Source organism: Pseudophryne corroboree, chromosome 4 (genome assembly GCF_028390025.1).
Source record: "Pseudophryne corroboree isolate aPseCor3 chromosome 4, aPseCor3.hap2, whole genome shotgun sequence".
Taxonomy (NCBI): Eukaryota; Metazoa; Chordata; class Amphibia; order Anura; family Myobatrachidae; genus Pseudophryne; species Pseudophryne corroboree.
Window position 1 is genome coordinate 289,631,479 of NC_086447.1, and position 490,961 is coordinate 290,122,439.

At 45.3% G+C, this 490,961-nt stretch overlaps 1 protein-coding gene and 2 long non-coding RNA genes across 6 annotated transcripts; 1 reads left to right on the forward strand and 2 right to left on the reverse strand.

The window, feature by feature from the left end:
* Nucleotides 1–27,925: 27,925 nt before the first annotated feature.
* On the reverse strand, nucleotides 27,926–465,821 carry ZBBX (zinc finger B-box domain containing). Of its 4 annotated transcripts, XM_063916188.1 has the most exons (21): nucleotides 465,636–465,821; nucleotides 331,665–332,032; nucleotides 326,066–326,172; nucleotides 324,316–324,429; nucleotides 322,067–322,145; nucleotides 318,831–318,879; nucleotides 311,006–311,115; nucleotides 309,923–310,018; nucleotides 295,746–295,898; nucleotides 270,311–270,476; nucleotides 253,909–254,029; nucleotides 206,329–206,426; nucleotides 206,112–206,221; nucleotides 175,209–175,288; nucleotides 110,174–110,337; nucleotides 84,486–84,592; nucleotides 70,757–70,919; nucleotides 63,309–63,452; nucleotides 45,540–45,770; nucleotides 30,578–30,680; nucleotides 27,926–28,379 (listed from the first exon to the last, which is right to left on the reverse strand). In XM_063916188.1, exons 3-21 carry the CDS (start codon nucleotides 326,128–326,130, stop codon nucleotides 28,283–28,285), a joined length of 2,250 nt encoding a protein of 749 aa, XP_063772258.1. In that variant the 5' UTR covers nucleotides 326,131–326,172; nucleotides 331,665–332,032; nucleotides 465,636–465,821; the 3' UTR covers nucleotides 27,926–28,282. The 4 variants fall into 4 exon arrangements, with proteins under 4 accessions (XP_063772258.1, XP_063772256.1, XP_063772257.1 ...); XM_063916186.1 differs by lacking the exon at nucleotides 331,665–332,032; XM_063916187.1 differs by lacking the exons at nucleotides 331,665–332,032; nucleotides 465,636–465,821 and adding an exon at nucleotides 465,525–465,625.
* Nucleotides 216,706–217,371, reverse strand: LOC134909385 (uncharacterized). The gene is made up of 5 exons (XR_010175901.1): nucleotides 217,304–217,371; nucleotides 217,151–217,221; nucleotides 217,012–217,068; nucleotides 216,857–216,930; nucleotides 216,706–216,773 (listed from the first exon to the last, which is right to left on the reverse strand). It is a non-coding gene; the product is annotated as an uncharacterized LOC134909385 (long non-coding RNA).
* LOC134909386 (uncharacterized) lies at nucleotides 225,604–226,269 on the forward strand. The gene is made up of 5 exons (XR_010175902.1): nucleotides 225,604–225,671; nucleotides 225,754–225,824; nucleotides 225,907–225,963; nucleotides 226,045–226,118; nucleotides 226,202–226,269. It is a non-coding gene; the product is annotated as an uncharacterized LOC134909386 (long non-coding RNA).
* Nucleotides 465,822–490,961: the final 25,140 nt, after the last annotated feature.

The following is a 490,961-nucleotide window of genomic DNA, read 5'->3' on the forward strand; positions in this document are numbered from 1 at the left end:
ATGTTTCCCATGCAGGACATGACTGCTGTATAGGACTTCTTTACTAATATTGCACATATTGGGTCTGATACAGAGTCACCCACAATTTGTCAGCATCTGCGCCCACATTGCTTGGAGAATAGTGTGGATCTTCATCTGTATTTCCAGTTAGCTGTATCTATGAGGCTGCACAGTCCCTCTACAATCACTTGTGAAAGTACAGCAGGTATCATCACAATCTGCACCAGCCTTATCTTTGGTGCAATAGATCAGTCTAAAATCAGCTTGTGTTTATGCATACAGTCACCTTTCATTAGTCCAACAAATCAGACTACACGGCCAGGGCACACGTATTCCAGGTGCGACAGCTCAGTTGTTGCCAGTGATAGACTGGGGCTTTTAATCAGCCCAGGTATTAAACTGTGTATGTGCCGCAGATGCGCCCATGAAGAGGGGCAGAGTCATAGCTTAAGGGGGTGTGCCACAAGTCACGGGGGCCGGCACACCTGCAAGTCTCTCTGTATGTGCTTGGTCAAGCAGATCGCCGGGGGACTGTGCTGCTCGGCCAGCCAAGGTTTCTTTATGTGGCCGGATAGGCCCATTAAGCCCAATGGGGCAGATGATTAAGCCTGGAGAAGTGATAAAGCAGTGATAAGTGCAAGGTGATAATTTACATATTGGAGCTGATTGGCTAATGCATTATCACCTTGCACTTATCACTGCTTTATCACTTCTCCAGGCTTAATACATCTGCCCCATCATTCTTTATTTTAAATAAAAGAGACTAATTACTTGCACAGCTAATGTGCTGCTTAGGGCTCCATGTAGCAAAGGGGGTCATTCTGACCCCGTCGCACACAGCAGTTTATCGCTGCGGTGCGAACGGGTGCGGAATGTGCATGCGCGGTACCTGCTGTGTGCGACGTTGCCCGGCGACAGAGGTCGCCAGGTTACGTCGCGTCTAAAGAAGAAAGCGGTCGCAGGACGGACCGCAAAGAAGATTGACAGGACGGAGGGGTGGCTGGGTGGATCCGGACCGTTTGGAGCCGTTGTCGGGGAGTGGTGAGTATAACGCAGGCGTGTCCAGCAGAACGGAGGGCGGAGGAGTGACGTCAAAGCCGGGGCCATCATCGCTGGATCCATCGCACAGAGTAAGTAGGTATAGGGCTGGTCTTGTTTTGAGTGAATTTTTTTTTTCTTAGCAGGACTTCACAAGCGATCGCAGCCCTGCTAAGCTAAAATACACTCTCCCATAGGCGTGGACTATTGATCGCAGCAGCAGCAAAAAGTTGCTGGCTGCAATCAACTCGGAATGACCACCAAAGTTACTTACTGTAATGCAGGTGACATATTTCATTTAGTATCACAATGATAGAAATACATTTATGTATGCCACTGGTATTTAACATTACAGATCTGTCCGGAGAGATCCAGCAGCGCCCCCTACTCAAAGGTGTCCTCCTCTGAGTTGCCATCACCCTAATGCTGCCAGAAACGGGAGGATGATTAATGCGCATGCTCAACAAACGTCTGCACAAGTGATTTGCCCTTCAACCCAGTGGGGACACAGCAACACTTGGAAGGTTTTGAAGAAGCTGGAAAGAGTTTTGCTGGGATCTCACTGCCAGTAATGGGGACTCTACCACTAATGTCATCTATAGATGGTGCCTGCTAAATATTGAACGGAATCAGAATACATTTAGGGAGTGCTAAAGAGGTTATGGCTCGCTATTAAATAGAGCGCTCAGTGCATATCCCTAAAGTACCTTGATTTTGGCAAGGGAATCCCACTTTTTGGGCACGGTCCCTTTGTCCCACCTGCTGGCAACAGTATCCTGCAGGGGAGTTGCACTCTGTCACCTGCTTAATTGGTGCTGCACACTGCAGTGCTGAGAGAGCATGTGGATAGCACAGCAGCTCAGGGAATGCCGAGTATGTGCTTGGTGTGACAAGGACTTGGGGCATAATCACTAAACTGGAGCATAATGACAGCATAACCTTGAGTTCCAGGAGGCCATGCCCCTTTTCCACATGTGTACCTTCAGCGCTCGCATGCCATTTTAATCCCGTCCTCCTAAATGTTTGGAGGTAGGTCTTACTTTGTGGGGTATTGCAGGGCATTCCTAAACAATAAAAAAATACAAATATGCCTGAGCTTGGGACACAGATCTGCACTAATAAAAATATTAATACAAATGACATAAAATCTACACATACACAAAAATATTACTTGCTGTTTTTGTTGGAGCTCATCCAAGGGGCCAATTAAATTGTTTTACCCTGTGGCTACTAAAAGAGACAAAAAACAGAGCAATTCAACTGTTACTTTATGTAGATGCCAGGTAGCCACTGGAAGACATTTCTTCTCGCAGCTTCCTGAGAAGTCAGCACTTTGGGCATCTGAGCAGAAGTTTGGATGTCCTAAGCAGGACTTTAGACAGGTTTAGCTGTTTTATGCGGCTAAACCCTGACTTTTAGGGTACGACATGTGCGATATACGTGGGTGCCCAAACAACAACTGAATTGTGACAATTGTTTGGGCATCTAAACATTCCCGTTTAGACAGAAAAATTAGATGTCCAAGTGTCTTTTCCTATCATGTAGCAGTGCAGCTCTTAAACCTCATCTACAGTAGGGTGGTAGGGCTTCCCTGAGTCACTGGCTTGGAGTTGCTCAGTGATGTCCTATGTGCATATTGGTGGTCATTCCGAGTTGCCATTTTTCGCAACGCAGCGATTAGGTGGAAAATGCGCATGCGCTGAGTTATTTAACTAAAAACTTTGTAGATTTGGTGGTGTTCGTGCGAAGCTTTTCAGTCGCACTGCTGATCGGTGAGTGATTGACAGGAAAGGGGCGTTTCTGGGAGGTAACTGAGCGTTTTCCGGGAGTGTGCTTAAAAACGCAGGCGTGCCAGGGAAAAACACAGGAGTGGCTGGAGAAACGGGGGAGTGGCTGGCCGAACACAGGGCGTGTTTGTGACGTCAAACCAGGAACTAAATGGACTGAGCTGATCGCAGTGTAGGAGTAGGTCTGGAGCTACTCAGAAACGGCAAGAAAATATTTAGTAGGAATTCTGCTAATCTTTCGTTCGCTATTCTGCTAACGTAAGATACACTCCCAGAGGGCGGCGGCCTAGCGTTTGCAATGCTGCTAAAAGCAGCTAGCGAGCGAACAACTCGGAATGACCACCATTGTTGTTATTTATTTACAGTATATATTAGATTTTATAACAATAGACAACTATAATACAACTTGTTTGCAGCATTTAGGTTTGTAACGCATATATTGAGAAAGATTCTAATAGTACAAGCTCTCACTTAGCAAAGACTGCAGATCTCAGTCACAAGCTTAGATGTTTTCATTCAACCTTTAGGTTTTGTGAAATGCTGTCACGTTCCTTTTTTATATATCATTGTACAGGGATAAATGTCTGTCTGTGCTACATATAAATGAATGCTATAAAGCTACAGTATGGCTATAAACCACTCGTGTTCTTCAGTGTTTATTTGACAATTTTGAAAGTTGTTTATTTTGTAACAAGATGTAAGTGACGTTCAGTCCATTTCAAAAGACAGCAAAGTACAGATACAATTCTGACTGATTGTTCAAACTGGAGGCAGATTAACATATACTGTATTACAATGGGGAAATAAAATACCTACAAGTTTAAGCATTGTTATTCCACTGTATCTCCCCTACTCCTGCTAGCAACCACTGGTAAACTCTTTATAGGGATGCAGGACCTAGGGCCTAATTCAGTAAGGATTGCAAATTCTGCTAATTAGCAGAATGTGCAATCCTTTTCCTAGAATGCTGGTGGCCGCCTCCCCCCTTGATGAAGCAGACATTGCGATTACCTCGCAATTTCTGCTTCATCGTAGAAATTAGTGAAGCCTCCTGCCCGGCAGGAGGACCGCCGTCATCATGCCCCTGACACGCCCCTGTTTGTCCGCCTCTGTCCCCCATTCGCGCCGCCCCCGCAACGCTCTGTCTCCGCCTTGGAAATGGAGCGTTGCCTCCCTGCCGGCTTTTTGACGGTGGGATTCCGGGATCACTATTTTGACCGCCGGGATTCCGACCACTGGGGACAGAAGGCGCTGGCTCTCTGTAACAGAGCTGAGAGCTGGGATCTCGGGGTAGGAAGAGATGACTGGAAGAGAGGGAAGGGGTGGCCACCACACTGCCTGGATGTTCAGTGTCACTGATTGTAGTGCAGAGAGTTCACAGCAGTGTAGTGTGGTGTGTTGTAAGGGAAGAGGGGAGGTTTGGAGGCTTGTCAGAAGAACCTTCCTGGCTGTCAGGTATCTGCATTCAGTGATATGAAACATGCAGGCAGTGTGGTTGCCACTCCTTACCTTTCCCCAGTCCTTTCCTTCTACCCATGGAGGTCAGTCAAATAGAAGCTCAGCCCCTCCAGGCTAGAGACAGGAGCTGCTCTGCTGCTGCCCTCTTGGTGAGAATTAATGTGTGTATACTGTGTGTATATAGTAATAATAATTTTATTTATATAGTACTCTTTCTCCAACAGGACTCAAGGCACTTTACAGACATCAAAAACAATGCACTTAATACAGAAGATTAAGTAACACAGCAATAGATAAGCCACACAGACATAAAAGAAAACCTTGAGCCCACAGAAAGCATAATGCATGATTGGTGTAGGCATTTTGCGTGATAACTTCCAAGGGTTGTGTATTCCACCCTTACAAGGTACCAGGTGTGGCAGCCATCTTTGGCGCACTGTGTAGGATTACCCAGGGTATAATAGTCTACCACTAGAAGAGATAACACAAAATGGGGAGATTGCAGAATCCTAAAATTCAGAGTATGGTTCCAACAAAATCATCAGGTCCATGTATTTTTCATCCCATCCACAAGTGCACCAGATGAGGCAGCCATGTTGGGCGCACTACAAAAGTTACACTGTGGAAGATGAGCCATACAAGGGCCAAATGCATGTATGGAAAAACTGACACGTGTAGTAGTATGCTATGCCCTGCATGGAAAGATCCAAATGAAGCACACCCTGCCCATGGAGGAACCACCCGAGGCAGCCATCTGGGGCGCACTGCGTAGGTTGCTGCTGGCAGGGTGTGCAATCAGTGAAGGTAAACATTACAGGAATAGCACACAGTGGGGTGGATGTACGCTGTAAGAAGAAAAAGAAGAGAAGAAACACATTTGCAGGAACCAAAAGATGGAGGAAAACTGTAACAACATTATTTTGAGAAAATTATAAATGTCCTGGTCTCATGGGAGCAGTGCGGTTGGGTGTGAGAATGTGGGGAGCATACTAATGTTCAATGGAAATTACCCTGCTGGGCCTGGTCCTGATGCTCACCCCCCTCAGTTCCCTGCTCAGCTTGATGGGTAGGCCCATGGGCAGTCATGATGTTCTCGGACGGAGGAGTAGTAGGCATTGGTACTGGTGTTCTCATGGCAGAGGTGAGGAGAGGCCACATAATGATCCTGAGTTGCAGTGTTTGTGGAACTAGTTTAATTAGAGATTCTAGCGTAGTCCAAAGTCCAAATCCATTTCAATCTCTGGTTCTAACTTCATCCTTGAAATACATTCTTATCAAATGCATACTTCACAAATGCTTGCAGACCAAGTCTTGACTGCAGGCCTTGAGGATATTGCTCTTAAATGCTACAACTATGGGGGTCATTCCGAGTTGTTCGCTCGTTATTTTTTTCTCGCAACGGAGCGATTAGTCGCTAATGCGCATGCGCAATGTCCGCAGTGTGACTGCGCCAAGTAAATTTGCTATGCAGTTAGGTATTTTACTCACGGCATTACGAGGTTTTTTCTTCGTTCTGGTGATCGTAATGTGATTGACAGGAAGTGGGTGTTTCTGGGCGGAAACTGGCCGTTTTATGGGTGTGTGCGAAAAGACGCTACCGTTTCTGGGAAAAACGCGGGAGTGGCTGGAGAAACGGAGGAGTGTCTGGGCGAACGCTGGGTGTGTTTGTGACGTCAAACCAGGAACGAAACTGACTGAACTGATCGCAGATGCCGAGTAAGTCTGGAGCTACTCAGAAACTGCTAAGAAGTGTCTATTCGCAATTCTGCTAATCTTTCGTTCGCAATTTTGATAAGCTAAGATTCACTCCCAGTAGGCGGCGGCTTAGCGTGTGCAAAGCTGCTAAAAGCAGCTTGTGAGCGAACACCTCGGAATGACCCCCTATATCAGCTGGCAAAGAGGGAGGTGCAATCAGAAGTTCAGCTAATTAACAGAGGGGATTTTGCATTGAAGACAGATCACAGACAGTTGCAGACAAACTAGAGAGATGATAAACTCAGATACAAGCATGCGGGTGTTTTTTTTTTTTTTTTACCTGTGAAGAAAGGAGAGATGGGTTTAAGTTCTGGTTCTAACTTCATCCTTAATATACTTCCTTAACAAAAAAACAAAAAAAATGTGTGTGTATGTGTATATGTCTGTGTATACTGTGTGTTTATGTGTATATGTCTCTGTCTGTGTGTGTGTGTGTGTGTGTGTGTGTGTGTGTGTGTGTGTGTGTGTGTGTGTGTGTATGTGTGTGTAAATGTCTGTGTGCATATGTGTGTCTTTATGTATATACATGTATATGTCTGTGTATATGTGTGTGCTTATGTATGTCTGTGTGTATGTGTGTGAGTATATATCTTTGTATACAGTATGTGTGAGTATATGTGTGTGTTTATGTATGGCTGTGTGTATATGTCTGTGTATGTGTGTGTTTATGTATGTCTGTGTGTTTGTGTATATCTGTGTGTATATGTGTATGTCTGTGTGTATATTTGTGTGTATTTATATGTGCATATATCTGTTTATATGTGTGTGTTTATGTATATCTGTGTGTGTATCTGTGTTTATGTGTGTGTTTATGTATGTCTGTGTGTGTGTGTGTGTGTATGTATGTGTATATTTGTGTGTGTATATGTGTATATATCTGTGTATATGTGTGTGTTTATGTATGTATGTGCCTAAATGTGTGTGAATCTTTATATGTATATATGTATGCATGTATGTGTGGTGGTGGTGGTGGTGGTGGTGGGTGGGGGCGCCGCAACATGACCCTGCTCTGGGTATCATGTCTCTACGCTACGCCTCTGTTCACAACAGCAGATAATCACACAAAGTACATATTCCAAATGGCTCCTAACATAACTTCACACTCCCATCTATCACCTGGGCACTAACTGCCATCAGTAACAAAGTCTCTGTGCACTTAACACATGCAAAGAGGCAGATTACAGGAGCTGTTAGCCTAGCTTCTGGCTGAAAAATGATTGAGGCAAAATCCACAGACGCTGCTGATGTGTTAAATCTTAATGTTTTATTGTATGATTGTGGTTTTATTCAAATAAAGTGAGTGCGTGATTAGTAAAGACTGTAATTACTGTTTCAGTGAGAGATCAATATACATACAGTATACTGTATACCTAATAAGGTCCAAAGTGTTTATTGCTTCCAAATAGGGCAGTCACAGAACATTCTCAATGGGTAATACTGTGCATAGGCAATCAATACTTTCAGACATAAAACCATATACAATAGTTCCTAATGGGGATGTGATAATACTAAATAACTAAGCAGTGCTAATGTAATGTTACTGTATTCCTGTAGAATCTCTTGTAAGGGGTACTTTCTTTATTGCAAGTAGTCTTAGTGAAAAAATGCCACATACCCAGCAATCTACATTTGCAAATGGACGTACATTATGCTATGAGCACTTATACGTTCTGGGCTGATTTTAGGTATAAGTATATGTTATGCACCCTTAACTTTTGTACTTGTGCAGAGCAAAGGAGTTGAGCATATGCAGGTAAACACTGTATGCCAGTGGTTCCCAAACTTTTTGGAATCACAGCGTCCTAGAGAATCAGACTTTTTATCAAGGCACCCCTGGGCCAAAAGTTTAGAAAGAAATATTAAATTAAGTAAATTGTGTTTATATGTCATTCTTAGGTTCCATTGTGTGGTGAGGGACAGGATTTGCTTATGTTTGTCCACATACTTTTGTGATTGACAGCCACCAGCACTGGTTTTGCCTATTACATTGACCATAAATTATTAGAATTGCTCCTGGACCAATAATCCAAAGCACCCCTGCAAGTGTCCTGAGGCACCCTAGGGTGCCTAGGCGCACAGTTTGAAAACCACTGCTGTATGCTATATTTGCATGCATCTTTTTGGAGCATACGTTTTCATGCATGTGTCCAGAACAGCTTCAGCTCCCAAAGGTACCCAATGCAGAACTTATAGCTTTACACTCAGAAGCAGGGTCATCCAGATAGGGCACAGGCCTGGGTATTCCAAATCCATGGAGACATGGTCACACCCTCTCAAAGAGAAAAAAAGTAAATAGTTTTCCTAGTATCTCGAAGGCAGCTGACTGGGGCTGAGCTCGGGTCCATCCATAAGAGTGCACATGTGATCAGAGGTTTCCTCAATCTCATAATTGTTTTAGATGTAAATGAGACTAAACCAAGCAATATTTTAGTAACATTTTATATAATGTAAGAGGTGTATAGTTGCTGGAGGTTGGACTATTGAGGTCACTTTGGCACAGTGCGCCCTGCCAGATCTTTCTGCCACCCGGCAAACCTGGGCACGTCTCCTGGCAATGGAAAGTAGGTGTGCATCTTGATGTGTGCTACATTTAGAGGCAGTGATACAGAACCAAGGCATTTACACTGCATTTGCAGTACGTTTAGTAAATGAAGTTCACTGACTGCGGGAAAAGCCCTACAGGATGGTCTACGGCTAACCACAAGATTTACTCTGTAGTGACTCGTTATGGTGCTCAAAAATAAAGGCTTTACATCTTCAGTAATGTCAAGAAATGGCATTCTGTCTTATACAGGTTTGCTTATGTAAGTATCATAAGCTCTTAAGACTTTAATAATTATATTTATTCAACTAGAAAGTCATTAATTGAAGTCATTAAAATATACCTTTAATTTGTATATAATTTAGAAATGGAGATAAATTAGGCCGCCAGTGCTATAATTATAAGCGTTTAATGCATTTTGATGATAAAGTAATAGAATGATATTTAACTGCTGGGTATTTTCCAGTTTCGGGAGACAGCGTGGTGCAAATCTCATTATCTGATCTAATTCTACAACATTGCAGAAACAGTCATTTGGGTTCTGCTGAAGTGGGATCATCTTTGCTGCGCCAAGACACCTAGGACGGATATTCAAAGGAATTTAATCCAGTGCTCATTGCATCTGACAATGTATCAAATCCCTATTTCTTTTTCTCTCACTGCAAATACAAAAGTTTCTGGTTTACCAAACTTTGTGATTGCCATTGTAAATCTTTTGAAATAAAAATTACCATTAACTGACTGTTCGTGAAATGACAAAAAAAAAAAAGTTTGGAGTACTCAAGACAGTAATTTATCATTGCCCTGCAGCTGGCTATGAAGGTCAGACAGATGAACAGATTTATGGGTTACTAATATATAATTTGAAATTCAGTCAGGTTCCCGAATATATTTATATGCATACATCTTTTGAATCAAGAACACTGCCATTTCACTTTGCCGTAGGAAGCAAACACAAGTATTTTCAATTAGGGACATCAGGACTTTCAATTATAGGCTATATTAAGCATTTACATATAATTTTAGATTAATGCTTGATGTTGATTTTTTTTCTTGATCACTAAAATGACATCAGAATATATGATGCTTATTAGTAAGTAAACTGTATTTAAAAAAACAAGCAACCTAAATGAAAAATCAGGAAACCAGATTAATTTTGGCAACTTGGAGGATAGCAGAAAGAAGCCTCAGTGAATATCCCACTGAGTTTGATGCATTTAAAGCACTTATGAGATACATTTTTAATGACAGCGGCAAAGTACAACTCTACATAATAAGGAACATGTGCAAGATGCACCAGAGGATCTACAGAAATTATTTTGTATATTAATGATTTTTCTGGCAACTTTAAGGCTATTTTGGCTTCCAAGTTGCAGGATCTAATAGCAATTTGATGGCTGAGAAGCCAAGCTACTGGTTTTGTGTGTTCCAGTGAGTTTGCGGCAGGTTAAATAAATAACTCTTTCATATGAAGCACCGTGTTATGCTATGTGCTTTTTAATTAATATTTTAATTGTATCTGTGATAAGATACAATATGGTCAGTTACTAATTTGAAGACATACCTATTAAAAGTTATATTTTGTGGTAGTATTATGTACTACTATCAGTAACCACCCAAGTGTGCCCCCACCCACTGTGTAATGCTCCTATTATTCTGTTTGCTATTATACTGTGTCACCCATTTCCAGCTGCTGTCCCCCCAGTCTTCCTTCTCCGACACCCCAGGGGTTTACGTCTGCACCCTATTCTAATATTCTCCTACCATCCCATTCCCTCTTATCCCGTGTTCTGACTTTGAGGTCTGCTCACAAATTACCAACCTCTTAAACCTCTACTTCAATACCCTCCCCTTCTCTCTCAAACATTCATCCTAACTTTATCCAGACTGTCACTTTAACTACTGTCCTATATCTCTATTCCCCTTTGTCTACAAGAGCGTTGAATGGCTTGGCTATTTCAGCCACTACATTTTTCTCTTCTTCCACTTTCTTCTAGATCTACTTCAATCCGATTTTCACTCCATCTTCTTATTGTCAATTAATAGGGTCCTTTCTCACGAATCACCCTCAGTGATCTGTCTGCTATCTTTGATACTACTGTATTTACCACCAAGTCCTCCAAGAAATCCTCCACCCTTTTGAGCTCTATGACTTTGTACTCTCATGGTTGATCACTTACTCCTACCTAGCATTTCTTTCACAAGCCTCTCCCAACAAATTATAATAATTATTGAATTATAATTTAATTATACTTAGGTATGTTGCCGATATCATATACCTCTCCTGCTTCACAGTTACAGTCTACTCCCTCTGCCAACAGCTTCACTGGGTCCCCATCCACCACATAATAGGTTAACCTTCTCTTCCTAAAATCTTTTCAGTTGCTCCACCCCCTCTTACATCTCCAATCTTATTTCTGTCCATGCTACATCCCATCCTTTCTGCTTGTGCAGACTGTGACCTCACCTCCTCCAAAATTTCTACTGACACACAACTTCAAACAAGCCCTTCATAAAAGTTGATGCCCAACCCACAACTCAGTCCCTCTTATCTTCCACATGCTTTAATTACCAGCTCAACTTCTGGGTTACACCCCTACCTCAGATTGTAGGCACTCATGGACAAGACCAACTTCTCCTATTCTTTCATCCTACCACTATCCCTGCCATCAGCTCTGCTCCCATTCTCCCACCAGTGAATCCTATCTGTCAACACACTTGTTGGGTACAGGTTCATTGAGTGCTGATTGACTTGCTATTACTCTTAAGTCATTCTACACTAATCTTTACTTTCTCAATACTCCACTCTGCCTTTTGTTGTATTCTTGTGTTTAATTGGTATCCTATGTTATCCCATGTACTGATTAATAATTGTGTTTAATCTCTGTATGAAGCGTGGACACTTTGTGGCACCAAATAAATGACATTTATTATTATTATTATTATTAATAATAATAATAATAATAATAATAATACCAAAATGTACTCACACAATACACCTCTTAACTTACGAATTTTGCCCCCAAAAAATGCTCAGAAATTGTCTGGGTTTTTTATTACTTAAAAACATTTAAAAAGTATTTTTAATAGTATATTCAAATATTTTATTTCAAAAATATATATTTCTAGGCAGTGTTTTGCACCTCCCCCATCCCCCCATGTATATAGGGCCCCATTATAACATCAATTCCCACCCCCCCATTGGCAGTAGACCTCCGAATGGTCTTAAATCCTAATAATAGAACATCCCACCCCTTAGTAAAAAGCAGTAGTAGTTTGCAACTATGCCCTTATTTACATGATGATGCACTAAAGAATTGATTTTTCACTAAGTCCACCTGGTTTCTTCTACATCAGGAGGGAGGGGGGGAGGCACCAGTCCCACTCCAGGGAACCACTTCTGCATTCTATGTGTGTGTATATATATATATATATATATACATACACAGGGGCTAAAGTGGGGGACGGGGACGGGGTGGAACTGAGTTCCATCACCTGTAATGGTAGGAGGAACTAGTTCCACCACCTCCATGGCCTTGCACGGTAATCCCAACAGAAAAATCAACCACCTACCCCCTTCCTCAGATCCTGGTGGCTCCATGGTCCTCCTCCATTTACAGCCCACACCTCCTGGTACTCACACATGCTGTGTCTGTTGAATAGCATTCATCCACTCCTCAGATCCTAGTGGTTTCCTTTTCTGGCACGGTGTATGTGATGTCATGCTGTCACCGCTAATGAAGTGAAGAGGAGGCATGAAGAGGAGCTGGCTCTGTGCATCTTGAAAACAAGATGAGAAGGGGCTGGAGGAACGAGAGGTGGGGAAGCTGCTGGAGGTATACAGGGCATGAAGTTGCTGGAGGGACACAGGCGGTGAGCTGTTGGAGTGACAGAGGCAGAGATGTGTATAAGGGGCACTACTGTGGGCATTAGGTGTATAAGCGGCACTACTGTGGTCATTATGTGTAAGGGGCTCTACTATTGTGGGCATTCTGTGTAAGGGGCCCTACTACTGTGGGCATTTTGTGTATAAGTGGCACTTCTGTGGGCATTATGTGTATAAGTGGCACTACTGTGGTCATTATGTGTAAGCGGCACTACAACTGTGGTCATTATGTGTAAGGGACACTACTACTGTAGGAATTGTGTATAAGGGGCCCAACTGTGGGCACTGTATATAAGGGGCACTACTGTGTGGCATAACATGTACAGAGGGTACCACTGTGTAGTGCAATGTGAACAAAGGGCACTACTGAGTGACGTAACCTGAATAAGGGGCATTACTATGTGGTGTAATATGAATCAGGGGCACTACATGTGGTGATTAGAATTGGGGGTACTATTATGTGACCATGCTGCTTCTTTGTTTGATCAATGTCCCTCTAAAAAGTATGGGAAGTAGGGCGCTAATTTATAGTTTGCAGGGTGGTGCCGAAACACTAGCACTGGCCCTGGCTCCGCTCAATGTGTGTGTGTGTGTGTGTGGGGGGGGGGGGGGGGGTCTGGGGTTAATGAGTTCCATCTCCTCTCCAGGACCACTTTAAACCCTGTATATCTATCTATATAATTTTTTTTCATGTATTCTTGTTTTTTTTGTTATCACCGTCAGGTGAGGGGTAAAGGAGAGGTATTGCAGAGACACAGGCACCCTCCCTTCTCCCTCCTCTCCTGCACTGCCACTAAGAGGAGGCTGAAGCTGGCGGGAGTAGGACACGCTGAGCCACCGGAGCTGGGTGTGAGGGTCTGAGGATGTGCTGTGGGCTGCCTGATCACTGCTGACCACAGTGATCAGGACACAGCCAAACACAAACCACAGCCGCCGGGTGGACATGGGGAAGGCACTGCGGGCTTCCTGATCACTCTTTGAAGTGAGGGAGAGCCGCGGCTACGATTGAGCTGCACTGCAGAGTCGGGTGTGGGGGGTGCTACAAATGAGCCCAATCACTATAGCCAGCATTGATCGGGACACACATGGTGCGGGGCCGGGGTGCAGAGGGGCCTGGAGGTCCCTCCGTTATATGTGACTACTGGAAGATTAACTTTCAGCAGCCTCCTAGTGTGCGTTTCTGACTAGTCGCATAAGATGCGACCATGTTAGGGAAAGCCCAGCCTGATGTGGTCGCATCTGATGCGACCATGCCAGGCAAGTGGTTAAAGTACCTCTACAGAACAATATGCAATACTGGTCTAGCACGCTGTGCCACTGAAGCATTGCTTTCATACAGCCCTGGAAACTGTGAAGCTCTAACGAGATTTACGGATAATAGTTTTTAATTTATTATTACCATTTTAAGTATTGGTATGAAGTATATTTTGATTCAAGTTATATTTTACATACTACTTTATAGCTTTCACTTGTGCATCCTTTCAAGAGATCTTGAGATTAAATAACATGTAAGGAGCAGCAGCAATGATGTCTGAATCTGACCACTATAGATAAACATGAATTTAGTTTTTATACACTTGTGGGGAGATTTATCAAAGCTTGGAGAGAAAAAGCGGAGAGAGATAAACTACCAGCCAATCAGCTCCTGTCATTTTTCAAACACAGCCTGTTAAATGGCAGTTAGGAGCTAATTGGTTGCTACTTTATCTCGCTCCACTTTATCTCTGTCCAAGCTTTGCTAAATCTCACCCATAGCCAGAGAAAGGGGGAATGCAGGGGATACTGTACGGTCATGTTCGGTGGTATTTAGAAACAAATATACCCCACCCCCCTACCTTCACCTGACTTAAGTGCCCTGGGCACCCCCAAGGCTTAATCCAGCTTTGCCCTCATGTAGGTTAACTTTACAGCTGTCAGGAGTTCTCATATTTCTGCAAGTCCTACACTGACACTAGGCAGAAAATAACAATGAACTGCCTCCTGATCAGCATACTGTATCTGTGGCACCTGCCTCTAAGTAGGGCTCCATTACTTATCTTACCTTAAACCATGTGTTCCCATTTATTGTTTCACAAATACATAAGAGGTGCAGGTCTCAGATACACAAATACAGTAGTGTCATTTTGACAGATATATATATATATATATATATAGGAATAAAACATAATAGAAAAGGCGCTCATAGTGCAGACTATTTATTCAATTTAAAAACAGTAACAGGTCCACTGCAGCTGTTTCACGGGTGTATGTCAGTAAATAAGCCTCCTGACGAAGTGTGATACAAAATGCGTTGGGGCGTGGCCTGTGTGACGCACTGTGACCACCTGTGCAGCTGCTCCCACTGTCTGATCCACGAGTCACGGCTATACCATAGCCGGCGGCGCGGTGTGTGGTCCTGGGTGGCGGCCAGCGGGAATGCAGTTTGTGCCAGTGGCATTTCTTTGAACCGTGTGGTAACCAGTCCACAGCGTGTGCTATATGGTACGAGTCCTATACAATTTGTCCGTGGACCTGTTACTGTTTTTAAATTGAATAAACAGTCTGCACTATGAGCGCCTTTCCCATCATGTTTTAATCCTAGAAATCAATCCTGCTCCAGGAGTCCGGAGCCTTCATTGGGAAAGTGCTGCAGTATTTATCTTATACCTGTGCTACAACTCAGAGTTTTCTGGTGCTTGTAATTTTCTCTACAGTTGAGAGAAAAAGGACTGCCTTAACATACCTTATATACACACCACAATTCACCAATTTCCCGCGCTCCCCGGTCCTCCTCCACCGTGTGATGACATCATCAGGCTGCGCTGGTTTCCCTTGCAACCGGCGGTATCAAGCGGCACGCCTTCGCGTCTAGCATGATGATGTCATCGGCTCCGAACCCATCGTGCCCCGTCACTCACCTGGCTTAACAGACGGAAGTCTCAACACAGCGCGGGGGCAGATGTTGCTAAGCAACCATATAAACACAAAACCATAATAAAATAGAAAACCATATTGTATATCCAAAAAGAGATGTACCTGGAAAGAAAAACTTAAATAATGCACTTGTATCAATACTGCTGTGCAGAATAAATGGAATAGTCGATACTTTTAGGATACACAAAAAACTTCAATTTGGTTTTCTATTTCAGTGGTGCTCAAACTCGGTCCTCAGGACCCCACACAGTGCATGTATTGCAGGTAACCCAGCAAGTGCACAGGTATATTAATTACTCACTGACACATTTTAAAAGATCCACAGGTGGAGCTAATTATGTCACTTGTGATTCTGTGAGGAGACCTGCAAAACATGCACCGTGTGGGGTCCTGAGGACAGAGTTTGAGAACCTGTGTTTTATTTAATTATGGTTTTGTGTTTATATGATTGCTTAGTAACATCTGTCCCTGCGCTGTGTTGAGACTTCTGCCTGTTAAGCCAGGTGAGTGACGGGGCACGCTGGGTCCGGCGCCGATGACGTCATCATGCTAGACGCGAAGGCGCGACACTTGATGCAGCCGGTTGCCAGGGACACCAGCGCGGCCTGATGATGTCATCACAGGGTGGCGGGCGGAGGCGGACAGGGGAGCGCGGGAAATTGGTGAATTGTGGTGTGTATATAAGGTATATTTACACTTGTTTGTCATGGAGTTCTTGATAAAGGCGGTGAACACCGAAACGTTGAACCAAATTGATCAGACTCGGTTAGTCTTTTATTCTTCAGCATGAAGTCCTGTGAGTGCCGCCCTTCAAACATTGGCTATATTGGGGATCACCAGACCCGGGAGGTCACCAGGGCAAGTAAGACTTTTTAGCACTGGAGTGCCGGCACCTGTATCTAAATATAGTATATATATATATATATACACACACACACACATTCATACGTATATATATATACATATATACGTCACTGTGTGTGTGTGTGTGTGTATATACAGCTAAAAAGGGAATTTTAATAAAAAATAATGAGCCATGCATATGACACAAAATGAGATCTGTATTTGTCTAACTGCAACCTCAACATATTGGTAATGTACAGTATGAATGGAACCAGCAGCGCTGTTACACATTTTTGTCTTCTCAAGGGTATGTCAGCCAAGTGGGAGTTTTGTTCTATCTTGCGGCTGAAGAACTGACGAAAGGAAATATGTTCAGATAAAACGATGTGATATGGTAATGACTTTCAGCCAGTACCTACTCAAATCAGAAAGGATAAAACATTCAGATATAAAGGTTAAATATGGCAACAAAAATCCCTTCAGCAAGTCATTTCAGTAAATCCAACACATCAGATGTTAGTAGAACTTGTCAGATTTAGCTGCCAGTACTGGCAGCTAGAATATCCATGGGGTTTTGTTTTTACATACACATCGAGAGATTTTAAACATTTCAAATAACTAAAGTTATTTTAGGGAGACTCCAACAACTAATTATCGATAAAAGAAATAGTATCAAAATATAACACGCTTACTTCCACATGCGCCAGAATCCCTTTGCTCGTCAATATGCGTGTGGGAGAATTGCAATCAGAGAGATTACAGAGGTTCCTTATTACTCATTATGAAATTGCATGTTTCCAAATTTCAATTAAAGCCCAGAAATAGAGTGTATTTGTTTAAAGGGAAATGCATGCATTCATTATAGGATGATGTAAATGTGCTTGATTATCCTTTGAGACATGATACCCTGAAATGTTAGTTTACTGTATGCTTGTGCATAGATCTGTAGTCACTTGAATGTGTGACCTGAATCAAAACATGACCCACTTACACAAAACACTAACTCACCAGGGCACATTTGAGCTCCTTATGAGGTCAGGTTTCGCTTATCTATATTTCATACTTCCAAGATAATGATGCCACCAGTGACTGAGATCCAGAACTGGAAACTCGCTTGTAGGTACAACATAAAATATAACAAACTGGATAATAGTGATAATTTGTGCAGAAGGAAAACGGGAGATCAGATTCCGACATCTTTCTAATGCAGTTTGGACAGCTAAAGCTTGCATCTGTATGGAGCTATAGGTGGTATCAAGTGTATTCATAAGCACCAGTTTTCAATTTTCTTTTTATGTACACCAGCTTAGCAGAGCCCCATTATATCTATATTAATATAAGACACTAGAGATCTGGTGCCCCCCTTCGCCCCCAGCCTAAGTTACGGAAAAAGCAGACACAAGGATAATTTCTGAACCACAAAAATAAAGACGTGCTTCTTCTTAACTGAGTGTGCCTACTTTTCAAAGTGGTTCAAAACAGGGTTAGATTATCCTCTAGGTCAGGCATTCCCAACCACGGTCCTCAAGGCACACTAACCGTGCAGGTTTTAGTGATATCCAGGCTACAGCACAGATGGTTAAATCAAAATAACTGAGCTACTAATTAAGTCACCTGTGTTGAAGCCTGGATATCACTAAAACCTGCACTAATATAGGCCCTACACACTGGCCGATAATCCTCAAAGATATGAATGCTCCTCGTTCATTATTGAACAAGATAACGTTCATATCTTTGAGTGTGGAGTCACCAGCGATGAACGATGCGCTGCCCCGCGCTCGTTCATCGCTGGTGCCCTGTCGGCTGTGCATGCAGGCCAATATAGACGATCTCGTTCATATTTGCCTGCACTTCAATGGAGCCGGGAGCAGTGAAGAAACTTCACTCCCCCCGTCACTGCCCCCCCGCCGCCGGGTCGCCCGTATCCGCGTCGGGCAGCTTGGCGGCGGATCTTTAAATGTGTAGGGCCCTTTAGTGTGCCTTGAGGACTGTGGTTGGGAATGCCTGCTCTAGGTGATGTAAGCAGCTGCCTGGGTACTTGAGTTCCCTAGAGGGCCATCTGGCACTTACTACTGGCATGACTTCAACCCATGTTTTCCTATCAACTGTGAAATTTGGAATGTATACTAGGTGGGGGTTGCAGCTCTGATGGGTGGGCTTGCCCTTTCCATCCCTTCGTTCTACTCCCAAAGTCCTGGCCCTCTCCTTTTTATCTCACCTAAATATGTGATGTCACCAAACAGCATTTGTACTATGAAAAGTTAGCCTCAAAAACTATGAAAGACCAGTATGTTCAATTTAACGCTGATAGACTTTAAATGATTAAATGTAGCCTGGATGTCCAGTCTTGTGGATGCAACTGTATAAGTGGCTACTGACAATTATTTATACAGTACATGAACATTGAGGCTCTGATGCACAGTTTATTGCAAACACATATAGGGGAGATGTACTAAGCCTTGGAGAGAGATGAGGTAGAAAGATAAAGTACCAGCCATTTACTGTAGATACTGACATTTTTCAAACACAACTTGTAACATGTCAGTTAGGAGCTGACTCGCTGGTGCTTTATCTCTCTCCATTTTATCGCTCTCCAAGGCTCTCTCTCATTGTGCTTTTAAAATCTGCTTATAGATATATAAGGAACTTATGTCCACGTGCAAATGCCCCATGCATATGTTACATACACATATTCCCATGTCTTTCACCATTTAATTGTATTTTTATTTGCTTGCAAAATATGCATTCATTGTAAGACATTAATACAACTTTGAAAACCTGTCTAATACAAGAAAAACATGTAAAAAATCATTGGCTAAATTATTCCTACAACAGCATAATATATGTCTGAGCTATGAAGACAGCGCCTATCAGCATCAGTGGTGCATCTGCAAACATCCAATTACCAAGTCTGCTAGTGTGGGCAACTGTCATCATCAACATTCTCTTCCAGTAGTGAAGAAAAGTTTTTCAAACCAGCGCTCCAAAACAGCAGTGCTACACCGTCCGCTGAAGTGGTCACCCCCACTCCCAAAGAAACGTTAGACAATTCACAAAATGCAGATGTGCGCACCCCTGGGGCAGTAAGGGACAAGTGTTTGAATGGTAATTTTGTATAAACTTGTCAGACATTCAAATCCTTCCTTTTAGATCATAGCAGGGTTCCTCTTCGTTCCCTTTGCTGCGCCACCTACTGACTCCTCCCACCACTCGTCTCCAAGCTTCTCTTCCAGTAATTACAGCTGCCCCACATCTCCTGCAAATGACACGCAATCTTCAAGAGTTGACGCATCAGCCGGCATGTGTTCACAACTACCCAAACATTAACATATTATACTCGGCCTACACTAAAACGCCCTTTCCCTCGGGTGTGGTACACAAGATCTACAGTATTTAGGTTGACAATCAATCGGTCCACATCATATGGTCAACGTGCATTTGGTACAAAAGCTAGACAGGTACAAATGGTCGACGGAGTGAAAAGACAATGGTCGACACACAAATGGTCAACACACTTTCTTTAGTTTTTGAGGTCAAATTTTGTATGTTTAGTAATATGTAACCACCATCAGTACAAAGGTATTCCCTCGTAGGTTCGCTTGGCTTACCATGCTTTGGGCAAGGTGGCTCAGCTTGCTGCCGATGCGCTCGCCACAAGTTACTATTCCCAATCGTAGTCCATGTGGATAGTATACAGTATAAAAACAAAAAGTGAAGATTGACAGGAAGAGGCCGGCCTGGGAGTGTCGAGAAAAACGCAGGTGTGTCCGGACGTTTGCAGGGAGGGATCCTGACGTCAGCTCCAGGAAGGATCATCGCAGTGGGTAAGTCCTGAGCTGTGCAGAGTCTGTACAAACTTTTTGCTTGTGCAGCTCTCTGCACAGCCGATCGCAGCCCTGCACAGCTCAAACCTCCCTCCCCTGTAGGCGGCGATTACTTGGTCGCGACAGTGCTAAAAATAGCCTGCGTGCGACCAGGTCGGTATGACCCCTTTCGTTATGCCAAATATGTTCTATTTGGCCAAACAGAACTGTTATCTTGTCACTTTGCATATGCGTCATGCAGCAGCCTAGTGTGGTTGGCTTTAGAGCTAACACTCGGCTACATCTTACCCCCTCCAATGACTGTATGTCAGGATATAACATACAAATGTACTTGCTTCCTCATAGTTTGGGCTTTATATTGCCTTAGGACTCTTCTGCTAAGTGTGTTTGGCTACACTAGTAATTTAATTTTAAAGTTTTAATTGAATGCATGTTAATGTAAGTATATGTGTATGCATATCAAGCTCCACCGCACACCCTGCATCCATTTAATTTTACAGAACGCTCCATCGGCCCAGCGCTGGCTGCAGAGCTGCAAATATCACTCGGGCAATGGTTATTTTCGGGGGATTTGCGCTTGTACAACAGAGATGTCCCTGAAAACGTGGCACAGACGTTATGTTCCCAGAGACTTGTGCGTGCGCAGTAGACTCTGGAACAATGCCAGAGTCCACTGCACCGCTGGGAAGGAGGGGGCCCGATTTGAGCCTGCACACGGGCCCCCTCCTCTCTTAAAGCGTCTCTGAACACAAGGATTACATAAAAATCATATCAAAATTCAGATTGCTACACGTGTGTTTGTAATGTAAATATACAGTGGAAATAGTGCAGTTATATTTGTAAATAATCTTCAGCAGGAAAAATCTGAATAAAAACCACTTGCAGTATTAGTAGTAGCTGCAGCAGCAATAGTAGTAATATTTATATGGTGCCCCCAAGTGTAAGTATCACTGAAATAATAGGATTTTAATTACCTACCGGTAAATCCTTTTCTCGTAGTCCATAGAGGATGCTGGGGTCCACATTAGTACCATGCGGTATAGACGGGTCCACTAGGAGCCACTGGCACGTTAAGAGTTTGAGAGTGTGGGCTGGCTCCTCCCTCTATGCCCCTCCTACCAGACTCAGTATAGGAACTGTGCCCGAGGAGACGGACAACTTCGAGAGAAGGATTTTACACAGATAGTGGCGAGATTCACACCAGCTCAAACACAAGGCAAACCAAGCTAACTAGCTGAATCATCAGCAATGGCTAAACAATATTACTTAACCAAGTAACAAAACAGTACTCAACCAAGAACTAAGCAATACTGAACTAAGTAACCACTGCAGGATCACGAAGCGCTGGGCGGGCGCCCAGCATCCTCTACGGACTACGAGAAAAGGATTTACCGGTAGGTAATTAAAATCCTATTTTCTCTTACGTCCTAGAGGATGCTGGGGTCCACATTAGTACCATGGGGATGTACCAAAGCTCCCAGAACGGGAGGGAGAGCGCGGAGGCTCCTGCAGAACTGATTGACCAAACTTCAGGTCCTCAGAGGCCAAAGTATCGAACTTGTAGAGCTTTGCAAACGTGTTCGACCCAGACCAAGTAGCCGCTCAGCAAAGCTGTAAAGCCAAGACACCCCGGGCAGCCTCCCAGGAAGAACCCACCTTACGAGTAGAGTGGGCCTTAACAGACGTAGGACACGGCAATCCTGCCATAGAATACACATGCTGGATAGTGAACCTGATCCAGCGATAGATCTTCTGCTTAGAAGCAGGACACCCAAGTTTCTTGGGATCATACAGGACAAACAGAGAGTCTGATTTTCTGTGACGAGCAGTCCTCTTCACATAGATTTTCAGAGCCCTTACAACATCCAAGGACTTTGATGAAATTAAGGAGTCAGCAGCAACTGGCACCATAATAGGTTGGTTGATATGAAATGGCAACACAACCTTCGGAAGAAACTGCTGACGTGTCCGGAGATCAGCTCTACCTTCATGGAAGATCAAGTAGGGCCTCTTACAAGACAAAGCCCCCAACTCCGACACACGTCTAGCAGAAGCCAAGGCGAACAAAGTGACAGCCTTCCACGTGAGAAATTTGACCTCAACCTCCGGTAGAGGTTCGAACCAATCCGATTTGAGGAACTGTAACACCACGTTAAGATCCCAGGGCGCCGTAGGTGGCACAAAGGAAGGCTGGATGTGCAGAACCCCTTACAGAAAAGTCTGAACCTCAGGGAGGAAAGCCAACTGTTTCTGGAAGAAAATGGATAGGGCTGAAATCTGGACCTTTACGTATCCCAACCTCAGGCCCATATCCACACCTGCTTGCAGCAAGAGGAGAAACCGTCCCAGTTGAAACTCCACCATAGGAAACTTCTTGGACTCACACCAAGATACATATTTTTTCCAAATACGATGGTAATGTTTGGACGTTACTCCTTTCCTAGCCTGTATCAGGGTAGGAATAACCTTGTTCGGAATGCCCTTCCGAGCCAATATCTGGCGTTCAACCTCCATACCGTCAAACGTAGCCACGGTAAGTCTTGATAAGCGAACAGCCCCTGCTGCAGCAGGTCCTCCCGAAGAGGAAGAGGCCTCGGATCTTCTAGCAGTAGAACCAGAAGATCCGCGTACCAAGCCCTTCTTGGCCAGTCCGGACCAATGAGGATTGCCCGAACTCTTGTTCTCCTTATGAGTTTTAGAACTCTTGGAATTAGTGGAAGTGGAGGAAACACGTACACCAACTGGAACACCCACGGAGTCACTAGGGCGTCCACCGCCACGGCTTGCGGGTCCCTCAACCTGGAACAATACCGCCAAAGCTTCTTGTTGAGACGAGAGGCCATCATGTCTATTTGAGGTACACCCCAAAGGTCTGTTACCTCCGTGAACACCTCCGGATGGAGTCCCCACTCTCCTGGATGGAGATCGTGTCTGCTGAGGAAGTCCGCTTCCCAGTTGTCTACTCCCGGAATGAAGATTGCGGACAGCTCCAACGCGTGTTTTTCTGCCCAGAGGATGATTCTTGTTACCTCTGACATTGCAGCTCTGCTCTTCGTTCCGCCCTGTCGGTTTATGTAAGCCACCGTTGTTACATTGTCCGACTGCACTTGAATGTAGAAGATGGGCCGCTTGGAGAAGACAGTTGTAGACGGCTCTTAGTTTCAGAATGTTTATTGGAAGGCTGGATTCCAGGCTTGACCACCTTCCTTGGAAGGTTTTCCCCTGAGTAACTGCACCCCAGCCCCGGAGACTTGCATCTGTGGTTAGAAGGATCCAGTCCTGAATCCCGAACCTGCGACCCTCCAGAAGGTGAGGTAGTTGCAGCCGCCAGAGGAGTGAAATCCTGGCTTTCGGCGACAGACGTATTCTCTGGTGCATGTGTAGATGAGATCCCGACCACTTGTCCAGGAGATCTAGTTGGAAGGGACGAGCATGAAACCTTCCGTACTGTAGAGCCTCGTAAGAGGCCACCATCTTCCCCAGAAGGCGAATGCACTGATGAACCAAAACCCGGGCTGGCTTCAGGACATCCCGGACCATTGTTTGTATCACCAACGCTTTCTCCTCCGGGAGAAACACCCCCTGCACTTCCGTGTCGAGGATCATTCCCAGAAAAGACAACCTCCTGGTCGGCTCCAAATGTGATTTTGGAAGACAGAGGATCCAATTGTGTTCCCTGAGTAGATGAGTCGTGACAACAATGGACTGCAACAATTTCTCCCTGGACGATGCCTTTATCAGCAGATCGTACAGATATGGGATTATGTTCACCCCCTGTCTGCGGAGAACCATCATCTCTGCCATCACCTTGGTGAACACCCTCGGTGCTGTGGAGAGGCCGAATGGCAGTGCCTGGAATTGATAGTGACTGTCTAACAGTGCAAATCTGAGATAAGCCTGGTGAGGCGGCCAAATCGTAATGTGGAGGTACGCATCCTTGATATCCAGGGATACCAGAAACTCTCCCTCCACCAGACCTGAAATCACTGCTCTGAGAGACTCCATTTTGAATTTAAACACCCTCAGGTAAGGGTTCAACGATTTTAAGTTCAAAATTGGTCTGACCGAACCATTCGGTTTCGGTACCACGAAAAGGTTTGAATAATAACCCTTGTTTTGCATATGAGATGGAACTGGGACAATGACCTAGGACTTTTCCAATTTTAGGATGGCTTCCTGTAGGAAGCCTGATTTGAAGAATCGGTGAGGCTGGAGTTCTTGAAACTACATTCTGTACCCCTGGGACACAATATCCTGTACCCAGGGATCCAGGCCGGACGACACCCAGACGTGTCTGAAACGTCTGAGTCTCGCACCCACCTGCAGGCTTTGAGGTCCACCGTCATGCTGAGGATTTTGAGGAACCAGAAGCAGGTCTCTGGTCCTGGGAGCCTGCGGGTGCAGGCTTTCTGGATTTTGCCCAACCCCTTCTAAAGAAAATTTTTTGGACTTTTTTGCCTTAGCGGTCCGAAAGGACTGCGGCACAGCTGAAGAAAATGGTTTCTTCATAGAAGGTGTAGCAGAGGGAAGGAAAGGTGACTTACCCGCGGTTGCCGTGGAAATCCACACATCTAACGCTTCCCTAAACACAGCCTGACCTGTGTAGGGTAGGTTCTCCACACTTCTGGATTACGCGTCTGCAGACCATTGGCATAGCCAGAGTCCCTGCGGGCTGAGACCGACATGGAAGATATCCGTGCAGTCAGCGTACCCAGGTCCTTCATGGATTCCACCATGAACCCTGCAGAATCTCTAGTAATGTGCCTGACCACTTTACTATGGCTTTATAAATCCATGCACAGGCAATAGTGGGCCTTAACGCCACTCCTGAAGCGTACTGTCAATTTTACAATCAGCCGGTTCTTTTAACGCGGTAGATCAAAGGACAGGTAAAACCACCTTTTTAGAACCGTCTGGAGACAGATGCGTCAACAATGGGTGGGTTTTCCCATTATTTCCCATCTTCCTCAGGGAAGGGAAAAGCAACCAGAACCCTTTTTGGGATCTGAAATTTTTCTCCGGGTTTTCCCAGGATTTTTCAAATATAGCGTTTAATTCTTTAGACGCAGGGAAGGTTAGCGAGGCTTTCTTATTGTCAGTGAAGTAAGCCTCCTCAACCTGCTCAGGTGTGGTGTCATTAATGTTTAACACATCTCTAATGGCCTCAATCATGAGCTGCACCCCCCTTAGAAAGGGATGCCGCCTCCTTCAGCACATCCCCATCACCGTCTGCAGTATCAGAATCGGTATCCGTGTCATCTTTCATAATTTGGGCAAGTGCACGTTTCTGTGGGAACATGCTGGGGGATTTTACAGAAATAGGGACAGAGCCTGACCAAACTGCCATAGACTTCTTCAACACCTGAGTTCAGTCTCAGTATTAGCTACCCTAGAGAGATCATTCCTTTGATAGAAGTTAACCACTCAGGTTCAACAATAGGGATCTGAGACAAAGCATTACAATCCTGTGTACATGGAATGGATCCATCCTGTGAGGAAACATCTTCTGCAGCATATGACACAGAGTCCCTAGACATGGTTATGTGAGATATTAAACAACACACACACACGCACACACAGTTTCCCCCCTAGTATGACACAGAGAGACACAGAGATTGGAGTCAATCCACACACAGCTCTTTTTGAGGTAGAACTAATGAAACTACCAGCGCTGTCTGTGTACCTTAATAGACTACACAGACTTTACACAGCCTCCCCCCCCCCCCCCTTCTACAACCCCCTAGTACCGCAGAGGATAGCTGGAGTTGCTTGGAGGGACAGCTCTCCCTGTCAGTGTCTGTTGTACAGGAACTGCAGGCAGGAAAATGGTGCTGAACGCTGCTGGGTCCGCTCTGAGGAGATGCTCCGCCCCCTGAAAATGGTGCTGCTTCCCGCTCTTCATTATATTATACTGGCCTGAGGATTTCTGCTGGCAGAGATCCGGGGGCCCTGACAGGCTTGCTGACCAGTGTAGGGTATAGGCGCTGGCTCAGGGCGCCCCTCACAGCGCCGCACTATGTACCGCTGAGCCCCGGAGCGCAGTTAGTACTGTGCTCCCTACCCTGTTGCCGCCATCTTCACTCACTTGTCACCGAATTCTTCTGTCTCCGTAAGGAGCGGCTAACGATCAGCACCCTCAGGAGATAGTGGCTCAGACCCCGCAGGGCGGACACAACAACCCCCCCCCCCCCTTGCCAGCAGCCTCCCTGTAAAATAATAAACTCTAAAAAAAAACTTTTACTAGAGAAACTCTGGAGCGCTCCCCTAGCTGTGACCAGCTCCTCCGGGCACATTTTCTAAACTGAGTCTGGTAGGAGCGGCATAGGGGGAGTAGCCAGCCCCCACTCTCAAACTTTTAAAGTGCCAGTGGCTCCTAGTGGACTCGTCTATACCCCATGGTACTAATGTGGACACCAGCATCCTCTAGGACGTAAGAGAAAGTAGAATTACAAGACTAAATAAACAGTACAATATACAGAAAGGAGCCAACAGACATTACAGGGGAAAAGTATCAGTGAAATAATTATACCACAAAATGACATACAGTTATTACCAGGAGCAATCGATGACCCCCTGCCTAGGAAGGGCAGACAGAATGGATCAGAGTCACTGACTTTAAATGTGTGAACACACTGGGCACAAGGATAGTGCAAAGGCCCCAAAGGGAGAACCAAGAGTGGAGATCCTTGCTTGTAAGCGTTTACAGTCTAAAGGATTAAGGGGTTAATCTGGGAGGTGACCGGGGAAGAAATGAGGAGTGTGCAAAGCAGACGTGAGGGGGTCTGGTAAGCTTTTATTTATTTAGGAAGCGTATAACGGCGAGACATATAGCAATTTTATCTTTGGTGGCATTGTACAGTAAGACTGAGTTTGAGTAGGTGTGCTTAGATCTCACACCATGCATTATGCATATGGAGGAGGGGCAGCAGTTACCCTAGCTGATGATTGAAGCTGGGCAGAGCAGGGGCATTCCTCACTAGCCCCACAGCAGCTGCACCAGGTTTTGTACAATAGTGCAAACAAGAGATTTTTCGCTTTGCAGAGCAGGATTACTGAAATTACATGAAAGGGTTGAGATGTCCTCTGAGATGTTGAGATGACCTCTGCTTAGTGAATGGGCGCACACCAATTTTCTCTATGCCAAAATAAAACAGCTTTGAGCTAGCGGCAATCTGGTCTTCAGGAGACAATTGGCAAGACTTATACACTCTGCCATGGGTAGTGACTGTGTACCTTTACCTGTATTTTGCAACTTATCTGCTTTGTAGTCACACACAAAAGTTGCTCGCAAAGTATCAAGAAGCAGATGAAGCCTAGTGATACATGGTGTGAGGCATGGTGCGGGCCGATCGTATTGGAAATCTATAGTTTGTCTTCTTACTTAGAGTAAAGCTGCGTCGTACACAGAAGCACATGAATGCCAACATTCCATGTACCTGGGCACTGTACGTTTGTTTGCATTAGCGATGTAAATAAGAAGCATATTTCAAGACAAAGCAATAGACTTGGTGCAGCGTAGCTGCAAAGTCTATGGCTCGCCAAGTAGCCCCATTTGAGCAAAGGTGAATGTGGACACATCAGTAGCCCTATACATTTAATGAGTGGTATTTTACATCTTCCAGATTCAACTTGGCTGAAAATGCATTAGACATAGAGGTGTAAATGTAATAGGGTGCAAGTTGCCGGAGGTCCGGGATTTCATATGAGAATAGCCATATTTTAAAGCAGCAATCATTTACAAGGCAAAACCAAAATGGTTTTGTCTTATAAATGATTTCCGCTTTAAAAATACGGCCATTATTGGACGAAATCCCGGACCTCCGGCAACTCGGACCCCTATTACATTTACCCCAAAAACTGCAAACACATAAAAATGACACAAAATAAATAAAGGCAGTCCTGATGTTCCTTTACTTAAATCATCGAACAGTATTTTAGGAGAAAACCAGAAACGTTTATTTAATAAAAGGGACGGTTCTTCATAAATGAGGATCATTGTATCACATTTTACTTCTTGATGTCCTGGACCTTCAAAAATAATGTATGATTGTATTTTTCACTATGACACCACTTAAAATTTAATAAGTGAAATCCATTAATGATGTCTACGAAACAACACACATGAGAAAAGTGTATAAACGACTAAAGAAACATGTTCAGATGCCCAGTTATACCAATGATCTAGTATGTAAAATGGACAGCATGTGTCATTCTCCCTGCACTGTGGTGCCGAGCGCTATTGAAGTGACAATACATTAAGTTTGTCCTGTAGGGTGTCTTCTTCATCTGATTCACTTTCTTCAGCACGGCTTTGCAGAGTATACCCCAGTGATCTGACAAGAAACAATCAAAAAACATGATATAAAACTATATTACACATAATAAGAGCCATACTGTTCCCATGAAATCTGCTGCGGAAGCCAACTGTGTATAAACAGTGACTAACACGCTGCACTTCTTCATGTATATTGAATTGTTCTCTGACATTTGTGGACGTGTACACTAGAGAGCTGAACTAATCCTAGTGTTCACGGAATACATTGATCTGGTCATAATCCATAACACTAAAGCTGGCCAAAAATGTTACAATCTAGTTGCTAAATCTGAGTTTTCATTCAATTGTAAGAGAATCGATGCCTGTGAGTGACAATCTATTCAGAACTATTAAATGTAAATGGACAACTAGCTCCATAATTTGATCAGATTAGAATAACGTTTTGCTCTACAGCAATGCTTTGAATAGAGGGTGTAATTCAGACTTGATCGTAGATGCAAATCTACAATCACTTTCACAAACATGCGGGGAGACCCCCCCCCCCCCCCCCGCACAAGTGCTTTTGTACCTGAAGAGTAGCTCCCTACCCATCGCTCTCTGGGTCACAGCAGCTGCATGTGACGTCAGGCAGCCACGGCTGCCCACCCCCCGCAAAGTCCAGACATGCCTGCGTTGCCCGGACCGCGCCCCCAAAATGCAGTCCCGCCCCCTCCCACCCAGCGAACACCTCTTCATGTCAATCAGGCAGAGATGCCGATCGCATTTCTGGCATGCGCCGGTGCACTGTGGCGCCTGCGCAGTTCTGACCTGATCGCCCGCTGTGCGAAAACGTACAGCAGCAATCAGGTCTGAATTAGCCCCAGAGTGTACATTCTAATTGTTTGAATAAAGTTTTCTTGATCATACCACTTGCCTCATGCACTGATAGTGCCCTCCCGCCCTGTCACATCATATCTGTAATGTGTGATAAGCAATTATTCCATTCTGGTTTGTGATCTGATTAAAAAGGATTTAAATTAATTAGACTGTAACCTATATTGATGTGAATATATAGAAATGCAATTGTTCTTTCATAAATAAAGCAAAAGAAAATCAATGTGTATATGGCTTAAACCAGAGACATCGATAAGACTTCACAATAGCTGGATTACAGCTCCTGTGAAGGTCATCACATTCACAGCCTCCCCTAACATACATACAGATGGAAAAAAAATGTACCCTGTTCTACAATTCTAAAGTGAGGCCCTGATGCCAAATCCGGGACAGTGACACGGCATCACAACAAGGAGGTGAGCAGATGGCACCAGGATGAAGCTCCAGGCAGCACAGGCTGCAGACTGCAGTTCCAGACACCATGAAAGCAAAATGCAGGTGGCCTGGGGAAGCAGTGGTGCCGCCCCCAAGGCCCCGGAGCCATGCATAGGCATTTCTGACTGGTAAAATGACAAGCTACCATGTCAGAGAATAGCCTGCTTGGCATGGTTGCGACTGATGTGACATTACCAAGGTAGGGATGGGCTACTAGCTAGACAGTACTGGATTATTCAAATGTGTACATTCTTCTAAATGAGTCAGGCTAATGGCGGGCACCAGTTTTTTTTATCATCTATAGTTGTATTGGGACATTTTGCATGAAGGAAACCTAAATGAGGCAGAAGGCGTGTTTATGAAGGATTCATTTTTTAAGCAAGTGACTACAGAGCCCCTTTCTCCCTGTGCTCATGAGGCGTAATCATTAACTAAGCAATATATTGTGTGTGGTGGCTTTCTACCATCCAAAATATCGTGAAGTGCACAAATACACATATAATTAAAATGCTCAAACATACAAAAGTGACACACATGATAAAGTCATGAAGCCCATTCACAGTCATTATTTTTTTAATATTATTATTATTTGTAGTTGCTATGCGACATGGTGGGGAAACCAGAACATGCATAAAACAGGGACATACTTTATAAGGAATGCAGACATGACCACAAATGGTAGGGAGAGATCTGCAAATGAGAAAGCTTACCATGTAACTGGAAGAGGGAACAACGGAAACAAGAGGAGCCAATGTGGCTAAGAGTGGAGACTGGGACAGACGTGAGAGTGCATTAATGTGAGTAATATAGGTGGGTGCGGGTTACATACGATTTACCAGCATTCGGCAACCCGAAGGTGAGAATCCTGACAGGGGGTAGGTAAGTATACTTACCCTCCCCCAATATACCCCTAACCCTCCCTTCCCCCAGCTAAACTTGATTACTCACCTTTTTATAGATGCTTGTTCTTCAGATACTGTTACTCTTTTGGCATGCCTTGTCACCAGAAAAGACCCATCATTAGGAATTGGGATTTGCACTTTCTTATCACCTGTAATAGAACCCCATTTTATTTTAGAAAAGGAAATATATATCAGGAATAGCTAGTTAAAACTAAACTGTAAAAATAAGATTTTAAACCTACCGGTAAATCTTGTTCTCGTAGTCCGTAGAGGATGCTGGGGACTCCGTAAGGACCATGGGGAATAGACGGGCTCCGCAGGAGACATGGGCACTAAAAAGAACTTTAGGTATGGGTGTGCACTGGCTCCTCCCTCTATGCCCCTCCTCCAGACCTCAGTTAGAGAAACTGTGCCCAGAGGAGACGGACAGTACGAGGAAAGGATTTTGTAAATCCAAGGGCAAGATTCATACCAGCAACACCATTCACACCGTAAAACATGGGAGATACGAACCAGTCAACAGTATGAAACAAAACCAGTATCAATCCAAAACTGATCCAACTGAAAAACATAACCCTTATGTAAGCAACAATTATATACAAGTCTTGCAGGATGTTGTCCGCACTGGGACGGGCGCCCAGCATCCTCTACGGACTACGAGAAAAAGATTTACCGGTAGGTTTAAAATCTTATTTTCTCTTACGTCCTAGAGGATGCTGGGGACTCCGTAAGGACCATGGGGATTATACCAAAGCTCCCAAACGGGCGGGAGAGTGCGGATGACTCTGCAGCACCGAATGAGCAAACATTAGGTCCTCATCAGCTGGGGTATCAAACTTGTAGAATTTTGCAAAAGTGTTTGAACCCGACCAAGTTGCTGCTCGGCAAAGCTGTAATGCCAAGATGCCCCGGGCAGCCGCCCAAGAAGAGCCTACCTTCCTAGTGGAATGGGCCTTAATCTAATTCGGTAACGGCAATCCAGCCGTAGAATGAGCCTGCTGAATCGTGTTACAGATCCAGCGAGCAATAGTCTGCTTAGACGCAGGAGCGCCAACCTTGTTGGCTGCATACAGGATAAACAGAGCCTCTGTTTTCCTAACCCGAGCCGTTCTGGCCACATAAATTTTCAATGCCCTGACCACATCCAGGGACTCGGAATCCTCCACGTCCCTTGTAGCCACAGGCACCACAATAGGTTGGTTCATATGAAAAGAAGAAACCACCTTAGGCAAAAATTGAGGACGAGTCCGCAACTCAGCTCTATCCACATGGAAAATCAGATAAGGGCTTTTGTGAGACAAAGCCGCCAACTCCGACACTCGCCACGCCGAAGCCAAGGCCAATAACATGACCACTTTCCAAGTGAGATACTTCAACTCAACTGTTTGAAGCGGTTCAAACCAGTGAGACTTAAGAAACCGTAACACAACGTTAAGGTCCCATGGTGCCACCGGAGGCACAAAAGGAGGCTGGATATGCAGCACCCCCTTCACGAAAGTCTGGACTTCCGGAAGAGAAGCCAATTCCTTTTGAAAGAAAATGGATAGGGACGAAATCTGAACCTTAATGGAGCCTAACTTTAGGCCCAAATTCACTCCAGTTTGCAGGAAATGGATAAAACGGCCCAGATGGAATTCTTCCGGAGGAGCAGTCTTGGCTTCACACCAAGACACATACTTCCTCCAGATACGGTGATAATGTTTCGATGTCACCTCCTTCCTAGCCTTAATCAGAGTAGGAATAACCTCCTCCGGAATGCCCTTCTCCGCTAGGATCCTGCGTTCAACTGCCATGCCATCAAACGCAGTCGCGGTAAGTCCTGGAACAAACAGGGCCCTTGTTGTAACAGGTCTTCCCTGAGAGGAAGAGGCCACGGATCTTCTGTGAGCATTTCCTGCAGATCCGGATACCAGGCCCTTCGAGGCCAATGTGGAACAATGAGAATTGCCTGAACCCCTCTTCGTCTTATGATTCTCAGTATTTTTGAGATGAGATGAAGAGGAGGGAACACATAGACCGACTGAAACACCCACGGTGTCACCAGTGCGTCCACTGCAACCGCCTGAGGGTCCCTTGACCTGGCACAATATCTCAGAAGTTTCTTGTTGAGACGTGAAGCCATCATGTCTATTTGAGGCAGTCCTCACTGACTTGCAATCTCTGCGAAGACTTCCTGATGAAGTCCCCACTCTCCTGGATGCAGATCGTGTCTGCTGAGAAGTCTGCTTCCCAGTTGTCCACTCCCGGAATGAAGACTGCTGTCAGAGCGCTTACATGACTCTCCGCCCATCGAAGAATCTTTGAGGCTTCTGCCATTGCCACTCTGCTCCTTGTGCCGCCTTGGCGGTTTACATGAGCCACTGCTGTGATGTTGTCTGACTGAATCAGAACCGGTAGACCTTGAAGTAAGGTCTGCGCCTGACGAAGGCCATTGTATATTGCCCTTAATTCCAGAATGTATGTATAGACAAGCCTCCTGGCTTGACCACAGACCTTGGAAGTTTCTTCCCTGTGTGACTGCTCCCCATCCTCGGAGGCTCGCGTCCGTGGTCACCAGAACCCAGTTCTGGATGCCGAACCTGCGACCCTCTAGAAGGTGAGTACTCTGCAGCCACCACAGGAGAGACACCCTGGCCCTGGGGGACAGGCGGATCATCTGATGAATCTGTAGATGTGACCCGGACCACTTGTCCAGAAGGTCCCACTGAAAAGTCCTGGCATGGAACCTGCCGAATGGAATGGCCTCGTAAGACGCCACCATTTTTCCCAGCACTCGAGTGCAGTGATGTACCGACACCCTGTCTGGCCTCAACAGGTCCCTGACCAAGCTCTGAAGTTCCTGTGCCTTTTCCATCGGGAGAAAGACCCTCCTTTGTTCCGTGTCCAGAATCATGCCTAAGAAAGGCAATCGGGTCGTTGGAACTAACTGTGACTTTGGTAGATTTAGAATCCAACCGTGTTGTTGTAACACCCTCAGGGAGAGTGATACGCTGTCTAGCAATCCTTCTCTCGATCTCGCTTTTATCAGGAGATCGTCCAAGTACAGGATAATTGTGACCCCCTGCTTGCGCAGGAGCACCATCCTTTCTGCCATTAATTTGGGGCCGTGGAAAGCCCAAATGGCAACGTCTGAAATTGGTAATGACAATCCAGCACTACAAAAACCGGCGAGGAGGCACCTCTTCGAATTCCAGCTTGTACCCCTGGGAAACAATGTCTATTGCCCAGGGGTCCACCTGAGAATGAACCCAGACCTGGCTGAAAAGACGAAGACGTGCCCCCACAGGAGCGGACTCCACCCGTGGAGCCCCAGCGTCATGCGGTGGATTTAGTAGAAGCCGGGGAGGACTTTTGTTCCTGGGAACTGGCTGTAGCTGGAAGCTTTTTCCCCTTGCCCTTACCTCTGGCAAGAAAGGAAGATCCCCGAGCTCTCTTGGATTTATGTGGCCGAAAGGACTGCATCTGATAATGTGGCGCTTTCTTAGGCTGTGAGGAAACATAAGGTAAAAAAGTTGATTTACCAGCAGTAGCTGTGGAGACTAGGTCCGCGAGACCTTCCCCAAACAACTCCTCACCCTTGTAAGGTAAAACCTCCATATGCCGTTTCGAGTCGGCATCACCCGTCCACTGTCGGGTCCACAGTGCTCGCCTGGCAGAAATCGCCATATCGCTCGCTCTGGACCCCAGTATGCCAATATCCCTCTGAGCCTCTCTCATATAAAGGACTGCATCCTTAATATGGCCCAGAGTCAATGAAATAGTTTCCTTATACATCGTATCCATATCAGCAGATAAGGTATCGGTCCACGCTAGTACAGCGCTACAAACCCAAGCCGACGCTATTGCCGGTCTGAGTAATGTACCGGTATGTGTGTAAATTGACTTCAAGGTAGTTTCCTGCTTGCGGTCAGCAGGATCCCTGAGGGCAGCGGTATCCTGAGACGGCAGCGCCACCTTTTTGGAAAGGCGCGTCAACGCCTTGTCCACTCGTGGGGACGATTCCCACCGTATCCTGTCCTTGATCGGGAAAGGATACTCCATAAGAATCCTTTTGGGAATCTGCAGTTTCTTATCTGGAGTTTCCCAAGCACTTTCAAATAACTCATTTAATTCAAAGGAAGGTGGAAAAGTAACCTCAGGCTTCTTTTCTTTAAACATGTGGATCTTAGGATTAGGCACTGCGGGGTCATCTATAATATGCAGCACATTCTTTATAGCAATAATCATATAATGAATACTCTTTGCCAACTTTGGCTGCAACATCGCATCATCATAATCGACACTAGAGTCAGAATCTGTGTCGGTATCTGTTTCAACTATCTGAGAAAGTGGGCGCTTTTGAGACCCCAAAGGCCCCTGTGACATAGGGAAAGGCAGGGTCTGACCCACCGTACCGTCCCTGGACTCTGCTTTGTCCAAACGTTTGTGCAATAAATTCACATTTGCATTTAAAATATTCCACATATCCATCCAGTCATGTGTCGGCGTTGCCGACGGCGACACCACACTCATGCGCTCCACCTCATCCCTAGGAGAGCCTTTCGCTTCAGACATGCCGACACGCACATACTGACACACCACACACTCAGGGAAAGCTCTATCTGGCGACAGTTTCCCCACAAGGCCCTTTGGAGAGACAGAGCGAGAGTATGCCAGCACACACCCAGCGCCAATAACCCTGGAAAAACAAAAATTTACCCAGATATAGCGCTTTTATATATATATTCACTGCGCCAAATTATGTGCCCCCCCTTCTTTAAAACCCTCTGTCACCGGTGATCAGCAGGGGAGAGTACGGGGAGCCAGCTTCTCAGCGTGTGCTGTGGAGAAAATGGCGCTGGTGAGTGCTGAGGAAGAAGCCCCGCCCCCTCAGTGGCGGGCTTCGTTCCCGTTTTTTTTTTATAAACTGGCGGGGATACTCTGAAATACAACTAAATAGTGTAAATCAAATCATAGCCAGTCCTAGAGGTATAGATTGCTGCCCAGGGCCCCCCCCCCCCCCCCCCCCGCACCCCACAGTGTGCGCTGTGTGTGTGTTCTGTGTGGGAGCAATGGCTGCGCGTTATCTCATCGAAGATCTGAAGTCTTCTGCCGCCTCTGAAGTCTTCTATCTTCTTATACTCACCCGGCTTCTATCTTCTGGCTCTACGAGGAGGACGGCGGCGCGGCTCCGGGACGAACCGCTAGGGGAGACCTGTGTTCTGACTCCCTCTGGAGCTAATGGTGTCCAGTAGCCTAAGAAGCAGAGCCTAGCATTTAAGTAGGTCTGCTTCTCTCTCCTCAGTCCCACGATGCAGGGAGCCTGTTGCCAGCAGGTCTCCCTGAAAATAAAAAACCTAACAAAATACTTTCTTTCAGGAAGCTCAGGAGAGCTCCCTGTAGTGCACCCAGTCTCCTCTGGGCACAGTATTAAACTGACTGAGGTCTGGAGGAGGGGCATAGAGGGAGGAGCCAGTGCACACCCATACCTAAAGTTCTTTTTAGTGCCCATGTCTCCTGCGGAGCCCGTCTATTCCCCATGGTCCTTACGGAGTCCCCAGCATCCTCTAGGACGTAAGAGAAATTGTAGTATTTTTGTTCTAATATATTTTAATTACATGACCTACTCAGTTCAGTTAAAACCAATTATATTGTTTTTATTTTAGCCACCATTTAAGTATGTTTGGAGATATAAATAGGTACTAGTACAGGGGTGGCCAACCAGTCAGTGACAAAGAGCCAAAAAACCTTGTTACGTACGTCAAAGAGCCGACATTGAACCAAAGGTGCACATGCAAAAATGGAATGTGGCCTTGTGCCTGCTAGACCACGCCCCTGGTATAAAATACATTGAAAAAGCCAGAACGACATAAAATTGAATTTTTAATGCCAGATTCATTGAAAAAGCAACTTTCACACAAAATAACTGAAAAAGCCAGACTCACATAATAAACTTTAACTCTCCCATGTGTCACTCCAGCCAACACCTTCCTGTCACTCCAGCCAACTCCCCATGTGTCACTCCTGCTAGCACCCTCCTGTGTCACACCAGCCAGCTCCCCCATGTGTCACTCCTGCCAGGACCCTCCTGTGTCACACCAGCCAGCTCCACCGTGTGTCACTCTAGCCCACACTCATGTATCACTACAGCCCCCCCACCACTCGTGCCATTGCAGCAGCCCCTTATGTGTCCTCTGTTTTCCAGTGGGTGTCACACCGCTAGTATCTGGCTCCTTCAGTTTTCAGTCCCTGTAGTGCTGCTGCGTGTCTGGGTGGAGTGCAGCGGTTTCTGTATCTGTTGTGGTCACATGATTTAGAGTGTTGGGAGCCACATTAGAATAAAGAAAGAGCCACATGCGGCTCAAGAGCCACAGGTTGGCCACCGCTGTACTAGTATATTGGATCCATCAAAAGCCAGGTCACCTTGGTCTGCCTCCTGCTCCACCCACTCTGTCCCATCCCCCACTCCATCCAAATCCACTTTCACAGTCCCGGCTAGTCCTCTATCCTCTCCGGATAATCTAGGGTTTGTCATGTTGCTTGCTGCTTTGGGAGCTGTTGGAGGGGAGGCGCTTGCATTTACTACTACTTATGAGATTAATTATACTGACTAGTATTTTCGACAAGTCATTTGTATAAATAGAACAGGAACAGCCAGGAAAACAGGATGCAGGGTAACACATGGTTAATGCAGGTATGCAGTAGCTACAAAATGCAGGCATTCAACAGGTACAACAGATCCAGCCAGAAACATATGGGGTTAATGCAGGTGGTGTGCAGTGAACTGAAGCACACACCTGTATATACAGCAGTATATACTCTGCGGTGGTCACACAGTGGCAAAAGCAGGGTTTTTGGTGTGATATACAGTCTCCATACAGGTAACTCTCCTCAAACAATTATCTGGGTGGCTAGCTACCCCTTTGTTCTCTATCTCACACACCACAGTATCTTGCTCTCTCTTCCCCCATCCTCCCATTCTTGCTCTCTCTTTTCCTCCACCCATTAAACTGGACGGTTGTAGAGCTATTGTATGGAACCTCCCTGACTTGCAGAAGTGTTATGGGTGTGATAAATAGGGTAGGGAAGCCTGTTTCAGACAGATGCCTTGCACCTAGTATGGGCCTGGTGAAGTGCAGATGTTAATAGTGAAAGCTGTGTCAGCCAGTGTAAAATCACTTGTTTCCGCTTACACATGCATGAACCCCTGCATTAGTAGAACGGATACATCAGCACAAAGTAGTAAATCAGTCTTCCGTGGCTGGGAGCAAATAATAGGATTTTGGTACTTACCAGATAAATCCTTTCCTTTGAATCCACAGGGGGCACTGGAGTATTCTTGGGGATATGGACAGGGCGTTAGCCGGGATAGGCACATTTAAATATTTAAATTAGTAACTCTCCACCCCCTCCATACTCCCATAGAGACTTCAGTATTTTTACTGAGCCGAACAGGAGCGATAGAGGAGGATGAACATTAGAGAATTCCATATAACATTATAACATAACGGACAACAATAAAGTTGAAACATAACGTAACGGACAACTAAACAGTTGGCACAATAATAGATATTACCGTAAGATCTTAACAATCGTTGAGAATGTGTTACCATAAGATCCACTGAACTTACCACAAGACAGGTAAAAACTGCTCTGGGTGGGCGTCCAGTGCCCCCTGTGGATTCAAAGAAAAGGATAATCTGGTAAGTACCAAAATCCTATTTTCTTTTTCATCCACTATGGGTCACTAGAGTACTCTTGGGACGTACCAAAGTTTCCCCCTTGGGCGGGAGAGCTGTTTGGCACCTGTAACACTAGACGGCCAAAGCTAGATGCTGATGCCGCAAACGTATCAAACTTGTAAAAGCGCACAAACGTGTGCACTGATGACCATGTAGCCGCACGTCAAAGTTGCGTCATAGAAGCTCCACGACCTGCTGCCCATGAAGTTCCCACAGAACATGTGGAATGAGCTGAAACTGATGTAGGCGGTTGTAGCCTAGCATGAAGGTAAAACGTGGTCAGCTTAATCCATCTGGACAAAGTCTGCTTTGAAGCTGGCCAAGCCATCTTGGCTGCATCATAGAGAACAAACAATGTATCCGTTTTACATACTGTTGATGTTCGGGCTACATAAACGCGTAGTGCGCATACCACATTCAAAGTAGCTGGAGTTCCTGCACTTCCTGATAATTCCTGATAATAGGATTTGTGCAACTTCCCGCATGGCCATGCGATTTTACGTTCCTCCTTCTTTCTTGATGTATGCGACTGTCGTCGCATTGTCTGACTGAACCTGGACAGTCTGAGACCGGAGCATGTGCACTGCTTGTCGCAGCGCGCTGCAAATTGCCCTGAGTTCCAGGACATTTATTGACAGTAATCTTTCTTGGTCTGACCACAGACTCTGAAGCTGACAATTTTGTACCACTGCTCCCCACCTCTGAGACCCACGTCCGTCGTTAGAATTATCCAATTCCAGACGCCGAACCTTTTCCCTGTTGTGAGATTGTGTACTTGGAGCCACCATAGTAGTGATACTCTGGCCCTTGGAGACAACCGCACTACCTGATGAATTTGTAGATGCAAGCCTGACCTGTGCGAGAACATCCAGTTGAAAAGGACGTGAGTGAAATCTTCCGAACTGGAGTGCTTCAAAAGACGCCACCATCTTTCCTAACAGTCGAATGCACAAATGCACTGAGACTGTCCGTGGATTGCGCACTAACTGTACCCGATGACGAATACTTTGTGCGTTGTGTTCTGTCAGGTAAATCCGTTGATCCACCGTGTCGAGAATCATTCCTAGGACTTGAAGTCTTTGTGACGGAATCAGGCTTGATTTCTTGAGGTTGACAATCCAACCATGCTGAACTAGTACATTGTACGTTAGTAAGGCATCATGCAGGAGTATGTGTTGAGATGGAGCTTTGATGAGCAGATCGTCTAAGTACGGAACTATTATCACTCCCAGGGATCTGAGATGAGCTATCATGACAGACATCACTTTGTGAATACCCGATGCGCTGATGAGAAGCCAAACGGTAGCGCTTGAAATTGATAATGGTATTGTTGTACTGCAAATCTTAAGTAGGCCTGATGCATTTAAGAACGCATTCTTGAGAACCATCGAAATTCTGAATTCCTGTGGATCTAAACCTGCAGTCACTGACCGCAGGGATTCCATCTTGAATCTGTAGTAAGCGACGTACTGATTGAGCTCCTTTAGGTTCAATGGGGGTCATTCCGAATTGATCGCTAGCTGCATTTGTTTGCTGTGCAGCGATGAGGCAAAAAAATGGCACTTATGCGTATGCGGCGCAATGCGCACGCGCGTCGTACAATTGCAACAAACGATGTAGTTTCACATAAGGTCTAGCGAAGCTTTTCAGTCGCACTGCTGGCCGCAGAATGATTGACAGGAAGAGGGCATTTCTTGGTGTCAACTGACCGTTTTCAGGGAGTGTTCGGAAAAACGCAGGCGTGGCTGGGCGAACGCAGGGCGTGTTCGTGATGTCAAAACAAGAACTGAATAGTCTGAAATGACCGCAAACGCTGAGTAGGTATTGAGCTACTTTAAAACTGCACAAAAAAAGTTTGCCGCCGCTCTGCGATCCTTTCGTTCACACTTCTGCTAAGCTAAAATACACTCCCAGTGGGAGGCGGCATAGCGTTTGCACGGCTGCTAAAAACTGCTAGCGAGCGAACAACTCGAAATGACCACCAATATCAGACTGACAGAGTCATCAGGCTATGGAACTACAAAAAAACCTGGAATAATAACTGTGACCCTGTTGGTGACTGGAACCGGAATCAAACAGCTGAATCTACCAGAGACTGTATCGCGGTCTGTAGAACCGCCGTCTTGTCTTCTGACACAGGCAGACCTGTCTTGCAAAATTGCAATGGTGGAAGACAATCGAACTCTATTTGTAAGCTTTGAACACAAAATTGCGGATCCGCCCATCTGTGGATGCCCACAACTGATGATCCGAGATGGGCTGGAAGCCCATTATGCCACTGGCTTGTCGGTAGTCTTAGCGTCCTGACGACAGTTAGTGGTTTGTTGAAACCACGTCCTCTACCACGTCTACTGTGTGTGGTTGTTCCTGTAGCACGGCCTCGAAAGGACTGAGGTCTAAAGGATATGAACGCTGTCCTGAGTATTTCCATTTAGGAATTAGTGTTGGCAATGGTAGGAAACCAGATTCCCCGACGCCCCCCTCACCCACCCACCCCGTGGCCTGCAAAATGCATTTGTCCAATTGAGGATCAAACCTCTAGCCAGCGTAAGGTAACGCTCCTATTTCTGGTTTAGACTCTGACTCCGCCTGTTAAGAACGTAGCCAAAGTGCACGTCGTGCCACAACTAGTGAAGCTAAAAGGCGAGAACTAACCTGCCCGACGTCCACAGAAGCCGTACCTAGACATTGAGCAGATTCACAAATGTGATCAGCGAGACGTATAAGGTGGTCATCTTGTAGGCCAAACTTGAACTGTATTGCCCATGCAACTACAGCCTTGTTATCCCAAACCCCCACCAAAGCAGGTCTAAGCAACACCCCTACTGCTGTATACACTGACTTTAGCAGAGCTTCTAGGGTACGCTCCAACGGGTATTTAAACGTTGTAGCAGCTGGAGTCTTGACATGTATCAGCTGCTTATTAAGAGATGCTGATTAAGAAAAACACACCGGAGTTCCCTGTTTAGCAACTAAAAAGGTTCTTCAGTCTTCGTAAACTTTAGAACTCAACGTACTGCCCTGATGAGATTATCAATGGCCAGGCTATCAGTAACCTCACTATCTGACTCCTGGCCCAATGCCCTCTCCTCGTGTTCCTCTTGCGATATGAAGTCTGGCATTGAATCGTCAGAAAGCAACATAGCTGAAACTGTCAAGTTATAAGACAAATAATAACGATTTTTTGGAATTGAGCTAGACCTGGACCTTCCTTCTTCCTCTTTGGATGAATTCTAGCTTCAGATCTAGACGCATGACGCTCTACAGCGGCCAATTCCGATTGTAAACCAGTCATTACATGCGCTAGCATCCCCCAAGGAGGATCAGGGTAAGGGTCCGTATTTGTGGTCGTATTTGCAAGTCATACTGTGCATGTGGTAGTCTGACAGACATTGCAGTGAAGCTGCTTGTTTGATTTTGCATTAGCCTTACTCATTATGTACACAGACAGACAAGTAGAGAAGGACAGACAAATCCCTTGACTTATTACCACGTAAGTAAAATATGCAGTGCACGTGGGATAAACTACAATAGTGAAACCTGTGCTGTACAAAAATTCATTCTAACACCCCTGCTCCTCCAGTGGCCGAGTGTTGTAGGGCAGCAACTTCCTGGAAGAAGAACCAGGAAGTAAGGTTAAAATGGCGTCCATGTGCTTGCTATTGCAAGATAAGACTTTACAATGTTAGCTGATACATGAATATATATTATATACAGAAATACATACATTCATATATCTACAGTATATACATATATATATATATATATACACACACACACACACACACACACACACACACACACACATCACCTATGTGTAACAAAGGCTTAAGAGCCTGATAGTGCTCAGCAATTATTAAAATAACTTGGACCCCCTTCCACAGGCTTAAAATGCAGCTTAGTTATGGGGCCTCCCTGCGGCCTTTCCCCCCACCCCCTCCCCGCGATCTCCCTCCTCTCGTCGGACCGCGGCAGCCCTGCAAGACATACTGTGCATGTGAGAGCTGTCCGCGGTCAGCCTCCCACCTCTCCCACTTCTGCAGACAGAGCTGCCGTTCGTGGCTCCGGAGCTCTGGAGGGTAGCGGTTAGCAGAAGCTAATCGCGGGATGGAGGGGGAGAGCAGCGGCGGCAGGGAGCCGGAGAGCGGTGCAGAGTGCCCAGCAGCGGCTGCTAGGCAGCCCGTGGCTGGGCTGCAGGCTGGCAGGGGTTACCGGAGACTGGGGAGCGCGGCTAGGGAGCGGCGGCTGGGAAGCAGCGATGGCTTGGTGCCCAGCGGCGGCTGCTGTGCAGTCCGCGTCTGGAAAAGGCAGTGGGGAACACAAAGTATAGTCATCAAACATAAAGTCCCCACATAGCGGGCGGCAGTGTGAGCTGCCTCACCGCTCATTACCTGTTTCCAGTGGAGGCTATGACGGGGCTTCTCTTCTAAGTTCTGTCCAGCTCCTTTATGCAGCTTTAGGCTGCAATCAGCTCTGCTGATTGTGGTCTATGGCGGGGCCCCTCTTATGAGCACCGACAAGCCATCTGCTGCACTCTGCAGCACCAACAATCCCGGATCCAAGCTTCTTGATAAGCTGGGAAGGGATTGAGGAGAAAAAAAAATTAAAAATAAAATCTTGAAATTGAAGAAACTGTGGAACCTCGTTCACTTGTACCTTCCCGACTGAAGCAAAGAAAAATACTGAAGTCTCTATGGGAGTATGGAGAAGGTGGAGAGTTGCTAATTTAAATATTTAAATGTGCATATCCCGGCTAACACCCCGTCCATATCCCCAAGAGTACTCCAGTGACCCCTAGTGGATGAAAAAGAAACAGCCACCTAAGGGCGGCACACCAAGCGGATGAAGCCAAGTGATCCTTTTTCTGTCATTACAACTTATTTTTTTATATTTTATTTAGCAAATGACGGGAGTGGGACAACAGGCAGCAAATTGTGGTCCAGGAGGTTGTAGTAGTGTGAGGTTGGGGTTGCTTTGGCAGTCTCGAGGTATCCAGACTGGCCCCAAAATAAAGGGACAATAACGTGATTGGGGGGCAGCCCATAATGTGCCTATGCAGCCTGACCCCTAAATCCGCCCCTGACTGTAAGTGCGACTCAGAAACCGCCCCCCCCCCCCCCCCCCCCTTAGATTCTTATATAGATTCACTATAAAGTATAGAAAGACCTTAAACTAGGGATCATTTATTCCTATGGAAAGCAACTCAGAGATTGCAGGAGAAATGCTATAAGAATATAATGATGTATTAAGCCTGAATATTTACATTTATATGACCCATGTATACAGATCATACATCTGCAAGCAGTCAGTAAGAAAACCCTTAGCACTGTATATGTCAAGTCCAGTTAGTTGCACCACAGGGTTTGACAAACCTTTATCACTGTATTTCACCAGCATCAGTACTGAGCCTTGCAAAAGATACAATGGAAAAGTTCTAAACAATACACCAATGCAATAAATTCAGTAAACTAGGACACTTCTCAATATATGCTTCCAATATCACAGAAAGCCTGATTGTTATGAGGCTAGAGGTGCAGGAAAGGTGGCAGAAAGCAACATATAACTATATATATATATATATATATATATACACATACGCACACACACACACACACACACACACACACACACACACACACACACACACACACACACACAGCAGTTCTCAGAGTAGGAGGTTGCTAACGTGACAAGTATATGAACTGTAGTATTTGGATTGGAATCCTTGAAATTTTTTTTCACACATCTTTTTCAACAGTGGATAGAACAGCATTAATAACATACTAAAACTGAATCTAATTTTTATACTTTACACTTCCACCCACATTAAATTTGAGAAAACTACTAATTTGAATAAATTTGAAAAAACGTGCCATGGTTTAATTATAGTTGTGAAGTTTTATACATGACTAATAGCAGGAAATCACACTGCGCACAAGGAATCTGGTTGTACAGTAATAGTTCTGCTCATTCTTTCCATGAAATGTGTCTGTATATTAATAATGCCCATTTCAAGTACTCTCACTCTGGGGTTTATTAAAAATAATATTGTTCAATAAATTTGATGCAGCTTTCAGAAGAATGTGAAATCATGTAAAAGCTTTTTCGAGCAGTCTTCTGAAAGTCTCGCAAGATCTCTCATTAAAGTGTACCAATCTCCTTTACATCATGGAGTCGGGCAATTTATAGGCTGGACCAGTAGTGGTTCCTACCTTCCTCCTGTAGGGGGACAGCTGGGGTTGCAGAAGCCTCTCGCCTCAGCAGCTGTCCAGCCCCTATACATTGCACACTACGCAAAAAAAATAATATATGTACAGGGGAGGGGGGACCCACACAATCATGCCTCGTGCAGTCCCTAGAAGCTGAATAGGGCTGCTACAATGAAAGAAGAAGAAGAAGCACTCTCTCTGTTAATGGCAGTACAGTCCCAGGGGGAGAAAAGACCCCTCTCACTCCCTTGGGGCTGTCTGTCTGACATTTGAGTAGCAGAAAGCACTAACAATGAGAACCCACTGCTAATTCAGGTAGTGGGAGACTGAAATCACTCAGCAGATTGCGCCACCAGCAGATTAAACAGGGGAAAAAGCTGCAGACACAATGTGGGCTTTAGTCTGGGTGCAGGTTGTGTGGTTTGGGGACCCATTTGACTCAGGAACCAGTGTGCACTGAAAACCCTACACCCATTATAGGTATACTCCTTCCTATATCCCACATGCTGGCCCAAACACTCATGGGTAACACTTAGGAGCCCTCATCATACTGTAGTTACTATCTAATGATCACCAGGAAATGACTAAAATAGAACACAAAACAATAACATTTTCCACAGATTAAAGGGAATCTAATGCCCATTCTTGTGTCAAATACAAAAATGGCCACTACTGATGCTGGAATGAGATGCTTACAAAAGTGGGAAATGGGCTCAGCACCCAAGTGAGAAAATCCTCAAAGGGAATCCTCAAACAGATAATTTGATTTAAGATACTGTATAACAAATTCAGTTTAAACAGATTTCAAACGTTCTACTATTATATCACAAATTAATATTTAGCAATACAGTTTTAGAAATAACCATCTGATGCAGTGGCTTAATATAATATACCCTTCTGTACAGACAGGTTCATTATGACCAAATAGAATGTGGGTCACTGTGAACTGCTTCATCTGGAACAAAGTGATGATCCTTAGTGACAAAAGAAAAGATTCAGATGGACACAAAAACTTGCTTATTGTCTGTCACAAAAAACACCTTACAATGGGAAGACAGGTTGAGATGAGATCAAGTACCTGAGTGTAAATCAATGAATTCTTTTTCCAAGACAGCCAGCGCTTCTTTATCATTTTCATCCTCTAAGAGGAGGTCATCTTTGTCCTTTGAGTCGATTAGCTCTATTTCTGAGATCTCTGAGGCTGCTCTAGACAGTGGTCGTGCTGCTGCAGTGCTAGGTCTTGAGGTGCTGTGAGACCCAGATATTCGGTGCATGGATAATGCAGAATAAGCTCTCCCAGACCAACTACCTAAAAGAACAAAACCAAATTGAAATTAAAATAAATAATTTGACTAATAGTCTACTATTTTTGCCTATTTAATATAACATAGCTTTGAAAAAAGTCAGTGATTGTATGGTTGTTGCCTATATGGTTCTATGTCCCTTCCTGAGGATGATTCATAAACATTCAAGTTTCCAACAATATTTACCAAAAACAAAAACGGCTGTTCCCCACAAAAGCTAAATATTTCTTGAATGTAACAAGGATGGAACGCAGCAAAAATCTCCAATATATGTTGCAGACCCTTAATTTCATGGGATCTGCTACACTGGCAGATTTACCGAACTCCAGAATGCAGAGCATTATGGAGCGTAGCCCTGGCAACTTACACAATCTTCAGATGCATTAGCACATAAATTAGTAGCCTATGGAATACTGCAATACATATTTTACTGGAGGGGGAGCCTCCAGATCCCACCCCCTTTTGGCCAGCACTGACACATGCGCAGGCCAAAGGCCAATCATGCAGCGTACACTTGCTGGGTCTGAACCCAGATCCAAAGTAATAGGGGTTTCTTTTAACTATTCGCCATAAAAGGGCTTTTTGAAAGTTATTTTCCAGTACCACAATATTGTTAAATGTAGTTTGTAGTAAGTATGCAGAAAAGCATGTCAGGAAGGTCTAGAAGACACAAAAATTAATGGAGTGCCTTTATATAACTTTCTTTTTTAATTTTAATTTTATTGTAAACTTTGAAGCTTAAAACAAGTGTACAGGTACATGTAATATTCCAAGAATAACAATGGTAAGCAAATTAGTTCAGTGCCCTACTTACAGATCTAGCGATAAACCATGTGTATCATACACAACAAGATTCATGACAAAAATACAAAAGGACAATGAGTATGGGACATGCCGTGCAAGAACCAAAAAGAACAGACAGACTATATACTGTAGGTGGATTATTATCTATCAATATAGTTAAATACTATGTAGTTGTTGAAAAACATTAGTAAGTAACTGTTTAGTCTGGTAGGTAAGAATGGAAATATAACTTTCCCAAAGTTCAAAGAACTTAGCTACTCTGGATTCTTTGTTTTAAGATGCCTCAATCCAATCCATTTGGAATAAGTAAAATATTTTTTCTTTGAATAAAAAAAGTAGGGGGGTTACCAGTTGGTTCCAGACTTGTAGGAATGTTTTCTTAGCTGCCGAATTTAAGATTAATAATAACTTACAGCCATCCCGGAACACTCTTTGGCCCTGTGGCAAGATACTAAAAATAGCCCATTCGGGGGTAAAAGGAATGTAATTGACCAAACTGTCTAATGCGTACTTGTAAACTCTAAGCCAAAAGGGCCTAGCTCTTGGGCATGACCATAGGCAATGATAGATGTCAGCACTGTCTTCCTGATACCTAGGGCATTTATGCGAGGAATAAGAACCCATCAGGAATCCCCTGTGCGGACTGATATAAGTTCTATTGTGAATGTTTAAAAACAGCTCCCTATATGAACTGACAGGAATGATATAACATGAATTATATAAGCTTTTCAACAACGAATCTAACGTTATACAGAAAAATGTTGATGCCACTGTGGCAAACCAGACTGTAAAGTATCATAGTCAATCTCATCTCGTAATATATTACAATGTTTAGAAATTGCTTTATACTCCGGCGGAGGATAAGATAGAAATGTGTCAAAAGAATTATCCCAGTCTCAAAATTAGGAATAACTTGGCTTACAGTGTTGAGCAGGCATTCCCAACCACGATCCTCAAGGCACACCAACAGTGCAGGTTTTAGTGATATCCAGGCTGCAGCACAGATGGTTAAATCAAAATAACTGAGCTACTAATTAAGTCACCTGTGCTGAAGCCTGGATATCACTAAAACCTGCACTGTTAGTGTGCCTTGAGGACCGTGGTTGGGAATGCCTGGTGTTGAGTTTGATAAAAAGCAAAGGGAAAGGGAGATATAAAGCCATATTTCTCAACCCCCTATTGAAACGTAAGAAGCTTTTTAGATGATCTTTCTACAAAACAACCGATGGAACTCACACCCCTAGAGAACCACATCTAGAACGGGTTTGACGTTTGACCATTGGAATCTGGATTGTTTAAAAGTGTAAGGAACAGAGAATTATGAGCATTTAGTCCTCTTTTGTGTCTCAATATGTGCTACACCTTACGAGTATTCCAGAGTAAAGGATTTTCTTTCAATCCTCCCGGTATCTCTTGAGCATGAGCATGAAGGAAGGAGACTAAATTAAGGTTTTGTAGAAAACCTTGTTCTAAAGTGGGATCCATGTAAATGTTAGTATTATGCAACCAGTCTCGGAGGTGACGTAATAAAGCTGCATGGTTATAATGTGTTAAAATTGGAAAATTAAAACCTCCATTAAAAATAGGTTGTTGGAGTCTAAACAAATCTATTCTGGTACGCTTTTTGTTCCTAATAAATTTAATAAAATCGAGTTTTTATTTTGTTAGTAACAGCGGTAAAGATTAAATACATCAGTCTAGGAATTGAAAGAATTTTCAAAAGATTAGCTCTGCCCAAATAGGAGAGCCGGAGACGACGCCAATTCTCTAAGTCTCTAACCATAAGGATAATGGATTTAGTTATATTTATTTGGTATAGAGAGGAGGGATTTTTGGTGACTAACACTCCTAAGTATGAAAAAAAAATTTTGGCCCATGTAAAAGGAACAGTCGCATGCCAATATGGGCGAAAGAAACCCGGCTTTAAGTATAATGCAATTGACTTGTCATAGTTAACCTGAAGACCTAAGATAGCCCCAAAGTCTTGTAACAATGAAAGTACAGTAAATGTGGAACAGAAGTTTTAGATTCTGAGAGATAAATCAACATATCATCTGCGAAGGCTGTGGCTTTACTCTCCTGTGTTCCTATCTTTATCCCTTGAATATTAGACTCTTGTTGTATTATTCTAAGACGAGGGTCTAAAGAGAAAGCCTTTAGATAACTTTTAATATGAGTCACATCTTACTAGAAGTTACAGAAGTTTTGTTGACATAAATGACTTAGGCTGACATTTTGGGACCCTGATTTCTTTTATGTACAACTGCAGAAAACATTAGAGCTCTAAAAGTATTTTATATTGCATTTAGTAATTAGTTTGACAGCAGTATCTAGAAACAGGGCTTGTTGATGTAACTGATCTAAGAATATTGCATCATACAGTATGTCACTTTTCCTTACTGCAGGTGTACTCTACTGTTCACCTGGTACACTCATCTCCTGTTCATTCCTTGCTTTATCATCAGATAATTAATTAAGCCCAGGGAATAGTAGCTGGAAAACAAGTGAAAATGAAAGCAGACTATTGTGTACTGTGTTTTGGCAATTCTACTACAGAATGCTTCTAAATGATAATGCCTAATTGTTGCAATGTTTTGCTACAGAGCCTATCATATTGTATTTCAATCTACTGTAATATATTAACCTCAAATTAAACGCTTTGGTAGTTTTTCCAATATAACTTACAAGTTACCATAAATCAGGGGTTCTAATTGCATGATCTGTAACATAAATATGTGTGACCATTCCATATAGGCTTGGGGTATATTTCCAAAGCTACTAATTGTGTTTATGCCCAATGATTAAAGGTGCAATGCTTTTATTAGCCGTGTCTTGCAAGTCATAGCATAGCCCTTTTAAATATTGTGCATCAATAATAAAAATAATGCATACGACCGGACACTTCATAAATAAACCCCCCAGGTCCCCTATTTGCAAATCTGTTTTGTCAACCAAAGAATAGACTTATTACCACTTTTAGAAGCATATTTCCATTTTTTATCAAGGGCTGCAAGTTGTGTTGGTGGATACTAAAGTATCGGAGCATTTGATTATCACTCTGGCTGCGGTACAGCTGTTATGAAAAGCAGCAGCCCCACTAGTGCTATCACTTATACTTTCACCACTAATTGTTACTGGTGAAAGGATACTCTGCAAGGCAGTGTAAGTATGCAGGCGTGTAGTTCACACATGTACACAGAGAAGGATACAATCTGAATGGATCACTTTTTGTACTCCTTCCAATAGGTTGTAGCAGGCGTCCGTTTCTGCAAGCAAACACTGAACATTTTCAGTGTAATGTGCCCCTAAGAGATAATGATTATTTCATACAAGTCTCCAATTAACATACCATTAATGGAGTTGATGTAGAGATTTTGCATGCATCTAGCTCTGCATATTGCATGCATCTACAGTAGCTCTGTAAGGGTAGCATACAGTAAGCACCACTTTTACACCAGACTGAGAACAGTGCTATCTTTACAGTACATAATTCATACAATATATTAAGCTCCCCATACACTTCTGTGACATGTTCCTCTGACATATCGCAGGCGATCACCCCGGCAGGATCGCCTAAGATATATCATATGCCGTCCTTTTGCATACAATATATCTGGGGCGATCCCAGCCATGCCTAGAGGATCCGATCCGAAACTCATCCAAATCGGATGAAATCGGGCATTATCGTCCTAGTGTATGGGGCCCTTTACTTTAATAAAGTGGCATACATATATGTTTGTCCGTGTCTGGACATTGCTATTAATAATAGTTGCAAATACATACAAGCATCTGTTGTCTTGCCCTTTAAAAAAAGAATCAAATTGTGAATCCGTTTTAATGCCGTAGACTAAATGAATATATACTGTAAATACAGTAATGCAAATAGGCCACTGTAATAATTTATACAGTATCAGTGGGAAGGATCACAAAGCTATCAAAGGTGTCTGCCAATCGCCATCATAAAGTGGGCATGTTTTGGTCCGGGAGGCTGAGTGTCCACAAGATATACTGTACGCATCCGGATAGGTGCATATGCCTCTTTGTTGTGGTCCTTACTATAGTGATTATGAATGAGTGTGTCACATTTCTGGTGGGCATGCCAAGTACAAACATGGCCTATATACTGTATGTAACAATACGTATTTTGTAGATAATACCATGCTGTAGTCTACTGAGGACATGCGCCGATTAGGGGTGGGGCGCACAGAGGTTGCACATGGACACTCAGTTTCTTGTTCTGTACCCAGACAGTGCTTTATCTATCTAAAATATGCAAGTGAGCAAAATTCCTGTGTGACCCTCCTAATCTGCTACAGGTGCAGCCTGTATCCTTGTAAAAACATCATTACATGGTTACATTTGGTGTCCTGTGCTGTGAAATGTACAGCATTCAACATCTATGTATATTAAAGCTATTGATTCTGAAACAGAATAATTCCTGTCTCCCCAACATAATTAACATTTTGAAGATTGATACATAACCCACTGCTAGGTGTACAAAGCAAACACATCCACTGCCTGTGGGACAAGTACCAAGGGAACTGAGGATTGTATATTTTTCAGTATGTGGAAAGCATGATGCATTTTTACGAGAATAAAACATTATATTAGGGGAGAAAGATCATACAATTTGAAATGTCTAGCGCAGAAACAAAGTAGCCAATACTCAGAGGACAGGACATCTGTGACTGATACACGGAATAAAAAATACATCAGAATTATATTAACTTTATATTAACATGTGTAGAAAGTGATGGATGGTAAGTAAGATAGCAGTAATGGAGTACAGCAGTAAATTCAGACTACGGTAGTCAAAGTTGACATCTCTGGATAAAATGAAGGGAAGGATCTTGTAAAAGATTGTAAACCTTGTTTAAGACAATATGGAAATGCGGGATTGCTATAAATTAATAGTTATTACAGATTTGTATTTATACTTACATTAGAAAGATGGACCATGAAAAACTGTTTTTTTGTTGCAAAAGTCTCTAGTATTATAAGCAATGCATACTTTGAATATAAGTGTTTCCTCTTCCAGCTTTTCAAATGTTTTAAGCGTAGTAATAAATATATTGAAAACATTTTCGATCAATAAAAAAGCATGTGATCCTGTTGTAAGTATTGGTGAATGACGGGCCAACGGCTGCATTCATTTCATTCATTGGCCAAGAACAATACATAGACACTTACAAAACGCAAATAGATTGAGACAGTTTGCTTTTAGCCAATCAACAAATAAAAATAAACATACCCAGATGACTCTGTGACCAATTTAACCAAATCCCGATTAACCATAAGGTCATGTATGCTGTACACAGGCTTTGACTGGTCCACAGGGGTACAGGGGAAACCACCGGTGGGCCCCACTGCCTGGGGGCCCATCTCCTGCTCTAAGGATCAGGTTCTAGACTGTGCACTTGAATTATACTGGACTATGGTGTATTTTCTACAGTGCATTGCTGTTATTAATCTGGTATATTCTCTTGCATGCAGCAGCTGAATTTACTGTATATATTTATGATGGGGCCCAGACGTTGCGCTCTCTGATGGTTAGTCAAATCAATAAAGTGGCAGGCCACACCCCCTCTGCAGACTGACCACACCCCTTAACATGGCCCCCTACCACTGCATTACCCGGTGGGCCTTACATGCCCCAGTCCGACACTGGCTGTACACGTTTGCTGTTTCACAGTATTGTTTAAACTAGTTGGCTGGGGTAGCTATCAGAGACAAACCTTGACTGGGCAAGCTGCTTTGTCCTCAGATAACGGGTCATGAGGGACAAAGGTGTAAAACTTGAAGCGTTGGAAAAGGTAGAATAATGAGAGCTAACCTAAGTCGATAAACAATCAGAAAAACAGTAGAGTAACAAAATTACAACTCTACTCATGCAAATGATTGCAATTGCTGGTAATTGTATATCTGTACAGTTGGGCATCTGTTGCTTCTAAAATTACTGCATTTATTTCAAAGTGAACAATATTAGTGAGCGTATTACATCATAAAAGCAAAAATGTTTATTTTAATGTGTATTTGACTATACATCAATTGAACAAGCTTATTTGACTTCTACTCATTTTAAGACTTTTCAAAACCCATTCCCCTGATTTATTCCTAACATGTAATAGAAAGTTTTCTATTATCTAAGGCCATACTGACATTTTCACATTAGTAACAATAGATAGAAAGTCACCAGAAAACATTTGCGCACATACACTTGTAATGCAGCAAAGGTGACTCAAATAGCTCACCAAAAACCATACAGCTTATAGGATACGAAAAGAGAGAAACCCAGTGGCGCAAAAAGTGAATTACAAACAACGATAAAACAAACGTCTTTCCTGTATAAAATCCTCAATGAATTTCAGTCATCCAGCTTTTGTAGTTTTCTATTCTGGAGATCCACTCCGGTAGGGATTATACCTCGGACAGAAAAGTAATATCCTTAGTGCAACACTGTTTTTACATAAAAGGATGGCACTCCTTACAAACGTATACTGTTGCACTCACATTTAATCAATATTATAAATACTCATCATCCTCCACAATTGAATGGTACTCCTTTACACTTCCTTCATCCAGTATGTAACTCAATAAGCAAAGGGAGAAAGGGATATAGTGTAACACCGTTTTTTTAAAAACAATCTGATTTATTCAAGGTTACACTTACAAGATTAAGGGGTATATGCAATTAGCGGCGAATCGTGGCAAATTATCGTCCGTTTTTCAATTCGACACAATTCGACAGTCTAATTTCGGCAAGTGGGTGCCGAAATTGACCATATGCAATAAAAAACGGATTCGACAGTCCCGCTGCCGAAAAACGGCCGATTTGACGGATTTGTTCCGTTTTTTTAAAAACGGGTAAAAACGGGAAAAAACTCGGAAAAAAATGGCGTGGGGTCCCCCCTCCAAAGCATAACCAGCCTCTGGTTCTTCGAGCTGGTCCTGGTTCTAAAAATCCGGGGGAAAAATGGACAGGGGATCCCCCGTATTTTTAAAACCAGCATCGGGCTCTGCGCCTGGTGCAAAAAATTTGGGGGACAAAAAGAGTAGGGGTCCCCCGTATTTTTTACACCAGCATCGGGCTCCACTAGCTGGACAGATAATGCCACAGCCAAGGGTCACTTTTATACAGTGCCCTGCGGCCGTGGCATTAAATATCCAACTAGTCACCCCTGGCCGGGGTACCCTGGGGGAGTGGGGACGCCTTCAATCAAGGGGTCCCCCCCCCAGCCACCCAAGGGCCAGGGGTGAAGCCCGAGGCTGTCCCCCCCATCCAAGGGCTGCGGATGGGAGGCTGATAGCCTTGAGAAAATGTAAAGAATATTGTTTTTTCCTGTAGTACTACAAGTCCCAGCAAGCCCCTCCGCAAGCTGGGAGGTACCAGCATGCGGGAGAAAAACGGGCCTGCTGGTACCTGTAGTAGTACTACTGAAAAAAAAATACCCAAATAAAAACAGGAGACACACACCTTGAGAGTAAAACTTTATTACACACCTGCCGACACACACATACTTACCTATGTTGACCCGCCGACTGCCACGTCTCCTGATCCGACGATCCGGGGTACCTGTGAATCAAATTATACTCACCTCAATCCAGTGTCCAGATATAAATCCTCGTACTTGGCAAAAAAAGAAAACGAACAACCGATCCACACGGACTGAAAGGGGTCCCATGTTTACACATGAGACCCCTTTCCCCGAATGCCGGGACACCACGTGACTGCTGTCACCGAGATCCCTTCAGCCAATCAGGAAGCGCTACTTCGTTGCACTCACCTGATTGGCTGTATGCGCGTGTGACCTCAGACAGCGCATCGCAAAGCCTCTCCATTACTTTCAATGGTGGGAACTTTGCGGGTAGCGGTGGGGTTACCCGCGGTCAGCCGCTGACCGCGGGTGACCTCACCGCTGACGCAAAGTTCCCACCATTGAGTATAATGGAGAGGCTTTGCGAGGCGCTGTCTGACAGCTCAGACGTGCAGCCAATCAGCAGAGTGCAACGAAGTAGCGCTTCCTGATTGGCTGAAGGGACCTCGGTGACAGCAGTCACGTGGTGTCCCGGCATTCGGGGAAAGGGGTCTCACATGGGGCCCCTTTCAGTCCATGTGGATCGGTTGTTCGTTTTCTTGTTTTGCCAAGTACAAGGATTTATATCTGGACACTGGATTGAGGTGAGTATAATTTGATTCACAGGTACCCCGGATCGTCGGATCAGGAGACGTGGCAGTCGGCGGGTCAACATAGGTAAGTATGTGTGTGTCGGCAGGTGTGTAATAAAGTTTTACTCTCAAGGGGGTATAGTTACTAAGATTCGTATTTTCCCGTTTGAGGTCAAAGTTCAATCACGAATGACATCGAAAGTGTAAATATGCAACTTTTTGAATTGATTACGACTAATTTACTAAGCTGTCGTATTTGTATTTTTAGTGTTGTCCGATGTCGATGTCATTCGTGTTTTTTTTTGTTTATAACGCGGCCGATTTTGTGGTTTTACGGCCGTGTTAATATTTTTTTCTTACGACTGCGTCACATGTCTGTTACGGCAGTGTTTGTCCGTGCACGGCCGCGTTTTTTTCCTAAGTTTCGTTTTTGTCACTCGTCCGTGATTGGTTGTATTCGTGATGGAGGAGTGTCTGTGCACATTACTATAAAAACGCCCCAAACCGTCCGCACCTCGTGGGTTTAGCTAGTGGAGAGAGGAAGGTGTATTAGGAGTTGGTGAGTTTGGTGGAGTTTTTGGTGGTTTTGGAGCAGAGTTTTGCGATTGTTGAGTGCTGTACTGTGTGTGTAAGTAGTCTTGTCATACTTGTTGTGTAGTTTTTTCAAAGTTTGTCTACTTTTTTGTCCTTGTTTTTTTTTTCAAGTCTATTGTCATTGTTTGTGAGTGAGTGTGTCTGTGTTGGGTGTGTGGTGTGTAGTGGTAGTGGAGGAGTGTGTTATCTGTTTTTTTTTCTCTGTGTTTTTTGTAGTTATGTCTCAGTCAGAGGTCAGTGTGGTGGAGGAGGTTAGTGAGAGGGAGGAGGTGAGTGAGGTGGAGGAGGTGAGTGAGGTGGAGGAGGTGAGTGAGAGGGAGGAGGTGAGTAAGGTGGAGGAGGTTAGTGAGAGGGAGGAGGTGAGTGAGGTGGAGGAGGTTAGTGAGGAGGGGGTGCCTGTTCTTGCGTTTTCCAGTGATAGTGAAGGTGCTGTGGCTCCGCAGCCACGCACCACTACCAAGACTGGGCGCAATGTTAAGTTCAGCTATGCAGAAAACATGGCTTTGGTGCGGGAGCTGATGAGGCATCATCGCCAATTGTTTGGGCAGGATGCTGCCAAGGTGTCCTCACGTAGGAAGTCGGTCCTGTGGGCTAAAGTTATAGCGGCAGTTGATAGTGAGGGTGTGGTGAGGCGGACTGAGGACACGTGCCGTAAAAGATTTTATGACATAAAGCGCCGTGTCAAGGCCAAGATGGCCAAGGAGGCCAAATCAGTCCGCCAAACCGGGGGTGGACACCCCTTCAGGGCGACTTATCGTGATTGGGAGGAGCCTGTGCGGACCCTTATTCCTGCCGAAGTGGTGTCTGCGACTCATGTCCGGGATTCGGACCGCCCAAGGCTGGATGGTGAGTTTGTTTAAATTATGTGTTGTATATTGCATTTTTCAAAAAGTTAATGTTGCTAATTTTTACTGTGTTTTTAAATATTGAAACATTGTGTTGGTGATGTCGTGCAGGCCTGTGCAACCTGTAGCTGTAAATGTGTTTCAAAACTACAAGTCCCATAATGCATTGGCTGAGTTTTGTTATTAGTGAATGTTAAATCTGTTGCAGTGCATGCTGGTATGTGTAGTTCTAATACATAATCAGAGATCTTGCTTGTCCCTAACTGTTTTTGAGAATAGCATTTTTTAAATATTGTTTGTTTTTTGGTTAATGATGTTTGTGGTGTTTTTTTTTTCTCACAAAATTTGTTTGTGTCAATTATGGCTTTCAAATTCACTGCAATATCTTGTGCAGAATTAATCTATATTTATGGCTTAATTATTGCAACACCATCTTACTTTCCGAATACACACCCAATTAAGTAATCCAGAATTGCTTAAACATAAAATAGTTTACTTAACATTAGGTTCAAGATGTTTACATCACAATAAGGAGTTTCATATAACAATGAATATTCAATGTATGGTAATAATGTTGATTCAAATTTTTCAACAGTACGCCAGCGAAGCGCCACAGACAGGCCACAGCCAACTGATGGAGATGGTGGGAATGCAGGTAAGAATTCACTGTAGTCACATATTCTGCAAACACATAGAAGCACAAAATATTAATGTTTATATTTTTACATAGGCTCGTCTTCTGCAAGCCGCCCTCCTTTAAGGCGGCCATCACAGGGCTCTGTGAGTTTACCTAGGAGGCCCAGTAAGACGCGTCGTGTGGAGTCTTATTCTGCGGCTCCATCTTCACCACCCAGGCGGCGCATCTCCGCAGTGCTGGCCCAGCCACCACAGGCAATTTTGGCTAGTCCCCAAAGTGATGAGCCACGATCACCTCAGCTGTCTGGTGAGTAAAAACATTAAATTTTAAAAAACAAAAAGTAAGACACAGTACATTTACTAAGATGTGAGTTCTATTTGAGATGACATGTTTTCCCGTAGCAACCATTCTGATTCCAGGTATTCTCTTCTTGAAGGTGCAAAATAAGAGAAAAATAAAGTCTTATTGGTTGCTATGGCCAACATCCCATTTTAAATTCAACACCCATCTTAGGAAATTGATCCCACAGGCGTGCACAGAAAATGAATAGCGGCTTTCACACCGGACTTAACCCCCCACCCCCTCCACAGCATTATAGTGTTCTCACACCTCCCCTGTCCTGGATGTAGACTGCTTACCTGATCTGCTCCTCTGGGCCGTCCAGGTGAGCAGTCTATATCCAGGACAGGGGAGGTGAGAGAACACTATAATGCTGTGGAGGGGGGGGGAAGTTCGGTGCGGAACCCGCCAGTCAGTCTCTGCGCACGCCTGTGAAGGCACATATGTGTTTGTAAAGGAAAGATTCCTAGTTTTTTAAAACACACCTTTAAAAAAAAATTGGCATGAGTATTATTAAGTAGGGCATGTTTAGGACAAGCAAAGATATTTAATTATAACTAAACAGTGCCTGTTGGTCACCCCATACAGACCCACACATCATGGCCGAGGACGACCAGCAGGAACCTGACCAACAGCCAACCTTTACACTGCACCTTACGCCCGTTGATCCTACCCAGCCAACCCAACAGCAGGATATGCCCCAAGCCTCAGTAAGGCCACAATTGATCCCTACTCCACCCCAGCAACAAATGTCCGCAGACTTTTGGTCCAGTTGGGCAACACAACAGGCCCAAAACACTGCCTGCCTGAACACACACACACAACACCTTGCCAGTCTGCCCCATCATCTTCCGCGCATTAGTCGGAACTCGGGAAGACTGATTGTTCAGGTAGGCAGAATTGCGACATCAATGGAGCAAATCAGGGCGGACAACACGCAAATGCTTTCAAATTTGACGCGCATCATTGATGAGCAACAGCGGCAGCAACAAGCCTTCATTCAAGTTATTCAGCACAATCAGGTAGTGAATGAAACTTTGTCTCGGATTGTGGCCAGCAACACTGCCACAAATAATCAGCTGAATGCCAGTATTCATAATTTGAGCCAAAGCATAACTCTGATGGCAGCACAACAAGCCAGCTCCAGCTCAGGCACGACTACCCCTAGCCAGACCCCAGTTACCTCCCCTGTTCGACGATCAAGCAGAACACGGCCCAGCGACCCTGCTCAAACCTCTGCACCCAGCACACAAAAGAAAAAAAAATGAAGAATACATGAAATTTGTGATACACAATAAAATTGTTAATATTGTATTCTCAAAAATTCCTGTGTCCGCGTCAATCATTGTAAAACACGCTATGTGTGTTTGTTTTAATGGGGTAATGAGTGACAATGCTTTTTTTAATTTGTGTTTTAAAAATGTACAGACCAGTATAAAAAACAAACACTAACGAACAAAACACACATTCACACCTACAATACATTTAATCAAAGTGGTTAGTCAAGGTGATTTGTATTAAAAAAATACTTACGGGTAAAATACCGCAGAATCACTTCTTGCCTTACCTGCCTCCCTACATCTGTACTCACACTGTCACCAGATGTTTCTAACTCCTCTGCTTGCTGACTGTTTTCTCCATCATCATGTGGCAGATGTTGTTTCAAACACAGATTATGGAGAAAACAGCAGCAGAACACAATCCTAGTCACCTTGGAGGGACTATACAACAAAAGCCCAGCAGATTTATCCAGACACCGAAACTGAGATTTCAGCACACCAAAACATCTTTCTATCACGTTCCGCGTAGACTTATGTGCATGATTGTAACTGTGTTCAGCAGGAGAATCAGGATGGGACAATGGAGTAAGTAGCCAAGAGTAGCAGCCATAACCCCCATCACCTGAAAAACAGATATAGGCAACATTAGTACATGTGTATGATGAGTAATTACCCTAAAAAACAATGGAGTTTGAAGTTACCACACATAACACACAACACACTTGGAACATACCCAGCAGCCAGCCATCAGGCATTTGTCCGTCCTCAAATTTATCGAACAGAGATGACTGACTGAGGATGAAGGAGTCATGGCAGCCGCCAGGGTAACCTGCAACCACACTCATAATGTTGAGATTTGCATCACAAACCTCCTGGACATTAGTGGATTTGTCCATATGTCGATTAGTATATATATATTGTCGGCCCCTAGGTGGTCTCAGCTCAACGTGTGTGCAATCTATGGCCCCCAGCACATTGGGCATGCCAGCAAGCTCATAGAAAGCTACCCTGACAGCATGCCACTGCGACTCCTGGGTAGGGAAGCAGATAGAGGCATTTATATGTGGTTCCAAGACATCCAAAACCTGAGTGGACATTAATAAATATAAGGTGAGTGTCATGATCTGTATTCAATACAATACTGTGTTCTAAGACCTAACAGAAGCAACACTTAGATATAGACGTGTATATATATTTCAACTCACCTGGTTCAAATATTTGGAAAAGGTGGGCTGGGAGATACCGATGACGTCGCCTGTCACAGCCTGGAAGCTCCCAGTAGCCATAAAGTGTAACACAGCCAGGAGTTTGTGTAGGCCTGAGACAGAGCGAGAGCGTGCTGTCTCAGGGTCTAGTCCCAGTTTGACAAGGTCATACAGACGGAAAATGTTGTTTCTATTTAGGCGAAACATCTGTATGACCCTATCATCAGACAATGCGTTTAAGTTTAAACGACCCCTAAAAAATCGTGGCTGGCGCAGCCTCCGCGGCACCTGCTTAACCTGCTGACCATGTTCACTTACCTGGCCCTGAGTCATGGATCACTCTCAGGTATCCCCCAGCAAACAAAAAATCGGTAGCACACACCACAGCCGCCATTTCAGAGTGAGAGATATTCAAAATGTGCCTTGGACCCTTTTATAGGGCCAAACATTCAGGTGTGACTAATGGATAATTGAATACACATGTAAACACGCTTCTCAAAAGCAGGTCTACTTTTTTTTAGGACTTTTTTACGAATTGTATTTTTTCACGACCGCAAAAGCATTTTCACGGTAGACATTACAAATACGAATGGTTAGTAAATGACCGTGATTCATACCTAAACAGCCGCGTTTTGACCGATGGTGTATTCATTCGTATTTTTTTTACTACAACTTCCAAAAAAATACGAATGCCCTCATCACTGTCGTGATTTGAGTTTAGTAAATTACCGAGATGACACTTTGAAGAAAAAACGGCATCTCGGTCAAAATCGGGACCTTAGTAAGGTGTGTGTCTCCTGTTTTTATTTGGGTATTTTTTTTCCAGTAGTACTACAGGTACCAGCGGGCCCGTTTTTCTCCCGCATGCTGGTACTTGTGGTTCTCCAAGTATCAGCTTGCGGGGGAGGCTTGCTGGGACTTGTAGTACTACAGGAAAAAACAATATTCTTTACATTTTCTCAAGGCTATCAGCCTCCCATCCGCAGCCCTTGGATGGGGGGGACAGCCTCGGGCTTCACCCCTGGCCCTTGGGTGGCTGGGGGGGGGACCCCTTGATTGAAGGGGTCCCCACTCCCCCAGGGTACCCCGGCCAGGGGTGACTAGTTGGATATTTAATGCCGCGGCCGCAGGGCGCTGTATAAAAGTGACCCCCGGCTGTGGCATTATCTGTCCAGCTAGTGGAGCCCGATGCTGGTGTAAAAAATACGGGGGACCCCTACTCTTTTTGTCCCCCGTATTTTTTGCACCAGCACCAGGCGCAGAGCACGGTGCTGGTTTTAAAAATACGGGGGATCCCCTGTCCATTTTTCCCCCGGATTTTTACAACCAGGACCGGCTCGAAGAGCCCGAGGCTGTTTATGCTTTGGAGGGGGGACCCCACGCCATTTTTTTCCGGGATTTTACCATTCCATCTAAAAAAAAATATTTTGTACTATGCTTGTGCCTCCCAAAAAGACAAAACAAGTACCTAATCCCTTCTAATATAAATAGATATGCTATTACCAATAAAAAAAACACCCAAAAAAACATGTTTTAAATTTTTTTATTAGATTCACCCACCAAAGTGTGGCGGATTGAAAATGACGAATTTACTGTCTAAAAGTACTGTTGTCGAATTTCCAAACTTCAATTGAATATACTTTTGTCGAATTGCCGCATTTGTACCATTGCAGAAAAGTCGAATTTGACAAATGTCGAATTTCAAAAAGTCGAATTTTGAAAGTCCGTTTTTTGGACGGAAAGTACTGAATTGCATTGTCGATTTTTTTTTTTTGGCGAAAAAGTCCCGTTTTCAACAATTTCGGGAATTCGACCGCAATTGCATATACCCCTAAAAATCCACACAAGCATATAACAAACTCCCTAAGGAAAGATTGATTCTCATGGTAGATGAAATCCGAGCCAGCCGGTCCACATCGCTGAGGAGAAGCAGTTCTTTCACCGTTACAATTAATGAAAATGTCCAAAAAAATATATCCACCTGCTTAACGCGTATCGGACTATGTATCGGACTATGGGTTTCTCTCTTTTCGTATCCACATTAGTAACAATACCTACAGTCAATGTTGGTGAACACAGCTTTATATGTCAATGTCATTTTTGTTACTAATGACTGTTTCATCTAGGATTTTCCATCTGTGTTCTTTCTTTCTAAAAGGATTATTACTGTTTATTTATGGTTTTGTAAAGCCATGTACACTCCCCTGTAAAATGAGCATTATAATTAGTTTGAAAGATCAGTACGGAAAGGTCAAGTGCCTAGAAATCACTATGCTTATCGTTACAGACATATATAAGAACCAAGAATATGGAAACCTTGGAAGACTTTATTAACATACCAGAAAACAAATCTTATTAACTCCCAAGTATTACAAATTACTGTCACACATGGCACTTGACCAACGGTAGTTATAGCAAAGCTACTGTATGTAATATTCAGGTGAAACACTGACTCGTGTGGAAAGAAAACAATGAAAACACTAATTTTCCTGGCTTGATGTCACATTAAGTATACAGAGAACACAAAGCAACCAGAAGAGATATGAAGGTTCTAAATATAAGAAGGTTCTTGCTGAGCACAGGCTGTTGTACATAAAACACAGTGGCGCTGTTCTCCAGGAACAATTGATGAAGGGCTACAACCTTTGTGAATAAATTCTGCTTATTTTTTGGCTTATTTTAATTGTCATCCATGTTGGAAACAAGCCATTAGATTTCCTTAAATACAATAATGAACCTTCGAGACATGTTTCTATAGTAATGAAAGAAATTGGATATGTATGTTTTTTTTTTTTTTATCCCTCTAGCCTAAGGACTTTTCATTGCTCCACACAAAATGAATGCATAAAAATGATTAGCTTATGCTGCAGGTCTACATACATATGAACATGTTCTACTGCTATGCTTTTGTATACAGCCAGGAATGGTATAAAATGATTACACTTTCAGTATTTTCAAAGGTCAGCCTTCGAAATGGCACTTATAGAGTCTATAAACCATAGTGAGGACTCTCTAAAAACTCGTCACGGTGCTTATAAATATTCATGCTAAACTGGTAAGTTTTATAGTGATATGAAATGTAATTAGTTCTGCAATAACAGCCACAGGTATGTAACAAAACAACTATTCTACAAAGGAAAACAGTTTTATTTTATAAGGTTTGCATTTGGTAATAAAATGTCTGCAGTAAACCAAATAATTTGAATACACTGAAAGCAAAACTCATTTAACGTAGCAATCACATAAAAAAAAACAGGTGTGTTTTTTTAACATAAATCACTGTGGCATGCTGTTGAAAATGTTAATATTTATAACTGTGCCTTGGTTTGCTTCTTCAGGCTGCTATTAATGATGTATAATTCTGATTAAGATCACATGATGTGGTAACTAATAAAGAGGTTTTGTTAGAGGCAATGGTTTTTGTTTGTGATCTTGGAAAAGAATCTCGTCACTCTCACAGACATCAACAATTAGAATCACTATAGCCATACAGATAGTGGTTCTCCGCTTTTAGAATAATAATTGCAGAATTATATAACTGACTTCTCAATGCATTTAATTTGCTTTCCTATAATAGTATGTGACAATGATCTACACATAATACAAATATCCTAGTGTAGTGGGCAAAATGATCAGTTTTCAGTCTGTAAGATACTGGGTTCAAGTACTCACCAGTCTTTGTTTGTTTGAAATATCTGGGACTGAGGCTGTGTTCTATAAAATGATTGCTGCATTTAGCCTGTGCTACAATATCTTCAACAACAGCATCATCTGCATGATCAGTTAAACTGCTGTCTGGTTTCCAGTAGTTATGCCCTAAATTGGAAATGAAACAGTTATAAAATATAGCAGTTCTATGAAGCTGTATCAGAAAACAGGTCACCATATAAATCTTTAGTGAAATGTCATTTAGAGCAACAAAAGCTGCATGACCACAAGGAGGTCACCTTATGTCACCTTGGAGGTGTGGCTGTGCCTCCTTAACAGATGCAGACCCCCATCAGGCCCAGACACTTTGCACCTGTACTTTCTTTCTAGGCGTCCCTGACATGTCACATGGATGTTTTATAATAGATAAGAAATTGGGTTGGAACATGGGATGTTTGTAAGTAAGCTTTTAATGACACATCTTTTAAGAATTGGAATTCGGTGTAACAAAAACACATAAAACACATTCAAAGGTAACTTGCTTATAATGTAGCATAAACAGTTCATGTTCTTGGTATTTCTACATATTCTATCATTCAGCCAACCCTGCAGTCACAGAACCCCCCCTTCCCCCCCCCCAAAAAAAAAAAAAAAAAAAAAGATACTACTTCTATGGTTTGGATAAACTGAATTTTCTAAAATGAACAGTGGGATGTCTGTGAATTTGGGTAAGGAGGAAGAGAGGTATTGTAACAGTGGCAAAATTGCAAATATTTATAAAAGTCCCACAGGAGTATGATGAAGACTGTGTAAAAGTCAGGAGGAGACTGTCAAGGATCGCAGAGTGAAATTAAACTGTCAGACTGCTAGGTGGTTAGTTGTAAATTTGGGATCAACCTAGTAATGAAAGGAAGGGAGAGGTTTAGGAAAGGCAAACAAAATTCCTCTGAACTATGGACCAATTTATGTCAAGCGTTCCATGTGACCAAGATGGCTCTAGGGTTAAAGTAAGCAACTAAACAGGTGCAGGGAGAAACCACAGATCCGATAAGGAACATAACGAGAACATACTCATTTTGAAAAAGAAACATGGCTTGGTAAATTCTGATGTGACCAGTCTCTAGTTTGAAAGAAAAAATATCAACCCTTCCCCTTGTCAGGATCGTCCCATTGGGTGTGCATCAGAACAGGGTGAACCAGCAGGAGGGCACAATTGGGTGTACACACTAGATGATATGGACGATATATTTTCCCTATTTTTTACGGAACTCTTTTGCTATCTGTATTGTCTGGTCATTTGGGGACTTGGGCCCTGATTCAGGTTGGAACCGCAAAATCTGCTGAGAGGATGCGGTGCATGCGCAGGGCCAGAAAATACGATCACCTCTACCTGTCAATCAGGCAGAGGCATTTGTGGGGTGGGGGAGCGGCAACACTCCGTTTCCAAGATGGAGCATTGTGTGGGCACAGCATAAAAATGGGGGCGTGGTGGTGTGAACGGTGGGCCTGATGGTGGCGTGATCATAAAAATGGCCGCAATTTCAGCGTGGTCATGGGTGGGGGCTGTTAGCATGCTGGGTGGCCCCCAGCATGCGATCCAAAGGCTACTTTGCAGAACTTGCAATCCTTCATGAATCATGTCCTTTTTTCTGTCAGTTATCACATCTCAAATTGACTATACTATTAGGATTTTTTTGCATTATGTTTGGGAGAAACTACGAAGTAGGAACTTTGTCAGAAGTGGACAGAGCTGAAGCCACATTTTGAATACTGAAACTGCATATAAGTATTATATTCCTTCTATTATATATTCTACTATATTATTTCATACCCTATTGTATGGATATATCTTTCCCATCCGGCACAATATATCGAGGTCTATTTATGAAGAGTGGAGAAGTGAGCCAGTGGAGAAGTTGCCCAAGGCAACCAATCAGCTGCATTTGACAAATGTTGCCTAAAAGTTGATTGGTTGCCATGGACAACTTCTCCACTGTCTCACTTCCCCACTCTTTTCTGTTTCATGAATAGACCCTAGACGAGTCTAATGTGTACCCAGCCATACACTGTTTGCCGTATCTGTGATCTTAACCAAAACAAACCACAAACATATACCGAGTCAGGGGGTAATTACATCTTCTTTTACCGTGCCAGCAATATCAACATACTGTAAAAAAAAAAACATTAGTAACATGCAAATAATTTTGCAGCTAAAACACATATAAGTGTTTGATCATTTTTGTTAACACACATCTACAAATTTATCAGTGACTGTGATTGTGATTTTAGTTTTGCTAAACCTGTTCTTGAGCACCCTAAACATTTGTTTAGTTATATTAATGTTACATGTAATTTGATTGAGTATAAGAACAGGCATCTTGAAATGCAGTACTGCAGGACCAGTGAAACAGGACAGGGCTTATGCATAATATGTAACGGCTATACTCACATCTTTCATTCTATCTGATGTAAAAGCAACAGATATATAATTTAGAGACTTCTACACGTGCTTTCTGCTCATATCTAAAGTATACACAATGTTAACAGATGATTAAATAATGCATTTCACAAGTTGATTCCCTTCAGAATTATACTATTTGACCTTATCTTGTCATTCTACATGGCTGTTATGTAGAACCTTTCCTAGCAGGTTATTGATTCCACAGTGACTGCATGATTGTTATAGACATCCTTCACAACTGGCAAACACACAAAGATGGAAGTGAAGTGTGTTTCTAGGGAACCATCAAGCAAAAAAGATGTATGGTTGTATAGCTTAGCGGTAGCATGTTACTGGGACTCATGCAGTCACCAACATACATAATTACCAGTCTGTGCTATAGAGAGTAATAGTTCAAAGATAAAACTGCCTGCTCCCCTCCAATTCCCCAATGAATCCACCCCATTCACATCCACCCCTGAACCCATCCCGTAATTACCAGACGATCCTCCACTTCCATGCCATTTCATATAAAGTGTCAGTACCTGATGAATGCATTCATGCATATTAGATCATCATTCTGTCCCTAACAGTAACCGTAACCCTAGTGCTAACCTTCCTGAGAATGTCAACATTACGAAAATGTCAGCTTTTTATGTCGACATGCTATCATTGTTGACATTTTGCAGATGACTACATTAATGATGTTGACACTGTAACCATGTTGACATCATCAATGCTGATGTTCCACTGTTGACATCGTGAATGTCAATATACTGAACGCTAACACTGAGGTTGCCTACAACCCAGCTACCACTTACATGATGAGATGAGGTCGTTACAGATAACATGAAATTGTGCAATGATTTCTATTCTCCACATGACACTACTAATTTTAAACCCCTGTATATGCAGCCTGACTGCGTAGGCAGGCGCACCACCACTATTTTTCTGATCTCAGGAAACGCAGGTGACATCATCGGCCAGCCCCGAAAACAGCCATGACACATCTGTGTTTCCCCCCAAACGCCGCGTCGTTGCCACCGGACGCCCGCACTTGTCAATCATGATACAATTGCATCCTTTCCGGGATGCGATCGCATAATGATTGGTCACGCACTGCCGTTTACGATTTTCGGAACACTGAAGAACCCCCAAAGAACTAAAGGTGATTTGTTTTTTAAGCAGTAAGTTAAAAAAACATACAATTAAAATGAGAAAGTAAAAAGTGTAATGAAATGAAATCCTTTGTCCAACATGCAAATATTTGATTTAGAAACTAGAAGCTGGATCCACAGTAAGATTAATAAACTAAATTTTAAAGTTACATTACAATTAAAATTGTATGAGGCAGTACTTCCAGTTGTATGCTCAGATAATAAGTGAACTAAAAGTCTGGCATTCAAGGAACACAAGAACAAGCTGGGTAATTGGTACAGCAGTGCCCATAAAACACTCATTATAATATTTTTACTGTATCAGAAAGGAGACTTCCCGGGTTCTTTTATTTATTTTTCTTGCAGGAATGAAAGGTTTTCTGTTTGTTATTTTAAAGGAGTTATATCCCACGTTGCTTGTTTGAGACCTAATTACCACATATTTTAGCCAAAGAAAGAAACAAAAGAGAATCATTCGTTTTTACGATTATTGCCGTTTCCTTATCATTTATTTAGTTTGCATGTACTTTCATTTTTCTTTTTCGTTTTTGGGTTATTATCACATCCACAAAGAGGACTGATTGATTGATCATTTCTCATATCATCCTTGTAAAAAGGAAGGAATGACAAATGAATTATCCTGTAGAAGAGGTGAAGCATAAACAGCAGAAGACATCATAGTACTGTGTATTTTTTTCTTCTTCGTAAAATGAGGATAAAACATACCACAAAGCTATTTTGGTTACTAAACATTTCATGAAGCAGAAAGACGTACAAATAAAGTAAATAGTTTTAGAAATCCTGAGCTTGCCATCTACTTGATACATTTGGTCTAATATGCTGAGGTTTTGCTTTGTCTGTACTCAGCATGTCTTTTCAGTGTAGAACAGAATGGCATACAGTATAACTGTTCAATAAAATGCAGCCAGGTAATGACACAGCATTTGTGTTTCCCACTCTACTTATATGACTCATCCTATATAAAGGCTGTGTTATGCCACAACTGTGACTGTGCCTGCCAGGAGTCGTAGTATAACAGGATTTGAGGGCATGGGCTGCTTAAACTGTTAACATAGCTACTTAAATGTAACACTATGGGGGGTATTCAATTGTTTGAAACATCAGTTGGTAGTCTGTTTTTTCCTATCTAATTGACAGGAAAAAACAAACACCCAACCGACTTTTCAAGCAATTGAATTCCACCAAATAGGAGGTATTCAATTGTTTGAAACGTCATTTAGGAGTCTGGTTTTTCCTATCTAACTGACAGGGAAAAAACAGACACCCAGCCGACTTTTCAAACAATTGAATTCCACACAATGTGTCCATATTTATCTGATGTGCTCCAACACTTGTAATTTCCTCTGCCATCTTCCAAAATGTATTTTCCATTAGCTAAACATATTTATAAATAATAACTGTACATGTAGTTATATATTGATCGTTTACAGTATAAACATAGTACTCTTTTTCATGAGGTCTATGAATGCCCTGTGATTGTAATGAAATTATACAACTTGTACACAATAATATGGGAGAAAGTAGATCACTTTGACATAGGGGCCTATTGGGAGCAGGGTGGTCCCTGCTAAATCAGTATCCAAGTAGCTGCGAGTAGTAGCGATGGTACAAATAAACATTGCTCCGGTGCGGAGACAGCTGATTTCTAAGATCAGCTGTCCCCACAACCCTATGAAACTCAGCACTGCTGAGTCTGACTTGTGTTCATGCATGCCTGGCTTTAGGCGGAGGGAGCCGACAGAAGCGGAGGGATCCGAAAATTCTCTCTTCGTAAACTGGACTTATGGGAAGGAGCGGGTCAGTGACATCTGAAAATGATGAATGTTCAAAATCTGTCAGAATCTGAAAATGTTGTTTTTTCGGAATTTGATGGATTGAGGTATGGGGACAGCAGGCCTGACAAGACTGAAAGGTAAGTAGGCGATAGCCGTTATATTTCCTGTGTTACCTTAGTAATGTATGCCAATTCCTGCAAAAGTAGGTGAACATTTTAATGTTCCCCTACTTTTGTAGAAATTAAGGGATAATGGGCCTGATTCAGCATGAGTTGTAGTTTTGCTAAAAGTAGCAAAACTATAACTCTTTTCGCTAGCATGTGGGGGGCCGTCCAGCAGAGGGCAAGGCTGCCCCACATGCCGGATCCGCCCCCCCTCCCCCGGTAACATGCGAGCACTTCGCTATACAGTGATGAGCTCACATGTTTAGGGTAGCCCCCAGCCTATGCAGCTGTAGTCAGAGGGCCGACAATTTTTGGGTCGCAGCGGCTGCGTGTGACATCACGCAGCTGCCATGGCCCACCCCGCAAACAGTCTGGACACTCCTGCGTTGTCTGGACTGCGCCCCCCCAAATGGCCTGTCGAAGACCACAAAATGCGCTGCCGACGCACTGTCACCGCCACCGCCAGCTCTTAAACAATCGCAGTTTAAGACCTTGTGCATGCGTGCTCCACTATGCGCAGATGTGCGGAAATCAGCAAATAGCGATTTCCACACTTCTGCAGGGCTTACTGAATTAGCCCCACTGAGTAGATCCCATAGTGGTATACAGTATTTGAAGTCTTTGTTCTTGACAAATAACAAACATGAATTTATACTGTTGAGGGTTTTGATACTCTTCTGCCTTAAATAAATATTGTTGAACAGGTCTATATAAATTAGATTCAATACTTAAAAGTTGCCAGTCCAGAAGGAGATTTGGTTGTCTGGCCCCCTCTCAACTCGAACCACAGAAAACTAAAATATACTATTATATGATATTGTGATTATATGATTAGCGCCGTCCTCAATGTTTGTTTGTTTTTTGTTTTGTTTTTATAAACGTAGCAAATTACATTTAGACCTTTTATAAGTTGGTTTATGCTTCTGTGCTTAACGTATGGAACCTAATGGTAAATGCCAGTCCTCTTTAGATCTGACAAGCAAGTGTCTGAAAGCCAAAGGTATGAAAATGATGGATGGCTGCCCTAATATCTTAAATGTTCCATGCTTCAAAGTTATAACGTTAAAATAAAAGACAGATTTATCAATACACGTGAATTTGCTAAAGGTGTAATATATAATGTTGTCAGTTCTACATACTGTATATACTGGCATCAGTAGGCGGACGTGCCTTGATGATCTCTCTTAAAGTTATACCTTTTTTTTCCGAGTGCCAAGTAAATTTCATGATGACTGAAATCCTAAGGTTTTGTGTAAACACCAGAACAGGACAATGTATTTAGGCAATTTAAATTATTTATAAAAAGCTGGCAAGACAACAAAGAGGACGTTTAAGGGTGTGCAACTCACTATCAAAATATATTCTGAAACATAATTACATGCTGTTTCGCTTCAATTCATACTGTTTCTGATTTTAAAATATAAAAGACCATGCCAACTAAAATACATTTTTCCCATCTCTAGTACACAGTTCTGCAGGATTAATGAGCAACAGGTAACATTACAAGGACAAGGAGGCTTACTGATTGCATTATAAGACATATAAAATGAAATATCAAGTTTAATCAGTATCCCCTTTCCAGGGTTGTATCGGGGGCAGCACGACCAGGCTGAAGATGCGGCTCACTTAACACCCTACTGGCACCTTTCTCAAGCTCGTGTAGGTGCTTTAATAAAAGCTTTGTCCATCCATAGGACAATCCCCTCCATTTCTGTGAAGCCATGATCTCACATGCACTGGTGGTGAAGAAGTGCAGGCATTGCCCCTTTCATCCATAGTAGTAGAACAAGATGTGCCCTAGAGGCCTGGAAACCATGCAGTTCAAGAGTCACTCAGAACCACTGACACTTGTAAAGGTTCTACTAAAGTATGAGGTAAAATGATGCCAGTCATGCATACATGCTTGTGATCGTACCTGTATAGGTGATCTCCTCATCTAGGGCACTTGGATCAGGCCTACTTAGTGGGCATTGGTCACTTTCCACCTCAGTGTGGTCAGTTTCCAAAATAAAAAATCCTTTCAATCCATGGTATTCTGAAACTGTGTTTCTTTCTCTGAGGACAATGCTCTCAAATTGCTATGGTAAAAAGAAAGTGACACTTAATACTGTTCTGCTTTAATGAATATTTTAAGAAATATTTATCTCAGTCATGTTAAACTCAATGACACCAGAGCTTAAAATACATAAATTTTACTTCCTTTGCTGGATGGTTACTGTCACAGGCATTTATGCTTTAGAAATTATTTATCCAACCATCACATTCAGCTGCCAGCTTAATAGTGTTTTTTATAAGGCGACAAGATAAAGTGATATACGTTTTTGATAAAGTATTCAAGATAGCACATTCTCACAATCCCCTGCAGCATTTAACCAGCTGAGTATTTTAATGTTTCTCAGCTCTATCCAAACTTGTGGGTCTCCTGGTGCAGGAATAATATGTAATGGAGGTCATACGGAGCTCTGCTTACCACTCTTTGACAAAACACTTACATGATAATGGCACTCAATGTCTACATGCAATCTCCTGCAAGTGGGACATAATGAAAACTGGAGCACTCAGACTAAGAAATTAAGGTCACTATTTTATTCCCAGCACGTGCTGTGGCTTGTCATCCCTACACTTGTATAAGTATATAAGAGGATGTAAGATTCTAGCAATACTTGGCATGATATTGTATGAATATGAATGTATTTTTTGTCACACATGCTATCTATATTGCCACAGCTGATTTCCTTGTCACAGGCTGCCATATGTACTCAAGTCAATATTTAAAGAGATGATAAAGTCAGCTGTTAAACACACAAGCCATAGCAATATTAAACATAACATTTCAAACTGTAACTTATGTCATGTTATTGTAAAATATAACACTTGCAGAAGCTAAACAAAGATACTCCTAATAGGGCTATAGCCAAAGAAATGGAACAAGAAGATTTGTAATGTGCTGTTGATGTTCAGTGATGCACGTTTGCTACAGATCAGATACTGTAATTCTCCACTAATATAGATAGATAAATGTATAAGACAAATCTTTCTGCTGCTTACTGCAGTTACCTCATTACGTGAAACCAATGTGCTTTATGCTCAGCATCCCCTTCTCCTGAATGCCCTATTGTGCATGACTTTAGGATGCAGTGAACAGGACAGTTATTATCGCAGTGCTTGTTTTTCTACGGAAGCAGTTGCAAAAAGATTGGATATTATTTGGTATTTAGATTTTTTTAAATGTTTAACTGATTTAAAACAACCTGGTGCATTTGCCATTCAGATAAAGGGTCTCTTTTAGAACTGCATGTAAGTAACTTTTTTGTGGTTAAATTACATATATGCATTTGTGTACTGCACATTGATACCAAAAATGCATGTATTTTGTACAGTTGTGTCCCCATACCCCATAAAATGCTTACTTTCACCAGACAATATGTAAACAGGAAACTGTAAGAGGCAGGAAAAATAGACTAAGAAGATAGCTATATATATATATATATATATATACACATATTGCACCCCGCTTCTGGGGTGGCGAGTGCTGTGGTTTTCTAGATTTGTTTGTATATCACGGGGTTAATCTTTGTTTAACTCTTATTAACCGTGGTCACAGGCCTTTTCATGCACCCCTGTGTAATCTCACTTGTTCTAAACCTGTGTCAGCTGCTCCTTAGTAATTTATCAGCCAGTGTCAGGTGACTAGTGTACCTTTAAAAGCCATAAGATGCATGGCAGATACACATTAAACCTAGTGGGCATGTGTGCAGTATATTATGTGTGATACAGTTGCCAGGTTTTAATTTTTGAGACTCTGTGATAGTGTAGGACCTGCATGAAGGTGGGGTACCTTGGAGAGCGGTATGCAGGCTTCCGTGCATTGGCCAATTCACTAACTAAACCCCATCATTTATTTATTGATGTTGTGAGGATAAGTGAGCTTGCTATGGTGAGTGCTGAACTTTCTGTTTGTATATATATAGACATATATATATATATATATGTCTATATATATATAATATATATATGGGATGTAGTTGGCATCCCGACATACAGGATCCATGCGGTCAGAAGACCGCCGCAGGAATCCCGACAGCTGTCAGAATCCCGACGCCGGAATACTGACAGACGGAATCCTGAGGCAAAACCACCTTCAATAAATAATTTTCCATCTGACTGATAATACATAACCCCTCATGAACCCAAATGATTTCAAAACCACCAAAAACAGTATTACCAGAAGCATTTTAATGTAACTGTACCAAGCAGTACCTCCAGGTGTGTGCTCCACACTATAGTGGTGGTGCGGTGGTATTAATGTCTCAGTCATATATAATGAAAGTTATCTGTTCGTTAGCCACCTCATGCAGTTGCAATGTGATAAGGAACTCATGCAGTTGCAATGTGATAAGGAAAATCATTTTACATTACATTGTCAGCATTCATAATTACAGATCTGGACTTGCTGTCTTTGGTAAAGTCCTGTCCCAGTGACATATGTGTCAGTCAGAACCATTTTATCCGCTGATCACAGAGAGTCACAGATCTATGAGTAGGGGGCGGGGCCATCAGTGGTCAGCTGCAACTCTCCTGTGACATTATCTTGTAGGGGAGCAAACATCATGACCATGTATTCACATTATTTATTTCTCATTTTATATATGGACTGCTGTAAGAAATAGTAGGAGGTAGACAAAAAATGTGGAGGTGGTTGTTTAATCACATTTTATATGGAAAATTTTACTTTCACATTTATTAAATGTGGCGATAAGACATAAGTAATGTAACATTAGCATCAAGCTGCAGCTTTACTCTAATGTTACACTTAAGTGTATACGCTAGAATGCCTGGTGGAAACACTACTGTTTTAGCATTAGACATTTCTTGGGTCACGTGTGACTCAACATACTTATTTGTTATGCTTTTTGCAACAAACTTTTTACATCTACACCCCCCATTATATTTATTTGGTTTGCCTCCTGACCCTGGTGTGCTAGTAAGACAACTTCCTATATACCTTCCTATATGACTTCTCATTGTTTTAAAAATGGGGGCTCAAAAGTAAGTTGTTCACCAAGGTGATCCTAACATTTCCTGCTAAAAATAAAATAATTGTTAACATTTTCCTAATAGTTGTAATCCTTATCCCTACATGTTCCTAAAATTAGATCAAAAACTACATCTGAAACTACTCTCAGATTTCCGTCTAATATTTGCTCCTAGCCCTAACCATACCTAAATAAAATCCTAATTGTTCGAGCTTTAAAACTAGAGCAAAGATTTAGCAATTCTTAGTTCTTATGTGTTCTAGTTGGAGCAGAAAGTAACCATGGTTAAATCTCTTTCTGCGAGGTACACTGGAATCCCCAGGGAATACATCGGGGTGTAGAGTTGGATCTTGATCCGAGGCACCAACAGGCTAAAGGTTTGAATGTTCCCAGGATGCATTGCACCACCTCCTCTACAACCCCGCCTCCAGGCACTGGAGCTCAGTTTCGTTAACCAGTCCAATGCAGTAGCAGGTAAAAGAGACGGTAGATGTTAGTCACATAGAACCACATTCTCACGACAGGAGAAGGGACTAGCGGCTAATGCCATACAAACCCAAAGAAGCTAAGTGCGTCAGGGTGGGCGCCTTGTGGAATCCAGTGTACCTCGCAGAAAGAGATTTAATCATGGTAAGTTTACCATAAATCTACTTTTATGCAGCGGAGTACACTGGGATTCCACAGTGAATACATTGGGGATGTCCTAAAGCAGTTCCTCATGGTAGGGGATGCGCCATAGCGGGCACAAGAACACAGCGTCCAAAGAAAGCATCTTGGGAGGCGGAAGTATCAAAGACATAGAACCTGATGAACTTGTTCACTGAGGACTACGTAGCCGCCTTGCACAATTGTTCAGCGGACGCGCCACAACGGGCTGCCCAAGAAGGTCCAACAGACTGAGTAGACTGGGCTTTGATAACAGCAGGAGCTGGAAGACCAGCCTGTGCATAGGCTTGTGCAATCACCATTCTAATCCATCTGGCCAAGGTTTGCTTATTTGCAGGCCAGCCACGTTTGTGAAAACCAAAAAGTACAAAAAAGGTATCTGACCTCCTGAGGGAGGCAGTCCTTTCTACGTAAATACGGAGAGCCTGTACCACATCCAAAGACCGCTCTTTGGAGGACAAACCAGAAGAGATAAAGGCGGGAACCACAACCTTTTGGTTAAGATGAAAAGATGATACCACCTTAAAGTTCAGAAGAACTGCCCGGTCCCGGTGAAAAATCAGAAAGGGTGGACGACAGGACAAAGCGCCTAAGTCAGACACCCTCCTAGCAGAGGCAATAGCCAGTAAAAACACAACCTTAAGCGTAAGGCATTTAAGGTCCACAGACTCAAGAGGTTCAAATGTAGACTCTTGTAGGGCATTTAAGACAACAGACAGATCCCATGGAGCCACAGGAGGGACATAGGGAGGCTGAAACCACACCGACAAGGCAGATATATGAACCTTGAGGAAGGCCAGACAAAGGCCTAAATCTAGGCCTTGTTGCAGAAAAGCTAAAAGCCTAGAAGTTCTGAACGAATAGGCATCATAATTCTTAGCAGCCCACCATGTGAAGTAAGAGTTCCAGACCCTGTAATAAATCCGTGCAGAAGCCAGTTTGCGGGCCTACAACACAGTTTGAATAACCGCCTCAGAGGCCTCAGGAGTGAAGCTTCAAGAGCCATGCCGTCAGAGACAGTCTGGCCAGGTCCGGATAGACAAAAGGGCCTGGACGAGGAGGTCTGGGCGTTGAGGAAGTAGAAGAGGACGCTCTATCGATAGACCCTGCAGGTCTGAGAACCAATGCCGTCTGGGCCACGCTGGAGCGACTAGAAGTAGTATTGCTTGAACTTCCATAGTACCCTGGGCAGGAGTGACACTGGAGGGAACATGTATGGCAGCCGAAAGTTCCATGGAATTGCCAGTGCGTCCACGAACGCTGCTTGAGGATCACTTGTCCTTGATCCGAAGACCGGAACCTTGTGATTGTGTCGAGACGCCATCAGGTCTACATTTGGTAGGCCCCACTTGTCCACTAGGAGTTGAAAGACTTCCGGATAAAGACTCCACTCTCCGGCGTGAACATCCTGACGACTGAGGAAATCCGCTTCCCAGTTGAGAACTCTGGGGACGAACACCGCCGATATTGCTGGCAGATGGCGTTCCGCCCAACAGAGGATTTTTGATACTTCCAGCATTGCCATGCGGCTTTGAGTACCTTGATGATTTATGTACGCCACCGTGGTGGCGTTGTCTGATTGTACTTGAACAGGCCTGTTCTCTACTAGGGGCAGGGCCAGTGTCAACGCATTGAACACCGCCTGCAATTCCAGAATGTTTATCGGGAGGAGAGACTCCTCCCTGGTCCACCGACCCTGGGGAGAGTGTTACTCCAACACCGCGCTAAAACCCGCAGACTGGCATCCGTTGCCAGTAGGACCCAGTTGGAGATCCAGAAGGGATGGCCCCTGCTCAACTGTTGGTCCTGTAGCCACCAGCTCAGTGACAGACGAACCTCCGGAGTCAAGGAGATCATTTGAGACCTGATCCGATGAGGCAGGCCGTCCCACTTGGAAAAGATTAACCTCTGCAGTGGGCGGGAATAAAATTGAGCATACTCTACCATGTTGAAAGCCGATACCATGAGGCCTAGTACTTGCATCGCCGAGTGTATCGACACTCTTGGGCGAGAGAGGAAATATCTGATCCTGTCCTGAAGTTTCAGGACTTTCTCTGGAGAAAGAAACAATCGTTGGTTGTCTGTGTACAGTAGAGCCCCCAGGTGCACCATGGTCCGAGCAGGGACCAGCGAGGACTTTTTCCAGTTGATGAGCCACCCATGGGCTTGTGGGAATTGGACCGTCAGCTTCAGGTGACTGAGGAGAACCTCTTGGGAGTTCACCAGGATCAGCAAGTCGTCCATATACAGCAGGATCCTGATTCCCTGACGGCGGCGAAGAGCCGTCATCACGGCCATTACTTTTGTGAAGATCAGAGGGGCCGTGGCCAATCCAAAAGGCAGTGCCTGGAATTGATACTGTAGGTTGCCAATAACAAACCGCTGATATTGCTGATGCGACATGGCAATAGGTATTTGCAGGTAAGCATCCTGTATGTCCAGGGATACCATATAGCCTTCGGGTTCCCTGGCCAGCACTATAGAGCGCAAAGTTTCCATATGGAATTTGGATACTCTCAAAAACTTTTTCAATGACTTGAGGTTGAGTATAGGCCAGAAGGACCCATTTGGCTTCAGAACTAGAAACAGGGTCGAATAGTATCCCTGCCTCTCTGAGACAAAGGTACCAGCACTACCACTCCTGCATCCAGGAGGGATTGCACAACCAAGTGTAGAGCTTGCGCTTTTAACGGATCCAAAGGGATAACCGTTGTGCAAAACTGGCGAGGAGGATGTCTCTTGAAAGAGATTGCGTACCCGTGAGAAACAACTTCTTGCACCCAGATGTCCGAAGTGGTCTTTAACCAGGCCTGGGCGAACTGCAGAAGTCGGCCTCCCACCCAGGATTGTTTAGATTTAGGCTTAGTGGGTTTGGAAGCACGAGCCTGTTGCGGATACGCCTTACCCTTTGCTTTCCCTGGAGGTCGAAAGGAATGAAAGGTGGTACTCTTAGCCTTCAGAGCAGAAGGATTAGTATTTGGGAGACACGCAGTCTTGGCAGTAGCCAAGTCAGTTACAATCTTGTTCAGATCCTCCCCAAATAGGATATCTCCCTTAAAAGGGAGCACCTCCAAGGTCTTTTTGGAGTCCAGGTCCACCTTCCAGGACCACAACCACATTATTCGATGAGCCAGGATAGACGTAGTAGATGCCCTGGCGGCCATTACACCGGCATCAGAGGCCGCCTCCTGAATATAGTTGGAGGCTGTGGTAATATAAGACAGAAATTGTCTGGCAGTGTCAGAAAAATCCTGAGGCAGCTCATCCTCAATTGCCTAAACCCATGCTTCAATTTCTTTCACAGCAAAGGAGGCTGCCATAGTGGGTCTATGTACCGCACCAGTAAGAGAGTAAATAGACTTCAGGCATCCCTCCACATGCTTATCCGTAGGTTCCTTCAGTGAGGTGACAGTGGTGACAGGCAGAGTAGATGACACCACAAGACGGGTGACATGACAGTCCACCGGCGGTGGAGTTTCCCACTTGATACTCAACTCCGCAGGGATAGGATAACTTGCTAGCATCTTTTTAGACAGGGAAAATTTCTTTCCTAGCGACGACCAGGATTCCTGACGTATGTCAATTAAGTGGTCAGAATGTGGTAAGACTACTTTAGCAACCTTATGACGTTTGAACTTATCAGGTTTCTTAGACACAGTAGTAGGTTCAATGTCATCATCTATTTAAAGAATTAGCTTAATAGCCTCCACTAGGTCAGGAACATCAACCTGGGTTGTAGCTTCCTCATCAGAAGCAACTGTATCAGTGTCTGACGGATCAGTATATTCCCCATCCTCATCGGAAGAATTATCCGAAATATTAGTGGATTGTGAGGAAGAAATGGCCCGTTTAGATGAGCCCTTGGCCCCAGAAGGACGTGGGGTAGACTTTTGTCTAACCAAGGATTGATTTAATTGTTGTAATTGGGTAGACAGAGTATCCGCCAAGGGCGGATTAACTACAGGGACAATATGTGGCTACAATGACACTGGAGGTCCTACAGGGGGCACAAGACGTGTCACAAGTGTACTCAGCATACTTGAGAATGCTGCCCAAGGTGGGACCTGATTGGCCCAATATGGGGCTCAGTAAGAATTGTGGCATAATGGATAGCTTCATAATTCTAATACAGTTATTCCCCCATTCCAGGTCAATCGCTTTCCCGTTTAAGCAGTTTATATTACTGCTTACGTTGTTAAACAAACATAAATGATAATTTAATTTCATAAGATATTTTCTCTTATGTCCTAGGGCATACTGGTAATCCATTTAGTACCATGGGGTATAGGCGGGTCCACTTGGAGCCATGGGCACTATAGAAGTTTGATAACGTGTGCTGGCCTCTTCCTCTATTCCCCGCCTACCAGGCTCAGTTTAGAAAATGTGCACGAAGGAGCCGGTCACATCTCTGGAAGTTTCTGAAGAGTTTTCTGCATTTATTTTAAAAGTTTGTTATTTTCTGGTAGGACTGTATGGCACCAGCCTGCCTGCTTCGTGAGACTTAGGGGGGGGGGAACGGCTCAACCCCACTAAGGCATAATGGTCCCGTTCCCCGCTGACAGGACGCTAGCTCCTGAGGGAACTATTTGCAAGACCCACCACGGCGAGCGTACATTCCCGCAGCAAGTGGTGAGTACTAAGCCGGCGTCCTGGTTAGCGGGTCGCCGGCCATTATGGCGGCATTAGGGTACGGAGACGCACGGCTTCTACACGGGGTGGAATGAGTCTCTAGACTTAGTACACTGTAGTGTACACAGTACCTAGACTGGCAATACAGGCTTAAAAGGGGACTTACTCCATTTTATGCACTTAGACACTAAGCCAGTATAAAGAAGAGCGGGAAAACCGTGTGCCATTGCAGGGGCGGGGCTTCAATATAAGCGGATCCAGCAGCTCTCAGGCGCCATTTTCCCTCACTGCAGCAACACAGACGCTGAGTACAGGGACGTGCAACTCCTCCGGAGAGCCTCCAGATGACCTCAGCTTTACCAGGGGGTCTTAGCAGGGGGGAGCTATATACTAGTGTACTAAGGGGGTCATTCCGAGTTGATCGTTCGCAGTGCAGCAATCAGGTGAAAAAACAGCATTTCTGCGCATGCGTATGGGCCACAATGTGCACACGCGTCATACGGGTACAAAGCCCGTTGTGGTTGTGCACAGGTTGTAGCGAAGTTTTCCTTCGCACTGACGGCCGCAAGAAGATTGACAGGAAGGGGGCGTTTTCTGACCGTTTTCAGGGTGTGTTTGCAAAAACACAGGCGTGTCTGAAAAAACGCAGGCGTGGCTGGGCATTCGCTGGGCGGGTGTATGACGTCAAACCCGGATACGAATAGGCTGAAGTGATCGCTAGCGCTGAGTAGGTTCAGAGCTACTCTGAAACTGCACAAACTTTTTTTGCAGAGCTCGGCTGCACAAGCGTTCGCACTTCTGCTAAGCTAAAATACACCCCCCAGTGGGCGGCGGCATAGCGTTTGCACGACTTCTAAAACTAGCTAGCGAGCGATCAACTCGGAATGACCCCCTAAGTCCCTAATCTAGGTACTTAGTCTGTGTCCCGGCTAAGCTTGGCTTTAGCGATAAGAGCGCCGTGTGCTGGTTTATCCTCTCTCTGTGTCTCTCGGGAAGGGCTCTTTGTGGGTTACCTTTTTCCTGTGTGTGTGCTGTTAACGCTGCTGTATGTCAGGCAAAGAGTGTGTTTCACGTAAGGCACAGTGTTCCTCTTCTCCAGGGGGTTCACTAGTGTGTACTCAGTGTAGAATCCCTTCTCAGGCTAGTAGGGTGGAGCCAGCATGGCTGGACTCCATTACAGGGATGATTTCCACCATCTCTACTAAATTATCTCGTAATGAGAAAGAGATGCAATACTTAAGACAGTTTATGGTTGAGTTTATGCAAAATGACTCAGTACTCAGACCAGCGTCTCAGTCCTCTACCATTGGTCAGCAAAAATGTACTTTGGCCTATATCCTGCATTCTGACTCTGATAATGACGGGACAGAAATAGAGGAAGGGAAGGAGGACATAGAGGTAGGGGATGGTACTCTGTCGTAAGGTGTAGAGGCTCTCATAGCTTCTATCAGAGAAGTCCTAAATATCCCTGATAAGGTGACAGAGGAGTGTGAGGAATCATACTTTAATATAAAGAAAAAATCCTCAGCCACTTTTCCTGTGTCAAAGGAAATAAAAACCCTGTTTGAAGAACTGTGGGTTAATCCAGATAAGAAATTTTAAATTCCTAGGCGGTTATTTTCATCTTTTCCTTTTCCTCCTGAGAATAGGAAAAAATGGGAAAATCCACCGATAGTGGATACATCAGTCTCCAGGCTCTCAAGTAAAATAGTACTACCTGTGCCTGGTGCAGCCTACCTAAAGGATACAGCTGATCGTAAGATTGAGACTGCACTCAAATCTTTGTATACAGCTGCAGGGGTGGCCCAGAGACCCACTATAGCATGTGGGTGGATTACTCGAGCCATTGCTAAATGGTCTGGTAATTTAACTGAGGAAATTGTTTTACTCCTGAAACACATACAAGACTCTGCAAACTCTGTGGTGGAAGCCATTAAAGAGATAGGTTTGCTTAATGCACATACCACACCTATGGCAGTGTCGGCATGCAGGGGATTATGGCTGCATCATTGGACTGCTGACGCGGATTCCAAAAGGTGTGGAAGGCCTGCCGTTCACAGGTGAGGTCTGATTTGGCGACGAACTCGACAAGTGAATCTCACGAACTACTGCGGTTAAGTCCACTTATCTACCTTCTGCAGCTCCGCCAGCTAGGAAGGCCTACTCAGGACCCAATTTACAGTCCTTTCGGACTGCAAAGTTTGGGGGCAAGGCCAGAGGTTCTTCTACCGCCGCCAGAGGTGCTAGAGGTAAACCACGCAGACCAGCGACTGCTGGTCCACAGGAACAGAGCTCAGGCTCTGCTTCCTCAAAACCTTCTGCATGATGGTGGACCGCAATGCCTTGGAGACAGGCAGGTGGGAGCCCGGCTAAAATTCTTCAGTCACATCTGGACAGGACCTTGCCAGGATCCCTGGGTCATAGACCTTATATCCCAGGCTACAGGCTGGAATTCCAGGATCTCCCACCTCAGATTCTTCAAATCAGGCTTACCAGTTTCTCAAGAAGCAAGAATAACCTTACAAGAAGCCATTCAAAAACTGTTACAGACTCAGGTCATTGTTCCAGTTCCACCTCATCTACAAAACAAGGGATACAATTCCAGCTTGTTTGTAGTTAAGAAACCGGACGGTTCGGTAAACCGATTCTGAATCTCAAGTCATAGAACTCATACTTACGAGTGTTCAAGTTCAAGATGGAGTCTCTGAGAGCAGTGATCTCAGGTCTGGAAGAGGGGGAATTCCTAGTGTCTCTGGATATCAAGGATTTGTACCTTCACATACCGATCTGGCCGCCTCATCAGGCTTATGTACGATTTGCACTGCAGGACTGTCACTACCAGTTTCAGGCCCTGACATTTGGTCTCTCCACGGCACCGATGGTGTTCACCAAGGTGATGGCAGAGATGATGATGCTACTCCGCAAACAGGGAGTGAATGTCATTCCTTACCTGGACGATCTTCTGATAAAAGCTGCAACCAGGGAGCAAATGTTGGAGAACATTGGTCTCATAACCAGATTACTCCTGGATCATGGGTGGACTCTAAACCTGCCAAAATCTCACCTAGAACCAATGCAGAGGCTTCATTTCCTAAGAATGATACAGGACACAGATTCTCACTGAGTGTTCCTTTCCTTGGAAAAGGCAATGATAATCCAGTCGATGGTTCGGAGTATCTTGAAGCCGACCTGAATCTCAATACATCTATGCATCCGCCTTCTGGGGAAAACTGTGGCTTCTTACGAAGAAATTCAGTACGGAAGGTTTCATACGAGGCCCTTCCAGCTGGATCTGTTGGACAAATGGTCCGGATCGCATCTTCACATGCACCAGAGGATTCGTCTGTCGCCGAAAGCCAGGATCTCCTTCCTCTGGTGGCTACAAACTTCTCACCTAATGAAGGGTCGGAGGTTCGTGATTCAGAATTGGATTCTTTTAACCACAGACGCAAGCCTCAGAGGTTGGGGTGCAGTCACCCAGGGGGTACAGTGTCAGGGAAGATGGTCAAGTCAGGAAGTCCAATAAACATTCTGGAGCTCAGGGCTATCTACAGCGCCCTTCTGCAGGCCTCATCTCTTCTTCAGAATTAGGCCATTCAAGTCCAGTCGGACAACGTGATGGCGGTAACGTACATAACCCGACAGGGTGGAATGAAAAGCAGAGCCGCAATGTCAGAGGTGTCAAGAATTCTCCTCTGGGCAGAAAAACATGCTGCGGCATTGTCGGCGATCTTCATTTCGGAAGTAGACAACTGGGAAGCAGATTTTTTCAGCAGACACAACCTGCACCCAGAGGAACGGGGCCTCCACCCGGAGGTGTTCCAGTGGCTGACACGTCGGTCGGGTTATCCACAAATCGACATGATGGCTTCTCGACTCAACAAGAAGCTCAAGCGGCATTGTTCCAGGTCGAGGGAACCACAGTCAGTAGCGGTCGATGCCCTCACAACTCCGTGGGTCTACCAGCTGGTGTACTTGTTCCCTCCAATTCGTCTGAGCCCAAGAGTTCTCACAAGAATAAAAAGGGAAAAAGTGCAAGCAATCCTGATTGCTCCAGACTGGCCGCGAAGGGCCTGGTATGCAGATCTTTTCGAGATGCTAATCGAAGATCCATGGCCTCTGCCTCTTCGAGAAGATCTTCTGCAACAGGGCCTGTTCGTTTATCAGGACTTACATGGCTATGTTTGACGGCATGGAAGTTGAACGCTTGATTCTATCCAGGAGAGGGATTCTTGACAATTGAACGCTGGATCAGGCTCACTACCCAGCATGCTTATTTCACGGCAGGTTTGCAGATCCCAAAATCTGTACAGGCCCACTCTACTAGGTCGGTGGGTTCCTCTTGGTTGGATGCCCAGGGTGTCTCGGCATTACAGCACTGTCGAGCAGCTACTTGGTCGGGTTCTAGCATGTTTGCCAAGTTTTACAAGTTTGATACCTTGGTCTGTGAGCTCTGAGGACCTTCAGTTTGGTCAATCTGTTCTGCAGGAATTTCAGTACTCTCCCACCCGGTTTGGGAGCTTTGATACTTCCCCATGGTACTAAATGGATTCCCAGTATCCCCTAGGATGTAAGAAAAAAAGGGATTTGAATTACCTACCGGTAAATCCTTTTCTCGTAGTCCGTAGGGGATACTGGGCGCCCGCCCAGTGCTTCATTCTTCCTGCATGGTTGCTTGATTAAGTACTGTTGTTTGGTTCAGCTGTTGCTGTTCCTATTTTCAAGTTTGGTTAGCATGGCTTTTCTCTTGTTCTGGTTGTGCTGGTTCGAAATCTCACCACTTTCCTTCTCTATTTCCTTCTCTTAAAGTATGTCCGTCTCCTCGGGCACAGTTTCCTAGACTGAGTCCGGTAGGAGGGGCATAGAGGGAGGAGCCAGCACATGTTATCAAACTTCTATAGTGCACATGGCTCCAAGTGGACCCGTCTATACCTCATGGTACTAAATGGATTCCCAGTATCCCCTGCGGACTACGAGATAAGGATTTACCGGTAGGTAATTAAAATCCTATTATTTGTATAATACATAATGTCACACTTTGGACCACCTTGCCACTGCCAGTCAATACAAAGAATACAGTGTGAATGTGCAGTACATAAGTATGTATTACCCATTCATCATTTGCATAGACATGGCATACCAAGGTCTGCTACTGCTTATGTCCGCTGTAACTGTACTTTTAGGAAGCCGTGCCACAGAACTATAAACCAAGATGAACATAAAAACAAGAACATTCCTAAATGTTTTACTACAAACCAGTATGTATAACAAATATTAGATGAAACAGAATGAAAAGATGTTATGTAATTTTACCTGGGGCACGTTTACCATTAAAGCTGTATCCAAGCTCTGTCTGTCCTTAAAGCTTTTGTACTGTATTGATTTGCTGTCTTCCAAATGTGATGCTGTAAGAAGATGATCTGTATTGAATGTATTAAAAGAGTATACATAGCTGTCAACTGCTTAATTGTCCTGTCACACTCCTGTTGACTTCAGATAACAGCACAGTCTATCACAAGCTATGTGGAGGATGAACATCACTCTTATACATGTAGCATATTTTGCAGATTGGTAAAACAATTCATACATAAAAACTTTCACACCTTAAATAGAAATGTAACAACTTCCATTTTTTTAGTACAGGCCATTAGCAGTGCTTTGCAACACTTACTGTCAAATACAGTGAAGACAAAGGAGCAGTTTGCATCAATGCACAACTAATTGGCCTAATTAGAGAATTAAAAAAGAAAGTGTCTGTAAATGTTACAATGATTCACTCTCCCAAAGTTAATATTTATTTCCACAGTTTATTTCATGCAAAGCTATCACTGCCACAAAAAAACACTCAAAAGTATAAAAGTGGAATGGGTTTCCTGACATAAAAATTGTTGTGCTGTCTTGGGGAATGATTTTATTGAATAACATCCAATCTATATGAGCAGTGCTTAAAGTGGTCCTAGAGAGGGGGTGGAACTACTTAGATGCAGCCATTAAGCCTATAATAAACAATCATGTTTATTATAGGCTTAATGGCTGCATCTAAGTAAGAAAATAAGATCAATATAATAGAAAAAGGTTCTGGATGGATAAGATCAACCTCTCCTCGGTAGGAGACATCTGAGTGGCGATTATATAAATAAATAAATAAATAAATAAATTTGTATATCTATATATATTTATCTAAGTACACACATATATTATTTTTTTTATATATACCTAATTGTCTCTGTATGGTTAGTATTATTTACTATGAAAGAATTCCTATGTATGGAATATCGATTCTTAAGTCTATGCGATTATATTTATTTATGATTTTAAGAGTATAAGATGAACAGACTCTGACTACACTAAATCCTAATCCGGAAGTTGTGTGGAACGCATCTCTGAAGCTCAGTCTGTCAATGGCTAAGGAGCGTTACAATCTGAAACCGAGACGTGAGAGGCACACGTGATTTAGAGAGGTCAAGTGTATGTTGCAGTACATAGACGTATGCGCTCCACTCGGAAACGAGGTCTGGTAAGGAGACGCTATGTACATCTGCAGGCGGGAGAATAGCCGCTATTTAAACACGGCCACGGAGACATGGGGTTATACTTCTCTGAGGAAGCCGCTGAATGCATTAAAGGCGGAGAAACGCGTAAGAGGCCCCCAATACTTGCCCGGTACCGGTCCGATTTTTCAACTACCTGCAGGCACCTCCTCCATTGCTTGGATACTCCAGATATGGCACCTATAATGGGATGATTAAAGCACCAGGAGCCGGGAGATACCACTACATGGAACCAGAGGCTAAAACAGGTTTTTCACTTACCAACCAGTGTGTACCACTGCTATTGTTTCAAAGCTAAAGAAAACAGCATGCTGTACTAATTACTAACACTATTTCTGACGGTTGTTGCAACTAATCAGCTAATATCAGTGACACTAATTACTGCACCGCTAATTATCCCTAATCATATAGAGTCAAGAGACTAACTAATCAGCTGAGCTTGAAAAGCCTATATACTAACCATACCAATAAGGCTTGGAGTTAAATTGCATTTGTGTTTAATGCTCTGCAGGACTGACCGGCACGTAGGATGAGATTTGTTATTATTAACTATTGAAATTTTTAAACTGTATTAATAAAGGTACATATCTTTTTAACAAGCGCTGTTATCTGTGTGTTCAGTTTCTGTTTTTTAAGGGTAGAGTACTCTCCCTTTCAACAGCTGCTATTGATTAGTATGTTCCTTTATGTTGATTTTAATTTATGTGTACCTATTTCTACCCAGCAACTAGCGCTGAGACATTCTTTTGTGTAAGTTATGCCCCCAGTTGGTGTGCCCCCAGAAGTTATGCTCCCACTTGGTTATGCCCCCAGTTGGTTATGCCCACAGTTGGTGTGCCTCCAGTAGCTATGCCCCCCCTAGGTGTGCCCCCAGTAGTTATGCCCCCAGTTGGTTATGCCCGCAGTTGGTTATGCCCACAGTTGGTTATGACCCCAGTTGGTTATGCCCCCAGTAGTTAGGGCCCCAGTTTGTTTGCCCCCCAGTAGATATGCCCCTAGTTCCCCCCTCCAGTATCGCTGCTTACACACAAAAAACTTGCCAGCCTTGCTCCTGCATCCGGACCACAGCCTCCGTCTGGCGATCGCTCCTCTCAACTATGGGAGAGACGACATCTCTCCCATAGCGCCACCCAGCCGCACACTGCCTGAGCCGGAAGCCGGAGCTCAGGAGTGAGCTCCGGCTTCCGGTGTCCACTTAGGGGGAAAGAGCCGGCGCCCACTGGTAACACAGTCTCAGCAGGCACCCGGCATTTACCTGGGTTAGGTGAGCCGGAGGAGGCGGAACTGCGTTCCGTCTCCAAATGGAACTGGCGCAGTTCCGCTCCATTCCGGCTCACTTTAACCTTTGTATATGAGTACTAAACTAAATCAAGGGCACTGGAAACATGCATGAATCCTGTAATTGTCTGAGCGGAGTGTTTCTAAACATACTTATTTTAATTAAAATTAGCAATTGCATTTTGGGGCATGGCCACAGGGGGAAGGGAGTATGCGGCAGATTCATGGAGCTCCCCGGGCCATTAATCCTGCCAACAATCCTGAGCCCTTCCAGAGGCGCATCTGGACTGCACTTGTTCCCCTATCCCTCTGGGCAGCGGCAGGCGTCCATTCCAGCCATCCGTGCCGAATTCCAGACCGCGGCGGCCGGTGTCCGGTACTGAGGTCTAGGCCTTACATAGAAACATAGAATTTGACGGCAGATAAGAACCACTTGGCCCATCTAGTCTGCCCCTTTTTTATCCTTTAGGTAATCTCAACGCTTTTTGAACCTTAGTTCTTTGTTAATTCTTTGTAAGGATATTCATATGCCTATCCCAAGCATGTTTAAATTGCTCTACAGTCTTAGCCTCTACCACCTCTGATGGGAGGCTATTCCACTTATCCACTACCCTTTCTGTGAAGTAATTTTTCCTTAAATTTCCCCTGAACCTGCCTCCCTCCAGTTTCAGTGTATGTCCTCGAATTCTAATACTTCTCTTCCTTTGAAGAATGTTTCCCTCCTGAACTTTGTTAAAACCTTTGGTATATTTGAAAGTTTCTGTCATGTCCCCCCTTTCCCTTCTCTCCCCCAAACTATACATGTTAAGATATTTCAGCCTTTCCGGGTAAGTTTTAGGCCATGCACCATTTTAGTTGCCCTTCTTTGTACACTCTCTAATGTATTTATATCCTTCTGGAGATATGGTCTCCAGAACTGGACACAGTATTCCAGATGAGGCCGTACCAATGACCTATACAGTGGCATTATGTACTTCTTTTTTCCTGCTACTGATTCCTCTCCCTATGCAACCAAGCATCTGACTTGCCTTTCTCATTGCTTTGTTGCATTGCTTTCCTGCCCTTAAGTCACTTGAAATAGTGACTCCTAAATCCCTTTCCTCCTCAGTAGTTTCCATTATAGTACCCTTGATACTATATTTAGCCTTTGGGTTTTTGAGACCCAAAGGCATGATTTTGCATTTTTTAGCATTAAACTGTAGTTGCCATGTTCTTGACCATTTTTCAAGCCTAGCTAGGTCATCAATCCTTTGTTTTGCCCCTCCTGGTGTGTCTACCCTGTTGCATATCTTTGTATCATCTGCAAAAAGGCATACTTTCCCTTCAATACCATTTGCAATGTCACCAACAAAGATATTAAAGAGAACTGGTCCGAGTACAGATCCCTGGGGTACTCCACTGGTAACATTTCCCTCCATAGACTACACTCCATTAACTACAACTGTCTGTTTCCTATCCTGCAACCAGGTTCTTATCAATTTAACTGTTTTATAATCCACCCCCACACTTTCAAGTTTATTTAGCAGTCCGTGATGTGGGACAGTGTCAAATGCCTTACTAAAGTCTAGATATGCTACATCTACAGCTCCCCCCTGATCTATTATTTTCATCACAGAGTCAAAAAAAGTCAAAAAGATTTGTTTGGCATGATCTCCCACTGGTAAATCCATGATGTTTTGGATCCTGTAAGTTGTCTGATTTATGATATTCCACAACTCTTTCTTTTAACAGTTTTTCCATTACTTTCCCTACTACTGATGTAAGGCTTACTGGTCTGTAGTTACTTGCTTCTTCCTTGCTTCCGCTTTTATACAGTGGAACTACATTCGCTCTTTTCCAGTCCTCTGAAATGGCACCTGTATTTAGTGACTGGTTAAATAATTCTGTTAATGGTGCCACCAGCACATCTTTTAGCTCTTTTAGTATCCTTGGGTGTATCCCATCTGGCCACATTGATTTATCCACTTTTAGTTTTGAAAGTTCTGTTAGGACCTTCTCCTCTGTAAATGTAGTTTCATCTACCTTATTTTTATGAATGTCCTTGCAACTTTACTGTGGCCCCTTGCCTTCTCCTTCTGTAGTAAATACTGAGCAAAAATAATTATTTAGGTGATCAGCTATTGCCTTTTGTCTCCCTCCACCAAATTCTCACTCTCTGTCTTAAGTCTTATTATTCCTCCATTTGATTTTCTCCTTTCATTTATATACTTAAAAAAAAAGTGTTGCCCCCTTTATCTACTGACTGGGCCATTGTCTCCTCAGCTTCTGCCTTGGTACGTCTGATCACTTTCTTAGCATCCTTCCGTCTGTCAAGATACACCTATTTGTCATTATTATTTTGAGTCTGTTTGTATTTCCTAAAAGCCATTTTTTTGCTTTCACACTAGTTGATACTTCTTTTGTGAACCACACTGGCTTCCTTTTCCTGGTGCTTTTCCTAACCCTTTTAATACAAAGGTCTGATGCCCTTAGTATTGCACTTTTCAGTTTTTACCACCTCTCCTGCACCCCTTCCAAGTTCCTCCAGTCCGCCAATGAATCACTTAAACATCTCCCCATTTTTGCAAAGTCAGCATTTCTAAAATCCAACACCTTTGTTTTTGTGTGACAGGAGTTGGATCCTGTCTTTATACTAAACCATACTGCTTGATGATCATTGGATCCCAGGTGCTCACCCACATATATGTCGGATATCCTGTCACCATATGTAAGAATGAAATCTAATATTGAGTCTTTGCGAGTGGACTCCCTCACCTATTGCTTGAGAGATGCTCCCTCTAAGGAATTTAGAAATTTGACACTTGTAGCTAAACTTGCAAAGGACACCTCCCAATTTACATCAGGTAAATTAAAGTCTCCCATGATTATGACTTTTCCCTTTAAAGCCATTTTAGAGATGTCCAACAATAAGGTTCCTGTCCAAATCCTGCCCCTGGCCTGGTGGTCTATAGATCACCCCAATGTGAATAATGTCCTTCTCCCCGGTTTCTGTGGGGACCTTCCCTGGATCCCCAGGCTAAATTTTGAATCTCCGGCCACGTGGCCCCCGAGTGTCTACCTCCACGGACCGGAGACAGCGTCCGGCGCCACCGAGTGCCTGGGGTGTGAATAGACCCCCCTCAAGCCCCTGGGTGTCCCTACCTTGCTGCTCAGTGAGCCCAGCATTTGGGGACTGCATTCCTGCAAAGAGGGAGTGGGAGCTGTGGGTCCGGCGCCCATCTTGGAAGAAGCTCCCTCAGTCAGCATTACACTGTTATACAAGTCTGAGGAGACTGTTCAGCTGGGTGAGCTATTCCTGTAAATATTGTTCATATCTCCTGTTACTCTGACACAGACTGCCTTTATTGACACTGAATATTTGGGACTTTATTGCCACCTAAATCTGTCTGTACTTTTACTCTGCGACACTGCCTGAGCTCTCCTCCCTGTCTGACTGTCAGTTCATACTCGGTCACCATGGTGAAGGAGGGCCAGCGCATGGCTGCGGCTAAATTGGAGAAGTATGTTAGACAATCTACCAGCCAGCCATCACAGTCATTTCCTACATCTTCTCCTCTGGCTCAACCTGATCCCCATCCTTACCTCAGGTTCCTCTACATCACCTTCTACTCCCTCCATTCAACAGGTCTTGGAAGCTATAGCGGGCAGTGAACAATGGCCCTCATTCCGAGTTGTTCGCTCGGTAATTTTCTTCGCATCGCAGCGTTTTTCTGCTTAGTACGCATGCGCAATGTTCGCACTGCGACTGCGCCAAGTAATTTTGCTATGAAGATAGTTTTTTTACTCACGGCTTTTTCTTCGCTCCGGCGAACGTAATGTGATTGACAGGAAATGGGTGTTACTGGGCGGAAACACGGCGTTTTATGGGCGTGTGGATGAAAACGCTACCGTTTCCGGAAAAAACGCAGGAGTGGCTGGAGAAACGGGGGAGTGTCTGGCCGAACGCTGGGTGTGTTTGTGACGTCAAACCAGGAACGACAAGCACTGAACTGATCGCAGATGCCGAGTAAGTCTGAAGCTACTCTGAAACTGCTAAGTAGTTTGTAATCGCAATATTGCGAATACATCGTTCGCAATTTTAAGAGGCTAAGATTCACTCCCAGTAGGCGGCGGCTTAGCGTGTGTAACTCTGCTAAAATCGCCTTGCGAGCGAACAACTCGGAATGAGGGCCAATGTTTATCCAACAAAATGGAGAAAGTGCAATGCGCTCTTTCATTGTTGAGACAAGATGTTCAACGCATCCGCGAGAAAGTGGGTGAGGCCGAGACGCGGGTCTCCAATCTAGAGGATCTATGCGGCCCTTTAAAGCAAACCCTTTCAACAGTGTCCCAGCAGGTTTCATCATTGCAAAGCAAGCTCTTGGACATGGAAGGACGCCTACGCAGGAATAACGTACGGTTTGTAGGCTTGCCTGAGAAAAAAGAGGGGTCTCATCCTGCAGAATTTCTGGAGTCGTGGCTCAAGGAGCTATATGGTGCAGACGCCTTTACTTTACAGTTCGCGGTGGAATGTGCCCACAGAATACCCTCCAGGTCTCTACCTCCTGGTGCCCCTCCACAAACTTTTATTTCAAAATTCCTGCATTATAAAGATCATGACTCAGTTCTTTGCCTGGGTCATACATAGGGCCTACTCCTCAGGAATGGTGTCAGGGTGTCGGCGTTCCCGGACTTCACTGCAGATATCCAAAAAGACAGGGCCCAATTCATGCCTATAAAGCGCCATCCCTGGGACCTGAATCTCTCCTATTCTATGTTATTTCCATCCAGGCTTCGTGTGGTGGCGGAGGGGAAGACTAAATTCTTCAAGAGAGGCGGCTGTCTGGCTGGACAGATATGCGCCCATCAGCTGGCTCCAGATTGACCTCCTGCATTGATATTTCTGAACTTCTGTGCCTCGGTTATTCAAGTATAAGTCCGGGGAGCCTCCTTGCTTTGGTGGTTCTGGGCTTCATCGAATAGCATCTAGAGGTTTCTCTTAGGAATTTAGATCTTTAGAGTTTTGTTAGGGGTACGAGTATGCCAAAGTTTGGGGAGGTATACAGGGTGGGGGTTTGTTGTTGTGGAAATGTTTGTTTTAGTATGTCTTTTTTCCTTTCTTCAGTTTATTGTTTTTCACACATACGTACTGCAACTTGTGACGTGAAGGTACACTGCATTGGTTGGCACAGCTTACAACTTGGGGAAGGCAGACGGCATGGTTTTAGGGATATAAGAATCTGTTGTTATTTTGGCCTGTTGTATGAGAGGCCTCCTTCAGTGGGTTCTGACCCTTTATATGCCTCAATAAGGCATCTGCATATCTGGCTGCTTTTGCTAACGGGTCTCCAAGAACGTCTTGCATGGTATTGATTCATAGTGATTAGACAAATACCTGCCATAAAATGTCCAGTAGGGAAAAAGAGAAAGCCCTTGAAACTAACTTTAGGGATCTAGAGATCCGATACTTGACAGAAGACCCCCCCTGCGCTTAAAACGCATTGGCTGATAGGTGGCTAACCATGCTGACTGAGCTATCAGATAAAACTCACGTTCTCTTCTGTTTCGAGCTACTAATATATATATGCAAGCAGATAGACCTGGCAGCTTGCTGGCCCATTTAGTACACTATGACCGACCTGGGACTACCATTACGCAAATGACCGGTCCTGATGACACCATTGTTGACACCACGATAGACATTGCGCAGTTATTCCTCTCTTACTATGGTGATAGTCTCGGCTGGCATGCTCAGACGAGGACCTATGCCTTTATTTAACAAATATAACTCTTCCCAAACTCTCATCTGAGGCTTGTGACCTCCTAGATGCACCTATAACATTGGACGAGGTGACTGTGGCAAATGGATTGTCTCCAAATGGCAAGTCACTGGGTTGTGACGGAATCCCCACTGAAGTATGCAAACAACATATTTACTTTTTTGGCCCCAGGTTGCATACTATGTTTTTAGATATATTTGCTAACAATCAATTTCCCCCTTCACTGTCTGAGGCTATTATTGTAGTACTGCCTAAACCCGGTAAGGACCCTAGGCTTTTAGACTCTTATAGACCAATCTCCCTCATTCCCACCAATTCTAAGATCCTGGCAAAAATGTTTTGTCGATTCGGCTTAACACGGTTATTACCTCCATAATTCACCCGGATCAATACGGCATTATGCCTGGAATGTCCACCTCTATCAACCTGCGCAGACTGTATACCATTCTGCAAGCTCCAGACGACTTCCCCTCAGACTCGGTCGTGGTCTCTTTGGATGCAGCCAAGGCATTTGACAGTGTTGAATGATCTTACCTGTGGGAAGTCATGAAATGTATGGGCTTCGGCCCTAACTATATACAATGGACCAAACTGCTTAACCAACATCCAAGTGCCAGGATCTCAGTAAACGGATATATTTCTTCCTCTTTCAAATTGTCCCGGGGCACCAGACAGGGATGCCCTCTTTCTCCCACATTGTTCGCCATAGCCATCGAGCCTTTGGCTTGTTTGATAAGATCGCATCCAGACATTATAGGAATTGTTACAGGCCCTCGGATAGATGAGATCGCCCTATACGCAGATGACCTGCTGTTATTTTTGCATGACTATGCCACATCTATGCTTATTCTATTACAGGTCATTGAGGACTTTGTCAGCTTCTCTGGCCTCCATATAAACTTGACCAAGTCATTTATAATGCCTGTCATTGGCCCCCATCCCACTGTTCCAAAAATGTCTCTGCTGCTTTGCTGGACAGACCAATTTAAGTACCTCGGTATCCAAATTACGAATGACCCTTCTGACTTCATACCTCTGAACCTTGACCCGCTCATGCAACAGATTACGCACAAATCAAAAAATTGGTGTAAACTCCCGTTAACAGTGACTGCAGGGTTAGCCTCATTAAAATGATATTGCTGCCTAAAATCTTGTACAGTATTTTGCAATCTCCAGTATACATTTTCCCGACATTTTTTTTACGAAATTGAATAGTATATTATCGTCTTTGATATGGGCCAAGAAGAGACCTAGAATACAGTTGAATAATCTCACCAGACAGAAAGATGATGGTGGACTAGCTTTACCCAATTTTCAAATGTATTACTACGCCGCTCAGATGACACACATTAGTACCTGGATACAGGGTGTTGATGTCGGTTCTCTACACTGCGTGTTTCTCCAATGCTACTATCCTGGCATCTCTTCTACGCAGGTTCTATTGAGCGGGAACATATCTCAGTTTTCTCCTCGCATTGTCTTTCAGGCTACAAAAATTTGGCTTTCCCTGAGAGTTCTTCTCAAATTTGACAGCCTGGACCGGATACTCTCCTCTGGTACTCTACTTGGCTCCCTGAATTGAAAACTCTTGAGGGAAGAGAGGTTTGGGCTTCTAAATCAATAGTCTCAATATCCCAATTGTGCAGTTGAAGACACTTTAAAATCTATTCAGCAATTGAAGGACGAGTTGTATTTACCCAATTCATACTTCTATAGATACTTAAAACTTTGGCATGTCCTACAGACTCAGTTCAAGAATTCACCCCCTGTAATCCTCCCATTTCCCATTAAGACCTTTGTAAGCAAACTGGGTCGAGTCAAGGTGAACTTGCCCTGGAGTATCCATGTACGTTCACTAAGTCCCCTAGATTTCAACAGATTCAGCTTTTTATTTTACACAGAACTTACATGACACTGGCAAGGCTGGCCAGGTTTGGGGCTGGTCACTCAGACATCTGCCCTAAATGTGGGGTTGCTTGGGGTTCCTTTTGGCATCTTGTGTGGGATTGTCCATCGCTACAGGTGTTTTGGTCTGGGATCAGGTCGATTCTGGAGAGAACAGGGATATCTAGAAGCGTGCTTACCTCAAAGTTTTGTCTCTTGGGAATGGGAGGCCCTGACTCCTTGTCCAAATGGGAGAGCCTGTACGCTCGCAATATATGCGCCTTGGCTAAGGTGTGTCTTGCGAGATTGTGGATGGCTTCTAACTGTCCCTCACTATCTGCATTTCAGGCCTTGGTGAATGACACTCTTTCCAAAGACCGTTACATATATATGAAAAACAATGCTACTTCTAAATTCGAGAAAATCTGGTCCACCTGGCTTGAATCTTCATACTCCTCCCCTGACCTTATACTATGGAGGGCATTAGGGTCCTACAACGAACTGTGCCCTGTGTTGATACCGTGCTCTGTGTACTCTATAAATACAATGATACTTCTCGTTCTTTTTTCCCTTCTCTTTCTCAGTCTTTGGGGGTTTTATTTCTTTTATTTTCGTAGGGTTTTATTTAGGTTAGTTATTTACTTGCAAATGCAAAAATAAAGGGACATTTTTTTTAATGACGGCTAATATAATGTTTACAGATTTCGCTACCTCTTTACAATATATGTTTTTTCCTGCCAGCATGGGCAACTATAGAGACGGTGCCTTTTTTGACTTGGGATGACTTCCCAGGCAAATTGTTTCAGATGTGTTATATTACATTTTATAAAGCGCTTCATGCTTGCTATGTTATGTATATGCTCCAAAATGTTGTAATGCAAATGTGTACTGCACTTGTTTCACATGAACTATGCGTTATCTGTACATTAATAATAATCACTCTATTTAAAAAAAATTAGCAATTGCATTACGTTTAAGCTGTGCTTGACTAAAGGGAGAAATGCATTTTTTATTTCTTATTTAGCTGGGTAAATGTGTAAACAAAACTATGTATGCAAAAATAAATTCTTATACCTGCATAAAGCAAAAGACCAGCCTATAAATACAGCTGTCGTGTAATATCACTTCATCAGCAGAAACATGGGAACCTGCTGACTGTGGCACTCCTACCAATTGTTATGTTCTTATCCGCTAGATGGTCCAAAAGGGTCTGGTTCTTGCCCCTAATATGTTAAATAAGAGGCAGTTTCTCAACCCTAGACTGGTTCACAAGGGACATGTTCTCATCCCTAGACTAGTACACAAGGGGCAGGTTCTTATCCCTAGACTGATATACAAGGGGCAACTTCTCATCCCTAGACTGAGACACAAGGGGCAGGTTCTTGTCCCTAGACTGGCACACAAGGGGCAGGTTCACATCACTAGACTGGTACACAAGGACAGGTTCTCACCACTAGACTGCTACACAAGGGGCAGGTGCTCATCCCTAGACTGGTACACAAGAGGCAGGTTCTCATCCCTAGACTGGTGCACCAGGGTCAGGTTCTCACCCCCAGACTGGTAAACAAGGGGCAGGTTCTCATCCCTAGACTGGTACATAAGGGCCTGGTTCTCACCCCTAGACTGGAACACAAAGAGAAGGTTCTCATCCCTAGACTGGTACACAAGGGTCAGGTTCTCATCCCTAGACTGTTACACAAGGGTCAGTTTCTCACCCCTAGACTGGAACACAAGGGGCAGGTTCTCATCCCTAGACTGGTACGCAAGGGGCAGATTCACCACTAAACTGGTACACAAGGAGCAGATTCTCATCCCTAGACTGACAGACAAGGGTCAGGTTCTCACCCCTAGACTGGAACACAAGGGGCAGGTTCTCATCCCTAGACTGGTACACAAGGGGCTGGTTCTCACCACTAGACTGGTACACAAGGGACAACTTCTCATCCCTAGACTGGGACAGAAGGGGCAGGTTCTTGTCCCTAGACTAGTATACAAGGGGCAGGTTCTCACCACTAGACTGGTGCACACGGAGCAGTTACACATGCATTTACAGTACAAAAAGAAGATGAATAAACATTAAAACATCTCTGTGAAGTGCTGTGGAATGTGTGTGCACTATATAAAAAACTGATAATAAACATACAGACAGAGCTAAACATGTGGACTTACAGACAAAAAGGACCTACAGATGTCCTCTTACTGAATGTGGCAGAAAATGCTATTGGAGTTTTTCTAAATAACTAAATACAAATGTCTGTTACATTATATTGCATAGCACTATGGTGAATTTTCTACTGCGCAGTGCTGTTATTAATCTGGTACATTGTCATGCATGCACTAGCAGTATTTACTATATATGTTTATCAAGGCGGCACAGACCATGCACTCTCCATTGGTTAAACCTCTGTGGCTGCTGGCTACACCACCTCGAAAGACTGGCCACACCCCTAAACATGGGCCCTACCACTGCTTTCCCCCGGTCGGCCCCCCATGCCCTCTCCGATGCTGATTAAAGATGAGATTCTAAAGCAGGGGTGGGTAATAAGTGGCCCTTCAGCTGCTGTTGAACTACACATCCAATTATGCACTGCCATAGTTTTAGCATACTAGTAGCAAAATTGTGGCAGAACATGCTGGAATGTGTAGTCCCATAGTAGCTGGAGGGTCGCTTATTGTCCATTCCTGTTCTAAGGAATTAGATAGTATCACATCCAAAGTCCTATTTAATATACAAAATTTGTAAAGTATACGCTGAATAAATGAATATACAGTACTCTGGTAATAATGATAAGTGACAGATTCAAATGTTTTTTGCCCGCCCTGTGCCCAACAGAGCAATTCCATTGGTGTTCCAATTAGGCACCCATTATTTATGCTCACCAGAGGGGGTGAGCAGAAATGTGTGCAAAGTCCAGCTTTTCATAAATTTTTATTGTCGCATACTATACTTTAGTTGGGCTTAGCCGATTTGCGTGGCTAAACCAGTGATAACGGGCACGACTAGTAAGAAAAACAATGGCCACTAAATAACATTTGGATCTCCCCCTATCAGTCACAGGTAGCAAGTCATCATGGAGAGAAATAGGTTTAGCTAAATTTAGTTTTCTTCCAATTAACTGTTCCTTCCAGCTAGAGTATTACATGAAAGCACTGACTTGAACATAACAAAAAATTAAACAGATTAAACAAATAATAACTGAACATCTAATAACTAAGAAAGTAAAAAACTGTTAGAGTGAAAACAAAGGGGGTAATTCCAAGTTGATCGCAGCAGGAATTTTTTTAGCAGTTGGGCAAAACCATGTGCACTGCAGGGGGGGCAGATAATAAGAATTTACTTACCGATAATTCTATTTCTCGTAGTCCGTAGTGGATGCTGGGAACTCCGTAAGGACCATGGGGAATAGCGGCTCCGCAGGAGACTGGGCACAAAAGTAAAGCTTTAGGACTACCTGGTGTGCACTGGCTCCTCCCCCTATGACCCTCCTCCAAGCCTCAGTTAGGATACTGTGCCCGGACGAGCGTACACAATAAGGAAGGATTTTGAATCCCGGGTAAGACTCATACCAGCCACACCAATCACACCGTACAACCTGTGATCTGAACCCAGTTAACAGCATGATAACAGAGGAGCCTCTGAAAAGATGGCTCACAACAATAATAACCCGATTTTTGTAACAATAACTATGTACAAGTATTGCAGACAATCCGCACTTGGGATGGGCGCCCAGCATCCACTACGGACTACGAGAAATAGAATTATCGGTAAGTAAATTCTTATTTTCTCTGACGTCCTAGTGGATGCTGGGAACTCCGTAAGGACCATGGGGATTATACCAAAGCTCCCAAACGGGCGGGAGAGTGCGGATGACTCTGCAGCACCGAATGAGAGAACTCCAGGTCCTCCTCAGCCAGGGTATCAAATTTGTAGAATTTAGCAAACGTGTTTGCCCCTGACCAAGTAGCTGCTCGGCAAAGTTGTAAAGCCGAGACCCCTCGGGCAGCCGCCCAAGATGAGCCCACCTTCCTTGTGGAATGGGCTTTTACAGATTTTGGCTGTGGCAGGCCTGCCACAGAATGTGCAAGCTGAATTGTACTACAAATCCAACGAGCAATAGTCTGCTTAGAAGCAGGAGCACTCAGCTTGTTGGGTGCATACAGGATAAACAGCGAGTCAGATTTTCTGACTCCAGCCGTCCTGGAAACTTATATTTTCAGGGCCCTGACTACGTCCAGCAACTTGGAGTCCTCCAAGTCCCTAGTAGCCGCAGGTACCACAATAGGCTGGTTCAAGTGAAACACTGAAACCACCTTAGGGAGAAATTGAGGACGAGTCCTCAATTCTGCCTTGTCCGTATGAAAAATTAGGTAAGGGCTTTTATAGGATAAAGCCGCCAATTCTGAGACACGCCTGGCTGAAGCCAGGGCCAACAGCATTACCACTTTCCATGTGAGATATTTTAAGTCCACAGTGGTGAGTGATTCAACCAATGTGATTTTAGGAACCCCAAAACTACATTGAGATCCCAAGGTGCCACTGGAGGCACAAAAGGAGGCTGTATATGCAGTACCCCCTTGACAAACGTCTGAACTTCAGGAACTGAAGCCAGTTCTTTCTGGAAGAAAATCGACAGGGCCAAAAATTTGAACCTTAATGGACCCCAATTTTACCCTTGACCTGGCGCAATACCTGTCCAATTTTTTGTTTAGGCGGGACGCCATCATGTCCACCTTTGGTTTTTCCCAATGGTTTACAATCATGTGGAAGACTTCTGGGTGAAGTCCCCACTCTCCCGGGTGGAGGTCATGCTTGCTGAGGAAGTCTGCTTCTCAGTTGTCCACTCCCGGAATGAACACTGCTGACAGTGCTATCACATGATTTTCCGCCCAGCGAAAAATCCTTGCAGCTTCTGTCATTGCCCTCCTGCTTCTTGTGCCGCCCTGTCTGTTTACGTGGGCGACTGCCGTGATATTGTCCGACAGGATCAGCACCGGCTGACCTTGAAGCAGAGGTATTGCTTGGCTTAGGGCATTGTAAATGGCCCTTAGCTCCAAAATATTTTTGTGAAGTGATGTCTCCAGGCTTGACCACAAGCCCTGGACATTTTTTCCCTGTGTGACTGCTCCCCAGCCTCTCAGGCTGGCATCCGTGGTCACCAGGACCCAGTCCTGAATGCCGAATCTGCGGCCCTCTAGAAGATGAGCACTCTGCAACCACCACAGGAGAGACACCCTTGTCTTTGGTGACAGGGTTATCCGCTGATGCATCTGAAGATGCGATCCGGACCATTTGTCCAGCAGGTCCCACTGGAAAGTTCTTGCGTGGAATCTGCCGAATGAAATTTCTTCGTAGGAAGCCACCATTTTTCCCAGGACCCTTGTGCACTGATGCACTGACACTTGGCCTGGTTTTAGGAGGTTTCTGACTAGTTCGGATAACCCCCTGGCTTTCTCCTCCGGGAGAAAACACCTTTTTCCGGACTGTGTCCAGGATCATCCCTAGGAATAGAAGGCGTGTTGTCGGCATCAGCTGCGATTTTGGAATATTGAGAATCCAACCGTGCTGCCGCAGCACTATCTGAGATAGTGCTACCCTGACTTCCAACTGTTCCCTGGATCTTGCCCTTATCAGGAGATCGTCCAAGTAAGGGATAACTAAAACTCCCTTCTTTCGAAGGAGTATCATCATTTCGGCCATTACCTTGGTAAAGACCCGGGGTGCCGTGGACAATCCAATCGGCAGCGTCTGAAACTGATAGTGACAGTTCTGTACCACAAACCTGAGGTGCCCTTGGAGAAGGGTAAATTGGGACATGTAGGTAAGCATCTTTGATATCCAGAGAGACCATATAGTCCCCTTCTTCCAGGTTTGCAATCACTGCTCTGAGTGACTCCATCTTGAATTTGAACCTTTGTATGTAAGTGTTCAAGGATTTTAGATTTAAAAATGGTCTTACCGAGCCGTCCGGCTTCGGTACCACAATAGTGTGGAATAGTACCCCTTTCCCTGTTGCAGGAGGGGTACCTTGATTATCACCTGCTGGGAATACAGCCTGTGAATGGCTTGCAATACTGTCTCCCTGTCTGAGGGAGACGTCGGTAAAGCAGACTTTATGAAACGGCGAGGGGGAGACGTCTCGAATTTCTTGAGACGGGTCCCCACCGTGCCTGAGACCGCTTGTAAAGGCCCAGCGTCATGCTGAGGACTTTGCGGAGGCGGGAGAGGGCTTTTGTTCCTGGGAATTGGCTGTTTGCTGCAGCCTTTTTCCTCTCCCTCTGCCACGGGGCAGAAATGAGGCGCCTTTTGCCCGCTTGTCCTTATGGGGCCGAAAGGACTGCGCCTGATAATACGGCGTCTTCTTAGGTTGAGAAGCTACCTGGGGTAAAAATGTGGATTTTCCAGTGGCCACCAGGTCTGTTAGACCTACCCCAAATAACTCCTCCCTTTTATAAGGCGATACTTCCATATGCCTTTTGGAATCATCATCACCTGACCACTGTCTTGTCCATAACCCTCTTCTGGTAGAAATGGACAGCGCACTTACTCTTGATGCCAGTCGGCAAATATCCCTCTGTGCATCACGCATATATAGAAATGCATCTTTTAAATGCTCTATAGTTAGTAATATACTGTCCCTATCTAGGGTATCAATATTGTCAGTCAGGGAATCCGACCAAGCCACCCCAGCACTGCACATCCAGGCTGAGGCGATTGCTGGTCGCAGTATCACACCCGTGTGAGTGTATATACATTTTAGGATATTTTACTGCTTTCTGTCAGCAGGTTCCTTAAGGGCGGCCGTATCCGGGGACGGTAGTGCCACCTGTTTAGACAAGCGTGTGAGCGCTTTATTCACCCTAAGGGGTGTTTCCCAACGTGCCCTATCCTCTGGCGGGAAGGGGTATGATGCTAATAACTTTTTAGGAATTAACAGTTTTTATCGGGGGAAACCCACGCATCATCACACACTTCATTTAATTCCTCAGATGCAGGAAAAACTACAGGCAGTTTTTTCTCACCCAACCTAATACCCTTTTTAGTGGTACTGGTATTATCAGAAATGTGTAAAAACATTTTCCATAGCCTCAATCATGTAACGTGTGGCCCTACTGGAAGTCACATTCGTCTCTTAATCGTCGACACTGGAGTCAGTATCCGTGTCGGCGTCTGTATCTGCCATCTGCGGTAACGGGCGTTTTAGAGCCCCAGATGGCTTTTGAGACACCTGGACAGGCACAGGCTGAGTCGCCGGCTGTCTAATGTCATCAATCTTTTGTAAAGAGCTGACACTGTCACATAATTCCTTCCATAAGCTCATCAACTCAGGTGTCGACTCCCTAGGGGGTGACATCTCTGTTACAGGCAATTGCTCCGCCTCCACCTCATTTTCCTCCTCATACATGTCGACACAACGTACCGACACACAGCACACACACAGGGAATGCTCTGATAGAGGACAGGACCCCACTAGCCCTTTGGGGAGACAGAGGGAGAGTATGCCAGCACACACCAGAGCGCTATATATATATACAGGGATAACCTTATATAAGTGTTTTTCCCCTTATAGCTGCTGTATTGTTATACTGCGCCTAATTAGTGCCCCCCTCTCTTTTTTAACCCCTTTCTGTAGTGTAGTAACTGCAGGGGAGAGCCAGGGAGCTTCCCTCCAACGGAGCTGTGAGAGAAAATAGCGCCAGTGTGTTGAGGAGATAGGCTCCGCCCCCTTCTCGGCGGCCTTTTCTCCCGTTTTTCTGTGGAATCTGGCAGGGGTTAAAATTCATCCATATAGCCCTGGGGGCTATATGTGATGTATTTTCGCCAGCCAAGGTGTTTTTATTGCTGCTCAGGGCGCCCCCCCCTAGCGCCCTGCACCCTCAGTGACCGAAGTGCTGTGCGCTACCTAGGTGAAGACAGGATGTCTTCTGCCGCCGATTTTTCCGGACCTCTTCTTGCTTCTGGCTCTGTAAGGGGGCCGGCGGCGCGGCTCTGGGACCGAGCTCCGAGGCTGGGCCTGTGTTCGGTCCCTCTGGAGCTAATGGTGTCCAGTAGCCTAAGAAGCCCAATCCACTCTGCATGCAGGTGAGTTCGCTTCTTCTCCCCTTAGTCCCTCGATGCAGTGAGCCTGTTGCCAGCAGGTCTCACTGAAAATAAAAAACCTAAAACTAAACTTTCACTAAGAAGCTCAGGAGAGCCCCTAGTGTGCACCCTTCTCGGCCGGGCACAAAAATCTAACTGAGGCTTGGAGGAGGGTCATAGGGGGAGGAGCCAGTGCACACCAGGTAGTCCTAAAGCTTTACTTTTGTGCCCAGTCTCCTGCGGAGCCGCTATTCCCCATGGTCCTTACGGAGTTCCCAGCATCCACTAGGACGTCAGAGAAAATAAGATTTTACTTACCGATAAATCTATTTCTCGTAGTCCGTAGTGGATGCTGGGGACTCCGTCAGGACCATGGGGATTAGCGGCTCCGCAGGAGACAGGGCACAAAAATAAAGCTTTAGGATCAGGTGGTGTGCACTGGCTCCTCCCCCTATGACCCTCCTCCAAGCCTCAGTTAGGATACTGTGCCCGGACGAGCGTACACAATAAGGAAGGATTTTGAATCCCGGGTAAGACTCATACCAGCCACACCAATCACACCGTACAACTTGTGATCTGAACCCAGTTAACAGTATGACAAACGTAGGAGCCTCTGAACAGACGGCTCACAACAATAACAACCCGATTTTTTTGTAACAATAACTATGTACAAGTATTGCAGACAATCCGCACTTGGGATGGGCGCCCAGCATCCACTACGGACTACGAGAAATAGATTTATCGGTAAGTAAAATCTTATTTTCTCTGACGTCCTAGTGGATGCTGGGGACTCCGTCAGGACCATGGGGATTATACCAAAGCTCCCAAACGGGCGGGAGAGTGCGGATGACTCTGCAGCACCGAATGAGAGAACTCCAAGTCCTCTTTAGCCAGGGTATCAAATTTGTAGAATTTTACAAACGTGCTGTTCTCCCCCGACCACGTAGCTGCTCGGCAGAGTTGCAATGCCGAGACCCCTCGGGCAGCCGCCCAGGATGAGCCCACCTTCCTTGTGGAATGGGCCTTGACAGATTTAGGCTGTGGCAGGCCTGCCACAGAATGTGCAAGTTGAATTGTGCTACAAATCCAACGAGCAATCGTCTGCTTAGAAGCAGGAGCACCCAGCTTGTTGGGTGCATATAGTATAAACAGCGAGTCAGATTTTCTGACTCCAGCCGTCCTTGAAATATATATTCTCAATGCCCGGACAACGTCCAGCAACTTGGAATCCTCCAAATCGCTAGTAGCCGCAGGCACCACAATAGGTTGGTTCAGATGAAACGCTGACACCACCTTAGGCAGAAAATGAGGACGCGTCCGCAGTTCTGCCCTGTCCGAATGGAAAATCAGATATGGGCTTTTATACGATAAAGCCGCCAATTCTGATACTCTCCTGGCTGAAGCCAGGGCCAGTAGCATGGTTACTTTCCACGTAAGATATTTCAAATCCACCGATTTGAGTGGCTCAAACCAATGGGATTTGAGAAAATCCAAAACTACATTAAGGTCCCACGGAGCCACAGGGGGCACCACCGGGGGCTGTATATGTAGTACTCCTTTAACAAAAGTCTGGACTTCAGGAACTGAAGCCAATTCTTTCTGGAAGAAAATCGACAGGGCCGAAATTTGAACCTTAATGGACCCCAATTTGAGGCCCATAGACAATCCTGTTTGTAGGAAATGCAGGAATCGACCCAGTTGAAATTCCTCCGTGGGGACCTTCCTGGCCTCACACCACGCAACATATTTTCTCCAAATGCGGTGATAATGTTGTGCAGTCACCTCCTTCCTGGCTTTAACCAGTGTAGGAATGACCTCTTCCGGAATGCCTTTTTCCCTTAGAATTCGGCGTTCAACCGCCACACCGTCAAACGCAGCCGCGGTAAGTCTTGGAATAGACACGGACCCTGCTGAATCAGGTCCCGCCTTAGAGGTAGAGGCCACGGATTTTCCGTGAGCATCTCCTGAAGTTCCGGGTACCAAGTTCTTCTTGGCCAATCCGGAGCCACGAGTATCGTTCTTACTCCCCTTTGCCGTATAATTCTCAGTACTTTGGGTATGAGAAGCAGAGGAGGAAACACATACACTGACTGGAACACCCACGGTGTTACCAGAGCGTCCACAGCTATTGCCTGAGGGTCTCTTGACCTGGCGCAATACCTGTCCAGTTTTTTGTTGAGGCGAGACGCCATCATATCCACCTTTGGTTTTTCCCAACGGTTCACAATCATGTGGAAGACTTCTGGATGAAGTCCCCACTCTCCCGGGTGTAGATCGTGTCTGCTGAGGAAGTCTGCTTCCCAGTTGTCCACTCCCGGAATGAACACTGCTGACAGTGCTATCACATGATCTTCCGCCCAGCAAAGAATCCTTGCAGCTTCTGTCATTGCTCTCCTGCTTCTTGTGCCGCCCTGTCTGTTTACGTGGGCGACTGCCGTGATGTTGTCCGACTGGATCAACACCGGCTGACCCTGAAGCAGGGGTTTTGCCAGACTTAGAGCATTGTAAATCGCTCTTAGCTCCAGTATATTTATGTGAAGAGACATCTCCAGGCTTGACCATACTCCCTGGAAGTTTCTTCCCTGTGTGACCGCTCCCCAGCCTCTCAGACTGGCATCCGTGGTCACCAGGACCCAGTCCTGTATGCCGAATCTGCGGCCTTCTAACAGATGAGCACTCTGCAACCACCACAGAAGAGACACCCTTGTCCGTGGCGATAAGGTTATCCGCTGATGCATCTGCAGATGCGATCCGGACCATTTGTCCAGCAGATCCTACTGAAAAGTTCGTGCGTGGAATCTGCCGAATGGGATTGCTTCGTAAGAAGCCACCATCTTTCCCAGGACTCTTGTGCATTGATGCACAGACACTTTTCCTGGTTTTAGGAGGTTCCTGACAAGTTCGGATAACTCCTTGGCTTTCTCCTCCGGAAGAAACACCTTTTTCTGAACCGTGTCCAGAATCATTCCCAGGAACAGCAGACGTGTTGTCGGGGTCAACTGAGATTTTGGAAAATTCAGAATCCACCCGTGTTGTTGCAGCACTACTTGGGTTAGTGCTACTCCGTCCTCCAGCTGTTCTCTGGACCTTGCCCTTATCAGGAGATCGTCCAAGTAAGGGATAATTAATACGCCTCTTCTTCGCAGAAGAATCATCATTTCGGCCATTACCTTGGTAAAGACCCGAGGTGCCGTGGACAATCCAAACGGCAGCGTCTGAAACTGATAATGACAGTTTTGCACCACGAACCTGAGGTACCCTTGATGTGAAGGGCAAATTGGGACATGCAGGTAAGCATCTTTTATGTCCAGGGACACCATAAAGTCCCCTTCTTCCAGATTCGCTATCACTGCTCTGAGTGATTCCATCTTGAACTTGAATTTTTGTATGTACAGGTTCAAAGATTTCAGATTTAGAATAGGTCTTACCGAGCCGTCCGGCTTCGGTACCACAAATAGCGTGGAGTAATACCCCTTTCCCTGTTGTAGGAGGGGTACCTTGACTATCACCTGCTGAGAAAACAGCTTGTGAATGGCTTCCAATACCGTCGCCCTGTCTGAGGGAGACGTTGGCAAAGCAGACTTTAGGAACCGGCGAGGGGGAGACTTCTCGAATTCCAACCTGTAACTACTACTGTAATACTACCTGCAGGATCCAGGGGTCCACCTGTGAGCAAGCCCACTGCGCGCTGAAATTCTTGAGTCGACCCCCCACCATTCCTGGGTCCGCTTGTAAAGCCCCAGCGTCATGCTGAGGGCTTTGCAGAACCCGCGGAGGGCTTCTGTTCCTGGGAAGGAGCTGCTTGCTGCCCTCTCTTACCCTTTCCTCTGCCTCGGGGCAGATATGACTGTCCTTTTGCCCGCTTGTTCTTATAGGACCGAAAGGACTGCGGCTGAAAAGACGGTGTCTTTTTCTGTTGGGAGGGGGTCTGAGGTAAAAAGGTGGATTTCCCGGCCGTTGCCGTGGCCACCAGATCCGATAGACCGACGCCAAATAATTCCTCCCCTTTATACGGCAATACTTCCATATGCCGTTTGGAATCCGCATCACCTGACCACTGTCGTGTCCATAAACTTCTTCTGGCAGATATGGACATCGCACTTACTCTCGATGCCAGAGTGCAAATATCCCTCTGAGCATCTCGCATATAAAGAAAAGCATCCTTTAATTGCTCTAAAGTCTGTAAAATACTGTCCCTATCCAGGGTATCAATATTTTCAGTCAGGGAATCCGACCAGACCACCCCAGCACTGCACATCCAGGCTGAGGCGATGGCTGGTCGCAGTATAACACCAGTATGTGTGTATATACTTTTTAGGGTAGTTTCCAGCCTCCTATCAGCTGGATCCTTGAGGGCGGCCGTATCAGGAGACGGTAACGCCACTTGTTTTGATAAGCGTGTGAGCGCCTTATCCACCTTAGGGGGTGTTTCCCAGCACGCCCTAACCTCTGGCGGGAAAGGGTATAATGCCAATAACTTTTTTGAAATTAGCCCTTTTCTATCTGGGTTAACCCACGCTTCATCACATACATCATTCAATTCCTCTGATTCAGGAAAAACTACAGGTAGTTTTTTCACCCCCCACATAATACCCCTTTTTGTGGTACTTGTAGTATCAGAGATATGCAAAGCCTCCTTCATTGCCGTGATTATATAACGTGTGGCCCTACTGGAAAATACGTTTGTTTCTTCACCGTCGACACTAGATTCAGTGTCCGTGTCTGGGTCTGTATCGACCGACTGAGGTAAAGGGCGTTTTACAGCCCCTGACGGTGTCTGAGACGCCTGGGCAGGTACTAACTGGTTTGACGGCCGTCTCATGTCGTCAACTGATTTTTGTAATGTGCTGACATTATCACGTAATTCCATAAACAAAGCCATCCATTCCGGTGTCGACTCCCTAGAGGGTGACATCACCATTACCGGCAATTGCTCTGCCTCCACACCAACATCGTCCTCATACATGTCGACACACACGTACCGACACACAGCAGACACACAGGGAATGCTCTATTGAAGACAGGACCCCACTAGCCCTTTGGGGAGACAGAGGGAGAGTTTGCCAGCACACACCCAAGCGCTATAATATATATGGGAACAACCCTATATAAGTGTTGTGTCCTTATAGCAGCTTAAATATAGTAATATCGCCAAAAAAAGTGCCCCCCCCTCTCTGTTTTACCCTGTTTCTGTAGTGCAGTGCAGGGGAGAGTCCTGGGAGCCTTCCTCACAGCGGAGCTGAGCAGGAAAATGGCGCTGTGTGCTGAGGAGAATAAGCCCCGCCCCCTATTTCGGCGGGCTCTTCTCCGGAGTTTGTGAGATCTGGCAGGGGTTAAATACATCCATATAGCCTCAAGGGCTATATGTGATGTATTTTTAGCCATAAAAAGGTATTATACATTGCTGCCCAGGGCGCCCCCCCAGCGCCCTGCACCCTCCGTGACCGCTGTGTGAAGTGTGCTGACAACAATGGCGCACAGCTGCAGTGCTGTGCGCTACCTCAGGAAGACTGAAAAGTCTTCTGCCGCCTGCTTCTGGACCTCTTCCATCTTCGGCATCTGCAAGGGGGGTCGGCGGCGCGGCTCCGGGACGAACCCCAGGGTGAGACCTGTGTTCCGACTCCCTCTGGAGCTAATGGTGTCCAGTAGCCTAAGAAGCCAATCCATCCTGCACGCAGGTGAGTTCACTTCTTCTCCCCTAAGTCCCTCGATGCAGTGAGCCTGTTGCCAGCAGGACTCACTGAAAATAAAAAACCTAAAAACTTTTTCTAAGCAGCTCTTTAGGAGAGCCACCTAGATTGCACCCTGCTCGGACGGGCACAAAAACCTAACTGAGGCTTGGAGGAGGGTCATAGGGGGAGGAGCCAGTGCACACCACCTGATCCTAAAGCTTTATTTTTGTGCCCTGTCTCCTGCGGAGCCGCTAATCCCCATGGTCCTGACGGAGTCCCCAGCATCCACTAGGATGTCAGAGAAATAACATTTGCAGAGAGAGTTAGATTTGGGTGTGTTATTTTGTTTCTGTGCAGGGTAAATACTGGCTGCTTTATTTTTACACTGAAATTTAGATTGCAGATTGAACTCACCACACCCAAATCTAACCTTCTCTGCACATGTTATATCTGCCTCCCCTGCAGTGCACATGGTTTTGCCCAACTGCAAACAAAGTTCCTGCTGCGATCAACTCAGAATTACTCCCGAAGTACAGAAAACATGAAGATACAGTACTCTGATTAAAAAAAAAGTATAAGAAGGTTTCTTCTACTGCAATAAGGTCATGAACACTTTTCCCCGCTTAGCTCAGAATACTGTACCTCTTCTCTTCCTAAACAGCAATGACTGTTAATTTTTCACAATTACCACACAGTGCTACAGGGCTTAAATGAGTCTGGCGTTAAGCAGACCATGTAACGTCAAAAATTGTCCCAAATGGGATCTATGCAACATATTCTACATTTAGATATCAGTTATCATGAGAAGGGCCCTCTTCCCTCATGTGCTTACCCTTTTCTTACTTTAATAATCTTCAGCTGCACCAAATACAGCAGTCTTCTGCCACCTGATACTTATTCCAGTGTCATCTGCTGATGTAACTATGTTTATTTACCCTGTACTTGTCCTATACTGTCATCAACTGTAAGTTGCTGTTTTCCTGTTTGATTATTTGTTTATGTACTCTGTAATTGGGCTCTGCGGAACCCTTGTGGCGCCATATAAATAAAGGATAATAATAATAATAATAATAATAATAATAATAATCATATGCAAATCAGCTATGTTTCTATGATATGTGTTTATCAATATAGTGAGCATGTTATGACTAAAGGCCCGTACACACTGGTCGATGTATCGGCCGTTCTCCTGAACGGCCGATATATCGCGGGACCGTCGGCCAGTGTGTACGGGCGATACGTCTGTGAACTCCGTCGTTCACAGACGTATCGCGTCGGCCGCGCAGCACAGCCGACAGCCAATATATCTAACGATATATTGGCGCGTCGCTGTGTGTGTACGGGGCGGTCGGCCGACCGCCCGTACACATGCTGCGGCGGCCGGCGGTGATTGACAGGTGAACTGGGCGGGCGCGAGCGCCCGCCCGCCCAGTTCATGACGTCAGTCCCCCGACGGATCGGGCTGTGTGTATGCACAGCACACTGCCCGATCCGTACATAGATATATCTGCAGATCAATTGATCTGCAGATATATCTAATAGTGTGTACCCACCTTAAGATTTCTCATATGTGGAAAATAGGTTATGCTTAGTTTAAATGTTTTTTTTTTTTACATAAGCATTTTCTTTTTTTTGGAACAACAGAATATATGTAGTTATTTCATAATTCCTTTGCTATTTAACATATTCATATATTAATCTACAACTAAAATAGAATTTCAGAAATCTATATCAACTTTCTGTAAAACATATACAATTTGAATTAATGCTAAAATATTACCTTTCACACAAATATTGTTATCTTGAGATGACTTTACAGCACCTTCTTTGGCAAGACCATTAGCATATAGTAGGGGAACGCTGCAATGCTTCTCCAATGATTGTACTGGTGATTTAGAGGATACTTTAGCAGAAACCATGTAATGTTTCTTGGGTTCTGAAAGACTTAAGAGATAAATGTACGCAAATGTCATTAAATACATTGACACATATCATGTACAAGCTGCTAAGGAAAGCCTATGGTGATTTTAAACTAGCATTGTCCCTGGACAGTGCCAAGATATGGGCCCCTACTCTACATACATTTCCCTGCATTATAACCACAGAGAAATATATAATATCTTAACATCAGCTCTGCATCTCTTATCAATATAGAAAAAAAGGCAGCAAACTCATAATCTTAGCAAGTTTAAATGTACTGTGCTGTGGGTTGCAGAAGACCCTGGACGTAAGTTCACCCCAGTCACCAAGAGGCAAGTTCAATTTTAATGCCCCCCCCCCCCCTTTAAAAAAAAAAAAAAGGCAAAACAGATTTGGTGTGTGTGTATTTAGAGATATATAAACACACACGACTTACAGAATTATATACATAGCGCTCTCAGACAATGTACAGGGACTGGAGTCCTCAGTAAATTGGCAGGGTTCCAGCTACGCTGTGATGCAGCCGTCTGCAGCAAGCAGAATCAGCGTTCACTAGCAGGTCCCTTCTCACAGTCCAGCAGCAGCGGGTGCACCGTCACATGCTGCAGCGCAGGCTGAGTGATACCAGGCAAGAGCCGCCCTGTCCTCTATTGTAGGTGTTAGCAGGGCTCCTGGGATAGAGTCAGTTAACTCTGCAGCAGCATGAGCAGGTGTGCCCGCCAGCGCACTCCGTTGAAAGAGCAGCGGTTACACTTGGATTCTGTAACACAGGTGTTGCTGTACATGCAGGTCCCCCTTGGTGTAATTTCGAAGGCAAATATTGGGGGTTATTCAGTAAGGATTGCAAATGTGTAGTCTGGCTGAATAAGCCTTGGTTGAATCAGTCTGGGATGAAAGTTATCAAAGGATAAATGTTTCTAAGGATGTAGTCTGTGACTTATCCTGGACTTAACTGGATGAAAACTGAAATGAAACAACAAACAAATGTGAAAAATCCTTCAAAAGCCAACAATACTTGGACTGCATCCCAACTACAAATGTATGTTCACTACTAATATTCTCCAATCCTCACTGACTCGGGAAACTATACAAACACTTTCTGCAAAAAACACCTGTAATGCAATTTTACTCGGACCCTGCAAATACCTGCAAAAAAATATGTTGCACTGAGAAACATAGTTAATGAAGGAACACAGACTTGCTGTTTGCAAACACTGTAATTTTCCATCTTACATCAGTAAAACATTTGCCTTACTGTTAACCTGTAGACATTAACCACATTTTAAATACTTGCAAATCATCTTTATTTCTGCAATTCCACTGCTCCCTCATTCAGCCACCACTCCTTTACCTATTCTCATTTTACTACAACTATTTACCCCATCCACACTATGGCCAGGCCTGCAACATACCCCATTAATCCTTGTCTTCCAAATCCTTTATTCTGTCCCCTGGTATCACCCCTATCCTTCTTTTCCAGTCTTCTACATCTCATCCTCTCTCCTCTGTCTCCCATGCCTCCTTTTTTCCTCCTCTTCTGTTTCCCCACTGCAATTTACATCTGCCCCTTCACAGTCTCTATACCCCACCACTCAACCCTGCTCTTTCCCTCCTCTGTCTGTCACCTCACCTCTCCTCCACCACTATCATACTGCACTCTCTCCATGCCTCACTCCTGCAGTCTCCCTTCCTAGCCAAGGACCCAGCACCATCATTACACCCTCTATATCCCTTCTTTCCAAATAAATTTTACCTCAACGCTACAGCAACCCTGATAATCTCATTCACATCTCTCCCACAAACTCCTACTCCCTATCCTGTACCCTCTGGAATGCCAGATCTGTTTGCAACAAACTGGCCCCCACTCATGACCTTTTCCTTTCCATCTCCCTGCATCTCCTGGCCATTACAGAAACCTGGATTACTCCCTATGACACCACTTCTCCTGCTGCTCTCTCTGCTGGGGGCCTCACATTCTCACATACACCCCGACCGTTGGGGTCACATGGTGGTGTTGTTGGGGTCTTTTTACCCTCTAGCTACACATACCAACTTATACCTCCAGAACCATCCCTGACATTCTTCAACAACTTTGCTTCCTGGCTAACTCACTTCCTCCATTATCCTAGGTGATTTCAACATCCCTATCGACAACCCCACAAAATCACCTGCATCTAAACTCCTTAATATCATCTCTTCTCTTGGTCTCTCCCCGGTGGACCACCTCACCCTCTCATGTGAACGTGAGCTCACTGGATCTGGTTTTCACTCACCGCTACAATATTTCTGGTTTCTCCAATTCCCCTTTTCCCCTCTCTGATCACCACCTGCTCTCTTTCAACTTATCTATCTCCGCTTCCCCATCTCTCCCTCCTAAGGCTGCCATCACTAAGCATAACATTGAGGTTATTGACACCTCATCCCTATCCTCCCTGTTCGACTCACTTGTCTCTCCTATTCTCTCCCTCTCATGCCCTGAACAAGCCACATCCATATACAATGCATCTCTTACTTCTACTCTTGACACGGTCGCTCCAACAACCACTATTCACCCTCGCAGATCAACACCTCAACCCTGGCACACCAAATGCTCACGTACTGCCAAGCGACAGTGGAGGAAATCATGCTCTAAGGCAGACTTCCTCCTTCAAATGTACTGTATGCTCTCATCCTTCAGTGCTGCCCTTTCCCTCACTAAACAATCATACTTCAAAATTCTTATCTCTACCCAGTCTTACAACCCCATGTGCCTCTTTGCCACTGTGAACTCCCTCCTCTGCCCACTACCACCTCCTCTCCCATCCTCATTGTCTGCTCTTGACGTTGCCACTTATTTTACATCCAAGATTGACTCCATATGTCAGGACATCACATCCCACCAGACCAGCAACCAGCCACCACCCATCCCTTGCCACCCCTGCCTTTCCCTCTCATCAACTCTGACATCTTTCTTCCATGAATTTGGTGACAAAGTCATGGCCCTCATCTCTTTCTCCCCCCCCCCCGCACCACCTCCCCACTTGACCCTATCCCTTTCCACCTCCTCCGCTACCTCTCTCCTTCTGCCTGTTCCCATCTTGCCCAACTTCTCAATCTCTCGCTCTCATCAGGCACTGTCCCCTCTGCCTTCAAGCATGCTCTTGTCTCCCCTATTCTTAAAAAAAACCTACCCTTGATCCAAACACCCTCTCCAACTATCCACCCATCTCTCTCCTCCCTTTTGCCTCCAAACTCCTTGAGCGTATTGTCTATAACCGCCTCACTGCCTTTCTTTTCTCCCACTCACTCCAGTCTGGTTTCCATTCTCTCCACTCCATTCCACTGAAACTGCCCTCACAAAAGTCTGCACTGACCTCCATGCAGCCAAATCTAGGGGCCACTACTCTCTGCTTATTCTTGTGGACCTCTCTGCTGCTTTTGACACTGTGGACCACCCTCTCCTGCTGCAAATCCATCACTCTCTTGATCTGCATGATACTGCCCTCTCCTGGCTGTCCTCCTACCTCTCTGATCATTCCTTCTCTGTCTCCCCTCATGACGCTCCCCCCCCCCCACACTTTCACTTATTGTTGGTGTCCCCCAAGGTTCTGTTCTTGGTCCTCTCCTTTTCTCTCTATACGTCCTCTTTAGGTGAACTCATTAGTTCTTTTAACTACCAATATCACCTCTATGCTGATGACACTCAAATCTACCTTTCCTCTCCTGATCTCTCCGCGCCTCTCCTCACTCGTACCTCCAACTGTCTATCTGCTATCTCTTCCTGGATGTCCCAGCTCTTTCTTAAACTCACCATGTTCAAGACTGAGCTGATCATCTTCCCATCCTCCCGCACAACCTCACCTCCCACAATCTCATTATCCACTGATGGCACGACTATCTCCTCTAGTCCCCAAGTAAGCTGTCTTGGCGTAATCCTTGCATCCTCCCTCTCCTTCAAACCACACATTCAGCACCTCTCACAAACCTGTTATTTTCATCTCAAAATCATTTTTCCAGGATCAGACCTTTTCTCACCGAGGATGCTACCAAGACCATTATCCACTCACTGATTATTTCCAGACTGGATTACTGTAATCTCCTCCTGACTGGCCTCCCTGACAATTACCTCTCTCCACTCCAATCTATCCTCAATGCTGCAGCCCGGCTCATCTTCCTCACCAAACGCACTATGTCCACCTCCCCTCTCCTACAAGTCCTTCACTGGCTTCCCTTTCCTTTCAGAATCCAATTCAAACTTCTCACACACTTACAAAGCACTCACCCACTCCTCTCCCATTTAGATCTCTGACCTTATCTCCCTTTACTCTCCCACCAGTCCTCTTCGCTCTGCTAATGCACGCCGACTCTCCTGTCTTCTGATTACTTCCTTCCATTCCTATCTCCAAGATTTTTCACTTGCTGCTCCCTTACTCTGGAATTCTGTACCTCTCCCCCTCAGACTCTCCACCTCTCTACAGAACTTCAAACGGGCTCTTAAAACCCACTCTTTACCAAACCCAGGACAATCTCATCCTAACCCCCCTGTCCCATGCTCCGTCTACCCCATCTGTGTCACCCCTGTCTGTCTCCCCCTCCCCTTTAGAATGTAAGCTCTCACGAGTAGGGTCCTCTTCCCTCATGTGCTTATCCTTTTCTTACTTTAATAATCCTAAACTGCCCAAATCCTGCAGTTTTCTGCCGCCTTGATACTAGCAGTGTCTAGTGATGTAATTATGCTTAGTTACCATGTACTTGTCCTATATTGTCTTCAATTGTAAGTCACTGTTTTTCTGTTTTAATTATGTACATATGTACTCTGTAATTGGGCGCTGTGGAACCCTTGTGGCGCCATATAAATAAAGCAGGGGTGGGGAACCTTTTTTCTACCAAGGGCCATTTGGATATTTATAAAATCCTTCAGGGGCCATACAAAAATTATCAACTTAAAAATTACCCTGCCCCCATTAGTTATGCCCTTAGAGGTACTAAAATGGGTGTGGCAAATTAAAATGGGACATGATACACATATGCCCCCAATAGTGCAGTGCCAGATACACATATGCCAGTGCAGTGCCAGAAACACAAATGCTCCCACAGTGCCAGATACACAAATGCCCCTACAGTGCTAGATACACAAATGCCCCCACAGTGCCAGATACACAAATGCCCCCACAGTGCCAGACCGCTCACCGCTGCTGCAGCTCTGTCCAGCGGCGGCGGCATGTCTCAGCTGTCGGGTCAGGGCAGGGAGAAGAGCGTGGCTATGTCAGGCTACGGTGGCATGTAGGACCTCATACCAGCCGCCGGTTCGTGAGCCAATCAGAGCTTGCAGACCGGCAGCGGTAGCTCCTGATTTGCTGCCGGTCCGCGAGCTCTGATTGGCTCACGAACCGGTGGCTGGTTTGAGATCCTACCCGCCACTGCCGGACATAGTAGCTGCACTCTCCTGCCCTAACAGCTGAGACATGCCACCGCCGGACTGAACGGAGGCGTGTCTCGCTGACAAACAAGCAGGTGGGCCGGAACAAACAGCTCTGCGGGCCATATACGGCCTGCGGGCCGGAGATTCCCCACCGCTGAAATAAAGGATAATAATAATAAGATTTTACTCACCGGTAAATCTATTTCTCGTAGTCCGTAGTGGATGCTGGGACTCCGTAAGGACCATGGGGAATAGCGGCTCCGCAGGAGACTGGGCACAACTAAAGAAAGCTTTAGGACTACCTGGTGTGCACTGGCTCCTCCCACTATGACCCTCCTCCAGACCTCAGTTAGGATAGAGCTGACACAATAAGGAAGGATTTTGAATCCCGGGTAAGACTCATACCAGCCACACCAATCACACCGTATAACTCGTGATACTATACCCAGTTAACAGTATGAAATATAACTGAGCCTCTCAACAGATGGCTCAACAATAACCCTTCAGTTAGGCAATAACTATATACAAGTATTGCAGACAATCCGCACTTGGGATGGGCGCCCAGCATCCACTACGGACTACGAGAAATAGATTTACCGGTGAGTAAAATCTTATTTTCTCTGACGTCCTAAGTGGATGCTGGGACTCCGTAAGGACCATGGGGATTATACCAAAGCTCCCAAACGGGCGGGAGAGTGCGGATGACTCTGCAGCACCGAATGAGCAAACTCTAGGTCCTCCTCAGCCAGGGTATCAAACTTGAAGACTCTTGCAAAAGTGTTTGAACCCGACCAAGTAACAGCTCGGCAAAATTGTGAAGCCGAGACCCCTCGGGCAGCCGCCCAAGAAGAGCTCCTTTCCTCGTGGAATGGGCTTTTACAGATTTAGGGTGCGGCAGTCCAGCCGCAGAATGTGCAAGTTAAATCGTGCTACAGATCCAGCGAGCAATAGCCTGCTTAGAAGCAGGAGCACCCAGCTTGTTGGGTGCATACAGGATAAATAGCGAGTCAGTTTTCCTGACTCCAGCCGTCCTGGAAACATATACTTTTCAGGGCCCTGACTACGTCCAGTAACTTGGAATCCTCCAAGTCCCAAGTAGCCGCAGGCACCACAATAGGTTGGTTCACATGAAAAACTGATACCACCTTAGGAAGGAATTGGGAACGAGTCCTCAATTCCGCCTTATCCATATAAAATATAGATAAGGGCTTTTGCATGACAAAGCCGCCAATTCTGATACACGCCTGGCCGACGCCAAGGCCCACAGCATGACCACTTTCCACGTGAGGTATTGTAGCTCCACGGATTTAAGTGGCTCAACCCAATGCGACTTCAGGAAATCCAACACCACGTTGAGATCCCACGGTGCCACTGGAGGCACAAACGGGGGCTGACTATGCAGCACTCCCTTAACAAAAGTCTGAACTTCAGGCAGTGAAGCCAGTTCTATTTTGGAAGAAAATCGATAGAGCCGAAATCTGGACCTTAATGGAACATAATTTTAGACCCATAGTCACCTCTGACTGTAGGAAGTGCAGAAATCGACCTAGCTGAAATTCCTCCTTTGGGGCCTTCCTGGCCTCACAGCACGCAACATATGTCCGCCATATGCGGTGATAATGGTTTGCGTTCACTTCTTTCCTAGCTTTAATTAGCGTAGGGATAACTTCCTCCGGAATGCCCTTTTCCTTCAGGATCCGGCGTTCAACCGCCATGCCGTCAAACGCAGCCGCGATACGTCTTGTAACAGACAGGCCCCCTGCTGCAGCAGGTCCTGTCTGAGCGGCAGAGGCCATGGGTCCTCTGAGATCATTTCTTGTAATTCTGGGTACCAAGCTCTTCTTGGCCAATCCGGAACAATGAGTATAGTTCTTACTCCTCTCCTTCTTATTATTCTCATTACCCTGGGTAAGAGAGGCAGAGAAGGGAACACATACACCGACTGGTACACCCACGGTGTTACCAGAGCGTCCACAGCTATCGCCTGAGGGTCCCTTGACCTGGCCCAATATCTTTGTAGCTTTTTGTTGAGGCGGGACGCCATCATGTCCACCTGTGGCCTTTCCCAACGGTGTACAATCATTTGGAAGACTTCTGGATGAAGTCCCCACTCTCCCGGGTGGAGGTCGTGTCTGCTGAGAAAGTCTGCTTCTCAGTTGTCCACTCCGGGAATGAACACTGCTGACAGTGCTAACACATGATTTTCCGCCCATCGGAGAATCCTTGTGGCTTCTGCCATCGCCATCCTGCTTCTTGTGCCGCCCTGTCGGTTTACATGAGCGACCGCCGTGATGTTGTCTGACTGGATCAGCACCGGCCGGTGTTGAAGCAGGGGTCTAGCCTGACTTAGGGCATTGTAAATGGCCCTTAGTTCCAGAACATTTATGTGTAGGGAAGTCTCCTGACTTTTCCATAGGCCTTGGAAGTTTCTTCCCTGTGTGACTGCAACCCAGCCTCGAAGGCTGGCATCCGTGGTCACCAGGACCCAGTCCTGTATGCCGAATCTGCGGCCCCCTAGAAGATGAGCACTCTGCAGCCACCACCACAGCGACACCCTGGCCCTTGGAGACAGGGTTATCCGCCGATGCATCTGAAGATGAGACCCGGACCACTTGTCCAACAGATCCCACTGGAAGATCCTTGCATGGGACCTGGCGAATGGAATTTCTTCGGAAGAAGCTACCATCTTTCCCAGGGCTCGCGTGCATTGATGCACCGACACCTGTATTTGTATTAGGAGGTCTCTGTCTAGAGACGACAACTCCTTGGACTTCTCCTCCGGGAGAAACCCTTTTTATCCTGTTCTGTGTCCAGAACCATACCCAGGAACAGTAGACGCGTCGTAGGAACCAGCTGCGACTTTGGAATATTCAGAATCCAGCCGTGCTGTTGTAGCATTTCCCGAGATAGTGCTACTCCGACGAACAACTGCTCCCTGGACCTCGCCTTTATAAGGAGATCGTCCAACTACGGGATAATTATTTCGGCCATTACCTTGGTAAATACCCTCGGTGCCGGGGACAGACCAACGGCAACGTCTGGAATTGGTAATGACAATCCTGTACCACAATTTTGAGGTACTCCTGGTGAAGAGGGTAAATAGGGACATGCAGGTAAGCATCCTTGATGTCCAGTGATACCATGAAATTCTCCAGGCTTGCAATAATCGCCCTGAGCGATTCCATTTTGAACTTGAACCTTCGTAAATAAGTGATCAAGGATTTCAATTTTAGAATGGGTCTCACCGAACCGTCTGGTTTCGGCACCACAACATTTTGGAATAGTAACCCCGGCCTTGTTGAAGGAGGGGTACCTAGATTTCACCTGCTGGAAGTGCAGCTTGTGAATTGCCGCCAGTACTACCTTTCTCCGAGGGCAGCAGGCAAGGCTGAGGTGAGGTAACGGCGAGGGGGAGTCGCCTCGAACTCCAGCCTGTATCCCTGTGATACTACTTGCAGAACCTAGGGATCCACCTGTGGGCAAGCCCACTGGTCCCTGAAGTTCCCGAGACGCGCCCCCCACCGCACCTGTCTCCACCTGTGGAGCCCCAGCGTCATGCGGTGGACTCAGAGGAAGCGGGAGAAGATTTTTGATCCTGGGAACTGGCTGTCTGGTGCAGCTTTTTCCTTCTTCCCTTGTCTCTGTGCAGAAAGGAAGCGCCTTTGACCCGCTTGCTTTTCTGAAGCCGAAAGGACTGTACCTGAAAATACGGTGCTTTCTTAGGCTGTGAGGAAACCTGAGGTAAAATTTTTTCTTCCCAGCTGTTGCTGTGGATACGAGGTCCCAGAGACCATCCCCAAACAATTCCTCACCCTTATAAGGCAGAATCTCCATGTGCCTTTTAAAGGCAGCATCACCTGTCCACTGCCGGGTCTCTAATACCCTCCTGGCAGAATGGACATTGCATTAATTCTGGATGCCAGCCGGCAAATATCCCTCTGTGCATCCTTCATATATAAGACGACGTCTTTAATATGCTCTATGTTAGCAAAATATTATTCCTGTCTAGGGTATTAATATTATCTGACAGGGTATCAGACCACGCTGCAGCAGCACTATTTATGCTGAGGCAATTGCAGGTCTCAGTATAGTACCTGAGTGTGTATACAGACTTCAGGATAGCCTCCTGCTTTTTATCAGCAGGCTCCTTCAAAGTGGCCATATCCAAAGACGGCAGTGCCACCTTTTTTGACAAACGTGTGAGCGCCTTGTCCACCCTAGGGGATATCTCCCAACGTGACCTATCCTCTGCGGGAAAGGGTACGCCAGCAGTAACTTTTTAGAAATTACCATTTTCTTATCGGGGGAACCCACGCTCTTTACACACTTCATTCACTCATCTGATGGGGGAACAAAACACAGGCTGCTTTTTCTCCCCAAACATAAAACCCCTTTTTTATGTGGTACATGGGTTCATGTCAGAAATGTATAACACATTTTTCATTGCCGAGATCATGCAACGGATGTTCCTAGTGGATTGTGTATATGTCTCAACCTCGTCGACACTGGAGTCAGACTCCGTGCCGACATCTGTGTCTGTCATCTGAGGTAACTGGCGTTTTTTTTTTTTTTTTTTGAGCCCCTGATGGCCTTTGAGACGCCTGGGCAGGCGCGGGCTAAGAAGCCGGCTGTCCCACAGCTGTTACGTCATCCAGCCTTTTATGTAAGGAGTTGACAGCTGCTTGTATACATATATTGCGCCTAAATTTATTTTTCCCCCTCTCTTTTTAACCCTTTGAGCCTGAAAACTACAGGGGAGAGCCTGAGGAGCTATCTTCCAGCTGCACTGTGAAGATAAAATGGCGCCAGTGTGCTGAGGGAGATAGCCCCGCCCCTTTCTCGGCGGACTTTTCTCCCGCTTTTTCATGGATTCTGGCAGGGGTAATTTATCACATATATAGCCCTGGGACTATATATTGTGATGATTTGCCAGCCAAGGTGTCTTATATTGCCCTCAGGGCGCCCCCCCCCAGCGCCCTGCACCCATCAGTGACCGGAGTGTGAGGTGTGCATGAGGAGCAATGGCGCACAGCTGCAGTGCTGTGCGCTACCTTGTTGAAGACAGAAGTCTTCTGCCGCCGATTTTCCGGAACACTTCTTGCTTCTGGCTCTGTAAGGGGGCTGGCAGCGCGGCTCCGGGACCGAACACGAAGGTCGGGTCCTGCGGTCGATCCCTCTGGAGCTAATGGTGTCCAGTAGCCTAAGAAGCCCAAACTACCACCAGTTAGGTAGGTTCGCTTCTTCTCCCCTTAGTCCCTCGCTGCAGTGAGTCTGTTGCCAGCAGATCTCACTGTAAAATAAAAAACCTAAAATATACTTTCTTTCTAGGAGCTCAGGAGAGCCCCTAGTGTGCATCCGGCTCAGCCGGGCACAAGATTCTAACTGAGGTCTGGAGGAGGGTCATAGTGGGAGGAGCCAGTGCACACCAGGTAGTCCTAAAGCTTTCTTTAGTTGTGCCCAGTCTCCTGCGGAGCCGCTATTCCCCATGGTCCTTACGGAGTCCCAGCATCCACTTAGGACGTCAGAGAAAATACATATAATAATAAATTCTGCTTTTTATCAGAAATTGCAATCATTTGAATTGCATGCTGGGGGCTGCCCATCGCAGGGCAAAGCTGCCCAGCATGCAGCCCACCCACTGCGATCACGCTGAAATTGCGATCGCACCTCAATTTCAGTGTGATCGCTGAATCTGTGGATGCCTCCTGCTTGCGCAGCCTGGGTGTGACTGCAGGAGACCTGCCACCATTTTTTAGTTCAGTGAGGCTGCGTGTGACGACACGCAGCTGGCCCGAAAACGTCGACAACACGCCCCCCCCGTTCGAGCCACCATGACATTAGTTAAGCGCCGCCCCCGCAAAGCTCCATTTCTGCCTAGAAAAGTGAGCATTGCCCCCCCTCCCCCACGATAGCCTCTGCCTGTCAATCAAGCAGAGACGTTCGCAATTACTGCGGGTCACCCACATTAAATGTGAGCACATGCGCAGGATGGGACCTGTGCATGTGTGTGTGGCTCCCGTTGCTGATTTTGCGGTCGCATCGCATTTGCGATGTGACCTGTATTAGCCTCATTGTGTGGAACAGTAGAGAAAATTTTCCTCATTTACCCATTTCATGTTAGGTGTACCTTGTGTCTCGCTTTAGTATATGTGAGTACTTAGTGATACCAGTACACTGACTACAGAACATTGTAGGTGGCAATAAGAGGAGGAAAAATTATAACATAAAGTATAATGGTACTAACAGTTATTAAAATGAATATAGGGCCCACTAGAACAAGGAGCACTAATAAGAAATAAAATAACAAGGGGGTACTAATATTTATTAAAATAATATTACATTAATATTTATTATTATAAATATGGGTCACTAATATTAGAAGGACGGGCACTGAAATGTGTTACAAGAATACAAGGGTGCAAATGCTAATTTCAAGAATAAGAGGCACTAATATTTATTACAAGACTAATGAAGCACTAATATTTCTTCCAAAAATATGGGGGTACTAATATTTATTGCAATAATAAGGTGGCACTAATATTTAAAAAATAAGGTGGCACTAATATTTATTGAAAAAATAAGTTGAAACTAATATTTATTACAAGAATGAGGGAGTGCTAATATATTTAGAAGAATAAGGGAGCACTAATGTTTACTACAAGAATGAGGGGCACCTTTATTACAAGAATATGAGGGAAACAAAAATATTTATGACTAGCTGAATACCCGTGCTTCGCTATGGAATTTCAAGTATTTCCGTGCGTATAACTTTAATTTGAAGGACTTCCTGGTAAACTAATTAGACTTACAACAGGACATGCTCTGCCCGCTGCTGCCAATCTTTGTCAGGCCGCACGTCCGGACGGGCATTCCCCGGATTGATGCTGTCAAAAGGCTGGCGCTTAGGCTGTCTCCTTCTCTGCCCCATCCCGCCTCTGATGCTGCCCTGCTCAGTGCTCTAAATGCTGAGACGACAGGCCAAGCCCCGCTCGCTGTATGTTAAATATGTAAGGTTTGCAGGTATAGGCTGACTCTAATCCAAAGGGCTCTATGGGGTCTATTTACTAAGCCTTAGATGGAGATAAAGTGGACGGAGATAAAGTACCAGCCAATCCGCCCCTGTCATTTTTCAAACAAAGCTTGTGACACAGCAGTTAGGAGCAAATTGGCTGGTACTTTATCTCCATGCACTTTATCTCCATCCAAGGCCCAGTAAATAGACCCCTAAGTCTCCTTGCATAGCTTCTCACTCTCTTTAGGGCTCCTCCTTTGAGGTAAAAAGGTAAAGCTTTTCGTACAACACTTCAGGTCACTGGGAGAGCGGTCTGTACCCTTTACACAGCAGATAAGCAGTTGCTGACTATCAAGCTTTCCTTTAATGCATTTAAGAGTCAAAATATCTATGTCTCCTTTCCTCCTATTGCCCTCTGATAGTTTCGGCAATGTTTAGTTCAAGTGACTGGTTAACCTCTGATAATTGAGACACTATCCTGTCCTGACTGAAAATATGCTGGTTAAGTACTTATGTCTGAAATAAATATATATATATATATATATATATATACACAAGAGGCAAATACCACTGACTCATCACAAAATCTCCTGAACCATAAGGCTACACTTCCTTGCCAGTGGCAGTTTTAGAGCAGTCCATTATTAAAATAGGAGAGCCACACTCAGCGATGTTTGACAGTGTTTAGGGGTGGCAGTTGATGTGGCTCCCCTATTTGAATAATGGAATGCTCTGAAACTGAAACTGGCAAGGAAGTCCAGGAGCAGATTATTGTGTCTTCCCCCCTCCGCGACTTGGTATCACCGGCACCCTGCATTCTTTATAGCCCCGGCTGGGTGGGCTGTCTTAACTCTCCTCTGTGAGGGGGAAATCTCACCCCTTTTAACCCCTTTGTGGGTGGAATTTTGAAAAATACCTTCTAAGTGGGTGCCTACGTCACAATAGCAAGATACTGTCCAAATTTCAAGTTCCTAGTCCTTATGGTTCAGGAGATTTTGTGATGAGTCAGTGGTATTTGATTTATATATATATATATATATATATATATATATATATAGATAAGAGTAAAAGGGTGGTATTCATGTGACCGCCGGTCAGCTGACCGACAGTCACATGACCTCCTCCACCAGCCCGACGGGTCACTGTCCCGATGGTCGGCATGCCGACCAACAGGGACTATTTCCACTCGTGGGTGTCCACGACACCCATAGAGTGGAAATAGAACCCTTGGCGACCGCAGGTCGCCACCGAGCCCGCAAGGGGCTTGCTGCACTCGCCCCTCCCCGCCGGGATCCTGGCGTCGGTATGCTGCCGGGATCCCGGCGTCGGTAAGCTGACCGGCGGTCAGGAGACCGCCGGTCAGCCGTACTACACCCGAGTAAAATGTTATTAATATTTCTTACAAATATAAGTGGATACTAATATTTATTACAGGACGAAGGTGATACTAATATTTCATACAAGATTATGGGGGCACTAATATATATAACAAAAAAAAGGACTCTAAAATATATATATATATATATATATATATATACCAAAAGGCTCGATTCGGCACTCCAATGGTGTACAAGCTGTAACTGCTGCGGTGCCTTCTTAGGGGGGACAGCGCCTCCCACACATAGGGGGTCATTCCGAGTTGATCGTAGCTGTGCTAAATTTTGCACAGATATGATCTTCTTCCCTGACATGCGGGGGGACGCCCAGCACAGGGCTAGCCCGCCCCGCATGTCAGTCCGGCCCCCCCTCGCAGAAGTGCAAAGGCATCGCACAGCGGCGATGCCTTTGCACTTCAAGAGTAGCTCCCAGACAGCTTTAGCGTGCTGGCCGAGAGCTACTCATCACTCCCCGACCCGCAGCGGCTGTGTGTGACGTCACGCAGCCGCTGTGGCCCGCCCCCGTTCAGTCCGGCCACTCCTGCGTTGGCTGGGCAAACCCATGAAACGGCGGGCAAATGCCGCCGTTCCGCCCCCTCCCGCCCAGCTTTCGGTCATCTGGCATGCGCCGGCGCACTACGGCGCAGTAGGGACCCGTTCACTTTGCTGCATTAAAACGCAGCGAGCGAACGGGTCAGAATGACCCCCATAGACCAAAGTGATAGAAGCGGCACTCAGAGACTTAAAAAAAGTGCAAATCAGCGGATGCTTTAATCAATGTTTCGTGGTGTTAGCCCCCTTTATCAGGATCTTAATGAAGGGGGTGACGCCTCGAAATGTTGATTAAAGCATCCGCTGATTTGCACTTTTTTTTAAGTCTCTGAGTGCCGCTTCTATCACTTTGGTCTATATACTGTATATATATAAAAAGTGAACACTAATATTTATTACAATAATAAAGTGGTAGAATCTATAAATATATAATATATATGGCCAGAGAGTACCAGTAGGGGTCCAATTCTACCTATCATTAGGCATTTCAAGTGCAGGACCAATACTAAGTAGCACAGACTCTGAGTGAAGGGAGGTAGGGGTATTTAATTAATGTAACAGTAGTGGTTTTTCTAACCTGCATACAGTTTTTGTTAATTGGCAAATTCAGAGTTTTAAAATTTATCACACATAGCTAGTGAATTGAATTTTAACCCTCCAAACGGTTACATTATTAATCCAATTATTTGGAGAGGAACACTAACAGTTATATACTGTACGGCGGTTTCAAACCTACCCAAATAACAATTTATACATTTACACCTTTTCATAACAAACCACAACAGTTTACTCCTATACTTTATAGGTTACAGAGGGAGGAGCATATTTATTAAGCCTGGTGAAGTGATAAAGTGGAAGGTGATAATGCACCAGCCAATTAGCTTCCTAACTGCCATGTCACAGGCTGGGTTTGAAAAAAAGTTAGGAGCTGACTGGGTGGTGCGTTATCACCTTCCATTTTATCACTTCACCAGGCGTAATAAATCTGCCCCAATATCCTATAGGTAAATAATAAGATTTTACTTACCGATAAATCTATTTCTCGTAGTCCGTAGTGGATGCTGGGGACTCCGTCAGGACCATGGGGAATAGCGGCTCCGCAGGAGACAGGGCACAAAAGTAAAAGCTTTAGGATCAGGTGGTGTGCACTGGCTCCTCCCCCTATGACCCTCCTCCAAGCCTCAGTTAGGATACTGTGCCCGGACGAGCGTACACAATAAGGAAGGATTTTGAATCCCGGGTAAGACTCATAAAAGCCACACCAATCACACTGTACAACCTGTGATCTGAACCCAGTTAACAGCATGATAACAGCGGAGCCTCTGAAAAGATGGCTCACAACAATAATAACCCGATTTTTGAACAATAACTATGTACAAGTATTGCAGACAATCCGCACTTGGGATGGGCGCCCAGCATCCACTACGGACTACGAGAAATAGATTTATCGGTAAGTAAAATCTTATTTTCTCTGACGTCCTAGTGGATGCTGGGGACTCCGTCAGGACCATGGGGATTATACCAAAGCTCACAAACGGGCGGGAGAGTGCGGATGACTCTGCAGCACCGAATGAGAGAACTCCAGGTCCTCTTTAGCCAGGGTATCAAATTTGTAGAATTTTACAAACGTGTTCTCCCCCGACCACGTAGCTGCTCGGCAGAGTTGTAATGCCGAGACCCCTCGGGCAGCCGCCCAGGATGAGCCCACCTTCCTTGTGGAATGGGCCTTGACAGATTTAGGCTGTGGCAGGCCTGCCACAGAATGTGCAAGTTGAAATGTGCTACAAATCCAACGAGCAATCGTCTGCTTAGAAGCAAGAGCGCCCAGTTTGTTGGGTGCATACAGGATAACAGCGAGTCAGTTTTCCTGACTCCAGCCGTCCTGGAAACCTATATTTTCAGGGCCCTGACAACATCTAGCAACTTGGAGTCCTCCAAGTCCCTAGTAGCCGCAGGTACCACAATAAGCTGGTTCAGGTGAAACGCTGACACCACCTTAGGAAGAAACTGGGGACGAGTCCGCAGCTCTGCCCTGTCCGAATGGACAATCAGATATGGCTATTGTGAGACAAAGCCGCCAATTCTGACACTCGCCTGGCCGAGGCCAGGGCCAACAGCATGGTCACTTTTCATGTGAGATATTTCAAATCCACAGATTTGAGCGGTTTAAAATGTGATTTGAGGAATCCCAGAACTACGTTGAGATCCCACAGTGCCACTGGAGGCACAAAAAGGGGGTTGTATATGCAATACTCCCTTGACAAACTTCTGGACTTCAGGAACTGAAGCCAATTCTTTCTGGAAGAAAATTGACAGGGCCGAAATTTGAACCTTAATGGACCCCAATTTGAGGCCCATAGACACTCCTGTTTGCAGGAAATGCAGGAATCGACCGAGTTGAAATTTCTTCGTGGGGCCTTCCTGGCCTCACACCACGCAACATATTTTCGCCACATGTGGTGATAATGTTTTGCGGTCACCTCCTTCCTGGCTTTGACCAGGGTAGGAATGACCTCTTTTTCCCTTAGGATCTGGCGTTCCACCGCCATGCCGTCAAACGCAGCCGCGGTAAGTCTTGGAACAGACCTGGTACTTGCTGAAGCAAGTCCCTTCTTAGCGGCAGAGGCCATGAGTCCTCTGTGAGCATTTCTTGAAGTTCCGGGTGCCACGTCCTTCTTGGCCAATCCGGAGCCACGAGTATAGTTCTTACTCCTCTACGTCTTATAATTCTCAGTACCTTGGTTATGAGAAGCAGAGGAGGGAACACATACACCGACTGGTACACCCACGGTGTTACCAGAACGTCCACAGATATTGCTTGAGGGTCTCTTGACCTGGCGCAATACCTGTCCAGTTTTTTGTTCAGGCGGGACGCCATCATGTCCACCTTTGGTCTTTCCCAACGGTTCACAATCATGTGGAATACTTCCCGATGAAGTCCCCACTCTCCCGGGTGGAGGTCGTGCCTGCTGAGGAAGTCTGCTTCCCAGTTGTCCACTCCCGGAATGAACACTGCTGACAGTGCTATCACATGATTTTTCGCCCAGCGAAGAATCCCTGCAGTCTCTGCCATTGCCCTCCTGCTTCTTGTGCCGCCCTGTCTGTTTACGTGGGCGACTGCCGTGATGTTGTCCCACTGGATCAATACCGGCTGACCTTGAAGCAGAGGTCTTGCTAAGCTTAGAATATTGTAAATTGCCCTTAGCTCCAGTATATTTATGTGGAGATAAGTCTCCAGACTTGATCACACTCCCTGGAAATTTTTTCCCTGTGTGACTGCTCCCCAGCCTCTCAGGCTGGCATCCGTGGTCACCAGGACCCAGTCCTGAATGCCGAATCTGCGGCCCTTTAGTAGATGAGCACTCTGCAGCCACCGCAGAAGAAACACCCTTGTCCTTGGAGACAGGGTTATCCGCTGATGCATCTGAAGATGCGATCCGGACCATTTTTTCAGCAGATCCCACTGAAAAGTTCTTGCGTGAAATCTACCGAATGGAATCGCTTCGTAAGAAGCCACCATTTTTCCCAGGACCCTTGTGCAATGATGCACTGACACTTTTCCTGGTTTTAGGAGGTTCCTGACTAGCTCGGATAACTCCCTGGCTTTCTTCTCCGGGAGAAACACCTTTTTCTGGACTGTGTCCAGAATCATCCCTAGGAACAGCAGACGTGTCGTCGGAAACAGCTGCGGTTTTGGAATATTTAGAATCCACCCGTGCTGTCGTAGAACTACTTGAGATAGTGCTACTCCGACCTCCAACTGTTCTCTGGACCTTGCCCCTATCAGGAGATCGTCCATTTTCTTTGAAGAAGAATCATCATTTCGGCCATTACCTTGGTAAGGACCCGGGGTGCCGTGGACAATCCAACCGGCAGCGTCTGAAACTGATAGTGACAGTTCTGTACCACGAACCTGAGGTACCCTTGGTGAGAAGGGCAAATTGGGACATGGAGGTAAGCATCCTTGATGTCCCGGGACACCATATAGTCCCCTTCTTCCTGGTTCGCTATCACTGCTCTGAGTGACTCCATCTTGATTTGAACCTTTGTATGTAAGTGTTCAACTATTTCAGATTTAGAATAGGTATCACCGAGCCGTCTGGCTTCAGTACCACAATATAGTGTGGAATAATACCCCTTTCCTTGTTGTAGGAGGGGTACTTTGATTATCACCTGCTGGGAATACAGCTTGTGAATTGTTTCCACTACTGCCTCCCTGTCGGAGGGAGACGTTGGTAAAGCAGACTTCAGGAACCTGCGAGGGGGAGACGTCTCGAATTTCCAATCTGTACCCCTGGGATACTACTTGTAGGATCCAGGGGTCCACTTGCGAGTGAGCCCACTGCGTGCTGAAACTCTTGAGACGACCCCCCCCACCGCACCTGAGTCCGCTTGTACGGCCCCAGCGTCATGCTGAGGACTTGGCAGAAGCGGTGGAGGGCTTCTGTTTCTGGGAATGGGCTGCCTGCTGCAGTCTTCTTCCCTTTCCTCTATCCCATGGCAGATATGACTGGCCTTTTGCCCGCTTGCCCTTATGGGGACGAAAGGACTGAGGCTGAAAAGACGTTGTCTTTTTCTCCTTTATACGGCAATACTTCCATGTGCCGTTTGGAATCTGCATCACCTGACCACTGTCGTGTCCATAAACAACTTCTGGCAGATATGAACATCGCACTTACTCTTGATGCCAGAGTGCAAATATCCCTCTGTGCATCTCGCATATATAGAAATGCATCCTTTAAATGCTCTATAGTCAATAAAATACTGTCCCTGTCAAGGGTATCAATATTTTCAGTCAGGGAATCCGACCAAGCCACCCCAGCGCTGCACATCCAGGCTGAGGCGATCGCTGGTCGCAGTATAACACCAGTATGTGTGTATATACTTTTTAGGATATTTTCCAGCCTCCTATCAGCTGGCTCCTTGAGGGCGGCCCTATCTGGAGACGGTACCGCCACTTGTTTTGATAAGCGTGTGAGCGCCTTATCCACCCTAAGGGGTGTTTCCCAACGCGCCCTAACTTCTGGCGGGAAAGGGTATACCGCCAATAATTTTCTATCGGGGGAAACCCACGCATCATCACACACTTCATTTAATTTATCTGATTCAGGAAAAACTACAGGTAGTTTTTTCACACTCCACATAATACCCTTTTTTGTGGTACTTGTAGTATCAGAAATATGTAACACCTCCTTCATTGCCCTTAACAAGTAACGTGTGGCCCTAAAGGAAAATACGTTTGTTTCTTCACCGTCGACACTGGAGTCAGTGTCCGTGTCTGTGTCTGTGTCGACCGACTGAGGTAAAAGGACGTTTTAACGCCCCTGACGGTGTTTGAGACGCCTGGACAGGTACTAATTGGTTTGCCGGCCGTCTCATGTCGTCAACCGACCTTGCAGCGTGTTGACATTATCACGTAATTCCTTAAATAAGCCATCCATTCCGGTGTCGACTCCCTAGAGAGTGACATCACCATTACAGGCAATTGCTCCGCCTCCTCACCAACATCGTCCTCATACATGTCGACACACACGTACCGACACACAGCACACACACAGGGAATGCTCTGATAGAGGACAGGACCCCACTAGCCCTTTGGGGAGACAGAGGGAGAGTTTGCCAGCACACACCAAAAACGCTATAATTATACAGGGACAACCTTTATATAAGTGTTTTTCCCTTATAGCATTTTAATATATATAGTCATATCGCCAAATAAGTGCCCCCCCCTCTCTGTTTTAACCCTGTTTCTGTAGTGCAGTGCAGGGGAGAGCCTGGGAGCCTTCCCACCAGCATTTCTGTGAGGGAAAATGGCGCTGTGTGCTGAGGAGAATAGGCCCCGCCCCCATTTCGGCGGGCTTCTTCTCCCGTTTTTCTGAGACCTGGCAGGGGTTAAATACATCCATATAGCCCCCAGGGGCTATATGTGATGTATTTTTAGCCAGAATTAGGTACTATCATTGCTGCCCAGGGCGCCCCCCCCAGCGCCCTGCACCCTCAGTGACCGCTGCTATGAAGTGTGCTGACAACAATGGCGCACAGCTGCAGTGCTGTGCGCTACCTTATGAAGACTGAAAAGTCTTCTGCCGCCGGTTTCTGGACCTCTTCACTTTTCGGCATCTGCAAGGGGGTCGGCGGCGCGGCTCCGGGACGAACCCCAGGGCGAGACCTGTGTTCCGACTCCCTCTGGAGCTAATGGTGTCCAGTAGCCTAAGAAGCCAATCCATCCTGCACGCAGGTGAGTTCACTTCTCTCCCCTAAGTCCCTCGATGCAGTGAGCCTGTTGCCAGCAGGACTCACTGAAAATAAAAAACCTAACAAAACTTTTACTCTAAGCAGCTCTTTAGGAGAGCCACCTAGATTGCACCCTTCTCGGCCGGGCACAAAAATCTAACTGAGGCTTGGAGGAGGGTCATAGGGGGAGGAGCCAGTGCACACCACCTGATCCTAAAGCTTTTACTTTTGTGCCCTGTCTCCTGCGGAGCCGCTATTCCCCATGGTCCTGACGGAGTCCCCAGCATCCACTAGGACGTCGGAGAAATATATTTAATTGTTAAATGACCTTGTGTTTCTCTCTCCACTATACAGTACTTGGGCCCAAATGTATTAAGCCTTAACAAGTGGAACAGTGGAGACGGATATAGAGTGATAAATGACCAGCCAACAGCTCCTAACTGTCATTTATCAAACACAGCCTGTGACATGGCAGTTAAGAAGCTGATTGGCTGGTCATTTATCACTCTTTATCCATCTCTACTTTATCACTTGCTCAGGCTTAATACATTTGGGCCTTGATGTCAGGAAAACCTAACTGCCAAAGTAAATCTCTATTCGCTCTGAATTAAATTCCCCAACTACATTTGATCTCTCCTCCACGAAGTGACTAATATTAAATTCAGTAATATTGATCATAACATAATACCACTAAAATAACATCCAGTTAAACAGATGGTGAAAGGACCCTGCTCACTAGGGAGTACAATATAAAGGAAATGCAGATGGGAAGATATTTAAGGTATAAATTAGACATGACCTTTCTGGAACAAATAAAAATACACTAATTTAAGGTGTGGACAGCTGAGCTTTACCCCCTAGACTGTTTCTATTGCCAGAGCTGGTGAATGGGCACAGCTGTGAGTGACACAAAATGCAGCCGCACTCTATAAAATAAGTACAAGAAACACAAGCTTGGGTCAGTCGGTGAAGGTGTTGTGGTTCTCTGTATATGGAGGATTACAGTTATTTTCTTGTCCACGAGTACAGTCATTAAGATTCAGTATTGGACTATTAGAACACAAGACCACTGGATCTCACACCTTACCTGTACTGTATGGTGAGTTTCTAAATACATAGGGGCTGATTCATGTCACAACTGAGGGCCTGAGCTGACGGGAGGCAGCCTCAGTTGTAGGGGCTGAGATGTACCGGAACCTGGGAGGTTGTATCAGACCCCTGGACATGTAAGTAACATGAATAATAACTGCCCGAAGGCGTGACCACGACAACTTGGATAAAAGTCAATGATGTTTATTATGACAACTCCGCAACACAGCAGCAGTAAAAGAAAACGTAAAAGTCAGCAAATAATAAATACAGTTCCTGGGTACTACAGGATGGCAGGAGCCACAGGGCACTGGTAGTGTGAGATAGTTCTTATGATCTTCTAGATGGAAAGTCCTTACCAGGCCCGACTGTAGCAATGGAGATAACCCAGGATTGTGCCAGCTGGTGTTCCAGGAAAAGCTGGGTTGCTGAAGGTAAAACAGCTGCTGTGGATACTGGCTGGAACCAGACTGTTGTTAGCACGGAGTGGATACTGGCTGGAACCAGTTAAATAATAAATGAACTTGGGAGCGATGAAATATGAACTGAAATGTAGAACTTGAGAGCGGAGAAATAATAATACCGGTGGAGAGTGGTAAAGTGTAGAAAGGACACCGGCCCTTTAAGGAAAGCTGTACTCTGCTGGAAGCTGAGCTGGAAGCAGGTAATGTTGTAGCTGGAAACAGATGAATCCACAATGGATTGGAGAGTCAGGCTACACCGCAGGTGGAATGCTGGTGCGGGTCTCTATGGTGGAAGTCTTGAGACAGGAGCTGGAACCTGGAAGACAATCACAGGAGAGAGACAAACAGGAACTAGGTTTGACAACCAAAGCACTGACGCCTTCCTTGCTCAGGCACAGTGTATTTATACCTGCAGCAAGGAAGGGATTGGCTAGGCAATTATGCAGATTATCAATACTGAGAACAGATTGGTGGAAATGATCAGCTGACAGAATCCAAGATGGCTGCGCCCATGCAGACACTTGGAGGGAAGTTTGGTTTGTAATCCATGTGGTAATGAAAACAGTAATGGCGGCGCCGGCCACCGGAGACAGGAGGCGCCAGGCTGACAGATGCACATCCAACCACGCGGACACAGCGGAGGCCGCGGCTGACGTAATCGCCACTCAGACACTCTGCATGCAGAAGTTCAGGGACGGCGGCGGAGGCCGCGGGAGACGCCATGCCAGGTGTAATATGGCGTTTACTGTGACAGCGTCCCAGAGTGACAGGAGAGGATACAGGAATGTACACATCAGGATAACAGATGGGATCCGGTCCTGGAGCGCTGAGCCAGCCTTAGGAGGCATCTGATGGGTAAGAAATGGCGTCCAGATACCCGGATCGTGACAGCACCCCCCCCTTTAGGAGTGGCCCCAGGACACTTCTTTGGCTTTTGAGGAAACTTGGAATGGAATCTCCGGACCAAGGCAGGAGCATGGACATCAGAAGCATTGGTCCATGAACGTTCCTCAGGACCATAACCCTTCCAGTCAATAAGATATTGTAGTTGACCGTAACGGTGACGTGAGTCCAGGATCTTGGCCACTTCATACTCAACGCCTCGTTGAGTTTGGACTTTCGGAGTTGGAGGAAGTGAGGAATGAAACCGATTCAAGATCAGCGGTTTCAACAGGGAAACATGGAATGTCCTGGGTATTTTTAAGAAGGGAGGCAACTGGAGTCTGTAAGCAACAGGATTGATGACTTGTTCAATCTTGAAAGGACCGATATAGCGAGGTGCAAACTTCATACTGGGAACTCTTAACCTCAAATTCTTCGTGGATAACCATACCCGATCACCCACCTTGAGAGCAGGAACTGCTCGACGCTTCTTATCCGCACACTTCTTGTACCTGAACGATGCCTTGAGCAGAGCTGATCGTACGCTCTTCCAGATATTGGCAAACTGATGCAAGGTGATATCCACTGCGGGAACAGAAGTTGCTGGAAGCGGTTGGAACTCAGGGACTTTAGGGTGGAATCCAAAGTTAGTGAAGAATGGTGTTGAAGCAGATGAAGAATGATACTGGTTGTTATGACAGAACTCGGCCCAGGGAAGTAATTGAACCCAGTCATCTTGAGAGGAGGACACATAGATGCGGAGGAAGGCCTCCAAGTCCTGATTCACCCTCTCGGTTTGACCATTGGTCTGAGGATGGTAAGCCGTGGAAAACTTTAGCTTGACTTGGAGGACTTGACATAAACTTCGCCAGAATTTGGCTGTGAATTGAACTCCTCGATCTGAGATAATTTCTTCAGGAAGACCGTGGAGTCGGAAGATCTCTTGTATGAATACTTGAGCCAACTTGGAAGCTGACGGAAGACCGGTGAGAGGAATGAAGTGTGCCATCTTGGTGAACCGGTCAACTACCACCCAGATGGTATTGAACTTGTTGCACATGGGTAAGTCTGTAATGAAATCCATCGACAAGTGGGTCCATGGTCGACGGGGAACGGATAGTGGAACCAGTTGCCCCGCAGGCGACTGGCGGGATACTTTATGTTGGGCACACTTTGGGCAAGATGCAATAAACTCCAAGACGTCCTTTTTCAGAGTTGGCCACCAATAGGACCTAGAGATAAACTCCAGGGTTTTTTGGATACCTGTATGTCCGGCAAAACGGGAAGCATGGGCCCAATGCATGAGCTTCTTCCTTAGCATCGGCTTCACAAAACTTTTCCCTGATGGGGGCGTAGAGTCCATCCCTACCGTGGAGAATGCCAACGGATTTATAATAGGATGCTTGTCTGAAGACTCTGACACATTTTCTTGCTCCCATGAGCGGGAAAGGGCATCGGCCTTGCGATTCTGAGAGCCCGGACAGAACTGGAGTTTAAAGTCGAACCTGGAAAAGAAAAGTGCCCATCTGGCCTGACGAGGGTTGAGACATTGTGCGCCCTTCAGGTATAAAAGGTTCTTGTGGTCTGTAAGTATGGTGATTGAATGAGAAGCTCCCTCCAACAGATACCTCCACTCTTCTAGAGCGAGCTTGATGGCTAGCAACTCCTGGTCGCCAATGGCATAGTTGCGCTCAGCTGGGGAGAACTTCCGGGAGAAGAAACTGCAAGGGTGTAAATGGCCATCTTTAGCCCTCTGAGATAACACCGCTCCTACTCCAACGGAGGAGGCATCCACCTCTAAGATGAAAGGAGAGTCGATGTCAGGCTGTTTCAGAACAGGCGCAGAGATGAACCTTTGTTTTAAAAGATGAAATGCTTGCATGGCTTCTTCAGACCACTTGGACGGGTTAGCACCCTTCTTAGTGAAAGCAGTAATAGGTGCCACAATGGTGGAAAAGTCTCGTATAAACTTTCGGTAATAGTTGGCGAACCCTAAGAACCTCTGGACCCCTTTGAGGGTTAAGGGTACCGGCCAATTTTGGATTGCTTGTAGTTTCTCAGGATCCATCTCTAGTCCGGAACCAGACACAATGTACCCTAGAAACGGAATGGACTTGACTTCAAAGACGCATTTTTCTAATTTGCAATAGAGATGATTGACACGGAGACGGGACAGAACCTCTTTAACCCAAAAACGATGTTCCTCTAAATCGTTGGCAAAAATGAGGATATCGTCTAGATAGACCACGACATGACGGTATAGAATGTCTCTGAAGATCTCATTGACAAAATGCTGGAAGACAGCTGGAGCATTGCTCAATCCGAAGGGCATGACGAGGTACTCATAATGTCCGTCACGGGTGTTAAAGGCGGTCTTCCACTCGTCACCCTCACGGATCCGGATGAGATTGTATGCACCTCGCAAGTCCAGCTTTGTAAAGATGGTAGCTCCGCTAACTCTGTCAAAGAGCTCAGTAATCAGGGGTAAAGGATAACGGTTCTTGATGGTAATGTCGTTCAAACCTCTGTAGTCGATGCACGGCCGCAGACCACCATCTTTCTTTTTTACAAAAAAGAAGCCTGCGCCGGCTGGGGAAGAAGAAGGTCGAATGAACCCCTTTGCTAGGTTCTCTTTAATGTATTCCTCCATAGAATGCGTCTCAGGCAGAGACAACGGATAAGTTCGGCCTCGAGGTGGAACCTTCCCTGGAACGAGATCAATCGGGCAGTCCCATTCTCTATGAGGAGGAAGGATATCAGCAGAAGCTTTACTGAACACATCCGTGAAATCTTGATATGGAGGAGGTGGAACATCAGACGACCTGGGGGAGGAAGAACAGACAGGCAATACTTTAAACAAACATGTCTCTGCACAGGAGGAACCCCATGCCAGGATTTGCGTAGTCGTCCAATCAATTGTAGGATTGTGAAGACGGAGCCATGGAAGGCCCAGGACCACAGGATGTGTGGCTCTTGGAATCACTAAAAGTGAAATAAGTTCGGAATGAAGAACTCCCACTCTCAGACGAACTGGTAGAGTCCTTAGAGCAATAACAGTATCAAAAATTTTACTGCCATCCACGGCAGTTAAGGAAAAGGAGGAAGGAAGTCTCTCGGTGGGTAGGGACCACCGTTTAACATAGGCTTCAGTAATAAAGTTCCCAGCTGCTCCGGAATCAAGGAGGGCAATGACGTTCCGATAACGTTGAGCAACTTGAAGCGAGACTGGGAGATTACAATCATGAGGAGATGGAGAGGAGATCATTACTCCTAGCCGGCCCTCTCCTGGGCGAGCTAGGGTTTGGAGTTTTCCCGGACGTTCGGGACAGGCATTGATGGTGTGAGACGGAGCTGCACAGTAAAGACAAAGAGACTCAGAGAGACGTCTTCGGCGCTCAGCAGGAGTTAAACGGGAACGGCCAATTTGCATGGGCTCATCTTTAGATGGTGACAGTTGACGAGGAGGAGGAGCAGAAGATTTTGGAGCAGATGATCTTCCACGCTCAGTTGCTCTCTCTCTGAAACGTAAATCAACTTTCGTGCAGAGTGAGATTAGCTCATCTAACTTAGAAGGTAAGTCTCTGGTAGCTAACTCATCTTTAATAAGCTCAGATAAGCCATGCCAGAATGCAGCATACAGGGCCTCGTCGTTCCATGCCAGTTCGGATGCCAGGATCTGGAACTGTATCAGATATTGTCCTACAGTACGTGACCCCTGGCGTAAACGGAGAATCTCGGATGAAGCTGAGGTTACCCGGCCTGGCTCGTCGAAGATGCGCCTGAATGTTGACACGAATGCAGTGTAAGAAGATAGCAGGGTGTCGGACCTCTCCCATAACGGTGATGCCCAGTCAAGGGCGGAGCCACTGAGAAGAGAGATGATGTAGGCAATTTTTGTACGGTCACTGGGAAAATTGCCAGGTTGTAGCTCAAACTGAATCTCACACTGGTTGAGAAATCCCCTGCAGAATCTTGGAGATCCGTCAAATTTTGCTGGCGTTGGAAGATGAAGACGTGGAGCAGAAATGGGTAAGGTGGGTGGGGTTATAGCTGGAGTCACTGTGGTTGACGCACCAGATGCGCCTGATCCACGGAGAGTTGTCTGAATCCCATCCAGCCGAGTAGAGAGATCCTGGAGACAGCGGATGATGTGGCCCTGTGCAGCCTCCTGATGTTCTAGTCGGGCTGCCAGTTCTTGCATCGGCCTGGCCGCTTGATCCTGGTCTCCGGCTGGATTCATTAGGTCAGTGCTTACTGTCACAACTGAGGGCCTGAGCTGACGGGAGGCAGCCTCAGTTGTAGGGGCTGAGATGTACCGGAACCTGGGAGGTTGTATCAGACCCCTGGACATGTAAGTAACATGAATAATAACTGCCCGAAGGCGTGACCACGACAACTTGGATAAAAGTCAATGATGTTTATTATGACAACTCCGCAACACAGCAGCAGTAAAAGAAAACGTAAAAGTCAGCAAATAATAAATACAGTTCCTGGGTACTACAGGATGGCAGGAGCCACAGGGCACTGGTAGTGTGAGATAGTTCTTATGATCTTCTAGATGGAAAGTCCTTACCAGGCCCGACTGTAGCAATGGAGATAACCCAGGATTGTGCCAGCTGGTGTTCCAGGAAAAGCTGGGTTGCTGAAGGTAAAACAGCTGCTGTGGATACTGGCTGGAACCAGACTGTTGTTAGCACGGAGTGGATACTGGCTGGAACCAGTTAAATAATAAATGAACTTGGGAGCGATGAAATATGAACTGAAATGTAGAACTTGAGAGCGGAGAAATAATAATACCGGTGGAGAGTGGTAAAGTGTAGAAAGGACACCGGCCCTTTAAGGAAAGCTGTACTCTGCTGGAAGCTGAGCTGGAAGCAGGTAATGTTGTAGCTGGAAACAGATGAATCCACAATGGATTGGAGAGTCAGGCTACACCGCAGGTGGAATGCTGGTGCGGGTCTCTATGGTGGAAGTCTTGAGACAGGAGCTGGAACCTGGAAGACAATCACAGGAGAGAGACAAACAGGAACTAGGTTTGACAACCAAAGCACTGACGCCTTCCTTGCTCAGGCACAGTGTATTTATACCTGCAGCAAGGAAGGGATTGGCTAGGCAATTATGCAGATTATCAATACTGAGAACAGATTGGTGGAAATGATCAGCTGACAGAATCCAAGATGGCTGCGCCCATGCAGACACTTGGAGGGAAGTTTGGTTTGTAATCCATGTGGTAATGAAAACAGTAATGGCGGCGCCGGCCACCGGAGACAGGAGGCGCCAGGCTGACAGATGCACATCCAACCACGCGGACACAGCGGAGGCCGCGGCTGACGTAATCGCCACTCAGACACTCTGCATGCAGAAGTTCAGGGACGGCGGCGGAGGCCGCGGGAGACGCCATGCCAGGTGTAATATGGCGTTTACTGTGACAGCGTCCCAGAGTGACAGGAGAGGATACAGGAATGTACACATCAGGATAACAGATGGGATCCGGTCCTGGAGCGCTGAGCCAGCCTTAGGAGGCATCTGATGGGTAAGAAATGGCGTCCAGATACCCGGATCGTGACAATTCAGACCTGATCACTTAGCTGTGTTTTCTCGCAGCCTGCGATCAGATCTGTACTGTGCATGCGTATGCACCGCAAAGCGCAGGCGTGACGGACCGCAGCAATGGGGATCCCTGGGCAGCGACGAGATTGTGCGAAAATTCTGAACGCACCGGCGATCGCAAGGAGATTGACAGGAAGAGGGCATTTGTAGGTGGCAACTGACTGTTTTCAAGGTGTGTCGGGAAATACGCAGGCGTGTCCAAGCGTTGGAGGGGAGGGTGTCTGACGTCAAATCCGGTCCCGGACAGGCTGAAGTGATCACTGCGGATGAGTAAGTCCTGGTCTGCGCAGAGACTGCACAAAATCAGTTTGTGCAGCTCTGCTACACATGCGATCGCACACTTGCACAGCTAAAATACACTCCCCTTGTAGGCGGCGACTATCAAAAATCGCTGCCCAGTGATCACATCTGAATTACCCCCATAGTAACCTTTCTTAAAATTCTCCTTTTTTTTTTTTTTTTTTACTGTGCTGCACGTTGGAAAATATATATTCACAATTATTTATGCTTTTCAGCATTGAGGGGCAAACAGAGTATGATCAGTAAATCACTCTGTGAAAAATTTTAATATACACATATTGATTGCAGAGCCACAACGCAGAAACTAACTTAAATAAATCCATAAAGCAACAGCAGATGACATATAGAATTGTAATGATAATTCTTGCTAGTAATAACTGACAGGTTCTCCTTAAGTAAAATAACTACGATGATTATTAATGTGACAGAACTATTTATGAGCAAAAATAAAAGTTCAGGATGACAACAAGTATCTTGTAACAGCACACTTCCCTCAATTTCTTTAAGGGGCAAATTTATTAATTATTGCCCCCAAGTATTAGAAAACTCTGATATCTGCTGCAGTACCCCTAGATACATTAAGGGGGTACTGTTCATTTGCTGATATCCCCCCAAAACAGGTGTTCTGGGGACGCATCTCAAAATTGATTTTTCTACATAGGCCGTTCAACCTTGTGACACCTAGGGTCTAATTCAGACCTAATCGCTGGGCAGCGATTTTTGCAGCCCCGCGATCAGATAGTTGACGCCTACAAGGGTAGTGTATTTTAGCTGTGCAAGTGTGCGAACGCAGGTGTAGCAGAGCTGCACAAACTGATTTTGTGCAGTTTCTGCGCAGCACTGGACTTACTCAGCCGCTACGATCACATCAGCCTGTATGGGACCGGAATTGACGTCGGGAACCTTCCCTGTAAACACTCCCAGAAAACGGTCAGTTGCCACCCACAAACGCGCTCTTCCTGTCAATAACCTTGCGATCGCCCATGCGTTAGGAAATTTCGCCATCCCGTCGCTGGCCGACGATCCTCGTTGCTGTGGTCCATTGCGCTTGTGCATTGTTGTGCATACGCATGTGCAGTTCAGATCTGATCTCAGGCTGTGAGAAAACGCAGCCTAGCGATCAGGTCTGAACCGGCATCCTAGTCAGTACTTCAACCCGCTGCAAAGCATTTATGTTATAACCAGCTTCCACTTGTATACCGCTTCTCGGGAGGTGGTTGATAGATAGACAGTTAAAAGGCAGAAAGTCATTAGGTCGACACCATATGGTCGACAGCCAAAAGTCTGACAGGGTCAAAAGTCCGACAATGTAAAAATGTCAACATATGCTTTTTAGGGATTTTTCATGCTTTTACAATTTTTTGTTTTTCATTTACTATCCATGTCACAAAATATTACCTTTAGTAGCCTTGTGGCGAGCGAAGCAGAGTGGAGCAAGCCATCCGAGCCCAAAGCATGGCGAGGGGACAAATTGTAACAAATTTTGAAAAAAAAAGTTTATGAACACAAAATAACTCCCCCCCCCCCCCCAAAAAAAAAAATGACAACAAAACAACATTTTTGTGTTGACATTCTGACGGTGTCGACCTTTTGCCTTGCAGACTTTTAACCCTGTCAGACCATATGGTGTCTACCTGATGACTGTCTTTCTTTTAACTGTCCAACTTGTATACAACACCCCCCGCTTCTCCTTCCCTCTTGTACTTAATCTGGTTCCTGTACTCATTACTCTATTAATGATGCATACTGCTATATACATAAGCATGCATTCATACAGGAGAGATATATTTTCTTCCTGAGATGCATTACATTTCCTATATACATACTGATGGCTTCATCAGTGCTGATTCTATTCCATTTCTCCTGAAAATTCTATCTTGCTGAGAAAGGCTGCCAGGTTATAGGACAACGTCTCCACAGAGCTTTCCTGATTTATTATAATGTACTATATATGGTAGCACATTATGGCGGAATCACCTTCTGCAATGTGTTATCAGCCTGCTTGATGAGTGTGCTGTTCAGAGTATAATATCAGGGTCATAGCTTTGGTACTGTCAGCAAACACATAAAATAGTGATATTAAGTTATCTGTAACAAGCATGGTCATGGGTTCCATTCTGACCAGGGCATTATGAGCATGGAGGTTACACGCTCACTCGTGTTTGCATGGGTTTCCGACAGAGGCTCTCATTTCCTCCCACACTGATAACATTAACATTTGGTATGGAATATAGATGGTAATGGTAATAAAGACAGGCACTGGTTCTACATTTAAAGCCCCCTGGATATCATACCTCCCAACATGACCCTCTCCAGGAGGGACCGAATGCTCTGCTCCTGGACTTACCTCTTAATTTGTGATTGCCGTCACCTGTGCTTAAACACCTTTCGCACGGATGTATCTATAATGGGTGCAGTGTGCTGTGCACACGGGCCCCTGGGTCCAGAGGGGGCCCACACCGCACCCATTTCTTCTATACTTACCTTTCCGGCGTCCATTGGTGGCTGTGTGTGGGCCCCCTCCTTTCCTGTAGCCGTCACCGCCACTGCTAGCGCACTGAGCGCTAGAGACTCTGGCACAGTGCCAGAGTCTACAGCGCATGCGCAGGACTCCTGAAAAATGTCGCGGCGGCCATTTTTTCGGAGTCCTGCGCATGCGCTGTAGACTCTGGCACTGTGCCAGAGTCCCAGCGCTGAGAGTGCTAGCAGTGGCGGTGACAGCTACGGGAGAGGAGGGGTCCCACACACGGAGTCTGCACACGGGTCCCCTACTCTCTAGAAATGCTGCTAACCTTTCATATCCATTAATCTGTTCAAAACAGGTGACGGCAATCACAGATTAAGAGGGAAGTCCAGAAGCAGAGCACTGTGTCCCTCCTGGAGAGGGTCCTGTTGGGAGGTATGGGATATGGATTAGAAGCATTGATGGTGTAATGCTCAGCATTACTGCCTCACAGCATTGAGGTCTTGGGTACGATTCCTATTGAGGTCCTAACTGTGTGTACTTCCTGCTTGTGTCTGCGTGGGTTTCCTCCAGGTACTCTGGTTTCCTCCCACAATCAAAGCACATACAGGTTTTATGGCTCCTGACCATAATGTAAATATGGCAGGGAATATAGAATGTAAATTTCACTGGGGCAGTGAATGGCCAAATACTCTGTAAAGCGCTGCAGAATATATGTGTGCTATATAAATGTTAATACTTCAGAATATTAAAGTTCTGCATATATCAATTACTATATAGTTGTGTGCAGAAATACTTGAATATTCTTTTTTTACTTGCAGGTTTTTAATTGAATTCCAATAATTTTGCAGGAAACGTAAGTGATGTCATCCGGCCACCCCGAAAACGGCCATGACACACCTGGATTTTCTGCACCTCTCCCCTGGCTCAACGCCACCGCCCGCAGTCTGTCAATCACTATGCGATCGCATCCTTCCGGGATGCGGTCGCATAGTAAAGGTCTGTGCATGCACTTTGCGAGCGATGTGCATGCGCAAACCGCCTAAACGCGGCCATTTGCAATTATCTTAAGACAGTGTCCACCTTTGAAAAACCCTCTGTGTGCGGAGAGGCTGGGACACAATGCTGATTTGGATATTTGTTTTGTCCTGCCCATGTATCTGAGTGGCACTGCACATACAGCACAATTGAGTACCGATGATGTTGGGAGTGAGAATTTGGATGCAGAGTGATTGGCAGCTTGTTAGCTTTTCTGGGAGGTAGCAGGTGTGGTTAGTCAAACGCAGGCGTGACACGTCTTCATACATTGTAATAGCTCCAGTGGCTAGTTCTGACGGACATTCTGAGCAGTCATAGGGTCACTCAGACGTTTGATGTAAAACTGATGGTGCATCTTTCTATACAAGCAGTGGATTAGAGACACCGCTGGGGAGGCGTCTCTGTACAAATCCCAGCAGCTGCAGTCGTGATGGGATTTGTGACCACCTGAGAATCAGGCCCAAAGTATAAGAACATCATAGTGCAATCTCCTACTGCCTTTAGACTGCCAGCTCTGAGCTTGTTCATAATTGAAATCCACTTGCAGTAGGAAAAAGCCTCACACCTTTCTGTACAGCTGAAAATGCCTCTTAAAATATACAACATAAGAATAATCTCACCTGCAAATATAAGTCTCCTGTCTGTATTGCTCTGCTAAACTGGGTACACCAGTATGCTTAGTAAGGAGCACATTCCCTTCAGTCTATGTAAACTGCTGTTCCTCTATAAATCATACTTGCCAACTGTTCTAGAAGGTCGGGGTGAGTCTCAAATTTAGATGGGCCCTCCCAGCCTCCCGATGGAGTTTGACAGATTCCCCTGCCACCCACACCCGGAGTTGGATGTATGCAGTACCATGCCCCTGCACATCAGAGAGGGTTGCTGCAGGTTGATATACGCAGCTACAGTTGCAGTGGTCCATGTTTTCAGTTGTAGCAATCTCAACTGACGTCAGATACACGCCCCAAAAATGGCCATGATACGCCTGCATTTTCCCAACCACTCCCCACAAATGCCATGTAACCTCCCACAAACGATTACCGACCCTAATCAATATGATGCCCTAGGCAAGATTTTGGCTGCTGCCCCCTAGCACCGCAGCTAGTTCTGCCTCTGACCCTGCAACCCTTTCCCAGCACCATAACCCCTCACCCACAGCAGTCCTCATTTTGGTGCTCCTACCCGCTATATTTTAAATAGGAACAGTGCGCACATTCGGCGAGCAGCCCAAAAAGGTGTGTGTTCTTTTGAAAAGGGGAATGGCCACACAATAGTACCCCCAAATCAAATTATGCCACACAGTAATGGAACTTTATTCACATTATATCATGCAAAAGTGTTCCTTCTTCATGCTACATCACAGTAGTACCACTTTAACTTATATACATTACTAATCACAGTAGTGCTCCTTATTCACATCACATCACACTGAATTGATCCTTATTCACATTAGACCACACCATATTGCTCTTTATTCACATTAGACCACACAGTAGTGCCCTTTCTATACATTACGTCACACAGTAGAGCACCTTATATACATAATGCCACACTTTAGTAATGCCTTTATACACACAGTACCACACAGTAATACCCCTTACACATATGACACACATTATTAATGTCCTTATAAACATAATGCACCTTACACATTATGCCAACCCTTATTAATGTCCTTATACACATGACACACATAATGCCCCAGCCATCTGTCTGCATATCTTTTTACTAAGTTGCCCTCTGGTAAGCGTTTTAGATCCTTGAAGGCACGCACAAATCGTCTACAGAACAGTTTCTTTCTAACTGCCGTGCGCATGCTAAACACTCATTGCGAATAATTTGTCATCTCTAATGTGTGTTATTGTATGCTTTTTCTTTTAACTATGTCCTTGGTGTGTTGAACAAACTGAATTTCATTGTCAACTTTGATAATGACAATAAATGTAATCAGTTACACATATGTTGCACACAGAGCCGGATTATGGGTCAGGCAGTCCCTAGGCACAATGATATTGGCTGCCCCCCCCCGCCCCAAGCACAATGATATCAGCCGCTGAACATTCAACCCCCCCCCCCCCCACACACACACACACAGAGATTCCTCCCGACCCGCCTGTCCGCCCGCCCTCCATCTGCTGCTGCTCTGATGCGGTGGCAAGAGGAGGGAATGCCCTGCCACTGCTCTGATGCAGGGGAGGGGGGGGGGGGGGGGGTGTCGGTGACTGCTGTGCCGCTGTTCTGATGCGGGTAGGGTGGGGAGGAACTGTCATGCCACTCTTCTAATATTAGGGAGGAAATGCCGTGCTTCTCCACTGATACGGGGGAGAGGGGAACTCCTGTGCTGCTCCACTGATGCAGGGGAAGAGGCAGGGTCAGTTGTGGACCTTGTAGCCCAGGGCAAACGTTTCCTCTGGTGCCCTCTTTCCCCACTGAAAACAGGGACAGTGCGCACCGAAGGTCCTCTGTCACCAACCCGGGGCACCCTGCAAGTGTCCTGAGGCACCCCAGGGTGCCACGGCACACAGTTTGAGAACCACTGCCTTACACACATTGCAGCAGGTAGAGCCGCTTAAACACATTGCGCCAGGTACAGCCTCTTATACGCATTACACCAGGTAGAGCCCCTTATACACATTACGCCAGGTAGAGCCCCTTATACACATTGCGCTAGGTCGAGTCCGTTATACACATTGTGCCAGGTAGCCCCTTATACACATTGCACCAGGTAGCCCCTTATAGCATTGCACCAGCTGAGAAAGAGTGAGAGAGAAAGAGTGTGTGTGTGTGTGTGTGTGTGTGTGTGTGTGTGTGTGTGTCACTCACCACCATCAGCAACGGCTCCTGTCCCTCAGCTCCCGACTCTTCCAATTACATGTAAGTAGCTTCAGGGGAGGGGGGTTTGCAGAGAGCGGGAAGTGGGCAGATGGGGGGAAGGGATGCGAACAGCCGGAGGCTGGCGGGGGGATGCGGGCAGCAGAAATAGCACTGGCGGGCTGACTACCCGCCCTACTAGCCCCGCCGCACTTACAACTGCCACAAGGAGGGGGGGAGCTGTGCCGCCCCTAGGAACATGCCTAGTGGGAAATCCGGCACTGGACACACATAATGCCCCTTACACATATGCTGAACACTATTGTACAATGAACCTACCCACACACAGCACTCACATGACCGCTGACACTGTGATCTCTGCCTCTGCTTGGATAAATGTGTGTCCTCATACATCTTGCCTCAATATGCCATGCAACTCCTAGCCAGCTCTGATAATGTTGAGCGCCTTGTTTTGCAGAAAATGCGTCTTATTTTCATTGCTATGTGACTAGGACGCACAAGCAGCTTCTGCTGATGAAAATGATAATTAGCATGCCTATATTTTGTGTGCGACTGTGGCTGTATCTGCACACGAAATGCTACGTTACAGTGACTTCCAGGAATACAGTGTCACGTAGCATTTCGTATGCAGATACAACCACAGTCACACACAGAATATAGGCATGCCGCATCTCATTTTAATCAGCAGAATCTGCTTGTGCCCCTAGGTATTCCAAATGCCCTAGGTATTTGCCTAGTTTGCAGATGCATAGCTCCGGCTCTGGCAATCGCTATGTGATCGCACTTTGCTGGGCCTGCACTCACATTGCGAACGCATTTCGGCCTTCGCGCACACACGCGATGTAGTCGCAGCACAGAGGTCCAGTAATTGGATCATTTGCAAATTTGCAACTTTACAACTGAAGCTGAATAAGGCCAGAAGTTCCTGATAGAATGTAATACATTAGTAAAGATTAGGTGCAACTTGTAGGTTGCATACAGTATCTGTGGTCAAGCAAAGGTAATTGCTGATAGTTTGCAATGAGTTTAGTGTAGATTTAGACCTTTCAGCAATGTTAGTAAATAACAATCATTAGGTCTCATTTTTTATGAGAAAACAGGCAACTAACAGTGCAAAGCTTTCTTTGCTTATGATTGCTCAGTGCACTAAATTTTCAAGACACAAGTATTTGTGGAGGAACTGGAGATTGCAGTGGACAGTTGGAGAAGTTGTGTGGAATAAGGTAGCGCCTTGCTAGATAATGAATAGGAACACAGGTATGCTTGGTTGTGCAAAGCAGTGTAATAAACAGATTAGGTTTTGCAGAGTCAGACATGACAAAGAGATAAAAGAATGGAGAGAGTGTATACTCAGTGGTGGTCCTTAGTTTGAGAAGAGGCACACATCCCACTGTACTCTGCAAACACACCGGTTGTGTGTGGCAGGTATGCGGTTAAAACACCACCCTTTGGGATCCCGCCACGAGAATACTACCGAGGTAGGTAATTTTCACTCTGTGGGTGTCCACGACACCCAGAGAGGGATAATAGAACCTGTGGCGAGTGAAGTGAGCCATCGCGCCTGCAGTGTGGCGAGCGCAGCGAGCCCACAAGGGGCCTCAATGCACTCACCCTGCTGCCGGCATTCTGGCACCCGGTATAGTGACATTACGCATCCTGTACGCTGGGATCCCATGTGGCAGACTGGAGCTTGCAGCAATCAGGTCTCTGAATTGGACACATTTTGCACAGTTCAGTTACACTTTCACGGGAAACCACATTTCTAGATAAAGTGGGTGGGATTCAATTCTTTTCACCCGTTTCCACACTCGTTCTGTTTCTGCCCTCAGGGACGTTGTATCATTATTTCAGCTCACTACCCCCGGAGTAGCGAGGCACCCAACCCTTTACACAGCTAAACCTGATTACTATGGATGCAATATGCGCGATAAATAATGTCATTTGAATCTCACCCAGTAAGTCTAATATAAAACAAAGTATAGAACACGAAAGTGCCACATGTAATAAAGACAGCCATGTGTCATCTCACTGTAATGACTGATTTCAGCCTTAGCTTAGTCTAAACTGGGCAGCATTTTAGAAGAAAAGCAGAATATCTTAATGCATGGTACTAAATCGCTAAGACATTTAGTACTATGCACTAAGCCATTCTGATTTTCTTTTAAACTACTGCCCAGTTTAGCCTCAGCTAAGGCCTAAATCAGTTATTACTGTAAGATGACACATGGCTGTCTTCATTACATTGCATCGGAGGCCTCATGAGCTTTGTCCACCTCCCTGCAGAACAAGGAATACTTCCAATTTGCAGAGGCATTTTCCGAGAGCAGGGAGGACCATCAAGACTCACTAAAGATTTTAATGGTACATATACATTTCATAAATGAGGTCCTTTGCATTTTATCGTCATCACAAATGATAAAATATACATCACTTAATTGCATGCTGTGCCTGGCTAATCCCACTGCATTCCTAAAGAGGCTTTCCTACAGACAGAGGCTCAATTAATATTAATCTATATTTGGAAAATAGAGTCCCTCTCGAGATAGAGGAATAAGAATGAAAAAAACATAAATCAAAGACTCTGCAATCCTTGACAAGAAATTCAATTGACTAGTCGGAGACTCTGACAGCTCTTTCAGTATGCACGACTTATTAGAAAATGCCCTCAACCAACTGTTCAAGCAATGTATTTATTCAGAAATCAACAATAATCCTGAGGCTGAATTAGCACATATGAATGGATAGATGGAGGGTTTTGGCAACAAACTTGAAACAAATGTGCTATTTGAGAGAAGGAAAATAAACAAATAAAAATGTTTTAGAGTTTCACTTTAATCACTGCACCTCACAGCCAAATGCTAATTCTGGCCAACAGGTATGCAAGTTCTCTCATCCAATTACGCTCAATGTTAGATGTAAGACTAAAATATTTCTGATCGTCCCTACTTACTATTTGGCATTAAACCTTTTTCTACACTAGAAAGTCGCAAAAAGCATTAAAATATATAGCAACCCTTCAGCCCGGCTCTCTGACGCTCCCCGGCGCTGATCCTGTGAGGGGGGAGAGGAATCTGTGCTTTGGGCACTGTCACAGTGTTCACAGCCCCCAGCGCAGCTGCTGCTCTGCTCTCTGCACAGGGGGAGAATTACTGTGCCCACTCCTCCTCCATAGCTGTTTGTGCGGTACCCATAGTAGCTCTATACTGAGCAGCTGTAATCCTGGACTCTCCATTAGCCATCTGTGACCTGGTGTGCACTGACCCGGACGCTTACAGCCCACCTGTGTCAATAGTGTTTGGGGGTTACTCAGCTCTCCTAATACACCCTCCTGACCATTTACCATTGCCCTTACTGCACCGCAAGTCGGCCTACAGCTGTTATCTCTCCCCTCACACACCTCGCAGCTTGGCGTGATTCAGTACCATCCTCCTGCTGCCAGTAGGTCCTTTGGAGCTGTGCTATATATTGGCTCTTTTCTACTTAATATTCATTATCTCTACCACCATCTTGTATATTTAAACCCGTTGTGCCACTGTCATCATGGACAAATATGTGGCGAGACCGCAGCGAGTCGGTAAAGGCTCTTAGAATAAGGCAAAAGACAAACAACAGGCCGCAGGCCCTACTACTTCTTCTCCACGATCTCCTGGCTCCGATGATCCACTAGACAATATTCTAGCCTCTGATTAATTTAGTGCTTCATCCGTACAGAAAACGAAAAATTTTGTATATCATCTTCCCCTTGCTCAATGCGAAGTTGGCTCCTTTGACGGACGCCATAGAGACTGCCATTGCTCAGTTGAAACAACACTCGACCCGGTTGGACGAGGCAGAGGAGAGAATCTCCTCCTTGGAGGATGAGCTTCATGAAGCTAAAACCTTTATAACATCCCACGAGTCGACCATTACCATGATGCATGATAAATTAGAGGATATAGAAAACAGAAACAGCGGAACAATCTACGCCTAATCAGAGTACCGGAATCTGTCAAAAACAGGGACCTACTTCATCTGGTTATCACATGGTTGCCTAAAGCCTTTCAACTTGGCTCCTATTATCGTGGAAAGGGCTCATCATATAGGTCCAGAACGTGACCCCTCCCAACAACAGAAACCGCGACCTGTTATCTTTAAATTGTTCAATTACTTAGATAAGGTCAAGATCCTGGATGCCTACCGCAAAGTGAAGAGTCTCTTGTATGAAGATTCCCGGCTCCTCCTCTTTCAGAACTTTTCCTACCAAGTTTCTGCCCACAGGAGAGAGTTCTCGCCAATTTGTAAAGATCTTTTTGAGAAAAATGTCCGTTTTGCCTTACTTTACCTGGCAAAACTTAGGGTTATACACAACGGCAAAGCAATATACTTTGACGACATCAAACCTGCACAGAACTTTGTTCAGTCTCTCTCTCTCTGTGTCCTCCCCTCGCGCTGTAGCCGGGGACAATGGCTGAAAACTACAGCTGTTATCTACTGAATCCGTCAGGATCATACCTATATTTCTCCTTATCTGTTTGAAAATGTGGGAGTTACAAGGTTTTCTTGCATGATTTATTACACGTTCTGCTGCTACCAGTTGTCCTGTTTTTCTATGTTACAGTTGTACCGTTGGTAAGGCGGTTGTGCTTACTGTTTCTTGCCATTTACTGTTTATCTCGTCATGCTTTTGGTTTTGCTGCAACAGAGAGTGCTGGTGAACCCTCTTACTGGGATCTTAAAATATGGAAATATGATATAATGCATGTCAGGTTGTTTATACCGTTCAGACGTATTCTGATGTTTATTGTCTTTTATTTACTTCACACAACATCAAACTCTTATTCTGGCACTATGTTTGTGGTCCCCTTTCTTGATGGCTGGGACAGGGGGATACCCCGTTTGTATTGTTTACCCTTTATTTGCACATATAAGACAGGTATTGGTTAATGATGTCTCCACAGACTCAATTGGTGAGAGTACGTAGTCTAGGACTTCTCCTAAGATCTTGTCATGGAATGTAGAGGGCCTGAATACTCCGGTAAAGAGGAAAAAGTTACTTAGACATCTTAGACGTTTTAAACCAGACCTACAGTAGCTTTCCTGCAGGAATCACACTGGAAGGACAGGGACCCCAATGTCCTAAGAGATAGGTGGCTGATAGACTTTAAGTGTGCATCCTATAAGTCGAAATCTCGAGGGGTGATGGTTTTATTTGGCAAAAATGTCTCTTATGACATTTCTCAGGCGTAGGCCAACCCTGAAGGTAGATTCTTGTTTTTGAAAGTAGTTATGGAGGGTGAGAAGCATACCCTGGCTTGCATATATGCCCCCCCTGATCCAAATGCCAAGTTTCACACTGATATTTTTGTGTTTCTACAGGACTGGGCTGAAGGACAGTTGATTGTAGGGGGTGATCTTAACATGGCTATGGACCCGAAATTAGATGCCTCTGGGTATGGTCCACACAACAGATCCAGGAGAAGGGCCCCATCTAGCCTATCGCTAATTATAGACAGTTTTCAATTGATTGATCCCTGGCACCATCTACACCCCACGGCCCGTGAGATCACTTTTTATTCCCACCCCCACAACACCTCATCCCGGTTAGACTACTAGTTGATTCCCAGATCGTTGTTACACAGGGTCGCTGCTGCTGCAGTGGAAGATATATTGATTTCAGACCACGCCCCAACGTGGTTTACTCTCAAATTAGCCACCCCTAAGTACACCACATTTAACTGGTGGTTCCCTGACTACCTGTTTACCTCAGATGATTTTAAGAAACATCTGACTCAGACATTCCTGAACTATGTGATTGACAACTCGGAACATAGTCAGGATATTAATCTATTTTGGCAAGCGTCAAAACCGTTACTGAGGGGCCATATTATATCTTATGTTAGCCACCAGAAGAAAAAGTTGCATGCTCAACTTATCCAAGCAAGTGATAAAGTTGCCAACGCTTACTCTACCTTATTATCTGACCCTTCAGAGCAAAGCAGAGTAGCTTATAAAGAAGCTAAGTCTCTACATGATATTCTATGCACAGAATGAGCCCAACTAGATGTGACTTTTCAGAAAAATAGATACTTCCGGTGGGGCAACAGATTAAGAAAACTACTGGCGACTATGTCTAGGGCCGATATGGACCCTAAACATATCACCACAATTATATTGTTGTCTGGTGAATACACCACATCCCCTGACGAAATTGAAAACGCCTTTTTACAGTATTTTAACTCTCTATATAGAGCTTCACCAGATGTGTCGCAAGATGGAGTTGACTTTTTGTTTCAATCCAGCTCCCCTCAGTTGACATCTTCCGATAACGAACTACTGTTATCACCTATACCAAAACTAGAAATATCCAATGTCATTGTTACACTTCCCTCAGGGAAGACACCAGGCCCAGATGGATATTCGGCAGCTTACTATAAACTTTTATCCCCCTCTGTAGTCCCCCACTTGCATACACTTTATAACTCTATTCTCAGCGGTGATACTGCTCCAGATCGCTTTAATGAGGCCCGCATTATTTTATTACCTAAAGCTGACAAAGATCCTCGACAAGTCTCCTCTTGCAGGCCAATCTCCCTGCTAAACCAAGATTTAAAACATTTCTCTAAAATGATGGCTTTAAGATTAAGGACTGGAGCGGTATCACTGTGGGTACAGAGGAAATCAAGACGTCTGCTTTTGCGGACGACCTGTTGCTTTATTTTTCAAATCCCAAGCAGGCTGTTTCCTTGTTACTATCTACACTGGACAGGTTGGAACGTATCACCAGTTTTAAACTGAACTATTCAAAAACAATGGCCCTAGCCCTGGGTACAGATGCCAAAACAGGCTGGCATGATACTTTTCCCTTCTCGTAGGTGCAGTCCTCTATTACAAATCTGGGAGTTCATATCTCCTCGGATCCCATAACTTGGTTGGCACTAACTATACCCCATTGTTTGCTAGAATGTACTCGGATTTTTGGAGATGGAAATACCTACTTTTTTTTGATACGTAGGGAGGTGCCACCTTTACAAGATGATTGCAATCCCCAGGTTCTTATACCTGGTACAAATGTTGCCCTTGTTACCTACTAAACAGGATCTTAAGATATTTAATATTGCCATCAGCAAGTTTATTTGGGCAGGTAAGAAACCTAGGCTGTCTCTATTTAAATTACAACAGCACAGAGAATTGGGTGGGATTAATTTACCGAATCTTCGGAACTATGCCTTAGCAGCTAACTATAAAATTGCACTAGATTGGATTAGTGGTAACAATGTCTACACCAAGAAGTCACGGGAATAAGCGTTTACCCCCATAGAGAGTTGGTGTCACGTTTACATACACACCCTAGAGCTCTAGAATGTGACCTCAAAGAAAATGTTCTTTTAAGTACTACTTGTGAGGCATGGAGACTCCTACGCTTTAGTCAAAAATTGCAGAAATTCTCCTCTCTCTTTGTGCCATTATGGGGTAGCCCGGACTTTTTACTGAATACCTCGCACTCCTGCTTTTACACTTGGTATCAAGGAGGATTGTGCTATATATATATCAGTTTCTAGACCCTACTCACCTTCAACCTCTTTCCCATTCTCAATTACAGACTAAATTTCCAGAACTATCGTTCCCATTATTCCAATTTCATCATGCTTTTAGCTTTATGACTAAATTATTATCCGCTTTAACACTGAGAGATACACATAATACTCTGGATGACGTAATGAGGAGAGACACAACGATTTTCACCACTTCACAAATTTATTCTCATTTCAGGAAAACACTTAATTTAGAGTCTAACAAAGTTGGGTTGCTGAAATGGCAGTTGGATTTTCCTGATCTCCCTATGAAACCGATTCTTTCATCCTATGTACAGATAAACATACAGCTGGTGGCAATCACATATACAGAAATGCACCAAAAGATTCTCCACAAGGCGTATTATACACCCAAATTGCGTTTCTTAACGGGATGTTTGGAAAACTCCAACTGCTTTAAATGCGGCTCCCTGAATGCAGATATTATACGCTGTTTATGGGACTGCCCGATTGTTGCACAATTCTAGACTGAATTGCAGGGCTACACCACCACGACACTCTATCTTCAGTTTCAAATCACTAAAGTTTGGGCTTTCTGGAATATTTACAAGGGGGAAGATGGTTTAGCTCTATCTGAAGGGGCTTCGAAAAAAAACATCCTCTCTAGATGGATTGATACATCAGTAATCCCGTTCTCTTTGTTGTTGCCTAGTATTCAGCATCTGCTTCAGATGTACTGGACGGAAGCTGCAACAAATAAAGAGAAGTTGGTTGCTACTTTTGCGGACACTTGGGCCCCCTGCATACTTACTTTACACCACCCCATGACACTTGCATTGCGAAATTGTTTTCGTGTGACCACATGGTACAAGCTGAAAGCCGTTCTTACGGGTATTCCCTCTTCCTAATGCCCCTCTCTTGAATCTCTCCACACACACATGCTCTAGTCCCATGCTCACTATTGTTAACTCAGATGTCTCCTTCTTTTTACAAATGTGGACTTGGTACTTCCTTCTCCAATATGTTCTTATTTTCCTGTCCATATGTGCCTGGTTGCTATTGTTACATGATTGTTTGTATCATCTCGATTGTTGTGTGTTGATTACTACTGACTATGCACTGTTTGCTATGCATTATGTCTAATAAAAGTATATTATAAAAAAAAAATATACACTGCTCAAAAAAATAAAGGGAACACTAAAATAACACATCCTAGATCTGAATGAATGAAATATTCTTATTAAATACTTTGTTCTTCACATAGTTGAATGTGCTGACAACAAAATCACACAAAAATTATCAATGGAAATCAAATTTATTAACCCATGGAGGTCTGGATTTAAAGTCACCCACAAAATTAAAGTGGAAAAACACACTACAGGCTGATCCAACTTTGATGTAATGTCCTTAAAATAAGTCAAAATGAGGCTCAGTAGTGTGTGTGGCCTCCATGTGCCTGTATGACCTCCCTACAACGCCTGGGCATGCTCCTGATGAGGTGGCGGATGGTTTCCTGAGGGATCTCCTCCCAGACCTGGACTAAAGCATCCGCCAACTCCTGGACAGTCTGTGGTGCAACGTGGCATTGGTGGATGGAGCGAGACATGATGTCCCAGATGTGCTCAATTGGATTCAGGTCTGGGGAACGGGCGGGCCAGTCCATAGCATCAATGCCTCCGTCTTGCAGGAACTGCTGACACACTCCAGCCACATGAGGTCTAGCATTGTCTTGCATTAGGAGGAACCCAGGGCCAACTGCACCAGCATATGGTCTCACAAGGGGTCTGAGGATCTCATCTTGGTACCTAATGGCAGTCAGGCTACCTCTGGCGAGCACATGGAGGGCTGTGTGGCCCCCCAAAGAAATGCCACCCCACACCATTACTGACCCACTGCCAAACCGGTCATGCTGGAGGATGTTGCAGGCAGCAGAACGTTCTCATTGGCGTCTCCAGACTCTGTCAAGTCTGTCACATGTGCTCAGTGAGAACCTGCTTTCATCTGTGAAGAGCACAGGGCGCCAGTGGCGAATTTGCCAATCTTGGTGTTCTCTGGCAAATGCCAAACGTCCTGCATGGTGTTGGGCTGTAAGCACAACCCCCACCTGTGGACTTCGGGCCCTCATACCACCCTCATGGAGTCTGTTTCTGATCGTTTGAGTATACACATGCACATTTGTGGCTTGCTGGAGGTCATTTTGAAGGCTCTGGCAGTGCTCCTCCTGTTCCTCCTTGCACAAAGGCGGAGGTAGCGGTCCTGCTGCTGGGTTGTTGGCCTCCTCCACATCTCCTGATGTACTGGCCTGTCTCCTGGTAGCGCCTCCATGCTCTGGACACTACGCTGACAGACACAGCAAACCTTCTTGCCACAGCTCGCATTGATGTGCCATCCTGGATGAGCTGCACTACCTGAGCCACTTGTGTGGGTTGTAGGGAGGTCATACAGGCACGTGGAGGCCACACACACACTACTGAGCCTCATTTTGACTTGTTTTAAGGACATTACATCAAAATTGGATCAGCCTGTAGTGTGTTTTTCCACTTTAATTTTGAGGGTGACTCCAAATCCAGACCTCCATGGGTTAATAAATTTGATTTCCATTGATAATTTTTGTGTGATTTTGTTGACAGCACATTCAACTATGTAAAGAACAAAGTATTTAATAAGAATATTTCATTCATTCAGATCTAGGATGTGTTATTTTAGTGTTCCCTTTATTTTTTGGAGCAGTGTATATATATATATATATATATATATATATATATATAGCAAGCACAATATCTTTTGAGTCACACACAGTTCAGCTGAGGATTATCTGACATGCTCAGATGCTTCAATCCGTTTTGCATCGAATGTGCTTAACCATTTCATTGTAGGATGTGTATTTACTGTGTCTTACATGGCTCCATATAGAATTTACAGTATATTAAACTACAGTAGTAATTACTAATCAGTGTTTCAGAGCTAGAATTTATCGCAACACCAGTCTGGGTGAATTTCAAGAATGTATGGGTAACAGAAAGAAGCTCTTGATGAATTGATAGAGAAATTATAGGTGAAATATATTTAAATTCTAATTGAAAAATCTTCAATTTAGTGATTTTGTGTTTGATTTAATCCAATATTTAAACACTGATGTGTGAAAAACTGAATCATGAAAATATTCAGCACTGGAAATCCTGGGAAGCAGCAGCCAGATAGCACTGTAGTGTACCCACAATTGTAAATGATTTTCTCCCACTGATATTTGTAGCGATGAGTTTATAGCTGCCACAGACCATATTCAGTGTGTAAGCATAGGTACTGGGTGTCACAAGTGGTAGTGACTTTTTTCTTGAGATGACATTTGTTAGGTACATATACGATTATGCGCTTAGATTTTGCAATTCAATGCTCTGTTGAGCTTAGACAGAAACTTACAAGGTTGAGAAACAAATGTGAGAGTACAGGTGAAATGTATAGTAAGACATATTTGCTAACAGAATCTAGAGCTACAACACCAGTCTAAGGTGGATAACCAATCATGACAGGGCAACATTCCATTCTATATAAAGAGATGTAAGAAAAAAATGTTTGAGATGCATGGTGACCTTGCCTAAGGAAAAACTGCTGCTGATGCAGCAGGCACTGTGCTATTTTTTCTCAATTGTGCTTACAAAAGGTTACACTTCTAATATTGGGTTAAAGCTATGGAAATGAGGGCATCACTAAAATAACATTTTATTTATTCTATGCAAGTTTTTGCAAGCATATTCATTTTTTGTCTTTTTCATTTTTTGAAAACTTTTTAGATTATTTACAAACGGCAAAACAGAGGGGCACATAACAGGACCATACTGTGGGTGGTGCAACTTATGGCACAGTGAGGGGACAGCATAGTTGCTGCACTCTCATGCTTGTGGGGTGCGTGATAGCAAAGCAGTCTTTTCGTATGGGCTGAATGGGCAGTTGCCCAAGTGCCCCAGGAGCATAAGGGCCCTAGACTGATAGCTGAGGGTCACCTTTTTGCAGGGGTACCAGATTTTTGAAAATCGGCCCTGGGGAACCGGCGATATCCGACTTCAAAGTAGTGGTCCCCATCCGAGCCTATTAATTGATTTTCCCAGCCAGATATCTTGGGTTCTGTCTGACTTAGAGGTTTTCTGAGGGAATACTCCAAAAGCTGATACTCTCCCCTTTCAGTGGACACTGGCAGCTTGTCTCTACTATGCCCAGAACCAGAGATATCAGCCTTCCAGCAAGCTGCACTCCCACCAGAAAATGATGAATATAAAGCCCCGCTATCCACCCCTCCCCTGCGTTTTAAACACCCCCTGCCACCCTGGATTTCATGTACCGGGGCCCGTTTCATTCAGCCCAATGCCCCCTTCTACAGTTCAGTGTTCTCCCTCCCGCCCCATCTCCCACCATCTGTGCAGTAAAGGAGTAATTAGCAGAAATTACTGGTCCAGGTCCTACATGCTGAGCAGAAGATAGAACACCCCCTACCGCCCGCAGAACATCAAAGCTGCCACTGATAGAAACCCCGATCCCTACCGCTGAAGGATGGGTTGGCGCCCCAGTGCTTTGCTTTGCCCAGGGGCCTACACTGCTGTTAAGACGGCCCTGCATGATGGGACACCCTGCTGTTTTGAGAGGCGCTGGTACTCAGTCACCTCTTCTGTGTCATAACATCACACACACCTGGATGCTGATGTGTGGAAGGCAAGTCCAGTGCAGAAGTACACATGTATTTCAATAAAACAAAACAAAGAAATCCAATGTAATTTGCAAGTTAAAAAAACACAAGCAACAGTAAAAGCAGATGTCGACATATAGACACGGCAGTGTTCTGGTGGGATCTCATGTGGCTCTTGGGTGAAACCACATTTTTGTCTAGCTAATGACATAGAGATCGATGAAATGTAAAGCAATGAGCTTTTCCAGCTATTCAAAGATTCTTGCTGTAGCAGGATTAGAGAACAGGTACCATCTCCTGGGGTAGACGGGATCTGGTCATGTGACCGGCGCTCGGGATCCCAGCAATCAGCATGCCGACGCCGGGATCTCGAACAATCAAAATGCCGGCAGACAGAATACCGACCCACAGGCACTATTCCCACTCGTGGGTGTCCACGACACCAACACAGTGGGTATAGAACCTGTGGCGAGCACAGCGAGCCACCAAGCCCGCTGTGTGGCGAGCGCAGCAAGCCCGCAGAGGGCTTTGTTGCGCGTTCGCCCCCGCCGGCATTCTGCTGCCAGGCTCCTGGGGTCGGTTTGCTGACTGCCGGGATCCCCAGCGCGGGTCTCCCAGCCCCAACCCGGGGAGACAGTAGTGCACAGCAACTGAAAGAGCACACAAGTCCAAGCTCTCTGGTGCAACTGGCCTCCACCAGTTTATTAAGCAGAAAAATAAAATAAAACATCAAAATAAACACCTTGCCTGACTGACACTAACTAAACAAAACATAACCGATTATATACTACAAACCATTTAAAACTTTCTGCAAGTAAAGCTAACTTGTGGTAAGCATCAAGTTTCAGTCACAGAGACTCTGCTGTCTCTTTTCCCACAGGCAGTGAGAGACAGAATGACCAGGCTGACAGCTTTTTAACACCCTCATGCAAGTGCAATTCCTATTTGGTCTACTCTGAGGCTAAAGGCCCTAAAGCTGGGTACACAATAGATGATATGCTTCATGAGCGATATCGTTGAGCGTTTTCCCTTGAACTTCCCGGAGTTTCGGACAAACGATATTGAGCATACACACTGACCGATTTTTACAAACGACCAACGATATACAGGAGTCATTCAATACTAGGGTTTTTCAGCTACTGGGTAGGAATTTTATGGGGGTCGTTCGTAGTGTACACACTGGACGATATGCACCTTATCGTTAACAACATAGTCAATATTGACCCTCATGTACAGGCGACAGAAGACCTTGCTTGTGACCCTCAGAAGCATGCATCGTTACCAAAATACTGTAGTACGTACAGACTGCACGATATTACAAATGATATCGCTCAGAAGGGACAAAATGAGTGATGATGTTTAAAATATTGCATAGTGTGTACCCAACTTTATACCTGAACTGATCCTAATGGATGAAACCCACCCTCACTCTCCATCCATGACCCCAGGAACCCCTAGCCAGCTTTTACCAAAGCCCAAAAGCTCTGAGTTACACCACTTAAACATTTTCCTTGGGTTTTAAAACATGTATGTCAGAAACCTGGGACATATATACCTGCCCTCAAACACTATTCCAGTGTACTTGTAATACTGCTATAAAACATTCTGCCTATCATTATCCTTTCCATGTTTTTATTTTTTTATTTTTTTAATCTTGGTTGCATAGTTACGAAGCAAACTTTAGTATGCTCTCTTTTTTTGGTTTTATATCTGAAATGGCAGCTTTTATTTGAAAGAGATGTTCCACTTTCACATTTTTCAAGTTTATTATTTCAACCTTTGAATCTACTGATAGAATATTGCAATAATATTTGCCCACCATACTCAATATAAGTACACACAATAGTTCAATAACAGACAACTGTGAATTGCAGTAAGCATATTTTCTAACAGCACTACAAAGTAGAACAGTCAACATAAAAGAAAATAGATGTGAGGTGACTGAGGACTAGGGAAAGTTGTTGAATCGGCACTTAGGTGCTATCAGTGATAGCCTTGGCATGTCGGCAGCATAAGTCACTGACCAGTTTGAGTATGCAAAGCTGAATTTGCACAGCTAAAGAAAAATATTTGGGTTAACATACAACACCTTTGTATAATTTGTGTTTCTGGCAGTGCAGTAGACTCTGGCCTTGTGCTAAAGTCTACTGTGCATATGCAGGTCTCCAGGAACATGGTGTGAACGCTATGTTCCAGGACATTTTACTGCACATGCGCAAATCTCTGGGAAAATGGCTGGTGACTCCTCCATGCAGTGCTGGGCAATGTGTGATTCCGGAGAGGTTAAGTATAATTATATGGGTGCAGAGTGTGCTGTGTGGGCCCCCTCTGGATCCAGGGGCCCATATGCGCTGCACACCCTGCACTCATTATAGATACACCAATGCACAGAATACAAACATTTATGGGGTATGAAAAGGTGACACAGTGTTATACATTGTTATTCGACAAAATACATACGGAACGTAATGTCATTTGAATTAAAATTTTAAATAAAACTGTTCATACATTATTTTGTACCCTGCACTCAATAGATCTAGCTTTAGTAGTCCTATTCCCATATATTTCCCTTCTGGTCAATGGTGAGGCGATATACAGGATGAGTCAAAAATAACCTCCCAGATTTTAAGGTTAACAAAAAAAGCAAACAAAAATATTACAATTTTAGTATATAATCTAAAAGTGTATGGAATACAGTTTATTTTCAGTTGACTGTGAATATGATATAATCCAGATGGTGGCCTTCATTCGTGATACACATTTGTAGTCGATTTCTGAAAGTGAGCTCTGTCACTTGTCAGCAGCACAGCGTTTGCAGGAACATTTTGATACTCGTGACATGCCATTCGGTTCCATCCAATGAATGCGACTGGGAGAACTGAATGGTATGTTGTGATGATATCCTTCAAAATGCTTACGTAAGCACTGTTCTGCTCACAAGTGACGGAGCTCACTTTCAAAAATCAACTACAAATGTGCATCGCGAATGAAGGCCATCATCTGGACGATATCATATTCAAAACCAATTGAAAAGAAAATAGGAATTTAATACCTACCGGTAATTTCTTTTCTCGTAGTCCGTAGTGGATACTGGGGAATGTACTTTAGTACTGTGGGGTATAGATTGGGTCCATTGCAGCCTGGCACTTTAAGAATTAATTCATGTGTGCTGGCTCCTCCCCTCTATGCCCCTCCTAGCAGACTCAATCTAGGAAACTGTGCACAAGGAGACGGACATACAGTGAGAGAAGGATATATACATAACATAGTGGTGAGGTAACGAACCAACACTCAACAGTAACGGATAGCAGAGCTAACCAGAACAGAGGATAGCAATGCTAACAACAACAAAGGATAGCAACATGGAACAGGGACAGCAACAGCAGACCCAACCAAGAACACTTACAACATGTAAGCAGGAATTCAAAGCACTGAGGCGGGTGCCCAATATCCACTACGGACTATGAGAAAAGGAATTACCGGTAGGTGTTAAATTCCTATTTTCTCTAATGTCCTAGTGGATACTGGGGAATGTACTTTAGTACCGTGGGGAAGTCCCAAAGCTCCCAGAACGGGTGGGACAGTGCTGAGACCCCTCAAAACCGCCTGACCAAACTCAAGGTCATCTCCAGCCAAGGTGTCGCACCTATAGAACTTCACAAATGTGTTCGAACCAGACCAAGTAGCTGCACGGCACAACTGTAAGGCCGAGACACCCTGGGAAGCCACCCAGGAAGAACCCACTAACCTAGGGAGTGGGCCTGTATAGAACTCGGCAGCGGTAATGCTGCTGAAGAATAGGCTTGTTGAATGGTCAACCTGAGCCAATGAGCAATTGACTGTTTTGAAGCAAGACGACCAATCTTGGTAGCATCATAAAGGACAAAAAGTGAGTCAGATTTCCTATGACGAGCAGTCCTCTTTACATAAGGTTTCAAAGCCCCCACCACGTCCAAGGATTTTGGAGCAATGGACGTGTCAGCCAGTACTGGAACCACTATAGACTGATTCATATGAAAGGCCGATACCACTTTCGGCAAAACTGCGGGCGAGTCAGCCCTATCCTCGTGAAATATCAAATACGGGCTCTTACAGGATAAGATCCCCAATTCTGACAAGCGTCTTGCAGAGGCTAATGCCAGCGACATGACAGTCTTCCAAGTAAGATATTTCAATTCCACCCATTGCAAGGGTTCAAACCAGTCCGACTGGAGAAAGGTCAAGACCACATTGAGATGAATGTGAGGTTGAATGTGAAGAACACCCTTCAGGAATGTCTGTATTTCTGGCATAACCGCAAGCTGTTTCTGGAAGAAGATGGGGAGAGCCGAAATCTGGACTTTGATAGAGCCCAAACGTAGGCCCATGTCCACACCTGCTTGCAGGAAGAGTAGGAAACAACCCAGTCGAAACTCAACTGGAGAATATTTTCTACTCTCACACCAAGAAACATATTTTTTCCATATATGGTGGTAATGTTTTGACATAACCACCTTCCTGGCCTGGACAATAGTAGAAATAACCTTGGAGGGGAGACCTTTTCTGGCTAGAATTTTCCTCTCAACCTCCAAGCCATCAAACGTTGCCGCTGTAAGTCTGGATAGACAAGCGGTCCTTGCTGAAGGAGGTGCTTGGGAAGTGGCAGAGGCCAGGGGTCCTCTAGAGACACCGTCAAGAGATCTGCATACCAGGCTCATCGGGACCAATCCGGGGCAATCAGAATTGCCTGAACTCTTTCCCTTTTGAGTCGTTTTAGAACTCTGGGAATGAGAGGGATCGGCTGAAACAGGTATACAAACTGGTAAGTCCACGGTGCTGTCAGAGTGTCGACTGCCGTGGCCTGTGCATCCCTCATCCTGGAACAGTAACAACGGAGCTTCTTGTTGAGACGAGAAGCCATCAGGTCTAACTGTGGACAGCCCCACCAGTGAATCAGTTGTTGAAACACCTGAGGGTGAAGGCCCCATTCTCCTGGATGAAGATTGTGCCTGCTGAGGAAGTCCGCTTCCCAATTGTCCACACTCAGAATGAAGATGGCCAAGATGGCCCTTGCGTTGGCCTCCGCCCAGTGGAGTATAATGGACACTTCTCGCATTGTGGCCCTGCTTTTTGTTCCTCCCTCTCGATCTATGTACGCCACTGCCGTGGCATTGTCCAACTGGACCTGAATGGCTTGATTTCGGAGAAGATGGAAGGCCTGCCGGAGAGCATTGTAAACTGCCCCGAGTTCCAATACATTTATCAGGAGTGCAGATTCTTGACTGGAACTGGGCCCCTTGGGTCACAACCCCCCATCCTCGGAGGCTGGCATACGTTGTCAGCAGTATCCATGACTGGATACCGAAACTCCGAACCTCCACAAGGTGAGGGACCTGCAGCCACCATAACAGGGAAATCCGTGTTTTGGGCGACAGAGTTATCATCTGGTGCATGTATGAGACCCTGACCATCTGTCCAGCAGATCCAGCTGGAACGGACGGCATGAAACCTGCCGTACTGGATAGCCTCGTATGAGGCCACCATCTTGCCCAGTAATCGAATGCAAAGATGAATCGACATCTTACGGGGCCTGAGCACCGAGCGGACCATAGCCTGTATAGTCAAGGCTTTGTCTAATGGAAGGAACCCTTTCTGAGACACTGTGTTCAGTATCATTCCAAGGAACTGAAGCCTTTGTGATGGTTCCAGGTGAGATTTCCGGAAATTTAGGATCAACCCATGATCCGCAAGCAGGCGAGTAGTCAGGTCGATGCTGTGAAGCAGATGTTCCCTGGACATCACCTTTATCAGGAGATCGTCCAAGTAGGGGACTATATTGACACCCATTCTGAGCAACTGCAGCATCATCTCCGCCATGACTTTCGTGAATACCCTCGGAGCTGTGGAGAGGCCGAAAGGTAATGCCTGAAACTGGAAGTGGTTGTCCGGGAGAGCGAACCGAAGGTAAGCCTGATGGGGATGCCATATGGGATAAGCTTCCTTGACATCCAGGGATACTAGGAATTCCCCCTCTTCCAAACCGTGAACCACCGCACGCAGTGATTCCATCTTGAATTTGAACACACGTAGGTATGGGTTCAGAGATTTGAGGTTCAAGATGGGCCGAACCGAACCGTCCGGTTTTGGAACAACAAACAGACTGGAGTAAAACCCCTGTTTGTGTAATTGAAGAGGTATTGGGACAACAACCTCTGTTTGTAGTAGATTTTGAATGGCATCTTGCAAGGTAACCCTTGCTACGGGTGAAGCTGGCAAGCTTGAGTTGAAAAATCTGAGAGGAGGTAGTGTTTGAAACTCCAATCGGTATCCTTGGGATGGGAGGTCCCTCATCCAAGGATCACGACAGGACAGTGTCCAGGCCTGGGCAAAGTGCTGAAGTCGAGCACCTACCTGGAAGTCGCCTTACTGCTGGGGCCAACCGTCATGTGGAGGACTTCGTGGATGAGGATCCGGAGGACTGATCCAGAGATCCAGCAGCCACTGGCTTACGGGACTTACAGCGAGATCCTCTAGCAGCATTGGAGAGACCTCTGGCTCTGCCTCTGAATCTTGCAGCACAATAGGACTGCAATGAGGGCCCAGGGTAGAGACGTCTAACAGGAGGTGCAGCAGACGGCAGATAGGTAGACTTTCCCGCCGTTGCTTGAGAGATCCACTTGTTCAGCTCCTCTCCAAATAGGGCATCCCCTGTAAAAGGAAGGTTTTCTACACCTTTTTTGGAATCATCATCCACTGACCATTGTCGCAGTCACAGAGCACTGCGGGCCAAGACCGCCATAGCTGTAGTATGGTCATTGATGAGACATAATTCCTTAACGGCTTCACTCATAAAGTTAGCCGCCTCCTGGATATGTTGCAGTAGGGTAATGATCTCCCCCTGAGGCAGGGAGTCAAACCCACTCACTATATTTTCAGACCATTTAACCATGGCCCTAGAAATCCAGCTGCATGCAATAGTGGGCTGTTGCGCTACGCCCACTGCAGTATAAATTGATTTGAGTGTAGTCTCAATTTTACGGTCAGCTGGGTCTTTGAGGTAGATAGCCCCGGGTAAAGGCAGTACAATTTTACGTGACAGCCTGGACACTGAAGTATCCACTGACGGGGGATTTTCCCAAACTTTCCTGTCCTCTGCAGGAAAGGGAAAGGAAATCAGTAACTGTTTAGGGGTAATGAATTTCTTGTCAGTGTTTAACCACGCCTTCTTAGACAGGGAGTTTAGCTTTAATTCCTCTTCAGGCTCTGCCTCCTTATCTTGTATGTTGACGACCTCCCTAATGGCATAAATTAGCGCCTCAACTCCAGGGGACAGAGAATTATCCTCGTCCACCTCCAGCTCTGCCTCATCCACCTCAAGCAAGTCAGGTTTAGAGTCAGACTGGCGTTCCTGTGGAAGCGTGCGTTTTTGAGAGACCACCAGAGGGGGATGAGGAGCCTGTCTGTGGTCAGCAGCCCCAACCAGGAAATCATCCATATACTGTTTTAGGGTCTGCCTTTCATGCTTAGCCGTAGCTAACTCAGTATTAATGTTAGTAATCATTGTTTTGAATTATTCTAACCATTCAGGTTCCTGCATAGCACTGCCTTGTGAAGACAGAGAACACTGGGTATACAGTAAAGATCCCTGTGACGAAGGTGTAAACTTAGTGTTACATGAGGGATACACAGTTTTTTTCCCCAGACACTCTTAGAGCAGAAATCACAGAGTTAATAAGCACCACAGTGTAATAACAACACAGTTAGTGTACATACACAGCAACCCCAAACAGCCCTGTATGGAGTGACACAGAGAGGATTGGGACCAGCACACAATGCCACAGCCCAAAGCAAAGCTCCGCTGGGTATATTTATTTGAATGTAATGTGCACAGCGGTGTTACCGCTGAATAAACGCTCCCCCCTTCCTATCATACCCCTGGTACCAGTACAGTGTGGTTCAGTGGCCTCTGGATGAGCAGCATCAGCGTGCAGCAGCAGCAGGAAATGGCGCCTTCCAGACTCTAGTCCCACTCTCTGGGAAACCCCGCCCCCTCAATGACGCGCGGTCCCTAAAAGATTATACTGGCTTCCACTGTGCAAAATGTGTAAAAAAACAGAGAAATGAATCCCCCTGTTCGTCATTAGCCAGTGTGGGTTCGCACCGCAGCTCGTGGCCCATGACCGCCACAACCTTATGCCGCCATTGTCCCCGGGGAGCCGCTAACCGGGTCCCCGGTGCAACACTCACCGCACCGCGCCTGTCTTCGGCATCTGTTAGGGGTGGCGGCATGCTGCCGACGTGGGCTCACACTTTGGGAGTGTGAGAAACAGCACCTCAGGAGATTAGTGTCCTGTCAGCGGGGATACGAACAAATTAACTCTATATTAAGTTTGTTCGGTCCCCCCCCCCTAAGTCCCACGATGCAGGCAGACTGGTTGCCAACCAGTGCTACCTGAAAAAAACAAACTAACATAAAGTCTGAAGAAAACTCTCTGGAGCTTCCAGAGAATGCACCCGGCTCCTTGGGCACATTTTCTAAACTGAGTCTGCTAGGAAGGGTATAGAGAGGAGGAGCCAGCACACACCAATTAATTCTTAAAGTGCCAGGCTCCAATGCACCTGATCTTTACCCCACGGTACTAAAATACATTCCCCAGTATCCACTAGGATGTTAGAGAAACAGTATTCCACGTACTTTTAGATTATATACTAAAATTTTGAATAGCACGTACAGATGTGTCCTCATACATCTTTGCTGCAGTGGCGTCAAACAAACCCTCTTGAAAAGGTCACATGAGAATCTTCTAGCGCCGGACTTCTTTTTTGGCAAAAATGCGTCCTAGCCGTGATGTAATGTGACTAGGATGGACGATGAGACTGGCCGATTAATTTGATATATGACACTTGCATATTAGTGTGTCACTGAGTCTCTGAATCTGTATACAAAATGCTACAATATATCAGACGTAGCTTTTTTCCATTACAAGTTCTATTGTGCTCCATACGGAGACTTGGGGCCTGATTCAGACCTGTTCACTGTTGTGCAAATTCGCAAGGTAGCCCATTACCAATCAACTGCACGTGTATACGGATCGTAATGCGCACGCGTGAGGCCAAACTGCGAAAAAATCCAGCGTCTTTTTTGATCGCTAGGCGTATGCAAGTTGATTGACAGGAAGCCGGCATTTGTGGATGGTAACAGGCAGTTTTCTGAGAGTGTCAGGAAAAACGCAGACGTGCCCAAGAGTTTTCAGGGAGGGTGTGTGACGCCAGCTCCAGCCTGATTCTATCGCACTGTAGGAGTAGGTCCTGGGCTACACACAGACTGCACACACTGGAAAAATCATTCGATGGTGAGTGAGTTGAGAATAGATTTGCAGCTGAGCTTGCAGAGATTTTCACAAGGCGTACGCAGACTTGCACGGGGCGGAATTTCACTCTGGGTGGCGACTATCTGATCGCAAACCTCTGCAAATTTGCAGATGAGCGATTGGGTCTGAATTACTCCCTCAGTCACACAAAATATACAAATGAATCAGTACAATGATCGTGATCACATTGCATTGCGACTTAGATGCATTTTCGGCAAAAAAAGACGCCTGAAGTTAGTAGAGTTGCACAGGACCTGGCGGCCCACTGACACCAGTCATCTACATGGTGTACTGAAGCTAGATGTATGAGGACGCATCTGTACTATGGCCCTCATTCCGAGTTGATCGCTGGCTGCTTTCGTTCGCAGAGCAGCGATTAGGTGAAAAAGCGCGACTTCTGCGCATGGGTATGGTGCGCAGTGCGCACGCGCGTCGTACTTTCACAAAAGCCAACGTAGTTTCACACAAGATCTAGCGATGCTTTTCAGTCGCACTGCTGGCCGCAGAGTGATTGACAGGAAGTGGGTGTTTCTGGGTGGTAACTGACCGTTTTCGGGGAGTGTGTGTAAAAACACAGACGTGTCGGATAAAAACGCAGGAGTGGCTGGGGAAACGTAGGCGTGGCTGGACGAACGCAGGGCGTGTTTGTGCCGTCAAACCAGGAACGAAACAGTCTGAAGTGATCGCTAGCTAGGAGTAAGTCTCGAGCTACTCAGAAACTGCACAGTCTTTTTTTGTAGCAATGCTGCGATCCTTTCGGTCGCACTTCTGTTAAGCTAAGATACACTCCCAGAGGGAGGCGGCCTAGCGTTTGCACTGCTGCTAAAATCAGCTAGCGAGCGATCAACTCGGAATGAGGGCCTATGTCATTTTTGTTAAACTTTCAAATCTGGGAGTTTTTTTTTTACTCACCTTATACATTCTACTCTACTACTGAAGACTTCCCGTCATGTGCTTTGAGCTGATATTGGGCCTAATTCAGACCTGATCGCAGCAGCAAACTTTTTCTCTAATGGGCAAAACCGCGTGCACTGCAGGTGGGGCAGATGTAACATGTTTAGAGAGACTTAGATTTGGGTGGGGTGTGTTCGAACTGAAATCTAAATTGCATTGTAAAAATAAGCAGTCAGTATTTACCCTGCACAGAAACAAAATAACCCACCCAAATCTAACTCTTTCTGCACGTTATATCTGCCCCACCTGCAGTGCACATGGTTTTTCCCATTAGAGAAAAATGTTGCTTTTGCGATCAGGTCTGAGTTAGGCCCATTGTCCCCTTCTCACGGACTGACCACGTTGCCACTTTGATCTTTCTGGACCTCTTGCACCCCATTCCTAAACAGTTTTCCTTGAGGTTGGATGAGTCCCTGTTGCTGAGCCCCCCTACATTATGTCACAGTGGGGCCAGCTAAACGCGATCTTGGCAAAGTAGGCTGCTAAAACTCCGCAGTGGATGAACCAAAGTTATTCTGAAAAATATGACAAATCTGAAAATTTCCTAGCTAGAAGTCAATGTCGCTCCAGTAATACTATAGATACAATTTGAGACCCCCTTAGCAATTTATCTTATGACCCCCTTAAAATTGCTACTGTGTTCCATACCTATTATAGCAGCTCCCTGTATAATCTCCCGGCTTCCTCCTTGCCTAGTCCAAGATACGGGACTATCTAGATAGCTGCTCTGTCTCTATTCAAACGTGATCAAAGCCCTTAATGCACCTTTTCGGAAGAAGAAAACCTGTCTGCTATTGAGTCCATGAAAGTCCCCAATCATATTCACTCTCAATATTGAACCATTAGCCGCCAAATTTCGCCAGATATCTCAGGTGTAAAGCTTGGTTCTGGCGAGGACAAGCTTGCCCTTTATGCAGACAATATAATTCTACCCATCTCTAAACCCCTAACATAATTACTAAACAGTTTTAGTGAACTGCAACTCTTTAACTATATGCTTAAATTGTGTCTAATCTGGGAGGCTGGCTGTCGGGATCCCGGCGGTCAGGATATTGATGCCGGGATTCCAGCGGTCAGGATACCGACGCCGGAATCTTGACACCCGGTGAAATACCGGCGGTCGGAATCCCGAATGCCGCCTGGATATCTCACTTGGCCACCACCCGAGAGGGGTCGCCACCGGGCCCGAAGCGTGGCGGGCGCAGCAAGCCCATGGTATTCCAGCTATTGTGATTCCGGCGTCAGTCTGCTGAGCAGTGGGATCCGGACAGCTGGAATATCATACTGATTCCTGCATATAATTAACATATTAATTATCAATGCTGAAATTAGAAATGAAATGCAAAGATTGCAAAGAATAAAACAGTATTGAGCATATCAGGTACTATAAAACACAAATACTCCTGAAACAGTTCTAAGATATGCATGAGATATGCAGAATTCAACAGAATACGGTGTCTTTGTGTATACTGAACAGTGAGGACATTCCCAAGAGCTAATTATAAAAACTTTGGACATCTCCAAAATATTGTTTGGCAATGCTATGCTCTGAATTAAACATCCCCAATTCCATTGCTCAGGTAAACGATGTTAGATAATATTTCTGTGCAAACTTATATCTGGTGCTGTTTATCTTTTGAAGTATTTCTGGACAAAAATAAACCAAAGAATCAAATACAAATGATGGTGCAAGAAAAGTTCGCTGCTAAGATCACATAAGGTGAGTTTAGTCATTGTAACATGTTTTAAGCTGCCAAAGGTTTAAACAACCCGAAGACATAATGTTAACATTACAGTAATGTATTTGTTTTGCTGGTAGAGAATTTTGCATATTTAAATTAGGCTGCTGGCGCTGTGGGAATGATAGGCTTCATTTTGTATGACCTTAGACGGGAACTCAACTCATCTAATGCATTCCAATTAGTTTGACAGACAATTTATATAACAGAAAAGAATGAAATGTAGTACACAGGAGAAACCTCAGCCCTCGAACATGAGGTATACGATCATTCAATATAACTGAAAATAAGAATGAATCTGCAACCTACAAGACCCCAACCATTCACTGCAACAAATTTTTGTTTTCAAAATAAGCTGGGAAAAAAAAGAAAGAAAGAGAAAAAGACAGACTGAGCACTTGATGTAAGGCCAGACATATAATGGCAACATTTGGGTTAACCATCTTGGGCTAAATGTAATAGCCTCCAAGTTGCCGGAGGTGCGGGACTTTCTGCGAGTCTGCAAAACCAACCCACTGATGGGCATACCTATTGCGGGTAGCAGGACTGAACAGGGGTGGGCCAATCAGAGAAATGGGCAGAACTACTGTAAGTGGGGTGCTGGGGGCGGAGCTAAGCTCCATGCTCCTGCACCACATAGGACAAAAAAAAAAACATTGTCTCCTTCTCTACCATTGGTGGCAAACTTAGGTTGTTTGCTACAAGAAAAAAAGCCACAGCTTTCCAGCACACTCTTGGCTACAAGATTGTCTGTGTGCCCAAGGATATGTGATGAATTACAGGAGATGTGTGCCCAAGTGTGCTGATTTCCTGGATATGTGAGCTCCATTACATGGTATGTACTGTATGCTGAATTACAGGTGATCTGTACCCAATGATGTGTGCATCCTTACAGGGGATATGTGACAAATTGCTTGAACCTGGAGGGAGACAAACAGAGGGGTCATTTAAAATTTTAGAAAATAATAGAGTGCAGCATATTTTAATGTTTTGCAATGCCTATTGTATAAGCTCTTTCAATAGTGGGTTCATGGGCTAAACAGCAGACTTATTGGCTATATATGCAGGCTCTTTCTGTAAGCTGTGCATGGTTTGCAAAACTGACATTCTGCATTCACAACACAGCCTTCTATTACATTCGCACCTTACCCTCATTATCGAGCTGCTATATAACTTGGAAATAAAGAAACATCCAGAGGCAGCTTAAGAGAGGAGGGGGCAGATTCCATACAGGACCCTTCCTCTCCTGTGGGTCTACTGCGCTTGCACAGGTCTCACGTCTCAGTGCCATCTTCCCAGTGTATCCTGCAGTGCCAATGTCGACAGGATACTCCATAAAGGTGAGTATAAAACATGAGTGTACACATAGGTGTGCGCAGATGCTAACACAGGGGTGCCACTATGGACTCCACCCCCCACACTTCCCCCCCGGGTATCGGACTACCACCTCCACCCCTTGCTCTGGCACATAAGACTGCTCACCTGAGCTGCCCAGGTGAGCAGTCTATGTCCTGGACGGGGAGGGGGGAGAGTAGACCATAACGCGGTGGGGGGAGGGGGGTCCAGAACGGCACAACTATGAACTATGAGTGTACAGTGTACAGTGTGGGACCTCCCTGTGCACCATACACAATACATCTATTATAGCTATGGCACTGGAAACAACAGTGCTAATGACACACCTTTCACACTGAGCAGTACATGCCATCCTCGGCACCGCGAGCATAGCTGTTGCTTTCACAGTTTGTTCCGTTTTTGAAAAGCAGGTCAGTATGGGCAAAGAGTAATGTACTTCTATTTACTTTTACATAACACTTTTCTTTCCACACTGCATATAAGCCACATACAGATTTTGCTGCATCTCCTAGTAATGATTCCTTATGCTTGGATAGGCAGAATGGAATAGTGAAGGAGCGAGCCACAGGTGTATCTATATAGTTGCAACTGAGGAAAACCTGGTCGCAGATGCATTACACCTGTCAGGAGGCGCATTTATTTATGATAATGATGACAATCAGCAACAATATTTAATCCCACACAGTTGATAGTATTAGATTCATTAGTGTGGTTACTGAATAATATGCAGCTGCTGTCTATTCGCATTATCTTATACTTCCATTTAGATTGCGAACAAAGGGCCTAATTCAGCATGGATCGCTATTCAGAGAAATCGCAAATCGAGTGATTATCGAATGACTGTGCATGCGTAGCGTTCGCATTGCGCATGTGCAAGGGGTAATAGCGACAGAAAATGCGTACAGAACGTAATCACAATGTAGCCGCTGTTTGACTGACAGGAAGCCGGCGTTTCTGGGCGGAAACCTGACATTTTCTGGGTGTGTCAGAAAAAACGCCGGTGTGCCCAGGCGTTTTTTTAGGAGGGTCTCTGACATCAGCACAGACCACTTCCAGCCCATCTCAGTCACAGATAAGTGGCAGCCTCAGACCTACTAACATTTGCTCAGAAGGCAAAGTTTCTTCGATGTTCCAGGAATTGCGTAGGCATCTGCGAGTGGATAGCGATCTGTGAGGCATTTGCGTTTTTTCTTCCTGCCGGGGCGCCGGCTTTCCACTCGCAGACAACTGCAATTTCTCTGAATAGCAATCCATTCTGAATTAGGCCCAAAAAGAAGATTTCTTTATGATTTCAAAAGTGGAAAACAAATTAAATTTGCATTTCATTATATTTTATTTGTGTTTGCCTTGAATTATATTTTAAATATGTGTTAATAAGACTTTTACATTTCTTAATTGCCTTTTGCATCTAAAATTGTGTACAAAGAAGGGTTACATTTTTCAATACTGTTAATCCAAATCTCTACTTTATATTTACACTATCCTATGCTTTCTCTACATTATTAGTGGATATAAGAAAGTAATTAATAAAGTAATTATGCTGCTACAAATTAAATAAGACCAACATCTGAATTTGCCGTGGTTCTCAAACTCAGTTCTCAGAACCCCAAACAGTTCACGTTTTCCAGGTCACCTAGCAGGAGCACTGGTGTAGTCTTTACTCACTGACACATTTTAAAAGATCCACAGGTGAAGCTAATTATTTCACTTGTGATTCTGTGAGGAACCTGCAAAATTTGAATTGTTTGGGGTCCTGAGGGCCGTGTTTGAGAACCTATGGCCTAGATTCATGTTTTTTTTACTTGCATGGAGATGTGGACAGAAGTGCAGCAGCGCTGGGACCAGGTGTCGGCTTTCAGCGCCAGTCAAGCGGTGGATGTAGTGGGTGTTTACATTTAGTGCTGCCCACAAGCCAATCAAGACTTGCAGGCTGGTGACCAATAAGAAGTGGCAGTGTACTTTTGTATTTGGCACCAGCCACAAGCTAATTACGGCTTGTGAAATGGCAGCGAGTCAGAAGTTGCCACAGCAAGCCGTAATTGGGTCAGACCACTCTATGCCAAAGTGGGCTGTTTTTATGGCAGTGGCCACTGATTGGCTGGGAGTGCCTTAAGTGCAAAGAACCACAAGGGTTATGTCATTCTTCAGGATAGCACAGTATGTACATACAGTACATATAGTGCTTGTATCAACTGGATCGGGAAATATTTTTTTGTATTTTTTTCCTTCAAGCACTATGGATTACTACTGGAGACGGGGAATGATTAGCACCATGGACAAAGCGGGTGCCTAATGTAAGTGTGAGTGCGGGTGTGCAATAAAGTACTACCCTATTCAGTGTGTCTGTCTTGTCTTTTTTTTATAATTCCTTTACAATGGGACTACAGGTGCCAGTGGTCCCTTATTACCCAGTCATGCTGGCACTTCTGGTTCTCCAAGTGCCGACATGTGGATCACGCTTGCTGGGGCCTGTAGTCCTACTGTAACTGACAATATTACTTCTACATTTGACTACTATCAAATCCATATCCACCGCCCAGGGATTCAAGGGAAAGTCCCGGACTCCAGGAACTGGGGCATACTTGGGAGGGGCACCTTGTGGAACTGGGTTCCTTCATTCACATGTGCTGGTCCTGCCCCAAGATATCATTACTATGGGACAAGATTGCAGATCTGATTAGTAAGGTAGTGAATGTCCACATTGTTAAACCACTCACCGCTTTGGACAATGCTGCCAAAAAAACTGTGAGGCTCAGATTCTAAATGCTGCCAGATGTTTAATGGCATGCAACTGGAAACGTCCTGAAGCCCATTCTCTTTGCTTAGTAAATGATAATATTTGGCATCTGGCAGATGTGGAAAAAATCACAGCATTTGTCATTACCACTTAACTGGCATGGTCAGATCACATACGACTGCCTCGCCCCATTGTGTCCCCCAGTTTTTGACAAGGAGATCTATTCTGCAGATGTGCATAAAATAATATTAATTTACTATATTAAATAAAAAAAATAATGTTATCAACATGAAGGGAAAAACCATCAGTTAAGTGGTTAACAGAGCTCCCAAATTTCTGCAGATTTGAGGTCTGTGATACCAATCACCCCTCTCACTCTCCTATAGCTTATGGAATGTCAGACCTCCTGTTATAACGGGATGTAGTCGGGATCCTGGCAGTCGAAATCCCGGCGGTCAAAATCCCGACCACCAGAATGCTGGCAGCGGCGCCACAGCTATTCCCTCTCCTGGGTGTCCACGACACCCATGGAGTGGGAACAGTACCTGTGGCGAGCGCAGCGAGCCACTGAGCCGCAGCATGCAAGCGCAGCGATTCCGCAAGGGGCTTTGTTGCGCTCGCACCCCCTGTCGGCATTCTGGCGGTCAGGACTCCGGTGTCAGGATTTTGACCACCGGGATCCCATACCCAACGCGTTATAACCACCTGTCTACCTCAGTGTGTTTCTTGTTGGTGTTCTCTGTACTTTATTTGCTCTCTTTAGATAATGTGCCATTTTTATTGTTGTGTGGTGTTCGCTATTACCATTGGCGCACCTTCCCAGCAGGGCCCCCTCCTTCTCTCCCCCTCCTTGCCTACAGATGTGTCCTTTTCAATTGTTGCCCACGATGCGTTTGCATCCCCTGAGGAGTCCCGCAGCAGAGGTTGACACTGCAGACATAAATCAATGCAAAAATGGCTGCCACGACTATCTCCACAGTGATTTGTGCATGTGCAATAGTCCCCATGCACATACTGCCCTGTTCCTATAGCTGTCCTACTTAGTAAATAGGTATACATAATTAAAAATATAAAATTGTCAATGTGGCTTTTTTTATTATTCTATTTGGCTATCATCAAATGAGGGCTTATAACCAGTGAATAAAATACAATTAGGTAGAGGGGGGGGGCAGCCATAACTGTTGTGCCTAAGGGCGCCCTCACCCCTAAATCCACCCCTGCATGAGTGGCTGATCATGTGAAACACATCTCTATAATAACAGATTTCAGAAAAATGTCAAATTAAGATGGAACATACTGTATCTGATGACACTTACCTTTGTTGACTTTTCGTTTCATTGGACTCAACCTCTGTCACCAAAAAAAGGCTAGATTCTTCAAGTTCTTCTTCTGTCCCCTATTTAAACACATATATACTACTAAATTAATGCCAAAACACTACAGCTATAGCAAATAAAACACATTCTGAGGACAACTATATGTTTTCACACTGGGGTAAAGATGAAGAGATAGAGTTTGTTGGGTTTAAAATGTAACCTAAATGCCACTGATATATTTGGCGTTTAAGATTTTAAGTAAAAGAAAAATAACAAAATGCCCAAATAGTAAAATCCCCTAGTGCACCTTTGGAAGGGATCTGACTCTTTGGGCCAGATGTAATGCCATCCGAGTTGGACGGAGATGCGGGTTGTCAGCCAAACTCTGAAGTTTTTTTTTAACAATAAAAGGAACAGATTTGGAACTTGCCTAACGCAACAGTATCTGCTTCATCATTCATAACTTATTTTATTTGACATGGAAATGTGCTTGAGTGATGTTAACAAGATCTGGAAGAATACTGGCATTATCCACTTTGACATTTTCTTTGACATATACACATTTCATGTCTGCACAGTGCTGATATTAACCAGTACTCTAGCACAAGGTTACTTCATGCAGCTCATTAATGGTAAAAGCAAAACATAACACTGAAGAGCTGTGAGGACGGTTGAGCTTTATCTTAGAACTTCCAAAAAGTATGAATGCCTACTCCTGAGCACCACATTTGTGTCCCTCAGTAAAAAAAAAAAAAGTGATCAGTGAAAATGTGGCATGTGCCAGTCAGTGCTATATTGTATGTCAAAAACATCAAATAATTTTGAGACACTGTAAACACATCTTACATTATCTGCATAGTGAGGCTATGATGATACCCCTGTATATATTTTTCATGCAATACACCAGGAGCCAATGTCAGTATGACAGGTTTACAATCGTTTTTAGCACGTTTTATTTTCACATTCTATAAAATACTCTTCATATTTCATATTCATATACTACTACATCAAACAGAATGCTAGAATCCTGAGAAAGACAGATTATTAAACAATGCATTTTACAGATAGCTGCCACAGCCCTGATTTGTATTGTTCAGGCAAACATGCCAAGTACAGCAAATAAAATAGTAAAATATAACACTAAAGGAGACATGACACCATGCAGGAAGGCATACCTTTGTCATCAGCAGAAAATGTAACCCTTCATTGTTGGGGACTGTTGGCATTGACACCTTTATTTGACATTAGCTATTTGAAATGTAGCATTGTCATATATGCCCACTTCACACTTACATCAACATCCCAGGTTTGTGCATGTGAATGCGCATCACCACAGGATTTATTATGTGTGTATGGAAACAGCCTGAGATGAAGTTCCGGTGCCCTGACCAAGCTCTTTACCAGGGATGGACTGAGACCCAGGAATTATATAAAACCAGAGAGCCCAGCATTCACCATAGTCAGCTGAGACAGTCACCAACACAACTCCTGTTTCACCTTTAAAAGCCATGAGTTAGTTGGCAGGCGCGCTTTAAAGCAGGGAGCATATTTTCAGTTTGACACGTGAAGGAGACGTGCCCCATTCACTGGAATGGGAGAGCGTACCTGTGCACTCCGGCAGGGCTAGGTGGAAGGATCGCCTAGTCACGCCGGGCGTACACGTTAGATAGATAGATAGACAGATAGATAGATAGATAGATAGATAGATAGATAGATAGATAGATAGATAGATAGATAGAAGAAAATGTCCGGCACTCATACAATATGCTCGCAGAAGTGGTTGGTACTCCGGATAAATAACAGACAGCAATACCAAAGCGGTTCAAGCTACTTGAACCACTTTGGTATTGCTGTCTGTTATTTATCCGGAGTGCCAACTACGTCTGCATGCATATATATATATATATATATATATATATATATAGAGAGAGAGAGAGAGAGAGAGAGAGAGAGAGAGAGAGAGAGAGAGAGACGCAGATATTCCTGAACAAAAGGAAAAGGGCGGCACTCCTCCGGTCTTATGGAAAAAGTACTGAGCTGTGCTGTTTATTAACACGTTTCAAGGCCTGCTGGAAGCAGCATGGTATATAGCTATCTTCCAATATGCATTTATCTAAGCATATTTAAGATCTGAACACTCCATTTTTTTAGGGAATGCTTTTTTCCTCTGTTGGAATATCAACAGTTACTTATGTTTAATCTCACTACTGAGTTTTGTTTTGTGCTGAGTTCCCATTTATTTTAAGAGTAGAAATAAAGAATCTATTATTTCTTAGACACATCACTAATCATTAGACACTAAGATACAACAAGAGTGCGCCCCAACAAGAGTCATACTTTTTTCTTCTTTGTTGCATCTGCTGGCCTTTTCATCAGGTCCAGCAGGCCTTGAAACGTTGTGTTAATAAACAGCACTGCTCAGTACTTTTTCCACAAGACCGGAGGAGTTCCGCCCTTTTCCTTTTGTTCAGGAATATCTGCATCTCTACATTGTCCCATTGGGAAGGCACCCCGGCAATATATCCTATCCCAGAGTGCCCTTTCATATATATATATCTATCTATATCTATCTATCTATCTATCTATCTATATATATATATATATATATATATATATCTCTATCTATCTATATATATATATATATATATATATATATATATGTACAGGGGATGCGGTCAAGATTCCGCCAGACGGAATCCCGGCGGTCGAAATACCAACACCGGAATCCCGACCGGCACAATCCCGACATATTCTCCCACGACACCCATAGAGGGAGAATAAATTATCGTGCCCGCAGCGTGGCGAGCGCAGCGAGCCCACAAGGGGCTGTGTTGCGCTCGCCCCCCTGTCGGGATTGTGCCAGACGTGATTCCGGTGTCGGTATTTCGACCGCTTCTTAGTGATTACTGAGACCAGACATGTAAGGACTTTACAGGAGGTTTGTGTGTGTGTACTCTTCAGTATCTCTCTCTCTCTCACTCACACAGTTATAAAATACACACACATACATATACAGAGCCGGACCTAGACATAGGCAAAAGCCTAGGGCATTTGGTATGCCTAGGGGCACAAGCAGCTTCTGCTGATTAAAATGATATGCAATATGCCTATGTTCTGTGTGTGACTGTGGCTGTATCTGCATACGAAATGCTACGTTACAGTGTATTCCTGGAAATCACTGTAATGTAGCATTTCGTATACAGAAACAGTCACAGTAACACACAGAACATAGGCATGCCACATATCATTTTAATCAGCAGAAGCTGCTTGTGCATCCTAGCCACATAGTAATGCAAATAAGATACATTTTCGTCAAAAAAGGCACCTGATGTTAGCAGAGATGCCTGCTGTTCCTGCTGCATGGTGTATTGAGAAAATATGTATGAGGACACATCTGTACCCAAGCAGAGACAGAGGTCACAGTGTTAGCTGCCATGTGAGTGCAGTGTGCAGGTGGATTGTGTGTCATGTGTATAAATGCATTAATAGTGTGTGGCATTTGTGTAAGGGGCATTATGTGTATAAGGGCACTAATAATGTGCAGTATATGTGAAAGGGACATTATGTGTGTCATTATGTGTATAAGGGCACTAATAATGTGCAGCATATGTGTAAGGGACATTATGTATATAAGGGCATTAATAAAGGTTGGCATAATGTGTAAGGTGCATTATGTTTATAAGGACATTAATAATGTGTGTCATATGTGTGAGGGGCATTACTGTGTGGTAATATTTGTATAAATGCATTAGCAATGTGTGGCATTATGTGTATAAGGTGCTCTACCGTGTGGCGTAACTTATAGAAAGGGCACTACTGTGTGGTCTAATGTGAATAAAGAGCAATATGGTGTGATGTAATGTGAATAAGGAGCAATTCAGTGTGATGTAATGTGAATAAGGGGCACTACTGTGAGGAGTAACATATATAAGGTAAAGTGGTAATACTGTGTGATGTAACGTGAATAAGGGACACCAATGCATGATAAAATGTGAATAAAGTTGCACTACTGTGTGGAGTAATTTGAATTAGGGGTACTATTGTGTGGCCATGCCCCTTCCTAGCAAGAATACACAACTTTTTGGGCTGTGCGCCGAATGTGGGCACTGTTCCTATTTAAAATATAGGGTGTAGGAGCACCAAAATGAGGTCTGCTATGAGTGAGGGGTGATGATGCTGGAAAAGGGGTGCAGGGTCAGAGGCGGAACTAGCGGCATTGCTGGGGGGCACCAGCCAAAATCTTGACTAGGGTATCATGGCCCTCATTCCGAGTTGTTCGCTCGCAAGCTGCTTTTAGCAGCATTGCACACACTAAGCCGCCGCCTACTGGGAGTGAATCTTAGCTTATCAAAATTGCGAATGAAAGATTCGCAATATTGCGAAAAGACTTCTCTGTGCAGTTTCTGAGTAGCTCGAGACTTACTCTTCCAGTGCGATCAGTTCAGTGCTTGTCGTTCCTGGTTTGACGTCACAAACACACCCAGCGTTCGCCCAGACACTCCTCCGTTTCTCCAGCCACTCCCGCGTTTTTCCCAGAATCGGTAGCGTTTTTTCACACACTCCCATAAAACGGCCAGTTTCCGCCCAGAAACACCCACTTCCTGTCAATCACACTCCGATCTCCAGAACGAAGAAAAAACCTCGTAATGCCATGAGTAAAATACCAATCTTCATAGCAAATTTACTTGGCGCAGTGCGAACATTGCGCATGCGCAATTAGCGGAAAATCGATGCGATGCAAAAAAAATGACCGAGCGAACAACTCGGAATGACCACCCATATTGGTTAGCGTCACCTCTGTATATATATATATATATATATATAGTTCCAGATGTGGTCGCACTCGCACAGGAAAAATATAACATCGACTGGGGTGACTCCCAAGAGGTCCAGAGCATGGGTCCAGACATCAACGTATAGAGAGACAGCATAAAGGGGCACTCACCAGAATTTTGCACGTAAAAAGCATTGATTTTTAATTTATAGTTATCATGGTGATTTCACAAAGAGAGTTCATTCAACGTTCCGATCCCTCAGGATCATCGTCAGGAAAATGCAGCAAGGGCAGCATGTACAGCAAGTTGCATCTGTTCATATACACCAGCAACTTGTGTTTGGGAACACGATCAATGATCAGGTGACGAAGATCATTCCTAATGTGCTTTGCTGCTGCACAGTGTCTTGCAACTGGCTGCTCGGAGTCCTTACCCAACAATGCCTGTTTAATGGCCGAGCGATGAAGGGCCATTTTCTCCCTCAAAGATCTAATTGATTTGCCAACATAATGCAGCCCACACGGACTTATAAGACTTGTGTCGGTGAGAGTTACTGAAACTAGAACCAACAATCATGTGTTCACAATTGGTGCATTTGATACATTTATAGCATCCGGGAGTTCTGCCCAAAAACACGGTGGAAGATACTTTCTGTTGTTTCACTGCTGACTGAAAGTCTGTAATGTCCGTGTGCATTACTTGATCTTTAATATTTCTCCCACGTGAGTAACACATCATAGGACGGGTTCCTTTAAATACGGGCAAAGATTGATCAGAGGCAACAATGGGCCACAAGGCCCTCTGGACAACTGGGCTCGCCGTATTATACCTAGATATAAACGGGACAACTGGCTTTTGTTGACGAACACTTGGGGAGAGAAGGGACTCTCTGGATAACTGCTTAACCTCTAACTTATGTTTAATAAGGAGCTGCCGATTATAGCCTCTTTCTAAAAACTTGGAAACTAAGTTGTCAAGCTCTAAATCCAATGTTTCATGGTCACTGATAATACGTGAGATCCTGATCATTTGGGAACAGGGTAATCCATTCTTGAGGGCTTTCGGATGGTGGCTATTAGCTCTGAGGAGCGTGTTTCTATCGGTTGGTTTGCTAAACAAACCCGTGTGGAGTTGTCCTTCCCGTATGGTTACTTGAACGTCCAAAGGACATGAAGAAGTCCTTTCAGGATGAAACGCGTCAGGGTTGTGAAGAGCAATGCCCCACTGTTACTATCTGCTGACATATAATTATGTTCAATATTATGTGTATGTCAAAAAGGGTTTGCTGATCTATCAATGTTGAATTGAGCATATTCTTAATACACTTTTTTTTGTTTTGTTACTGAGACACATTGACTATCTGTATGGATTGAAAGCAATTAAGCGCCCTCTGATTCATTTGGTGGTGATACGTGGTTTGGATCCTTACTAACAGGAGGATTGTTTTGGAGGTGCTGCTGCTCGAATAGCGCAAGATAAGGGCAAATTTGGGATTATTATATATATATATATATATATATATATATATATATAACCATTCCATATATATATAAATTAACGCATGACCATCCATAACTCTCCAGCCAGGGTGTAGACAGGACCAGCACACTGCTTAATATTCAATCAGCTTTTTACTTCATATAGCAGATATAGCAAATATGCACAAACATCAGGGCTCAGCAAATACTCATCGTGTAAATGACAATTGTGGACTACTGGCAAGATACATCATAAGCAATGGGACACTAGGTTATATTAAAATACTAGGATATATTAAACCGCTAAGTTGTGTTGGAATAAACAGCTCTAGTGCAGCAGTTACAGCTGACTGAAGAATCATGTTAAAGTGTTCCACTGAAAATGTTCGTTCAGGCCATTGGGTGCAATAGCGTTCAATGTACAGAGCCATTTGGATTCTATTTTCAGGAGCATTCCATCTCGATCTCCTCCTCTGAGTTTGGGTGGTACATGATCTATCAATTGATGTTTAAAATGTGTCAACTAATGTTTCGCTTGTACCTAATGGCGTGGAACTGGTTGTTCGGATGTACCAGACAGTAATGCCGCCTTGATCCCTGAGTGATGAAGAGCCATCCTGGTTCTCGCTGTTCTGATGGTTTTTCCGACGTATGTGAGACCACACGGACACGTGATGGTATAAATAACATGAGTGGTTTGGTACGTCAACACATGTCGAATATGATATACTTTCTGTGAATGTGGATGAGGAAAAGTTTTACACGTAATACTGTCCTTGCACGTGGTGCAGTCAATGCATTTATAGCTTTCAGGAGTGCGCTGTAGAAAGGTGCTCCCTTGATAAATTGAATTCTCAAAACCCATTATGTCTGCATGGACAACATGATCTCTAATATTTCGTCCGCGTGTAAAACAATCCATAGGTTTTTTGTTCCTAAAGCAGGTTAATGCTTGGTCAGTTGATACAATGGGCCACAAAGCCTGGGAGGCCCCTTGGATTACGCCACTGAAAGTGGTGAACTGCATCTTCCACGGAATACGTTGCTGATCTTTCTTGTTTTTCGGAAGCAATAAAGTCTGACGCGGGATCTTCGTAACTTCTTCCCGTTATTGTTTGAGAACTTTAAGATCATACCCTCTTTTTGTGAATTTATCTACAACTAAATCGAGGCCTTGGTCTCTCCCTGGATATCATTAGAAATACATGCTACACGTAACATTTGGCATTGTGGTAATCCTTTCTTTAAAGCTTTAGGAGGATGACTGGATGATAACAATAACGTATTTCTGTCTGTTTGTTTTGTATATAAACCAGTGAGTAATGTATTGTTCTCAACGGAGATAGGAACGTCAAGGTAGTGTATAGTTTGTTTACTGTATTTATAGGTGATTCTGATTGGAGATTTGCGCTGATTGATTCGCGATAGCATAGACTTTAGAAGATCTTCCCCTCCTGTCCAGACAATGAACACATCGTTAATATATCTAGCATATAGTAAACAATTTTGCTGATAATCAGGTAGATTGAAAAACATCTCCTCCTCCTCATAGAACATGTAGACATTAGTGTAGCTGGGTGCTACCGAGCTCCCCATCGCACATCCACTTAGTTATTGATAAAAATGTCCATTGAAAATAAAGTAATTTCTATTCAAGGTCAGCTGTAATAATTGAAGAAATAACTCATGATCCATGTCGGGTATAGCCTCAGTAGTAAGGAATCGTCTCATAGTGTTAAACCCTCCAGATGTGGTATCGAGGTATAGAAACTGCAAATGTCAGCTGTCAACAAGTTGGTATCACTCCGGACAGTACTCATACTCTCTAGTTTGTTAATAAAACTAAGTGTCCTTAATGAACCGAGGATGTTTGTTAATAATAATAATAATGATAATTGGTCGACCAGGCGGATGAGTAACATTCTTGTGAATTTTGGGTACAGTGTATAATATTGGAGTGATCGGAAATTCTTGAGTGATGGTTTTACGTAAATTAGATGTGATGAGGCCGTTGTGTTTGGCTTGTAAAAGTAGAGAGTCCAGTTCGTTTTTATATTGGATTGAAGGATCAATGCACAGAACTATATAAGTGTTTGGGTCACTCAATTGTCTGTAGATTTCATGTATATAATCGGTTAGATTTTGAATCACAATAGTGCCCCCCTTATCGGCGGGGCGAAACACGACATCTCTGTAATGGCCAAGTTGTATAAGGGCTTTCTGTTCTTGCAATGACATTTCTCTAACGTCCTAAGTGGATGCTGGGGACTCCGTAAGGACCATGGGGAATAGCGGCTCCGCAGGAGACTGGGCACATCTAAAGAAAGCTTTAGGACTATCTGGTGTGCACTGGCCCCTCCCCCTATGACCCTCCTCCAAGCTTCAGTTAGATCTCTGTGCCCGAACGAGAAGGGTGCACACTAGGGGCTCTCCTGAGCTTCTTAGTGAAAGTTTTAGATTAGGTTTTTTATTTTCAGTGAGACCTGCTGGCAACAGGCTCACTGCATCGAGGGACTAAGGGGAGAAGAAGCGAACTCACCTGCGTGCAGAGTGGATTGGGCTTCTTAGGCTACTGGACATTAGCTCCAGCGGGACGATCACAGGCCCAGCTTGGATGGGTCCCAGAGCCGCGCCGCCGGCCCCCTTACAGAGCCAGAAGGCAGAAGAGGTCCGGAAAATCGGCGGCAGAAGACGTCCTGTCTTCAACAAGGTAGCGCACAGCACTGCAGCTGTGCGCCATTGCTCTCAGCACACTTCACACTTCGGTCACTGAGGGTGCAGGGCGCTGGGGGGGGGCGCCCTGAGACGCAATAAAAACACCTTGGATGGCAAAAAAATGCATCACATATAGCTCCTGGGCTATATGGATGCATTTAACCCCTGCCAGAATCCATAAAAAAGCAGGAGAAAAGTCACCGAAAAAGGGGCGGAGCCTATCTCCTCAGCACACTGGCGCCATTTTCCCTCACAGCTCCGTTGGAGGGAAGCTCCCTGTCTCTCCCCTGCAGTCACTACACTACAGAAAGGGTTAAAAAAAGAGAGGGGGGCACTAATTAGGCGCAGTATTAACTATACAGCAGCTATAAGGGGAAAAACACTTATATAAGGTTATCCCTGTATATATATAGCGCTCTGGTGTGTGCTGGCAAACTCTCCCTCTGTCTCCCCAAAGGGCTAGTGGGGTCCTGTCCTCTATCAGAGCATTCCCTGTGTGTGTGCTGTATGTCGGTACTTTTGTGTCGACATGTATGAGGAGAAAAATGATGTGGAGACGGAGCAGATTGCCTGTAATAGTGATGTTACCCCCTAGGGGGTCGACACCTGAGTGGATGAACTGTTGGAAGGAATTAGTGTCAGCTCTGTATAAAAGACAGTGGTTGACATGAGACAGCCGGCTACTCAGCTTGTGCCTGTCCAGAGTCTCATAGGCCGTCAGGGGCTCTAAAGCGCCCGTTACCTCAGATGGCAGATATAGACGCCGACACGGATACTGACTCCAGTGTCGACGGTGAAGAGACGAATGTGACTTCCAGTAGGGCCACACGTTACATGATTGAGGCAATGAAAAATGTTTTACACATTTCTGATAATACGAGTACCACCAAAAAAGGGGTATTATGTTCGGTGAGGAAAAACTACCTGTAGTTTTCCTGAATCTGAGAAATTAAATGAGGTGTGTGATGATGCGTGGGTTTCCCCCGATAACAACGGATAATTTCTAAAATGTTATTGGCATTATATCCTTTCCCGCCAGAGGTTAGGGTGCGTTGGGAAACACCCCCTAGGGGGGATAAAGCGCTAACACGCTTGTAAGGGCTCTACCTTCGCCTGAGAAGGCCGCCCTTAAGGATCCTGCTGATAGAAAGCAGGAGGGTATCCTAAAAGGTATTTACACACATAATGGTGTTATACTGCGACCAGCAATCGCCTCAGCCTGGATGTGCAGAGCTGGGTTGGCGTGGTCGGATTCCCTGACTGAAAATATTGATACCCTAGATAGGGACAGTATATTTTTGCCTATAGAGCATTTAAAAGATGCATTTCTATATATGCGTGATGCACAGCGGAATATTTGCCGACTGGCATCAAGTCTAAGCGCGTTGTCCATTTCTACCAGTAGAGGGTTATGGACACGTCAGTGGTCAGGTGATGCGTATTCCAAACGGCATTTGGAAGTATTGCTTTATTAAGGGAGGAGTTATTTGGGGTCGGTCTTTCAGACCTGGTGGCCACGGCAACAGCTGGGAATTCCACGTTTGTACCCCAGGTCGCCTCTCAACATGAGAAGACGCCGTATTATCAGGCGCAGTCTTTTCGTGGACAAGCGGGCAAAAGGTTCCTCATTTCTGCCCCGTGACAGAGGGAGAGGAAAAAGGCTGCAGAAATCAGCCAGTTCCCAGGAACAGAAACCCTCTCCCGCCTCTGCCAAGCCCTCAGTATACGCTGGGGCTTTACAAGCAGAATCAGGCACGGTGGGGGGCCCGTCTCAATGAATTTCAGCGCGCAGTGGGCTCACTCGCAAGTAGACCCCTGGATCCTTCAGGTGATATCTCAGGGGTACAAATTAGAATTCGAGACGTCTCCCCCTCGCCGTTTCCTAAAGTCGGCTTTACCGATGTCTCCTTCTGACAGGGAGACAGTTTTGGAAGCCATTCACAAGCTGTATTCCCAGCAGGTGATAATCAAGATACCCCTCCTGCAACAGGGAATGGGGTATTATTCCACACTGTTGTGGTACCGAAGCCGGACGGCTCGGTGAGACCGATTCTAAATCTAAAATCTTTGAACACTTACGTACAGAGGTTCAAATTCAAGATTGAGTCACTCAGAGCAGTGATTGCGAACCTGGAAGAAGGGGACTACATGATGTCTCGGGACATCAAGGATGCTTACCTTCATGTCAAAATTTACCCTTCTCACCAAGGGTACCTCAGGTTTATGGTACAGAACTGTCACTATCAGTTCAGACGCTGCCGTATGGATGGTACACGGCACCCCGGGTCTTTACCAAGGTAATGGCCGAAATGATGATATTCCTTGGGAGGAAGTGAATTTTAGTTATCCCTTCCTTGGACAATTCCCTGATAAGGGTAAGATCCAGGGAACAGTTGGAGGTCGGTGTAGCACTATCTCAATATTCCAAAATCGCACCTGGTTCCGACGACGTGTCTTCTGTTCCTAGGGATGATCCTGGACACAGTCCAGAAAAAGGTGTTTCTCCCGGAGGAGAAAGCCAAGGAGTTATCCGAGCTAGTCAGGAACCTCCTAAAACCGAGCCAAGTCTCAGTGCATCAATGCACAAGGGTTCTGGGTAAAATGGTGGCTTCCTACGAAGCAATCCCATTCGGCAGATTCCACGCAAGAACTTTCCAGTGGGACCTGCTGGACAAATGGTCCGGATCGCATCTTCAGATGCATCAGCGGATAACCCTGTCACCAAGGACAAGGGTGTCCCTCCTGTGGTGGTTGCAGAGTGCTCATCTTCTAGAGGGCCGCAGATTAGGCATTCAGGACTGGGTCCTGGTGACCACTGATGCCAGCCTGCGAGGCTGGGGAGCAGTCACACAGGGAAGGAATATCCAGGGCTTATGGTCAAGCCTGGAGACATCACTTCACATAAATATCCTGAAGCTAAGGGACATTTACAATGCTCTAAGCTTAGCAAGACCTCTGCTTCAAGGTCAGCCGGTGTTGATCCAGTCGGACAACATCACGGCAGTCACCCACGTAAACAGACAGGGTGGCACAAGAAGCAGGAGGGCAATGGCAGAAGCTGCAAGGATTCTTCGCTGGGCGGAAAATCATGTGATAGCACTGTCAGCAGTATTCATTCCGGGAGTGGACAACTGGGAAGCAGACTTCCTCAGCACGACCTCCACCCGGGAGAGTGGGGACTTCACCCAGAAGTCTTCCACATGATTAAAAACTCGACAGGTATTGCGCCAGGTCCAGGGACCCTCAGGCAATAAGCTGTAGACGCTCTGGTAACACCGTGGGTGTACCAGTCAGGGTATGTGTTCCCTCCTCTGCCTCTCATACCCAAGGTACTGAGATTGATAAGATGGAGAGGAGTAAGCACTATATTCGTGGCTCCGGATTGGCCAAGAAGGACTTGGTAACCGGAACTTCAAGAGATGCTCACGGAGGATCTGTGGCCTCTACCTCTAAGAAGGGACCTGCTCCAGCAAGGACCCTGTCTGTTCCAAGACTTACCGCGGCTGCGTTTGACGGCATGGCGGTTGAACGCCGGATCCTGAAGGAAAAAAGGCATTCCGGATGAAGTCATCCCTATCCTGATCAAAGCCAGGAAGGATGTAACCGCAAAAACATTATCACCGCAATTGGCGAAAATATGTTGCGTGGTGCGAGGCCAGTAAGGCCCGACGGAGGAAATTCAACTGGGTCGATTCCTACATTTCCTGCAAACAGGAGTGTCTATGGGCCTGAAATTGGGGTCCATTAAGGTTCAAAATTTCGGCCCTGTCAATTTTCTTCCAAAAAGAACTAGCTTCAGTCCCTGAAGTTCAGACGTTTGTAAAAGGGGTACTGCATATACAGCCTCCTTTTGTGCCTCCAGTGGCACTTTGGGATCTCAATGTAGTTTTGGGTTCCAAAAGTCACATTGGTTTGAACCACTTAAATCTGTGGAGTTAAAATATCTCACATGGAAAGTGGTCATGCTGTTGGCCCTGGCCTGGGCCAGGCGCGTGTCAGAATTGGCGGCTTTATCCTGAAAAAGCCCTTATCTGATTTTCCATTTGGACAGGGCGGAATTGAGGACTCGTCCTCAGTTTCTCCCCAAGGTGGTTTCAGCGTCTCACCTGAACCAACCTATTGGTGGTGCCTGCGGCTACTAGGGACTTGGAGGCCTCCAAGTTGCTAGACGTTGTCAGTGCCCTGAAAATATATGTTTCCAGGACGGCTGGAGTCAGGAAATCTGACTCGCTGTTTATCCTGTGTGCACCCAACAAGCTGGGTGCTCCTGCTTCTAAGCAGACTATTGCTCGTTGGATTTGTAGTACAATTCAGCTTGCACATTCTGTGGCAGGCCTGCCACAGCCAAAAATCTGTAAATGCCCACTCCACAAGGAAGGTGGGCTCATCTTGGGCGGCTGCCCGAGGGGTCTCGGCTTTACAACTTTGCAGAGCAGCTACTTGGTCAGGAGCAAATACGTTTGTAAAATTCTACAAAATGGATATCCTGGCTGAGGAGGACCTGGAGTTCTCTCATTTGGTGCTGCAGAGTCATCCGCACTCTCCCGCCCGTTTGGGAGCTTTGGTATAATCCCCATGGTCCTTACGGAGTCCCCAGCATCCACTTAGGACGTTAGAGAAAATAAGAATTTACTTACCGATAATTCTATTTCTCATAGTCCGTAGTGGATGCTGGGCGCCCATCCCAAGTGCGGATTGTCTGCAATACTTGTACATAGTTATTGTTACAAAAATCGGGTTATTATTGTTGTGAGCCATCTATTCAGAGGCTCCGCTGTTATCATGCTGTTAACTGGGTTCAGATCACAGGTTATACGGTGTGATTGGTGTGGCTGGAATGAGTCTTACCCGGGATTCAAAATCCTTCCTTATTGTGTACGCTCGTCCGGGCACAGTATCCTAACTGAGGCTTGGAGGAGGGTCATAGGGGGAGGAGCCAGTGCACACCAGATAGTCCTAAAGCTTTCTTTAGATGTGCCCAGTCTCCTGCGGAGCCGCTATTCCCCATGGTCCTTACGGAGTCCCCAGCATCCACTACGGACTATGAGAAATAGAATTATCGGTAAGTAAATTCTTATTATTACAATGTATGGTGTTAGAGGCTCCAATATACTTGGTAACTGAGTCATTCATTAGGCGGGAATATGTCTTAATAGATTCATTAGTGGATGTTGGATCAAATTTACACTACTGCACCCAATGGCCTGAACAAACGTTTTCAGTGGAACACTGTAATATGATTCTTCAGCAGCTGTAACTGCTGCACTACAGCTGTTTATTCCAACACAACTTAGCGGTTTAATATATCCTAGTGTTTTAATATAACCTAGTGTCCCACTGCTTATGATGTACCATGTTATCCGGTTAAATCGTAGTTTATTATTATATATAGGTGTCTACAGTGCCTTATAGACGTGCATTGTGATTTCACTACGCAGGCATATTTAATATTATCATGTTTCTGTTTACATGCAGCATTCCTGACTGTGGGCTGGTGAGGCAGAGTGTCAGACGGTAGACGCGTTGCCACGGCAACCCAGGCGCCCAGACTGACGTCATCAGGATGAGAGGGTCGCGCTCAGACGCGCCCACGTGCACGGCATCCACCACGCCTCCTCTCTCCCGGCCTGCAGTCAGGAAGGACGCTGGGCTACTTAAAGGTAAAATTCATTCATTGTCAGTCTTTTTTTGTTTATTTGAATTATCAATGTGTTTAGCTGCCACCTTGAAAAAAGGGCGTGCAAAGTACTGAAACGTCGGTGGGCTATAGGCTGACATCATGCTGTAACTTTATTTCAATACAAGCATTTCTCTACAAAATCCCTTGGAGTGACGCTGATTACTTCTCTCTTTCTCTCTCTCTCTCTATATATATAGTATCAATAGTGAGAATAGCGCTTCCAAGTGTGTAACTTTTACCAGTGGGTATTTAGCATAAATATATCTTATGCACATGACATATGTACAATATGGGGAAAAACACAGCAAATAAGATAAATCTCTGTACATACACACATACATGCACACAGACATATAATGTATGTGCATTCATTGAAGCAAATACAAAATAATGTGGATTCAACACAGAATATAATAAATTGTAAATTAATTACATGCGTTTTAGCTTTCTTGCATGAAAAGGTTGAGTGCCCGTTTCAGCTTGGTAAAATTACTTATTTTTTCATAATTACTCATTATCCATGAAATGAAAAGTGTCCTAGAGAAAAACAGCTCATTTGCGATATGAATGAAAGCTAATACGTTGTAACTGGGTGAAAGTGGTATACAGAAAAAGCGAAAAATATTCACTTCTAAAACTAATAGTAACTGATCAAATGCTGCCTAGCAACAGCAGTGATTTCCAGAAAGTACATGTAAGAATTATGCTTGCTCGGTCGTGCATTTATACTCCTGGTCTCTGACCCATTTAAAGTTACATTTTACTCATGTAATACAAAAAGATCTAGGCACATTTTAACCAAATTAGCAGGGAACCATAATAAATGTCACAAATGTAAGTAGCAGCACTAGCTTAGTGGTGACTCTCGTATTAATGCAATTTCTTTCAGTGCAATGCCAATATGCCTGTATAACTTTATAATGAGCAGAGAATATACAGCGATGCTTAACTTTGATGTGGGCTTATAGCAATTGCTAAGCTAACGGCTAAAAGATAAGGTAGAGTAAATGTATGGATAGGTCTTTTTATCATTTAAAAGCACACATTAATTTTCCAAAGACGCAGGTTAATGTCAGATACTTTGTTCTGCAAGTTAACAAGCATGTTGCCAATACAGAGAAACCCTGACACTAATTGGAGCTTGCAAGGCCATGTACAGTACTATCATCATCACGCACACCCCTTGGCACCTAAGTTAGATGAGGAGGAAAAAGATTTACTGTAAGTACATACTGGCTTTTCCTATAACAAATCGATAGAAACACCACTGAAGGCTGCTACAATGGTATTGTACAGTGTATTGGGAAGTGGGAACATGCTTTTTTTGTAACATAATGCAACTATAAAGCTTTCTTATTATACCACCAGTATGAAAGACAGGCTAGAATGGCATGTAGAATGTGTAATTATAAAGAGGGTGACACAAAATGGTTTTTAAGGCCCATACACACTTGCCGATAAAATGAGCGACGTCACTCATTTTCCCCCTCCCTGAGCGACGTTGCTCATTGTATCGGCAAGTGTGTATGCCGGCAGCGACGACCGATGCGCGGCCCCTCGGGTCAGCAACAATCGTCGCTGTCGCAAGTGCATGCATGCATGCAGGATCTGGACTGTCGTCCACGACCTGCATGCAGGGCTGGCGTTAGCGTGACGTCACTGAGGGATATGAGCGGTCATATCGCTCAGAGTGTACAGTCGCCCGCCGACCGGCCGGCCCGGGAGGCTAAACAATAGACGACATCGCTCACAGAGCGACATCGTCTAATGTGTACGGACCTTAAGACTGCAAAATGTACGTTTACGATAGTATAAAATGAAACACTGTAACAAAAGCACTGATTTGTAGCTATGTATGCACTACATCAGGAGTATTCAACTCCAATTTTCAAGTAACTCCAGCAGGTCATGTTTTCAGGATTTCAGAAATCATGCATATGCAAATTAATATATTTTGTTGGGTCAGCAATTATTGCAACTGTTTCGACAGACAGAACTGCTGAAAACCCATGAACTACATGGCCATACATACACGGACAACCAAATTTGTGCCATTGCACACATATAGCTAACATACTGTATACATAAAATCCACATAAAGCCATGCAATCTCCATAGTCAAGCATTAGCAGTAAAATGGTTTGTACTGAAGAGTTCATTGACTTTCAGTGTAGCACTGCTATAGGATATCACCTATAAATAAATCAAATTGCCAAAATGTCTGTCCTGCTAAAGGTGCCATGGTCACCTGTAAGTGGTGTTACTGTGAAGTGGAGAGGTCTAGGAGCAATAACAACTCGGCCATGAAGCAATGTACCACACAAGCCCAGGGACCTGGACGTCTGAGTGATAAAGTGCATAGCAGGCAAAAATTGTCCATGTTTACTTGCAGTACTTTCTTCCGAGTTCCCTACTGCTTCTGACAGCAACATCAGCACAATATGGTAGCTTCATGGTTTGTGAAAGCATGGAGGAGCAGCCGCTCACATACTCAGATCACTATGCACAATTCCAAACATCAGCTGGAGCAGTTTAAAGCACACCACCATTGGAGCAGTGGAAATGTATATACGCTTCACCATCTGTCAGTCTGATGGATGTGTCTGGGTTTGGTGGATGCCATGAAAACACCTACTAAGAAAAGATTATTTTCCCAAAATTGGCGCATACAGCATATGCAATGAATAAATGGTCTTACTCAAATAAATTCATCAATGAGGTAAATCCAAATCTCTCTCCAAATGGTGGATTTGTTCTTAGTCCACAACCGTATATAAATAAGTGAAAATTTCCCAATGGATTTTCGATTCCAATAAATTCACGAATGAGGTGAGTCCAAATCACTCTCCAAATAGTGGATTTGTTCTTAGTCCACACCATACACAAGTAAGTATCCAAATAGGTTTTCAATCTCAAAAGAAGAGAGAAATAATATAGTGCAACATTGTCTGAACAAATGAACAGAAATGTTTTATTAAATAAGACTCACAATAAAAACATAATCACAAGCATATAACCACTTTCTGTGGATAGGGATCACAATGGTTCATACTCCACTAAGTTACACGTCCCAGATCGTATAGGGCACAGAGGCCGAAAGCCCGGGATTCTTTCACCTCCTCTGGTAATCAGTGGACCCACTGGAACTCTCCCTCGAATATTTCTCACCAGCAGCTTAAAGCTTTTCGGACTCAAGGTCCTTCATCAGAAGCATGGTGAGGGCTACTAAACCTCCTATATTTATATCCCTTCCAATTAGGCTTAATTACAATTAGTTTTCCCGCCTTTCTCGTTACATGACGTCAGCGGAAATTACGTTATCAACATGTCCATCATTTCTTAATTTCCCACGAGAACATTATCTAGTCCGCACTGGTTCCTGCCGTGCTTAGTGGCCGTTCGTGACCGGAAGTATCTACAAAGCATCTCCAGCCGAAGTCCCGTCATCACGGGATTTCATATCTCCGGCGGAAGTGACGTAATTCCGGAAGTCGTTCATGCGTTCCACCTCAAGTGCGGACTGGATTATCGTTACTTGTATTGCAGAGAGGAGTCTCTAGGAATCCAATTCAATATGTTCCGCATTATTGATCATCCATACATAATTTCCATATAGATTCATAAATAGTCCATATAAATGTCCGTATAGAGTCCATAAATAATTCATGTGGATATGTAAAGAGAACACACATAGAAAGAGACATATAAATACATTATAAAAATTAACAACACTTTAAATATATAGAAATAAAAAATGTATATATACATTAGAGGATTTTATTAACCTATATAAAATTATATATACTAGTAAAAAGGACCACCAGAAAAAATGAATTCATAAAAACCATTTCATCTCAAAATCCCCATTTAATCCATTAGGAACCAATGTTTTTAATTTAAAAACCCATCTCATTTCCATTTTAGCCAAATTTGATTCAAGATCTCTGCTTTTCCAATTGGTAGAAACAGTTTGTATACCATTAAAAGATTTAATCTCATTAGGGTTACAGTTATGTTTTTATTTAAAGTGCATAGCAAAAGTGTGGGTCTCCAGACACTTTCTTACATTGTAAACATGCTCAGCTAAACGGGTTTTCAAGTTCCTTATGGTTTTGCCTACATAAAACATACCACATTTACATTCCATCAAATAAATTACATTTTTGGAATTACATGTGATAAAATCACGTATCGGATATTTAATTCCGTTAATTTCGAACTCCTTTATCTTACTAACCCCTTTTACACTACGGCACATTACACATATGCCACATCTATGAAACCCTTGAGTTCTAGTGCCTGTTCTTTTGTTATCCTCTATAGCACTATGTACCAATTTATCCTTTATAGTTCTGGCACGTCTATAAATAAAAAATGGTCTCTCTGGTATTTGGTTCCCTAAAATGGGGTCTTCCCTTAAAATATTCCAATGTCTTTTAAAAACCGATTCAATTTCATTATGTTGAACATTAAAATTACTTAAAAAAGCCCACTGATGGTTATTTTTCTGTTCTACCATGTTTTTCTTCTCCTCCAATAATTTACTTTTTTCAACTATAGTTGCTTTTTCTCGTGCCATCTTTAAAATCTTTTTGTCATAACCTTTATCTTCAAAACGGTACTCCAATTCATCAAACTGTTGAAGACATATCTCATTATCTGTACAGTTCGTCTTTATACGTAGGAACTGTCCATATGGTATCCCGTCTAACCAGTTGTCATGGTGCATACTAGTTCTCTCTATGTATGCATTTGAATCTGCACTTTTTCTAAATGTTTTAGTCTTCAATTTACCGTTCTGATTATAAATCGAAAGGTCTAGAAAATTTATCTCAATAGAAGTAGTGGAGAAGGTAAGTTTGATGTTTACCTCATTGTTATTCAAAGAGTCACAGAACATTTTTTAATTCTTCTTCCGAATTTTTCCATACAAAAAGGACATCATCTATAAATCTATTCCATGTCATCAGGCCCGCCCCCAGCCGGTCATCCTTTCAGATGACAACATCTTCCCAATATGCCATAAAAAGATTGGCATAGCTGGGGGCGAACCTGGTGCCCATGGCTGTCCCAATATTTTGGATATAATAAGTTCCATTAAAATAAAAATAGTTATTTTTTAAAATGAATATAATACCCTTTAGAATGAAACTTTGATCTCCTCAGTGAGGTCTGATTTTTCCAAGAAATAATTTACAGCTTTGAGGCCTATCTCCATATCAATAATAGTGTATAGTGTGGATACATCACCATTCACCAAAAAATAATACGTGCCAGAACTATAAAGGATAAATTGGTACATAGTGCTATAGAGGATAACAAAAGAACAAGCACTAGAACTCAAGGGTTTCATAGATGTGGCATATGTGTAATGTGCCGTAGTGTAAAAGGGGTTAGTAAGATAAAGGAGTTCGAAGTTAACGGAATTAAATATCCGATACGTGATTTTATCACATGTAATTCCAAAGATGTAATTTATTTGATGGAATGTAAATGTGGTATGTTTTATGTAGGCAAAACCATAAGGAACTTGAAAACCCGCTTAGCTGAGCATGTTTACAATGTAAGAAAGGGTCTGGAGACCCAAACTTTTGCTATGCACTTTAAATTAAAACATAACTGTAACCCTAATGAGATTAAATATTTTAATGGTATACAAACTGTTTCTACCAATTGGAAAAGCAGAGATCTTGAATCAAATTTGGCTAAAATGGAAATTAGATGGATTTGAAACATTGGTTCTTAATGGATTAAATGGGGATTTTGAGATGAAATGGTTTTTATGAATTAATTTTTTCTGGTGGTCCTTTTTACTAGTATATGTAATTTTATATAGGTTAATAAAATCCTCTAATGTATATATACATTTTTTATTTCTATATATTTAAATTGTTGTTAATTTTTATAATGTATTTATATGTCTCTTTCTATGTGTGTTCTCTTTACATATCCACATGAATTATTTATGGACTCTATACGGACATTTATATAAACTATTTATGAATCTATATGGAAATTATGTATGGATGATCAATAATGCGGAACATATTGAATTGGATTCCTAGAGACTCCTCTCTGCAATACAAGTAACAATAATCCAGTCCGCACTTGAGGTGGAACACATGAGCGACTTCCGGAATTACGTCACTTCCACCAGAGATACGAAATCCCGTGATGACGGGACTTCGACTGGAGACGCTTTGTAGATACTTCCGGTCACGAACGGCCGCTAAGCACGGCAGGAACCAGTGCGGACTAGATAATGTTCTCGTGGGAAATTAAGAAATGATGGACATGTTGATAACGTAAATTCCACTGACGTCATGTAACGAGAAAGGCGGGAAAACTAATTGTAATTAAGCCTAATTGGAAGGGATATAAATATAGGAGGTTTAGTAGCTCTCACCATGCTTCTGATGAAGGACCTTGAGTCCGAAAAGCTTTAAGCTGCTGGTGAGAAATATTCGAGGGAGAGTTCCAGTGGGTCCACTGATTACCAGAGGAGGTGAAAGAATCCCGGGCTTTCGGCCTCTGTGCCCTATACGATCTGGGACGGGTAACTTAGTGGAATATGAGCCATTGTGATCCCTATCCACAGAAAGTGGTTATATGCTTGTGATTATGTTTTTATTGTGAGTCTTATTTAATAAAACATTTCTGTTCATTTATTCAGACAATGTTGCACTATATTATTTCTCTCTTCTTTTGAGATTGAAAACCTATTTGGATACGTACTGTACTTGTGTATGGTGTGGACTAAGAACAAATCCACTATTTGGAGAGTGATTTGGACTCACTTCATTCGTGAATTTATTGGAATCGAAAATCCATTGGGAAATTTTCACTTATTTATATACGGTTGTGGACTAAGAACAAATCCACCATTTGGAGAGAGATTTGGATTTACCTCATTGATGAATTTATTTGAGTAAGACCATTTATTCATTGCATATGCTGTATGCGCCAATTTTGGGAAAATAATCTTTTCTTTGTACTGTGTTTATTTGTGGTTGGTTGTGAGGTACCACAATTTTCCTAAAGGCAGCTATACAGTGTTCGCGCATTTAAGATTTCCAAATTTTTTTTATATGAAAACACTTACTGCCCGAATGCATACTGCCAACTGTAAAATTTGCTGAAGGAAAATAATGGGCAGGAACTGTTTTTCATGGTTTGGTTGAGGCCCCTTAGTTCTAGTTTGAAATGTTAAGACTACAACATACTGTACAATGAGATGACACTAGATGATTCTGTGTAGCTATGCGGACGGCAGCCGGCGATGAGAAAAGCCTGCTAGCAGCATTTGATGTCAGACACCGGCAAGTGGAGCAGCCAATTCGGCAGTGACACTAAAGGGAAGAGGATCTGTCAGGCCCCCACTTAAATAGGTTTACTTCTGCCACAACTCCTAGTAGTAGTGAAGAGATGGTCAGTTCTATGTAGGTAGGGGTTTAAGGGGCAGCCCTGTATAGGTAGGCAGCTTTTTAAGGGACAGTTTTATTGTGGTTACTCTTATGTATGTTGGCAATTGTCTTGTATCCGTGCACAATAGATTACAGCATCCTAACTCCTCTAAGTGCTACCCTTCATATTCCCCACTTAGCGCTACCCTATTTGTATCTGCCCCTTTCCTATAGGATGTAAGCTCTCATGAGCAGGGCCCTCTTCCCTTGTGCTTTCCATACTCCCACTGAGCCCATGCTCCTCACTTACTGTAGGTGCTACTTATGACTAATGCTCACTATCTTGTCAATATTTGGAAATGCAATTATATGCATATTATCTACTTATTTATTTCTTACCAGTTATTTATATAGCGCACACATATTCTGCAGCGCTTTACAGAGAATATTTGGCTATTCGCAACAGTCCCTGCCCCAGTGGAGCTTACAATCTATATTACCTACCACACGTACACGCACACACATGCACATTAGGGTTCATTTTATTGGGAGCCAATTAACCTACCAGTATATTTTGGGATTGTGGGAGGAAACTGAAGCACCCGGAGGAAACCCACGCAAGTACGGGGAGAATATACAAGTTTCACACAGTTAGGGCCATGGTGGGAACCGAACCCATGACCTCAGTGCTGTGAAACAGTAATGCTAACCATTACACCACCCGTACTGCCCTATCAATCTGTTGTGGCCTGATTTGCATTGTGTAATTATGGGATTATGTATTATCCTTTGTTTCTCCACAATTTGCACTTTCTTCAAATGTGCGTGCATGTCTTTTTTGCAAATGCGCATCTTTTGCCCTAGTGACATGATAGCCACCTAACTGGCATTTATCATTGCTATTTATCATTGCTGTAGTTTGTGAAAAGCTGTGGGTGAAATACAGTGTATGTTTTTTTCAGGGCTGTTCTATTTATGGCTATAAAAAATAAAAGTATGATTCTTGAGTCCTAGAGCTTTGTTCTAAACATAAAATACTAATCATTTTAATGAGAAAATTAGAAGTAAATAATTAGAGTCTATACACAATGAGTGATTCAATCTAAGGTCCCAAACACTACTCACATTCTTAACTGGCATCTGAAATTGATATTATAACTTTGTTTTCACCATACAATGATTGATGAATACATACTAAATGAATAAAATAGATTATAGAAAATGAGGCTAAGGAAATCAACCAAAAGCTAATTCTTTTACTTTCTGAAATTAATTTTAAATGGATCAGCACATCAAATTATTTACAACACTGTTTTTGTGTATAAGAGAATAATAAAAATGAATGTAAAATACTGTGTAGCCAATGTAAGATCAACCAAAAGCAGTGAAAAGCTTAGTAGTATTACTATTTTACAAGGATGACCCATTTTTCGTGGAAAGACAGATAAGACGATCCATGTATTTCAAGATGTAATAGGGTCAGAGTTTTGAAAAAGTGCAAGTTTAGCGCTAAAGTCACACTTTATTAGAACCTGCACAATTTAATAGGATGTGGGAACTCGCAACTCGCATCCAGATGTTGCACACATAAAGCTCAGGCAATGTAATAGGGTGCAACTTGTAGCCTTGCACCTAAAACATAAAAAAAAAAAAAAAAAAAAAAAAAAGCAGACCAGCATCTGGCTGGCGAGTTTGACAGAAGCATGCACAGATCAGAGAGATCTGGAAAATTTAAGAAAGAGTTAAAATGTAAAAAATAAAAAAATTACATGCAGTCCCCCCCTAAAGCATAATTAGCTCCACACTCTTTGAGATGGTCCTGGTTGAAAAAATACAGGGGGGCGGGGAAGGGAATTACTGAGGTCCCCATGTACTGTATATTAACAACCAGCACCAGACTCTTGCAGTGGTCCTGGTCCCAAAAATACTGAGGGGGAGGTTGGGGTCCCCCATATTTTTTTAAACCTGCGCCGGGCTCCACTACCCAGGGAGGTAATACCGCTGCTGCGGGACATGTTTATATTGGTCCTGGCGGCTGTAGCATTGCCCCAGTAACAAGTCAGCCCTGGGCAGGGATTCCAGGGGGAGTGGGGAACCCCCCAATAAAGAGGTCCCCCTCTTCCAGGGCACCCAAGGCCATCATTTTTTTAAACTATTTGTTAACTTTCTCAGACATTTAACTTAAGGTATACAGATAAAATAAGTTAATTTAACAAAGCTATACTGTAACACAACAGGGAGTAACTGTTTAACAAGGGGCTATTGAGCTAAACTGAAGTATATAATTATCTGATTTTTTTTTATTTTTACTCTACATTTATATTAAAAGAAAAAAAAAACCCTGTTGAGACCGTGCACTGGAAAAGAACCTGTGTTTTGTTATGCACTCCAGTGTCTGCAGGAATGTACTGGTGTTTGAACTGTTATGCAAAACAAATGGACTCACAGACAAACTGGGGAATATGACATAACGTACACAGAAGGTGATAGGGTAACAAAATACACACACAGTGAACAGAGAAGCCCAGAGGCTAAGGAACTGGGTATCTCCCTTGTATTAGAACTGCTCAGATGTAAAAAGCAAGATGTTGTGTTTTAATACGTAGAGAACCCGAAATGCTGTTGCTAAGGGCAACAGCAAAACCCTAAAGGGTTACCAACGGGTGTGGCAGTAAACTCCTTGGTCAGAGATGGAATGATAGACACAAGGAGAGCCTCCACAATCCTGATTCTCACTTGCAGTGCACAGGTTTAAGCTTACTGCCACTAAACTGACCCCTGACACCTAGCACAGTGAGACAGGATTAGACAGGCAAGTGTTAGAATACAGCCGCAAACTTGCTAAATTCACAGAGTAATAACAGAACCCCAGCAAGCTAAACGACTGACTCCAGTCTTACTGCTAGGTCTGGATTGGCAGAGTGTAATACCAAATCCCCAGGCCTATTTGCAGTAAGCAACAAACAAATACAAAGCTACACAGTACTGGCTAACTTTCATGAACTGACTAACCAACAGAGATTCAGCAGCATCTGCTTACCCTGAAAAGAGGCCTTATAAAGCAGGTGCTGTCCACGCCCCACTCAGACCTCACAGACTGTGAGCACAAAAACCAGCACCGGATCCCCTGCCGTGCACAGAGCCTATAACCACTGCACAGCAAAAGACCCGAACCGGAGTATCAGCTGCGCTCAGGTTACTCCACTAGCACTTGTCTCCCGGTTGCCATGACGACGTGGCAGCACAGGGCAGGAGACCCTAACAGTACCCCCCCTCTGATGAGGGGTCAAAGAACCCCTACCACCGGGTTTATCGGGGAACTGCGAGAAGAAAGAGCGTATCAGTCTGGGGGCATGAAGATCACAACTGCGCACCCACGACCGCTCCTCCGGGCCATACCCCTTCCAGTGCACCAAAAATGACAGCCGACCCCGAACCACCTTGGAGTCAAGAATCCTTTCAACAACAAACTCCCTCTGGCCACGTATCAGAAGAGGGGAAGGTCTTCCACTGGAAGAAGGATTACTAATCGCCCGTTTTAAAAGGGAACAATGAAATGTTTTATTGATACCCAAAGAACGGGGCAGATCTAACTGAAATGCCACCGGATTGATAACCCTGGTGATCTTATAAGGGCCGATGAACCGGGGCCCTAACTTATGAGATGGCTGTCTCAACTTCAAATTCTTGGTAGACAACCAGACGAAGTCTCCTAATTTGAAGCTGCAGGGTCTTTTCCGCTTATCAAAAACCCTTTTGGTCACTAATGACACAGACACAAGGGCTTTCTTCACTTTCCGCCAAATACCTCTAAGGACCGAAACCACAGAGGAACCACCAGGCGTGGAGTCCAGGGGGTCAAAAGAATTGGCCTTAGGATGATGCCCATACACACAAAGGAAGGGAGAGATCCCTGTAGCAGAGTGAGCCGCGTTGTTATAGGCAAACTCCGCCATGGACAGATGAGCAACCCATTCAGTCTGACACTTGGAGACATAACACCTGAGGAACTGCTCCAAGGACTGGTTCACCCTTTCAGTCTGCCCATTAGACTGCGGATGGTAGCCTGACGACAAGCTGACAGAAATCTGGAGATCGGAACAAAATGCCCTCCAGAATTTGGCCACAAACTGGGATCCGCGGTCAGAGACCACATCAAGTGGCAACCCGTGGAGACGCACAACATGCAGCATAAATAATTCAGACAGGCGTCTGGCTGATGGCAGCCCAACCAGTGGAACGAAGTGCGCCATCTTCGAAAACCTGTCAACGACAACCCAGATGGCTGTCATCCCCGAGGATTTGGGCAAGTCCACCACAAAATCCATTGAAATGTGGGTCCATGGCTTAGATGGGATAGAGAGTGGATGTAATGGGCCAACAGGAACCCCTCTAGGAGTCTTATTTCGGGCACAGATGTCACATGCCCGAACCCACTGATCCACATCCTTAGCCACCGAGGGCCACCACACCGCCCTAGATAGCAACTCCCGAGTTCTGGCAATACCCGGGTGACCTGCCGACTTCTTGGCATGGAATTCCAGGAACACTCGCTGTCTTAACCTAGGAGGCACAAACAAAAGACCTACCGGAAGGTCTGGAGGAGCCTGCTCCTGTGCTCTAAGGACTAATGATAAGAGGTCCTGGGTAATGCCCACTTTAATACATGATGGGGAAACAATGGGCAACGGCTCCTCGGTGGTCTCCTGGATTGGAGCAAAACTCCGCGAGAGCGCATCAGCCTTGATGTTTTTTGACCCAGGGCGATATGTTATCAAAAAATTAAAGCGAGCAAAAAACAAAGCCCATCGTGCCTGCCTGGCATTGAGACGCTTCGCTGACTCTAAATATGCCAGATTCTTATGGTCAGTGAGAATTGAGACCACAAACTTAGCCCCCTCAAGCCAGTGTCTCCACTCCTCGAGTGCATCCTTAATAGCCAACAATTCCCGGTTACCCACGTCATAATTCATCTCGGCAGGCGAAAATTTACGGGAAAAGTAAGCACAGGGATGAAGGCGATTATCAGACACTCCCATCTGAGAAAGCACTGCCCCAATACCCATCTCAGAGGCATCCACCTCCACCACAAAAGGACGCTCTGGATCTGGGTGTCGCAGCACCTTGGCCGAAACAAATGCCCTTTTGAGACGGGCAAAAGCCGCTTTAGCCTCACAAGACCAGTGAGCAACATCCGCCCCTTTCTTAGTGAGTGCCACCAAGGGCGCCACTATAGACGAAAATCCAGCGATAAATCGTCTATAAAAATTCGCAAAGCCCAGGAAACGCTGAAGCGCCTTCAAACTAGTGGGCTGCACCCAATCCAGGACTGCCTGTACCTTGGAACCCTCCATTTGGAAACCTTCTGGGGAGATAATATATCCTAGAAATGCGATTTGCTGAACTTCAAATTCGCACTTCTCCAGCTTCGCCCCAAGCCGGTGGTCTCTGAGTTTCTGGAGGACTAAGCGTACATGCTTCCGATGTTCCTCCAGGGAATGGGAGAAGATTAGGATGTCATCTAAGTATACAACTAAGAATCTATCCAAATATTCCCTGAGCACATCATTCATGAAATCCTGGAAGACTGCCGGGGCATTACAGAGCCCAAAAGGCATCACCAAATATTCATAATGCCCTGAGTGGGTATTAAAGGCAGTCTTCCATTCATCCCCCTCTCTTATTCGGATTAGATTGTACGCACCGCGTAGGTCAATCTTTGAAAAAATGGTGGCAGTACGAAGCTGGTCAAACAAGACCGAAATGAGAGGCAGTGGGTATGAGTTTTTAATCGTGATACGGTTCAATTCCCTGAAGTCGATGCAGGGTCGCAACGAACCGTCCTTTTTACCCACGAAGAAGAACCCCGACCCAACTGGAGACTGTGAAGGTCTGATAAATCCCTTAGCCAAGTTCTCCTGAATGTACTCTGCCATAGCCTGAGTCTCAGGACGTGACAGGGAGTACAACCTGCTCTTGGGAAGCTTAGCATTTGGCAACAAATCAATGGCACAGTCATAGGGGCGATGGGGAGGTAGTACCTCTGCAACTTTTTTGGAGAACACGTCCGCAAAATCTGCATAACACCCTGGCAATCCTGGCAAACTTAGCTGCGAGAGCCTGACTGGAAGGCTCAAGCAACTCCTGAAACAATCAGTACCCCAACTAAGAATCTCCCCAGAGACCCAGTCAAATTGAGGATTGTGGGCCCTTAACCAGGGTAACCCCAACACCAATGGGGCAAAAGTACAGACAGTCACATAAAAGGACAATTTTTCAGAGTGTGTGGCTCCAATAAACAAAGAAATCTGGCTAGTGCAAGAGGTAATTTTACCTTGGGATAATGGTTCCCCGTTTAACCCACAAATCTCAATTTCCGATGCCAGGGGTACTAAGGGAACAGAGTGTTTTAGGGCGAATTGGCGGTCCATAAAAACCCCGTCGGCCCCACTGTCCACAAAGGCCTCAGTCTTGACAGTTTGACCGAGGATCTTCAAGGTCACCGGAATGATAAAAGTCTTCTTGGGAAATTCTGACTTCTGGCCTGACAGGATATTTCCCATCACCCTCAGGCCCTGAAGTTTTCCGGCTTTTCTGGGCATGATACTACCACATGACCTTTATTCCCACAGTACAAACACAACCCCTGCTGTCTCCTCCGCGTCTTCTCACGCGAGGAGAGGCGGGTAGCCCCAATCTGCATAGGCTCCTCAGAAAATTCCTCAGAGTCTGAGGTTCCCTTGGGAAGGAAGGAAATCTCAGTCTCCCTTTCAAGCCTACGCTCTCTCAGCCGTCTATCCACCCGGATGGATAACTGCATGAGCTGATCCAAGCTATCAGGCAAGGGATATTGTACCAGTTGGTCCTTTATCTGGTTAGAAAGACCTCTTCGGTACTGGTGTCTCAGGGCTGGGTCATTCCACTGGGTATCATGGGCCAACCTCCGAAACTCCGTACAGTAAACCTCAACTGGCCTTCGCCCTTGCTTAAGGATCGAAATCTGAGCCTCGGCTGAGGCCGTCTTGTCAGGGTCATCATACAACATGCCCAGTGCCGTAAAAAAAGCATCAACACTTTTAAGCGACGGACAGTCAGGCTGCAACCCATATGCCCAGACCTGTGGGTCTCCTTGTAGCAAGGAAATCACTATGCCCACCCGCTGAATCTCCGACCCAGAAGACTGAGGCCTAAGCCGGAAGTATAGCTTGCAGCTCTCCTTGAAACAAAAGAACTGCGAGCGATCTCCAGAAAAACGATCCGGGAGATTTACTTTCGGCTCCTTAACCCCTGCAGGTGCTGCTGCTGCGGGAGCTCCGCCAGCAGCCTGGGAGGTGTGCATTTTAATGGACAAATCATTAAATTGTCGAGTCAGGACCTGCACCTGATCGACCACCTGTTGCAACGTATTTTGAGGGGTATGCTCCATATTCCCACAAAATTTCAACAGGAGTATTAGGCTGCTGAATATGTTATGCACTCCAGTGTCTGCAGGAATGTACTGGTGTTTGAACTGTTATGCAAAACAAATGGACTCACAGACAAACTGGGGAATATGACATAACGTACACAGAAGGTGATAGGGTAACAAAATACACACACAGTGAACAGAGAAGCCCAGAGGCTAAGGAACTGGGTATCTCCCTTGTATTAGAACTGCTCAGATGTAAAAAGCAAGATGTTGTGTTTTAATACGTAGAGAACCCGAAATGCTGTTGCTAAGGGCAACAGCAAAACCCTAAAGGGTTACCAACGGGTGTGGCAGTAAACTCCTTGGTCAGAGATGGAATGATAGACACAAGGAGAGCCTCCACAATCCTGATTCTCACTTGCAGTGCACAGGTTTAAGCTTACTGCCACTAAACTGACCCCTGACACCTAGCACAGTGAGACAGGATTAGACAGGCAAGTGTTAGAATACAGCCGCAAACTTGCTAAGTTCACAGAGTAATAACAGAACCCCAGCAAGCTAAACGACTGACTCCAGTCTTACTGCTAGGTCTGGATTGGCAGAGTGTAATACCAAATCCCCAGGCCTATTTGCAGTAAGCAACAAACAAATACAAAGCTACACAGTACTGGCTAACTTTCATGAACTGACTAACCAACAGAGATTCAGCAGCATCTGCTTACCCTGAAAAGAGGCCTTATAAAGCAGGTGCTGTCCACGCCCCACTCAGACCTCACAGACTGTGAGCACAAAAACCAGCACCGGATCCCCTGCCGTGCACAGAGCCTATAACCACTGCACAGCAAAAGACCCGAACCGGAGTATCAGCTGCGCTCAGGTTACTCCACTAGCACTTGTCTCCCGGTTGCCATGACGACGTGGCAGCACAGGGCAGGAGACCCTAACATGTTTGTGCTTCTTTTTACTGTCTTTCGGAAATGCCAAAGATGGCAACATGTGTTTAAAGTCCAGGCTTCAAACTAGCACAGAACGGGTGTAGAGGGAACCATGAAAGCATTACATGTAGGAGAAAGGAAGAAGAGAACTGTCTTTTTCTAGCCTTTTTCCAGAGCGAGCAGACCTAACACCATCTAGAGAAGATATGTTTTGCTTTTCTCTTCTATATAAATATCATTCCTGCACAGACCTCATATGGAACCTATGGGGGCTGAATGATATTTACAGATTTCTCCAGCTAAAAAAAGTTGGAGAAAAGATATGTTAGCCTTAAACTAATATACCCACACGTCTGTTATATTGTGTTCAAAGTGAAGGTGATGCATAAAGTGATAACTTCTATTTTTCATTATAAATTTGTGCCACGGGCAAATATTTTTTTTACAACAATGCTACTAGACATCTACTTCTGCTCACTGTAATGAAGATTTTAGTGCTCTCACAATACCTTATCCACTTCTATCATTTTTAAAGCAGGTTCATGCCGCATGTCATTCGTGACCTGTTCCTTTGTGCTGAATAAAGCCACATAATGTTCATGAGCTTCCATTTCTTCGGCTTAAAAGAATAACAACCAGGTAAGCATTAGTGCAAAGTCAATGACATTACCGTTTCATTCAGTCGCTTTAGTAAAGTCAATATTAATGCAGCAGAGACATACTAACCTGTCAAATGATTGCACTCATCCATTTCAGTCTCCGATATGGTGGGAGAATATCTTACTTTATCTAGGTGTTTACTAGGGACTAGATTTACAGGAGTCCTGAAAAAAAAAACAGAAAGCAAGAAGATATAGTTGTGGCTATAAAGATTTATTTAATAAAGACATTTGTTTGGTAACTGCCGTCTGTGACTCTTCTAACCTGTGCACACTAGGAATGAAATTTAAAGTACAATATTATTGCATAAATACATCTTCCCGAATCTTTTCAATACAAAGAGAAAAAATAAGAATTTACTCACCGGTAATTCTATTTCTCGTAGTCCGTAGTGGATGCTGGGAACTCCGTAAGGACCATGGGGAATAGACGGGCTCCGCAGGAGACTGGGCACTCTTAAAAGAAAGATTAGGTACTATATATGGTGTGCACTGGCTCCTCCCTCTATGCCCCTCCTCCAGACCTCAGATAGGGAAACTGTGCCCGGAAGAGCTGACATTACCAGGAAAGGATTTGGAATCCAGGGTAAAGGCCCATACACATTAGACGATGTCGCTCTGTGAGCAACATCGTCTAACGTTTCCCCCTCCCGGGCCGGCCGGTCGGCGGCCGCCTGTATGCACTGAGCGATATGACAGCTCATATCGCTCAGTGACGTCACGCCCCCGCCAGCCCTGCATGAAGGTCGTGGACGACAGTCCACATCCTTCATGCATGCCCTACCGACAGCGACGATCGTTGCTGACCCGCGGGGCCGCGCATTGGTCGTCGCTGGCGGCATACACACTTAACGATAAAATGAGCGACGTCGCTCAAGGAGGGGGAAAATGAGCGACGTCGCTCATTATATCGTTAAGTGTGTATGGACCTTTAGACTCATACCAGCCACACCAATCACACTGTACACCTCGTGATAACCATACCCAGTTAACAGTATGAACAACAACTGAGCCTCAGTAACAGATGGCTCATACAATAACCCTTTAGTTAAGCAATAACTATATACATGTATTGCAGAGAGTCCGCACTTGGGACGGGCGCCCAGCATCCACTACGGACTACGAGAAATAGAATTACCGGTGAGTAAATTCTTATTTTCTCTGACGTCCTAGTGGATGCTGGGAACTCCGTAAGGACCATGGGGATTATACCAAAGCTCCCAAACGGGCGGGAGAGTGCGGATGACTCTGCAGCACCGAATGAGCAAAGGCAAGGTCCTCCTCAGCCAGGGTATCAAACTTGTAGAACTTAGCAAATGTTACCAAGAATAGAAAGAATGTGTAAGTGCGCAACCAACAGCAGCAGGTATGAGGAAGGTCAAATCCTCAAAATGTAAACTGGAGTGAAAGAAAGTGTATACCAGCGCTGGCTGACAAATTAGTAAGAGATGGTTTGCTTTGTATATAAAATTATAAACAATTTATTGACATTACATATAAAAACAATTAAAAAAGGAATATATCCCTATTACCACTAATTGGTAAAGTTCATTCGTCTTATCTGGATAAGCTTGTTTGTGCAGTGTGCCACTTTCTTATATGACCAATAGTCGAATCCTTATGACTAGGACGATCTCCCAAGATATATACACTGTAGTATGCAGATCCTACAGCTCCTGAGGAAGCTGAATTATACTTGTGCCAGTGAAACGCGTTGAGCTTTCCCTACACTGCACAAATAAGCTTATCCAGATAAGACGAATAAACTTTACCAATTAGTGGTAATAGGGATATATTCCTTTTTTAACTTAGCAAATGTGTTTGAACCCGACCAAGTAGCAGCTCGGCAAAGCTGTAAAGCCGATACCCCTCGGGCAGCCGCCCAAGAAGAGCCCACCTTCCTTGTGGAATGGGCTTTTACTGATTTAGGATGCGGCAATCCTGCCGCAGAATGAGCTTGCTGAATCGTGCTACAGATCCAGCGCGCAATAGTTTGCTTTGAAGCAGGAGTACCCAGCTTGTTGGGCGCATGCAGGATAAACAGCGAGTCAGTTTTCCTGACTCCAGCCGTCCTGGCTACATATATTTTCAAAGCCCTGACTACATCTAGTAACTTGGAGTCCTCCAAGTCCCTAGTAGCCGCAGGCACCACAATAGGTTGGTTCAAATGAAACGCTGATACCACCTTAGGGAGAAATTGGGGACGAGTCCTCAATTCTGCCCTGTCCATATGGAAGATCAGATAAGGGCTTTTACACGACAAAGCCGCCAATTCTGACACACGCCTAGCCGAAGCTAAGGCCAATAGCATGACCACTTTCCACGTGAGATATTTTAGCTCCACGGTCTTAAGTGGCTCAAACCAGTGGGATTTCAGGAAATCCAACACAATGTTAAGATCCCAAGGTGCCACTGGAGGCACAAAAGGGGGCTGATTATGCAGCACTCCCTTAACAAACGTCTGAACTTCAGGCAGTGAAGCCAGTTCTTTTTGAAAGAAAATAGATAGGGCCGAAATCTGGACCTTTATGGATCCTAATTTTAGGCCCATAGTCACTCCTGACTGTAGGAAGTGCAGGAATCGACCCAGCTGGAATTCTTCTGTAGGGGCCTTCCTGGCCTCACATCAAGCAACATATTTTCGCCATATACGGTGATAATGTTGTGCTGTCACGTCTTTCCTAGCCTTTATCAGCATAGGAATCACTTCATCCGGAATGCCCTTTTCCGTTAGGATCCGGCGTTCAACCGCCATGCCGTCAAACGCAGCCGCGGTAAGTCTTGGAACAGACAGGGCCCCTGCTGTAACAGGTCCTGTCTGAGAGGCAGAGGCCATGGGTCCTCTGAGATCATTTCTTGTAGTTCTGGGTACCAAGTTCTTCTTGGCCAATCCGGAACGATGAGTATAGTTCTTACTCCTCTCTTTCTTACAATCCTCAGTACCTTGGGTATGAGAGGAAGAGGAGGGAACACATAAACCGACTGGTACACCCACGGTGTCACTAGTGCGTCCACAGCTATCGCCTGAGGGTCTCTTGACCTGGCGCAATATTTTTTTAGCTTTTTGTTGAGATGGGACGCCATCATGTCTACCTGTGGCCTTTCCCAACGATTTACAATCAGCGTGAAGACTTCTGGATGAAGTCCCCACTCTCCCGGGTGGAGGTCGTGCCTGCTGAGGAAGTCTGCTTCCCAGTTGTCCACTCCCGGAATGAACACTGCTGACAGTGCTAGCACGTGATTCTCCGCCCATCGAAGAATCCTTGCGGCTTCTGCCATCGCCATCCTGCTTCTCGTGCCGCCCTGTCGGTTTACATGGGCGACCGCCGTGATGTTGTCTGACTGAATCAGCACCGGTTGGTTTTGAAGCAGGGGTTCTGCTTGACTCAGGGCGTTGTAAATGGCCCTTAGTTCCAGAATATTTATGTGAAGGGAAGTCTCCTGACTTGACCACTGTCCTTGGAAGTTCCTTCCCAGAGTGACTGCCCCCCAACCTCGGAGGTTTGCATCCGTGGTCACCAGGACCCAGTCCTGTATGCTGAATCTGCGGCCCTCGAGAAGATGAGCACTCTGCAGCCACCACAGCAGAGACACACTGGCCCTCGGGGACAGGGTGATCAGCCGATGCATCTGAAGATGCGATCCGGACCACTTGTCTAACAGATCCCACTGAAAGATCCTTGCATGGAACCTGCCGAAGGGAATTGCTTCGTAAGAAGCTACCATCTTTCCCAGGACTCGCGTGCAGTGATGCACCGACACCTGTTTTGGTTTCAGGAGATCCCTGACCAGAGATGACAATTCCTGGGCCTTCTCCACCGGGAGAAACACCTTCTTCTGTTCTGTGTCCAGAATCATGCCCAAGAACAGCAGACGCGTCGCAGGAATCAGCTGCGACTTTGGGATATTCAGAATCCAGCCGTGCTGTTGCAGCACTTCCCGAGATAGTGCTACGTTGACTAACAACTGCTCCTTGGACCTCGCCTTTATAAGGAGATCGTCCAAGTACGGGATAATTATAACTCCCTTCTTCCGAAGGATTATCATCATTTCGGCCATTACCTTGGTAAATACCCTCGGTGCCGTGGACAGACCAAACGGCAACGTCTGGAATTGGTAATGACAGTCCTGTACCACAATCCTGATGTACTCCTGGTGAGGCGGGTAAATGGGGACATGCAGATAAGCGTCCTTGATGTCCAGCGACACCATAAAATCCCCCTCTTCCAGGCTTGCAATAACCGCCCTGAGCGATTCCATTTTGAACTTGAACTTCCTTACATAAGTGTTCAAGGATTTTAAATTTAGAATGGGTCTCACCGAACCGTCTGGTTTCGGTACCACAAACATTGTGGAATAGTAACCCCGTCCCTGTTGAAGGAGGGGAACCTTGATTATCACCTGCTGAAGGTACAGCTTGTGAATAGCCGCCAGCACTACCTCCCTTTCCCTGGGAGCCACTAGCAAGGCTGATTTGAGGTAACGGCGAGGGGGAGTCGCCTCGAACTCCAGCATGTATCCCTGAGATACCACTTGTAGAACCCAGAGATCCACCTGTGAGCGAACCCACTGGTCGCTGAAGTTCCGGAGACGCGCCCCCACCGCACCTGGCTCCACTTGTGGAGCCCCAGCGTCATGCGGTGGACTTAGTGGAAGCAGGGGAGGATTTTTGTTCCTGGGAACTGGCTGTCTGGTGCAGCTTTTTCCCTCTACCCCTGCCTCTGGGCAGAAAAGTGAGGTAAAAAAGTCGACTTCCCAGCTGTTGCTGTGGATATGAGGTCCGAGAGACCGTCCCTAAACAATTCCTCACCCTTATAAGGCAAAACCTCCATGTGCCTTTTAGAATCAGCATCACCTGTCCACTGCCGAGTCCATAATACTCTCCTGGCAGAAATGGACATTGCATTAATTCTAGATGCCAGCCGGCAAATGTCCCTCTGTGCATCCCTCATATACAAGACAACGTCCTTTATATGCTCTATGGTTAGCAAAATAGCCTCCCTGTCGAGGGTATCAATGTTGTCTGACAGGGTATCAGACCATGCTGCTGCAGCACTACACATCCATGCTGAAGCAATAGCAGGTCTCAGTATAGTACCTGAGTGTGTATATACAGACTTCAGGATAGCCTCCTGCTTTCTATCTGCAGGCTCCTTTAGGGCGGCCGTATCCTGAGACGGCAGTGCCCCTCCACATCAAACATGTCGACACAGTCGTACCGACACACCGCACACACACAGGGAATGCTCTGACTGAGGACAGGACCCCACAAAGTCCTTTGGGGAGACAGAGAGAGAGTATGCCAGCACACACCACAGCGCTATATAACACAGGGATTTTCACTATACTGAGTGATTTTTCCCAATAGCTGCTTATTAACACCAATTTGCGCCTAAATTTATGTGCCCCCCCCTCTCTTTTTTACCCTTGTTGTACTTGATACTGCAGGGGAGAGCCTGGGGAGCGTCATTCCAGCGGAGCTGTGAAGAGAAAATGGCGCTGGCTGTGCTGAGGAAGATAGCCCCGCCCCCTCAGCGGCGGGCTTCTCCCTCTTTTTATAATGTTAATTGCGGGGGTTTTTGCACATATACAGTGTTATACACTGTATTATGTGCTATTTGTGCCAAAAGGTAAACTAATTGCTGCCCAGGGTGCCCCCCCCCAGCGCCCTGCACCCAACAGTGACCGGAGTGTGTGGTGTGCTATGGGAGCAATGGCGCATAGCTGCAGTGCTGTGCGCTACCTTAATGAAGACAGGAGTCTTCAGCCGCCGTTTTTCATCTTTATCTTCCGTCTTCTGGCTCTGCAAGGGGGACGGCGGCGCGGCTCAGGGAACAGACGATCGAGGTCGGGCCCTGTGTTCGATCCCTCTGGAGCTAATGGTGTCCAGTAGCCTTAGAAGCACAAGCTAGCTGCAAGCAGGTAGGTTTGCTTCTCTCCCCTCAGTCCCTCATAGCAGTGAGTCTGTTGCCAGCAGATCTCACTGAAAATAAAAAACCTAACAAATACTTTCTTTTCTAGTGAGCTCAGGAGAGCCCACTAGGTGCAAACAGCTCTGGCCGGGCACAGATTCTAACTGAGGTCTGGAGGAGGGGCATAGAGGGAGGAGCCAGTGCACACCAGATATAGTACCTAATCTTTCTTTTAAGAGTGCCCAGTCTCCTGCGGAGCCCGTCTATTCCCCATGGTCCTTACGGCGTTCCCAGCATCCACTAGGACGTCAGAGAAAATATATTATTTTTTTTACGAAGATTCTATAAGCATTTACACACTAAGTAAACTGGGGCTGGTTTCCTTCATATTTTATCAAAGCTGTAGGGACAGATAAAGGCGATGTATGAAATACAGTACACATCCTGTGCAGTGACGTAACCCTTTTTACTTAGGAGACAACGAACTGTCACATAAGACTTACTTAGTGTATACTTAGTTTATTTGAAGCACGTTCATAGCAGAACATCTATGTTTCTGGCTGTATAAGCACATCCCTTTATCTTTACATTACATACAAACAATGTTTTAAGCCTGAATTTCATGCTTAGTGCTTAACTATTATTTGCCTGGTTGGTCTTTACTATCAGCGTTAGCCATATGAGAATATAAAAACAGCTCTTTGAGAAGGGGGAAATCAAAACACACAAGACATGTGTTAAAAGCATAGGGTTGGTTTATACATTTTAATTTTGAGTACGACAGCTATGTATTTTTAGTGCCTAAGATTAGGCACTAGAGGGAAGTGTAGGGCAGGAATTAGGGTTGTGTATAGGGGAGAAGGATCAGAGGTCCGACCTAGAAGTAACAGGCACATGACTGCCCAGACCCGGAAGATGTCGCTGGAGCCACTAGAGACATTGGGAGCAGGTAAGTTACTGCTAGGTCACCAGGGACAATATGTAGACATTCTAACATGTTGACATTTCCTCACTGTCTACATGGTGACTGTTGACATTATGACATATCATACTCAACCCGTTAAATAAAATGTAGATCACAAAGAATACAATGTAGCTTTAGGTTCTTTTCACACATAGAGATTGTAAACAAAACTGTACTTACAAACACTAACATTTTAAATTGGCTGTCAACTATTTAATGCAGTGTGACAAATGTGATGTTTACACTGACAGTCGCCTGAAAAAGGGTACAAAGAAATATTTTTCGAGCGCAAGGAAATAAGTTATAAAAAGTCTTTAGTGGGCAACTGGGCTCACTCCAACTATGGTTCAATGTCCACCATATAAATAAAACTATTTAAAAATATTAATTCCACATGGGCTCATGGTGATCTATCAATTCTGCATCCCTGCAATTTGGAATGCATCTATCATTCTGCATCTCTACAATGTGGAATACATGGGAATACATAGGCATGTAGCATACCGATACCAGTGCAGTTAAAGTTGCTACACGTGGTCTCTGGTACAGACTGAGTGGTAATTTGCTGCACATGCGGTGCCCATAAGATGGGAATCTACAGAAAAAGTCCCTACGCTACACCGCCCTACATGTCTTATGCCGCATGGTGTATTGATGCCTGGTGTATGAGGACACATCTGTACTTTAATAATATCTTTACAAGTCAAACTAATGGTTATCACTTATAATTCAGTGAACCAATCAACTAAAGTACTTCTGCTGTCAACAGTTGCGTTTCTATTTGGGTTGCAGTGTAAATGGTCACACAAGCCTCTGGGTCAAGAAATGCCTAGACTACATACAGGAGTGGTTCTTGGTGCGGGTAAGCAGTGCCTTCGCCCGGGACGCTGCGGCCTGGGGGCGAGGCCGCAGTCACCCCGCAGGCACCGCCACCTACCCGCACCCCGGCTGCAGCGGACGCCGCGGGCTGTGTTGGCGTCCGCTGCAGCCGGCTCCAGGGACAGACACTAGAGGTCAGTATTGACCTCTAGTGTCTGTGCGGCGCTGCTATGGGAGAGACGTCATGACGTCTCTCCCATAGAAAGGAGCCGCTGGCCAGATGGAGCAGCAGCAGCGATCGGGAAGCAGGAGCAGGGCAGTGGTAAGTATTGTTTTTTTGTTTGTTTTTTGTGTGTTTGTAAGCGGCGACAGGGGGCAACGTAACAGGGGGCACAACTACTGGGGGCAAAGAAGGAAGGGGCACAGCTACTGGGGGCAAAGAAAGAGGGGGCACAACTAATGGGGGAAAAGAAACGGGGCACAACTACTGGGGGCAAAGCAACAGGGGGCACAACTACTGGGTGCAAAGAAAGAGGGGGCACAACTACTGGGAGCAAAGAAATGGGGCACAACTACTGGGGACAAAGCAACAGGGGGCACAACTACTGGGGGCAAAGAAAGAGGGGGCACAACTACTGGGAGCAAAGAAATGGGGCACAACTACTGGGGACAAAGCAACAGGGGGCACAACTACTGGGGGCAAAGCAACAGGGGGCACAGCAACAGGCGGCACAACTACTGGGGGCAAAGCAACAGGGGGCACAACTACTGGGGGCACAGCAACGGGGCACAACTACTGGGGGCATAGCTATAGGGGGCACAACTACTGGGGCAAATCTACAGGGGGGCATATCTACAGGGGGCACAGCTACAGGGGGCATATCTACAGGGGGCATATCTACTGGGGGCACAGCTACAGGGGGCACAGCTACAGGGGGCATATCTACTGGGGGCACAGCTACAGTGGGCATATCTACAGGGGGCATATCTACTGGGTGACTACATACTCTACATACTCTACATCCATGGTATTTACTTACTACCTGCACTGTCTACCTGCTGCCCATGCAATTATTTCAGTGATTCCTCCAAATATATGGTGCCAATGACAGTGCTGGAAGTATGTCACATGCACAGAAGATCTGGGCACAGTCTCAGTGTCTTTGTGTTTTCTGTGCATGCGCCAACATCATTTTTGTTCAGAAGGGGACAACAAACATCTGTGCTTTCCAGTGTTAAAAAGCCTTTGGCTGGCAACACTCGAGAGAACTCCACACACTTTTCTGTACTCACTTTGAGACATTTGTCAATTTAGTGTAAAATCAGAGAATTGGTACAGGTTGAGTATCCCATATCCAAATATCCGAAATACGGAATATTCCGAAATACGGACTTTTTTGAGGGAGAGTGAGATAGTGAAACTTTTGTTTTTTGATGGCTCAATGTACACAAACCTTGTTTAATACACAAAGTTATTAAAAATATTGTATTAAATGACCTTCAGGCTGTGTGTATAAGGTGTATAAGAAACATAAATGAATTGTGTGAATGTACACACACTTTGTTTAATGCACAAAGTTATAAAAAATATTGGCTAAAATGACATTCAGGCTGTGTGTATAAGGTATATATGAAACATAAATACATTCTGTGCTTAGACTTGGGTCCCATCACCATGATATCTCATTATGGTATGCAATTATTCCAAAATACGGAAAAATCCCATATCCAAAATACCTCTGGTCCCAAGCATTTTGGATAAGGGATACTCAACCTGTATTGTGCATGCCCACAAAAAAAGTGTACTACACCTTACTGCAGATTTAGATACATGTTCCACTTTTCACTAAGAATGACTGGAAAAGAGTGAGAGAAGGCGCAGACACAGTCCAAGTACAGTAAGGGTGTGTTTATGTAATTGCAACTGAGGTAGACCTGAACGGCAGTGGCAAACGCAGGATTTTCATGGGGGGTTTCCAGAACTGGGCGGAGCCAATCACGGGGGTGCGGACTGAGGTGACCCAGTATATGCTGGATCCGTAAGACTAGTGTGTCTGTGTGTGAGTGTGTGTGTGTGTGTGTGTGTGTGTATATATATATACATATATCTACACACATATATATATATATATATATATATATAAAAAGAATATACCCTTAATTCGCGCTGTACAACACAGCTGCACCTCAATAGTAGTCACCTTGCTAGACGGTGACAAAAATAGTGATACAAATACAATACTCAGAGGGCGCTCAGTAACAATTTGTTCAAATAAAATCCAAAACCAGCTTGACCTAAATTACACAATTTAATTTATTAAAAATATCTAAAATATTGTGTAATAATACATCAATATAGTAATTCATACAGTGAATTCATAAAACAATATTTCATAAAACCCAACGCGTTTCGTCCGTTAAGGACTTCATCAGGGGTATGGGTCTTCGCTGGTGTTAGTCAAATGGAGAAGAGGAGGAAAGAACAAGAGAGCAAAAAAAAAGAATCAATACAAATCATCATGATATACAGATATATATTCAAGTAACGTTTTCATTGTTTATAAAAGAAAACCTTTTTTCATTATTTCATTAATTATTACATCACAATTTTTCATAGAGAATGAATATTTAAATTCTTTAGTAGACATTGGAAAAAGAAGATACTCTCCAATAATCAATTCGGGCTTTTTATTTATTTTTTATTTTTTTTGTCCTAATTGCCTTATTTTAAAAGAAAATAACAACTTACTGTGCAAATATAACTGCTCTGAGTGGATTATTTCTTCTTTATAATACGGTAGTTTATTCTCTGTAATTCTAAGAATAAAATATATATATTGTTTTAAATGGTACTGAAAGGTTGAATATAGAATTACATCTAATTAAAATGGATCACTCACTTGGCTGTCTCTGGAGATAATCTTCATTAGAGATCAACTACTCCTATATTATGGTCAGTCAATGTTCAATATGTCTGAATAAGAAATTCAACAGTATTAGGGGCCAAATGCCTCAAGGAATTTAGAATCTTATTGGAATATGTAGCCATACTCACTTTCCAATACAAATTCACCTGCTCACTGATGGTCTAATCTTGACCAGATGAATTAGTCTAAGAAATTAATTGAAGATAATTAAGGGTGTCCAAAGCACTTAATAGGCATATTTACAAACTGAACTTTGTTATAACTTACTTAAAGTTCAGCACGATGATAACAAGTTGGGCTAAAAAGCTCCTTAAAATCCAATAAGGTGCATCTTCTAACTAGAATCAAAAGTGAATTAAATTAAGGACCTAATTAGTGACCAATAATAGCACTTAATATAGAGTCTTAATTGTTACTTACAATAAAAATTCTTTAGAGTTCGACAACAAGTAGGTTCTGAGCTCCACAGTGGCCGGTAAGATATAACTTCCAACTAGAACTAAATAAATTATATTATACTAAAAGCATAATTTGATATTAACCTATTAAAGAGCATCAGAAGTACTTACATTAAGAGATTCAGGACCTGTGTTACTGCCTCCTTTCCTGTATGGCAAGTGATTTGGAAGAGATTTCTGAGGCCTATTTATACCCCTAGGGAGTTTACATCACTTCCTCCCTCTGCTGATAGGTTAGATCTGATGAGTCAATTATATGACATTTTACCAATATTAAACTAGTATAAGGCCTGATGCCTATATATATGGGTCAAATTTATTCTACAGATGTTTGTGTCTGAAAGGCTAATGATAATATGGCATAATTAAATACTACTTCCGCCTTTCACTTCAATTATTTCCACGGTTTGCTGTATAATTACTACCCTCTGTATTAATTCGGATCGGGGCAGCCTCACTTAGCATTTTTACTGATTACCCCCATTTCTTATTTAATTAAGCCCAGAGAGAAAATTGAACGAAGATAAACAAGTTCTCCTTATGTACCGCCGTGCGTTCCACCCATAACAGCGGTGGAACGCACAGCGTCACTTCCGAGTTGTCCCGTGCGCTCCATAGTAGCGGTGGAGCGCACGTCTGCACTTCCGGACCTGCGCATTGGCCGAATCTTCGTGCGCTCCTCCCATAGCGACAGTGGAACGCACAACGTCACTTCCGGATTGTCCCGTGCGCTCCAACCATTGAAGCGGTGAAGCGCACGTCTTTTCTTTGTGACCACATTGTCACATTAAAGTCCTACAGCACCAATATATTTTACACATCGGGAATGGGGCCATATCTATTGCCTTCTAATATATGTTAAAGATTGATCATAACATGAACATGAACATTACATTTATTGTCCCTATTTATTAAGATCCATTATAAAACCAATTGGAGTAAGTATAAAGAGAGTAAGACATTCTTTTCCCAATACCTTTACATTATTAGTTATTGACAAAACATATATACAGCGAAAAAAACATACAATACAATGCCATGCTATGCCATGCTATTGTGTATTGGTCTCGATGGGACTATAATCACATAGGGGGACTCATAAATGTATATCATTCTAAGTACATATCTACAAATTTACACAGCCTAGCAACCTAAAAAGGAGACTATATCAAAGCCTTCATTTAGACCTTTCGGAATTTGGGTGTTCAGAGTGTATATCCAATATGTTTCTTGTTTTGCTAATAGCCTATCGCCTCCTCTCATGTCTAATTTAATGTGTTCCAATACTGAGAAGGTTAAGCCTGTCACATCTGATCTATGTACTTCAAAAAAATGGCGAGGTAAACTATGCTGCATCATTTTATTTTTTATGTTCCTTAGATGCTCCTGAATTCTAATCTTAAGTTTCCGTTTGGTCTTTCCCACATACGAAAGACCGCATGGGCAATTGATCTTATAGATTACGTACTCTGTATTACAGGTTACTCTATCTTTCAGGGTGTGAAATTTGCCGTTCTCCAACTTAAGTTTAACTGAAGATTTTTGCATATATTTACAGCAAATGCATTGGTTACAAGGAAAACATCCCCACCTGTTCCCCATAAGAACATGATGGTCACTCAAAAATTCTTGTGGCTTATCTTTTTTAAGATTACTAGGTGCTATCAAATTTTTTAAATTCTGTGCTCTCTTATAGACTAATCGAGGTTTATTCGGCAGTGTAGGTCCTAAAACCGGGTCTTTTTGTAGTAGACCCCAATGTTTAGTCATTATCTTCTGTATTTTATTCGCATCTTTACTGTACTGAGTGATAAAAGATTTGCATTGGTTGGAATTATTGGGGATAGTTACAGATTTGCCCTCTATAAGTTCTGTCCTGGATCTCTTGGAGGCCTTTAATCTGACCTCATTCAGGTATCCAGCTTCATACCCCCTTTCTATAAATCTCTCATAGAGAATGGCCGATTGTTCCCAATAATCAGTCATGTCACTACAGTTTTTCCTCACCCTCACAAATTGGGAATAAGGGACTCCATTTTTCCATACTGGGTGATGACAGCTATTTTGAGGAATATAGCTGTTAGCATCTACAGATTTAAAGAAGGTTTTGGTAGTTATTCCTCCTATAGTACATCCTTTCAGTTCTAGATCTAAATAATCTATAGTAACTGGATCTGTTTTATATGTAAACTTTAGATTAAAGCTATTATTGTTCAGGTGATCTATGAACCTCTCTATACTATTTAAATCTCCGTCCCATATAAATATAAGGTCATCGATATATCTTCTATATAATTTAATATTGGTCCTTTCAAAATCACTGTCATACACAAATTTGTTCTCCCACTCGCCCATCAGAATATTCGCATACGATGGGGCAAATTTAGTCCCCATCGCGGTACCCTGTTTTTGTAGAAGATAACTACCATTAAATTCAAAAAAATTATGTTCTAAAATGAATCTAATGCAGTCAATAATGAATGTAACTTCTAACTCTGTATTCTTAGAATCCTTTTCCAATGCATTTTTCACTGCTTCTATTCCCCTATCATGTGGGATGGAGGAATAGAGGGCCTGTACATCCACCGTTAACCACCTATTGGTGTCAGACCACTTGTGATTTTTGACAAGTTTTAAAAGGCTAGTTGAATCTTTAAGGTGGGATTTATTCAACAGGACATATGGCTGTAATTTTAAATCGATAAAATATGAGAGATTAGAAGTAAGTGAGCTTATTCCTGCAATAATTGGACGGCCTGGAGGGCATTCTCTATTTTTGTGTACCTTAGGAAGTTGATAAAATAATGGCATTTTGGGAAATTTTTTGTAAAGATAATTAAATTCATCTTTACAAATTAAATTATTTCCTCTAGCGGTGTTTAAGAGTACATATAAAGAGTCTTGGAATTCTACAGTCGGATCTTTTTCGAGTTGAATATACGTGGAAGTATCTTCCAGTATGTTATAGGATTCCTTTAGGTATGCAGATTTGTCTTGTAGGACTACTGCCCCCCCTTTATCCGCAGATTTAATAATTATATTAGGGTCTTTAATCAGATTTTTAATGGCATTTTTTTCCTGTGGGTTGATATTATTATTGTATTTGCTATCATAAGTTTTCATTTTTCTAAAGTCGTCTCTGACAGACTCATAAAAAATATCAATATGGCTCCCCCGGGACTCTACGGGGTAAAATTTTGAAGGTAGGGAGACAACCGGTTTGTCCTTAGGCTCATATGATAATCTGGGAACAGGATTCTTTAGAAAATGTCTCTGTACAGTCAGGTTTCTAACATACCTATTTAGATCTATAAAGAGATGGAACTTATCAGCTCCCCCATTGGGAGCAAACTTCAGACCTTTAGCTAATACCGACTTTTCGGCTGTAGAAAGTTCTTTCGTTGATAAGTTAATGATTCCTGTTTCTGTTGTATTGGATATGCTTTCATTTTTTTGGGGGTGTTTTCTATTTCTATTTCTTCTACCACCTCTTCTTCCTCTCGGTAACCTCTTTTCATACCTTGCGGTATAGTTTTCTCTAATGTCTCCCCTTGTTTCAATTTTGTATGATGGTGAACATTTGTTCGCCCCCCTAAAAAATGTTGCTTTCGCTCTGGTACATGGGGTGGATGGTCTTGTTCAATTCTATTGAAGGAACGGGATCTTAAATGGTCAAATTTATTATAATGCGATGGTATATCATCATAATACCTCTCTCTATACGGTTGGTACCTTTCTTGTTGTCTGTAATGATTTGAAGGTATTCTATCTCTAAAATTTTGCTGGCGATAAGAGAACCTCCTATTCCTATAAGGGGATCGATGAGTCTGTCTTCCCCGCTGTTTATACATCACTTCCTGCCAATCATTTCTATTGTGTTCCATCTGTCTACTTTTTGATGGTTGTGATTCTAGTCTAAACCAATTAGATACGTTCCCATTTTTATAATCGTTCTTATCTCTATTGTACTTCCTTTGTTTTCTAATAACGATCTCATTTTCTAGTTTATCTAATTTTGATAATAGGTCCCCCACATCTTTTTTGTATTCCTCACTGTCCTCAAATTTTTGCATAAGGGATTCTACTTTTGTTATTTCTTCATCAAGTTTAATTAGTTCTTTCTTACGTTCATTGACAATTATACCAATTAATTTTACCAATTAATTTCATTGAACAATCTGTCAGGGCCTTATTCCATTCTGACATAAAATTTTCACTTTCAGTACCAAGGGTTGGTGTTTTTACAAGTCTAAGTCCTCTTGGGATTCTCCCTACTTCTATATATTTTTCGAGCGTGATAACGTCATACCAACCTTTAATCTCTCTAGTGGAGAGTTTCTCCATTAAATTAAGATGCTCATAATAATCCTCCTCATTCTCCTCCATAAGGACTAAATCATCGTCCTCCATAAACATTTGTTTAATTCTTTGCGATCTTTTTACTCTATCCATAAATACAGACATCGATCCCCTTATAGGAATAGGAGGTTCTCTTATCGCCAGCAAAATTTTAGAGATAGAATACCTTCAAATCATTACAGACAACAAGAAAGGTACCAACCGTATAGAGAGAGGTATTATGATGATATACCATCGCATTATAATAAATTTGACCATTTAAGATCCCGTTCCTTCAATAGAATTGAACAAGACCATTCACCCCATGTACCAGAGCGAAAGCAACATTTTTTAGGGGGGCGAACAAATGTTCACCATCATACAAAATTGAAACAAGGGGAGACATTAGAGAAAACTATACCGCAAGGTATGAAAAGAGGTTACCGAGAGGAAGAAGAGGTGGTAGAAGAAATAGAAATAGAAAACACCCCCAAAAAAATGAAAGCATATCCAATACAACAGAAACAGGAATCATTAACTTATCAACGAAAGAACTTTCTACAGCCGAAAAGTCGGTATTAGCTAAAGGTCTGAAGTTTGCTCCCAATGGGGGAGCTGATAAGTTCCATCTCTTTATAGATCTAAATAGGTATGTTAGAAACCTGACTGTACAGAGACATTTTCTAAAGAATCCTGTTCCCAGATTATCATATGAGCCTAAGGACAAACCGGTTGTCTCCCTACCTTCAAAATTTTACCCCGTAGAGTCCCGGGGGAGCCATATTGATATTTTTTATGAGTCTGTCAGAGACGACTTTAGAAAAATGAAAACTTATGATAGCAAATACAATAATAATATCAACCCACAGGAAAAAAATGCCATTAAAAATCTGATTAAAGACCCTAATATAATTATTAAATCTGCGGATAAAGGGGGGGCAGTAGTCCTACAAGACAAATCTGCATACCTAAAGGAATCCTATAACATACTGGAAGATACTTCCACGTATATTCAACTCGAAAAAGATCCGACTGTAGAATTCCAAGACTCTTTATATGTACTCTTAAACACCGCTAGAGGAAATAATTTAATTTGTAAAGATGAATTTAATTATCTTTACAAAAAATTTCCCAAAATGCCATTATTTTATCAACTTCCTAAGGTACACAAAAATAGAGAATGCCCTCCAGGCCGTCCAATTATTGCAGGAATAAGCTCACTTACTTCTAATCTCTCATATTTTATCGATTTAAAATTACAGCCATATGTCCTGTTGAATAAATCCCACCTTAAAGATTCAACTAGCCTTTTAAAACTTGTCAAAAATCACAAGTGGTCTGACACCAATAGGTGGTTAACGGTGGATGTACAGGCCCTCTATTCCTCCATCCCACATGATAGGGGAATAGAAGCAGTGAAAAATGCATTGGAAAAGGATTCTAAGAATACAGAGTTAGAAGTTACATTCATTATTGACTGCATTAGATTCATTTTAGAACATAATTTTTTTGAATTTAATGGTAGTTATCTTCTACAAAAACAGGGTACCGCGATGGGGACTAAATTTGCCCCATCGTATGCGAATATTCTGATGGGCGAGTGGGAGAACAAATTTGTGTATGACAGTGATTTTGAAAGGACCAATATTAAATTATATAGAAGATATATCGATGACCTTATATTTATATGGGACGGAGATTTAAATAGTATAGAGAGGTTCATAGATCACCTGAACAATAATAGCTTTAATCTAAAGTTTACATATAAAACAGATCCAGTTACTATAGATTATTTAGATCTAGAACTGAAAGGATGTACTATAGGAGGAATAACTACCAAAACCTTCTTTAAATCTGTAGATGCTAACAGCTATATTCCTCAAAATAGCTGTCATCACCCAGTATGGAAAAATGGAGTCCCTTATTCCCAATTTGTGAGGGTGAGGAAAAACTGTAGTGACATGACTGATTATTGGGAACAATCGGCCATTCTCTATGAGAGATTTATAGAAAGGGGGTATGAAGCTGGATACCTGAATGAGGTCAGATTAAAGGCCTCCAAGAGATCCAGGACAGAACTTATAGAGGGCAAATCTGTAACTATCCCCAATAATTCCAACCAATGCAAATCTTTTATCACTCAGTACAGTAAAGATGCGAATAAAATACAGAAGATAATGACTAAACATTGGGGTCTACTACAAAAAGACCCGGTTTTAGGACCTACACTGCCGAATAAACCTCGATTAGTCTATAAGAGAGCACAGAATTTAAAAAATTTGATAGCACCTAGTAATCTTAAAAAAGATAAGCCACAAGAATTTTTGAGTGACCATCATGTTCTTATGGGGAACAGGTGGGGATGTTTTCCTTGTAACCAATGCATTTGCTGTAAATATATGCAAAAATCTTCAGTTAAACTTAAGTTGGAGAACGGCAAATTTCACACCCTGAAAGATAGAGTAACCTGTAATACAGAGTACGTAATCTATAAGATCAATTGCCCATGCGGTCTTTCGTATGTGGGAAAGACCAAACGGAAACTTAAGATTAGAATTCAGGAGCATCTAAGGAACATAAAAAATAAAATGATGCAGCATAGTTTACCTCGCCATTTTTTTTGAAGTACATAGATCAGATGTGACAGGCTTAACCTTCTCAGTATTGGAACACATTAAATTAGACATGAGAGGAGGCGATAGGGATTTACTATTAGCAAAACAAGAAACATATTGGATATACACTCTGAACACCCAAATTCCGAAAGGTCTAAATGAAGGCTTTGATATAGTCTCCTTTTTAGGTTGCTAGGCTGTGTAAATTTGTAGATATGTACTTAGAATGATATACATTTATGAGTCCCCCTATGTGATTATAGTCCCATCGAGACCAATACACAATAGCATGGCATAGCATGGCATTGTATTGTATGTTTTTTTCGCTGTATATATGTTTTGTCAATAACTAATAATGTAAAGGTATTGGGAAAAGAATGTCTTACTCTCTTTATACTTACTCCAATTGGTTTTATAATGGATCTTAATAAATAGGGACAATAAATGTAATGTTCATGTTCATGTTATGATCAATCTTTAACATATATTAGAAGGCAATAGATATGGCCCCATTCCCGATGTGTAAAATATATTGGTGCTGTAGGACTTTAATGTGACAATGTGGTCACAAAGAAAAGACGTGCGCTTCACCGCTTCAATGGTTGGAGCGCACGGGACAATCCGGAAGTGACGTTGTGCGTTCCACTGTCGCTATGGGAGGAGCGCACGAAGATTCGGCCAATGCGCAGGTCCGGAAGTGCAGACGTGCGCTCCACCGCTACTATGGAGCGCACGGGACAACTCGGAAGTGACGCTGTGCGTTCCACCGCTGTTATGGGTGGAACGCACGGCGGTACATAAGGAGAACTTGTTTATCTTCGTTCAATTTTCTCTCTGGGCTTAATTAAATAAGAAATGGGGGTAATCAGTAAAAATGCTAAGTGAGGCTGCCCCGATCCGAATTAATACAGAGGGTAGTAATTATACAGCAAACCGTGGAAATAATTGAAGTGAAAGGCGGAAGTAGTATTTAATTATGCCATATTATCATTAGCCTTTCAGACACAAACATCTGTAGAATAAATTTGACCCATATATATAGGCATCAGGCCTTATACTAGTTTAATATTGGTAAAATGTCATATAATTGACTCATCAGATCTAACCTATCAGCAGAGGGAGGAAGTGATGTAAACTCCCTAGGGGTATAAATAGGCCTCAGAAATCTCTTCCAAATCACTTGCCATACAGGAAAGGAGGCAGTAACACAGGTCCTGAATCTCTTAATGTAAGTACTTCTGATGCTCTTTAATAGGTTAATATCAAATTATGCTTTTAGTATAATATAATTTATTTAGTTCTAGTTGGAAGTTATATCTTACCGGCCACTGTGGAGCTCAGAACCTACTTGTTGTCGAACTCTAAAGAATTTTTATTGTAAGTAACAATTAAGACTCTATATTAAGTGCTATTATTGGTCACTAATTAGGTCCTTAATTTAATTCACTTTTGATTCTAGTTAGAAGATGCACCTTATTGGATTTTAAGGAGCTTTTTAGCCCAACTTGTTATCATCGTGCTGAACTTTAAGTAAGTTATAACAAAGTTCAGTTTGTAAATATGCCTATTAAGTGCTTTGGACACCCTTAATTATCTTCAATTAATTTCTTAGACTAATTCATCTGGTCAAGATTAGACCATCAGTGAGCAGGTGAATTTGTATTGGAAAGTGAGTATGGCTACATATTCCAATAAGATTCTAAATTCCTTGAGGCATTTGGCCCCTAATACTGTTGAATTTCTTATTCAGACATATTGAACATTGACTGACCATAATATAGGAGTAGTTGATCTCTAATGAAGATTATCTCCAGAGACAGCCAAGTGAGTGATCCATTTTAATTAGATGTAATTCTATATTCAACCTTTCAGTACCATTTAAAACAATATATATATTTTATTCTTAGAATTACAGAGAATAAACTACCGTATTATAAAGAAGAAATAATCCACTCAGAGCAGTTATATTTGCACAGTAAGTTGTTATTTTCTTTTAAAATAAGGCAATTAGGACAAAAAAAAAAATAAAAAAAATACAAAAAAAAAAATAAAAAGCCCGAATTGATTATTGGAGAGTATCTTCTTTTTCCAATGTCTACTAAAGAATTTAAATATTCATTCTCTATGAAAAATTGTGATGTAATAATTAATGAAATAATGAAAAAAGGTTTTCTTTTATAAACAATGAAAACGTTACTTGAATATATATCTGTATATCATGATGATTTGTATTGATTCTTTTTTTTGCTCTCTTGTTCTTTCCTCCTCTTCTCCATTTGACTAACACCAGCGAAGACCCATACCCCTGATGAAGTCCTTAACGGACGAAACGCGTTGGGTTTTATGAAATATTGTTTTATGAATTCACTGTATGAATTACTATATTGATGTATTATTACACAATATTTTAGATATTTTTAATAAATTAAATTGTGTAATTTAGGTCAAGCTGGTTTTGGATTTTATTTGAACAAATTGTTACTGAGCGCCCTCTGAGTATTGTATTTATATATATATATATATATATATACATACACACACATACATATACACATATACATAGCATATTAAACATGCATACATATACATATATATATATGTACACACACATACAGTACACATATATATACACATGTATATATATATATCATATGTGTGTGTGTGTTTATATGTATGTATGTATATACATGTGTATATATGTATGCACATGGATATATCAAGTGCCACCAGGAAGACAGCAGGCTGCAGAGGACGCTAGACAGCCATTAATAATACTCATGCAGCTAAAAAAAAAAAAAAAAAAAAAATTTTTTTTTTTTTTTTTTTTTAGTGGAGGGGGGTTTCTGGGTGCTCGGAAACCCCCCACTGAGTGCGCCACTGAACGGAGAGGCAGATACAACTGTCAGAAGCATTATCATTGCACGTGTTTGTGTCTAATTATATCAATTTGTGGGTATAATTTATCATGAAATATTTACAACTGTCATTTTACAAGAGGAAGCAGGACATTGGAACCAGGTTGTATGCCTAATGGTGCATACACATTAGACGACATTGTCAACAATTTCTCTAATTTTTACACTCCTGAGCGATATTGTTGACAATAATATCAAGTGTGTGTGCTGGAAAGGATGAACGATGAGCGGTTCCGAGTGTGCATTGAGCTCAATTTGGACTTAATGTCCAAAGCTGCATGCACGTGATATCACTGAACGATGGTGGTCATTCCGAGTTGTTCGCTCGCTAGCAGTTTTTTGCAGCTGTGCAAACGCTATGCCGCCTCCCACTGGGAGTGTATTTTAGCTTAGCAGAAGTGCGAACAAAAGGATCATAGAGCGGCGGCAAAGTTTTTTTGTGCAGTTTTAGAGTAGGTCAATACCTACTCAGCGCTTGCGATCACTTCAGACCATTCAGTTCCTGTTTTGACGTCACAAACACGCCCTGCGTTCGCCCAGCCACTCCTGCCTTTTTCCTGGCAAGCCTGCGTCTTTTCGAACACTCCCTGAAAACGGTCAGTTCCCACCCTGAAACACCCTCTTCCTGTCAATCACTCTGCGGCCAGCAGTGCGACTGAAAAGCTTTGCTAGACCTTGTGTGAAACTACATTGTTCGTTGCAATAGTACTACGCACGTGCGCATTGCGCCACATACGCATGCGCATTAGTGCCTTTTTTTGCCTGATCGCTGCGCAGCGATCAACTCGGAATGACCCCCGATATTACTTGCGCTATTATTCAATGTGTATGCACTACATCGGCAGCAGCGTCGGGAAAACTCTAGGCAATATCGCTCATGCAGCGTATCGCCTAGTGTGTATGCACCTTAACACTCTGGCACAGATCTGTGCTCACAAGCAAGTATAAACAGACTGGCCAAGATTTAATACAGTGAGCTTGTGATTTTAAAGAAAAGTTATTAAAGAAAAAACTGAAATACACTAGTACGATTTTACACGATTTCATACAATTCCGATATATCCGTCTGACATATTGTATGAAATTGTGTACAATCGTATGTGTTTTAGATCGTATCCAATCTGATGCGCGTCCCCGTGGCTGTCGGATAGGATCCCCTAGGTCGTTGGTGCTGCACTAATTATATATCGGAATTGGATGGAATCGGATGGAAAAAGTGTGTTTTGTGATATATCGCATGCAATGTATCACCGGAAAGTTTGAATGGCCTTCTCAGGACACTCCCAGCCCCCATAGCTCTCTATCCAGATCATCAGATATACAGATGGGTCCACGGTTATCTTGACAAGTTTTCTGCGCCTAGGCACAACATGATTTATTAGCATAAACCCTTCATCTATTGTTCTCAGCTGCAATACAATACAGAGAATAATACAGCAGGGGATTAAGTCATTACAGCAGGGGATTAAGTCCGACTGCCCAGTCTCAGTTAATCCTATTAAAGGTCAAGATAAACGTGGACCCATCTGTATCTCATGGTACAATTATATGTCGTACGATATATTGCATGCGATGTATAGCGGCTTCATCAATCGCATGTGATATATCTTGTGCAAAAATAGCACAAAAGTACCAAATCGTATGGAATCACTCCCGGCTGGGGAGTTCAAGGGAAATTACATCTGACTTCAGCCTCAGACATATCGTTGTAGTGTATGGGGCCCTTTACTCTTATAAATAAGTTGAATGTTCTGAATGAATGAATGAATTAAATAACTTTTTCACATAAGCTGTTTTTTTTTAAGCAGCAATCATTTACAAGGCAAGACAAGTTTGGATATGTCTTGTAAAGGATTGCTGCTTTAATAAAGCAGGCAGACTCGCACTAAGTCCTGCACCTCTGGCAACACACAGGCTATTACATTTAGGGGGTCATTCCGAGTTGATCGCTTGCTAGCTAGTTTTAGCAGCCATGCAAACGCTATGCCGCCGCCCACTGGGGAGTGTATTTTAGCTTAGCAGAAGTGCAAACACATGTGCAGCCGAACTCTGCAAAAACCAGTTTGTGCAATTTCTGAGTAGCTCTGAACCTACTCAGCGCTTGCGATCCCTTCAGCCTATTCGTGTCTGGATTTGACGTCATACACCCGCCCAGCGACCGCCCAGCCACGCCTGCGTTTTTTCAGACACGCCTGCGTTTTTGCAAACACTCCCTGAAAACGGTCAGTTGACACCCAGAAACGCCCCCTTTCTGTCAATCTTCTTGCGGCCGTCAGTGCGAAGGAAAACTTCGCTAGAACCTGTGCAAAACAACAAATGCCTTTGTACCCATACGTCGCGCGTGCGCATTGCGGTGCATACGCATGTGCAGAAATGCCAATTTTTAGCCTGATCGCTGCGCTGCGAACGGCAACTAGCGATCAACTCGGAATGACCCTCTTAGCCCATTGAGTTCAGTCTTTCATTAAGTTAAATCATCACCAGATATTCAAGCTCCCGAAATCATCAGCAGTAGACAATGTAGTCTATACAATGACTGCAAAATCATTTTCTGATTAATGTAACGCTACTCAGTCTTGGATGATTTGGGGATTATTTGTTCTCCAAATCTTCACACCTGTTTTTTTCCAGAATCATTTAAATATTATGTCCAATAATCAATGACATATATTGGGGCAGATGTATTAAGCCCGGAGAAGGCATAAAATGGGATTTTAATTACCTACCGGTAAATCCTTTTCTCGTAGTCCGTAGAGGATGCTGGGGTCTACATTAGTACCATGTGATATAGACAGGACCACTAGAAGCCATTGGCACTTTAAGAGTTTGAGAGTGTGGGTGGCTCCTCCCTCTATGCCCCTCCTTCCAGACTCAGTCTAGAAACTGTGCCCGAGGAGACGGACATCTTCGAGAGAAGGATTTTAAACAGATAGTGGCGTGATTCACACCAGCTCACACACAAGGCAAATCAAACTAACTAGCTTGAAACATCAGCAACGGTTGAACAATATTACTTACCAAGTAACGAAACAGCAATTATCAAGAACTAAGCAGTACTGAACAAAGTAACCACTGCAGGATCACGAAGCGCTAGGTGGGCGCCCAGCATCCTCTACGGACTACAAGAAAAGGATTTACCAGTAGGTAATTAAAATCCTATTTTCTCTTACGTCCTAGAGGATGCTGGGGTCCACATTAGTACCATTGGTATGTACCAATGCTCCCAGAATGTGTACTGAGCTCAGCTCTATCTTCATAGAAGATCAAGTATGGGCTTTAACATGACAAAGCCCCCAACTCCAACACACGCCTAGCAGAAACCAAGGCCAACAAAGTGACAGCCTTCCACGTGAGAAACTTGACCTCAACCTCCTGTAGAGGCTCAAACCAGCCCGACTAGAGGAACTGCAACACCACGTTAAGATCCCAGGGCGCCGTAGGCAGCACAAAGGAAGCCTGGATGTGCAGAACTCCCTTCAAAAAGGCCAGAACCTCAGGGAAGGCAGCCAAATGTTTCTGGAAGAAAATGGATAGGGCCGAAATCTGGACCTTTACGGAACCGAATATCAGGCCCTTATCCACACCTGCTTGGAGGAAGAGGAGAAACCGTCCAAGTTTAAACTCCACCGTAGGAAACCTCTTGGATTCATACCAAGACACGTATTTTTTCCAAATGCGATGGTAATGTTTAGTCAGAAATATGTTAAATTGCTGCGCTTGAATAAAAGCTGCTTTCTTAATAGTTAGATTTGATTTTTTGAGTGGAAAGCGCTAATTGAATTATGAAATATTAATAGTGGTATATAAAACTAGAACAAAAGAGATTATATGAATACATAAACAGCGGTACCTTTGAAAAAAGAAAAGATGTTAGTAAAATAATGTTTACACTCTTTTGAGTGAATTGGTAAGGAGTGGCCCGTACAGATGTTATTAGTCCCGGTTATCCTACCTGTCCCTGCGCTATGATGTTCCGGAGCTGCTGTTGAGCACAGCGGCTCTGATCCTGAGTGCAGCGGATGGTAAGGATTGATGGCGCTGAGTCCCGCTGCGTCCAGCGGGGCTGTGTGCGCGCTGATGTTCTCCGGCTTCCGTGACCGCTGCTGACAGCGGATGGTGTTACGGCCGATGTCCTGGCCTTGCAGTGGGCTTGCTTTCTCCTTAGTGGACGGTCTCCAACGCGTTTCATGCGGTTTGCACTTTTTCGAGGAGGAAATGAAAAGCTTTTTATTTAGGCTCCTAATTTATATTAAAACATTCCGGAACTTCCGCCCGGAAATGACCTCATTTTTGGTGGGAACCATGTGTCAGGTTTTCCACATAAAAGAAACTATTATAAAAATAACAGAAAAGAAATGGAAAAATTATTAAAAAGGAAAGATAAAATAAAAATAAAAAATGTTTATGGGTACCGCTGTGTTTTATTAGTTTGAACTTTAAAGTAAATTATTTTAGTTTTATATTTTTATTTTGTTTCTTTTTATTTTATTGTCTAATTCATAGTGGCTATTGTATTAATTTTTTTGCTGTCTGTTATGTTAATTTTTGATTTTTGTGAAACTTATTTTTTTCGTAGAAAGGGATTCAGTTCAAATTCTATATTCAGGCCTTTCGGGGCCATGGTTTTTAGGTCGAAGATCCATCTTGTTTCTATCATTTTTAGTTCTTCCGAAATGTTGCCTCCTCTCCAGTTAGCGTATATTTTTCTGATCACCAAGAATTTTGTACCTATTGGGTTTTTATTGTGGACTTCAAGGTAATGTTTGGAGACGTTATGTGTAGATAGCCCCTTCTTTATATTATTGATATGTTCAGCAAACCTGATTTTTGCTTTTCTTTTTGTCTGTCCGATGTATTGGAGGTTGCAGGGGCATTGTAAGAGATAAATTACCCCTTCTGTATCGCAACTCAGCATTTGGTTAATATGGTAAGTTTTTCCTGTTACTGTAGATGAAAAGTTTGTTGTTTTTCTCGTTGTTCTGTTGCTTATCATACAAGCTTTACAGTTTAGGCACTGTCTGAAGCCTTTATTATCAGGATCACTGTCTTTTTTGCTTTGATGATGTAGATGACTTTTCACAATTGTTTGTTTGATGGATTGGGCCTTTCGGTAGATGATTCTTGGTTGGTCAGGTAGTAAATATTTTAGTGTTTCGTCCAGTTGTAAAATGTGCCAATGTTTTCGTATCATATTTTCCACTATTGCTGTGTTGCTGTTATATTGAGTGATGAAGGGTATTTGGATTGAATTTTCCTTTTTATTCTTATATTGTATAAGGTCCTTTCTGTCAATTTGTTTTAATCTATCGATGTGGTTTTGAATTCCCACATCTGAGTAGCCCTTTTCCATGAAATTGTTTTTCATGAGTTCGCTTTGTGTGAGGAATATTTCTTCATCTGTGCAATTCCTTCGTAATCGTTGGATTTGACCTCCTGGAATGTTTTTAATCCATTTTAAAGAAGTTAACGGAAACAACACACTCCCGACCCACAGCAACCACCATAGAAAATGGATTAAAAACATTCCAGGAGGTCAAATCCAACGATTACGAAGGAATTGCACAGATGAAGAAATATTCCTCACACAAAGCGAACTCATGAAAAACAATTTCATGGAAAAGGGCTACTCAGATGTGGGAATTCAAAACCACATCGATAGATTAAAACAAATTGACAGAAAGGACCTTATACAATATAAGAATAAAAAGGAAAATTCAATCCAAATACCCTTCATCACTCAATATAACAGCAACACAGCAATAGTGGAAAATATGATACGAAAACATTGGCACATTTTACAACTGGACGAAACACTAAAATATTTACTACCTGACCAACCAAGAATCATCTACCGAAAGGCCCAATCCATCAAACAAACAATTGTGAAAAGTCATCTACATCATCAAAGCAAAAAAGACAGTGATCCTGATAATAAAGGCTTCAGACAGTGCCTAAACTGTAAAGCTTGTATGATAAGCAACAGAACAACGAGAAAAACAACAAACTTTTCATCTACAGTAACAGGAAAAACTTACCATATTAACCAAATGCTGAGTTGCGATACAGAAGGGGTAATTTATCTCTTACAATGCCCCTGCAACCTCCAATACATCGGACAGACAAAAAGAAAAGCAAAAATCAGGTTTGCTGAACATATCAATAATATAAAGAAGGGGCTATCTACACATAACGTCTCCAAACATTACCTTGAAGTCCACAATAAAAACCCAATAGGTACAAAATTCTTGGTGATCAGAAAAATATACGCTAACTGGAGAGGAGGCAACATTTCGGAAGAACTAAAAATGATAGAAACAAGATGGATCTTCGACCTAAAAACCATGGCCCCGAAAGGCCTGAATATAGAATTTGAACTGAATCCCTTTCTACGAAAAAAATAAGTTTCACAAAAATCAAAAATTAACATAACAGAAAGCAAAAAAATTAATACAATAGCCACTATGAATTAGACAATAAAATAAAAAGAAACAAAATAAAAATATAAAACTAAAATAATTTACTTTAAAGTTCAAACTAATAAAACACAGCGGTACCCATAAACATTTTTTATTTTTATTTTATCTTTCCTTTTTAATCATTTTTCCATTTCTTTTCTGTTATTTTTATAATAGTTTCTTTTATGTGGAAAACCTGACACATGGTTCCCACCAAAAATGAGGTCATTTCCGGGCGGAAGTTCCGGAATGTTTTAATATAAATTAGGAGCCTAAATAAAAAGCTTTTCATTTCCTCCTCGAAAAAGTGCAAACCGCATGAAACGCGTTGGAGACCGTCCACTAAGGAGAAAGCAAGCCCACTGCAAGGCCAGGACATCGGCCGTAACACCATCCGCTGTCAGCAGCGGTCACGGAAGCCGGAGAACATCAGCGCGCACACAGCCCCGCTGGACGCAGCGGGACTCAGCGCCATCAATCCTTACCATCCGCTGCACTCAGGATCAGAGCCGCTGTGCTCAACAGCAACTCCGGAACATCATAGCACAGGGACAGGTAGGATAACCGGGACTAATAACATCTGTACGGGCCACTCCTTACCAATTCACTCAAAAGAGTGTAAACATTATTTTACTAACATCTTTTCTTTTTTCACAGGTACCGCTGTTTATGTAATGTTTAGTCGTTACTCCTTTCCTAGCCTGTATTAGGGTAGGAATGACTTTCCGAGCTACTATCTGGCATTCAACCTCCATGCCGTGAAACGTAGCCGCGGTAAATCTTGATAAGCGAACGGCCTCTGCTGCAGCAGGTCCTCCCGAAGAGGAAGAGGCCTCGGCTCTTCTAGCAGTAGATCCAGAAGATCCGCATACCAAGCCCTTCTTGGCCAGTCCGGAGCAATGAGGATTGCCTGAACTTTTGTTCTCCTTATGATTTTTAGAACTCTTGGAATGAGTAGAAGTGGAGGAAACACATGCACCAACTGGAACACCCACGGAGTCACAAGGGCGTCCACCGCCACGGCTTGCGGTTCCCTCGACATGGAACAATATCGCCGAAGCTTCTTGTTGAGATGAGAGGCCATCATGTCTACTTGAGGTACACCCCAAAGACTTGTCACCCCCGTGAAAACCTCCAGATGGAGGCCCCACTCTCCTGGATGGAGATCGTGTCTGCTGAGGAAGTCCGATTCCCAGTTGTCTACTCCCGGAATGAAGATTGCTGACAGCGCCAACGCGTACTTCTCCACCCAGAGGATGATTCTGGTTACCTCTGACATTGCAGCTCTGCTCTTCGTTCCGTCCTGTCGGTTTATGTAAGCCACTGTCGTTACATTGTCCGACTGCACTTGAATGGCCCGATTTCTCAGAAGATGGGCCACTTGGAGAAGCCCATTGTAGACGGCTCTTAATTCCAGAATATTTATCGGCAGAAGCCGGCTTCCAGACTTCACCACCTTCCTTGGAAGGTTTCCCCTTGAGTGACTGCGCCCCAGCCCCGGAGACTTCTACCCGTGGTTAGAAGGATCCAGTCCTGAATCCCGAAACTGCGGCCCTCCAGAAGGTGAGGTAAATGCAGCCACCAGAGGAGTGAGATCCTGGCCTTTGGCGACAGACATATTCTCTGGTGCATGTGCAGATGAGATCCCGACCATTTGTCCAGGAGATCCAGTTGTAAGGACCGAGCATGAAATCTCCCGTACTGCAGAGCCTCGTAAGAGGCCACCATCTTCCCCAGAAGGCGAATGCACTGATGAACCGACACCCGGGCTGGCATCAGGACATCCCGGACCATTGTTTGTATCCCCAACACTTTTTCTTCTGGAAGAAACACCCTCTGCACTTCCGTGTCGAGGATCATTTCCAGAAATGACAATCTCCTGGTTGGTTCCAAATGTGATTTTGGAAGATTCAGGATCCAACCATGTGCTTAAGAAGTTGGGTCATGAGAGATATGGACTGTAACAGCTTCTCCTTGGACGATGCTTTTATCAGCACATCGTCCAGATATGGAATTATGTTCACCGCCTGTCTGCGGAGGAGAACCCTCATTTCCGCCATCACTTTGGTGAATACCCTCGGTGCTGTGGAGAGAACAAATGGCAGGGCCTGGAATTAAAAATGACAGTCCAACAGTGCAAATCAGAGATAAGCTTGATGCGGCTGCCAAATCGGAATGTGGAGGTACGCATCCTTGAAATCCAAGGATACCAGGAATTCCCCCTCCTCCAGACCTGATATCACTGCCATTAGAGACTCCATTTTGAACTTGAACTCCCTCAAAAAGAGGTTTAGTGATTTTAAGTTCAGAATGGTCCTGATCGAACCATCCGGTTTCAGTACCACGAAAAGGTTTGAATAGTAACCTTTGTCTTGCATCTGGGGAGGAACTGGTACAATAACCTGTGCCTCCACCAACTTCTGGATGGCTCCCTGTAGGGTAGCCCAGTCTGCCGGTAAAGCTGGCCAGCCTGATTTGAAGAACAGGTGAGGAGGGAGATCCTGAAATTACAGCCGGTTCCCCTGGTACACAATATCTTGTACCCAGGGCTGGACGACACTCAGGTGTCTCGCCCCAACCGGCCCTGCCTCCGGACCAAGCGGTCCACCGTCATGCTGAGGACTTTGGTGTACCTGAAGTAGATCCACGCATCCAACACTTCCCTAAAGAGAGCCTGACCTGTGTAGGGTAGGGTCTCCACACCTCTCCTGGATTCCGAGTCGGCAGACCACTGGCGCAGCCACAGTCCTCGATGAGCTGAGACCGACATGGAAGATATTCCTGCAGCCATTGAACCCAGGTCTTTCATGGATTCCACCATAAATCATGCAGAATCCTGAATGTTACGTAAAAACAATTCAACGTCACTTTTATCCATTGTATCCAAATCCTCAAGTAACGTGCCTGACCACTTTACTATGGCTTTGGAAATCCATGCAAAGGCAATAGTAGGACGTAGTATCGCCCCTGAAGCCGTGTATATGGATTTGAGCGTAGTATCAATTTTGGGATCAGCCGGCTCCTTGAAGGCGGTAGATCCTGGGACAGGTAAAACCACCATTTTCGAGAGTCTGGATACAGACGCGTCCACTATGGGTGGGTTTTCCCATTATTTCCTATCCTCCTCAAGGAAGGGGAAAGCAACCAGAACCCTTCTAGGGATCTGGAATTTTTTCTCCGGGTTTTCCCACGCTTTCTCAAAAACAGCATTTAATTCTTTGGACGCAGGGAAGGTTAGCGAGGCTTTCTTATTGTCAGTGAAGTAAGCCTCCTCAACCTGCTCAGGTGTTGTATCAGCAATATTCAACGAATCCCTGATAGCCTCTACCATCCACTGCACTCCTTTTGCAAGAAATGCGGCACCCCGCAGCACATCCCCCTCACCGTCTGCCGTGTTAGAATCAGTATCCATGTCATCTTGCATAATCTGGGCAAGGGCACGTTTGTGGGAAGCAACAGAGGGGGGCCCTGAGGAAACAGAACCGGACCAAACTGCCATAGAGTTCTATAAAACCTGAGTTGCATATTCATTCTGTGCAACCTTAGTAGAAATCTGAGTTATCATAGATTTGATAGAGGCTAACCATTCACGCTCCCTTGCTGGTATCTGCGCTAAAACAGTGCAATCCTGAGTACATAGAATGAGATCATCCTGAGAGGACATATCCTCTGCAGCATATGATACAGAGTCACTGGACATAGCTAAATGGAGACCACAGACACTCCACACACACACAGGGGAGGCTAGACAGAGTTTCACCCCCAAGAATGGCAAGAGAGACACAGAGATTGGAGCCAACCCACACACAGCGCTTTCAACGGTATAGGGCGACCCCCAACCAGCGCTGACTGTGCACCTTAATAGGTTACACAGTCTTTACACAGCCTCCCCTCCCTTCTACAACCCCCTGGTACCGTAAGAGATAGCTGGAGTTGCTCTGGAGGGACTGCTCTTCACTGACAGTGTTTCTGCAGGCAGGAAAATGGCGCTGAACGCTGCTGGGTCCGCACTGAGGAGAAGATTCGCCCCCTTAATGGAGCTGCCTTCCCGCTCTTCTGGAGATTATACTGGCCTGAGGAATTGTGCTGGCAGCGATCCCAGGACCCTGACAGGCTTGAGAGGTCAGTGTAGGGTGTAGGCGCTGCTCAGGGCGCCCCTCACAGCGCCGCACTATGTACTGCTAAGCCCTGAAGCGCAGTTAGTACTGCGCTCCATACCCTGTTGCCGCCATCTTCACACAGACTCCCCGCTTGCTAGGGGGGCCGGTGACTCACTCGCCACTGATCTTCTGGCTCTGTAAAGGGGTGGCGGCATGCTGCCGAGGTGAGCGATCCCCTGTGGTTGGGAACGTTCTATCCCCTCAGGAGCACAGTGTCCTGTCAGCGGAGATAGTGGCTCAGACCCCGCAGGGCGGACACTACCCCCCCCCCCCCCCTTAGTCCCACGATAGAGGGAGGCTGTTGCCAGCTGCCTCCCTGTAAAATAATAAACTGTAAAATAAACTTTACTAAAGAAGCTCTGTAGAGCTCCCCTAGCTGTGACCGGCTCCTCCGCGCACATTTTCTAAACTGAGTCTGGTAGGAAGGGCATAGAGGGAGGAGCCAGCCCACACTCTCAAACTCTTAAAGTGCCAACGGCTCCTAGTGGACCCGTCTATACCCCATGGTACTAATGTGGACCCCAGCATCATCTAGGACATAAGATAAAGAAGCGATAAAGTGGTAATAAGTGCAAGGTGATAACGCAGCAGCCAATCAGCTTCAATATGTAAATTTATAGTTATGAGCTGATTGGCTGGTGTGTTATCACCTTGCACTTATCACCGGGTTCATCACTGCCCCAATATTTGTTGCATTTAATGTGCTTTGCCACCACTCTGAGATTCTGTATGTATATAATGTCCATCACATAATACTGTATGTTTCACCTCTCAGGAATAGGCTTACAGTATTTCCTCTTACATGCTCTGCATGTTAGCAACCTCTTTAGCATGCTGACAATCCATACAATGCCTACAGACTAAAGGCATATCTATATCAGGACTGTCAGTCATGCTCTTCTGACACAGTAACACCCAGTTCCATTAAATCAAGGGGAATCTATCTCTCCAACCATCACAAGTTTGCCATCTTCATGCTAAGCCTGACAATAACGTGTGGTAAGCTTAGAAAGGAAAGACTATGGGGGTCATTTAGAGTTGATCGTAGCTGTGCTAAATTTAGCACAGCTACGATCTTCTTCCCTGACATGCGGGGGGACGCCCAGCACAGGGCTAGTCCGCCCCACATGTCAGTGCCGGCCTCCCCGCACAAATACAAAAGCATCGCACAACGGTGATGCCTTTGTATTTGAGGAGCAACTCCCGGCCAGCGCAGCTCCTGCGCTGGCAGGGAGTTAATTGTCGCTGCCGCTTGCCGCAGCAGCTGCGTGAGACATCACACAGCCGCCGCAGCCCGCCCCCCCAACGGTCCGGCAACGCCTGCGTTGGCCGGACCGCTCACCCTAAACGGCAACTTAACGCCGCCGTTCAGCCCCCTCCCGCCCAGCAACCGCCTCTGCCATGCGCCGGTGCATGCGCAGTTCTGACCCGATCGCTGCGCTGCAACAAACTGCATCGGGCGATCGGGTCGGAATGACCCCCTATGCTGTCAACGGTTGGACGGATTGCCTCTGCAATCTGCTAAATCACAGCATAAGTGACAGCTCTGACACAGACCCACCTCAGAAGAAGCTTTATGGACAGTCAGTATTATAATTAGGCTTACCAGCGCTTGGAGACTACATCATCTCCAAGCACCGGTAGAGGAGAAGCCCCCGGCAATAACCTGAGCCCAGGCTGTGGTGTGAACGGGTTTCAAGCAGCTGTGACACGGCTGTGACCCGTGTTCATTTACCCGAGCTGGATCCAGGGATTTGGTGTGAAAGTGGCATAAGTGACAGGGGACTAGCCAGAACTGTGTGGGCCCCACAGCAACACTTTGAAGGGACCTACATCCCAATTCTTCTAAAGAGAAATCTCTCTCAGCAGTGGCTACTCATTTTATGCTCCACAGTTGCGCCCTAGTAATGTTATGCGCAATGGTAGAGCCCTCGTTCATTTTTTGCTCCATAGTAGCGCCCTAGTAATGTTATGCCCCATAGTAGTGCCCCAGTTTATTTTAAGTCTTGTAGTAGTGCCCTCACCAGTATAACATTCATTACACATACCTCCCTTACCATTACAACTCACAAAAAATGGGATATCACACAGGCAGCCTTATCCTACATAGAAGTCTGGTAAGAAATCCTATCCCGCTGACCTCTTATTTTAACTCACAATGGGGCAGATTTATTAAGCTCGGTGAAGTGGTGAAGTGGAAGGTGATAAAGGACCAGCCAATCAGATCCTAACTGCCATGTCACAGGCTGGGTTTGAAAAATGACAGGAGCTGACTGGCTGGTGCTCTATCACCTTCCAATTTATCACTTCACCGAGCTTAATAAATGTGCCCTAATATTTGCTATCGGCAGCTTTTGAACCTTACATGTCAGACCCACATCTGCAGGTCCTTCTGGGCTAAGCAGATTGCAGTTTACAGTGAGTGTAAAGACAGCGGAGGAGCGGATGGAGCCCAACCATTTCCTACCAGAGGGGGACACTTTCCAATGCAGGAGCAGGGCTCAAAGTGGTCCCGGAGAGGTGATGGAACTCATTTACCCCCCCTTACCTCACTTTAAGCGGAGCCAGGGCCAGTGCTAGTGTTTCCGGCACCCCATGCAAACTATAAATTAGTACCCTACTTCCCATACATTATAAAGGGACATTGATCCCACAAAGCAGCAGCGTGGTCACACAATAGTACCCCCTATTGAAATTACATCACACAGTAGCACAATCTTATTCACATTACATCGCATTTAGTGCCCCTGATTCACATTACCCCACATACTGTAGTAATGCCCTTGAGTGTTAAATCACTCAGTAGTGCCATTTTTCACGTTGAGCTACACAATGGTACTCTTTACAATATACATGTTATGCCACACAGTTGTTGCGCTCCTTACACATAATTACCACAGTAGTGCCGCTTATACAAAAAAAGCCCATAGTAGTAGTGCTGCTTATATACAGAAATGCCCATAGTAGTAATGCTGTTTATACACAGAACTCCCACAGTAGTAGTGCCCCTTACACATAATGCCCACAATAGTAGTGCCCCTTACACATAATGACTACAGTAGTGCTGCTTATTCACATAATTCCTACAGAAGTGCCTCTTATACACAAAATGCCATAGTAGTAGTGCCGCTTATATATAGAATGCCCACAGCAGTAGTGTCTCTTACACATAATGACCACAATAGTGCCCCTTATACACATATCTGCCTCTGTCACTCCAGCAGCTCCATGCCCTGTATCCCTCCAGCAGCTTCCTCACCTCACTTGATCCTCCAGCCCCCTCTCATCTTGTTTTCAAGATGCACAGAGCCTGCTCCTCTTCATGGCTCTTCTTCACTTCAGCAACGGTGACAGCATGACATCACATATGTTGTGCCGGTAAAAAATGCCACTAGGACCTGAGGAGGGGATGAATGCTTTCCAATAGCCACTGAGTACCAGGAGGAGGACGATGGAGTCACCAGAACCTGAGGTAGGTAGAGGTGGCTGCAGGTCATCAGTAACACTAGCGCCGCCTGCATCACTGAATGATGTAGGTGATGGGGCGGGCTTTTCTGTTGGAATTACTGTGCAGGGCAACGGAGGAGATGGAATTAGTCCCCCCTACCATTACAGGTGGTGGAACTCAGTTCCACCTCTTTCTCCCCACTTTAACCCCTGTGCCGGAGATTCCACTTTGAGTGGAGATCTTAATTTCAGCACACCATTTCCAACAGTCTGGGGACAGTGTGCTGAATCTCCCCGACACACAAACCCTCCAGCATGCTTCATAAAGGTTGTAATCAAGAAAAAACCTTCTCTTCAACAGTGCAGAGGTCACTGATTAGCTCTGCTGTGCATGTGAGGGTGTAACAGGAGCATGGGAGATTGTTCATATCAATGCGTAGCTTTACTGAGTGATAGAGACAGAGAGCGCCACCTATATTTGCAGTGATGAGTCCTCCTTTTCAAGGCGGTCAATGGGTTAGACCCAACTGCCTAACAGGAAATTGCGGGAACTTGGTAGACCACTATAAGACCTGGGTCTGGGGTACCCTATGCACTAGCACCCACTGTACCTGCTATAGCTATGCCCATGGTAAGTGACATACACAGTATTTTCTAGTTTAATTTTTTACAATATGGGCTAAAAAAACAAAATGAATTTAAATTCGGGGTATTTTCACCCATATGAAGAACTGAATGCATCTGGAGATTCCCCATCAGCAGCATATGTGCCTTGTTTATGCCAAGTCATTGTCATCAGCAACACACCTATTTGCCCTATCCTCTACCAGACGAAAAAGATACACCCCCTAACAGGTGTATATGCGTGTCTGTGCAGGTCTGTATGAGTCTGTACGCCACACTACCCCTTACATCTCTCGTTCTGCTTCTCCAATGCTAAGGAGTGTCAGAAACTCACAGGTCTGCATTGGCACATACAGTAGGAAAACTTGCAGAAATTCAACACAGCATCGGGCCCTAATTCCTTATAATAGCAATACTGTATGTATGTTCTTTTCATTTTGACTGCTGGGAGACCATTACGTGAATCTATCACACATTCTGTAGAAAAGGTTCTTCTACAGATCACCTTTCAGTCTTTACGAATTATTCTGATTTAAATATACTTCCTTAATGAAATCTATGAATAACTGTACTGAATATTTTTTTCATAAGACTTCTGTACCGTCTCTAATCTGGGCATGATCAGATATTGATCCTAATGAGTATTGTTAATGGTGCTGCAAGCACTATTCTTACTGCTCTGGGATGCATGCCATCTGGACCCACTGACTGAACTACATTATATTTGGAGAGCTAAAGTAACACCTATTCAGTAGTAAATATATTTCTGTTCACATTACAGTAGGGTATATTTTTACCCTCTAGTGACCCCCCTACAATGAATACAGATCAAAACTAGCTATTTAGCTTGTCTGCAATTTCTCTGTATCTCTTAACACATTGACTGCTTTAAGATGTACAGTATTCTTACTTATCACGTCTTTGTTCTCTGTTCCTTTCACTAACGTATCTTAAGGATGTTTTGCCAACCTTTTTTACTGACTGTGCAATCTTTTCTTCTGTTTTCGCTTCAGCAGGTTTTATTGTGTGATTAGTCTGTTTTTTATGCTTTTTTATTCTCCCCTGGTCTGTCTATATATCTTAAATACATTCTCTTAGCACTCATAACAACTGTAGGTCCCTCGGAGAACCATATCAGCTTTCTCTTCCTTTTGTTTTTATTAACATATCTGGCACAAAGTTTTGGCACACTTAATAATGCATTGTTTTAGTATATTTCTATGTTTCTGTCACTGATTCACATAAATGATTTCTCATTTGACTAAAGTCATCCCTTCTTATAATGAAAACATTTGTTTTGTTACACTTACACATTCTGCTTTACTGCTGCCTATATATTAAGCCAATATAACCATTAATCATTAGACACCAAACCTCTCCAACAGGTACATTTGATACTATGGGCAAAATTTACTAAGCAGAGGGTTCTAAATTCCATAATTTTTGAAACCAGACAAGTTAAGAAGCCCAAAACTATTGCAAAAAATGCAGAGAATGCGCACTATAGAATAGAATTTCCGCTCCTGGGCAATCAGCACTTCCCAATTCATTTCTATGACATTGCCCAAAAGTGACCCATTATTTCATTGTGGTTGTGCAAGCAGGCAGTCAGTTTGTTTTTCTTGCAAAGAAGACGTAAATGCCGATATGAACCAAAGAGGACCTGATCCATGGAATTTGTAGTAGGACATTGGAACACAAGGGCTGTATATTTTTAAAATAAGATTTTACTCACCGGTAAATCTATTTCTCGTAGTCCGTAGTGGATGCTGGGAACTCCGAAAGGACCATGGGGAATAGCGGCTCCGCAGGAGACTGGGCACAACTAAAGAAAGCTTTAGGTCACCTGGTGTGCACTGGCTCCTCCCACTATGACCCTCCTCCAAGCCTCAGTTAGGATACTGTGCCCGGAAGAGCTGACACATTAAGGAAGGATTTTGAATCCCGGGTAAGACTCATACCAGCCACACCAATCACACCGTATAACTCGTGATACTATACCCAGTTAACAGTATGAAAACACTGAGCCTCTCAACAGATGGCTCAACAATAACCCTTTTGATAACAATAACTATGTACAAGTATTGCAGACAATCCGCACTTGGGATGGGCGCCCAGCATCCACTACGGACTACGAGAAATAAATTTACCGGTGAGTAAAATCTTATTTTCTCTAACGTCCTAGTGGATGCTGGGAACTCCGAAAGGACCATGGGGATTATACCAAAGCTCCCAAACAGGCGGGAGAGTGCGGATGACTCTGCAGCACCGAATGAGAGAACTCAAGGTCCTCCTCAGCCAGGGTATAAAATTTGTAGTAATTTTGCAAACGTGTTTGCCCCTGACCAAGTAGCAGCTCGGCAAAGTTGTAAAGCCGAGACCCCTCGGGCAGCCGCCCAAGATGAGCCCACCTTCCTTGTGGAATGGGCTTTTACTGATTTAGGATGCGGCAGTCCAACCGCAGAATGCGCCAGCTGAATTGTGCTACAAATCCAGCGAGCAATAGTCTGCTTAGGAGCACCCATCTTGTTGGGTGCATACAGGATAAATAGCGAGTCAGTTTTCCTGACTCCAGCCGTCCTGGAAACATACATTTTCAAGGCCCTGACTACGTCCAGTAACTTGGAATCCTCCAAGTCCCTAGTAGTCGCAGGCACTACAATAGGTTGGTTCAAGTGAAAAGCTGATACCACCTTAGGGAGAAACTGAGGACGAGTCCTCAATTCTGCCCTATCCATATGGAAAATCAGATAAGGGCTTTTACATGACAAAGCCGCCAATTCTGATACACGCCTGGCCGAAGCCAAGGCCAATAACATGACCACTTTCCACGTGAGATATTTTAGATCCACGGTTTTTAGTGGCTCAAACCCATGTGATTTTAGGAAACTCAACACCACGTTGAGATCCCAAGGTGCCACTGGGGCACAAGAGGGGGCTGAATATGCAGCACTCCTTTTACAAATGTCTGAACTTCAGGTAGTGAAGCTAGTTCTTTCTGGAAGAAAATCGACAGAGCCGAGATCTGTACCTTAATAGAGCCTAATTTCAGGCCCATAGTCACTCCTGCCTGTAGGAAGTGCAGAAATCGACCCAGTTGAAATTCCTCTGTTGGGGCCTTTCTGGCCTCACACCAAGCAACATATTTCCGCCATATGCGGTGATAATGTTTTGCAGTTACATCTTTCCTGGCTTTAATCAGCGTAGGAATGACTTCCTCCGGAATGCCCTTTTCCTTTAGGATCCGGCGTTCAACCACCATGCCGTCAAACGCAGCCGCGGTAAGTCTTGGAACAGACAGGGCCCCTGCTGCAGCAGGTCCTGTCTGAGCGGCAGAGGCCATGGGTCCTCTGAGATCATCTCTTGAAGTTCCGGGTACCACGCTAGTCTTGGCCAATCCGGAACCACGAGTATTGTTCTTACTCCTCGTTTTCTTATTATTCTCAGTACCTTTGGTATGAGAGGCAGAGGAGGGAACACATAAACTGACTGGTACACCCACGGTGTCACTAGAGCGTCCACAGCTATCGCCTGAGGGTCCCTTGACCTGGCGCAATATCTCTCTAGTTTTTTGTTTAGGCGGGACGCCATCATGTCCACCTGTGGCCATTCCCAACGATTTACAATCAGTGTGAAGACTTCTGGATGAAGTCCCCACTCTCCCGGGTGGAGGTCGTGCCTGCTGAGAAAGTCTGTTTCCCAGTTGTCCACTCCCGGAATGAACACTGCTGACAGTGCTAGTACGTGATTTTCCACCCATCGGAGAATCCTTGTGGCTTCTGCCATCGCCATCCTGCTTCTTGTGCCGCCCTGTCGGTTTACATGGGCGACTGCCGTGATGTTGTCTGATTGGATCAGTACCGGCTGGTTTTGAAGCAGAGGCCTTGCCTGACTCAGGGCATTGTAAATGGCCCTCAGTTCCAGAATATTTATGTGTAGGGAAGTCTCCTGACTTGACCAAAGTCCCTGGAAGTTTCTTCCCTGTGTGACTGCCCCCCAGCCTCAAAGGCTGGCATCCATGGTCACCAGGACCCAGTCCTATATGCCGAACATGCGGCCCTCTTGAAGATGGGCACTCTGCAGCTACCACAGTAGAGATACCCTGGTCCTTGGAGACATGGTTATCAGCCGATGCATCTGAAGATGCGATCCGGACCACTTGTCCAACAGGTCCCACTGAAAAGTTCTTGCATGGAACCTGCCGAATGGGATTGCTTCGTAGGAAGCTACCATTTTTCCCAGGACTCGCGTGCAATGAAGCACCGATACCTGTTTCGGCTTCAGGAGGTCTCTGACTAGAGATGACAGCTCCTTGGCTTTCTCCTCCGGGAGAAACACTTTTTTCTGGTCTGTGTCCAGAACCATCCCCAGGAACAGTAGACGTGTCGTAGGAACCAGCTGTGACTTTGGACTGTTTAGAATCCAACCGGGCTGTTGTAGCACTTTCCGAGATAGTGCTACCCCGACTAACAACTGCTCCTTGGACCTCGCCTTTATAAGGAGATTGTCCAAGTACGGGATAATTAAAACTCCCTTTTTTCGAAGGAGTATCATCATTTCGGCCATTACCTTGGTAAACACCCTCGGTGCCATGTACAGTCCAAACGGCAGTGTCTGGACTTGGTAATGGCAATCCTGTACCACAAATCTGAGGTACTCCTGGTGAGGATAGTAAATGGGGACATGCAGGTAAGCATCCTTGATGTCCAGGGATACCATGTAATCCCCCTCGTCCAGGCTTGCAATAACCGCCCTGAGCGATTCCATCTTGAACTTGAATTTTTTTATGTATGTGTTCAAGGATTTTAAATATAAAATGGGTCACACCGACCGTGCGGTTTCGGTACCCCAAACAGTGTGGAATAGTAACCCCGTCCTTGTTGAAGTAGGGGCACCTTGACTATTGCCTGCTGGGAATACAGCTTGTGAATTGCCTCTAGCACAGCCTCCCTGCCTGAGGGAGTTGTCGGCAAGGCAGATTTGAGGAAACGGCGGGGGGGAGACATCTCGAATTCCAGCTTGTACCCCTGAAATACTACTTGAAGGAAACAGGGATCCACCTGTGAGCGAGCCCACTGATCGCTGAAATTTTTGAGGCGGCCCCCCACCGTACCTGGCTACGCCTGTGGAGCACCCGCGTCATGCGGTGGACTCAGAGGAAGCGGGAGAAGAATTTTGATTCTGGGAACTGGCTGACTGGTGCAGCTTTTTCCCTCTTCCCTTGTCTCTGTGCAGAAAAGAAGCGCCTTTGACCCGCTTGCTTTTCTGAAGCCGAAAGGACTGTACCTGATAATACAGTGCTTTCTTAGTCTGTGAGGAAACCTGAGGTAAAAAAAATTCTTTCCAGCTGTTGCTGTGGATACGAGGTCCCGGAGACCATCCCCAAATAATTCCTCACCCTTATAAGGCAGAATCTCTATGCGCCTTTTAAAGTCAGCATCACCTGTCCAGTGACAGGTCTCTAATACCCTCCTGACAGAATGGACATTACATTAATTTTGGATGCCAGCCGGCAAAATATCCCTCTGTGCATCCCTCATATATAAGACGACGTCTTTAATATGTTCTTATGTTAGCAAACTAGTATGTTTGACAGGGTCACCGACCACGCTGCAGCAGCACGATCTGCAGGTCTCAGTCTAGTACCTGAGTGTGTAAATACAGACTTCAGGATAGCCTCCTGCTTTTTATCAACAGGTACCTTCAAATTGGCCGTATCCTAAGACGGCAGTGCCACCTTTTTTGACAACCGTGTGAGCGCCTTATCCACCCTAGGGGATATCTCCCAGCGTAACCTATCCTCTGGCGGGAAAGGGTACGCCATCAGTAACTTTTTAGAAATTACCAGTTTCTTATCGGGGGAACCCACGCTTTTTCACACACTTCATGCACTCATCTGATGGGGGAACAAAACACTGGCTGCTTTTTCTCCCCAAACATAAAACCCTTTTTTAGAGGTACTTGGGTTAATGTCAGAAATGTGTAACACATTTTTTATTGCTGGGATCAAGTCACGGATGTTCCTAGTGGATTGTGTATATGTCTCAACCTTGTCGACACTGGAGTCAGACTCCGTGTCGACATCTGTGTCTGCCATCTGAGGGAGCGGGCGTTTTTGAGCCCCTGATGGCCTTTGAGACGCCTGGGCAGGCGCGGGCTGAGAAGCCGTCTGTCCCACAGCTGTTACGTCATCCAGCCTTTTATGTAAGGAGTTGACACTGTCGGTTTATACCTTCCACCTATCCATCCACTCTGGTGTCGGCCCCACAGGGGGCGACATCACATTTATCGGCATCTGCTCCGTCACCACACAAGCCTCCTCATCAAACATGTCGACACAGCCGTACCGACACACCGCACACACACAGGGAATGCTCTGACTGAGGACAGGACCCCACAAAGCCCTTTGGGGAGACAGAGAGAGAGTATGCCAGCACACACCAGAGCGCTATATAATGTGGGGATTAACACTATAACTGAGTGAATTTTCCCCAATAGCTGCTTGTATATACAGTATTGCGCCGAAATTTAGTGCCCCCCCTCTCTTTTTAACCCTTTGAGACTGAAAACTACAGGGGAGAGCCTGGGGAGCTGTCTTCCAGCTGCACTGTGAAGAGAAAATGGCGCCAGTGTGCTGAGGGAGATAGCTCCGCCCCTTTTTCGCTGACTTTTCTCCCGCTTTGTTATGGATTCTGGCAGGGGTATTTATCACATATATAGCCTCTGGGGCTATATATTGTGATTGTTTTGCCAGCCAAGGTGTTTTTATTGCTTCTCAGGGCGCCCCCCCCCCCAGCGCCCTGCACCCTCAGTGACCGGAGTGTGAAGTGTGTATGAGGAGCAATGGCGCACAGCTGCAGTGCTATGCGCTACCTTGGTGAAGACAGAAGTCTTCTGCCGCCGATTTTCCGGACCTGTTCTTGCTTCTGGCTCTGTAAGGGGGACGGCGGCGCGGCTCCGGGAACGAACACCAAGGCCAGTTCCATGCGGTCGATCCCTCTGGAGCTAATGGTGTCCAGTAGCCTAAGAAGCCCAAGCTAGCTGCAAGCAGGTAGGTTCGCTTCTTCTGCCCTTAGTCCCTCGGTGCAGTGAGCCTGTTGCCAGCAGGTCTCACTGTAAAATAAAAAACCTAACATATACTTTCTTTCTAGAAGCTCAGGAGAGCCCCTAGTGTGCATCCAGCTCGGCCGGGCACAAATATCTAACTGAGGCTTGGAGGAGGGTCATAGTGGGAGGAGCCAGTGCACACCAGGTGACCTAAAGCTTTCTTTAGTTGTGCCCAGTCTCCTGCGGAGCCGCTATTCCCCATGGTCCTTTCGGAGTTCCCAGCATCCACTAGGACGTTAGAGAAATAAAGTAGTACAACATTTAATATGTGTCTATTGTTTTCTTTTACAGGTGGACAACAAGTGCCAGCAGGCCCTTAGTATCCAGGCATGCTGGCACTTGAGGTTCTACAGGTACCATCATGCTGGGGCAGGCTTGCTGGGAGTTCTAGGCTGCCTTTAAAAAACAAGTTTATTAACACTTTTATTATTAACCCCACACCCACCGCCACCATGGGTGCACGAAATAGCACAGGGTTTGTTGTCCCTTGGGGGGGGACCCCAAATTTTGGAGAGGTCTCAACTTTACTAGGGATTCCAGCCCTGGACTCACCAGTTGGGCTGGTTAACGTTATGGCAGGGGGACCCCATGCTGTGTGCCTCCCTACTATAGCGTTATCAGATACCACTTCGTCCCATCTATGGCAGTGGTGCTGTGTGTACAATGACAGGGGCGATATACACCCCTGTCTATATCAGCGCTACTATCTACACTCCCTCGCTCTAGCAAACAAGATGTTCTAACATCTTGTCGCTAGTGCTTCCTGCTTCGCCTCGGTAATGAGGCGAAGGAGGAGAGTTACAATCCATGCCAGTATAATGCACCCCTCGCAAAACCGCTGCTTAATAAATTATATTAGATACAGATACAGTCTCTAAGATGCCCCACGTACATAGGACCTTATTCAGCTTGGATCGCTACTGAAACAGAAATAGCGATCTTCTCAATCCTGCTTCTGCTAAAAATCTGCGACGCATACGCAGAAATCAAATACCATCGACAGTTGTGGTTGACCCAGGGCTGCTCAGAATAATGAGAATGCAGTTGCACCAGGCGCCAAGTTTTCAATTGCAGGAATCGAAGCTGACGTCAGAGGACATGCCTGCGTTTCCTCAACCACTCCCCGCAAACGCCATGTTACCTCCCACAACAGGTCACTTCCTGGCGATCACGCTGCAGCTTTCACACACATGTGATGCAGATACAGCGCGTGTACAGTCACATACCTTCCCTGAAAACATCTGGCCACGCCTGCGTTTTTCCTGACACTCCCAGAAAATGACCAGTTACCAAACGCCGGCTTCCTATCAATCAACTTGCATGCGCCTAGCGATCAAAAAAGTTGCTGGATTTTTTCACTGTTTGGCCTCGCGCATGCATACTTCAATCCATACGCTTGCGCAGCCGATGGTGTGGGATCATGTACAAGGCATGGTTTAGCCTTGTAAATGATTGCACCTTTAAAAAAAAGTCCAAGTTCGGCCGGCATCCCGCATGGCCACCGAACTTGGACTTCATTACATCCCGCCCTAGGTTTGACAAACCCTGTATGCGTTAAAGTTTTTTTACAAATTGACATCACTAGGAAAAACAGATAAGTTATATTCTCCAGTCAATTATGTTATTAAATCCTAATAGACAAATAGGACTAAATTAGTTTAATATTCCAGTAGTCCAAAATGTTTACATAATATTATTATTATTTTACTTAATGCAACAGTAATTAAGTTTCTGTGCTATCAGAACCCTGCCTCCTCTTCTCTGTATGGAAGGATATACTTTTTAATACATGTCATTATATGAAACATACACAAATAAAAAATATATTTGTGTGTGCTGGCATCAGAACCGTAACTAGACATTTGGCGCCCTGGTCTAGAAAATAACACGGGCGCCCCATATCTCCCCCCCCCCCCCCATCCTTATTTTGTAAAATAGTGACAAACCCAGAAAGGGGTGTGACCTCGCGGGTAAGTGGCATTTTCATCTTTCTGGGACATGATTTAGAATGCATCCTTTGTGCAATGAAAATATTGGGGTGCTCTGGGGCTATGAAATGTGTGACAACCGTCATTTTCCAGGATCTTAGCACAATTTTTTTTCACCGAACACAGTATCGCTGACTATGCCAATATTAATAAACAAAAGTGTTTATGTCTGTGATGCAAATACAATCAGTTAGTCAATTATAAGTTTAAACAAGATATGTCAATACCCAGAACAATGCAGTGATTTTCTTTGTAGTAAAAGGAAGGGAAAATTGACTGTATACATTAGTTTTAACCAGACAGTTGTTAAATGGCTTTAAAATATATTTCCCACTCCCAATTTCTTACTGACTGTAACTACATGATCTAGCCATGTCAACACCTTTTATGTCAGCAGCAGAGAATCTATAGGAGAATCTACAAATATCTATCATTGGGATGGCATATGGGGGTCTGTTCCAGGTGTTCATACTGGGACTTGTAGTTCCATGTATGCAGCCATAATCTGTAAGGGACATTATTGTGTGATGCATAACTGTGGGGCATAATATGGTGTCATGGGCAAAACTGTAGGGTATAATTTATAAGGGGCATAACTGTGTGGCATAATATGGTGCCAGCGGCATTATGGTGTGTGGTACATATTGTGTAAGAAGCATTATGGTGTGATGCATAATGTGTAAAGCGCATTACGGTGCATGACATATTGTGTAATAGGCATTATGGTGTGTGGCATAATGTATAATGGGCATTATGGTGTGTGGCATAATGTGTAATGGGCATTACAGTCTGTGGTATAATGTGTAATGGGCATTATGGTGTGTGGTATAATCTGTAATGGACATTATGGTGTGTGGCAAAATGTGTAAGGGGCATTACAGTGTGTGGTATAATGTGTAATGGACATTATGGTGTGTGGCATAATGTGTAAGGGGCATTATGGTGTGTGGTATAATGTGTAATGGGCATTATGGTGTGTGGCAGAATGTGTAAGGGGCATTGCGGTGTGTGGCATAATGTGTAATGGGCATTATGGTATGTGGTATAATTTGTTATGGGCAATAAAGTGTGTGGTATTATGTGTGATGGACTTTATGGTGTGTGGCATACTGTGTAAGGTGCATTACTATAAGGAGGAAAAATTACAATGTAAGGGGCAGGAATCAGGAATTATTTTTTCCTGTGGTGGCCAATGTCTGGGAGTGCAAAACTGGGGTGTAAGGTAGTCTTTTCCAGTGAGGCCATGCTGCTTCCAGTCAGGCCACACCCCTTTTTTCACGTGCTCCTATGCCGCGCACAGATGTTTCATTTTTTTAAATGTCCATAGGGGGGGTTCACTTTTTTTGTATGCACTGGGAGCCAAATTCCTTAAGGGATTAGGTTCCAGACTGTGCTCTTGAATTATAATTATACATAAGTCACATTACTGCACAGGACTATGGTGTATTGTTTATAGTACATTGCTGTTATTAATCTGGTACATTATCATGCATGCTAGTACATCCTACACAGACACCCGCCGAAACAGCACTGTACACGTGGGTAAGCGTTGTTGCGACCCGTCGAGGAGTTGTTGGAGTGACTCTTTCCAAGGTACTTATAAGATGCTTTTTTTAGAAAGATCGCTCAAAACAAATAGTAAGACTATAAAAATAAAATAAAAAGCTTATGGCTGCTAAAAACCAGCAGCCCACTGACCATGGTCTGGTTCTTGCAGCACCACACAAAAAACTAATTTGCCTGAGCCAGGAGGCGGGGATTCTTGGACAGGCCCATTGCATGCTGGGAGGTCGAAAGCTTTGACCGTTTGGTGCAAATCCGCTGTCGCGTCATCATATCCCAATTTTATGCTATGGATAACCTGTGGACCCTGCCGGAGAAATACAGTATATATATTTATCTAAGGGCCCTGACCATGCACTCACTAATGCTTTGCTAAGCCTCTAAGCATGGTCTCTTATGACTGCATTCCCTCGGTGGGCCCTTCATGCCCCAGTCCTACACTACGGGTAGATGTAATATAAGGTTACCCTCCCTCCTCATTCGGTTTCTGAGATAGTTGGAGCCAAGGTTGCCATGTGTGAGTGACAGGTGTTGGCTTTTGGCAGGTAATGAGGAAGTCCCTACACAGTAGAGAGCAGGGCAGGAATCCGGAGAGAAGGAGCCAGGCATACAGCTAGCGTAACATGCATCGCAGCAGGTGTTGCAATAGGAATTGTGGAGGTGGGTGAGCATGGCGGGTTCTACCGCCAGAGATTACCAGCCCTGTGCGATGGTTTCCGGCCGCACTGCCCTACAAACAGCCCTGCCACATTTCATACATTAAAGCCACAAAACCTTAACAGTAATATGGGCAATAGATTACTCTCATCTACACCTTTGACAGTTCAGTATCTATGTTTCTAACACATTTTTCACTTAAAAAAAACTTTCTTATGAATGGGAAAGGTGTCAGAAAGTATGGAATGTAACAGAATGGTGTTTATCTTCAATATAAGACACAGGGCTTTATCCTGAGGTGGGAGTAAAGCAAAAAAGAAGTAACTGTGTTGCATTGCAGGTGGGGCAGAATTAAATTGTGCAGGGAGATTTTGATTTGAAAGCGTCGTGTACAAGCTCAGATCTGACTTGCAGTGTAAAAATAAAGCTGTTCAGCATTTGTGGGTTGCATGTAAATGCAGAACGTATTTACCCTGTATGCAAAAAATAAATAAATGGTTTTGAACTCCTTGCATTGGTTTGTCCATGTTCACGGTTCCTTGCCGTATATTTGCTTTACTCCTACCTCACAATTAGCACATAGCAACAAATTACAATGACATACTATTATAAGGAAGTTTTGATAGTGGATACTCCCTTTGATTTTAATTAAAGTTGCAAATAATAGAGTTTTCTATTTTATTTAAGATATACTGTACCTTCTGTATTTTTTTAAGATCAGCTTGTCCATGTAGCTTAAGCCGTTCTCTTTAAACTCAATGTCACATGGTTTTGCCAGCATAGTCAGGACAGTTTGAGCCTCGGAATTACCAATACCATCTAGGAAGCACAACACAGAAGTTCTGTATGAGAATAATTGCATGTTCTGCTTTTTAATGAATGACAGTGGAAACTGCAGTCCACTATAATGTCTTATCAGGTTGTTGACCTGCGTCAATAGAGATCTTTGGGGTGAATTTACTAAAGCTTCTAAAAAATAAAAAAAAAGAGGTGATGTTGCACATAGCAACCAATCAGATTCTATCATTTCTCTATTGCATCCTAGAAAATGATAGACAGAATCTGAATGGTTGCTATAGGCAACATCACCTCTTTTCATTTTTAGAAGCTTAAGTAAATTTAGCCCTAAATTTAGCCCTAAGTGTGCAGCCAAGCAAGTAACCTTTCAATGTGGCTCCTCAAAGCAAGTACAAAAGGGAAATGGGTGGTTCTGGCGCGTCTTGAGTGTCCGTGTGTATTCAATGTGGCTTCACTCAATTTAAATATAGAATAAATTGACAAAAATGTTGAATAAAATGACAAAACAGATAGTGCACACGGTCATATACTATGACACTATTAAATAAAAATGAAGACTCACCCTCTTTGGATTATATAGAGCTGTTGGACAGTTCTCACAACAATGGTGGTCATTCCGAGTTGTTCGCTCGCTAGCTGCTTGTAGCAGCATTGCAAACGCTAGGCCGCCGCCCTCTGGGAGTGTATCTTATCTTAGCAGAATAGCGAACGAAAGATTAGCAGAACTGCTACTAAATAATTCCTTGCAGTTTCTGAGTAGCTCCAGACCTACTCCTAGATTGCGATCACCTCAGTCCGTTTAGTTCCTGCTTTGACGTCACAAACACGCCCTGCATTCGGCCAGCCACTCCCCCGTTTCTCCAGACACTCCCGCGTTTTTGCCTGGCACGCCTGCGTTTTTTAGCACACTCCCGGAAAACGATCAGTTACCATCCAGAAACGCCCCTTTCCTGTCAATCACTCACCGATCAGCAGTGCGACTGAAAAGCACCGCACGAACAACAGCAAAACTGCTACGTTTTTAGTTAAATAACTAAGCGCATGCGCGCTGCATACCATGCGCATTTAGCAACAAATCGCAGCATAGCGAAAATTGGCAACGAGCGAACAATTCGGAATAACCACCAATGTTCTTCCGTAGTTACATAAGCAACAGATAATCATTCGAGCTGCAGTAGGTACATATCATTAATGCTTCTTATCCATTCAAGTAGGAATGACTGGGAAATCCTTTAGCGATCCTCTTTCAATGTCATATAATTAGCAGGGATGACACAGATTGCTAGACATCGCACACGTCAATAGTAAAGACGGTACTGGAAAACACAGGTGAATGACTATACTCACCCTTTTCGTATTAATGTACTGTAGGAAATTCCTGATGCTCCAAGAAGGTGATATTGAAATTGAAAAAGGATGTATTACTATTGCATAAATAGTGCTTAAAAGATTAAAATATATATATATTTTCTTTTTTTAAAATACTAAAATAATTAGCACTTAAGAAAAAGGAGTTAAAAGAGATCAAATGACAGTTACCATTAAATACCATATATATTTCATGGAGAATCCATCCGCTTCCTCAGGCTGGTAGATGGAGAATGACCAGAAATGCCTTTAAGCGGTCTTTAAGAGATCTAATGAACGGCTTTTTCTTTAGTGCTAATTCTTTTTGTATTTCTTTAACAATCAAGGCAAAGTTAAAATCATTTTTTTTACCTTTTACGCACTATTTATGCGGTTGTAGTATATCCTGTTACAATATCACCTCCTTAGATCTACTCTTGGCATTAATAACCAACGGACATCAGGAATTTTAAATAAATGTCCAAAGCGCTTCATTAATATAAAAAGGGTGAGTATAACCATTCACCTGTAATATCCAATACCATCTTTACCACTGATGATGTATGGCAATATATGTCATCCCATTTCATTATATGGAAGAGGATTGCTACACGAAGTTCCCAAACATTCTTATACAAATGGATGAGATGCATCAGGGACGAGTACTGTACCTACAGCTTGGATGATCATTACCTGTTGCTTATGCAACCATGTAAGGACCTCAGTCTGAGAACTAACGCCTGTATATACAGATGTAGCCACGCTCTTCGTGGGCTGTTAACACATTTAAACATACATGTAATGTTGTATGTAATATATGTGCTAAATTCCTGTCCCCAGGATCAGCAGCGGAGTCGTTACTGAATTTGAGATGCAACTCTGTGCATACACACTGTGGAACACAGGAGCTATGAAACGGTTTAGCAACTTAAAAGCATGTGCAGTTGAAAAACAATGACCATTTGCTTGAATATTAGCACAGTGCCGACTCAGAATTAGGCCTTAAGTGTAGTGTCAGATGGCAGCTTTCCAGTTGGATGAAAACGCATCTGAAATCGGCTAAAGTTATCATTTTGAGTGTGCTGCTCTAAGAAAACTCAGCGTAAAAACAGCAGCTGAAATTTTCTTTGTTTTTCAGCTCTAAAACTGATTCAAAATGTTAAATGTCAATTACTTCAGCATGGCTAAACAAATATTCTATGTTACGGCAATTAAAGGTATGCTTTCATTTTGATGTAGAGGTATTTTTTTGTTCTCTATGCTACCAGTGGTGAGTGGACCAATCACATCTGTGTAAATGGGTACGTGGGATACTGTTCTCTTTTTCAAATGATTGTACATAATTTTTACATTTAAAACTTTAGTTCCTAGTGAAAACGCCCAATGCTAAAAGCCCCCATCTCACACTACACAAAGGGGGTAATTCAGAGTTGATCACAGCAGCAAATTTGTTAGCAGTTGGGCAAAACCATGAGCACTGCAGGAGGGGCAGATATAACATGTGCAGAGTGAGTTAGATTTGGGTGGGGTGTTGGGGTGCGAAATCTAAATTGCAGTGTAACAATAAAGCAGCCAGTATTTACCCTGCAAAGAAACAAAATAACCCACCCAAATCCAACTCTCTCTGCACATGTTATATCTGCCCCACCTGCAGTGCACATGGGGGGTCATTCGACTCGATCGCATTATGCAGTTTTTTGCAGCCGTGCAATCAGGTCTCAACAGCGCATGCGTGCGGGCCGCAATGCGCAGGCACGTCGCTGCCCGGCGACATCCATCGCCGGGCAGCGACGAAAACAACAAAGAATGCGTTCGCAGCAGCGAATGCAAGAAGATTGACTGAAAGAGGCCAGCTGGGGGTGTCAACTCACCGTTTCCTAGGAGTGTCCGGCCGTTTCCAGGGAGGGATCCTGACGGCAGCTCCAGCAAGGATCATTGCAGCGGGTGGGTAAGTCCTGAGCTGTGCAGAAACTGACCAAACTTTTGTTTGTGCAGCTCTCTGCACAAGCGATCGCTCCCCTGCACAGCGTTTACCCCCTACCCTGTAGGCGGCGATTACCTGGTCGCAGCAGTGCAAAATTCCGCCTGCGTGCGACCAGGTCGGAATGACCCCCATGGTTTTTCATAATTGCTAACAAATTTGCTTCTAGGATCAGGTCTGAATTACCCTTAAAGACCTGTCTCCTCTACTATATCAGCAACCCAAATGGTTCATCATCCATGAATATCTATAATGAGCTCGGCTCTGAAAAATATTATTAGCACTGATGATTATTATTACAGGTTGAGTCTCCCTTATCCAAAATGCTTGGGATCAGAGGTATTTTGGATATCGGATTTTTCCGTATTTTGGAATAATTGCATACCATAATGAGATATTATGGTGATGGGACCTAAATCTAAGCACAGAATGCATTTATGTTACATATACACCTTATACACACAGCCTGAAGGTCATTTTAGCCAATATTTTTTATAAAAATGTGCATTAAACAAAGTGTGTGTACATTCCCAGAATTCATTTATGTTTCATATACACCTTATACACACAGCCTGAAGGTCATACAATACAATATTTTTTATAACTTTGTGTATTAAACAAAGTTTGTGTACATTGGGCCATCAGAAAACAAAGGTTTCACTATCTCACTCAAAAAAGTCTGTATTTCGGAATATTTGGATATGGGATACTTAACCTGTATTATGCAGACTCTGTCAGACATTGAATATATCTTAAGCTATTGCTCTGTTTTACTTTATATTCTGTGTAAATTATATATTTTTTCAATTGTGATGTGTGAGGACCCTTTGTTTTTTCTACAAGGACCATTTACTCCTAGTTATGCCTCAGCTGTGTCACCTTATCCAATGTCCTTTCTAGGGACGGGCGAGCCATGCAGTCGCACAGGGCACTTGGACCTCTGCTGCCACAGACCAAGGCATGTACACCAAAATGCATTGGAAAAGACTTGCATGTACACCAAAATGCATTGGAAGTGACTCACATTAACCCACCAACCCTCCACTACAAGCCCTGCAGAGCCATCCACATTACTCATCATCCCCCGTTCACTCTCACCAGCTGACCCATACAATATATCTCCATGTGACTCCAGGTAGAACTATAGATGGAAGGGGGAGGACAATGCTTTCTGTGACCCAACACTCCCATGTACTGACGAGCGGCCAACAAACACCCCGCATACCGGTGCCACAGAGGATGTCTGCAGCAAGCTGCTGGGCCCGCTGTATTAGGGCTAGCCGCATCTCTGGGTGACACCAGAGGGCGAGTGTTCCAACCTACCACTCCTCCCCCTGTCCCATGCTTTCCCGGTACCGGAGGACAGAGAAGTGTACTCAGCAACTTAACGTTTGTATACAAAATAAGCAAAAAGCAAATCACAGTAAAAACAGCCACAATGAAATATACTTTCTCACATTCTAGTTTAGATTTGTTAAAGATCCATATTTAGCCCCAAATGTGTTACATATTCACTTACATTTCTTAGTTGCTTAGTTGCACAGCCCCCTGCCAATTTTATTGCAATTAATGAGTCATTTAAATTTTTAACATTGATGTAATCAACAGAAGAGCACCACGGGCTATATATAGCTCACATAGGGCCATTGTTATCTCTCCTTGTTACTGGTTATAGCTTAATTGGGTGATGTCTTGAGCCATCTAACCCAATTAACACCATAGGAACAATAGCACAGCAAAATAGTTTCTCAGGGAACAGATGTGGCCCAAAGCCCATACACTTATGTGTATGGGACTCTGTGTTTCAATTATGTGTGTCTTATTCACATAATTAGAACACAGAAGCAACAAAACTACACTACTAGCGTACACTGATCAGTGAAGTGTGTGACATTTGTACATGTGTGTTTGACAGAGTCTGGAACTGTGTAAAATGGGCTTTGGCGCAAGCAGCCACTGGTTCTCCTCACACCAAGTTCTGCTGTGCTTTGTCTACGACTTTGGGGGATAGCCAAGTACCCGCGGTACATCACCGCAGGTAATTATATCATCTAGGGCTTTCCTATTAGCCCTGATAAGCCGCCACTCGTTACCTGTTGCTGCACCGGGTGCCAACTCCTGACAGCTTCCGAGTGCAGCGTTGCACTTACGGCCCCGCCGACCACAGACCGCTTCCCCGTCATGTGACTGCTGCCAGGTGAAGAGGGGGGATGCGGGTCACGGCTCCTTAGCAACCTTATCAACGTCAACATATACTGGTATCGGAAGCGTTCATTGGTACCGGTTCTAATCAGGATAAAACATGTACCAATTCCATATATGGACACTGTCATGGAGGAGACATCTGCTCAGATATACAATATATCAGTCTTATTTCTCTTATATATTTTTTATTGTTTTTAAGCAGTATATAATCTTCTTTATACATTAAACATTTAATAATTCCATCCTGGTGATGTGTTATTACCCTGTAACTGTATAATAACATAGCGCTACATTTACACCACCATGTATAACTTTCTATTGGCTGTATTTAGGAGGCCTGACTAACCCCCTCTTAAGTAGCTGCTTGGCTGAAACACCCCATACCAGCGCCTGTTGTTTACTTTGATTGGTATCCTCTATCTAGTGTCTGTAGTACTGTGTTTAGCTTATCACTGTGACTGTGATACAACTAAGTAATGTAAAATGTACAGAAAAATGGTACGCCTCTTTTCTTGCAGCATCTCAGTCATACCAGGCATCTCGCACCATGGGGTGTAAAAACACCCAGTAAGTCAGGACATACAGTATCTGTACCAGAAGAGATTATTCCACATATTTCAGGGATGACTTAGAACAGACCTGGCCAACCTGTGGCTCTCCAGCTGTTGTGAAACTACAAATCCCAGCATGCCCTATCACAGTTTTGTTATTAGGGATTGTTGAAACTGTGGCAGGGCATGCTGGGACTTGTAGTTTCACAACAGCTGGAGAGCCACAGGTTGGCCAGGCCTGACTTAGAATTTCAGAACACATTTGATTTATGACTATACAGATGTGTCCTCTTACATCTTGGCCCAAGTTGTGTATGGTATGGTATGGTCTATGGTAGCTGGGAGCTTCCACTACCATAACAGTGTAGCTCAGAGACCCGGCCTAGGTACCGGGGAGAACTTGCACCTGCCTTTGGGCTATTGCAGGTTTCCATGAAGCGACTAATGGTAAGCCTGAAGAAGCTCTGAGGCGGAAACGCCAAGTCTCAAGAGGCTGCAAGTGGGCATCTCAGAATCAGGCACATTGTGCTATAAGTATGCCTTTCTGCAAGTAAACAGATGATATTCTTATCTACCAGTTAGCTAACTGGATGTAACAGCTGCTCCGTCTGTGGTGCCACAATAGCTGGAATGAGTGTCTTGCAAAGCCTTACTGTAAGACAGTGCTGGCAAATACTGCATGTATATCCCTAATAAGCAAGCTCTGTTACTTTACAGTTTTAATATCCCAATATAGTTAAAACTCAAAGCACCAACAGAGTATGTTTGCTGGCAAGTGAGACTTCAGATGCTAAATATGTAATTAGTGAGAAATGAAATGCAAAATGCTAATGTACAAACCTTTGATGATGAAGAATGATCTGAATTGCAAAAAAATGTTTTATGGTATATGGATTAAATAGAATAAAAATGTGTTTGCGTTTCCTCAGTGGGCTGAAGAATAAGAAGTCAAGTCTCATAAGTTGTGATCTAAAGAGAAAGTCATGTGTATTCTAAATGGGTCTGTTGTACAGCGGGATGAGGAATACAAAGAGACTTATTTGGTGGGGGTGGGGGGTGTCTTCCAGCACAGGCTAAGCACTCAGACACCCATTAATAAGTTATGTACATCGCTGCAACTACAATGCTGCATATTTAATGAAACTAATCCTTATTTAATGGGAAAATATACCCATATACTATTCTGCACAGGGAACCTAATTTTCTACATTTTTACATCTATTAACCTGAGTGAGAACCAATTACCTCTTCATCGTGATAGTGGCTACAATATTATTTTTCAACCAAGTAATCTTTCAGTGTGTATGGTCTGTTTAATAGGCTGTTTCTATGTACAACCTTTGTGCAATGCAAACACCAAGGGGTTTATTTATGCAGTATCGGGTTGTAAAACCTGGGACTTCTGATTCTGCTTATGCCCGATAATTAAAAGGGCAATGCTTTTACTAACCATATCTTGCTAATAAAAGCATTGTCCTTTAAAATATCAGGCAATATAAAATGATCAGATGTGCCAGGTTGTAAAACCCAAAATTTTGTAAATAAACCCGCAAAGGTCAGGTGAGCCCAGAAGAGTTTTAGCGCTTGTGGCAACATCTTATTCTTCTGCTTACCTTTACTAAAATTTGATTTTGGGAAGCACTTTATGAATCTTCAAAATCAATTGAATCAATTCCTTTTGGAGTTTCTAAACTTTGTAAAAAAATCCCTTATTTACTTCAAATCGATTTCACATTCGATTTTCAAATCAAATTCAATGTGGATTCATGTTTGGAAGGGATTTAGAATTAAATTTATGAAATCCCTTCCTAAATCGAACCTCAAATCCCCATTGAAATCCTCAGCAAAATTGAATGTAAAATCGAATAGAACTTCCTCATTGCTTTCTATTGGTCCAAATGTATCACATGCACACTAATTAAAGGGGAAGCTCTCTCTTTACACTGTTTTATACATGAAGACATAACTGATGGTAAAAATGTAGTGCTTTTTAAATAAAAAAAGAAAAAAAAGATGATATAGTTGAGAATAAACTTACTCCTAATCTGCCTTCCTGCCTGCCTTCAACTTTATGTGTTCGCGGGTCAGTTTTTGGTCGAAAAACCTCTGCCTGCTCCCTGCTTATAATAATAATAATAATAATAATAATACATTTATTTTGGGGGGGAGTGGTTTTTTGTGCAATTATGCAACAGACGGAGGCAGAGCACAATGTCGAACATTTTGCAAAATGATATAATAATATGCCCTTCGGAAAAAACAAAACAAAAACAAAGATGCATTCTGTTATGGATTGGGTGACTATATGTGCCTCTTTATACTTATGCTCAGCAGGAGTTTGTGATTTTGACAATGGAGTCAGAAGTCAAGAGCAACCACCATAGCCTAAATAACCTTTTTTGGTGGAAGAAAAACAAATTAAAACAATATACAGGTTGAGTATCCCTTATCCAAAATGCTTGGGACCAGAGGTATTTTGGATATGGGATTTTTCCGTATTTTGGAATAATTGCATACCATAATGAGATATCATGGTGATGGGACCTAAGTCTAAGCACAGAATGCATTTATGTTACATATACACCTTATACACACAGTCTGAAGGTAATTTTAGCCAATATTTTTACTAACTTTGTGCATTAAACAAAGTGTGTCTACATTCACACAATTCATTTATGTTTCATATACACCTTATACACACAGCCTGAAGGTCATTTAATACAATATTTTTAATAACTTTGTGTATTAAACAAAGTTTGTGCACATTGAAACATCAAAAAACGAAGGTTTCACTATCTCACTCTCACTCAAAAAAGTCCGTATTTCAGAATATTCCGTATTTCGGAATATTTGGATATGGGATACTCAACCTGTAGTAACATTTACTATTAGTTGCTTTATCAGCACATAGTGGTATCGTACACAACAAACATCCCTCTGGCATTTGTCCCACAAGTTTTGTTGCAGACAGGGATGAATTACTGAGGATGTAGGCATCATGGGTTGAACCAGGATAGCCAGTTACTTCACTCATGACTTTAAATTTCTATATATTTTCCAGCCAAATTGGCCAGTATTGTGCTCTGGTGCTATCTATTGCATAACAATGGAATACGTTTGATGTCTATAAGTATAAATATGTGCACTATTAAACTCATTAAGCTGCTGATGGTGCTCTGATTGATCCTCCAGGGTCATTTCAGTCAGGTGGTGATTTGTATTGTGTAGGTAGATGCACAACATACCATTACTGTTATGAGCCACGGCTGTGGCTCATTCCTGTTTTGCATTTTGGTTATGTATTTTATGTTATACTTCTGTTTATGTTCCCCGTGGGTGTCATGGGGTGTTCGGAGCTCACCCTTAAAGAGAGGGTACTGTTATGAACCACAGGTAGTGGTTCATTCCTATTTTATGTTTATAGTTGTCTTGCAGGCCAGGATTTCCCGTTGCTCTGGTTTAAGAATACTCGTTTGCTGCCGGTGGTGAGTCTGTGTAATTGCAGCTTGTTCCCATGTGTTCAGCCTCACCTGTCTGTTGATTGCACCTCTCAGTTGTGCAGCAGGGCAGCTGCACGACATAATTAATTAAGACTGTTATATTCTGGCTCAGTGCAATTCACAGACGCTGGTGATATTTCCAGGTTTCTAGACTTCCAGAGTTCTTGCGTTCTGAGCTAGTCCCTGCCAGTTCCTGAGCTCCTGTCTAGCAGTGTCTGTCTAGCTGCTTCCAGTGTTGGTTCCTGTGTCGATTCCTGTGTCGGTTCCTGTGTCCTGCCGTGAAGTGTTCCTGTCCAGAAGTCCTGTGGCTTTGCCTGTGCCTAGTCGAGTTCCTGGCTTCTTGGTGTCCACCGGTCTGTCGTTTGGGATTCTGCCTGTCCTCCGGTTCTGAGAGTCTGTGTCGGCTACATTGGGGGTTCCTGTCCGTTTGCCAGTACTTGTATCGGTTCCGTGAGTAGCGGCTTTGCCGCGTCCGTCGGCCTAGGCCGCAGTGTTCTTTTGTTATATTTAGTTACTGGTGTTTTGCAGAGGGTTCTGCTTATGCTGTCACCGCCGGTACACAAAAGTATTGTGTCGGCGTGTGGACAGCATTTCCTTTGTTGTTCTTTTCCTTTGGCGGCGTGCCGCACATATATTTAGTTTTAGGGTAGTTAGTAGCCCCTAGCTTTCTGTTGTTTTAGTTAGAGGTCCCCTTGTTATTATCCTGTCTCGGTTCACGCCTTGTCTCACGCTAAGACCTGGGGGCATCGGAGTTGGGCAGACATAATCCGCCCTTCAAACGCGGCTGCCGTGGGCCCAAGAAACCATAGTCACTCAGGCGTGAACTGACCAAACGGGTAAAACAACGGAGGTAGGGTGCTAGGGGCTATTTCCACACCACACCTTATTTCAGCGTCACGTTCTGGTGCTCAGGACTCACTACGCAACATCTCCCTTGTTCTGAGCACCAGGAACCTAACATTATCACCAGCCATACTACAAAAAAGAAATAAAGCTTTTTCTTTTTTGGCCCAGTCCAGTGTCTTGTCTAGAATCCAGTCCTGTCTAGAATTCAGTGTGCAGAATCCAGTCCGGTGTTTAGAATCCAGTCCTGTCTAGAATTCAGTGTGCAGAATCCAGTCCGGTGTTTAAAAATCCTGCCCAGTCTTGTCTTGTCTAGTTTAAAAATCCAGTCCAGTCTTGTCTTGTCTAGAATCTTGTTTAAGAATCTTTTCTAGAATCTTGTCTTAGAATCATGTCTAGAATATTGTCTAAGAATCTTGTCTAGAATCTTGTCTTAGAATCGTGTCTTGTCTAATTTGAAATCCTCCTATGCCTACTATGCAAGCCGTGCAGGCGTCTCTCTCAGCCCTGAACTCTGCTTTCAGTGCTTTGAAACCTGAGCGGCTGGAAGTTTTGGAAGTTTTGCAGCAATCCTTAAAGCAACTGCAAAACCTTCTGACCAAAATTTTGCTTATTTTGCCAGACGTTCTTGAGAGTTCATTCTCTAAAGAGACTCTTGTTCACAGTATGTTGACAAGTGAATCCTCAGGTTTAATTAGAGAGAAAAAGTTTGAAAGTTTTCTGCGGCCCAGGCTCTCAGAAGAGGAGCGTCTGCGTCGCAGAAACTTAGATTTATGCCTATATTGTGGGGGTTTAGGCCACTATCTGCAGACCTGTGAGTTGCGCAAGCCAAAGTGTGGCGACAAGTCCTGCCCTCTGGCCAAGTTCAGTCAGGATACAAGACCTACTCCTGTCTCTACTGTGGCAGAGGTACTTGTCACACAACCCACACTAAAAAGCACTCTGTCCTATAATTGGGGTCCTTGGGCTAGGGAGCCCCATTATAGATTCAGGAACCAAAGGAGAATGTTTCTCTCCTCTCTTGATTTTCCTGTGGAAGCAGAGTTGCAAACCCCTGGAGTGGTGCCCGATGCCCAGGGTCCTGGAGTGGTGCCCGATGCCCAGGGTCCTGGAGTGGTGCCTGATGCCCAGGGTCCTGGAGTGGTGCCCGGTGCCCAGGGTCCTGGAGCGGTGCCCAGGGTCCTGGAGCAGTGCCCGGTGCCCAGGGTCCTGGAGCGGTGCCCAGGGTCCTGGAGCGGTGCCCGGTGCCCAGGGTCCTGGAGCGGTGCCCGATGCCCAGGGTCCTGGAGCGGTGCCCGATGCCCAGAGTCCTGGAGCGGTACCCGATGCTCTAGGTTATAGAGGGACATCGAATATTATAGCTCAGGTGTCAATACCAGAAGGGGTCTCAGAAGCTGTTACCCCAGGTAGAGACTTGAAAAGCGCAACTCCAGAGAAGGTGTCTAAAACCATAGTTCTAGAAGGGAACTCGAGAAGCAAAACCCCAGAAGGGATCTTTGAAATAATATCCCCAAGTGGGGTCTCGAGAGACAAAGCCCCAAAGAAGGGTCTAGAAGTCGCTTCCCCAGGAAAGGACTCAAGAGGCATAGCGTTAGTGGAGGTTCTGAAGGTTATAGCTTCAGCAAAAGTCCCGGAAGTCATAGTCGCGGGGGAAGTTTCGATAATTATCGACTCAGAGAGGGAGGCCGACGGCTCGGTCCCAGTGAGGGAGGCCGACGGCTCGGTCCCAGTGAGGGAGGCCGACGGCTCGGTCCCAGTGAGGGAGGCCGACGGCTCGGTCCCAGTGAGGGAGGCCGACGGCCCGGTCCCAGTGAGGGAGGCCGACGGCCCGGTCCCAGTAAAAGAATCCGAGGTTCTGGCCCCAGCGGGGTTCCCGGAGGCCACTGCCCCAGTGGGGTTCCCGGAGGTCACTGCCACGGCGGGGTTCCCGGAGGTCACTGCCCCAGCGGGGTTCCCGGAGGCCACTGTCCCGGGTGGGGTTCAGAAAGTCACTGCCCCGGGTGGGGTTCAGAAAGTCACTGCCCCGGGTGGGGTTCAGAAAGTCACTGCCCCGGGTGGGGTTCAGAAAGTCACTACCCCAGGTGGGGTTCAGAAAGTCACAGACCCAGGTGGGGTTCCGAGGGCCACTGCCCCAGGTGGGGTTCCGAGGGCCACTGCCCCAGGTGGGGTTCCGAGGGTCACTGCCCCAGGTGGGGTTCCGAAAGTCACTGCCCCAGGTGGGGTTGAGAAAGTCTCAGCCTCGAGTAAGGTCAATAGTGACCAGGTCCTAGCAAAGCACTCTAGTCAGTCAGATGGGAAGGAAGCAGATCCTGACTCTGTTGATATCTCAACATCTATAATCTTTGATGGGGACTTAGTCCAATTTCTGGCGCTTTACAAACACTATTACACCATTTTGTTGTCTAGACCATTTCTGGGCATCACTTCAGAGAACCTTGTGCTCTATCTGATATACTCCTTTAGAGGAGAGCCTTTTGAGTGGGCGACCAGCCTAATGAAAGCTTAAGGTCCCATTCTTCAGGATCCCCCGGCATTCAGTGATGCAGTTATTAAGAGATATGGTTCCAAAGAAATTGGTTCAGGTTCCTCTAGGTCACCCGTCTTATATGCTGAGAGTCCACCGTATACTGTAAACTCGGCACAAAGATCACAGCCTATTACCATTGCTACTGGATGTGCTTTCCTGTCTTCTCCCTACAGGAAATCTTCTAAAGTTTCGGTACCTAGGGGAATGGAACCAATCTATGGTCTGTTCTCAGATTCCGAAACTGATGAGGTTTCTTATATGCCGGGGCACTCAGGTAGGAGACGGAAGAAGCATCTGATTGCTCGACCTATTTGTTTTGAAGAATTTTTTGAGCCAGAGGTTTCTTCCTTTCCTGGTGTCGCCAAGCAAGCACAGGGTAAAAAGAAGAAAAAGAAAAAGAAATATTATTGACTCTTGCCTTGATATTAAAAGATTTTTTTTCCTTGTCTTGTGTCCAGTGGCCACTGTCAAGGGGGGGGGCACTGTTACAAGCTGTTGCCACAGCTTGTTTCTGTTACTTGTCTTTGTCTGTTTATTCCAGTGTCAGGTTTATTAATGTATACCTTGTTTTGGATAACCTGAATTTTGGGGTCCTTTGACCCCTCCTCAAGGGGGGGGGTAATGTTATGAGCCACGGCTGTGACTCATTCCTGTTTTGCATTTTGGTTATGTATTTTATGTTATACTTCTGTTTATGTTCCCCGTGGGTGTCATGGGGTGTCCGGAGCTCACCCTTAAAGAGAGGGTACTGTTATGAACCACAGGTAGTGGTTCATTCCTATTTTATGTTTATAGTTGTCTTGCAGGCCAGGATTTCCCGTTGCTCTGGTTTAAGAATACTCGTTTGCTGCCGGTGGTGAGTCTGTGTAATTGCAGCTTGTTCCCATGTGTTCAGCCTCACCTGTCTGTTGATTGCACCTCTCAGCTGTGCAGCAGGGCAGCTGCACGACATAATTAAGACTCAGTTATATTCTGGCTCAGTGCAATTCACAGACGCTGGTGATATTTCCAAGTTTCTAGACTTCCAGAGTTCTTGCGTTCTGAGCTAGTCCCTGCCAGTTCCTGAGCTCCTGTCTAGCAGTGTCTGTCTAGCTGCTTCCAGTGTTGGTTCCTGTGTCGATTCCTGTGTCGGTTCCTGTGTCCTGCCGTGAAGTGTTCCTGTCCAGAAGTCCTGTGGCTTTGCCTGTGCCTAGTCGAGTTCCTGGCTTCTTGGTGTCCACCGGTCTGTCGTTTGGGATTCTGCCTGTCCTCGGTTCTGAGAGTCTGTGTCGGCTACATTGGGGGTTCCTGTCCGTTTGCCAGTACCGTTTTACCGGTTCCGTGAGTAGCGGCTTTGCCGCGTCCGTCGGCCTAGGCCGCAGTGTTCTTTTGTTATATTTAGTTACTGGTGTTTTGCAGAGGGTTCTGCTTATGCTGTCACCGCCGGTACACAAAAGTATTGTGTCGGCGTGTGGACAGCATTTCCTTTGTTGTTCTTTTCCTTTGGCGGCGTGCCGCACATATATTTAGTTTTAGGGTAGTTAGTAGCCCCTAGCTTTCTGTTGTTTTAGTTAGAGGTCCCCTTGTTATTATCCTGTCTCGGTTCACGCCTTGTCTCACGCTAAGACCTGGGGGCATCGGAGTTGGGCAGACATAATCCGCCCTTCAAACGCGGCTGCCGTGGGCCCAAGAAACCATAGTCACTCAGGCGTGAACTGACCACACGGGTAAAACAACGGAGGTAGGGTGCTAGGGGCTATTTCCACACCACACCTTATTTCAGCGTCACGTTCTGGTGCTCAGGACTTACTACGCAACATCTCCCTTGTTCTGAGCACCAGGAACCTACCAATTACCTTGGATATCCACTATTGCTACTTCCACACTGCCTTACATGCTGTTGGGTACTTAAAAAGTAATCACTGTGAATTTTCTATCATTAGAATGGGTTTAGAAGCCAAAATTGAATGTCTAACATCATTCTAAATATTTGAGGTTCGATTAGTAAATGAGATTTCATGTTAGACTATGGGAAAACATTGATGTTTTTCAGATATTCGATTTCCATTGGGATGTGAGTTGAATCTGCCTTTAGAATTGATTTGACATTCGATTTAGTCTTTAGTAAATCTGTACAACCCAAATCGAATGGAAATCGAATTGAAACAGAATGTCAAATCCCTTGAATCACCAAAATCAAACTTTAGTACATTTTGCCCCTGGTGTCTCACAAAAGCAGCAAGAATACACAAGAAAGGTGAAGTAGTAGTAGGAAAGAAGGAGAAAGGCAATAGCAGACATCCATGGGGCATATCAAGGTAAAACAGGAGTTGACATTTAAAATGTGTTTATAATTAATTGTCTGCTGTTTTCTATTAGCCCTTTCATGGCCAAATTATTTTCCATGAGTAAAGGCAACTTAAAATATCACACCTATTTAAGCTGATTCAGTTGGGAGCAAACCATAAACTGAGTATTAACATGGTTGATGGCTGTCTGTGCATGTAGCCCACACATACTGGGCAGCTTTATTTTTATACTGTTATTTAGACTTAAGTTTGGACACAGCCCTCTCCTATATGCACATGTGAAGTCTGCCCCACCTGCAGTGCAACACGGTTTTGTCAAGGTGTCAAGTTACGGATGTGTCCTCTTACATCCTTGCTGCAGTCACGCTAAATAGCCCTTCAAGTCATGCCATGCTATGAGTGGGACTCGGTAGCGCTGAGCGTGTGTTTTTGAATTTTTTGCAGTGAAAATGCATCTTAAAGTAATGAAAGAGCAGATCATGTTCATTAAAATTATATGCAGCATGCCTATATTTTGTACGTAACTGCAGCTATTTCTGCATCCGAAATGCCACGTTACAGTGTTTTCAGGAAAACACTGTAGCATAGCATTTTGTATGCAAATACAGTCACAGTCACACACAGAATATACGCATGCTGCATATCATTTTAATCAGCAGAAAGCTGCTTGTGCGTCCTATTGCACTACTTTGCAATGAATATGTGTTTTCATGAAAAAATGCAAAAAAAGATGTGTAACTTGTAGCGCACGGAGCAAAGATGTAAAAGGACACATCTGTACATTTGTGCATGTTTTACAGTAAGCCATACATTTAGACTTCACCGATGTACTTTCACCTCTTCATTTTGTTTTATACCAGTTTTCATCTTTCTTTATTTTTTATGGCAAAGTAAAGCTAAGTTATTAGAAAGCATATTTCACTATTTGACATTCAATCCCCGTATAGACAAAGAAAGCACTTGCAAATATCTAAAAGTATAGAAAGCTACAAGATCAAAAACTAGAAAGATAAACAAAACACTAAGGTGCAGAAAAAGTATAAGCAATAAACTGTGTTACCTGCATCTGCATGTAGGTGGTGCTGTGGTTTTTGACTGATTCCATCTCTCCATTCCAATAAAGCATCATTAAAATATTTAGCAGATTCCTCTTCATTGAAGGTTCCATGCAGAAGTGAACCAGTAGTATCAGACATATATGATTTCGTTGGCACTGAGATAAAAGCCTGTTAAAGAGTTGTAGATGCTTAGCGAATTGAAGTATACAGGTAATGTATAATGGTAATGTTACAAATACCAAGAGGGCCCAATAAACGTGGACATTTCAATACCAAATTTCAGGGAAGTTTCAATTAAACTAAAAGTGCAAATTGATTTATAAAACTAAAACATGTCGACTTCATATATGTTGACATGTGATGCCAACAGATTTGTATAACTTATATTAAGGTCTTTTAACCCTCAAATCACGATTTAACAAAGTACAATAAATGCATTCCACTCCCACCTCTACTGCGGCAATGGTCAACTTGCTGTTTAAACTAAAGGGATGCCAGCTGAAACTGACATTGGGGGTCATTCCGAGTTGATCGCTAGCTGCTGATTTTCGCAGCGCAGCGATCAGGTAAAAAAATGGCAAAACTGCGCATGCATATGCACCGCAATGCGCAGGCGCATCATACAGGTACAAAGAGGATCGGTGCTGAGAGATGGATTTAGCGAAGATTCCATTCGCACAGCCGAACGCAAGGTGATTGACTGAAAGAGGGTGTTTATGGGGGTCAACTGACCATTTTCTGGGAGTGTTTGGGAAAACGCAGGCGTGTCCAGGCATTTGCAAGGCGGGTGTCTGACGTCAATTCTGGCACCAAAAAGACTGAAGTGAACGCAAGTGCTGAGTTAGTCCAGAGCTACTCTGAAACTGCAAAAAATGCTTTTGCTGCGCTCGGCTGCAAAGGCGTTTGCACACTTGCAAAGCGAAAACACACACCCCGGTGGGCGGCGACTATGCGTTTGCACGGCTGCAAAAAGTAGCTAGCGAGCGATCAACTCGGAATGACCTCCATTATCTTTCCCTTGCGTAGCATATCATTTGCATTAGAAACATGTTCTAAAAAATAAAAACCAAAACATACAGTAACTCATCCATTGTCAACTATAAAGGCAAAAGAGCAATGTTACAGGATAAATAATAAGCAGGATATATAGCCCTATTAAATCTGTTTCCCGATGAAAAAACTAACCAATATGACTCACTCTCTTAATAATCTATATTAATAAACTAACAGAGTATCCACTGTGACTGCATCAAAACTTACTGATTCACGGCACATATATGTATATAGCTCTGATTGCTTTGTTAATTGCCCCATATCCCGTACATATGACTGAGACACCAAGATCACAAGACCCTCAGAGCTGAGGCACGTCATAAACATAAAAGGAGAGGGATGGATTCCGGTTCATTAATGTATTATGGGGGTCATTCCGAGTTGTTCGCTCGTTGCCGATTTTCGATATACTGCGATTAGTCGCTTACTGCGCATGCGCAAGGTTCGCAGAACGCATGCGCTTAGTTATTTTACACAAAAGTTAGGTATTTTACTCACTGCATAATGAAGCTTTTTCATCGTTCTGGTGATCGTAGTGTGATTGACAGGAAGTGGGTGTTTCTGGGCGGAAACTGGACGTTTTCTGGGAGTGTGCGAAAAAACGCTGGCGTTTCTGGGAAAAACGCGGGAGTGTCTGAAGAAACGGGGGAGTGTCTGGGTGAACGCTGGGTGTGTTTGTGACGTCAAACCAGGAACGAAACTGACTGAACTGATCGCAATGTAGGAGTAAGTCTGGAGCTACTCAGAAACTGCAAAGAAATTTCTATTCGCAATTCTGCTAATCTTTCGTTCGCAATTCTGCTATGCTAAGATTCACTCCCAGTAGGCAGCGGTTTAGCGTGTGTAATGCTGCTAAAAGCAGCTAGCGAGCGAACAACTCGGAATGACCCCCTACATTTGGTCAAAGCCACTAATGTGAAGATTTTAAGGACTATGGAGTCCAGTGCATTTATAATAGGTAGTAGCAGTGATCCCCAAGCCATTACACAATGGCAGATTCCACTGGCCCTGATACTGTATGATTATTTAAGAAAATGTAAATTTTTAACCAATTCAAATTACTATGGTCTCGGGTCAAGTGTGCCCCCTTGACCCGAGACAATAGTAGAGAGCACAGTTTCCTGTTGTTTAGTGATGGCCTTCATAAATAGTAATTGCATTTCAACAGGCCTCACAAACGTTTTGCATGCAAATTTGTTTTCTGGTACAGAAGCAATTAATTATCATAACTTGAGAGTGCTGTGAAGTATGTTGGTCATATATTAATAAAAATAATAGGATTTTAATTACCTACCGGTAAATCCTTTTCTCGTAGTCTGTAAAGGATACTGGGGTTCCATTTAGTACCATGGGGTATAGACAGGTCCACTAGGAGCCACGGGCACTTTAAGAATTTGATAGTGTGGGCTGGCTTCTCTCTCTATGCCCCTCCTACCAGACTAAGTCTAGGAAACTGTGCCCGAGGAGACAAACATACTTTGAGAGAAGGATAGATAAAGATAATTGTGAGATTCCAAACCAGCACACACAAACAGAGGAAAGCTATGGTAACCCAACTTTAAACAGTGCAGGAAGAACGAAGCACTGGGCAGCGCCCAGTATCCTCTACGGACTACGAGTAAAGGATTTACCGGTAGGTAATTAAAATCCTATTTTCTCTTATGTCCTAGAGGATACTGGGGATCCATTTAGTAACATGGCGATGTACCAAAGCTCCCAAACTAGGTGGGAAAGTGCTGAGGTTCCTTCAGAACTGATTGACCAAACTGAAGGTCCTCAGAGGCCAAAGTATCGAACTTGTAGAACTTAGCAAACATGTTCGAACCTGACCAAGTTGCTGTAGTAGTATAGTGGGCCTGTACAGATTTTGAAACTGGCAAGCCTGCCGTGGAATAAGCATGCTGGATAGTGAAAAACAGCGCTTAAAAAAAATAAATCTTAATACCAGGTGTAGTTAAAAATACAAATGTCATTCATTTAATAAAACATATAATTTCGGACAAATTCATAATAACCACGATAACAATATGATAAAAATTAACCTAAAAAGCCAATCACTCGACTTCTTTGCTTTTCTGAAAAAAAGACCTTTGATAAAGCTGCCAGATGACAGCAAAACGCGTCAGAAAGCCAATCCTCAGACCAGGGCATTATCCAGCCGTACAGAGGAATCACTCCAAGTCACTCCAAACGCTGGGAGATTCAAGCACCCGACATTGTGGATATCAATACAGGGAGAACCATATTCATTTTGCGCAGGATAAAGAGAGCATCTGGACCCTCGCTAGGTGGAATACCCGGCCAATACCACAAGGGAGCTGGTAATTATTGATCTCCAAATTGGATGTCGCTATAACATCTTAGAGTGATGAGGACTGTTTGCTGATCAGCACACTGTGTATATACCGGTATTTACATACACTGACTTGCCCTTTTTCTATTTTGTGAGTTGGGGTGACTGACTAATGCCCCATTCAACAGCAGCTTAGAGAATCAGCCCAGTCTTGAGCTCCTGATTGGTATTAATTCATTAGTACCTTTTTTTTCGTTGTTCTTGCTATGCTGGATAGTGAACCTGATCCAGCGTGCAATTGTCTGCTTTGAAGCAGGACACACAATTTTATTGGGATCATATAGAACAAACAGCGAGTCGGATTTCATGTGACGAGCTGTTCTCTTTACATACACCTTCAAAGCCCTCACAACATTCAAAGACTTTGAAGAGCAGAGGTGTCCGTAACAGACGGACCCACAATAGGTTGGTTGATGTGAAACGCGGACACCACCTTAGGAAGAAATTGCTGACGAGTTCTGAGTTCAGCTCTGTCTTCATGAAAAATTAAGTAGGGACTCTTGTGAGACAACGCCCCTAGCTCCGACACACGTCTTGCTAAAGCCAAGGCCAACAGTGTGACGGTCTTCCACATAAGGTACTATACGTCACCGTCCTGTATCGGTTCAAACCAGTCCGATTGGAGGAACTGCAGCACCAAATTGAGATCCCAAGGTGCCGTGGGAGGCACAAAGGGAGGTTGGATGCGCAGAACACCTTTCAAAAAGGTCAGGACCTCAGGGAGAGAAGCCAATTGTTTTTTAAAGAAAATGGACAAGGCCGAAATCTGGACTTTTATGGAGCCCAGACGTAGGCCCACATCCACACCTGCCTGCAGAAAAAGCAGGAAATGTTTCAAGTGAAATTTCACCGCAGAATATTTTCTGCCCTCACACCAAGAGATGTATTTCTTCCAAATATGGTGGTAATGTTTAGATGTTACCCCCTTCCTGGCTTGGATCATAGTCGGGATAACTTTGTTAGGGATTCCTCTTCTGGCTAGAATCAGCAGTTCAACTTCCATGCCATCAAATGTAGCCGTGGTAAGTCCTGATAGATGATCGGGCCCTGTTGCAGAAGATCCTCGCGAAGAGGTAGAGGCCACGGATCTTCGAGGAGCATCTCCAGGAGTCAGCGTACCAGGCTCTTCTTGGCCAGTCTGGAGCAATGAGAATTGCTTGAACCTTTTCCCTTTTTTATTCTTTTCAGAATTCTTGGGATCAGAGGAAGTGGAGGAAACACGTACACCATCTGATAGACCCATGGAGTCATTAGAGCATCTACCGCCACTGCCTGTTAATCTCTCAACTTGGAACAATACCGCTTGAGCTTCTTATTGAGACGAGAGGCTATCATGTCGATGTGTGGATATCCCTACTGACGTGTGAAATACCTGAATACCTCCGGGTGAAGGCCCCACTTTCCCGGGTGCAGGTCGTGTCTGCTAAGGAAGTTTGCTTCCCAGTTGTCTACTCCCGGAATGAAGATTGCCGACAATGTCACAGCGTGTTTTTCTGCACCGAGGAGTATTCTTGACACCTCTGACATTGCTGCTCTGCTTTTCATTCCGCCCTGTCAGTGGCCCGATCTTGAAGAAGATAAGAGGCCTGCAGAAGGGCGTTGTATATGGCCCTGAGTTACAGAATGTTGACTGGAAGGGTGATTTCCTGACTTGACCATCTTCCTTGAAACTGCACCCCCTAGGTGACTGCTCCCTAACCTCTGAGGCTTGTGTCCGTAGTTAACAGGATTCAGTCCTGAATTCTGAATCTCCGACCCTCGATGAGGTGAGAAATCTGTAGCCACCACAGAAGGGAGATCCTGGCTTTTGGCGACAGACGGATCCTCTGGTGCATGTGAAGATGCAATTCGGACCATTTGTCCAACAGGTCGAGCTGGTAGGGTCTTGCGTGAAACCTTTCGTATTGAAGCGCCTCATAAGAGGCCACCATTTTCCCCAGAAGTCAAATGCACAGATGCACCGATATCCGGGTCGGATTCAGGACATCCCGAACCATTGACTGGATTACCAATGCCTTTTCCAATGGAAGTCACACTTTCTGCGAAACCGTGTCCAGTATCATTTCCAGGAATGGGAGGCTCCGTGTTGGCTCTAGGTGAGATTTCAGAAGGTTCAGAATCCACCTGTGATCCTGGAGAAGTTTGGTTGAGAGGCCAATGCTGTCCAGCAACCTCCCTGGACGGCACCTTTATCAGAAGATCACCCAGGTACAGAATTATGTTCACTCCCTGCTTGCGAAGGAGAAACATCATCTCTGCTATCACTTTGGTGAATACCCTCAGTGCCATGGAGAGACCAAATGTCCTGTAGTGCAAACCGTAGATAAGCCTGATGAGGCAGCCAGATCGGAATGTGAAGGTACATATCCTTGATATCCAGAGACAAAAGGAATTCCCCTTCCTCCAGACCTGAGATCACCGCTCTCAGAGACTCCATCTTGAACTTTAACATTTTTAAGAATGGATTCAAGGACTTGAGGTTCAGAATTGGTCGTACCGAACCGTCCGGTTTCGGTACTACAAACAAGTTGAAATAGTATCCCTTGCTATGCAGATGAGGTGGAAATGGAACAATGACTTGAGTCTGTACCAGTTTTTGGATGGCCTGCTGTAAAGTTATACTTGCCTCTTGTGAAGCTGGTAAGCCTGATTTGAAGAATCTGTGAGGTGGGAGGTCTTGGAACTCCAGTCTGTGCCCTGGGAAATAAGATCTATGACCCAGGAATACCGGCACGAACTTGACCAGATGTGACTGAAGAATTTTAGTCGGGCTCCCACCTGACAACCCTCCAGGCATCGCGGTCCACCGTCATGCTGAAGGCTTTGAGGAAGCAGAGACTGAGCTCTGTTCTTGAGCAGCAGCAGTTGCTGGTTTGTGTGGTTTACATCTTGCACCTCTGGAAGACGTAGAAGCGCCTCTGGATTTTCCCTTAAACTTGATTGTCTGAAAGGAATTTAAATTTGAAGCTGCATAAGCTTTCCTGGCTGGGGGAACTGCAGAAGGAAGATACGTAGACTTACCAGCAGTAGCTTTGGAGATCCATTTGTCTAGTTTGTCTCCAAACAAGGCCTCTCATGTGAATGGTAGGCCTTCCACACCTTTCCTGGAGTCAGCATCAGCAGCCCACTGGCGTAGCAACAAGCCCCTGCGTGCTGACACTGCCATAGCGGTGGTGCGTGCATTAAGCAAACAAACCTCTTTTATGGCCTCCACCATAAAATTCGCAGAGTCCTGTATATGCTGCAGGAGTAAAACAACATCTCCCTAGACAAGGAATCTAACTCCTCAATTAGTTTACCTGACCATTTAGCAATGGCTTTAGTGATCCACGCACATGCAATAGTGGGTCTTTGGGCCACCCCAGCAGCTGTGTACAATGATTTGAGTGTAGTCTCAATTTTACGATCAGCTATATCTTTTAGGGCAGTTTGTCACGATCCGGGTATCTGGACGCCATTTCTTACCCATCAGATGCCTCCTAAGGCTGGCTCAGCGCTCCAGGACCGGATCCCATCTGTTATCCTAATGTTCACATTCCTGCATCCTCTCCTGTCTCTCTGAGACGCTGTCACAGTAACGCCTTATTACATCTGGCATGGCGTCTCCCGCGGCCTCCGCCGCCGTCCCTGAGCTTCTGCATGCAGAGTGTCAGAGTGGCGATTACGTCAGCCGCGGCCTCCGCTGTGTCCGCGTGGTTGGATGTGCACTTGTCAGCCTGGCGTCTCCTGTCTCCAGTGGCCGGCGCCGCCATTACTGTTTTCATTACCACATGGATTACAAACCAAACTTCCCTCCAAGTGTCTGCATGGGCGCAGCCATCTTGGATTCTGTCAGCTGATCATTTCCTCCAATCTGTTGTCAGTATTGTTAATCTGCATAATTGCCTAGCCAATCCCTTCCTTGCTGCAGGTATAAATACACTGTGCCTGAGCAAGGAAGGCGTCAGTGCTTTGGTTGTCAAACCTAGTTCCTGTTTGTCTCTCTCCTGTGATTGTCTTCCAGGTTCCAGCTCCTGTCTCAAGACTTCCACCATAGAGACCCGCACCAGCATTCCACCTGCGGTGTAGCCTGACTCTCCAATCCATTGTGGATTCATCTGTTTCCAGCTACAACATTACCTGCTTCCAGCTCAGCTTCCAGCAGAGTACAGCTTCCCTTAAAGGGCCGGTGTCCTTTCTACACTTTACCACTCTCCACCGGTATTATTATTTCTCCGCTCTCAAGTTCTACATTTCAGTTCATATTTCATCGCTCCCAAGTTCATTTATTATTTAACTGGTTCCAGCCAGTATCCACTCCGTGCTAACAACAGTCTGGTTCCAGCCAGTATCCACAGCAGCTGTTTTACCTTCAGCAACCCAGCTTTTCCTGGAACACCAGCTGGCACAATCCTGGGTTATCTCCATTGCTACAGTCGGGCCTGGTAAGGACTTTCCATCTAGAAGATCATAAGAACTATCTCACACTACCAGTGCCCTGTGGCTCCTGCCATCCTGTAGTACCCAGGAACTGTACTTATTATTTGCTGACTTTTACGTTTTCTTTTACTGCTGCTGTGTTGCGGAGTTGTCATAATAAACATCATTGACTTTTATCTAAGTTGTCGTGGTCACGCCTTCGGGCAGTTACTATTCATGTTACTTACATGTCCAGGGGTCTGATACAACCTCCCAGGTTCCGGTACATCTCAGCCCCTACAACTGAGGCTGCCTCCCGTCAGCTCAGGCCCTCAGTTGTGACAGTAAGCACTGACCTAATGAATCCAGCCGGAGACCAGGATCAAGCGGCCAGGCCGATGCAAGAACTGGCAGCCCGACTAGAACATCAGGAGGCTGCACAGGGCCACATCATCCGCTGTCTCCAGGATCTCTCTACTCGGCTGGATGGGATTCAGACAACTCTCCGTGGATCAGGCGCATCTGGTGCGTCAACCACAGTGACTCCAGCTATAACCCCACCCACCTTACCCATTTCTGCTCCACGTCTTCATCTTCCAACGCCAGCAAAATTTGACGGATCTCCAAGATTCTGCAGGGGATTTCTCAACCAGTGTGAGATTCAGTTTGAGCTACAACCTGGCAATTTTCCCAGTGACCGTACAAAAATTGCCTACATCATCTCTCTTCTCAGTGGCTCCGCCCTTGACTGGGCATCACCGTTATGGGAGAGGTCCGACACCCTGCTATCTTCTTACACTGCATTCGTGTCAACATTCAGGCGCATCTTCGACGAGCCAGGCCGGGTAACCTCAGCTTCATCGGAGATTCTCCGTTTACGCCAGGGGTCACGTACTGTAGGACAATATCTGATACAGTTCCAGATCCTGGCATCCGAACTGGCATGGAACGACGAGGCCCTGTATGCTGCATTCTGGCATGGCTTATCTGAGCTTATTAAAGATGAGTTAGCTACCAGAGACTTACCTTCTAAGTTAGATGAGCTAATCTCACTCTGCACGAAAGTTGATTTACGTTTCAGAGAGAGAGCAACTGAGCGTGGAAGATCATCTGCTCCAAAATCTTCTGCTCCTCCTCCTCGTCAACTGTCACCATCTAAAGATGAGCCCATGCAAATTGGCCGTTCCCGTTTAACTCCTGCTGAGCGCCGAAGACGTCTCTCTGAGTCTCTTTGTCTTTACTGTGCAGCTCCGTCTCACACCATCAATGCCTGTCCCGAACGTCCGGGAAAACTCCAAACCCTAGCTCGCCCAGGAGAGGGCCGGCTAGGAGTAATGATCTCCTCTCCATCTCCTCATGATTGTAATCTCCCAGTCTCGCTTCAAGTTGCTCAACGTTATCGGAACGTCATTGCTCTCCTTGATTCCGGAGCAGCTGGGAACTTTATTACTGAAGCCTATGTTAAACGGTGGTCCCTACCCACCGAGAGACTTCCTTCCTCCTTTTCCTTAACTGCCGTGGATGGCAGTAAAATTTTTGATACTGTTATTGCTCTAAGGACTCTACCAGTTCGTCTGAGAGTGGGAGTTCTTCATTCCGAACTTATTTCACTTTTAGTGATTCCAAGAGCCACACATCCTGTGGTCCTGGGCCTTCCATGGCTCCGTCTTCACAATCCTACAATTGATTGGACGACTACGCAAATCCTGGCATGGGGTTCCTCCTGTGCAGAGACATGTTTGTTTAAAGTATTGCCTGTCTGTTCTTCCTCCCCCAGGTCGTCTGATGTTTCACCTCCTCCATATCAAGATTTCACGGATGTGTTCAGTAAAGCTTCTGCTGATATCCTTCCTCCTCATAGAGAATGGGACTGCCCGATTGATCTCGTTCCAGGGAAGGTTCCACCTCGAGGCCGAACTTATCCGTTGTCTCTGCCTGAGACGCATTCTATGGAGGAATACATTAAAGAGAACCTAGCAAAGGGGTTCATTCGACCTTCTTCTTCCCCAGCCGGCGCAGGCTTCTTTTTTGTAAAAAAGAAAGATGGTGGTCTGCGGCCGTGCATCGACTACAGAGGTTTGAACGACATTACCATCAAGAACCGTTATCCTTTACCCCTGATTACTGAGCTCTTTGACAGAGTTAGCGGAGCTACCATCTTTACAAAGCTGGACTTGCGAGGTGCATACAATCTCATCCGGATCCGTGAGGGTGACGAGTGGAAGACCGCCTTTAACACCCGTGACGGACATTATGAGTACCTCGTCATGCCCTTCGGATTGAGCAATGCTCCAGCTGTCTTCCAGCATTTTGTCAATGAGATTTTCAGAGACATTCTATACCGTCATGTCGTGGTCTATCTAGACGATATCCTCATTTTTGCCAACGATTTAGAGGAACATCGTTTTTGGGTTAAAGAGGTTCTGTCCCGTCTCCGTGTCAATCATCTCTATTGCAAATTAGAAAAATGCGTCTTTGAAGTCAAGTCCATTCCGTTTCTAGGGTACATTGTGTCCGGTTCCGGACTAGAGATGGATCCTGAGAAACTACAAGCAATTCAGAATTGGCCGGTACCCTTAACCCTCAAAGGGGTCCAGAGGTTCTTAGGGTTCGCCAATTATTACCGAAAGTTTATACGAGACTTTTCCACCATTGTGGCGCCTATTACTGCTTTCACCAAGAAGGGTGCTAACCCGTCCAAGTGGTCTGAAGAAGCCATGCAAGCTTTTCATCTTTTAAAACAGAGGTTCATCTCTGCGCCTGTCCTGAAACAGCCTGACATCGACTCTCCTTTCATCCTAGAGGTGGATGCCTCCTCCGTTGGAGTAGGAGCGGTGTTATCTCAGAGGGCTAAAGATGGCCATTTACATCCTTGCAGTTTCTTCTCCCGGAAGTTCTCCCCAGCTGAGCGCAACTATGCCATTGGCGACCAGGAGTTGCTAGCCATCAAGCTCGCTCTAGAAGAGTGGAGGTATCTGTTGGAGGGAGCTTCTCATTTAATCACCATACTTACAGACCACAAGAACCTTTTATACCTGAAGGGCGCACAATGTCTCAACCCTCGTCAGGCCAGATGGGCACTTTTCTTTTCCAGGTTCGACTTTAAACTCCAGTTCTGTCCGGGCTCTCAGAATCGCAAGGCCGATGCCCTTTCCCGCTCATGGGAGCAAGAAAATGAGTCAGAGTCTTCAGACAAGCATCCTATTATAAATCCGTTGGCATTCTCCACGGTAGGGATGGACTCTACGCCCCCATCAGGGAAAAGTTTTGTGAAGCCGATGCTAAGGAAGAAGCTCATGCATTGGGCCCATGCTTCCCGTTTTGCCGGACATACAGGTATCCAAAAAACCCTGGAGTTTATCTCTAGGTCCTATTGGTGGCCAACTCTGAAAAAGGACGTCTTGGAGTTTATTGCATCTTGCCCAAAGTGTGCCCAACATAAAGTATCCCGCCAGTCGCCTGCGGGGCAACTGGTTCCACTATCCGTTCCCCGTCGACCATGGACCCACTTGTCGATGGATTTCATTACAGACTTACCCATGTGCAACAAGTTCAATACCATCTGGGTGGTAGTTGACCGGTTCACCAAGATGGCACACTTCATTCCTCTCACCGGTCTTCCGTCAGCTTCCAAGTTGGCTCAAGTATTCATACAAGAGATCTTCCGACTCCACGGTCTTCCTGAAGAAATTATCTCAGATCGAGGAGTTCAATTCACAGCCAAATTCTGGCGAAGTTTATGTCAAGTCCTCCAAGTCAAGCTAAAGTTTTCCACGGCTTACCATCCTCAGACCAATGGTCAAACCGAGAGGGTGAATCAGGACTTGGAGGCCTTCCTCCGCATCTATGTGTCCTCCTCTCAAGATGACTGGGTTCAATTACTTCCCTGGGCCGAGTTCTGTCATAACAACCAGTATCATTCTTCATCTGCTTCAACACCATTCTTCACTAACTTTGGATTCCACCCTAAAGTTCCTGAGTTCCAACCGCTTCCAGCAACTTCTGTTCCCGCAGTGGATATCACCTTGCATCAGTTTGCCAATATCTGGAAGAGCGTACGATCAGCTCTGCTCAAGGCATCGTTCAGGTACAAGAAGTTTGCGGATAAGAAGCGTCGAGCAGTTCCTGCTCTCAAGGTGGGTGATCGGGTATGGTTATCCACGAAGAATTTGAGGTTAAGAGTTCCCAGTATGAAGTTTGCACCTCGCTATATCGGTCCTTTCAAGATTGAACAAGTCATCAATCCTGTTGCTTACAGACTCCAGTTGCCTCCCTTCTTAAAAATACCCAGGACATTCCATGTTTCCCTGTTGAAACCGCTGATCTTGAATCGGTTTCATTCCTCACTTCCTCCAACTCCGAAAGTCCAAACTCAACGAGGCGTTGAGTATGAAGTGGCCAAGATCCTGGACTCACGTCACCGTTACGGTCAACTACAATATCTTATTGACTGGAAGGGTTATGGTCCTGAGGAACGTTCATGGACCAATGCTTCTGATGTCCATGCTCCTGCCTTGGCCCGGAGATTCCATTCCAAGTTTCCTCAAAAGCCAAAGAAGTGTCCTGGGGCCACTCCTAAAGGGGGGGGTGCTGTCACGATCCGGGTATCTGGACGCCATTTCTTACCCATCAGATGCCTCCTAAGGCTGGCTCAGCGCTCCAGGACCGGATCCCATCTGTTATCCTAATGTTCACATTCCTGCATCCTCTCCTGTCTCTCTGAGACGCTGTCACAGTAACGCCTTATTACATCTGGCATGGCGTCTCCCGCGGCCTCCGCCGCCGTCCCTGAGCTTCTGCATGCAGAGTGTCAGAGTGGCGATTACGTCAGCCGCGGCCTCCGCTGTGTCCGCGTGGTTGGATGTGCACTTGTCAGCCTGGCGTCTCCTGTCTCCAGTGGCCGGCGCCGCCATTACTGTTTTCATTACCACATGGATTACAAACCAAACTTCCCTCCAAGTGTCTGCATGGGCGCAGCCATCTTGGATTCTGTCAGCTGATCATTTCCTCCAATCTGTTGTCAGTATTGTTAATCTGCATAATTGCCTAGCCAATCCCTTCCTTGCTGCAGGTATAAATACACTGTGCCTGAGCAAGGAAGGCGTCAGTGCTTTGGTTGTCAAACCTAGTTCCTGTTTGTCTCTCTCCTGTGATTGTCTTCCAGGTTCCAGCTCCTGTCTCAAGACTTCCACCATAGAGACCCGCACCAGCATTCCACCTGCGGTGTAGCCTGACTCTCCAATCCATTGTGGATTCATCTGTTTCCAGCTACAACATTACCTGCTTCCAGCTCAGCTTCCAGCAGAGTACAGCTTCCCTTAAAGGGCCGGTGTCCTTTCTACACTTTACCACTCTCCACCGGTATTATTATTTCTCCGCTCTCAAGTTCTACATTTCAGTTCATATTTCATCGCTCCCAAGTTCATTTATTATTTAACTGGTTCCAGCCAGTATCCACTCCGTGCTAACAACAGTCTGGTTCCAGCCAGTATCCACAGCAGCTGTTTTACCTTCAGCAACCCAGCTTTTCCTGGAACACCAGCTGGCACAATCCTGGGTTATCTCCATTGCTACAGTCGGGCCTGGTAAGGACTTTCCATCTAGAAGATCATAAGAACTATCTCACACTACCAGTGCCCTGTGGCTCCTGCCATCCTGTAGTACCCAGGAACTGTACTTATTATTTGCTGACTTTTACGTTTTCTTTTACTGCTGCTGTGTTGCGGAGTTGTCATAATAAACATCATTGACTTTTATCTAAGTTGTCGTGGTCACGCCTTCGGGCAGTTATTATTCATGTTACTTACATGTCCAGGGGTCTGATACAACCTCCTAGGTTCCGGTACATCTCAGCCCCTACAACTGAGGCTGCCTCCCGTCAGCTCAGGCCCTCAGTTGTGACACAGTTGTAATGCAAGTATGTTTCCGCACTGAAAAAAGGGCCTAATTCTGAGTTGATCGCAGCAGCAAATATGTTAGCAGTTGGGCAAAACCATGTGCACTGCAGGGTGGACAGATATAACATGTGCAGAGAGAGTTAGATGTGGGTGGGGTGTATTCAAACTAAAATCTAACTTGCAGTGTAAAAATAAAGCAGCCAGTATTTACCCTGCGCAGAAACAAAATAACCCACCCAAATCTAACTCTCTCTGCAAATGTTATATCTGCCACACCTGCAGTGCACATGGTTTTGCCCAATTGCTAACAAACTAGCTGCTGCGAATATCTCAGAATTACCCCCAAAGTTTTTTAGTTATATACAGAATTGGCAGATTTAATTAGTAACCAACTGAAATTACTTCAATCGCTGGTATTGCTCACACTTACTTATTAGTGGTGCACCAAGGGTACAGTAGCGCACTACTGATGAGTCAATTAACACAAGAGAAGAAAGACTCTTAGTTGGCGCACTCATTAATAAAAAAAGTATAAAGTAATATTTCTATTAATCTTAAAATATAGCTTTTATTGAAATCATTTAAAATAAATTGTCACAGGTTGTAGTAATCCTGCCTATACATATTCTGTAGAATAACATGCTCTCTAGTCCATTAAATATACAAGGTAGGTCACATAATAGAGAGAGATAATACTCCAAAATTAAATGTTTATGGCAAAATATCCATATATGCAGCAGGATACTAATAGTTACTCACAAACGAAGAGTTTAGACAAAAGCGTCCTCAAAAAGTATTCCGTATCATAAACCCAAATAGTACTGGGAAATAAATTCTTGTTAGCGGTTATGATCCGCCCAACAGCGTCATAAAACATATGAGATGGAGTATAGACACAAACATTACTGGAAAGTACTCTTTATTAAAAATTGGGGTACACCCAAAGTTGACATTTTTGATAATGTGGTGGAAATTATATGGGAAAAGATGGAAAGAGACAGGCAAATGTATGAATCTGCTGTCAACGTTAGACCGGATCGCTTGTTCCCATATACCTACTACACCGGATATTCTCTGAGGGTCCCCCTCCAGATACTGGTCCGGCCCAATATTTTATCACTTCCAAGTTCAGACGAGATTGGCAATTTAAGTGTGGTTTGGTAGTAGACAAGCTGTGTCTAGTACCAGAATCGTTGATGAGAGTTCATAAGTTTGAAAAGATAAATAGTAGATAGTACAAATTAGGTAAAAGTAAATATAAAAATAGAAACAAACAGATGGATCTGCTGTTGGCGTTAGACAGTGAAAACCCGTCAGGGTTCACGGAATCACCAATGACAGTCCAGAAACTCAAAAGTAGGAATTAAGAGAATGCAAAAGCAAACAGAAATATGGGTGTTAGGCGGTGCCGACACGTGTCAATTTATGTCACAAATATCTGGAGTCTATAAACAGTAAGGATACAGAGTACCCCTATATCATCTGGAATTGCTGGGATACAGAAAAAATTGCAACTGTCCAGGTGTTAGCTGTACCAACTACAAATTAACAAATAGCAGCAAGCAATGCCGTTGTACTGTGTCCTAGCTAGCTGCCTTACTCCGGAATATAATCACAGAAGGTATTCATATAGCTAAAGACACAAGCAAATAGCTAATTATAGCTTATTAACCAGAATAGATGAAAGGGTGAACCCTTGATCACAATTGTGCATATTACAGCCTCCAGACAGATTGAGAATAAAGAAATATCCACGTTTGCTACATGTGTCGATTCCATATGAGGGAACTCCCTCTGAAAACAATCAAATAGTTAATAGTAGCCAGTTAGTGTAGAAAAATATAACCACACATGCTAAGTGTATCAAGTCCGTGTGAGGGAAATCCCTCCTTAGCAAGTAAATACATTGAGATACATTATATTGTTGATACTAGATCAGTGGGGACAGGAGGGTGAGTGTGTTTACTTTACCACTCCCGAGCGTGATGTTCACAGAAGGGACTTGTCGGAGGTAGTGGACCGCTGGTGGATGTGATAGCGGAGAGTGCTGATGTAATCTTGCACTCCCGGCTGCATGTACCGGACGAAGGTCAGGCGGATGTAGAAGACCGCAGTAAAAGCGGTCACTGAGGGCGCTTGTCGGATCCTGCTGCTGGGTGCCACCGGAAGATGCATTTCACACGTCAAGCTATAGAGTGTCTAAATTATCAAATATGGTTGTCTTACCTGTCCCTGGTACAACCTCCATAAAGGCTGATGACCTATTCAGACTAATCTCTAATTCTGTACACTGCTGCAGGTGTGACTCGGAGACCCACTTTTGCGTACATCTCTGGGGCTTTTGTAACGTGGTCAGGCTCCATACTTGATGATTTAGATTCTATGTGTAGAAGTGACTTGTACTTGTTTCTATAGGTGGGTACACACTGGAAAGATATATCTGCCGATCAATTGATCTGCAGATATATCTATGGACGGATCGGGCAGTGTGCTGTGCATACACACTGCCCGATCCGTCGGAGACTGACATCATGAACTGCGCGGGCGTGTACACACGCCCGCCCAGTTCAGCTGTCAATCACCGCCGGCCGCCGCAGCATGTGTACGGGCGGTCGGCCGACCGCCGTACACACACAGCGATGCGCCAATATATATCGGTAGATATATTGTCTGTCGGCTGTGCTGCGGGGCCGACGCGATACGTCTGTGAACGACGGAGTTCACAGACGTATCGGCCATACACACTGGCCGGCGGACCCGCGAGATATCGGCCGTTCAAGAGAACGGCCGATATATCGGCCAGTGTGTACGGCCCTTATGTCACATACAGGATTCTACAGGCTTCACGGCTGGACGCCATGAAGGAGATTGACCTGCATAACGCAGGGACCACTGCTCTGGCAGTTTCGACACGCAGGGGACGGTGGCTACACCAATGGACTGCGGATACGGAATCTGATTAAGGTATGACAGGTCCGCCCTTCACTGGTAAGACCCTGTTGGGACGCAAGGTATACGTGATTATACATGTCAACTGTGGGTAAGTCGGTATGTCTTCCTTCCGCAGCTGCACAGACCAGGAAATTATATCCTACACCTACACTGCAATTCCTTTGAACGTGATTCTACATATTACTCCACTTCCTTTAGAGGATGTTGGGGAAATCCAGAAAACCTGCGCCGCCAGGTTCCCAGGGACAGATTTCAAATTCGGCCTTTTTCAAACCCTTCGGTTTGTTGGTGGACCTCACTGCCTGGGGATCAGGCAGGCGGGAGCGAGACTAAAGAGATTCAGTAACACATCTGGGCGATATCCTGCCTAGACCCCTGGAAACAGTTGGGTTGCCCAGGGGTGCAGACTAGAATTTCTAGTATTCCCGCCTCACAGATTATTCAAATCAGGCTTACTAGCTTCCAGGCAGAAAGTGTACTACTGCTGGAAGCTATCATAACATTTGTCAAACTAATGTCATTATTCCAGTTCCACCTCATTTACGTAACAGGGGTTACTACTCAAACCTGGAGTCATTGATTCCCTACTGGTGGGTGTTCAATTCAGGATAGAGTCTGGGAGTGGTGATCTCTGCTCAAGATGTAGAGGAATTCCTGGTATCCCGGGATATCAGGGGTGCGTACTACACATTCCAATCTGGCCGCCTCTCTAGGCCTATCTAAGGTTGCACTACAATTATATCACTTCCAGTTCCAAACATTGAACTTGGCTACTACGCAACACCGGGGGTGTTCATCAGGGCCATGGCAGCCTTTATACTCCCGCTCCACAAACCAGGAGTGGACATAATTCCATATCTGGGCGACCTTAACATCCCCCAGGGAGATGTTGTTATGGAGTGTTGCTCTCTCAAATCAACTGTCCCGGGATCTTGGGTGCATCCTGAAGCTTCCAATTTCGCATTTGAACCCGATAAGGAGGCGTTCCTTCCTGGGGATGATTCTCAACACGGAAGTGCAGAGGGTGTTTCTACCGGTGAAGAAAGCATTGGTGATCCAATCAATAGTCCGGGATGTCTTGATGCAAGCCCGGGTATCGGTTCATCAGTGCATTCGCCTTCTGGGGAAGATGGTTGCCTCCTAAGAGGCTCGACAGTACGGAAGATTCCTTGCACGGTCTTTCCCCCTGGATCTCCTGGTTTTATGGTCAGGATCTCATCTTCACATGCACCAGCGGATACACCTGTCGCCGAAAGCCGGAATTTCACTCCTCTGGTGGCTGCAAACTTCTCACCTACTCAAGGGTCGCAGGTTCAGGATTCAGAATTGGATTAATCTAACCACGGATGCAAGTCTCAGGGGTTGGGAAGCAGTCGCTCAGGGGGAAAACTTCCAAAGAAAGCGGTCAGTTCCGGAATCTCTCCTTCCACTAAACATTCTGGATCTGAAGGCCGTGTATAACAACCTTCTACAAGCGGCACATCTTCTGCGAGATCAAGCCGTTCAGGTTCAGTCGGACAACGTCAGAGCGGTGTCCTACGAAAAACTGGCAGGACGGAACAAAGAGCAGGGCTGCAATGTCAGAGGTGACAATAATCCTCCTCTGGGCAGAGAAGCATGCGCGGGTGCTGTCAGCAATCTTCATTCCTGGAGTGGACAACGGGGAAGCAGACTTCCTCAGCAGACACTCTACATCCAGGAGAATGGGGCCTCCGCCCGGCGGTATTCGCAGAGATAACAAGCCGAAGGGGTTAAGACATGATGGCATCTCGCCTTAACAAGAAGCTTCGAAGGTACTGTTCCAGGTCACGAGACCCACAAGCAGTGGCGGTGGACGCCCTGGTACCTCCGTGGGTGTTTCAGTCAGTGTAAGTGTTCCCTCCACTTCCACTCATCCCATGGATTCTCAAGCTAATAAAAAGAACAAGAGTTCAGGCGATCCTCATTGCTCCAGACTGGCCAAGAAGTGCTTGGTACGCGAATCTTCTGGAGTTACTGCTGGAAGATCAGAGGCCTCTTCCTTCTGCAACAGGGACCGTTCGCTAATCATGACTTACCACGGTTTTGTTTGACAGAATGGAAGTTGAACGCCAGATCTTAGCTCGGAAGGGCTTTCCGAACAAAGTCATTCCTACCCTGATACAGGCTAGGAAAGGAGTAACGTCTAAACATTACCATTGCTCTTGAAAAAAGTATGTGTCCTGGTGTGAATCCAAGAAGTTTCCATCGGTGGAGTTTCAACTAGGACGGTTTCTCCTCTTGCTGCAAGCAGGTGTGGTGGTAGGCCTACGTTTGGGCTCCATAAAGGTCCAGATTTCCTAATATACCACTATCGGACGCACTATTGGAACTAGTGCCTGCACTATGGCAGGTGCAGATTCTCTGTCTGACCATGTCTCTCTATGCTTCAGCCTGTGGTTGCAAAGCTGGGATCACTGTCGGTTGACCTGGCACTCCAATAACAAGCCCACTGAATGGACCATTTTTGCGTGTACTAACAGCCATCACCCAGGAACGCCCATCACTTTTCTGCAGCATTTCTGATACCATATGACCAAAGCACAACAGCGCCCCTTGTGTGTACACTCTGAGTACCGCATGCGTCATACGGGTTTTCAGACAATTTTGTGCATGCGCAGTTGCCAAAAATCGCCCAACTACGTGAACACCAGCATTGCGTGCCACTCAGAATCAGAACCTCTATGTTCTCCTGTGTGTGCTTCGTCCTGGTACTCCGTTTATTTGTCACTCTCCAAAAACATACCAGAAGGTACATTGTCTGCTGATGTACCCCAGTGTGTGTGCGCATGCGCTTGTGTGATATCAGTGACAAACATTGTCTGTACAGCCCTTTGAGATTGATGGCGTTATATGAATAATAACAATAATAACTTCACTTTTCCAGAGCTATGTTTGGAGCCTGAGAAAAGCACTTATATTCTTCATCATGGGTAAAGGGGATTAAGGGGATTAGGTATGTTTATCATCACATTTTAGCAGAGACCACCATAGTGGCCTACTATAGCTATTTATGTAAGAGTAAGCTATGGAGAGCTTGTGATCATGTTATCTCCTATACAATTGTGGGTAACAAAGAATAACTGCAACAGATTACATTTATTTAGGATTACATATGAAACAGCTATTAGTAGTAATGTGGTCATATGTGGCATGTCACAGTCATACAGGCTGCATCCTAGGAGTTTTTGAATATATAATGAAAATGATTAATTGATGATAAATCCTTGTTTTCTGAGAACAAAGAACACTGTAATAATGAAAGTACACTACTGTTCTAAATTTTCATAACATGTTTTACACACAGATAGTCAAGAGTAAATTAAAAGTCTACATATGTTGCTGCTAACAGGCGTTAATTTATTAACTCAATGACCAACATTAGAAAATTAGAACAACATCTTCATGATGTGTCATACTGGAACAACAACTTGTGATTGCCTAATGTGTATGCAGAATTACGTACTCCGCGGATGACATACGAGATCTTTTGATTGACCGTCCAGGTCAATGAAACGATATTGTGTGTGCGGCTGTGCATATTAATAAAGGACAGAACTACAGATTGTTCTGTCGTTCATTAAATCACTTATGCCCTTATTTATCAATGAGTGATAAATTTCACTGTGAGTGATAAATTGCACCAGCCAATCAGCTCCTAACTTTCATGTTACAGGCTGGGTTTGAAAAATGACAGGAGCAGATTGCCTGGTGAAATTTATCACTCACAGTGAAATTTATCACTCATTGATAAATAAGGGCATTAGTGTGTATCAGCAATCTGTGAAGGACCGGGGAAAAGAGAAATCACCCTGACCATCGGCGCGGTTGCCGGTCATTTAGATGTGTTCCCGGCTTAAGGATATGTAATGAACAGAAGTTAGATGGTCAGTGCTTCTGTATCTAACAGCAGTGCAAACCCAGACAATAGGGTATATTTACTAAAATTCGTATTTTTCAGAATGAGATTAAAGTTCAAACACGAATGACATCGAATGTGTAATTTTGCAACTTTTTGAATTTATTACGACTCATTTACTAAGCTGTCGTATTTTAAATTTTCGAGTTTTCCGATGTCGATGTCATTCGTATTTTTTGGCAGTGTTTTACGGGAGTGAATAGTAAAACACTGCCGACATTAATACAATGAAACTCGGCCGGATCTGTGAGATCCGTGCAGGGTTTCATTGTGCATCTTTAAAAAAAAAAAAAAAAAAATAGTTTAAAGTCTGAAAAAAAAATGCGTGGGGTCCCCCTTCCTAAGCAAAACCAGCCTCGGGCTCTTTGAGCCGGTCCTGGTTGAAAAAATATGTGGAAAAAAAATGACTGGGGTTCACCCATATTTAATCAACCAGCACCGGGCTCTGCGCCTGGTCCTGGTGCAAAAAATACGAGGGACAAAAAGCGTAGGGGTCCCCCGTATTTTTTACACCAGCACCGGGTTCCACTAGTCAGAGAGATAATGCCACAGCCGGGGGACACTTTTATATAGGTCCCTGCGGCCCTGGCATTAAATCACTAACTAGTCACCCCTGGCCGGGGTACCCTGGAGGAGTGGGGACCCCTTAAAGCAAGGGGTCTTCCCCCTCCAGCCACCCAAGGGCCAGGGGTGAAGCCCGAGGCTGTCCCCCCATCCATGGGCTGCGGATGGGGGACTGATAGCCAAGTGTAAAATAAAAGAATATTGTTTTTTGCACAAGAACTACAAGTCCCTGCAAGCCTCCCCCGCAAGCTGGTACTTGGAGAACTACAAGTACCAGCATGCGGGGGTTAAACGGGCCCGCTGGTACCTATAGTTCTTCTGCAAAAAAAATACCCAAATAAAAACAGGACACACACACCTTGAAAGTACAACTTTATTACATACATTCCGACACACACATACTTACCTATGTATTACATACATTCCGACACACACATACTTACCTATGTTCAGTTGCCGACTCGGCCCATGTCTCGGCGTCGATTCCAGGGTACCTGAAAATAAAATTATACTCACCTAAATCCAGTGTGTCGTGTCCTTTTTTTATAATCCACGTACTTGGCAAAAAAACAAACCGCATACCCGATCCACGCACTGAAAGGGGTCCTATGTTTACACATGGGACCACTTTCCCCGTCTGCCGGGACCCCCCCCCTGACTCCTGTCAAAGAGGGTCCCTTCAGCCAATCAGGGAGCGCCACGTCGTGGCACCCTCCTGATTGGCTGTGACCTCCTGTAGTGTCAGTGAGGCTGTGCAGTGAAGATACAATGTAGTGCATAGGCGCACCATTGTATCCAATGATGGGAACTTTGCGGTCAGCAGTTGACCGCGAGTAACCTCAACCGCTGACCGCAAAGTTCCCATCATTGGATACAATGGTGCGCCTATGCGCTATATTGTATCTTCACTGCACAGCCTCACTGACACTACAGGAGGTCACAGCCAATCAGGAGGGTGCCACGACGTGGCGCTCCCTGATTGGCTGAAGGGACCCTCTTTGACAGGAGTCAGGGGGGGTCCCGGCAGACGGGGAAAGGGGTCCCATGTGTAAAGAATATAGCATAGGACGCCAGGCCTATTAGGACGCTGCAGTGCCTAGTATATGAAGTGGCTAGTTATTAAGTGGCAGCTAATATCAATAGCAGTGTTTTATACCTGTGTTTCACTGGTTGCATCTTCAGCTGATATTTGGAATTGACTCCTGTCTCTCCTTCTCACCAACAGGTAACTAATGCAGAGGGCTGACCACTGTTTCTAGCTAAAGGATATATTTGGTAACTAATGCAGAGGGCTGACCACTGTTTCTAGCTAAAGGATATATTTGGTAACTAATGCAGAGGGCTGACCACTGTTTCTAGCTAAAGGATATATTTGGTAACTAATGCAGAGGGCTGACCACTGTTTCTAGCTAAAGGATATATTTGGTAACTAATGCAGAGGGCTGACCACTGTTTCTAGCTAAAGGATATACAGTATCTGGTAAATTGTTAAGTGGATTAATATCTGTAGTCAGCAAAAACTTTGTGTTTGACTGGGTTTAGTGATCTCACATTTCATAGTGATTAACACCTTTTGGAGGAGGGTTGCTGTGTGGGGGAGGGGGTTGTAATCAGAAAGGAAGTGTTTGTAGACTTATTTAGTCAGTATAGCATAGGACGCCAGGCCTATTAGGACGCTGCAGTGCCTAGTGTATGAAGTGGCTAGTTATTAAGTGGCAGCTAATATCAATAGCAGTGTTATACCTGTGTTAAACCGAAGGAAAACAGAAGGTAAACAAACTAACAAGATAACAGAAGGACTGGATTACCACAAAACTCTGGAACTTTATGTGGCCTCTCCTCGCCTCAAACATGAGAACACCAAGACCAGGCTTACCACCTCTCTGGCTGAGAACATCAAGTCTGCCCCTGGGCCTAACCATCAAGATGAACAGGGAACTGTGGGGGAAGAGGACCAGGATCAGCAGGAACATCACCATTGCGTCTGAGTATGCCCGCACATTCTCCTTCCCACCCGTACTAAGAGCTGATCAAAATGTTATCCCACTCCTACTTCTGCCACCAGTTACCTGCTATTGTTTTTTTGTTTTTGTTTTTTTCTTTCCTCTTCATGGCTCGCTTCCACCCCACCATGTGTTTTCCTGTAATGTTTACCTCCACTGATTGCACACCTTTCCATTGTGCCCTACATGCAGGGTACATCATACTGCTACATAAGCATCAGTTTTCCCATATATGAACTTGGCCCTTGTATGGATCACCTTCCACAGTGTAACCTCCAAAGTGCGCCCAACATGGCTGCCCCATATGGTACACTTGTGGATGGGATGAAAAATACATGGACCTTGTGGTTTTGTTGGAACCCTACTCTAAACTGTAGGACTCTGAAATCACCCCCATTTTGTGTCATCTCTTCTAGGGGTAGACTATTCCACCCTGGGTAATCCTACGCGGAGCGCCCAAGATGGCTGCTGCACTTGGTACCTGTGAGGGTGGAATACACAACCCTTGGAAGTTATTACCCAAAATGCCTGCACCAATCCTGCGTTATGCTTTCTGTGGGCTTAAGGTTTTTCTTTTATGTCTGTGTTGCTTATCTATTGTTGTATTACTCAAATCCTCTGTATCATGTGTATTGTTTTTGATGTCTGTAAAGCGCCTTGAGTCCTGTTGGAGAAAGAGCGCTATATAAATAAAATTATTATTATTATTATTATTATAAACATGGGACCCCTTTCAGTGCGTGGATCGGGTATGCGGTTTGTTTTTTTGCCAAGTACGTGGATTATAAAAAAAGGACACGACACACTGGATTTAGGTGAGTATAATTTTATTTTCAGGTACCCTGGAATCGACGTCGAGACGTGGGCCGAGTCGGCATCTGAACATAGGTAAGTATGTGTGTGTCGGAAAGTATGTAATAAAGTTGTACTTTCAAGGTGTGTGTGTCCTGTTTTTATTTGGGTATTTTTTTTGCAGAAGAACTATAGGTACCAGCGGGCCCGTTTAACCCCCGCATGCTGGTACTTGTGGTTCTCCAAGTACCAGCTTGCGGGGGAGGCTTGCAGGGACTTGTAGTTCTTGTGCAAAAAACAATATTCTTTTATTTTACACTTGGCTATCAGCCCCCCATCCGCAGCCCATGGATGGGGGGGGGGCAGCCTCGGGCTTCACTCCTGGCCCTTGGGTGGATTGAGGGGGGGACCCCTTGCTTTAAGAGGTCCCCACTCCTCCAGGGTACCCCGGCCAGGGGTGACTAGTTAGTGATTTAATGCCAGGGCCGCAGGGACCTATATAAAAGTGTCCCCCGGCTGTGGCATTATCTCTCTGACTAGTGGAGCCCGATGCTGGTGTAAAAAATACGGGGAACCCCTACGCTTTTTGTCCCCCGTATTTTTTGCACCAGGACCAGGCGCAGAGCCCGATGCTGGTTGATTAAATATGGGGGAACCCCAGTAATTTTTTTCCACATATTTTTTCAACCAGGACCGGCTCAAAGAGCCCGAGGCTGGTTTTGCTTAGGAGGGGGGACCCCACGCATTTTTTTTTTCGAATTTTACATCATTTCCCACACATTCCCACTGATAATCATGCACGGATATCATGGATCCGTGCATGACTATCAGAACACGGTAAAAAAAAGCAGGTCTGTTTTAAAACTGCTTTTTTTTACGATTTGTATTTTTCCACGGCAGTGTTTGGCTATTGCCGGCATTGTTTGTGAAATACAATTTTTAGTAAATTACCGAGTTGTATGAAAAAACAGGCGTATTTGACCGATGGTGTATTCATTCGTATTTTTTTTCTTTGACTTAAAAAAAAATACGAATGCCCTCATCACTGCCGAGATTCGTGTTTAGTAAATTCCCGAGATGACACTTTGAAGAAAAAACACCATCTCGGTCAAAATCGGGAGCTTAGTAAATATACCCCAATGTGTGATTGGTGAACAAGTCTCCAATGTAACAGAATTGCTGAAAACTGAGGTCACAGCAACCCGTCTTCATGCACTGTGCAATTCAGATTTGTTGTTCTTTCTATATTTTATTCTATATGGCACTAGTGGTATACTAAGGATGTGAGATGTGGCTTCCTCTGTAGCTCATGGGGAAAGCTCAATCACACTGTACTTTCAGGAGCTTCAGCTTAAACGCAGGATAAGAAAAGAACAGATGTATTTCACCTTTGGGTGTCTTTTAAGGTTATGATATACTATTTGTTTAGCATACAATAGTGTGTACTTTGTAGTCAGCTAGTCTTCCACAAGATGAGCAAATACTAACCTCTCCGCTGGCGCTATGCTTCTCATTAAAGGAAGAAACACCAGTTGAAGCCATGTTGTCAGTAATCTCTTTGCCTTTATCAAGTTTTCCACTTGGCTCATCAACATTCACTTCTTTTCTGAAAGCATCTAATTTACCATCTTGAGATTTTCCCTGCAAATATGAAATATTAGAAGTAAACTGAATTACTAAACAATTTCACAGCTGACATAAATGCATGAAATTAGCAACCCACTGACTCCCAGTATGTTGTGCAGATATTTCCAATGGACATTTCACTTTTGCAGTACTTTCCATGCATTTTAAATGTCTTGTTGAATTGTCTGTACTTAGCTTGTTATTTAAAAAATATGCAAATTGTCAGAGAAGAAGTGTACTTAAGGAAACTACTAAAGACGGCAGAATTGTTTCTTTTCTTCAGCAATATTCCCTTCTACAGCTTGGAGTACATTTATCTTTTGAAAGCACAGTGTAAAAGACTGTTAAGTCCAAGTTATGCTTAAATTGGAATGCAATGCATGAATAAAGTTGGATTTCTGACATATTTTATTCTTATGGCAGAAAGCTTTGTATGTGGTGGCAGTTGTAGTTCAATTAAGTTTAAAAACTAAAGTATGAGTTGCTTCATTTATGATGCTCTTTTATATGGTATGCAGGTGTGATTTAAGAGGCAGTTACTTATGTAAGACTGCACATTTAAGGCGTCATTTCCATCCTAAAGAAGACAAAACTCTCTGCTTAATATCAAACTAACTGTAAGTTAAGGAGACAAGAAAAACAGCAAAAATTATTATCATATAAGAAGCAACTCCATACGGACAGGAATCATCTTTGATAATATGCTAATTTTTTTTTTAAACAAATGATCAAATCAGAATCTGCCTCTTTAAAGCATAGGGCCTAATTCACAGCTGATCGCTATCCTGCAAATTACACTCTCCTGCAATCAGACAGTCAACGCCATGGGGGAGTAAAAATTCATCCTGTGCAAGTGTGCGATTGCATGTGTATACTGGGCGAAAATTCCCCTAGTCAGCGGACAGCTTCAAAACCGTTCACATCACACTCACCATCGAATGGTTTTCTCATTCTGTGCAGTGTGTGTAGCTCAATACTTACTCCTCCGGTGCGAAGAAATCAGGCTGATCGGGGCCAGGACTTACGTCACACACCGTCCCTGAAAACGCTTGGGAACAGCTGCGTTTTTCCAAACACTCCCAGAAAACGGACAGTTACCACCCACAAACGTCCTCTTCCTGTCAATCACCTTGTGAATGCCCGTGTGATCGAAATTTCTGCACCATCCTGTCACTGTTTGGCGACGCACCTGCACACTGCGATGCATACACATGCGCAGTAGTTTGATAATCGCCCGCTGTGAGAAAACGCACAGCAGCGTTCAGGTCTAAATCGGGCCCATAGATTTCAAATGTTTTATAAACATGAACCCATTCTGGTATGACAATAAGTTAGCACAGCTACTCTTGTGTGTTTGTCAGCCTCAACGGTGACCAGACATTTGAGATATTCAATGTACGCAAAATCCTATATACCATGGGAGTTTACATAATTGGAACCAAGATTAAGGTCTTGTTATGTCTGTTCTTTGACAACAGTTACAAAATCCATGAAACTTTAGTCATGTTTTGCTACTGTTGATGCAGCGTTAAACAGACCAGAACATTTCTGAATCTTGTCATGTTCTATTTTCCTAACCAGCTTATTCATAGAAGCTTCAGTGGGGCAGCATGAGGCTTGTTCTGCTTCAACAAATTTACAGCGAGCAGCTGATCAGGCGTGGGCATCTGTAGAATCAATTTTATTGGTGAGATAACCTAGCAATAAAGAACTAGCATTATATGCAAGATCGTTCTTATCATAATGATTGATAGCAAGGAAGTCTCATTGCTTAAGAACTTTCTGTTGGGTTACAAAATTCACCTAAATTCAGCCAATATATTTGTTTCTAGGAGAGAAATGGCTGATTGACTTGTAATGATTCAATGAAAATGCGCTTGTGTTATAGTAGAAGAGAAACATTTGAATGTATGTCATTATTGCACCACAATATCCATAGGAAATGCTGCAACTGTATTACGTAAAAAGGCCTGAAGGACAAGTTCAAATATAAGGCTCCTTTGTAAGTGGAAAAGCTAGAATGTAAAGCCACAAAGTAGCACATGTAAAACAAATGGATTTTCACCAGCTTGAACACCTTTATTCACAATGCTATGGCATACACCTATAAAGTGCATGATCGGCCACTAGTGCTACTTGCAATCAGATTCCACAGCAGAACAAAAACTACTAAAGAAGAATCCCTACTACACTACGCTGTGCACTGTGAATGCGGACATGGCAACACATGCAATACCAAGGAAAAGCCGCTTGTGAGTGTATACCTACTGTATAAGCAGCACGCATGAACTAGTGGTTAGCATTACTGCCTCACAGATCTGAGGGCTTCAGTTCAATTCCCACCATGGCCCTAAGTGTGTGGAATTTGTGTATTCTCCCCGTGCAGCTTAAGGTTTCCTCCTGGTGCTCAAATTTTTACTCCAAAAATATACTGGTACTGATTGGCTACTGACAAATTATCAGTAGTGTGTGCGTGTGTGGTAGGGAATATAGATTGTAAGCTCTACTACGGCAGGGACTGATGTGAATGGCAAAGTACTCTCTGTAAAGAACTGTGAATATGTGTGTGCGCTATATAAACAACTGGTTATAAATGATTATTGTTAATAATAATAATACACCCCAAAGTTGAGAAAATGTATTCATCCATAACATGAGTAACTGCACCAATTATTGCTTATTGTACACTTCCTGCTGTACTCATGGAAATACATATCTAGGATTGTGGTAGAGACTTTGAATATATTAATCTTAAATCAGGCAGCAGATGATCCCGATTGGCTGTTGGACCACATTTGAAATGGTCGCCAGCCTGCTCTGGAAATCAACATAGCAAGCTCATGCTCGCAATCTAGTGAGCACAATGGACTTCTCTGCTTCCACCCACTGCTCATTGCTCTCTGCTCCTGACTGCAGCCTGATTCTTCTCTGCTCACACTGGCAGCCCGTCCCCTTGTCTGTTTTAGCTCACAGCCTGCCTCTGCCCTCTGCATCAGACTTATGCCCACGCTGACTTCTGCAGACCAGTCATACAGTGGTCCTGTGCATATTCGTTGAGCACAGAAATCTTGGCTATCATTGCTGCACTATTGTCTACAAAGTAAGTAAGCCAACTCAATGGCTGGGAAGCTGCGCTCTGAAGGCATGTAATCAATGGCCATGAGGAGGCCCTGTCATAGAAAGTGGCATGATAAAGGGTTAATGATCATGGCATGTAAAGAAAGGGACATGATGAGGGTCTCTGTCTCTGGCATATAAAGAGTCATGATGCAGCCTCCATGGTGAAGGGCCCTCATAAGTAGTCCTCAAACCACAGCGAGTACCACCTATGCCAATGTTTGTTTTTTATGTAGCTGGCTTTTTCAGCGGTTATGTGGATCTTTTTTTTTCAGTGGTTATGTGGGTGGGGCACCAATTGATGCCCCATCCACAATATCCACAGTGAGAGGTGCCATGCAAATTCTTGCACAGGCCGCAAGTAGACCTGGAACCGGCCCTGAATCTTACTATTCATCATGTGGTGGGAATCATACTATGGTAAAGGCAAGGCTGTGTACAACCGTCCACGTACAATGACTGGTTTTCACTTTCACTTAAGATGGTTCTACCAGGTGTGACAGAAAATTATTAAAATAAAGAAAGCTTGTATTAAGATCACTATGTATTTTACCCTTTTACCTGGGTACCCTTTGTGTTTGAGAAGAGAATATACAAGGGGGATGGGGATACATGAGGGATACGGGTGGTCTTCTGTATGCCGGCGGTCGGGCTCCCGGCGCTCAGTATACCGGCGCCGGGAGCCCGACAACCGGCATACCGACACTTATTTTCCCTCGTGGGGGTCCACGACCCCCATAGAGGGAGAATAAAATAGTGTGGCGCGCCACCGTGCCCGTAGCGTGGCGAGCGCAGCTAGCCCGCAAGGGGCTCATTTTGCGCTCGCCACGCTGTCGGTAAGCCGGCGGTCGGGCTCCCGGCGCCGGGATGCTGGTCGCCGGGAGCCCGACCGCCGGCCAGCCGTAGTGAACCCGAGGGATACATTCATCAGAACCTAAATCACACATTAACAAATTGCTTAACTTCCAATTGCAATGCTTTCCTTGTCAATATATGCTCAGTAAATCTAAGGAAGGAAAAAAATACAATTTCCTGCCATTACATTGAGTGTTTTGGCCTTTTCACACCTTTAAATTAAGTTATACTTAACTACATGATGTGGAATGGTGTGGAAAGGAGATAAGCTTATGTTCTAATGGCTTTAGCTACAAATAAACCTGTGCTGTAGTTAAGTGATGTCTGCATATTTGACTACAAGAAATAAAGACTGACACAATGGAAGATGTTTTGCCCAATGCCACACTTGTCTATTCTTATGTAACTAGCTTACAGTAAGGACCTGAAGCTTTGCAAGATGGACTCTGCTTACAATGCAGTGCACATGCTGATCCTGGGAACTTTATAACACACTTCTTTAAAGAAGATATTTTGCATGTGATTCAAAGTAAATAGATGTTTAATGCTGATAACTCCAAAGGAAGATATACAGATTGTAAAAAAATAATTTAACAGGATATTCTTTATGGATGAAATACTGATCTCCATATAACATTAAAATTAAAAGTTTGATCACTTAAACAGACACTTTAAGATATATTGTACCATTACAGCCTGCTTTCTGTAAGGTTCCAATTAGGTACTGTATCCTGACAGCAGCAGCAAGCAATTTCTTTTCTATTTTGAAAATAAGTTTTCCTAATTGTTGGCACAGGCAATCTTCTTCAACTGGGTCATACACATGCAAAAAGACTATAAATGAAACTCTGCAAGAGTATATTAACATCACACCAGAATCAGTTTAGGATTTAGTTAAATCTAAGAATTAAACCAGCATATTAACTGTAAAGCTTCTTTAAGACTCACTCTGGATTAACTATTCTTAGTTTAATTAGAACTATTTTAAAAGAATGCAATTGACTCTAAATTTTATTTTTAATCCATTCATTACAATAAGAAACACTTTTCCTTGCTTTATTTTGTGGATGTTTGGATCTCAATGCTTTAATTAATGGATTGTAATTCTTTATATACTAATATAGGGCCTAATTCAGCACGAGTTGTAGTTTTGCGAAAATTTGAAAAACTACAACTTCTTCCATTATCATGCAGGGGGGAGGGGCACATAGCACAGGGCAAGGAATGCATGCCTGCATGCCGGGTGCTTACCCAGCTAAAATGCAAGTGCTTCGCTAAACAGAGAAGCTCACGCATCTTTAGGGTAGCCCCCTGCCTGTGCAGGCAGATGCAGAGCCGCCATATTTCGGATCGCAGTAGCCGCGTGTGACACAACATGGCCACCCCGCCCCATTTCCTACAATATGGCCGCCCAACGCCCCCGCAATGCAGTATTGCCGTCCTGTGAACCAGGCAGATGCATTTGCGACAATGTGATGCAATCGCATTCTCCGGGCTGAGTACGCACAGAACAGGACCTGCACACGCATTAGCGATGCAACCTGAACAAGGTCCATAATTGGTTAATAACAAGAATGCGTTTAGAATTATTCTAATATTATAATTTTACAGGTCCCATGCATTATGGGCCTTATTGAGACATCTAAAACAAAAGAAATGCAGATAGCGCTTGCAGATTTATTATTATAATAAATTTATTAATTAACTATTATCACAATGATGATTCTCCACTAGTACTATTTTAGTACCAAGGATATAGATTATTAAAAAAGCTTTTCCTTGCCTTGACAACACATTTACATATATAAAAGAACTAAAAACCGCATTAACATCAATTAATAATATATATAAGAAAATGCTCTGCTCCACAGATTTAATTTAACCAACCCTTTTTGCAGGGAAAAAGATACAATGATTTCAGTGAGTCCCGGTGTTTCACTTGATTGCTATAAAGCTGCAACAGCTAAGTCCATTAACTGGTTACTTAGTTTCATTTAATTTGTTGCTGTTTCCTTTCTTTGATGATTGTAATCTTGAAATAGATGTTATAGCATTAGGTAATGTATGATATATACGATAGAACTTGCTTTCAATCACACAAAGTTCGTATAGTATTTAGCAGCTTTTTTTAAAAATTTATATATATTCACTTTAGTTGAAGCTGATCTGATTAGCAGCAATTTTATCATGAAGCAGTAGAATTAATGAATATAATTACAGTCTTTAGAAGACATGGCCATGTTTAGTTTTATTTACCACTCTGCCTCAGGTTTTTCGTCTTTGTAGTCCTCCCGGCTCTGGTGCTAATTAACCGTTCCAACGAGCCTTATCCGGAGATATGTCCAAAGTCCTCCTGATGCTCGGCGTGAGTGGTAGAATCAGTTGTCACTGGCAGGTGAGAATACAGAGACGCGTTTCACTGCCTCCTGACATCGGCAGCTTCCTCAGTCTGATACCTGGCTGATTCTACCACTCACGCCGAGCATCAGGAGGACTTTGGACATATCTCCGGATAAGGCTCGTTGGAACGGTTAATTAGCACCAGAGCCGGGAGGACTACAAAGACGAAAAACCTGAGGCAGAGTGGTAAATAAAACTAAACATGGCCATGTCTTCTAAAGACTGTAATTATATTCATTAATTCTACTGCTTCATGATAAAATTGCTGCTAATCAGATCAGCTTCAACTAAAGTGAATATATATAAATTTTTAAAAAAAGCTGCTAAATACTATACGAACTTTGTGTGATTGAAAGCAAGTTCTATCGTATATATCATACATTACCTAATGCTATAACATCTATTTCAAGATTACAATCATCAAAGAAAGGAAACAGCAACAAATTAAATGAAACTAAGTAACCAGTTAATGGACTTAGCTGTTGCAGCTTTATAGCAATCAAGTGAAACACCGGGACTCACTGAAATCATTGTATCTTTTTCCCTGCAAAAAGGGTTGGTTAAATTAAATCTGTGGAGCAGAGCATTTTCTTATATATATTATTAATTGATGTTAATGCGGTTTTTAGTTCTTTTATATATGTAAATGTGTTGTCAAGGCAAGGAAAAGCTTTTTTAATAATCTATATCCTTGGTACTAAAATAGTACTAGTGGAGAATCATCATTGTGATAATAGTTAATTAATAAATTTATTATAATAATAAATCTGCAAGCGCTATCTGCATTTCTTTTGTTTTAGTTGTTTTGTCCATTTGAAGGGGGTTGGGAAGTCCCTCTGTGTATGGTGAGCTGCATGCGGATTTGGGACATATACATGTTGATAATCAAACAAAATTAATCATATTGGCGCCAAGGGGACTACTTAAGTGTAGGTGTTCTTTCTCTTATTGAGACATACAGTATATGGAATTTACAAATGTGTCTGAAAATGTGAACCTATTCAGAGTGTCAGCTGCATATGCAAGTTTCTAGCTGCAGCTCCCTCCCCTTGGCTGTGGTTCTTTCACCCCTTGATGTTGGGTCTAATGCAGCTGAAGTGTGCCTGGAGGCATGGTTTCAGTGGGAGTTTTAAAATTGCTACACAAAGGGAACATACTATAGTAAATGGGCGTATAGGGCAGATAATAGGTACCTAAGTGGCTTAGAGCAAGTTCAAAGCGAATTAGACGCAAATAAAGATGCGTCCTTCCTCATCTAACCTCCATAATGAGTCGCAGCAAACGATGCATGAGAGCCACCAGCTCCTGTGCGACCAGTGTTTTTCCCCCCCTGAAAATGAGTCTAATTCGCATCGCTATGCATAATCAGTATCAAATCATAGTATGCTTTTGTGTCTCATTCAGACAGCGATGTGAATAAGATGCATTTTCAAGGAAAAATGCACAAAAAGATGCTGTGTTAGTAAACACACTCACGACTAAGCGTAACTAGAAGGGCTGTATTAACATAACTGCAGCAACCATGAGAGAGGACACATTTGTAGTGCATTTATTTTTTATTAATGGCATATCTAAAATATACAGGCTTCCCCTTACGTAACTGAATATGCATTATTTGTGAAAATAACTTTTTAAAAACCTTTGCAGCAGTATTAAAGGTTTTAGATAAATGGGTGTGATTTTGCAGCATGAGACCACTCGTAGCATCCTAATCCTCAAAGTTACACTTACACCAGGGTCAGATAACTCGCAACTCAAAGCCCTCCATAGGCTTATGTTTGTGACTATCCATTTTATTGGCAATGCACGTCTATACACCCACACCACACCCTTACTGTATTCTATCCACGGCTGCATGTCCACTGTTCATGCACATCTACACACCCATTCCAGCCCTGATCTCAAGTATTGCTAAAAATTGTGTATGCACATTAAAATAACATGCAAAAGCCACGAATCGCATATCACTCTAAATAAGGTCCTATAAGTAAAACTAGCATCCTGTGACTGGCATTGCCCTGGTCATAAAATGTATCAAAGCCCCTCGTCACTCACTATTCACAATACCCAGGGCCTTCTTTACTCACTATACCCAATACACAGGGTCCTCTTCACTCATTCTCCATAATACTCAACCATCCGGTTCACTCACTCTCCAGAAATACACAGACCCCTCTTCATATTGTCCAATGCACATCCCCCTATTCACTCACTATCCCAAATATACAACCCTCTTCACTCACTCTCCCCAATACACCACAGACCCCTCTTCATATTTTCCAATGCACAGCCCCCCTATTCACTCACTCTCCCAAATACACAGCTCCCTCTTCACCCACTGTACCCAATACATAGCCACCCTCTTCACTAACTCTTCCCAATGCACAGCTCCATCTTCACCCATTGTACCCAATACATAGCCACCCTCTTCACTCACTCTTCTCAATACACAGCCCCCTCTTCACCTACTGTACCCAATACATAGCCACCCTCTTCACTCACTCTCCACAATACACAGCCCCATCTTCACCCATTGTACCCAATACATAACTACCCTCTTCACTCACTCTCCCAATACACAGACTCCTTTTAACCTATTGTACCCAATACAAAGCCACCCTCTTCACTCACTATCCAGAGATACATGGCCCCCTCTTCATTTTCCCCAATGCACAGTTCGACTATTAATTTTCCCAAAGCACAGGACCTCTTCACTAATTCTCCTCAATATACAACCCTTCTTCACTCACTTACTCACTCTCCCTAATACATAGCCCCATTCCTCTCATTCGCTCCAATACAAGACCCACCTCTTCATTCAGTCAAACAAAATAGAGGACCCTTCCCCTCTTCACTTATTTTCTCCAATACACAGCCCCCTCTTCACTCACTCATCCCAAAAAACAGCCGCCATTTTCACTCACTCTCCCTAGGACGTGGATGACTGGGCTTGGGGCTTCTCTACAAACAAACTGCATCTTGAGAGAGGTCAGGTCAGCAGACAGAAGGCCATGGCCAACATCCAGTGAGGGAAAGCATTTAGTATGTTAACTCTAAAACACTCAAGAGAACACTGATTTTTTTACCCCATAGTGAGAACATACATAAGAGATTATCTAGTGAATGCTTTGCTTTCTCTACAGCACTAGATATTAGTTATCAAATGATGCTTAAGAGTTATGATATTCTCACCCAGAACGTTCAGCTATGAATTAAATGAGAACATTTAACAACAAATATAGGGAAATTAAACCCAAAGCAATGTTATGGTGTAGCTTATTCCATGGGGAAGATTCAATTAAGCGCAGAAGGCAATGGAACTGCTTCCATACATTAACTGACAGGATGATTTTGCTTGCAGCCTATGGAAGTGCGAGCTAAATTAGCCCACAGTTAAAAAAAAAGTTGAACCTGCCCCCATGTGTCTCCAATTCCTGCAACAAAACAAAAAAAATCTCATAGAATTAATTATTTTTAAATTTGACTAGTCACCTTTCCTGGATTTTGCACGAAAGATATTTAGCAGGAGCCACCAGTCATAGACCTATGTACAGTACTTAGGACAACACTTATCTCCTTTGTCGGCTTAGGCCTTGTGGCTTGTGCCACTCATGTGTCTGCAACTAAGGAGTGACTTCATGAAAACCTTTATTTGAGCACACTGCTGGCTGTTCCCTAAATTGGTGGTAAATTGAATTGGAAACCAGCTCTTTTATGCACAAGAGAGTCCAGACTTGACAAACACTTTGCACAAAATATGGAGCACACTCACATTTTCAGTTTCTATTAAAATCACTCTGCATTAACTCTAAAAAGCTTACGGGTCAAGCTAGATGGTACCGGCAAAAATGTCACTTCAAAGACTGTCACTTTAAGACCACCCCTCTTATTTATTTCAATAATTTTTCTTACTCACTTAAAATACTGCTCAGCTAAGGCTTAAAAACGCAGAGAAGGAGGAGACATTGGGTTTACAAAGCGTGTTGCTACTATACATATGAAAGCTTTTCTCGTAACTAGAAAAACACCTATAAAAATGCTTTCTTGTAAAGCGTGCATCTAAAAAGGTGTAAAAGGCATCCTATTCAATGTACAGATTAGAGGTAGTATTCCATCATCTCTGAGTTTGTATAAAAAGTATTATTTTGTTGTTGGCAAGTGCCAGTAAATGCCCAACGTGCCTTCACTTACATATCTCATCTCTGAAAATGAAATTTTAATTTAGCATGTGAACATAAAACAGAACGAATGCTCTCAATTTATCCGTTCACAGAATGCAATCTCTTACACCATTCTGCAAACTCCATGTGTGTCATATATAATAGGGCACATTCGTTTGACAAAAGGTGCTGCACTTTTGCTCTTCATCTGTTCTGCCAGACCTGGTACCTTGTGAATATATTGTAGAGATGTGCGGGTTCGGTTTTACTCGGATTTACTCGGGTATTTCGAGTTTTGCTTATTGGCTAACCAAAACGCATGACATCCGTGATCCAATAAGATGCCGTTTCAAGCCCAGAGTAAATCCGAGTAAAACCGAACCCGCACATCTCTAATATATTGTGGGATATTAACACAGCTATGATCCCCACTGCACTGTAAATAAGTACAGATATGTACTTATAAATTTTCGCCCAAAAATGCATCTTCATCGCAATGCAATGCAATTTAGATGCACCAGGAGATTGTGCTGACTAAGTTGATATGCAACACTTATATATCTGTGTGCGTCTAAGTCTGTACGACAAAAAAGATGCAAAAAAGGCACCCGGCTTTAGCAGAGTCCCATGGGACTTGTTACGGCAAGAGGGGCTGTTTTGCACAATCTGTAGATTAATGATGGTGTTGCTAGGAAGTTAGATTATTATGTAAGAACTATAGATTACTAATTACCAGCACGTCAAAATAACGGAACAACATAACAGTAATGTCAGCACCGATGGCTGTGTGCGCCCGAGAGGAGCAACACTTGAATTGCTCCGTTGGGCGCCATGTAGTGGCTGCCGGCCCGCAAAACACTTGAATTCCTCCCATAGATTTGAGGAGCAGTGTAAGCCTTTAATATATAGGATAGGATTGTAAGTACAGTTTATAGGGTCAGTCAGCTCAAATTTTATTGCATCGTATATGGAATATATCTATATTTCTAAACCTCTATCTATCTATCTATCTATCTATCTATCTATCTATCTATCTATCTATCTATCTATCTATCTGGTTATATGGTTTTAGGGGAGTTGTTAATGTGTCCATCATTTGCTGCTACTTATAATCATTGATGCTTGCTATATTATATATGCTGTGTTATCAAATTACAGGATACCAGGTTTTATTCATTAACTCGTGATTATATATATATATATATATATTTTTTTTAATAAATTGTGTAATACTTTCAATGACAGCGCTTCTTTGTGTTTTTCACCATTGTCCATGATTTTTTGAGGTTCAGCACCTCAAATTGAAAAGCTGCATTCAGTGCAAAGTATATGTGTCTCATAGCCAATTTTACTAGCGCTCACTTGTTTTATCTTTTCTTGTGTATCTATCTATCTATATACAGTATATATTTGTAAAAAAGACTCCCATGACTGAGAGTTATCCTATGTTTTTTAACTAATAGGAACCTCAAGGCACCATCCTCTGACAAACAATTATGAGGAGAAGGTCATAGGTACTGTGGAGACTAATACAGACTATGTTTATATGTATTTTAGTAGATTCTAGGCATGGTGCGCTATATTATGAACATAACACTGATAGATGACATCCCTGAAAATTATTTTCACTTGCAGAACAACCAAAACAACATCTGATATTCCTAATCATTATAATTGGAAAATAGATAAATCAAGTACATCTGTATGTATCAGCGATAACAAACAAACCCCACAACAACAATTCTTATATAAATACAGCGTGCATTCCATTGAAGGGAATCTGTCACATACACAAAGTGGAAGCAGTCATTATATAACTAACACACAGAAACTTATACATATTAAAGTGCACCTAAAGTGCACAGTGCGGGGGTAAGCATTTTGTGTGCTAAGTCAATGGCCCTCATTCCGAGTTGTTCGCTCGGTAGCTGCTTTTAGCAGCATTGCAAACGCTAGGCCGCCGCCCTCTGGGAGTGTATCTTAGTTTAGCAGAATAGCGAACGAAAGATTAGCAGAACTGCTACTAAATAATTCCCTGCAGTTTCTGAGTAGCTCCAGACGTACTCCTAGACTGCGATCACCTCAGTCCGTTTAGTTCCTGGTTTGACGTCACAAACACGCCCTGCGTTCGGCCAGCCACTCCCCCGTTTCTCCAGACACTCCTGCGTTTTTACCTGGCACGCCTGCGTTTTTTAGCACACTCCCTGAAAACGGCCAGTTTCCGCCCAGAAACACCCACTTCCTGTCAATCACACTACGATCACTCAAGCGATGAAAAAACGTCGCTCGAGCTTGTGTAAATCTACCAAGTTTTGTGTTAAATTACTTAGCGCATGCGCGCTGCGTACCATGCGCATTTTCCACCTAATCGCTGCGTTGCGAAAAACGGCAACGAGCGAACAACTCGTAATGACCACCAATATTCATTAAAATTAAGTTAATCATTTCCCTGACACAACATAATGAAACATGTATGCCACAGGGGCAGCTGTATCAAAGCTTGGAGAGAGATAAAGTACCAATCACCTCCTAAGTGTCTTTTTTCAAACACAGGGGTAAATTTACTAAGATAGGAGTTCTATTTAAGATGGGATGTTGCTCATAGCAACTAGTATGATTCCAAGTATTATCTTCTAGAAGGTGCTAGATAAATGAGAAGTAGAAATTAATTGGTTGCTATGGGCAACATCCCATCTTAAATAGAACTCCCATAGGCTGAATATGCATCCCTGCCCACACAATGGCTACTTGTACTATTGGTAGGTGATGGCGTATAATGAATTTTATCACCACACTTATTCTTCTTAATGAGTATGTTTAATGAGAAGTCACAGCAATATAGTGTATGTCATGACCGACTAAAAGAAATGGCTTACGAAAGTTTGCACAGGCATCATTAATGCAAAGACAACACAGTAGAAGGCCAAGCTGTACTTGCTACACATTATAATTATGGGCTCTGGCAATAACTCACTGCTAGTCAAGCGCTACCAGTGCATAATGATATAAGGTCCCTGTGACTGTCAGGAGCAGCTGCAATGTAGCAGGTCCCAATGGAGGAGATGAAGTTAATAGAAGATGAAGTTTAGTGTAATTAATAATTTTAATTCCAATATAAACATAAATATTTAGATAAATGGTGCTGCTTCTAATAACAGTGTATGGGATGATGCATTAATAGTGTTGATGGCATCTAGTTTACTTAAAGGTGACAGCTTGTATGTCACCTAATTATTAATTCACAAACACATACCAGGGACATTATATTACCTACTGTGACTTTCAGTAGCTCATGTAAAAAATGTTTATTCAAGTCACAAGAACAATTCTAAATATTGCACACAAAAAAACTATACTAGTGTTTTAATAAAAATAACTAAATAAAATACAGCAGAACAACTACATTTACATAATCCAATCATCATATTAAAAAGAATCATAGAAAAGGCATTTTAAACAGAAAAAAAGTGATGGTAAAAAGTGTTTATTTAGAGAGTAAGGCAGTACCTGAATAGGCAAAGTTCTGTGTAGCTTCAATGCCCCCTTCTGGTGGATTTTAGCAAAACATGCAGCACAGTAATTCTCTCCACACTCCAAACACATCTTCAGTGAAAAGCATTGAATAGAACAAAAACAAATTACTGTATTGACTAAAGGTTCCAGGAATTCTACACGTGTGTTAAATTATACAATGAGCTAAAGTGAATCAGCTAAACTGTCCAGCTTTCTCAGTTCCGATGCTTCTGGAAATGTGAGCAATTTTTTCAACATGTACAGTGGAGACAGGTCTGCAAGCAGGGAAGTCACAGGTATTGTCATATCAAATAATGTCATTACAGGCTTGAAGGGTAGTTCTGGCTCAAAAAAGTATTTATACTACCCCCAAAATACGTAACTACAAGCAGAGGGTTTGTTTGTTTTTTGCTCTATTGGGTTTGTTTGTTTTGTTTTGCATTATTTATTTATTTATTTATTTATTTATTTATTTATTTTAGGGTGGGAAGTACAGAAAGGTAGACAGACAGTCATTTGCTATAATCATATTAATAATTTATGTTTTTATTTTATGGGAACCTGATAACATTAGGTATTATATAGTTACCAAAATTCTGTACTAATCCATTTAAATGCAATAAGTGCCATTAATTTACCCTAAAATGAAATAGTCAAGTTCTCCAAAGCTTAAGTAAGTCTTACAGAGACAAAAAAAATAAATTGTCATATAATTCAAACACTTTATTTATTCTTTACTTTAAAAAAGAAGAAAAAATTAGGGTCAATAAAGGGTCAGGTGAGGTCACTGATTGGCGACTAAACTGTGGGTCAAAGTACATTAGAAGGGCACGTGTGCACTGTGTGGTGACAATGCCTGCCTATCCCACTGACCTGGGAACCATTCCTAACCATTTTACCTACAGTAAAAAATAATGGCTATGGGAGTTGAATGGGGCAAGTGGAGCATAATGAAACAGGCATTTACATGTATGATTTACAGATACATCTTAGAAGCATGTCCTGTTGCTGTAACAAGATTCTAATAAGGTGAGTTACAATTGCAGACAGGAGATACCTCTGATTGAATGCACATACCAGTAATGCACTTTTACTTTCACACTGCCCACATGCTTTGCCTCTTAATTTTGGCTTCTCTGTGGCAGTGATATCAGTAGTCCTTGAAAATGTCTTCTGTTTCACAGGCTCTAGAGAAAGCGCAGTACACTTGAAGTCATGTAAACGGAACAGCACAGAAGACTGAGGAAAACATCAATCACCTGTAATATATTAAGTGTGCTATTTTCTGGCAGAAACACGTCACTTACTGGCAATCCACAGCCACAAATTATTCTTCAATGTGCAGTCTCCAATAACGGAAGCTTGAGTATTCAATATGTGTTCCTTCACAACTCACTAGTCAACATATGCAGCCATGCATTAGTTTAATTTAACAGGTTTGGTTATTGACAAGAGGCCAACATGGAAATGGAATAAATCACAGTGCATCTGACTAATGAAAGCAGGAAGTCATATCTGCAAGTGAAATATGGCACCAATTTACTAAGAACACAGAATTAGTTAAAACCTCCAGTGAGGCTGATAAATGACTGTAATGTGACTGCATACATTCGCTAATTGTTTCGTAATTAAAGGGGACATATCCTTTTACTTTGATATCTTGGTAAAGAAGTGCTAGCAGTACAGCAAAACATTGCCTGGTTGATAGTGGAAAATGTATGTCGACAACTTTGTGCAATGTAAGCATTATTGTTACAGTACGTTAAAAAAATGCTTCTTTGTTTTTTGGCTAACATCAAGCGCAGATGCCCATGTACATTGTGGGGCTTAAAGGTACCCCCAGTAGGCGATGGAGTGTCACCTGGCCCTCTGGCCAAGAGGCCAAGTGCCCGAAGCCGAGTTGGTATGTGCCCCTGGTGAAGGGGGGTGCCTGAAAATGCACGGGTGATGAACTGGCACCTATGCACTAGTAAGGCACTATGCACTTCTTTTTCAGGACTACAGATGTAGCCACGCTCATTGTAGCTACATCTGCAGAAAAATAAGATTTTACTCACCGGTAAATCTATTTCTCGTAGTCCGTAGTGGATGCTGGGAACTCCGAAAGGACCATGGGGAATAGCGGCTCCGCAGGAGACTGGGCACAACTAAAGAAAGCTTTTAGGTCACCTGGTGTGCACTGGCTCCTCCCACTATGACCCTCCTCCAAGCCTCAGTTAGGACACTGTGCCCGGACGAGCTGACATAATAAGGAAGGATTTTGAATCCCGGGTAAGACTCTTACCAGCCACACCAATCACACCGTATAACTCGTGATACCATACCCAGTTTAACAGTATGAAAACAACTGAGCCTCTCAACAGATGGCTCAACAATAACCCTTTAGTTAACAATAACTATGTACAAGTATTGCAGACAATCCGCACTTGGGACGGGCACCCAGCATCCACTACGGACTACGAGAAATAGATTTACCGGTGAGTAAAATCTTATTTTCTCTGACGTCCTAGTGGATGCTGGGAACTCCGAAAGGACCATGGGGATTATACCAAAGCTCCCAAACGGGCGGGAGAGTGCGGATGACTCTGCAGCACCGAATGAGAGAACTCAAGGTCCTCCTCAGCCAGGGTATCAAATTTGTAGAATTTTGCAAACGTGTTTGCCCCTGACCAAGTAGCAGCTCGGCAAAGTTGTAAAGCCGAGACCCCTCGGGCAGCCGCCCATGATGAGCCCACCTTCCTTGTGGAATGGGCTTTTACTGATTTAGGATGAGGCAGTCCAGCCGCAGAATGCGCCAGCTGAATTGTGCTACAAATCCAGCGAGCAATAGTCTGCTTAGAAGCAGGAGCACCCAGCTTGTTGGGTGCATACAGGATAAATAGCGAGTCAGTTTTCCTGACTCTAGCCGTCCTGGAAACATAAATTTTCAAGGCCCTGACTACGTCCAGCAACTTGGAATCCTCCAAGTCCCTAGTAGCCGCAGGCACCACAATAGGTTGGTTCAAGTGAAAAGCTGATACCACCTTAGGGAGAAACCGGGGACGAGTCCTCAATTCCGCCCTATCCATATGGAAAATCAGATAAGGGCTTTTACATGACAAAGCCGACAATTCTGACACACGCCTGGCTGAAGCCAAGGCCAATAACATGACCACTTTCCACGTGAGATATTTTAGATCCACGGTTTTAAGTGGCTCAAACCAATGTGATTTTAAGAAACTCAACACCACGTTGAGATCCCAAAGTGCCACTGGAGGCACAAACGGGGGCTGAATATGCAGCACTCCTTTCACAAACGTCTGAACTTCAGGTAGTGAAGCTAGTTCTTTCTGGAAGAAAATCGACAGAGCCGAGATCTGTACCTTAATGGAGCCTAATTTCAGGCCCATAGTCACTCCTGCTTGTAGGAAATGCAGAAATCGACCTAGTTGCAATTCCTCTGTTGGGGCCTTTTTGGCCTCACACCAAGCAACATATTTCCGCCATATGCGGTGATAATGCTTTACAGTTACATCTTTCCTGGCTTTAATCAGCGTAGGAATGACTTCCTCCGGAATGCCCTTTTCCTTCAGGATCCGGCGTTCAACCGCCATGCCGTCAAACGCAGCCACGGTAAGTCTTGGAACAGACAGGGCCCCTGCTGCAGCAGGTCCTGTCTGAGCGGCAGAGGCCATGGGTCCTCTGAGATCATCTCTTGAAGTTCCGGGTACCACGCTCGTCTTGGCCCATCCGGAACCACGAGTATTGTTCTTACTCCTCGTTTTCTTATTATTCTCAGTATCCTTGGTATGAGAGGCAGAGGAGGGAACACATAAACTGACTGGTACACCCACGGTGTCACTAGAGCGTCCACAGCTATCGCCTGAGGGTCCCTTGACCTGGCGCAATATCTCTCTAGTTTTTTGTTTAGGCGGGACGCCATCATGTCCACCTGTGGTCGTTCCCATCGATTTACAATCAACGTGAAGACTTCTGGATGAAGTCCCCACTCTCCCGGGTGGAGGTCGTGCCTGCTGAGAAAGTCTGCTTCCCAGTTGTCCACTCCCGGAATGAACACTGCTGACAGTGCTAGTACGTGATTTTCCGCCCATCGGAGAATCCTTGTGGCTTCTGCCATTGCCATCCTGCTTCTTGTGCCGCCCTGTCGATTTACATGGGCGACTGCCGTGATGTTGTCTGACTGGATCAGTACCGGCTGGTGTAGAAGCAGGGATTTTGCCTGACTTAGGGCATTGTAAATGGCCCTTAGTTCCAGAATATTTATGTGTAGGCAAGTTTCCTGACTCGACCATAGTCCTTGGAAGTTTCTTCCCTGTGTGACTGCCCCCCAGCCTCGAAGGCTGGCATCCGTGGTCACCAGGACCCAGTCCTGTATGCCGAATCTGCGGCCCTCTAGAAGATGAGCACTCTGCAGCCACCACAGCAGAGACACCCTGGTTCTTGGAGACAGGGTTATTAGGCGATGCATCTGAAGATGCGATCCGGACCATTGGTCCAACAGGTCCCACTGAAAGATTCTGGCATGGAACCTGCCGAAAGGAATTGCTTCGTAAGAAGCCACCATCTTTCCCAGGACCTGCGTGCAGTGATGCACCAATACCTGTTTCGGTTTCAGGAGGTCTCTGACTAGAGATGACAGCTCCTTGGCTTTCTCCTCCGGGAGAAACACTTTTTTCTGGACTGTATCCAGAATCATACCCAGGAACAGTAGACGTGTCGTCGGAACCAGCTGTGATTTTGGAATATTCAGAATCCAACCGTGCTGGTGTAGCACCTCCTGAGATAGTGCTACTCCCACCAACAACTGCTCCTTGGACCTCGCCTTTATTAGGAGATCGTCCAAGTACGGGATAATTAAAACTCCCTTTCTTCGAAGGAGTATCATCATTTCCGCCATTACCTTGGTAAACACCCTCGGTGCCGTGGAGAGTCCAAACGGCAGCGTCTGGAATTGGTAATGGCAATCCTGTACCACAAATCTGAGGTACTCCTGGTGAGGATAGTAAATGGGGACATGCAGGTAAGCATCCTTGATGTCCAGGGATACCATGTAATCCCCCTCGTCCAGGCTTGCAATAACCGCCCTGAGCGATTCCATCTTGAACTTGAATTTTTTTATGTATGTGTTCAAGGATTTCAAATTTAAAATGGGTCTCACCGAACCGTCCGGTTTCGGTACCACAAACAGTGTGGAATAGTAACCCCGTCCTTGTTGAAGTAGGGGCACCTTGACTATCACCTGCTGGAAATACAGCTTGTGAATTGCCTCTAGCACAGCCTCCCTGCCTGAGGGAGTTGTCGGCAAGGCAGATTTTAGGAACCGGTGGGGTGGAGACGCCTCGAATTCCAGTTTGTACCCTTGAGATACTATTTGCAGGATCCAGGGATCCACCTGTGAGCGAGCCCACTGATCGCTGAAATTTTTGAGGCGGCCCCCCACCGTACCTGGCTCCGCCTGTGGAGCCCCACCGTCATGCGGCGGACTTGGAAGAAGCGGGGGAGGACTTTAGCAGAAATGGACAATGCACTTATTTTAGATGCCAGCCGGCAGATCTCCCTCTGTGCATCTCTCATGTATAAGACTGAGTCTGTTATATGCTCTATGGTTACCAGAATAGTGTCCCTGTCTAGGGTGTCAATATTTTCTGACAGGGAATCTGACCACGCAGCGGCAGCACTGCACATCCATGCTGACGCAATAGCTGGTCTAAGTATAATGCCTGAGTGTGTATATACAGACTTCAGGATCGCCTCCTGCTTTCTATCAGCAGGTTCCTTGAGGGCGGCCGTATCCGGAGACAGTAGTGCCACCTTTTTAGACAAACGTGTGAGCGCTTTATCCACCCTAGGGAGTGTCTCCCAACGTGACCTATCCTCTGGCGGGAAAGGGAACGCCATTAGTAACTTCTTAGAGATTACCAATCTTTTATCAGGGAAAGCCCACGCTTCTTCACACACTTCATTTAATTCTTCTGATGGGGGAAAAACTACGGGTAGTTTTTTCTCCCCAAACATAATACCCTTTTTAGTGGTACCTGGGTTTATATCAGAAATTTGTAACACCTCTTTCATTGCTTCAATCATGCAACGAATGGCCTTAGTGGACATTAGACTAGACTCATCGTCGTCGACACTGGTGTCAGTATCCGTGTCGACATCTGCGTCTGCCATCTGAGGTAGCGGGCGTTTTAGAGCCCCCGATGGTCTTTGAGACGCCTGGACAGGCACGAGCTGAGAAGCCGGCTGTCCCGCATTTGGCATGTCGTCAAATTTTTTGTGTAAGGAGTCGACACGTGCACGCAATTCCTTCCATAAGTCCATCCACTCAGGTGTCTGCCCCGCAGGGGGTGACATCCCTTCTATAGGCATCTGCTCCGCCTCCACATCATTATCCTCATCAAACATGTCGACACAGCCGTACCGACACACCGCACACACACAGGGAATGCTCTAACAGAGGACAGGACCCACCAAAGCCCTTTGGGGAGAGAGTGAGAGTATGCCAGCACACACCAGAGCGCTATATAATGCAGGGACTAACTGAATTATGTCCCCTATAGCTGCTGTTATATATACTGCGCCTAAATTTAGTGCCCCCCCTCTCTTTTTTACCCTTTTCTGTAGTGTAGACTGCAGGGGAGAGCCAGGGAGCTTCCTTCCAGCGGAGCTGTGAGGGAGAAATGGCGCCAGTGTGCTGAAGGAGATAGCTCCGCCCCTTTTTCGCGGACTATTCTCCCGCTTTTTTATGGATTCTGGCAGGGGTAATTATCACATATATAGCCCCTAGGGCTATATATTGTGGTATTTTTGCCAGCCAAGGTGTTTTTATTGCTGCTCAGGGCGCCCCCCCCCCCCTAGCGCCCTGCACCCTCAGTGACCGGAGTGTGAAGTCTTGGTGAAGACTGATGTCTTCTGCCGCCGATTTTCCGGACCTCTTCTTGCTTCTGGCTCTGTAAGGGGGACGGTGGCGCGGCTCCGGGACCGAACACCAAGGCCAGTTCCATGCGGTCGATCCCTCTGGAGCTAATGGTGTCCAGTAGCCTAAGAAGCCCAAGCTAGCTGCAAGCAGGTAGGTTCGCTTCTTCTCCCCTTAGTCCCTCGCTGCAGTGAGCCTGTTGCCAGCAGGTCTCACTGTAAAATAAAAAACCTAATTATATACTTTCTTTCTAGAAGCTCCTAGTGTGCATCCAACCTCGGCCGGGCACAAAATCTAACTGAGGCTTGGAGGAGGGTCATAGTGGGAGGAGCCAGTGCACACCAGGTGACCTAAAAGCTTTCTTTAGTTGTGCCCAGTCTCCTGCGGAGCCGCTATTCCCCATGATCCTTTCGGAGTTCCCAGCATCCACTAGGACGTCAGAGAAACATGCACTTCCGGCACAGCTAGGCACACCCGCGCATAGCTGTGCTGCAGCATTTGCCGCTCCCATTCATGCAAATTGGGCACGTCTAAGATGCATGCGTGCCCCTGACGTGCACACAGTCGCGCCTAACAAGGAGCGAACGCGGCAAGATGTAGCCATGATGAGCGTGGCTACATCTAGTCTTCTGTCCAGGGAAAGGATAACTTTTTATATCCCAGTCCGAAAAGGCTTGGACCTATTTATTTATTGCACCTTTGTGCACCTTCACCACACCTCTTTATTTTTATTTTTGTGAGTGTGTCATGTTTTTGAGTAGACACCTATGGACCACCTTCTCCCCAAGTCTCCTGAGGCTCTCTCCTCCTGGTGAGAGCTGAAGAATCCATTCCCTAGGGGGAGACTTTAGCCAACCCTGTGAAGAAAGAGGAGATCCAAAGTCTTATGGCAGAGGGAAGTCCGAAAAGACCCTTGCCCCCTAAGGGGTCTTTTGGCTTTAGGGGTTCAGGATTCAAGGGGTACACCTAGCTTCAGGGAAGGGTGACCCAAAGATTCCCTTTTCCTCTCATTCAGGTGTTATGGCTCAGGGGGGATGGGGAGAAACAGGGCCCAGAGGGTCCAAAGACTCAAGCCCCCAGCACAGATTATGCAATGCAGTGCGTTTCATGGCTTCCAAAAAAAAAAAAAAGAAACAAGCAGAATCCCCAATAATCAGCGCCAGGAGACCCGTTATCGGATGGTAATACATGGGTCCACGATGTTATCATGGATCTCATGTGTTATCGGCTGATAACAGGTGATTTACTGCATGGGTAAAAATGGACTGTCATTCGATAGCCCTTTAGCTCTTAGCTCTCCAGTAAACAAAATAGGTTGTGGAGCCACTTTGTGTTCAACATACACAAAATCTAATGCTAATTAAAAGAGAAGGATATATAAAAAGAGGCACTGAGTTTTGAGGATATTTTAATACTTCACAGCTGCGGATACATGGGGAGATGTATTTTAGCGGCAGGGATCATACAGTATGTATTAAGATCTTGTCTGCCAGAGCGGGGGAGTGAGAGCTCCACCCTCTGGCGATCCCCGCCAGAGCCCACAGCGCATCAGTCTAGTGCTGATGCGCTGTGTCTCTCCCCCGGCCGACTCCACTGGGCATGCGCAACATATCGCTAGCATCACAAAATCTCCTGCGCAACCTGGAGCCGGCAGCAACCGCAGATAAGGAATATTTTTATACATGATGAATTGCATACAATACGTCAGATAAATATTGTTGATGGTGCTCCCATGGAGTAATGGAATTAATACATATAACAGGAATCGTTCCTGCAAAGTGAGAGGATAGAAAGAAGGAAAAACCTCCTTCTTGGGGCACTCTTGTAGGAAGCAGCTGGATTTACCTCCAACATTAAGTCAGCTCCATAGTGACACGTTGCATTTAATAGGAATTTCTGTTTGGCTACCAAGCAAGAACAATTTGACTGGATGTCCATTTTCACTATACTTTAATAAACCAACATGATCAAAATATTCCAATTTACCTGGATCCAGAGTTTTCAGGACCTTCAGCTTTATTTTTCCAGACGAGATCTAAAATAATCAAGACAAAGTGGCCTTTGAGAAACTTATGGACCCCTATTTCTGTGGTTTGTGACTACAATGGACTGCATTGTTTTCACAAGCATTTCTTTTTAGTTAGCTGAAAGCATGATTAATGTTTTGGAAACATATATTTAGCTACAGTATGATTCATTGGAGACAGGGGTCACCTTTTGAGTTTTCCAATCGATTCTTCTGTTTCTACAGGTGCTATGTATTATGTTCGTGCTAGCGTCACATATTTGATCACTGTTACTGTATGACTTCACACACTGCATCTGCACAGGGAACATGCTGGAAAATCATCTAATCTGCAATGTGAATACTCAGCTGACTATACTGTCAGACAAGAGTACTCAGCTGGCTTTTCTATTAGGTGAGAGTACTCTGCTGGCTATGCTGTTAGATGAGAGTACTCCGCTACCTATACTATCAGACGAAAGTAATCTGTTGGCTATGCTGTTAGGTGAGAGTACTCTGATGGCTTTACTGTTAGAATAGAGTACTTAGCTAGGTATACTATCAGACGAGAGTACTCTGTTGGCTATGCTGTTAGGTGAGAGTACTCTGCTGGTTATGCTGTTAGATGAGAGTTCTTGGCTGCAATGCTGCTAGATGAGAGTACTCTGTTGGCTATGCTGTCAGATGAAGAGTACTCAGATGGCTATGCTGTCAGATGAAGAGTACTCAGATGGCTATGTTGTCAGATGAAGAGTACTCGGCTGTGCTGTCAGATGACAGTACTCAACTGGCTGTCCTATCAGATAATTACTGACTGGCTGTGCTGTCAAATGAGAGTACCCCGGCTGGCTGTGACACCAGATAAGAGTACCAAACTAGCTAGGCTGTCAGATGAGAGTACCCGGCTGGCTGTGCTGTCAGATGAGAGTACCTGCTGCCAGATGAGAGTACCCGACTGGCTGTGCTGTCAGATGAGAGTACCCGACTAGCTGTGCTGTCAGATGAGAGTAGCCTGGCTGGCTGTGCTGTCAGATAAGAGTACCCGATTGGCTGTGCTGTCAGATAAGAGTACCCGATTAGCTGTGCTGTCAGATTAGAGTACCCCGGCTGGCTGTGCTGTCAGATGAGAGTACCCCGGCTGGCTGTGCTGTCAGATGAGAGTACCCCGGCTGGCTGTGCTGTCAGATGAGAGTACCCCGGCTGGCTGTGCTCTCAGATGAGAGTACCCGACAGGCTGTGCTATCAGATGAGAGTACCCGGCTGGCTGTGCTGTCAGATGAGAGTACCTGCTGCCAGATGAGAGTAACCGACTGGCTGTGCTGTCAGATGAGAGCACCCGACTAGCTGTGCTGTCAGATGAGAGTACCCTGGCTGGCTGTGCTGTCAGATGAGAGTACCCCGGCTGGCTGTGCTGTCAGATGAGAGTACCCCGGCTGGCTGTGCTCTCAGATGAGAGTACCCGATTGGCTGTGCTGACAGATGAGAGTACCCAACTGGCTGTGCTACCAGATGAGAGTACACGACTAGCTGTGCTGTTAGATGAGAGTACCCCGGCTGGCTGTGCTGTCAGATGATAGTACCCCGGCTGGCTGTGCTGTCAGATGAGAGTACCACGGCTGGCTGTACTGTCAAATGAGAGTACCCCGGCTGGCTGTACTGTCAGATGAAAGTACCCGACTGGCTGTGCTGTCAGATGAGAGTACCTGGCTGGCTGTCCTGTCAGATGAGAGTACCCTACTGGCTGCACTGTCAGATGAGAGTACCTGGCTGGCTGTGCTGTCAGAGGAGAGTACCTGGCTGGCTGTGCTGTCAGAGGAGAGTACCTGGCTGGCTGTGCTGTCAGAGGAGAGTACCCGACTGGCTGTGCTGTCAGATGAAAGTACCTGGCTGGCTGTGGTGTCAGTGAGAGTACCCCAGCTGGCTGTACTGTCAGATGAGAGTACCCGACTGGCTGTGCTGTCAGATGAGAGTATACCGGCTGGCTGTGCTGTCAGTGAGAGTATCCCGGCTGGCTGTGCTGTCAGATGCGAGTGCCTGACTGGCTGTCCTGTCAGATGAGAGTACCTGACTGGCTGTGCTGTCAGATGAGAGTACCAGACTGGCTGTGCTGTCAGATGAGAGTATACTGGCTGGCTGTGCTGTCAGTGAGAGTACCTGACCGGCTGTACTGTCAGATGAGAGTACCCAACTAGCTGTGCTGTCAGATGAGAGTATACAGGCTTGCTGTGCTGTCAGTGAGATTACCTGACTGGCCGTGCTGTCAGATTAGAGTATACCGGCTGGCTGTGCTGTCAGATGAGAGTACCCAAATGCATTATGTGATATGTACATATCGCATAGAGTGTACCTAGCATAAGATGTTTCAAATTCGCAACTTAAACTGTAAAATGGCAATACAGGTTGAGTATCCCTTATCCAAAATGCTTGGGACCAGAGGAATTTTGGATATCGGATTTTTCCGTATTTTGGAATAATTGCATACCATAATGAGATATTATGGTGATGGGACCTAAGTCTAAGCACATAAAGCATTTATGTTACATATACACCCAGCCTGAAGGTAATTTTAGCCAATATTTTTTATAACTTTGTGCATTAAACAAAGTGTGTGTACATTCACACAATTCATTTGTTTCATATATACCTTATGCACACAGCCTGAAGGTAATTTAATACAATATTTTTAATAACTTTGAGTATTAAACAAAGTTTGTGTACATTGAGCCATCAAAAAACAAAGCTTTCACTATCTCAGTCTCACTCAAAAAAAGTCTGTATTTCGGAATATTCCGTATTTTGGAATATTTGGATATGGGATACTCAACCTGTACTATAGGAAATATAAAGAGAACAAAGCTGACAATTTCTCTACAACCATCTCCTGGCTTTATTTGCACGCACAGCACTTATTCTTCTCCCCTTTCCCTATACGCAGTCCCTTGTCACACAGTATGCTCACCCTATTTTTCCCTAACACTACTTTTTGTTTTTATTCCAGTAAGAAGGGACAAGCTAATTCCAAAGCTTATAAACTGCATAACACCTTTATTATCTGCAAATTCCTTCCCTATTTATGTACAATTTAGCTAAATGTAAACTTGGGAGGTAATTTATTTGAGCAACAGATAGCTCATTTAAATGTAATTTGTGAGTCTTTTAGCTAAATACAAAATTTGCTATATTCATTATTATCAGACTGAGGATTAGATGTCTATACCTTTCCAGCATTCTCTTTATCGTGATTTTGACCTTGATTTCCAACCTGCCCAGATTTCCAGTGATATGCATTTGATCGTCTGCAAAACAAGATGTGTATAATATCTATTAACTAGTTCTCTGACACAGCATGCTGCATTAGTAAAGAAATCACAGCACAGATATAGCTGGAGAAATACTTATGTAATTTATCTTTGTTTAGTCAATATTAGTGGCGGATTTTACCTACGGGCTGCAGGACTGCAGCCCCCCCCCCCCCCCCCCAGTAAAAGTCTGTGACTGCACTGGCTTCACTGTGACTGGCAGTGACATCATATTGGAAGTCATACCTGTCAGACACTACAGGCAGTCCCACTGCCACTCCCTACCTATTGCACAGCCCAATCCAACTTCTATGGGCTGCGGTCGAAGCAGTCCATAGAAGCCTGGGGTTCGTGGAGCATGCGCAGTCGCACCGTCTGAACATGCACCAGTCCCGGCATCTGCCAGATCCATTGTGCAGGTGTCGGGACTAGCTGTCACCTCTCCTCTCCGTGCACGGAGGTAGCGGCAGCTCCCCTAATAAAAGTAAGTAGAAGCCGCCACTGCTCAATATGTCGTTTATATAGGTTATATAGAGTAAAAACCTCTCTAATGCAACTGCCATAATTGGCTGCACAACCTACTTTTTCATCTGTTTTTTTTTCTTCTGAATTGTACATCTATATAATAATCAAGAATGGCATGTACTGAAACTGATAAGCGCATTCAGGGGCATATGTACAGTACTAAGACTCGGAGAGAGATAAAGTGGAGAAAGATTATGGGGTCTATGTACTAAGCCTTGGAAAGAGATATAGTGGACGGAGATAAAGTACCAGCCAATCAGCCATGGCTAGTACATAAGACCCCAACGTACCAAGCAACCAGCTCCTGTCATTTTTCAAACATAGCCTCTAACATGGCAGTTAGAAGCTGATTGGCTGGTACTTGATTTGAAATCGATATATCTCTGCAATCACGAACACCTATGAATTAGATTCTTACCACTTGAAACGGCGGGGCATAAAGTGGGGCAGATGTACTAAGCCTGGAAAAGGGATAAAGAAGTGATAAAGCAGTGATAAGTGCAAGGTGATAACGCACCAGCCAGTCAGCTCCTTACTGTCATTTTTCAAATCCGTAATGATTGGTTGGTGCGTTATCACCTTGCGCTTATCACTTCTTTATCCCTTCTCCAGGCTTAATACATCTGCTGCAGAATTTCAAATGATTACCGCTGGATACTTCTCCCAGCGCATCAACTGCTTCTAGCCTCAGTCATTCGCAAGATGATGACCCCCGCAACACAAGGCATTTTGTGTTCTGCAGTTCAGCAAGAACCACATATGTTGCAACTGGTACAGGCTCTTCGTGCAGGTGACAAAGTAAAGCGTGTACAATTTAGTGAAGCAATGTTACAGAACATGGTAGACGACAGCTTCTTACCGCATTTGATTTTTAGTGATGAAGCAACGTTCATCTAAGCAGTAAAATTAATTGTCACATTGTGGCAATAGTGGGGATTAGAGAATCCATACGAAACTGTAGAGTATTAGCGTGATTCCCCCGAAAGTGAACGTGTTTTGTGCAGTTCCTCAAAGAAAGGTTTATGGCCCTTTCTTTTTCGAAACACAGTTACGAGTTAAACTTATCTCGAAATGCTGCAGTACTGTCTCTTTCGACAACTTAATAAAGATTCCGATGACTTTCCGACATTTTCTAAATGACACACTGCCTCAATGTTGTATAGGTCACACAGGACCACAAGACTTGGCGCTACACTCTTGGGTCCAAGATACCCAGACATTACACCCTCCAACTTTTTCTTTGTGGGGATATGTCAAAGACCATGTTTGTGTGCCACCATTAGCAACTAATCTGAATAACCTCAAAAACAAAATCATGGCAGTGGTGACATCCACTCTGAAAGGCGTTTGGGATGAATTCAACTATTGTCTTAATGTAGTCATAAAACCATTTGTAACTTTTTGTTTAATTTTAACATGTTGCCATTATGAAATATACTGCTTTGAAATTGGGTCCATCTTTTTGAAATACCATATAGATATTTACATTTCTTAGCTATTTTGAGATACCAAAACATAAACTAGAATGGCAAAATGCTTCTTCTAGAGTTACAGCCTATCCACTAGTTGGGGAACAATGGTAAAGGTAATTTGAAACCTACACCTATGTAAATAAGACCGCTATAAGGTATCATTTACATACTCTCTTTCCTCTTTCTCTCTGCTCATGCTCTGACGCAACTGGTTCAACCTCTGCTCCATTTCCTGGTTTTGCCTCTCAAGTTGTATCGTTTCCATACGAAGCTCTTTGATATTCCTAAACAAACATTGCATTGAGTCAGTATGATGCGATATGATAGACACATAGATGGTAACACAGTAAACCTACTGCAGCCGCACAGTAGACACAAACATTCTGGGTTATCGATTCAATAGGAACTAGTTACAACACCACCATGTACCCCAAATATGCCACCAGCTGCCAGCGACCTGACAAAATGGATGCATTATCATGCTTGTTGACCAAGCCCACAATGTGGCTGCCCCCACTGTACGTACACATAAGCACATTAGAATGCAAAAGTCAAATATAAGGTTATTTTACAAAAAATCTGGAAATAATGATTACAAATATTTTGTTTCTTTGTCAAAAAAAATACAATAGTTAAAGAGTCTAAACACTAATGGGCCCTACACACTTTGCGATCCGCCACCGAGCTGCCCGACGGCGGATACGGCCGACCCGGCGTCGGGGGGGTAGTGACGTGGGGGAGTGAAGTTTCTTCACTCCCCCCGTCGCCCGGCTCCATAGCAGTGCAAGCAAATATGGACGAGATCGTCCATATTGGCTTGCATGCACAAGCGACGGGGCACCAGCGATGAACGAGCGCAGGGCCGCGCATCGTTCATCACTGGTGCCTCCACACTGAAAGATATGAACGGTATCTCGTTCATCATATCTTTCAGTATTCTCGCCCAGTGTGTAGGGCCCATTAGGAGGTCATTTTCACAAAACGCAAAATCCAAGCTCTGTGGTGCAACAATGGCTTTAACTGTATGAATGTGCCTCAAATTCCACTGGGATGATTAAGTTTACGGTGGGAGGGGTGAGGGTAATTGTTGCAAAGTATGGTGGAGATTAATGCACATTGTTTTGTGAAATCGGTTAGAAGCATGATTTTCGTTATTTTAAACAGATTATTGTAATCAGTTAAAGAGATGGCAAGGGTAGCATTCAAGGGGCATTGTTGCCATGTGATAGGGGGCTCGCCTATTTCCACTATATATGAGCTGACAGAGAGATTGTCTTTTATCCTGTACAAAGTTAAATCCATTTTGAGCCTTCATGTTGTATTTTGACACAGAAGACAGATTTTAGACACACTCCAAGTAATGTGGGAGTACAGGAGCAGCAATACTGCCTCACAGCACTGAGGTCATGGGTTTGATTGCCACCATGGCCTAACTCTGTGGAGTTTGTATATTCTCCCATTGCTTGCATGGGTTTCCTCCGGGTACTCCAGTTTCCTCCCACAATCCAGAAATATACTGGTAGGTTAATTGGCTCCCAACTAATTTAACCCTAGCGTGTATGTGTGTGAGTGTACATGTAGGGAACATAGAATGTCAGTTCCACCGTGGCAGGGACTGAGGGCCAAATGTTCTATATAAAGCACTGCGGAATATGTGCGCTACATAAATAACTGGTAATAAATAAATAATAATAAATGTGGTAAAATGCATTACAAAGTGCACAGAGCAGACTACTGAGGCTCCCTAGTACCACACTGAGGCGACTGTTGTGCACTTCATAAAGTATAGTACGGGTTCTTAGGATTTTATATATAAAATTTCATAACTGTAATATTTAACAATATAGTCAGACCTCCTATTTCATTAAAATCCACATGAGCAGTTAGCTGTAGTATATATCATACAGTTATTGTACTCACTTTGCTTTCAGTCTGACAGAATTCCCACTCTTTCCAGGAGGGAATATAACAAAATCGCTGCTCATGGTCACTGCACAAGGCCCTTCTATCTCAGCTTAAAAAGGAACCTGTGAAACAGGAAACAAGAATAATGATAGTAACTTGGTGGGTTCCGAATTAAAAAAAAAAAAATTTATTTACAATTTAAATATATTTCTACATAAATGATTTCTGGTTAGAGATGACAAAAAATAACTGCCTAGGTAGAACATGTAAGCGCTGCGGAATATGTATGCGCTATATAAATAACTGGTAATAATAATAATAATTTAAGACAAGGAAACAATGTCTTCCTCTGCCATCATTCCTACGGTGCAGCACCCTGATATAGTGAATGATGATAACTGTGCTATTATTATAAGCACAGGATCTGCAATGTGTGTTGTTGTTACTTTGCCTGGGGATGAATATAATAAAAAGTAAAAAAATCAGGGCCATTGTATGACAATAAAGGGCCCCAGAAAACAATCACAATTGGGTTCTCCTGGACAGTAATTTAAAATAGGAATTTAATTACCTGCCGATAAATCCTTTTCTCGTAGTCCGTAGAGGATGCTGGGGTCCATTTTAGTACCATCCATGGGGTATAGACAGTTCCGCAGGAGCCTTCGGCACTTTAAAACTTTTCAAAAGTGTGAACTGGCTCCTCCCTCTATGCCCCTCCTCCAGACCTCAGTATAGGGACTGTGCCCGAGGAGACGGATATTCTCGAGAGAGGAATTACTATTAAACTTGTGGCGAGATTCACACCAGCTCACACCATCCATAAACAACATGTCGGCTAACATAGCCTTTAACATAAGTCATGCCAACCAGCATGCATAATGCAACAGCAACAGCTGTTAACAACTGAACACATGAAAAAATGTGCAAAAAGATAAACGTAATCAGCAGGAAAAATGAGCACTGGGCGGGCGCCCAGCATCCTCTACGGACTACGAGAAAAGGATTTACCAGCAGGTAATTAAAATCCTATTTTCTCTTACGTCCTAGAGGATGCTGGGGTCCATTTTAGTACCATGGGGATGTACCAAAGTTCCCAATACGGGCGGGAAAGTGCTAATGTTCCTGCAGAACTGACTGACCAAACCTTAGTTCGTCAGCAGCCAAGGTGTCAAATTTATAAAACTTAGCAAACATGTTTGCACCTGACCAAGTAGCAGCTCGGCAGATTTGTAAAGCCGAGACACCCCGGGCAGCCGCCCAGGACGAACCCACTTTCCTTGTAGAGTGGGCTTTTACCAAAGTCGGTAACGGCAATCCTGCTGTAGAATGAGCGTGCTAAATGGTACCCCTGATCCAGCGCGTAATAGTCTGCTTAGAAGCAGGACCCCCAATCTTGTTGGGGTCATAGAGGACAAACAAAGATTCTGTTTTCCTTATCGTAGCCTCGCTGCTCTCAAGGATTCCATCTTGAATTTGAATATAGAGATTCAGAGATTTTAGGTTTAAAATCGGTCTGACCGAGCCATCTGGCTTCGGTACCACAAACAGGCTTGAATAAAAGCCTTGGTTCCTTTGTTCGGCAGGAACCAAGGCAATTACTTTGTCTTGACACAATTTGTGTATTGTGTTCAGAATATTTGTGCTGTCTTGAGTGGAAACTGGCAAGGCTGATTTGAAAAATCGGCATGGGGGAAAGTCTTGAAATTCCAGCTTGTAACCTTGGGATATTATCTGTAAAATCCAAGGATCCAGGTCTGAGCGAAGCCAGACCTGGCTGAAAAATAGTAGACGTGCCCCCACCCGATCGCACTCCACAGAGGAGCCCCAGCGTCATGCTGTGGCTTTTGCAGAAGTAGTTGCTGACTTCTGCTCCTGGGAGACTGAGGGTGTTGTAGGTTTTCTACCTTTTGCTCTCCCCTTTCCTGTGAAAAAAGGGGTAGTTTTAGCCTTTCTGTACTTGTTGGGCCGAAAGGACTGCATAGTATGAAAATTATATACTTTTTTAGCCAGTGCAGCTGCCGACTGCAGAAATGCTGACTTACCAGATGTAGTAGTTGATATCATGGCATCTAGTTTCTCTCCAAAGAGGGCCTCACCATTTGTAAGGGAGCGCCTCAATATTTCTTTTGGATTCTGCGTCAGCATTCCATTGACGGATCCAGAGCGCCCTGCGGGCTGAAATCGCCATAGCAGAGGTCCATGAGCCCAGTAAGCCTACGTCCTTCATAGCCTCAACCAAGTAACCTGCAGAGTCTTTGATATGACCTAGAATTTGCAGCATGTCATCTTTATCGACCGTGTCAATATTAACAATCAAGTTATCTGCCCACTTTTCAACTGCGTTACCTACCCACGCAGAAGCAATTGTGGGCCTGAGTAATGTACCCGTAGCCACATAGATGGACTTTAAAGTCGTCTCTAATTTGTGGTCAGCAGGTTCTTTTAATGAAGCTGACCCCGGGGCAGGTAAAATGATTTTCTTTGACAACCTAGAGACTGAGGTGTCTATCATTGAGGGTGACTCCCACTTACACCTATCCTCTTCGGGGAAAGGGTACGCTACCCGCAACCTTTTAGGGATAGCAAATTTATTTTCTGGGTTAGCCCAGGATTCCTCAAAAAAGGCATTTAAGTCATTAAACGGAGGAAAAGTCACCACCTGTTTTTTATTTAATTTAAAATAATCTTTTTCCTCAGGTGGAGGTGTTGTGTCAGGAAATTCCAACACCTCTTTTATAGCGACTATCATACATTGAATGCTCTTAGCCAGTTTGGGATCTACCCCCCTCAAATCCCCAGTGTCGACGTCAGTGTCGGAATCTGTGTCAGTGACCCTTTGCATAATTTGGGCCAGGGACCTTTTCTGGGAACTGGAGGGGTTCCGAGTGGACGCTGTAGGTGAATCAGCAAATAAAGCATCTTCCACAGACTGTCTCCAATGCTTTGTCTGTTCTACAGACTCTGAGAATTTCCTTGCTAGTTTAGCCATATTACTCTGCAGCTTTCTCACCCACACAGGCTCAGAACACTCTTGTGCCTCCAAAATGGGTTCCTCTGGGGAACTACTTTCTCTAGACATGATACACGCGTGTACAGTCACACCACTCACACACACACGAGCTAATGGGACAGACCTACACTAATGTTTGTCAGAGGGACCCAGAGGGAATTGTCAGTCCACACCATGCGCCCTATATGTATTACATACAATGAATATACATATATATATATATATACCAAAACAGTGCTTTATATCCAATGTGAAGCCCACAGACTTCAATAATTTATGTGCTCCCCTCTCCTTCTATAACACCCTGGTACTTGTATCAGCGATGTGTGAGGAGAAGCAGCCTGTAGGATCAGCGCTCCGGCGTCTCTGTGAGGAGAAAATGGCGCCAAATGAGTGTTACAAGCAATTCTGAGGTGAAGCCCCGCCCCCTGTAATGGCGCGGTTCAGCCACAGTATATACTGGCGGGGGTAGTGTACATCAGCGGCTCACATGTATGTAAATTTTCCCAGTGAGAGTAAGGATTTATCATGTCCCTCAGAGCGCCCCCCCCCCCCCCCCCCGGCGCGCGCCCTGCACCCTGTGCTGAGAGACATGTTGCTGCGCTGGTACCTTTATGCCGCCATAATGACCGGAGGGCCCCTCTCTGCAGGTCTCCGGTTAATACTCACCAGCCTTCTGACTTCTGGCTCTGTTAGTGGGTGGCGGCAGTGCTGTGGGAGTGAGCAAGGCAAGGGCTGTGTTCAGTACCCTTCAGGAGTTAATGGTGTCCTGTCAGAGGAAGCAGAGCCATTAAACTAACTGAGAAGCTGGTTCCTACTTCCCCCCTAAGTCCCACAAAGCAGGGAAACTGTTGCCAGCAGCTTCCCTGTAAAATAAAAAACCTAACAAAGTCTTTTTCAGCAAAACTCAGTAGAGCTTCACTGATGTGCGCATCCAGTCTCCCGGGCACATTTTCTAAACTGAGTTCTGGAGGAGGTGCAGAGAGGGAGGAGCCAGTTCACACTGTTGAAAAGTCTTAAAGTGCTGAAGGCTCCTGCGGAACCGTCTATACCCCATGGTACTAAAATGAACCCCAGCATCCTTTAGGACGTAAGAGAAAAAGGGTTACTTTCCATATTTCCACTTTATGTGAACTCTTGCAATTCACATCAAGCAGTCATTGGTCACAATAAAATAATATGTACAGGACATAAGGCAACAAACCCTAAATAGTAACTTTGCAACTGTTACCCAAAAGTGAATAAACTTTCCATAATATAATCTACACTATGGGCCTAATTCAAGGTTGACTGCAAAAGCAAAATCATTTTCTAATAGGCAAAACCAGGGGGGTCATTCCGAGTTGTTCGCTCGTTGCCGATTTTCGCAACGGAGCAATTAAGGCAAAAATGCGCATGCGCATGGTTCGCAGTGCGCATGCGGTTAGTATTTTAGCACAAAACTTAGTAGATTTACTCATGCCTGAACAAACATTTTTCATCGTTGAACTGATCGTAGTGTGATTGTCAGGAAGGGGGTGTTTCTGGGTGGAAACTGGCCATTTTCTGGGAGTGTGCGGAAAAACGCAGGCGTGCCAGGAAAAAATGCAGGAGTGTCTGGAGAAACGGGGGAGTGGCTGGCCGAACACTGGGCGTGTGTGTGACTTCAAACCAGGAACGAAACTGACTGAACTGATCGCTATTTGTAAGTCTCGAGCTACTCAGAAACTGCTAAGAATTTTCTATTCGCAATTCTACTAAGCTAAGATACACTCCCAGAGAGCGGCAGCCTAGCGTGTGCAATGCTGCTAAAAGCAGCTAGCGAGCGAACAACTCGGAATCACCCCCCTTGTGCACTGCAGGTGGGGCAGATATAACATGTGCAGAGAGAGTTAGATTTGGGTGTGGTGTGTTCAAACTGAAATCTAATTTGCAGTGTAAAAATAAAGCAGCCAGTATTTACCCTGCACAGAAACAATAAAACCCATCCTAATGTAACACCCCTTTGACACCGTACAAATAACCGGTGTATTGCCGGGTCAATGCAGGTCGATGTGCGGTGTGAAAGGGTCAGTCCCGAATTCCCGGGTCGCCTGATCCAGTAATTGAACCCGGGAATAAAGAACGGTTATTCCCGAGCTATTACCGGGTCAGGTGCAGTGTGAATCGGTTTCCCAGGTCAATGCGACCTGGTACCCGATCACAGCATAGAGAGAGACGGCGCAGAGAAGATCTCATCTACTAGTGCCGTCTCCGCCCCCACCCCTGATGACGCCGTGGTCTCCGCCCCCGATGGCAACCCGACCCAGCAATATGCCGGGTTGGGAAGCCAGTTCTTAGGGTCCAATGTCGGGAAGGACCAGTTTCCAATTCCAGGGTGTGACCCGGCATTAGCGCTCTGAAAGCGGTATTACTCTATCTACCCGATCTGGTGGGCACATGTTATATCTGCTCCACCTGCAGTGCACATGGTTTTGCCCATTAGAGGAAGATTTTGCTTTTGCAATTAACCTTGAATTAGGCCCATTATGGACAAAAGTATTTAGACACCTGACCATTACACCAGCACGGACTGTAATGACATTGTATTCAAATACATATACTTTAATATGGAGTTGGCCCCACTTTTGCAGCTATAGCAGCTTCCACTTTTTTTTGGAAGGCTTTCCATAAGATTTTGGAGTGTTTCTGTGGGAATTTGTGCCCATTCATTCTGTAGAGCATTTATGAGGTAATGCACTGTTGTTGGACGAGTAGGCCTTGCTCACAATCTACGTTCTAGTTCATCCCATAGGTACTCAATGGGGTTGAGGTCAGGGTTTTGTGCATGCCAGTCAAGTTCTTCCACACTGAACTCATCAAACCATAGGCGGTGTCCAATTAGTCACAAAATTGCATCAATTTTTCTTGAAAATTGCTGTGAAAACAGCTTTTTGCAGGTATGCACGCTCCAGTTTTTTACCCTGTCCTATTCCAAATGTGAGAAAACGGGACTGGGACAAAAAAAAGAAGTGAAAAAGCAGGGTGAAAATGGGGAAATCAGCCTGTACCTCAAAAAATGCTAAACTAACATAATACAATAGTATAGAAGTGTATTATAGGTCATATTAAATATATTTGGGGTACTTAAATTGAGTCAAATGGCTGTTAAATGCATTTGCTTTTATGGAAAAATATTATAAAATAAGAATTTACTTACCGATAATTCTATTTCTCGTAGTCCGTAGTGGATGCTGGGAACTCCGTAAGGACCATGGGGGATAGCGGCTCCGCAGGAGACTGGGCACAAAAGTAAAGCTTTAGGACTACCTGGTGTGCACTGGCTCCTCCCCCTATGACCCCCCTCCAAGCCTCAGTTAGGATACTGTGCCCGGACGAGCGTACACAATAAGGAAGGATTTATGAATCCCGGGTAAGACTCATACCAGCCACACCAATCACACCGTACAACTTGTGATCTGAACCCAGTTAACAGCATGATAACAGATGGAGCCTCTGGATAGATGGCTCACAACAATAACCCGATTTAGTTAACAATAACTATGTACAAGTATTGCAGACAATCCGCACTTGGGATGGGCGCCCAGCATCCACTACGGACTACGAGAACTAGAATTATCGGTAAGTAAATTCTTATTTTCTCTGACGTCCTAGTGGATGCTGGGAACTCCGTAAGGACCATGGGGATTATACCAAAGCTCCCAAACGGGCGGGAGAGTGCGGATGACTCTGCAGCACCGAATGAGAGAACTCCAGGTCCTCCTCAGCCAGGGTATCAAATTTGTAGAATTTAGCAAACGTGTTTGCCCCTGACCAAGTAGCTGCTCGGCAAAGTTGTAAAGCCGAGACCCCTCGGGCAGCCGCCCAAGATGAGCCCACCTTCCTTGTGGAATGGGCTTTTACAGATTTTGGCTGTGGCAGGCCTGCCACAGAATGTGCAAGCTGAATTGTATTACAAATCCAACGAGCAATAGTCTGCTTAGAAGCAGGAGCACCCAGCTTGTTGGGTGCATACAGGATAAACAGCAAGTCAGATTTTCTGACTCCAGCCGTCCTGGAAACATATATTTTCAAGGCCCTGACTACGTCCAACAACTTGGAGTCCTCCAAGTCACTAGTAGCCGCAGGTACCACAATAGGTTGGTTCAGATAAAACACTGAAACCACCTTAGGGAGAAAATGAGGACGAGTCCTCAATTCCGCCCTGTCTGAATGGAAGATCAGATAAGGGCTTTTACAGGATAAAGCCCGCCAATTCTGACACGCGCCTGGCCGAGGCCAGGGCCAACAACATGACCACTTTCCATGTGAGATATTTTAACTCCACAGATTCAAGTGGTTCAAACCAATGTGACTTTAGGAACCGCAAAACTACATTGAGATCCCAAGGTGCCACTGGAGGCACAAAAGGAGGCTGTATATGCAGTACCCATTTTACAAACGTCTGAACTTCAGGAACTGAAGCTAGTTCTTTCTGGAAGAAAATTGACAGGGCCGAAATTTGAACCTTAATGGACCCCAATTTTAGGCCCATAGACACTCCTGTTTACAGGAAATGCAGGAATCGACCTAGTTGAAATTCCTCCATCGGGGACTTACTGGCCTCGCACCACGCAACATATTTTCGCCAAATGCAGTGATAATGCTTTGCGGTTACATCCTTCCTGGCTTGATCAGGGTAGGGATGACTTCATCCGGAATGCCTTTTTCCTTCAGGATCCGGCGTTCAACCGCCCTGCCGTCAAACGCAGCCGCGGTAAGTCTTGGAATAGACAGGGTCCTTGCTGGAGCAGGTCCCTTCTTAGAGGTAGAGGCCACGGGTCCTCCGTGAGCATCTCTTGAAGTTCCGGGTACCAAGTCCCTCTTGGCCAATCCGGAGCCACGAGTATAGTTCTAACTCCCCTCCGTCTTATAATTCTCAGTACTTTTGGTATGAGAGGAAGAGGAGGGAACACATACACTGACTGGTACACCCACGGTGTTACCAGAGCGTCCACAGCTATTGCCTGAGGGTCCCTTGACCTGGCGCAATACCTGTCCAATTTTTTGTTTAGGCGGGACGCCATCATGTCCACCTTTGGTTTTTCCCAACGGTTTACAATCATGTGGAAGACTTCTGGGTGAAGTCCCCACTCTCCCGGGTGGAGGTCGTGCCTTCTGAGGAAGTCTGCTTCCCAGTTGTCCACTCCCGGAATGAACACTGCTGACAATGCTATCACATGATTTTCCGCCCAGCGAAAAATCCTTGCAGCTTCTGCCATTGCCCTCCTGCTTCTTGTGCCGCCCTGTCTGTTTACGTGGCGACTGCCGTGATGTTGTCCGACTGGATCAGCACCGGCTGACCTTGAAGCAGAGGTCTTGCTTGGCTTAGGGCATTGTAAATGGCCCTTAGCTCCAAAATATTTATGTGAAGTGATGTCTCCAGGCTTGACCACAAGCCCTGGAAATTTCTTCCCTGTGTGACTGCTCCCCAGCCTCGCAGGCTGGCATCCGTGGTCACCAGGACCCAGTCCTGAATGACGAATCTGCGGCCCTCTAGAAGATGAGCACTCTGCAACCACCACAGGAGAGACACCCTTGTCTTTGGTGACAGGGTTATCCGCTGATGCATCTGAAGATGCGATCCGGACCATTTGTCCAGCAGGTCCCACTGGAAAGTTCTTGCGTGGAATCTGCCGAATGGAATTGCTTCGTAGGAAGCCACCATTTTTCCCAGGACCCTTGTGCACTGATGCACTGACACTTGGCCTGGTTTTAGGAGGTTTCTGACTAGTTCGGATAACTCCCTGGCTTTCTCCTCCGGGAGAAACACCTTTTTCTGGACTGTGTCCAGGATCATCCCTAGGAATAGAAGACGTGTCGTCGGGATCAGCTGCGATTTTGGAATATTGAGAATCCAACCGTGCTGCCGCAACACTACTTGAGATAGTGCTACCCCGACTACCAACTGTTCCCTGGATCTTGCCCTTATCAGGAGATCGTCCAAGTAAGGGATAACTAAAACTCCCTTCCTTCGAAGGAGTATCATCATTTCGGCCATTACTTTGGTAAAGACCCGGGGTGCCGTGGACAAACCAAACGGCAGCGTCTGAAACTGATAGTGACAGTTCTGTACCACAAACCTGAGGTACCCTTGGTGAGAAGGGTAAATTGGGACATGGAGATAAGCATCCTTGATGTCCAGAGACACCATATAATCCCCTTCTTCCAGGTTCGCAATCACCGCTCTGAGTGACTCCATCTTGAATTTGAACCTTTGTATGTAAGTGTTCAAGGATTTCAGATTTAAAATAGGTCTCACCGAGCCGTCCGGCTTCGGTACCACAAACAGCGTGGAATAATACCCCTTTCCCTGTTGTAGGAGGGGTACCTTGATTATCACCTGCTGGGAATACAGCTTGTGAATGGCTTCCAATACCGCCTCCCTGTCGGAGGGAGACGTCGGTAAAGCAGACTTTAGGAAACGGCGAAGGGGAGACGTCTCGAATTCCAATTTGTACCCCTGAGATACCACCTGAAGGATCCAGGGATCTACCTGTGAGTGAGCCCACTGCACGCTGAAATTTTTGAGACGGGCCCCCACCGTGCCTGAGTCCGCTTGTAAAGCCCCAGCGTCATGCTGAGGACTTGGCAGAAACGGGAGAGGGCTTCTGTTCCTGGGAACTGGCTGTTTGCTGCAGCCTTTTTCCTCTCCCTCTGCCACGGGGCAGAAATGAGGAGTCTTTTGCCCGCTTGCCCTTATGGGGCCTAAAGGACTGCGCCTGATAATACGGCGTCTTCTTATGTTGAGAGGCTACCTGGGGTAAAAATTTGGATTTCCCAGCCGTTGCCGTGGCTACCAGGTCTGTTAGACCTACCCCAAATAACTCCTCCCTTTTATAAGGCGATACTTCCATATGCCTTTTGGAATCAGCATCACCTGACCACTGTCTTGTCCATAACCCTCTTCTGGCAGAAATGGACAGCGCACTTACTCTTGATGCCAGTCGGCAAATATCCCTCTGTGCATCACGCATATATAGAAATGCATCTTTTAAATGCTCTATAGTCAGTAATATACTGTCCCTATCTAGGGTATCAATATTGTCAGTCAGGGAATCCGACCAAGCCACCCCAGCACTGCACATCCAGGCTGAGGCGATTGCTGGTCGCAGTATCACACCCGTGTGAGTGTATATACATTTTTAGGATATTTTCCTGCTTTCTGTCAGCAGGTTCCTTAAGGGCGGCCGTATCCGGGGACGGTAGTGCCACCTGTTTAGACAAGCGTGTGAGCGCTTTATTCACCCTAGGGGGTGTTTCCCAACGTGCCCTATCCTCTGGCGGGAAGGGGTATGATGCTAATAACTTTTTAGGAATTAACAGTTTTTATCGGGGGAAACCCACGCATCATCACACACTTCATTTAATTCCTCAGATGCAGGAAAAACTACAGGCAGTTTTTTCTCACCCAACATAATACCCTTTTTAGTGGTACTGGTATTATCAGAAATATGTAAAACATTTTCCATAGCCTCAATCATGTAACGTGTGGCCCTACTGGAAGTCACATTCGTCTCTTAATCGTCGACACTGGAGTCAGTATCCGTGTCGGCGTCTGTATCTGCCATCTGAGGTAACGGGCGTTTTAGAGCCCCTGATGGCTTTTGAGACACCTGGACAGGCACAGGCTGAGTAGCCGGCTGTCTCATGTCATCAATCTTTTGTAAAGAGCCGACACTGTCACGTAATTCCTTCCATAAGCTCAGCCACTCAGGTGTCGACTCCCTAGGGGGTGACATCTCCATTACAGGCAATTGCTCCGCCTCTACACCATTTTCCTCCTCATACATGTCGACACAATCGTACCGACACACAGCACACACACAGGGAATGCTCGGATAGAGGACAGGACCCCACTAGCCCTTTGGGGAGACAGAGGGAGAGTATGCCAGCACACACCAGAGCGCTATATATATATACAGGGATAACCTTATAGAAGTGTTTTTCCCCTTATAGCTGCTGTTTTATTAATACTGCGCCTAATTAGTGCCCCCCTCTCTTTTTTAACCCCTTTCTGTAGTGTAGTAACTGCAGGGGAGAGCCAGGGAGCTTCCCTCCAACGGAGCTGTGAGAGAAAATGGCACCAGTGTGCTGAGGAGACAGGCTCCGCCGATTTTTCGCAGACTTTTCTCCCGCATTTTTATGGATTCTGGCAGGGGTTAAAATACATCCATATAGCCCTGGGGGTTATATGTGATGTATGTTTGCCAGCCAAGGTGTTTTTATTGCTGCTCAGGGCGCCCCCCCCCCAGCGCCCTGCACCCTCAGTGACTGCAGTGTGAGGTGTGTATGAGGAGCAATGGCGCACAGCTGCAGTGCTGTGCGCTACCTTGGTGAAGACTGATGTCTTCTGCCGCCGATTTTCCGGACCTCTTCTTGCTTCTGGCTCTGTAAGGGGGCCGGCGGCGCGGCTCTGGGACCGGACTCCGAGGCTGGGCCTGTGTTTGGTCCCTCTGGAGCTAATGGTGTCCAGTAGCCAAGAAGCCCAAGCTGGCTGCAAGCAGGCAGGTTCGCTTCTTCTCCCCTTAGTCCCTCGATGCAGTGAGCCTGTTGCCAGCAGGTCTCACTGAAAATAAAAAACCTAAAACTAAACTTTCACTAAGAAGCTCAGGAGAGCCCCTAGTGTGCACCCTTGTCGGCCGGGCACAAAAATCTAACTGAGGCTTGGAGGGGGGTCATAGGGGGAGGAGCCAGTGCACACCAGGTAGTCCTAAAGCTTTACTTTTGTGCCCAGTCTCCTGCGGAGCCGCTATCCCCCATGGTCCTTACGGAGTTCCCAGCATCCACTAGGACGTCAGAGAAAAGCAAGTTTCTTTCAGCAAAATAAGTGCTTAAATTGAATTTGGGGTACATAAAAATGGGTATAAATATATGTATCATTTTATGGGACTTTTTAAAAAAAAAAGTGTAAACAGACAGACAACTATCACATGCAGGCCTAAAAACACTTGTCCCACTCATAAAGCACCCCAATATACTTATCCTATACCTTGAACCCCAAATTCCATCACTTTACACTTTTTCACTTCAAAACTGACATGCCATTATTGGCCAATTAAAAATAATTAATAACTTCTTAGTGCCTAATTAGTTATTAGGGAGGGTGTCCTTGTGGTCCTGAACCAAATTCCAACAGTTACCTTTAAAATAGGGATTTTCCCCAACTTTTCACCTGCTTAGAGTAGGTGAAGTGAAATTTGCAGTAAAATTATTGGGTGAAAACTTTTCACAGCTAATTGGATAGAGGTTTTTCGCTATTTGCTGTAAAAGTCTGTTTTCTATCAAGTGAAAACTGGATATCGCAGCTAACAGGAAACCCCCATTGTCTTTATAGTCCTTGCATTGTGCACTGGGGCACAGTAATGTTGGAATAGAAAAGAGCCTTCCCCACAGAGTTGCCACAAAGTTGGAAGCATAGCATTGTTGGCTTGGGATGCTGAAGTATTAAGATTGTCCTTCCCTGGCGATAAGGGGCCTAGCCCAAACCCTGAAAAAAATCCCCATACCATTATCCCTCCTCCACCAAACTTCACAGTTGGAACAATGTAGTCAGGCAGGTAACATTCTCCCAGCATCCACCAAACCCAGACTCGCCCATCTGACTGCCAAACATAGAAGCGTGATTCATCACTCCACGTTATACGTTTCCACTTCTCCACAGTCCAGTGTTTGTGTGCTATACACCACTCCATCCGATGCTTGACACTGGACTTGGTGATGTGAGGCTTGAATGCAGATGCTTGGCCATGGAAACCATTCCATTAAGCTCCCGCCGCAAAGTTTTTGTGCTTACATTAATACGCTATGCTTCTGAGGAAGGTCAAATGACCGAAAGTGCATTTAAGCATAAGGCCTTGATTTCTTTTGGAGCCCAACGATTGTAATACCTGGTAATCGGTTACTGCAATAGGTGTCTCAGATACCCGGGACTTGGACTACACACCTTGCCACTTTCCATCTGAATGCGGAGGGATTCCGGGCTTTTACACTGGCTGGACACCAAGTTGGATACACCATTTGTGTGGTGATAGAAGCTTTTTATGTTTTTTTTGATCATGTGAGTGCATCTGTACTTTAAATGTGTTTTTATAAGGCTGTATTGCACCATTTCTGTCTTTTTCAAGTTTCCAGTTCCTTGCTGATCACTTTTGGAAATCTTGGATTATACCATATATGAGGATGATATGCACAGATTATTCCTAGCTATGTGAGTGGAACCAATAAAAGGATTATTTGGCCTATTATCATCTTTTATTGCACTATTGTGTTTTTTCTTCTTTTTGTTCTAGAATTTTAAACAACTATGCAAGTGAAAGAATATTGTACATTTCAGTTCATGTGAACATTTCCATTTAGGGTGCATTTTTGGTTACGGTAGCGCCACGTGTTGTCACTTTTTTGGTCTGTGTGGTGTAATTATAAAGTCTTGGTGAAGGCTTTTTTGTGGGACACAGGCTGTCACCGTAATTTGTAAGCACGGTATTGGAGCAATCTTTGTTCTATAATGCTTACATTAATGCCAGTGGAAGTTCAGAATTCTTCAGCTATGGAATCAGCAGAGCATTGGTGATTTTTATGCACCATACCCTTTAGCAGTCGTTGACCCCGCTCTGTGATTTTACGCGGTCATCCGCTTTGTGGCTGAGCTGCTGCTGTTCCTAAACGCCTCCACTTTCTTATCATTTCACTTACAGATGACTGTGGAATATCCAGCAGGCATGACATTTCACGAACCGCCGTACTGCAAAGGTGGCATCCTACCACAGTACCACGCTTGAAGTCACTGAGCACTTCAGAAAGACCCATTTTGTATCACAGATGTTTGCAAATGGAGACTGCATGGCTAGGTGTTTGATTTTATACAACTGAGGCAACGAATCTGATTGAAACACCTAATAATTACCAGGTGTGGCCAAATACTATTGTCCATATAGTGTATATATGCTTCTGAGGGGTTTCCTTGCAGTCCTGGAACATGGAGGCTCAGGTTGCAGTTGATTTAAGGCTAGGCATAGGCTTGAGTTAAAGAATATTGTTAGGACTTTGATTTCAGCTACTTTTTGGGCTGCTTGGAGTATTGTTCAGACTAGAGTAAACGGTTGGGGTTGGGTAATTTAGAATACACGAAGAACAGACTAGAATCTCCAGAAATAAGAAATGCTGGGCTCACTGGCACGGTGGACATAGAGTAAATACTCCTTAAATATTCTTCAAAGCTAGTGATTATCAGCAGTCCGCTCATGTGTCTAAGTCGCACTGCGCATGTGCTGCTATGGTCTTACAATGGCGGTCACAGAGGCAATTTATTTGCGCAGTGAGTGACAGTCAGGGGCCGCTTTGGGGAGGTAACAGGGAGTGGCAGCAAAAATGCAGGTGTGTTGCAACCATTTCACGGCATGTTTAGGGCTGCGACTGTGATCCCAAACGCAGCTGTAATGTCGCTGGCGTCTTACTTACGGTGGCCATGCTTTGGGACCACATGACTACGCAGAAATTCAATAATCTGCGAGGGATCTGCGACAGATGCTGCATCTTTGTACAAATCTGTTGGAACTTGCAGAGCTGCTGGTAGGGGTCTCAATACCAGCATCTCGGAATCAGGCCCGAGATACACTAAGTACAGAATATAACGGATAACCATTCCACTGAATTTTATTTTTACAATTATTTACATTTTTTACAGAATCCAGTCAATGTTTATAATTCAGTTAATTAATGACTGAAATGAAAGAGGCTAGGTCATACAGTACAAAGAAAGAGCCTTGTGTATTTAGTTGTTTTGACAGTACAAACACCAACAAAAATATTTTGCACATCATTTTATAATTAGGTTCGGTTCATTAATGTCAGCTAAGCAGAGGTTGTTTGATATTAGTCAGTAAGCGAAGAGATATGACAGAAGCATTCAAAACTGGGTGCTTTTTCTCTTCTTTTTTCTTATGTTACAAGACATATCTCTTTGTGAACTAAAGCAATAGACCTAAAATGCTAGGAAATCATTTATGCATACGAATCGCACAGCTGCTGTGTCCTCAATTGAAAGGTAACCTGAAAATAGGTTGTATCATACTGGATAATAAACCCCTGCGTGCAGTTCTGCAGAGTGACAGTTGTCTCCTAATTCCAATGTGCTTCCACACAATACTCCGAGGGTACCGTACATACCTGCACACTATTTTACCAGCATGCCTTACAAATAGCCTTCACGACAAACACTCACTTTGAATTCCAAACACATAAATGTACAGTATAGGTATTATTTACAAAAGAATGTATTTAAAGCATTTCATCAATCAGCGGCATATTCGAGACACCGTTCACCATCATCAACTTCAGGAAAAAATAAAATCTAAGAAAAAAAAACAACACTCAACACCAAAGAAAACACTCATAGCTAGTAGCAACAATTGAAATGGACAATCTTTCTGGACTGGTGACACGTAACGGAAACCCACAGCATAGTGTCCACCTGTCATAATGTGAACTAGCCCTAGACTGTTTAGTACTCCTTATGTATTCAGTCCCTCCACTGGTTACCTGTATTCTACTGTTTTCAATATAATAAGAATTTACTCACCGGTAATTCTATTTCTCGTAGTCCGTAGTGGATGCTGGGGACTCCGTCAGGACCATGGGGAATAGCGGCTCCGCAGGAGACAGGGCACAAAATTTAAAAGTTTGACCACTAGGTGGTGTGTACTGGCTCCTCCCCCTATGACCCTCCTCCAAGCCTCAGTTAGGATACTGTGCCCGGACGAGCGTACACAATAAGGAAGGATTTTGAATCCCGGGTAAGACTCATACCAGCCACACCAATCACACCGTACAACTTGTGATCTGAACCCAGTTAACAGTATGATAACGTAGGAGCCTCTGAAAAGATGGCTCACAACAATAAACAACCCGATTTTTTTGTAACAATAACTATGTACAAGTATTGCAGACAATCCGCACTTGGGATGGGCGCCCAGCATCCACTACGGACTACGAGAAATAGAATTACCGGTGAGTAAATTCTTATTTTCTTTGACGTCCTAGTGGATGCTGGGGACTCCGTCAGGACCATGGGGATTATACCAAAGCTCCCAAACGGGCGGGAGAGTGCGGATGACTCTGCAGCACCGAATGAGAGAACTCCAGGTCCTCCTTAGCCAGGGTATCAAATTTGTAGAATTTTACAAACGTGTTCTCCCCTGACCACGTAGCTGCTCGGCAGAGTTGTAATGCCGAGACCCCTCGGGCAGCCGCCCAAGATGAGCCCACCTTCCTTGTGGAGTGGGCATTGACAGATTTAGGCTGTGGCAAGCCTGCCACAGAATGTGCCAGTTGAATTGTGCTACAAATCCAACGAGCAATCGTCTGCTTAGAAGCAGGAGCACCCAGCTTGTTGTGTGCATACAGTATAAACAGCGAGTCAGATTTTCTGACTCCAGCCGTCCTTGAAATATATATTTTCAATGCTCTGACAACGTCCAGCAACTTGGAATCCTCCAAATCGCTAGTAGCCGCAGGCACCACAATAGGCTGGTTCAGGTGAAACGCTGATACCACCTTAGGCAGAAAATGAGGACGCGTCCTCAATTCTGCCCTGTCCGAATGGAAAATCAGATATGGGCTTTTATACGATAAAGCCGCCAATTCCGACACTCTCCTGGCTGAAGCCAGGGCCAGTAGCATGGTTACTTTCCATGTAAGATATTTCAAATCTACCGATTTGAGTGGCTCAAACCAATGGGATTTGAGAAAATCCAAAACTACATTGAGATCCCACGGTGCCACTGGGGGCACAACCGGGGGCTGTATATGTAGTACTCTGTCGGGGCCTTCCTGGCCTCACACCATGCAACATATTTTCTCCAAATGCGGTGATAATGTTGTGCTGTCACCTCCTTCCTGGCTTTGACCAGGGTAGGGATGACCTCTTCCGGAATGCCTTTTTCCCTTAGGATCCGGCGTTCAACCGCCATGCCGTCAAACGCAGCAAGTCTTGGAATAGACACGGTCCCTGCTGAAGCAGATCCCTTCTTAGAGGTAGAGGCCACGGATCTTCCGTGAGCATCTCCTGAAGTTCCGGGTACCAAGACCTTCTTGGCCAGTCCGGAGCCACTAGTATCGTTCTTACTCCCCTTTGCCGTATAATTCTCAGTACCTTGGGTATGAGAGGCAGAGGAGGGAACACATACATTTTTTGTTGAGGCGGGACGCCATCATGTCCACCATTGGTCTTTCCCAATGGACTACAATCATGTGGAAGACTTCTGGATGAAGTCCCCACTCTCCCGGGTGAAGATCGTGTCTGCTGAGGAAGTCTGCTTCCCAGTTGTCCACTCCCGGGATGAACACTGCTGACAGTGCTATCACATGATTTTCCGCCCAGCGAAGAATCCTTGCAGCTTCTGCCATTGCCCTCCTGCTTCTTGTGCCGCCCTGTCTGTTTACGTGGGCGACTGTCGTGATGTTGTCCGACTGGATCAACACAGGCTGACCCTGAAGCAGAGGTTTTGCAAGGCTTAGAGCATTGTAGATTGCTCTTAGTTCCAGTATATTTATGTGAAGAGACGTTTCCAGGCTTGACCACACGCCCTGGAAGTTTCTTCCTTGTGTGACCGCTCCCCAGCCTCTCAGGCTGGCATCCGTGGTCACTAGGACCCAGTTCTGTATGCCGAATCTGCGGCCCTCTAACAGATGAGCACTCTGCAACCACCATAGCAGAGAGACCCTTGTCCTTGTCGACAATTTTATCCGCTGATGCATCTGCAGATGCGATCCGGACCATTTGTCTAGCAGATCCCACTGAAAAATTTGTGCATGGAATCTGCCGAATGGAATCGCTTTGTAAGAAGCCACCATTTTTCCCAGGACTCTTGTGCATTGATGCACAGACACTGTCCCTGGTTTTAGGAGGTTCCTGACGAGTTCGGATAACTCCCTGGCTTTCTCCTCCGGAAGAAATACCTTTTTCTGAACAGTGTCCAGAATCATCCCTAGGAACAGCAGACGTGTCGTCGGGATCAGTTGGGATTTTGGAAAATTCAGAATCCACCCGTGCTGTTGGAGCACTACTTGAGTTAGTGCTACTCCGACCTCCAGCTGTTCTCTGGATCTTGCCCTTATCAGGAGATCGTCCAAGTAAGGGATAATTAATACGCCTTCTCTTCGAAGAAGGATCATCATTTCGGCCATTACCTTGGTAAAGACCCTGGGTGCCGTGGACAATCCAAACGGCAGCGTCTGAAACTGATAATGACAGTTTTGTACCACGAACCTGAGGTACCCTTGGTGTGAAGGGCAAATTGGGACATGAAGGTAAGCATCCTTGATGTCCAAGGACACCATAAAATCCCCTTCTTCCAGATTCGCTATCACTGCTCTGAGTGACTCCATCTTGAACTTGAATTTTTGTATGTACAGGTTCAGAGATTTCAGATTTAGAATAGGTCTTACCGAGCCGTCCGGCTTCGGTACCTCAAATAGCGTGGAGTAATACCCCTTTCCCTGTTGTAGAAGGGGTACCTTGATTATCACCTGCTGAGAATACAGCTTGTGAATGGCTTCCAATACCGTCGCCCTGTCTGAGGGAGACGTTGGCAAAGCAGATTTTAGGAACCGGCGAGGGGGAGACCTCTCGAATTCCAACCTGTAACCCTGAAATACTACCTGCAGGATCCAGGGGTCCACCTGCGAGTGAGCCCACTGTGCGCTGAAATTCTTGAGGCGACCCCCCACCGCCCCTGAATCCGCTTGTAAGGTCCCAGCGTCATGCTGAGGCCTTTGCAGAAGCCGGGGAGGACTTCTGCTCCTGGGAAGGGGCTGCTTGCTGCAGTCTCTTACCCTTTCCTTTGCCTCGGGGCAAATATGAATGTCCTTTTGCTCGCTTGTTCTTATAGGAACGAAAAGGACTGCGGCTGAAAAGACTGCGTCTTTTTCTGCTGGGAGGGGACTTGAGGTAAAAAGGTGGACTTCCCGGCTGTTGCCGTGGCTACCAAATCCGATAGACCGACCCCAAATAATTCCTCCCCTTTATACGGCAATACTTCCATATGCCGTTTAGAATCCGCATCGCCTGACCACTGTCGTGTCCATAGACTTCTTCTGGCAGATATGGACATCGCACTTACTCTTGATGCCAGAGTGCAGATATCCCTCTGTGCATCTCGCATATAAAGGAATGCATCCTTTAATTGCTCTATAGTCAATAAAATACTGTCCCTATCCAGGGTATCAATATTTTCAGTCAGGGAATCCGACCGAGCCACCCCAGCACTGCACATCCAGGCTGAGGCGATTGCTGGTCGCAGTATAACACCAGTATGTGTGTATATACTTTTTAGAGTATTTTCCAGCCTCCTATCAGCTGGATCCTTGAGGGCGGCCGTATCAGGAGACGGTAACGCCACTTGTTTGGATAAACGTGTGAGCGCCTTGTCCACCCTAGGGGGTGTTTCCCAGCGCGCCCTAACCTCTGGCGGGAAAGGGTATAACGCCAATAACTTCTTTGAAATTAGCAGTTTTTTATCAGGGGTAACCCACGCTTCATCACACACGTCATTCAATTCCTCTGATTCAGGAAAAACTACAGGTAGTTTTTTCAGACCCCACATAATACCCCTTTTTGTGGTACTTGCAGTATCAGAGATATGCAAAGCCTCCTTCATTGCCGTGATCATATAACGTGTGGCCCTACTGGAAAATACGTTCGTTTCTTCACCGTCGACACTAGATTCGGTGTCCGTGTTTGGGTCTGTGTCGACCGACTGAGGCAAAGGGCGTTTTACAGCCCCTGACGGTGTTTGAGACGCCTGTACAGGTACTAACTGGTTTGCCGGTCGTCTCATGTCGTCAACCGACTTTTGCAGCGTGCTGACATTATCACGTAATTCCATAAACAAAGCCATCCATTCCGGTGTCGACTCCCTAGGGGGTGACATCACCATTACCGGCAATTGCTCCGCCTCCACACCAACATCGTCCTCATACATGTCGACACACACGTACCGACACACAGCAGACACACAGGGAATGCTCTGATAGAAGACAGGACCCCACTAGCCCTTTGGGGAGACAGAGGGAGAGTTTGCCAGCACACACCAAAGCGCTATAATTATATAGGAACAACCTTATATAAGTGTTGTTTCCTTATAGCTGCTTAAATATATATAATATCGCCAAAAAATGCCCCCCCTCTCTGTTTTTTACCCTGTTTCTGTAGTGCAGTGCAGGGGAGAGCCTGGGAGCCTTCCTAGCAGCGGAGCTGTGTAGGAAAATGGCGCTGTGTGCTGAGGAGATAGGCCCCGCCCCCTATTCCGGCGGGCTCTTCTCCCGGTTTTTCTGAGACCTGGCAGGGGTGAAATACATCCATATAGCCTCATGGACTATATGTGATGTATTCTTTTTAGCCAGAAAGGTATTAACATTGCTGCCCAGGGCGCCCCCCCCAGCGCCCAGCACCCTCAGTGACCGCCGGTGTGAAGTGTGCCTGAGCGCAATGGCGCACAGCTGCAGTGCTGTGCGCTACCTCATGAAGACTGAAAAGCCTTCAGCCGCCGGTTTCTGGACCTCTTCTTACTTCGGCATCTGCAAGGGGGTCGGCGGCGCGGCTCCGGTGACCCATCCAGGCTGTACCTGTGATCGTCCCTCTGGAGCTAGTGTCCAGTAGCCTAAGAAGCAAATCCATCCTGCACGCAGGTGAGTTCACTTCTTCTCCCCTAGGTCCCTCGTTGCAGTGAGCCTGTTGCCAGCAGGACTCACTGAAAATAATAAAACTATCAAAACTTTTACTCTAAGCAGCTCTTTATGAGAGCCACCTAGATTGCACCCTGCTCGGACGGGCACAAAAACCTAACTGAGGCTTGGAGGAGGGTCATAGGGGGAGGAGCCAGTACACACCACCTAGTGGTCAAACTTTTAAATTTTGTGCCCTGTCTCCTGCGGAGCCGCTATTCCCCATGGTCCTGACGGAGTCCCCAGCATCCACTAGGACGTCAGAGAAAAAATACTTTAACTCACACACAAGGGGGGAGATGTATTAACCTGGAGAAGGCATAAGGAAGTGATAAATCAGTGATAAGTGCAAGGTGATAAACGCACCAGCCAATAAGCTCCAATATGTAAATTGTAAATATGTAAATTAACAGTTAGGAGCTGATTGGCTGGTGCGTTTATCACCTTGTACTTATCACTGCTTTATCACTTCCTTATGCTGTCTCCAGGCTTAATACATCTGCCCAAAGGCATTAAACCAAACTACACCAACGTACATCTCTTCGCTTATCTCAAAATACCCCCCAACCCGACCTCTCCTCTCTGCACAAGATCTGCGTCTCTCATCCACACTCATTACTCGCTCCCATTCACAATAGCAAGACTTTCTTCGGACTGCACTCACTCTGTGGAATGCCCTCCCACGCACAATAAGACTCTCCTCTAGTCTCCAAACCTTCAAGCGTTCACTGAAAACTCACCTCTTCAGGCAAGCAAATTCTGGAACCGCAATATAACCTTTATAAACTTTCCTATCCAACTGCATCCCCACTGAACAATCCACACATATCCTCACTTGCCAAGAACCTGCAATCTGGTGGACCATTATGCAATGAATAACACCAACCACTCTGTTTTGTTTTATCACTTTTGTTTCCAATTGTAAAACACAATGGAATTTTCTGCGCTATACAAGAAACTGTTAATAAATAAATGTATGCTACATATTCACTTTACCTTAAGTAGCACTCCTATTTATTTCATGCATTTTAGGGAGAGTGTGACAGTACCACCTATCAGTGCGGACGTGTACTGCTACATCTGAGAGGCGTGTCATGAAAATGACTTACATCTAAATGTAAATGAGCCCCAAAGTTAGTAAGATCTACTTGTTGAAGAAAAGACACTGATATTTTGCAAGATTTTTTTGTGTATTGTGTTTTACAAGAGGTTCCATATACTGTAAGTGGCCACAAGAAACCTTTAAAATGCATGTAGCCATAGGGATCATTGTGCCTTATAACCAACACAGGGAAATGGCACTGATGATCCCATTTGAATGTATGTATCTCCGATTTCTCTTTTTTTCAGGGAGATTGAGGGACTATTCAGGGAGTCAGGGAGATTGCTACTATTTCAAGGAGCCTCCTGCAGAATGAGGGAGGGTAGGCAACTATGCCTCAATGCAGAGCAAATATGAACCTTTCATCATGCAATAGTCTCTATTCAAATACCAGCATAATATGTGAAGTGTTATAAAGGCAAACTCTATCTTTCTTGGCAGGATTTCCTTGTTGCAGAGTAAGTGAATCAGCCTGTAGGACTGAATTTAGTTAAAACTTATTTCAATGCAGTTATTTTTGATTAAAAAAAAAATATTTTATTGCAAAAAATATCTTTGCTGTAGAACTGAAAAAACACACCGTTATAGGATGCTTCATTCAAAGGATATAAAAAGTACCATATATAATAAAGTATACGTATCATATATTTTTTTTAAAACTATAAACTGTTATTAAAGCTGTCTGTTAATGGTTATGTGTCAAGCAATAAGGCAATGCATAGGATTGTTTGTTTTGGTATAGTGTACATGATAAAAAGCTATACCATACCTATATGTTTACCAACTATTCAAAGAAAACAAGATGGAAAGTAAATGTTATTTTTGGAAAAACTTTCTGCGTTATGTAAACAAAATTCTAGTAAAAGCCAAAACCTTATTACGGATAGAATGCCTGTCAGAGTTGTATGTAATGTGAGTGTAGATGCTCCCACAATGCCTGCAGAGAAAAAAAATCGGTCTCTTCCGCCATATGCATCTTTTTGAACAAACCACCCCAGTCCGTGCACTTGGTTTGGCACTGGTCATTGTCATCAGGGAGCACTTGCATCAGCTTATATTAGGAGTAAAAGATCTGTCTGAAACCGAGTTTCTTTCTATACACTTCCAGCCAACTTTGCATCACCTGCAGTTCTGGATATATGCCCTCTCTGAAATTTGCCTGCATCAGAACGTGTCAGGTATGCCCCTTCAGTTCCAAATGTAGAGACTGAAATGTTGTAGATTCAGCATCGCTTGTACATGAATACACGTAGATTGGCAACACGCACAGTGACAAAGTATACAAGCTGCATGCTGCAAACAGGGCATTTGTTCTGCTTCTGCCCCAAAATATTTATTTTGATTTTCATAAAAGACAATACAATGCCAATCCCATATTAATGCTGATTTATTCCTGACTTTGCATCTGGCATTCTTAGAATAGCATACGAGGCCACTAAAGGTCTGTTACAAAAATAAAAAACCTTGAGCTTTTTCCTTCTCAAATTATAATGTGTTAAGTACCAAGCTTTGACGCTTGTGAACGCTGCAGGCTCCGTTGAACCTTGACACATGGCAAATGCTTGTTAGGAGGTGTATGCGATTGTGTATGTACACAGGTCCATTCACTTACGTTTGAGGACTGTCAGCAATCAAGAGTTTCAAGAAAGCATGTTTAACACCTGATTTTAATGTCCATAAGAACGAGAGTTAAATCCTCTGCATACTGATATTCTGTGTACTTCACAGGAGTAGCAAGAATCATTAAACGGAGACAATGCGTTCTGTAATGTGTTGTTAAAAATAGATCTGAAATGCCAATGTATTTGTTGCTAAAGGAAGTATACATATTATATGAATGTCAGCTATAATCAGTTTTTGAAGATCTTGGCACCAACCCAATCCCTGAAGGTCACTGGTCTTGAGGAGTTGCTTAAAAGTCAGAAATTGTATCAAGATGACTATGTTTTTAAATCATATATTGAAAATGAACAAAGGATTTATGTCTAAGTAAGCACAAAGTCGAATCGAGTTAGCTTATCTCAAATCGTGATTGTTCTGAGATATGGCAGATCATTTGTCTTCTAGCTTTAACCAGTTTAATCCGACGTACATCTCAGGGTTATGCTCTATATTTTTAAATACACCGATTAAAAAGAACTACAACTTACAGCTAAATTATTTCAATTACAGTTATATTTATGTCTTGTTCACAACACATGAAAACAAAAGGAATGCCTTAGATGCATTATAGTGACACTTTTAAACGTGTCTTCCATGCAGCAATTTCTGTTATTTCATTTCTACTCAAAATGAAAAGCACCCAGCTTGCAGTATCCAAATAATTGTTAAAAATAAATCAATTTAGCATAATCACAAAATTTCTACAAATTAACATTCTGGGCAAAGACAACAGCAGCTGGGAGTGACAATGGTAACTGCACTGTATCCATTTAGTATACAAACTGTAGTTACATACAGGTGCACCAAAAGGGAAGGGAAGCGGGACCCGGGCCTGTCTGTATGCCTGTGCGGACTAGGCGGCGCTGCCCCGGCTCCAAGATGAAGTGACCATATTACCTTTAGTGGGCAGTATATTCCCAATGGTACATGGCCAAGCCCCAACACAACTGGTCTCAACTTCAAGTACTGTACCAGAAAACATTCAATCAGTCAGTCAAATGCGGCATCCAAATCACAGTGATTTCTTTTGATTACACTGATTTGATATCACAGAATAAGATGTTGGAATTATCTGATTTGATGTTGATAATTTTACAATCACTTGACAGTCCAGTCATCGGTTACCTTCTGTTGGGGTTCTAAGAACACTCGGGTTCTCTTTTAGTATAAAGATAAACTTAAAGGAATGAAAAATACTATTCGTGTACAACCGTCATTTTACATTTCTAGTGGAAATGCATGTATAATAATAGGAAGCATTTGAAAGATACATCTCATACATCTGCTGCTGTCTCTGTTAAGTTTTTGATAGAGCCAGCAGCACTAGAGCAATGGTCCCCGGGGACCATTGCCCAAGGATTTACCGCTAGTTAATTAAAATCCTATTATTTCTGTGAATGACCCACGGGACTGGGGGTGGGGCTTCACGGGATAAGAACCAATTTTGTAGTGGGAAAGATCAGGGTCCAAAAGTGTGCTTGATTCCAGGAAATCGGTGGTGACAAATGAGTCCAATTTACGCCAGAGAAGATGATGAGGAGACGGTAGGTAGGTGGTCCACACAAGCAAGTAAAATTGGATCTTCAAGCTATTGGGATACCTATGGGACTGCACTTCATAGATCGGGTAATACCAGTGCTATAGAAGGCTCAATAACTTTCTGTGGAATGAGCCCTAGCCAGTACTATTGGGGGTCAACATTTCCAACAAGCTTTTATTATGAGCCCTAGCCAGTACTATTGGGGGTCAACATCACCAACAAGCTTTTATATTTATTTAATTTGTGGCAATTATCCCTCTTTTTTATAAATTTGTAATAAATTGTTATATTTTATACATTACTTTTATTGTGAAACGTCCTTTTAAATTTGGGATAACTACCGGCGCCAGTATCTCTTTCTCTTTGCATATACTTACAGAGGTCTGACCACCTCTATACAGGCTGCCGTTGATAGCGCACTCATTCTCTGTTTCGATTGTAGACTGAGAACTAAGCAGTACTGAACAAAGTAACCACTGGGGGATCACGAAGCGCTGGGCGGGCGCCCAGCATCCTCTACGGACTCCGAGTAAAGGATTTACCGGTAGGTAATTAAAATCCTATTTTCTCTTACGTCCTAGAGGATGCTGGGATCCACATTAGTACCATGGGGATGTACCAAATCTCCCAGAACGGGAGGGAGAGCGCGGAGGCTCCTGCAGAACTGATTGACCAAACTTCAGGTCATCAGCTGCCACGGTATCGAACTTGTAGAACTTTGCAAACGTGTTCGACCCCAACGAAGTAGCCACTCGGCAAAGCTGTAAAGCCAAGACACCCCGGGCCGCCGCCCAGGAAGAACCCACCTTACGAGTAGAAAGGGCCTTAACTGACGAAGGACATGGCAATCCTGCCGTAGAATACGCATGCTGGATAGTGAACCTGATCCAGCGAGAGATTGTCTGCTTAGAAGCAGGACACCCAAGTTTCTTGGGATCACACAGGACAAACAAAGAGTCCGATTTTCTGTGACGAGTAGTCCTCTTCACATAGATCTTCAGAGCCCTTACAACATCCAAGGACTTTGATGAAATTGAGGAGTCAGCAGCAACTGGCACCACAATAGGTTGGTTGATATGAAATGCCGACACAACCTTCGGAAAGGAACTGCTGACGTGTCCTGAGCTCAGCTCTATCTTCATGAAAGATCAAGTAGGGGCTCTTACAAGACAAAGCCCCCAGGTCCGACACACGTCTAGAAGAAGCTAAGGCCAACAAAGTGACAGCCTTTAATGTGATAAATTTGACCTCAACCTCCTGTAGAGGCTCAAACCAATCCGACTGAAGAAACTGCAGCACCACGTTAAGATCCCACGACGTCGTAGGCGGCACAAAGGGAGGCTGGATGTGAAGAACCCCTTTCAAAAAGGTCTGAACCTCCGGGAGGGAAGCCAACTGTTTCTGGCAGAAAATGGATAGGGGCGAAATCTGGACCTTTACGGATCCCAACCTCAGGCCCATATCCACACCTGCTTGCAGGAAGAGAAGAAACAGTCCCAGTTGAAACTCCACCGTAGGAAACTTCTTGGACTCACACCAAGATACATATTTTTTACAAATACGATGGTAATGTTTATACGTTACTCCTTTCCTAGCCTGTATCAGGGTAGGAATAACCTTGTTCGGAATGCCCTTCCGAGCTAATATCTGGCATTCAACCTCCATGCCGTCAAACGTAGTTGCGGTAAGTCTTGATAAGCGAACGGACCCTGCTGCAGCAGGTCCTACCGAAGAAGAAGAGGCCTCGGCTCTTCTAGCAGTAGATCCAGAAGATCCGCATACCAAGCCCTTCTTGGCCAGTCCGGAGCAATGAGGATCGCCTGAACTCTTGTTCTCCTTATGAGTTTTAGATCTCTTGGAATGAGTGGAAGCGGAGGAAACACGTACACCGACTGGAACACCCATGGAGTCACTAGGGCGTCCACCACCACGGCTTGCGGGTCCCTCGAACTGGAACAATTCCGCCTAAGCTTCGAATTGAGACGAGAGGCCATCATGTCTATTTGAGGTACACCCCAAAGAGCTGTTACCTCCGTGAACACCTCCGAATGGAGTTCCCACTCTCCTGGATGGAGATCGTGTCTGCTGAGGAAGTCCGCTTCCGAGTTGTCAACTCCCGGAATGAAGATTGCTGACAGCGCCAACGCGTGTTTTTTTGCCCAGAGGATGATTCTTGTTACCTCTGACATTGCAGCTCTTCGTTCCGCCCTGTCGGTTTATGTAAGCCACGACCCCGCAGAAGATGGGCCGCTTGGAGAAGACCATTGTAGACGTCTCTCAGTTCCAGAATGTTTATTGGTAGGCCGGCTTCCAGACTAGACCACCTTCCTTGGAAGGTCTCCCCTTAAGTGACTGCGCCCCAGCCACGGAGACTTGCATCCGTGGTTAAAAGGATCCAGTCCTGAATCCCGAACCTGCGGCCCTCCAGAAGATGAGGTAATTGTAGCCACTAGAGGAGTGAAATCCTGGCCTTTGGCGACAGACGTATTCTCTGGTGCATGTGTAGATCAGATCCTGACCACTTGTCCAGGAGATCCAGTTGGAAGGGTCGAGCATGAAACCTCCCGTACTGCAGAGCCTCGTAAGAGACCACCATCTTCCCAAGAAGGCGAATGCACTGATGAACCGACACCCGGGCTGGCTTCAGGATATCCTGGACCATTGTTTGTATCACCAACGCTTTCTCCTCCGGAAGAAACACCCTCTGCACTTCCGTGTTGAGGATCATTCTCAAAAAGGACAACCTCCTGGTCGGCTCCACTCTTGTGGTTGGCCCCACTTAACCTCGCGGTCTACCGCAGACCGCAAAGTTCCCACCATTGGATATAATGTAGTGCTGCTGCGCTACATTGTATTCACAGTGCTCCGCCTGACTGACAGTGCAGGAGCGCACAGCCAATCAGGAGAGTGCCATGACGTGGCGCTCCCTGATTGGCTGAAGGGACCCTCTTTGACAGGAGTCATGGGGGGTCCCGACATTCGGGGAAAGGGGTTCCATGTGTAAACATGGGACCCCTTTCAGTGCGTGGACCGGGTATTTCATTTTTTTATTTTACCAAGTACGTGGATTATAACTTTTAAGAAGAGGAACGATCTACCCCGGATTCTTTTTAAGTATCATTTTATTTACAGGTACCCCTGGATTCTACTGGACTAGAGGACCGAGTGCTTTGTGTCAACATAGGTAAGTATGTATGTAAGTGTGCATGTATGTTCATTAAACTTTTACTTTCACGGTGTCTGTGTTCTGTTTTTATTTGGGTATTTTTTATGTAGTAGAAATACAGGTACCAGCGGCCCGTTTTCACCCCGCATGCTGGTACTTGTGGTTCTCCAAGTACCAGGTTGCGGGGAGGCTTGCTGGGACTTGTAGTTCTGCTACAGAAAACAATATTCTTTTTTTACACAAAAGGCTATCAGCCTCCCATCCACCGCCCACGGATGGAGGGGGCAGCCTCGGGCTTCACCCCTGGTCCTTGGGTGGCTGGAGGGGGAGACCCCTTGATTTAAGGGGTCCCCACTCCTCCAGGGTAACCCGGTCAGGGGTGAATAGTTAGAGATTTAATGCCAGGGCCGCAGGGACCAATATAAAAGTGTCCCCCGGCTGTGGCATTATCTCTCTGACTAGTGGAGGCCAGTGCTGGTGTTAATAATACGGGGGACCCCTACGTTATTTGTCCCCCGTATTTTTTGCACCAGGACCAGGCGCAGAGCCCGGTGCTGGTTGTTTAAATATGGGGATCCCCAGTCAGTTTTTTCTCCGTATTTATACAACCAGGACTGGCTCAAAGAGCCCGAGGCTGGTTATGCTTAGGAGGGGGGACCCCACGCAAAAAAAAAATTCAGATTTTTAACTCTTTCACACCCCTTCCCGCTGATAAACATGCACGGATCTCACTGATCCGTGCATGCCTATCAGAATACGGTAAAAAAAAAGCAGGTCTATTTGAAAACTGCTTTTTTTTACGATTTGTACTTTTTCACGGCAGTGTTTGGCTATTGCCGGCAGTGATTGTGAATACGAATTTTTAGTAAATTACCGAGTTGTATAAAATAACAGGCGTGTTTGACCGATGGTGTATTCATTCGTATTTTTTTCTTTGCCTTCAAAAAAAATACGAATGCCCTCATCACTGCCGAGATTTTAGTTTAGTAAATTCCCGAGATGACACTTTGAAGAAAAAACTAAAAATCGGTCAAAATCGGGAGATTAGTAAATACACCCCCTGATATCACCGCCCTCAGAGACTCCATTTTGAACTTGAACTCCCCCAGAAAGGGGTTTAGCGATTTTAAGTTTAAAATGGGCCTGACCGAACCATCTGGTTTCGGTACCACGAAAAGCTTTGTTTTGCAAATGGGGTGGAACTGGTATAATGACCTGTGACTCCACCAACTTCTGGATGGCTTCCTGTAGGATAGCCCTGTCTGCTAGCAAAGCTGGCAAGCCTGATTTGAAGAATCGGTGAGGGGGGAGTCTTGAAACTCCAGCCTGTACCCCTGGAACACAATATCTTGCACCAACGGATCCAGGCCGGGCAACACCCAGACGTGGCTGAAATGCCTGAGTCTCGCCCCCACCGGTCCCACCTACAGGCTGCGCTGTCCACCGTCATGCTGAGGACTTTGGCGTACCTGAAGAAGGCTTCTGTTCCTGGGAACCCGCAGCAGCAGGTTTCTTGGACTTTGGCCGACCTCCTCTAAAGAAGGTGTTGGACGGCTTGACCTTTCTTGTTTTAGCAGCCTGAAAGGACTGAGATGCAGCTGAAGAAAAAGGTTTCTTCGTAGCAGGTGCAGCTGAGGGAAGAAATGGTGACTTACCCGCTGTAGCCGTGGAAATCTACGCATGCAAAGCTTCCCCACAGAGAGCCTCACCTATGTAGGGTAGGGTCTCCACACCTCTCCTGGATTCCGCGTCAGCAGACCACTGGCGCAGCCAAAGTCCTCTACGAGCTGAGACAGACATGAAAGATAGCCCTGCAGCCATGGAACCCAGGTCTTTCATGGATTCCACCATAAATCCTGCAGAATCCTGAATGTTACGTAAAAACAATTCAACGTCACTTTTATCCATTGTATCCAAATCCTCAAGTAACGTGCCTGACCACTTTACTATAGCTTTGGAAATCCATGCACAGGCAATAGTAGGACATAGTATCGCCACTGAAGCAGTGTATATAGATTTGAGCTTAGTGTCAATTTTGAGATCAGCCGGTTCTTTTAACGCGGTAGATCCGGGGACAGGTAAAACCACCTTTTTTGAGAGTCTGGATACAGACGCGTCAACTATGGGTGGGTTTTCCCATTTTTTCCTATCCTCCTCCTGGAAAGGGAAAGCAACCAGAACCTTTCTAGGGATCTGGAATTTTTTATCCGGGTATTCCCAGGCTTTCTCAAATATAGCATTTAATTCCTTAGACGCAGGGAAGGTTAGCGAGGCTTTCTTATTGTCAGTGAAGTAAGCCTCCTCAACCTGCTCAGGTGTTGTATCAGCAATATTCAACACATCTCTAATGGCCTCCATCATCAACTGCACCCCTTTTGCAAGAGATGCCGCCCCCCGCAGCACATCCCCATCACCGTCTGCCGTGTCAGAATCGGTATCCGTGTCATCTTGCATAATCTGGGCAAGAGCACATTTTTGGGAGCGTACATTAGGGGGCCCTGAGGTAACAGAACCGGACCAAACTGCCACAGAGTTCTGTAAAACCTGAGTTGCAGACTAATTTTGTGCAACTCTAGTAGATATCTGAGAAATCATACTTTTAAGAGAAAAGAATATTTTAAAAACAATAAGGTATTGCGCTGACTCACCGGTGGAGAAATCACTTTCTTACAATTCCCCTTTCAGGGGTATTTTAATAGTAATACTGCTGCTGCTACCCACAGTGAGGGATATTTTGCGCCCCTCGTGATTATGATAGAAACAAAAAAACAAACAAAGTGGGAGCGCTGCTAGAATTACTACAAAATAAAACTTTCTTTAATCATATAATTAATACTCATTAGCGGTGAAAATAATCAATGAACTTTTAATAATTAACATGAAGAAACAAAAATAAAAGAAAAGAAAAAAAGAAAAAAAGAAAAAGAAAAACAATATTGATCACACCAATAATAAAATATATTGCTGAGATGGAATACCAGATCAGATTTGTTTTGTCTCATTAACATAAAACATATGAAAAACCTGTGCAGGCTATATTGGTATTGCACAATGCCCTCGCTTAGTAGCGTAATCCCATATGGTAGTTCAGATGGTAACTTGTTGCTAGCCAAAAGGAAACATAGTTTCAATGTTCATGAAGATTTAAATCATTTGATATAGTATCGTCCACATGTACCACAATGTAGCAGTACGGATCCAGCTGAATACAATGTCCTTTAAAGAAAGGATCCCTTAATCACACAGTCTCTATGATAGAGTTACCTTGGTCCCACGGCACTGGTGCTGTTCCTCTAATTAACTCCTACTGGACCTGCCAGCGTTTTTCAACAATGGAGGAGGGTATTTTTCCGTATGTGCTCCGTGGTCCCGTTCTCTTCACTGACGTCAGTACTGTGTGTGGGTAATGTGCTCAGCGGCACTCCGGTGCTCTCTTGTTACGCGTTTCTCCGCCTTAAAGCTCGGCGGCTTCCTCAGACATCTTAAGAGCTGTCAGTGTCGGTCTTTTATAGCGGTCTCAGCACTGTATTGCTAGTGCCGCCCTTACGTGACCGCTTCCGTTCGTTTGCGGTTCAAATATCATTAGTTTCATTCAGCTGTCGTTTAATAGAGTCAGCCCTGTATAGATTATCGTGGCCATCTTTATGGTTTGTTTCCCATATTTATTTGCAATTAAGATTATTACATTAATAGCCAGCCTCATTAGTCGTATATTTCGTATCTTGCACTGATATTCCTTAATTCCATATTATAAACATGCCTCTTATACCATATATTAAGAATATATATATATGTATAAAAATATATATTGGTGAAAATAAATAATAATAAAAATAATAATAATAAAATAAAATTTCATTTTTATAATTATAAAATATTTTAACGACAAACACCGCTAATGCTATGTTTTTAGCTTACTAAAAAAAATTTTTTTTTGTTTATATATTAAAATTTACATAAACACCTATCATACTAGAATTATATAAATGGATATGTATGTAGTTATACGTGTAATACAACATTTACTTAGACCATTATCTAAACCTATACATAGATTCATTAAACAATTTACTATCATGCTACATTTATCTAATTCAAGTATATTATATTGATAATTACCCTTAAACTATAATAAATTTTAATAAATTTTAATAAATTTTAATAAATTTCTCCACCGGTTCATACTCTGCCTGTCCCATATGGACAAATATATATTTTTTTTTTTTTTTTTTTTTTTTTTTTTACCAGGAGTGTTCCCCAGTCTAAATTCCTGAACTCATAAGTTTTGTATATAAATGTAACCTCGATTTTCTAGAACCTTATACCTGAGAGGACACTTTCAATACATTGATAGTTAGACACCTCCACTTTGACAGCATATCATCAAAGAAGACATAGATGATAATGCATCTTGGAAACCCTAAAGTTTATGTATAAACAGATTTGGTGTGATCCATTCTGACAACATAGGGAGTGTTCATAATAAGATGACAAACTACCCAGATCCTACTGGACGGGGCTAACCCCCAATGAATTCACTCATTATTTCTTACCTACCCTTAACTACTCATTAACCCTCCCCCCCTCTCCCCCACACTATGACCTAACCTCCCAGTGAATGTGATGAATAGTCCCACAACCCACCTAACCCTTACCTACTGTGAATGTGTAATTGGATGATCTATATTTGGTTCAGCTCGATGGTATCATTTAATCCAAACGGAGTCATGGTCCTTAGGCAGAAGATCCAATATGCTTCCCGTTTACACAATTTATTAAAGCGATCTCCCCCTCTAGAAGTTATTCCAACTTGTTCGATGGCTCTAACATTAATATTAGCCATACTACCATCTTGACACTCTGTAATGTGTCTATATAGAGTATTCGTTCTTAATTTCTTTTCGATGTTTCTTTTGTGCTCCATGAACCTACAATTTAAAGTACGAATGGTCCTCCCTACGTATTGTATCCCACATCCACAGTGTAATAAATACACTATGTATGTGGATCTACAATTGATGAACTGTTGTATGGTGTAATCTTCCTTTGTTATAAATGATGTAAAAATAGTGCTTTTCTTTTCAGAAAACTTGCAAGTGTTGCAAGATGTTTTCCCACACTTATGAAACCCTTTCGGTTTCTGAGGAAGCCACGTCTTACATTCTTGGTTATTGTTCTTTCTAAAAGTACTGGAGGTTAATTTCAATTTTAGATTTTCTGATTTTCTGAAAATTACATTGTCAGACAGTTTTATTGTACTATTTAATACATCATCCAACTGAAGTAACGGGAAATTCTTTTTAACGATCTTCTTGATACATCTATGGCTCGTATTATATCTTGTTATGAATGATGTTGTTCTATCTACATTTTTGTTTCTTCATGTTAATTATTAAAAGTTCATTGATTATTTTCACCGCTAATGAGTATTAATTATATGATTAAAGAAAGTTTTATTTTGTAGTAATTCTACTTTTAAGAGAGGCTAACCACGCAGGCTCCCTTGCTGGGACCTGCGCTAACACAGTGCAATCCTGATTACATGGAATGGGATCATCCTGAGAGGACATATCCTCTGCAGTATATGACACAGAGTCCCTGGACATAGCTGAATGGAGACCACAAACACTCCACACACACACACACACACACACACACACACACACACACACACACAGGGAAGGGCAGACAGAGTTTCCCCCCAAGAATGGCAAGAGAGACACAGAGATTGGAGTCAACCCACACACAGCGCTACAAGATAGGGAGACCCCTAACCAGCGCTTACTGTGTACCTTAATAGGTTGCGCAGTACAGATATACAGCCACCCTCCCCCCCTTCTACAACCCCCTGGTACCGTAGAAGATAGCTGGAGTTAATTTGGAGGGCCAGCTCTCACTGACAGCGTTTCTGCAGGCAGGAAAATGACGCTGAACGCTGCTGGGTCCACTCTGAGAAGCTCCGCCCCCTTTCATGGCGCTGCTTCCCGCTCTTCTGAAGATTATACTGGCTTGAGGAAAAGTGTTGGCAGCGATCCTGGGACCCTGACAGCCTTGGTGGTCGGGACCCTGACAGCCTTGGTGGTCAGTGTAGGGTGTAGGCGCTGGCTCAGGGCGCCTCTCACAGCGCCGCACTATGTACCGCTGAGCCCCGGAGCGCAGTTAGTATTGCGCTCCCTACCCTGTTGCCGCCATCTTCACGCCAGCTCCCCGCTTGCCCCGGGGGGCAGTGACTAACTCGCCACTGACCTTCTGGCTCTGTAAGGGGGTGGCAGCATGCTACTGGGGTGAGCGATCCCCTGTGGCAGGGAATGTTCGATCCCCTCAGGAGCTCAGTGTCCTGTCAGCGGAGATAGTGGCTCAGACCCCGCAGGGCGGACACTACTCCCCCCCTTAGTCCCTTGAAGCAGGGAGGCTGTTGCCAACAGCCTCCCTGTGCCTAAACTCTTATTTAAAATAATAAAACTAAAAGAACTCCTATGGAGCTCCCCTAGCTGTGACCGGCACCTGTGACCGGCTCCTCCGAGCACATTTTCTAAACGGAGTCTGGTAGGTGGGCCATAGAGGGAGGAGCCAGCCCACACTCTCAAACTCTTAAAGTGCCAGTGGCTCCTAGTGGACACGTCTATACCCCATGGTACTAATGTGGACCCCAGCATCCTCTAGGATGTAAAAGAAACCTTTGTTTTCTGATTGCTCAATGTACACAAACTTTGTTAAATACACAAAGTTATTAAAAATATTTTATTAAATGACCTTCAGGCTGTGTGTATAAAGGTGGGTACACACTGAATATCTGCCGATCAATTGATCGGCAGATATATCTATGGACGGATCGGGCAATGTGCTGTGCATACACACTGGCCGATTCGTCGGGGACTGACGTCATGAACTGGGCGGGCGTGTACACACGCCCAGTTCAGCTGTCAATCACAGCCGGCCACCACAGCATGTGCACGGGTGGGCAGCTGGTCCCTCGTACACACACAGCGACGCGCCAATATATCGGTAGATATATTGGCTGCAGGGCCGACGCGATATGTCTGTGAACGACGGAGTTCACAGACATATCGCCCGTACACATTGGCCGACGGACCCGCGATATATCAGCCGTTCAATAGAACGGCCAATATATCGGCCAGTGTGTACCCACCAGTTGGAATTTATGCATTAAAATAACAACAAGTTAATTAACAAATACTGGACAAAAATAGAGCATAATGCACAAAATAAAAGACGCAAAAACAAGTATGCAAAACCTTGGACTTAGTAGCAGACAAGAAGACAACAGAAAAGAGAGTGCCAAGCCCACTAGTGGATGGGGCGATAACCTGGGGGGGGCACAGATAGGGGAGCAGCATGGGGTCTGAAAAGAGATGTACCCCAGCCTTTTTAACTCGTATGGTGGTGTTGGTGCTGGGAGCATGTATATGATTTTAAAGGTGGAATTCAATTAGCCACGATAAATCACAACGGTCTAATAGATGCCCTGGGGCTAAGCAGGAAGTCATAAGGAATTTGTTTCCACCTGCCTGCATTGGCGGGTTGAAAAAAATCCCTAATGACTCAGGGGTTAACAGGTGCCACGACCGCGTTAACACACAAATCCGTGAACTTTTCACGGATTCTGTGAGTTCTTTCCCATTAACCTGTGTTAACGCCAATTAACACATTACGTTAACAGGCGTTACCTAAGCTAATGGGAGAAGTCGGGACCCTAACTGAATATCCTTGGATGTTATAGCCTGAGTCTACCTCCCATTTTCACCTGCGCTAATTTACCTTGGGTATTTGACTACCCCGCATTGTCTCCTAGCTTCTATTACACAGAGGTGGCTTGCGCCCCTGACTGTTCTGTGCTCCATGCTGTCTGTAGACTATGAAATCCCAGCAGAGAAGAGAACTTGTAGAGTGACAACAGTAGTATGGGAGGTGTGGGGCGGAGCTAAAACCTTTGTTGATGGGAACTACAGATGGCATTGGCTAATTTAATTTACTGTTTTTCCTCTAATGGGGAGCTATGAGGCTGGAATAGTTGAAGCGGGCAAAACAAACAGTGGAAGAAGGGTGTGAGCAGAAGTCTGCAATAAGTCCAGCCTCGGGACTGCTTGACCAAATGGCTGAATAGCTCCCGGTCACTTTAGATGGGAGCTACAGGCACCCAATAGCAGATAGCGAAGCTACTGTACAAGTGTGTAACATTATTATCAAGGATGGAAAAATAGGATTTTAACACCTACCGGTAAATCCTTTTCTCCTAGTCTATAGAGGATGCTGGGGACTCCAAAAGGACCATGGGGTATAGACGGGATCCGCAGGAGACATGGGCACTTTAAGACTTTAAATGGGTGTGAACTGGCTCCTCCCTCTATGCCCCTCCTCCAGACCTCAGTTATAGGAACTGTGCCCAGGGAGACGGACATTTCGAGGAAAAGGATTTGTTTGTTAACCAAGGGTGAGATACATACCAGCTCACACCACAACACACCGCACAACATGGCTTTTAAGCAATACCAGTTAACAGCATGAACCAAAAACAGCAACCGGCTGAACATAACCGATACACAACCTCTGTGTAACAGACACAATAACTATCAACACTACTGCAAAAACAGTCCGCACAGGGACGGGCGCCCAGCATCCTCTACGGACTAGGAGAAAAGGATTTACCGGTAGGTATTAGAATCCTATTTTCTCTTAAGTCCTAGAGGATGCTGGGGACTCCAAAAGGACCATGGGGTTTATACCAAAGCTCCAGACTGGGCGGGAGAGTGCGGACGACTCTGCAGCACCGATTGAGCAAACATAAGGTCCTCATCAGCCAGGGTATCAAACTTGTAGAACTTAGCAAAAGTGTTTGAACCCGACCAAGTAGCTGCTCGGCAAAGTTGAAGCGCCGAGACTCCTTGGGCAGCCGCCCAAGATGAGCCCACCTTCCTGGTAGAATGGGCCTTCACTGACTTCGGTAACGGCAATCCAGCCGTAGAATGAGCATGCCGAATTGTATTACAGATCCAGCGGGCAATAGTCTGCTTGGAAGCAGGAGCCCCAATTTTGTTGGGAGCATATAGGACAAACAGAGCCTCTGATTTCCTAATCTGAGCCATTCTGGTGACATAAATTTTCAATGCCCTGACTACATCGAGAGACTTTGAATTAGCCAAGGCTTACGTAGCCACAGGTACCACAATAGGTTGGTTTATGTGAAACGAAGAAACCACCTTTGGCAGAAATTGTTGACGAGTTCTCAATTCCGCTCTATCCACATGGAAGATCAAATAGGGGCTCTTGTGAGACAAAGCCGCTAATTCCGACACCCGCCTTGCGGACACCAAGGCCAAAAGCATGACCACTTTCCAAGTGAGAAATTTCAACTCAACCTTTCACAAAGGTTCAAACCAATGTGACATAAGAAATTGCAACACCACGTCAAGGTCCCATTGTGCCACAGGTGGCACAAACGGAGGTTGGATGTGCAGTACTCCCTTCATGAAAGTCTGAACCTCTGGAAGGGCGGCCAATTCTTTTTTTTTTTAAATAGATAAGGCCGAAATCTGGACTTTAATGGAGCCTAATTTTAGGCCTGCATTTACACCTGCCTGCAAAAAATGGAGGAAACGACCCAGCTGAAACTCTTCCGTAGGAGCCTTCTTGTATTCACACCAAGACACATACTTTCTCCAAATACGGTGATAATGCTTCGCCGTAACCTCCTTTCTAGCCTTAAGCAGAGTGGGGATGACTTCCCCGGGAATACCCTTTCGAGCTAGGATTTGGCGTTCAACCTCCACGCCGTCAAACGCAACCGCGGTAAGTCCTGGAACACGCACGGCTCCTGCAGTAACAGATCCTCTCTCAGAGGAAGAGGCCAGGGATCTCCTATGAGCAATTCCTGAAGATCCGGACACCAGGCCCTCCGTGGCCAATCTGGAACAATGAGTATCGCCTAAACCCTTGTTCTTCTTATGATACTTATCACTTTTGGAATGAGTGGAAGTGGAGGGAACACATATACCGACTGAAACACCCACGGAGTTACCAGGGCGTCCACTGCACTGGCTTGAGGGTCCCTCGACCTGGAACAATATCTCTGAAGCTTCTTGTTGAGGCGAGACGCCATCATGTCTATTTGAGGAATTCCCCAACGACTTGTCACTTCTGCAAAAACCTCTTGATGAAGACCTCACTCTCCTGGATGGAGATCGTGTCTGCTGAGGAAATCTGCTTCCCAGTTGTCCACGCCCGGAAGGAAGACCGCTGACAGAGCGCTTACATGTTTTTCCGCCCAGCGGAGAACTTTTGTGGCCTCCGCCATCGCCGCTCTGCTCTTTGTTCCGCCCTGGCGTTGTATGTACGCCACTGCTGTTACGTTGTCCGACTGAATCAGGACAGGTAGACCTCAAAGAAAGTGTTCCGCTTGTAGAAGGCCGTTGTAGATGGCTCTTAATTCGAGAACGTTTATGTGCAGACAAGCTTCCTGGTTTGAACATTTTCCCTGGAAATTTTTTCCCTGTGTGACCGCTCCCCAACCCAGGAGGCTTGCATCCGTGGTCACCAGGACCCAATGGATCCCGAACCTGCGTCCCTCTTGGAGGTGAGAACTTTGAAGTCACCACAGGAGAGATATTCTGGTTCTGGAAGATAGGCTTATTTTCCGGTGCATGTGCAGGTGAGACCCGAACCACTTGTCCAACAGGTCCCACTGAAACACCCGGGCATGAAACCTGCCAAATGGAATGGCTTCGTAGGCTGCAACCATCTTCCCCAACACTCGAGTGCATTGATGAATCGACACTCTTGCTGGTTTCAGTATCTCTCTGACCATGTTCTGGATTTCCAGAGCTTTTTCCGCTGGGAGAAACACTCTCTGCAGTTCCGTGTCCAGGATCATGCCCAAGAAAGACAGCCGTGTCGTCGGCATCAACTGTGACTTTGGCAAATTTAGGATCCAACCATGTTGTTGCAGAACTGTCAGGGAGAGCGCAACGTTTTTCAGCAACTGCTCTTTTGATCTCGCCTTTATCAGGAGATCGTCCAAGTACGGGATAATTGTGACACCCTGCTTGCGTAGGCGCACCGTCATTTCCGCCATTACTTTGGTGAAGACCCTCGGAGCCGTGGAAAGACCAAACGGCAATGTCTGAAATTGGTAATGATAATCCTGAACAGCAAACATCAGAAAAGCTTGACGTGGAGGATATATTGGGACATGTAAGTAGGCATCTTTAATGTCGACTGACGCCATAAAATCCCCCCCTTCCAGACTGGAGATCACCGCTCGAAGAGACTCCATCTTGAACTTGAAACTTTTCAAATATAGATTGAGGGATTTTAGGTTCAGGATCGGTCTGACCGAGCCATCCGGCTTTGGTACGACAAACAGGCTCGAATAAAACCCTTCACCCCGTTGAGACGGGGGTACCGGGACAATGACACGCTGTTGACACAGCTTTTGTATCGCAGCGCACACACCTTCCCTTTCTGACAGAGAAACTGGCAAGGCTGATTTGAAAAATCGGTGGGGGGGCACGTCTTGAAACTCCAGTTTGTACCCTTGGGACACTATTTCAACACCCAAGGATCCAGGCCCGAGTGAAACCAGACCTGACTAAAGAGCCGGAGACGTGCCCCCACCGGTACGGACTCCCGTAGAGGAGCCCCAGCGTCATGCGGTGGACTTGGCAGAAGCCGGGGAGGACTTCTGCTCCTGGCAACCTGGCACAGCAGGCGACCTTTTTCCCCTTCCTCTACCTTTAGAGGCAAGGAAGGACGACCCTCGTCCTTTTTTGTATTTATTGGGCCGAAAGGACTGCATCTGATAATGAGGCGTCTTTTTCTGTTGTGCAGGGACATAAGGAAGAAATGGTGACTTACCCGCGGTAGCCGTAGACACCAGATCAGCGAGGCCGTCACCAAACAAGACACCACCTTTATACGGGAGAGCCTCCATAGCTTTCTTAGAGTCGGCATCAGCATTCCATTGATGAATACACAGTGCTCTCCTGGCCGAGACTGCCATGGCATTGGCCCTTCATCCCAAGAGGCCAATATCCCTCGCCGCATCCTTTAGGTAAGCTGCAGCGTCCCTGATATAACCGAGAGTCAAGAGAATGCTATCTCTATCCAGGGTATCCATGTCAGATGCCAAGTTATCTGCCCACTTACCAATAGCGCTACTCACCCGTGCCAACGTCCGGCAGGTCTGAGCAGCGCACTCGTAGTAACATAAATGGATTTTAAGGTAGTTTCCTGCTTACGATCCACTGGGTCCTTTAGGGCAGCCGTGTCAAGAGACGGAAGCGCCACCTTTTTGGACAGTCTTGATAGAGCCTTGTGCACATTGGGAGATAACTCCCACTTTTCCCTGTCCTCAGAGGGGAAAGGATATGCCATTAAAATTCTCTTGGGAATCTGCCACCTTTTGTCAGGAGATTCCCAAGCTTTTTCACAAAGAGTGTTCAGCTCATGAGAGGAGGGAAACGTCACCTCAGGTTTTTTACCCTTATACAAACAAACCCTTGTATCAGGAATAGTAGGCACTTCTGTAATATGTAAAATGTCTTTAATTGCCACAATCATGTACTGAATACTCTTAACCAGTTTCGGATTTAAACTGGCCTCACTATAGTCGACACTGGAGTCAGAGTCCGTGTCGGTATCAGTATCAGCCATCTGGGTAAATGAACGCTTTTGTGACCCTGAGGGTGTCTGGACCTGAGACAAGGCTTCCTCCATGGATTTTCTCCATGTTTGGGTCTGAGAATCAGATTTATCCAGCCCTTTAGTCAATAACGCCACATTTGCATTCAACGTACTCAACATATCCACCCAATCAGCAGTCGGCGGTGCCGACAGAGTCACTCCCAGCGCCTTATCCGCCCCCACTGTAACCTCCTCGGGGGAGGAGCACTCAGCCTCAGACATGTCGACACACACGTACCGAGTCCGACACGCACCAACACACTGGCTATAGGGGACAGACCCACGGAAAGCCTGTTAGAGACACACAGAGGGAGTTTACCAGCTCACACCCCAGGGCCTATCCCGGTACTGAGACCAAATACACACTGCCTCAGACCTGTTTGCGCTGTGTTTATCAAGTGATAATAGCACCAATTTACTGTGCCCCCCTCCCCCCCCCCCCCCGTTTTGCACCCTGTTACTTGTGCAGGAGTGTGGAGGTCCGGCCCAGCGTCTCTGCATCCTTTGAAGAGAAAATGGCGCTGGTAAGCTGTGAGGGATAAGCCACGCCCCCTCACCGGCGCGCTGTAGTCCCGCTCAAATTCAAATTATTTATACTGGCGGGGGCTATATCTAGTGCCTAAGCACTTCCAATATATATATTTTTGGCAGTTTTATTCTAAAAACTTCAGTAATCATGCTGCCCAGGGCGCCCACCCTGCAAGTGCCGCCGTATGTGTGTGTGGGAGCATGGCGCGCAGCGCGACCGCTGCGCGGTACCTCCGTACTGAAGTCTTCTGCCGTCACTGAAGTCTTCTTGTCTTCTTAATACTCACCCGGCTTCTAACTTCTGGCTCTGTGAGGGGGGTGACGGCCCGGCTCCGGGAACGAGCAGCTAGGCGCACCAAGTGATCGGACCCTCTGGAGCTAATGGTGTCCAGTAGCCTAAAAAGCAGAGCCTTTGAACTCACAGAAGTAGGTCTGCTTCTCTCCCCTCAGTCCCACGCTGCAAGGAGCCTGTTGCCAGCAGTGCTCCCTGAACACAAAAAACCTAACAAAAAGTATTTTTTACAGAGAAACTCAGGAGAGCTCCGCTGTGAGTGTCCAGTCTCTCTGGGCACAGAATTTAACTGAGGTCTGGAGGAGGAGCATAGAGGGAGGAGCCAGTTCAAACCCATTTAAAGTCTTAAAATGCCCATGTCTCCTGCGGATACCGTCTATACCCCATGGTCCTTTTGGAGTCCCCAGCATCCTCTAGGACGTAAGAGAAATGTAGTAGAGTATCACAAAAATAAGATTTTAAACCTACCGGTAAATCTTTTTCTCCTAGTCCGTAGAGGATGCTGGGGACTCCGTAAGGACCATGGGGAATAGACGGGCTCCGCAGGAGACATGGGCACTAAAAAGAACTTTAAATATGGGTGTGCACTGGCTCCTCCCTCTATGCCCCTCCTCCAGACCTCAGTTAGAGAAACTGTGTCCAGAGGAGACGGACAGTACGAGGAAAGGATTTTTGTTAATCTAAGGGCAAGATTCATACCAGCCCACACCATCCACACCGTATAACATGGAATATACGAACCAGTTAACAGCATGAACCAAAACAGCATCAGTCCGAGACTGATCAAAACTGTAACATAACCCTAAAGTAAGCAAAAACTATATACAAGTCTTGCAGATGTAGTCCGCACTGGGACGGGCGCCCAGCATCCTCTACGGACTAGGAGAAAAAGATTTACCGGTAGGATTAAAATCTTATTTTCTCTTATGTCCTAGAGGATGCTGGGGACTCCGTAAGGACCATGGGGATTATACCAAAGCTCCAAAACGGGCGGGAGAGTGCGGATGACTCTGCAGCACCGATTGAGCAAACATGAGGTCCTCATCAGCCAGGGTATCAAACTTGTAGAACTTCGCAAAGGTGTTTGAACCCGACCAAGTAGCAGCTCGGCACAGCTGTAATGTCGAGACACCTCGGGCAGCCGCCCAAGAAGAGCCCACCTTCCTAGTGGAATGGGCCTTTACAGAATTTGGTAACGGCAATCCAGCCGTAGAATGATCCTGCTGAATCGTGTTACAGATCCAGTGAGCAATAATCTGCTTCGAAGCAGGAGCGCCAACCTTGTCGGCTGCATACAGGACAAACAGTGCCTCTGTTTTCCTAACCTGAGCCGTTCTGGCCACATACATTTTCAATGCCCTGACCACATCAAGGGACTCGGAATCCTCCAAGTCCGGTGTAGCCACAGGCACCACAATAGGTTGGTTCATATGAAAAGATGAAACCACCTTGGGCAAAAATTGAGGACGAGTCCGCAACTCCGCTCTATCCACATGGAAATCAGATAGGGGCTTTTGTGAGATAAAGCCGCCAACTCCGACACTCGCCTTGTCGATGCCAAGGCCAACAACATGACCACTTTCCAAGTGAGATATTTTAATTCCACCATTTTAAGTGGTTCAAACCAGTGAGACTTGAGGAACCGCAACACCACGTTAAGGTACCAGGGTGCCACTGGAGGTACAAAAGGAGGCTGGATATGCAGCACTCCCTTCACAAAAGTCTGGACTTCTGGGAGAGAAGCCAATTCCTTCTGAAAGAAAATGGATAGGGCCGAAATCTGAACCTTAATGGAGCCTAATTTTAGGCCCAAATTCACTCCAGTCTGTAGGAAGTGAAGGAAACGGCCCAGATGGAATTCTTCCGGAGGAGCATTCCTGGACTCACACCAAGATGCATACTTCCGCCATATATACGGTGATAATGTTTTGCTGTCACGTCCTTCCTAGCCTTTATCAGAGTTGGAATGACCTCATCCGAAAAATGCCCTTTCCGCTAGGATCCGGCGTTCAGCCCCCATGCTGTCAAACGCAGCCGCGGTAAGTCTTGGAACAGACAGGGCCCCTGTTGTAACAGGTCCTCTCTGAGAGGAAGAGGCCACGGATCTTCTGTGAGCATTTCCTGCAGATCCGGATACCAGGCCCTTCGCGGCCAATCTGGAACAATGAGAATTGTCTGCACTCCTCTTCGTCTTATGATTCTCAATATCTTTGAGATGAGCGGAAGAGGAGGGAACACATAGACCGACTGAAACACCCATGGTGTCACCAGGGTGTCCACCGCCACTGCCTGAGGGTCCCTTGACCTGGCGCAATACTTCAGTAGTTTCTTGTTGAGGCATGACGCCATCATGTCTATCTGAGGCAGTCCCCACTGACTTGCAATCTCTGCGAAGACTTCATGATGAAGTCCCCACTCGCCTGGATGCAGATCGTGTCTGCTGAGGAAGTCTGCTTCCCAGTTGTCCACTCCCGGGATGAAGACTGCTGTCAGAGCGCTTACATGGTTTTCCGCCCAGCGAAGAATCCTGGTGGCTTCTGCCATCGCCACTCTGCTCTTTGTTCCGCCTTGGCGGTTTACATGAGCCACTGCGGTGATGTTGTCTGACTGAATCAGAACCGGTAGGTCGCGAAGCAAATTCTCCGCTTGACAAAGGGCATTGTATATGGCCCTCAACTCCAGTACGTTGATGTGAAGACAAGCCTTCTGGCTTGACCAGAGACCTTGGAAGTTTCTTCCCTGTGTGACTGCTCCCCAACCTCGGAGGCTCGCGTCCGTGGTTACCAGAACCCAGTCCTGAATGCCGAACCTGCGACCCTCCAGAAGGTGAGCACTCTGCAGCCACCACAGGAGAGATACCCTGGCCCTGGGGGACAGGGTGATCATCTGATGAATCTGTAGATGTGACCTGGACCACTTGTCCAGAAGGTCCCATTGAAAAGTTCTCGCATGGAACCTGCCGAATGGAATGGCCTCGTAAGACGCCACCATCTTTCCCAGAACTCGAGTGCAGTGATGCACCGACACCCTTTTTGGCTTCAATAGGTCCCTGACCAAATTCATGAGTTCTTGGGCCTTTTCCATCGGAAGATAAACCCTTTTCTGGTCTGTATCCAGAATCATGCCTAAGAAAGGCAAACGAGTCGTTGGAACTAACTGTGACTTCGGAATATTGAGAATCCAGCCGTGCTGTTGCAACACCTTCAGGGAAAGGGATACTTTGTTCAGCAACTGCTCTCTTGATCTCGCTTTTATTAGGAGATCATCCAAGTACGGGGTAATTGTGACACCCTGCTTGCGCAGGAGCACCATCACTTCCGCCATTACCTTGGTGAAAATCCTCGGGGCCGTGGAAAGCCCAAATGGCAATGTCTGAAATTGGTAATGACAATCCTGTACAGCAAATCTCAGGAACGCCTGATGAGGTGGATATATGGGGACAGGAAGATATGCATCTTTTATGTCCAGGGACACCATACAATCCCCCCCTTCCAGGCTGGCGATGACCGCTCTGAGCGATTCCATCTTGAACTTGAACCTTTTTAAGTATAGGTTTAAGGATTTTAAATTCAAAATGGGTCTGACCGAACCATCCAGTTTCGGGACTACAAACAGGGTTGAGTAATACCCCCTCCCCTGCTGAAGCAGGGGGACTTTGACCAGCACTTGTTGAAGACACAATTTTTGAATTGCATTTAAAACTATCTCCCTCTCTGGGGGAGAAGCCGGTAGGGCCGATTTGAAAAACCGGCGAGGAGGCACCTCTTCGAATTCCAGCTTGTAACCCTGGGAAACAATTTCTATTGCCCAGGGATCCACCTGTGAGTGAACCCAGACGTGGCTGAAAAGTTGAAGACGTGCCCCCACTGGGGCGGACTCCCTAAGCGGAGCCCCAGTGTCATGCAGTGGATTTTGTAGAGGCCGGGGAGGACTTCTGCTCCTGGGAACTAGCTGTGGTTGGCAGCTTTTTCCCCCTGCCCTTACCTCTGGCAAGAAAGGAAGCTCCCCGTACTCTCTTGGGTTTATGCGACCGAAAGGACTGCATCTGATAATGTGGCGTTTTGTTGGGCTGTGAGGAAACATAAGGCAAAAAAGTTGATTTACCTGCCGTAGCTGTGGAAACTAGGTCCGTGAGACCTTCCCCAAACAATTCCTCACCCTTGTAAGGTAAAACCTCCATATGCCTCTTCGCGACGGCATCCCCCGTCCATTGTCGGGTCCATAGGGCTCGTCTAGCAGAAATCGCCATAGCGTTGGCTCTGGAACCCAGTAGGCCAACGTCTCTCTGAGCATCTCTCATATATAGGACAGCATCTTTAATATGACCCAGGGTCAATAAAATTGTTTCCTTATCCAGCGTATCTATATCAGCAGATAAGGTATCTGTCCACGCTGCTACAGCGCTACAAACCCAAGCCGACGCTATCGCCGGTCTGAGTAAGGTACCAGTATGTGTGTAAATAGACTTCAAGGTAGTCTCCTGCCTGCGATCAGCAGGATCTTTGAGGGTTGCCGTATCTTGAGATGGCAGCGCTACCTTTTTGGATAAGCGTGTCAACGCTTTGTCCACCCTTGGGGAGGATTCCCACCGTATCCTGTCCTTAGTCGGGAAAGGATACTCCATAAGAAGCCTTTTGGGAACCTGCAGTTTTTTGTCTGGAGATTCCCAAGCCTTTTCAAATAATTCGTTCAGCTCATGAGATGGGGGAAAGGTTACCTCAGGTTTCTTTTCCTTATACATGCGCACCCTTGTGTCAGGGTCAGAGGGTTCATCTGTGATATGCAACACCTCTTTTATTGCAATAATCATATAATGAATACTTTTAGCCAATTTTGGCTGCAACTTTGCATCAATGTAGTCGACACTGGAGTCAGAATCCGTGTCGGTATCAGTGTCTACTACTTGGGATAGTGGGCGCTTTTGAGACCCAGAAGGTCCCTGCGACATAGTGAAAGGCAGGGCTAGACTCCCTGTACATTCCCTGGACTCAGCTTTGTCCAACCTTTTGTGCAATAAATTCACATTTGCATTTAAAACATTCCACATATCCAACCAGTCAGGTGTCGGCGTTGCCGACGGAGACACCACACTCATATACTCCACCTCCTCCCTAGAAGAGCCTTCAGCTTCAGACATGCCGACACACGCGTACCGACACCCCACACACTCAGGGAATTCTCTATCTGGAGACAGTTCCCCCACAAGGCCCTTTGGAGAGACAGAGAGAGAGTATGCCAGCACACACTCAGCGCCAATGACCCTGGAAAAATTACCCAGATAGCGCTTTTATTACATATATATATCACTGCGCCAAATTATGTGCCCCCCCCCCTTCTTTAAAACCCTCTGCCACCGTGTTCAGCGGGGGAGAGTCCGGGGAGCCAGCTTCTCAGCGGTATGCTGTGGAGAAAATGGCGCTGGTGAGTGCTGAGGGATCAAGCTCCACCCCCTCAGCGGATTTCTTTTAAAAACTGGCGGGGGATCTCCAATATACAGTGCAGAGCCTATATATATATATATATATATATATACATACTGTTTTTGCCAGACCAGAGGTTTAAATTGCTGCCCAGGGCGCCCCCCTTGCGCCCTGCACCCTTACAGTGCCTGCCGTGTGTGTGTTGTGTGGGAGCAATGGCGCGCAGCATTACCGCTGCGCGTTACCTCAGTGAAGATCCGAAGTCTTCTGCCGCCTCTGAAGTCTTCTTATCTTCTCATACTCACCCGGCTTCTATCTTCCGGCTCTGTGAGGAGAATGGCGGCGCGGCTCCGGGACGAACAGCTAGGAGAGACCTGCGTTCCGACTCCCTCTGGAGCTAATGGTGTACAGTAGCCTAAGAAGCAGAGCTTAGCAGCTAAGTAGGTCTGCTTCTCTCTCCTCAGTCCCACGATGCAGGGAGCCTGTTGCCAGCAGGGCTCCCTGAAATTAAAAAACCTAACAAAAATTATTTCTTTCAGGAAACTCGGGAGAGCTCCCTGTAATGCACCCAGTCTCCTCTGGGCACAGTATGAAACTGAGGTCTGGAGGAGGGGCATAGAGGGAGGAGCCAGTGCACACCCATATCTAAAGTTCTTTTTAGTGCCCATGTCTCCTGCGGAGCCAGTCTATTCCCCATGGTCCTTACGGAGTCCCCAGCATCCTCTAGGACGTAAGAGAAATGTGAATAACTACAACTGTTTATTTTACAGAGCACATCCTGTAATATCCAAATCACTAGCAAAAAAATTATAGAACAGCTTCTTCAACATAATCTACATTATACAAAACATGCAATTTATATGGATAAACATTATTTTATCATCAGTATTATTTAATATGGTATTGTTTTCTATAGACAGTTATTCTATCTCAATATTTGATTAATAACTTATATTTGTCCTTTTCCTAGTGATCTTTGTGGTGGCCAGTAAAACACATCTATTTGAGCTATACACTGCAACTTCGGGCATAGACATATCGATTGTATTAATGAGTCGATGGCTGGGACGACTGGGGTGATGATGGGCGCTCAGTCCAACACTTTTCTTACACCGTGCATCCTGGGCTAAACTGACTTACAGAGTACAATGGCACCACCCAGCAAGGGGCGCCGTGAGCATCAGAAATGCTCACTGCATGGAGCCTCCTCTGCCAAAAGGAGGATCCTGTCCAACCCCTCCACGTCAACCCTGGTACGCCATGTACTGGAGGCAAGCATTAAAGACTCACAGCCTCCCCCTCTCTTACTTGGAGCCTGCTAACGAGTAAGTGAGATGCCAGGAGGCGATACATATACAATATCCCGGCAGAAGGGATGCCGGCAGTCATTTGACCGACACAGGAATCCCGAACCACAGAACCCTAACAGGGATCGGGGTAGTATGTTTACCCTCCCCCTTAACCTCCTTTCCCGCAACCTAACCGTATACCCCCCTCACCCCCCCGGGCCTATCCCTAACCCTTCCCGGTGGTGGCTAAACTTACCCCCCCCCCCCCCCTTCTTGCCGCCTAAATCTAACTGTCCCTTCCCTGCAGACTAACCCTAACTCTTTCCAGTGGAGCCTAACCCTCCTTTCCCCGCAACCTAACCCTCCCCCACAGTGTTGCAAGTAGAAAAATAAGATTTTACTTACCGGTAAATCTATTTCTCGTAGTCCGTAGTGGATGCTGGGGACTCCGTAAGGACCATGGGGAATAGACGGGCTCTGCAGGAGACATGGGCACTTTAAGAAAGAATTTAGATTCTGGTGTGCTCTGGCTCCTCCCTCTATGTCCCTCCTCCAGACCTCAGTTAGAGAAACTGTGCCCGGAAGAGCTGACAGTACAAGGAAAGGATTTTGGTAATCCAGGGCAAGATTCATACCAGCCACACCAATCACACCGTATAACTTGAGATAAACATACCCAGTCAACAGTATGAACAACAACAGAGCAACAGGTCAACCCTGATGCAACCATAATAACATAACCCTTATTTAAGCAATAACTATATACAAGCATTGCAGAAGAAGTCCGCACTTGGGACGGGCGCCCAGCATCCACTACGGACTACGAGAAATAGATTTACCGGTAAGTAAAATCTTATTTTCTCTAACGTCCTAGTGGATGCTGGGGACTCCGTAAGGACCATGGGGATTATACCAAAGCTCCCAAACGGGCGGGAGAGTGCGGATGACTCTGCAGCACCGATTGAGCAAACACAAGGTCCTCCTCGGTCAGGGTATCAAACTTGTAGAACTTTGCAAAAGTGTTTGAACCTGACCAAGTAGCCGCTCGGCAAAGTTGTAACGCCGAGACCCCTCGGGCAGCCGCCCAAGAAGAGCCCACTTTCCTAGTGGAATGGGCCTTAACTGATTTTGGCAGGGGCAATCCAGCCGCCGAATGAGCCTGCTGAATCGTGTTACAGATTCAGCGAGCAATAGTCTGCTTTGAAGCAGGAGCACCAAGCTTGTTGGAAGCATACAGGATAAACAAAGACTCTGTTTTCCTGACCCTAGCTGTTCTGGCTACATAAACCTTCAAAGCACTGACTACATCAAGCAACTCGGAATCCTCCAAGTCCGTAGTAGCCACAGGCACCACAATAAGTTGGTTTATATGAAAGGATGAAACCACTTTCGGCAGAAATTGTGGACGGGTCCACAATTCTGCTCTATCTGCATGGAAAACCAGATAGGGGCTTTTATGTGACAAAGCCGCCAACTCTGACACACGCCTAGCCGAAGCCAAGGCTAATAGCATGACCACCTTCCACGTGAGATATTTCAACTCCACCGTTTTGAGTGGTTCAAACCAGTGGGATTTCAGGAAACTCAACACCACGTTAAGATCCCAAGGTGCCACTGGAGGCACAAAAGGGGGCTGAATATGCAGTACTCCCTTTACAAACGTCTGAACTTCAGGTAGAGAAGTCAACTCCTTTTGAAAGAAAATGGATAGGGCCAAAATCTGGACCTCAATGAACCCCAATTTTAGGCCCAAATTCACTCCTGACTGTAGGAAGTGAAGGAAACGGGCCAGCTGGAATTCCTCTGTAGGGGCATTCCTGGCCTCACACCAAGCAACATATTTTCGCCATATACGGTGATAATGTTGAGCTGTCACGTCCTTCCTAGCCTTTATCAGCGTAGGAATGACCTCCTCCGGAATGCCTTTCTCCGCTAGGATCCGGCGTTCAACCGCCATGCCGTCAAACGCAGCCGCGGTAAGTCTTGGAACAGACAGGGCCCCTGTTGCAACAAGTCCTGTCTTAGAGGAAGAGGCCACGGGTCCTCTGTGAGCATTTCTTGCAGATCTGGATACCAAGTCCTTCGTGGCCAATCTGGAACAATGAGTATCGTTCTCACTCCTCTTTTTCTTATTATTCTCAGCACCTTGGGTATGAGAGGAAGAGGAGGAAATACATAGACCGACTGGAACACCCACGGTGTCACCAGGGCGTCTACAGCTATCGCCTGAGGGTCTCTCGACCTGGCGCAATACCTCTGTAGTGTTTTGTTGAGGCGGGATGCCAACATGTCCACCTGTGGCAGTACCCACCGACTTGCAGTCTGTGCGAAGACTTCCTGATGAAGTCCCCACTCTCCCGGGTGGTGGTCGTGTCTGCTGAGGAAGTCTGCTTCCCAGTTGTCCACTCCCGGGATGAACACTGCTGACAGTGCGCTTACGTGATTTTCCGCCCAGCGAAGAATTCTGGTGGCTTCCGCCATCGCTACCCTGCTCCTTGTGCCGACTTGCCGGTTTACATGAGCCACTGCGGTGGTGTCTGACTGAATCAGAACCGGTTGGTCGCGAAGCAGGGTCTCCGCTTGACGTACGGCGTTGTATACGGCCCTTAGTTCCAGGATGTTTATGTGAAGGCAAGTCTCCTGACTTGACCATAGACCTTGGAAATTTCTTCCCTGTGTGACTGCTCCCCAACCTCGGAGGCTTGCATCCGTGGTAACCAGGACCCAGTCCTGAATGCCGAATCTGCAGCCCTCGAGAAGGTGAGCACTCTGCAGCCACCACAGGAGAGACACCCCGGCCCTGGGGGATAGGGTGATTAACCGATGCATCTGAAGATGTGATCCGGACCACTTGTCCAGTAAGTCCCATTGAAAGGTCCTCACATGGAACCTGCCGAAGGGAATGGCCTCGTATGATGCCACCATCCTTCCCAGGACTCGAGTGCAGTGATGCACTGACACCTGTTTTGGTTTTAATAGGTTCCTGACCAGTGTCATGAGCTCCTGAGCTCTCTCTATCGGGAGATAAACCCTTTCTGGTCTGTGTCTAGAATCATGCCTAGGAAAGGCAGACGAGCCGTAGGAACCAACTGCGACTTTGGAATATTTAGAATCCAGCCGTGTTGCCGTTACACTTCCAGAGAAAGTGCTACGCTGATCAGCAACTGCTCTCTTGATCCCGCTTTTATGAGGAGATCGTCCAAGTATGGGATAATTGCGACCCCTTGCTTCCGCAGGAGTACCATCATTTCCGCCATTACCTTGGTAAATGTTCTCGGTGCCGTGGAGAGACCAAACGGCAACGTCTGAAATTGGTAATGACAATCCTGTACCACAAATCTGAGGTACGCCTGATGAGGTGGATAAATGGGGACATGAATGTATGCATCCTTTATGTCCAGAGACACCATAAAATCCCCCCCTTCCAGGCTTGCAACGACCGCTCTCAGCGATTCCATCTTGAACTTGAACCCTTTCAGGTATATGTTCAGGGATTTTAAATTCAATATGGGTCTTACCGAACCGTCCGGTTTCGGGACTACAATATGGTCGAATAATAACCCCCTCCTTGTTGAAGGAGGGGAACCTTGACCACCACCTGTTGAAGATACAATTTGTGAATTGCCGTTAACACTATTTCCCTCTCGTGGGGGGAAGCCGGCAGGGCCGTCGGTGAGGGGGCATCTCTTCGAAGTCCAGCTTGTATCCCTGAGACACAATATCTATTGCCCAGGGATCCAACAGGGAGTGAACCCACTTGTGGCTGAAATTTCGTAGACGTGCCCCCACCGGGCCCCAGCGACATGCGGTGGATTTTGTAGAGGCCGGGGAGGACTTCTGTTCCTGGGAACTAGCTGTGTTGTGCAGCTTCTTTCCTCTGCCCCTGCCTCTGGCAAGAAAGGACGCACCTCGGACTTTCTTGTTTCTTTGTGATCGAAAGGACTGCATTTGATAATGTCGTGCTTTCCTAGGCTGTGCTGGAATATAAGGCAAAAGATCAGAATTACCAGCTATAGCTGTGGAGACCAGGTCCGAGATCCCTTCTCCACACAATCCTCAGCCTTGTAAGGTAAACCTTCCATATGCCTCTTAAGTCGGCATCACCTGTCCATTGCATGTTCCACAGGACACGTCAAGCAGAAATCGACATAGCGTTGACTCTAGACCCCAGAAGACTAATGTCTCTTTGGGCATGTTTTATATATATATATCTAAGACAGCATCTTTTATATATATATATATATATATCTATATATATATATATATATATATACATATATATATACATATATATATATATATATATATATATATATATATATATATATACATACACATACTAGGGTCTCAATCTCTGCTGATAAGGTATCTGTCTACACTGCTACAGCGCTATAAACCCATGCCGACACAATCGCCGGTCTGAGTAGTGTACCAGAATGTGTGTAAATGGACTTCAAAGTACTTTTACTGCATGCTATCTGCAGGATCCCTTAGGATAGCTGTTAAGTCAGCGCTACCTTTTGGGCAAACGTGACACCCTAGGGGAAGATTCCCATCGTATCCTGGCCCTAGTAGGGAAAGAATATTCCCTGAGAATTCTTTGTGGGAAACTGCAGTCTCTTGTCTGGAGATTCCCGCTCTTTTTCTTCATGAGAGGAGGTAAATTTACCTCAGCTTTCTTCCCCTTAAACATGTGTACCCTTGTGTCAGGGACAGATGAGTCATCAGTGATATGCAAAACATTTTTTATTACAATAATCATATATTGAATACTTTCCTGCCATTTTGGCTGTAACTTTGCATTATCATAGTCGACACTGGAGTCAGACTCCATGTCGATATCAGTGTCTATTATTCTGGATAGTGAGCATTGAGAGACTCTGAAGGTCTCTGCGACATAGGGACAGACATGGGTAGATTACCTGTCTGTTCTCTAATCTTTTGTGCAATAAATTTACCTTAGCACTTAATTTCACATATCCAAACAGGTGTCGGCGTTGTCGACGGAGACACCACTCACACACACATTTGCTCCATCTCCTCCTTAGGGGAGCCTTTTACCTCAGACATGTCGACACACACGTACCGACACACCACACACTCAGGGAATGCTCATCTGAAGACAATTCCCCCACAAGGCCCTTTGAAGAGACAGAGAGAGAGTATGCCAGCACACACCCCAGCGCTATAAACCCAGGAATAACACAGTAACTTAATGTTAACCCAGTAGCTGCTGTTTATATAGATTTTTGCACCTAATTATGTGCCCCCCCTCTCTTTTTACCCTCTTCTACCGTGTATCTGCAGAGGAGAGCCTGGGGAGCTTCCTCTCAGCGGAGCTGTGGAGAAAAAATGGCGCAGGTGAGTGCTGAGGAAGAAGCCCAGCCCCCTCAGCGGCGGGCTTCTGTCCCGCTTAAATATACATTTTCTTGGCGGGGGCTCATACATATATATATATACAGTGCCCAACTGTATATATGTGTACTTTTGCCAAACGAGGTCCACATCCTGCGCCCTGCACCCTTACAGTGACCGGAGTATGTGAGGTGTGTGGGAGCAATGGCGCACAGCTGCAGTGCTGTGCGTTACCTCAGTGAAGAACGCAGTCTTCTGCCGCCGATTTCGAAGTCTTCTTGCTTCTCATACTCACCCGGCTTCTGTCTTCCGGCTCTGCGAGGGGGATGGCGGAGCGGCTCTGGGATCGGAAGACGAGGGTGAGATCCTGTGTACGATCCCTCTGGAGCTAATGGTGTCCAGTAGCCTAAGAAGCAGGACCTAGCTTCAGAGAGTAGGGCTGCTTCTCTCCCCTCTGTCCCACGATGTAGGGAGTCTGTTGCCAGCAGAGATCCCTGAAAATAAAAAACCTAACAAAATACTTTCTCACAGCAAGCTCAGGAGAGCTCACTGAACAGCACCCAGCTCGTCCGGGCACAGTCTCAAACTGAGGTCTGGAGGAGGGACATAGAGGGAGGAGCCAGAGCACACCAGAATCTAAATTCTTTCTTAAAGTGCCCATGTCTCCTGCGGAGCCCGTCTATTCCCCATGGTCCTTATGGAGTCCTCAGCATCCACTAGGACGTTAGAGAAAAATGTCTTATAGGTACGCGCAAAAAAAATGGGAGTGGCCAAATGCCACATGGGGCGTGGACCAATGAAAAATAAGATTTTACTTTACTTACCGGTAAATCTATTTCTCGTAGTCCGTAGTGGATGCTGGGGACTCCGTAAGGACCATGGGGAATAGACGGGCTCCGCAGGAGACAGGGCACTTTAAGAAAGAATTTGGATTCTGGTGTGTTCTGGCTCCTCCCTCTATGTCCCTCCTCCAGACCTCAGTTAGAGAAACTGTGCCCGGAAGAGCTGACAGTACAAGGAAAGGATTTTGGAATCCAGGGCAAGACTCATACCAGTCACACCAATCACACCGTATAACTTGTGATAAACATACCCAGTTAACAGTATGAACAACAACGGAGCATCAGATCAACCCTGATGCAACCATAACATAACCCTTATTTAAGCAATAACTATATACAAGTATTGCAAAAGAAGTCCGCACTTGGGACGGGCGCCCAGCATCCACTACGGACTACGAGAAATAGATTTACCGGTAAGTAAAATCTTATTTTCTCTAACGTCCTAGTGGATGCTGGGGACTCCGTAAGGACCATGGGGATTATACCAAAGCTCCCAAACGGGCGGGAGAGTGCGGATGACTCTGCAGCATCGAATGAGCAAACACAAGGTCCTCCTCAGCCAGGGTATCAAACTTGTAAAACTTTGCAAAAGTGTTCGAACCTGACCGAGTAGCTGCTCAGCAAAGCTGTAATGCCGAGACCCCTCGGGCAGCCGCCCAAGAAGAGCCCACCTTCCTTGTGGAGTGGGCTTTTACTGATTTTGGAAGCGGCAATCCAGCCGCAGAATGAGCCTGCTGAATCGTGTTACAGATCCAGCGAGCAATAGTTTGCTTTGAAGCAGGAGCACCCAGCTTGTTGGATGCATACAGGATAAACAGCGACTCAGTTTTCCTGACTCAAGCCGTTCTGGCTACATAAACCTTCAAAGCCCTGACCACATCTAGTAACTCGGAATCCTCCAAATCACGAGTAGCCACAGGAACCACAATAGGTTGGTTCATATGAAAGGATGACACCACTTTTGGCAGAAATCGTGGACGGGTCCGCAATTCTGCCCTGTCCATATGGAAAACCAGATAGGGGCTTTTATGTGACAAAGCCGCTAATTCTGACACACGCCTAGCTGACGCCAAGGCTAATAGCATGACCACCTTCCACGTGAGAAATTTTAACTCCACGGTTTTGAGTGGCTCAAACCAGTGTGACTTCAGGAAACTCAACACCACGTTAAGATCCCAAGGTGCCACTGGAGGCACAAAAGGGGGCTAAATATGCAGCACTCCCTTTACAAACGTCTGGACTTCAGGAAGAGAAGCCAGTTCTTTTTGAAAGAAAATGGATAGAGCCGAAATCTGGACCTTAATGGAACCCAATTTCAGGCCCAAAGTCACTCCCGACTGTAGGAAGTGAAGGAAACGGCCCAGCTGGAATTCCTCCGTAGGGGCATTCCTGGCCTCACACCAAGCAACATATTTTCGCCATATACGGTGATAAAGTTTAGCCGTCACGTCCTTCCTAGCCTTTATCAGCGTAGGAATAACTTCATCCGGAATGCCTTTTTCTGCTAGGATCCGGCGTTCAACCGCCATGCCGTCAAGCGCAGCCGCGGTAAGTCTTGGAACAGACAGGGCCCCTGTTGCAGCAAGTCCTGTCTTAGAGGTAGAGGCCATGGGACCTCTGTGAGCATTTCTTGCAGATCCGGATACCAAGTTCTTCTTGGCCAATCCGGAACATTGAGTATTGTTCTCACTCCTCTTTTTCTTATGATTCTCAGCACCTTTGGTATGAGAGGAAGAGGACGAAATACATAAACCGACTGGAACACCCACGGTGTCACTAGTGCGTCTACATCTATCGCCTGAGGGTCTCTTGACCTGGCGCAATATCTCTGTAGCTTTTTGTTGAGGCGGGATGCCATCATGTCCACCTGTGGCAGTTCCCACCGCCTTGCAATCTGCGTGAAGACTTCCTGATGAAGTCCCCACTCTCCCGGGTGGAGGTCGTGCCTGCTGAGGAAGTCTGCTTCCCAGTTGTCCACTCCCGGAATGAACACTGCTGACAGTGCGCTTACGTGATTCTCCGCCCAGCGAAGAATTCTGGTGGCTTCCGCTGTCGCCAGCCTGCTCCTTGTGCCGCCTTGGCGGTTTACATGAGCCACTGCGGTGATGTTGTCTGACTGAATCAGCACCGATTGGTCGCGAAGCAGGGTCTCCGCTTGTCTTAGGGCGTTGTATATGGCCCTTAGTTCCAGGATATTGATGTGAAGACAAGTCTCCTGACTTGACCACAGACCTTGAAAATTTCTTTCCTGTGTGACTGCCCCCCACCCTCGGAGGCTTGCATCCGTGGTCACCAGGACCCAGTCCTGAATGCCGAATCTGCGGCCCTCTAGAAGGTGAGCACTCTGCAGCCACCACAGGAGAGACACCCTTGCCCTGGGGAATAGGGTGATCAGCCGATGTATCTGTAGATGTGATCCGGACCACTTGTCCAACAGATCCCATTGAAAAGTCCTCGCATGGAACCTGCCGAAGGGAATGGCCTAGTATGATGCCACCATCTTTCCCAGGACTCGCGTGCAGTGATGCACCGACACCTGTCTTGGTTTTAATAGGCCTCTGACCAGTGTCATGAGCTCCTGAGCCTTCTCCATCGGGAGATAGACCCTCTTCTGGTCTGTGTCCAGAATCATGCCCAGGAAGGGCAGACGAGTCGTAGGAATCAACTGCGACTTTGGGATATTTAGAATCCAGCCGTGCTGTTGTAACACTTCCCGAGAGCGTGCTACGCTGATCAGCAACTGCTCTCTGGACCTCGCCTTTATGAGGAGATCATCCAAGTATGGGATAATTGTGACCCCTTGCTTTCGCAGGAGCACCATCATTTCCGCCATTACCTTGGTAAATATTCTCGGTGCCGTGGAGAGACCAAACGGCAACGTCTGGAATTGGTAATGACAATCCTGTACCACAAATCTGAGGTACGCCTGATGAGGTGGATAAATGGGGACATGAAGGTATGCATCCTTTATGTCCAGAGACACCATAAAATCCCCCCCTTCCAGGCTTGCGATAACCGCTCTGAGCGATTCCATCTTGAACTTGAACCTTTTCAGGTATATGTTCAGGGATTTTAAATTTAATATGGGTCTGACCGAACCGTCCGGTTTCGGTACCACAAACATGGTCGAATAATAACCCCTTCCTTGTTGAAGGAGGGGAACCTTGACCACCACCTGTTGAAGATACAATTTGTGAATTGCAGCTAACACTATTTCCCTCTCTAAGGGGGAAGCTGGCAGGGCCGATTTGAGGTATCGGCTAGGGGGCATCTCTTCGAATTCCAGCTTGTATCCCTGAGACACAATCTCTATCGCCCAGGGATCCACCTGGGAGTGAACCCACTTGTGGCTGAAATTTCGGAGACGCGCCCCCACCGGGCCTAGCTCCGCCTGTGGAGCCCCAGCGTCATGCGGTGGATTTAGTGGAAGCCGGGCAGGACTTCTGGTCCTGGGAACTAGCTGTATTGTGCAGCTTCTTTCCTCTACCCCTGCCTCTGGCAAGAAAGGACGCACCTCGGACCTTCTTGCCTTTTTGTGATCGAAAGGACTGCATTTGGTAATACGGTGCTTTCTTAGGTTGTGAGGGAACATATGGCAAAAAATGTGACTTTCCAGCCGTAGCTGTGGAGACCAGGTCCGAGAGACCCTCCCCAAACAACTCCTCACCCTTGTAAGGTAAAACCTCCATGTGCCTTTTTGAATCTGCATCTCCTGTCCATTGCCGAGTCCACAGGACCCTTCTGGCAGAAATCGACATTGCATTTATTCTAGAGCCCAGTAGGCTAATGTCTCTTTGCCCCAGGGTCAGTAATATAGTATCCTTGTCCAAGGTATCAAGTTCCTCAGACAAGGTATCTGTCCATGCTGCTACAGCACTACACATCCAGGCCGACGCAATCGCCGGCCTTAGTAAGGTACCTGAATGTGTATAAATGGACTTCAGGATACCCTCCTGCTTTCTATCCGCAGCATCTTTTAGGGTGGCCGTATCCGGTGACGGCAGGGCTACCCTCTTGGATAAGTGTGTTAAAGCTTTGTCTACCCTAGGGGAGGATTCCCAGCGTAACCTGTCCGTTGGTGGGAAAGGATACGCCATAAGCATCCGTTTGGAAATCTGCAGTTTTCTATCTGGAGACTCCCAAGCCTTTTCACATAACTCATTTAACTCATGTGAAGGGGGAAAGGTCACCTCTTGCCTTTTTTCCCCATACATATAAACCCTCTCGTCAGGGACTGGGGTTTCCTCTGTGATGTGCAACACATCTTTCATTGCTATAATCATGTAACGGATGGCTTTAGCCATTTTAGGCTGTAACTTTGCATCATCGCCGTCGACACTGGAGTCAGAATCCGTGTCGATATCTGTGTCAACAATTTGGGATAGTGGGCGCTTCTGAGACCCTGACGGCCTCTGCGACATAGGATCAGGCATGGGCTGAGACCCCGGCTGTCCCACGGCATCAGCTTTATCCAACCTTTTATGCAAGGAAGTAACATTATCATTTAAAACCTTCCACATATCCATCCAATCGGGTGTCGGTGCCGACCCCACATTCATTTGTTCCCGCTCTGTTTCCACTTAGCCTTCCTCGTCAAACATGCCGACACAAGCGTACCGACACACCACACACACAGGGGATGCTCTATTTGAAGACAGTTCCCCCACAAGGCCTTTTGGAGAGACAGAGAGAGAGTATGCCAGCACACACCCCAGCGCTATATGTCCCAGGAATCACACAGTAACTTAGTGTTAACCCAGTAGCTGCTGTATATATTGTTTTTGCGCCAAATTTATGTGCCCCCCCTCTCTTTTTACCCTCTTCTACCGTGATTCTGCAGGGGAGAGCCTGGGGAGCTTCCTCTCAGCGGAGCTGTGGAGAGAAAATGGCGCTGGTGAGTGCTGAGGAAGAAGCCCCGTCACCTCAGCGGCGGGCTTCTGTCCCGCGTTTCTGTGTAAAAATATGGCGGGGGCCCATGCATATATACAGTGCCCAACTGTATATATGCCCACTTCTGCCAAGAGGTCTCTAATTGCTGCCCAGGGCGCCCCCCCCCTGCGTCCTGCACCCTACAGTGACCGGAGTATGTGGGTTTAGTGTGGGAGCAATGGCGCACAGCTGCGGTGCTGTGCGCTACCTCATATGAAGACTGGAGTCTTCTGCCGCCGATTTCGAAGTCTTCTTGCTTCTGTCACCGGCTTCTGTCTTCCGGCTCTGCGAGGGGGACGGCGGCGCGGCTCCGGGATCGGACGACCAAGGGTGCGATCCTGTGTACGATCCCTCTGGAGCTAATGGTGTCCAGTAGCCTAAGAAGCAGGACCTATCTTCAGTGAGTAGGGCTGCTTCTCTCCCCTCAGTCCCACGTAGCAGAGAGTCTGTTGCCAGCAGATCTCTCTGAAAATAAAAAACCTAACAAAATACTTTCTTTTTAGCAAGCTCAGGAGAGCTCACTAAGCAGCACCCAGCTGGTCCGGGCACAGATTCAAACCGAGGTCTGGAGGAGGGACATAGAGGGAGGAGCCAGAACACACCAGAATCCAAATTCTTTCTTAAAGTGCCCTGTCTCCTGCGGAGCCCATCTATTCCCCATAGTCCTTACGGAGTCCCCAGCATCCACTAGGACGTTAGAGAAATGGGGGCGTGATACACATGGGGGGAGGGGCAGATACACATATGACCCCAATAGTGCCAGATACACGTTGCCCCACAGTGCCAGATATACATTGCCCCACAGTGCCAGATACACATTGCCTCACTGTGCCATATACACAAATGCCTCCACTGTTTCAGATATACATTGCCCCTGTGTCAGATACAGAAATGCCCCCAAAGTGCATTTCTCCCATATATGCTCCCAGTGCCAGATATGCCCCCTGTGCCAGATACACATGTCCCCGCGGTGCCAGATATGCCCCCAGTGCCAGATACACATGTCCCCCCAGTGCCAGATATGCCCCCAGTGCAAGATATGCCACCAGTGCCAGATACACATGCCCCCCCCCCCCCCTTCCCCTGCTGCTCACCGTTGCTGCTGTTCTGTGTGCTCCTCTCCTGCCCCTCAGTCTCCGGCGGCGGTGCGGGTGTCTACCTTCAAGTTAGCGCCGATCCGTGAGCCAATCAAAGCTTGCGGTCCTGCAGCCAATCAGGAGCCTTGGCTGCCGGTTCGCGAGCTCTGATTGGCTCACGGGCCGGCGCTGAATTGAAGGGAGACACTGAGATGCAGGAGAGGCGCACGCTGCGCTCTCCTCCCCTCAAGCAGCAGCGGCGGTGAGCAGCAGCAGAGGGAGGGTGAGAGGGAGCAGCGGCCTGGCGGCGGTGGGTATGGCGTACCCATGGCTAAATTCTTAAGGGTACGCCGTTCCCGCCCACTTGCACCGCTGCTTCCCCCTCCTGCAGCCTAAACTTGGCTTACCAATTGGGATTCCAGCGTCGGCATTCTGACTGTCGGGATGCCAAACGCCAGTATCCAGAACGGATCCCGCCAGGAGGGAGGGTGCACAATGGGCTGTTGCTTATCTACTGTTATAGGGCTGCCCACCACCCCCACCACTTCCTTTCCACCAGTCTGTTCCCCATCCCGACGGGAGCCTCATAATGTTGCTGTCTTTAAAACATTTCTTGGGAGAATGACAAATTTTCGTTGTACAAATTCCTAAATTATAAGCAATTTCTTTATGGGATACCATGAACTATTTAATTCTCCAAAATTACAATTTCAACACATATCAATATTACCAACACAACCAACCACATATACCTCCTGTGACAGGGAGGGTATACCTCTGGACACTCCCACACCAATACTGAAAATCGGGACGGTTGGGAGGTGGTAAGCAGCTACCAGAAATATTGTTTTAAATCCAAATATGTACTATAGCTTTATTCTATCAGAAAATAACTAAAAGGCATTTGCATTTACAATAAATAGTGTTCCCAGCACTGTACCATGGGGGTAATTCTGAGTTGATCGCAGCAGGAACTTTGTTAGCAGTTGGGCAAAACCATGGTCCTCATTCCGAGTTGTTCGCTCGCTAGCTGCTTTAGCAGCATTGCACACGCTAAGCCGCCGCCCTCTGGGAGTGTATCTTAGCATAGCAGAATTGCGAACGAAAGATTCGCAAAATTGCGAATAGAAATTTCTTAGCAGTTTCCGAGTAGCTCGAGACTTACTCTGCCACTGCGATCAGTTCAGTCAGTTTCGTTCCTGATTTGACGTCACAAACACACCAAGCGTTCGCCCAGGCACTCCCCCGTTTCTCCAGCCACTCCCGCGTTTTTCCCAGAAACGGCAGCGTTTTTTCACACACACCCATAAAACGTCCAGTTTCCGCCCAGAAATACCCACTTCCTGTCAATCACACTCCGATCACCAGAACGAATAAAATTCCTCGTAATGGCGTGAGTAAAATACCTAACTTTTGAGTAAAATAACTAAGCGCATGCGCTCTGCGAACATTGCGCATGCGCAGTAAGCAATATAGCGAAATTCGGCAACGAGCGAACAACTCGGAATGAGGGCCCATGTGCACTGCAGGGGAGGCAGATATAACATGTGCAGAGAGAGTTAGATTTGGGTGGGTTATTTTGTTTCTGTGCAGGGTAAATTCTGGCTGCTTTATTTTTACACTGCAATTTAGATTGCAGATTGAACACACCACACCCAAATCTAACTCTCTCTGCACATGTTATATCTGCCCCTCCTGCAGTGCACATGGTTTTGCCCAACTGCTAACAAAGTTGTTGCTGCGATCAACTCAGAATTAGGCCCTTTGTTAGCAGTTGGGCAAAACTAATTCTGAGTTGATCGCAGCAACAACTTTGTTAGCAGTTGGGCAAAACCATGTGCACTGCAGGAGGGGCAGATATAACATGTGCAGAGAGAGTTAAGGTGGGTACACACTAATAGATATATCTGCAGATCAATTGATCTGCAGATAGATCTATGGACGGACCGGGAAGTGCATACACACTGCCCGACCCGTCAGGGACTGATGTCATGAACTGGGGGGCGTGTACACACGCCCGCCCAGTTCAGCTGTCAATCACCGCCGGCCGCCGCAGCATGTGTACAGGCACACACAGTGACGCGCCAATATATCGGTAGATATATTGGCCGTCGGCTGTGCTGCGCGGCCGACGCGATACGTCTGTGAACGACGGAGTTCACAGACGTTATCGGCCGTACACACTGGCCGACGGTCCCGCGATATAGCGGCCGTTCAAGAGAACGGCCGATATATATCGACCAGTGTGTACGGGCCTTTAGATTTGGGTAGGGTGTATTCAAACTGAAATCTAAATTGCAGTGTAAAAATAAAGCAGCCATTATTTACCCTGCACAAAAACAAAATAACCCACCCAAATCTAACTCTCTCTGCACATGTTATATCTGCCCCCCCTGCAGTGCACATGGTTTTGCCCAATTGCTAACAAACTTGCTGCTGCGATCAACTCAGAATTACCCCCCATGTCAATAAAGAGACCAACAGTGTTTAATATCAACAAGAAGAGCTCGATCCCCTTCTCAATCAATGAGGGGATATACATTTTTACCAGCTTACTTAAAGTGGCAGATCTATGTTCTCATTTGCATTTGTCACAATTAATAGAATTGGTGATTTTAAAACATTTACATTAATCATAAATACATTTTTTCTTTTACTAGAAGACAGTACCATTTCTGTGAGAAATTATCCCCTTAGGCTGGAACTCATCAAAGTACTGTTCCAAAGCTATGACAATATAAGCCGACAGATCAATGCAAATATCCCATTACTTTCATCTGGTAAAGTCAGGTGCAAGAGTGGATTAAATTTATCCGTGCAACCAAAGAAGAATAACATTTTAATGAATCCCCCTCAGAGATTGCAGAGCAATCACAGCAAAATACGGCTTAAGACCCATACATAACTTCAGGCCCAGTTTCACCGGAGGGTTTATTGCACTAAAATTTATGTTAGTCACTGAGGAACAGTTAACATTGGTAGTAGACATATTGTTATTGGAAAAAAGCCAGCTCAGCAAACACCTTTAGTTCTAATAAAAGAGTATTATTGTAAAATATATTTATCATTAACAGTAATAAGACAGAGTTTAGGTATTTTGCATGAAGTTAACAACTTTAGCTTATAAATATCCTGCATATTGAAGAAGTCAGTACATTGTAGTAAAGGCACTTGCAAAAATGAATGCACAGCGTAAGGGGGATGCGGCCAGGATCGACAGAATACAGACAGTGGGATCCCAATGGTTAGAATCCTGACGGTAAACACTGGGGTTAGGCACTAAGGGGAGGATTAGGGTTAGGCTGCGGAGTGGTGGTGGGGGGGTTAGGGTTTGGCTGTGAGTGGGGTGGGGGAGAGTTAATAGGGTGACCGGGATCCGTTGGGACTTTGACCATCGGGATGCCGCTGTCGGCCTTGTGACGGTCAATATTTCGATACCAAACCGTGTCAGGTCATCTGCAGCGAGTGCATTGTTTTGCCGCAGACCACTAAAATTGGTAGACCTCAATTTTTTTTCCTTTGAAAGTGTCATAGCAGGTGGCAGAGGTGTATGCTCCCCCCAAGAGCATGTAGCCGATAGCAGGATGATGGGCATCGGGCACGGTTTTCGATGTAGTGGGGTGCCTTTCATAGTAACATGCAAGCTGTAAGCAGATGCCATCAGGGCACCAACATTTTCATCTCTACGCCCTTACACATTGGATCCTCCCATTTATGGCTATGCTCCAAGATATTCTCATCATCACAAGACTTAGAACATAGGGTAGAACGTCAGTGGCGGAAATCTCAGAATCCAAGTGACTTTCTCACATATAAGACTACCTACCACTCCTATCGTCAGGCCCTGGACATTGCCAAACAAACATATTTCCAATCTCTCATCTCTTATCATGCCACCAAGCCCAAACAACTTTTTAATACATTTAAATCACTTTTTTACCCTCCCTCACCTCCCCCACTAGCTACTATCCGTGCACAAGAACTTGCTTCCTACTTCAAGGATAAGATTGATAAAATCCGAGATGAAATGGTATGCTCTAACTCAGCCAGTGACCTGCTCAAATCCCTATCTGAACCCTCTGGCACTTTCTCTTCATTTGATCCCACAAGTGAAGATGAAGTATCAACACTCTTTACATCCTCCTACTCCACTACCTCTCCTCTTGATCCTATACCCTCACAGGTCAGCAAAAGTTTGTCTCCTGTGCTTATCCCAACCTTAACTAAAATCTGTAATCTCTTTCTCTCTACTGGCATCTTTCCATCTCTGTTTAAACATGCAGTGATTACTCCCATTCTGAAAAAAACACAACTCTGACCCAAACACACTCTCTAACTACCGTCCCATTTCTCAGCTACCCAGTCCCTCCAAGCTACTTGAGAGACTTGCCTACACTCGCCTTACACACTTTCTTAACTCCCACAACTTACTGGACCCACTTCAGTCAGGCTTTCGTGCCCAACACTCCACGGAGACGGCACTGACCAAAGTAGTGAATGATCTGGTCACTGCTAGATCAAAAGGCCATTACACACTACTTATTCTTCTAGATCTCTCTGCTGCTTTTGACACTGTTGACCACTCTCTTCTCATACAAACACTAGAGTCCCTAGGTCTTCAGGACACAGCCCTTACTTGGTTCTCATCCTACCTATCTAATCGATCTTTCAGTGTTCACTTCTCTGATTCTACCTCCTCTTCTCTACCTCTATCAGTTGGAGTTCCGCAAGGCTCAGTCTTAGGTCCTCTGCTTTTCTCAATCTGTACCTCCTCTCTTGGTAAACTAATCAGCTCCTTCGGATTTCAGTATCATTTGTACGCTGATGATACTCAAATCTACCTATCCTCCCCAGATTTAGCACCATCTGTATTGGCTCGTGTCACTGGATGCCTGTCTGCCATTTCATCTTGGATGTCATCTCGCCATCTCAAACTCAACATTTCCAAAACAGAATTAATTATTTTCCCACCAGCTAAGAGTAGTTACCAACCTGATATTGCCATAACTGTTGACAATGCAACTATCCACCCTACCCCACAAGCTCGCTGCCTAGGTGTCATCCTAGACTCTGAACTGTCGTTTGTTCCACACATTCAATCTGTCTCTAAATCATGATACATGCACCTTAAAAACATATCCAAAATATGCCCTTATCTTACACAAGACACTGCAAAAACTCTGATCCATGCACTCATCATCTCCCGCATTGATTATTGTAATAGTCTCCTTACTGGTCTTCCCAAACATAGGCTCTCACCACTTCAATCCATTTTAAATGCAGCTGCGAGGCTAATCTTCCTCGCCAGACGTTCTTCGTCTGCTGATCCGTTCTGTCAGTCCCTCCATTGGTTACTGGTATTCTACCGTGTCAAATATAAAATAAGAATTTACTTACCGATAATTCTATTTCTCGGAGTCCGTAGTGGATGCTGGGGTTCCTGAAAGGACCATGGGGAATAGCGGCTCCGCAGGAGACAGGGCACAAAAGTAAAGCTTTTACAGGTCAGGTGGTGTGTACTGGCTCCTCCCCCTATGACCCTCCTCCAGACTCCAGTTAGGTACTGTGCCCGGACGAGCGTACACAATAAGGGAGGATTTTGAATCCCGGGTAAGACTCATACCAGCCACACCAATCACACCGTACAACTTGTGATCTAAACCCAGTTAACAGTATGATAACAGAGGAGCCTCTGAAAGATGGCTTCCTAAACAATAACCCGAATTAGTTAACAATAACTATGTACAAGTATTGCAGATAATCCGCACTTGGGATGGGCGCCCAGCATCCACTACGGACTCCGAGAAATAGAATTATCGGTAAGTAAATTCTTATTTTCTCTATCGTCCTAAGTGGATGCTGGGGTTCCTGAAAGGACCATGGGGATTATACCAAAGCTCCCAAACGGGCGGGAGAGTGCGGATGACTCTGCAGCACCGAATGAGAGAACTCCAGGTCCTCCTTTGCCAGGGTATCAAATTTGTAAAAATTTACAAACGTGTTCTCCCCTGACCACGTAGCTGCTCGGCAGAGTTGTAATGCCGAGACCCCTCGGGCAGCCGCCCAAGATGAGCCCACCTTCCTTGCGGAATGGGCCTTAACAGATTTAGGCTGTGGCAGGCCTGCCACAGAATGTGCAAGTTGAATTTTGTTACAAATCCAACGAGCAATCGACTGCTTAGAAGCAGGTGCACCCAACTTGTTGGGTGCATACAGTATAAACAGCGAGTCAGATTTTCTGACTCCAGCCGTCCTTTAAATGTATATTTTTAAGGCTCTGACAACGTCCAACAACTTGGAGTCCTTCAAGTCGTCTGTAGCCGCAGGCACTACAATAGGCTGGTTCAGGTGAAACGCTGATACCACCTTAGGGAGAAAATGCGGACGCGTCCGCAGCTCTGCCCTATGTCGAATGGAAAATTAAATAAGGGCTTTTATAAAACAAAGCCGCCAGTTCAGATACTCTCCCGGCCGAAGCCAGGGCCAGTAACATAGTCACTTTCCATGTGAGATATTTCAAATCCACATTCTTTAGTGGTTCAAACCAATTGGATTTGAGGAAATCTAAAACTACATTTAGATCCCACGGTGCCACCTTAGGCACCACAGGAGGCTGTATATGCAGTACTCCTTTGATAAAATCTGGACCTCAGGGACTGAGGCCAATTCTTTTTGGAAGAATATTGATAGGGCCGAAATTTGAACCTTAATAGATCCCAATTTGAGACCCATAGACAATCCTGATTGCAGGAAATGTAGGAAAACGACCCAGTTGAAATTCCTCCATCGGAGCACTCCGCTGCTCGCACCACGCAACATATTTTCGCCAAATACGGCGATAATGCTTCGCGGTGACTTCCTTCCTTGCCTTTATCAAGGTAGGAATGACTTCTTCTGGAATGCCTTTTCCTTTTAGGATCTGGCATTCAAACGCCATGCCGTCAAACGCAGCCGCGGTAAGTCTTGAAAAAGACAAGGACCCTGCTGAAGCAGGTCCCTTCTCAGAAGTAGAGGCCACGGATCGTCCGTGACCATCTCTTGAAGTTCCGGGTACCAAGTCCTTCTTGGCCAATCCGGAGCCACTAGTCTTACTCCTCTTTGCCGTATAATCCTCAATACCTTTGGTATGAGAGGCAGAGGAGGAAACACATATACCGACTGGTACACCCAAGGTGTTACCAGCGCGTCCACAGCTATTGCCTGCGGATCTCTTGACCTGGCGCAATACCTGTCCAGTGTTTTGTTGAGGCGAGACGCCATCATGTCCACCATTGGTTTTACCCAACGGTTTAATAGCATGTGGAAAACTTCTGGATGAAGTCCCCACTCTCCCGGGTGAAGGTCGTGTCTGCTGAGGAAGTCTGCTTCCCAGTTGTCCACGCCCGGGATGAATACTGCTGACAGTGCTATCACGTGATTCTCCGCCCAGCGAAGGATCCTGGCAGCTTCTGCCATTGCCCTCCTGCTTCTTGTGCCGCCCTGTCTGTTTACATGGGCGACTGCCGTGATGTTGTCCGACTGGATCAACACCGGTCTTCCTTGAAGCAGAGGTTCCGCCTGGCTTAGAGCATTGTAGATTGCTCTTAGTTCCAGAATGCTTATGTGAAGAGACTTTTTCAGGCTCGACCACACTCCCTGGAAATTTCTTCCCTGTGTGACTGCTCCCCAGCCTCTCAGGCTGGCATCCGTGGTCACCAGGATCCAATCCTGCATGCCGAATCTGCGGCCCTCCAATAGATGAGCCTCCTGCAACCACCACAGAAGGGATACCCTTGTCCTCGGCGACAGGGTTATCCGCAGGTGCATCTGAAGATGCGACCCTGACCATTTGTCCAACAGATCCCTTTGCATGGAATCTGCCGAAAGGGATTGCTTCGTAAGAAGCTACCATTTTTTCCCAGGACTCTTGTGCATTGATGTACAGACACCTTTCCTGGTTTTAGGAGGTTCCTGACCAGGTCAGATAACTCCTTGGCTTTTTCTTCGGGAAGAAAAACCTTTTTCTGAACTGTGTCCAGAATCATCCCCAGGAACAGCAGACGAGTTGTCGGCATTAATTGGGATTTTGGAATATTCAGAATCCATCCGTGCTGCTTTAGCACCTCTTGAGATAGTGCTAAACCCATCTCTAGCTGTTCTCTGGACCTTGCCCTTATTAGGAGATCGTCCAAGTATGGGATAATTAATACGCCATTTCTTCGAAGAAGAAATATTATCTCGGCCATTACCTTTGTAAAGACCCGAGGTGCCGTGGACAAACCAAACGGCAGCGTCTGAACTGATAGTGACAGTTTTGTACAACGAACCTGAGGTACCCCTGTGTGAGGGGTAATTGGAACGTGGAGATACGCATCCTTGATGTCCAAGGATACCATAAAGTCCCCTTCTTCCAGGTTCGCTATCACTGCTCTGAGTGACTCCATCTTGAACTTGAACTTCTTTATGTACAGGTTCAAGGACTTCAGATTTAGAATAGGCCTTACCGAGCCATCCGGCTTCGGTACCACAAAAAGAGTGGAATAATACCCCTTCCCTTGTTGTAGAAGAGGTACCTTGACTATCACCTGCTGAGAATACAGCTTGTGAATGGCTTCCAAAACCGTCTCCCTTTCTGAGGGGGACGTTGGTAAAGCAGACTTCAGGAAACGGCGAGGTGGCTCTGTCTCTAATTTCAACCTGTACCCCTGAGATATTATCTGCAGGATCCAGGGATTTACCTGCGAGTGAGCCCACTGCGCGCTGTAATTCTTGAGACGACCGCCTACCGCCCCCGAGTCCGCTTGCGAAGCCCCAGCGTCATGCTGAGGCTTTTGTAGAAGCCGGGGAGGGCTTCTGTTCCTGGGAAGGAGCTGCCTGTTGCTGTCTCTTCCCTCGTCCTCTGCCTCGTGGCAGATATGAATAGCCCTTTGCTCTCTTATTTTTAAAGGAACGAAAGGGCTGCGGTTGAAAAGTCGGTGCCTTTTTCTGTTGGGGAGTGACTTGAGGTAGAAAGGTGGATTTCCCGGCCGTAGCCGTGGCCACCAAATCCGATAGACCGACCCCAAATAACTCCTCTACGCATCGCCTGTCCACTGTCGTGTCCATAAAGCTCTTCTGGCCGAAATGGACATAGCACTTACCCGTGATGCCAGTGTGCAGATATCTCTCTGTGCATCACGCATATAAAGAAATGCATCCTTTATTTGTTCTAACGACAGTAAAATATTGTCCCTGTCCAGGGTATCAATATTTTCGATCAGGGACTCTGACCAAACTACCCCAGCACTGCACATCCAGGCAGTCGCAATAGCTGGTCGTAGTATAACACCTGCATGTGTGTATATACCTTTTTGGATATTTTCCATCCTCCTATCTGATGGATCTTTAAGTGCGGCCGTCTCAGGAGAGGGTAACGCCACTTGTTTTGATAAGCGTGTTAGCGCTTTGTCCACCCTAGGAGGTGTTTCCCAGCGCTCCCTAACCTCTGGCGGGAAAGGGTATAAAGCCAATAACTTCTTTGAAATTAGCAGTTTTTTATCGGGGCACCCCACGCTTCATCACACACGTCATTTAATTCTTCTGATTCGGTAAAAACTACTGGTAGTTTTTTCACACCCCACATAATACCCTGTTTAGTGGTACCTGTAGTATCAGCTAAATGTAACATCTCCTTTATTGCCAAAATCATATAACGTGTGGCCCTACTGGAAAATACGGTTGATTCGTCACCTTCACCACCGGAATCAGTGCCTGTGTCTGGGTCTGTGTCGACCGACTGAGGCAAGGGGCGTTTTACAGCCCCTGACGGTGTTTGAGGCGCCTGGACAGGCACTAATTGAGTGTCCGGCCGCCTCATGTCGGCAAACGACTGCTTAAGCGAGTTGACGCTATCCCGTAATTCCACAAATAAAGGCATCCATTCTGGTGTCGACCCCCTAGGAGGTGACATCCTCATATTTGGCAATTGCTCCGCCTCCACACCAATAACGTCCTCATACATGTCGACACACACGTACCGACACACAGCAGACACACAGGGAATGCTCTATACGAAGACAGGACCCACTAGCCCTTTGGGGAGACAGAGGGAGAGTCTGCCAGCACACACCAAAAAGCGCTATATATGACAGGGATAGCCTTATGATTAAGTGCTCCCTTATAGCTGCTTTTATATTAATATATTGCCATTTATTTTGCCCCCCCTCTCTGTTATACCCTGTTTCTGTAGTGCAGTGCAGGGGAGAGACCTGGGAGCCTTCCTGACCAGCGGAGCTGTGACAGAAAATGGCGCCGTGTGCTGAGGAGATAGGCCCCGCCCCTTTTTCGGCGGGCTCGTCTCCCGCTATTTAGTACATTTAGGCAGGGGTAAATATCTCCATATAGCCTCTGGGGCTATATGTGAGGTATTTTTAGCCTTTTTAAAGGTTTTCATTTGCCTCCCAGGGCGCCCCCCCCCCCCCCCCAGCGCCCTGCACCCTCAGTGACTGCCGTGTGAAGTGTGCTGAGAGGAAAATGGCGCACAGCTGCAGTGCTGTGCGCTACCTTAAGAAGACTGCAGGAGTCTTCAGCCGCCGATTCTGGACCTCTTCTTGCTTCAGCATCTGTGAGGGGGCCGGCGGCGTGGCTCCGGTGACCATCCAGGCTGTACCTGTGATCGTCCCTCTGGAGCTTCATGTCCAGTAGCCAAGAAGCCAATCCATCCTGCACGCAGGTGAGTTCACTTCTTCTCCCCTCTGTCCCTCGTTGCAGTGATCCTGTTGCCAGCAGGAATCACTGTAAAATAAAAAACCTAAGCTAAACTCTCTAAGCAGCTCTTTATGAGAGCCACCTAGAATTGCACCCTTCTCGGCCGGGCACAAAAATCTAACTGGAGTCTGGAGGAGGGTCATAGGGGGAGGAGCCAGTACACACCACCTGACCTGTAAAAGCTTTACTTTTGTGCCCTGTCTCCTGCGGAGCCGCTATTCCCCATGGTCCTTTCAGGAACCCCAGCATCCACTTAGGACGATAGAGAAAATACTTTTACTTACATACAAGGCTATTAACCAAACTGCACCATCATACATCTCCTCACTCATCTCAAAATATCTCCCTACCAGACCCCTCCGCTCTGCACAAGATCTGCGTCTCTCATCCAGATGTATTACCTGTTCCCACTCAAAATTACAGGACTTTACCCGGGCTTCACCCACTCTGTGGAATGCCCTCCCACGCACAATAAGACTCTCCACTAGTCTCCAAACCTTTAAACGTTCCCTGAAAACTCATCTCTTCAGACAAGCCTACCAAATTCCTGACCCACACACATAACCTTCAATGCTTCCCTATCCAGTTACATTCCCTCTGCACAGTCCCCATAACCTCACATTTTGTCTTCCAACATTGCTGGGTGATCATATCATACAACCACTAAGAACCTAGCAATCTGGGGACACATTATGTAACAGGTTGCATCTATCCTTGTGTATCAATACCTATTTCCCTATAGATTGTAAGCTTGCGAGCAGGGCCTTCCTACCGCTATGTCTGTCTTTGCCCTGTTTTGTACTATAACTGTTCTAATTGTAAAGCGCAACGGAATATGCTGCGCTATATAAGAAACTGCTAATAATAATAATAATAGATGCCTATATGCACCTCCTGGCAGGCTGGACTGTGTGCATGGGCTGGCTGACCAATGATCACACATGCGCGCAACATATACCAGGTTAAAATAACTCAGTGTTTCTCTCACTAAGCCATCACCAGGATACCTACTTATCAGATGCGACTCTAATAGTATATTGTTCCATTAAGCCATCTGTTATAGCTGCGACTAGTGAAAATAGACAGAAACATTTGCTGCAAAAATGTCTCTCTCTTTATCTCTCTCCATGCTTTCAGAATTACTATATATATATATATATATATATATATATATATATACACATACATATACTTGGACTGGACTATACAGTTGTTGTCAATTCATGACTCTAGATTCATTTAAATATTTTGCTACTATTTAAGCTGCCTTATCAGGTAACGTGGAAAAAATAAGAATTTACTCACCGGTAATTCTATTTCTCGTAGTCCATAGTGGATGCTGGGAACTCCGTAAGGACCATGGGGAATAGACGGGCTCCGCAGGAGACTGGGCACTCCAAAAGAAAGATTAGGTACTATCTGGTGTGCACTGGCTCCTCCCTCTATGCCCCTCCTCCAGACCCCAGTTAGGGAAACTGTGCCCGGAAGAGCTGACACAATAAGGAAAGGATTTGGAATCCCGGGTAAGACTCATACCAGCCACACCAATCACACCGTACAACTCGTGATACTATACCCAGTTAACAGTATGAATAACAACTGAGCCTCACGAACAGATGGCTCATAACAATAACCCTTTAGTTAGGCAATAACTATATACAAGTATTGCAGACAATCCGCACTTGGGATGGGCGCCCAGCATCCACTACGGACTACGAGAAATAGAATTACCGGTGAGTAAATTCTTATTTTCTCTGACGTCCTAGTGGATGCTGGGAACTCCGTAAGGACCATGGGGATTATACCAAAGCTCCCAAACGGGCGGGAGAGTGCGGATGACTCTGCAGCACCGAATGAGCAAACTCAAGGTCCTCCTCAGCCAGGGTATCAAACTTGTAGAATTTTGCAAACGTGTTTGATCCCGACCAAGTAGCAGCTCGGCAAAGTTGTAAAGCCGAGACCCCTCGGGCAGCCGCCCAAGAAGAGCCCCCTTCCTCGTGGAATGGGCCTTTACTGATTTAGGATGCGGCAGTCCAGCCGCAGAATGTGCAAGTTGAATCGTGGAGCAGATCCAGCGAGCAATAGTCTGCTTAGAAGCAGGAGCACCCAGCTTGTTGGGTGCATGCAGGATAAACAGCGAGTCAGTTTTTCTGACTCTAGCCGTCCTGGAACATAGATTTTCAAGGCCCGGACTACGTCCAGCAACTTGGAGGCCTCCAAGTCCCGAGTAGCCGCAGGCACCACAATAGGTTGGTTCAAATGAAACACTGATACCACCTTAGGGAGGAATTGGGGACGCGTCCTCAATTCTGCTCTGTCCATATAGAAGATCAGATAGGGGCTTTTACAGGACAAAGCCGCCAATTCTGACACCCGCCTAGCCGAAGCCAAGGCCAAAAGCATGACCACTTTCCACGTGAGATATTTTAATTCCACGGTCTGAAGTGGCTCAAACCAATGTGATTTTAGGAAATCCAACACAACGTTGAGATCCCAAGGTGCCACAAAAGGGGGCTGAATATGCAGCACTCCCTTAACAAACGTCTGAACTTCAGGCAGTGAAGCCAGTTCTTTTTGAAAGAAAATAGACAGGGCCGAAATCTGGACTTTAATGGAACCCAATTTTAGGCCCATAGTCACTCCTGACTGTAGGAAGTGCAGAAAACGACCCAGCTGAAATTCATCTGTGGGGGCCTTCATAGCCTCACACCAAGCAACATATTTTCGCCATATGCGGTGATAATGCTTTTCTGTCACACCTTTCCTAGCTTTTATCAGCGTAGGAATGACTTCAACCGGAATGCCCTTTTCCCTCAGGATCCGGCGTTCAACCGCCATGTCGTCAAACGCAGCCGCGGTAAGTCTTGGAACAGACAGGGCCCCTGCTGTAGCAGGTCCTGTCTGAGAGGCAGAGGCCAAGGGTCCTCTGATATCATTTCTTGCAGTTCCGGGTACCAAGTCCTTCTTGGCCAATCCGGAACGATGAGTATAGTTCTCACTCTACTCTTTCTTATTATCCTCAGCACCTTTGGTATGAGAGGAAAAGGAGGGAACACATAAACCGACTGGTACACCCACGGTGTCACTAGAGCGTCCACTGCTATCGCCTGAGGGTCCCTTGACCTGGCGCAATCTCTTTTTAGCTTTTTGTTTAGGCGGGACGCCATCATGTCCACCTGTGGCCTTTCCCAACGCTTTACTATCAGTTGGAAGACTTCTGGATGACGTCCCCACTCTCCCGGGTGGAGGTCGTGCCTGCTGAGGAAATCTGCTTCCCAGTTGTCCACTCCCGGAATGAACACTGCTGACAGTGCTATCACGTGATTTTCCGCCCATCGGAGAATCCTTGTGGCTTCCGCCATCGCCATCCTGCTTCTTGTGCCGCCCTGTCGATTTACATGGGCGACCGCCGTGATGTTGTCTGACCGAATCAGCACCGGCTGGTTTTGAAGCAGGGGTCTTGTGTAGGGAAGCCTCCTGACTCGACCATTGTCCCTGGAAGTTTCTTCCCCGAGTGACTGCCCCCCAACCTCGGAGGCTTGCATCCGTGGTCACCAGGACCCAGTCCTGTATGCCGAATCTGCGGCCCTCTAGAAAATGAGCACTCTGCAGCCACCACAGCAGAGACACCCTGGCCCTCGGGGACAGGGTGATCAGCCGATGCATCTGAAGATGCGATCCGGACCACTTGTCTAACAGATCCCACTGAAAGATCCTTGCATGGAACCTGACGAATGGAATTGCCTCATAAGAAGCTACCATCTTTCCCAGGACTCGCGTGCAGTGATGCACCGACACCTGTTTTGGTTTCAGGAGGTCTCTGACCAGAGATGACAACTCCTTGGCCTTCTCCTCCGGGAGAAACACCTTCTTCTGTTCTGTGTCCCGAACCATACCCAGGAACAGCAGACGCGTCGTAGGAACCAGCTGCGACTTTGGAATATTCAGAATCCAGCCGTGCTGTTGAAGCACTTCCTCAGATAGTGCTACTCCGACCAACAACTGCTCCCTGGACCTCGCCTTTATAAGGAGATCGTCCAAGTATGGGATAATTATAACTCCCTTCTTTCGAAGGAGTATCATCATTTCGGCCATTACCTTGGTAAATACCCTCGGTGCCGTGGAAAGACCAAACGGCAACGTCTGGAATTGGTAATGGCAGTCTTGTACCACAAAACGGAGGTACACCTGGTGAGGAGGGTAAATGGGGACATGCAGGTACGCATCCTTGATGTCCAGTGATACCATGTAATCCCCTTCTTCCAGGCTTGCAATAACCGCCCTGAGCGATTCCATTTTGAACTTGAACCTTCTTATATAAGTGTTCAAGGATTTTAAATTTAGAATGGGTCTCACCGAACCGTCTGGTTTCGGTACCAGAAACATTGTGGAATAGTAACTCCGTCCCTGTTGAAGGAGGGGAACTTTTATTATCACCTGCTGGAGGAACAGCTTGTGAATTGCCGCCAGCACTACCTCCCTGTCCGGGGGAGTAGCTGGCAAGGCTGATTTGAGGTAAAGGCGAGGGGGAGACGTCTCGAATTCCAGCTTGTATCCCTGAGATTGTAGAACCCAGGGATTCACCCGTGAGCGAACCCACCGGTCGCTGAAGTTCCGGAGACGGGCCCCCACCGCACCTGGCTCCACCAGTGGAGCCCCAGCGTCATGCGGTGGATTTAGTGGAAGCAGGGGAGGATTTCTGTTCTTGGGAACTGGCTGTATGGTGCAGCTTTTTCCCTCTACCCCTGCCTCTGGGCAGAAAGGACGCGCCTTTAACCCGCTTGCCTTTCTGGGACCGAAAGGACTGTACCTGATAATACGGTGCTTTCTTTGGCTGTGAGGGAACCTGGGGTAAAAATGTCGACTTCCCAGCTGTCGCTGTGGAAACGAGGTCCGAGAGACCATCCCCAAACAATTCCTCACCCTTGTAAGGCAAAACCTCCATGTGCCTTTTAGAATTCGCATCACCTGTCCACTGCCGAGTCCATAATACTCTCCTGGCAGAAATGGACATTGCATTTATTCTAGATGCCAGCCGGCAAATATCCCTCTGTGCATCTCTCATGTATAAGACTACGTCTTTAATGTGCTCTATGGTTAGCAATATAGTGTCCCTGTCAAGGGAATCAATATTATCAGACAGGGAATCAGACCACGCTGCTGCAGCACTGCACATCCATGCTGAAGCAATAGCAGGTCTTAGTATAGTACCTGAGTGTGTATACACAGACTTCAGGATAGCCTCATGCTTTTTATCTGCAGGCTCCTTTAAGGCGGCCGTATCCTGAGACGGTAGTGCCACCTTTTTTGACAAGCGTGTGAGCGCTTTATCCATCCTCGGGGATGTCTCCCAACGTACCCTGTCCTCTGGCGGGAAAAGGTACGCCATTAGTAACTTTTTAGAAATCACTAATTTTTTATCAGGGGATGCCCACGCTTCTTCACACACTTCATTTAACTCATCTGAAGGGGGAAAAACCACTGGTTGCTTTTTCTCCCCAAACATAATACCCTTTTTAGTGGTACCAGGGTTAATGTCAGAAATGTGCAACACATTTTTCATTGCCGTAATCATGTAACGGATAGCCTTAGTGGAATGTACATTTGTCTTGTCGTCGTCGACACTGGAGTCAGACTCCGTGTCGACATCTGTGTCTGCCATCTGAGGTAGCGGGCGTTTTTGAGCCCCTGATGGCCTTTGAGACGCCTGGGCAGGCACAGGCTGAGAAGCCGGCTGTCCCACAGCTGTTATGTCATCAAACCTTTTATGTAAGGAGTTGACACTGTCGGTTAATACCTTCCACATATCCATCCACACTGGTGTCGACCCCGCAGGGGGTGACATCACATTTATCGGTACCTGCTCCGCCTCCACATAAGCCTCCTCATCAAACATGTCGACACAGCCGTACCGACACACCGCACACACACAGGGAATGCTCTGACTGAGGACAGGACTCCACAAAGTCCTTTGGGGAGACAGAGAGAGAGTATGCCAGCACACACCACAGCGCTATATAATTAGGGATTTACACTATTACAGAAAGTGATTTTTCCCTATAGCTGCTTAACATGTATAGTTTGCGCCTAAATTTAGTGCCCCCCCTCTCTTTTTAACCCTTTGAGCCTGGAAACTGCAGGGGAGAGCCTGGGGAACTGTCTTCCAGCGGAACTGTGAAGAGAAAATGGCGCCAGTGTGCTGAGGGAGATAGCCCCGCCTCCTTCTCGGCGGGCTTATCCCGCTCTTTTATTAATATTATGGCAGGGGATTTTTACACATATATAGTTTATTAGACTATATTATGTGTATTTTTGCCATGTTAAGGTACTCTAATTGCAGCCCAGGGCGCCCCCCCCCCCCCCAGCGCCCTGCACCCATCAGTGACCGGAGTATGTGGTGTGCATGGGGAGCAATGGCGCACAGCTGCAGTGCTGTGCGCTACCTTAATGAAGACCGGAGTCTTCAGCCGCCGATTTTCTCCTCGGAATCTTCCGTCTTCTGGCTCTGCAAGGGGGACGGCGGCGCGGCTCCGGGACCGGACGACCGAGGCTGGGCCTGTGTTCGATCCCTCTGGAGCTAATGGTGTCCAGTAGCCTAGAAGCCCAAGCTAGCTGCAAGCAGGTAGGTTCGCTTCTCTCCCCTAAGTCCCTCGTAGCAGTGAGTCTGTTGCCAGCAGATCTCACTGAAAATAAAAAACCTAATAAATACTTTCTTTACTAGGAGCTCAGGAGAGCCCCTAGTGTGCAACCAGCTCGAGCCGGGCACAGATTCTAACTGGGGTCTGGAGGAGGGGCATAGAGGGAGGAGCCAGTGCACACCAGATAGTACCTTATCTTTCTTTTGGAGTGCCCAGTCTCCTGCGGAGCCCGTCTATTCCCCATGGTCCTTACGGAGTTCCCAGCATCCACTAGGACGTCAGAGAAAAAAATCACCTTACCCGGCTCTGAGCTCGTCTGGGCACTGAAGGCTGCTCCATGCTGATGATTCTTTAGGTGCTCTACCATTCATCTCACAGCCCCAGCTGAAAATAGGGGCTGTTTAACGCTGCAGAGGGGGATGTGGTTGTACGGGTCAATACTGCTTTAAGACACAAAGGCACATATCTTATATGACTTGGCCTTCTTAAACCATTCAATTGTCTTTTTCACGCCCGATCTCCTGGCTAGTGTTGGGAGAATGCGGGGCGACATTCACATTTTTTGGCGCACATCAGGCCCAAACTGACTGGGTTTAGCAGCATAAAGTGGCAAAAAAAATCTAGACTAATGGGCACGATGCGAAAAGTGCTGTATGGGCACCAAAACAGCTGATTTTTCACACAGTTCAACTTGCCTCCTCAGGAGGCTGCAAACTGAAATGTGTGTTCCCGCGGCTATTCGTGGTCAAACAGAGCAACAACTGAATTGCTCCATTAGGTGTACAATTGAATGACCCCCTCCCAAATTACAAACTTAACTTGGTATCGTATTTATATTTGACATATAGTACGTTTTATGTTCCATGCACCTGATTCATAGTTGTACGCAGCTGCGATTTTTCTGCCTGCAGATGTGAGAAAGTATGCAAGTGTAGAAGTCACCTATTAGTGACTAGATTCTCAGCGGAGCCATCACAAAAGCACAGCAGTTGTATACATAATCACAATGCATGATAGATCCTCCAATAATTGACCGGCTACGCAGCATGTCTACCTGAACTGGCGCACTGGAGTCACGCTACTAACATACGGGATCGCAGAAGCAGCCAATGACATGCCTATAAAATGAGGAAACATACCTGCATTTTCCCACAACTCCATTACCTCCAACAAACGGTGACTGCTTGACAATCACCTTACGTGATGGTCAGCAATGCGTGCGAGAACGCCAATTGGTTTTTGCACAAGTGCAGTGTGAGGCCTACACAGTTTACCAATAATTACTCATTTGCAAACTATTCAGCATAGCGTACCACCATTAAACAGGCCCCATGTTCCTTTAAATCAGTTTTTCACAACAACTTTATAACGTTATATGTTTAGTAGACAAACACGTAACAGGTAGCCTTATGCAGTAACATTTCATTTAATAATTCCATTGTGTTTTGAGTGGAATCACATTGTGTATATCACATGGCTGATTCCATAACTGTTATTTCATCATTCGGAAACTAGGAAGATACAAGCCTGTTTTCCTATAGAGTCTCCTATGTGCAGCTGTTATGTGCCCTTTATGCTTATCTATATAGAGTAATAATCAACAGAAATTAAACAGATCACCAGTAGAGTACAGGCAGATTATTAAGTATATAGGGGAATGGACGGGGAAGGGTGGGATAGAGCTCAGCCGTGAAAGGTTAAAGTGACCCGGCATACGTTGGGTTGATTTAATGTTTTATAAATTCTGGTGTCGATGTAATTTTGCAATAGACATCAGACAGAGGTTAATCCATATCCAGTAATAAACAAACTAGTATATTCAGAGACTATACGGAGACTACACAGAGGATTTGCCTTCATGCTTGAAAGTACAGATACATGGCCAATTTCCTGGTACAGTCCTACAAATGACTTCCTGCATCCCTACATTTGAAACTTGGCAACAATAATTGTGGAGGCATTTTCTCAGTCAGGAAAATGAAGGGTTCACTAATTTAGTGATATATACAGCTTTCTATGGGAAACACAGGACCTATTCAGCTGTACATAGTGGTCATAGTTGCAGACTTTTGGACTGCTCTCTCCGGGAGAGAGCAGCCGGTCGACTCAGCAGAGGGGTGGGCAGTGAGGTGAAGTGAAGAGAGGGCGGGCCGGAGGCGGGACGGGGCGGACCAGAGGCGGGACGGGGCCGTGGTGGCTGGATCACATCATGTAAGTCACACCCCCACTGTGTAATGCAGCAATTACCGGCAATTATACAGCGGGGGGCGTGGCTCTGATGACGCGATTCAACAAGAATCGCGTCATCGCCTGCCCGGACCGTCCACTTCACTCGCTAAGTTGGCAGCCGGGCAGGGGGTGACCCCTAAAATCGGGAGACATGACTGCTCTTCCGGGGGGGCGGGAGGGTCACCCGATTTTCGTGAGCCTCCCGGCCATTCCGGGAGGGTAGGCAAGTATGACAGTGGTGCAAGTAGAAATATTTTCTTATTGGTACAGAATGACGTAAAATGGGCATGGTCATGTGTTGTGAGGGGTGTGGCCACATGCTGCTAGTGGGAGTGGCTACATGACACAGCCCCCCTTTTTTGGGGGGGGGGGGGATCTGGAGGCAAGGCAAAAAAATAAGAATTTACTCACCGGTAATTCTATTTCTCGTAGTCCGTAGTGGATGCTCGGAACTCCGTAAGGACCATGGGGAATAGCGGGCTCCGAAGGAGACTGGGCACTCTAAGAAAGAATTAGGACTACCTGGTGTGCACTGGCTCCTCCCTCTATGCCCCTCCTCCAGACCTCAGTTAGGGAAACTGTGCCCGGAAGAGCTGACACAATAAGGAAGGGATTTGGAATCCCGGGTAAGACTCATACCAGCCACACCAATCACACCGTACAACTCGTGATACTATATCCAGTTAACAGTATGAACAACAACTGAGCCTCAAGAACAGATGGCTCATAACAATAACCCTTTAGTTAGGCAATAACTATATACAAGTATTGCAGACAATCCGCACTTGGGATGGGCGCCCAGCATCCACTACGGACTACGAGAAATAGAATTACCGGTGAGTAAATTCTTATTTTCTCTGACGTCCTAGTGGATGCTGGGAACTCCGTAAGGACCATGGGGATTATACCAAAGCTCCCAAACGGGCGGGAGAGTGCGGATGACTCTGCAGCACCGAATGAGCAAACTCAAGGTCCTCCTCAGCCAGGGTATCAAACTTGTAGAATTTTGCAAATGTGGTTGAACCCGACCAAGTAGCAGCTCGGCAAAGTTGTAAAGCCGAGACCCCTCGGGCAGCCGCCCAAGAAGAGCCCACTTTCCTCGTGGAATGGGCTTTTACAGATTTAGGATGCGGCAGTCCAGCCGCAGAATGTGCAAGTTGAATCGTGCTACAGATCCAGCGAGCAATAGTCTGCTTAGAAGCAGGAGCACCCAGCTTGTTGGGTGCATACAGGATAAATAGCGAGTCAGTTTTCCTGACTCCAGCCGTCCTGGAAACATATATTTTCAGGGCCCTGACTACGTCCAGTAACTTGGAATCCTCCAAGTCCCGAGTAGCCGCAGGCACCACAATAGGTTGGTTCACATGAAAAGCTGAAACCACTTTAGGAAGGAATTGGGAACGAGTCCTCAATTCCGCCCTATCCATATGAAAAATCAGATAAGGGCTTTTACATGACAAAGCAGCCAATTCTGATACACGCCTGGCCGACGCCAAGGCCAACAGCATGACCTCTTTCCACGTGAGGTATTTTAGCTCCACGGTTTTAAGTGGCTCAAACCAATGCGACTTTAGGAAATCCAACACCACGTTGAGATCCCACGGTGCCACTGGAGGCACAAAAGGGGGCTGAATATGCAGCACTCCTTTAACAAAAGTCTGAACTTCAGGCAGTGAAGCCAGTTCTTTTTGGAAGAAAATCGACAGAGCCGAGATCTGGACCTTAATGGAACCCAATTTTAGGCCCATAGTCACTCCTGACTGTAGGAAGTGCAGAAATCGACCGAGCTGAAATTCCTCCGTTGGGGCCTTCCTGGCCTCACACCAAGCAACATATTTTCGCCATATGCGGTGATAATGTCTTACGGTCACATCTTTCCTAGCTTTAATCAGCGTAGGAATGACTTCCTCCGGAATGCCCTTTTCTTTTAGGATCCGGTGTTCAACCGCCATGCCGTCAAACGCAGCCGCGGTAAGTCTTGGAACAGACAGGTCCCCTGCTGCAGCAGGTCCTGTCTGAGCGGCAGAGGCCATGGGTCCTCTGAGATCATTTCTTGAAGTTCTGGGTACCAAGCTCTTCTTGGCCAATCCGGAACCACAAGTATAGTTCTTACTCCTCTCCTTCTTATTATTCTCAGTACCTTGGGTATGAGAGGCAGAGGAGGGAACACATAAACCGACTGGTACACCCACGGTGTCACTAGAGCGTCCACAGCTATCGCCTGAGGGTCCCTTGACCTGGCGCAATATCTTTTTAGCTTTTTGTTGAGGCGGGACGCTATCATGTCCACCTGTGGCCTTTCCCAATGGTGTACAATCATTTGGAAGACTTCTGGATGAAGTCCCCACTCTCCCGGGTGGAGGTCGTGCCTGCTGAGGAAGTCTGCTTCCCAGTTGTCCGCTCCCGGAATGAACACTGCTGATAGTGCTAACACATGATTTTCCGCCCATCGGAGAATCCTTGTGGCTTCTGCCATCGCCATCCTGCTTCTTGTGCCGCCCTGACGGTTTACATGGGCGACCGCCGTGATGTTGTCTGACTGGATCAGCACCGGCTGGTGTTGAAGCAGGGGTCTTGCCTGACTTAGGGCATTGTAAATGGCCCTTAGTTCCAGAATATTTATGTGTAGGGAAGTCTCCTGACTCGTCCATAGTCCTTGGAAGTTTCTTCCCTGTGTGACTGCCCCCCAACCTCGAAAGCTGGCATCCGTGGTCACCAGGACCCAGTCCTGTATGCCGAATCTGCGGCCCTCTAGAAGATGAGCACTCTGAAGCCACCACAACAGCGACACCCTGGTCCTTGGAGACAGGGTTATCAGCCGATGCATCTGAAGATGCGATCCGGACCACTTGTCCAACAGATCCCACTGAAAGATCCTTGCATGGAACCTTCCGAATGGAATTGCTTCGTAAGAAGCTACCATCTTTCCCAGGACTCGCGTGCAGTGGTGCACCGACACCTGTTTTGGTTTTAGGAGGTCTCTGACTAGAGATGACAACTCCTTGGCCTTTTCCTCCGGGAGAAACACCTTTTTCTGTTCTTATAACTCCCTTTTTTCGAAGGAGTATCATCATTTCGTCCATTACCTTGGTAAATACCCTCGGTGCCGTGGACAGACCAAACGGCAACGTCTGGAATTGGTAATGACAGTCCTGTACCACAAATCTGAGGTACTCCTGGTGAGGAGGGTAAATGGGGACATGCAGGTAAGCATCCTTGATGTCCAGTGATACCATGTAATCCCCTTCGTCCAGGCTTGCAATAACCGCCCTGAGCGATTCCATTTTGAACTTGAACCTTCTTATATAAGTGTTCAAGGATTTCAAATTTAAAATGGGTCTCACCGAACCGTCCGGTTTCGGTACCACAAACATTGTGGAATAGTAACCCCGTCCCTGTTGAAGGAGGGGTACTTTGGTTATCACCTGCTGGGAGTACAGCTTGTGAATCGCCTCCAGCACCGCCTCCCTGTCTGGGGGAGTAGTTGGCAAGGCTGATTTGAGGAAACGGCGAGGGGGAGACGTCTCGAATTCCAGCTTGTACCCCTGAGATACCACTTGTAGAATCCAGGGATCCACCCGTGAGCGAACCCACTGGTCGCTGAAGTTACGGAGACGGGCCCCCACCGCACCTGGCTCCACCTGTGGAGCCCCAGCGTCATGCGGTGGACTTAGAGGAAGCGGGAGAGGACTTTTGTTCCTGGGAACTTGCTGTTTGGTGCAGCTTTTTCCCCCTACCTCTGCCTCTGGGCAGAAAGGACGCGCCTTTAACCCGCTTGCCTTTCTGGGGCCGAAAGGACTGTACCTGATAATACGGTGCTTTCTTTGGCTGTGAGGGAACATGGGGTAAAAATGTGGACTTCCCAGCCGTCGCTGTGGAAACGAGGTCCGAGAGACCATCCCCAAACAATTCCTCACCCTTGTAAGGCAAAACCTCCATGTGCCTTTTAGAATCCGCATCACCTGTCCACTGCCGAGTCCATAATACTCTCTTGGCAGAAATGGACATTGCATTTATTCTAGATGCCAGTTGGCAAATATCCCTCTGTGCATCTCTCATGTATAAGACTACGTCTTTAATATGCTCTACAGTTAGCAATATAGTGTCCCTGTCAAGGGTATCAATGTTATCAGACAGGGAATCTGACCACGCAGCTGCAGCACTGCACATCCATGCTGAAGCAATAGCCGGTCTCAGTATAATACCCGAGTGTGTATATACAGACTTCAGGATAGCCTCCTGCTTTCTATCCGCAGGCTCCTTTAGGGCGGCCGTATCCGGAGACGGTAGTGCCACCTTCTTTGACAAGCGTGTGAGCACTTTATCCACCCTAGGGGATGTCTCCCAACGTATCCTATCCTCTGGCGGGAAAGGGTACGCCCTTAGTAACTTTTTTGGAAATTACCAGTTTCTTATCGGGGGAAACCCACGCTTCATCACACACTTCATTTAACTCTTCAGAAGGGGGAAAAACCACTGGTTGCTTTTTCTCCCCAAACATAATACCCTTTTTTGTGGTACCAGGGTTAATGTCAGAAATGTGCAACACATTTTTCATTGCCGTAATCATGTAACGGATGGCCCTATTGGAATGTACACTAGTCTCATCGTCGTCGACACTGGAGTCAGTATCCGTGTCGACATCTGTGTCTGCCATCTGAGGTAGCGGGCGTTTTTGAGCCCCTGATGGCTTTTGAGACGCCTGGGCAGGCACGGACTGAGAAGCCGGCTGTCCCACATCTGCTATGTCATCAAACCTCTTATGTAAGGAGTTGACACTGTCACGTAATTCCTTCCACATATCCATCCACTCAGGTGTCGACCCCGCAGGGGGTGACATCACATTTATCGGCACCTGCTCCGCCTCCACATAAGCCTCCTCATCAAACATGTCGACACAGCCGTACCGACACTCCGCACACACACAGGGAATGCTCTGACTGAGGACAGGACCCCACAAAGTCCTTTGGGGAGACAGAGAGAGAGTATGCCAGCACACACCACAGCGCTATAAATCACAGGGATGTACACTATAATGAGTGATTTTACCCTATAGCAGCTATATATATATATATATATATATATATATACATATATATATATATATATATATATATAGTATTTGCGCCTAAATTTAGTGCCCCCCCCTCTCTTTTTTACCCTATTGAGCCTGGAAACTGCAGAGGAGAGCCTGGGGAGCGTCCTTCCAGCGGAGCTGTGAGAGGAAATGGCGCCAGTGTGCTGAGGGAGATAGCCCCGCCCCCTTCACGGCGGACTTCTCCCGCTATTTTTATGGATATATGGCAGGGGATTTTACACATATATAGTCTTAATGACTATATTATGTGTATTTTTTGCCAATGTAAGGTAATCTTATTGCAGCCCAGGGCGCCCCCCCCCCCCCCCAGCGCCCTGCACCCATCAGTGACCGGAGTGTGAGGTGTGCATGGGGAGCAATGGCGCACAGCTGCAGTGCTGTGCGCTACCTTAATGAAGACCGGAGTCTTCAGCCGCCGATTACCTGGACGTTCTTCTTGCTTCTGGCTCTGCAAGGGGGACGGCGGCGCGGCTCCGGGACCGGACGACCGAGGCTGGGCCTGTGTTCGATCCCTCTGGAGCTAATGGTGTCCAGTAGCCTAGAAGCCCAAGCTAGCTGCAAGCAGGTAGGTTCGCTTCTCTCCCCTAAGTCCCTCGTAGCAGTGAGTCTGTTGCCAGCAGATCTCACTGAAAATAAAAAACCTAAATATACTTTCTTTTCTAGAAGCTCAGGAGAGCCCCTAGTGTGCATCCAGCTCGAGCCGGGCACAGATTCTAACTGAGGTCTGGAGGAGGGGCATAGAGGGAGGAGCCAGTGCACACCAGGTAGTCCTAATTCTTTCTTAGAGTGCCCAGTCTCCTTCGGAGCCCGCTATTCCCCATGGTCCTTACGGAGTTCCCAGCATTCACTAGGACGTCAGAGAAATATATAGTAATGCCTCCAGTATAACACAAATATATAGTGATACCTCCATTATAATAGAAAGATATAGTAATGCCCCCAATTTAATAACAATATATAGTAATGCCTCCATTATAACAGGAAAATACAGCCACTGTCGCACTCCCAGTATCCCTGACAAAGAGGAGCCGTCATGCTGCCAAACACCATGGTCTTGTTGTTTTGTGGTACATTATAATTGTGGTAATGGGCGGCAAAGTGGGTGGCAGGTGGTACTGCGTACCCACCTTGCAAAAATCTTAAGGGTACTCCGCACCCGAGCGTACCCGCATACTTGCACTGCTGGCTGTACAGGAATCTCTCTGACAGAGAAATGACTGGGCTGAGTTATCATTTTGTGGGAAGCCCTACTGCTGGAAATAATAGGATTTTAATACCTACCGGTAAATCCTTTTCTCTTAGTCCGTAGAGGATGCTGGGGATGCTTCAAGAACCATGGGGTATAGACGGGATCCGCAGGAGACATGGGCACTTTAAGACTTTGAATGGGTGTGAACTGGCTCCTCCCTCTATGCCCCTCCTCCAGACTCCAGTTTAAGTAACTGTGCCCAGGGAGACTGACATTTCAAGGAAAGAATTTATTGATAAACCACGGTGAGCATTTTACCAGCTCACACCTCCAGTATGCCGCAGAACGTGGCATTCAATAGAACACCAGCCGACAGCATGAAGAATATGCAGCACTACACTGACATAAAGCGTAACACAACCTGTGTGTGTAAACACAACCAATAACAGCATAACGCATGCCACGGCATGAATATCGTCAGCAACAGGCTGACTTAAACGCAACACACCATGTGTTTAAACATACCCAATAACTGCAGATACAGTACGCACTGGGACAGGCGCCCAGCATCCTCTACGGACTAAGAGAAAAGGATTTACCGGTAGGTATTAAAATCCTATTTTCTCATACGTCCTAGAGGATGCTGGGGATGCTTCAAGAACCATGGGGTTTAAACCAAAGCTCTAGAACGGGCGGGAGAGTGCGGATGACTCTGCAGCACCGATTGACCCAACAAGAGGTCCTCAACAGCCAGGGTATCAAACTTGTAAAACTTCTCAAAGGTGTTTGAACCCGACCAAGTAATTGCTCGGCAAAGCCATAATGCCGAGACCCCTCGTGCAGCCGCCCAGGAGGAGCCCACCTTTCTGGTAGAATGGGCCTTCACCGATTTCGGTAACGGCAATCCAGCCGTAGAATTAGCTTGCCGAGACGTATTACAGATCCAGCGTGCAGTAGTCTGCTTGGAAGCAGGAGTCCCAATCTCGTTGGGATCATACAGGACAACAGAGCCTCCATTGTCCTAATCTGAGCCTTTCTGGCTACATAAATTTTCAAAGCTCTGACCACAGCTAGAGACTTCGATTCCCCACAGGCGTCAGTAGCCACTGGCACCACAATAGGTTGTTCATGCAACTTTAGGCAGAAATTGCTGGCGAGTCCTCAACTCCGCTCTATCTTCATGGAAGATCAAATAGGGGCTCTTGTGAGACAAAGCCGCCAATTCAGACACCCGCCTTGCAGAGGCCAAGGCCAACAGCATGATCACTTTCCAAGTGACGAATTTCAACTCTACCTTACATAAAGGTTCAAACCAATGAGATTGCAGGAACCGCAACACCGCGTTAAGATCCCAAGGTGCCACCGGGGGCACAAAGGGAGGTTGGATGTGCAGCCCGCCATTCACGAAAGTCTGACCTTCCGGAAGGGAAGCCAATTATTTTTGAAAGAAAATTGACAAGGTCTAAATTTGAACTTTAATTGAGCCTAACTTTTGGCCTGCATCCACCCCTGCTTGCAGAAAATGGAGAAAACGGCCTAGCTGAAATTCTTCCATAGGAGCCTCCTTGGATTCACACCAAGACATATATTTTCTCCAAATACGGTGAAAATGTTTCGCCGTTACCTCTTTTCTAGCCTGAAGCAGTGTGGGAATTACTTTACCGGGAATACCCCTTCGGGCTAGGAGCCTGCGCTCAACCTCCAAACCGTCAAACGAAGCTGCGGTAAGTCTTGTTACACTCACGGCCCCTGCTGTAACAGATCCTCTCGTAGAGGAAGAGGCCAGGGATCTCCTATGAGCAATTCCTGAAGATCTGGATACCAAGCCCTCCTTGGCCAGTCTGGAACAATGAGGATTGCCTGAACCCTTGTTTTTCTTATGATTTTTATCACTTTTGGAATGAGTGGAATCGGAGGGAACACATATACCGACTGAAACACCCACGGTGTCACTAGGGTGTCCACTGCTATTGCTTGAGGGTCCCTCGACCTGGAACAATATCTCGGAAGTTTCTTGTTGAGGCGAGACGCCATCACGTCTATTTGAGGAATTCCCCAACGACTTGTCACTTCTGCAAAGACCTCTTAATGAAGACCCCACTCTCCTGGATGGAGATAGTGTCTGCTGAGGAAGTCTGCTTCCCAGTTGCCTACACCCGGAATGAAGACCACTGACAAAGCGCTTACATGTCTTTCTGCCCAGCGGAAAACTTTTGTGGCTTCTGCCATTGCCGCTCTGCTCTTCGTTCCGCCCTGGTGGTTTACGTACGCCACTGCTGTTAAGTTGTCCGACTGAATTAAGACGGGCAGATTGCGAAGAAGATGTTCCGCTTGCAGAAGGCCGTTGTAAATAGCCCTTAATTCCAGAATGTTTATTGCAGACAAGCTTCCTGGCTTGACCATTTTCCCTGGAAATTCTTCCCCCTGAATGACTGCTCCCCAGCCTTGGAGACTTGCATCCATGGACACCAGGATCCAATCCTGGATCCCGAACCTTCGTCCCTCTAGGAGGTGAGAACTGTGCAGCCACCACAGGAGAGAGATTCTGGTCCTGGAAGATAGGATTATTTTCCGGTGCATGTGCAGGTGAGACCCGGACCACATGTCCAACTGGTCCCGCTAAAACCACTCTGGCATTTAACCTGTTCACTGAATGGTCTCGTAGGCCGCAACCATCTTCTTCATCAGCGGAACGTATTGATGGATTGACACTGTTGCAGATCTGATCCGACTCTCGATCCTCAGAGCTTTTACCACTGGAAGAAACAAACTCTCAACAGTTCTGTATCTAACATTATTCCCAACGCCGACAACCGCGTCGTTGGGATCAACAGTGATTCTGGCAAGTTCAGGAGCCAACCACTTTGTTGAAGAACTGTCAGGGAGAAAACGTTTTGCACCACTTGTTTCTTGACCTCGCCGTACTCAGGAGAGCGTCCCAGTACAGAATAATAATGACTCTTACTATTGAAGGAAAACCATCACACCGCCATCACTCCGGTGAATTTGCAATGACAATCCTGAATAGCAAACCCAGGTAAGCCTAATGCGGAAGAAACCGTACTTAGAACCTCTTTCTCCTTTTACAGATTGGAAATCCCTGCCCTGAGAGATTCCATCTTGTAGTTCAACTTCTTAAGTAGAAATTTTTGGGATTGTTCTGACCGAGCCGTCCGGCCTCAGAAGCACAAAAAAGCTTGAATAACAGCTTTTTTGCTTTTTTTTTGTGAACGGGACAACAGGACAATGACCTGATCCTGACCCAACTCTTGTATGGCGTCGCATACTACCTCCCTGTCCAGAGGAGAATCAGTAAGGTCTATTTGAAAAATCAGTGAAAGGAATCGTCTGGAAACTCCAGTATGTCCCCCTTGGAACTCTATTCTTAAACCCACTGGTCCATGTCCATTCCAGGACTGACTGAAGAGTATGAGACGTGGTCTCACCAGTGTGGGCTCCCGCAAAATAGACCCAGCGACATGCGGTGGATGTGGTGGAAACAGAGGATGATTTCTGCTTCTGCGAACTTGAAAAGGCTGCTGACCTCTTACCTTTTCACCTTCCTCTACCTGCAAAGAAAGGGAAAACCGTATCCATTCGGTCGAAATGACTGCATCCTACAAAAATGCGTCACCAACCGTTGTGAGGGAACATAGGTCAAGAAGGTAACCTTACCAGTGGTATCTGCCGAGATCAACTTAACAAAGCCATCCCTAAACCAGGTTTCACCTTCATAGGGAAGATACTCCAGTTCTTATCGGGGGCAGCCTCAGCATTCCATTGGTGAATCCACAACGCCCTCCTAGCCGAGACCGCCATGGAAGTGGTCCGCGAACCCAAGAGTTCTACATCCCTTGTATAGTCGCACGGCAGTATGCTGTAATGATATAGACATGACTCAACTTCAGGAGTATCCTGCATACAACTACTTCCCCATGCGCATGTAATGCAAGTATAATCAATGTACATGCGGACACATAATTAGAGTATCATATATCTTCCTGCATACGATCCTTTGTGACAGGGCCCCGTGCAGAACAGGGGGTGACTCTCACTTTATTCTATCCATGAGAAGGAATAACTTTACCTCAGCATTCATTATAATTTTTTTTTACATATATACACATATATATACCTTCAAATGCACCTATACATACATATATCTATATATACATATATCTAATACATATACATATATCCTTTTGTCAGGAACAGCAGGGTCCCTAGTGACTTTAATACGTTCTACTGTGTATGAACAGGTACTGAATGCCGATTTTGCGGATCTGATCAGGAAATATTATGGTCGACATAAAGATTATTCGAGTCGATCTCAAGGAGTAGTAATTGGGCAAAATACATTTTTTGCGATCCTGAGGGCTCTGAGAGAAATCTATTTTATGAATATGACTCCCTCCATAAATATTATCGCGTCTGTGATCGTGCCACAGACCTATGCAACCTTACTATACATACATATAGGTATAGCTCTCTCTGATATGCATCACATTATCATGTCAATATCCACCCCGTCAGATATTGTTGGTGCCGACAGGGTCACCCCCCACGTCTGTGTCTCCCATATAGTTTTCTCTTGGGAAAAATATACCTCTACTGACATGTTGACATTTATTTACATGTACCAAGTACCATTAGGAGTCGACAGCGCCGACATAGTCATTCCCTTTGTGGCACAGCACTCAGCCTCAGATATGCCGACACACGTGTACCAAACACCCACCGACATTACACTGGCTATAAGGGATAGACCCCAGTACATTTTGTCATGGAAACACAGAATGAGTTTACCAGCTCATTTCCACAGCGCTCTTGATATAGTGTGCTTTTATTTTTAACTTATATTGCACCAAACAACTGTGCCCCCCCTTGTTTTTCACTCTGATCTGTACAGCAGTGCTTTGGAAGGACCAGCGTCTCTGTGAGGAGAAAATGGCGCTGAAATGAGCTGTGAGGGGGAAGCCTCGCCCCCTTAATGGCGCGCATCAGCCCTGCTATTACTTACAAATATTTATACTGGCGGGGGTTAAATATAGTGCCTAGGCACTTATATATTCTATTGCCAGTACATGTTGAGGATTTATATGCTGCCCAGGGCACCCCCCCACCCCCACCCCGCGCCCTGCACCCGACCCGACAGTGCCTCTGTGTGTGGGAGCATGGCGCACAGCGCGCCCGCTGCGTGGTACCTCAAAGCCGTCACTGAAGTCTTCTGATCTTCTACTCACCTGTCTTCTGGCTCTGCAAGGGGGGTGACGGCGCGGCTCCGGGAACGAGCATCTAGGCGTACCTAGCGATCAGACCCTCTGGAGCTAATGGTGTCCTGTAGCCTAAGAAGCAGAGCCTTGAAACTCACAGAAGTAGGTCTGCTTCTCTCCCCTCAGTCCCACGATGCAGGGAGACTGTTGCCAGTAGTGCTCCCTGAAAATAATAAACCTAACATAAAGTCTTTTCAGAGAAAATCAGTAGAGCTCCCCTGTGTGTGACCAGTCTCACTAGGCACAGAATCTAAACTGGAGTCTGGAGGAGGGGCATAGAGGGAGGAGCCAGTTCACACCCATTCAAAGTCTTAAAGTCTATACCCCATGGTTCTTGAAGCATCCTCAGCATCCTCTAGGACGTATGAGAAAACTAAATTTTTCGCAGGTGATGGGGCTTTTTGATTTCACTTAGCGCCATACTTTTACAGCTACAATACCTGTTATGTTACTGCCACCTCAGGGAGAGACTGGCCCAGTGCAGCAGTACGTTAACTCTTTCCACTCCAGGCCTGTATCGCAAGGGCAGCGGAGTATCGCTATAGATGTTTAAATTAGGGCAATCATTTATTCTTTATTACCGCAATAAACCCAAATTTAAAATAAAGATGAAATATATTTTAGTTATAGAAAGCTGTGTATCACTAATCTAGCCTCTGCAAGCTGTGTCTTACTGACCCCTAAAACATATCATATTTAAATTGTAGTAGCGTGATCCCAGTGAAAATATTGTGGGTAGAGGGAGTGCTGCTGCTATGGTCCACTTAGGTAACAGCAGCTGGCAACACTCCCTATCTACGCCGAGGCACTGGCGGAGACAGACCTTTGTAAGCCCCATAGCGACAGTTTGAAGATGCCCATGTCCCAATGCATAATGAAAGACATTGCTCTCTACAGCAGTGACATGCAGTGAGGTGAGGCAGAGCCTTTCCAATCATACTAACTTATACAAGAGTTTTTACTGTATAAAATATGAATAATACAAAGAATACATTAGAAATATCTTCTTTGTATAATTTCTATAGTCAAAACTCTGGAGTAAAAAGTCTATGGCTGGAGCCTATCTTTTCTGCACATCTCTGATCAAAACTCACCAAATTTCCAGCAGTATAAAGTGGTGCTTGGAAGTTTGTGAACCCTTCAGAATGTCCTCTATTTCTGCTGAAATTTGGCCTAAAACTACCTCAGGTTGTCACACAAGTCCTAAAAGTAGATAAAGAGAACCAAATCAAACAATTTACAGCAATTACTGCATGTAAATGTTTCCGGTAATTGTTGATTAGTCCTGAACATCATCTTGGTGGAATTTCACCCCATTCCTCTGTACAAAACAGCTTCAACTCTGTTATGTTGGTTTTCCTCTCATGTACTGCTCGTTTCAGGTCCTTCCACAACCTGTTGATTAGATTAAGGGCAGGACTTTGACCTGGCCACCCCTTGTGTGCTTTGGGTCATTATCATGCTGCATGACCCACATTCTCCTGAGATGCAGCTCATGGACAGATGTCCTGACATTTTCCTTTAGAATATTCTGGTATCATTGAGAATTCATTGTCCAATCAATGATGGCAAGTCGTCCTGGGCCAAATGCAGCAAAACAGGCCCAAACCATGTTACCACTACCACCGTGTTTCAGATGGTATGAGGCTTTTATACTGGAGTGCAGTGTTCTCCTTTCTCCAAACATAGGGGCAGATGTATTAACCTAAAGAAGGCATAAGGAAGTGATAAACCAGTGATAAGTGCAAGGTGACAAATGCACCAGGCAATCAGCTCCTATCTGTTAATTTACATATTGGAGTATCACTTCCTTATGCCATCTCCAGGTTAAAAAATCTGCCTCGTAATGCTTCTCATTTAAACAAAAAAAACAAAGTTTTATGGTAAGAACTTACCCTTGTTAAAACTCTTTCTGCGAGGTACACTGGGCTCCACAAGTCTGGACAATGGGGTGTAGAGTAGGATCTTGATCCGAGGCACCAACAGGCTCAAAGCTTTGACTGTTCCCAGAATGCACAGCGCCGCCTCCTATATCACCCCGCCTCCCAGCACAGGAGCTCAGTTTAGTTAACCAGCCCAATGCAGTAGCAGGAAAAGAGACGACAACGGTTAGTAGCCACATACACCACACTCTCACGACAAGAGAAGTGTCAGCGGCTAATGCCATATCAACCCACTGAAGCTAAGTGCGTCAGGGTGGGCGCCTTGCGGAGCCCAGTGTACCTCGCAGAAAGAGTTTTAACAAAGGTAAGTTCTTACCATAAAACTCGTTTTCTGCTGCGGGGTACACTGGGCTCCACAAGTCTGGACAATGGGGATGTCCTAAAGCAGTTCCTTATGGGAGGGGACGCACTGTAGCGGGCAAAAGAACCCGGCGTCCAAAGGAAGCATCCTGGGAAGCGGCAGTATCGAAGGCAAAGAACCTTATGAACGTGTTCCCGGAGGACCATGTAGCCGCCTTGCACAATTGATCAAGGGTCGCACCACGTTGGGCCGCCCAAGAAGGTCCAACAGACCGAGTAGAATGGGCCGTAATGTGAACAGGAGCTGGCAGACCAGCCTTCACATAAGCATGCGCAATCACCATTCTAATCCACCTGGCCAGGGTCTGCTTGTGAGCAGGCCAGCCACGTTTGTGAAATCCAAACAAAACAAAGAGAGAATCAGACTTTCGAATAGAAGCAGTTCTCTTCACATAGATACGGAGAGCCTGTACCACATCCAAAGACCGCTCTTTGGGAGACAAATCAGGAGAGACAAAAGTTGGAACCACAATCTCCTGATTAAGGTGGAACGAAGAAACCACCTTAGGTAAATATCCGGGACGAGTCCTAAGAACCGCCCGGTCACGGTGAAAAATCAGATATGGGGAACTACAAGACAAGGCACCCAAATCCGACACTCTTCTAGCAGAGGCAATAGCCAGCAAGAACACCACCTTAAGGAAAAGCCACTTAAGGTCAGCTGAACCAAGAGGTTCAAATGGAGGCTCCTGCAACGCCTCCAAAACCACCGACAAGTCCCAAGGAGCCACAGGCGGGACATAGGGAGGTTGGATACGCAACACACCCTGATTGAAAGTATGAACATAAGGTAAAGTCGCAATTTTTCTCTGAAACCACACCGACAAGGCAGAAATATGAACCTTGAGGGAGGCCAGACGCAGGCCTAAATCTAGGCCCTGCTGTAGAAAAGCCAAAAGTTTGGCAGTACTAAACTTGGAAGCGTCATAATGGTTAGATGCGCACCAAACAAAGTAGGAATGCCAGACCCGATGGTAAATCCGAGCAGAGGCCGGTTTCCGGGCCCGCAACATAGTTTTAATGACCTCTTCAGAAAAACCCTTAGCTATTAAGACGGAAGCTTCAAGAGCCACGCCGTCCTGGTAGACACCGGGGCCCTGAACGAGGAGGTCTGGGCGTTGTGGAAGTAGAAGTGGACCCTCTGACGATAGGCCTTGCAGGTCTGAGAACCAGTGCCGCCTGGGCCACGCCGAAGCTATGAGAAGCAGATTTCCTTTTTCTTGCTTGAACTTCCGAATTACCCTGGGCAGGAGTGACACCGGAGGGAACACGTACGGCAGCCGAAACCTCCAAGGCACTGCCAGCGCATCCACGAATGCTGCTTGAGGATCCCTTGTCCTTGCTCCGAAGACCGGAACCTTGTGATTGTGTTGAGACGCCATCAGATCCACATCTGGAAGACCCCACCTTTCCACGAGGAGTTGAAACACTTCTGGATGGAGGCCCCACTCGCCGGCATGCACGTCCTGACGACTGAGAAAGTCCGCTTCCCAATTCAAGACTCCCGGAATGAATATTGCCGGTAGATGGCGTTCTACACAACGTAGAATCCGTGAGGCTTCCCTTATTGCCAAACGGCTTCGAGTGCCACCTTGATGATTTATGTAAGCCACTGTGGTGGCGTTGTCCGACTGTACTTGAACAGGACGGTTCTGAATCAAATGCTGGGCTAGGTTCAACGCATTGAAGACCGCCCGCAATTCCAGAATGTTGATCGAGAGGAGAGATTCCTCCTTGGTCCACCAACCATGCAAGGAGTGCTGCTCCAGCACCGCGCCCCAACCTTTTAGACTGGCATCTGTCGTCAACAGGACCCAGTTGGATATCCAGAAGGGACGGCCTCTGCACAATTGTCGGTCCTGGAGCCACCAGAGCAGCGACAGACGGACCTCCGGAGTCAAAGAGATCATTTGAGACCTGATCCGGTGAGGGAGGCCGTCCCACTTGGCTAGAATCAGCTTCTGGAGGGGGCGAGAATGGAATTGAGAATACTCCACCATGTCAAATGCTGATACCATGAGGCCCAGCACCTGCATTGCCGAATGTATCGACACTTGCGGACGAGAAAGGAAGCAACGAATCCTGTCCTGAAGTTTCAGGACTTTCTCCTGAGACAAGAACAACCTCTGGTTGTGAGTGTCCAACAGTGCTCCCAGATGCACCATGCTCTGAGCAGGGACCAGGGAGGATTTCTTCCAGTTGATGAGCCACCCGTGGGCTTGTAGAAACCGGACCGTCATATCCAGATGACGCAGGAGAAGATCTGGGGAATTTGCCAGGATTAACAAGTCGTCCAGATACGGCAGTATCCTGACCCCTTGAGGGCGGAGTACCACCGTCATCACCGCCATAACTTTGGTGAAGACTCGCGGAGCCGTTGTTAAACCAAAAGGTAACGCCCGAAACTGGTAATGGAGGTTGCCAATAGCGAACCTCGGGTATTGTTGATGTGACACTGCTATAGGAATATGCAGGTAAGCATCCTGTATGTCCAGGGAGACCATGTAGTCTCCAGGTTCCAAGGCCAGAACTATAGAGCGAAGGGTTTCCATACGGAACTTGGAAACCTTCACAAACTTCAGTGCCTTGAGGTTGAGAATGGGCCGGGAGGACCCATTCGGTTTCGGGACTAGAAACAGCGGAGAATAGTACCCCCGGCCAATCTGAGCAAGAGGCACCTGTACTACGACTCCTGTATCCAGGAGGGTCTTTACCACCGAATGCAGAGTGTTTGCCTTTGTCTTGTCCGATGGGACGTCTGTCTGGCAAAATCGATGAGGGGGTCGGTTTTTGAAGGCTATGGCATAACCTCGAGTGACGACTTCCCGTACCCAGGCATCTGAAGTGGTCTTCAACCATTCCTGGGTATACCCTAGAAGCCGGCCCCCCACCCTGGGATCCCCCAGGGGGGGCCCGCCCCGTCATGCGGCAGGCTTTTCGGTCTTGGCTGCTGGCTGACGGGCAGCCCAGGCTCTTTGGGCTTCGGCTTACCAGGTTTGGAAGTGCGGGCCTGCTTATGGTACGCCTGACCTTTTGCTTTACCTGAAGGACGAAAGGGGCGAAAGGACGTGCCTTTGGCCTTCGACACAGAAGGAGCTGTATTAGGCAGACAGGCAGTTTTGGCAGTAGCCAAGTCAGCCACTATCTTATTTAAGTCCTCACCAAACAGAATATCCCCCTTGAAAGGGAGTACCTCCAGGGATTTTCTAGAGTCCAGATCCACAGACCAGGATCTCAGCCACAATATCCTGCGAGCCAGGACTGACGTAGTAGAGGCCTTGGCTGCTAGGATACCGGCATCAGAAGCCGCCTCTTTAATATAGCGAGAAGCTGTGACAATATATGACAAGCATTGTCTAGCATGGTCAGAGGAGATTTCAGCTTCAAACTCATGAAGCCTATGCTTCAATAGCCTCTGCCGCCCATGTAGCTGCAATAGTGGGCCTTTGTGCAGCACCCGTGAGGGTGTAAATCGCGTTTAGACAACCCTCAACACGTTTATCCGTAGGCTCTTTTAGAGACGTGACGGTAGTCACAGGTAGAGCTGAAGAAACCGCCATCCTAGCCACATGTGAGTCTACTGGAGGAGGCGTTTCCCAATTCTTAGACAGCTCTGGCGCGAGGGGATAGCGAGCCAGCATCTTCTTTTGAGGCACAAACTTCGTACCCGGGCTTTGCCAGGGTTCCTGACGTATATCCACTAGGTGGTCAGAGTGAGGTAAAACTTGTTTAATCACCTTCTGACGCTTGAACCTATCTGCTTTCTTAGGAGGAACGGATGGCTCGGGATCAACCGTAATCTGCAGAATTAATTTAATAGCCTCCAAAAGATCAGAAACATCCACATGTGAACTACCCTCCCCATCAGCCATATCTGAGTCAGAACCTGTGGGGTCAGTGTATGTGCTGTCTTCCTCAGACGAGGTGTCAGTGACAGCAGTGGATTGTGAGGAGACGAGCGCTCGCTTAGAGGACCTCTTGGACTTAGGCGAGCGATGGTCAGACTTTTTAGTAGTCAGGGACTGGTTCAACTTCTTTAATTGAGCATATAAATCGTCCGCCCACGGCGGGTTAGCTGCAGGGACCACATACGGTTGTACCGGCATTGGGGGTCCCATAGGGGGTGTTAGTTTATGAACTAGCGTATGCAGAAGCGTGGAAATAGCGGCCGACGGAGGGTCAGTATGTGCCTCCGTTGCCATAGTCACACTGGGGGGCAAGGAGCCCCCAAAACCAGAGCCCACAGCGGCTATATTCTCCCCATATATGCCTGTGGCTTTAGCAACACCAGCAGTGTGTTCCGCCCCAGAACCGTTACCCTCAGAAGCAGACATGATATAACTTGCAGTATGAGGTAACACAGTACAATTATTAACAGCACTATATCCCTAAATCCAACCCCCTGCGCAGTGTAGTCAGCACTAGCAGAGATAAAGGAGAGATATGGTGACTAAATCACAGAGAAAAATACGTAATACAGTATATCGTTGTGAAAATCCTATATTAAATAACACCTGACGCACCAAGCCCCCTCAGGTTATAGAATATAGGGATAGCAAGTTGAGTGAAAGACACGAGATGGACACCACTCAGCTATCAATGCACACACAGATAGTCACAGTTTGTACAATGCAGAGGTTATTACAGACAATAATACTGCACTGGACTAGCTTACACAGCTATATAGTCAATAGATATAACACTACACAGTAAGAAACTGGATGTATATCACAGGGTAATTGTACTATAAACCCCTGACTAAATGCACTCTTTCTTACTAACACTGACTAAAAAGGCAGGTAGAATAAAGTGTTGACAACCAGGCGGCTTTACATAGGAGGATTTGCCCAAGCAGTCCCAGGAACAGTGAGCTGAGGAGTAATGGCGCCGCGGACACTGACAGGGAGTGAGGAAAAGACAGAGATGCAGCTACAGGGCGGGAACACTTGCTGGAAATGGCGCCCTGGGGCTGGGGGAGGGGCTTCAGGTCTAAACCTTATCCCCATTGCTGGCAAAACCACGGAGTACTGTGGGAGATATTAAAATCGGTTTTAAGAGAAAACCTGACCTGCGCCCATGCCCTGGTGATCTAGTGGGATCGCCTGTATCCACAGTGTCCACCGCCAGCGCGCGCAGCCCGCCTCCCACTGACCGCGCCGGATCACGATAAAGACCGGGTCCCGCGAGTGGGACCCACTTACCACCTCCTGAAGCGCGGCCACGTGATCCTGGAGAGCCCCAGCCGTGTGTGTCTAACATGAAGAAAACCGGAGCCTCCGCTGTAGGTACCCGGCAACCAGGGCTCGGGAGTGTACAGCGCCGCTGGGGAGAGCTGGAGCTGCAGCAGTGAATGTCACAAGACATTTACCACCGCTGCTGCCCTTGAAGTCTTCACTTTTTACCTGCTTGGAGCAGCCCCTCTGTTAAGTGCCTGCTTACTGCAGCACCAACTGACAAACTGAGCTCCTGTGCTGGGAGGCGGGGTGATATAGGAGGCGGCGCTGTGCATTCTGGGAACAGTCAAAGCTTTGAGCCTGTTGGTGCCTCGGATCAAGATCCTACTCTACACCCCATTGTCCAGACTTGTGGAGCCCAGTGTACCCCGCAGCAGAAAGCTTTATTTTGGACTCATCTGTCTACAAAACATTGTTCCAATAGCCTTATGGCTTGTCCAGGTTATCTTTAGCAAACTGCAGACAGGCAGCAATGTTCTTTTTGGAGAGCAGTGGCTTTCTCCTTGCAATCCTGCCATGCACACCACTGTTGTTTAGTTTCCTCCTGATGGTGGACTTATGAACAATAACATGTGAGAAAGGCCTTCAGTTTCTTAGAGGTGGTTACCTTGAGTTCCTTTGCGACCTTGCAAACTACGAGACACCTTGCTCTTGGAGAGATCTTTGTTGGTTGCCCACTCCTGGGGAGAGTAATAATGGGGATGCAGTTAAGTTACTGACAGACGGGATCCCGGCTGTCGATATAATGACACTGGGATCCCGAAGGATGCTGCAAGCCCGGCGTGTAAGTACCGACACTGCTCAGGATACCAGCGTCACAATACTAACAGCCAGAATCCCAAACGTCCATCCAGACGCACAGGGGGGGGGGGGGCTTTGGGGATATTGTTAGGTTTAGACAGGAGAAGGGGGGTTAGGGTGCAGGGATGGAATGATTAGGGTTAGGGACCAGGGAGGGAGAGTTAGATTTAGACACATATAAGGAGGGTAGGTTTAGGCACCCACAAGGGAGGGTTAGGGTAGGGCACAGGGGATGGTTAGGGTACCTTACAGGGGGCTGTCGGGATTCTGATGGACGGGATGCCGCTGTCGGTATTCTGACCTCCGGCATCTCGTCCATCGGGAAATCATACTGAACCCTAATAATGGTGCGGAATTTCCTCCATTTGTACACATTCTGTCTGACTGAGTCCAAACTGTTTAGATGGTTTTGTAACCTTTTCCAGCCTGATCAACATCAACAACTTTTCTTCTGAGGTCCTCAGAAATCTCCTTTGTTTGTGGCATGATACACTTTCACAAATGTGTTGTGAACATTAGACTTTGATAGAGCCCTCACCTTTTAAAAAGACAGGTTGTCGGTGACTTCCGGTTCCGGGGTTGCATGGGCTAGCAGGCAGTCACCGGAGCTCCGCTACCCCCACCGCGAATGGCACCTTTTAACGACTGTTACCAGCCTCCAATCTAGCCAGCGCCTTATCGCATGCATCACGGGTCCTGATGGACTGCTTTGTTACCTCCGCCTACCAGCCTGGACAGCCTGCACCACACAGGAGAAACGCCGGTCAGAAGGGAATTTGGCGCAGACTCGTGGCGCAGACACGACTGCCCCTGCATCCAAGAAAACAGCCGCTGAGATGTCTGACTCCCCACACCACCGCTCCCCACACCCACCGCTCCCCAGACTCACCTGTCACCTATGGAGACGTTGTGGAAGCAATACGGTCCACTATGGCACCGCTCCTTACACAGGCGGTAGCAGATAACTCAGCTCAACTGAAAGCCCTTACCCACAGAGTGACTCAATTGGGAGCCACTATACGTGAGGTTGCTGACATTCACCACAGTGTTAAAGAGCTTACCTCTGATAAATACCAAATATGGAACAAACTGGACTATATCGAAAATTGTTTGAGACGGAATAATATCCGTCTTGTTGGTTTACCAGAATCAGTTAAAGGGACGTTGATCGCTCACTTTGTCAGAAACACACTACCTGACCTTCTTGGAATCACTCAGGATTGCCAAGACTTAGTAATAGAACGGGCACATAGGGTGGGAACTGCCCCGACTCCGAATAAACCGAGGCCACAAGTCACATTGTTTAGGTGCCTAAACTACTTGCACAAAATGGCATTCTGGTCAGCATCCCGTCGTATAAAAGACCTGCAGTGGGAGGGCAACCGATTGTATATTTTCCAGGACTACTCGGTGGAACTAACTAGGGCCCGCAAAGCCTTTTCCACAATTTGTTCTAAGCTTGTTAATGAGGGTCGCAAGTTTAGCTTGCTATATCCAGCTCGTCTCAGGATTTACGATGTATCCTCCAACAAGGATTTTCTTTCTCCTAGAGACATCGAGAGCTGTCTACGTGAACTTCAGTATCATACTTCGGCTAACATCAGCGATCCCACCTCTGCAGCCACCTGATTTTCCTGAGTGAAACTCTCTATTTTCCAGTAACGGGTGACGGCTCACCCTTCATACCATGCCTTTTCTCATTCCACCACAAACCTTTTCAAAATGTTTTCCATTGAATATGCTGTTTAGTTCTCTTAATATAAGCTGTGGTTCCCACTGTTATTATATGGCACTACCTGTCTCTGTATCTTTAATAGACCATGGTGCCTTTTGTTTTTATTTGAGGTTATCTTGGTTTACCTAACCCTTTAATAAGTATTATTTGTTTAGAATCTTGCCGCTGGAGGGCTGGTGGATGTAATTTATATATTCATTGTGTTCTTACGTTCGGTGGGCTAGGCGGAACTCTCCCCCATGCCCCTGTTAGAGATTTCTACTATAATGTTATTGATGTTACCCCGGAAGGCAGAGGTCTATTTATCCCTTTTCACCTTTCTTATCTTACATATAATTTCTCGAATGCCAATAATAGACCTGACTAGTACGATGTGTATTATATCTTTTTCTATGTTCTGTGTTTGTTTGTCTCCTTTCCCCCCCCCCCCCCCCCCCTCCATCTCCCCCTCATTTTTCTCATTGTTGCTATGTCTAGAGAGACGAGAGATTTCTATGTCCTTTCCCCCTCATTATGTCGGTTGTGAAGGTGGGAACATGGAACGTGGGAGGCTTCAACTCTCCGGCTAAGAGAAGAAAGGTACTTCTTTATCTCAATAAACAAAATATTGATATAGCTCTCCTCCAGGAATCACATTTAATCCCCTCATAGGTGAATAAATTAGCTATACTTGGTTGGACAGTGTTAGCATCCAGTCCTTATTCCTCCAAAGCTCGAGGTGTGGTAACTTTAATTAAGCGTTCTCTCCCCCATGCTGTGACAAACATAATGATCCTGACAGACGCTATGTTATTGTTTCATTGACGATTAAGAATAAACCGTTAATTATAGGGAACATATACTCCCCTACCACGTATTCCAGATACTTTTTTTCAAAAATGAATTGTCCTATTTACTCCCTACTTAGATACTCCCCTGATTATTGGTGATTTTAATTTAGTGTCGTCCCTATTACTAGACAAATCTGCCACTCCTTCCTCTTCTCATTCCCTTCCTAAACTTGGGATCCCTATGTTCTCGGATCAGCTCCAACGAATTGATATTTGGCGGGCACACCACCCTACTGATAGGGACTATACATGCCTATCGGCTGCCCAATCTACTTTGTCACGGATCGATTATATACTCATCTCTCGTTCTTTATTCCCTTTTATTAGTGACTCTTTGATTGAATCAATTGTTATTTCAGACCACGTCTTAGTGACGGCTACTTTAACCATAGATAACTCTATCCCAACACCTAGGTTATGGAAATTCCCCTCATATTTAGCTAAATACTCTGATTTCCGCTTGCGTTTGGAATCCGCCTGGAGAGACTATGAACAGCTTAATAGAGATCACCTCTCCTCGGATCCGATATTGTTTTGGATGACAGCGAAAACTGTTCTTACAGGTGAGATTATCTCCTTTGTTGCGAATTCCAAATGCAAATACACTTCCTAATACTTATCACTCCAATCAGCTCTCACGTCTACTTTCCAACAATACATATGACCAAATTCTACTAATAAGCAATTATACCAACAATCTAAAACACATTTTGAAGAGTATATGGGATCCTTGGGTGACCGTCACCTGTTTACTGTTAATTATCATTTTCATAAGTTTGGAAACAAAACTGGAAAATTACTTATTAACCTCCTTAAGGGTATCCGCCCACCTGCAGTGGTACATCCTCTCTGCAAGTCCTCTGGCTCTCTCACAACCTCTGATCCAGAAATTGCTGACATCCTCAGTGATTTCTACAGTCTACTATATTCAGACCCTCTCCCTTCCTACCCAACATCCCCCTCCAGCACTCTTACTCCTACTGGTTTTTGGGATAATGTACCTTGCCCCCGATTATCGTCCACTGTTTCTTGTTCTCTTGTTATCCCCATTACATTAGAAGAAGTGGAAACAGCTGTACGCCACTCTAAATCTGATAAAGCTCCTGGGCCAGACGGCTTTGGCAGAGATTTCTACAAGATTTTACTTCCTCAAATTGGTCCAATTCTAGTTAGAGTCCTCAACTCTATATTGACCTCATTCACGGCCCCCTCACACTTTAATACCGCCACACTCAAAGTTATTATGCCTACGCAACTCTCATAATAATTTGGCTCCCTTTCTTTCCTCTTTATCCTTTCGTTCATCTCATACCTCTATAAAATATCTGGGAATTCAGATACCCTCCACTCTGTCACAACTATACGCATTCAATTTTACTCCCATTATCACCAAAATAACTGGCATATTCACTGGTTGGAAAAAATATGTGATGCAAAAGCTCCCAGTCTGTCTATCTACCCATGACTTGAGGACTTTGCGGAGAGTGATGACCACTTTCTTATGGACGGTGAAGAAACCAAAAATTGCCCTCACCAAACTTATGCTCCACGCAAAGTAGGAGGTATGGAACTGCCGGATTTTTCCATATACTCTTCTTCCATTATGTATCGCTTCATTACGGATTGGTTGACAGATAGATCCACTTTTACAGACATACATGTTGATGAGGCTTTATTCTACCCATTTTCTCCGGCAGCTCTGCTACACACACTACCCAATCTCATCCCTCCTCTGATAAAGAACCACATTTAGTTAATCATCAACTGAATAGGAACAGACTATATTCGTCCAATATTCCACTATGGGGTAATCCTGCCTTCCCACCATCCATCTCTAATACCACATTTCGACACTGGAGAGATAAGGGATTGTCATACTCCTCCAAGGTTTTTGACCCTGGCAGCAATTTTGTTCAGTTCACTGACCTCATAACCAAATTTAATATTTTGCATAATCATTTCTTTATGTATCTACTAGTATGTCATTACCTTTCTTCTCTTACTTGGACACCTCCTTCACATACTCCGACTCTATTTCCTGACCCTCTACAACCATTATTGAACTTAAGTAAGAAGAAAATGTTTTGTATTCGTTTACTATATTCACTCACTGAGTGTACCTCTGAGAAGCGATGGGAGTTAAATGGAACACAGACCTAACTTACATCCCTCAACCTGACCATATGAATGTTCAATTAATTTCAGCTATGAAAGCCCTTCAATCCTATTTGCAAGAGGTTCATGTTAGAACGCTTCATAGGGCGTACATCTCCCCAGCACAATATGCTTATTTCAATAAGGCAAATTCTGCAGAGTGTACTAAAGGTCATTGGGCCACTGCTTCTTTCTTTCATTGTATGTAGGACTGTACATATGTACATCGCTTCTGGTTTAAACTCCTTAATTATATCAAACGTATATTCAACCTTTCTGTCACCCTCGATCCCACTGCTTGTCTCTTAGCTAATTTTACAAACTGGGACCTCTGTCCAAATAAACATGTTTTCACCCCATAACTTACAGTAATAGTCACGGTTGCGAAGAAAATAATACTAACTCATTGGTTGTCTCGCACTTCACCTTCACTCTCTGAGGTACACCAGAAAATGTTACAACTTAGGTATTTTGACAGAAAAATAAGATTTTAAACAATACCGGTAAATCTTTTTCTCGTAGTCCGTAGAGGATGCTGGGGACTCCGTAAGGACCATGGGGATAGACGGGCTCCGCAGGAGACATGGGCACTTTAAGAAAGACTTTAGGTATGGGTGTGCACTGGCTCCTCCCTCTATGCCCCTAATCCAGACCTCAGTTAGAGAAACTGTGCCCAGAGGAGACGGACAGTACGAGGAAAGGATTTTTGTTAAACCAAGGGCAAGATTCATACCAGCCCACACCATTCACACCGTATAACTTGTGATAAACTAACCAGTTAACAGTATGAAAAAAAACATAGCATCAGTCGGAGACCGATGAAAACAATAACATAACCCTTATGTAAGCAAAACTATATACAAGTCTTGCAGAAGTAGTCCACACTTGGGACGGGCGCCCAGCATCCTCTACGGACTACGAGAAAAAGATTTACCGGTAGGTTTAAAATCTTATTTTCTCTTACGTCCTAGTGGATGCTGGGGACTCCGTAAGGACCATGGGGATTATACCAAAGCTCCCAAACGGGCGGGAGAGTGCGGATGACTCTGCAGCACCGATTGAGCAAAAATGAGGTCCTCCTCAGCCAGGGTATCAAACTTATAGAACTTTGCAAAGGTGTTTGTCCCTGACCAAGTAGCTGCTCGGCACAACTGTAATGCCGAGACCCCTCGGGCAGCCGCCCAAGAAGAGCCCACTTTCCTAGTGGAGTGGGCCTTAACCGATTTCGGTAACGGCAATCCTGCCGTAGAATGCGCCTGCTGAATCGTGTTACAGATCCAGCGAGCAATAGTCTGCTTTGAAGCAGGGGCGCCAACCTTGTTGGCCGCATACAGAATAAACAAAGCTTCAGTCTTCCTGATCCGAGCCGTTGTGGTCACATAAATCTTCAAAGCCCTGACTACATCAGGGGACTCGGAATCCTCCAAGTCCCTTGTAGCCACAGGCACGACAATAGGTTGGTTCACATGAAAAGATGAGACCACTTTTGGCAGAAAGTGAGGACGAGCCCTCAACTCTGCCCTATCCACGTGAAAAACCAAGTATGGGCTTTTATGCGATAAAGCCGCCAATTCTGAAACACGTCGCGCCCAAGCTAACGCCAACAACATGACCACTTTCCACGTGAGGTATTTCAACTCCACAGTTTTAAGTGGTTCAAACCAAGGTGACTTGAGGAAGCGTAACACCACGTTAAGATCCCAAGGCGCCACCGGAGGCACAAAGGGAGGCTGAATATGCAGCACCCCCTTCACAAAAGTCTGTACCTCAGGAAGAGAGGCTAATTCTCTTTGAAAGAAAATGGATAAGGCCAAGATCTGGATCTTTATGGACCCTAATTTTAGGCCTAAGGTCACTCCTGTTTGAAGGAAGTGAAGTAGACGGCCCAAATGGAACTCCTCCGTAGAAGTAGCTCTGGCCTCACACCAAGAAACATATTTCCGCCATATACGGTGATAATGTTTCAACGTCACGTCTTTCCTAGCCTTGATCAGGGTAGGAATGACTTCCTCCGGAATTCCTTTTTCCGCTAGGATCCGGCGTTCAACCGCCATGCCGTCAAACGCAGCCGCGGTAAGTCTTGGAACAGACAGGGCCCCTGCTGCAGCAGGTCCTGCCTTAGAGGAAGAGGCCACGGATCTTCTGTGAGCAACTCTTGCAGTTCCGGATACCAAGTCCTCCGTGGCCAATCTGGAACAATGAGGATTGTTCTGACCCTGCTTATTCTTACAATTCTCAACACCTTGGGTATGAGAGGAAGAGGAGGAAACACATAGACCGATCTGAACACCCAAGGTGTCACCAGAGCGTCTACCGCTACCGCCTGAGGGTCCCTTGACCTGGCGCAATACCGCTTTAGCTTTTTGTTGAGACGGGACGCCATCACGTCTATTTGAGGCAGGCCCCACCGATCCGCGATCTGTGCAAAGACTTCTTGATGAAGTCCCCACTCCCCCGGATGCAGGTCGTGCCTGCTGAGGAAGTCCGCCTCCCAGTTGTCCACCCCCGGGATGAACACCGCTGACAGCGCGCTTACATGGCCTTCCGCCCAGCGTAGAATCCTGGTCGCTTCTGCCATGGCCACTCTGCTCCTTGTTCCGCCTTGGCGGTTTATATGAGCCACTGCCGTGACATTGTCTGACTGAATCAGAACCGGTCTTCTCCGAAGTAAGTACTCCGCTTGACGCAGGGCGTTGTATATGGCCCTCAACTCCAGGACGTTGATGTGGAGACAAGTCTCCAGGCTTGACCAGAGACCTTGGAAATTTCTTCCCAGTGCCACTGCTCCCCAGCCTCGGAGGCTTGCGTCCGTGGTCACCAGGACCCAGTCCTGAATGCCGAACCTGCGACCCTCTAGAAGGTGAGCACACTGTTCAGCCACCACAGGAGAGATACCCTGGTCCTGGGAGACAGGGTGATCCTTTGATGCATTTGTAAATGGGACCCGGACCACTTGTCCAAGAGGTCCCATTGAAAAGTCCTCGCATGGAATCTGCCGAAAGGGATGGCCTCGTATGAAGCCACCATCCTCCCCAGGACCCGTGTGCACTGATGCACTGAAACCTTCTTTGGTTTCAATAGGTTCCTGACCATGGTCATGAGTTCCTGAACCTTTTCGATCGGAAGAAAAACATTTTTCTGGTCTGTGTCTAGGATCAGGCCCAGAAAGGTCAGACGCGTTGTAGGAACTACCTGGGACTTCGGTATATTGAGAATCCAGCCGTGTAGCTGCAACGTCTTCATGAACAGAGACAAGCTGTCCAGCAACTTCTCCCGAGATCTCGCCTTTATTAGGAGATCGTCCAAGTATGGGATAATTGTGACCCTCTGCCTGCGTAGGAGCACCATCATTTCCGCCATTACATTGGTGAAAACCCTCGGGGCCGTGGAAAGCCCAAACGGCAACGTCTGAAATTGGTAGTGACAGTCCTGCACTGCAAATCTCAGGAACGCCTGATGGGGGGAGAATATTGGAACGTGAAGGTATGCATCCTTTATGTCCAGGGACACCATCCAATCCCCCCCCTCCAGGCTGGCGATGACCGCCCGGAGTGATTCCATTTTGAACTTGAACCTTTTCAAGTACAAGTTCAGAGATTTCAGGTTTAAAATGGGCCTGACCGAACCGTCCGGTTTCGGGACCACAGAGTTGAATAATATCCCTCTCCCTGCTGGAGATGAGGCACTGTGACAATCACCTGTTGAACATACAATTTTTGGATTGCTGTCAACACTGACTCCCTCTCTAACGGGGAAGTCGGCAGAGCCGATTTGAAAAACCGGCGAGGAGGCAAGTCGTCGAATTCTAGCCTGTATCCCTGAGCAACAATCTCTACTGCCCAGGGATCCACCTGCGATTGAACCCAGATGTGGCTGAAAAACCGAAGACGAGGCCCCACCAGATCTGCCTCCCCCCGGGAAGCCCCAGCGTCATGCGGTGGACTTTGCAGACGCAGGGGAGGACTTCTGCTCTTGGGAACTAGCTGTGTGCAGCTTCTTTCCCCTGCCTTTTCCTCTGGTAACAAAGGACGAAACCCGCACCTTCTTGTTTTTATTGGAACGAAAGGACTGCATTTGATAATGAGGTGCCTTCTTAGTATGCTGCGGGGGGACATAAGGTAAGAAATTCGACTTACCAGCCGTAGCCGTAGAGACCAGGTCCGAGAGGCCGTCTCCAAACAACTGCTCCCCCTTGTACGGCAAGGACTCCATGTGCCGCTTAAAATCGGCATCTCCCGTCCACTGCCGGGTCCACAGGAGTCGCCTAGCAGAAATAGACATAGCATTTATTCTGGAGCTTAATAAACAAATGTCCCTCTGAGCATCTCTCATATACAAGGCAGCATCTCTGATATGCTCTATGGTCATTTGAATGGCATCCCTATCTAAGGTGTCAATCTCCGCAGATAAGGAATCTGCCCATGCCACAACCGCACTACAAACCCAGGCCGACGCCATAGCCGGTCTAGAAATAGTACCGGAGTGAGTGTAAATGTGCTTCAAGGTAATTTCCTGCCTGCGATCAGCCGGTTCCTTGAGGGAAGTCGTATCCTGAGAAGGCAGTGCCACCTTTTTGGACAAGCGTGTCAGCGCCTTGTCCACCTTTGGTGAAGATTCCCAGCGTATCCTATCAGTTTGTGGAAAAGGATACGCCATAAGAATCCTTTTGGGAACTTGTTGTCTCCTATCTGGAGACTCCCAAGCCTTTTCGCACAATTCACTTAATTCAAATGATGATGGAAAAGTGACTTCAGGCTTTTTCTCTTTATACATGTGTACCCTCGTGTCAGGGACAGGGAGTTCCTCAGTAATATGCAAAACCTCTTTAATGGCCATAATCATGTACCGAATACCTTTTGCCACCTTCGGCTGTAATTTTGCATCTTCATAGTCGACACTAGAGTCAGAATCTGTGTCGGTATCTGTGTCATCGATCTGGGATATGGTGCGCTTCTGAGACCCCGACGGGCCTGGCGCCACAGGGACAGGCATGGACTGGGTACCTGACTGATCCCTAGCTTCTGCCTTGTCTAACCTTTTATGCAATAGATTGACATTTGCATTCAAGACATTCAGCATATCCACCCATTCCGGTGTCGGCGTTGCCGACGGCGACCTGACATTCAAACACTCCCCCTCCATAGTAAGCGAGCCTTCCTCGTCAAACATGTCGACACACGCGTACCGACACTTCACACACACAGGGAACCCCTTTTCTGAAGACAGTATCCCTGTCAAGGCCCTTTGGAGAGACAGAGAGAAAGTATGCCAGCACACACCCCAGCGCAATAACCCTGGAGACCAACACAAAATGTTTTTCCCCAGCAGCGCTGTGTAATATGTAAACCGCCAATTTTGTGCCCCCCCCCCCTCTCTTTTAAGCACCCTTTCACCGTGTGTAAGCAGGGGAGAGTCCGGGGAGCTTCCTCTCAGCAGTGCTGTGGAGAGAAAATGGCGCTGGTGAGTGCTGAGGGAGAAGCCCCGCCCCCTCGGCGGCGGGCTTCTGTCCCGCTCAAACTTAGTAAAATATGGCGGGGGCTCTTTTATATACATGTACAGAGCCCACCTGCACATGTATATAGTCTTTTTGCCATGCAGAGGTTTATATTGCTGCCCAGGGCGCCCCCCCCTGCGCCCTGCACCCTTACAGTGACCGGAGTGTGTGAGGTGTATGGGAGCAATGACGCACAGCTGCAGTGCTGTGCGTTACCTCAGTGAAGCTGAAGACTTCTGCCGCCTGAGACGTCTTCTGACTTCTGTACTTCTTGCTCTGTGAGGAGAACGGTGGCGCGGCTCCGGGGGTGGACGCCCAGTAAGAACCTGCGTTCACCCCCTCTGGAGCTAATGGTGTCCAGTAGCCGAGGGAGCATTTGGTGGAGGGAGACAAGACAATAGCAGATCACCTAAATAATTATTTTTGCTCAGTATTTACTACAGAAGAAGGGATGGGGCCACAGTTAAATTGCAAGAACATTCATAAAAATAAGGTAGATGAAAATACATTTACAGAGGAGAAGGTCCTAACAGAACTTTCAAAACTAAACGTGGATAAATCAATGGGACCAGATGGGATACACCCAAGGATACTCAAAGAGCTAAAAGATGTGCTGGTTACACCTTTAACAGAATTATTTAATCAGTCACTAAATACAGGTGCTATTCCAGAGGACTGGAAAAGAGCAAATGTAGTTCCACTGCACAAAAGTGGAAGCAAGGAAGAAGCAAGTAACTACAGACCAGTAAGCCTTACATCAGTAGTAGGGAAAGTAATGGAAAAACTATTAAAAGAAAGAGTAGTGGAATATCTTAAATCAAACAACTTACAGGATCCAAAACAGCATGGATTTACTGGTGGGAGATCATGCCAAACAAATCTTATTGACTTTTTTGACTCTGTGATGAAAATAATAGATCAAGGGGGAGCTGTAGATGTAGCATATCTAGACTTTAGTAAGGCATTTGACACTGTCCCACATCGCAGACTGCTAAATAAACTTGAAAGCCTGGGGGTGGATTATAAATCAGTTAAATGGATAAGAACCTGGTTGCAGGATAGGAAACACAGTCGTAGTTAATGGAGTGCAATCTATGGAGGGAAATGTTACCAGTGGAGTACCCCAGGGATCTGTACTTGGTCCAGTTCTCTTTAATATCTTTGTTGGTGACATTGCAGATGGTATTGAAGGGAAGATATGCCTTTTTGCAGATGATACAAAGATATGCAACAGGGTAGACACACCGGGAGGGGTCAAACAAATGATTAATGACCTAGGTAGGCTTGAGAAATGGTCAAGAACGTGGCACCTACAGTTTGATGCTAAAAAATGCAAAATCATGCACTTGGGTCTCAAAAACCCAAAGGCTAAGTATAGTATCAAGGGTACTATAATGGAAACTACTGAGGAGGAAAGAGATTTAGGAGTCACTATTTCAAGTGACTTGAAGGCAGGAAAGCAATGCAACAAAGCAATGAGAAAGGCAAGTCAGATGCTTGGTTGCATAGGGAGAGGAATCAGTAGCAGGAAAAAAGAAGTGATAATGCCACTGTATAGGTCATTGGTACGGCCCCATCTGGAATACTGTGTCCAGTTCTGGAGACCCTATCTCCAGAAGGATATAAATACATTAGAGAGTGTACAAAGAAGGGCAACTAAAATGGTGCATGGCCTACATCACAAAACTTACCCGGAAAGGCTAAAAGATCTTAACATGTATAGTTTGGAGGCGAGAAGGGAAAGGGGGGGACATGATAGAAACTTTTAAATATATCAAGGGTCTTAAAGTTCAGGAGGGAAACATTCTTCAAAGGAAAAGAAGTATTAGAACTCGAGGGCATACATTGAGACTGAAGGGGGGGAGGTTCAGGGGAAATTTAAGGAAAAATTACTTCACAGAAAGGGTAGTGGATAAGTGGAATAGCCTCCCATCAGAGGTGGTAGAGGCTTAGACTGTAGGGCAATTTAAACATGCTTGGGACAGGCATATGAATATCCTTACAAAGAATTAAGGTTAAAAAAGGGTTGAGATTGCCTAAAGGATAAAATAAAAAAGGGGCAGACTAGATGGGCCAAGTGGTTCTTATCTGCCGTCAAATTCTATGTTTCTATGTAAGCAGAGCCTATCTTTGACAAGAAGGTCTGCTCCTCTCTCCTCAATCCCTCGATGCAGGGAGCCTGTTGCCAGCAGTGCTCCCTGTGAAAAAGTAGTAAAAAGTAGAAAGAAAAATCCAAACAAAAATGCTTTCAGGCAGAGAACTCTGGAGAGCTCTCTGCAGTGCACCCATCTTGCTCTGGGCACAGTGTAAAACTGAGGTCTGGAGGAGGGGCAGAGGGAGGAGCCAGTGCACACCCAGAATCCAAAGCTTTCTTAAAGTGCCCTATCTCCTGCGGAGCCCGTCTATTCCCCATGGTCCTTACGGAGTCCCAGCATCCTCAAGGACGTTAGAGAAAATTTGGTACATTATCATGCATGCACCAGCAGTATTTACTATAGATATATTATTTATCAAGGGGCCAAGACCATGCACTAATGTTTACCCATGTCTCTAAGAATGGGCCCCAACCACTTTCATTCCCCGGTGGGCCCTTCATGCCCCAGTCCGACACTGCCTCCCAGTCTTCCCTTGTCAGTATTTTAGTTTCATCCCCCCACTCCCTCCCTTTATCTTTTTTATTTCTTCTACTTTTACATGATTACAGGTTTATTTGTTTTTATGTTCCACGAATACTTGCTATATTGTTTTCCTAGTGAATACATTTTTCGATGTGTGGGACCCTTTCAGGGTTGCTTTTCTTTTTATTGTGTAATATTAATCTTACATATTTGACATTTCTATACGGTTTTCTCTTTTTGCAACACTTTCATAAAAATAAGAATTTACTTACCGATAATTCTATTTCTCATAGTCCGTAGTGGATGCTGGGGACTCCGTCAGGACCATGGGGAATAGCGGCTCCGCAGGAGACAGGGCACAAAAAGTAAGCTTTTAGGATCACATGGTGTGTACTGGCTCCTCCCCCTATGACCCTCCTCCAAGCCTCAGTTAGGTACTGTGCCCGGACGAGCGTACACAATAAGGAAGGATCTTGAATCCCGGGTAAGACTCATACCAGCCACACCAATCACACCGTACAACTTGTGATTTGAACCCAGTTAACAGTATGATAACAACGAAGAAGCCTCTGAAAAGATGGCTCACAACAATAATAACCCGATTTTTGTAACAATAACTATGTACAAGTATTGCAGACAATCCGCACTTGGGATGGGCGCCCAGCATCCACTACGGACTATGAGAAATAGAATTATCGGTAAGTAAATTCTTATTTTCTCTAACGTCCTAGTGGATGCTGGGGACTCCGTCAGGACCATGGGGATTATACCAAAGCTCCCAAACGGGCGGGAGAGTGCGGATGACTCTGCAGCACCGAATGAGAGAACTCCAGGTCCTCCTTAGCCAGAGTATCAAATTTGTAAAATTTTACAAACGTGTTCTCCCCTGACCACGTAGCTGCTCGGCAAAGTTGTAATGCCGAGACCCCTCGGGTAGCCGCCCAAGATGAGCCCACCTTCCTTGTGGAGTGGGCATTTACAGATTTAGGCTGTGGCAGGCCTGCCACAGAATGTGCAAGTTGGATTGTGCTACAGATCCAACGAGCAATCGTCTGCTTAGACGCAGGAGCACCCATCTTGTTGGGTGCATACAGGATAAACAGCGAGTCAGATTTTCTGACTCCAGCCGTCCTTGAAATATATATTTTCAATGCTCTGACAACGTCCAGCAACTTGGAGTCCTCCAAGTCGCTAGTAGCCGCAGGCACCACAATAGGCTGGTTCAAGTGAAAAGCCGAAACCACCTTAGGCAGAAACTGAGGACGCGTCCGCAGTTCTGCCCTGTCCGAATGGAAAATCAGATATGGGCTTTTGTACGATAAAGCCGCCAACTCTGATACTCTCCTGGCTGAAGCCAGGGCCAGTAGCATGGTTACTTTCCATGTAAGATACTTCAAATCTACCGATTTGAGCGGCTCAAACCAATGGGATTTGAGAAAATCCAAAACTACGTTGAGATCCCACGGTGCCACTGGAGGCACAATCGGGGGCTGTATATGTAGTACACCTTTGACAAAGGTTTGTACTTCAGGCACTGAAGCCAATTCTTTCTGGAAGAAAATCGATAAGGCCGAAATTTGAACCTCAATAGACCCCAATTTGAGGCCCATAGACAATCCTGCCTGCAGGAAATGTAGGAATCGACCCAATTGAAATTCCTCCGTTGGGGCCTTCTTGGCCTAACAACACGCAACATATTTTCTCCAAATGCGGTGATAATGTTGTGCGGTCACTTCCTTCCTGGCTTTAATCAAGGTAGGAATAACTTCCTCTGGAATGCCCTTTTCTTTTAGAATCCGGCGTTCAACCGCCATGCCGTCAAACGCAGTCGCGGTAAGTCTTGGAACATACAAGGTCCCTGCTGAAGCAGATCCCTTCTTAACGGTAGAGGCCACGGCTCTTCCGTGAGCATCTCTTGAAGTTCCGGGTACCAAGTCCTTCTCGGCCAATCCGGAGCCACGAGTATTGTTCTTACTCCCCGTAGCCGTATAATTCTCAGTACCTTTGGTATGAGAGGCAGAGGAGGAAACACATACACGGACTGGTACACCCACGGTGTTACCAGAGCGTCCACAGCTATTGCCTGAGGGTCTCTTGACCTGACGCAATATCTGTCCAGTTTCTTGTTGAGGCGGGACGCCATCATGTCCACCTTTGGTTTTTCCCAACGGTTCACAATCATGTGGAAGACTTCTGGATGAAGTCCCCACTCTCCCGGGTGGAGGTCGTGTCTGCTGAGGAAGTCTGCTTCCCAGTTGTCCACTCCCGGAATGAACACTGCTGACAGTGCTATGACATGATTTTCCGCCCAGCGAAGAATCCTTGCAGCTTCTGTCATTGCTCTTCTGCTTCTCGTGCCGCCCTGTCTGTTTACGTGGGCGACTGCCGTGATGTTGTCCGACTGGATCAACACCGGGTGACCCTGAAGCAGCGGTTTTGCCAGGCTTAGAGCATTGTAAATCGCTCTTAGCTCCAGTATATTTATGTGAAGAGACGTCTCCAGGTTCGACCACACGCCCTGGAAGTTTCTTCCCTGTGTGACTGCTCCCCAGCCTCGTAGGCTGGCATCCGTAGTCACCAGGACCCAGTCCTGTATGCCGAATCTGCAGCCCTCTAACAGATGGGCACTCTGCAACCACCACAGAAGAGACACCCTTGTTCTTGGTGACAGTGTTATCCGCTGATGCATGTGCAGATGCGATCCGGACCATTTGTCCAGCAGATCCCACTGAAATATTCGTGCGTGGAATCTGCCGAATGGAATTGCTTCGTAAGAAGCCACCATCTTTCCCAGGACTCTTGTGCATTGATGTACTGACACATTTCCTGGTTTTAGGAGGTTCCTGACAAGTTCGGATAACTCCCTTGCTTTCTCCTCCGGGAGAAACACCTTTTTCTGAACAGTGTCCAGAATCATTCCCAGGAACAGCAGACGTGTCGTCGGGGTCAATTGAGATTTTGGAAGATTCAGAATCCACCCGTGTTGTTGAAGCACTACTTGGGTTAGTGCTACTCCGACTTCCAGCTGTTCTCTGGACCTTGCCCTTATCAGGAGATCGTCCAAGTAAGGGATAATTAATACGCCTTTTCTTCGTAGAAGAACCATCATTTCGGCCATTACCTTGGTAAAGACCCGAGGTGCCGTGGACAAACCAAACGGCAGCGTTTGAAACTGATAATGACAGTTTTGTATCACGAACCTGAGATACCCTTGGTGTGAAGGGTAAATTGGGACATGCAGATAAGCATCTTTTATGTCCAGGGACACCATGAAGTCCCCTTCTTCCAGATTCGCTATCACTGCTCTGAGTGACTCCATCTTGAACTTGAATTTCTGTATGTACAGGTTCAAGGATTTCAGATTTAGAATAGGTCTTACCGAACCGTCCGGCTTCGGTACCACAAATAGTGTGGAATAATACCCCTTTCCCTGTTGTAGGAGGGGTATCTTGACTATCACCTGCTGAGAATACAGCTTGTGAATGGCTTCCAATACCGTCGCCCTTTCTGAGGGAGACGTTGGTAAAGCAGACTTTAGGAACCGGCGAGGGGGAGACTTTTCGAATTCCAACTTGTAACCCTGAGATACTACCTGCAGGATCCAAGGGTCCACCTGTGAGCGCGCCCACTGTGTGCTGAAAATCTTTAGTCGACCCCCCACCTCCCCTGAGTCCGCTTGCACAGCCCCAGCGTCATGCTGAGGGCTTTGTAGAAGCCGGGGAGGGCTTCTGTTCGTGGGAAGTAGTTGCTTGCTGCACCCTCTTACCCCTTCCTTTGCCTCTGGGCAAATATGACTGTCCTTTTGCCCGCTTGTTCTTATAGGAACGAAAGGACTGCGGCTGAAAAGACGGTGTCTTTTTCTGTTGGGAGGTGACCTGAGGTAAAAAAGTGGATTTTCCGGCTGTTGCCGTGGCCACCAGATCCGATAGACCGACCCCAAATAATTCCTCTCCTTTATACGGCAATACTTCCATATGCCGTTTGGAATCCGCATCACCTGACCACTGTCGCGTCCATAAACTTCTTCTGGCAGATATGGACATCGCACTTACTCTCGATGCCAGAGTGCAAATATCCCTCTGAGCATCTCGCATATAAAGAAAAGCATCCTTTAATTGCTCTATAGTCAATAAAATACTGTCCCTATCCAGGGTATCAATATTTTCAGTCAGGGAATCCGACCACACCACCCCAGCACTGCACATCCAGGCTGAGGCTATTGCTGGTCGCAGTATAACACCAGTATGTGTGTATATACTCTTCAGGGTAGTTTCCAGCCTCCTATCAGCTGGATCCTTGAGGGCGGCCGTATCAGGAGACGGTAACGCCACTTGTTTTGATAAGCGTGTGAGCGCCTTATCCACCCTAGGGGGTGTTTCCCAGCGCGCCCTAACCTCTGGTGGGAAAGGGTATAATGCCAATAACTTCTTTGAAATTAGCAGTTTTCTATCGGGGTTAACCCACGCTTCATCACACACGTCATTCAATTCCTCTGATTCTGGAAAAGCTACAGGTAGTTTTTTTCACACCCCACATAATACCCCCCTTTGAGGTACCTGCAGTATCAGAGATATGCAAAGCCTCCTTCATTGCCGTGTTCATATAACGTGTGGCCCTATTGGAAAATACGTTTCTTTCTTCACCGTCGACACTAGATTCATCTGTGTCGGTACCTGTGTCGACTGACTGAGGTAAGGGACGTTTTACAGCCCCTGACGGTGCCTGAGACGCCTGGACAGGTACTAACTGGTTTTCCGGCCGTCTCATGTCGTCAACTGACTTTTGCAGCGTGCTAACATTATCACGTAATTCCATAATTAAAGCCATCCATTCCGGTGTCGACTCCCTAGGGGGTGACATCACCATTACCGGCAATTGCTCCGCCTCCACACCAACATCGTCCTCATACATGTCGACACACACGTACCGACACACAGCAGACACACAGGGAATGCTCTTATCGAAGACAGGACCCCACTAGCCCTTTGGGGAGACAGAGGGAGAGTTTGCCAGCACACACCAAAGCGCTATAAAAATGTATATAAACAACCCTAAAAGGTGTTGTTTCTGTTATATGCGCTTAATATATAAAAATATCGCCAAAATATGCCCCCCTTCTCTGTTTTACCCTGTTTCTGTAGTGCAGTGCAGGGGAGAGTCCTGGGAGCCTTCCTCACAGCGGAGCTGAGCAGGAAAATGGCGCTGTGTGCTGAGGAGAATAGGCCCCGCCCCCTAAAACGGCGGGCTCTTCTCCCGGAGTTTGCGATATATGGCAGGGGTTAAATACATCCATATAGCCTCAAGGGCTATATGTGATGTATTTTAGCCATAGAAAAAGGTATTATACATTGCTGCCCAGGGCGCCCCCCCCAGCGCCCTGCACCCTCAGTGACCGCTGGTGTGAAGTGTGCCGACAACAATGGCGCACAGCTGCAGTGCTGTGCGCTACCTTATGAAGACTGAAAGTCTTCTGCCGCCTGTTTCCGGACCTCTGGACCTCTTCAACTTCGGCATCTGCAAGGGGGGTCGGCGGCACGGCTCCGGGACCGGACTCCATGGCTGGGCCTGTGTTCGATCCCTCTGGAGCTAATGGTGTCCAGTAGCCTAAGAAGCAAATCCATCCTGCACGCAGGTGAGTTCACTTCTCTCCCCTAAGTCCCTCGTAGCAGTGAGCCTGTTGCCAGCAGGACTCACTGAAAATAAGAAACCTAAAAAACTTTTTCTAAGCAGCTCTTTATGAGAGCCACCTAGATTGCACCCTGCTCGGACGAGCACAAAAACCTAACTGAGGCTTGGAGGAGGGTCATAGGGGGAGGAGCCAGTACACACCATGTGATCCTAAAAGCTTACTTTTTGTGCCCTGTCTCCTGCGGAGCCGCTATTCCCCATGGTCCTGACGGAGTCCCCAGCATCCACTAGGACGTTAGAGAAAAGAATTTACAAAAAAAAAAAAAAAAAAAGACAGGTTGTCTACTCACACCTGATTGTCATTCCATGGATTAAATATACCTGACTTTAATTTCACCTTCAAAATATCTGCTAAACCTAAAGGTTCACATACTATTGCCACTCACAGATATGTGATATTGGATCATTTTCCTCAATAAAAAAATGAGCACGACTAATTTTTTGGTCTCATTTGTTTGATTCGGTTCTCTTTATCTACTTTTAGGACTTGTGTGTGTGCATTTTTGTATAATGCCCGCATGAACCTATTGGCTCATATACGGTGTGTAACTCTGGCTCTGATACTAGCCAGTGCCTACTCAGCCATTTTCCTCACCGCACATTCCTGCTCTACAGCTGTTTTTATGAACCATAGTAATGCCTTAATTAAATATACCCCATTGTAGTACCCTAGTTCATTTTATGACCCATAATAGTGCTCAATTTAATTTTATGTCCCATAGTATTGCTCTAATGTTGTTACGCCCCATAGAAGTGTCCTATACCACAAAATGTTCCCAGGTCATATTATGCCAGATTGTAGTGCTCAAGTTCATAATATGCCACACTGTAACTCAGCTGCGCCTGTGAGGGTAAAACAAGAGTGTGGGAGATGGCTCATAGCCGTGTGGAGCCTTATACCCTTTTCACACTGCTACTGCCTAGTCGTACCCAGGATTTGTACATGGCTCCATCCCAGGTGCGACTCGACGAGACCCCTTTCATACACTCAGCTCTTAGCCGGGTTGGTGACGTCACCGCCGACGCGTCCTGAAGGCAGCACTTGGAGATGAGATGATCTCTAAGCACTGCCTCTTCCTAACGTGTGAATGTGTCCCATCGCATTGACCTGGCTTACCTGTTCACACTGCACTGCGAGCCGAGTTGAACACGTGTTCAACCCTGCTCGCTACCAGAGTTGAAATACCGAGTTGCTCGACGCATATTATTTCAACTGGCCCTTTTCAGACTGCACCGCAACCCGGGTTGTATGTGTGACATACTGGAGCACAAACAGACATAGGCACATAAAGACATAGAGGAGCACATATAGGTATACTGTAGGCACATACGGACATAGGCACATATGGACATAGGGGGTCATTCCGACCCGGACGCTCGCTGCAGTGTATCGCAGCGATCGGGTCGGAACTGCGCATGTGCCGGCACCGCAGTGCGCCGGCACCACAGTGCCGGCCGAAGGGTGGGAGGGGGCGGCGTATGGCCGCCGTTTTGGGGGCGCAGTCTGGCCAATGCAGGCGTGGCTGGACCATGCAGGGGGCGGACCGCATCGGTTGCGTGACGTCACACACAGCCACTGCGACGAGCAACTTCCAGCAAGCCGCAAGAGCTGCGCTGTCCGGGAGTTGCTCAACAAGTACAAAAGCATCGCCGCTGTGCGATGCTTTTGTACTTGTGCGGGTGGGCCGGAATTTAGCACAGCTACGATCAACTCGGAATGACCCCCATAGAGGAGCACATACAGGAGCACATACAGACATAGAGGAACACATACAGGCATAAGCACATTCAAACATTGAGGAGTACATACAGACAGAGGCACTTACGGACATAGAGGAGCACATATTATTATTATTACATTTTATTTACAAGGCGCCACAAGTGTTTCACAGCGCCATATAAAGTACAGTACAGGGAGACAAAAATAAGAATTTACTTACCGATAATTCTATTTCTCGTAGTCCGTAGTGGATGCTGGGAACTCCGTCAGGACCATGGGGAATAGCGGCTCCGCAGGAGACAGGGCACAAAAGCAAGCTTTTAGGATCACATGGTGTGTACTGGCTCCTCCCCCTATGACCCTCCTCCAAGCCTCAGTTAGGTACTGTGCCCGGACGAGCGTACACAATAAGGAAGGATCTTGAATCCCGGGTAAGACTCATACCAGCCACACCAATCACACCGTACAACTTGTGATCTGAACCCAGTTAACAGTATGATAACAAAGAAGTAGCCTCTTAAAAAAGATGGCTCACAACAATAATAACCCGATTTTTGTAACAATAACTATGTACAAGTAATGCAGACAATCCGCACTTGGGATGGGCGCCCAGCATCCACTACGGACTACGAGAAATAGAATTATCGGTAAGTAAATTCTTATTTTCTCTAACGTCCTAGTGGATGCTGGGGACTCCGTCAGGACCATGGGGATTATACCAAAGCTCCCAAACGGGCGGGAGAGTGCGGATGACTCTGCAGCACCGAATGAGAGAACTCCAAGTCCTCTTTAGCCAGAGTATCAAATTTGTAAAATTTTACAAACGTGTTCTCCCCTGACCACGTAGCTGCTCGGCAAAGTTGTAATGCCGAGACCCCTCAGGCAGCCGCCCAAGATGAGCCCACCTTCCTTGTGGAGTGGGCTTTTACCGTTTTAGGCTGTGGCAGGCCTGCCACAGAATGTGCAAGTTGAATTGTGCTACAGATCCAACGAGCAATCGTCTGCTTAGACGTAGGAGCACCCATCTTGTTGGGTGCATACAAGATAAACAACGAGTCAGATTTTCTGACTCCAGCTGTCCTTGAAATATATATTTTCAATGCTCTGACAACGTCCAGTAACTTGGAGTCCTCCAAGTCGCTAGTAGCCGCAGGCACCACAATAGGCTGGTTCAAGTGAAAAGCCGAAACCACCTTAGGGAGAAAATGAGGACGTGTCCGCAGTTCTGCCCTGTCCGAATGGAAAATCAGATATGGGCTTTTGTACGATAAAGCCGCCAACTCTGAAACTCTCCTGGCTGAAGCCAGGGCCAATAGCATGGTTACTTTCCATGTAAGATACTTCAAATCTACCGATTTGAGAGGCTCAAATCAATGAGATTTGAGAAATTCCAAAACTACGTTTAGATCCCACGGTGCCACTGGAGGCACAATTGGGGGTTGTATATGTAGTACACCCTTGACAAAAGTTTGTACTTCAGGCACTGAAGCCAATTCTTTCTGGAAGAAGATTGATAAGGCCGAAATTTGAACTTTAATAGACCCCAATTTGAGGCCCATAGACAATCCTGCCTGCAGGAAATGTAGGAATCGACCCAATTGAAATTCTTCCGTTGGGGCCTTCTTGGCCTCACACCACGCAACATATTTTCTCCAAATGCGGTGATAATGTTGTGCGGTCACTTCCTTCCTAGCTTTAATCAAGGTAGGAATAACTTCCTCTGGAATGCCCTTTTCTTTTAGAATCCGGCGTTCAACCGCCATGCCGTCAAACGCAGTCGCGGTAAGTCTTGGAACATACAAGGTCCCTGCTGAAGCAGATCCCTTCTTAGAGGTAGAGGCCACGGATCTTCCGTGAGCATCTCTTGAAGTTCCGGATACCAAGTTCTTCTTGGCCAATCCGGAGCCACTAGTATTGTTCTTACTCCCCTTTTCCGTATAATTCTCAGTACCTTTGGTATGAGAGGCAGAGGAGGAAACACATACACTGACTGGTACACCCACGGTGTTACCAGAGCGTCCACAGCTATTGCCTGAGGGTCTCTTGACCTGGCGCAATATCTGTCCAGTTTTTTGTTGAGGCGAGACGCCATCATGTCCACCTTTGGTTTTTCCCAACGGTTCACAATCATGTGGAAAACTTCCGGATGAAGTCCCCACTCTCCCGGGTGAAGGTCGTGTCTGCTGAGGAAGTCTGCTTCCCAGTTGTCCACTCCCGGGATGAACACTGCTGACAGTGCTATGACATGATTTTCCGCCCAGCGAAGAATCCTTGCAGCTTCTGTCATTGCTCTTCTGCTTCTCGTGCCGCCTTGTCTGTTTACGTGGGCGACTGCCGTGATGTTGTCCGACTGGATCAACACCGGCTGACCCTGAAGCAGCGGTTTCGCCAAGCTTAGAGCATTGTAGATCGCTCTTAGCTCTAGTATATTTATGTGAAGAGACGTCTCCAGGTTTGACCATACACCCTGGAAGTTTCTTCCCTGTGTGACTGCTCCCCAGCCCCGTAAGCTGGCATCCGTAGTCACCAGGACCCAGTCCTGTATGCCGAACCTGCGGCCCTCTAACAGATGGGCACTCTGCAACCACCACAGGAGAGACAACCTTGTCCTTGGTGACAGTGTTATCCGCTGATGCATGTGCAGATGCGATCCGGACCATTTGTCCAGCAGATCCCACTGAAATATTCGTGCATGGAATCTGCCGAATGGAATTGCTTCGTAAGAAGCCACCATCTTTCCCAGGACTCTTGTGCATTGATGTACTGACACATTTCCTGGTTTTAGGAGGTTCCTGACAAGTTCGGATAACTCCCTTGCTTTCTCCTCCGGGAGAAACACCTTTTTCTGAACCGTGTCCAGAATCATTCCCAGGAACAGCAGACGTGTTGTCGGGGACAATTGAGATTTTGGAAGATTCAGAATCCACCCGTGTTGTTGAAGCACTACTTGGGTTAGTGCTACACCGACTTCCAGCTGTTCTCTGGACTTTGCCCTTATCAGGAGATCGTCCAAGTAAGGGATAATTAATACGCCTTTTCTTCGTAGAAGAACCATCATTTCGGTCATTACCTTGGTAAAGACCCGAGGTGCCGTGGACAAACCAAACGGCAGCGTTTGAAACTGATAATGACAGTCTTGTATCACGAACCTGAGATACCCTTGGTGTGAGGGGTAAATTGGGACATGCAGATAAGCATCTTTTATGTCCAGGGACACCATGAAGTCCCCTTCTTCCAGATTCGCTATCACTGCTCTTAGTGACTCCATCTTGAACTTGAATTTCTGTATGTACAGGTTCAAGGATTTCAGATTTAGAATAGGTCTTACCGAACCGTCCGGCTTCGGTACCACAAATAGTGTGGAATAATACCCCTTTCCCTGTTGTAGGAGGGGTACCTTGACTATCACCTGCTGAGAATACAGCTTGTGAATGGCTTCCAATACCGTCGCCCTTTCTGAGGGAGACGTTGGTAAAGCAGACTTTAGGAAACGGCGAGGGGGAGATCTTTCGAATTCCAACATGTAACCCTGAGATACTATCTGCAGGATCCACGGGTCCACCTGTGAGTGAGCCCACTGATTGCTGAAAATCTTTAGTCGACCCCCCACCGCTCCTGAGTCCGCTTGTAAAGCCCCAGCGTCATGCTGATGGCTTTGTAGAACCCGGGGCGGGCTTCTGGTCCTGGGCAGGGGCTGCTTGCTGCCCTCTCTTACCCTTTCCTCTGCCTCGTGGCAGATAAGACTGTCCTTTTGCCCGCTTGTTTTTATAGGAGCGAAAGGACTGCGGCTGAAAAGACGGTGTCTTTTTCTGTTGGGAGGGTGTCTGAGGTAAAAAAGTGGATTTGCCGGCAGTTGCCGTGGCCACCAGATCCGATAGACCAACCCCAAATAATTCCTCTCCTTTATATGGCAATACTTCCATATGCCTTTTGGAATCCGCATCACCTGACCACTGTCGCGTCCATAAACTTCTTCTGGCAGATATGGACATCGCACTTACTCTCGATGCCAGAGTGCAAACATCCCTCTGAGCATCTCGCATATAAAGAAACGCATCCTTTAATTGCTCTAGAGCAGGCTTGTCCAACCCGCGGCCCGCGGGCCGCATGCGGCCCAAGTCGGCTAGTAATGCGGCCCAGGAGCAGCACTGCAGCAGAGGTTTTTTTTTACCGGAGTACGGACACCACATGTGAGGCTGAGCCAGCCCCAGCAGGCTGTCAGCACATCCTGATTGGATTGCTGCTGCTGGGACCAGCACCAGCTCACGCCCTCTCCGCTGTCAGTCACAGTGTAGCCCTCCTCTGCTGCATAGCGGCACACGTGACTGAGCAGCGCGAGAGTAGAGGAGCCCAGGGGAGAAGTTGGTTGTACAAGAACACGTGGAGCGGCGGACGGAGACGGAGGCAGCGCTGCAGGAGCGGTAAGTATGTGTTTGTGCGTGTGTGTGTTTTTTTTTTTTACAGCTACAAGGGGCACAGTACAAGGGCGCAGCTACAAGGGGCACAGTACAAGGGCGCAGCTACAAGGGGCACAGTACAAGGGGGCAGCTACAGGGCCACAACTACAAGGGGCACAGTACAAGGGGGCAGCTACAGGGCCACAACTACAAGGGGCATAGTACAAGGGGGCAGCTACAGGGCCACAACTACAAGGGGCACAGTACAAGGGGGCAGCTACAAGGGGCACAGTACAAGGGGGCAGCTACAGGGCCACAACTACAAGGGGCACAACTAGAAGGGGCACAGTACAAGGGGCACAGCTACAGGGGCACAACTACAAGGGGCACAGTACAAGGGGCGCAGCTATAGTGGCACAGCTACAAGGGGCGCAGCTACAGGGGCACAACTACAAGGGACGCAGCTACAAGGGGCACAGCTATAGTGGCACAGCTACAAGGGGCACAGCTACAAGGGGCACATCTACAAGGGCACAGCTACAAGGGCACAGTACAAGGGGCACAACTACAGGGGCACAACTACAAGGGGCGCAACTACAAGGGGCACAGTACAAGGGGGCAGCTACAGGGGCACAACTACAAGGGGCACAACTACAAGGGGCACAACTACAAGGGGCACAGTACAAGGTGGCAGCTACAGGGGCACAACTACAAGGGGCACAACTACAAGGGGCACAACTACAAGGGGCACAGTACAAGGTGGCAGCTACAAGGGGCACAACTACAAGGGGCACAACTACAAGGGGCACAGTACAAGGTGGCAGCTACAAGGGGCACAACTACAAGGGGGCAGCTACAAGGGGCACAACTACAAGGGGCACAGTACAAGGGGGCAGCTACAAGGGGCACAGTACAAGGGGGCAGCTACAAGGGGCACAGTACAAGGGGGCAGCTACAAGGGGCACAGTACAAGGGGGCAGCTACAAGGGGCACAGTACAAGGGGGCAGCTACAGGGGCACAACTACAAGGGGCACAGTACAAGGGGCACAGCTACAAGGGGCACAACTACAAGGGGGCAGCTACAAGGGGGCAGCTATAGTGGCACAGCTACAAGGGACGCAGCTACAGGGGCACAGCTACAAGGGACGCAGCTACAAGGGGCACAGTACAAGGGGGCAGCTACAGGGGCACAACTACAAGGGGCACAACTACAAGGGGCACAACTACAAGGGGCACAACTACAAGGGGTGCAGCTACAAGGGGCGCAGCTACAAGGGGCGCAGCTACAGGGGCACAACTACAAGGGACGCAGCTACAGGGGCACAGCTACAAGTAAGTTTAATATGTTAACTATGTTTTCTATGGTTTTTTTGGATGATCAGGTATCGTTACTGTTATTTTATTTTATTTGTGGCCCAAAACAAATTTTCATCTTCTAATGTGGCCCAGGGAAGGTGAAAGGTTGGACACCCCTGCTCTAGAGTCAATAAAATACTGTCCCTATCCAGGGTATCAATATTTTCAGTCAGGGAATCCAACCACACTACCCCAGCACTGCACATCCAGGCTGAGGCTATTGCTGGTCGGAGTATAACACCAGTATGTGTGTATATACTCTTCAGGGTAGTTTCCAGCCTCCTATCTGCTGGATCCTTGAGGGCGGCCGTATCTGGAGACGGCAACGCCACTTGTTTTGATAAACGTGTGAGCGCTTTATCCACCCTAGGGGGTGTTTCCCAGCGCGCCCTAACCTCTGGTGGGAAAGGGTATAATGCCAATAACTTCTTAGAAATTAGCAGTTTTCTATCTGGGTTAACCCACGCTTCATCACACACGTCATTCAATTCCTCTGATTCTGGAAAAGCTACAGGTAGTTTTTTCACCCCCCACATAATACCCCTTTTTGAGGTACCTGCAGTATCAGAGATCTGCAAAGCCTCCTTCATTGCCGTGATCATATAACGTGTGGCCCTATTGGAAAATACGTTTGTTTCTTCACCGTCGACACTAGATTCATCTGTGTCGGTACCTGTGTCGACTGACTGAGGTAAGGGACGTTTTACAGCCCCTGACGGTGTCTGAGACGCCTGAGCAGGTACCAACTGGTTTTCCGGCCGTCTCATTTCGTCAACTGACTTTTGTAATGTACTAACATTATCACGTAATTCCATAATTAAAGCCATCCATTCCGGTGTCGACTCCCTAGGGGGTGACATCACCATTACCGGCAATTGCTCCGCCTCCACACCAACATCGTCCTCATACATGTCGACACACACGTACCGACACACAGCAGACACACAGGGAATGCTCTTATCGAAGACAGGACCCCACTAGCCCTTTGGGGAGACAGAGGGAGAGTTTGCCAGCACACACCAAAAGCGCTATAAAATGTATATAAACAACCCTAAAAGGTGTTGTTTTTGTTATATGCGCTTTAAATATATAAATATCGCCAAAATATGCCCCCCTTCTCTTTGTTACCCTGTTTCTGTAGTGCAGTGCAGGGGAGAGTCCTGGGAGCCTTCCTCACAGCGGAGCTGAGCAGGAAAATGGCGCTGTATGCTGAGGAGAATAAGCCCCGCCCCCTATCCGGCGGGCTTTTCTCCCGGGTTTTGAGATATCTGGCCTGGGTTAAATACATACATATAGCCTCAATGGCTATATGTGATGTATTCTTTGCCATCAAAGGTATTTAATATTGCTGCCCAGGGCGCCCCCAGCAGCGCCCTGCACCCTCCGTGACCGTTCAGTGTGAAGTGTGTAGCAACAATGGCGCACAGCTGCAGTGCTGTGCGCTACCTTCATGAAGGCTGAAGAGCCTTCTGCCGCCTGTTTCCGGACCCTCGATCTTCAGCATCTGTAAGGGGGATCGGCGGCGCGGCTCCGGGACGAACCCCAGGGTGACCTGTGTTCCGACTCCCTCTGAAGCTATGTCCAGTAGCCTAAGACTCCAATCCATCCTGCACGCAGGTGAGTTGAAGATCTCTCCCCTAAGTCCCTCGATGCAGTGAGCCTGTTGCCAGCAGGACTCACTGAAAATAATAAACCTAAAAACTTTTTCTAAGCAGCTCTTTAGGAGAGCCACCTAGATTGCACCCTGCTCGGACGGGCACAAAAACCTAACTGAGGCTTGGAGGAGGGTCATAGGGGGAGGAGCCAGTACACACAATGTGATCCTAAAAGCTTGCTTTTGTGCCCTGTCTCCTGCGGAGCCGCTATTCCCCATGGTCCTGACGGAGTCCCCAGCATCCACTAGGACGTTAGAGAAACTTAGCATTACAGTAAATAAATAGAGTACAGGTAACAAAGAGCACTACAATTCTCAAGACATAATACAGCTAAGATGTAAGTAGTGATGGAGTGATCATTGTACTACTAGGGGCTGGTGGCCAAAGATGGAGATGAGCCTTTACTAGCAGGATAAAGATGATCATTGAGTAGGAGAGAGCTGCGAGTGAAATGTGTCGAGACGAGGGCTTAGATAAGAAGAGGAAAGAGGACCCTGCTCTGCAGATCTAACAATTTAGTGGGAAGGGTCGGCAGACAGATGACATGAGGTACAAGCAAGCGGGAGGTAGCCTGATGGCAGTATGCAAGCAAAGCTGAAATGTTCACGGCATGAGGATGAAGGAGAGGCCTCAGGACTAGGTTATGCATCAGGAGGGTATGCTTTGATGAATAGGTAGGTTTTTGTGCCCGTTTGAAGCTTTGCAAGGTCGGGGAGAGTCTAATGGAGCGGGGGAGGGCGTTCCACTGAAGGGGTGCAGCACGGGCATAGTCTTTGTCAAAGTCAGAAAAATGTCTCAATGCACGTTGCCATATTTGCACCGCACACTGGTCCGTGCTGCGCATGCGTACGCTCTCCCGTGGAAGCGCATACCCGCAATAGCGTGCACTCGCACGCGCAGTATGCGCATTTACGGTAGAGTTTATGTGATCGTAGCGTGCGACTCATTAGTTACAAATGTTCACAATTAATGTAGTTTATAGATCATGATCCCTTTGATAGTTTCTGTAAGTTTGGTTAAAGTATAATGTCCCAGAGCTGAGGAATCCCTCTTTGCATCGTACGAAGGGTTTAACAGGAATCATACAGCAGTGTTTGGTACCCATCGGAAGAGTATTTAATTAGCAATATTCCGGTGTTGGTTTGGAGCGTATTAATCGCTCGTGCGAATAGTTATGGACATAAGAAGTTTATGTCCATTTCTATTAATTACACATACTCAGGTATGCGGCGGGAAACCCAGTTTCCCACCCACCTGAGCTGTTGGAAATCGTCACAGCCCACCTGTATGAATCACCCTATGACCTTTTGTTATGATGCAGGGCCGAATTCCTTCGGCCAATGGACAATGGGATTGTAGGACCAGGAGATTGCATTGTGTGTGGAGCATAAATAGGCAGGCCGACCACATCCAGCTCTCACTCTCTCATCAACGGTTATCTGCTGATAATCGGGAGCTGGATATCGAGGCGCTGGCGATCATACCCTTTGTGCGTAAGTTCTCTCCATAATCATTGTCTTTCTGCGAGCCAATCTCTCTCTCTCTCTCTCTATCTCTCTCTCTCTCCTCTTTTTCTCTTAAATACCTTATAGTATTATAGTATTGTATCGTATTGCATTTAGGTCAGTGTAGTATTGTCTTTTTGTATTTATTGTTTAGTTCTGTGGTTAGGAAGTCTCTGTTATATTGTAGTGTATCATATGTACTGTTATCCCCTTTTACAAGTATATTAGACATAATACAGTTAATAGGCCTTGGAAACCTAAACCAGTATCTGTGTATTTCCTATAGTATTAAGTGTTCACTTGAGCGTCGGTGACGCTCAAACAGCTTTGTAGATAGTCAGGTTACACAAGGTTGCATTTACACCCTGTACTCACATTAAGGTATTCTGTGTGTTTCATCGGTATAAGGTTTAATATCAAGGTATAGTGTTGTGAGCGTCTGCACCGCTGGTGACCTCCTCGTGGTCTCTAGCGTATGCTACGTTACAGCGAATCTTTCCCCTAGACATAACCAATAACGTGTCCTGTGATCACTGGGCCGTGAGCGAACGTGACGCTTGAGCGTCTCGCCTACGGCTGAGCGATCGTTACGCAAATAGCGTATCATTACGGTACTTCTTAAATAAACAGCGTACAGTGTTCTTAGCTTCATAAGGGTTGTTTATACGACAAGGAATTTAGAATTGTCAATTGCGGGCTCGTCCTATACTTCTCATATCTGCACTAGGTAGATCAGCAGACATTATCCCTCCAGCAAAGGGTGGGAGGTTGTCTCATAGTGCTGGCGGGATAAGCGTCTGCTTCGCTTAGGTAAAGAGTGCTGAAGGAATCCGGTAACCGGAAGTAAGAACAAAACGCTTGTGTCTTTTAAAACTGTTTATTTTTCTTTTGTCTTGCGTACGCACGCATATATCTGCATTTCTATTTCATTTTTTCGTATATCACTATTCCTGTTTGCCAAATTTTATAGTTGATAGAAAGGGCTAAAAGGAGATTTGCTGTTATTTAATAGTAGAGGTAATAGTTAAAGTATAGAACAACACACGGGTTGTCTGGAAAACAAGGCAGTCAGTGTGGATTGCGGTAGATGATCAGGGATCATCTACATTGATAAATAAATATATTGTGTTACGGTGGATCCTTTGCATTGCGTACACGTGTCGCTAACAAAGACTAGCGTACGCAATCCAAAAGGCAGACGCACGCAGCGTACACTACGCAACGTAGCGTCTGGTTACGCCCACGTAGCCCAAGTCACGAAAAGTTGAATTAGCGCAAAGCGATAATTAGCGCAAAGTGAAGTAACGCAAAGGCGATAAGTAACGCACAGCGGTAGATAACGCGAAGCGGTAAATAACGCAAATCTATTTTTGGAAAATCTAAAATTTAGTTTAACAGATCCTGCTCCTAATTGGTAACACTCTTGGCCTGAAGACAATTTCTGCGCAGAAATAGATATAGAAACAAAAGTGTACATGTGTTGAGTGAGTGTGTTTTGTATACAAAAGTTTATACAATTTTAAAGGTGGAACCAAAAGGAAAGTCGGGTACTCGTTAAGGAACATACGTGTAAGTGACATATACGGTGGCCAGGGAGGCATCCCTGGTTAAAATAATATTTGAGCATTAGAGTATAGCGGACCATAAGGTATCAAGACCAGGAGGTCATAAGGTAAACAGACCAGGAGGTCATAAGGTAACAAGACCAGGAGGTCATAAGGTAAACAGACCAGGAGGTCGTAAGGTAACAGGTAAATAGACAAAGAGGTCCGCTATAAAAGTCCAGTGGCACAACGCCTGGGGTGTTGGTGCAGAACCCATATAGGCCATACAAGCTCTGGTTGAAGGAATCGCAGCCGAAAACATCGATTCCATTGATCTTTCAGTACATGACAAGTAGTGCTCGTATACTGAACGATTGGACCGCACGTTATTGTGTGCAGTAGTTAGTAATCTGACCTAATACCATTAGAGTAAAGTGGTCACAAACGCTATCTGTACATTCTGACGTGATTTGTGTAATTTTTTATTTTTGGAAGGGAAGTTCGCTGGTCACTCAGGAACTATCTAACAACCCCAACTTTACTGGAAAGAGTAAGTGTCCTGCGGGTAACCCTCATATGTTCCAGTAAACTAAAGGTTCACAGGGGCCCTGGGTTGGGTACCACAGCTCTGGTTTACAGTGATTGCGGCATAGGCCAACGTGGGCGAGAAGTAAGTGGGGTACTTGATAAACCACCACCGCCGGCCTGCCCAAGGACATCTTGGTTTGTTTGTAAGGGTGCGCTGAAAGCCTTGATATTCAAGGAGGAATAAGCAACGCCTGCAGATTATGGGGGCCATTTGTTCAGGTAGGGGGCGATCAACCCAGGTTCAGGTTGATTCAGAGAACCGATCCATCGGGTCGGCACGATATGTGATGTGTAAGAAATATGGAAATCACGCTGAAGTTTTTTGTGATGAATGGGAGAGAATGACTGTACAAGACAGGGACAAGTTCCCAAGAATAGGTAGCTTCAGTCCAGAGGTGTTACAAAATTTAAGGAGGAGGATAAGTCTCGTTGAACTAACGAAGAGACAAAATAAACATTATGAATATTTACAGTTATGGCAACAGGAAAGTGAATTACAAAGAGAGTCTATTGACTTTTCTGACTCTTATCTTGAGAGGAGAGACATGGCATCAGGAGAGGAGTTGATTGCGGAGAGAAAAGCACAAGGGTGGAACAATAAAAACGCTCTTAGCAACTGTAATATAGATTATAAGAATAAGTGTAATAAATGTAACAATGATTATTGTAATACTGTTGAATGTACAACTATTAACCTGTGCCAGTTGCACCCCATGTCAAACCTCCCTCAGGAATACAAACAAGACAGTGAGCCCAGAACGATGTCAGCACCTCTTCCAACAACCACCACAGAAGCCATCCAGGTGGACACGACCAAATGGGTAAAGGCAATAATCGAACCCCCTAACGGAGGGTCAGGTGAGGTCGTGTCCACAGGTACGTACAATGTTTCATATCACGCACAAACAGATGTACCCCATATTGTAAGGCCAACACAAGATGATGGAACTGAGCTCAATCTGGCCAGGGTGATCTCAGTCCCCAATGGGAAGACTGACGATCAGGGAATCATTCCCGTCAAGGACAGTGCAATGCGCTGTCTCTTGTCCCGGACCGAATTGAGATCAATTGTGTCTGAATTTCCTGATCCTAGGAAAAATCTAGCCAAATGTCAAAGGTTTATAAAAGAACTAGGAAACGCCACAGAACCCACCAACAAAGAGTGGCGGACAGTGCTGAGGGCATGTTTGCCCTCCAGGGTTGACCCTGAAAAGTTCATTGCTGATTGTAAATTAAACACAGAGGTACCTTGTACGGAGGAACACAATCAGGAATGTATTAGGCAGATTAACCGACAGTTAGGAATATGTTTCCCAGCTGCTGTCAAGTGGAATGAAATTTTCTCCATAAGACAAAACGAAAGGGAAAATGTTTCTAATTATTTCAATCGAGCACTGCAAATAATGGCTGGAAACACTGGGATCACGGACATCAAGACAAATGCACAACATAGAAGAATAGCGGTTAAGGTATTAATGAATGGTTTAAAAGATGAATTAAAAACAAGGGTACAGACCACCAACCCAAACTGGAGAGATATCTCGGTGACTGCACTAAGAGAGGCCGTCATCAATCAGGATCAGAATATCACCAGATACAGAGAGTCACAAAGAGATAAGTTAATGGCAGCAAGAATACAGGCCCAAACCACAAGACCACCCCAACAAAAGCCCCACACCCCTGCGAGAAATCCAGATATGGTAGTCTGTTACCATTGTCATAGAAAGGGACACATTGCAAGAGATTGTAGATCACGAGAAAGACCACACCATAATCATAAAAACCAAGGAACCAGGGAAGCACAGGGGAAACGATTGATGATGATGAGCATCCGAGCGTTTGAGGAGGCATCAAATCAGCCAAGACCCCATTTCACTGACACTTGGAGGAAGCCCAGGATTTGTTACCATTGTAGGAGAGAAGGGCATTATGCCCACAACTGCAACAGCCCACATAAAGTTAGACCCCCTAGACCAAGAAATGAGCAAAATTACAACACACACCATTATAATCAAGAATCACATAGGCAGGAAAGGTGATTGTTAGGAATGGAGGCAAGCCTGAGGTAACGGTTAATGAAGTGGGAGGTCATTCACTGAAGACACGGGAATGACCAGGTTAAACGTTGTAAATGTATTTGTGAAAAATGTTTTTCCCTTTTCTCACTCTCTATCCCCATCTCTGACGATTATTGGTAAGAATTCAAACATTGCATATTCGCTTGGTCCTTGCAGAAGTCTACCAAACCCCAGCATGACCTATCCACCACAATGTATTCTGGCCAGATACAGACAGTGGAATAATGCAAGTGCTGGTGGGGAGGGACTGCTCAAGGAGACCAGTAGATACATAGATATGACAGCCTAATAAGTCTGACAATGTTTTTCTAATACTAACAATGTTTTCTTAATGTTGACAATGTTTTAAAAATGCTTTGTTTCTCTTTTCCTATTGATGGTTAATGTCGAGTTATGTAATATATATATGCATATGAATTGTTCTCTATCTCTTTTGTTTTTTTTGTTGTCTCTCTCTTCTCACTCATGTTTTCATGGTTTAAAGATGGTATGTCACCCCTCAGTTGGACCAATGGTAATGCCAGATTTTTGCTCCTTACAGAAAGATCGCCGGTTAGGAAGGAATATTGCATCACCAGAATGTTCGTTTGGAAGACTGAGAGACAGCACCTTTTGAGAGGACAGCAGAACAAGAAGAACAACAAAACGAGAGAACTTATTATCGTAACGAGTTCTCTCCCCCTCAAACTGATTATCTTATACCCCCTTTACAAATTTCTTCTTTTCTCCTCCTGTAAGATGGACTTGCCCCAAGAGACTGTGATATGGATTTTCCTGTTGACCATGATGTTGACCAGAGCAGTCTGTTTCGGTGAGAGTACCAGTGAGGTCGAGAAAGGATCCAGAAAGGTCCTGATGACTGAGACGGAGGTGTAAATTTCCAATAGCAACCCAATCACCAAGCAAAGGCGAGTACCGGGCACGATCTAACAACCATGTTATTTGTAAACAACTGTGAAGGAATGTTAGTTCAAAAAGAAAGTTGTATCTGTAGGCTCTGTAACAAAGTAATGCCAATCCAGTTTTAATATCCATATGGACCGGCATCCATTGAGTGACTATCACTCTCTAGTGGGTAACGTGTTAAACCAAACAGATTGTTGGGTATGCTCTCAAGTACCTCAGGGTCACAGTAAATCAGGGCTAGTACCATTTCCTTTAACGTTAGGGGAGGTACTTGAGCTAAGTGGTGGGAGACCGGTGGACCGGAGGTTTAACATCTCCAGCCCTCCTAGTTTGAAGCTCCACCAATACCATGTGGATAGGTCCCTCATATGTTTTAACATCTCCAATCCCAGAAAACCGGGAAATTGGGAAGTGTCATGGAGCAACCTTACCATGACCTTTTCACACAGAGCAGATAGAATGCCTACAGATACAGAGCTCGTACGCCACATAGCCAGTAGAGGAAAATCTTTCCGGTATCGATATACCTTAGGAAATAGGATTACTAAAGTTGGAGAGGTATCACCAGGATACTGTGCACATATCGTACAAACCGATACGTGCATTAGGCAGATGGAAGAATTAGGGTCAGGAGATTTCACCTGGAAGGTTTGTAACATGGTCATGTCCTTCTCCGTCCCTTATGTTCTCCCCGATGATGCATATTTCATATGTGGGAGAAAGGCGTACAAGTGGCTTGCCCCAAACTCTGAAGGATTGTGTTATATTGGAAAAGTATTGCCTGAAGTGATGACTGTAACACATGACAAAATGAAAGACATACACCGTGGTGCCCAAGCTCCTTATACTCACACTCACTACGAGCACCTCGTTAAAAGACAACTGTCAGAAAGGTTAGAGCATCCGGCCTCTGATCTTATCCATGAATCCACCGGGATTCAGGTTCTGGTAGCGTTAGATTTCACTCGCACCGCTCGAGGTGTGATGAATTATAGATACATTTCCGCACTCGCCAATTTGTTAGATAATATCACTGAAATGTATGATGACACGTTTAGATACACTGGAAGAGAACTTCAAGCTTACAAAACAGAACTAGTTCAGCATAGGATGGTTCTTAATTATCTTACAGCAGTAACAGGCGGATATTGTGTTACATTGGCAACACAGTACGGCATAAAGTGTTGCACGTATATCACAAATAGCACCGAGGATCCGGTAGAGGTCATAGACCAAAAGATGGACGATATTCTCCAATTGAAGTGGGAATTTCGTCGAAAACACAATCTCACCCTTGCTGCTGTAGGTAATGAGCTGACTGGTTGGGTGTCATGGTTGAACCCGCGAAATTGGTTCTCCGGTTTGGGAGAGTGGGCTCAAGGAGTCATAATGGATGTTGGAAAGTTTCTCCTGTGTATCTTAGGTGTTGTTATATCTATTGGATTGATATTTAGATGCGGGCAGGCTTTGATGAGGTGCAAACAAAGTACAAAAGTGATGAGCTTGAGGAGTGAGGAAACTGTAATTAACCTGGATTTGATTTATGACCCAATGCTAGAAACCATGACGTAATGATGTAATGAGTATACGGTCCGTCTTTCACCCATTTCTATGTTTTCCTCCGAGGTACAAAGACCCACGTAGACGAAGGATTTGATGAGCCAAGGGGCCGACAACGGAAAGATGGAAAGAAGAAGAGCAGACGACCTGATATACAAGATTTTGATGGACAATGCCATGGGTACCCCAGTTTCCCTAGGAACTTTAAAATCACGCTAGCCCAACATTTTTTGTAAATCCATGGACGTTGTATGCTTTACTCACGATTTATGAGCAAAAGCACAAAGAAGAAGACTCCAATCAACCGACACCAATCAAGACCCCAATCGACGAACGTACATTAACCTGACATAGAATATCATTGCATTTTTCGTAAGTGTTCTTTATCTTCATCTCTGCAACCCTCAGGTAATAACACACATAGTCGATAGGGAATACAGGCACAGATAGCAGCAACCACATACCCCCCCCAATTCATGTATCATCAACTAAAATGTGCATCCCCATTGTGTTACAACCACAGCCGAAATGAGCTCGGTAGAGTTTGACAGCCCATCCACAGACCTGTACCACAGGATAAGAAGGAATTCAAATGTATACTTCGCAATACCTCGAAGCTTGATTTACCACACGTACGGCACGATGATACATGACCCTCCAAACATGGACTCATACACACATGCTTCTACTTTCTCACTAGGTCATACCCTCTTCACACCTACTCCATTCTTCTTCCTTTCCCCACCATGGAAATCAATTAACCCCTGACTTACATTTTTCTCCTTAAATATTTTGTGGCAGTTATTATTGACTGCCAAAGGGTGGACTGTCAAAGTCAGAAAAATGTCTCAATGCACGTTGCCATATTTGCACCGCACACTGGTCCGTGCTGCGCATGCGTACGCTCTCCCGTGGAAGCGCATACCCGCAATAGCGTGCACTCGCACGCGCAGTATGCGCATTTACGGTAGAGTTTATGTGATCGTAGCGTGCGACTCATTAGTTACAAATGTTCACAATTAATGTAGTTTATAGATCATGATCCCTTTGATAGTTTCTGTAAGTTTGGTTAAAGTATAATGTCCCAGAGCTGAGGAATCCCTCTTTGCATCGTACGAAGGGTTTAACAGGAATCATACAGCAGTGTTTGGTACCCATCGGAAGAGTATTTAATTAGCAATATTCCGGTGTTGGTTTGGAGCGTATTAATCGCTCGTGCGAATAGTTATGGACATAAGAAGTTTATGTCCATTTCTATTAATTACACATACTCAGGTATGCGGCGGGAAACCCAGTTTCCCACCCACCTGAGCTGTTGGAAATCGTCACAGCCCACCTGTATGAATCACCCTATGACCTTTTGTTATGATGCAGGGCCGAATTCCTTCGGCCAATGGACAATGGGATTGTAGGACCAGGAGATTGCATTGTGTGTGGAGCATAAATAGGCAGGCCGACCACATCCAGCTCTCACTCTCTCATCAACGGTTATCTGCTGATAATCGGGAGCTGGATATCGAGGCGCTGGCGATCATACCCTTTGTGCGTAAGTTCTCTCCATAATCATTGTCTTTCTGCGAGCCAATCTCTCTCTCTCTCTCTCTATCTCTCTCTCTCTCCTCTTTTTCTCTTAAATACCTTATAGTATTATAGTATTGTATCGTATTGCATTTAGGTCAGTGTAGTATTGTCTTTTTGTATTTATTGTTTAGTTCTGTGGTTAGGAAGTCTCTGTTATATTGTAGTGTATCATATGTACTGTTATCCCCTTTTACAAGTATATTAGACATAATACAGTTAATAGGCCTTGGAAACCTAAACCAGTATCTGTGTATTTCCTATAGTATTAAGTGTTCACTTGAGCGTCGGTGACGCTCAAACAGCTTTGTAGATAGTCAGGTTACACAAGGTTGCATTTACACCCTGTACTCACATTAAGGTATTCTGTGTGTTTCATCGGTATAAGGTTTAATATCAAGGTATAGTGTTGTGAGCGTCTGCACCGCTGGTGACCTCCTCGTGGTCTCTAGCGTATGCTACGTTACAGCGAATCTTTCCCCTAGACATAACCAATAACGTGTCCTGTGATCACTGGGCCGTGAGCGAACGTGACGCTTGAGCGTCTCGCCTACGGCTGAGCGATCGTTACGCAAATAGCGTATCATTACGGTACTTCTTAAATAAACAGCGTACAGTGTTCTTAGCTTCATAAGGGTTGTTTATACGACAAGGAATTTAGAATTGTCATCTTGAACACGAGCATGGGAAGCAGTGACCAGGGCGGTGGAGAGGCGACGGTCATTGGTCGACCGTAGGGGGCAGGAGGGAGTATGAAGGGAGAGGAGGTTGGAGATGTAGGGAGCAGTGGAATTAGAGATGGCCTTGTATGTATATATGCATACTGTAGGGACATATGGACATAGAGGAGCACATACGCTCCAAATTCAAACTTGCCAATGGAATGACTTTACACCCCTGGATGCCGTCCCACAGCACAGAACACATCCCCGCATCACTAGTCACGCCACCACAGCACTGGTCACACTCCTGTGTTGGCACATAATAGGTCCTTCAGCAATTTCAGCTCCAGGCCCATGTGGACTTTAATTCCGGTGGTCGGAATGCCACAGCATCCCTATTATATATGTATTTTGTGACGGGAGCTGGAAATTAACACTTTATTTTATATTGTTCGTATAAAATAAATAGGGAAACTTTAGATCACTTCATATTTGTCAGATAAAAAATATATGTATGAATTATCCTGACAAGCCGTCAATGGGGATACGCTTTCTGTAGTTTTTCTGATGGTACACATCACAGTGAGTACAGCCAGGATCTAGGATCAAATAGCATTCTCCACTGACCATTCTATATCGGAGTGGGAGAAGGGACCTTCTGATATACCTAGGGGAGGAGACACGTCGCCAGGGGGAGGAGCTACAACCGAACAGGGTACCTGAAAAGTACACTCGCCACGCTTTGGGCTCGGTGGCGAGCTCGCGGAGCAGAGCGAGCCACCTAATTACTAAAGGTAATAGTTGGTGGCGTGATTAGAAGAGGAACTATCCCGCTGGCCTAGCTCCTCCCCCCTTGTGTCGTGGCTCCTCCCCCTGACGGAAAAGTTCCCTTAGGCCACTTGGATCTAGCATCAACCCTAACCACACTGTATTACCAGCCTCTACACAATGCAAAACGTACATGTCTGGCACAAATATAGTTCTTTTACAAATAGCCCTCTCGCTGTGTATCACACAGAGCTTGTATAGAATGACGGTTGCCTTATTTTTTTGTGTAATTCACTTATGAACTTAATTTATACGGTGTAATTTACTAACAAGCAAAGGTAAATGGCGTTTCATGCTGGGACTTGTAGTTCTTCAATATCTACAATGTCCCAAAACCTCTACAGAGGTACTGTACAGTGTATACTATAATATTGTTGTACTATACCGAAAAAAATAACCTAAAAGCGTTTTCAAAACGTTTCCCAAAGTCCTCACCTAACGCAACAGATGATACTGCCCCAGTAGAGACTACGGCCTGACATTACACACCGCCATATCCCGGTGCTCACTACTCCCCACTACATCACATCTTTCCCGGATACTCACCACGGCTACCGGTCGGGGTAGTTAGTGAGGGCCGGCGGTGAGACCAGAAACACATCGCGGGCCACAGCGACGCCGAGTCACTTGTTGCTAGGCAACCGCCTCCGGTAGCAACATCAGAGCTGACACCCCGCCCGGCCTGGGTACAGCAGCCCAGCGCTAACTATCCATGCCTGCACTGCTGTGTGTTACATGATCCACCCTGCCTGATAGTGTCACCTGTGTACGCAGCACTGTGCGTGCTCCTATCCTGTCCTTAGCCCCATTCCCCTCATATAACATCATAAATTAGACTTAAAATACACCCTCTGGCTTGTGGCAGCTGCTGACAGCTACAGTGCACCTACAGCAGCCTACTATACGTGCATTCACTGCATTGTAGTTGGGGGATCCGGTCTTTAGGTCGACAATGTTTTGGTCAACCACTATTGGTCGATAGTAAGTAGGTCGACATGTTCTAGGTCGACAGGTCAAAAGGTCAACATGAGTTTCTCTTGCGTCCTAGAGGATGCTAGGGACTCCGTAAGGACCATGGGGTATAGACGGGCTCTGCAGGAGACATGGGCACTCTAAAGACTTTAGGATAGAATGGGTGTGCACTGGCTCCTCCCTCTATGCCCCGCCTCAAGACCTCAGATCCTGTGCCCAGAGGCGACTGGATGCACTGCAGGGGAGCTCTCCTGAGTTTCTCTGAATAATACTTTTGTTAGGTTTTTTATTTTCAGGGAGCACTGCTGGCAACAGGCTCCCTGCATCATGGGACTGAGGGGAGAGAAACAGACCTACTTAAATGATCGGCTCTGCTTCTTAGGCTACTGGACACCATTAGCTCCAGAGGGAGTCGGAACGCAGGTCTCACCCTCGCCGTTCGTCCGGGAGCCGCGCCGCCGTCCTCCTCACAGAGCCGGAAGATAGAAGCCGGGTGAGTATGAGAAGAAAGAAGACTTCAAAGGCGGCAGAAGACTTCATGATCTTCACTGAGGTAACGCTGCGCGCCATTGCTCCCACACAGATCACACACAACAGGCACTGTACGGGCGCAGGGGGGGCACCCTGGGCAGCATTATTAACCTCAAGGGACACTGGCATATACAATAGATACTGCAGAGGCAGTATATTAATAAACCCCCGCCAGTATAAATAATTTGAGCGGGACCGAAGCCCGCCCGTGAGGGGGCGGGGCTTGATCCTTCCAGCACTAACCAGCGCCATTTTCTCCACAGCACACTGCAGAAGCTGGCTCCCCGGACTCTCCCCTGCTGAACACGGTTACGGAGGGCATAAAAGAGGGGGGGGGGGGGGCACATGTAATTGGCGCAGTGAAGTGTATTTATTATATATATATTACTATAAAAGCGCTGTACTACTGGGATTTTATTCCAGTCCGGTGGCGCTGGGTGTGTGCTGGCATACTCTCTCTCTGTCTCTCCAAAGGGCCTTATTGGGGGTACTGTCTCCATATAGATATATCCCTGAGTGTGTGGGGGTGTCGGTACGTGTGTGTCGGCATGTCTGAAGTGGAAGGCTCATCTAAGGAGGAGGTGGAGCAGATGATGGTGGTGTCTCCGTAGGCAGCGCCGACACCTGATTGGTTGGACATGTGGAATGTTTTAAATGCAAATGTGACTTTATTACATAAAAGATTGGACAAAGCAGAGTCCAGGGAAAAAGCAGGAAGTCAATCCATGGCTTTAACTGTGTCACAGGGCCCTTCAGGGTCTCAAAACGTCCCCTATCCCAAATAGCAGACACTGATACCGACACGGATTCTGACTCCAGTGTCGACTACGATGATGCAAGGTTACACCCAAGGGTGGCCAAATGTATTCATTATATGATTATTGCAATAAAAGATGTTTTGCATATCACAGATGACCCCTCTGTCCCTGACACGAGGGTACACATGTCTAAGGAAAAGAAACCTGAGGTAACATTTCCCCCATCTCATGAGCTGAACGCATTATTTGAAAAAGCTTGGGAAACTCCAGACAAAAACTGCAGATTCCGAAAAGACCGGCAATAGCATCGGCTTGGGTTTGTAGCACGGTAGCAGCTTGGACAGACACCTTGTCAGCTGATATTGATACCCTAGAGAGGGATACCATTTTGTTGACCTTAGGTCACATCAAAGACGCAGTCTTATATATGAGAGACGCTCAGAGAGACGTCGGGCTACTAGGTTCAAGGGCCAACGCCATGGCAATCTCGACTAGGCGAGCACTGTGGACCACATGACGCTGGGGCTCCAATGAGGGAGTCCGCACCGGTGGGGGCACGTCTTCAACTCTTCAGCCACGTCTGGGGTCAGTCGGACGTGGATCCTTGGGCGATGGAAATAGTATCCCAAGGCTACAAGCTGGAATTCGAAGACGTGTCTCCTTGCCGATTCTTCAAATCGGCTTTACCAGCTTCTCCCCCAGAGAGGGAGATAGTTTTAGCTGAAATTCAAAAGCTGTGATTATCAAGGTTCCCCTAATACATCAGGGAAAGGGATACTATTCAACCCTATTTGTGGTCCCGAAACCGGATGGCTCGGTCAGACCCGTTCTAAATTTAAAATCCCTGAACCTGTACTTAAAAAGGTTCAAGTTCAAGATGGAATCGCTCAGGGCAGTTATCTCCAGCCTGGAAGGGGGGGATTTTATGGTGTCACGTATCCATATATCCTCCTCATCAGGCATACCTGAGATTCGCTGTACAGGATTGTCATTACCAGTTTCAGATGTTCACCAAAGTAATGGCGGAAATGATAAAGCTCCTGCGCAGGCAAGGAGTCACAATTATCCCGTACCTGGACGATCTCCTGATAAAAGCGAGATCAAAGGAACAGTTGCAGAAAAGCGTGTCGCTCTCCCTGAGAGTACTACAGCAACATGGCTGGATTCTAAATCTACCAAAGTCACAGTTGGTTCCAACGACTCGGCTGTCTTTCTTAGGCATGATTTTGGACACAGAACAAAAGAGGGTTTTTCTCCCAATGGAAAAAGCCCAGGAACTCCAAAACATAGTCAGAGACCTGTTAAAACCGAAAAGAGTGTCAGTCCATCAATGCACTCGAGTACTGGGGAAAATGGTGGCGACCTACGAGGCCATCCCCTTCGGCAGGTTTCATGCGAGGACTTTTCAGTGGGACCTTCTGGACAAGTGGTCCGGGTCCCACCTTTCAGATTCATAAGAAAATAACCCTGTCCCACAGGGCCAGGGTGTTTTTCCTGTGGTGGCTGCAGAGTGCTCACCTTCTAGAGGGTCGCAGGTTCGGCATTCAGGACTGGGTTCTGGTGACCACGGACGCGAGCCTCCGAGGATGGGGAGCAGTCACACAAGGAAGGAATTTTCAGGGACTGTGGTCAAGCCAGGAGGCTTGTCTACACATCAACATACTGGAATTGAGGGCCATATACAACGGCCTACGACAAGCGGAGAATATTCTTCGCGACCTACCGGTTCTGATTCAATCAGACAACGTACCAGCCGTGGCTCATGTAAACCGCCAAGGCGGGACAAGGAGCAGAATGGCAATGGCGGAAGCCACCAGGATTTGGCGCTGGGCAGACAATCACGTAAGCACTCTGTCAGCAGTATTCATTCCGGGAGTGGACAACTGGGAAGCAGACTTCCTCAGCAGACACGATCTCCATCCAGGAGGTGGGGACTTCATCAAGAAGTTTTTGCAGAAGTAACAAGTCTTTGGGGACTTCCTCAAATAGACATGATGGCGTCACGCCTCAACAAGAAGCTTCGGAGGTATTGTGCCAGGTCAAGGGACCCTCAGGCAGTAGCGGTGGACGCCCTGGTGACACCATGGGTGTTTCAGTCGGTCTATGTGTTCCCTCCTCTTCTTCTCATCTCAAAAATATTGAGAATCATAAGACGAAAAAGAGTGCAGACAATACTCATTGTTCCAGATTGGCCTCGAAAGGCCTGGTATTCAGATCTTCAGGAACTGCTCACAAAAGATCCATGGCCTCTTCCTCTCAGGGAGGACCTGTTGCAGCAGGGGCCCTGCGTGTTCCAAGACTTACCGTGGTTACGTTTGACGGCATGGAGGTTGAACACCGAATCCTAGCTGGGAAGGGTATTCCGGAAGAAGTCATTCCCTACTCTGATAAAGGCTAGGAAGGAGGTGACGGCGAAACATTATCACCGTATCTGGAGGAAGTATGTTTCTTGGTGTGAAGCCAAGAATGCTCCTACAGAAGATTTCCATTTGGGCCGGTTTCTCCACTTTCTACAGACAGGAGTGGATATGGGCCTAAAGTTAGGCTCCATTAAGGTACAGATTTCGGCCCTATCTATATTCTTCCAGAAAGAATTGGCTTCTCTCCCTGAAGTCCTGACTTTTGTAAAGTGAGTGCTACACATCCAGCCCCCTTTTGTGCCCCCAGTGGCACCATGGGACCTTAACGTGGTGTTACATTTTTACTAAAATCTCACTGGTTTGAGCCTCTTCAAACGGTTGAATTATAGTTTCTCACTTGGAAGGTGGTCATGTTGTTGGCCTTGGCATCTGCAAGGCGGGTGTCCGAATTGGCGGCCTTGTCTCATAAGAGCCCCTATCTCATTTTCCATGTGGATAGAGCAGAGTTGAGGACTCGTCATCAATTTTTACCTAAGGTGGTGTCATCGTTTCACATTAACCAACCTATTGTGGTGCCTGTGGCTACGGGAGACTTGGAGGATTCCAAATCCCTTGATGTAGTCAGGGCCTTAAAAATTTACGTAACCAGGACGGCTCGGTTTAGGAAAACAGAAGCTCTGTTTGTCCTGTATGCGGCCAACAAGGTTGGCGCTCCTGCTTCTAAGCAGACTATTGCTCGATGGATCGGTAACACGATTCAGCAGGCTCATTCTACGGCTGGATTGCCGGTACCAAATTCGGTAAAGGCCCATTCCACTAGGAAGGTGGGCTCTTCTTGGGCGGCTGCCCGAGGCGTCTCGGCTTTACAGCTTTGCTGAGCGGCTACTTGGTCGGGTTCAAACACTTTTGCAAAATTCTACAAGTTTGATACCCTGGCTGATGAGGACCTCATGTTTGCTCAATCGGTGCTGCAGAGTCTTCCGCACTCTCCCGCCCGATTTGGAGCTTTGGTATAATCCCCATGGTCCTTACGGAGTCCCAAGCATCCTCTAGGACGTAAGAGAAAATAAGATTTTAAGCCTACCGGTAAATCTTTTTCTCCTAGTCCGTAGAGGATGCTGGGCGCCCGTCCCAGTGCGGACAAAATTTCTGCAAGACTTGTATATAGTTGTTGCTTACATAAAGGTTATGTTACAGTTAAGATCAGTCGTTGGCTGATACTGTTTTGTTCATACTGTTAACTGGTTACGTATATTCCAGGTTATACGGTGTGGATGGTGTGGGCTGGTATGAATCTTGCCCTTAGATTAACAAAAATCCTTTCCTCGTACTGTCCGTCTCCTCTGGGCACAGTTTCTCTAACTGAGGTCTGGAGGAGGGGCATAGAGTGAGGAGCCAGTGCACACCCATTCTATCCTAAAGTCTTTAGAGTGCCCATGTCTCCTGCGGAGCCCATCTATACCCCATGGTCCTTACGGAGTCCCCAGCATCCTCTACGGACTAGGAGAAAAATATTTACCGGTAGGTTTAAAATCTTATTTTTTCACATTTTTTTTCTTTTTTTTAACTTTTTCATACTTTACGATCCACGTGGACCACAATTAGGAACGGTAACCTGAAGCATGGTGAGCAAAGCGAGTCATGCGAGGGGACACGGTGCACTAATTGCGGTTCCCGGTCACTGTACGGAGAAAACGGCACCAAAAAACCTCGTGTTGACCTTTTGACCTGTCGACCTAGAACATGTCGACCTAAAGACCCTGTCGACCTAGCATCCCTGTCGACCTACTTACTGTCGACCAATAGTGGTCGACCCATACACTGTCGACCATACATATCACACCCGTAGTTTGCAGGTATATATTTTGAAAAGGCATTATAATTTCTAATTTTCCTTTACTTCTTGGGCCGAGAAATCCAGCACAGTTCGTTTCCAGTGTACTTGCACCCAGTGGCGTCACACGTGGGGTGCGGCCCGCTCCCAGGTGTCACCTGTCGAGAAGTGACACCAAAATGCCGGCTCCTGCTCAGTGACAGGAGCCGAGTGCCTCACTGTTACATTATGAGGGTAATTCCAAGTTGATTGCAGCATGACATTTTTTAGCAGTTGGGCAAAACCATGTGCACTGCAGGGGAGGCAGATATAACATGTGCAGAGAGAGTTAGATTTGGGTGTGGTGTGTTCAATCTGCAATCTAAATTGCAGTGTAAAAATAAAGCAGCCAGTATTTACCCTGCACAGAAACAAAATAACCCACCCAAATCTAACTCTCTTTGCACATGTTATATCTGCCCCCCCTGCAGTACACATGGTTTTGCTCAACTGCTATCAAAATTCCTGCTGTGATCAACTCAAAATTACCCCCTATGTGCAGCACTCGGCTCCTGTCACTATGTAGGAGCCGCCACTGCAGAAACAGCACTCTGCGGGAGGCAGACCGCACCTCCCGAACCCCCCAAGTGACGGAAAACGAGGTCGGAACGCGAAGTCCTTCCCGCGAAGCCATGCCCACTTCCAGAAAGCCACACCCCCTTTCCTGCTGGCGCCGCACCGGGTGTTCACAATGTAAGTGACGCCCCTCCTTGCACCACAGAACTTCTGCACCACTTCTGCTAATAGTAATTTAAAGCAAGAAAGTTGCTAGATACACTCATACCCCCCAACTGTCCCAATTTTGGCGGGACTGTATCTCTGTCCCACCCGCAGGTCGTAGTGTCCCTCTGTGGGGGGCGAGGCAGTTGGGAGACCCTTTCTCACTCACTGCTTGCGGTGAATAGACACTGTGCCCATTGCAGTGACGTGCGGTGGGGTGAGGCAGAGCCTTTTCTGTCATACTTACATTTAAACCAGAGTTTTGACTGAATAAAATATATGAAAAATACTGATAATTTGCTTGAAATATCTTCTTTGCATTATTCTAATTATTTTTATAACCCAAACTCTGGAGTAAAAAGTCTATGTATCCTTTCCACACATCTCTAATCAAAACTCACCAGATTTCCAGGAGTTTATAATGCTGCACCTGTGTATAATGCCCAGCTGTACGTTTTGGCTCATATATTGCATGTAAATCTGGCTCTGGGGTTAGCCAGTGCCTCCTGAGCCATTTAGCTCACCGCATGTCCCTGGCCCATTGTCTGTTCACTGGGAGAGAGGGACAGGGGGCAATCCAGCAGCTCACAGAGCGCTTAGCATGCCCCCCACAGTCGCGAAATTGGGGACGTGACTCCGTAGACAACAGCAGTCTCTACAGTCAGGAGATCTCATACACTGTATTGTTTTTCAGGACTTTGGGGGTCATTCCGAGTTGATCGCTAGCTGCCGTTGTTCGCAGCGGAGCGATCGGGCTAAAAATCGGCTTTTCTGCGCATGCGTATGGGCCGCAGTGCGCACATGCGACGTAATTTCACACAAAACTATGCAGTTTTACACAAGGTCTAGCGACACTTTTCAGTCGCATTGCTGATCGGTGAGTGATTGACAGGAAGTGGGTGTTTCTGGGCGGAAACGGACCGTTTTCGGGGAGTGTGTGTAAAAACACAGGTGTGTCAGATAAAAACGCAGGCGTGTCTGGGGAAACGGCGGAGTGGCTGGCCGGACGCAGGGCGTGTTTGTGACGTCAAAACAGGAACCAAACTGTCTGCAGTGATCGCAAGGTAGGAGTAGGTTTGGAGCCACTCTGAAACTGCATGGAAATATTTAATAGCAGAACTGCTAACCTTTCGTTCGCACTTCTGCTAAGCTAAGATACACTCCCAGAGGGAGGCGGCTTAGCGTTTGCACTGCTGCTAAAAGCAGTTAGCGAGCGATCAACTCGGAATGAGGGCCATTATGCGCATGCACAGTAGCAAATACTTGCTCAACTGCACAAACATTGACATTGCTTGTGCCTGTGAATCAGGCCATGATTAAAGACATAACTAAACTATCATTATTTCAGTCACATTTTCCTGGCAATACCTTGTGGAATGTGATTGTGCACAATATATCGTATGACCTGATTCTGCCTTGATGTTTTCCATGCCACCTCTACCACTGCCACTGAATGAGGCTGTGCACAGACATATGAGAATGTTTTGAAATCATCGATGGTCTATGAGCGATGTCTAATACTTTTACCATCGATGGGGGAGAACCAGATGGTTTACCACCATCAATTATTCAGTGCTACTGATTTTTATCAGGGCCCATAGCTTAGTCCTGCCCCCTAATACCCACAAAGCTGCGCCCCCGGGCTCTGATTGGCCCGCAGATTAGTTAACAGTAATGCAGGATTAACCATCGATAGGTAAAACCATCAATGGTTCCATTACAGATGGTTTTACACCATCGAGGTTATCCATCAATGGTACCATCAATGGTTGCCATCAATGGATAACCCAATGGCCATCCCTAAGCTTAACAAAGCAATTGTCATTATTTATTTATTTATTTATTAGCAGTTTCTTATATAGCGCAGCATATTCCGTTGCGCTTTACAATTAGAACAACAATTATAGAACAAAACTGGGCAAAGACAGACAGACAGACAGACAGAGGTAGGAAGGCCCTGCTCGCAAGCTTACAATCTATAGGGAAATAGGCATTGATACACAAGGATAGATGCTACCTGTCACATAATGGTTCCCCAGGTTGCTAGGTTCTTATATGATATGATCACCCAGCAATGTTGGAAGACAAAATGTGAGTTTATGTGGACTGTACAGAGGGGATGTAACTTGATAGGGAAGCTGTGAAGGTTATGTGTGTGGGTCTGAAATTTGGTAGGCTTGTCTGAAGAGATGAGTTTTCAGAGAACGTTTAAAGGTTTGGAGACTAGAGGAGAGTCTTATTGTGCGTGGGAGTGCATTCCACAGAGTGGGTGAAGCCCGGGTAAAGTCCTGTAATTTTGAGTGGGAACAGGTAATACATGTGGATGAGAGACGCAGATCTTGTGCAGAGCGGAGAGGTCTGGTAGGGAGATATTTTGAGATGAGTGAGGAGATGTATGATGGTGCAGTTTGGTTAATAGCCTTGTATGTAAGTAAAAGTATTTTATATTTGACACGGTAGAATACCGGTAACCAATGGAGGGACTGACAGAGCGGATCAGCAGATGAAGAACGTCTGGCGAGGAAGATTAGCCTCGCAGCTGCATTTAAAATGGATTGAAGTGGTGATAGCCTATGTTTGGGAAGACCATTAAGGAGACTATTACAATAATCAATGCGGGAGATGATGAGTGCATGGATTAGAGTTTTTGCAGTGTCTTGTGTAAGATAAGGGCGTATTTTGGATATGTTTTTAAGGTGCATGTAACATGATTTAGAGACAGATTGAATGTGTGGAACAAAGGACAGTTCAGAGTCAAGGGTGACACCTAGGCAACGAACTTGTGGGGTGGGGTGGATAGTTGCATTGTCAACAGTTATAGAGATATCAGGTTGGTAACTACTCTTAGCTGGTGGGAAAATAATTAATTCGGTTTTGGAAATGTTGAGTTTGAGGTGAATTGTTATTTCACAGGTAGGGCTATCAAGTCCACACATTAGTGCTTGGTAATCTTCACTGTCTTCGGTAGGAATTTTATTAAATCCCATTCTGTGTTAGCAGAATAGTGATCTCAGATAAACTGTATGCACTAAGACTACTTTGTGAGAATCACTGAGTGCCATTACCCATGATATGCTGATTGTACTGCCGAGAGTAGAAGCTGTGGGACGGTTTGCAACTGCGCATGTGTGGAATATCGATAGCGCAAAATATTGATTTTATTTTATTTTCAGAATTCCAGGTCCTTTTCGAGGTGTATGTGCCAATCTTGTATAGATTAGTCTTATGGATCCAAGACCCATGATGATCTCTGACCTTGGCCCACACTTTTCATGACTAAAATAACATTTTAGGTCACACCCATCTACTCTTTTTTTTTTTCTCTGAATCTCTCAGATGCTTCCCCCAGATGTGAGGCATGGAAAGAAGATACATGTTACTACAGCTGAGAAATGATTGCACATTGGTATAGAAGTCATTTTGTGATCTTATATAGGGTGGCAGGGCCCATTTATCATTAAATATTTGGGACAAATCCCTCCAAAACACCCATTTTTAAGGGATAGCTGCAATTGTTAGTATCACCCAAATGTATGACAAGATATCGCTGATATCTGCTGTGGTCCCTCCATATCCGACAGCAGCTGCCGTAGGTTTCAATGGGGGATGCAATTATGGTCGTCAATCCTAGGATCGGCGGGACCCCGGCCTAAAATTGGAATTTCAGGATTGGTCACCACCGTACTTTTTTCTGTGGCTGGCAGCGCTGAGCGTCCTCAGGAGGCTCAAACGCTGCCCGGCTCCCCCTGCTCAGCTCCCCCTGCCCCCGGCTGTGCGCACTACGCAGCGCGATGTGAAGTCAAAGGTCTCACTGTGCAGCCAGCTGGCCACTAGCCCTCACCACCGCCCTGCACTGCCATGCATCTCACCTCCTCTCCTTGCAGTTAGTGGCCCTCCCTCCCACCTGTCCACATTAGGGTGAGTTATCTGGGCTGGGTATCCCGGGATTGATCATTTTTCAATCCCGATTAAAAAAATAGCCCAGGATTGGCTACCCTAGATGCAATGCTGCCAAATTTGCCAAGCTCCGGCATGTGAAGATAACACAATCTGTATATATCCCAGTGATGTTTATCACTGCTACTTCCATACCAGTGAAATGTAGAACTGTCGAGTCTGCATGCATGAACTGGGGTGCGCACAAAGCCTCCGATATCCTGCCTAGGGAGCCAAGCAGGGGTGGAGGGATTCAAAATAAATCCCTTTTTCTGCAGCAGGGTACACTGTGTTCCACAGGGAATATATTGGGGTGTAGAGATGGATTTTGATCCAGAGATACCAACAGGCTAAAGCTTTAGACTGTCCCAGAATGCGTTGCAGGGCCTTCTCTATAACCCCGCCTCCAGGGACTGTGAGCTCAGTTTTAGAGTTGGTGCCTACATGAAGCAAGTCACTTAACAGGGGAGCTGCGCTAGGCAGCCCTGAAAAAGCTTTTCAGAAGACTTCAAGGGCTGCAGCACTTCATATGTCAGTGTGACATACTGTTCTGCAGCTCCATCACCTCCCCAACGTCGTTGCATACTCCCGCTGGCTCTGTTCCCAGGTACTTGTGACGGAGGCGCTCTGGTTCCTAGGCACACCACCGCAGACGTTGTCCTGGTTCGCATGGCTGCTACTAAGGGAGGAGGTAAGAGGGTCCCCCAGACGGGACCCACCATTAAATCAAATTCAGGTCGCGGTTTAAGGATATGAACCGCGACGCTGGCGTGGACACTGTGACAGAACAGAGACCCCTCTTTATCCACCAGAGCGTGGGAGCACAGGTCGGATAGTAAAATATCCACTTTAATATGGCTCCATAGTACCCGTTGGTGAGGACCAGCATAGGGGTAAAGGCGTTTGACCTGTAGCCCTTCCCCCAGCTAAGGGCGCCATCTACTGCTGGTGTTCCCGCCCTGGAGCTGCCTCACACTCTCCCTCACTCCCTGACTGAGACGCTGGGCGACATTTTCTAAAATAGATGCGACTGGTCTCTGGGACTGCAGAGCAAGGTCTCCTTTGTAAATCCGCCTGTACATCAGCGCTGTGCTTTTACAGACACTTAAGTATTCTACATGTTGATAATAAGACAGCTTTAGTTAAGAACAAAAGTATCAGAATATATTGTACAAGTATTCTGATATATACATCCGGTCTCAGACCGCGCATTGTTTTATATATATATATATATATATATATATATATATATATACCAAACCAAAAACTCTCCTACTGCGCTATTATGTTGAAGAATATAGTAATATGGTTAAATACTGTCTGGGATGGGCTGCCTAGTACCACTAAATTCCTTGTTAGGAGGAACTGAAAATAGAATACAATGTAAAAGAGAGGAAAATGGCACCCAGGGATTAGAACAACCCTTACCAATAAAAAGATCCTCAAGAGGTTTCAAAATCAATGTTAATCTTATATTTTAAAACATATAATGGACTGTTCTTTCATAAAAATTTATTAAAAAATACAATAACATATTATGTGTCCGTCATTATTACATAGACATTATGATGTAATTTCTCCTATAGTGGTCCAACAATGGGATGTAGAAGAATATAGGCAACTTTCTGCTGTATCCTTATTCTTCCTCATATGATATTCGGAGATAACTTCAAGAATAAAACGATAACCTTTCGTGTATTGTATCGTGTAACATTTCATGTATTGACTAGACTTCATCAGGGGTGCGTCTAAAAGTTATAGGACAACTATTCAATATATTATAATTTTACATACAATAATTAAAAATACAAACAGACCAAGAAACAGGTATGAGCAAGACATGGTATAACAAAACAAAGAAAAAGAAATCATTGATAATCTACATAATCTAGATAGACAAAAAAAACAATTAAGATCAATAAATGACACAGTTTAACATATGGCATACCTTAAATGGTAAAAATGAAGAATGAACCCAGACCGTTGAGCAAGGTAGTTCAAACTGTGAGCTCAAAGCGTCAAAGAGGTGGAATATCAATTCAACCTAATTTAGAACATAATTGGTTCATAAATCTAAACGTCCATCTAATCTATTGTAATCAAAGAAGTCATTATGGTATGAGGAGAAGGAGTTCTAACCAATCACCCAGAAGAGGGTATGGGAGAAAACCATCATATTATTCACAACAATCTCCTGTTAACATTTGAGAGAGATATTCACATTACAATAGATATGAACATTTAAGGTCCATTTCCCCTAAAAGAAGGGCTTTTTTTGGGGGGGAGGAAGAACACTGGCCTACCATACTGACAAGAGAGAGAACATCTACACACCCGACTAGACTCTCCCCAAGGAATAAAAAGGAATCTAAACCCAGGAGAAGAGGCACGAGGGGGGGAAGAAAAGTCGCCCAACAACAAAAAAAGAAGAGCAATCAACTTCCTACAAGAATCCACAAATCGGACATCATCAACCTTACTTAAAAGGAATTATCCAACTCACAGGCAGCAGTATTAAATAAAGGTTTAAAGTTCGCCCCAAATCACCATGTAGACAAATTTAATCTTTTCATTGATCTTAATAAGTATGTGCGTACTCTAACTATGTCACAACTGAGGGCCTGAGCTGACGGGAGGCAGCCTCAGTTGTAGGGGCTGAGATGTAACGGAACCTGGGAGGTTGTATCAGACCCCTAGACATGTAAGTAACATGTAGAATAACTGCCCGAAGGCGTGACCACGACAACCAGGATAAAAGTCAATGATGTTTATTAAGACAAACTCCGTAACACAGCAGCAGTAAAGGAAACATAAAAGTCAACAGAGGATAAATACAATTCCTGGGTACTACAGGGTGGCAAGGGCCACAGGCACTGGTAGAGTGAGACAGTTCTTATAATCTTCTAGTTGGAAAGTCCTTACCAGGCCTGACTGTAGCAATGGAGAGAACCCAGGATCGTACCAGCTGGTGTTCCAGGAAAGGCTGGGTTGCTGAAGATAAAACGGCTGCTGTGGATACTGGCTGGAACCAGACTGTTGTTGGTACGGAGTGGATACTGGCTGGAACCAGTTAAATAATAAACGAACTTGAGAGCGATGAAATAATAATGAAGTTTGGAGTTTGAGAGCGGTGAAATAATAATACCGGTGGAGAGTGGTAAACTGCAGAAAGGACACCGGCCCTTTAAGAGAAGCTGTACACTGCTGGAAGCTGAGCTGGAAGCAGGTGATTGATGAAGTTTGGAGTTTGAGAGCGGTGAAATAATAATACCGGTGGAGAGTGGTAAACTGCAGAAAGGACACCGGCCCTTTAAGAGAAGCTGTACACTGCTGGAAGCTGAGCTGGAAGCAGGTGATTGTTGTAGCTGGAAACAGGTGAGTCCAGAATGGATCGGAGAGTCAGGCTACACCGCAGATGGAATGCTGGTGCGGGTCTCTATAGCAGAAGTCTGGAGACAGGAGCTGGAACCTGGAAGACAACCACAGGAGAGAGACAAACTGGAACTAGGTTAGACAACCAAAGCACTGACGCCTTCCTTGCTCAGGCACAGCTTACTTATACCTGCAGCAAGGAAGGGGTTGGCTAGGCAATTATGCAAATCAACAATACAGACAGCAGATTGGTGGAAATGATCAGATGACAAAATCCAAGATGGCTGCGCCCATGCAGACACTTGGAGGGAAGTTTGGTTTGTAATCCATGTGAGAATTGAAACAGTAATGGCGACGCCGGCCACAGGAGACGCCAGACTGACAAGCGCACATTTAACCACGCGGGCACAGCGGAGGCCGCGGCTGATGAAATCACCGCTCTGACATTCTGCATGTGGAAACTCAGGAACAGCGGGATCCGGTCCTGGAACGCTGAGCCAGCCTTAGGAGGCATCTGAAGGGTAAGTAATGGCGTCCAGATACCCGGATCGTGACAAACTATAAGAGACACTTTCTGAAGAATACCATACAAAAACTGAGTTACGAGCCTAGAGCAAAACCCATTGTGGCACCCCCCTCTAGGTATTATCTGGTAGAGTCTAGGGGTAATTATATCGATTTCTTCTTCGATTCAGTCAAAGAAGATTTTAGGAAATTGAAGTTACAGAATGATAAATACTGCGATAACCTTACACCCCAAGAGAGATTGGCGGTTAAACAACTCAAGAAAGATGACACGATAGTGATCAAGATGGCAAATAAGGGAGGAGCAGTAGTTATTCAAGAGAGGACTGCTTATGTCGAAGAAGCCCTAAAACAAATCAATGATATATCCACCTATGAACGATTAAAAGATGATCCGACAGAGAAATTTGTAGAACTATTTATTCTGTTGAATGGAGCTAAAAATAAAGATATAATCTGCAAATAAGAATTTGAATATATATACAATAAAAAACCTAAGATCCCGATTTTTTATCATTTGCCGAAGGTGCATAAGGGTATATTCCCTCCTCCTGGTAGACCAATAGTGGCAGGCGTGGACTCTCTAACTTCCAACCCGTCATATTTCCTTGACATTAAACTACAACCTTATGTGAAAAAACAGCCTTCGTATTTGAAGGATTCAACCAGTCTCCTAATGAATCTGAGTGAAGTCCAGTGGCTCTCTTCGTACAGATGGGTCACAATCGATGTTCAAGCCCTTTACACCTCTATCCCACACTTTAAGGGATCAGAAGCGGTAGAGAGAACCTTATTATTAGATAAACAAGGTCACTAAAGAGTAGAGAGATTTTCTGTTAGAGAGCATCTGGTTCGTTTTGAACCATAACTATTTTGAGTTTGAAGGGTATTATTACCTTCAGAAACAAGGAACTGCGATGGGGACCAAGTTTGCCCCATCGTATGCTAATATATACATGGACCAGTGGGAACAGGAGTACATATATACCAATAATGATTTCAGATGCCCCAACATCAAATTTTACAAAAGGTACATCGATGATCTGATTCTAATCTGGGATGGCGAGCTAGAGACCCTAGTAAGTTTCATATCCCACATTCAGAATAATTTCTACAACTTGAGATTCACGTACAAGCAACATCCGTCAACCATGGATTACTTGGACATCCTTCTTAATATTGATATCGGAGGATTATTGAACACCAAAACCTTTTTTAAAGAAACTGATGCCAATAGCTTTATACGGCATAATAGCTGCCATCTTACTAGATGGAAGACAGCTGTACCCTTCTCCCAGTTTACAAGAATAAGGAAGAATTGTAATAATATGACCAACTACTGGGAACAATCGTCCTCATTGGTCGAGCAGTTTGTTGACAGAGGATATGGAGAAGACGAGCTTAAAAAAGATCAAATCCGAGCATCAAAGCTAGATAGAAACAGGTTCTTCACAACTGAAGGAAGAACTAAAGAACATCGAAACACAGAGAGACCTTTCATCCAACAATTTAATCAAGAGTACGCTAAAATCAGATATATCTTGAATAAACATTGGCACCTTTTACTTAATGATCCAATACTTGGACCACATCTTTCAGGGAGACCTAATATGGTATTTAGGAAGTCAAAAAACCTTAAGAACATTTTGGCTCCAAGCCAGCTACAATCTTGTCAATTACCTAGAGCTAGTACTCCCAAATATCCTTTAATGACAAGAACGGGATTATTTCCATGTAACAAGTGCATCTGCTGTCGACACATAGACAAGAAAGCTTTCTGTTGGAAAGATGAAAGAATGAGAACCCACAAGTTGAGGACCATTGTCACTTGCAATACGAATTATGTAGTTTATAAAATTGCTTGTACTTGTAATCTTTCGTACATTGGTAAGACTAAAAGGAGTTTGAAAATAAGAATCCAGGAACATCTACGAAATATTAAGAATAAAGTCCAAAACCACAGTCTCCCCAGACATTTCCAGGAACATCATAATTCTGATATTCAGGGTCTTACGTTTACAGTTTTAGATCATTTCAGGAAAATAAAAGAGGAGGCGATAGAGATGTGTATTTGGCCCAGAGAGAATCCTACTGGATCTACACCTTAAACACTCTCATCCCCAATGGCCTTAATGAGAACATAGATATGACTTGCTTTCTATAGGGCGTAGGTCTAAGACCCTCTCTCCCATCACCTGTTTTTTCCCCTTTCTTATTCCTTCACATTTTTTAATTCTTCAAATGACATTTATGCCCACTGGGTTCTGTATAGGTACCCCTAGAAGGATAAGGGCAAATTGATAGTGGTTACTTAATACAGGTTGAGTATCCCATATCCAAATATTCCGAAATACGGAATATTCCGAAATACGGACTTTTTTGAGTGAGAGTGAGATAGTGAAACCTTTGTTTTTTGATGGCTCAATGTACACAAACTTTGTTTAATACACAAAGTTATTAATAATATTGTATTAAATGGCCTTCAGGCTGTGTGTAGAAGGTGTATATGAAACATACATGATTTGTGTGAATGTAGACACACTTTATGTATTGCACAAAGTTATAAAAAATATTGGTTAAAATTACCTTCAGGCTGTGTGTATAAGGTGTATATGTAACATAAATGCATTCTGTGCTTAGACTTGGGTCCCATCACCATGATATCTCATTATGGTATGCAATTATTCCAAAAAACGGAAAAATCCGATATCCAAAATACCTCTGGTCCCAAGCATTTTGGATAAGGGATACTCAACCTGTATATGTATTAGTGTGTTTATTGACTGTATCTTTATGTTAATTTGCTGATGCGTATAATATTCATAACACACTGTTCACTAAGACATGGGAAGAAAACTTTAAACCCGTGGTTTTATTATAATAACACAGCGTAATTAGAATGTAAGTTATTTGTCACGATTTCAGAAATTAAAACTAATAAGAATCACCTAATAGAGAGCATATAGGTTACATGACTAAATGTCATAAGAGATTCATTTGTATTAAGTTGATTTATACAATAATTAGATTTAGTTTACTTAAAATTAAACTTATTTATTCCACTTAATGTTTCTTCACCTATATAGTTTCACCTATTAAGTCTGAATAACTAGTATGTTATTATCATTTATGTAAATCCTGCTTCCAGTAGTAGATTGTATCATGTGACTGGATCAAACAAGGAAACCATTCTATGGTAGCCTAGCTACGTAGGTTACCATGGAGCTGGAGTGCAAGCCGCACCGTTCAGCGCCCTTCGACCGCGTGATGCGGTCACGTGACGAATGACGCTATGCTACTTAGGTTACCCTGGAGCGCAAGCCGCTCTGTTCATCGCTTTCCGACCGTGTGATGCGGTCACGTGACGGGCGACGCGATCGTCACGGACCCGATGCTCTGAACTTTCAACATCCCACCACGGTAGATGCTAGAATCAAGTGGGCTAAGGGACCTTTTCCGTAAGGGGGAGGAGTTACGACGCAAGGGGGAGGAGCTAGGCCAGCGGGATAGTTCCTCTGCTATCCACGTCACCAACTATTACCTTTAGTAATCAGGTGGCGAGCGGAGCGGAGCGAACCACCGTGCCCGAAGCGTGGCGAGCAAAGCGAGCCCGCGAGGGTACTTTTCGGGTACCCTGTTCGCCCGTAGCTCCTCCCCCTGGTGACGTAGCCCCTCCCCTAGAAACGTCACAAGGTTTCTTCAGCCACTCCGATATAGAACCAACCATCCCACCACGCCGGAGTATAAGGCCTGCTGCTCCGGCGCCTGTGGGATCTAAACATTCACGCTGTCAGCGCTACTTGAGGTAGTGAGGGGACCATCTAATGTTCTAATAGATGGTAGATATATAAACTTGCACTCAGGATCATTGTGAATTTTATGTCCCGCCCATTGACAGGTTACTATTGGTCCATCTAACAGTCACTCAGAACTGCTCTCAACTAATTTAATACCAGTTTTAATAGGGCATTATGGGTAAAATATCCAATTAAGTTGAATTTGGCACTGTTGAATAAACTTATCTAGGTTATATACACTTTGTAACACAGGTTTGCACTATCTATAAAATTAGACACCTATAAAGATTAAATTATTATAGTTCAAAATAAGCTACTATTAGATAATTGAAACACCAATCAAATTGGGGAGGGAAGTGAGATCATTTGGCTTCCCCCTATATAAGCCTGCATCCGGCTCCCATGCTACATTGCATGGATGCTGGATCACTACTGATTGTACATTGGAAGGTGAGATTCCTTTTTACTTTTGCCCATGACATTTTGAACAGGGCTCTATTTAGCTAATATAAAGCTGTGAACTTTTCCATCTTTTTTATTACTGGGGACTGACTATTTCCAACATAGTGATGCATATTTTTATAATTACATCAGTATGTATTACACCCCTTTTATGTTGTCCCTATTAGCCAATCATCTGTGGTTATTTGATATGTGAGCATTCTACATTCATCTCCTCTTATCTGTTATGTGGTCTCAATTAGAAGAATTGAATAGATGTTAGTTTTGAGTAGGATCAACCTATTATAGGTCCTAATTGTTGATATTTAATTAACCTTTTAGGTTCCATATCCATATGAAATTATAAGAATTTTATTTGTATCTGCATTGTTCATCTCTAATTGACCCTTGAGTTATGTTATTACTTAGGATCGTGTTTATGTAGATCAAGAATTAGTGTATTAATTGTTCCAATGGATGGATTAGGCAAATTATTATATGTTGTGCACATAGAACTATCTAACAGTATACCCTTGATCTGTATTTTTGATAGATAACACAATAGGAAATCCATTGGGAACCTTTAAAGATATGTCCCATGGTAGTTTCCAATTAAGACCAGGGTACCCCAATTATGGTCGTTATTAGTAATCTCAATAGACAACCCTAATTTTCCGTCTGATTGGTTTAAAATCCACAGGTAAGATGTTGTTCCCTATACCAACTAGACTTAAATGAGAATTGTTTATAGTAGCAAGTCTCCTCTTTCCCCCACAACACATCCTTCTATTTTAATGGATCTAGACACATACTAATTAATGATAATTAACTCATTAGGTTCCCGTCTTGTATGACTTTATACGAAGTCGCCGATTCCAACTTTCATATGAATGATTTCTTATTGGAGCTGTATGAAATTTGAATCATTAGATCCATGAGGTATGTGGTGTACTATCTAGCCTTAAGAAATTGTTAATGATGTCTTAGATGGACGTTTAGATTATGAACCAATTATGTTCTAAATTAGGTTGAATTGATATTCCACCTCTTTAACGCTTTGAACTCACAGTTTGAACTACCTTGCTCAACGGTCTGGGTTCATTCTTCATTTTTACCATTTAAGGTATGCCAGATGTTAAACTGTGTCATTTATTGATCTTAATTGTGTTTTTTGTCTATCTAGATCATGAAGATTATCAATGATTTCTTTTTCTTTGTTTTGTTATACCATGTCTTGCTCATACCTGTTTCTTAGACTGTTTGTATTTTTAATTATTGTATGTAAAATTATAAAATATTGAATAGTTGTCCTATAACTTTTAGACGCACCCCTGATAAAGGCTAGTCCATAGACGAAACGCGTTGGGTTATCGTTTTATTCTTGATGTTATCTCCGAATATCATATGAGGAAGAATAAGGATACAGCAGAAAGTTGCTTATATTCTTCTACATCCCATTGTTGGACCACTATAGGAGAAATTACATCATAATGGCTTTGTAATATTCCCTATATTAGGTGTTCCTGACAAGGATTTTCCATTGCTAAATGATACCACTGCCCTTGTGGTTACTGGGTAAGAAATCTTACAAATCAGTGATGATAAGAGGATTCCCCTACTGTGGTTAAGCAAACTGATATGTTCACACGTCAGAGGGTAATTAAAACTCTGTTACCACAACCTGACCATTAAGTGTACATCAGACAAGACTCCTGGTCCAATCCAAGGAAGACATTCCCCCTGTCTACAACGGGCATTAGCTCAATATCCTCCACCTGCAGAGTTATATAACGAGTATGTAATTCACTGCTAGTGAACTCATGTGTCACCCATCTGGTGTGGTCCACTCTGCCTCTCACCACTGTCCCCTCACTGTAGGAACTGACAGGTAAGCATGTGGAGGGATGCCTGAAGTCTATTACTACCTTACGGGTGTTGTACATAGACCACAATTGTACAAAAGTCCACCCTTTGCTGCGCTATCCTTAAGTCCTTAAATAACAATCATAAGTCCCATAAGGACTTATGATTGTTATTTAAGGACTTAAGGATAGCGCAGCAAAGGGTGGACTTTTGTACTTTTTGTTCTAAGAATTTTTGTGGAGAAAGAGTGACATCTCCCTGTACACCTTTACTGCTGTTGTCTGTGGGCGCAGTGTATACTCTCCTTCTTTTTGCATAGACCACAATTGTGTCCTCTTGGGGCTGCAAAATAGATTGATGACTGGATCAGGCATTAGAGGAAGGTTGCCCGAGGATATGTCTGACCATGCCAGACATTCCCTGTCTCACAGTATCACCTAAAACCTTTTTCTTCACCAGGAGGTGTCCCCTGAGGCGGATGTGTTGGCTGCCAAGACGTCGAATACGTCTGTCCTGGCTCGCCATATTCTGTGGTTGAGGTTGTGGATGGTGGACCTGGACTCCAAAACTCCATGGAGGTATTCCCCTTTTACTGGGGACATCTAATTTGTGGAAGACCTAATTAAAAATGGGGTCTGAATCGGCAGCTACTATGACTGCCTTTCTCCCAAATGCTACTCCTTCTGCACAAAAGGCAAAAGGTACCACTTTTCTCTGCTTTCGGCCTCAAGGGAAAGCGAAGGTCAGGCATACCCAAGATTGTCTCATGCTCCCAACAACCACTAAGCCCAAGGCCTAACATTCCTGGGCTGCTTGTCAGCCTGCTTCTCATGACAAGCCTACTGCATGATGGGACAGGCCTCTCCCTGGGGGATCCCAGGCTGTGGGGCCAACTTCTACGATTCATCCAGGTCTGGTTAATGACCACTTCAGATGCATGGGTGCGAGAAGTTGTTTCTCATGGGTACGCAGTCTCTTCCCAGAGATGTCCCCCTCGCCAGTTCTGCACATCGGTTATCCCTTCGGATCCGTTAAAGGTGCAAGCTCTACTGATGGTTGTGCATTCCCTCCTGGATACAGGAGTGGTAGTTCTGGTACCTCTGTCCCAGAGAGGCAGAGGATACTACTCGACCCTGTTTCTAGTCCCGAAACATGATGGGTCTTTCCGGCTTATTCTGAACCTCAAATCACTTAACAAGTTTGTGAGAGTTCAAGTTCCGTATGGAAACACTGCACTCACTAGTACTGGCCATGGACCCGGAGACTATATGGTATCCCTGGTAATACAAGATGCTTACCTGCATATGCCTATTACCATATCGCATCAGCAATGTCTGCAGTTATTGGCAACCTTCACTATCAATTCCAGGCTCTGCCGTTTGGATTGGCCACGGCCCCTCTGGTCTTCACCAAGGTTATGGCCGTGATGACGGCTCATCTCCGTCGGCAGGGAGTCAGGTTCCTGCCGCATCTGGACGATTTGCTGATTCTGGCAAACTCCTACAATGTTCTACTCAGTCATCTACAACTGATGGTAAACTTCCTACAAGCCCACGGGTGGCTCATCAACTGGAAGAAGTCTCCGCTGGTCCCTGCTTGGAGCATGGTGCACCTGGAGGCACTACTGGACATACACAGTCAATGGCTGTTTTTGTCTCCAGAGAAGGTCCTGAACCTTCAGGACTTAATTAGATACTTTCTTTGTCACCCAAGAGTGTCGGTACACTCGGTGATGCAAGTACTAGGCCTCATGGTGTCGGTTTTCGACATGGTAGAGTACACTCAATTCCATTCCCGCCCTCTACAGAGGTTAATCCTTTCCAAGTGGGACATACTGCCTTATTGGATCAGGTCTCACGTGATCTCCTTGACTCCGGAGGTTCGCCTGTCGCTGACCTGGTGGCTACAGGACCAGCAGTTGAGCAGGAGCTGTCCCTTCCGGACCCCCAACTGGGTCCTACTGACTACGGATGCCAGTCTGAAGGGTTGGGGGAGCGGTGTTGGAGCAACACTCTTTCCAGGGTCGGTGGACCAAGGAAGAATCACTCCTCCCGATAAAAATTCTGGAACTGCGGGCAGTGTTCAATACTTTGTCTCTCGCCCTGCCTCTGATACAGAACAGGACTGTTCAAGTACGGTCAGACCACGCCATCACGGTGGCGTACATAAACCTTCAGGGTGACACTCGAAGCTGCATGGCAATGATGGAAGTGTCAAAAAATCCTTCATTGGGCAGAATGCCGGCAATATCTGCAGTGTTCATTCCAGGAGTCCTCAACTGGGAAGGTGATTTCCTCAGTCTTTGGGACGTGCACGCCAAAGAGTAGAGTCTTCATCAGGAAGTCTTTCAACTCCTAGTGAACAAGTGGGGCCTACTAGATTTAGACCTGATGGCGTCTCGACACTATCACAAAGTTTCGGTCTTCGGATCAAGAACCAGGGATCCTCAAGCAGAATTCATGGACGCTATGGCAATTCCATGGAACTTTAGGCTGCCTACATGTTTCCTCCAGTGTCACTCCTGCCCAGGGTACTACGGAAGTTCAAACAAGAAGGAGAAATACTACTTCTGGTCGCTCCAGCATGGCCCAGACGGCATTGGTTCTCAGACCTGCAGGGTCTATCTATAGAGCGTCCTCTTCTACTTCCTCAATGTCCAGAGCTCCTCATTGTGTCTATCCAGACCTGGCCAGATTGGCTTTGACGGCGTGGCTCTTGAAGCTTTACTCCTGAGTGCCAAAGAATTCTCCAAGGCAGTCATCCAAACTATGTTGAAGGCCCGCAAACCGGCATCTGCGCGGATTTATTATAGGGTCTAGAATTCTTACTTCACCTGGTGTGCTGCTTAGAATTACGATGCTTACAAATTCAGTACTTCCAGACTTCTGGCTTTTTTGCAACAAGGCCTGGATTTAGGACTTCGTCTGGCCTCCCTCAAGGTTCACATATCTGCCTTGTCGGTGTGGTTTCAGAGAAATATTGCGCCTGTTCTTGACATTCATACATTCACTCAGAGCGTACTGCGGATTCAACCTCCCTATGTCTCTCCTGTGGCTCCATGGGATTTGTCTGTTGTCCTGAATGCCCTGCAAGAGTCTCCATTTGAACCTCTTGAGTCAGTGGACCTTAAATGGCTCACAGCCAAGGTCTTGTTTCTGCTGGCTATTGCCTCTGCTAGAAGGGTGTCAGACGTCGGTGCTTTGTCCTGTCGTCCACCCTTTTCAATATTTAATCGTGACCGAGCAGTTCTTAGAACTCGCCCTGGTTATTTACCTAAGGTGGTGTCATCTTTACTCCTTAGTCAAGAGAGTGTGGTTCCAGCCTTCATCTCTTCCGAATTGTCCTCCAAAGAACAGTCTTTGGATGTGGTACGGGCTCTCCGTATATATGTGGAGAGGACTGCCTCTATCAGGAGGTCAGATAACCTCTTTGTGTCACGATCCTGACTGTAGTTCTCGTATTTGGTGACTTACCCCTGCCATCGGTCCTGGATCCTGTGCCGTTTTGCTCACTGAGATAAACAGCTTGTCAGCACCATGAGTTTCCTGAGTTCTCTGCCTGGAAGGTAATAGTTAACGAGCTATACCTGTGATTAATCTTCGGTGTGAGTCTGAATTCAGCAATCTGAAGTTTAGGCCTAAAAGCCAGCATCCTCTGTTTGTTTGCAGAAGTTCAGGCTTCAGTGTTTTCTCAGCCTGCTAGGCCTCGCTCCACTTCACAGCCTAGTCTAGAGTACTCACATGACAGTGACTGTTCACCTGACCCAGAGCTGTCCAATCCTGTGCCAGCTCTGAATCACCTGACACTGCTCACCAATGACCAAGGACCAGGAAGTATAAGTCTGAAGGCTGGAGTTGGAAACTCTGCCAGTTCCTCGTGTCACACACAGCTCTGTGTGAGCTTTGAAGCTGAGCTCCCTAAAGGTAACCTTTGTACTTTAGTTCCTGTGAAAACTCTTTTCCTTTGTTACCCAGTTTGGTTTACTTTTGTGTTGCCATTGATATTCACTATTTCCACGAGTCTCAACGTAAAGGCACAGCTGCAGTGGTTCATCTTAAAGGTACAGTACAGTATTCCATAGTCTTAACTGAAAACCACAGCTGCCGTGTTTCATCTTTACTGCTGTTGTAGTTGTGATCTCCAGAGCTCCCGTATCCCTGTGGCTTCAGTGCCTCCGAGCACCTCTGTGTCTCCGAGCACCTCTGTGCCTCCAAGAATCTCCGTGCCTCCAAGAACCTCAGTGCCTTCAAGAACCTCAGTGCCTCCAAGCACCTCAGTGCCTCCAAGCACCTCCAAGCACCTCCAAGCACCTCAGTGCCTCCAAGCACCTCAGTGCCTCCAAGCACTTCTGTGCCTCCAAGCACTTCTGTGCCTCCAAGCACCTCAGTACCTCCAAGCACTTCTGTGCCTCCAAGCACCTCAGTGTCTCCACGCACCTCAGTGTCTCCAAGCACCTCAGTGTCTCCAAGCACCTCAGTGTCTCCAAGCACCTCAGTGCCTCCTAGCACTTCTGCACCTCCAAACACCCAGTGCTCACAAGCGTAATTGGTGTCTCCAGCATCCGGTACTCCTTCATTCATTCCTCAGCACCTTTTCAAGTTCTGTCTTTCAGGAGACCTCCAGCATCCATACGTGCCTCCTGTCTGCCAACCAAATCCTGCATGAGGAAAACCTAGATTCGGTCATCTCAGCTGCGGTTCCTCTTCCCGGTCACCGGAAGAAAC

What these genes read in the sequence shown, in the direction of transcription:
- ZBBX (XM_063916186.1), bottom strand. Translation starts at nt 326,130, where the DNA reads ATGAGCAGCGATTTTGTTATATTCCCTCCTGGAAAGAGTGGGAATTCT. An exon ending in TCTGTCAGACTGAAAGCAAA is followed by an intron (nt 324,430 to 326,065) that starts GTGAGTACAATA and finishes ATGTTTGTTTAG; the next exon opens with GAATATCAAAGAGCTTCGTA. An exon ending in CCACCTACATGCAGATGCAG is followed by an intron (nt 254,030 to 270,310) that starts GTAACACAGTTT and finishes TGTGCTTCCTAG; the next exon opens with ATGGTATTGGTAATTCCGAG.